The sequence below is a fragment of the Homo sapiens genome, chromosome 5, assembly GCF_000001405.40.
Source record: "Homo sapiens chromosome 5, GRCh38.p14 Primary Assembly".
Classification (NCBI taxonomy): Eukaryota; Metazoa; Chordata; class Mammalia; order Primates; family Hominidae; genus Homo; species Homo sapiens.
Window position 1 is genome coordinate 70,608,718 of NC_000005.10, and position 573,094 is coordinate 71,181,811.

Sequence of the window (573,094 nt, forward strand, 5' to 3'; positions counted from 1 at the left end):
TTTGCAGAAACATGGATGAAACTGGAAGCCGTCATCCTCAGCAAACTAACACAGGAACAGAAAACCAAATACCGCATGTTCTTATTCGTAAGTGGGATTCGAACATTGAGAACAAATGGACACAGAGAAGGAAACAACACACGCTGGGGCCTGTTGGAGGTTGGGGGGTGAGGGGAGGGAACTTAGACGATAGGTTGAAAAGTGTAGCAAACCACCATGGCATACGTATACCTATGTAACAAACCTGCACGTTCTGCACATATATCACTTTTGTTTGTTTTTTGAAGAAGAAGAAGAAATAAAGAAAAAAAAAGGTGAAGTTCATGTAAATTATTTTAAAATAAACCTCTTTGGCCCCAGAAGCTTATTGCTTGGTATGGACAAATACTCATCGGTGATACTGGCTATTGCTGGGAAGATGTCTTCATAGAAGCGTCGTATCTAAAATTTTTGTAGTTTTCAGGGAGTCCTTGCAATAATTCTTTTAGAGACATCCATGCATGAAGGGCCTTCTTTTATACTCTCCCAGCTCCATTTTGTTGTGGTTTGACTTCAGTGAGTCAACTTCTTTGCTTGTAACTTTAACATTTCCCCCCTTTGACCAAGAATTTTTTCTGAAAGCATTGCTGATTAATCAGCCTATAGTTAGGTTTTGATTGTTTCTTGGTGCTGGAGTGGACCTTTCCTAGTCAGTCTGATCCTGCATCAGAGGTGAATGGCCAGCAACTAAGAGCAGATGTCAAAACCCTATTAGTCACATTTAAGAAACAAAGAGGTTCAGAAGGAGTGGCTCTCAGGATAAATCTGCCTGGAGTTCATTGCTAAGTTCAATTTTGTCAGTTCCATAGGCATTGACTACCATTTGGAAGTTCTGGACCAGTGTTACTCTGTTAGATGCATCATTTCTGCAGAGGTTGGACAGGAAACAGATAAAAAGTTTAAAAAGAATGATGCGGTACAAAATTAATAGTAACATGAAATATTGTCTATGAACATGGACCCAAAGGCAGCCAACTAATGAATCAAAAGTCTATGTGAGACTGAGTGAGATCTGTTGTAGCCATAAAGCCTGTCTTGCTATTTTATGCAATTAGGTCTTGACTTCCCCAGAGAAATATATTCAGGTACAGCATGTAGTTATTAGCAATGGCACAGACATTCTTGTTCAACCAGTAGATAATTGAGAGTTATCTCATCCTGTCCTGTTGTGTTATCTACGGCTACTCAGCAAGATACTTTAATGAGCACTGCTGGGCGGCAATAGCCTTTGCGGTGAAGCCTGCAACGAAACCCAAGGTGGCAAATAAATTAGGGATGTTGCCATAGTTACCCACTGGGTGGACTAAAGGATCCCTTAGGTCATGTAAAGATGTGGGTTTGACACGACAGATCCAAAACTTCATTCAGTTACGGAGGCTACTGAATGTGAAATTCTAACCACAGCGTTATTCTGCCAAGTGAAAAATGTAGGCATAAGCAAGAAAAAAAAAAAATAAGAAGGATAAGAGTCCAGTTTTGTTACAATGTCTTGGGAAAAGCTTTCCACACTGTGATGTCATCAACTTCTTACTCTGGTTTGTAGTTTGAATGTTCCTGGGTATAGCATGGGGCATTTTAGTCAATTCTCTTTGTAGCCCACACAATAGCCATGAGATTTCTCTCTTGAAATTTACATGGAGTTTTCTGGCTCCAACTTGTAGGACTTTAGGAACAAGGCAGTTTATGTTCTTAGTTGGAGAATCATAGCCAGACGTTGGAGGAAATTAGAATAATTAAGTGCCCTGTCTAATTTAGAGATAGATGACAAAAACTTGAAAACAACAAAGAAAACTACAATCTACTAACAGGTGTACTGCAGTTTTTCTTCAGAAACATAATTTTTCTCTGTACAATCATCCCTATTTCTACTAAAGATAATCAGAGTAAGACTAATTTGTCTGCTGAATAAGTTTAGTCTCATTAAACTTGGCATGATTATTGACAACAGTATAGCAAGAAAAGGGATGAAACATGGGCTGTTTTTAAGTTTATTTTGATGGAACTTTTGATAAGAAATCTCAGATTAGACTTTTAAAAGCCTTTCAAGGGTCAGAAGTCAAAGGAGGGCGAACATCAGACTTTGGCTGCAGTATCTAAAAATCTGCATGAATTTCTCTCTTCTTGAGGTCTCCAATATATCTGGAGGTTCCTGGCCTGTCAAGAGGTAAAAATGTTTATTCACTCACTGTGAGCTTGGGAATCCTTGAAGCTAGGCATCCTGTGCATAGTCTCAAATATCACATTCAAGTCAAACCATTTATAATATAACCAATGTTTGTAATTCTATCCTGTTACAAAGAGAATAGATTTTTATTGAATTAATGCAAATAACTATGTTGCCATAAAATAAAAATATCAATAAGAGCTCTCTGAAGACTGCAGCCGCAGGTAGGAAGAAAAAATAAATATTTCCATTTTTATTTATAAAAGTATACTTTACCAAATTGCTGTATGCTATAGATAGCTTTTTAAAAGTTTTCTCAAATCTGGAAAACAAAAAATTTAAAAAAAACAGCAAAATGTTAAACAAAAAGTCACTCGAAAATATTGCCATCAGTTTGTTTAGTCCCATTCATTAAACTTATTCTACTTGATCTGGGTTAGATGTTTTAAGAAGCCATCGTTTCTTCATTAGAGTCCTGGAAATTCTTTCCCAGTCCAGTGGTATAATCTTAAACTCATAAGAAATCTAAATTCCAGCATACTTGTTAGAGTCCTTTTCATGAACCTCCTTGAAGAGGAAGTATTTTTCTTTATTCATTTTAATTTATTCTCTACAATACTTCATTAGGGAGTTCAATGATTTGCACTCAGAAGTTAAATAGCCAAGAGGCAAGCAAGTATAATAAACTTCAGAATTGGACTGAGGTTGTTGCACTGAAGGCCATGTAGTCTTTTGCTTCAGGGAAATAACAACAAAAATAACCAAAATGAACACATAGCTCCCTAGGCTTCTGAATCTCAGTAGAGAATAACATCAACATTTAATGAAATTGTAGATATTAACACATCATGGGAAAAAAGATACTGTGCAAAATATTATAATTAACACTTGGCACTTCTTATGTCTAGATTTTTATTATAAACAATAAAATATATGTAATATCTTAACTACAGACCTTTCATGTTGAAAGGGCATCTAACATAACTTGTTTTAACATTATGAAGGGAAAAAGTTTAGAAATTTCAAAGTGGAAACAATCCAACACTAACAAACTATAGTGATCAAAAGTATTAACTTTTAAAGAAAAACAAGGACAATTCATAAAAGTAGAACTACCATTTGATCCAGCAATCTTACTGGTTATCTACCCAGAGGAAAAGAAGTCATTACACAAAAAAGATACTTGCACATGCACGTTTATAACAGCACAATTAGCAATTGCAAAAATGTGGAACCAGCCTAAATGCCCGTGAATCAATGAGTGAATAAACTGTGGTATATATTTATGTGTGTGTGTGTGTGTGTGTGTGTGTGTGTGTGTGTATATGTATATATATATGCATATGTATATATATATATATGCATAAATACATATATGTAATGGAATACTATTCAGCCATAAAAAGGAATGAATTAATGGCATTCATAATAACCTGGATGGGATTGGAGACTATTATTCTAAGTGAAGTATCTCAGGAATGGAAAACCAAACATTGCATGTTCTCACTCTTAAGTGGGAGCTAAGCTATGCAGATGCAAAGGCATAAGAATGATACAGTGGACTTTGGGGACTCAAGGGAAAGAGTGGGAAAGGCATGAGGGGTAAAAGACTACAAATTGAGTTCAGTGTATACTGCTCGGGTGATGTGTGCACCAAAATCTCACAAATCACCACTAAAGAACTTACTCATGTAACCAAATACCTCATGTTCTCCAAAAACCTATGGAAATAAAAAATTTAAAAAATTACAGAAAGGGAATGTATTATGAGACAAGCCACGTTTATAGACCAAAGCATGCTCATAGCTAGGGATGAAACAAACCACAAACCAAGCCAGCAAAGTTGGGTTGATTCCTTGAAAAGAATGGTTACCTATTGTCCAGATTGAGTAGCCCAAAGACAGAGGAAACACTGAGCGTAAAACATTCCCTTTTTTTTAAACCTACCACTCACACCACATGCACTGATCACTCTCATCACTGCTTTGGTAAAGCATGTAGGATGCAGTTCAGTTTCAATTTGGAGCTGTTACCTCCCCAGGCAAAGCTGCCACACAGATGATCCAGGCTTGGTGTTTTTCCTGAGAGCCACCTGCCACACATTTTCATAAGGTGACCATGACTATGCACATCCAGGCTACTTCCTGACTAGGCCCTGTTCAGGAAGCATCCTGAGGTGTCCATTCCTCGTGGAGCCAAATAGTTCCCTTGGTTGACTCCTGAGTCCCCTTGGCAAGCCAAGCAGAATTCAAGCATTTCTACTGCTAGCCTTGTGTGGGAGCATGAGCGAATGTAAAGGGAGCAAGGCTCTTCAGTCCATAAACCACAGCCTACTTCGGGGTGGTGCTGGACCAGCCCTATTCTTGGGTACTGAATTTCTTTTTCTCATTTGTTGGGATTTTAAATTTTCTATTTATTTTCTTAAATGGCAGGTATCCTACTGCATCTTCAATAAAATAAAATATATACATATATATGTTGTACACTGGAGAAAACAAATAGGGGAACAGTTTGATAGTTTAGCCCCATTTTTTGCTTTTATTTAACCTTTAGAAGTAAAACACAATTATTAAAACAGAATGCTTGAGCAGTAATAAGCGTAGCCCTATGTATCAATATTATTGTACAAATTGGATGTGGGTGCTTAACCCAGAGCTGACCACCCTGATAATAATCCAGAAAAAAACCATTGTTACATCTGTTTGTAACAAGACATTTATTATTCTCAGCACCAGGACATCATAAAATGACTCCTTGATCTTCATTTACTTCACCAAGGGAAACGTGGCAGGCTACAGAAACTCAGCACAGCAGTTAGTGGGGCTGTGCCCTGGGTGCCCTGATGTCACCCACATTTCCCTTGCATGTCTCAGGTCCTAATAAGCAGTGCAGGACAATGTTGAGCCAACCTACTCACCCGTGCCCATTCCTTCCCAGAAACTTAAAGGTGATCCCTATAATAGCACATATGTCCTTTCCCAAATTGTGTCTTTGCTCCCCTAACCCCATTCTTGGCAGAAGAAAAAACAAAACATCTCTTGACTTGAATATTTGCTTATTTTAGAAACCGACACAATCACCATAAACTTAAAAAAAAAATAAATCAAAATGTTGTTTTCACTGGGTTGACACCTATCTGCTTCAAGAATTCTCTAAGCATGTTGTTGAAAACCAGTGTAACATCTTTAGGATCTTTCTCCCAACTGACCAGTCTTCCTGTGAATCATTTCAGCAGTTCCTTTGTGGCAATGTTTACAAAGCATCTTCTAAGTCCTCTAATTCTATGAGCTTTGCTATCAAAATAGTGAAGAATAGGAAAGGGGGAGGAAAAAACTAGCTGACAGCTATTTGGAAATCAGCAACAATGTGAAAGAGAAATGTATCTCATGAAAGTTTGAAAGACATGGAATAAATGAGCTCCTTGGAAATTTGCCCTGGCGGAGTGAAGATTCCCACTTTATCTTCTTAGGCAAGATAAAGATCCACCTTATGTAATTACACAGCTTTGTTTAAGCATCCTGTAAAAGACTGAAAAATCAACTGTCTTCCTAACTCTACAGGCAAACTAGAAAAAGGATCTCCCTGCTTACTGGTCCCTCAGGATGTTTTCCTGAAAAGAAAACCAGCTTAGAGATACTGGATTTTCTTCTATGACAAAGTGTCCTCTTAAAGTCCAACCGAAACTTGTTTGCACACTTACACTTCTGAAAGCCTAGGTCCGACTATAGGGCTGATACCGGGAGAGAAGTGAAGTAGCTGGGTGGTGAGGAAGTGGTCTCTCCTTTCACATCTCTGTGCAGTCATGATATCAAGACCCCTTGTGGACATCTCTATTCCATTCCTCAGTCAGTGACACCACAGAGCTCTGTTTGATACCGGGAGACTTAATGCAGTAAAAGTGACAGAAAGTGCAACTGATAGTAGGATGAAAATTATAATCTTCAAGGATTATTGAGCCATGAGATCTGCAATGCTATCGTAGGGTTTCTGATCCTGATGTGGGTCTCTGTCCGGGATCCTTGAAGAAATTATGGCACCCACATCCAACCCTAACATAGCTTCCACTTATGAAACAAGGAGGTTGTAATCAACTCTTGGTATGTAATAAACTGGAAGTTCAAAAATGTAATTTAAAACAATCTAAAAGAATGTAGTGTTGGTCTCCATTGCACAGACTGCTAGGGGAATATATCAACTTGATTTGGGGAGGCTGTAGAGGTATATAGAGGAGTATATGGGTTAAACCTTAATGGATCATCAGTTTCAGAGAAGAAGCAATTTTTTATTGTAGCTGATGGCAAATGCTTTTACAAAAGAATGAAAGCAGTCGGTCCCTGTGGATGACAGACTTAGAGTGGCCATGGTTAAAAATCTCATGGAGTTTATTATACTAATAATGTAATTGACAAAGAAATTTGTTTATTTCTGTGGCATACAAAACTTGAAGATAATAACCAAGATTATGACCGATAACATGTCAGATTTTGAAGAATTCAATATAATTTTGTAACACATATCAATAACATTCTGAAATACAACTTAAAGAAGGTTTAGCACCACTTAGTATTTGACAATACTCCCTATATAATTTAATATATCAAGTAAGTCTCATTAGTTTAATATATCTCTTTACAATGTGAGATACACATTCTTTGATCTTTCCAGGGGTCCAAATGAGAAATATCAAAATTAACTTGAGGGCAAAAAGAGTTAATTTAAAATATTATTTTGGGAAGTTTGTCAAAAACATCAAACAGTTTAAAACACTTTATCAGAGTACGATAACAGGTAACCAAAATGAAAATTAAAAGATTTCAAAAAATAAATGTAGAAATTTACATAATTGTCAACAAAAACATAGCTTTTTAATACTGAGAACATTTACTTTTCTCTTTTTTTAACTTTTATTTTAGGTTCAGGGGTACACATGTGGGTTACTTACGCATTTATATAGGTAAATTGTGTGTCACGGGGTTTGGTGTATAGATTATTTCATAACCCAGATAATAAGCATAGTACCCAGTAGGTAATTTTTAAATTTTCATCCTCCTTCCTCCCTCCACTCTAAAGTAGGCCCAGTGTCTGTTGTTCCATTTGTGTCCATATGTACTCAATGTTTAGCTCCCCTTATAAGTGAGAACATATGGTATTGGGTTTTCTAGGATAATGGCCTCCAGCTCCACTCATGTTGCTGGAAAAGAGATGATCTCATTCTTTTTATGGCTGCATAGTATTCCATGTTGTATATCTACCACATTTCTTCATCCAGTCTACCACTGATGGGCATTTAGGTTGATTCCATGTCTTTGCTATTGTGAAAAGTGCTGCAATGAACATACACGTGCATGTGTCTTTATGGTAGAATGATTTGTATTTCTTTTGGTATATACTCAACAGTAGGATTGATGAGTTGAATGGCACTTCTGCTTTGAGTTCTTTGAGAAATGGCCACACTGCTTTCCACAATGGCTGAACTACCTTACATTCCCACCATCACTGTATAATCATTCCCTTTTCTCCACAACCTCACTAGCATCTCTTATTTTTTGAGTTTTTAATAATAGCCATTCTCATTGGTGTGAGATGGTATCTCATTGTGGTTTTGATTTGCATTTCTCTAATGATTAGTGATGTTGAGCATTTTGTCATATGCTTTCTGGCCACATGTATGCCCTCCTTTGAAAGTGTCCGTTCATGTACTTTGTGTACGTTTAAATGGGATTGTTTGTTTTTCACTTGTTGATTTTTTTAAGTTCACCAGATGCACTGTGCTGGGGTTCTGTGATAGTCCCTAATTGCTGTGCACCCTCCCAAGCCTGAGAGCAGCAGGAGGGAGGGTTGCGAGACAGCAAAAAGGTGGACTGCCTCTCTCTTTGGAAGCTGCATGCCGGAGAAGTGTAGAGCTGCTCCCAGCTGGAGAACTCAGGAGGACTAGGGTGGCCTCACTAGCATCCCAGGCTAGTGGGCCTTATCCTACAAGGTTCAGTGGTGGTGAGGTCTGCAGTCTATCACTGCTCAGCCCCATGGACTTGGCCCCTTTTCTGGGGAGCGTGCAAGAAAACTTGGCCTTCCCAATTGCTGGAGCTGCAGCCCCTGGTTTTGGGGTACCCAGGGAACAAATGCTACTGGGACTCCACACCTACCTAAGAAGCAGCTCTACCCAGACTCCACATGGCTCTCTGTTTTGGTCTGGAGACCCCAGCTGGGGTATCTCCTGAGCCCAGGGATTCAAAGGTTCGTGGCAGAAATATGCATCCCACGGGACTCTCACTCACTCACCATTTTCTTGTAGGGGGATTCCCCTGGGTCTGTGCCACTCCTGGGTGAATGGTTGATCTGTCTCACTCTTCTCCGTGATCCGAAGGTCACACTATGTCACTGATGAATCCTTATGTGTCCACCTGGATGTTCCGGTTGAAGAGCTAGTGTCTCACCACTCTTTCTGCTATTTGTGAGAGTGGCACACACTAGCTGCTTCTAGTCAACCATCTTGGCCCCACCTCACTCACTTTTCTCAAGTAATCAAAGACCTAGTAAAAGAGAGCATAAAGCATAAGAAATTACCTTGATAAACAAAAAATCTTGGTTTATTAGGCCAGTTATCTAAAAGGTAGAGAAAACATTTCACTATTTTCTATTAAGAGCAGGTCAATACTCAAAGAAAAGCTTGTTGTTTCAGCACAGGGGACAAATTTCAAGTTTTCCATTCCTGTACTTTTGATAATAATGCTCAAGTTTTCAGAATATTTATAAATAATTTCCTTTTAACTTTAGCCAACTTGGTCACACATAAAATTCTTTTCACAAGATTAATCTTCCACAAACTTTCTATAAATTTGTCATCCAGTTATCTTATTCAGTTTTTGTCTATATTTTTTCTCTTTTTCTTTTTGGAACAGTAAGACATTCTACTTTTAGACAAAAAATACTCTCTTTTTCCCTTAACAAAAACACAACCTCTTACTTATAACTTTCTTTATGTGTTTTCCTTCCCTCGCGTACAGATTTGTTTCCCTTCATTATTTCTAGTTTAAATTACTCTAATATTAATTTTAATTAACTCTTAGTAACCTTAATTTCTAGTGAAAATTAGTAAGCATTTTGAAGTGCATCATGTTAGTATTTTGCAGATGAACACCATCTCATAAAATAATTTTTATGCCTTTAATTAACAGGCCCAAATATGTTTAGCTTTTCCATAACATGTGAAACCAAGATGCCAAATTATGTATATTTTAAACTTCTGTTAAGCAATTGATATTTCAGTATTTTCCTTAGAAATGACTCAAATATTAAATCAGTAAAGTGTTACTTAATTTAATATAACATGATTTTAAGATTTCAAGTCACACTAAATTATTTTTGAAATTCTGACAACTTTATTATCAACCTTTTGTCAATGTATATTCACCTAATTCACTTGTTCTTAACAATTGTGCTTCAGTTCCTCCTTAAACACAACGATGAGTGGATTTATAGCTTTAAGACATTCATTATACATCTCAGTAATAGCAAGCTTGTTTCACCAGTAACTTTAGGTTTAAAAACTGTATCTGTACATTGTAATTAATGCTGACAATTCTGAAAATATTTGTTTTTATTTTGCCAACAAATTTTAAAACTAGCTTTGTCTGCCAAAGATTATTTCATCACATAAGCCAAAAGGCAATTGAGTTTCTGTTTTTCTGAGAGAATTCTTAGTTTAAACACTTATGTTTTCTCTGTAAGCCAATTAAGTAGAGCCGTTTATGAATTTTGGTAGAAAAAATTGTACATACGCACACACACACACACACACGTAGAAAAATACAGACAGAGGAAGAACTTACAACTTGCATTAAGAATTGTTATTTGCCTGGCTTGCAAGTAGTTTTACTCCCTCTTTCAGACTATCTGTCTTTTAATGATCTGTTCAATTGGCCCATAAACAAGTGTTAGTTAGGCCACCCAAAATTTGTACTTCCAAAGAGATGATTTTTAGGTGAAGGAATGTAGAAAATTTAAATCTCAAAGGTACAGAACTTAAACACCACTATTTGTTGAGATGAAAAAAAGCATATATAGGAAGCCTTCAGAATGAAATGGTCAAGGGTGAGTTTACACAGATAGATAGATTTAGGTCTCTTCCTTTTGCTTTGTGAAAGCATCTAGTGTTTTAGGTGTCAGAGAGGGAGATATCCTTACAAAGCAGAGATTATCATTACAGGTTTACATTTCTTACAAAGAGTTTCAAAATAAACAGGTAAATGCCAAAAACATATATTTTGGAGACGGATTAATTCACTAGTTGGTCTATTCAACTTAACTTGTTTCCTAATGAGATTAAATTCATGCACAAATAACCAAACCAAAAATTAAACCAAAAGAATACTCACCAGAAAGGATGTCCTTTACAAGAGCAGATCCCCCAAAATGTAAGAGTTCACTGAAAAGGTGGGAGCTCAAACCAAGAGAGGACTTATCTCGCAGCATAAAGACAACTTGTACAAGTGAAGATCACAATAGGCTCAGGTGAGTATCATACACAATTTCAAGTATCGCCAGATACTTGAAAGCCTTCCAAAGGCTTTCTTTGTTACTGTTTGGATAACAGTGCTGTAACTGTAAGTAACAAAGAAGGCTTGGAGCCTTTGCATCTTGCTTCTGACATTAGATTATGTCAACTTAAACAACAGAGATACTGACTCTCTAAAATAAAGAGTGGAGTGTATTCAGGAAATAGCAGTAAATTGCAATTTGAAATACACATGCTATGGTGGACCTTAGGCACCAAAGAAGCTGAGGGACTGTATTAGTTTGTTCTAGCACAAAGAACTACCTGAGACTTGGTAATTTATAAAGAAAAGAGGTTTAATTGACTCATGATTTCATAGGCTGTACAGGAAACATGATTGGAGGAGGCCTCAGGAAACTTACAATGATGGCAGAAGGCAAAAAGGAAGGAGGCACGTCTTACATGGCCGAAGCAGGGGGAAGAGGGCAAAGGGGAAATACCACACACTTTTCAACAAGCAGGTCTCATGAGAACTCACTATCACAAGAACAGCAAGGAGGAAATCCACCCCCATGATCCAATCGCCTCTCACCAAGCCCCTCCTCCAACATTGGGGATTACAATTCGACATGAGATTTGGGTGGGGACACAAATCTAAACCATATCAGGAAGGCAAAAATCTTAAAAGAGAAATTTTATGTAAGTTTTGTAATAAACCTCATGGGCCAGAGAAGCTTGTTACAAGAGTTGGCAAATACTCATTGATAATATTGGCTGTTGCTGGAGAGATGTCTTCATAGAATTATCATATCTAACATTTTCGTGGTTTTTGAGAGAACCATTGCAGCAGTTCTTATTATAGACATATGTACATGAAGGCCCCTCTTTCATGGCCTCCCAGCTTCATTTTTTTATGGTTTGATGTAAGTGACTCCATTTTGGTGCTCACAACTTCCACATTTCTCCCTTTTGGTTGAAATATTTTTCTGAAAGCATTTCACACTTAAAAGATATAGATTGGCCGGGCATGCTGGTTCATACCCGTAATCCCAGCACGTTAGGAGGCGGAGGTGGGTGGATCACCTGAGGTTGGGAGTTCGAGACCAGCCTGACAAACATGGAGAAACCCCATTTCTACCAAAAATACAAAATTAGCTGGGCGTGGTGGCACGTGCCTGTAATCCCAGCTACTCAGGAGGCTGAGGCAGGAGAATCACTGGAATCCAAGAGGCAGAGGTTGCAGTGAGCTGAGATCACGCCATTGCACTCCAGCTTGGGCAACAAGAACGAAACTCCATCTCAAAAAACAAAAACAAAAACAAACCAACAAAAAATGAAATAATTGTAAAAACCAACCATAGTTCTCAGTAATGATAGTTTCATTTCCGTCAGCTATTAGTAGAGTTAATTAACTCCTATCAACCTCACATTTTCCATTTAAAAAATACAGGAGAAAAAGTTTGATGTGGGTTTAATGAGAAAACTTATATAAAATAGATCTAACTACTATATTTATCACAAAACAGATGCACAAACTATGTTTTTTTCCTCTCACTTGTTCTTATTTTATATATCATTTTAATTGAGGAAATCATTGAGCATAATGTAACAAATATTTTCATAAGTTATTATAAAGAGGGTTTGAAGGACTTGTTAGAAAGTGTCTGGCAGTGGAAAAAACATCTGAATAGAAAAAGAAAATAGCATGTGAATGCTGAAATAGCGTATTAAATAGCTGCAACTCTAATATAATTTACATTTGGATTTTAGTATAGACAGAATACTTAAATTTATTTCTGCAGTCTTTTCAGTTGTTAAACATTTTATTGAACTCTTCATGTGCCTTTCAGATGTATTGTGCTTCAAGTGTGCTTGTACCAGCTTTTTCTGTTTAGAAATGCTTGAGTGTCTCCATTGTCAAAACGATCAGAAGGCAGTAATTGTATTTCCAATGTGAGGACAAACAATACTAGATATCCTGCGATCCTACATTGTAAAAAATATTCCCATCAAATGCCCCAATGGATAGCCACGTAAGTGATCATCTGTAATTATTTAGTCAAGAAATGAATATTTTACATGTAAATACTTTGAATGGCTTAATACAAACTAAATTTTTCAGAATGCAACCACTACGGAAATTGAAGAGAAAAAGTCTTTTTATTGTAGAAACTTCCCAGAGTCTTTCAATATTTACAAAAATTATGTTGCCAATGGCAATACCTTAGTTATTTGAATCACCAGTAGAACACACTATAAAAACATGCATTGTCACATCTGTACCCTGTCACATCCAGGATAACGATAATATTGAGATATATAACTATTTAGCCCTTATTTTAAAACATCAGGTAACAAGCATCAATCAATTTCTATCAAATGTTTCAACTTGGGTATTACAGCATAAGCAGAAATATACTGTTACCAATATCCCAGCCAATTTCTTTTCCTAATGAAACAATAAAACTGAGAATATAGAGACCATTTAGTAAAGCTGATATATATATATGTTTGCATATGTGTGTGTGTGTGTGTGTGTGTGTATATACATATAAATGTAATTAATACAGTAGATGAGGTCAAAGAAGCAAGTGATACACAACTTTTAATTTGGATGGGATGTCCTTGAAGATTCCTGTATTAGTCCTTTCTCACATTCCTATATGAAAATACCTGAGACTGAGTAATTTATAAAAGAAAGAGGTTTAATTGACTCACAGTTCCCTATGACTGGGGAGGCCTCAGGAAACTTACAATCGTAGTGGAAGGTGAAAGGGAGGCAGGCACTTTCTTCACAAAATGGCAGGAAAAAGAAGGATGGGAGGAGGAACTTGCCGAACAGTTGTAAAACCATTAGATCTCGAGAGAACTCACTCACTGTCATGAGAACAGCTTGGGAGAAACCACCTCCATGATTCAATTACCTCCACCTGGTCTCTCCCTTGACATGTGGGGATTATGGGGTTTACAATTCACCATGAGATTTTGAGTGGGGACACAGCCAAACCATATCAACTCCTAAATCTTAATACACTTTATTACTAGCTGATATGATTTGGATCTGTGTCCCTTACCAAATCTCATGCCGAATTGTAATCCCCAGTGTTGGAGGTGGGGTCTTGTGGGAGGTGACTGGATCATGGGGGCAGATTTCCCCCTTTGATGCTGTATCATGATAGCATCCTCATGAGATATGGTTGGTGAAAGTGTGTGGCACCTTTTCTCTTCCTCTCAGTCCTGCTTCTGCCTCGCAAGATTCGTGCTTCCACTTTGCCTTCTGCCATGAGTAAAATCTCCCTTTAGCCTCCCCAGAAGCAGATGCTGCTATGCTTCCTGTTCAGCCTGCAGAACTGCGAGCCAATTAAACTTCTTTGCTTTATAAATTACCCCATCTCAAGTGTTTCTTTATAGCAGCAGTGTGAGAACAAGCTAATACACTAGCCTTCTTGAATACATCTTAGCAAGCTCTCGAGCAGCGTAACCACATAGATTAGAGAAGGCCAAAACTGACAGATTCCCATCTTGACCAAAGTTTAATCATTCTTCTCCAGTCCCTCTTCTCAGGCCCAGTTTAACAAAGACGCCTGCTAAGCCAGTTCACTGAGAATCACTTCGCCCTGGATATCTTATCACTTTGGCATGCCTTTAGCAATAATGCAGTTTAGCAAGAACCCCGCTCCCCGCCACCCCACCCCCCGCCACCCTTAATATCTAATTAGTTTCTATCCACTGACTCACTCCCTCAGCTCTTTGCTTATAAATTTCCAGCTCCATGCTGGGAGAAATTTTAGTTCAATCTCTCTCTACTATAGCTATATTATTCCCCCATTGCTATAGTCCTGAATAGTCTTCCTTGCTATTTTTAACAAGCAACCAGTGTACACGTTTCCTTTTGACAAAACATAGTGTCCATATGTAGAGGGAAGAGGAAAGCTAACAAAATATAAAGTCATCCAAACCACACACACCTTGGACAAGCTTATCATGTGTGGGAATAAAATGCTGGAGGTGGGTTTGGCTTCCCAAAAAAAAAAAGTGTGTAGTTTGAAATTTCATATCAAGAACAGTTAAATTCCCAGATTCTTTATCATTACTGAATACCTTAGTAATTATTCTTCATTTAACACAACAGGAAATAGGAGATTTATTTTCTGGAGAGACTTGTCCAATTAAAGTGGGGATATGGTTGCTCCGTTGAGCAGAAATTTGGCTTATATAGACCCAAAGCTCAGAAAAAGAGTTATAGATCTAAAATGACAATCATTGAGACAATAAAGTCCATGGAAACCACGATGGGAAGCATCTACGTGGAAATAAAAAGTTGGATTTTCAGTAGAGAAATTGGTAACAATGTAAATTTCCTCTTAATGTCAGGTGAGAACTAATTCTGAAGTCAGAGGAGGAAAGTAGCCTACAACAAAGAGTAAGATCATCTTGACAGGATCAGGGAGAAAGATAATAGTTGCAAATGGAGACAGGTATATTGATTTAGTGCCAGGTAGTTGAAAGACTATGAGTATAAAGACTTATATTTTCTCTGTGTTGCAGTAGCAAAGTCATCTGCAGAGAGAGAGAAGTGAGAAGGGAGAAGAGAGTGTCAGAAATTAGAGGATTGTAGAGATTGAAAAAGTTATGTCAGGCACAATTGAAAACCCGGTTTCCAATGGTGATCATTGTCTTAAAATATTATCAGTTTGTTTTCTTGCATGGCATTCTTCAGCAGCAGTCATGGACTGAGAAATATGCAGAAATCAGATAGTTGAGTTCATCTAGAGAAGAGGTTGCAATGTGCTTCTAAAAAGGACAAAACCAAAAGCAACCGAGGGAGAGAGAGAGAGAGGGAGAAAGAGAGAGAGAAAAATGAAGATGTGAAAGGGGATAGGTCAAAACTCATTAATTTTTTTTAAGCAAAGGGCCAGATAGTAAATATTTTTATTTTGTGAGCCATATTGTCTCTGTAGGAAGTACTCAGTTCTCCCATGTTCTGCAAAAGCAACCATGGACAATAAGAAAATGTGGCTGCGTTCCAATAAGAATTTATTTAAAAAATAGGTGATGGATTGTATTTAGCCCAAGGGAAGCAGTATGTCAATTCTGGTTTTATGTTACTGGCAATTACATTTTAAAATATTCAGTAATTGAATCTACAATATCGATTCCCAACTATTGCTGCATATTAGTATCATAATAGAATGCCAGGTCCCAGAGACACTGGGTCAGCCAATCTCAATTGGGGCCAAGGCACTCATATGTATCTTTGGAACCTCCTCAGGCAATTCTAACATAAAGCCAGTGTTGAGAAGAGCCATTGTTAGTTTGCTTGTGGGAGTAACTGACCGCAGGAGGATCATAATGCTATAGGCAAAGGCTGAGGCACCAGTGGATTGAAAGTCCTAGTGAGGCAGGAGAACAGCTGCAGTGGGAATTGTTGCCACACTGAACAGACAGGAGATTGATCAAAGAGTGGTGTGCTTATTTAGTCATTTAAGAGGAATATCATGTTTTGTCATTATACATTTCATGGGTTTGGTAAGCAGCCTCTAAAATTGCTCCATGTCACTTGTACCCCTGGTAGAGGTAACTCCTTGAGGAATCTTCTACTCTGTTGTCCTAGTTGAATTTATCTCACTTCACTATCAAATAGACTGTGGCAGAAGTGATGGATATCACTTCCAACATTAGATTGCACAAAGACTGTGGCTTCTGTCTTGGGAATCCTCTCTCTCTCTTTCATTGTAAGGGAAGCTGACTTCTATGTTGGGCGCTGCCTATTAAGAAGTCCACATAGCACGGAGCCAGTGTCACCAGTCACAGCCAGCAAGGAAGGACCTGGGGACTGCCCCCAGCCACATGATTAATCTTAGAAGTGAATCTTCCCTAAGTAAGGCTTTTAAATGATGGCAGCCTTATGAGAGTCCTTGAGCTAGAGGGCCTTACTAATTCTGATATAGTTCCTGACCCAGAGAAGTTGGCATAATGAATGTTTGTTGTTTTAATCCACTAAGTTTTGGAGGTAATATGTTAAGCATCAACAGATAACTAATAAAAGGAGTGATTCTGAGCAAGAAAGGCTTAAGTGGAGGGAAGCTAAGGTCGAATAGTTTATGAATATCATCCTGTAAGAATACAGGGCTTGGAGCTTTGAAGGTGGGAGCAGAAAAAAATTTATGTAAGCTTGTCATTAACAATATGACTAAAAAAGTTCATTATACTGAAGGATAAATGCTTACATGTGCCTCAGAGAATAGATGTTTTTATTCCCGGGAAGAAAGATAAACTTTTTCAAAAAACATAAAGATTAAGTAGGATGCAGTTTCCAGCTTTGGATTCTGACATTCAGGACATGGGGAGGGTGATGAGCTTCTCCTGGAGGACTGAATTTAGGACACAATCAAGTTCATGATGGAAGCCCTTATGAGGTAGAGAGGGAGTGCATCTCAGCTCTTTCGATTAATTAAATGATTGTTTGAATTGGAGAAGGTGTGGGTATTTTGTGTTGTTTGGGTGAGTACATTGGAATGGTTTTCTAGCATTCCTTTGAGATTTTCCACAGTATAAGTTAAGGTAAAAGAACATTTTTACTTGTTTCAGAAAGCATACTGAGGAAGCTTTAATGTTACTATTAAGTAGGTAGGGAAATGACCAATATTATAAACGCAGATTTCCAGCCTCTCCTTTTAATGCTTTCAGAATGATTCCACAAGAACCTTGAAAATGTTGAGTATTTATATTTATTTTATGCCCTTTTATTGTGATTTTTTTAATAAATAACATTTTTTTGGTAAATACTGGAAGTTAATATTCTATAGTTCAGAAAAGCAATTTTGAACACTCAACTAGTGAGCCCATATAAAACTACATAACAGCACAGAATATAGTAAAATAATAATATAATGAACTGGGAGACAAACTAGGCACTGTGTGCCAAGTTTTTCAAGGAAGATACAATTTCAATACCAATGAAATAAACTCCCACAAATTGATTTTTCTTTGTGTGCACTCATCAGTGTAAATACAATTAAGTAATAAAGCCTGTACTTGTTCAGGAAAGATGTTTTCTATTCATAGTCTGATATCTGGGTGCTTTGGTTTCTGATAATTTGTTATGTAAAAACCCTGCAAATTAAAAAAAAAAAAAATCAGCAGCTCCAAGTTCATGGGCCCTTATCACAGAGGATTTAAAACCTGTGCATTTTCTTTAAACTGAGAATATTATTACATTTTTTAATCCAGTGATGAGACCATAATAGTTTTCTGAAATAATTCAGAATAATTATATACCTAAAAGTTAATTTGCATGTGCTGTAATTTAAATAAAAGGACAGTTAATTTTTGCATTACAAAACATGAAAAATAAAATCAAACGTTGCATCTTTACTTTTATTACATAAATTCCTTTACATTGTAGTGCCCCCTAGCACCACGCAAGTTTATAAACTGCTTTCAATATTAATTATGTTATTATAATAATAACTAATTTAAGAATGTATTATTAAAGTCAGTAATTTAATAATAATAATTTCAACAATATATGTGTCACAAAAATACCTGAAATTACAATTAGTATGTCCGGTTTACTGATGGGAATACTGTGGCTCAAAAACATCATCTCAGGCAGGGTGTGGTGGCTAACTCATGTAATCCCAGCACTTTGGGGGTCCAAAGCAGGTGGATCGCCTGAGATCAGGAGTTTGAGACCAGCCTGGCCAACATGGTGAAACCTCATCTCTACTAAAGTACAAAACCGGTCCGGCATGGTGGTGCACACCTGTAATCCCAGCTACTCGGGGGGCTGAGGCAGGAGAATCACTTGAACCCATGAGGAGGAGGTTGCAGTGAGCCAAGATCACACCACTGCCCTCTAGTCTGGGTGACAGAGCGAGAGTCCTTCTCAAAAAAAAAAAAAAAAAATCATCTCACCCAAATCATGTAGCTACAAAGTTATGGTTTAGAATAATTCAACTATTTTACTGAAATCAAAACTTTTACTATTAACCAATCAGTTACACTCAGCTTTGTGTAACTGAATACCAAATAACATCATGTTCCAGTAATTTTCATTTGAGTGAGAAGGGAGCACACTGGTACCCTGGACACACCCAGATACACTAAATCAGAATCTCTAAAACTTGGTGACTGTAAAAATAATTTTATTCTGAGTCTGAAACATATGCTCCGTGTTTCTTAGCAAGTTTCTGCAGCACAGGAGTCAGGTGAGGGAAGGTAGCGCCCCACTCCTGGTTATGGAAGGCAGAGGGTGAGTTCTGCTGCACATATGAAGCTATGGAGAGAGCAAGACTGCATAGGAGCAGGGTACAGTCTCTGGATATAGAAGACAGATAAACCTGGGTTATAGTTGACCCAGTGGAAAATTATAGGCCAAGAATAAGTTTCCAGATACCTTAATAGGACTGGGCATTTGATAAATTTTGAAAGTTCTCTGATAACTCGTATGTGCAGTGTAGGCTAAGAACTCACGGAAACAATATAGACATTTTTTGCCTCTCAGGGATATGCAGACACCCCAGTTCAGATATGATGTCTTCATGATCATCAGAAATCCAGATGGCTATTATCTTGTTGCTTTGCACCTCCAAGTACTGCTGCTTCTCATGTTGCCCCATGGCTGCCCCAGATCTAGCCATCAGAGCTGCCTTTCCAAGAAGGAAGAAAGCACAGAGATAGGACATGCCCCCTGCATGTAAGTCAGCTTCTCAGAAGTTACACGCGTTACTTCCCCTTACACAACATAGGTCAGAAATTGGTCACATGTGTCATGCCCTATGTTAAGAAAAGATTGGGAATATAGCATTTATTCCTGGTGATCATGTGTCCGGCTAAGCATTAGAGGACATTTTTACTGATGGCGAAAGGGTCAATGGAGATTGCAGTGAACCAGCCATCTCTGTCCAATAGGCACTTTATTTGGTGACAATAATTATAGGAAAGGTAGCACTAGACAGTTTTAATTCATTGAAGTTATTTTGGGTTTTTCTTGTTACTTTGTTTGTTTGCTTATTTGTTTTATCCTTCAGAGAAATGCTAGAAATTTAGTAATTAAATTAAATATTTCATTGAACACAAAAGCATAACATTATGGAAAAGAGTAACTGTTGTTTAGTTTTATTTATATATGTTAGTGTTTATACTGACTAATCTCACCAATGGAGACAGACAATTTCTAAGATTTATTATAGGCATTGTGTTTGGATCTTTCTTTCAGAAAAGTAAAAATCAGCTTAACCCAAAAATTATTTTAATAATAATTGGCATATCCAGCTTCATCCATGTCCCTACAGCGGACATGAACTCATACATTTTTATGTCTGCATAGTATTCCCATGGTGTATATGTGCCACATTTTCTTAATCCAGTCTATCATGGATGGACATTTGGGTTGGTTCCAAGTCTTTGCTATTGTGAATAGTGCCGCAATAAACATATGTGTGCATGTGTCTTTATAGCAGCATGATTTATAATCCTTTGGGTATATATCCAGTAATGGGATGGCTGGGTCAAATGGTTTTTCCAGTTCTAGAAGCTGGAAACCATCATTCTGAGCAAACTATCGCAAGGACAGAAAACCAAACACCGCATATCCTCACTCATAGGTGCAAATTGAACAATGAGAACACCTGGACACAGGGTGGGGAACACGACACACCAGAGCCTGTCGTGGGGTGGGAGGAGGGGGCAGGGATAGCATTAGGAGATGTGCCTAATGTAAATGACGAGTTAATGGCTGCAGCACACCAACATGGCACATGTATACATATGTAACAAACCTGCACATTGTGCACATGTACCCTAGAACTTAAAGTATAATAAAAATAAATAAATAATAATTGGCATATCCAGAACCCTTTGCTGTCTTCTGCTACATTTGCACAAATTCACAGCTATTTGAATACCAGTCATTGTCAATCCTGGTCAGCTTTGAAAATACTGTTCCTTAGTTTTGCTCTCTGCCTAATTTACTTGGATTGAGGGGAAACCCAGGAATCAGTTGATTTGAGTACGTAGCCAATGTTGTAAAGAACTAATTGCTTTAACTTCTAATAGAAAAATATCACTATTTTTTTTTAAAAAGTTACATAATTCATGTGTAGGAACATAATCCTTTTAGCCTAGAAGTAAAAAATGATATAGTCTTGCCCTATAGCACTGATCATGGCCATATATAATTTACAATAACCAAAATAATGACAATATTTTGGTACAGCATGCTCTATTAATTTGAATGCTCACCAGTTAACACATAATTTAATGTGATATGTATTAGGTTATAGAAAACCATGAGGTAAAAATCATAGGCTGCATTGAACTTTCTACTTCCCCAACTTTGCCTCATTATAGGGAGGGATGCAGCCCTAGAGTTCAAGAATTCCATAAAGACCAACCTGAAATTCTGGTGCCTGGCATCTTGTCACACCTTCTTCCAATACACAAACATCAAGGAGTGTAGAAGTTGAACATGGTCTGTTGTCACTGCCTCAAAGAATCCACTTCTAGCTTGTTCACACTAGGGTGTGAACATTTAAAGAGGGTAGGGAAGAACCACCTGGGTGGATTTTCACTGGGGATCTTATAATAAACTCTCAAAATCCCAGATTGAGACAAGGGAAGGGATGCTCAGTCGTATGTAATTAGGAAAAAGAGAGGGATTTTGAACCCACCCCTACATCATCTAAGTCAAATAGAGCCAGTGTAACTGTTGGGACCGTTGCAGGTAGGGTGTGCTAGGTACCAAGCCGCAGTTAGGTAACCAATGACTTTTACAAGCTTATTTTCATCTCAGTACACCACATGCTTCATGTGCCACGTGCATGTATGTAAGTTACACATCTAAGATTATATTATTGGGTTACACTACCATGAATTATCTAAGGAAAACAGAATGATCATCATTGTGTGTGCAAAGACGACTTCTGAAATTAATACCAACAAGAGATTTCTTCTTTGCATATTTTCAAGCAGAAAGTGGACTAAATTATATCATTGGAGCATGACGTCTCAAAAAATATTTATTGCCAAATAATTCTTTACTGCTAAAAATTATTTATTGCATGAAATAGAAAAGATCTGAGACTGAAACTTCCATTTAAAAACATGATTTAAAAAAATAGAGTAATTACATAACAATTATGAAACTCAGATGCCAGAGTCAGAAATCAAGAAATTAACTATGTCAAGCAATTACAATATGATTACAAAGGCCCTTATATATTCATACAAGCTTTTTGCATTTTTTGAGCTAATTTTATGAAAAACATCAAAAGCCAGAAAACTAATGCTTAATGTATATTTTAAGGCCAAGAACAATATAGAAAAATTAATTTTCTCCTTAAAGTTTTTTAAGATATTTAAAGTAAACATTTTAAAAATTATTTAATCTGTGACCCAATTTGAATCACTTTGCTCTTCAGATTCCGATGTCTCCACAAAAATTCCGATGTCTCCTTGAAATTAGCTGATACATTATAAGAAATGAATGACTGTCCTGTCCTATTTGGGATACACATAAAAGTTACCCCAAAGGTTTAATTAGATAGTGAAGTACAAAAATACAGATTTGTAAAATATTACATATATAAACAATATAAATCTCTATTTTGACAAGTGACTTGATAAACTAGGTTAAATAATTGTTAATAGAGTTGGGTAAAGGCAGTGATGTTGGTAAACTAGTGATCCAAATGAAAAGAAAGTCGGCTGGGCACGGTGGCTCACGCCTGTAATCCCAGCACTTTGGGAGGCCAAGGCGGGTGGATCACAAGGTCAGGAGTTCGAGACCAGCCCGGCCAATATTGTGAAACCCCGTCTCTAATAAAAAATACACAAATTAGCCCAGCGTGGTGGCATGGTGCCTGTAGTCACAGCTACTCAGGAGGCTGAGGCAGGAGAATCGCTTGAACCAGGGAGGTGGAGGTTGCAGCGAGCTGAGACCACACCACTGCACTCCAGACTGGGCAACAGAGTGAGACGCCATCTCAAAAAAAAAAAAAAAAAAAAAAACCAGAAAAAAAGAAAGTCTTGATACATGGTGTATGCTGCATGTATGTAAGTTACACTTCAAAGAGTAAGTCCTCCCACCATAGCTGTTTTCAAGTTATTACCATTTCAAGATACTAACTCCTGTGAATAGGAGGGTGAAGTCTTTAAATTACAGGAAATTGCAATAAAAGCCTGAGGCAAAGATATTTCAAGGGTTTTGGTTAAACAAAAGACACATTGGCTGGCATGAACAAGAGGAATGCACTATCGAAACCATCTTAGTCAATGGCAGGAAGACAGTGTTATGAGTCTACTGGTTACAGAAAATCTTTGTTTTAAAAACTCAGGTTTATCGAATTAAAATTTATATATGCCAAAAGTCATCTTTTTAAGTATGCAGTGTGTTGAAAACATAGATGGTTATATAACAAATACCATCCTCAAGATATAGAACAGTACCATCACCTAGAAAAATTCCCTTTTGTGCCTTTTGAATCAGTATTTCTGCTGCCCTCAGTCTTTGGAAATCGCTGTTCTTTGTCCCTATGGTTTTATATTTTCTAGAATGTCATACACAAGGGAGCAAACAGCATCCTGAATAGGCCTTTAAATCTGGCTTTTTAAATAGCATAATAAATCTGAGACACATTCATGTTGTTATGTTATCAGATTTGTTTCTTTTTCTTCCTAACGTGATATTAAATAGATACAGTATATAACTTTTTGACTATTCACCAGTTTTTGAAATTATGAATCATATGGTTAAAGTCACCAACAGATATACATATGTATATTACATATATGTATATAGTATACATATAAATCAGTGGATTCTTCAATTTTTTTATTGTCAAAATGATTTTTCCATTATAATTCCTTTGCTTCTCTGTTGAAAGTTTTAGAATGAGCTTGTTTGTTAGTTGCAAATATCCTGTTAGGAATTTTAACTGGATTGAATTTTTGTATTGAATTTTTTGATTGGTTTGAACAGACTTAATTTATTGTCAATATTGGCTACCAAGCTCTTTACTTAATTACTTCTTCTTTGATTTCTTTTACCAGTGTTTTTTTTAGTTTTTGTTACCCTTTCTCCATGTTTTTTTAGATTAAGAATTTAATGTTTCTTGTGCTACTTTAAATGTAACTTTAAAAAATTCTAATTTCCAATTGTTCATTAATAGTGTTGTAAAGTAGCGGGTCCCCCAACAGGGAATTTAAGGGCATATGTTGACTGCTTGAGTCCTGAAGGCTAGATGGTGAGCAAAGTTCATGGTGCTCAGCCGAGGAGCAGATGTCGCTGAAAACCAAAACATCCGGGAGCATATCTAGGTACATACCAAGAAGAACAGTTTCATCACATGTAGTAAGCAAAGAGCCAGAAAAGTAGCTTTGGCCGGGCGCGGTGGCTCATGCCTGTAATCCCAGCACTTTGAGAGGCCAAGGCGGGCGGATCACGAGGTCAGGAAATCAAGACCATCCTGGCTAACGTGGTGAAACCCCGTCTCTACTAAAAATACAAAAGATTAGCCGGGCGTGGTGGAAGGCGCCTATAGTCCCAGCTACTCGGGAGGCTGAGGCAGGAGAATGGCGTGAACCTGGGAGGCGGAGCTTGCAGTGAGCCGAGATCCCGCCACTGCACTGCAGCCTGGGCGACAGAGCGAGACTCCGTCAAGAAAAGAAAAGAAAAGAAAAGAAAAGAAAAGAAAAGAAAAGAAAAGAAAAGAAAAGAAAAAAAGAGAAGAGAAGAGAAGAGAAGAGAAGAGAAGAGAAGAGAAGAGAAGAGAAAAGAAGCTTAAAAGCAGCTTAGAGGAAGATGGTGGGCAGCAGGCGGATCTCTGGAGTTATCCCGCTGCCCTTTACGTAAGTCCTAATAAACTCATCTTCTCGTGAAGCTGGACTTGTCTGAGTCCTTCTTTGTTATTTCAGCACTATCTCTTTGGCAGAAGGATGTTCTTCTACACAGGTCTGGGTTTTTCCTGCAACAATTATATATAAAAAATAATTCTGTATATTAACATTATAGTGTTATAGTGCATAGTGTGAAATTACAAAACTCACAATTTATTTCTAGTAGCTTCACTTTTAATAATTTTAATTATTTTGTACTCACAATTTATTTCTAGCAGCTTCACTGCTAATAATTTTAATTATTTTGTACATAATGGAATACTGTGCATAGACCATCCACGAATCAAATAGAGTTTTATTTCTTCGTATCCAATTTGTATGCCTTTTGTTTATTTTTCTTACTTTAGTACACTGGTTAAAATTTCCAGTATACAGTTAAATAGTTCTTGAGGACAGGTTTCCTGTACTTCTTTTCTTCGTGCCTGTGTATAACGTATATTTAACTATATAATACATACAACACAACTATGTTTGTCTTCATATAATTTTTTACCTTTTTTTTAGTTTGTTTACGTAGCCCCTATATCTCTAGAAATGTTTCTTGGATTTACGATTTGATTGCCTTCACTTCTTTTGGAAAATTCTCATTCATTTTGTTTTTAAGTATTTATCATCCTTGTTCTCTTTCATGAATCCGTTCAAGTTAGGCATCCAGAGCTGTCCTTCAGCTCTTGGATGCCATGTTCTGCTATTTATCACTCTTCTTGTTTCTTACTTGTATTTGTTATTCAATTTCTATGTTTTTTATCTTCAACTTTACTGTTCCATTCTTTATTCATATCAAGTCTTCTGATGAATTACTTCATTGGTGTTTGCATTTTGAGGTAGATACAACAGTATATCTATTGAGACATTAATTAGTGCAATTAAACCGAAGTTTAACACATTTTAAGTAAAAATTTATCCCACTATCGCATAAAACTTGTGAAAGTTAAAGTCATCAGCACTTAATATTGTCTGTCATGCGAGGCAATCGGCACTCAAGTGGCAAATGCACTCATTTAACTCTAAATTGGTACTTTAGTTAATCTCTCATATTGATTTTTTTAACCCTTAAACACTGGCAAAGAGAAGCATACACCTAAAGAGAGATTTTTTACATTATTGTTTATTTAGTTAGTTTTTAGAAACAAGGTCTCCTCTCTCTCCCAGGCTGGAGGGCTGTGGTGCAATCACAGCTCACTGCAGCCTCAAAATCCTGGGCCCAAGCATACCTCCCACCTCAGCCTCCCAAGTAGCTGGGATTACAAGTGCCTGCCTCAGTACCCGGCTACTTTTAAAACATTTTTTGATACACATAGAGTCTCAGTTTGCTGCTCAGGCTGGTCTCAAACTATTGGTCTCAAGCAATCCTCTTGCCTCAAGCTTCTAAAGTGCTGGGATTACAGGTTAACCAGGACACCTGGCCTAGAGGTTATTTTTTGTTGTTTTAATTTCTTTATTTAATAGTCTGTGTATTTAAATTTTGTTGACAATAATCTTAACAGCAACAATAGTATCTACTTGAAAGGTATGCATTCTATATATAATTCCTTAGATATAAATTTAAGTATAAATATTTGAAAACTCTTTAATTTTTTAATATTGTGTCCCATTTCTTAAAAAGGAGAGAAGCTATATTAACTTTTGAATTCAGTACACAGTTAACAGTTCTTTCATTTAATATGTGATAATATAAATTTAACAGTGAAACTTTCAAATACTCATATTAACTTACCCTGATAGATTTTATAGCTTTAATATAAAACTTCTCATAAATGTAAAATTTGACAAAGCACAATATTCTCCAGGAAGTTAGAAAAGTAATATAATTTTCTGTCTCTCAGAATGTGTTTTCTAACCTCTAAATATAAATTGATGGACTAATCTTTTAAAATTCAGAATCAAATATAATTGCTTTGGTTTGATCATTGAGAATTCTTTTTCCATTCCATCATTTTATAGTTTTTGCCTAAATAAAATACTTAAGGAAGTTATTGTTATGTTGTATTTGAAAGATGCCTGATGGAGAAACATTCATAGTTCTTTTCTATCCTTATGAAAGGTTATATGAAAACATATATATATGTGTATATATAAACATGTGGATAAAGTACAGAAAATCCTATCATTGCCTCTGACTCAAATGGTAATCTTTAATATAAAGATTTGAAACTTTCATGGAACAGTATATCAGAACTTTATTTCCAATTTGTTTATGTATACTTAACGTATATCCTAAGTATCAAGAAATCACATTCAATTAACATATACATTATAAAACAATTCCTATATGATAATTCTAATAAGTAAACATGATTTTAGTGGTAGTAATTATTCAATCAAATATTCATATTTTAAAGATTAAATCTTCATATTTTAAAGCACATTACATCAGTTTACAATTCGATATTGACTACTGGATAGAATTTATCAATGAAATTTTGAATATGGCATGGTTAATGCAGATCATGTGAATTAAATTGCAAGGCAGAGAGCTTTTAAATTAAAAAAATAAGCTGGTTTATAAATCCAGTGCTAGATAGTTAATAAAAGCAATACATATAAATCTCCCAGACACCTCCCAATCTTGCTATTTTGAAATATTTTCCTCTTTTTAATATTATTTAAATAAAAAAATTATCTGCCTTTAAGCAACAAAACATGAACTCTTGGTAGAAAATTCACTAATTGACATAGGTATCTAGACTTATAAACCTGTAAAAAATGTGAAATAGAAGGCATAAAGTATTTGAGTCAATACATTACTAACTAAATCTTTTGATTAAATCAGCTTATAAAAAAAGTAAACGTAAACACATAAGTCTTTGTATAAGCACCCCTACATTTTTAAAAGTATATTTGCCTTTTCATAAACTCAGTTGAGTAGTGGTAACATTCATCATCACAACTTTTTAGAGGCAATGAAATTGATGTCATTTGAGGTCTTCATCTCATATTTATCTTTTATTTTCTTATTTTGTCATGTTTAGCAAAGGATAGTAAAAGTAGAGGATCATTCAACCCAGAAATACAGGGAAACTGATCCTTGTAAATAGCACCCTTTATAGACTAATGGATATTTTAAGAGCAAGATGTGCTAGAAAGGAAAATAAGGCAATCTCTTAATGCTGTGCCTTTTCTTCCATTACATTTTTAGATTATATATTATCCCTTGTTTATTTCTGTAGCTGGGGAAAATATTTTTATTGAAATAGATTGTTTTTTGAAGTTTGCTATATTAGGTAAAAATAAATACCAAACTTCTCTGTCTTCAGTTTAATAGAAAAAAAAAATCCCTTGTTACTCTGTTTCTGCCTTACTGTTAGTAGAAAGATTTATGATTAAGTAATTTTAGTAGGACATTAAGAACAAAAACATGAACCAAAATACTTTTTAAAATAAATATACACATTTTTACTATATATAGACACATATATAAAAGTATATATACATATATGTATATATGTGACTTCAATAACAGGAAAATAGATTTTCCAGATTAACAATCTAAACATCTCATCCATAACAAAAGGTTAGGCTCTATACCAATGCTTGAATGAAAACTGTAATATCATCCATTTAAAAAAATGCCAACACATGCATAATTTTAGGCTGTAAAAATGAAAATATTTCAGAATTGATTAACAAATGGTGGAAGTTAAAGTTGTCTCTTCCCGACCTGCACTTTGTTTTCTGTCTCTTGCCTTTTCTCACATTTTATTTTTCCTTCCTATCTCAACAATATACCCCACCTGCAGTGTGCCCAATGTGGACACATACCTGCTTTTTTCAGGCACTGTTTTGGACAACATTTCCCTACTGAGCATTAAATCACTTTTTCTTAAATACGTACTAAAGATTTCCATGGCTGAAAAGCTAGTTCCACATACATTAATAATCCTTGAAGAATTAAATCAGATACAACCTCTACATCAGCACAATATTTCAAGGTGGTAAGGGAGTGCTACTGCTGGGTTCGTCTTCACTTAATAACTTTATTAATGATGTGGATGAGTGAACAAATATGAAAAGAAAATTTATAGGTATTACATACGTAGATTCTGCAGAAACAAATAGGCTGGAAGGTAATGACTGTAGAATGACCTAGAGAGGTTAAAAAAAGAAAATAGTAGTCCAATATTATTCCACTTTTAAGTAAATGAGACCATTAAGCTCTTTAAAATAACCAGTAAATAAAAACTCAAAGCAATGATAGCTACATCAAAAAGTGAGGGAAGAGGGGAAATTATATGTTGCAATGTTACAGAGTACATTAAAGCATTCAGTATATTTCCTGAAAATTTCATAAGCACAGTTCTTAATGTTTATTCATAAATAAACAAAACCAAACCAAAAGCCATAGTTCATTTGTTTCTAACTAAGAGTACAAATTATTTATGCGGAAAAGTACATATAAGCTCACATAAATAACACGAATAATGTTTTCATTGTGAAGATATTCATAACGTTCAAATGACAAGGTCTTAGGAACTCTGCACCTTCATTAATTTTAATCAATATTTAACAATCAAGATTGTTTTCAATAAATCATGATCTAATAATGAAAGGGGGAAACTATTTGTTTTAACTTTCATTTCAGTTTTACCCTTTACTCACAAGTTGAAATTCATTCTCACTCTTTGCAAACTATTTTGAAACACTTCCAGGTAAAATTCATATAAATATTTTATTTTTCCTAATTTTTGGAAAAATTTTAGACTATTACAATCTGAGTTAATAGCCTAGTTCCTTTGTTGATCCAGTGTAAATAAATATTTCTCTTTTCTTGCTGTATTAAAAAACCCACAGTCTCTATAGCCAAGTCTATATCTATATCGATATCTATCTGTATCTGTATCTATCTATGTGTATCTCTATCGATGTATGCATACACAAATAATATCTGTGGAAGAATTTTTTTTCATGTAGTGTAATATCCACAGCTCTTCTACTTTAACCATAACTCAAGTTAATAACATTTTATTGTCTTTTGTTAGTTTTACCTGGAAAAGAAAGCACATCATATACAATATTATAAAATAGAAATAAAACTAAATATAGTGTTTTAGAAGGTAACAAAGTTTTATGTTTAAGGATATTAAATAAAATCTATTTCTTCCAGTATATTTTTTCACAATCTGTCTTAAATGGAATCTTCAGATATCTTAACAAGTTGACTACTAGATTTTGTAGTGTATTCCAATCAGATATCTATCTGAGGCCACTCTTTTTTTTAATAATCTAGGCTTCTGTAGACAATGTGGAAACATTTTTAAAATGATGACGCCCTCCTTTTCCTTCGTAGCTAAATTAGTACACAAAATTCTAAATATTTCCTTAGTTTTAATAATAATAAAGCAATATAAGATTCACCCTCTGTATTCAATTCTTTGTTACCAATTCTGCTATAATTAGAATTTTTGAAATTCTTAGTTATAACCTTTATTTTTGATAATTGCATTTAAAATGCAATGATAAAGCAAATAATTAAAATGCTAGGAATAAAATTGTCCTTTATTAGTTTATCATAAAGTTCCATAAATTTCAGCTCTCCTTGATTTCTCACTATTCTAGTTCATCAATTTTGTAATTAATCATTAAACATTATTCTTTCTCTATATTAAAAATATTAGCAATTAACAAATCCCTATTTAATATTATATTCATTGTTTTAGTTTGATGCTTTTTTTTTTTAGTGATATGTACAGAAGACAAAAAAATGATGTGCAGCCTTTGTGTTCCATTTATTGTTGCGTAAAATAAAATTTCATCAATCTTGGATAAAAATTCTTAGGCCTATGATTATATTTGAAGGAAACACTAACTTCTGACATGATTATTTAGAACACACATTTTCTTAACTTGTCTTCCATTTTAATGGAGCTATAAATAGCTTTGGCAAATTTTTCTGCTTTGCTGTTAATTTAACTCAGTAGATTTATTGAAATTTTAAGACACCACGTTACGCAAGATTTAGGGTATGTGACTACTCTTTCCTCCTGTGTGGAGGTCGACATTGCCACAGTCTAATATCATAGTTCCCCTAAGTGGTCCCCTCCCAGAAGTGAGTTGCAAGTTCCTGCTGACTTTCAGAATTATTTCTCCATGTTTATGTCATTTTGATGCAAGAGAGGTCAATACACAGGTATGTCATCAAAATAATATTTAGACTATGTCATTCCCACAAAAAACAACTTATATGCCATGTTTTACTCACTACCAAAGTCTTGTTGAATACTACTTGTTTCATTCCTCTAGCCAGGAGACAACCTGGCAGGTATACTGCCTGAGCACCAAGAAGTTATCATATAATTTGCGTTTCACTGACCTCTCTTACCTTGTCAAATTACCCACAATAATTTTGGTAAAGTTGCATCTAACTTGGTATGGACTAAAAATACTTGCGTCGCCCCCAAAATTTGTATGTTAAAACCCTAATTCCACTGAGATGATATTTGGAAACAGGGCCTTTGGGAAATAATTAGGTCATGAGTCTCTCTCTCTCTTTCTCTCTCTCTCTCTCTCTCTGTCTGGTCTCTCTCTCTGTCTCTTTATGAGGACATGACAAGGAATGGAGGTTTTACCTGTAACCATTGACTGGCACCTTTATCTTGGACTCTCAGCCTCCAGAACTCCGAGAAGTAAATTTCTATTGTTTAAACCAGTCAGTGTATGTTGTTTTTGTTGTTGTTATAGCAGCTTGAATTAAGACACAATTTTCCTAAAACTTAAAAATGTCAGATTGGTGGATAAAATTGTATTTCATTGTGCTTTTTTCTTCAAGCCTTATACCTCTGACTCCAAACTCATAGTAACCAGTGTAAGACATGGTAGAATCTTTCCACTAGTGCTTGGGACACTATTTATAGTATCTACCCAATCTAATTTTAATGAAAAAGTTGAAGGTTGGTATAAAAAAATGTTTATCATCTAGGAGTTCCAGGCTCAATTCAACATACTTGTGATGGTCTCATGTAGTAGCAGTGACAGTCAACTACAAATGGTGCCTGAACAGGGACATTTCAGAGACTATCAGGGACATACAGAGACCTGAAAGGACCTGGAGGGACCTGAAGAGGCCTGCAGGGATAAACAGAGATAAGTGGAGGTAAGTACAGAAAAGTAAGTAGAGATAAGTAAGTAGAGAAAAGTAGAGATAGGTAGGGAAAGACGGGGACTTGCAGGAACTAACAGGTACCATAGGGACAGACAGAGACAGATAGGAATAGATAAAGACTAGCAATATAAGGTCAGTGCCCTGAAGAGGTACTGGTCTGTGTCCTAAAGAGGTACAAAAGTAGAGACTAGCAAAGACTAGGAGAGATTTGGAGGAACAGACAGGGACAGATAGGGACAGATAGGGTCCTATAGGACTAGAGCGAGGAAGGTCTGCTGGAACAGAAAAAAACTAAAACCAACTAGATGAACGAGAAAGCCCATTACAACTCTGTTGGCAGCGACATAAGGTTAGTGCTCTAAAAATGATGGATGAATTTTCAGAATTTATCTAATTTTCTCCTCCATCAAAGTTAAAAATTAGCTGTTTGATTTACTATACTCAGCTAAAATTCTCTGGCATTTTATCTTGATATTACTGACATCCTGGAAGGAGTATCTTGTTTGTTTGGCAAGTGGATTTTTTTAAAAAAATAAATTATTGCTTCATAATTTTTATTGTTTATATTTCAAGGTTATGAAAAATGCCCTTAAAAGATAAATGGTATATATATATATATATATATATATATATATATATATAAAATATATATATTTTAATCTGCATGTAGTATACCTGTTGTGACAAAAATAAACGAAAGCTTAATTTCTTGCCAAGTTGTAGACTATTACAGTATATTATTTTAAGCATTATGCTATACATACTTCTTTTGAAAATTTATGGAGTACATGAGATGTTTTGATACATGCATAATAATCACATCAGGGTAAATTGAATATGCATCACTTCACACAGTTATCCTTTGTGTTACAAACAATCTGATTATACTCTTCTAGTTATTTTTAAATGTACGATTAAATTATTTTTGACTATAGTCACCCTGTTGTGCTAGCAAATGCTAGGTCTTATTCATTCTTTCTAACTATGTTTTTGTACCTATTAGTGTGCCCCGCTTTCCTCCCAAACCCTCACTACCCTTCTCAGCCTGTTAACCTTTATACTGTTTATCTCCATGAGTTCAATTGTTTTAAGCCTTAGCTCCCACAAATAAGTGAGAGCATCCGAAGTTTGTCTTTCTGCGCCTGGCTTGTTTCACTTAACATAATGACCTCCAGTTCTATCCACATTGTAGCAGATGACAGGAACTCATTGTTTTTTATGGCTGAATGGTATTCCATTTTGTATATGTACTATATTTTCTTCATTCATTCATCTCTTGATGGATACTTAGGTTGATTCCAAATTTTGGCTATTGTGAGTAGTGCTGAAATAAACATGGAGTGCAGATATCTCTCTGATATACTATGTCCTTTCTTTTGGTTATACACCCAGGAGTGGGATTGCTGGATCATATGATAGCTCAATTTTTGCTTTTTGAGAAACCTCCAGACTGTTCTCCTTAAGGGTCATACTAATGTACATTCCCACTGACAGTGTGCAAGGGTTCCTTTTTCTGTATATCCTCGCCAACTTTTGTTATTGCCTGAATTTGGGATAAAAGCCATTTTAACTGGGGCCTCTTAACTTTTTCCCCACACATTTCTTAATTCCTTGATGAAAAATGCTAAAAGATAAGACACTTTCATACTTCCTAGATACAGTTATTCATTCACTCTTTTATTTTTTTAAGTTTCTTATTTAATAGATATGTATTAAATATTTACCTTGTCTCAGCCAATGTAATGTGTGACAGGCATACAAAGATGAATATAGCAGAAAGTTTATGCCTCTTAAGAAGCATAATGAAGTCATTTAAACAAATAATAGCTACAAATTTTGATGAGCACTGTCATAGAGGTAAGAATATTATGGTGGGGTGGGATGGAAGAAATTAAAATATGTCAATCTACTTTGCGTTGTAAGGAAAATCTTGGCAAAGAAGATACATGTTATGATTTGGCTCTGTGTCCCCACCCAAATCTCAACTCGAATTGTAATCCCCATGTGTCATGGGGAGGGACCTGGTGGGAGGTGATTAGCTCAAAAGGGTGGTTTTCTATGCTGTTCTTGTGATAGTGAGGGGGTTCTCAGGAGATCTGATGGTTTTATAAGTGGCAGTTTCCCCTGCATGCTCTCTCTCTTACCTGCCACAGTGTAAGACTTGCCTTGCTTTCCCTTCACCTTCCACCATGATTATAAGTTTAATTATAAGTTCACTTATAAGTTCAGCCATGTGGAATTGTGAGTCAAGTAAGCCTCTTTTGTTTATAAATTATCCATTCTCAGGTAGTATCTTTATAGCAGTGTGAAATGGACTAATAAGATAAACTTCAATAGAATACTTAAGAAGTTGTGGTAATCAACTAGTTTATGAATGGAAAGAATCATTTTATCAAAGGAAATTAAGAGCATAACAATGTGGCATTAAAACAGATTAGGGAGTTCTGAGGGTTGTAAGGATGATGGAACAGGTACATAATAGGACAATATGGGAGAATAATTAAAGAAGTCCTGAGGGTAGGTCACTGAGGCCTTATATGTTATAAAAGGGGGATTTTACTCTAGGAATTGGGAAAGTGTTTGAAGAAAGAGAATAGTGTGATTATATTTGCTTTTTAGTTTGAAAAGAAGTAGCCTGGAAATGAATGAGATTACAGCCAGAGAAGAGAAAGAATATATTTTGATGAAAGAATATATTTGGGTACTGATAGAATAGTCCGGGTTAAAGATGATTTGGACCCTGGCACATGGAGGATGCTGTGGGGTCATAAAGGAAGAAATGGTAATAAAAATAACTAAAGTTTTATTGGATGAAGTTTTCAAGCCAACAAAGCATAAAACACAGACACAAAAACGACGTCTGAAATGATTTCTTAGTTTCTTAGTCATGTATTAGGTGTCAACCAAGACAGGGAATACAGACAGAGCAGTAAAGAGTTCAGCCCCAGACTCAATCCTATATGTGATTTTTGGGCCCATCCATAAACAATGACAAAGACTTGACCAAGTGGGTCCCACAGGGAGAGCTGCCCTCCCCACACTAGTGCATAGTCCTCTAATGGCAGTTTCAGTAAGGGCTGCAGGGCCATGCTCACACACAGATCAGCATCACTTGACTGGTGCCTCCCCTGGAGGCCTCTCCACTGTGGGACCTTGGCAGACCTTCCCCAGGCATGTTTGCCCAAGACCTCCTTTTCATGGGGAGAGGAGGAGGAGTCTTGAAGACAATTGTCTTCCTTCTGATTCAATACTCAGTGCTTTTCCGCTCCCAGCCTTTTCCTGACCTTCCATAAAACTGCAGGCAGGAGCCTGTTGTTCAGGGTTCCTTTGATAGTGAGACAACTCCACATCTGTGCTGACCCATGTGATCCTTGATAGAGCTGTTTCATGAAGGAAAAAAAGGATGGGGACTGGACCGTCAGGGCTTTTTCCAGTTTAACCTCAAAGGTTTGTTAATGTCCTTTTGTCTTGATGTCTTAATTGCCTACTCCAACACCTGGCTCTCTCTCCAGAGTAGTTAAGCTCCTGATGGCTGGGGATAAATTTAATGACTACTGTTTTGTATAAGTTGAGGTTAATCTAATTAATTTACCTAGAGGGAAAATTCTGACCTCTATCTCTGAGACCTCATCTAAAACACAGAGGTCATGAAGATAAATCTGGCTTCTGCCTTCAAGGAGCTTACAGTCTGGTGAAGATGATAGCTGGATAGCTAGACATAACAATAAAACCACAGCTGTTCCCTTGTGATAATTTCTGTTATGAGTTATGTACATTGGAATATGAAAAATATATAAATGGTACATAACCAATTCTAGGAGGTCAGGGCAAGCTTCCTGGGAGAAATGCTGTCTATAGGTAGACACAGAGAGACAAGAATCAAAGCCTCTTCTGAAGAAGGGTTAAATAAATCTCAGGCAGATAGGCTATGCATGACCTGCTTCTTTTATCTGTCATTTTTGTTGTTCAGTTACTTGCTAAATTTTAAGAATTTTATATATATATATTATATTTATAATATATTATATATATAATATACATGTATATATATATATATCTTCTACATATCAGTGCTCTGTCAATTCAGCCTAATTCTGGCAAAAGCATTAAGGACTTCAATATTTACCAGGTTTGAAAGGGGAGCAGTCCTTTGAATTAGAATTATTTGAAAAATGTAGGGCTATTTTGAAACAACTACCCAATTGAAAATGCATGGACACTATAACTATTATACTTGCAGATGCATACAAAAATACTTTTATTGTCACATGGGCACAAAGATGTATATTGAAAGCTGTTCACTGAAACAGTATTTATAATAATGAAACCTGGAAGCAACATATCTCTTAATGGGGATATAGACAAGTAAAGTACAACATATACATGTTATAGAAAAAAATGCAGCCTTCTCAAAAATGGGTAAGCTGTATAGATATAGAAAAGAAAAAAGCATTGTATAAATAATATGTACACTTTAATAAAAGTTGTACTAAATTTTAAATGTAATATAAATATCATACCTTCTATATATATAAAATTATCAAAAAGACTGAATTATAATACATGAAGAGTAGGAAAAAATAGTTGCACTGAGTTTTATATTTTCTGAATGTTTAAATCTTTCCACACAATATGTAATAATTATACTTTTAAAATGAAATACACTAAGCAATAATAAGGAGCTGACCACTGATGTACTCAATAAGAACAAATTTCAAAAAACAAGATGCTGAGATAAAGAAGACAGAAACAAAATAATGCACATGTATGATGTCACTTATACAAAATTTAGAAAAGATATATCCTGTACATAATGACAGAACCTCCATCAGTGGTTGCCTGTGATCAGGGATTGAGATGGTGAGGGCATGTGAGAAGTTTTCATATATGATGGAAATGTGCAGGGGATATACAATTGTCAATATGCATCAAACTGTCTAATTTAATATATGTTTTATTGTATATGATAAATTGATTTTCTAAAAATCATATACACTAACTCAAACTTCTTATAGCTGAACACATTTTATATTAGGTGTTTATCTTATATTTACAGATGATGTCTAGTAAGCCTCAGAGATGTCCAGTGGGATCTGGGATTTGAACCCATGTCTATTTCAATTTGTCCTCTCATTCCCTTTTTACACTCAGCTTTTCTTTTAACATGCCCACATTTTCCCTACGACTACAAAATGAAAATAAACAGAACCTTTATTTTTAAGCTCTTATCCTACTTTGCTTTCTGTGCAAATGTTTTAAAATAATAGTTGACATTTATTCCTTCTACTTCCATACCTCATCCATCTCTTGCATTCTAATGTCCATCGCCCGCTTACTGAAATAGAGAAAAAAGTCACGATCATCCAGCACTGCCAGTGATTCTCAACTTTTTAAGTAATTGACTTTGTGTGTTTCTTCAGAACACTTTCTCCTCTTAAGATTTCTGGTTCCCTTTTATGTCTCCCACTGCCTTTCCATCATCTTTTTGTTTGACTCTTTAAACTCCTCCCTTTTTCCTTTTTTTCCCATGGTCTCTTCAAATATATCTAAACTAATGCGTTCTGCATACTTATTTTGAGTCTTTTTGTGAGGTCTAGTCCAACTGGCAAAATATGGTATCTCAATTTCCTACCATAAACTCATCATATCTCAAATTTAAATTTCTCATCTTTCTTCATGCAAAACACCTTGAACCTCAATTTAAACTTCATCATATTCTTCAATTTCTTCTCCCTTTGTTTTATTACACAGCTTATTTTGGCAAAATCCTAGGGTATTTTAATGTGTTTTTCATGTGCATCACCTCTCCATATATTTACAATTGTTCTGGCAAAAGTTTATATTGATAATTAGTCTTAGTGATTATAATTATGCCCTACTTTTGCTTTCTGTAATTCATCCTACACACTGTTGCTAAGTAATAATACCACTAAATCACAGCTCAGAATATATATTTTATTGCCTGCTGGTTTTCTATATCTATGAGAACATTTATTTCGAATGAAACAAAAACGATTAAACACGTAAAGCTGGAGCACTGAAAAGCACCAGGCATGCTAAGGGCCAGGGATAGACAGATGAAAGAGCATGCCCGCTATCTTTCTCTTAACATTCAAAGACCCGTTAATTTCCATTTCAACATGCACTTTTTGTCAATTTTGTTTTCCACAGATCACTTTCAAGCATCCTTTGAAATAAACCCACTAAGATCATTTTTCCCAGAGCTTGCCCGTTTTGTACCTCTGCTGAGATTTTTCTCATTTCCTGGAATTATGACAATATTAAGCATAACTGTAAAAATTCTAAGTATCATTTGTATAGCGTAATAGTAGATCCAGTCCAACACTGCCTAGAAACTTGCACACACCATTGCATTTCACCCTCGCAACAATTCCATGTGGTTGGTTCAGCTATGTCTACTTCACAGATGAAGATATGGAAACTCAGAGGTGTTACATAACTTGCTACCATCACACAAGTCACAAAATCAAGCCAGTCTGTCACCTAAGAAACCCTAACCCTTCTCACTTTAATACACTACCTTTATTATCCTACATTTAATTTATTTTTTATACAACTTTGCTCATGACAATCTTTGTTCCTTTAGTTGGAAGTTTTTATTCCTCAATTTCCCAAGGGGAAGATTTTACAGGTTAAACATTTTTGTCACTTGTCACTTAGCAACTTAACATTCTAGTCATTTATGCACAAGTTACTATCTCTACAAAACGTGAACAATTTGAAGATGAAAAATTATGTATTATATATCTTAAATCCATCCCACTGTAGTTCTTTACAGAGAGACAGTACTCAGTAAATATTTATAAGAATCATGACATGCAAATGTGCATATTCTCTCTTATTAGAATATAATTTAGAAAATGTACTTGACAAATGAAAAGTAGCATCAGATTATTCTTGTTCAAAATATTCCTCCTTGGTAAACACTAATACCTGGACTAATTTTTGAAGACTGTACTTCTCAGTGGGGGAGAAGAATTGGGAAAAATTCTTTAGTGTGAGAATATCTTAGGGGAAAAGCTATAGTTTTAAAAAATACTGCTTTGTTTTATTCCAGTTATTTCTCTTTTATCAAAATTTTAAATTTGTATTTATAGTTGATATAAAACGATATGTATCTTGAGAGATCGTGTGTCAAAATAATTGAAGGACATTTTTTGTCATTTGTGTGAAATAGAAGAAGTGTTTTAAGTGTAGAAAATGATACCTGTGTGTGATAGAAATAAGTTTATATCCTATGAGCAGGTAACAAAAAAGAAAAAAAAAACTAGCTGGACTTTTTCTCTTAGGATTATATTTTCTTTGGATGACAATGATAAAAGTTCTCTTTACTATGTAAATTTGCCAGTCTAAGAATAGAGTGTATTATCTTACTGAGTTTCATCTTGCACCCTCAGCATCTATTATTCCTATTAACTCCAAGTTCAACCTCCACCTTGCCCTTTTCTTCTTCTAATTGGCAATGGGCAAATCATTTCTGGTCAAGATCAGGAGCTCATCTGTCGCTCTAACCTTGAACATCAATCCAACTCAAGAGCGAATCCCATTAACATCAGACTAATAAATGCAAAGATCCAGTGAAGAACAATAATGAACTTTGGCTCACACATCAGTCTTTGGCACCTCAGAAACTAAGTGTAATGAACAGTAGGTCACAACCTATAGCTTTCATAAAATGTCCCAGTTGAGATAGCATATTACACATTTAAAACAGTAATGGTGCCAGGTCATTCTGTCAGACATTTGTCAAGTAAGGATGTGCTCCTACACATCTAGCTCTTCTAGTAAACCAATATTCAGACACATAATGGCTGCTTGTATCTTCAATTATCTCCATCCTATCACATTCAGAGCTGCTTCCAGAGAGTCCAATACTACAGCCTTAGGCTATGGGATGATGATAGCATACCCTACAAACACATGAGAGCAACCTCAAACCTTCTAAATTGTGCCAGTTCTGGGCTTCTTTTGCATAATCATTTATCTGAAAGGACAAGAAATAATTTGCAATTTCAGAGTGTGATGCAAAAGACACAGATATTGCTCAACTTCAAACTACTGAGGGGAAGAAAAATAAGATTTTGGTTAATGTTCTATGGTTCAAATATAGTAAAGTCATCCTGGATTCCTGTCCTGACCTATTCTTTCCTTACCATTTAATTACTTCTTTTCACCTACTTTTCTCTTTTTTTTTTTTTTTCGAGACGGAGTTCCACTCTTGTTGTCCAGGCTGGAGTGCAACGATGCGGTCTTGGCACACTGCAACCTCCGCCTCCCAGGTTCAAGGGATTCTCCTGCCTCAGCCTCCCGAGTAGCTGGGATTACAGGCATGAGCCAACATGCCCAGCTAATTTTTGTATTTTTGTAGAGACCAGGTTTCACCATGTTGGCCAGGCTGGTCTTGAACTCCTGACCTCTCGGCCCCCAAAAGTGCTGGGATTACAGGCTTGAGCCACCGTGCCCAGCCATTTTTCTCTTTCACTTATTTATTTTAGCATCCTTCTCTCTTCTTATAGCTCATCTTTTATATGTGCTTATTTGAAAATGCACAATATAGTTGTTTTTGATAGACTTAAAATGATTTCTGCGGCATGCTATGAATATGTAATACCCCCGCAATCCACCCCACACATATTTTGAGAATTTTTATCCTTCTTTGTAAAATTAGCCAGAAGTCCCTCTGTTAACACATGTTCGCTTCCTCATTCTTTGGTGAATTTTGTTTTTCCCATAAGACGTATTTTAACACGGGAATGAATAAATGTATAGGGAACATGAGACAACCTGTTTAACATCCTTTTTATACGCCATTGGGGATGATAAAGAGCAATGGTCATTTACTTAACATCTTGGTAATTAGCCGCTTGGAGGTTGCAAGGCCTGTAACCAGTCTTTTTGATGCATCCGCCATTTCTGCAAGTGGCTGGAGTGGAGGTACAAATGAAGCTGAATAGAGGAGAGACTCTGCAACTGTATACACTGATAGAGTAATTGCCTGCTTTGTGAATAGGATGCATTCTGGAAGTATATCAAATATATAGAGCAAATACTCAAATAGAATAGAACAAGAAATGGTTACAGTAAAACAAACTTTTCGTGATATTTACCACTTTTTATATTTTACTCAAAGTGTATATACGTTTTTTTTATATGCAAGATAAACTGATAATTTCAACACAATCTGCACTACTTTGAAAAATGTACACCAGGGCCTTTCATGACTTGTATACAGTTCTGGCCATTCTCTTTATCTCAAACCGAAGAAAGATATGATGCAGGCAGTAGTTTTTTCTTAGTGCCTCATAGTATCTAATAGCAGAAAGTGAGCCGCATAGCGGAGCACATTAGTTTTTATGTATCTACAGGACAGAAGGGCCACTTAGCTGATGGCTCCAGGTTTCCTTTGATATAATCTAATGTTCCTATGACCTCAAAGACTGAACACATTTCCCTAAGTGCTTCACTTAGCACCCAGGAGCAACTTGGAGTCTTCGCAGAATAAAATCCATTATTTTAATGTAGATTAATACATGTGTACTTATATCTATGCAGGTCTATAATAGTTTATTCCTATGTAAGCTTTATTAAAAGCATTGGTATGTTTTACATAAAAAGTTAATGTGAATATTAGAAAAAAAGGACAATATTAAAGCAGTTTGTAGAATTTGTTCCCCCCCCAAAATGAATGAAATACACAATAGATTTTAAAAAAAGAAACAATGAAAGTGAAATGAGGAAAAGGTCTAATTTTCCCCTTAAATTTCACAATGTGTCAGCCAGACAGAGCATAATTTTGGAATAAACAAAAAGCCAGGGAGTCAATACAGGGTTTCTCCTTCTATCAGATATCTTGCTTTGGCAGAGAGTAAGAAGAACATCTCAAAAACCTCATTGGTGTTCTTAAACTGAGGGTGGAGACAGGGCGTGCAGGCTACTTGAGGAAAGACTGGGATGTGTACATGGAACTCACTTGCTCAATATGAATCCATGGCAACCTCAGGTCTAGGCCAGAAGTCCTGTGGAGTATTTCCTTGCAGAGGTTGGTGGTAGAAATGCAGTCTAAGATGAGCCATTGACTCAGCTGGAACTAACTAAAACCAGCAGAGATGGCTAAGCCACTAAAGAAACAAAACTCAACAAAAAATATGGTTGTCCAAATGCCCATCAATTGATAGACTGGATAAAGAAAATGTGACACATATATACCATGGAATACTATGCAGCCATAAAAAAGAAAGAATTCATGTCTTTTGCAGGGACATGAATGAAGCTGGAAACCATCATTCTCAACAAACTAACACAGGAACAGAAAACCAAACAGCACATGTTCTCACTCATAAGTGGGAGCTGAACAATGAGAACAAATGGACACAGGGAGGGGAACATCACACACCAAGGCCTGTCGGGGGCTGGGGGGCAAGGGGAGGGAGAGCATTAGGACAAATACCTAATGCATGTGGGGCTTAAAACCTAGATGACAGGTTGATAGGTACAGCAAACCACCATGGTACATGTATACCTATGTGACACAATTGCACGTTTAGCACATGTATCCCAGAATTTAAAGTTAAAAAAAAAATGGTTGTATCAAACCCCAAATCTTGAAAATATAAAAACTTAAAAAAAAGTAACCCACTCCCCTTGAAGCAAGGACAGGCGCACCTTACACGGGAACAGACATCCTCTGAAATGCAATTATTTTGCCTTTTGTTTGTTTGTTTGCTTTGTTTTTTCTACTATTTCTTTTTAATTGAAAGAGTAATAATGCAGTAATAGAATTATAACTGGTGGCATCACAGGGCTGCATATTAGTAACCTTAGCTGAAGAGCTGTATAAATATCTCATGCACATGTTCTGAAAGAAGTGGAGCTTTATGGCCCAGAGTGATAAGGAGGAAAAAATAAAAAATGCCTCCATACATTCAAATTTTATTAAAAGTTGAATTAAAACATAAACATGTGACAGATTTTAAAATTTAATTATTTGCAAAAGCGTTTTTTGAAATTTACCTCCTAATGTTTTGCCTATAAATTCATGTTTTTATAAATGAACCTTTTTTATTGCTAGAAGGTGGCAGGTTCCACATCATTCTTATTCCTATATCATTATTTTTATAAGATCTAAGAACTGAGAAATCTTGTTCTCAGAAATAAGTGGATAGGATTGGAAGGGCTTTGTTATAACAATGACATTTGATTCTTTGAACTCCTTTGAAGAATGACAACAAAAATTGCAGGTGTCCATTGACAATTCAACTAGGTATTTCTTCAAATTTTTAAAAGTAATTAAAAATCTAAAACAAAACAAAACAAAACAAAAAACACAAATGATTAGCAAGATTTTGTTACCCAGTCATCAAGGTGACTTACTTTTGAGAAGTGGAGATGAATGTTTTGAATTGCCCCTTCGTTTTGCATCCTGGAAATTTCAACACCTGGGGACAAAGCACCAAGGTAAAGTTAAAAAAAGTGGAGATATATTTTTCTCTTTTAAAAAAAGAAACATTGTGGGAGAAGAATTCTTTTGAAAAAGAAGAAATGAAAGAGGGACAGCAAGAATGATGAAAGAAGTATTCGAATGTGACACCTGGAAACCTGTTCTTTAAAAGTCTTTGCCTGGCCGCAGTACGCCTCACAAAGTCTTTGTGTAATCTCCAGGGTTAGCAGGCCTCAGATCAAAATTAGAAGCCTAAATGGCAAACTAACCAAATTGGTTTTTTTTTTATAAAGTAAAATCTCTCAATTCACTTTTAAAATAAACTTAATCTGGTTTGAAGTGTCCCTATGACAACCATCTCAATACTGAATTTTAATTATATGATAGGTATGTAGCTAATTACATCAAATAATAGTTAACAGTTAAATCGATCTCTGGCTGTATTTTTATTTTTATTTTTTTGAGAGCTTCTCTCTCTGTCATCCAGGCTGGAGTGCAGTGACATGATCTCGGCTCACTGCAACCTCTGACTTCTGGGTTCAGGCAATTCTCATGCCCCAGCCACCCAAGTAGCTGGGACTACAGGCAGGCACTACCATGCCTGGCTAATTTTTTGTAATTTTTTTGTATTTTTAGTAGAGACAGGATTTTACCATGTTGTCTAGGTTGGTCTTGAACTCCTGGCCTCAAGTGATCCATCTGCCTCAGCCTCCCAAAATGCTGTGATTATAGGCGTGAGCCACTGCGCCTGGCCTCTGGCTGGTATTTTATAAACTTAATAATGAAGAACTGATTCTCTACCGAAAAAAAAATGTATATATACAAAAAAAGAAAATGGTGAGGTATGGTGGTGCATGCCTGTAGTTCCAGCTACTCAGAAGGCTGAGGTTGGAGGATTGCTTGAGCCCAGGAGTTCAAGGCTGCAATGAGCCGTGATCATGCCACTGTACATCAGCCTGGGCAACAGAGCAGGACCCTGTCTCATAAAGAAAAATAACAACAACTACCACAAAATGAAGAATTGGCGAATGTAGTAACTAGATCCAAGTTCATGGTTCTTACAGTTACCACTTCACAAGAAAAAGCCTGTAAGATTTAAAGCTGAGGATCACATGGCTAGTAACACTGAAAGAAGCACTATAGAACAAGGGAGACGAAGTCATTCTGAACATTCAGATTACTTATTTTTAACAAACAACTTAATATCTCTATCTTTTATATACTTTTCAGATTATAAGTGTAATTATGCTTTAGAGATAAAGACAACCATGCAAAATCGTCAAAAACACTTCCTTGTAAAATGAGCCCTTCCTTCAGCTGACAGGGTTGACAGGAGATCCCAGGTGGGGAAAACACACCAAAAAGATTCTTATACTTAGGCTTTGCTCCACTAGGGACATTCACAAACAATCTCCAGGACATATTGGTTTCCTTGGGACTAAGGTATTTGTACAATGTCCATTTATAGGGGGTTAAAGTGCCTGTGATAGTGGTTGAAAGTTTTGACCCACTTTTACAGATTAATCAGCATTGTGGTGGTTACAGAATTTCCAGATAAGGCATGCTTGCTCTTCTCTAGACAAACTCATCCACGATATCTTAGTAACACTGATTCTGAGATACCTTTAGTATTTTAGGTAGATCCACACAGTGTGATTGCTAATGTTATTTGTACGGATTTAGGAGCCACCGAGTGGCTATCATTGAACTGTCAAATAAATCTCAATACCTAGTTAAAATTCTTTTACAAGTAACTTTTCATAAAGAGGAATAAATGTTTACAGTAAGGGAGTATTTTGTTTACTTGGGCAGCTTTCTATGAAGAGGAGCATTTCTTGCAAAGCAATATGCCTGAGAATTAACTTTAGATTTCATTTCTATTTCACTGGAGTAGATATGTTTAAATTAACTTATAATTTCTTAAGGAGTCAGATAAAACATTAATTTTCTTTTTAATTTCTATACTTGCAGCTAAGAGTCGAAAATGAACCTAAGAGCCCTTCATTCCAAAATCATGCACAATTTCTAGTGCTTGTCTACTATCTACATAAATGTTCTCTCTCTCATATACTCTTCACTTTTTGCCTCAGGCTGGATTGTGAGTTCCAGTTACAAAAATTGATTCAGCAACCCAGGCAGATGGAGTCTTCAGAGATAAGAGAATATCCAAAACAAGGTTAATTTTCTCTATTCTAGGTGAAAACTGTCAACAGATAATGTAAGATCAGAGTTAATTAAAGTTATGCCATTTAAGTCAGTTTTGGACAAGATGAGAGTTTGAATCACTGTCAGCTAAATATGTGGTTGTCCTTCATCCTGGAGGGGAAAAAGAAGGCAGTTTAAGATTTGTGCATTTTTGCTAATGTTATGAGATGTGAATAGCAAAGTAATCTCATCAATAGTAATAGTGTGGGTTGAAATATACTGTGTTACCTTATAGAAATGTTTTCTATCATACACGGGACCAGTTGGATACTGTAAAACTGACAGGGAAAAGAAAGTAAGAGGATTCTACTAATTAAACAGTATCTACAAGATTTCACAACAAAGGGGACACTGTTTGGTAACATTGTCTGGAAGAGTATTTGTTTAAGTAGTAAGTAAAGGTTTGGCATAATTAAGTTCATTTAGTGTAAGGGTTGCTACAACGTTTCCTCAATAGTTATAAAAATAAGCTAAGACTGCTCAAATGAAAAGAAATACAGGTTATTCAGTCAGAGCTTGCTGTAGCCAGGGAGTTGGCCACCATCACTTGCAATATGGCAACGAATCAAAGGCAGGCAGGCAGTGAGAAAGCTTTATCATGGGAAAACCAGAAGGCTGCAGGAATGCCCTGGTTGGAAATTATTGTCATGGGGAATCTAAAGGTTGGATAACTAGAAGCAAAACATCCTATTTGATGGGTGAAGCTGCATAATTAGCATTCTCTGGTTGGTTCTAAATTGGAAGCTGGAGGGAAACACTTAGGGAAGCTGGAAGTTACCCACCAATTCCTAAGCATTTGGACCAATCGCTGCAGACTGGTTGCTGCAGAGGTCAGAGTTGATTTTCTGTGTGTGGAACCACCATTGTCTGTTAGTGTATTCAGTCTCTCATAGTATAAAGGCCGAAACTGCTTCAGGATCCAGATAAGAAGCTCTAGAAATTAAAATTTATTAGGGTCATGTAGTCCTTAGTCTGCCTCATGGACATAGTGATTGGTCTAAAGAAGCATTCTTCATTTCTGCTGCCCTAATCATATTATTCCAGCTTCCACAGACTGATTCAATAGGTCCCGAAGCTAAATTAAGAACCAGTACATTTGAACTGGAAACAAAGAAAGAGTAAGACTCCACTGGAAAATGGGAGACTGTGAAACTAGGAATTGACAGTGACTATCTCTACAGCTGTGACAGACGTCAACCTGAGAGATAAAGCTGAGACCCAGAAGGCAAAGAATGTTACATACACAGAAAGAACATGTAAAATTGGAGCATCTATGTTTCTGCAACACATGAAGTATAACAATACCCCACCTTTCTTGAGATATTGCCTATGAGCCAGTTAATTACCCTCGTTTGTGAAACTGTTTGTCTCCTGCAGCCATTGAATCCTGATTAATACTCATTAAATCTCTATGATGTCATAGTATATATCAGGCACTATGGCTCATATTATTGTTTTCCCCTGATATTTGGTTATTTTCTTTTCAAGGCGCATGGAGACAGACCTCTACCTGCAATGCCCCCCTTGCACTTGGACAGAACCATGTAACTATTTATAAGCTATGACACATGAGCAGACATGACATGACGGGATTGATGGAGCAATGACCTCATCTTTTCTCCTGCCAAATATTATGAAAGAGGACTCAAGTCACTCACCTAAGGGACACTGGCTGAAAGTCAGTAATGAAGCTGAAAGGTCGCTAAATGCTGGCAAGTGAGATGGATTATAGTGTCTAGACTTTTTCCTGAGGTCATTCTATATCCAGCAGATATCTTTCAGTATATAGTCTATTCAAAACAATGTGCTAGTGACTATTGAGTGTGGTTACATTTTTTTTTTTTTTTTTTTTGAGATGGAGTCTCACTCTGTCCCCTAGGCTGGAGTGCAGTGGCACAATCTTGGCTCACTGCAACCTCTGCCTCCTGGGTTCAAGCAATTCTCCTGAGTCAGCCTCCTGAGTAGCTGAGACTACAGGCACCCACCATCACGGCCGACTAATTTTTGTATTTTTAGTAGAGATGGGGTTTCACCATATTGGCCAGGCTGGTCTTAAACTCCTGACCTTGTAATCTGCCCACCTTGGCTTCCCAAAGTGCTGGGATTACAGGAGTGAGCCACCAAGCCCAGCCAGTTACATTCTTTAAACAAGGAGTGGACATACCCTGAAACAAGAGATTAGTCAAAGAGATTTTGCTATTCATGGGACCTAAAAGGTGGCTGTACTTCCCTTTACTGCTTTTCCATACACAGCAATGCACGCTGTATGGGTTCTTATAGGTCAGAGCGTGAAAGAGAACCAGGACCTATAAAAGAATACAAGTCTCTAAAATCAGAAAGTTTATTATTTAAAAAAATAGTTATGTGCCAGTCTGCTTATAATTTTATTTTTATGACTGAGAGTGCCTTTCATAAGCACATTCTGGCAAACTATAAAACAAATAAATTGAAATTGAATAAAACCTTTAGACATTAGAAGTGTAGCACCAGATTTAGTACATAACTGCAAAACTTAAACATGCAATTTTACATCTGCAAGCACATTAAATTGAAAGAAACTTTAACTTAATTTAGATACATTAATTGATACAAACTTTTCTGGTATATAGCACTTCTTGGCGCATTGAGTATTCTTAATCTTTAAGGCACATGAATATAATACCTTAGGAAAGATCTGTTCTCCACACATTTCCTCTATAAAGTGCCAAAAAAAAATAACGAAGAGCCAGTTTGTCTTCCGCATCAGTGTGATTTAGCATACATAAATAAGTATCTTTTCACACAAAATAAAAGGTTCAGAACCCAAAGTGTCTGATTTTTATAGTGCTTTTTCTTTCCTTTTAAAAAGATAGCAAGATGAGGGTAAGAGGTAATTTAAGAGAAGTAATCATCTTCTAACAGCCAGCTTGCAGAAACTAAAACAAATATCAATGATGTAAAAATGTTGTTTTGACACTTTGGTAAATGAAAGTGTGAGATGAGTAAGAATATATTATAGGTGCTTGTATATCAAAGGCCTGTGAAAATGGCTGATTATAAAGGAGAAAGTTAATGATCTCTAATTGTGTTGTAATGTAAATGCAGTATCACCGTAATGAAGAGAACAGATTTGCATGTTAACAAAAGAAATATTAGAGGAGTGAGTGTAGGATGTTTGGGATAATTAATTCCATCCTCCACTCCTACATACATATGCATATACAAACTCAATTCAATTTTAAAGAGAACCCGAAGAACCAAAAATAGACTGAACACACTTGATGTTGTATGGGAGCTTAAATTACTATTTTTGTTGTTCTCTGTGACTATCTCATTTAGTTTCTATTGTGTTTGCAATTTCTTCCAAGGTGATTTTTAATGGATTGAGTAATGCATAAAAATTTGCAGAAGTATGCAGAAAGTTTGTATGCAGGGCCATGTAGAGCTTTTATCCTACAGTAAATCCTAGTAGTTTGCTGGTGCTGTGTGATTTTTTTTGTTTGTTTAGGGTTTGTGTGTGTGTGTGTGTGTGTGTGTGTGTGTGTGTGTGTGTGTGTGTGAAGCTTATTTATTCCATTTCAAGAAAAAGAAAAATAGACAAATTAGAATACCAAAAATAATTTGCAGCCAGTATCAACCAATTTATATTCAAGCTGAAAAATTAAAATAGCTTTCAGAGAATGGTAGAAGCATATTATTTAAAAAACAAACTATGAAGAAATGGACAGAAGCATGTAGACATAGATAACAGAAATTTAAAGTAAAAAGTAGAAAATGAAATTATTCCCTTTTATACCTGAAAGCAAATGATTTCCATGATTCTAAGCCTCTGTAAAAAGCAGCAACAATTTCATCATTTTCCTATTCACTCTTCATATTATCTAAATCAGGATTCTGCAAAATTATTTTCCTTGAATTACTTTTAAAACATACCAGAAATGAATTCACTACTCTAATTATCACAGCAATTCAGGGAATTATTAAAAATCAAATCAAATCAAATGAAACTTCGTAAGTTGTTTACAAAAAAACTTCAGGTTCATTTGCTTTTAATGCAAGACATGGCAATGTATCTCGGCCTGTGGATGTCCTCTCCATGTTAATAGTAAGTGCAAGTTTATGAAAAGACTAGACACCGACACCACCTGGGGAAATCAAAGCTTACTTACCTAAAATGCACAGGAGCCAAGAAGCATGTTTAAGTTCATGGGAGGGTAATGAATGCTGTTCTCTAGAACATGTTTCAAGGAGCTGGACACGTTTCCTTACCAGGGGAGACTCACACTGCAGATCATAATTTCTGAGCAAGTGAGAAGTGAGAGTTCCATTGCACCTGTGGGAAGCTCTATCCTCCAAAGTGTAGCTTTACACACCCAGCTTGAGTCATTCTTCTTTCAGGTGTATCTGGACATACTCCAGGGACTAGCTTATCTGTGCCTGGTGCACTTCATTTATCACGATTAAACAATATACAATTTGACTGAAGGGCACAGTATAGGTCAGTGCATTTATGCATAACAGCAGGACTTATTAATCATCCTCAGCTCCTGCAGGCTAAGAAATCCTGCTTAAAATTTATTTGCATGCTTAGAACTAGAACAGAGCTTCGAAACTAGAATAAGGGTCACTTACTCTGATGTCTCTGGAAGCTCATGAGGTCAGCCCTGAACGCTAAGTTGCACTTCTTGAAACAGTTTTAATGCCCACGGCTATCTCCCAATTCATTCTGAGTTTGAGAAGGGAAAAAAATGAAATGATATTTAGTAGACTCCTATAACAGTTTGGGTAACACCAGCTGTTTTAACAAACAATCCTCAAAGTTAAAGTGGCTGAAAGTTTAAAATGTGTTTCTCATTAATAACATTCAAATAAAGGCATTTCTTGTCTGGGTGGCTTTTACCAGGGAGTAATTCAGGAAACTGGCCTCCAGTATTGTAGCTCCAACTTCCTAGAGGGCTTCAGAGTTCTCCTTTTTCAAATGACACATGTTGAAAGAACTGGAAGAAACATTTATATGTACCACCCTCTAAAAGTGGTACACATTAACCGGGACACAGTTGCATGGAAATATAGCCAAGCTATGTATCCAGAAAGAAGAAAAAACAAGTGTGGTAAAGAGCTATCAGTCTATGCCTCAGCTTTTCAAAATCCAGTCTTACGGCGCACAGATCTAGAGAGAATATGTAGACCTTATATTATGTAAAGGCATTCACAGAACTATTTTTGTTGTTGTTAACATACTTGAGCTTCCCTACGGCAATGTTCTTGTAGGTTTCCCAGACTAATAGCCTTCAAAATGGAGGTGAATATATACATATAAGAAAAAAATAAGTAACTTAAGTCTTCTAATAAGATATGTTTTATAAAAATATGAAGAAGATATAGTAACAGCTCCTTATAGCAGTGTAAGACCTTTCTTTCATCCATCTCCTCACCTATGGTTACTATCCTCACAATCCCATTTCCCTCTATGTACATTTTACTTTATAACATATGTTCTCATACACAAAAAATACAATAAAAAATTTTCCATTATCCAACAGAATTTATAAAGCCTACAAAATTTCTAAATATATCATTTTATATGTAATGAATATGCTTGTTATTTCCCATTAAAAAAAAATGCAGCGGCCGGGTGTGGTGGCTTATGCCTGTAATCTCAACACTTTGGGAGGCCGAAGTGGGTGGATTGCTTGAGCTCAGGAGTTTGGGACCCACCTGGCCAATGTGGCAAAAATCTGTCTCTACTAAAAACCCAAAAATTAGCCAGGAGTGGTGGTGGGCACCTGTAGTCCCAGCTACTCATGAGGCTGAGGTGGGAGGATTGCTTGAGCTCAGAAAGCGGAGTTTGCAGTGAGCCATGGTTTTATCACTGCAGTCCAGCTTGGCGACCACTTGTTCTTTTTTGCTTGTTTCTTTGTCTTTTGCTTTACTTTGCATCATAGAGATACGGGTGAAAATTTCTTTAACCCTTTAAGTGTTTCTACTTTGTCTCATATGCTATACCTCATTTGTTACTTGGAGTATACTCTTGGCCATGCTATTAGAAATGGATGATGTAAAAATGGCGCCCCCTGAAGTCAAGCAATGTGAAACATTTGTAAATTTCTACAACAAATGCCCTAAATTGTAGTCGCTTAATTAAAATAATTATTTTCTATTTACTGTAATAGTCAACAGGTAAGAAATGCAGTCTTGCATGGATGTCCCACTAAAAAATATATGCCATCTTTTAGTCCGTTGATACTTAGCATATTGCCCTCATCTTCATGGACAAAAATTGGCAATTTTTCTGTAAAATCTCTCTTTCATATTACTGATGACAAAATTCTGCACTTTATCTGAGGAAGAAAATGACAAGACTGACATGTGGGACTCACTTCTCACTGTATAATACCATCCTTGGCTCCTGCCCCAGGATAATTTTGATATTTTTAATTATCAAACCAAAACCAATAAGTTATATAAAATATAGGCAAAGTTACATTCACTGGGAGAATTTTAGCACTCTCAAAGTAACATATCAGTTCCTATTATCCAGTAAATTCCTACCACGTCCCATGCTCCCGGAAGTGTGTCCGGATTCATGTTTTTCTGATAGGTGAATGCAAAGTCACTAGCCATTGCCATTTGCCAGGGATTCAGAGAGACAGAAGTGTGGAAATTAACATTTAGATGTATGAGAAATATATGCAAGAAACTGAGACTGAGCAGGCAATTTGTAGATTGTATACAGTGTAGCCTAAACATGTTTGCTTCAGTGAATTTGTCATTTCTTGCATGGGGTAAGTCTAAAATTATTTATTGTTTAATTTTTTTCATTAGAAATAAACCCTCTTGGAAGTAATTAAAATGCATATTTCACAAAAAATTAGTGCGATGATGATGACAATCATGTAACTTGCAAAACTTGAGTGTTGTTTTATCACAAACCTTATGAAAACAGATGCATCCTTGCCTTAAAAAGGAGAAGGAAAAAGGAAATGCTCTGGGCACAGCATGAAGCCCAGAAAAAGAATATTTCCAACAGCCCCATGGACATATGGAGAGGATAGAACTTAACAGTGCTCATCATCTCTGGTCATCAGAGAAATGCAAATCAAAACTACAATGAGATAGCATCTCACACCAGTTAGAATGGCGATCATTAAAAAGTCAGGAAACAACAGGTGCTGGAGAGGATGTGGAGAAAGAGGAACACTTTTACACTGTTGGTGGGAGTGTAAACTAGTTCAACCATTGTGGAAGACAGTGTGACGATTCCTCAAGGATCTAGAACTAGAAATACCATTTGACCCAGCCATCCCATTACTGGGTATATACCCAAAGGATTATAAATCATGCTACTATAAAGACACATGCACATATATGTTTATTGAGGCACTATTCACAATAGCAAAGACTTGGAACCAACCCAAATGTCCATCAACGATAGCCTGGATTAAGAAAATCTGGCACATATATACCACGGAATACTATGCAGCCATAAAAAAGGATGAGCTCATGTCCTTTGTAGTGACTTGGATGAAGCTGGAAACCAGCATTCTCAGCAAAATATCACAAGGACAGAAAACCAAACACCGCATGTTCTCACTCACAGGTGGGAATTGAACAATGAGAACACTTGGACACAGGGCGGGGAACATCACACACAGGGGCCTGTCGTAGGGTGGAGGGATGGGGGAGGGATAGCATTAGAGGAAATACCTAATGTAAATGATGAGTTAATGGGTGCAGCAAACCAACACGGCACATATATACATATGTAACAAACCTGCACGTTATGCACATGTACTCTAGAACTTGAAGTGTAAAAACAATAATAATAAAAAACTTCCAGCCCAAACAAAAATAGTATTAGCTACATTCAGAAGACCCCACAGAAAGGGTATAGTTTCCCACAGACACCCTACTAGAAAGCAGCTTCGTGGACAACATTCACCTCACCGTTTCCCAAAGATCATCATCATCACATCCTCTGCCTTAGAACCTATAACAGCGTCATTCATGGGGATGCCTCTCGCCCCTTAAAAAGTACTGAGAAAATTATGAGACAGAGAAGAAAGGGGGAGGGGATACAATTAAACTTTGTTTACAGAAGCCTGGGCTCCTGACTTTGATTTTGCTACTAAAGTAGCCGTGGGGAAATATTTCTTGAAACAATAAAAATGATTGACTTAGGTTTCAAAGTTTTTAACTCACAATAAAGAATTTTTTCTCCTTTCTCTTGCACTGTTTTTCATAATGATGGTATAAAACATATTAAGGTGTTATCACAAACAATTACTTCATGAGATTATATTTGAGTTTGGGGATTTCAAAGTCATTTTATTAAAATTAGCTGTATTGTTACACATTTTGTCTGGAAAGTCTAAGTAATGTCATTAAAAGCCCAGTTTAATTGCTTTGAAAAAGCTTATGCTTGACATGATATTCAGTCTCTTAGATTTCACAATTCATTCTCCATGTATTACTACTATGACTGACTTGTTTGTCTCTTTTTGAGTTCCTTCTAGAATTCAAAAGCATTAAGATTTAAGTGTGGCTGACTGCCACGGTTACTACTTGAGACCGTCATTACTAGACTGAATGAAGAGACGAACATAGAAATGGTAACAAAAAACAAAAGAAACTGTTTTAAGGAAAGGCTAGCATGGGGAAGAAGAGAGCTCCCTGCTTCTAGTGGTCCTCATTCCATCTTTGCATTCAGATTCAACTGGTTCATGGTTCATACCGGGGGAACAAGGTCCATGGTTGGGATCCATGGGTCCCTCCAGTCTCCTGTTCAACGGTCGTACACACCTTGGGAGCACCCACTCGGTTTGTTCATCTTCTGCAAAGACGTAAGTATACCCTCGTCCCCACGTTAGTAAATCTACCAAACAGAATCAAAAGTGTTTTCTTTTTTATTTATTTTTTATTTTTTTTGCTGTAGCCGGGAGGCACGCCATTGCTGAAACATTTGTAACTCAGCTTCTGCCTCTTTGGTTAATTGCCGTGGGGTAAAACTTTCCACTGAGAACAAGAAGCAGGCTCTTTCTGATTAACACACGGCACAGAGAAAGCAAATCGAGGCTTATCCTTCTCGTAAAACAGTATAGCAAAAAGCAGTCCTTAAACCTTCAATTTGCACTGTACAGGTGGGTCCACTAGATGCTATGGGTGGTGATAGATAAATCTCTCTCCTAGTTGCACTTCCAAATCCCTGACCACCTCGCTTCTTCTTATGTGGAGAAGGGTACAATTTACAGGGAAGAAGCGAAAATTGAGCAACATATTCTCCCAGTTCAAAAACCCAAAGATCTTGTGACATTACCACTACCTGAATTTCTCCTTCACAATCAAAATCAACAACTCCTGGGCCTGTAAGTTAAGACAGCTTTTACCAAAATCAATCCCATGTATCTTGTTGGCAAAGATCCCCAAATACCAATGTGAATCTTAGTGAGTTTGTTTCTTTCATTTAATGTAATTGGTTCTCTGGGAGATCTAATCCTGCGTTTCCAGGTGTTCCTGGGGAGAGGGAATCCATGTGCCTCTGGAAACCCACCCCTGAAACGGAGTTGTGGCCTGGACAGGGAACGCCCTCATAGTTTGAGGTGCCCGGGTCCAGGCCCCCTTCTTGCTTCCCAACAGGGGGGTGCCGTTTTGATGAAATTTTGAGTGGTGTTGATTAGCCCAATGATTTCCTTTATTGCATCGAGGGCAAAGTCCGGCATTTTTTTTCTGTTAAGAGGGGGACTATGTTACAAGATCTCTTGTTCACAGAGGTCTGACGGCATTCTCTTTTGAAACGTCCAAGTTTTCTACACTTATGACACTTTCCCACTTTAGGGCTTGACCCTTGGCTTCTTTTAGATCTGTCAGCCACCAAATTTGCTATTGCCTGAGTCAATACTGCAGAGCAATGAAGCTCAGTTCCCACATCTTGACAAGCTCTGAGAAAGCCTCCCAAGTCCTCTGCACATCTCACAGGTGCCAGTGCACGTTTACAATCCATGAAAGCCAAAGCTAAAGTTAGCCTTTCTGTAGCCACCAAAGAAGACGATACAAGGCAATTTTCATTCTCCCTCTTCTGTTCACCATTTTCGATAGGCACTGTAGGTGGGGCAAAAAATTCTAAATAACAAAAAGATGGTACATACCAAAACTCCAAACAAACAAAAAAGAGAAAAGAAATAGCCAAATTCTTCCTCGTTTCCCTGTTTTAAAAACTTCCCATTCTTTGTACCTCTAGGGCACTGACCAGTACCTTTTTAGAGAACTAACCTTATGTCGCTGCCAACAGAGTTGTAATGGGCTTTCTCGTTCATCTAGTTGGTTTTAGTTTTTTTCTGTTCCAGCAGACCTTCCTCGCTCTAGTCCTATAGGACCCTATCTGTCCCTATCTGTCCCTGTCTGTTCCTCCAAATCTCTCCTAGTCTTTGCTAGTCTCTACTTTTGTACCTCTTTAGGACACAGACCAGTACCTCTTCAGGGCACTGACCTTATATTGCTAGTCTTTATCTATTCCTATCTGTCTCTGTCTGTCCCTATGGTACCTGTTAGTTCCTGCAAGTCCCCGTCTTTCCCTACCTATCTCTACTTTTCTCTACTTACTTATCTCTACTTACTTTTCTGTACTTACCTCCACTTATCTCTGTTTATCCCTGCAGGCCTCTTCAGGTCCCTCCAGGTCCTTTCAGGTCTCTGTATGTCCCTGATAGTCTCTGAAATGTCCCTGTTCAGGCACCATTTGTAGTTGACTGTCACTGCTACTACATGAGACCATCACAAGTATGTTGAATTGAGCCTGGAACTCCTAGATGATAAACATTTTTTTATACCAACCTTCAACTTTTTCATTAAAATTAGATTGGGTAGATACTATAAATAGTGTCCCAAGCACTAGTGGAAAGATTCTACCATGTCTTACACTGGTTACTATGAGTTTGGAGTCAGAGGTATAAGGCTTGAAGAAAAAAGCACAATGAAATACAATTTTATCCACCAATCTGACATTTTTAAGTTTTAGGAAAATTGTGTCTTAATTCAAGCTGCTATAACAACAACAAAAACAACATACACTGACTGGTTTAAACAATAGAAATTTACTTCTCGGAGTTCTGGAGGCTGAGAGTCCAAGATAAAGGTGCCAGTCAATGGTTACAGGTAAAACCTCCATTCCTTGTCATGTCCTCATAAAGAGACAGAGAGAGAGACCAGACAGAGAGAGAGAGAGAGAGAGAGAGAGAGAGAAAGAGAGAGAGAGACTCATGACCTAATTATTTCCCAAAGGCCCTGTTTCCAAATATCATCTCAGTGGAATTAGGGTTTTAACATACAAATTTTGGGGGCGACGCAAGTATTTTTAGTCCATACCAAGTTAGATGCAACTTTACCAAAATTATTGTGGGTAATTTGACAAGGTAAGAGAGGTCAGTGAAACGCAAATTATATGATAACTTCTTGGTGCTCAGGCAGTATACCTGCCAGGTTGTCTCCTGGCTAGAGGAATGAAACAAGTAGTATTCAACAAGACTTTGGTAGTGAGTAAAACATGGCATATAAGTTGTTTTTTGTGGGAATGACATAGTCTAAATATTATTTTGATGACATACCTGTGTATTGACCTCTCTTGCATCAAAATGACATAAACATGGAGAAATAATTCTGAAAGTCAGCAGGAACTTGCAACTCACTTCTGGGAGGGGACCACTTAGGGGAACTATGATATTAGACTGTGGCAATGTCGACCTCCACACAGGAGGAAAGAGTAGTCACATACCCTAAATCTTGCGTAACGTGGTGTCTTAAAATTTCAATAAATCTACTGAGTTAAATTAACAGCAAAGCAGAAAAATTTGCCAAAGCTATTTATAGCTCCATTAAAATGGAAGACAAGTTAAGAAAATGTGTGTTCTAAATAATCATGTCAGAAGTTAGTGTTTCCTTCAAATATAATCATAGGCCTAAGAATTTTTATCCAAGATTGATGAAATTTTATTTTACGCAACAATAAATGGAACACAAAGGCTGCACATCATTTTTTTGTCTTCTGTACATATCACTAAAAAAAAAAAGCATCAAACTAAAACAATGAATATAATATTAAATAGGGATTTGTTAATTGCTAATATTTTTAATATAGAGAAAGAATAATGTTTAATGATTAATTACAAAATTGATGAACTAGAATAGTGAGAAATCAAGGAGAGCTGAAATTTATGGAACTTTATGATAAACTAATAAAGGACAATTTTATTCCTAGCATTTTAATTATTTGCTTTATTATTGCATTTTAAATGCAATTATCAAAAATAAAGGTTATAACTAAGAATTTCAAAAATTCTAATTATAGCAGAATTGGTAACAAAGAATTGAATACAGAGGGTGAATCTTATATTGCTTTATTATTATTAAAACTAAGGAAATATTTAGAATTTTGTGTACTAATTTAGCTACGAAGGAAAAGGAGGGCGTCATCATTTTAAAAATGTTTCCACATTGTCTACAGAAGCCTAGATTATTAAAAAAAAGAGTGGCCTCAGATAGATATCTGATTGGAATACACTACAAAATCTAGTAGTCAACTTGTTAAGATATCTGAAGATTCCATTTAAGACAGATTGTGAAAAAATATACTGGAAGAAATAGATTTTATTTAATATCCTTAAACATAAAACTTTGTTACCTTCTAAAACACTATATTTAGTTTTATTTCTATTTTATAATATTGTATATGATGTGCTTTCTTTTCCAGGTAAAACTAACAAAAGACAATAAAATGTTATTAACTTGAGTTATGGTTAAAGTAGAAGAGCTGTGGATATTACACTACATGAAAAAAAATTCTTCCACAGATATTATTTGTGTATGCATACATCGATAGAGATACACATAGATAGATACAGATACAGATAGATATCGATATAGATATAGACTTGGCTATAGAGACTGTGGGTTTTTTAATACAGCAAGAAAAGAGAAATATTTATTTACACTGGATCAACAAAGGAACTAGGCTATTAACTCAGATTGTAATAGTCTAAAATTTTTCCAAAAATTAGGAAAAATAAAATATTTATATGAATTTTACCTGGAAGTGTTTCAAAATAGTTTGCAAAGAGTGAGAATGAATTTCAACTTGTGAGTAAAGGGTAAAACTGAAATGAAAGTTAAAACAAATAGTTTCCCCCTTTCATTATTAGATCATGATTTATTGAAAACAATCTTGATTGTTAAATATTGATTAAAATTAATGAAGGTGCAGAGTTCCTAAGACCTTGTCATTTGAACGTTATGAATATCTTCACAATGAAAACATTATTCGTGTTATTTATGTGAGCTTATATGTACTTTTCCGCATAAATAATTTGTACTCTTAGTTAGAAACAAATGAACTATGGCTTTTGGTTTGGTTTTGTTTATTTATGAATAAACATTAAGAACTGTGCTTATGAAATTTTCAGGAAATATACTGAATGCTTTAATGTACTCTGTAACATTGCAACATATAATTTCCCCTCTTCCCTCACTTTTTGATGTAGCTATCATTGCTTTGAGTTTTTATTTACTGGTTATTTTAAAGAGCTTAATGGTCTCATTTACTTAAAAGTGGAATAATATTGGACTACTATTTTCTTTTTTTAACCTCTCTAGGTCATTCTACAGTCATTACCTTCCAGCCTATTTGTTTCTGCAGAATCTACGTATGTAATACCTATAAATTTTCTTTTCATATTTGTTCACTCATCCACATCATTAATAAAGTTATTAAGTGAAGACGAACCCAGCAGTAGCACTCCCTTACCACCTTGAAATATTGTGCTGATGTAGAGGTTGTATCTGATTTAATTCTTCAAGGATTATTAATGTATGTGGAACTAGCTTTTCAGCCATGGAAATCTTTAGTACGTATTTAAGAAAAAGTGATTTAATGCTCAGTAGGGAAATGTTGTCCAAAACAGTGCCTGAAAAAAGCAGGTATGTGTCCACATTGGGCACACTGCAGGTGGGGTATATTGTTGAGATAGGAAGGAAAAATAAAATGTGAGAAAAGGCAAGAGACAGAAAACAAAGTGCAGGTCGGGAAGAGACAACTTTAACTTCCACCATTTGTTAATCAATTCTGAAATATTTTCATTTTTACAGCCTAAAATTATGCATGTGTTGGCATTTTTTTAAATGGATGATATTACAGTTTTCATTCAAGCATTGGTATAGAGCCTAACCTTTTGTTATGGATGAGATGTTTAGATTGTTAATCTGGAAAATCTATTTTCCTGTTATTGAAGTCACATATATACATATATGTATATATACTTTTATATATGTGTCTATATATAGTAAAAATGTGTATATTTATTTTAAAAAGTATTTTGGTTCATGTTTTTGTTCTTAATGTTGTCCTACTAAAATTACTTAATCATAAATCTTTCTACTAACAGTAAGGCAGAAACAGAGTAACAAGGGATTTTTTTTTTCTATTAAACTGAAGACAGAGAAGTTTGGTATTTATTTTTACCTAATATAGCAAACTTCAAAAAACAATCTATTTCAATAAAAATATTTTCCCCAGCTACAGAAATAAACAAGGGATAATATATAATCTAAAAATGTAATGGAAGAAAAGGCACAGCATTAAGAGATTGCCTTATTTTCCTTTCTAGCACATCTTGCTCTTAAAATATCCATGAGTCTATAAAGGGTGCTATTTACAAGGATCAGTTTCCCTGTATTTCTGGGTTGAATGATCCTCTACTTTTACTATCCTTTGCTAAACATGACAAAATAAGAAAATAAAAGATAAATATGAGATGAAGACCTCAAATGACATCAATTTCATTGCCTCTAAAAAGTTGTGATGATGAATGTTACCACTACTCAACTGAGTTTATGAAAAGGCAAATATACTTTTAAAAATGTAGGGGTGCTTATACAAAGACTTATGTGTTTACGTTTACTTTTTTTATAAAGCTGATTTAATCAAAAGATTTAGTTAAGGCCGGGCGCGGTGGCTCACGCCTGTAATCCCAGCACTTTGGGAGGCCGAGGCGGGCGGATCACGAGGTCAGGAGATCGAGACCATCCCGGCTAAAACAGTGAAACCCCGTCTCTACTAAAAATACAAAAAATTAGCCGGGCGTAGTGGCGGGCGCCTGTAGTCCCAGCTACTTGGGAGGCTGAGGCAGGAGAATGGCGTGAACCCGGGAGGCGGAGCTTGCAGTGAGCCGAGATCCCGCCACTGCAGTCCAGCCTGGGCGACAGAGCGAGACTCCGTCTCAAAAAAAAAAAAAAAAAAAAAGATTTAGTTAGTAATTTATTGACTCAAATACTTTATGCCTTCTATTTCACATTTTTTACAGGTTTATAAGTCTAGATACCTATGTCAATTAGTGAATTTTCTACCAAGAGTTCATGTTTTGTTGCTTAAAGGCAGATAATTTTTTTATTTAAATAATATTAAAAAGAGGAAAATATTTCAAAATACCAAGATTGGGAGGTGTCTGGGAGATTTATATGTATTGCTTTTATTAACTGTCTAGCACTGGATTTATAAACCAGCTTATTTTTTTAATTTAAAAGCTCTCTGCCTTGCAATTTAATTCACATGATCTGCATTAACCATGCCATATTCAAAATTTCATTGATAAATTCTATCCAGTAGTCAATATCGAATTGTAAACTGATGTAATGTGCTTTAAAATATGAAGATTTAATCTTTAAAATATGAATATTTGATTGAATAATTACTACCACTAAAATCATGTTTACTTATTAGAATTATCATATAGGAATTGTTTTATAATGTATATGTTAATTGAATGTGATTTCTTGATACTTAGGATATACGTTAAGTATACATAAACAAATTGGAAATAAAGTTCTGATATACTGTTCCATGAAAGTTTCAAATCTTTATATTAAAGATTACCATTTGAGTCAGAGGCAATGATAGGATTTTCTGTACTTTATCCACATGTTTATATATATACATATATATATGTTTTCATATAACCTTTCATAAGGATAGAAAAGAACTATGAATGTTTCTCCATCAGGCATCTTTCAAATACAACATAACAATAACTTCCTTAAGTATTTTATTTAGGCAAAAACTATAAAATGATGGAATGGAAAAAGAATTCTCAATGATCAAACCAAAGCAATTATATTTGATTCTGAATTTTAAAAGATTAGTCCATCAATTTATATTTAGAGGTTAGAAAACACATTCTGAGAGACAGAAAATTATATTACTTTTCTAACTTCCTGGAGAATATTGTGCTTTGTCAAATTTTACATTTATGAGAAGTTTTATATTAAAGCTATAAAATCTATCAGGGTAAGTTAATATGAGTATTTGAAAGTTTCACTGTTAAATTTATATTATCACATATTAAATGAAAGAACTGTTAACTGTGTACTGAATTCAAAAGTTAATATAGCTTCTCTCTTTTTTAAGAAATGGGACACAATATTAAAAAATTAAAGAGTTTTCAAATATTTATACTTAAATTTATATCTAAGGAATTATATATAGAATGCATACCTTTCAAGTAGATACTATTGTTGCTGTTAAGATTATTGTCAACAAAATTTAAATACACAGACTATTAAATAAAGAAATTAAAACAACAAAAAATAACCTCTCGGCCAGGTGTCCTGGTTAACCTGTAATCCCAGCACTTTAGAAGCTTGAGGCAAGAGGATTGCTTGAGACCAATAGTTTGAGACCAGCCTGAGCAGCAAACTGAGACTCTATGTGTATCAAAAAATGTTTTAAAAGTAGCCGGGTACTGAGGCAGGCACTTGTAATCCAAGCTACTTGGGAGGCTGAGGTGGGAGGTATGCTTGGGCCCAGGATTTTGAGGCTGCAGTGAGCTGTGATTGCACCACAGCCCTCCAGCCTGGGAGAGAGAGGAGACCTTGTTTCTAAAAACTAACTAAATAAACAATAATGTAAAAAATCTCTCTTTAGGTGTATGCTTCTCTTTGCCAGTGTTTAAGGGTTAAAAAATCAATATGAGAGATTAACTAAAGTACCAATTTAGAGTTAAATGAGTGCATTTGCCACTTGAGTGCCGATTGCCTCGCATGACAGACAATATTAAGTGCTGATGACTTTAACTTTCACAAGTTTTATGCGATAGTGGGATAAATTTTTACTTAAAATGTGTTAAACTTCGGTTTAATTGCACTAATTAATGTCTCAATAGATATACTGTTGTATCTACCTCAAAATGCAAACACCAATGAAGTAATTCATCAGAAGACTTGATATGAATAAAGAATGGAACAGTAAAGTTGAAGATAAAAAACATAGAAATTGAATAACAAATACAAGTAAGAAACAAGAAGAGTGATAAATAGCAGAACATGGCATCCAAGAGCTGAAGGACAGCTCTGGATGCCTAACTTGAACGGATTCATGAAAGAGAACAAGGATGATAAATACTTAAAAACAAAATGAATGAGAATTTTCCAAAAGAAGTGAAGGCAATCAAATCGTAAATCCAAGAAACATTTCTAGAGATATAGGGGCTACGTAAACAAACTAAAAAAAAGGTAAAAAATTATATGAAGACAAACATAGTTGTGTTGTATGTATTATATAGTTAAATATACGTTATACACAGGCACGAAGAAAAGAAGTACAGGAAACCTGTCCTCAAGAACTATTTAACTGTATACTGCAAATTTTAACCAGTGTACTAAAGTAAGAAAAATAAACAAAAGGCATACAAATTGGATACGAAGAAATAAAACTCTATTTGATTCGTGGATGGTCTATGCACAGTATTCCATTATGTACAAAATAATTAAAATTATTAGCAGTGAAGCTGCTAGAAATAAATTGTGAGTACAAAATAATTAAAATTATTAAAAGTGAAGCTACTAGAAATAAATTGTGAGTTTTGTAATTTCACACTATGCACTATAACACTATAATGTTAATATACAGAATTATTTTTTATATATAATTGTTGCAGGAAAAACCCAGACCTGTGTAGAAGAACATCCCTCTGCCAAAGAGATAGTGCTGAAATAACAAAGAAGGACTCAGACAAGTCCAGCTTCATGAGAAGACGAGTTTATTAGGACTTACGTAAAGGGCAGCGGGATAACTCCAGAGATCCGCCTGCTGCCCACCATCTTCCTCTAAGCTGCTTTTAAGCTACTTTTCTTTTCTTTTCTTTTCTTTTCTTTTCTTTTCTTTTCTTTTCTTTTCTTTTCTTTTCTTTTCTTTTCTTTTCTTTTCTTTTCTTTTCTTTTTTTTCTTTTCTTCTTTTCTTTTCTTTTCTTTGACGGAGTCTCGCTCTGTCGCCCAGGCTGCAGTGCAGTGGCGGGATCTCGGCTCACTGCAAGCTCCGCCTCCCAGGTTCACGCCATTCTCCTGCCTCAGCCTCCCGAGTAGCTGGGACTATAGGCGCCTTCCACCACGCCCGGCTAATCTTTTGTATTTTTAGTAGAGACGGGGTTTCACCACGTTAGCCAGGATGGTCTTGATTTCCTGACCTCGTGATCCGCCCGCCTTGGCCTCTCAAAGTGCTGGGATTACAGGCATGAGCCACCGCGCCCGGCCAAAGCTACTTTTCTGGCTCTTTGCTTACTACATGTGATGAAACTGTTCTTCTTGGTATGTACCTAGATATGCTCCCGGATGTTTTGGTTTTCAGGGACATCTGCTCCTCGGCTGAGCACCATGAACTTTGCTCACCATCTAGCCTTCAGGACTCAAGCAGTCAACATATGCCCTTAAATTCCCTGGTGGGGGACCCGCTACTTTACAACACTATTAATGAACAATTGGAAATTAGAATTTTTTAAAGTTACATTTAAAGTAGCACAAGAAACATTAAATTCTTAATCTAAAAAAACATGGAGAAAGGGTAACAAAAACTAAAAAAACACTGGTAAAAGAAATCAAAGAAGAAGTAAATAAGTAAAGAGCTTGGTAGCCAATATTGACAATAAATTAATTCTGTTCAAACCAAACAAAAAATTCAATACAAAAATTCAATCCAGTTAAAATTCCTAACAGGATATTTGCAACTAACAAACAAGCTCATTCTAAAACTTTCAACAGAGAAGCAAAGGAATTATAATGGAAAAATCATTTTGACAATAAAAAAATTGAAGAATCCACTGATTTATATGTATACTATATACATATATGTATATATACATATATATATATACATATATTATATATACATACATTATTATACATATATGTAATATACATATGTATATCTGTTGGTGACTTTAACCATATGATTCATAATTTCAAAAACTGGTGAATAGTCAAAAAGTTATATACTGTATCTATTTAATATCACATTAGGAAGAAAAAGAAACAAATCTGATAACATAACAACATGAATGTGTCTCAGATTTATTATGCTATTTTAAAAGCCAGATTTAAAGGCCTATTCAGGATGCTGTTTGCTCCCTTGTGTATGACATTCTAGAAAATATAAAACCATAGGGACAAAGAACAGCGATTTCCAAAGACTGAGGGCAGCAGAAATACTGATTCAAAAGGCACAAAAGGGAATTTTTCTAGGTGATGTTACTGTTCTATATCTTGAGGATGGTATTTGTTATATAACCATCTATGTTTTCAACACACTGCATACTTAAAAAGATGACTTTTGGCATATATAAATTTTAATTCGATAAACCTGAGTTTTTAAAACAAAGATTTTCTGTAACCAGTAGACTCATAACACTGTCTTCCTGCCATTGACTAAGATGGTTTCAATAGTGGATTCCTCTTGTTCATGCCAGCCAATGTGTCTTTTGTTTAACCAAAACCCTTGAAATATCTTTGCCTCAGGCTTTTATTGCAATTTCCTGTAATTTAAAGACTTCACCCTCCTATTCACAGGAGTTAGTATCTTGAAATGGTAATAACTTGAAAACAGCTATGGTGGGAGGACTTACTCTTTGAGTGTAACTTACATACATGCAGCATACACCATGTATCAAAACTTTCTTTTTTTCTGGTTTTTTTTTTTTTTTTTTTGAGATGGCGTCTCACTCTGTTGCCCAGTCTGGAGTGCAGTGGTGTGGTCTCAGCTCGCTGCAACCTCCACCTCCCTGGTTCAAGCGATTCTCCTGCCTCAGCCTCCTGAGTAGCTGTGACTACAGGCACCATGCCACCACGCTGGGCTAATTTGTGTATTTTTTATTAGAGACGGGGTTTCACAATATTGGCCGGGCTGGTCTCGAACTCCTGACCTTGTGATCCACCCGCCTTGGCCTCCCAAAGTGCTGGGATTACAGGCGTGAGCCACCGTGCCCAGCCGACTTTCTTTTCATTTGGATCACTAGTTTACCAACATCACTGCCTTTACTCAACTCTATTAACAATTATTTAACCTAGTTTATCAAGTCACTTGTCAAAATAGAGATTTATATTGTTTATATATGTAATATTTTACAAATCTGTATTTTTGTACTTCACTATCTAATTAAACCTTTGGGGTAACTTTTATGTGTATCCCAAATAGGACAGGACAGTCATTCATTTCTTATAATGTATCAGCTAATTTCAAGGAGACATCGGAATTTTTGTGGAGACATCGGAATCTGAAGAGCAAAGTGATTCAAATTGGGTCACAGATTAAATAATTTTTAAAATGTTTACTTTAAATATCTTAAAAAACTTTAAGGAGAAAATTAATTTTTCTATATTGTTCTTGGCCTTAAAATATACATTAAGCATTAGTTTTCTGGCTTTTGATGTTTTTCATAAAATTAGCTCAAAAAATGCAAAAAGCTTGTATGAATATATAAGGGCCTTTGTAATCATATTGTAATTGCTTGACATAGTTAATTTCTTGATTTCTGACTCTGGCATCTGAGTTTCATAATTGTTATGTAATTACTCTATTTTTTTAAATCATGTTTTTAAATGGAAGTTTCAGTCTCAGATCTTTTCTATTTCATGCAATAAATAATTTTTAGCAGTAAAGAATTATTTGGCAATAAATATTTTTTGAGACGTCATGCTCCAATGATATAATTTAGTCCACTTTCTGCTTGAAAATATGCAAAGAAGAAATCTCTTGTTGGTATTAATTTCAGAAGTCGTCTTTGCACACACAATGATGATCATTCTGTTTTCCTTAGATAATTCATGGTAGTGTAACCCAATAATATAATCTTAGATGTGTAACTTACATACATGCACGTGGCACATGAAGCATGTGGTGTACTGAGATGAAAATAAGCTTGTAAAAGTCATTGGTTACCTAACTGCGGCTTGGTACCTAGCACACCCTACCTGCAACGGTCCCAACAGTTACACTGGCTCTATTTGACTTAGATGATGCAGGGGTGGGTTCAAAATCCCTCTCTTTTTCCTAATTACATACGACTGAGCATCCCTTCCCTTGTCTCAATCTGGGATTTTGAGAGTTTATTATAAGATCCCCAGTGAAAATCCACCCAGGTGGTTCTTCCCTACCCTCTTTAAATGTTCACACCCTAGTGTGAACAAGCTAGAAGTGGATTCTTTGAGGCAGTGACAACAGACCATGTTCAACTTCTACACTCCTTGATGTTTGTGTATTGGAAGAAGGTGTGACAAGATGCCAGGCACCAGAATTTCAGGTTGGTCTTTATGGAATTCTTGAACTCTAGGGCTGCATCCCTCCCTATAATGAGGCAAAGTTGGGGAAGTAGAAAGTTCAATGCAGCCTATGATTTTTACCTCATGGTTTTCTATAACCTAATACATATCACATTGAATTATGTGTTAACTCGTGAGCATTCAAATTAATAGAGCATGCTGTACCAAAATATTGTCATTATTTTGGTTATTATAAATTATATATGGCCATGATCAGTGCTATAGGGCAAGACTATATCATTTTTTACTTCTAGGCTAAAAGGATTATGTTCCTACACATGAATTATGTAACTTTTTAAAAAAAATAGTGATATTTTTCTATTAGAAGTTAAAGCAATTAGTTCTTTACAACATTGGCTACGTACTCAAATCAACTGATTCCTGGGTTTCCCCTCAATCCAAGTAAATTAGGCAGAGAGCAAAACTAAGGAACAGTATTTTCAAAGAGGACCAGGATTGACAATGACTGGTATTCAAATAGCTGTGAATTTGTGCAAATGTAGCAGAAGACAGCAAAGGGTTCTGGATATGCCAATTATTATTTATTTTTATTATACTTTAAGTTCTAGGGTACATGTGCACAATGTGCAGGTTTGTTACATATGTATACATGTGCCATGTTGGTGTGCTGCAGCCATTAACTCGTCATTTACATTAGGCACATCTCCTAATGCTATCCCTGCCCCCTCCTCCCACCCCACGACAGGCTCTGGTGTGTCGTGTTCCCCACCCTGTGTCCAGGTGTTCTCATTGTTCAATTTGCACCTATGAGTGAGGATATGCGGTGTTTGGTTTTCTGTCCTTGCGATAGTTTGCTCAGAATGATGGTTTCCAGCTTCTAGAACTGGAAAAACCATTTGACCCAGCCATCCCATTACTGGATATATACCCAAAGGATTATAAATCATGCTGCTATAAAGACACATGCACACATATGTTTATTGCGGCACTATTCACAATAGCAAAGACTTGGAACCAACCCAAATGTCCATCCATGATAGACTGGATTAAGAAAATGTGGCACATATACACCATGGGAATACTATGCAGACATAAAAATGTATGAGTTCATGTCCGCTGTAGGGACATGGATGAAGCTGGATATGCCAATTATTATTAAAATAATTTTTGGGTTAAGCTGATTTTTACTTTTCTGAAAGAAAGATCCAAACACAATGCCTATAATAAATCTTAGAAATTGTCTGTCTCCATTGGTGAGATTAGTCAGTATAAACACTAACATATATAAATAAAACCAAACAACAGTTACTCTTTTCCATAATGTTATGCTTTTGTGTTCAATGAAATATTTAATTTAATTACTAAATTTCTAGCATTTCTCTGAAGGATAAAACAAATAAGCAAACAAACAAATTAACAAGAAAAACCCAAAATAACTTCAATGAATTAAAACTGTCTGGTGCTACCTTTCCTATAATTATCGTCACCAAATAAAGTGCCTATTGGACAGAGATGGCTGGTTCACTGCAATCTCCATTGACCCTTTCGCCATCAGTAAAAATGTCCTCTAATGCTTAGCCGGACACATGATCACCAGGAATAAATGCTATATTCCCAATCTTTTCTTAACATAGGGCATGACACATGTGACCAATTTCTGACCTATGTTGTGTAAGGGGAAGTAACGCGTGTAACTTCTGAGAAGCTGACTTACATGCAGGGGGCATGTCCTATCTCTGTGCTTTCTTCCTTCTTGGAAAGGCAGCTCTGATGGCTAGATCTGGGGCAGCCATGGGGCAACATGAGAAGCAGCAGTACTTGGAGGTGCAAAGCAACAAGATAATAGCCATCTGGATTTCTGATGATCATGAAGACATCATATCTGAACTGGGGTGTCTGCATATCCCTGAGAGGCAAAAAATGTCTATATTGTTTCCGTGAGTTCTTAGCCTACACTGCACATACGAGTTATCAGAGAACTTTCAAAATTTATCAAATGCCCAGTTCTATTAAGGTATCTGGAAACTTATTCTTGGCCTATAATTTTCCACTGGGTCAACTATAACCCAGGTTTATCTGTCTTCTATATCCAGAGACTGTACCCTGCTCCTATGCAGTCTTGCTCTCTCCATAGCTTCATATGTGCAGCAGAACTCACCCTCTGCCTTCCATAACCAGGAGTGGGGCGCTACCTTCCCTCACCTGACTCCTGTGCTGCAGAAACTTGCTAAGAAACACGGAGCATATGTTTCAGACTCAGAATAAAATTATTTTTACAGTCACCAAGTTTTAGAGGTTCTGATTTAGTGTATCTGGGTGTGTCCAGGGTACCAGTGTGCTCCCTTCTCACTCAAATGAAAATTACTGGAACATGATGTTATTTGGTATTCAGTTACACAAAGCTGAGTGTAACTGATTGGTTAATAGTAAAAGTTTTGATTTCAGTAAAATAGTTGAATTATTCTAAACCATAACTTTGTAGCTACATGATTTGGGTGAGATGATTTTTTTTTTTTTTTTTGAGAAGGACTCTCGCTCTGTCACCCAGACTAGAGGGCAGTGGTGTGATCTTGGCTCACTGCAACCTCCTCCTCATGGGTTCAAGTGATTCTCCTGCCTCAGCCCCCCGAGTAGCTGGGATTACAGGTGTGCACCACCATGCCGGACCGGTTTTGTACTTTAGTAGAGATGAGGTTTCACCATGTTGGCCAGGCTGGTCTCAAACTCCTGATCTCAGGCGATCCACCTGCTTTGGACCCCCAAAGTGCTGGGATTACATGAGTTAGCCACCACACCCTGCCTGAGATGATGTTTTTGAGCCACAGTATTCCCATCAGTAAACCGGACATACTAATTGTAATTTCAGGTATTTTTGTGACACATATATTATTGAAATTATTATTATTAAATTACTGACTTTAATAATACATTCTTAAATTAGTTATTATTATAATAACATAATTAATATTGAAAGCAGTTTATAAACTTGCGTGGTGCTAGGGGGCACTACAATGTAAAGGAATTTATGTAATAAAAGTAAAGATGCAACGTTTGATTTTATTTTTCATGTTTTGTAATGCAAAAATTAACTGTCCTTTTATTTAAATTACAGCACATGCAAATTAACTTTTAGGTATATAATTATTCTGAATTATTTCAGAAAACTATTATGGTCTCATCACTGGATTAAAAAATGTAATAATATTCTCAGTTTAAAGAAAATGCACAGGTTTTAAATCCTCTGTGATAAGGGCCCATGAACTTGGAGCTGCTGATTTTTTTTTTTTTAATTTGCAGGGTTTTTACATAACAAATTATCAGAAACCAAAGCACCCAGATATCAGACTATGAATAGAAAACATCTTTCCTGAACAAGTACAGGCTTTATTACTTAATTGTATTTACACTGATGAGTGCACACAAAGAAAAATCAATTTGTGGGAGTTTATTTCATTGGTATTGAAATTGTATCTTCCTTGAAAAACTTGGCACACAGTGCCTAGTTTGTCTCCCAGTTCATTATATTATTATTTTACTATATTCTGTGCTGTTATGTAGTTTTATATGGGCTCACTAGTTGAGTGTTCAAAATTGCTTTTCTGAACTATAGAATATTAACTTCCAGTATTTACCAAAAAAATGTTATTTATTAAAAAAATCACAATAAAAGGGCATAAAATAAATATAAATACTCAACATTTTCAAGGTTCTTGTGGAATCATTCTGAAAGCATTAAAAGGAGAGGCTGGAAATCTGCGTTTATAATATTGGTCATTTCCCTACCTACTTAATAGTAACATTAAAGCTTCCTCAGTATGCTTTCTGAAACAAGTAAAAATGTTCTTTTACCTTAACTTATACTGTGGAAAATCTCAAAGGAATGCTAGAAAACCATTCCAATGTACTCACCCAAACAACACAAAATACCCACACCTTCTCCAATTCAAGCAATCATTTAATTAATCGAAAGAGCTGAGATGCACTCCCTCTCTACCTCATAAGGGCTTCCATCATGAACTTGATTGTGTCCTAAATTCAGTCCTCCAGGAGAAGCTCATCACCCTCCCCATGTCCTGAATGTCAGAATCCAAAGCTGGAAACTGCATCCTACTTAATCTTTATGTTTTTTGAAAAAGTTTATCTTTCTTCCCGGGAATAAAAACATCTATTCTCTGAGGCACATGTAAGCATTTATCCTTCAGTATAATGAACTTTTTTAGTCATATTGTTAATGACAAGCTTACATAAATTTTTTTCTGCTCCCACCTTCAAAGCTCCAAGCCCTGTATTCTTACAGGATGATATTCATAAACTATTCGACCTTAGCTTCCCTCCACTTAAGCCTTTCTTGCTCAGAATCACTCCTTTTATTAGTTATCTGTTGATGCTTAACATATTACCTCCAAAACTTAGTGGATTAAAACAACAAACATTCATTATGCCAACTTCTCTGGGTCAAGAACTATATCAGAATTAGTAAGGCCCTCTAGCTCAAGGACTCTCATAAGGCTGCCATCATTTAAAAGCCTTACTTAGGGAAGATTCACTTCTAAGATTAATCATGTGGCTGGGGGCAGTCCCCAGGTCCTTCCTTGCTGGCTGTGACTGGTGACACTGGCTCCGTGCTATGTGGACTTCTTAATAGGCAGCGCCCAACATAGAAGTCAGCTTCCCTTACAATGAAAGAGAGAGAGAGGATTCCCAAGACAGAAGCCACAGTCTTTGTGCAATCTAATGTTGGAAGTGATATCCATCACTTCTGCCACAGTCTATTTGATAGTGAAGTGAGATAAATTCAACTAGGACAACAGAGTAGAAGATTCCTCAAGGAGTTACCTCTACCAGGGGTACAAGTGACATGGAGCAATTTTAGAGGCTGCTTACCAAACCCATGAAATGTATAATGACAAAACATGATATTCCTCTTAAATGACTAAATAAGCACACCACTCTTTGATCAATCTCCTGTCTGTTCAGTGTGGCAACAATTCCCACTGCAGCTGTTCTCCTGCCTCACTAGGACTTTCAATCCACTGGTGCCTCAGCCTTTGCCTATAGCATTATGATCCTCCTGCGGTCAGTTACTCCCACAAGCAAACTAACAATGGCTCTTCTCAACACTGGCTTTATGTTAGAATTGCCTGAGGAGGTTCCAAAGATACATATGAGTGCCTTGGCCCCAATTGAGATTGGCTGACCCAGTGTCTCTGGGACCTGGCATTCTATTATGATACTAATATGCAGCAATAGTTGGGAATCGATATTGTAGATTCAATTACTGAATATTTTAAAATGTAATTGCCAGTAACATAAAACCAGAATTGACATACTGCTTCCCTTGGGCTAAATACAATCCATCACCTATTTTTTAAATAAATTCTTATTGGAACGCAGCCACATTTTCTTATTGTCCATGGTTGCTTTTGCAGAACATGGGAGAACTGAGTACTTCCTACAGAGACAATATGGCTCACAAAATAAAAATATTTACTATCTGGCCCTTTGCTTAAAAAAAATTAATGAGTTTTGACCTATCCCCTTTCACATCTTCATTTTTCTCTCTCTCTTTCTCCCTCTCTCTCTCTCCCCCTCGGTTGCTTTTGGTTTTGTCCTTTTTAGAAGCACATTGCAACCTCTTCTCTAGATGAACTCAACTATCTGATTTCTGCATATTTCTCAGTCCATGACTGCTGCTGAAGAATGCCATGCAAGAAAACAAACTGATAATATTTTAAGACAATGATCACCATTGGAAACCGGGTTTTCAATTGTGCCTGACATAACTTTTTCAATCTCTACAATCCTCTAATTTCTGACACTCTCTTCTCCCTTCTCACTTCTCTCTCTCTGCAGATGACTTTGCTACTGCAACACAGAGAAAATATAAGTCTTTATACTCGTAGTCTTTCAACTACCTGGCACTAAATCAATATACCTGTCTCCATTTGCAACTATTATCTTTCTCCCTGATCCTGTCAAGATGATCTTACTCTTTGTTGTAGGCTACTTTCCTCCTCTGACTTCAGAATTAGTTCTCACCTGACATTAAGAGGAAATTTACATTGTTACCAATTTCTCTACTGAAAATCCAACTTTTTATTTCCACGTAGATGCTTCCCATCGTGGTTTCCATGGACTTTATTGTCTCAATGATTGTCATTTTAGATCTATAACTCTTTTTCTGAGCTTTGGGTCTATATAAGCCAAATTTCTGCTCAACGGAGCAACCATATCCCCACTTTAATTGGACAAGTCTCTCCAGAAAATAAATCTCCTATTTCCTGTTGTGTTAAATGAAGAATAATTACTAAGGTATTCAGTAATGATAAAGAATCTGGGAATTTAACTGTTCTTGATATGAAATTTCAAACTACACACTTTTTTTTTTTGGGAAGCCAAACCCACCTCCAGCATTTTATTCCCACACATGATAAGCTTGTCCAAGGTGTGTGTGGTTTGGATGACTTTATATTTTGTTAGCTTTCCTCTTCCCTCTACATATGGACACTATGTTTTGTCAAAAGGAAACGTGTACACTGGTTGCTTGTTAAAAATAGCAAGGAAGACTATTCAGGACTATAGCAATGGGGGAATAATATAGCTATAGTAGAGAGAGATTGAACTAAAATTTCTCCCAGCATGGAGCTGGAAATTTATAAGCAAAGAGCTGAGGGAGTGAGTCAGTGGATAGAAACTAATTAGATATTAAGGGTGGCGGGGGGTGGGGTGGCGGGGAGCGGGGTTCTTGCTAAACTGCATTATTGCTAAAGGCATGCCAAAGTGATAAGATATCCAGGGCGAAGTGATTCTCAGTGAACTGGCTTAGCAGGCGTCTTTGTTAAACTGGGCCTGAGAAGAGGGACTGGAGAAGAATGATTAAACTTTGGTCAAGATGGGAATCTGTCAGTTTTGGCCTTCTCTAATCTATGTCGTTACGCTGCTCGAGAGCTTGCTAAGATGTATTCAAGAAGGCTAGTGTATTAGCTTGTTCTCACACTGCTGCTATAAAGAAACACTTGAGATGGGGTAATTTATAAAGCAAAGAAGTTTAATTGGCTCGCAGTTCTGCAGGCTGAACAGGAAGCATAGCAGCATCTGCTTCTGGGGAGGCTAAAGGGAGATTTTACTCATGGCAGAAGGCAAAGTGGAAGCACGAATCTTGCGAGGCAGAAGCAGGACTGAGAGGAAGAGAAAAGGTGCCACACACTTTCACCAACCATATCTCATGAGGACGCTATCATGATACAGCATCAAAGGGGGAAATCTGCCCCCATGATCCAGTCACCTCCCACAAGACCCCACCTCCAACACTGGGGATTACAATTCGGCATGAGATTTGGTAAGGGACACAGATCCAAATCATATCAGCTAGTAATAAAGTGTATTAAGATTTAGGAGTTGATATGGTTTGGCTGTGTCCCCACTCAAAATCTCATGGTGAATTGTAAACCCCATAATCCCCACATGTCAAGGGAGAGACCAGGTGGAGGTAATTGAATCATGGAGGTGGTTTCTCCCAAGCTGTTCTCATGACAGTGAGTGAGTTCTCTCGAGATCTAATGGTTTTACAACTGTTCGGCAAGTTCCTCCTCCCATCCTTCTTTTTCCTGCCATTTTGTGAAGAAAGTGCCTGCCTCCCTTTCACCTTCCACTACGATTGTAAGTTTCCTGAGGCCTCCCCAGTCATAGGGAACTGTGAGTCAATTAAACCTCTTTCTTTTATAAATTACTCAGTCTCAGGTATTTTCATATAGGAATGTGAGAAAGGACTAATACAGGAATCTTCAAGGACATCCCATCCAAATTAAAAGTTGTGTATCACTTGCTTCTTTGACCTCATCTACTGTATTAATTACATTTATATGTATATACACACACACACACACACACACACATATGCAAACATATATATATATCAGCTTTACTAAATGGTCTCTATATTCTCAGTTTTATTGTTTCATTAGGAAAAGAAATTGGCTGGGATATTGGTAACAGTATATTTCTGCTTATGCTGTAATACCCAAGTTGAAACATTTGATAGAAATTGATTGATGCTTGTTACCTGATGTTTTAAAATAAGGGCTAAATAGTTATATATCTCAATATTATCGTTATCCTGGATGTGACAGGGTACAGATGTGACAATGCATGTTTTTATAGTGTGTTCTACTGGTGATTCAAATAACTAAGGTATTGCCATTGGCAACATAATTTTTGTAAATATTGAAAGACTCTGGGAAGTTTCTACAATAAAAAGACTTTTTCTCTTCAATTTCCGTAGTGGTTGCATTCTGAAAAATTTAGTTTGTATTAAGCCATTCAAAGTATTTACATGTAAAATATTCATTTCTTGACTAAATAATTACAGATGATCACTTACGTGGCTATCCATTGGGGCATTTGATGGGAATATTTTTTACAATGTAGGATCGCAGGATATCTAGTATTGTTTGTCCTCACATTGGAAATACAATTACTGCCTTCTGATCGTTTTGACAATGGAGACACTCAAGCATTTCTAAACAGAAAAAGCTGGTACAAGCACACTTGAAGCACAATACATCTGAAAGGCACATGAAGAGTTCAATAAAATGTTTAACAACTGAAAAGACTGCAGAAATAAATTTAAGTATTCTGTCTATACTAAAATCCAAATGTAAATTATATTAGAGTTGCAGCTATTTAATACGCTATTTCAGCATTCACATGCTATTTTCTTTTTCTATTCAGATGTTTTTTCCACTGCCAGACACTTTCTAACAAGTCCTTCAAACCCTCTTTATAATAACTTATGAAAATATTTGTTACATTATGCTCAATGATTTCCTCAATTAAAATGATATATAAAATAAGAACAAGTGAGAGGAAAAAAACATAGTTTGTGCATCTGTTTTGTGATAAATATAGTAGTTAGATCTATTTTATATAAGTTTTCTCATTAAACCCACATCAAACTTTTTCTCCTGTATTTTTTAAATGGAAAATGTGAGGTTGATAGGAGTTAATTAACTCTACTAATAGCTGACGGAAATGAAACTATCATTACTGAGAACTATGGTTGGTTTTTACAATTATTTCATTTTTTGTTGGTTTGTTTTTGTTTTTGTTTTTTGAGATGGAGTTTCGTTCTTGTTGCCCAAGCTGGAGTGCAATGGCGTGATCTCAGCTCACTGCAACCTCTGCCTCTTGGATTCAAGTGATTCTCCTGCCTCAGCCTCCTGAGTAGCTGGGATTACAGGCACGTGCCACCACGCCCAGCTAATTTTGTATTTTTGGTAGAAATGGGGTTTCTCCATGTTTGTCAGGCTGGTCTCGAACTCCCAACCTCAGGTGATCCACCCACCTCCGCCTCCTAACGTGCTGGGATTATGGGTATGAACCAGCATGCCCGGCCAATCTATATCTTTTAAGTGTGAAATGCTTTCAGAAAAATATTTCAACCAAAAGGGAGAAATGTGGAAGTTGTGAGCACCAAAATGGAGTCACTTACATCAAACCATAAAAAAATGAAGCTGGGAGGCCATGAAAGAGGGGCCTTCATGTACATATGTCTATAATAAGAACTGCTGCAATGGTTCTCTCAAAAACCACGAAAATGTTAGATATGATAATTCTATGAAGACATCTCTCCAGCAACAGCCAATATTATCAATGAGTATTTGCCAGCTCTTGTAACAAGCTTCTCTGGCCCATGAGGTTTATTACAAAACTTACATAAAATTTCTCTTTTAAGATTTTTGCCTTCCTGATATGGTTTAGATTTGTGTCCCCACCCAAATCTCATGTCGAATTGTAATCCCCAATGTTGGAGGAGGGGCTTGGTGAGAGGCGATTGGATCATGGGGGTGGATTTCCTCCTTGCTGTTCTTGTGATAGTGAGTTCTCATGAGACCTGCTTGTTGAAAAGTGTGTGGTATTTCCCCTTTGCCCTCTTCCCCCTGCTTCGGCCATGTAAGACGTGCCTCCTTCCTTTTTGCCTTCTGCCATCATTGTAAGTTTCCTGAGGCCTCCTCCAATCATGTTTCCTGTACAGCCTATGAAATCATGAGTCAATTAAACCTCTTTTCTTTATAAATTACCAAGTCTCAGGTAGTTCTTTGTGCTAGAACAAACTAATACAGTCCCTCAGCTTCTTTGGTGCCTAAGGTCCACCATAGCATGTGTATTTCAAATTGCAATTTACTGCTATTTCCTGAATACACTCCACTCTTTATTTTAGAGAGTCAGTATCTCTGTTGTTTAAGTTGACATAATCTAATGTCAGAAGCAAGATGCAAAGGCTCCAAGCCTTCTTTGTTACTTACAGTTACAGCACTGTTATCCAAACAGTAACAAAGAAAGCCTTTGGAAGGCTTTCAAGTATCTGGCGATACTTGAAATTGTGTATGATACTCACCTGAGCCTATTGTGATCTTCACTTGTACAAGTTGTCTTTATGCTGCGAGATAAGTCCTCTCTTGGTTTGAGCTCCCACCTTTTCAGTGAACTCTTACATTTTGGGGGATCTGCTCTTGTAAAGGACATCCTTTCTGGTGAGTATTCTTTTGGTTTAATTTTTGGTTTGGTTATTTGTGCATGAATTTAATCTCATTAGGAAACAAGTTAAGTTGAATAGACCAACTAGTGAATTAATCCGTCTCCAAAATATATGTTTTTGGCATTTACCTGTTTATTTTGAAACTCTTTGTAAGAAATGTAAACCTGTAATGATAATCTCTGCTTTGTAAGGATATCTCCCTCTCTGACACCTAAACACTAGATGCTTTCACAAAGCAAAAGGAAGAGACCTAAATCTATCTATCTGTGTAAACTCACCCTTGACCATTTCATTTTGAAGGCTTCCTATATATGCTTTTTTTCATCTCAACAAATAGTGGTGTTTAAGTTCTGTACCTTTGAGATTTAAATTTTCTACATTCCTTCACCTAAAAATCATCTCTTTGGAAGTACAAATTTTGGGTGGCCTAACTAACACTTGTTTATGGGCCAATTGAACAGATCATTAAAAGACAGATAGTCTGAAAGAGGGAGTAAAACTACTTGCAAGCCAGGCAAATAACAATTCTTAATGCAAGTTGTAAGTTCTTCCTCTGTCTGTATTTTTCTACGTGTGTGTGTGTGTGTGTGCGTATGTACAATTTTTTCTACCAAAATTCATAAACGGCTCTACTTAATTGGCTTACAGAGAAAACATAAGTGTTTAAACTAAGAATTCTCTCAGAAAAACAGAAACTCAATTGCCTTTTGGCTTATGTGATGAAATAATCTTTGGCAGACAAAGCTAGTTTTAAAATTTGTTGGCAAAATAAAAACAAATATTTTCAGAATTGTCAGCATTAATTACAATGTACAGATACAGTTTTTAAACCTAAAGTTACTGGTGAAACAAGCTTGCTATTACTGAGATGTATAATGAATGTCTTAAAGCTATAAATCCACTCATCGTTGTGTTTAAGGAGGAACTGAAGCACAATTGTTAAGAACAAGTGAATTAGGTGAATATACATTGACAAAAGGTTGATAATAAAGTTGTCAGAATTTCAAAAATAATTTAGTGTGACTTGAAATCTTAAAATCATGTTATATTAAATTAAGTAACACTTTACTGATTTAATATTTGAGTCATTTCTAAGGAAAATACTGAAATATCAATTGCTTAACAGAAGTTTAAAATATACGTAATTTGGCATCTTGGTTTCACATGTTATGGAAAAGCTAAACATATTTGGGCCTGTTAATTAAAGGCATAAAAATTATTTTATGAGATGGTGTTCATCTGCAAAATACTAACATGATGCACTTCAAAATGCTTACTAATTTTCACTAGAAATTAAGGTTACTAAGAGTTAATTAAAATTAATATTAGAGTAATTTAAACTAGAAATAATGAAGGGAAACAAATCTGTACGCGAGGGAAGGAAAACACATACAGAAAGTTATAAGTAAGAGGTTGTGTTTTTGTTAAGGGAAAAAGAGAGTATTTTTTGTCTAAAAGTAGAATGTCTTACTGTTCCAAAAAGAAAAAGAGAAAAAATATAGACAAAAACTGAATAAGATAACTGGATGACAAATTTATAGAAAGTTTGTGGAAGATTAATCTTGTGAAAAGAATTTTATGTGTGACCAAGTTGGCTAAAGTTAAAAGGAAATTATTTATAAATATTCTGAAAACTTGAGCATTATTATCAAAAGTACAGGAATGGAAAACTTGAAATTTGTCCCCTGTGCTGAAACAACAAGCTTTTCTTTGAGTATTGACCTGCTCTTAATAGAAAATAGTGAAATGTTTTCTCTACCTTTTAGATAACTGGCCTAATAAACCAAGATTTTTTGTTTATCAAGGTAATTTCTTATGCTTTATGCTCTCTTTTACTAGGTCTTTGATTACTTGAGAAAAGTGAGTGAGGTGGGGCCAAGATGGTTGACTAGAAGCAGCTAGTGTGTGCCACTCTCACAAATAGCAGAAAGAGTGGTGAGACACTAGCTCTTCAACCGGAACATCCAGGTGGACACATAAGGATTCATCAGTGACATAGTGTGACCTTCGGATCACGGAGAAGAGTGAGACAGATCAGCCATTCACCCAGGAGTGGCACAGACCCAGGGGAATCCCCCTACAAGAAAATGGTGAGTGAGTGAGAGTCCCGTGGGATGCATATTTCTGCCACGAACCTTTGAATCCCTGGGCTCAGGAGATACCCCAGCTGGGGTCTCCAGACCAAAACAGAGAGCCATGTGGAGTCTGGGTAGAGCTGCTTCTTAGGTAGGTGTGGAGTCCCAGTAGCATTTGTTCCCTGGGTACCCCAAAACCAGGGGCTGCAGCTCCAGCAATTGGGAAGGCCAAGTTTTCTTGCACGCTCCCCAGAAAAGGGGCCAAGTCCATGGGGCTGAGCAGTGATAGACTGCAGACCTCACCACCACTGAACCTTGTAGGATAAGGCCCACTAGCCTGGGATGCTAGTGAGGCCACCCTAGTCCTCCTGAGTTCTCCAGCTGGGAGCAGCTCTACACTTCTCCGGCATGCAGCTCCCAAAGAGAGAGGCAGTCCACCTTTTTGCTGTCTCGCAACCCTCCCTCCTGCTGCTCTCAGGCTTGGGAGGGTGCACAGCAATTAGGGACTATCACAGAACCCCAGCACAGTGCATCTGGTGAACTTAAAAAAATCAACAAGTGAAAAACAAACAATCCCATTTAAACGTACACAAAGTACATGAACGGACACTTTCAAAGGAGGGCATACATGTGGCCAGAAAGCATATGACAAAATGCTCAACATCACTAATCATTAGAGAAATGCAAATCAAAACCACAATGAGATACCATCTCACACCAATGAGAATGGCTATTATTAAAAACTCAAAAAATAAGAGATGCTAGTGAGGTTGTGGAGAAAAGGGAATGATTATACAGTGATGGTGGGAATGTAAGGTAGTTCAGCCATTGTGGAAAGCAGTGTGGCCATTTCTCAAAGAACTCAAAGCAGAAGTGCCATTCAACTCATCAATCCTACTATTGAGTATATACCAAAAGAAATACAAATCATTCTACCATAAAGACACATGCACGTGTATGTTCATTGCAGCACTTTTCACAATAGCAAAGACATGGAATCAACCTAAATGCCCATCAGTGGTAGACTGGATGAAGAAATGTGGTAGATATACAACATGGAATACTATGCAGCCATAAAAAGAATGAGATCATCTCTTTTCCAGCAACATGAGTGGAGCTGGAGGCCATTATCCTAGAAAACCCAATACCATATGTTCTCACTTATAAGGGGAGCTAAACATTGAGTACATATGGACACAAATGGAACAACAGACACTGGGCCTACTTTAGAGTGGAGGGAGGAAGGAGGATGAAAATTTAAAAATTACCTACTGGGTACTATGCTTATTATCTGGGTTATGAAATAATCTATACACCAAACCCCGTGACACACAATTTACCCATATAAATGCGTAAGTAACCCACATGTGTACCCCTGAACCTAAAATAAAAGTTAAAAAAAGAGAAAAGTAAATGTTCTCAGTATTAAAAAGCTATGTTTTTGTTGACAATTATGTAAATTTCTACATTTATTTTTTGAAATCTTTTAATTTTCATTTTGGTTACCTGTTATCGTACTCTGATAAAGTGTTTTAAACTGTTTGATGTTTTTGACAAACTTCCCAAAATAATATTTTAAATTAACTCTTTTTGCCCTCAAGTTAATTTTGATATTTCTCATTTGGACCCCTGGAAAGATCAAAGAATGTGTATCTCACATTGTAAAGAGATATATTAAACTAATGAGACTTACTTGATATATTAAATTATATAGGGAGTATTGTCAAATACTAAGTGGTGCTAAACCTTCTTTAAGTTGTATTTCAGAATGTTATTGATATGTGTTACAAAATTATATTGAATTCTTCAAAATCTGATATGTTATCGGTCATAATCTTGGTTATTATCTTCAAGTTTTGTATGCCACAGAAATAAACAAATTTCTTTGTCAATTACATTATTATTATAATAAACTCCATGAGATTTTTAACCATGGCCACTCTAAGTCTGTCATCCACAGGGACCGACTGCTTTCATTCTTTTCCAAAAGCATTTGCCATCAGCTACAATAAAAAATTGCTTCTTCTCTGAAACTGATGACCCATTAAGGTTTAACCCATATACTCCTCTATATACCTCTACAGCCTCCCCAAATCAAGTTGATATATTCCCCTAGCAGTCTGTGCAATGGAGACCAACACTACATTCTTTTAGATTGTTTTAAATTACATTTTTGAACTTCCAGTTTATTACATACCAAGAGTTGATTACAACCTCCTTGTTTCATAAGTGGAAGCTATGTTAGGGTTGGATGTGGGTGCCATAATTTCTTCAAGGATCCTGGACAGAGACCCACATCAGGATCAGAAACTCTACGATAGCATTGCAGATCTCATGGCTCAATAATCCTTGAAGATTATAATTTTCATCCTACTATCAGTTGCACTTTCTGTCACTTTTACTGCATTAAGTCTCCCGGTATCAAACAGAGCTCTGTGGTGTCACTGACTGAGGAATGGAATAGAGATGTCCACAAGGGGTCTTGATATCATGACTGCACAGAGATGTGAAAGGAGAGACCACTTCCTCACCACCCAGCTACTTCACTTCTCTCCCGGTATCAGCCCTATAGTCGGACCTAGGCTTTCAGAAGTGTAAGTGTGCAAACAAGTTTCGGTTGGACTTTAAGAGGACACTTTGTCATAGAAGAAAATCCAGTATCTCTAAGCTGGTTTTCTTTTCAGGAAAACATCCTGAGGGACCAGTAAGCAGGGAGATCCTTTTTCTAGTTTGCCTGTAGAGTTAGGAAGACAGTTGATTTTTCAGTCTTTTACAGGATGCTTAAACAAAGCTGTGTAATTACATAAGGTGGATCTTTATCTTGCCTAAGAAGATAAAGTGGGAATCTTCACTCCGCCAGGGCAAATTTCCAAGGAGCTCATTTATTCCATGTCTTTCAAACTTTCATGAGATACATTTCTCTTTCACATTGTTGCTGATTTCCAAACAGCTGTCAGCTAGTTTTTTCCTCCCCCTTTCCTATTCTTCACTATTTTGATAGCAAAGCTCATAGAATTAGAGGACTTAGAAGATGCTTTGTAAACATTGCCACAAAGGAACTGCTGAAATGATTCACAGGAAGACTGGTCAGTTGGGAGAAAGATCCTAAAGATGTTACACTGGTTTTCAACAACATGCTTAGAGAATTCTTGAAGCAGATAGGTGTCAACCCAGTGAAAACAACATTTTGATTTATTTTTTTTTTTAAGTTTATGGTGATTGTGTCGGTTTCTAAAATAAGCAAATATTCAAGTCAAGAGATGTTTTGTTTTTTCTTCTGCCAAGAATGGGGTTAGGGGAGCAAAGACACAATTTGGGAAAGGACATATGTGCTATTATAGGGATCACCTTTAAGTTTCTGGGAAGGAATGGGCACGGGTGAGTAGGTTGGCTCAACATTGTCCTGCACTGCTTATTAGGACCTGAGACGTGCAAGGGAAATGTGGGTGACATCAGGGCACCCAGGGCACAGCCCCACTAACTGCTGTGCTGAGTTTCTGTAGCCTGCCACGTTTCCCTTGGTGAAGTAAATGAAGATCAAGGAGTCATTTTATGATGTCCTGGTGCTGAGAATAATAAATGTCTTGTTACAAACAGATGTAACAATGGTTTTTTTCTGGATTATTATCAGGGTGGTCAGCTCTGGGTTAAGCACCCACATCCAATTTGTACAATAATATTGATACATAGGGCTACGCTTATTACTGCTCAAGCATTCTGTTTTAATAATTGTGTTTTACTTCTAAAGGTTAAATAAAAGCAAAAAATGGGGCTAAACTATCAAACTGTTCCCCTATTTGTTTTCTCCAGTGTACAACATATATATGTATATATTTTATTTTATTGAAGATGCAGTAGGATACCTGCCATTTAAGAAAATAAATAGAAAATTTAAAATCCCAACAAATGAGAAAAAGAAATTCAGTACCCAAGAATAGGGCTGGTCCAGCACCACCCCGAAGTAGGCTGTGGTTTATGGAGTGAAGAGCCTTGCTCCCTTTACATTCGCTCATGCTCCCACACAAGGCTAGCAGTAGAAATGCTTGAATTCTGCTTGGCTTGCCAAGGGGACTCAGGAGTCAACCAAGGGAACTATTTGGCTCCACGAGGAATGGACACCTCAGGATGCTTCCTGAACAGGGCCTAGTCAGGAAGTAGCCTGGATGTGCATAGTCATGGTCACCTTATGAAAATGTGTGGCAGGTGGCTCTCGGGAAAAACACCAAGCCTGGATCATCTGTGTGGCAGCTTTGCCTGGGGAGGTAACAGCTCCAAATTGAAACTGAACTGCATCCTACATGCTTTACCAAAGCAGTGATGAGAGTGATCAGTGCATGTGGTGTGAGTGGTAGGTTTAAAAAAAAGGGAATGTTTTTTGTTTTTTTTTTTTTTTTTTTTTTTTTTTTTTGAGACGGAGTCTCGCTCTGTCGCCCAGGCTGGAGTGCAGTGGCGGGATCTCGGCTCACTGCAAGCTCCGCCTCCCGGGTTCACGCCATTCTCCTGCCTCAGCCTCCCAAGTAGCTGGGACTACAGGCGCCCGCCACTACGCCCGGCTAATTAAAAAAAAGGGAATGTTTTACGCTCAGTGTTTCCTCTGTCTTTGGGCTACTCAATCTGGACAATAGGTAACCATTCTTTTCAAGGAATCAACCCAACTTTGCTGGCTTGGTTTGTGGTTTGTTTCATCCCTAGCTATGAGCATGCTTTGGTCTATAAACGTGGCTTGTCTCATAATACATTCCCTTTCTGTAATTTTTTAAATTTTTTATTTCCATAGGTTTTTGGAGAACATGAGGTATTTGGTTACATGAGTAAGTTCTTTAGTGGTGATTTGTGAGATTTTGGTGCACACATCACCCGAGCAGTATACACTGAACTCAATTTGTAGTCTTTTACCCCTCATGCCTTTCCCACTCTTTCCCTTGAGTCCCCAAAGTCCACTGTATCATTCTTATGCCTTTGCATCTTCATAGCTTAGCTCCCACTTAAGAGTGAGAACATGCAATGTTTGGTTTTCCATTCCTGAGATACTTCACTTAGAATAATAGTCTCCAATCCCATCCAGGTTATTATGAATGCCATTAATTCATTCCTTTTTATGGCTGAGTAGTATTCCATCACATATATGTATTTATGCATATATATATATATATATACATATGCATATATATATACATATACATACACACACACACACACACACACACACACACACACACACACATAAATATATACCACAGTTTATTCACTCATTGATTCACGGGCATTTAGGCTGGTTCCACATTTTTGCAATTGCTAATTGTGCTGTTATAAACGTGCATGTGCAAGTATCTTTTTTGTGTAATGACTTCTTTTCCTCTGGGTAGATAACCAGTAAGATTGCTGGATCAAATGGTAGTTCTACTTTTATGAATTGTCCTTGTTTTTCTTTAAAAGTTAATACTTTTGATCACTATAGTTTGTTAGTGTTGGATTGTTTCCACTTTGAAATTTCTAAACTTTTTCCCTTCATAATGTTAAAACAAGTTATGTTAGATGCCCTTTCAACATGAAAGGTCTGTAGTTAAGATATTACATATATTTTATTGTTTATAATAAAAATCTAGACATAAGAAGTGCCAAGTGTTAATTATAATATTTTGCACAGTATCTTTTTTCCCATGATGTGTTAATATCTACAATTTCATTAAATGTTGATGTTATTCTCTATTGAGATTCAGAAGCCTAGGGAGCTATGTGTTCATTTTGGTTATTTTTGTTGTTATTTCCCTGAAGCAAAAGACTACATGGCCTTCAGTGCAACAACCTCAGTCCAATTCTGAAGTTTATTATACTTGCTTGCCTCTTGGCTATTTAACTTCTGAGTGCAAATCATTGAACTCCCTAATGAAGTATTGTAGAGAATAAATTAAAATGAATAAAGAAAAATACTTCCTCTTCAAGGAGGTTCATGAAAAGGACTCTAACAAGTATGCTGGAATTTAGATTTCTTATGAGTTTAAGATTATACCACTGGACTGGGAAAGAATTTCCAGGACTCTAATGAAGAAACGATGGCTTCTTAAAACATCTAACCCAGATCAAGTAGAATAAGTTTAATGAATGGGACTAAACAAACTGATGGCAATATTTTCGAGTGACTTTTTGTTTAACATTTTGCTGTTTTTTTTAAATTTTTTGTTTTCCAGATTTGAGAAAACTTTTAAAAAGCTATCTATAGCATACAGCAATTTGGTAAAGTATACTTTTATAAATAAAAATGGAAATATTTATTTTTTCTTCCTACCTGCGGCTGCAGTCTTCAGAGAGCTCTTATTGATATTTTTATTTTATGGCAACATAGTTATTTGCATTAATTCAATAAAAATCTATTCTCTTTGTAACAGGATAGAATTACAAACATTGGTTATATTATAAATGGTTTGACTTGAATGTGATATTTGAGACTATGCACAGGATGCCTAGCTTCAAGGATTCCCAAGCTCACAGTGAGTGAATAAACATTTTTACCTCTTGACAGGCCAGGAACCTCCAGATATATTGGAGACCTCAAGAAGAGAGAAATTCATGCAGATTTTTAGATACTGCAGCCAAAGTCTGATGTTCGCCCTCCTTTGACTTCTGACCCTTGAAAGGCTTTTAAAAGTCTAATCTGAGATTTCTTATCAAAAGTTCCGTCAAAATAAACTTAAAAACAGCCCATGTTTCATCCCTTTTCTTGCTATACTGTTGTCAATAATCATGCCAAGTTTAATGAGACTAAACTTATTCAGCAGACAAATTAGTCTTACTCTGATTATCTTTAGTAGAAATAGGGATGATTGTACAGAGAAAAATTATGTTTCTGAAGAAAAACTGCAGTACACCTGTTAGTAGATTGTAGTTTTCTTTGTTGTTTTCAAGTTTTTGTCATCTATCTCTAAATTAGACAGGGCACTTAATTATTCTAATTTCCTCCAACGTCTGGCTACGATTCTCCAACTAAGAACATAAACTGCCTTGTTCCTAAAGTCCTATAAGTTGGAGCCAGAAAACTCCATGTAAATTTCAAGAGAGAAATCTCATGGCTATTGTGTGGGCTACAAAGAGAATTGACTAAAATGCCCCATGCTATACCCAGGAACATTCAAACTACAAACCAGAGTAAGAAGTTGATGACATCACAGTGTGGAAAGCTTTTCCCAAGACATTGTAACAAAACTGGACTCTTATCCTTCTTATTTTTTTTTTTTCTTGCTTATGCCTACATTTTTCACTTGGCAGAATAACGCTGTGGTTAGAATTTCACATTCAGTAGCTTCCGTAACTGAATGAAGTTTTGGATCTGTCGTGTCAAACCCACATCTTTACATGACCTAAGGGATCCTTTAGTCCACCCAGTGGGTAACTATGGCAACATCCCTAATTTATTTGCCACCTTGGGTTTCGTTGCAGGCTTCACTGCAAAGGCTATTGCCGCCCAGCAGTGCTCATTAAAGTATCTTGCTGAGTAGCCGTAGATAACACAACAGGACAGGATGAGATAACTCTCAATTATCTACTGGTTGAACAAGAATGTCTGTGCCATTGCTAATAACTACATGCTGTACCTGAATATATTTCTCTGGGGAAGTCAAGACCTAATTGCATAAAATAGCAAGACAGGCTTTATGGCTACAACAGATCTCACTCAGTCTCACATAGACTTTTGATTCATTAGTTGGCTGCCTTTGGGTCCATGTTCATAGACAATATTTCATGTTACTATTAATTTTGTACCGCATCATTCTTTTTAAACTTTTTATCTGTTTCCTGTCCAACCTCTGCAGAAATGATGCATCTAACAGAATAACACTGGTCCAGAACTTCCAAATGGTAGTCAATGCCTATGGAACTGACAAAATTGAACTTAGCAATGAACTCCAGGCAGATTTATCCTGAGAGCCACTCCTTCTGAACCTCTTTGTTTCTTAAATGTGACTAAAAGGGTTTTGACATCTGCTCTTAGTTGCTGGCCATTCACCTCTGATGCAGGATCAGACTAACTAGGAAAGGTCCACTCCAGCACCAAGAAACAATCAAAACCTAACTATAGGCTGATTAATCAGCAATGCTTTCAGAAAAAATTCTTGGTCAAAGGGGGGAAATGTTAAAGTTACAAGCAAAGAAGTTGACTCACTGAAGTCAAACCACAACAAAATGGAGCTGGGAGAGTATAAAAGAAGGCCCTTCATGCATGGATGTCTCTAAAAGAACTATTGCAAGGACTCCCTGAAAACTACAAAAATTTTAGATACGACGCTTCTATGAAGACATCTTCCCAGCAATAGCCAGTATCACCGATGAGTATTTGTCCATACCAAGCAATAAGCTTCTGGGGCCAAAGAGGTTTATTTTAAAATAATTTACATGAACTTCACCTTTTTTTTTCTTTATTTCTTCTTCTTCTTCAAAAAACAAACAAAAGTGATATATGTGCAGAACGTGCAGGTTTGTTACATAGGTATACGTATGCCATGGTGGTTTGCTACACTTTTCAACCTATCGTCTAAGTTCCCTCCCCTCACCCCCCAACCTCCAACAGGCCCCAGCGTGTGTTGTTTCCTTCTCTGTGTCCATTTGTTCTCAATGTTCGAATCCCACTTACGAATAAGAACATGCGGTATTTGGTTTTCTGTTCCTGTGTTAGTTTGCTGAGGATGATGGCTTCCAGTTTCATCCATGTTTCTGCAAAGGACATGCTCTCATTCCTTTTTTATAGCTGCATAGTATTCCATGGTGTATGTGTACCACATTTTCTTTATCCAGTCTAACAGTGATGGGCATTTGGGTTGGGTCCATGTCTTTGCTATTGTAAATAGTGCTGCAATAAATATATACACGTATGTTCCCTTACAGTAGAATGATTTATATTCCTTTGGGTATATACCTAGTAATGGGATTGCTGGGTCAAAAGGTATTTCTAGTTCTAGATCCTTGAGGAATGCCCATACTGTCTTCCACAATGGTTGAATTAATTCACTTTCCCACCAACAGTGTAAGAGCATTCCCATTTCTCCACATCCTCTCCAGTATTTATTGTTTCCTGACTTTTTAATAATCTCCATTCTAATTGGCGTGAAATGGCATCTCATTGTGGTTTTGATTTGCATTTCTCTGGTGATCAGTGATGTTGAGCTTCTTTTGTATGTTTTTTGGCCACGTAAATGTCTTTTTTTGAGACGTGTCTGTTCATATCCTTTGCCCACTTTTTGATAGCGTTGTTTGTCTTTTTCTTGTAAGCATGTTTAAGTCCCTTGTAAATTCTGGATATTCGATCATTGTCAGATGGGTAGATTGCAAAAATTTTTTCCCAGTCTGTAGGTTGCTTGTTCACTTTGATGATAGTTTTTTTTTTTTTTTTTTTTTTTTTTTTTGCTGTGCAGAAGCTCTTTAGTTTAATTAGATCCCATTGTCAATTTTGGCTTTTGTTGCAATTGCTTTTGGCATTTTTGTCATGAAGTCTTTGCCCACCCTGCCTATGTCCTGAATGTTGTTGCCTAGGTTTTCTTCTAGGGTTTTTACGGTTTGGGGTTTTACATTTAAGTCTTTAATCCATCTTGAGTTAATTTTTGTATAAGGTGTAAGGAAGGGGTCCAGTTTCAGTTTCCTGCATATGGCTAGCCAGATTTCCCACATTATTACTGAATATGAGATCCTTTCCCATTGCTTGTTTTTGTCAGGTTTGTTGAAGATCAGGTGGTTGTAGACGTGTGGTGTATTTCTGAGGTCTATGTTCACCTTCATTGGTCTATATGTCTGTTTTGGTACCAGTTCCATGCTGTTTTGGTTACTGAGGCCCTGCAGTAATGAAGTCAGGTAGTGTGATGCCTCCAGTTTTGTTCTTTATGCTTAGGATTGTCTTGGCTATATGGGGTCTTCTTTGATTCCATATGAAATTTCAAATAGGTTTTTCTAATTCTGTGAAGAATGCCAACGGTAGTTTGATGGGGAACTTCACCTTTTACCCTTAAAAAAGCTTCGGCTCCCCCAGCTTTTTCAAATGTGCCTATGGTTCAGTACGGTACACATATCCCAAATTGCAGTTCATTGCTCTTCCCAGATAAACTATTTTGAAAAGTCAGTCTCTCTGCTGTTTATTTTAATAATTTTTAATAGAAGTACATCTTTCTTAAAAGCATAGCAAAAATTTTAAGTACATTCACAATAATAATAATTAGGAAACAAATGATCATTGCTTTGATTTTAAGAATTATTAATTTCTTTAATTTTTCAAGTTGAAATATAGAACATGTTTTATTTAGTTACCAATTTATTTCTGTATTTTTCATGAAACAATTTACTTTGGTAAGAAATTTCAAGGAATCTGTGGCATAAATACATATTTGGTCAATGTTCCTTGACCCAAAGTATTAAGGCTGGGTTGTATTTAATTCAGTGACTAAGTAATTTAGTCAGGTTATTCAATAAATTAATGAGGTAATAATCTATAAATTGTTATAATCTGTCAATCTATAAATCATATGTAAAATTGTATTATAAAAAGCAAATGAGTCTTTCTAACAATAGCTAGTTCCGACAATAAAATAACTTCACTTTTAGTTAGCAAGCCCGTATTACATTTCTAAATATTGAAGTCTGTGCAGTAGTTAATGAACTTTTAGTCAATTATTGAGAAAAAAACTTTTAGTACAGTAGAAGATATAAAAAACATGATTGAGCTCAATTTCTCTTTTTTAAAAAATCACTGATTTCTTGGTCAAACTTTTGCTTCTTTTGGAACTTTTGAACTTTGTGGCCATGTGAAATGGCACTCTGAAACTTCTAGTAGACTCAAATTGAGGTAACTTTCTTGCTCACGACAATTTTATGTCCAGTTTCTAATATAAGCCATTATTTCTAACACATGCCATGGTTCCATGTTTGAACTAATGTTAATACCACCTGCCCCTACATGACTGAGTCTGAGCACATCCCTGGGCCACATCAAGCACCATGGCAGATTAATCATTCCTTATGGTTTTAACAGGCAAGCTGGGGAAAAAAAATAACTGTCTCCTCCAACTTTGGTTATGAGTGAGTTTCTTACCTTTTAATGGTGAAAAATAAACTTATCTGTCATAGGAGAAAATAACATTACACTCATATGGAAGCAGAGGTGAGAAGTGAAGCCTTAGTAGTGATGTCATCGTTGCCAATTACTGAAGCCAGGAAGTTAGGAATCATCAGTCTTTTTCTTTTGAATTAATGTGACAGTAGTCGAGAGAGAGAAAAAAGTAGGCATGCTGTATGTTATTTAGAGGATAAGATCTATAGATTTGAAATTGATTTGGCATAAACCCACAGGAAAGTGAAGAATCAAGCATGTATTCTAAGCTTCTGGCTTGAGCAAGTGAGCAATCAGCAACATCAGCCCTATGACTTACTAGATTTTTACTGAGGTATACTTTGTAATGTAATAGCTGCGAGAAACTGAATATCATTGAAATTTAGAAAAGGTTATGACAATGTCATTGGGTTAATAGATAGCCTTTTCTTACAAAGATTTGTAAAAAATGAGAGGCCCTAGACATTTGCTGTGTATATTATGCATAAAAATACCACCTCCAGTGAATTCGTTTGGAAAAGAAACTCAAAGCAAGGCCAGACAAAGGAAACAAAAAGAAAAGAAACGAAAGGGAAAGGACAGGGAAGAAAAGGCAAGAAAAAACAAGACAGACAAAAAATTGGAAAAATATGACAGAGAGAGCAAGAATTGTATATATCATAATTTTATAATATTTTAAATTTATAAAATTATTTTTTGACTTTTTTTAATTCAAGAAGACCCTGGATATAAGTCCATCAGTATATAAATAATTGCTAAGAACTGGGACTAAATTTTAAATAAACTACACTGTTGAAAAAGCCAATATTTTCAAGAAAATTGACCAAAAGGTATCCTTGTCTTCATTTCCACTGACATCTTATGACTGCCATATTTTTTCAGCTATGGCTCTTTTTCTACCAATGGCATGTCACAAAAATGTGTGAACCTCTGGTCACTCTAATTAGTCATACCAATATTGCATAATTTTACCTCAGAATGTTTTTTCCAACTACATTCTTTCTCCAGGGGCATTTATATTCAATGTTTTTTCCAGGGGCATTTACATTCTGAATACCGTGCCTCAAAGTCAAACTGGTTAGCATTACAATCTTGTCTGGTATTATATATGCATTTATTAATGTACAAATTGACCTCAGAAATAGAATATATTTGTCAGGAGTTTTAGGTCTTGTGTTCCCAACACCTAACAATAGATACTTGTTGAATAAATTATGAAAGGGAAAAATAATTTTTAAGAAATTTTGAAAACTTAAAAAGGAAACAAAGGTGTCACAATGGAAACAAAATTTCACTTTTTTTCCTCTGAGTTTAGAGTAAATCTCAGATTCAAACACATCTGAGGATGTACAATTATCAATTATGTAATTCCAAGGGAAAGTAATTTGTACTTACAGGTTAGATATGATAATCAATTCACTTAATTCTACTCGTTTCCTTTAAAAAAAAAAAAAAAAGAGGCTGTCAGAAATAATACATCACAGTAAAACCTCCTATCAAACAAGAAAAGATTGTATTTGGGAAAACATTTTCATAGACCTAAATTGAGTAATGTTTCCAACTTACATTTCACCAGTTAAGCTTCCCATTAGAAAATGTGTTTGTATGACACCAGTTCCACTTGCATTTTTTTCCCATAGGTTTCCCAGCAGACGTTTACAATCCTTTAGTGATGTTATAGCCAGAATTGTATTAGGTAATAATATAAAATCCCTAAATTTTATGTACAAACCTTCACTGATATTTTTAGTTATCATGAAAGAATCCTTGTATTTATTTCTATTCTAATTCTCCTCATGTCATTGGTATTTTATATGTATTCATTGTAAACATGTGTTGAATGTTCTAAATTTATACAAGCAAAACAATGTACATATTCTAGAGCTTAATATTTTCCCTCTCCCTGTTTTTTTTTCCGTGGCTTTCTCTTGCTTTCACTATTGCAAACTCTGACCCTGAGAGGCAAGAGTCGTGACCATTTAGTAAGATGTATCGTTGAGTATCATAAAATAGTTGGATAGTCTGCTATTTTTTTATAGTAGCAAAAATAGAATGTTCATATGCTTGCCCATGATTTTTATACATTTTTAAATTTGTCTACCACATGCCTAAATTTACCAAATTAAGTCCGTGTATATAAAACATTTGCACAAATGTTACTCAAGTTGTCTGAAATAAAAATACATGTATTTTGCAATTTAGAGCACATGACACTAAAGATGTATAGCTCCGTTAACTCACCTTCTGAACAAATTTCAGCAAGAAATTTCAGAATGAATATAAAAAAGTTAAGAAATATTCTAATATATAGTAGCTGAAAAGTTTACAGAAGTAAAGAAGAAAGACACAAATTAGTAGATTCTGAAGAATTATCTAAACGAACCCATAACTATTCTCTTTATTTTGGATATTCTATTGTTTCCTTATAATTTGTTTATAAGTTTCCTTATAAATAAACAAATTATAAGGAAACAGTGGAATATCCAAAACAGAATATGCAAGCCAATTAACAATCACCATTTTTACCAACAAAAATATTGAAAGTCAGAAAATTGTGGAATATCTTTGAAGTGCTAATAAATGATAACGGCAAATCTAGAATTTTATGTCAATTAGATTTAGAATTCAAGAGCAGATCAAAATAGAGACATCTTCAGACAATCCAAAAACTGAGAGTTTACTACCAAGAATAGTAACTTTTACAGTATGTACCATAGAATAAAGGATAATTAACTGGATGTAAATTCCAAAATATTAGAAGAAGAAAGGATGTGAAAAAACATATATAAGCAGTCACAATTTTATTTAACAAACACACCAACAATATGTGATTTGTGGGAATAAGAAAAACAACATGAATATAAAATAATGAACAATTTGTAGCAAATATTTTTAAATAATTGCAATTAAAGAGCCCTAAGACTTTGTATTGTTTGGGCTTGGTGTTAGTAAACTTTATATTTTATGTTAATAATGTTTATTAGAATATCAAAATTGCCTAGCAAAAGAAAACTGATAATGTGAATAATTTCCAAAATAAAAGAGATAAGTTACAAAAAATGTTAAAGTAAACAAATGCAAAACAAGGCAAAAAAAAAAAAATCAAAGTGAGAAAGACCAGCAAAGTGAATAAAAGGAAGAAAATATGACTTTAAATATAAAAAAATAAATAAATGAAAACCTAAAAAATAACATGCAAGTTGCCAAAAGAAAACGATTTACTTGACTGAATAAAGGTCGTTAAAGGATTTCTTCAGCTGGTGAGCACCAGGCAAACCTGAAGACTAGGTGGTTCCAGACTGAAGTAGGATCAGGCGTCTAACAGAAGTCTGTGGAGTATGCCTGGTTTAGGCTGGACAGATATTTTCTGCTTTAACTGAAGTTGAGTTTAGGTTTTTGGGTTCTTTTCTGTTTGTTTTTGTTTTATCTGTTTATGTTCCACTTTCAGAGTCTCATTATCCATCGGAACAATATTATATGAGAACAATCTTTGCAGCTGATGGGCTAACCACGTTCCCTGGGTGGGGCAGGGGAAGTAGACAAGAATAAGAATGAAGTGGATGTAAAGGAAGAAGGCAAGGGGCGGGGGATTATTACCCTCTAGTATGTTTGTTTTAATCGCTTTACACGGTTACTAGTTTTCAAATTTACTAAATATTTTATATGATTCAAATCATTAACTGAGAAATTTCTTTCAAATTCAGTGCTCTTTGCAGAGTACTGGCTAGATGTTGGAATCCAAAAATGAACTGTGAAAAAAGGCCCGTGTCCTCAGGAACTTATGTTCAGAAGAAATGGAAAAACAAAATTAAATAAGTGGATAAATACATGTGTGTTGTTTTACTAAGACCTTATTTATTAAATATTTTGCTAAGCCTATAATATTAAATCAGCTATTTATATATCTCTATATAACAATGGTTCTAGAGTCAGGAGGTTAACCTTGTGGATTCCTCAGTGACCTTGAGTAATCACTCAACCAAAATACATTTGTATTTAAATACGAACATAAGTTCGAACATTACGTTGTTACCCTAGCCACTTCACAAAATACGTTCGAACACTAGGTTGTTACCCTAGACACTTCACAAAATATTTGAAAAACACATGGATAGACAATTTGATGATTCTATAAATCTGGTAAATGAATTAGAAATATTATAAAAGGTTTTTCTGAGAGGATACCATCGAGCAAAAAGAAAATGACTAGCATTTGACACTATGTAACTTTAAATCTATATTTCAGGGACCTCTGTCACTTTCTTGGGGAATTGAATCACCTATTCCTACTTAGCAGCATGAAAATGAGTTGAATCTCCAGGTTATAGCATTTGAAGGCATGCCTGAGAGGAGCAGATTCAAAAATCAACAGGTGGTTGATGTTTTCTGTGGGGAGCATTCCTGCCTCAGTCCTGCTGCTGTGACCCATTCCTAAACAGCTTTGGGGTCTACAGTCCCCCTTGGTACCTGCTGGGGATTTGTTCCAGGACCACCACCAATCCTACCACCATCATCCCTTCATAGCAAAAGCCAGAGATGCTCAAGTTTCTTATATAAAATGGCCTAGTATTTGCATATAACTTACACACACCCTCTTGTATACTTTCTATCATTTCCAGATTACTTACATTAATAATACTGAATACAATATAAATGCTATGCACATAATTGTTATAAGGATTGTTTTTTATTTGCATTGTTTTATTGTTGTATTTCTTTTTAAAAATTATTTTTGGTATTTCTTTTAACAAATATGTTTGATTCATGGTTAGTTAAATCCACCCACAATGGGGGTATGGAGGGTCAGCTGTATTCAGGAATTTGCATTAACAGACTTAAGAGCCTAGTAGATTCTTTGCTTAAATGAACTCTGTGCAGACACAGCATTCAACATTTCTATTTTGATACTTTAAGCAGACTGCAGTGTTTGACAAGCTATTTCAGTAATATGCAATAATCTTTACAAAATAGACATAGATGTTCTGTGACCCCAAATTCTCTGAAACTCTAAACTCAATTATTGAATCTATAGTGGTGTTTCTGATCAGATTACAAGATGAAGGAAGCAATGGAACTTGGCCTAATGTAATGAAAAATATTGCTATCTCTCCACTGATTATTTTGGATGATGGGAGAGCTGTATAGCCATTTAACTAAAGAGGAATCCTTTCAGGAACTACTCTGAAGTACTTTAAGAGATGGAGTTGCTGAAGAAAAAAGATTGAAAACAATTGGCTTAGCTGTTCAGAGCATGGCAAGAATGTAACTATAATCTGTCATTGTGTGGGCAGACAGATGGCCTGAAAATTGAATAAATTGGAAATCACTGGAAGGCAGCTATTTTGTCCTTGAGTGCATTAGGTATCTTGGAAAAATGTTATTAAATGGTGAACAATTGCTATCGAAAAGTTTCTAGTTGTTTGGAACATAGAGTTACATAAAGTCAAGATTCTATTATTATTCTAATAATAGATAAAATCCGAATGTAAAGAAAATGTTTCCTATGAACTATGTAATTTAATTCTTATCAGAGCAATACTTTAAACAATTATTTGATTAGCCTGTGTTTGTGAATGTATATAAAGTAAGCAATAACCTTATTTTCTCCTCTTTGTAATTTAATTCATTAGAAATTGAGAATCTCAGACTTCTCTCCAGCCCTATTAAATCTGCATCTTCATTTCCAGGTCACTCATACACTGTTTAACTTTGAGAAGCACTGTTGTATATTGTCTTGAGAGTCCACACTATGAAATAAATTGGCCCTTATTTACTCCTCAATTGAAATTCTTCAGACTTTCTTAAAGTTTCTAAATAAGTCCCAGTTAGTGGAAATGAACTGAATTTAGTTTAATTTTTTTTATCATGCATTGCTGTCCAAAAGAAGAAAGCTTATTTCTGCCAACTTCTTCTTATCCTCAACTTCCAACCACTGTCACGTCTGTCTTCTTTCTTTTTAATATTTTCAGGTGAATTAGAGGTTTGTCAACCGTAAGAATGAAATATATGGTTTATGGCCTATTTTTATGTAACTGGTCATTCTGAGATCTGGAAAACACTACCTGTGTTTATCTGCAACTAAAATCTAGACACCTGAGCCTACACTGCATAGCGAAACAGGTCACTAGAAAAACACAAGCAATTTAGAAAGGCTTTTAATATTGAACAGTTGCATTTTGTTTCTATTCATGTCTATCGCTTTCTCTTTTTTATTCTAAATTGCTTTATTATATTCTATATTTAATATTCTATCATTAACATGTCAATGACAGTCAATAATAATTGAGGACTCAGGTTTTGTCAATACACTGATTTATAATTAGTACAATATGTTATGAGTTTCCTTCGCACATTAATATTATCAGCTCTTCATTTTTTGTTGTTCACAATATATCTTCAACTACCTTTTTATTTTTAGGCAATGTACATATTACAATTTAAGAATAACATCTTCTTTGTTAAATATTTATTTCCACCCCTTTTCAGAAAATTAGATGGTTTACATTTATTGTTAGAAATAATATAAAGCTTTTCTGGTTTTGTGCTTCTAAATAATATTATTAATATATTCTTTTGTAATTACAAAAGCTCCTTGTTTTTGTTTTGTAATTCCTTTCTCAATAAAATAGAGCTGCAAATATTTTGTTCCTTTAAATATTTCAAATAAATAATTTTCATTTATAATAAAAAATATAAAATATGCCAAAGAATTTATTATTTCAAAAAATATGTCATTCACCAATTTGCTTTTAGATTTGTGAATACAGTCTCATTTTATTTTAATACTTTAATCATAGATCTTAACTTTTTTATAATTAATTTTAATTTGTATTTAACATGGTAATAATATTTTTACTTAATTTTATATTGTTGGGTTAGTAGTCACTGTTAGTACACATAACTATTTTACTTTTTCAACATGTAATTTTCATTAATCTTATTCAGATAAAGTTCATTTTCACTATTTTTCTTCAATTGGAAATATTTCATATTTTAAAGACTTCCATTCCTAACAAATGTGGAATACAACATTTTTAGCTCAAAATATTTTTCAAAACAAAACAGAATTTTTCCAGTCTTCACATATAAAACTAAAGCAACAAGCTCAAGTCTATCCAGACATTTTATACTTCAGAAACGAAAATACTAATCTTACGTGTTTATGGCGGATGTTTTTCTTATAATTTTAGTTAAAAAATATTTGTAGAAGGTTTTTATAGTAATATAGTCAGAAAATTAGTCTGCATTTTTACCTACAAATTAAGCAGTATTTTAAAAATTAGCTCAGGAAATTTTATTTTATATTGTATTTTAGTCTGCATTTGAATGATATTTAAATTCTTAGATTTTCACTTTAGATGTGGGAACTCCGGTGCTTAATTCTATCCTCTTTAATTTTATATCTGTGATTTCTTCTGCTTTGTTTTCAGTTCTATTTTTTTCCTGCACTGCAAAAGAGTTTCTAAAGATTGTATTTAATATTACAAGCTTCATTTAGTGCTCTATCATTTGGCATTTACATTTTTACATAGTTTTAAAATTATATATATTTCTTTGTATTTTTTATCTAATTTTATACAATTTTAAAAATCATGCACCTCTAATATCTATTGACTAGGTTTAGCTTTCATTTCAGAGATAACATTAATAGTGAAAAATATTATCTTAAATGCAAAGATATTCATTATTTAAAAATTGATCAATGACATTCACTAAATTATCACAGGGACGAAAACATAAAATGATCATCTGTAGAGATGCAGAAAAATAATTTGACAAAATTCAGCACTGATTTATAAGAATTATCAGCAAAATAAGAACAGAAATGAAAATTGACCAACAACCAGAAATGACAGCAACAACAAAATACCAAGTCAGTAAAGATGGAGAGAAATAGGGAAGCAGTGAAGGTAGATGTCATTTCTGTTTTTAGTGGTGGAGTACAAGGTGTTCTTGTGCTTAAAGGTCATGTTCTTGTGATAAAACGCACTGCAGAGACAACACAGTTTAATTGGCTGAGGCAGGTGACTCCCTTTAAGCATCAGGGTGGAACAAACTACACGACAAAATGTAATTTTAAAGACCACTCTCATTCAAATGTAATAATATCAAAGCACCCTTAACTCATTAATGAGTGAAACAATGAGTGTCATGGTCTGAACTGTGTTCCCCTCCCCAAACCCGTATGTTCAAGCCCTAACCCCTAGTTATACACATAAGGTAAATGAAACCTCATTTGGACACAAAGTTTTTGCAGATGTAATCAAGCTAAAATTATGTCTGTAGGTGGGACTTAAAATAACATGGGTTGTCTTTATAAGAAGAGGGAACAGAAACAGATAGGATGTGGAGAGGACCATGTGAAGAGAGAAGCTGAGACTGAAAAGGATTTATGTATTAATATTGACAGAAGCCAAGGAACACCATCTGAAGTTCTGATGGCAACATCAGAAGCTAAGAGAAAGGCATGGAAAAGATTCTCACCTAGAGCATCCAGAGGAGAGGTTGGTCCTGCAGACACCTTGTTTTCTGACCTCTGACCTCCGCAACTGTGAGGGAAGAAATTTCTGTTGCTTAAAGACACACAGCTTGTGGTACTTCATTATAGCAGCCCAAGGTAACTAATATAGATGACAAAATTGGTTCCAAGGGTGTTTGAGGAACTGGACCTTTATAGGCATTATTTTCATAATACTGCATTAAGCTATGATAACTGGACTAGATTCAAAATTGGATAATGCCCTAAATGCAATAAAGCTATAATTTTGAGATAAAATTTTAATAGCTTTATGAGATATAATTAACATCTGGTATACTGCACATTTTTGAGGTGTGAAATTTTTAAACATTAACATACGTATATACTTGTAAAACCATCACACTAGAAAGAGATCTCAAGCCTCTTCTTTTGACTTTCAACACATTGTCAATCCAGTACTAATCTGGTTTTATTACCATATATTAGCTTTTATTTTCTACAATTATATATCAGTAGAATTATAGAGTATGAATTCTTTTTGTCTTTTTTCCTTAAGCATAATATTTTTGAGATTCAACAATTTCTTGCATGTTGAAGTAGCACCTTTTTTTATTGTTACGTATTATTTCATTTCATAGACATACCACTATAATTTATTTACTAAACTCTTGACCAGAGGTTCTCAAATGAGGGACATTTTACCTGCCGGGGACATTTCCAATGTTTGGGGACACTTTTGGTTATCAGAGGTTTGTGGAGGAGGGGATAGAGTGTCCACAGGCCAGGGTTCCACAAAGGATAGCTCCCCACAACAAAGAATTAAGCCACTTCAACAGCTAATAGTGCTGAACTTGAGAACGCCGCTCTTGGTGGACAGTTGCATGGTGTCTGTTTTTGACAATAATGAATAAAGGTACTTGTGCAAGCCTTTTTACAGACTTATGCTTTTCTCCCCCCTAGGATAAATGCCTAGGGGTAGAATTGGTACATGTAAGGTAGATTTAGTTATCCAAAGTAGCTGTACTGTGTTACACTCCCACCGTCGATGTATGCAAACTCTAGAGTCTGGTTTCTTGACATCTATGCCAAATATTGGTAACACAATTTTTAAAATAGTAGCTTTTCTAGTAGATGTGTATAATTATCTCATTTTATTTTTTATTACTAACGATATTAAGAAATTTTTCCTTTGCTTATTTGCTATTATATCATTTTTGTGTAGCATCTGTTAGTTTTTATAGCTCTCTTGTTTCTATGTTGTACATTATATTTATATATTCTTGCTCTTATTCATAATAAATAGTATATATAATTGTGTAATTAAAAATAAACATTAAAGTATAAATATATTTACACATTTCTGTAGTTTATCATTATATAATTATTGCTTTCTGAATAAAAAGAAATGTATCCACAGTTTGGATAAAAAGAAGTGCTTTCATGTAGTTTACTAAGACATTTTCTGTGCTTTATATTTGAAGCCTATGCTTTCACTTTTACACATTGTTCCATAATATATTTTGGACTCCTTTAATTTTGAACTCATTCACGCTTTTGTTGTGAGGAAGGACTTGAGGTTTGTTTTCTTCACATTTATCTCGTAGTTCTGCACACTTTGTTAAATAAAATTATCTTTCCCCTTTGAATAACTGCAGTATCTTTGATATTATATTATTCATATAAGCATGGATCTATTTGTGAACTCTATTCCATTCCATTACTCTAATTGTTTATCCATCTACTAATAACACATTCTCTCGATGACTATAGCTTTAAGTTATTGCATGGTGTTAGGAAGTGTGAGTATTCCAACTTTTTTTTCAGCTTTCTATCATTTGTTTTTGCTCTCTTGATGTACATTTTTAAATCAGTGTGTCAATTTATATAAAAATATCTTTTGTGATTATGGTGAGGATTTCTAGAATGATTAATTTGGAAAAACCAAAACCTTTTACACACTAAAATTCACTGAACTTTCAAGCCATGATTATTGTATTAGTTTGTTCCGGCATTGCTATAGAGAAATACAGAAGATTCGACAATTTATGAAGAAAAGAGGTTTAATTGCCCCACTGTTCTGCAGGCTATACAGGAAGGATGATGCTGGCATCTACTTAGCTTCTGGGAAGACTCAGGAAACGCACAATCATGGCAGAAAGCAAAGGGGGACAGGCACGTCACATGGCCAGAACAGCAAGAGAGTGAAAGGGGAAGCTGCTACACACTTTTAAATGACCAGATCTCATGAGAACTCACTCACTCACTATTATGAGAACAGTATCAAGAGGGATGATGCTGAACCACTCATGAGAAATCCACCCCATGATCCAATCACCTCCCATCAGGCCTCACCTCTAACATTGGAGATTACATCATACCAGATTTGGGCAGGGACACACATCAAAACCATCAATTATTGTATGCGACTCCATTTATTTAGAACTTTCCTACATCTCCCAACACTTTTGCTAGTTTCCTATTTAGAGAGATCTTGCATGTAATTTGTTAAAATCATATATACATATTTTATTTTTATTAGTATTTTACATGGATTTGATTTTTATCATTAATTGCTCATTGGAAATATATAGAAATAAGTTAATGGGTTGACTTATTTTTTCTATGATGTGGCTAAAATTACTAGTTTATTCCAGCAGCTGATTTTTACAGTCACTAGAAGTTTATGTGTAGGTAATGGAGTTGTTTAAAAATTTAGAAGTGTATTTTTCATTTCTTAACTGTGTATGTTTTACTTATTTATTTGATTTGTCTCACTGGTTAATTCCTCCCATACAGTAGAGAGAACAATAGTGAAAGAGGACACTTTGTCTTCTTCTGGATCTTAAATGAATAATTTATTAGTTCAAACTTCAGTGTGATATTTCCGTAGATGCCTTCTATTTGCTTAAGGATGCTTCTTTGTATTCTATTGGGGCGAGATATTTTTATTATAATTCTATCTTGAAAATGCCAAATGTTTTTTCTGCCTCAGAGGAAGTTTATATATTTTTTTCATTTTACTCAGTTAATGTGGTGAGTTTGAAAATTCAAATACTTGAAAAATCACGTTCCCATCAAACACTGCTTCTTACTGTGCCTTTCTAAGAGGACTACCTTCAACTTGGGCATTTAGAGGATACTTCCCTTCCTATAGCTCAGGGTTTTTTTGTATTTTTTTTATGTTTAAATTTTAGTGATATTTCTTTTATGTGTTTTTAAAATATTTTATGGGCTACTGCATTGACCCATTTGTTTCAACTTTACAGCTCTAGTTAAATATAAAAATTAATAAAATGTCAACACTCAAGTATTACATATATCCCTTGATCTGGTGATTTAGGACTATGAGAAAAATGCTCAATTTCCCTCGATAGAAGGAAGTATGAACTTTTTTATTTATTTATTACTGTAGTCTCACAGCCTAAAAATCAGTAGGTCTCCACTGGTCAGCAAGCAAATGATCATGATTATTTTTCTGAATTTTTGACAATTTCAGAATAGGCAAGAAAGCTAAGTTTTAAAAATAAAATGCCAACATCAAGAATTTAAAATCAAATTCGTCACAGTGAATCCCAACAGGAAATAGTTCTTCATTTTATGATTACTCAGAGATTTTGCTTGTTGTAGTGGTCTTCCTTCTGGCTCATAATTTTTTGCTACTCTGCAGCAGAAATAATAAGAAATATTTTCCCAGTCCACAGCGGTGAAGGAGAAGAAAACTATAAATCAAAAGTAGCATATTCTGTGGATCATTTATTGAAATAAACACAGTGAGTACAAGATGGGTAATCTATTTGCATAATCAAAGACACCCTTCATCTGTGTCTATTTTTCTCTTTTCTTTTCTTTTCTTTTCTTTTTTTTTTTTTTTGAGACAGAGTCTCACTCTGTTACCCAGGTTGGAGTGCAGTGGCATGATCTTGTCTCACTGCAGACTCCGCCTCTCGGGTTCCAGCAATCTTCCTGCCACAGCTTCCTGAGTAGCTGGCATTACAAGGTATGGGCCACCATGCCCGGCTAATTTTTGTATTTTTATTAGAGATGGGGTTTCGCTATGTTGGCCAGACTGGTCTTGAACTCCTGGCCTCAAGTGATCTGCCCGCCTCAGCCTACCAAAGTGCTGGGTTACAGGCATGAGCGACTTGCCTGGCTATGTCTATTTTTAACATAGTTATAGTGAACTATAATTATTTTTACACAAAAACTATTCTTACAAATGTTATATGTATTTTAAGAGCATACAAACTTACAGGTTTTTTTATTTAATAAAAACCAGTGGCAGATTGATAATGCAGAATATATTATTTGTAAAAAATCATTTGTTGTCATACAAACATATATTTTATTTGAAAATTATACTTTTGAATAGCTTTTTGGAAAGTTAAAGTATTCTCATTTATTGCATACGTTTGTCACCAAAATTATACGAAAGAGTGTTTGATTCAAAATGTGTGTGTGTGTGTGTGTGTGTTCCTATATAGGACCCAGATAACACATATATATTAAATAAATAAATACATGTATATATATATATCATGCACACACATTTAAATATAATGTAAATGTGTGTGTGTGTGTGTGTGTGTGTGTGTATGTGTATGTGTATGTGTATGCAGATGCCCCTCTGGAAACAAATTTAAAAAGAATCCCCTCTTTTGAGTGTATAAAGAAGTTCCTTTCTTAAGGAATGGATAACAGGGGTTGGTACTTTGGCTGAATTCCTCTTCCTCTTACTTTCATTAGACTTGGCACTGTTGCATAGAACACAATTTTCCAAAATGTAATGTCTGTGTTATGCCTACAAATGTACCATACATAACAATTTGTCATTTTCTGTAATTACATACTGACCTATTTAACATTTATCTAACCACTTATATATCTTAATCAAAATAAATCAACCCATGTAAATTGTTTATTTCTATTGTCTTTCTCAGTATAATGCACAAGATACCTTTCTATCTCTATATGTATTTGTCATTTTCATGTCTGTCCCTACATGAGTTGACTCTATTTTTCTGTTACATAGATATGTGATGTTAGTACAATATATGTTAACTAAAAATGGATGATGCAACCTTTTAAAATTATGACCATCGCAGTGAAAATTATGTCTCTAAAATATCAGGGGCTTAGGTATTTTCAGATTAAATTAGGAAAAATAGAGTATCTTTCCATTTATTTATGTGGGCAAATTTCCCATTTGTTCACATTAAATCTTTTAATGGCATATTGCCTAAATCTTTCTCAGAAAAGCTTAGCCAAATTGCCTAGGATGTTTCCTTTCTCCCATATTACCATCACTGTATACCATCATATTTCTAATAATTTTAATTTTGGAACATGAAAATGGTATTTCAATTTAAATGCGTATGTTTTTCTATTTGCAAAGAGATTAAACATCTCTTCAAGTTTTTAAACTATATGCAGCCCTTCTTTTCTGCTATACCTGTTCATTTCCTCAAGCTATTTTTCCATCAGACAGTTTCATGTTTTCTCATTGATTTGAAGCTTCTATTAAAGTATTGTATACACATGGGTAAATGCACATAAGTTTAAAGCTTAGTGAGTTTTAAAATACTATGATCATCCAGAATAAGAAAATGTAATAGTCACACACCTGATTTCCACCCATCCCTCCTAACATAACACTATTCTAACTTTTACCAGTAAGGAATCAAATAGTGTGTGTAGTGTTTTGAACCACATTTTTTTGCTTAATATTATATTTGTGAGACGAATTGACTATATGACCTGCAAATGAAACTATTTATATTTATTTCTCTAATATTTTATTAGGTGATCATATTACAACTTATTTGTTTACTGTACTCTTTATAAGTATTTTAGTCCACTTTTGGGCCACAGTTTGGGGTTATTTTGGTGTTATTCTGAAAAGTGTTTTCATGAGTACACATTTTTTTTAGCTATATATATGCATGCATTTCTGGAGAAACCATCTTTACAAGTAGAATTTTGGGGCCTAATACATATCTTTATCCAAATTATTTGAACTAAGTTATGCCAATAACATCAATTTGAGTGTTCTAATTAGTCAACATTCTCATCAATACTTTGCACTTTCTCTTCAACTTAGAATTCTAAAATATTCCTTTCAAATTCAGGATTCTGAATGACAAGTACTTACATCTCATTGTGGTTTGAATTATTTTTTCAGGTAACCAATATAAATAAAAACCTTTTAATAAGTTCATTGGTTATTTGAATATTTTATTTTTGAAGTGTCTAAAATATTTTCTTTCTAATCCAGTCCAGTTATTTTTCTGTGGTTTGCTTCTTGTTGTCTTATTGAGTTCATTGCCTTTTTAATATTCTTTTCCGGTTAACATTTCCCCCTCATTGATCTGAAATGTTTTCATTATATACCACCTTTCCATATCTGTCAATGTCTTGATTTTCTATATGATCTTCATCTATCTGTAGTTATAACTCATTTTAATCATAGAAGCTTTAAGAATTGCTTAATATTTTGTATTGACTCCAAATTCCATTGATTTTATAGGATATTTCTAGCTATTCTTGCTTCTTTATTCCTCCAAGTAAATTTGTCTATTTTTCTAAATCTGGAAAAAGAAATTCTAGAAAATGTCGTTTTGTTATGACACAGAAGATATAAGTTTATTTAAAGAACTGGCACATTTATGATTTTAAGGCTTTTTCAAGAGCATGGAATTTCTTTCCCCGTGCTCAAGTCCAAATTTGTGCCATTCAGAAGTGTTTTCTAGTTTTTTTTATATATAGGTTTTAAACATTTCTGGTTAAGTTTATGCCCTCACATTTTATTTTAGTTTGGTTAATGACGTTTTACATGTGTGAGTTCCCTCAATTATTTCTTTTAAATGTTCTGATTCAATAGGAACACTCTCCTTAGTATCCTTAACAGAAATGATTCTTGTTTATAGAATTGCTAAATAAGTAAAGAAATTTTAAGTTAAATCATGGCAAGGAGTTATAATTATACTAAGCTTTTTTGTTCCTAGAGGTTTTGGCTCACTCATATGGTAATCTATATGAAAATTTTTCTGTGATATCTAATATTAGAAAGATCCTCAGTGATAGAATAGTGTTTCTTCCTAGCTGATTCATACATCTTTCTCTGCCAACATTTTGTTTGTTGAAGTGTTCCCCAACATATGACTCATTGCTTACTAAATCCCTATTGAGCAGCCAAAGCCCTGGTGACTAATTATGTCATTAATTTGGGAAAGTCAGAGACAATAAGACTGTCAGTTGAAACTTTGTAGGAGGTAAAAAAGTCACTGCTGTCAGCTGCAAAGATCCTTAAAACGGTCTTCAGTAAAGTCAAATTTTGTGACAAGAATTATTGCATCAAAGTCGGGGAAATACCTCTTAGATCAAATAAGATACATTGAAAAGCCAAAAATTATTTTTATCTCACTTTGGGTTCTCATAAGGTCTACCCACTGTTACTTGGATATGAGACTTAACAAATGGAAAAGAAGACAGGGGTACTGTCACACTGTATTTTCCTATGGCCTAATGACCACAATGGTTGATGAACTGCAGTAAAGTTTCTATAATATTTTCCATCTATTCATTTGCTCAATCACCTTGTAATGGTTATGTTGGTTAATTCCAGTCTTTCATGGGTAAGCAACAAAATGAGACTTAATTTGAAATATCCAGTATTTTTCTATTCTTACAAATAATTTTCAGGATCAATGCACTGAGGATTAGGAATGGCAATGTGTATTACTACTCTGATACCAACTATATCCAATCTAATGTTGGAATTTGTTTGACAAAGTGTTGTGTATTTGAAAACAGGCAGCACTGAATAAAAAGAATATGGGCAAAAGAAAAATGGAAGTGTTTTGAATAGAAGTCTAAAATATTTATTGATCAATGCTGAACTGAGTAAGCAGGAGATGCCTGTACATAAATGACATTATCCTGATCTAGTAACAGGGAGAAGCAGAATATCTGAAAGCTGTTTATTAATTTGATAATAATAAGATTAGAAACATGCAAATCAAGATTAATAGTATTCACTTCTAATTGGGTTTAGGTAGACTTTGACTATTTTGCTTCTGATGTTCTTATATTTTTAATTTTCTATAATGATCATATAACATATAATATTTTCATAATATTAAACATTTTAGAATTAAACTCCATTAGAGTGTGTCTTTCCTAAAGTAATATAAACATCCAATCTTGTCCTTAACAATTCTGTTCTCAAACATTAGCCTATTCCCTCAAGCCAGTGTTGCTTTCGACCCATATTGTCCATCATTTCAATTTATCTCAAAGTTTTTTATTGCAACAATTAAATGCTTTGAATGATACCCAAGGCATAGTTCTATTTCAACAAAATTTCAAAGTTAATAGTTACATCAAATTTTGTTGGTGCTCATTGAATTTGGTTATTAAAACCATAAGTAGTATGTTTTATGCTGACTGAGGGAGATAAAAGTAGTAATGTTTAATATTCAAACTGTGATGACTGAAAAAAAAAATGAGGCCTGTAAAATCTTATTTAATGTCAAATTTTAATTAAACAGGCTTAGCAGACCAAAATTAAAATCTCAATTATTTTTAAATTATTAATGACAGACAACTAGATTGAGTGAACACTGGCATCTCTTTTCAAATAACTTAGTTTAGTGGATGAGTTAAACATAAACTAGTTATTATAATGCAGCGAAGTATGTGAAAAATTTAATTTGAACCCTACTTAGCTTAAAATCCTGACATTCTAGGATGCAAGTCCTGCAAACTTTCCATATGTAATCAACAATTTTCTAAACATGCATGCTGTATCTCTCCTGTGTGACTTTGCATACATCATTCCCACATTCTAGATCATCCCGACCCACCTTAAGTGACTGCTTTTGCATAATCTCCCTTAAAATTCTAACTCAAGCACTGCATCTTTTGAGTCCTTCCCTAACATCTTAACATCTTCCTTCTTTCATTCATCATTAACTATAGTTAGTTATTATAGCACCTGTTAGCACTGTAAAATTATGTGTGTTACACAAGTACAACATGCAGACTAAGGTCGTGTATTACCTAGCCTCATACCAGCGTCACCTAGAACAGCAAAAATGTATGCAGATTAATCACAATATATTTGGATGTACAAAACATATTGAGAGCAAAATATGATGGAAATTTAGGTGATGCTCTTTGAGCATTGCTTCCATTTTCCAATAATGTAACCAGGAATCACTGTTCATGTAATTAAAGAACAATAAGTCTATGTGAATCAAAATATACATATACATGCAAATGTTAAACCTCAGTAGGAAGAGGCCCATTCTCTTGCTTGCTGATATATATATATATATATATACACACACACACACACACACACACACACACACACACATATGTATGTTGTGTGTATATGTATATACACACAACAATCTATAGGCTTGCCTTTTAAAATAGTATAAGCAACAAATTTTAAGAGAAACAATAATGAGTGTGTAAAACATTAGATATGTGTATGTACCTTTGCTATTATTTGTGGAAATGGGGCTATAAAATAAGCTCCTTTATTTTCTTTTGTAAAACATTTCTTTAATATGAAGTAATGCAATACGTATTTATGTTCTAAGTGTTAATTTCCTTGGATATAAAATAATATCTTGTTCCTTTGATTCTCTTACATATAAGTGTATTTACTCAGATATTACTCCAAATACACCAGATATATTCAAAGTTGAAAAAATATATACTTTGGAATGTATTATCATCTTATGTCACATGAAGAAATCAAAATCTCTGGCATCCAAGTGCATTCCAGCCTGAAAAAAATTATGCAATTGTGAATTTAACAGAAAGCAAATTGCTCACATATGGAGTCAACGTGAAGCTATATCAATATTTATTAAAAGTTTATATATTACTTTTGATCCCCTGGAGAGAAATACAAAATTCAAATAATTATTCTATTTTTATATCCCAATTTGTAATTATGAAACTCTAGCATTTTAATTTTTCTCTTTCAAGTTTACCTGAAGCTTCACAAAATTCTGTGAGGAATCTATTATAACAGGTATTTTGCTTATTTCCACACAAACAGAAGGAAATGTGTATTTTCTATGCCCTGAAGAATTTACTCTTTTCTGTAAATGACATATGGTAGTTAATTCTTTTTGGTAATAAAATATTCCTGTTTTTAGGCCGAACAGCCTTTTCATTTAAATTCAGGGCAACATATCAAAGCTTTGCCGTAATAATACAGAGTAATCGACTAAAGTAATATAGAATTTAAATAACAAAGAGTTTAAACAATTTAATATGTCTTCTATTAATTTCAAACTGAAATTTTACAGAAATTATTTGGAATATGCTGCCAGAGTACACACACACACACACACACACACATCACACGCTCACATCACACACTCACACCCAGCTAAAGGAAATTACCACAGCTATAATGATTTCATTAAATATCTGAAATTAAAGTTTCTTTTGGATTTTCAGCTGAAGCTCATAGTAAATAAAAGTAATATGATCATTGTTGCATACTGTGAATCAACAGCACCCAGAAACCTTCGACTTTCTATATTTACACAGCTTAATTATCCGAACTGAAACCTGAGGCCATCTGTGTCAACATGATTTCACAATTCATTCCAGAAAATTATTTTTCAGGAAAGTAAGGCTGCAAACCAATAAATAACTTATTGTTTGCTTCAGGAAATTTCTGCAAATCAATTTATGTCAGTAAGCAACTCTCCTCTGGGCCAACAGATTGCTCACCTGGGCAGGTAGCAGCTTGTGTCAATTAACAGTTTACTTATGAAGACTTCTGTCATGGCCCTTAACTCACAGTGTCCCCCAATCCTAAACTCTATGTCCTGAACATTACCTATTCTTATCAGTCATTGGTCTTGAAAGGCCCCGGGCAACCATTTGAGCCCAGACTTCAATACTCTATCAATACCACCTTATCATCTACTTTTCTAACATGACCCCTCAAGGTGGTGACCCCACTTACAGTCGTCTTTTATTGAATTTAGCTTTCCCTAATCAACATGCTAGTCTATTGGATGCAGTGTCAGAGGCAAAAATCACAGAGGTTCTGAAAGCATCAGCCCATGGTTTTCTAAACATCATGGTTCAAGACCCTTAACACGAAACAGAAAGTTTCCCCGAGGCGCCGTAAACAACCCATTTGGGCGCTTCCCTGATAATTATAGTGAAATCTGGCATCTAATTTTTTTTGGTGGACTCTCAAATTTTATATTTATGTTTTGATTCCTAGAAATAAAAAATGTTTTTATAAGGAATTCTTTGATCGTTTATGTTTTATTCTTGATAGAAACCTACTACTTTATAACTTCGTTTATGTTTTACTCTTGATAGAAACCTACTACTTTATAACTTCGAACATTATTGATGTTCTTCCTGTATTTCTGAGAGGTGACAGCTTGCTGGCATCCCTCGCTGGCTCTCGGCGCCTCCTCGGCCTCAGCCCACTCTGGCCGCGCTTGAGGAGCCCTTCAGCCCGCAGCTGCACCGTGGGAGCCCCTCTCTGTGCTGGCTGAGGCCTGAGCGGGCTCCCTCTGCTGGCGGGGAGGTGTGGAGGGAGAGGCGCGGGCCGGAACCTGGGCTGCCTGCGGTGCTCGCAGGTCCAGCGCGACTTCCGGGTGGGCGCGGGCTCAGCGCGACTTCCGGGTGGGCGCGGGCTCGGCGCGCCCCGCACTGTTGAGCGGTCGGCTGGCGCCGCCGGCCCTGGGCAGTGAGAGGCTTAGCACCCGGGCCAGCAGCTGCGGAGGGTGCACTGGGTCCTCCAACAGTGATGGCCCGCCGGCGCCGCGCTCGAATTTTCGCTGGGCCTCAGCCACCTCCCCGCGGGGCAAGGGGGCAGGGCTCGGGACCTGCAGCCTGCCATGCTGGAGCCCTCACCCTCCTCCCCGCCCCCGTCCCCTGCCCCCCGCCCCCCGCCCCCCGCCCCCCAACCGCAGGCTCCCGCGCGCCACCCCGAGGGGACGGGCGCCACCTCCTGCTACGCGGCACCCGGTCCCGTCAACCGCCCAACGGCTGAGGAGTGCGGCAGCGCGCCAGAGACTGGCGGGCAGCTCCGCCCGCGGCCGGGATGCACTAGGCAAAGCCAGCTGGGCTCCTGAGTCCGGTGGGTACTTGGAGAACTTACTACGTCTAGCTGGAGGATTGTAAATGCACCAATCAGCATGCTGTGTCTAGCTCAAGGTATGTGAACGCACTAATCAGTGCTCTGTGTCTAGCTAATCTGGTGGGGACTTGGAGAACTTTTGTGTCTAGCTAAAGGATTGTAAACAGACCAAGCAGCTCTCTGTAAAATGAACCCATCAGCTCTCTATGAAATGGACCGATCATCAGGATGTGGGTGGGGTGAGATAAGGGAATAAAAGCAGCTGCCAGAGCCAGCAACAGCAACGTGCTAGGGTCCCTTTCCACAGTGTGGAGGCTTTGTTCTTTTGCTCTTTGCAGTCTTGCTGCTGCTCACTGTTTGGCTCTGCGCAGAGCTGTAACACTCACCGAGAAGGTCTGCAGCTTCACCCAAAGATATTCCAAAGATACAGAAAACTATATAGAGACATTTTGTATAGTTCTAATAGCATATAATCCACAGGTCCCTGATCTATAATATGGGTTTTTTATAAAATTGTTTTTTTGTATGCTATGAGGAATTTTACTTGTTAAAAAGAAGAGGTGGAAAGGCAGAATATGAAAACTATGAAAATGACATAAGAGACTATGAATTAGGTGAGAAACCAGAGAGGTTTAGAAACCTGTAGACATTGTGCATCCCCCAATGCCTTTCCCCTTAAAAAAAATTATATTCTAATCCAGTCCATCAAATAAAGTCTACGTTCATTAGAAACATATTCTCTTGGTTTTTATAATTTCAGTTTTTTTCAGACACAGATAGTGCATATGCAGATTTGTTACTTTTGTACAGTGCACCCTGGTAGTGAGCATAGTACCCAGTAGGTAGTTATTCAGCCCATGCTCCCCTCTTTCCCCCACCCCCGTAGCCTGCAGCATGTCTTGTTCCCATGTTAATGTTCCTGTGTGCTCAGTGTTTAGGTTCCACTTATAAGTGAGAATGTGTGGTATCTGGTTTTCTTTTCCAGCACTAATTTGCTTAGGATTATGTCCTTAGCTCCATCCATGTTGCTGCAAAGGACATAATTTCATTCTTTTTTATGGAGGCATAGTATTCCATAGTGTATATGTACCACATTTTCTTTATCCAATCCACCTTTGATGGGCACCTAGGTTCATTCCATGTCTGTGCTATTGTGAATAACATGCTGATGAACGTACGAGTGCATGTATATTTTTCTGGTAGAATAATTTATTTTCCTTTGAATATATACCCAGTAATGGGAATGCTGGGTCGAAGGGTATCTCTGTTTTAAGTTCTTAGAGAAATCTCCAAAATACTTTCCACAGTACCTGAACCAGTTTACATTTCCATCAACAGTAGTGTATAAGCATTCCCTTTACTCTGCAGCCTGGCCAACATCTAATTTTTTTACTTTTTAATTATAGCTGTTGTGACTGATGTGAGATGGCATCTTACTGTGGTTTTTGCTTGCATTTATTTATTTGATGATTAGTAAGGATGAGTGTTTTTTCATATACTTGAGTGTCTTCTTTTGAGAAAATATCTGTTCATGTCCTTTGCCTTTTCTTGATTTAAATTTTAAGTTCTGGGGTACATGTGCAGGAAGCGCAGTTTTGTTACATAGATAAACGTGTGTGGTGGTGGTTTGCTGCACCTATCAACCCATCACCTAGGTATTAAGCCCAGCATGCATTAGCTATTTTTCCTGATGCTCTCCCTCTCCTCAACCCCCTACAGAAAATTATAGTGTGTGTTGTGTGTTGTTCCCCATTGTGTGTTGTTCCCCTCCCTGTGTCCATGTGTTCCCATTGTTCAGCTCCCACTTATAAGTGAGAAGATGCGGAGTTTGATTTTCTGCTCCTGTATTAGCTTTGCCCTTTTTAACTGGGGTTGTTTTATGCTTGTCATTTTTTCTTCCTTATGGATTTGTTATATTAGATCTTTATCAGATGCATAGTTTGCAAATATTTTCTCCCATTCTGTAAGTTGTCTGTTTACTCTGTGGATAGTTTCTATTGCTGTGCAGAAGCTTTTTAGTTTGATTGACTTTCACTTGTCAGTTTCGTTTTTGTTGCAATTGTTTTTAGAAACTTAGCCAAAAATTATTTGCCAAGGCCAATGTCGAGAAAAATATTTCCTAGGTTTTGTTTTAGAGTTTTCATAATCTGAAGTCTTACATTTTAACCTTTAATCCATCTTGAATTAATTTGTGTGTATGGTGGAAGGTAAGCATCCAGTTTCACTCTTCTGCTTATGGCTAGCGAATTATCCCAGCACCATTTATTGAATAGGGTGCCTTTTCCCCATTGTTTGTTTTTGTTGGCCTTGTCCACGATCCAGATGGTGGTAAGTGTGCAGCTTTATTTTTGAGTGTTCTATTCTGTTCCATTGGCTTAAGTGTCTGCTTTTGTAACAGTATCATGGTTAGTGTACACTTATAGTATAGCTGGAAATTGGGTAGTATGACGCCTCTCTGGCTTTATTATTTTTGCTCAGAATTGCTTTGGCCATTCTGGCTTTTGGGGGTGTTCCATATAAATTTAGAATAGTTTTTTCTAATTCTGTGAAGAATGATGTTGGTAGTTTCATGGAGATAGCCTTGAATCTACAAGTTGCTTTGGGCAGTGTGGCCATTTTAACATATTGATTCTTTTAATCTGTAAACATGGAATGTTATTCCATTTATTTGTGTTATCAAAATCTCCTTCCTTCCTTCCTTCCTTCCTTCCTTCCTTCCTTCCTTCCTTCCTTCCCTCCCTCCCTCCCTCCCTCCCTCCCTTCCTCCCTTCCTTCCCTCCCTCCCTCCCTTCCTCCCTTCCTTCCATCCTTCCTTCCTTTTCTTATTTCCTTCCTTTTTTGAGACAGAGTCTCACCCTTTCACCCAGGCTGGAATGCAGTGGAGTTATTATAGCTCACTGCAGGCTTGAACTCCTGGCCTCAAGCCGTCAGGGTAGTTAGGACTACAGGCATGTGCCACCATGCCTCGCTATTTAAAAAAAAAAAAAAAATTTGTATAGATGAGGTTCCACTATGTTGCCTAGGTTGGTCTCAAAACTCCTGGGTCCAAGCGATATACCTGCCTCGGCCTCCCAAAGGCATGAACCACTGCATCCAGCTTCAGATTTCAGCTGTGTTTTGTAATTCTCCTTGTGGAGATCGTTCACATCTTAGGTTAGTTGTATTTGCAGGGATTTTATTTTCATCCTAGGTGTTGTAAATATGATTGTGTTCTTAATTTAACTCTCAACCTGGATGTTGTTGTTGTATAGAAATGCTACTAATTGTTGTACATTGATTTTGTATCCTGAAACCTTGCTAAAATCCTTTATCATTTCTAGTAGACTTTTGTTGAAGTCTTTAAGGTTTTTTAGGTATAGAAGGATATTGTTGGGTGAAGACAGATAGTTTGCCTTAATCTTTACTTCCTATTTGGGTGCTTTTCTCTTTTTCTGTTGCAAGATTGCTCTGACTAGGATTTCTGGTACTATGTTGAATAGGAGTGGTAAGAGTGGATGTCCTTGGCTTGTTTCATTTCTAAAGGAGAATGCTTTCAGCTTTTGCCCATTGAGTATTATATTGGCTGTGGGTTTGTTGTAGATAGCTCTTTTTTATTTTGAAGTATGCTTATTTGAAGCCTCAACTGTTGAGGGTTTTTTTTTGTTTTGTTTTTTCATGAAGGGACACTGGATTTAATTGAAAGCTTTTCCGGCATCCGTTGAGATGATCATATGGTTTTTGATTTAATTCTGTTTATCTGGTGAATCACATTTATTGATTTGCATATGTTGAACCAGCCATGCATCCCAGGAATAAAGCCTGTATTGTCATAGTAGATTAATTTTTTGATATGCTGCTGATGGATTCAGTTTGCTAGTACTTTGTTGAGAATTTTTGAGTCTATGTTCGTCAACAGTGGTCACCTGAATGTTCTTTTTTTTTGCGTCTCTGCCAGGTTTTGGTATTAAGCTGCTTCTGGCTTCACAGCGTGAGTTAGGAAGGAGTACGTTCTCTTCAACTTTTCTGGAATAGTTTCAGTAGAATTGTACTAGTTCTTCGTTATACTTCCGGTAGAATTTTGCTGTGAATCCATATAGTCCAGGGCTTTTTGGCTTGGTAGATTTTTTATTACTTATTCAATTTCAGAGCTTCATATTGGTCTCTTCAGTATTTCAGTATCTTCCTGATTCAATCTTGGAAGATTGCCTGTTTTCAGAAATTTATCCATTTCCTCTAGATTTTCTAATTTTTGTGTCTAGAGTTATTCCTAGTATTCTCTGAGGATTATTTTGTATGTCTGTGGGACCATTTTTAATGTCGTTTTTGTCATTCTGATTTATATATTTAGATCTTCTCTTTTTTTTCTTTGTTTATCTAGCTAAAGGTCTATCAATCTCTTTTTTTAAATCAACTCTTGGTTTCATTAATCTTTTGTATGGATTTTTGCATCTCAATTTCATTCAGATCTTCTCTATTTTAGTTGTTTCTTTTCATTCCTAGCGTTGATGTAGGGTTGTTCTTTTTTTTTTCTTCCCTAGTTCCTTTAGGTGTAGTGTTAGATTGTTAATTTGAAGTATTTCTAACTTTATGATAAAGGCATTTAAACGTTCCTCTTAACACTGATTTAGCTGCATCCCAGAGATTTTGGTAATTTGTGTTCCCATTTTCATTAATTTCACTTTCTTAAAATTTCTCCCTTAATTTTGATTTTCACACAGAAGTTATTCAGGAGAAAGTTGTTTAATTTTCATCTATTTGTGTAGTGTTGAGAGATGTTGGTATTTATTTATATTTTGATTACATTGAGATCTAAGAGTGTGCTTGATATGATTTCATTTTTTAAAATTTATCCAGACTTGCTTTATGACCAAGCATGTGGTCAATGTTAGAATATGTTCCCTGTGCAGATGAGAAGAATGTATATTCTGTGGTTATTGAGTGGAGTGTTCTGTAGATGTCTTATTAGGTCCAGATGGTCAAGGGTGAAGTTTAAGTACACAGTTTCTTCCTTAGTTATCTGCTTTGATGATCCAGTGCTGCCAGCGGGGGTGTTGAAGTCTCCTACAGTTATTGGGTGGTCGTCTGTCTTTTTGTAGTCCAAAAAGAACTTGTTTTATGAATCTGGGTGCTCCATGTTGGGTGCATTTATATTTAGGGTACTTAAGTATTCTTGTTTGATCATATACTTTCTCATGACGTAATGCTCTTCATTCTTCAATTGTTCTTTTTAATTTTGATTAAAGTCTGTTTTATCTGATATAAGAATAGTTACTCCTGCTTTTTTGTTATCATTTGCATGGCAGATTTTCTCCATCCCCTTATTTTGGGCCAGTGGCTGTCATTACATATGAGGTGAGTCTCTTGAAGACTGCAGATGGTGAGCCTTGCATTTTTATCCAGTTTGCCATTGTATGTCATTTAAGTGGGGGTGTTTAGCCTATTTACATTTATGGTTAATGTTGATACATGAGATTTTGATCCTATCATCACGTTTGTAGCTGGTTTTTAGGTAGACTTGATTGTGTAGATACTTTATAGTGCCTGTGAGCTATGTACTTAAGTGGGTTTTTGTGGTAGCAGGTGTCATTCTTTTTACTCAATGTATAGCACTCCCTTAAGGACCTTTCATAAGGCTGGTCAAGTTGAAATTGATTCCCTCAGTATTTGCTTATCTGAGGAGAAATTTGTTTCTTCTTCACTTAGGAAGTTTAGTTTAGTGAAATATAAAATTATTGCCTGGAATTTATTTTCATTAATGATGTTGGACATAGGCCCTTAATCTCTTCTGGCTTGTAAGGTTTTTGCTGAGATATTTACTACTAGCCTAGTGGAGTTCTTGCTTTATGAAAACATGACCTTTCTCTCTAGCTGCCTTTAAGATTTTTTTTTTCTTTTGTATTTACTTTGGTGAATGTGATGACTGTGTGCCTTAGGGATAGTCACCTTTTATAGTGCCTAGCTGGGTTTGCTGTATTTTTTGGATTTACATGTCACTCTCTCTAGCGAGGTTAGGAAAATTTTCATAGACTCTATTCTCAAATCTATTTTCCAAGTTGCCTTTTCTCTTTGTTTCTCTTCTAGGAATGACAATGAGTCGTAGATTTGGTCTCTTTATATAATTCCATATTTCTTAAAGCTTTGGTTCATTTTCTTTTTTTAATTCTTTTTTAAAATTTTCTTTTGACTCAGTTGATTCAACGAACCAGTCTTTGAGCTCTGAGATTCTTTCCTTAGCTTGGCCTACCTTCTGTTAATATTTCTTACTGTATTATAAAATTCTTATACTGAATTTTTTCTGCTCTAGAAATTCAGTGTGGCTGTTGTTTAAAATGGCAATTTCATCTTTCAGCACTTACTTAGATTGCTTTACTGGATTACTTGGCTAGGGTTTCAACTTTCTCCTTAATGTTCATGAGCTTCCCTGCCATCGAGGTTCTGTATTCTATGTCTGTTGCAATTATTTTAGACTGATTAAGAACCATTGCTTGGTAGCTAGTGGGCTAATTTTGAGGTAAGAGGACACTCTAGCTTTTTGAATTGCCAGAGTTCTTGCACTGATTTTTTCTCTTCTGGTAGGGTTAGTGTTCCTTTAACTGTAGTGTATGTTGAGTATAGGCAATTGGTTTTGTTTCTGGATGCTTTCAAAGGGTCAGGGCTTTCTCTGTCCAGGATTTTTATGTATGAGTAATTCTTGTGTTTGGTTTCACAGGTGTATATGTAGCAGGATAAATTTTGATGTTGTAGTTTGGGATGTGATCCAATGCATAGTGCTTAAGAGTGATGGCCAGTGGCTAGCCTAATACCCAGTGGCATGGCTGTTTTATACTTCCTTTTGTTTGCAGGTGTGCTCTATAGTGGGGGTGGGAGAGATGCCTCCATCACCAGATGTGCTCCTGGGCCCTGGGGGAGTCTCCTGCAATCACTGTGTTTCTTGTGTTAGGTGTTCTAGGCCACAGGTCTCTCTCAGGCAGAGGCCCTTTCCTAGGAGCCATTCTGGGGAACTAGCTGTAGTGTTTGGGTTCCCTGCACAGGCTTCCTCCCTCTTCAGCTCAGCTTCATTGCTGCCTCTGCATCCACTCAGCATTTTCTCTCTCAAGATCTGCCTAAATTACGGTGGTTTACTCCATAATTTGGTATCTCTCAGTGGGGGTGGTGCTTCCTGACCATGTCAAATTGACCATGTATTGTCACAGAATGAAAACCTCTTTGATAGACTTTGTAACATTTTTGAATATTACATTCAGGAGTAAAATCTTACGCAGTGTGATCCCAGCTATCTCTTCACTTTTGAGAATAACCTTAAGTAATTAAAGGATAATTAAATATGTAATTAAAAATTGAAAAATATAACAGCTACACTTCCAGATGTCAACTTCTTTCAGAAAATTTTAAAATCTCTTTAAAGAAAGGTAAATTGAGACCAAAATAGATTAATAGCTTTATAAAAATAAGTGCTCAAGGAGGGTGTTACATGTGAAAATTAAACTTGGAATTTGTCATTTTACCCGTAAAATTACTGAGAGTAATTTCCTTGAAATGGAAATAACTTTACAAATTTTTAATTAACAAAAATGCTGAAATATTACTCCGCTTACCTTTATGTAACCTCTTCCTTGAAAACAACAATTTACTCATCTGGTGTGTGACTCTGATAACCTTCAATCATTCTCTATATCTGACACCATGACTAGTAACTTAGATCTTTAACTAAGCAACCTTTCTTTCCACCTTTGTGATATTATATCTAGTAATTTAATAACAGACAATCTATGTTGCAAATTAAACTTCCAAATTGAATAGTAATTTTCAAATCCCAAGGACCCATTTCTTCTGCCTCAATCTTAATTAGGTCTTAGTTAATAGAAAAATTAACTGGCTGGGTGCGGTGGCTCATGCCTGTAATCCCAGCACTTTGGGAGGCCAAGGTGGGCGGATCACCTGAGGTCTGAAGTTCGAGACCATCCTGGCCAACATGGTGAAACCCCATGTGTACTAAGAACACAAAAAATTGACCGGGTATGGTGGTGGGTGGGTGCCTGTAATCCCAGCTACTCAGGAGGCTAAGGCAGGAGAATCACTTGAACTGGCGGGGTGGAGGATGCAGTGAACCGAGATCCCAGCACTGCGCTGCAGCCTGGGCAGCAACAGTGAAACTCCTCAGAAAAAAAAAAAAAAAAAAAGAAAAAGAAAAAGAAAAAAGAAAATTAACTAAATCAAGCCTAAATAAAACATATTCACAAAGTGGCAGACTTTTTTAATCCAAAAATTTAACTGTATTAATGTCTCATTTATAGAACATTATTTTACAATGAGGTTTTACACATCAATCAGTTGAGTCACTTCTTTTTTTTTTTTGAGATGGAGTCTCGCTCTGTTGCCCAGGCTGGAGTGCAGTGGTGTGACCTCAGCTCACTGCAACCTCCACCTCCTGGGTTCAAGCGATTCTCCTGCCTCAGCATCCTGAGTACAGGCACTACAGGCACGTGAGCAAGAGAAGCTGACAGATTCAAATGTTCACAAACATTTATGTTCTATTTTGATAGATACATAAACTATGTTTCTCATTCTTATATACTTTATATTAGGGCATGGGATTAAAGTCAAAATAGTGGAAAATTAGTAGAAATAACATATTTTATATCCAATTTAGTCTCCAAAATCCCAACATGCACTCTTCTGTATACGTTTTTCAGTATGCTTGACTGGAACGGCCAATTCTACAGTAGTCTTGGAAGCAACATACTGCAGATTAAATACCTTAGTAGCCTATGTTCTTGAATGCGGACATAAAGGAGCAATGCTTTTCCTATCTTAAAAAAACAGTTTATATGAATGAAACTTCTGTTCTGTTTAAGATATTATATGTTGTTGAGTGTAGTTGTCAAAGCAACTAGCACGATTCCAAGTAATATAGAAATCACCAGCTTGAGTTGGGTCTGCCATAACAGCACCTAAAACGTATCCACTAAATTAGTATTAAATGGACAAGTAAACCAAACTCAGAGGGTTGAAATGAAGACTTGTAATACCCAGTGAAAAAAAATTATTGAAACTACCATCTAAAATTAATTGGAAGCTTAATATTACCTCTAGGAAAGAGTGTGGGAAATGAGGAAAGGCAAAAGGTAATGTGTTCATGTTTGTTCTGTTCCATAATCCAAGAAATAGATAAACACAGGCAAAAAAAAAAAAAAAAAAAAAAAGAAAAAAGAAATATCCTGTCTTTAGAGTGGAAAGAAAGTGGATAGAGTTGAGTTGCTAAACCTTAGCATTATTGACATTTTATGCCTGATATTCCTGCATTCTGTGGGAGGTTATTCTTTGCATTGTAGGATATTAATAGTATCTTTAGGCTATACCACCACATACCAGTAGCATCACCACCTAATCATTATAATTCAAAATGTCTCCAGACACTGACAAGTGTTCTATGGAAACAAAGTCATTCCTTGTTGGAAACCACTTGTAAACAAAAAGTCTAGTAATGGTGGAATTATACAGTGACAGAAAAGCTCAGGTTTTTCTGATTAGGTTGAAAAAGCTGCTCAGAAATTAAATCCTACTGTGTTCATAAAAAACAAGGAACCCAGCCCTGAAGCAAAGAACTCATCAGGGAAGTTGTTTTCTCTTTCAAGTCTATGATTTCAAATGACCTTAAAGTGGTCATCTTTACAGTCAGAGAAGCATATGTGTGTTGGGGAGGAGAAAAAAGAAGGAAATGAGGCAGACTTTAGAATTATACCTAGGAAAGAACTGTATGTTTGGTTATAAACTAGATCCAATAAATAAATAAATGGTTTCCACGTAACTACTTGGCAAAGGTACAATAAGCCTATTGTGAGAAAAAAAAATTAAGGCTTAAAATATCCTCAAGCATCCCAAATTGCACTAATCAGTGCAATTGATGAGTCATGCTGAGAAAACACTCATTGTTCTAATTTAAGATGGAGGCATGGAGAATAAGAGAAAATGTAAATTACCTCAGAAAGTAAATCTATGAGCCACAGGGACAATGGACCTTAAAGTTATTTCCACAGGACATGTTTATGGTTTCATCAAATAAATATTTGTACTGCTCAGAAATATTTTTGTCAGTGCTCTGCAGACTTCTTTGTCTTCTGATAGGAGCTTCACCATGGTAACTTAGATTTTACAGATAATTTGTCTTTTGACTTTATAGGACACTAGTCCTCGTTAAGTCATATAGTGGCCTGAGGGAGAGAACTGCACGTCATGAAACATCCTGAACTCTAAGTTGTAGGCAGTAACTGGGCAAAACTTTAAGTTGTTTACAGAGGGAAGAGAAGTGAATTTTTCATATATAAAGAAGTGTGCAAATTGTATTTCATGAGTAGTCTTTTGTCTTCTGGAATGGTGATATATACAAAGTAATCTGGGAAGATACAATTTGGTAATAGTAGATCCTTCGTTAACTTGAATTATTTTTTGCAGGAAAGATGCGTCTTTAGCCAAAATTACTTATGGTAAACTGTTATGTAAGCAAGAAATCACCTTCTACTTGGTTTAAGCTATTCAGTGTACTCTCTAGATAGATATGACACAAAGCTAGCATTATGATACAGTAAACCAAGTGTTAATGTAACTTTATGTTGATTTTGACTACATTCTGAAAATAATAAAAGTCATCTGGTATTTTAGGCTTACGATATGAACTTGATACTATGATAGGTGTCTGAAATGTTTATCTCATTTGATTCTTAGAACAAACTTATATTGTGGGTACTAATACAGTACTGATTTTTTAAATAAGAAAAAGGATTGCAAAAAATGTAAAAAGTCTTATTAAAGAGTACAAAATTCTATCTCCAAATGTGTAATGAATTTTATATAGTCAGTTAATATTTGTTTAGCTCAATAAAGTAATGTTCGGTGTAATAGTTGATTTCTTTAATGTTCATTCAGAATCACATTATCAATTTGAAATTAATTCACCTATTCGAAGAAGTTGCTTCCTCCAATTAAGACAGTATAGTAAGCAAAATAATGGTTTACAAAACAAACAAACCAACAAAAAAAAAACCGCATGTCCTGATTTCTGGAAGCTGTGAATATGTTAACTATCTGGTAAAAGGGGCTTTGCAAGTATTATAATGTTAAGGATGGTAAGATGAAAAAGTGTCCTTTTGAGTTCAGTGTAATCAAATGGGTTTAAACTAGGGAAACATTCTTGGCTAGAAACATAAGGTGGTATGATTTCAAAAGAATGGTCAGAGAGACACAGCATTTCTGGTTTGAACAAATGAAAGACCATAAGCTAACAAATCAGGACAGCCTCTGGAGGCTGGAAAAGTCAAGGAAACTGATTTTCCCCTAAAACCTTCAGAAAGGAACACAACAGTTCTCACTCTTTGATTTTAGCCTCATAAGATGCATTGCAGACATCTGACAAACACAATTGTTTGACACTATATTTGTGCTATTTTAAACCACTAACTTTGTAGTAATTGGCTACAGCAGCAGTAAGAAAATAATGCAGAGTGTTTCTATAATGGAGATAAAAGTATAAACAAGAGGCAAGGATTTCCTTCCTTCACAGTGTTTATAATATACTAAGAAAACAAACATTAAATACACAGGGCCCCAATAGATTATTCCACTTTAATTTTAGCTGGCACTGTGGAAGGAAAATAGAAATTCTAGAATATAGTGAATAGGAATATAACTTATTCTTATGTGGGAAGAAATGCTTATTACTGAATACTATTTGGGCTGAAAATAAATGCACTGTAGTTACAGTAAGTACAGTAAAAAAGGTAGTTTGCTATAAGGGAACAGAGCCATTGAAATGTAATGAAAGTCATCAAAGTTTTAGGCACTAACTATAAGTTGCAAGGAGTTAAACAATTGTAAGCAGTCCGATTATTAAAAAAATATGTGCCTGATTCTCAAAATCACAAGTATTCTTTAAGATTGCTAACCGTAGTAGTCAGTTTTCACAATGATATAAAGAATGACTTGAGACTGAGTAATTTATGAAGAAAAGAGATTTAATTGATTCATAGTTCTTCAGGCTTTACAGGAAGCATGAATGGGAGGACTCAGGAAACTCAGAAAATCATGGTGGAAGGCAAAGGGGAAACAAGGTTCTTCTTGACATGGCACCAGGAGAGAGAGAGCACAAGGAGGGAAGTGCCACACACTTTTAAACCATCAGATCTCTTGGAACTCACTCACTATCATGAGAATAGCATGTGGAAATCTGCTCCCATGATCCAGTCACCTCCACCCAGGCCCCTCTCTTGACATGAGAGGATTACAATTTGAGATGAGATTTGGGTGGGGACAGAGGGCCAAGCTATATTATTTCTCCTCTGGCCCCTCCCAAGTATCATGTCCTTCTCACATTTCAAAACCAATCATGCCTTCCCAACAGACTGGAAGTCTTAACTTATTCCAGCATTAACTCAAAAGTCCATGTCCAAAGTTTCATCTGAGACAAGGCAAATCGCTTCTGCCTATAAGCCTGTAAAATCAAAAACAAGTTAGTTAATTTCAAGACAACAGTGGGGGTACAGGGATCAGGTAAACACTCCAATTCCGTAAGGGAGAAATTAGCCAAAACAAAGGGTCTGCAGGCCCCATGCAAGTCCAAAACCCGACAAGGCAGTCATTAAATCTTAAGGCTCTGAAACAATCTTCTTTGACCTCATCTCTCACGTCCAGAGCATACTGATGCAATATCTGGGCTCCCATGAGCTTTGACAGCTCTGCCTCTGTGGCTCTGCAAGGCACAGCCCCCACAGCTGCTTTCACAGGCTAGGATTGAGTGCCTGTGACTTTTCCAGGCACACTGTGCAAGCTGTCAGTGGATCTACCATTCTGGGGTCTGAAGCACTATGACCCTCTTCTCAAAGCTCCAGTAGGGAGTGCCCCAGTGGGGAATCTGTGTGGGGGCTCCAACCCCACATTTTCCCTCTGCACTGCCCTAGTAGAGGTTCTCCATAAGGGCTCCACTTCTGCAGCAGACTTTTGCCTAGACATCCAGGCATTTCCATACATCCTCTGAAATCTAGATGGAGGTTCCCAAACCTCACCTCTTCCCTTCTGCACAACCACAGGCCCAGCCTCATGTGGAAGCCACCAAAGCTTGAGGCTTGTATTCTCTGAAGCAATGGCCTGAGTAGTGCCTTGGACCCTTTTAGCCACAGTTGGAGCTGAGCAGCTGGAACACTGGGCACCATGTCCCGAGGCTGCCCAGAGCAGCAGGGCCCTGGGCCCATCCCACTAAACAATTTCTCCCTCCTAGGCCTCCAGGCTTATAATGGGAGGGGCTGCCTCAAAGGTCTCTGAAATGTACTGGAGACGTATTCCACATTGTCTTTGCCATTAACATTTGGCTCCTCTTTACTTATGCAAATTTTTGCTTGAATTTCTCCCAAGAGCGTGGGTTTTTCTTTTTTACTATATGGTTAGGCTGCAAATTTTCCAAACTTTTATGGTCTGCTTTCCTTTTAAATATACGTTTCAGTTTCAAGCCATCTCTTTCTTCATGGACATGAGCATAAACTTTTAGAAGCAGCCAGGCCACATGTTGGAAGGTCTGTTGCTTAGAAATTTGTTTCACCAGATACCCTAAATCATCTCTTTGAAGTTCAACATTACACAGATCTCTAGGGCCGGGTCAAAAGGCTGTCAGTCTCTTTGCTAAAGCATAGCAAGAGTAACTTTTTCTTCAGTTCTCAATGAGTTCCTCATCTCCATCTGAGACCCCCTCAGCCTGGACTTCGTTATCCAAATCATTATCAGCATTTTGTTCACAACCATTCAACAGGTCTCTAGGAAGATTTAAACTTTCCCATATCTCCCTGTCTTCTTCTGAGTCCTCCAAACTGTTTCCTACCTCTGCCTGTTACCCAGTTCCAAAGTTACTTCCATATTTTCAGGTATTTTTATAGCAATGCCCCACTGCTCTGGTACCAATTTTCTGTATCTATCTCTTCTCAAACTGCTATAAAGAACTACTGGGTAATTTATGAGGAAAAGAGGTTTAATTGACTCACAGTTCTGCAAGCTTAACAGGAAGCACGACTGGGAGGCCTCAGGAAACTAACAATCATGGCAGAAGGTAAAGGGGGAGCAGGTGCCTTCTTCACATGGTGTCAGTAGAGAGAAGAGCCGGGGGGAAGTTCCACACACTTTTAAACCATCAGATCTTGTGAGAACTCACTGACTGTCACGAGAACAGTATGGGAAATCCACCCCCATGATCAAATCACCTCCTACCAGACCCCTCCCCTGACACGTGGGGATTACGATTCAACATGAGATTTGTGTGGGGACACAGAGCCAAAGTATATCACTCACCTAATAAGTGCTTATCTTGATTAAATTGTATGGAAAACTACAACTTAAATTATGTGATCAGAAATTCTATCTAATGATAGACATTAATTCAAATGCCACCATGTTCTCCTGTCAGCTTCTCATATATTGTCATGGATATGATTTAATTGTCCTTCAGTGTCATGGAACACATCCTGAGATTCAGCTGATGAAGTTGCAAACTGGATAAATATAAATGATGATGTTTCAAAAAAGAAAATCCTCACTTAGTAAAAAAATGTTAGGTTTATTTTACACTTTCTTGACAGCTGAACTAATATAAAAAGCACTCACCTTGTTTCTTTCAGTTTTGTGTATGTTTTGATTGTGTCAGCTGAGTTCTTCTTCACGGGATTTTCTATGTGTCAGAGACACTTGTCCCCCATTCTGTTTTCCTGTGTAATCTCAAAATTGACAAGGGTCTTCACTGTATGTGAAAAGGATGTCTGTGTTGCTTGATTTTATGTGTGACTACTGTTTGCGATTGTCCTTTTCCCAATATGACATGTAATTTTACAGCACAGATAGTTTTTCAAAAGAATTACATTCCCAGGCTTAGCAGAGGGAGCGGCCTACTTATTGAAATGTGAAATCGAATCTCTGAAACAGAAACACCAAATTATTACACTAATCTGTAAAGTAGCTATAAAACGTTATTTTTCAGAGTGAAGTATCTGTCAAGATGGCTAGTTTTGGTGTATAAAAGAAACGGTATTTTATTCCTTTTATTTCTGTAAACAGATTAAGTCTGTGTGTGTGTGTGTGTGTGTGCGCGCGCGCGTGTGTGTGTGTGTGTACATGGGATATAATACAAATCTACCTCGACTTATAATGAGTTACATCCTGATAACCACAGGCCAAGATGTGTTATGATGGATCTGGATATACTCATAAGTTGAAAATATTTTAGGTAAAAAATGCATTTAGTACATTTAACAAAAATACTGGCAAACCGAGTCCAGCAGCACATCAAAAAGCTTATCCACCAAGATCAAGTTGGCTTCATCCATGGGATGCAAGACTGGTTCAACATACGCAAGTCAATAGATGTAATCCATCACATAAAGAGAACCAAAGACAAAAACCACAAGATTATCTCAATAGATGCGGAAAAGGTCTTTGACAAAATTCAATAGCCCTTCATGCTGAAAACTCTCAATGAACTAGGTATTGATGGAACATATCTCAAAATAATAAGAGCTATATATGACAAACCCGCAGCCAGTATCATACTGAATGGGCAAAAACTGGAAGCTTTCCCTTTGAAAACTAGCAGAAGACAGTGATGCCCTCTCTCACCACTCCTATTCAACATAGTGTTGGAAGTTCTGGCCAGGGCAGTCAGGCAAGAGAAAGAAATAAAGGGCATTCTATTAGGAAAAGAGGAAGTCAAATTGTCCCTGTTTGCAGGTGATATGATTGTATATTTAGAAAACCCCATCATCTCAGCCCAAAATCTCCTTAAGCTGATGAGCAACTTCAGCAAAGTCTCAGGTTACAAAATCAGTGTGCAAAAATCACATGCATTTGTATACACCAATAACAGACAATCAGAGAGCCAAATCATGAGTGAACTCCCATTCACAGTTGCTACAAAGAGAATAAAATACCTAGGAATCCAACTTACAAGGGATGTGAAGGACCTCTTTAAGGAAAACTACAAACCACTGCTCAACGAAATACAAGAGGACACAAACAAATGGAAGAACATTCCATGCTCATGGGTAGGAAGAATCAATATCGTGAAAATGGCCATACTGCCCAAGGTAATTTATAGATTCAATGCCATCCCCATCAAGCTACCAATGACTTTCTTCACAGAATTGGAAAAAACTAAAGTTCATATGGAATCAAAAAAAGAGCCCATATTGCCAAGACAATCCTAAGCAAAAAGAACAAAGCTGGAGGCATCACGCTACCTGACTTCAAACTATACTACAAGGCTACAGTAACAAAAACAGCATTTTACTGGTACCAAAACAGAGATATAGACCAATGGAATGGAACAGAGGCCTCAGAAATAACGCTAAACATTTACAACCATCTGATGTTTGACAAACCTGACAAAAACAAGAAATGGGAAAAGGATTCCCTATTTAATAAATGGTACTGGCTAGCCATATGTAGAAAGCTGAAACTGGATCCCTTCCTTCACCTTATAGAAAAATTAATTCAAGATGGATTAAAGACTTAAATGTTAGACCTAAAACCATAAAAACCCTAGAAGAAAACCTAGGCAATACCATTCAGGACATAGGCATGGGCAAGGACTTCATGTGTAAAACACCAAAAGCAATGGCAACAAAAGCCAAAATAGACAAATGGGGTCTAATTAAACTAAAGAGCTTCTGCACAGCAAAAGAAACTACCATCAGAGCGAACAGGCAACCTACAGAATGGGAGAAAATTTTTCCAATCTACCCATTTGACAAATAGCTAATATCCAGAATCTACAAAGAACTTAAACCAATTTACAAGAAAAAAACAAAGCCATCAAAAAGTGGACAAAGGATATGAACAGACACTTTTCAAAAGAAGACATTTATGCAGCCAACAGACACATGAAAAAATGCTCATCATTACTGGTCATCAGAGAAATGCAAATCAAAACCACAATGAGATAGCATCTCACACCAGTTAGAATGGCGATCATTAAAAAGTCGGGAAACAACAGGTGCTGGAGAGGATGTGGAGAAATAGGAATGCTTTTACACTGTTTGTGGGAGTGTAAACTAGTTCAACCATTGTGGAAGTCAGTGTGGCAATTCCTCAAGTATCTAGAACTAGAAATACCATGTGACCCAGTGATCCCATTACTGGGTATATACCCAAAGCATTATAAATCATGCTGCTATAAAGACACATGCACATGTATGTTTATTGCTGCACTCTTCACAATAGCAAAGACTTGGAACCAACCGAAATGTCCATCAATGATAGACTGGATTAAGAAAATGTGGCATACATACACCATGGAATACTATGCTGGCATAAAAAATGATGAGTTCATGTCCTTTGTAGTGACGTGGATGAAGCTGGAAACCATCATTCTGAGCAAACCTTCGCAAGGACGGAGAACCAAACACCGTGTGTTCTCACTCATAGGTGGGAATTGAACAACGAGAACACTTGGACACAGAGTGGGTAACATCACATGCTGGGGCCTATTGTGGGGTGGGGGGATGGGTAGGGATAGCATTAGGAGAAATACCTAATGTAGATAATGAGTTAATGGGTGCAGCAAACCAACATGGCACATGTATACATATGTAACAAACCTGCAAGTTGTGCACATGTGCCCTAGAACTTAAAGTATTAAAAAAAAATACACTTAAGAAATGTGCTCAGAACACTTACATTAGCCAGTCCAAAAAAAAAATCTAACCTAAAGCCTATTTTTAAATAAAGTGTTGAATATCACATGTAAATTATTAAATACTGAATGTGAAAAACGGAATGGGTATATGGGTAATAAAAGCATTGTTTCTACTGAATGTTTATCACTTTTGTACCATGATGAAGCTGTAAAGTTGTACCATTGTAAATCTGGGACCATCTGTGTTACATTCAAGAGAAAAGCTCAGTCGAACTAATAAATAAATCAAAATTTCTTCTGATTATTTAGGTGTTTTTTCCTGTTAGATAATTAAGACATCCAACTGTTGCTTGCTGCTTCACCACACAGACCATACACAGATACAAATACACACTCCATGAATGAGCATATGTGCTTGTTTAAAGAGACATACTAACCAAACAGTTGTATGCTGCCGTGATATTGATTATGTCATCAAGTTCCTTATTTAACAAAACACAGCTGTGTATGAAGTATTTCTCTAAAATGTACATTCAATAGCAACTGGTTTTGTTCAGTCTTATGTACCCATATTATTTAAATGAGCACCTGGAGTCTAGAATTAACTAAAAAATATCTATGTTGATGCATATTAAGTTGATTTTGAAGTCATAAATTTTGACAAGAATTGATACTATGGCACTGTCATAACTTTACAAAAGATGACCTGAACTAACATGATTTTATGCTTTTACCAGTGGAACTCCCTGAAATATATTCAGATAATTTGTTATTAAAGCAAAACTAAGTTTATTGAAACCCTGTGCCAAGAAAGTACACCATTTTGACATACTTTTGCAGTGTTTCAGCAGGGAAGAGTGAGAGGAAGATTTTTCATGTTTGTGGAGAATGGCTTAAGAGAGTTAAATGAGTCTTTCAAAGTGAGTAGCTGATTGAAATTGAGCTAAACTCAGAGCATAATAGTTTAGATAGTCTAAGAAATTGAAAAAAAAGTTGATGCCAAGCATACAAGAAATAACACCACCAAAAAATAGACCTAAATACAGACAAAATTAGATTAAAAACAAGAATATGTTCAATGTTAATAAAAGCAAAAGGAACATAGACATAGTTATGGAGGAGTTTTGTTTTGTTTTAATAAGATAAAAATATGGTTAGTTTTATAGCAATACACCTGGAAATCTGGATCAATTCTGTCCACTATAGTCATTACTAGTGACATGTAGATATTGAACACTTGAAATATGGTGGATTTGAATTGATTTATGCTATATGTAAAATACAAACTAGATTTAGTTTAAAAAATGTAAAACTGAATAATTTTAATATTGTTTTATGCTGAGATGACAATATTTTGGATATACTGGATTAAATACATATAAAATATTGTTAAAAATCAAGTAGTATAGTAAAATTGGTCTTTTTGTTTTACTTTTTTATTTTGTTTTGGTTTTTGAAGGGATAGAAATCATGGCTAAGATGGACCCTGGGGCATATCATTGACCATCATGAAACATGCACTGATTTGCCAAATGTATTATTTTCCTGTGGCTGTTATAAAAATCACAATACACTTAGTAGTTTAAAACAACATAAATTTATTGTCTAGCAGTATTCCAGGTTAGAAGTTCAACACAGGTCTTACTGATTTAAAATCAAAGCATTGGAAGACTGCATTCCTTCTATAGGCTCTGTGGAATAATCCATGACCTGGCCTTTCCCAGGCTTTAGAATCCAGCTGCATTCTTTGATGCATGTTCCCTGTCTTGGGCAGCTTGGAATACTGTAAGAAAATACCATAGACCGGGTGACTTAAACAACTGACATTTATTTCTCAGAGTTCTGAAAGTTGGGAAGTCCAAGATTAAGGTGCTGGTATATTTGGTTCATGGTGAGGGCCCACTCCCTCTCTGGTTAGTAGATGGCCTCCTTCTCTCTGTGTTCACATGGCCTTTCCTGGATACATGTTTACGGAGAGAGAAAGAGAAGGGTGGTTGGGTGGGAGGTGGTCTAGTATCTCCACCTTTTCTTATAAGAACACTAACATTATCATGAGAACACCACACTTAGGACATTATCTCAACCTAGGTTCCTCCCAAAAGCTCCATCTCCAGATACTATCACACTGCCAATTAATAGATCATTGAAAATAATCTATTAATATTTGAACAATGCCAATCATCTTCAATAGATTAATTTTAGGGAGACACAAATATTCAGTTCATAACAGTTCCTTTCCTTGACCTTCAAAGCTACAAATGAAGGAGCAAGTCTTCACATTCTCCTTTTATATCTCCCTCTTCTACGTGTAAAGAATCTTATGACTGCATTTGGCCATCTAAAAATCTATGATAGTCTCTCCATTTCAAAATCCTTAACTCTAATTGCATTTGCAAAGTCTGTCCTGCCAGGTAAGCTAACAAATTTATAAATTATCTGGATTAGGACCGCATCATCTCTGAAGAGCCATTATTCTGACTACCACATCAGTATGTTAGTTTATGTCAAGATTGCTGTAATAATCAATAGGTTCTGGTACCACAAATCCAGTAGCAGTCATTAAGGTTGATTGAGTTTATTGATTGCTTTCAGCTCCATTCTGCTATTAATCACTTTTGGGGATATAAAATGAAGACCTTATCACATAGAGGAAGAGGTAGATGTGATAGGAGCTTGAATATGTAATAAGAATTTTTTATGATATGTAAATGTGAGAAATGAATTAAGTATGTGCCATTTGTTCTCTTCTTTTTAAGACATTTCTTTCTAAAGGTTTAGTGACAGAAGTTGCATTCTATTAAAGATCCCTAAGTGCTGTTCTGCTGTAGGCATAAGCTTTCTTTCCTGGGTGCAGCATGTTAGGATTTAAGATTTCTATTTATCTAATACTCTGCTGTTTGTCAGATAAAATAACAATAAATAGTGAGTCCAATTATTGATAAACCCAGATGTTTCATATTTAGGAATCGATGTTAAAAAAAAAAAACACTAATTGGCATCCTAAGGAAAATGTGTGCAGCTTAGCACTGATTCAACTGCATGTTTAGCCAAATTGTGAACAAATTACGGCCAGCTTCCGGACTCTTCTAGAGAGTGACTAAGGACGGCATAGAGGAATTAGGAATAGTAGCTTTATAGGTAAAGTAATTAAATGTAACCTTAAGCATAAAAAGATAAAGTTAACTAGGAAAATGAAAACTCAAGATATACAGATTAAATATGACAAACAATGGATCTTTTTTTGTGGATCTTGGTTTGCAGATACCGATATCTCATATAGTGATTCACTTGATCCAAAGGCATTTGATGGAAGCTGTCTTCTCCCAAAGACTATTTGCTTTTGGAAGAATCCTAAGAGTCATTAGTTAGAAGTTTTTGGTAGGGATACTTTCCTGTAATATGAAGATGACCTAAACCTCTTTACTTGAGAGATAGGAATCAAAGGATCAGTCTTTTAAAGACTATGGGTTTGCTAGTTGTTAGCTGTGCCTGATAGTGACTTTTTTCCTATGATCTTTCCCTGCCGTGTCTCTTAGAAGACAAGGTATCCAGGTATGAAAACCAATTTTGCAGACATTGTTTAGGATACTAATGGGGAAAGTCTTCAGTAACTTTTGTTGAAAGAATGGATTTCCTGAGTCCTTACAGCATTTAGTTAAATAAGTGTAGATTTCTAGAATCAGAGCTAATATTCCTAGACACTTGGTTTAGCTGTTACTAACTCATGAACCACAGAAAGAAGAAATGCCTTAGACCATGCAAGTTTGACGATGTCTGTGAACTTTACCAACTTTAGTTTCAGAATTCCATCTTTCTACCTTCCCAAAAGGTTGAAAGTGATATGGACAGTGAAGTCTGATTAATTGACAGAACTTTTCCATGTTAATAAAAATTCCGGTAAAATGGTTTCCTTGTTACTAGAGATATAGTTTGGGATTCCCCAGGCTGAAAAAAAAAAAAAGGATTTTCTCCATGCCAACAAGAGACAAATAATGATCAGAACATATTTAAAATCTATTGCCAGCACTTGTTATGAAAAATTCATTTAGATTTTTACTGAGACATTTTACAGTTTTGTTAGGATTAATCTGACGAAGGTTGAGACAAGTTGTAAGGATATAGTTATATAAAGATATACTTACCAATTTTAGCAAAATTTTCCTCCAGCTATTGGTTAAATACATTGGTCAATTTGTCCTCATTGTGCCAGAAAAGCTCAGCAGTTCTGACTAAAGTTTATGTTAACCCATTGCCAGTAGAATGAAAGAGTTGAATCCTCTCTTAAATTATAATATATAGTTGACTCCTCAACAACACAGGTTTGAACTGTGCAGGTCTGCTCATATGTAGATTTTTTCCTATAAATATATTAGAAAATTTTTGGAGATTTATGAAAAATTGAAAAAGATAACAGGTGACCCATCTACACAAGAAATATTAAAAAACTAAGAAAACGATGTCATGAATGCATAAATCATATGTAGATACTAGTGATCATTTAATACAATGAGATATATATGCGTCTATTATAAAAAGTTAAAATTTATCAAGACGTAGGCAAACACAGAGCATACATGCAGCCAATTGAAGTTTAGAGAAAAGTAAAACAAAAATATACAAAAGTAAATCATAACTGCACAAAATTAACTGTAGTACATACTGTACTACTGGGATAATTTCCTAGCCTCCACCTGTTGTTCTTGCAGTGAACTCAAGTGTTGTGAGTATTCACTTAAAATGCCACATAATGCTAATCATCTTCTTGTGAGTAGCTTGTCTCTCCAGTAAATTAACACAGTAAAAAGTGTTCTCTCATGTTTCTCCTGTATTATTCATGATGTCTAGTGCAATACCATAAACCTTGAATAACACCTTCAGACCTATAAAAAGTGCTGCTAGTGATGCTGAAAGTTCTTCCAGGAAACAGAGAAGGGTCCTGACATTACAGGAAAACAATGAATTGCTTGATAGGTACCCTAGATTGAGGCCTGCAGCTGTGTGTGCTGCCATTTCAGAAGAAGGATCCATCTTGTAAACACGGGATTGTAAACTTATGAGAGAAATAAATATACTGTAGTACTGTAAACGTATTTTTTCTTCCCTATAATTTTCTTAATAACACTTTCTTTTCTGTAACTAGCTTCATTGTAAAACTACGGTGTAAAATACATACAGCGTATGAAATATGTGTTAAGGATTGTCCAGTCAACAGTAGGCTGTTAGTTTAGTTTTGGGGAGTCCAAAGTTATATGTGAATTTTTGACTGTGCTGGGGTGGTGGGGAGGGGTTAGGGAGGTTTGATGGCCCTAAACCTTGTGTTTTTCAGGAGTCAACTGTACAATTTAGAAGAATATGATTTAGAATTTCCCTGAGATTAAGAACATATTAAATGGTGGGAAGGATATTGATAGACCTCTAGATCTAGTGACACTATCAACTTTGACTGTGTCTGTTTGATGAAGGAATTAAAATCTAGTAACAAAAGCATTTTGTAGATAGTTATTGTACCAGTCTTTGTTCTTGAACATCAGTGTGTTTTTTTGAACTGAAAATCACACATTGAATGAAAGGCTTCATCTCAATATATTTTATTTACACATAAATTTGAGCTGTTTTTTGTTCACAAGTTTGGCCGATAAAAGAGCCCTCACAATAGCTTTAATTACCATTTAAAATTACAAATTAATGTGATTTTTTAATTTTTCTCTCTTTTGTAGGGTGAAGGAGCAATGCTTTTGGTTACTCAGTATTCTCTCAAGAAAATTTAAAGATAGTTTATACATAGAAGATATTTTAACAGGCTATATTCTGAACTTGTGGCCCGGATTTGGAAAAAGCAATATATCAAGTATGGTTCAAGGGGACAAGAAAGAGAGAAGCATTTGTTACCATTTTTCCAAGTCAAAAATATTTAATCAGATAATATTTTAAAAGCCAGCAATAATTAGTAATGATTGGTATAATGTTTTTGTCAAAATTATTAAATAGGAGATAAAATTAAAAGCTTTATTTTTTTGCATTCAAATAAAATTTTAAGTATTTTGATGAGCATATTAAATCAACAATGCATGTATTACATTGAACCTGACTTCTTAATAAGTTGCAACCAAATCTTTAATGATAAGTTTAGGTCAGAGAGATAATTTTGAGATTTGTCACCATAAAGATAGGGTATAATGTGATGTAAATAATTAAGATCAGGTGGAAAGACAAATAAGATTGAAGGAAGACCCAAGACCAAGGTTTGAGGCACTCTCAGAAGTTCTAAAAAAAAAATTTAGACTATGAGTAAAGAAGGATTGATCAGCAAGGTGAAATGGATCAAGGAAATGTGGGCACTCAGAGGTACAGAGGGGTTAATTGCTGCTCAGAAAATACTCAGACGAATGCTGAACAATAGATTAGATAGAACCGATGTCCTAGAAATCATGAAGATAAGTGACTTTATTAAAATACATATTATAAACAAAGAAGGAATTTACTGTTCGAAAAGTTGTCTTGAAGAATTGTTTTGGGAGAAAATAAAAAATAAACCTTATTTTCTAAAATACACTAAAACTAATTCCAAATGAGTCAAAGGATTGTGTACAGATATTTTAAATTAATAAAACAATGTTAGTGCAGATTCTCTTTAATTACTTCCCTGATTGTTTTACCTATAGTAACTCATTTAATTCTACTAGCAATCTTTTCATGTTGGATACAGCTATTCAAATTTTCTTTTGTTATTGCAATAGCCTCCTAACCATTCTTCCACAAAATTGAGGCACTAAAAGGTTGTGAAATTTCCTCTATGCCACAGAGCTTTTTAGTGATGATTTGGCATTTGGAAGCACATCTTTGAAATGTTCGTTTTTCTCTGATGGCCAGTGATGGTGAGCATTTCTTCATGTGTTTTTTGGCTGCATAAATATCTTCTTTTGAGAAGTGTCTGTTCATGTCCTTCGCCCACTTTTTGATGGGGTTGTTTGTTTTTTTCTTGTAAATTTGTTTGAGTTCATTGTAGATTCTGGATATTAGCCCTTTGTCAGATGAGTAGATTGTGAAAATTTTCTCCCATTCTGTAGGCTGCCTGTTCACTGTGATGGTAGTTTCTTTTGCTGTGCAGAAGCTCTTTAGTTTAATTAGATCCCATTTGTCAATTTTGGCTTTTGTTGCCATTGCTTTTGGTGTTTTAGACATGAAGTCCTTGCCCACGCCTGTGTCCTGAATGGTAATGCGTAGGTTTTCTTCTAGGGTTTTTATGGTTTTAGGTCTAACGTTTAAGTCTTTAATCCATCTTGAATTAATTTTTGTATAAGGTGTAAGGAAGGGATCCAGTTTCAGCTTTCTCCATATGGCTAGCCAGTTTTCCCAGCACCATTTATTAAATAGGGAATCCTTTCCCCATTGCTTATTTTTCTCAGGTTTGTCAAAGATGAGATAGTTGTAGATATGCGGCGTTATTTCTGAGGGCTCTGTTCTGTTCCATTGATCTATATCTCTGTTTTGGTACCAGTACCGTGCTGTTTTGGTTACTGTAGCCTTGTAGTATAGTTTGAAGTCAGGTAGCGTGATGCCTCCAGCTTTGTTCGTTTGGCTTAGGATTGACTTGGCAACGCGGGCTCTTTTTTGGTTCCATACGAACTTTAAAGTAGTTATTTCCAATTCTGTAAAGAAAGTCATTGGTAGCTTGATGGGGATGGCATTGAATCTATAAATTACCTTGGGCAGTATGGCCATTTTCACGATATTGATTCTTCCTACCCATGAGCATGGAATGTTCTTCTATTTCTTTGTATCCTCTTTTATTTCATTGAGCAGTGGTTTGTAGTTCTTCTTGAAGAGGTCCTTCCCATCCCTTGTAAGTTGGATTCCTAGGTATTTTATTCTCTTTGAAGCAATTGTGAATGGGAGTTCACTCATGATTTGGCTCTCTGACTGTCTGTTATTGGTGTATACAAATGCGTGTGATTTTTGTACATTGATTTTGTAACCTGAGACTTTGCTGAAGTTGCTCATCAGCTTAAGGAGATTTTGGGCTGAGACAATGGGGTTTTCTAGATATACAATCGTGTCATCTGCAAACAGGGACAATTTGACTTCCTCTTTTCCTAATTGAATACCCTTTCTTTCCTTCTCCTGCCTAATTGCCCTGGCCAGAACTTCCAACACTATGTTGAATAGGAGTGGTGAGAGAGGACAAATCAAAACCACAGTGAGATACCATCTCACACCAGTTAGAATGGCAATCATTAAAACGTCAGGAAACAACAGGTGCTGCAGAAGATGTGGAGAAATAGGAACACTTTTCCACTGTTGGTGGGACTGTAAACTAGTTCAACCATTGTGGAAGTCAGTGTGGCGATTCCTCAGGGATCTAGAACTAGAAATACCATTTGACCCAGCCATCCCATTACTGGGTATATACCCAAAGGACTATAAATCATGCTGCTATAAAGACACATGCACACGTATGTTTATTGCGGCACTATTCACAATAGCAAAGACTTGGAACCGACCCAAATGTCCAACAATGATAGACTGGATTAAGAAAATGTGGCACATATGCACCATGGAATACTGTGCAGCCATAAAAAATGATGAGTTCATGTCCTTTGTAGGGACATGGATGAAATTGGAAATCATCATTCTCAGTAAACTATCGCAAGGACAAAAACCCTAAGACCGCATGTTCTCACTCATAGGTGGGAATTGAACAATGAGAACACATGGACACAGGAAGGGGAACACCACACGCTGGGGACTGTTGTGGGGTGGGGGAAGGGGGGAGGGAAAGCATTAGGAGATATATCTAATGCTAAATGACGAGTTAATGGGTGCAGCACACCAGCATGGCACATGTATACATATGTAACTAACCTGCACATTGTGCACATGTACCCTAAAACTTGAAATATAATAATAATAAAATTTAAAAAAAATGTTCATTTTTAATTATAGCACTACACCATGCACTGAATCACGGAGGGTAAAAATGCACACTGTTAATAAGAAGGAGGGAGTCAATCTCATTAGTATTATAATATTTATACTGAATGAGACTCCATTCCCGAAATTCACAGAATTAAAATAATAAAAATAAAAATTTATTGCTAGCCAATTTGCAGCAAAAAAGATTCATTCTCATATTCTGCTATGAGAAAATAAATGAAATTGAATTTTAAAAGACATTTTTGGAAAGCCCTTTGAATTAACCAGAAAATTGTTAAATTCGTAGTTTTTTTGACTAACATTCTTCTTCCACGTTAACAGAATTTATATATAAGTGACACTCATTGCATATACTTTTAAGGGGTAAAATAATTACTAAATTTATGTACACTATTAATACTTCATTGTATAAAATTGCATATATACCCATATGCAAATGTGCACAGAATCAATAGGGTAACCATAGACATAAAATGATCAGTGCAGGATATTTTATTTATGCATTTTATATATAATATACTTTTCATTTAATATTTTTGCTAATTTTATTGAATTGAATATTTATGCCTTGGTTATAGAACAACTAAATTTATTTTCAAAGAAACTCCATTATTATTGTCTGCAAGAGTAAAACTTATAAACAATCTAAAAATTCAACCAAATACAACCATTTACAATTGTGCCCTAGTTGAATTTGTAATCGTAGGAGAAAACACAGGTGTTGAATTTTTTGAATTTCATTTAAAAAATAATTGACACAATCCCTAAGGTATCATATAAATTAATTGAATTGTTATTGTCTTGGGTTAACATTTATTTCTAGAGTTTTTTTTCCCCTAATATCTGATTTTTTCCATTAACATTACTTATTTGGATAATCAGAAAAAAATCAACATTGCCAAAAGATAGATAATACCACAAGCGAAATATCTATGATAATGATAGGAAAATGCTTTGAATTCAGGCTGAATGAGAATTAGTCTAGGAAAACAGCTTGGACCCTCTCATTCCTGTTAATGTCATCTCTGTGTTTAGCACTGCTGCTATTCCTCAGCTACTAAGAAATGCTCTATTGCTGGGCATGGCATATGGGAAGCCAAGAAAAATGACTGGCTGCTTGGTGACAGCTCTCTAGTCCTCATGCCAAGTTCTGCCAGTGATTTAAATATTAAGTAATGGAAAGAATTTTGAAATCCAGGATGATTAGAAAAGTCATTTTCTACAAAAGTGAAGCATTGTCTTTAGAGATTAAAATCTATGAAAATAACATTATTGAAATACTAGACTTCAGACTATTTTTCTGAATTACTGTAACTGTTGAAATAGGTCTTTCAGCCCATTAAGATAAACACCACACTTTTCTCTTCATGATCTCCAGCTGTAATTTTATAGTGAAAGGTGCTTGCATAAAAGAGTTCACACTATCTGAAAGATGTCACATGTAACATTGACTGGCAGCCATTTCAGAATGGCAGACAGCCAATAAATCATTCAGAACTATGTGTCACTCGTTGTGGCTTTAAAATTGTATTCCTTCTCCTTTGATAAAGAACATTTCAATGTCAAATAGTTTGTTCTATTTAAACTTATACATCAACCAGAATATTGAGATACACAATAAAATTAAATGATTTGGTAATACCTTTAGAATTTATCTAAAAACAGCCGTATGTATTTGCATGACAGATTTGGTTCACAAACCGATCAAGTTGTTAGTATCAAAGGCATGTTTTAGTGCTGATTTGTGTATAGATAAATTTAGGAAATTACATAAATAGAAATACTTCTTTATAAAATTCCTTGACCTTGTGATATCTTGGTATTAAGAATCTTAAAGGAATCATTTAAAAAAATTCAAAAGCAAACAATTTCGATTTTACAAGAGCTAAGAAAAAAACATTTTGCTATGGACACAGATCGCTCTTCAAGAAAAGATTTCTTTCCCCCTTGGCTGCTAGGAGCAATATTACAAAGCAGCCTTCAGCTCTCAGCTCCTTCAAAGTTTGCCTCAGCTGTAACCATTGTCTGGCTCAATGTTAGGGCATCCTGGAGCACTGGACATGCAAACACGAATGGAGATGAGGTTATAAAGCCTGGCCATTTTGACCCACCTGAGAGGATTCTGACAGGTCCTTCCAGTGCCTGAGAAACCCAGGGCTCACATGCTTTATATTCTGATCATTCTGTAGGGGTTGTTCCCATGGGTGATAGAAGCTGCCAAATATAAAGAGGCAACCATGCAAATTTTTAGGAATTATTTCCAAAACTCTCATAACAACATCATATATATTTATTGGTTGTTTAAGTAGATTTCTGAGGAGTAGATAGCAACGATAGAAGTGAAAGAAAGTAAATGCAGTTGTTAAAGGATTAGTCTTCCCATACTTAGAAAGTACACAAGTTGCATATACACTATGTTCCTTCCCTAGAGCAAGTATTTCAATGCAGTCATGTGTGTGTGTTTGTGTGCTTGTGTGTGTGTGGTGTGTGTGTGTGTGTGTGTATGCTAACTGAACTCATTATAGATTTTATTGGATCAGATATATGAAGAGACTTGGAAGACTTGGGTTTGTCTGGAACTGGGTGAAATAGAGAAGGACGATCATTGACATAGAAAGCTGATTACTTTGTCCTTTGAGTATAAATAGTCTTACAATAAAATGGCATCTCCACTGTCTAAAACACATTTTTACATTTGCTCTCCTTCTGAAATTATTTATGTGAAATTAACAAATGTACTTATTACCTTAGAAACAAACGATCCGTAATTTATATTATTTATTGTATATTTGTAGATCCACTTAAAATTGATTTGCAATATAAGGAAAAAATGCGTTTTATAAGTTGTTTGCTTTGTGTAGTGCATCTTGTTAACCGTAGGACTACTGTTGCATTGAAACAAAATAGAATTAATCTGTTCAGGTAAATAGAACTGGAAGTGAGATTTGTTGTCACTCCTTCTCCTTCAAGTACTGACCAGTCTTTTAATTCACACATAACTAACACTCTGTGCAATAATATTTTTTTGTTCTCTGTCTTTTCAAACAGAACTCAAGCTCCATGAGGAGATGTTTCATTGTCGGTGAGCACATTCTTGTCAATTAGTTCCTTCTTGTTTCTTACTATAGCCCCTGTGTCTAGAACCTTTCCAGGTATTCAGTAGCCATTTAAAAATTATTTGTTGAATGAATTGTTATTTTAAAGAACATCCACAAGTTTTGCCTGACTGGGCATGGGAATACATGCCCATCTTTGGACTGAATGTCCATTTTTCCCTTCTTTGATTTATCAAAATATTGGTTAAATGATCAGGACTACCGTCAGAAGGAATTTTATATCTAAAAATAGTTTACCTTCTATGGATGTAAAAAATAGTTGTAGTAGTTCTGGCTTTTATATTATTCGATGTTTCAAAGCGGTTTTTTTTTTCCATCACCATATTCTACGTTCTTGAAAAGTACTCGTTCATGTGACTGCTATCATTTATGCTTGTGCATCACGTAGATACAGGAGAGAAGATAAGGAAAATGCTTACCCTGTGTCTCCTTCCCTGTAACACAGTTTTTTTTACCATATTGATTCTCCACTTTCTACTCCCTAAGTAAAATTTTGCAACAGGCATTTGGGAAACTCTGGATACAAGAAAAAAATTTTAATATTGTACAAAGAGACAAGAGGTGACTTCTTTTTTATTTTTCATTTAGAGTTTATAGTTTAATTAAAGAAAATGCACATATATCTAAAGATAATCATGGATAATACACTCATGTAATTACTACTTTCAGTGGTTGTAACAACAGCCAAAGCACAAACAGAAATGAGAAAGAATTATCAGCATTATGCAAGTACATATCCTCTTTAAGAATTCCTGTTATAGTGAAAGCATTAAAATAATTGAACACGTACAGAGACCATATACTTTGTGATCTTTTTAAAAAAGTATTCAAAATATATTTCTGTGTGCAAAACATTTTCATAATGGTCTTGTTTAAATGAAAGTATTTAGAATAGCACATTGTAAAATTATGCTGCAGAGCACAAGTATTTTTCTCTTTAGAAGACACATAATAAAATAGAATCATCAGTGTTTTTTCATAAACATGAATCTTTAGAGTGTTACTTGATCCTGCATAATAAGGGTACTTTTTTGCTTAATGTAAGCATAGTATACTAATTCTTTTAAACTTCAGAAAGCATATTTACAGTCTAGGCAGATGGGACATGAAGGTCACACAGCATGAGCAGTGAAATATCTCATTTACCTAGAGTTCTAGAGAGAATTTTAGGAACTCTTATTTATTATCAGTGCATAAACAAGAGTAAACTCTACAAAACTGTTTGCAAAACTCTCCTCTTTCTACTCAGAAGGCTTTCCCTAGAATAATCATTATGGAGTCTGTCCATCCTTTACTCATTCACTGCATGGGGACAGGTGTTAGTTATGAGATTGGTGAATTTAGAAAGCTAACCAATTTCATACCTATTTTGGGATTCTCAATTCACAAACTTTTGTGCGTTTCTTAATTATTTCCTTTCTTTTTCTTGTAGAGAGCAGTCATGATGGCCTGCACTCCACACAATGCAACAGAGTGAAAGAGCAGGTTCTGCTTCTTTGGTGTAGTCCTGAAGCTTCCTAAGAAACTTCACATCAGGTGATGGATAGGAGCAACCCTGTAAAACCAGCCTTAGACTATTTTTCAAACAGTAAGTAATAAAGGTGACGTTTTGATCTTTATCTGCTTAATTACTTCTGCTATGATTCTATTGATTCTAACATTGAAGGAGCAGTAAATTTATATGTATTATCCAACTATAAAACAATAAATAAACGATATGTCAAATACATTATCACATCCTTATGTTCTTATGATAATATTGTCCTTTTTTTAACAGTTTTTATTCTTATTTGTTGATTGGTTTGTCTTTATGTTGTCCTTTCTACTATCAAACTGAACATGTTGAGGTCATAGGCTATCAAAACTGTACATTTCTGATGCTAACCATAGAGACTTAACAACAGTAAATAGGCCAAAATGGAATGTTGTTAGCCATAGTGTGTATTATTATTTCTTTTATACATGTGGTCACTGTTAGAGGAGTTTATGACTTTTTGCCTAGATTAATGACACACAAACCATCTACAAACGAATCATACCTTATTCCCTCACTGTAATTTTTAATGTTGCTATTTTTGCCTGTTAACATTCCATAGGTTTATCACATTGCTTAAAGATTTAATTTAATTTCTGTAATTGTATATGTCATGAGAGATTGCTTTTAACCTTCCAATGTTCGTGGTCTCATTTTCACTAACATAATCCCAACTTTAGCTGCGCACAATACCACATTTCCCAGCATTCCTTGCATCTGGATATAGCTGTATTCAAATAAGCCGTGTGAAACTTCTGGGATGGCTCCTTAAGTGCAGTTGACTCATTAGGGAGGTATGTCTTTTTTATTTTTCTACACTTTGTGCTGCTGTCCTGGAGTACAGACATGGTGGCTAGAAGCATGAAATCACCTTGAAGGTAGAAGTCATGCATTGAAGTTAGTAAAAGTGAAATGTAAGTGTATAGTTTCCTGATGAAAATGGGAAGCTTATGTACTAGCAACAGAATGCTTATTATGCAGGCTTCCTATATGTAAAAGAGGACAAATTCTCATTTTATTAAGTTTCTGAAAGTAGATTTCTAAATGCTGGTTCTATTTTTTATTGAAAGTAATGGCAAAAAACGCAATGCCTTTTGTACCAACCTAATAGTTAATAAACATATCCTCAAATGAAATGTCTTAGAATTGTGTTCATCAAGTTAATATTAATAATTTATTAGAATAGCACTCTAAAGGGTTGCAGCCTATGCATGAAAATACTTACAAACTACTACATGATAATCAATTCTTTTTGGCAAGACTGCTATTTACATGGACACAAGAGTTATTATAAGAATGTTGTATGTATACATGAATAGTGTCTGTTAAACACTGGATATAATAAAAACAATAGTTTTTCTGTTAATTATAACAATCTGAACATTTTTGTGATTATATTTCACAAATGACACACCATTTTATTTGCAGATTTTTCTTATCCCCAAAGTTTTTGTTAATTTATTACCAACACAGCACACAAGTCTAGTGGCAATGCATTACCTCTGCAGTTGATTTTGAAGTAAGAAGGCCTATTTATTGCATTCATTCCTGCTTAGATGACATCTTAAATTTGTTAATTGGATTATTATGCTCTATTCTATACATTTATTGATTTATAGATTTTGTGGACACAAATTTCAAAACATATTCGAAAATTTGGTGATAGCTTTTTAGAATCTATTCTTCAACATAGTTATTGAAAGTGAACAAGAAGGACCTCCTCTAGAGATTAGGTTGAGAACCACTTCTTTGATTTGTTAAATATGTGTACATGGATACCATGTGGCTTTATTATGAGGAGCCACTTAAGTGGCTGAGTTACAATTCACAAAACATTGTCACAGGGAAAATATCAGGACAAATTTTCAAGTCGCATGCCAAGAAAAGAAACTTTCTGAATGCTTATAAGAAATACCTTAATTAATGGGAGCCCTTCAAAGTACACAAAACATCATAACTAGGAGTTGCAACACAACCAGCAATTTGCTGATTGAAATGCATTCATTCATACTGACTTCACCTGCTGAATGGAATATTGTGCTGTACTGTCCTTAGCTATGGAGAGAGAATTAAGGAATATCCCCTTCTGGTGTTCAACAACAACGAAAGAGCAAGAAAGATATATTCCTAATTTTTAAAGAAGAATGTAGAGATACTTAAACAAGACAATGAAGGTGGTAGAAAGATTATTACCATCCCCAAAGTGTTTGCTCATTAAAACATTTTGTGATTTTCTCTGCCAATATCATACCTGTATGGATAATTGTTTTCCTATCCACACAGTTATGAGAGTGAGAAGATGGAATATAAAAGATGGAACAAGAGGGAATCTGTGTGGTGACCACAGTAATCACAGGCTGGTTGGGATCCTAAACTCGGCCACAGCACAAAAGCATGTTCAAGTTTAAAGTCATGAGAGAGGCCTGGCATAGTGGCTCACACCTATAATCCCTGCACTTTGGGAGGCCAAGGTGGGAGGATTGCTTGGGGCAAAGAGCTCAAGATCAGCCTGGGCAACATAGTGAGATCCCATCTAAAAAAATGTTCTTTAAGTTAGCCTTATGTGGTGGCATGTTCCTGTGGTATCAGCTACTCAGGTGGCTGAAGTGGGAGGGTCACTTGAGCCTGGAGGTTGAGCCATAATCATGCCACTGCACTCCAGCCTTGGTGACAGATTAAGACTCTGTCTCCAAAAGTAAAACACCAAACAACACAAAAAGTAAAGTCACAATAAAATGAGATGCTATTAAGGTTGTTTTAGGTTGATTTTCAACTAGACCAGCATTTAGCCTGTACAAAGGCATATACAAAATAAACCCTAAACCTAAATGGGATTCAGCAGCAGCAGTGTGGGTTAAAGAAGCCACCAGTTCCCTGGAGGCCAGAACCACAGGCCTGTGGCCTTTTTTATTGTTTTGACAGGGAGGTGGAAAGCAGGAGTATAACTACATTCAAGTGTCTGCTCTGTTGCTGTAGGAGAAAATCCGTGCTGTAGCACATCAAAGTTTTTCCAAATTTTATTTCTTAGGACATCTTTGGGGTTTATGTAAGTATTAAATAGAGCTCCCCTAGCCCAGGCTTACACAGGACATATGTCTAGTGTCATAGGTCTGTATGCTTAAATTATAGCAGAAAGTTTGCTAAAATTTAAGTGAAGTAATGTTGAAGGTTGAATCATTTGAAACAAACTACCTGCACCAAAATATTCTTTAGTGTACTGATTTCTATCCCACCCCTAATGAGGCTGAATTTTAATCTTAACTCTGCTTGTAATTAGGTATTTATATGTGTCTGTTATTCATTTTTTAACAAGATGTCTCTTCAGAGATAAAATGAGGGTAGCAAAAAATAATTTTAATAGCCATTTATATGGCTTTGATAACAATTGTCTGTTCTACTTATCTGACTGATTCTAAACTCTAAAGGTTATTTTACAGTTAGTAAATTACATAATTTTTATGCAACAATTTGCCTGCCAGGATTCCTATAATACTTGTCAGCTATCAGTAGGTATAAGCCTGTTAGCCTCTAATGTGAAGATAATATCTCTTTAAGTTATAACGCATTTACAATTGTTACAGTTTCTAAGGTCTTTTTGAAGTTAGAGATGCATCTGAGGATGATGGTTTTCAAGGAGATAGCTCTTTGACAAAAAATGACAATATGGGACTTAGTGTTATATTAATTTACACATTATGTTTTTGCTATAAAGAGATAAAAGGTGTGCTATACTACCTATCAATTACTGTATGCCACATTTTGTAGAATTGTTTTCCATATTATTGTAGAATGTGGCACTTAAATAGTATCATGAAAAAAGTTTATTCAAGAAATAAGACATTAATGAAATATAATTAATATATAAAGACTATATTTAAAAATAATTATGTATTTCTAATCCTAAACTTTTTAAGGTGACATTATTTTTTTCTGTGATATAATTTCAGTTGAGAAGAACTTTAAATTTTAATAAGATTTTAAGATGATTCAGTAATGTTAACATACTTTTCTTCTGTAAATTTTGTTAACAATTTAGCTGCATTAATTAAATATTTATGTAGCTAATTTTAATAGTGATATTTTAATACAATTCTTAATTTTACTCCTGGCTTTCAATCATTCATATATGTTTTTAAAAATTGCTTTTTCCATTGCTTTACTTCTTAATTACTTTTATCAAAGTCTTAATTGTGTGTGGTTGATTTTAAAAGTTAAATATTTCTATAAGATTTATAAAGACAAACTGGGTACAGTGACTCACACCTGTAATCCCAGCACTTTGGGAGGCCGAGGGGGTAGATCACTTGAGGTCAGGAGTTCGAGACCAGCCTGGCCAACATGGTGAAAGCAGTTTCTACTAAAAATACAAAGATATGCCTGGTGTGGTGGTTGGCCCCTGTAATTCCAGCCACTTGGGAGGCTGAGGCAGGAGAATTGCTTGAACCTTGGAAGCGGAGGTTGCAGTGAGCTGAAACCATGCCATTGCACTCCAGCCTGGGCAGCAAGAGCGAAACTCCATCACACACACACACACACACACACAAAATATATATATATATATATATATATATATAAAATATATATATGTATGTATGTATATATACATGTATATGTGTGTGTGTATATATATATATACACACACTATATATATATATATATATATATATACACACACACAATAGAAATGTCCTGGCTATATCTATATTAATAGGTTTTGCACATTTAAACCAAAGTCACACATATGGTTTGATTCTAATTAATTCTAATGCATCTTGCAGGTTTCAAACTGTATTCTATTATGTAATTATCTGCTGATCCACTCTGTATCCTGTTGTGTAAGTTGCGATGATTAACCTCTGCCTTTACGATGTAATCCAAATGTAGCATATAGACCTCAATGATAAGATTGATCATGGTGCATTTAATCATTAATTTATTATTAATCTCTTTTATCCTGGTACTTAGAGTGCAGATTTTTCTCAACAACTATTTACGCAATCATTAAATGAAATACAGCCTTGTGTCACTTAGCAATGAGGATATGTTCTGAGAAGTGTGTGGCTAGGTGATTATCTTACTGTGCAAACTTCATAGAGTGATCAATCTATAATGGTGATAGCAATTTTTCAACCCTATTATAATCTTAATGAGCCATTGTTTTACATGCTGTCTCTTATTGATGTAAACGTTGTTATGTGGCACATGATTATATAAAAGATATTAATCCATTCATTATTTATGCATTCATCCATTTGACCTATGGTAGTGTTCTATTGAAAATGAGTCATCGTGATACAGAAATCCACTGTTAGTTGTTTTTACTTTCTCTTGTTCGTGGGGAAGAGTGGGTATTGATTTTAAAAGTCTAAAGAATGGGGTATTGTGAATAGTGCCGCAATAAACATACGTGTGCATGTGTCTTTATAGCAGCATGATTTATAATCCTTTGGGTATATACCCAGTAATGGGATGGCTGGGTCAAATGGTATTTCTAGTTCTAGATCCCTGAGGAATCGCCACACTGACTTCGACAATGGTTGAACTAGTTTACCGTCCCACCAACAGTATAAAAGTGTTCCTATTTCTCCACATCCTCTCCAGCACCTGTTGTTTCCTGGCTTTTTAATGATTGCCATTCTAACTGGTGTGAGATGGTATCTCATCGTGGTTTTGATTTGCATTTCTCTGATGGCCAGTGATGGTGAGCATTTTTTCATGTGTTTTTTGGCTGCATAAATGTCTTCTTTTGCGAAGTGTCTGTTCATGTCCTTCGCCCACTTTTTGATGGGGTTGTTTGTTTTTTTCTTGTAAATTTGTTTGAGTTCATTGTAGATTCTGGATATTAGCCCTTTGTCAGATGAGTAGGTTGCGAAAATTTTCTCCCATTCTGTAGGTTGCCTGTTCACTGTGATGGTAGTTTCTTTTGCTGTGCAGAAGCTCTTTAGTTTAATTAGATCCCATTTGTCAATTTTGGCTTTTGTTGCCATTGCTTTTGGTGTTTTAGACATGAAGTCCTTGCCCACGCCTGTGTCCTGAATGGTAATGCGTAGGTTTTCTTCTAGGGTTTTTATGGTTTTAGGTCTAACGTTTAAGTCTTTAATCCATCTTGAATTAATTTTTGTATAAGGTGTAAGGAAGGGATCCAGTTTCAGCTTTCTCCATATGGCTAGCCAGTTTTCCCAGCACCATTTATTAAATAGGGAATCCTTTCCCCATTGCTTATTTTTCTCAGGTTTGTCAAAGATGAGATAGTTGTAGATATGCGGCGTTATTTCTGAGGGCTCTGTTCTGTTCCATTGATCTATATCTCTGTTTTGGTACCAGTACCGTGCTGTTTTGGTTACTGTAGCCTTGTAGTATAGTTTGAAGTCAGGTAGCGTGATGCCTCCAGCTTTGTTCTTTTGGCTTAGGATTGACTTGGCAATGCGGGCTCTTTTTTGGTTCCATACGAACTTTAAAGTAGTTATTTCCAATTCTGTGAAGAAAGTCATTGGTAGCTTGATGGGGATGGCATTGGATCTATAAATTACCTTGGGCAGCAAAGACTTGGAACCAATCCAAATGTCCAACAGTGATAGACTGGATTAAGAAAATGTGGCACATATACACCATGCAATACTATGCAGCCATAAAAAATGATGAGTTCATGTCCTTTATAGGGACATGGATGAAATTGGAAATCATCATTCTCAGTAAACTATCGCAAGGACAAAAAACCAAACACCGGATGTTCTCACTCATAGGTGGGAATTGAACAATGAGAACACATGGACACAGGAAGGGGAACATCACACTCTGGGGACTGTTATGGGGTGGGGGGAGGGGGGAGGGATAGCACTCGGAGATATACCTAATGCTAGATGACGAGTTAGTGGGTGCAGCACACCAGCATGGCACATGTATACATATGTAACTAACCTGCACATTGTGCACATGTACCCTAAAACTTAAAAGTATATAAAAAAAAAAGGGGGGGGTATACACACAATCAGGTGTCAAGCAGTGGCACCTCGTGCAAAATAATAAACTCATCTAAGATCCTAGCAGTTCATTCTGAAAATAAAGCTGGAAATATATCTTGGATATGTAAAATGTGAGTGTAAAAATTAATGAAACTAAGCAATGGGAATATGAGTAGTAAATTATTTGAGAAAATATTATAACATTTACTTTTTTAAATTTCAAAACTATATTTCCTTATTTAAAACTGAAAATTTTTGTGTACATATAGGAAACTAATTGTGTCATTTTTCTTTTTGTTACAATATAGAGTGATGTTTCAAAACACAAACATAATAGGTAGAGTCAATTACTTAGGGGAGTCTAAACCTGGAGGTAACATTAGAAATAGAAATAATAAAATGCAGTGTTTTTGGATTTGTCTGTTAAGATTATTTTAATCCAGATCATATTTAATGGTTTACATAGTTGTATATCAAATTTGGTTTCAGAAATAAATTATACAGTAAATTTAAAAATGCAAAAAATGTATATTGTTATACATTCTGTAACCTATGAATCCATATAACTTGGGCAAGAAAATTATATAATTAAAAATAAAACCTTTCTGTTCTCAATTATGTTTTAGGGACAGCTATATAGTTCACACTCACAAAGGAATCATAAAAACTCTATGTATAATCTTGGAAGTAAAAATATCTGTTGTATCATATTTATGAAGTATACAATTGATTAAAAATGATAATGTCTGTCTTCTATCCAACGGCAATAACAGAAGATAATGGCATATAAGTAGGCCTGTCTCCTTTTTTTTGGCATTGATTTATATATCTTTACTAGCTTTGTTGTTTTAACTCCAATAAAAGATTATTTAGTAAGCCAAAGCAAAAAAAAAAAAAAAATCCTGTGAGCAGCCACAAACTGAAAGACTACGATTTTTAGTCAATGTCCTAAGCGACACAGTAATTTTAGGTTAACCAATGTGTCAAAGAGAATGAGGAAAAATTATTACAAAAATGAATAAATAAACTGGTCTAGGTCAAACCGTACTCCTTCTAAAGAGAGTAGTCAACTGATATTAAAGCCTGTGACGTAGTATGTGCCATATTGAGTATGCAATATCTAAATATTTCTTTTTTTTCTTTCTCCAGCTACTGCAAACCCTAATTGTTTCCTTATCCGATCACTTTAAAGTCATTCAGCAAATCATAATTATGCCATTGTTAACATCAGAAACTGAAAACCTACTGTCAAAAGTGAGCTAAAATATCATATTTGGATTTATTTATAAATTTATTTTATAAAAAGATTGACTTTCAATTTGAGAATAACATAAAAAATCAATTCATTCCTCTGTGCATCAATATTGTATCATTGGTAGTTTAAACTTTTCATCTAATATTAGATTGCATGCAGGATTTTATATCTAATTACTCTGGCAGATGGCCTTTAGAAAGTTCAAAAATAAAATGCAGCAATTCATATTGGCAGATTTACTATTGAGACCAATGCTTTCTTAACTAAAAGGTTTTGTTTAAAATCGTTAGTTTAGGAAATCTGATAAAGATTTTTGAATATCAGAGCGTTTAAAAGAGATTCTTACTTTACATCTGGCATATTTCTTGTGTTACATATTATAATTTCATTGAACATGGCTGTCTGTAAAACTATGTATATGATCCGGAAGAGACTCAAATTAAATTAAGTTTTAACAGCCATCAATTCATTTTAAAATGACACAGGCATGAAAAATGATCTATCAAGATTTGTAAATCTTATTCTGTTAGCTATTGCTAGAGATAGTCTAAAGGTATTCTACTTGGAATTTGAGATCAAGACAAAGATTTTCTGTTGGTAATAATATTCAGATTATTTTTATTTTAATGTATAAATTTAAAATTCTTAGAATATTTTCAACAATATTTTCCATTTCTAAATTTATTTTATTTCTAAACAAATGTAATTACTTTATTTATTAACTTTTATTTTCAGTTCAGGGGTATATGTGCAGGTTTGTTATATAGGTAAACCTATAGGTAAATAGGTATACAGATTATTTTGTCACCCAGGCATTAAGCCTATGCGCGTTAGTGAAAAATGTTATTGCTTTAAATATCCAAATTATTCAGCTGCATTTGAACTCATTCTTTAGTCCAATGTAAGTAAGAGTAAAACAATGACATTTAAGGCCACCAGGCTATTCTCATTTTTGGAAAAATGCTGGATTACATTACCAGCATATTAAATGAGAATATCAAGGTGTAATATCTCCCTAGAAATTGTCTCACCTTCAATACTATTGACATTTTTGGACCTGATAATTTTGTTGTGGGCTCTAGCCTCATGTTATAGGAGGTTTACCAGTTTTCCTGCCCTAAACTTACCGGATGTGAATAGCATCTTTGGAATCTTCAGAACCTCTTTAGAGTTTGGGATTTAAGAGTCAGTAGGTAGATAGTGAGCTTAAGATGCCAAACACAACATATAAAGCTATAAAAATCCATATGATCTTGAAAGATTAAATGGAAGCCCAGCACAAAACAATTGCTGAGTATATTATTTACATTATCTGAAAGTATGCCAGACAGACACTTTATATGTTAATAAAGATATGAGAAAGAAAATTCCAAAGAGTTTCTAAAAAGTGAACAACCACAAAATTTCAATAGCTTGCAACAGACATTTTCTTCTCACTCATGTTACCTGATGGAAAATCAAATGGCTGCCTGGAGACAGCATGGAGGGAGAGACTGATTACTGAGGTGCACAAGAAAACTTTTCATAATGATGGTTGTGAATGTAGTGATATTTCCAAAAGTATATACATATATATATATATCTATCTCAAATTTGACCACATCACACATTTCAAGTATACTGAATTGACTGTGCATCTCTTATTATACCCCAGGAAAGTTGAAGATATGACAATGAAAAAAAAATTCTTCCACCGACTACCCATCAATTTTCTTCTCATTAGCCTCACAGATTTCACAGTTAATTAAAGGGAAGATGCAAATATGTTCAAACTGTACATATTCTGAGGCCCATACCTTGCCATTAGCTCAATAAAGAGAGACATTGTCCCTGGCATGAAAATGAAAAACTTGCACACTCCCTAGGTGGCTTCTGGACACTCTTAAGACATGAACACACTTTGGGGGCTCACCCTGTCAGGCTTTGCTCTCTGAGCTTAGATGAGAAAAACACAAAAATAAAACCAAAAGGTGACATTTAGGTGCCCATCAAGAAAGATGTGTTGGGAACTGGACAGGTCAGGGCTTTAAGTACTGTATCTTACTGTATGTTTAAGTACTGTATGTTACTGTGGAAACTTACCCATTTTCCCCTCAGAACAACTCTGTCTCAGGAGGTGAGTCTGAGAGCTACTGTTTCTTTGTAAAGGTTTTATCTGATCAGGCCCACGGTCACCACGTCAGCCCCACTGCCCCTAAATAGTTTGAATCTTGATGTTTTGATTTCAAGGACTTCTGATTCTAGCTACATAGCTTTGTCCATTTCCCACCTTACCACTGTTTACTTTGAATTTTGTTGCATGCCGAGACCAGTGACTGCCACAAATGTGACTGTTCCTAGAATCTGCTTTCTGCTCTGATCTTTAGTCAGTGCGCAGACTCTAACATAAACTCCTTTCTATCGTATTTTCTTGAGTCCAAGAGCCCATAGATTGTATAATGCACTATTTTATGTCCCGTTAAGCAAGTAATTCGCATTGTGGCTAATTAAACTAAGACATACCACTGAATTGTAAAATGCATTATATTTTCAGGAGATATTAAAATATGAAATGTATAGGTCTTGGAATAGATGAATTGTGACAGTATCTTTGGAAAGCTAATTCAGTTGCAGTATTGCTTAAGATGTCTTTAAGAGCTGACTTCCTTTAGTTGGAATACATATGTAAATTATTTGCAGAGGAGATTTACCTCTTTTATCTCATTCATTTGTTTATTCAGTCATTTATTGATATCAATATGGACTAAGGAAAATTACATTTTTGGGTATAATCCAAATATAATACCAATTAATGTATTGTGTTGCTAAAATTATTCTAGAAATTGAAAGACCTTTCACTTGGCCCCTGTGCTTGTTTGACATATCTCACAAATAGATTTTTGTTAGTATTTTCATAATTTCTGGCACTAGAGGATGTCCCAGGCTCATCTTGTGTATTTTCTTCCCCATTCTTAGAATCAGCCACTTTCAAAGACGCCCTGCTTTCTATATATGAAATCAATATTTAAGTGCTAGCTGTGCCTGTAGCTAAGGGAATATCAATTTTTTCATAGCTCTCTAAGATGAGAGAGCAAAGAAACAATGTGTATATTCTTACACATATGTAGACACATATCTTTAAATATTTCTATATGTAAACATCTATATTAGTCCATTATCCCATTGTTATAAAGAACTACCTGATCCTAGGTAATTTATAAAGAAAAGAGCTTTAATTGCCTCACAGTTGCACAGGCTGTACAGGAAGCAAGGATGGGGAAGCCTCAGAAAACGTACAGTCATAGCAGAAGGCAAAGAGGAAGCAGGCACATCTTACATGGCTGGAGAAGGAGGAAGAGAACTAAGGGGGAGATGCTACACACTTTTAAACAACCAGATTGTGTGAGAACTAAGTCATTATCACAAGAACAGCAAGGAGGAAATCTGCCCCCATAATCCAATCCCCTCCCACTAGACCCCTCCTTCAACACTGGCGATTACAATTGGACGAGAGGTTTGAGAGGGGACAAAATGTAAACCATATCACCATCTATGTCTATATTAAGCTAAACATGGGTTCTTACTGATGTCACTACCTCTAACCTAGTCCCGCAAGCATCAATGCCTTCCTGTATCTCTAAACCCCCACTCCAACAATAAAAATCCTGACTCTTATTTTGTGACATCTATTTAGTTAATTGTTCACTTCCAGTATATGTATATAGCTGTACCAGAATTGATAACCTGCCCTTAGTAGAAGAACATCTTTATCAACTAAATTAAATGCCTTCGTACAAGTTTCTTTTGCCTTTCATCTTAAGAGACTGCACTCATTTTCAATATCACTTTGACTAGCACCCTTTCCCTTAAGTCCCTCACTGAAGTTATTTTGTATGGTTCATAATAGAGCTAGATAAATTTGTAACAGTCTGCATTCCATCCTGAGATTCTACAACCTTTTAATTAATTTTTAATTAAAAATATAACTTTTATTTTGGTAAATATTAGCACTTCTGTGCCACACTACTATATATAAATATCAAAAAAAGGTCCAGAAAGCTATAGAAAATTTAAGTAAAGTGCTGAATGTTGAACCTAACAATAACTGGGCTAAAGTAAGTACAGAAGGCAATTTTTTATTTACGTAAATTTGTGGGATACAAATATAATCTTATTACCTCCATAAAGTACGTAGTGTTGAAGTAAGGGTTTTAGAATATACATCACCTGAAAAATGTACATTGTACTCATTACATAATTTCTCATCATCCCCTCCTCCCACCCTCCTGAAATTTCCAAGTCTCTGTTGTCTATCATTCCACATTCTATGTCCATGTGTATACATTATTTAGCTTCCAGTTATAAGTGAGAACATGCAGTATTTGTCTTTCTGTGTCTGATTTGTTTCACTTAAAATAATGACCAGTTACATCCATGTTGTTACAAAAGACATGATTTTATTCTTTTGTATAGCTGAATAGTATTCTATAGCGCATATATGCCAGATTTATTAATGTAATCATCCACTGAGGGACACATTGCTATTGTGAATAGTGCTGTGATAAACATATGGGTGCAGATACCTTTTTCATACAATTATCTGTTCTCCTTTGGGTAGATCTCCAGTAGTGGGATTGTTGGGTGAAATTGCGGTTTTATTAAGAATGTATATTCTGTAGTTGCTGGGTAGTATTTTCTGTAAATGTCAGTTAGGTCTATTTCATCTAAGGTTGAATTTAAGTCTTAGGTTTATTTGTTTTCTGTCTTGATGATAACATTTAATGCTGTGAGTGAGATGGTAAAGTCCCCCAGTATTATCGTATTGCTGTCTATTCCTTTTTTATGTCTAGTAATATTTATTTGATGAATCTTGGTGGTCTAGTGTTGGATGCATATGTGTTTAGAATTGTTATATCCTCTTGCTGAATTGATCCCTTTATCATTATGTAATGACTTCCTTTGTCATTGTTATACTGTTTTAGATTTAAGTTCTGTTTTACTTGATATAAGTATAGCTATTCCTGCTTGCTTTTAGTCTCCGTTACATGGAGTATCTTTTTTCACCCATTTACTTTAAATCTGTATGTGTCTTTACTTTTCAGTCTGTATGTGTCTATATGTTTCTTGTAAGCATAATATTTTTGGATCATTTTTTAGTTCGTTCCATCAATCTACCTTTCTTTTTTTTTTTTTTTTTACTTTTAGATGGAGTTTCACTCTGTCATCCAGAGTGGAGTGCAGTGGCGCAATCTTGGCTCACTGCAAACTCCGTCTTGCAGGTTCAAGCGATTCTCCTGCTTCAGCCTCCCAAGTAGATGGGATTACAGGTGCCGGCCACCACGCCTGGCTAATTTTTGTATTTTTAATGGAGATAGGGTTTCACTATGTTGGCCAGCCTGGCCTCGAACTCCTGACCTCGTGATCCACCCACCTCGGCCTCCCAAAGTGCTGGGATTACAGGTGTGAGCAACTGCACCTGGCCCAATATCTATCAATCTATATATTTTAAGTGGAATGTTTAATTCATTTACATTCAAGGTTAATGTTAATACATGAGGTTTTCTTTCTGCCATATTGCTGTTTGTTTTCTACTTGTTTTATAAGTTCCTTGGGGTTATTTTGTTGTTGTTTTTTGTTTTTCTTTCTGTGTGTCTCTTTGTCTTTGTGGTTTGGTGGAAATCTGTTGTGTTGCTATTTGATTGCTCGTCCTACTTTGTGTGACTGTTTTACAAGACCTATGAGTTTGCTACTTTCATGTGTTTTGATGATGATGATGAATGTTGACCTTTCATTTTTGTGTTTGGGACACCTTTGAGTATTTCTCATAGGACTCGTTTGGTGGTGACGAATTCCCTCAGTGTGTGCTTGTCTGGAAAATACTTTGAATCATTTCAAGAAAATTAGCAGTGAGTTATGTCAATCAAGCCATTGGTTTGTATTTGGTGGCACATTTACTCTGTATTATTTCACACTAGAACCATCTGAGTTAAGTTTTATTATTTGCTATATGTTGCAGATGAAGAAACTGAAGCTGAGAGAGGTTTAGTGAATGACTGAAAAGGTTGTCAGGCTGCAGGGAAAAAAACAAAACAAAACTGTACGACTAGCCTGCAATGCTTCCCAAAGTATGTAGCTTATTATTATTGGTCACTTTTTGAGTACAAAATGCTGTGCTATGTAACAAAATAATACAATGTACATATGTATAAAAGTTAACATATACATATCAATTAACATAAGCATAACTGTAATCACATATACTGATAAATAAAAATATAAAGTAATATATGGTAATGACCCAACCATTTGCCTAAGTTTCATGTATTACAGAAGTTTTGAGGAGGGACTTCAGCTGTATGCAAATCAGCAATTCGGGTTGTACAGTTGATTACCCATTAGTTCAGAATTTTAATAATTTAAAATATATTTATTAAGAACCTAACAATTGGAAGACCTTACAATAGGTGGGAAAATTCGACAGATGAATAATGCTTAGGAGATATCAGCATGTTTTGGAAGGATATTCCCATGAAGAGAAAAAGTATTGTGGGAAGTGTGGGAAGTGTTATGGTGCGAGAGTAATATAGGTTCCAGCATGTGTTTACATTATTTTGTTGGAGGTGTTGGGGAACCTTTCATGGAAGGTGTGTGGTAGACTGTTGGACAGGTTTCCTCAACTTTCGTTCCACTCTTTGAAGAGGTTAGAAAATTAAAACAAAACAAGCAATGCAGCTTCCCTTGAGCTAGCTTTATGCATGCAGCTTAGACCACTTACCGATTGTTTGCATATGAATCAGACTTAGAAAAATGGAAGAGATCAAAGCCTGTCTTGCTATTGTTGATTCTGGCAAGTGAAATCATGGGGACAATAGTTCAGAAGTAGTGGAAGTGGTAGGATTCAATATCCTTGTGCCTAATCCCCAGTTTCATGGGCATAAGAGGCTTAAAGTTTTAATAGCAGGAGCATCTTTTTGACCCAGGATTGCAGAAATGATTGCGTGCCTTTGAATTCAAGAACTCAAAACCTTCCTCCATGCCACAGCTACTTTAGTTATTTTAGCCCTTCCTATTGTATATGTATGAAATGCACTTTCTGCTTAAGATACCTATTGCGGTTTTTATTTCCTTATTAAAACCTTGGAAAAATATAGCACTTAAATTATGTTTTGTAGAAATTCACTAAGCAAATAAAGCTAAAGGGGGAGAGAGTTAACCTTCTCTGCCCCCTTTTTATCAGAAGTTAGTTGTAGAAGAAATACACAATTTTTGCGCAATGTTAGCACCATCTAAGTTCTGTAGGTCTGGAACACAGACTGGTTAAATGAGCATTTCAGGAGCGCTATAGTTGCAAAGTTAAGCAGTCACCACAATTTTATGTGTCATACAAAGATTTTTAACTTTATGTTTAAGCAACGAGCCTAGAAGCAAATGGTATTTCCATCAAGAATTGTCTCATATAAAGTAGAGCGTTTTGGAAAATGGAGTTATTAATAGATAAAAACATGTTTATACAGTTGGTTTCTAAGTATGACAAACCTATTTCTTGGTAAATTGCAAGTCCATTCCACCTGTGTTTGTAGGCTCATTTGCCTAAAAGTCTTGGGATTTTTTTCTGATGATCTATTAAATTTTCTTTCTGATTATCTTTTCTAATGCTGTAATAGCATTTCTAACACTGTAATGAAAGAGAACAAAAGTACACGCTTGCTCATCATTTACTAATTCTAAAAATATATATTGAATACATCTATGTAGCAGGTACTGTGGTAGGTGTGGAAGATAGTTGAGACAGGTAACAAGCCCAACATTACGGAGCTTAGCATCACCACCTAGAAGAGTTTTTAAAAAACATAGATAAGTGAATCATGATTATAAAGACAAAGAGATTCTTGCCATATAATTACATATAAGCAAATTTAGGATGTGATGAAAGATTTTGATATTGGTCTTCTGATTTGGCTGTAGGATGAAGTGTTTATAAGTCATCCCAAGGAAGAAACAATTCAGATGAGAACTATTCAATGGATTTGCAATAACAATCCAAAGATGGAAGAAGACACTTCTAGGTAGACAAAATTGCAAGTATAGAGAATGTAAATTAAGAGAGAGCTTAGCTTTCAGATGAATTAAAAGATTGTGGTGATCAGAATGTAGAGATTGACGAGAGACAAATGAAATAAAACTAGAAGGACAAGTAGAGATTTGTGGGTCAAGTTTTAAAATTTTATTATAAATGCACTGATACTGTTCTGAACATTTTCTTACACATGGAAATTTAATGATTATGGCTATTGAAAAATGTAACTCTTCATTTATATTTTTCCGAGAATGAAATCGGTGGAATTGCTGGGGGGTGAAAATGTCCAATGCGAAACAGGAGGCTAATTTAAGAAGGGATACTGCAAAATTGGTCATGATGGCTCAAACTGCTGTTCATAATAGAGAGAAGAAAATGGATAGAGTTACATATGGATGAGAGTAAATTGACAAGGCTAAATGCTAAAACGTGGGTAGTGACAGAAAGTAGGTGTCAAAATAGACTTCCAGGAAAAGAAAAAATGGGTCTACAGAAGAGCCAAATGCTGATGTGGGTTACATGATCCTGAGCAGATGCAGTTGTAATTGGTTAAGTAAAGTAAGTTCTTAAGATAGATTTGGCCTGGCGCTATACATTCTAGAGCCCTTGAATATAAGTGGGATATAAAACCATGGGAATGACTGTATTTGTCTAAGGAGAGAATTTGGCAGAAGAAAAGGAGACATAAGATGAAATGCAGAGGAAATTCAAATTTAATTGGCAGGTGTAGGAAGACAAGGAGATGACAAAAGGAACTGGAAATGAGTAATCAGAGACAGAAAAGTAAAAGTAAGAGTAGAATGTCATGGAAGGCAAATAATTGGAATGTTTCAAGATCAGGGAAATGGGCAATAAAGAGAAGAAAAAAATAGTGACCAGAGGGTATAGTAATGTGTAGAAATTCATCCTGTGTTAGGTTTGATTGCTTAGACGTTTTATATAAAAATCTTTCCCAGAGAGTAATAAAACAGAAGTGAGGTTAGAGAAAGAACATACGATTTAGCCAAAAGGTGGGAAAAGTTAGGAAATGAAGAATAAATATGTTTAAAGATAATGTTATGGCTACTCAATGTACAACCTCTTTTCTTTCATTATTTTTAATTGTCATATTTAAAAATAGTAATTACCACTTTTAAAAATTGTCTTATTATTTGTTACATAAGAAAATGCATTAATTCAAGCCACATAGTATCATTTATATTATGACTGTCGAAACATTACTAGAATTACTAGAACTATTAACCTAATGGCCTGAAAATTTCAACTCACTTCCCTAGCTGTCCTGATGATCATTAGTGAAAGGAAAGACTCCATTAGATAATGCTTACTTATAGAGAACTGGTTATATCTGTCTCATTTCCATACATATATCTGTATAAATTAATTTGATTAATAAAACAAACACAAGGCACAAACAACAAAACACAATTTATAAATGTCATTGAAAAATGCATGCCTGTACAATTTGGGTATTTGTAATTGTAAATTGATATACTTCATTTTTTATCCAGGAGTTACTTAGATTGAAACTTTACCTAATGTATGATAAAATAATACGTGATTAAATTTAAAAACATGATGAATTTATTTAAAATTGGCTTCAATAATGTCAGAAAGTAATAAAATAAAATGATTCCTTCAAAGACTGCACCTGTTTATTGCCTGAGATTATCTCTCTTGGCCACAAATCAATATTACTTTCTTTCATTCATCAGTGATAAAGCTTTTCAATAATTCTAATTTTAAAGGATGATTACAGCAAGTATATAGTCATTGATTGCTTAAAGGTTGCAGCTAAAATGAACACAATGGTCATTTTATTTTTAATAAATGAGCCCTTTTGAAAAGTCAAGCATTTTTCCTCTCACAAAACTTTGTGTAATAAGATTATAGATTTGATCATGTATGAGTTTGCACTGTGTGTGTGTATATATGTGTGTGTGATTTCAGCGATAAAGTTCACTGTTCCACAGCTGGCAATTTCTTCTGCTTAATTGAAAATTCCGTTTTAAAATATTTCTTTAAAGTTCTAAAATGGGTTTAAATGGGTTCATGAGCTGTAATACTATTAAAAATATATATATCTACATATTTGTTGATTCTTCTCAGTTTAAGAAGTGGAGCTTCATACTCCTCCCCTTGAAGGCAGGCTAAGCTGAGTGACTCCCATCTAAGAAATAAAACACCACAGGATTGGAATGTTACCTTCTGAGACAAGGTCACAAAGGCTAGGGTTTTAATTTTGAGTGAACTAATTTGCTCCTTACTGGTGTTTCTCTCTCTTTCTCTCCTTCAACTCTTTACGAGCCCAGCCACCATGCAAATAATTCCAAACTATCTTTTCTAGAAAGCTCACATGAAGAACCGAGGCATCCTATCTGATATCCAGCCAAATGATTAAACATTCTAGAAGCAGACTATGATGCACTGAATTTGTGAAATCCTAACCCCCAGTGTAATGATAGTAGGAGGTGGAGCTTTTGGTAGATGATAGTCTGTCTTCATGTTGGGGATTAGTGCCTTGATTATTATTTTTTATTTTTATTTTTATTTATTTATTTATTTATTTTTTGAGACAGAGTTTTGCTCTGTTACCCAGGCTGGAGTGCAGTGGTGCCATGTCAGCTCACTGCAGCGTCTGCCTCCTGGGTTCAAGTGTTTCTTCTGCCTCAGCCTCCTGAGTAGCTGAGTAGCTGAGACTACAGGTACGCACCACCACACCTGGCTAATTTTTGTATTTTTAGTAGAGACGGGGTTTCACCATACTGGCCAGGCTGGTCTGGAACTCCTGACCTCGTGATCTGCCTGCCTCAGCCTCCCAAAGTACTGGGATTACAGATGTGAGCCACCGTGCCCAGCCGGGGATTAGTGCCCTTGTAAAAGAGACCCCAAAAAGCGTCCTTGCCCCTTCTGCCATGTGAGCTAGAGGACAGTAATCTATGAACTAAAAAATGGGCTCTGACCAGACACCAAATCTGCAAGCACCTTGATTTTGCACCATCCAGCCTCCGGTACCATTAGAAACGTTTCTGTTGTTTATAAGCTACCCTGTCTATGGTATTCTGTAGCGACAGTGCAAACAAACTAAGACACGGACCTTCCAACACAAGTTAAAGGCTTCAGGGGATGCTGCCTGGGTCAACAACATGACAGCAACCTTTACTCATGAGAGACTTCGAGTCAGAACCACCTACCCAAATCCATCATTTCCCTGACTTCTATAAATTGTGTCATACATATTTGTTATTTTAAGCCATTAAGTTTTAGGGTAATTTTTAAATGGAAAAATACATGATCATAGGTAAACTATAATTAATAGAAAAATCTAATGCCAATAATATTTACCATTGATTGACCGTCAAAACTCCATTAATTATTTGCTTTCCATTTATATTTATTTTTGGATTTCTTTTTTAAGAGAATGGCACCTGTGACAGCATACTGTTAATATTACCCTTTTATCGTACTTTACCATGCCATCTCTGAAGAATATTACAGACCATTTTGGAGCATGGTGAATAAGAAATTTTCACCTTAGGAGTTCACTTGAATAGTCATTTTTATATTTGTGACTGCAAGTCACTTTTAGGGGCTGTACTTCCTTAGTACTGGTAGCATTATTATCCAATGGACTTTTTTAGCTTTCATTAGGTTTTCTTTTGTTTTTGTTCTTTAAAGAACGTTTTACTTGTCTTAGTATTTCATTTTTTAATCTATACTATGAGGCAGTAAGAGTCTTCTGTTTTTCCAAAGTGGAGACTGCTTTATATTTATTTCGTATTGTCTACAGCTGTAGTGTTCAATACATTAGCCACTAGCCACATGTGGTTATTTAAATAAGATGAAATAAAAATTGGCCGGGCGTGGTGGCTCACGCCGGTAATCCCAGCACTTTGGGAGGCCGAGGCGGGCAGATCATTAGGTCAGGAGATCGAGACCATCCTTACTAAGACGGTGAACCCCCATCTCTATTAAAAATACAAAAAATTAGCCGGGCGTGGTGGCGGGCGCCTGCAGTCCCAGCTACTCAGGAGGCTGAGGCAGGAGAATGGCGTGAACCTGGGAGGCAGAGTTTGCAGTGAGCCGAGATGGCGCCACTGCACTCCAGCCTGGGGGACAGAGCGAGACTCCATCTCAAAAAAAAAAAAGAAAATTAAAAATTAAGTTCTTTAGTTGCACTAGCCATATTTCAAATACTTGATGGATACATGTGGCTAGTGGCTAACATAAGGGATAGCACAGATATAAAACATTTCCTCGTCATATAAAGTTCTATTGGATAGTGCTGGTCTGTAGCTTATAGGATGGTATCTTAGTCTGCTTCAGCTGCTAAAACAGAATACCATAAATTAGGTAGCTTAAACAGTAGATATTTTGACCAGGCGTGGTGGCTTATGCCTGTATTCCTAACACTTTGGGAGGCCGAGGCAGGTGGATAACTTGAGCTCAGGAGTTTGAGACTAGCCTGGGCAGCATGGCAAAACCTTGTCTCTACGAAAATCAGCTGGGCATGGTGGTGCACGCCTGTAGTCTGAGCTACTTGGGAGGCTGAGGTGGGAGAATTGCTTGAACCTGGGAGGCGGAGGTTGCAGTGAGCCATGATCGCACCACTGTACTCCAGCCTGGATGACAGAATGAGACTGTGTCTCAAAAAAAACAAAAACAAACAAACAAAAAAACAGATATTTCTCACAGTTCTGGAGACTGGAAGTGCAAGATCAAAGTGTTGGCAAATTGTGTTTCTTAAAGAGGGCCTGCTTCCTAGATTGGAAATGGCCATCTTCTCTCGGTATCCTCACATGGTAGGGAGAAAAGCAGCTCTAGTGTCTCTTCTTATAAAGGAAGTAATGCCACCATAGGGGCTCTATTCTCATGACCTCATCTAAACCTAATTCTCTCCTAAAGGCCACGCCTCCCAGTATCCTCACCTTGGGGGTTAGGGCTTTATGATATGAATTTTTTTTTTTTTTTTTTTTTTTTGAGACAGAGTCTCGCTCTGTCTGTCACCCAGGCTGGAGTGCAGTGGCACAATCTCGGCTCTCTACAAGCTCCGCCTCCTGGGTTCACGCCGTTCTCCTGCGTCAGCCTCCTCAGTAGCTGGGACTAAGGCGCCCGCCACTGCGCCCGGCTAATTTTTTGTATTTTCAGTAGAGACGGGGTTTTACCATGTTAGCCAGGATGATCTCGATCTCCTGACCTCATGATCCACCCGCCTCGGCCTCCCAAAGTGCTGGGATTACAGGCATGAGCCACCGCGCCCGGCCTATCATATGAATTTTGAGGGAACACAAACATGCAGTCTGTAGCAGATGGTAATAGGCTGACATATTACACTTGTTGATGTAAATCTGATAGGTTTCTTTCTCTCCAAGGACAGCTTTTTAAATATTTAACAGTATCAATAATTTTTCAGGTTCTGTGAGAATTTTATAATTTATAATTTGCAGACTTAACGTATAATCTATTTTGTCCTAACAATTACAAATATATTTTTTATTTCAGATTGTATATATTCCTACCAGATGGAGATAATTACAGCTTTAAAAATTTTTATTTTTTCATTTTATTTCACACATTGACATTAAATTTTTATGGACACATAATAACTGTACATATATATGGGGTAGAATGTGATGTTTTAATACATGTACTCAATGTGTAATGATCAAATCAGGGTAATTTGCATAATGATTTTTCTGTAGGGAGAAAATTCAAAATCTACTCTTCTGGCTATTTTCAAATATATAATATGTTATTGTTAACTATACTCATCCTACTATGCAATAGGACACCAGAACTTATTCCTGGGTTCTACATCCGTTAAGGCAACCAAGGATTGGAAATATTGGAAAAAAAAATTGCGTCTGTACTGAACATGTACAGACTTTTTTCTTGTCCTTATTCCTTACACAATATAGTACAATAACTATTTGCATGACATTTACATCGGATATTATGAGTGATCTAGAGTTGATATGAAGTATATGGGAGGATGTGCAAAGGTGATGTGCAAATACTATGTCATTTTATATCAGGGACTTGAGTATCCTTTGTTACCCTCAGGAGATCCTGAAACCAGTCCCCCATGGATACTGAGGGCTGACTGTATAGTCCTATCCTCACGGAACTTTCATTCTAATGGGGGAAGACTGACTATAAACAAAATATATGTAATAGGTGGTGGTAAGTACCGTGGAGAAGTAACAAATGGGGCAAAGTGAGTTATACAGCTCCATTCTTAGAAACCTTGGAGTACTTTTCTTAGTTTATACTCGTGGTGGTTTCCTTTTGTCTCCTTTATTACATGGGACTCTGACATGTGCCCATAGCTAGGGTGACAGTAGGATCTACCCGATAGTAGGGTGGCAGTAGGATCTACCCAAAAAGCGTCCTGCTGATACAGGACCAAAGCATCCTGTTGTTCTCGAGCCTATAAAAAGAGCTAATGGTGTTGCTTCTCTTAACTGTGGCCTCCTACACTGTGTTTTGGATGATTGGTGATGTCTTGGATATTCTGTTTCTTTGGAACTTTGAATATACAACACTTTACTAGGGAATTAGCAATGGAAGCAGAGCAAAGATGTACAGAGGAAACAATGCGTAACTCTGATGGAATTGAAGTCATGAGGCAGCAGAGAGCTTAAATTACAGCTTTAAAAATTTTTATTTTTTAGAGGGAATTTACTTGGGAGTAACAGCAGTAATAGTTAACGGAGCCAGAATGCTTGAGTCATATAATTGCAAAGCAGAGTTGGGAGCAACAGATGCTAAAGAGTAGTTGCTGTAGTTCCTCTTTGGGTCGTAGGAGCAGTTGTCATATTACTATATAGCTACTGCATGAAGAAGAGTTCTTAGTGAGGCCTGGGTGAACAGCTCTTCTTAGTATTCTGTGTGACCCCATTTGACCTTTTAACAAATCCCTAAGTAAATAAATAGCCCCTCAGGAAAACTAAGTTTTTCTCTGCTGTTTTTTTGCTTGAGAGAGCTATAACTGTAATAGACTTATATTTCTGAACATTTTAGTGCTTGCCAATATTTGGTAATATTTATGTTTCCTATATTTGTAATGAACATTCTTCTTCCGGTACATTTTTTGTTAAATTATTGTTTGATGGATAAAAGTTCACCTTTTATTGTATAAAATTGACTGAGATTAATTTATACACATTGACAATGGGTAAATAGAATTTTTCAGATTATTAAAAGCTGAAGGATGCCCACGTAAGCAAAAAAAAAAAAGAAAAAACCAACAAAAATAAACCCAAACCCCTCAAACAGTTTCGAACACGAAACATTCTTCTGATGCCGGCATCCCTGCTTGCAGGTGTGAAGGGGGCAGGAATCAGCGAGGTGTCCTGGGCTGAGTCCCCGGAGTGGGAAGAGGTGGCAGGAAGGGGATCTGAGGAGGAGAACAGGGGTCCTGGTGGTCTGTGCTTCTTCCCAGACACGGGAGCTGTAGAGGAGACCTCTGCAGCAGATGCTAGGGGGGCCAGTAGGCCCAGGCAGTCTTGGGACTTGGGTCTGTCCTGCTGTGCATCCATAGTGGGTGCTTTAGAAACGGGAGGCCCACCCGAAGCCCCTGTTGCAAGTGAGGACAAAGTGTGGGAAGGCCGTGAGGGTCTGCAGTCCGAGATGGCCTTGTCCTCAACGTGCAGTGCACTGTTGATGCGGGGCCTAGAGGCCTGGGATCTGGGGTAGCCACCCCTGGGGGCGAGTGTCTGCCCTGGTGCTGTACCTGCCTTGTTTTCACAGCGGTGACCCGAAGAGACAGCCTGAGGTCCGTCCTCACTCACTGTGTTTGAGGAACTGTGGGCCAGCTGGCAGTGGGATGAGGCTGGCCCCCTCCTCCGCTTTAGTTCCTGGAGGCCTTCCGTAGAGCTGTGGGAGCTGGAGCTGGCATTTCGTTTGAGGCAGGATCTGGTCCGGGAGGTCTGGGATCTCTGGTTATATCTCACTTCTGACCTCTGGGCACGTGCTGCAGCTGTGGCTGAGGCCAAGAAATGTGAGGGGCCTCCATCCACTGCATTGAGTAGCGACCCCGACGTGGGGTTCAATGTGGAGGGGGGAAGGGCTGCTGCGGCAGCTGCAGGAGCCGAGGTGCCAGGCCTTGTTCTTCTCATGCCGGCATCCCTGCTTGCAGCTGTGAAGGTGGCAGGAATCAGCGAGGTGACCTGGGCTGAGTCCCGGGAGTGGGAAGAGGTGGCAGGAAGGGGATCTGAGGAGGAGAACAGGGGTCCTGGTGGTCTGTGCTTCTTCCCAGACACGGGAGCTGTAGAGGGGACCTCTGCAGCAGATGCTAGGGGGGCCACTAGGCCCAGGCAGTCTTGGGACTTGGGTCTGTCCTGCTGTGCGTCCATAGTGGGTGCTTTAGAAACGGGAGGCCCACCCGAAGCCCCTGTTGCAAGTGAGGACAAAGTGTGGGAAGGCCGTGAGGGTCTGCAGTCCGAGATGGCCTTGTCCTCAACGTACAGTGCACTGTTGATGTGGGGCCTAGAGGCCTGGGATCTGGGGGAGCCTCCCCTGGGGGCGAGTGTCTGCCCTGGTGCTGTACCTGCCTTGTTTTCACAGCGGTGACCCGAAGAGACAGCCTGAGGTCCGTCCTCACTCACTGTGTTTGAGGAACTGTGGGCCAGCTGGCAGTGGGATGAGGCTGGCCCCCTCCTCCGCTTTAGTTCCTGGAGGCCTTCCGTAGAGCTGTGGGAGCTGGAGCTGGAGCTGGCATTTCGTTTGAGGCAGGATCTGGTCCGGGAGGTCTGGGATCTCTGGTTATATCTCACTTCTGACCTCTGGGCACGTGCTGCAGCTGTGGCTGAGGCCAAGAAATGTGAGGGGCCTCCATCCACTGCATTGAGTAGTGACCCCGACGTGTTGTTCAATGTGGAGGGGGGAGGGGCTGCTGTGGCAGCTGCAGGAGCCGACCTTGTTCTTCTCATGCCGGCATCCCTGCTTGCAGCTGTGAAGGTGGCAGGAATCAGCGAGGTGACCTGTGCTGTGTCCCGGGAGTGGTAAGAGGTGGCAGGAAGGGGATCTGAGGAGGAGAACAGGGGTCCTGGTGGTCTGTGCTTCTTCCCAGACACGGGAGCTGTAGAGGGGACCTCTGCAGCAGATGCTAGGGGGGCCAGTAGGCCCAGGGAGTCTTGGGACTTGGGTCTGTCCTGCTGTGCATCCATAGTGGGTGCTTTAGAAACGGGAGGCCCACCCGAAGCCCCTGTTGCAAGTGAGGACAAAGTGTGGGAAGGCCGTGAGGGTCTGCAGTCCGAGATGGCCTTGTCCTCAACGTGCAGTGCAGTGTTGATGTGGGGCCTAGAGGCCTGGGATCTGGGGGAGCCACCCCTGGGGGCAAGTGTCTGCCCTGGTGCTGTACCTGCCTTGTTTTCACAGCGGTGACCCGAAGAGACAGCCTGAGGTCCGTCCTCACTCACTGTGTTTGAGGAACTGAGGGCCAGCTGGCAGTGGGATGAGGCTGGCCCCCTCCTCCGCTTTACTTCCTGGAGGCCTTCCGTAGAGCTGTGGGAGCTGGAGCTGGCATTTCGTTTGAGGCAGGATCTGGTCCGGGAGGTCTGGGATCTCTGGTTATATCTCACTTCTGACCTCTGGGCACGTGCTGCAGCTGTGGCTGAGGCCAAGAAATGTGAGGGGCCTCCATCCACTGCATTGAGTAGTGACCCCGACGTGGGGTTCAATGTGGAGGGGGGAGGGGCTGCTGCGGCAGCTGCAGGAGCCGACCTTGTTCTTCTCATGCCGGCATCCCTGCTTGCAGCTGTGAAGGGGGCAGGAATCATCGAGGTGACCTGGGCTGAGTCCCGGGAGTGGGAAGAGTTGGCAGGAAGGGGATCTGAGGAGGAGAACAGGGGTCCTGGTGGTCTGTGCTTCTTCCCAGACACGGGAGCTGTAGCGGGGACCTCTGCAGCAGATGCTAGGGGGGCCACTAGGCCCAGGCAGTCTTGGGACTTGGGTCTGTCCTGCTGTGCATCCATAGTGGGTGCTTTAGAAACGGGAGGCCCACCCGAAGCCCCTGTTGCAAGTGAGGACAAAGTGTGGGAAGGCCGTGAGGGTCTGCAGTCCGGGATGGCCTTGTCCTCAACGTGCAGTGCACTGTTGATGCGCTGGAATGCCGTCTCTTTTTCCAGGTGCAGGTCTTCAGCCGTGACCCGGTACCCCAGCTCTAAGGGAGGTGGCAGCATCAAAGGCTCCCCTCGCCTGCGTGGCAGCAGGGGAATCTTGCGTCTACGGGGCCTAGAGTCCTGGGATCTGGGGGAGCCACCCGTTGGGGCGATTGTCTGCCCTGGTGCTGTATCTGCCCCCTTTTCACACCGTGTGTGACCCGAAGAGACAGCCTGAGGCCTGTCCTCACTCACTGTCTTTGAGTAACTGAGGGTCAGCTGGCAGCGGGATGAGGCTGGCCCCCTCCTCTGCTTTAGCCCCGGCAAGCCTCCCGTGGAGCTGTAGGAGCTGGAGATGGCATTTCGTTTGGTGCTCGAGCTCGTCCAGGATGTCTGGGATGTGTGGTTATATCTGATTTCTGAGCTCTGGGCGTGGAGGTCTGTCTGCAGAGGCCCGGGCCTGGGCACAAAGGGAGAGGGGCCTCCATTGTCCCGCAGGGGCCAAAATGCAGACCGTGCATCCCCGGTGACCTCGGGGACCGTTCTCTGATCATCAGGATTTTCTTGGACTCTGGGGTCCTTGTCCTGCTCAGGCATCCCTGCCCCGCTCTCCTTGAGGGCCCTCAACACTATCTTCCCTGGACACAAGTCTGGGGACAGCCGGGTGTTGTGGACCCCAAAGGGGTGACTACCTGCTCCTGGGCCCCACAGAGTCCTTGTGCTCAGTGTAGTGGCTGAGCTGGGGGATGCCCTGGAACTCGGAGCACACAGCACTGGCTTACTGTGGTACCTGTGCAGTGAAATTGAAGACAGAATCACCAGGATGGAACACAGGTCTTGCAGGATCACGGAAAACCTTCTTAGAGTTGTCTTGACACCAGTGATGTCGAGTGTGCGGGTGTTTGTAGGATGGCCTGCCACTCAGTCCAGGGGCAGGAGCAACGGGGAGATCCCACAAGCAAAGTGAACTGGGGGATGGGCTGAAGGGGCTCCAGGCAACTGAGCCCTACTCGCAGGTCCTCGGCCTTGGCCCAAACAGGAATGAGGGGCACAGAGTGCCCGGGTAACCGCTCCTGGGAGCAGTGGGGAACTGTCGGATACTTGAACTCTCAAGAGCTGGGCTCTGAGCGTCCTCGTCCAGCTGCCAACTTGGCCAAAGGCTAAGCCAGCAGATTGTTCTGTTGCCGGGCAACGCGACTTCTAAACCTGAGGGAGTGGGCATGTGAGCACATAATGGCACCAGTGACAGAGCGACCATAATGGATGAATAAGCGCAGCCAGGTACCCGCGCAAGGCACCTGCTGGCAATGGCAGGAGGCGGACGTGGGGGGTCGTGCAGTAGGTACTGGAGGGAGAGACGTGGGCACAAAGGTCGCGGGAGGAACAGGTGCCCACAATGGCTGCATATTTGCCCGTGGATCACTGAAGATTCCTGCTCTCCTGCTGAGGTGGAGACTGCAGTGAGCTGAGATCGCACCATTGCACTCCAGCCTGGGCAACGAGTGCAAAACTCAGTCTCCAGATAAAAAAAAGAAAAAGAAAAAAAAGAGGCCGGGTGTGGTGGCTTATGCCTATGATCCTAGCACTTTGGGAGGTCGGGGTGGACGGATCACGAGATCAGGAGTTGGAGGCCAGCCTGGCCAACATAGTGAAAGCCCGTCTCTAGTAAAAATACAAAATTTAGTCAGACATGGTGGGCAGGAGAGAGCATGTGCAGGGGAACATCCATTTATAAAACCATCAGACCTCATGAGACTTATTCACTACCATGAGAACAGCATGGGGGAAACTGCCTCCATGATTCAGTTATCTCCACCTGGCCCCACCCTTGACACATGGGAATTGTTACAATTCAAGATGAGATTTGGGTGCGGACAGAGCCAAACCATATAATTCTTCCCCGGCCCCTCCCAAATCTCATGTCCTCATATTTCAAAAGCAATCGTGCCTTCCCCTAAGTCCCCCAAACTCTTATTTCAGCATTAACTCAAAATTCCGTAGTCCAAAGTCTCATCTGAGACAAGGCAAGTCCCTTCCACCTATGAGCCTGTAAAATCAAAAGCAAGTTAGTTATTTTCTAGATACACAGGGATACAGGCATTGGGTAAATACACTCGTTTCAAATGGGAGAAATTGGCCAAAGCGAAAGAGCTACAGGCCCCATGCAAGTCCAAAACCCAGCAGGCAAATCTTAAAGCTCCAAAATGACCTCCTTTGACTCCATGTGTCACATCTAGGTGATGCAAGAAGTGGGTTCCCAGGGTCTTGGGCAGCCCCGCCCCTGTGGCTTTGCAGGGTACAGCCCCCCTTCTGGCTGCATTGAGTGTCTGCAGCTTTTCCAGGCACACAGTGCAAGCTGTCAGTGGATCTACCATTCTGGGGTCTGGAGGATGGTGGCCCTTTTCTCACAGCTCTGCTTGGCAGTACCCCAGTGGGGACTCTGTGTGGGAGCTCCAACCCCATATTTCTCTTTGACACTGCCCTAGCAGAGGTTATCCATGAGGGCCCCCCCCTCCCCTCCCCCCCACAGCAAACTTTTGCCTGGATTTCCAGGCATTTTCATACATCTTCTGAAATGTAGGCGGAGGTTCATGAACGTTAATTCTTGACTTTGGTGCATCTGCAGGCTTAACACCACCTAGAACCTGAAAGGCTTGGAACTTGCACCCTCTGAAGCCATGGCCTGAGGTGTACCTTGGCCCCTTTTACCTATGGCAGGAGCAGCTGGGATGCAGGGCCCCAAGTTCCTAGGCTGCACACAGCAGGGGGTTCTGGACCCACAAAACCATTTTTCCTTCTAAGCCTCCTGGCCTGTGATGGGAGGGTCTGCTGTGAGGGTCTCTAACATGCCCTGGAGACATTTGCCCCATTGTCTTGGTGATTAACATTTGGCTCCTCATTACTTATGCAAATTTCTACAACCCAGTCTCCTGAGAAAATAGATTTTTCTTTTCTGTTGCATCATCAGGCTACAAATTTTCTGAACTTTTATGCTCTGCTTCTTCTCGAATGCTTTGCTGCTTAGAAATTTCTTCTGTCAGATACCTTAAATCATCTCTCTCAAGTTCAAAGTTCCACAGATCTGTAGGGAACTCTAGAAAGAAATTCTTATTTTCCCTCTTTCCCGCCTATCTTATGCCCGTTTCTAATACAGGTGCACAATGCCTGCAGTGTCTTTGCATAGTAAGAGTGACTTTACTCCATTTCCCAACAAATTCCTCATCTCCCTCTGAGACCACCTCCGCCTGGACCTTGTTGTCCATATCACTATTAACATTTTGGTCAAAGCCATTCAACAAGTCTCTAGGAAGTTCCAAACTTTCCCACATTTTCCTATCCTCTTCTGAGCCTTCCAAACTGTTCCAGCCTCTCCCTGTTACCCATTTCCAAAGTTGCTTCCACATTTTCGGGTATCTTTACAGCAGCACCCCACTCTACTGGTATCAACTTATTGTATTAGTCTGTTCTCACACCGCAAATAAAGACATACCTGAGACTGGGTAATTTATAAAGGAAAGAGGTTGAATTGACTCACAGTTCTGCATGGCTGGGGAGGCCTCACAATCATGGTGGAAGGCAAGGAGGTGCAAAAGCATGTCTCACATAGTGGCAGGCAGGAGAGAGCATGTGCAGGGGAGCTCCCATTTATAAAACCATCAGATCTCATGAGACTTAGTCACTACCGCGAGAACAGTATGGGGGGAACCATCCCCATGATTCAGTTATCTGCACCCGGCCCCACCCTTGACACGTGGGAATTATTACAATGCAAGGTGAGATTTGGGTGGGGACCCATCCAAACTATGTCAGTATGTTTTGACTTCTTGCTTGATTGCTAGGTTGCATAGAGGACAAACATGGAAATTAATGAAGTACCTTAATATCTGGCTTCAGATCTTAGACAGGATCAGAGGGCCAGCTCAAATTTGCAAGGAGGGGAGGTAGATCCCACCATTTTATGGGTGAATGGCAAAATCAAACAGAAATTATGTGGGATGGGAGATACTGATGCAGGCATCTTTGGAAACATTCTACTTAGCTAATTTTATGCTAGGCTTTAGGTCAAGAAGGAGAGAGAGAGCTGACATGCTGTGGTACACACTTATAGTCCCAGCGACTTGGAAAGCTGAGGCAGGAGGATTGCTTGATCCCAGGAGTTTGAGGTAGTGTGCGATGATCGTTCTTGTGAATAGCCACTAGCCACTGAACTCCAGCTTGGGCAACATTGAGACACCCTGTCTCTTAATTTAAAAAAAAAAAAAAAAAAAGGAAAGAAAGTGGTCTCAGTTTTTAATGTAAGTATTTTTAATGGGATAATGATATTTTAAGATTAATGTATATTGTATATCAGTTAACTGTAGGTCAATAATTATATAAAACTTAAGGTATGAAAAACATTTATTTTTGCTAACATATCTGTGAGTTGACTGTTCTTGGCTTGGTGAGGCTGCAAGCTGCAGATAGAGTCTAGGTATGTTTTCTGTGTGTTTGTTCCCCCTTGGATCAGTGGACTACCTGAGAATGTGTTTTTGTCACAGTGATAGAATCACAAGGAAACTCCAGTTCTGGAAGTACATTTTAAGCCATTGCTTCTCTCATGTCCACTAACATTCAGTCAGCCAAAGCACATACCTTGTCCATGGCTAACATTGATAGTATAGATAAATATACCTGATCTCTAGCAGGAGGAACTGCATTGTCTTGGGGAAAGGTTTTAGATATAGGGAGGGGTGATGAGTTGGGAACAATAATGTAGTCTGCCACAAACATATTAAAGTGTAACTGGATATGGTTGCTGCAGAATTTTGAACCTTTGTTTTAATTGTGATTTTTACTCTTTTCCCCCTATCTAGTGCCCTTTTGTAATACAGTAATTATCATGATTTTTGTCTGAACTGAAATCTTCTGAGATTAGATTGTCTACGAAAATACAGTCGATCCTCCTTGTTTTCAGCTTTTGTATTTGTGAACTCACCTACTATTTTTTGTAACCCCCAAATCAGTACTCACAGCACTTTCATAGTCATGTGTTTGCGCAGAGTGTCAAAGAATTTGAGTTTGAACAGGATGATATTCTGCCTTCTTTTTCAGCTCTCATACAATAGTCAGGTATCCTTTTTGTGGTCTGTTTAATGCCATGCTTTTCCTGTTTTTGTACTGTTTGTTGGTTGTTTTGCCATTTAAATTAACCCCCAAGCATAGTGCTGAAGTGCTGCTTAGCATTCACAAGTCCAAGAAGTCTGTGATGTGTCTTACAGAGAAAATACATGCATTAAATAAACTCCATTCAGGCGTGAGTGCTGTAGTGCCGTTGGCTGTGAGTTCAATGTTAATGAATGAACAATGTATATTATTTATTTATTCTTCATTTAATTAATTATTATTATTATTTTTTTTGAGATAGAGTCTCACTCTGTTGCTCAGGCTGGAGTGCAGTGGTGCAGTCTTGGCTCACTGCAACCTCTGCCTCCTGGGTTCAAGCGATTCCCCTGCCTTAGCCTCCCAAGTAGCTAAGACTACAGGCATGCGCCACCATGCCTGGCTAATTTTTTTTTTTTTTTTTTTTTTTTGTAGTTTTAGTAGAGACGGGGTTTCACCACGTTGGCCAGGCTGGTCTCGAACTCCAGACCTCAAATGATCTGCCCGCCTTGGCTTCCCAAAGTGCTGGGATTACAGGCGTTAGCCACTGTGCCTGGCCAACAATATATATTAAATAAGCACACATACAACAAAAGTAGGTGTTGGTAAGCTTACAAAAGTGTGACCAGTAGCTTGCTGAAACCTAACTTTTTATTTGTTCATGGAACTTTGTAGATCGTAACTACACTGAATAATGAGAATCTGCTGTAATCTTTTTAGGTGCTGTAGATGAGCCATTGGATTAAATTATTACAGTATGTTTCAGACTGCTGTATGTTGAACCCTAGTGAAATGCCTCTCAAACCTTCATAAGGATCACAATCTCATGTCCTTTTTTTTTTGTTATTAAATGCCCAGTATGTGTTAGCGATTTAAACAAAATTCAAATATTTTTTTTTTTTTTTGAGACAGAGTCTCGCTCTGTCACCTAAGCTGGAGAGTGCAGTGGTATGATCTCGGCTCACTACAACCTCTGCCTCCCGGGTTCAGGCGATTCTCCTGCCTCAGCATCCTGAGTAGCTGGGATTACAGGCACCCGCCACCACGCTGGGCTAATTTTTGTATTTTTAGTAGAGACGGGGTTTCGCCAGGTTGTCCAGGCTGGTCTGGAACTCCTGACCTCATGCGATCTGCCTGCCTTGGCCTCCTGAAGTGCTGGGATTATAGGCGTGAGCCACCATGCCCGGCGTTGACTTCTTAATAATAACCATACTGACTGGTGTGAGATGGTATGCCATTGTGGTTTTGATTTGCATTTCTCTAATGATCAGTGATATTGAGCTTTTTCTCATATGCTTGTTGGCCGCATGTGTGTCTTCTTTTGAAGTGTCTGTTTATGTCCTGTGCCCACTTTCTAATGAGATTTTTTTTTTCTTGTAAATTTGTTTAAGTTCCTTATCAGTGTTGGACATTAGATCTTTGTCACATGCATTGTTGCAAAAATTTTCTCCCATTCTGTAGGTTGTCTGTTCACTCTGTTGATAGTTTCTTTTGCTGTGCAGAAGCTTCAAGAAGAAAGGAATCCGATTGGTTCTGTGTCTGTCTCTTTTGGTATTCTCAGAATTATGTAGTCATTCATATAGAAAGATGATTAGGAAAATAGGACAAGAATAGCAGAAATCTACATAAAAATGTAGGAAATTAAAATTAGTTACCAGCATACAAAAAACTTCTGTATGTTATAATTACATACTATAACTCACCCCTCCTTGGCAAATATTCTCTCTCTTTTGACTTCAAAATCATGGCTTATATGTACTTTCTCTATTTCCCAGATGCAAATATAATTAATTGACTTTATTTATCTAGGAAATGTTACTCATATCTTAATTGTAGTCATTGGCTTGAGTGACGGGTTTTGGTAATTCAACTACTATTACTTGAAAGTAGTAGATTTCATAGGATACTGTTATAAAATCTTTTTAACCTCTTTTCTGATTTCAGGAGTAATTAGTAATTGTGGTTTACTGGAAAATTCAATGAATAGGGTGTTAAAGGAAGCAATTCATTAATAATATATCTAATCTATTGGGAGACTGAGGCGGGTGGATCACCTGAGTTCAGGAGTTCGAGACCAGCCTGGCCAACATGGCAAAACTCCGTCTCTACTGAAAATAGAAAAATTCGCCGGGCATGGTGGTGCATTCCTGTATTCCCAGGTACTCGGAAGGCTGAGGCAGGAGAATCACCTGAACTCCAGAGGTGGAGGTTGCAGCGAGTCAGGATCGCAGCACTACACTCCAGCCTGGGTGACAGTGAGACTCCATCTCAAAAAAAAAAAAAAAAAAAAAAAAAATTAAAAAATTAAATTAAAAGCGGGCTGGGCGCATTGGTTCAGGGCCGGGCACGGTGGCTCAAGCCTGTAATCCCAGCACTTTGGGAGGCCGAGGCAGGCGGATCACGAGGTCAGGAGATCAAGACCATCCTGGCTAATGTGGTGAAACCCCGTCTCTACTAACAATACAAAAATTAGCTGGATGTGGTGGCAGGTGCCTGTAATCCCAGCTATTCCAGAGGCTGAGGCAGGAGAATCACTTGAACCTGGGAGGCAGAGGTTTCAGTGAGTCCAGATCATGCCACTGCACTCCAGCCTGGGTGACAGAGCGAGATTCTATCTCAAAAAAAAAAAAAAAAAGCAACAGAAGCAAATGAGAGTGCCTGGGAGTGGTCATTGTGGGGCCTTCCCGTTTGTGTGACCCAGGTCATGTCCCTCCCTAAGCCCTGGTCTCTCTTGCCTCCTGCAGGGCTGGTGAATTACCAGATCTCCGTCAAGTGCAGTAACCAGTTCAAGTTGGAAGTGTGTCTTTTGAATGCAGAAAACAAAGTCGTGGACAACCAGGCTGGGACCCAGGGCCAGCTGAAGGTGCTGGGTGCCAACCTCTGGTGGCCGTACCTGATGCACGAACACCCCGCCTCCCTGTACTCGTGGGAGGTAATGGTGGTTTGGGACTTGCGTAAGGGAGGTCTTTTGCCCCCATCTGGTAGCCCTGGCTTCAGCAGGAGCCCAGGACAGGTGAACGGGCAGGTGTGGTCCTCTGAGCTTTCTGATGTTTCCCACCCTTGGTGGGAGGCCCAGATTTTTTATTTATTTATTTATTTATTTATTTGTTTGTTTGTTTGTTTTTGTGATGGTCTCACTCTGTCACCCAGGCTGGAATGCAATGGCCTGATCACAGCTCACTGCAGCTTTGAGCTGCAATCCTCCTACCTTGGCCTCCTGAGTAGCTGGGACTACAGGCACATGCCACCATGCCTGGCTAATTAAAAAAATTTTTTTTGTAGGCCGGGCATGGTGGCTCACACCTGTAATCCCAGCACTTCGGGAGGCTGACGCGGGCAGATCACTTTAGGCCAGGAGTTGGAGACCAGCCTGGCCAACATGGTGAAACCCCGTCTCTACTAAAATATGAAAATTTGCAGGGCATGATGGTGCACGTCTGTAATCCCAGCTACTCGGGAGGCTGAGGCAGGGGAATTGCTTGAACCCAGGAGGCAGGGGCCGCGGTGAATTGAGATCATGCCGCAGCACTCTATCCTGGGTGACAGAGTGAGACTGTCTCAAAAAAAAAAACTCCTTTTTATAGAGTTGGGGTCTTACTAGGTTGCCCAGGCTGGTCTTGAACTCCTGGACTCAGGTGATCCTCCTGCCTTAGCCTCCCAAGGTGTAGGGATTCCAGGCATGAGCCACCTCGTCTGGTCAAGGAGAAGGCCTGATTTTGAAGGGCAGGTCCCAGGGTCAGCCAGTGAAGGGCAGAGCCTCTGGTTGCTGCTTCTCTGCAGGCCCAGTGGCGACTTCTGGGGTGCATGCACGAGGGGTCTTCCTGCTGTAGGGCAGGCCAGATGGGGCTCAGGCTGTCGGGGCGCTCACACCTGGCGCTTTGGCTGTCGTAGGTGCGGCTGACTGCACAGAAGTCACTGGGGCCTTTGACTTCTACACACTCCCTGTGGGGCTCCGCACTGTGCCCGTCACCGAGAGCCAGTGGGTGAGAGCCAGTTTCATTTGCGGTAGAGGCAGCAGAGGTTGTAGAAATGCTCCTTGAGGCAGATGCCACACCCCAATTTCATGGAGTGATTTGGGCTGAGCCGAGTCTGCAGCAGGCAGAAGGCTCTGAGATGTTGTCCTAGCCTGGGCAAAGGACAATTCAGAGCTCGGGGGAATAGGGGTGTGCTCAGCACGACTGGGTGGACAGGCCGTTTGTTGTGAATCGTACAGGCTTCCAGGAGCGGGTGCCTGAGGCTTCCAGACAGGCTTTGGGAGGTGGCCAGAGGAGATGCCTGTTTCCGGGGCAGGAAATGGAGGGAGGGCCCAGGCTGGAGAGGTTCAGCCAGGCTGTCACAAGGCTTTGAAGCTTCCCATCTGAGAGCCTGGCTATTGGAGAGTGTGGGTTTGGAACTTGAGGCTAGGAGGTTCTATTCTGTCCTGTGCCAGCCACAGCCTTCGGATGGGCAGAGCAATGATGGGGGGAAGATGTAAAAGAAAAGAACTGAGGAAAGAAGAAGAAAACCAGCTTCAACAACGGTCTAGGCCGGATGCGGTGGGTCACGCCTGTAATCCCAGCAGTTTGGGAGGCTGAGGTGGGTGGATCACCCGAGGTCAGGAGTTCGAGACCAGCCTGGTCAACAGGTAGTGAATCCTGTCTCTACTAAAAATACAAAAATTAGCTGGGCATGGTGGTGGACGTCTGTAATGCCAGCTACCAGGTAGGCTGAGGCAGGAGAATCGCCTCAGGTGAACCAGGAGGCAGAGATTGCAATGAGCTGAGATAATGCCACTGCATTCCAGCCTGGGCTACAGAATGAGACTCTGTATCTCAACAAAACAAAACAAAACAAAAACACAACAGTCTGTTCTGTGGAGGCCTTGGGCAGATGCTGGGAGCTCTGAGCACGGACTGGTCCCTCTGTTGGGAGCCTCTTCCCTTCATCCCTCCTGGTTAACTTGACTCAGCATAAAGGCCATTTCTTCTAAGAGCCTGTCCCTGACTCTCCAATCGGGGATGTGTCTGTTGTCTCATAGAGTGCCCAATTCCTGCCACCACTTGTCATTTCCATTCGCAACATTTCTTTCATTGTTTGTTTTTCAGAGTCAGGGTCTCACTCTGTTGCCCAGGCTGGAGTGCAGTGGTGCAATCATAGCTCGTTGCCATCTCGACCTCCTGGGCTTAAGCGATCCTCCCCACTCAGCCTCCCAAATAGCTGGGACCACAGACGTGCGCTGCCTTGCCAGGCTAAATTTTAATATTTTTTTTTTCCCCACGAGTCAGAGTCTTGCTCTGTCTCCCAGGCTGGAGAGCAGTGTTGCGATCTTGGCTCACTGCATCCTCTACCTCCTGGGTACAAACAGTTCTCCTGCCTCACCCTCCCGAGTAGCTGGGATTACAGGCTCACGCCACCATGCCCAGCTAGTTTTCTTCTTTATTTTTTGTTGAGATGGGGTTTCACCATGTTGGCCAGGCTGGTCTCGAACTCTTGAGCTCGTGATCCACCTGCCTTGGCCTCCCAAAGTGCTCACAGGCTTGAGCCACCATGCCCGGCCCTAATTTTTAAATTTGTTGTAGAAACAAGGTCTTGCTATGTTGTCCAGGCTGGTCTCAAGCGCCTGGTCTCAAGTAAGCCTCCCAAAGTGCTGGGGTTCTAGGCGTGAGCCACCTCGCCTGGCACTTGCACCGTTTTTCTGTGCATGCATCTCCACTCCCACTGCCCAGGACCTGTGGACTTAGATTTGAGTCATTACTGAGCACCTAGCACCCAGCCTCATGCCTACCTCCCACCTCGCACTACCTGTTTGCTTGATGCATTAATAAATATTCCACCTGAATCCACAGCCCATTCACTCCTGTGTTCAAGAGCTATTTCAGGAAGTGAACCTCATTTCTGGCAGTGTTCAGTCCAGTGACCTCAGCTCTGTGTACCCGGCAGGGTGGCTACGCCTCTGGGGGAGTTGGATTCAGGGGTGGGGGAGAAAGAGTGTTGTTAGAGAGCTCGGTCTAGGACTAGAGGAACGTGCCCTTATGTAAAATACATCTCAAGTTAGGGAAGAAAGCAGCGGCTCTGTGCTTTGTTTTTTTTTTTTTTTTCCTTTTTTTTCTTTCTTTTTTTTTTTTTGTTTGTTTGTTTGTTTGTTTGTTTTGGGGCAGGGTCTTGCTCTGTGGCCCAGGCTGGAGTGCAGTAGCGTGATTTCGGCTCACTGCAACCTCCACCTCCCGGGTTCAAGCAATTCTTGTGCCTCAGCCTCCCGAGTAGCTGGAGTTACAGATGCGTGCCACTATGCCTGGCTAATTTTTGTATATTTAGTAGAAATGGGGTTTTGCCATGTTGGCCAGGCTGTTCTTGAACCCCTGACCTCAGTGATCTGCCTGCCTCAGCCTCCTGAAGTGCTGGGATTACAGGCGTGAGCCATCGTGCCTGGCCCCCAGTTGTGTTCTGGCAGGGGAAGATGGGACAGAGAGGATGGGAGGGTGTCTGAGCCTTTCCCGGACTGACGGAACCTGTGTCTTCTCTCTTTTGTGGACAGGATGGTGATTGCTCACACCAAAGCCTTGGACCCCTCCCAGCCTGTGACCTTTGTGACCAACTCCACCTACGCAGCAGACAAGGGGGTGAGCCTGGGGGTCCCCACCCCATTTCTCCCTGCCTTTGCCTGGGCTTGTCCTGAAGCCTGCTCATGGGAACAGCTGGAAAGAACCATGTGCTGCCAGTCTGAGCTTTTTATTTTGTTTTACTTAGAAAGATAGAGACAGGGTCTTGCCATGTTGCCCAGGCTGGTCTCGAACTCCTGGGCTCAAGTGATCCTCCTGCCTCGGCCTTCCAAAGGGCTGGGGTTACAGGCGTGTGCCACCGCACTCAGCCGCAGCCAGTCTGTTTTCAAAGATGGTCTTTGGGTTAATGACAATTCTCTCTCTGCTTACTCTCCAGGCAGTGTGGCTTTCTGAATCCAAGGAGGCTGGGCATAGGGAGATGGGATTTGTTTGCCCGGTTTGGACTCAGCATTTTTTGTACTCGATTTAATAGACTCATAAAATGTCAAAGGTTTAAGTGAGCTTAGAGTTCATCTGGCCCAAACCTGGCTGATCAGAATCTCCAGGGGAAGTTTTATTGAAATGCCAGATCTCTGCGTTCTGAGATCCTGATTTAGTAACTCCAGGGTTGGAACCTGAGTTTTTTGTTTTTTTGTGTGTGTGTGTGAAGGCAAGGTCTTACTCTGTTGCTCTGGCTGGAGTGCAGTGGTGTGATCACAGCTCACTGCAGCCTTGAATTCCTGGGCCTAAGCAACCCTCTTGCCTCAGCCTTCCAAGTAGCTGGGACTCCGGGTGTACACCACTGTGCCCGGCTAATTTTAAATGTTTTTGTAGAGATGGGATCTCACTATGTTGCCCAGGCCAGTCTCAAACTCTTGAGCTCAAGTGATCCTCCTGCCTTAGCCTCCTAAAGTGCTGGGATTACAGGCATGAGCCACCGTGCTTGGCTGATACTAGCATTCTTTTTTTTTTTTTTTTTTTTTTTTAAGATAGAGTCTTGCTCTGTTGCCCAGGCTGGAGTGCAGTGGCACAGTCTCAGCTCAGTGCAACCTCCGCCTCCCAGGTTCAAGCAATTCTCCTGCCTCAGCCTCCCAAGTAGCTGGGATAACAGGCACATGCCACCACGCCTGCGCTTGATCGTGGGAGGCAGAGGTTGCATTATTGTGCCACTCCATTCTAGCCTGGGCAACAGAGCGAGACTCTTGTCTTCCAAACAAAGCGGAAAAAGATTATCTGCGAGAATGACTGCATTGGCCCCTTGGGTGGGAGGGCTTCTCCAGGGCAAGGTGAGGGGATGCCCAGTGCTGGGAGTGCTGCCTGGAGAGGAGTCAGTTCCAGTGGCAGGGGCCCTGGGTTTTGGCTGAGGACTGCGTGTTGGCAGCTGCTCTGCCTCTCACAGCCCTTCCCAGCTGCACACGTCGTGAGCGTCAGTGTGCAATCACAGGCCTGCCTCCTTTGGGCCACTTTGTGACCATGTTTTTTGCTTGTGGGGCAGGGTAATTTCAGGATCTAAATTGGTGCAGTTGGATGTTCTCAGCCCCGAGAGGCAGCTCTTCCCGTTGTAGGCTTTTTGTTTTGTTTTGTAGAAATGGAGTCCTACGATGTTGCCCAGGCTGGTCTCAAACTCCTGGGCTCAAGTGATCCTCCCACCTTGGCCTCCCAATGTGCTGGGATTACAGGCATGAGCCACTGTGCCGTGCTGATTTTCTTGATACTATTTTTTGTAGAGCTGGGGTCTTGCTGTGTTGCCCAGGCTGGTCTCGAACTCCTGGCCACAAGCCACCCTCCTGCCTCAGCCTCCCAGAGTGCTGGGATTACATCCCCTTCTTACCTTCTCTGTCAGAGGAGCCCCCACAGCATGTGAGTACTGAGTCATGCGGTCTTGTGGTTGCTGAACGGGCTCTGCTGCTCTGGTCCTAGGCTCTGTATGTGGATGTGATCCGTGTGAACAGCTACTACTCTTGGTATCGCAACTACGGGCACCTGGAGTTGATTCAGCTGCAGCTGGCCGCCCAGTTTGAGAATTGGTGTAAGACATCACAATCCCATTATTCAGAGCGCGTATGGAGTGGAAACGCTTGTAAGGCTTCACCAGGTAAGCGGTGTTGAACTTTCTGCTTGTGTATTCTCTCTGGGCAGAGATGCCACTTGCCTCCCCCACCCTGCCCTGCGCCCACTGCAGTGCTCCCCTTGCTTCAGCTTTGGGCTCACCTCCCGCTACCCTGTCCACGTTCCCTTCTCACCAGCAGCCAGGCCTCTGCCCCACTCGCTTGGTCCTCAAAGGTGGACTCCTTACTGGCCTTGTTTCCAGACAGCCTCCTATCACCCGTGCCCAAGTGGTCTTTCTAAGAAATCCAAATTTTTATGTGTTTTTGAGACCGCCTCTCTCTCTGTCACCCAAGCTGGAGTGCGGTGGTGCGATCACTGCTCCCTGCAGCCTTAACCTCCTGGGCCCAAGCGATCTTCCCACCTCAGCCTCCTGAGTATCTGGGACCATAGGCACAGGCCACCATGCCTGGCTAATGTTTTTACTTTTGTAGAGATGGGGCGTTGTTGTGTTCCCCGGGCTGGTCTTGAATTCCTGGGATCAAGTGACCCTCCTGCCTCAGGCTCACAAAGCGCTGGGATTTACAGGTGTGAGCCACTGTGCCCGGCCACAAATCAAAATTTTTGAGTCCTGTCATTGGCTCCCCCAGGCCCATAGGACAAAGTCCTAACCCCTAGTCAGGACACTCAGTGTCCTCTGCTCTCTCCTGGGTTTTCATCCTCTTCTCTTCTCACTCCTGGCCACTGATCTGTTTCCACTGCCCTCATTTGCTCTCCTGCTCTTGCTTGAGCTATTCTTTCTGCCTGGAATGCCCAAGTTGGCACCATAATCACCAACTAAAAGATCCTTTTCTTTTTATTTTTTTAGAGATAGGGTCTTGCTATGTTGCCCAGGCTGGTCTCAAACTCCTGGACTCAATTGATCTTTTTGCCTTGGCCTCCCAAAGTTCTGGGATTAACAGGTGTGATCCACTGTGCTAGCCTTTTTTTATTTTTTATTTTTTTCCTGACAGGGTCTTGTTCTGTTGCCCAGGCTGGAGTGTGGTGGTGTCATCATAGCTCACTGCAGCCTCGAACTCCTGGGCTGAAGCAATTCTCCTGCCTCAGCCTCCTGAGTAGCTGGGACTACAGGCGTGCACCACCATGTGCAGCCTAGTTTTAAAATATTTTGTAGAGATGAGTCTCGCTATCAGGCTGGTCTTCACCTCCTGTCTTGGACTCCCAAAGTACTGGGAATACAGGCATGAGTCACGACACGTGGCTGAAAAGATTCCTATTTGGCATCTGAGTCTCCTCATAGCTGTCCCCTCTGTGGGGAGGTTTACCCTGCCTGCCCCAGGCGGAGGGAACCTTCCCCGTGCTCTGCCCTGTTGCAGCCGGAACCTGGCTCCCCCAACATTCTCGCCAGGCACCGTTGTTATTTCTTTGGCTCTCTCTTTGATCGGACTGTGGGCTCAGGAGACAGGAGTCCTATTTATTGTTGTTTCCCAGGTACTCTGCAATAGCTGACACAGTACATGCTAAATAATACCTATTGAGGGCATGGGTGAGATCTTAGAGCCATGTTTAATCACTCACTTTGTCTTTTTTTTTTTTTGAGATGGAGTCTCACTCTGTCACCCAGGCTGAAGTGCAATGGTGTGATCTCAGCTCACTGCAACCTCCACTTCCTAGGCTCAAGCGATTGTCCTGCCTCAACCTCCCAAGCAGCTGGGATTACAGGCACCTGCCACCATGCCCAGCTAATTTTTGTATTTTTGTAGAGGTGGGGTTTTGCCATGTTGGCCAGGCTGGTCTTGAGCTCCTGACGTCAAGTGATTTGCCTGCTTCCGCGTCCCAAAATCCTGGGATTACAGGCCTGAGCCACCATGCCTGGCCTGTCCTCATTTGTTTATCCATCTCATTTTTTGTCCTTCTCACCAAAGATATGTTGCTTTGTCTTGTGGGGTTTTTTTCATGTGGATTCCTGAACCCCATCCAGCCCCTTGTCCCCTCCCCAGCCAGCTCACACTCTTTTGCACAGCTCCTGGGACTCCCGTTGACACACAGGGAACAGCCACCCACAATGGACTGCACTGTTCTGTTTGCACCCTTAAATTTATCGTGCTTACAGAATGACACTTCTGCAAACTAGTCAAGTAGGGGGAAGTGATTTGTGGATATGCACCCTTGTTCATTCTCTTTGAAAAGGTAACCAGCTCTGAATTCTTTCTCCTTTTAGGAGGAGTTTCACTTGTCGCCCAGGCTGGAGTGTAGTGGTGCAATCTTGACTCACTGCTACCTCCGCCTCCCAGGTTCAAGCAATTCTCCTGCACCAGCCTCCCAAGTAGCTTGGATTACAGGCATGCACCACCATGCTCACCTAATTTTTTTTTTTTTTTTTTTTTTTTTTAGTAGAGATGAGGTTTCACCACGTTGGTCAGGCTGGTCTTGAACTTTTGACCTCAAGCGATCCACCTGCCTTGGCCTCCCAAAGTGCTGGAATTACAGGCATGAGCCACCATACCCAGCCCCAGTTCTGAATTCTTAAGAAACTCGAGAGGGTCTAGGTGAGCATTGATAGAACCTCTGCAGTGCTGGGTGTGCTGGCTCACACCTGGAATGCTAGCCCTTTGGGAGACCGAGGTCAGAGGATCTCTTGAGCCCAGGAGTTTGAGACCAGTCTGCACAACATGGACCCCATCTCTACAAAATATTTAAGATGAGTTGTGGCTGGGTGCAGTGGCTGACGCCTGTAATCCCAGCACTTTGGGAGGCTGAGGTGGGTGGATCACGAGGCCAAGAGTTCAAGTCCAGCCTGACCAAGATGGTGAAACCCCGTCTCTACTAAGAAAACACAGAAATTAGCTGGGTGTGGTGGCATGCACCTGTAATCCCAGCTACTCAGGAGGCTAAAGCAGGAGAATCGCTTGAACTGGGGAGGTGGAGGTTGCAGTGAGCCGAGATTGTGCCACTGCACTCCAGCCTGGGCGACAGAGCAAGAGTCCGTCTCAAAAAAAAAAAAAAAAAATAGTTGGGTATGGTCGTGCTTGCCTCTAGTCCCAGCTACTTGGGAGGCTGAGGTAGGAGGACTGTTTGAGCCCAGTAGGTCAAGGCTGCAGTCCGCCATAATTGCACCACTGTACTCCCACCTGGGTGACAGAGTGAGACCTTGTTTCAAAAAAGAACCTTTGCAATGATGGAAATGCCCCATGTCTGCACTGTCTGAAATGGTAGCCACTAGCTACATGTGGCTATTGAGGTCTTGATATATGACTAGGATAACTGAATTTATTTGGTTTAATTAAAAAAAATTTTTTTTTGAGACAGCCTTACTCTGTTGCCCAGGCTGGAGTGCAGTGGCGTAATCACAGCTCACTGCTCAACCTCCTGGGCTCAAGTGATCCTTCCTCCTCGGCCCCCCAAGTAGCTGGAGCCACAGTCATGCGCCACTACACCTAGCGAATATTTAGCCTTTTTATAGAGACTGGGTTTTACTGTGTTGCCTAGGCTGATCTTGAACTCCTGAGCTCAAGTGATCCTCCTGCCTCGACCTCCCAAAGTGCTGGGATTACAGACCTGAGCTACCATGCCCAGCCTGGTTTAGTTTAATTTCATTTTACATTCATTCATTCATTCATGAGATAGGGTCTTGTTCTGTCACCCAGGCTGGAGTGTAGTGGTGCAAACCACAGCTTTGACCTCCGGGACTGAAGCAGTCCTCCCACCTCAGCCTCCCAAGTAGCTGGGACCACAGGTGTGTGCCTCCATGCTTGGCTAACTTTTGTACTTTTTGTAGGCTAGTCTTGAACTCCTAGGCTCAAGCAGTCCTCCCACCTCGGTCTCCCAAAGTGCTTGGATGACAGACATGAGCCAGCGCGCCTGACCTAAAGACATATTTTTCCTTCTAGTGTAGTTCAGCCTTAAGACTGTATCAGCAGACAGAGACGGAAAAGTAAGAAAAATTGAGTATCAGGTTATATTTATAAATAAAGCAGTTGCTAATTGATGGTTTTTTTTTAAACCTCCTTTTTAATTCTGGGTTACATCATTCCCTGGCTGTCGTTTCTTTTTTTGTATTTTTTTATTATTATTATTATACTTTAAGTTTTAGCGTACATGTGCACATTGTGCAGGTTAGTTACATACGTATACATGTGCCATGCTGGTGTGCTGCACCCACTAACTCGTCATCTAGCATTAGGTATATCTCCCAATGCTATCCCTCCCCCCTCCCCCCACCCCACAACAGTCCCCAGAGTGTGATGTTCCCCTTCCTGTGTCTATGTGATCTCATCGTTCAATTCCCACCTATGAGTGAGAATATGCGGTGTTTGTTTTTTTGTTCTTGCGATAGTTTACTGAGAATGATGATTTCCAATTTCTCCCTGGCTGTCTTTACCCTAGCATCAGTGAGTCCTGCAGTCCCTACAGCCCCCAGTGAGGACAGATATTTTGGTCACCATCAAGTGGATCTTTATTTTTATCTAACATTTACAATTCTGCCAGTTCTTACTCTTAATTCTCTTTGCCTTGAATCCCAGGATCCACCTCTGATGTTCAGTGAAGAGGACCGGAAAAGTCTGCTAGAGCAGTACCATCTGGGTCTGGATCAAAAACGCAGAAAATACGTGGTTGGAGAGCTCATCTGGAATTTTGCCGATTTCATGACTAACCAGTGTAAGTGGCAGTTTAGCGCATGGGATAATGTACCCGTCCTCATTTTTTCAGGTTGCCTTGCCCATTCTGGACATTTTGGCTGTAAGAATATTGGAAACAAAGGGGGGAACCTGGTTTAATCCATGTAGGTTGTGTTGAGAATTTCCTAGGAAAAGTAAGTTGTGCTTAGGAAGTAGGAAAGCAGTCAGGCCCCCGCTTCCCACGTACGGTCAAAAAGCAAACATGAGAGTCTGCTATAGTGAGATGGAAATGGCTAGCTTGCCTTTTTCTTGTCTATTTCATAGCCAAGGATGAAGGAAAAACTGGACCTCATTATGGATTTACTTTTGGGATACACTCATTATTCCAGAGGAGGGTAAAAGGCTGAGAAGCTTAAGGTATTTCAGTCTGTTTTATGTTACTCATTTGCGAAAAGCAGGCTCATCGAATACAGGTGAGTTTCAACGCGTCTTGAATATGGCAGCATTTAAAAGTCTTCAGACCAGGCATGGTGGCTCATGCCTGTCATCCCAGCACTTTGGGAGGCCAAGGTGGGAGGATTGCTTGAGGCCAGGAGTTCGAGACCAGCCTGTTCAGCATAGCAGGACCCCCATCTCTACAAAAACTAAACAGATTAGCTAGGTGTGGTGGTGTGTGCCTGTAGTCCTAGCTGCTTGGGAGGCTGAGGCAGGCGGATAGCCTGAGCACAGGAGTTGGAGGCTGCAGTAAGCCATGATTACACCACTGCACTTGAGCCTGGGCAGCAGAGTGAGACCTGTCTTTAAAAAAAAAAAAGGAGCTGGGCACGGTGGCTCATGCCTGTAATCCCAGCACTTTGGGAGGCCGAGGCAGGCAGATCACGAGGTCAGGAGATCGAGACCATCCTGGCTAACAGTGAAACCCTGTCTCTACTGAAAATACAAAAAAAATCAGCCGGGCGTGGTGGCGGGTGCCTGTAGTCCCAGCTGCTCGGGAGGCTGAGGCAGGAGAATGGCATGAACCCAGGAGTTGGAGCTTGCAGTGAGCCGAGATTGTGCCACTGCACTCCAGCCTGGGCGACAGTGAGACTGCTTCTCAAAAAAAAAAAAAAAAAAAAAAAAAAAGAAAGGGTCTTCAAAGACAATAAGATCTGTGCTCTCACGTAGGGTGGATGAGGGGCTGCCAAGTTAGCAATGAATGTTTCCCATTTCTTCTTAGTTTATGGACTTTCCATAAACTCAGGATGGCAGTTTGGTTGGTTGGAGAAGGATATGGTGATGGCGGGAGTTACAATACATTACTTATAGGGGAAGATAGGCTTTTGAAAGGTTAAAGCTTAAAAGTGAGAATGGAAAAGGGATGAATGAATGAACATGATGAGGTGAGAGGGAAGAGGTAAAGGGAAAAGGAGAACAAGCAACTCTTCTCTGCGTGGCACCTGGGATGAATGGTTTCTGGGGACATCCCTGATGGCAGTTTTGTGGAGAGGTGCAAAGCTTTATGTGTTAAGAAATGAGCTGTAGGCTCAGTGCAGTGGCTCACGCCTGTAATCCCAGCACTTTGGGAGGCCGAGGTGGGTGAAAAGAAAAAATGGGCTGGGCGCCGTGGCTCACGCCTGTAATCCCAGCACTTTGGGAGGCCGAGGTGGGCGGATCATGAGGTAAGGAGTTCGAGAGCAGCCTGGCCAACATGGTGAAACCGTGTCTCTCCAAAAAAATAGAAAAAACATCCCTGTATGGTGGTGAGCACCTGTAGTCCCAGTTACTCAGGAGGCTGAGGCATGAGAATCGCTTAAACCTCGGAGGCGGAGGCTGCAATGAGCTGAGATGGTGCCACTGCACTCCAGCCTGGGTGACAGAGCTGGGTGGTGGCTCAAGATATGTTTTGTAAACCTGAAGATTTGAGATCATATAAGCCAAATCGAAACTTAATTGGCATTCATAACTTTTGGTTCTAGAGACTCCATGATCAACTAAGAGCCACCAAACATTTCCCATGTAGACTATTTTGACCATGCTGACTCTACTGACACTGTGGTTACTGAATTCACTTTATCTCTAGAAATTAATTCTTACTAATGGATGTCTGTCACTGTAAGATCCTTCTCTCCTCTGAAATAAGGAGAACATTTTAACTTCAGTAGTTTAAACTAGTGTCCTAAACTATAGCATTCAAAATGAGATAATATGCTAAAGTAATACACAAACCAAAAATCCCAGTGGCTAACACAAAAAGTTTTTCTTATTCATTTTACATATCCAGGGTAAGTCAGTAATAGACGCAGACACACCCAGAGACCAAGGATGAGTTGTGATCTGTCTGCACACATAGTTCACAATGCCTGAGTGAGTTGTGCTTTGGCCTTTAAACTTCCACTCATGTTTAATTAATAAAGATTTTGCTCAAATGCCATTTGATGATGAGTTTCATGACGATGATCAACTTTAAAAGAACTTGGAAGTACAATCCTCAAGCGTTTCTGGAAATAGCAGAACTACAATATTTGAGAAAAATATTTTTTAATGTATAAAAAATTGGCAGGGTAGGCTAGCAAGCAAGAGACCTAGAGAAAAGTTGATGTTACAGTCTCAAGTCGAAAGGCAATCTGCAGGCAGAATTATTTCCTTGAGGGATCTCAGTCTTTTAATATAATCAATTGACTGGATGAGCCCTACAATATTTTGGAAAATAATCTGCTTTTCTCAGAAATTACTGATTTTCATGTTAATCTCATCTAACAATACTTTCAGAGCAACATCTATACTGGTATTTGAATATATAACTCTTTTATCTTTTAAAATATCAAATAATACAGTTATATATACATACACACATATGTATATATGTCACCTAAATTGTAGATATCAGAAATCAGAATGCTGTGATATGAATATTTAGTATATTTTAATCATGATAAATTATACATCCTTCTACCTTATGATAATGGATTTTAAGATCTATGCTGTTAAACTCTATATTTATCCTTTAATTCATATCTTGCTTATTTTACATTTATCTGAGAATACATTGGGTCTACTAAATCTTTACTATCATTCACAAGTCTTACATCTTAAGATAACTTTTCAATAAAATAAAAATTCTTCATTGCACCTAGAAAGGAGCAGGGTTTTGAAAGCGATCAATGATTACTCTGATACCTAATATAATAATATAATATAGTAAAAATCAAAATACTTGAATGAAAAATGTAAAATTAATAATTTTGCTTTCATTGTTTTTATTCCAGTGTCTATTTTAGAATGTTTTTACTCTAATTGTGTTTTTATGCAAAACCAAATGAGCTTTAGATAATTCCATTGATACATTACATATGAAAGTTCTCGTTAAATAGGATATAGCATATTTTACTTAAAAATCCAAATTATAAAATAAAGAGGGATTTTAAGTTGAGTCTAAAATTTTTGTTTCAATTTTGTTTTTATTTAAAGACTTGCTATAATTCTGTGAGAGAGCTATAAAAGTCTGCTCAGAAACATTATAATGTAAAATGGACAGAGAAGGACAATGAGATATTTAATTTGCCACGGCAAAGCCATTGCTGTGAAGAATGGATAATATATGTCAATGGTAATATATGAAGAAATAACACAGGTGAATAGCAGAGGCAATAAATCTGTTTTTACCACAGGACTTGTCTTACACTTTTCTCTTAGTAATAAATAAAATAATTTTCGACCAGATGGAGCTGGCTTGAAATCCTCTTGTTTATGGCAGTACATATCGGTTATGATTCAAAAAATATAGCCCATTTCCAAAAACCTGCAACAAAGAGATACTTTCTCAGGTGAGTGTTCAGATCATTATTCATTACAAAGTGTCAGTTTTGTCTTTATTGATCCTCATTATTGTAAGAAAGTATGTGGTCCTGTCTCCATTCTATTAAAACAACATTGTAGAGATTAGCACTGAGTCTTTCCAGCCATGTGCATCTGTTCATTTCCGTCTCCAGCTTGAGTTTTTCTGTGTATTACAAAATAAGAAAACAAAAATGACACAATAATCTATTTTGTCTGGTTTTGCTCTTTATTAGTAGAAATAGACAAGTGAGGAGTTGGAGGAAGAAATTGCTTCTGATCTGTTTTAGATACAGGTGAAACTCTCCCTCCCTCCCCGCCCTACCCAGTCTTTCTCTGTCTCCCTCCCTGAGCCTATTCTTGCTTCTTCCCTTTACAAATAATTAACTGCTCAGGTCATGTTGAACCAAAAAATAGCGTCTGTAGCCCCTGTGTGCTTACTTTAAGTATATGTTACTGAAAAATGCGGAGTGAGCACTTAACAACTCATTCTCCTGGGAAGCACAGTGCTACTATACCCCAAATGCTTTTCTTTATCATTTTAATTTTTATCTTCTTTACTTACATTTCCAACATCAGTTAAGAGGGTCTTGTAGTTTTCTAACTGAAAGGAGACTGTAAAATCTCCTTGCTCAAAACTCAGATGCAGAATATTATTTTTACTACAATAAATACATCTACAACAATGGTATTATATCTGGTTTATTTCAAAGTCAAGTTCTAATACAGGTAAACAAATATACTAATAAAGAGATAATGCTTTTCTCATGAAATGTATAATCTAGTAGGAATAAAGATAAACAATTTTTTTAAAAATTCTATTTCATTAAGCAAAAATGCAACTCAGAAGAATAATGTATATTAGCAGTCATTTACTATTTTTCAATTAAATTCCGATATATATGTAAAGTAAATTATTACTAATATCAAACATAGTTTAAAGAATTAGTGACTATGTGCACTTGGATCTCCATATGTAATGTACTATCAGCATCTTCACAAACACAGTAAATTTTAATATGCAAGTAAAACTTATTTTACTAAACGATGATTACTCCTTCTATATTCATATTCCTAAACACATACAGTTTCTTAATGTAATTAAGTTTTTAACTAAAAAAAGGGAAATGCATTATTGAGGCGATAGGATTACTGGGTGGCTATAAACACATCTGCTGCACAGCTGACATTTATCTTCTACAATGAGCAGTGACAATTTTATTTTTTAATAATCAGTATGGACTAATCCTGATGATTTTTTTTAACATTTTCAAATAGGGCTGCATATGGCTTAAAATTAATATATACATGTGTACCTATATAATATTCTTATTTATTAATGGACTTCCTACATAGCTCATATTGACGTTAGATTTAAATGAAATTCCAGAAGGGTTTTCTATAGGTAAGTCATACATTGGATTTCCATATTACCTATGATTATTGAAGTATTTATTTCTGTTTTTAAGACTTCAGAGCAATTTTGCTGGTCATTTGTTTTCTGTGTTTTTATTTTGAAATTGTTCTTTGAGGCATTGTCCTATTACATTTTTAAGGTATGTTAATAAAATAATATTTTTAATGAAATTTTGCCTACTGCTTTCCAGGTGAACTCTTGTTTAAAGTATTAATTCACCAAAAATTACTTATATTCAGAAAATGAACTAAAAAAAATAATATGACGTGTTCAAGAAAGTCGAACAAAAGTTACGTGATGTTTGCAACATACACAACTCCATACCCTTCTCAAATAGTAAAGAGAATAGTAAATAGAATAGGTAGTAAGCAGAGTAGGAATTGTGGAATATGGAACTCTCAGTCACTCAACTGACTTTATTTTTTAGTAATACGGGATTTGAATTATTCAAGCTGAAGCCATTAAATATTCATAGTGCTTCGTATTATAAAGTTATTGATTAATGTCTTTGGTAAAGAACACTATTATTTCTGATTACATCAAGGTCATCCCGAGGAACAGGACCAAAGCATAAAGTTTTATATATGAAATATGAGAAGTTAATACATAATTCATATTTAACAGATAACATAAATGTTAACCCCTTGGAGAATCTGAAGCTAATACCCATGTTCTTCTGGCAATTCTTTATACTGGCAATTTGGAAAATGCCAGTGTTTTATCGCTACCTATTCTTGTATTATGACATGAATTAATACATATCTGCCTCACTATTCCTGTGGGCAAAAAAAGACTGTGAATTATGTGCCAGAGAGAGATTTTACAAAATTAAATGAGGCAAAGTACTTTTCCTCTGTATACTCATTAGAAATATGCTGAGTAGTTCCTTTCAGTTCCTTTCACTTTCCGATAAAATATAATCAGTTCAGCCATATAACAGATATCTTTTAAACTTTTAATGTCCTCTGTTAGAATGAATATGATATTTGGGACCAATTCACATTTTGGAATAATGTACATACTAAGCATAAGTGAAGAATTTAAACATTAACTTGATTTAGGACTGGACTCTTAAGAGGTTTTAAAAAGTTGAAAAACGGAATTCCAACAAATTTAAATGGCTTGTTTAGGGTTTCCACAGGCAATACGGGTGGGTGCAATGGAAAGAGAATTCCTTTAATCTAAACGTGGGCTTTATTCTGGCTCTGCCACATATTGACTGTTTCATACAAATGTAACTTAAACTGCAGGTGTCATGATTTTTCACACATATACAAATAAAACAATGTTGATTATATAGGATTTGTTGAGAAAATGCAATTATGCCAAGTACAAGTATTTGGCCTATTATCTCACTTTATAAATATTAGCAATTCTTTTTGTGGAGGGAATAAATCTAACATGCTGGCTTTTAGAATTTCTTCTTATTTTTCTTTCAACTTTATTGCCATGTAACATCTTTAAGTCAATAAATCTGACAATTAGACTGTGGGTAATTTTCTTCCAAATCCATATCTTGTTTTCTCTATCCATAGTAGCATTTTAAAACAACAGAAGGGAACTTTAATTACAGTAGGTTGGGAGCCATTTTCTCCCTTTGGTCATATTTTCATTGAAATTCCTACATTGTTTAATATTAGGACTTAGTTTGAATATCACATCAACAAGGTTGCTCAATAGAAATATTATGGAATCATTTTTCTGTCATGCCACAGAACTTATTAACTGTATGTTCAAAATGCAGCTCAATTCTGATCATTTTTGCTACTTTCACCACTAGCATCCTGGTGCTAACCACCATCATTTATTGCCCAGGTTATTGAAATGGCCAGCAAACAGGTGTTTCTGATTCTGCGTAAGGCACCCTTCAGTACATCCTCAAAAGAGCAATTTGTATAATCACTTTAAAACATGTATCAGGTTATTACCTTCTTCTGTGTAAAACTCTGATCTCTCGTTTCATTCATTGTAAAAGTCAGAATCTTGCACAATGCTTTATAGATGCTCCACCACATGAAGCCCCCAATTCTTCTATGGACTTCCCTCCTTCCACTATGTAATTTTCTCACTCAGCTTCACGTACAGTATTTTCTTGGTTATTACTAAACATGCAACAGATACGGTTTGTTCTATATCTTCCTCATGCTTTTGGTCAGATGCCATTATCCCAGTGAGGTTTTCCATAGCCACTTTATTCAAATTCCAAACAATCTGTCCCCTTAGACATTCTCCATTCTTAATTTTTTGCCATTGTACTTACTACAGTCTAACACACTATACATGTTACATTTTTGCTTATTGTTTATTGTATAGTCCCTAGAATATTAGTTCCCTGAGGACAGAGATTTCTGTAAGCTTTTCCAAAGATGTATCCCCAAAGCCTAGAATGCTACCTGGCAACAAATACTTGTTATAATGAATTAGAAGTGGGTAGATTCACACATCAGAGACAGCGTAGTGTATATAATGATTTTTTAAAGCATTAGAGTCATAGATATTAGGATTTGTATTATGTCTTCACCATTTACAATTATGCTACCCTCAACAAGTTGTTTAATCTTTCCATTCCTCAGTTTCCTCATGACTCATATATTGGAAATATTGTCTACCTTAGAGCTCTTCCAAGAGTAATATTGAGACAATGTTTCAACAATGTTTAGCACATTGCTGAATATTAATACATTATTTCTATTAATGTAAGAAATTTCATAGACTTGCTAGAAATAACGAGGATGGAATATAGATGAAGATCATAAAACATGATGGAAATAAATGTTGGAAAATGTGGGTGGTATCCTTAGCACACTCTCTAACGTAAGGAGTAAAATCTGTGTCATATGACTTTATCTTTCTTCTGGAAACTAACGGAATTTAGTAACACACTTTTCTTGACCTGAGGATTTGCCCTTACCACAAAATTGTTTTTGAAACTTGAGTGTTTACAATGGCTTTTTACCAGTTCTTTTATGTTCTACCAGTTCCTCTCCAATTTACTATGGACTGAAGTCACACTAATTTGTTAAGAGCAAACAAAACAAAACAAAACAAAACAGTTATTACCTCATTCTAGCCTCAAAGCATCTGCCTTTTCAATGCAATCAAAATTAAATGCAATGAAAATTAAATGCAATCAAAATTAAATGCACAATTCTAATTTTGATGACTTTAGTCCCTGCTTATCTGTTATATTAGGCTGTTCTTGTATTGCTATGAAGAAATATCTGAGACTGGATATTATAAAAATGTTTAATTGACTCACAGTCCTGCAGGCTGTACAGGAAGCACAGTGGCATCTTCTTCTGGAGAGGCCTCAGGGAGCTTTTACTCATGACAGAAGGCAAAGCAGGAGCAGGCACTTCACATGGTGAAAGCAGGAACAAGAGAGAGAGAGTGTGTTGGGGTAGGTGCACTACCATGGAGACAGCACCAAGTCACGAAGGATTCGACCTCATGATCCAAACACTTCCCACCAAGCTCCACCTTCAGCACTGGGGATCTGGTTTCAACATGAGATTTGGGCGGGACATCCAAACTATATCATCTGTCTCCCTCATCCAAGACCATGTGATCCGTAGCTCACTTTTGTCTAGCAACAGATTAAATACAGCATTTTCTGTGTGATATCTTTGTTGAGGTCTTTGCAGATGGCTGTTTCTTTGTCCTGAAACTTTCTTCATCTGCTCTTTCAAAATGAGTGACTCTTCATCCTCGAAGTCTATGCTTATATATTGCTTTTCAGAGGAATCTTTTCTGAACTGGGCATTCTGCCTTCAACCAACTATTTTCTATTATAGTTTCCTGTTTGTGAGTTAATAGTCCTTTTGAAAATTTGACTACTCATTTACCTTCTTGGGTTATTTGAAATTATCTCCTCTTCACTAGATTCTATAGAAGCATAGCCATGCCTGCCCTCTTTACTGTTTCTCTACTGACTTGTTGCAATGAATATTGTCAGTAAACATGGAAATAAATCAGTTATTCAGATATCCTACCTTGGTGCTTGCTTAGATAACTCCACACTGTGATGCCTAATGACCTACACAGGGCTTTCTAGCAAGGAGTGACTTTCTTTCTGCTACGTGTAATAATGATCCGTCAACTTAAACATATAGTTATATTTCCAGCAGACGGTTTCTTGAAACTAATGTCCAGGGTGTAGTTATTCAAAAAAGCAAACTCTTCTCTTGATTTCTGCCATACATTGGTACTCTTTCTCTCTCCCTTTTTTATTTTATTATTTTTTTTTGAGACAGAGTCTCACTCTTTCACCCAGGCTGTGGTGCCATCCCAGCACACCCTGCAACCCATTGCCTCCCAGATTCAAGCGATTCTCCTGCCTCAGCCTCCCTAGTAGCTGGAATTACAGGCATGTGCCACCATGCCTGACTGATTTTTTGTATTTTTAGTGGAGACGGGATTTCACCATGTTGTTCAGGCTGGTCTCAAACTCCTGACCCCTAGTGATCCATCTGCCTCAGCCTCCTAAAGTGCTGGGATTACAGGCGTGAGCCACCCCGCTCGGCCTACTCTTTTATTTCTGTTTTGTCTTTCCTTTCTCAAGAAAGAAAACAAACGAAAACCAAAACAGTTTGGAAGACTTTATAGTATTCATCCATACAAAAGAACAAGATCATGTCCTTTGCAGGAACATGGGTGGAGCTGGAGACCATTATCCTCAGCTCCACCCATCCTCAGCTCCCACTAACGCAGGAACAGAAAAACAAATGCAGCATGTTCTTATTTATAAATGTGAGCCAAGTGATAAGAACACATGGACTCATAGAGGAGAACACCACACACTCGGACCTACCTGAGAGTAGCGGGTGGGAAAACGGAGAGGTTGAGGAAAAGTAACTAATGGGTACTAAGCTTAATACCCGGGTGACAACATAACCTGTACAACAAATCCCCATGACACGAGTTTACCTGTATAACAAACCTGCACGTGTACTGCTGAACTTAAACTAAAAGTTAACAAAAGGCCAGGTGCAGTGTTTCACACACGTAATCCCAGCACTTTGGGAGGCTGACATGGGTGGATCACCTGAGGTCAGGAGTTCAAGACCAGCCCGACCAACTAAATACAAAAAGTTAGCTAGATGTGGTGGCAGGTAATCCCAGCTCCTCTGGAGGCCAAGGCAGGAGAATCGCTTGAATCCAGAAGGCAGAGGTTGCAGTGAGCCGAGATTGTGCCACTGCACTCCAGCCTGGGCAATAAGAGTGAAACTCTGTCTCAAAAAAAAAAAAAAAAAAAAAAAAAAAAAGTTAACAAAACGTTCTTCTCTAGTTCTAAAGCACCAACACAGAGGTGATCAAAATACTCTAAGAAGCACTGGGAAACATTGAGGGGATGGTTCAAACATCAGAGCTAAGGCCTAATTTCCCAACAGTCATTATTTCTGTGGTATTTTGCATATTAGAGACGTATAGGTTCCTCACCTAATCCTTGTTTTTTCATTTTATTTTTAATACATATGAAAGTCATAATAACAAAAAAAATTCATACATCAGCAGCTCAGCTAGAAATAAAAGTCTCAATCTACTGGAAGCCCCTGTGAACTTGTATCAAATTCCTTTCTCTCTTCATAGAGGAAATAATGACTCCCAAAATGTGGTAATGAACAAATATCTCTAATTGTTTAAAATTTAGTATATGTGCAAGTCTCCACAGACACAATCATGATCATATATTTTTAGAAGTTAAAAACGTGTCTATCATCAGGGCGTGGTGGTTCATGCCTGTAATCCCAGCACTTTGGGAGGCCTAAGTGGGTGGATCACCTGAGGTCAGGCGTTCAAGACCAGCCTGGCCGACATGGTGAAACCCTGTCTCTACTAAAAATACAAAAGTTAGCCAGGCGTGGTGGAGGGTGCCTGTAATCCGAGCTACTCAGGAGGCTGAGGCAGGAGAATTGCTTGAACCCGGGAGGCGGAGGTTGCGGTGAGCCAAGACCACGCCACTGCACTCCAGCCTGGACAACAGAGCAAAAACTCCGACTCAAAAAAAAAGTGTCTATCTACCTTCTGCTTTATTTTGTTTTATATGACATTGATGATGTCCATCTATGTTGGCCCATATAATTCTTATCAATTATTTTAAATGCTGTTTAGCATTGTACTATATAAAAATATCAAAACACAGCTCCCTTTTGTTCATTATATTGCCATTTAGTTTTTTTCTCATTTTTTGCTATTTCAACAAAAAGCTGCTATGAATGTGTATGTGTGTATATATATATTAAATGTGTATATATATGAATGTATATATATATACACATATATATGTCAGAGTTTCTCTAGGCTATAAACCCAGGAACAAAATTTAAAAATCATAGGGTGTATTGGATCTTACATCACTGCAGACCCTCTCAGCATTACCTCTTGTTCCAGTCAGAGCCTTGGTTACTATTTTTATGTAGACTTTGGTCAGTTTCATAAAGATGGAAGTGATAGTATGTGGCTTCAGACCAGAGCAAGAATTCACTTTCTGCTGTGGGATTTCTCAGACAATGTTGTGTGGATTGTTGTAGGCATTTTGCTTGTTACTCATAAATGCACTGTCTAGACACATCGAGAAGTTAGCATCCATGAGGCTATGCTTGAAAAATGGAACTCCTAGAGCTGATGGATACATATTTCCCCCGTTGTTTCACTTCAGTGAATGGTCATATAGTATTCCATCACCTAACTTAATAATGTGTTCTAGATTTTACTCTCTCTCCCTATAGCACCCATCCTGTTTCTTATTCTTACTCCACAATACACTCCCAACTTAAACACACAGTCTCTTCTTTAGGTGTTGGGGGTTGGGAGTTATTACAAGATGACATGGTGTATGCATTTATTTCTTTGTCTACGTTGATTGCACTGATTTACAGTCTCACCAGCAGTTCATAAAATCCTTCCTTGCAGCTAAGATATGGGCACAAGACTAAAATTTATATCTTTAGCTGATATCTCATTCCTGAACACTCATCTCATTTGCGACTGCCTTGAATATCAAATAGGCATCTCAACCTTAGTAAGTAAAAGAGAATTCTTTATCTGCATCCTGCCAATCCTGCTTCTTTCCCAGTAATTTTTCACTCAGTAATTTGAGCCATTATTAATCTATTTTCTAAAGCTTCAAAACATGGAGTCATTACCAGCTGTTTTATATACACCATTCCAAGCCATTAGAAAGTCAATTCCATTTCACCTGGAAGTTTATTGCAAATTTGACAATTGTCTCTTACATGAACTACTAAAATAGCTTCTCAGCAGCATCTGTGTGCTGCCATTATCCATCCTTCCTCCAGTCTCTTCCCCACCAGGCAATGGAAGTCATCTCTGGCAATATAATGCATTTCACATTAGTTTCATTTTTCCAGCTGAAAATCTCAAAAGTATTTCATTTACATGCCTAATAAAAGCTAAAGATATAATCTTGCTCAGAACTATAAGCTGGCTTCTCCACCTACCATTATCCTTTGCCTTGATTACTCTGCTCTATATCATCATCTTGCATACCCTAACACATGACTTTTATACTCATTGCTCCATCTGTTATAAACATACTGATAAATAATGTTTCCTCTTTAGCAGTGATTTCCTGATCTAATCAATATTTTGGTATCATATAAACTCATTGGATTATTAGTGATTATCACTAACCTGCTATCATACAATACACATTTAATTTCTTTTCTCCTTGTTTATTGTCTAAACTGCTAGGTAGAAGGGCACTTTATCTATTCTTATCACAAACGTAGGACAACGGCTAGCACAAGGTTAGGAACTTACACGCTATTCGATTAATTGTTGTTTAATAATTGATTAAAAACTCCAGAACTTTGGGTTCCATTCTTATGATGACAATAATATAATGCTAGGGATGCCAAGTGAATAGCAAGTTTAACCAAGTTATCCTGTATGGGGAGCCACAGTTACTTAAAATGTCTGACAATCCACAGTCCTGGTGATGATGTGGAATATCACTCTCTTAATCAATGCAAACAATTTATTTAATAGTCATAGTGCTAAAGATGGCATGCCCTCCAAATGAGCAATTGCACTCTTGGTTATGCATTTATATGAATATGTATATAGGAATAGTCATGATAAAACTACTAATTATTATAAAATTTTTGGAAAAAGCATAACTATTAAAAATGAAATTGGTAACTTAAGACTACTCAATACATCAGTAAAAATGAATGAACTAAGCAAAAACATGGATGAATTTCAAAAACGAAATTTATTTTCATTATTTATTAAGAAAGAAAATTTGCACTGTTTTCAAGTCTAATACCAAACAGAACTAAATGGTATTTCTGGATAAACAAATTAGAAAATAAAATTATGAAAAATGCAAGAAAAAAATTACCACAAAAGTTGGGATAGAAGTTACATTAAGAGATGGCATGGTCTTATACAAAGAAAACCCTAAAGACTCTGAAAGACTCCTAGACTTGGCAAAAGACTGCAATAAAGTTTCAGAATACAAAGTCAATGTCCAATAGTCAGTAGTATTTCTATATAGCAATAATATTCAAGCTGAGAACAAAATCAAGAACTCAATCTCATTTACAATAGACACACACACACACACACACACACACACACACACACACATATAACTGAGAAATACGTTTAACCAAGGAGGTAAAATATTTCTACAATAAGAACTACAAAAGATGGGTGGAAGAAACCTGAAATAAAACAAACTAATGGAAAAATATCCCATGTTCATGGATTAAAAAAAATTAAAAATGACCATGGTGTCCAAAGCAATCTAAAGATTCAGTGCAATTTCTATCAAACTACCAATGTCATTTTTCACAGAATTAGAAAACAACAATCCCAAAGTGTATATGAAATTCTGAATTGAAAAAATGACCCAGATAGCCAAAGCAATTCTAAGCAAAAAGAACAAAGCTGGAGTCAGCACTTCACCCCATTTCAAATTATACTACAAACCTATAGTAACAAGAACAGCATGGTACCAATACAAAAACAGATACATAGTTTAATAAAATTAAATAGAGAACCAAGAAATAAAGCCACATACCTACAACCAACTAATCTTCAACAAAGCGTGCACAAATAAACAATGTGGAAAGGATACCTTTTTCAATAAATTGTACTAGAAAAAATGGATATCCGTATACACAAGAGTAAAACTGGATTCCTATATCTCACCATATATAAAAATTAACTCAAGATTGATTAAATACTCAAATGTAAAAACCTATACAATTCCTAGAAGAAAACCTAGGAAAACTTTACTGAATATCAGCCTTGACAAAGAATTTATGACTAAGTCATCAGAAGCAAATGAAACAAAAATAATAATAGGCAAATGGGACCTAAGTAAACTAAAAATCTTCTGCACAGCAAAGGAAATAATCAACAGAGTAAACAGGCAACCTACAGAACAGGAGAAAATATTCACAAATTATGCATCTAACGAAGTACTAATATCCAGAATCTACATGGAACCCAATAAGTAATAAACACATTATGTCATTACAAAGTAGGCAAATGACATAAACAAACATTTATCAAAAGAAGACATGCAGGTTGCCAACAAACATTAAAAAATACTCAAGATCACTGATGATCATAGAAATGTAAATCAATATTGAAGTGTGTATTAGTCTGTTCTCATGCTGCTATGAAGAAATACCCGAGACTGGGTAATTTATAAGGAAAAGAACTTTAATGGACTAACAGTTCCGTACGGCTGGGGAACATTCAGGAAACTTACAATCATGGTGGAAGGGGAAGCAATCAAGTCCTTCTTCACATGGCAGCAGGAAGGAGAAGAATGAGAGCCGAGCAAATGTGGAATCCCCTTATAAAACCATCAGATCTTGTGAGACTCACTCACTATCACAAGAACAGCACGGAGGGTAACCGCCCTCATGATTCAATTACCTCCCACCAGGTGCCTCCCATGACACATGGGGATTATGAGAACTAAAATTCAAAATGAGATCTGGGTGGGGACACAGCCAAACCACATCAAAAAGTGATTCATTTGACATGGTCTTCCCTATCTTCTCTCATTTAGGGTAACATTATTTCCTTGAATCAAAAGGGTATCCCTGTAGACTTTGAGTTCATCTTGACATCTTTGAACCATGGATTATCAATTTGCAAATGTTATTTGTTGAATTATTGAGCTATATTCCTTGACATGCTTTTAAGAATGATATTTTCATTAAAATAAATGAGGGACTCATCCTAATATTTAGGAAGATTTCTCAACATCATCACATACAATTATGAATTATTATGGACACAACAGTGGTAGTTTGGATTTTTATTGTGGTTAAACTTTTAGAAAGTACAAAGTATTCATAAATCTACATTTTAATATTTTATAATTCAAATGAATTTTAAGTAACTATTTTGATATTCTATAAATAAAAATGTCACCTATACTATATAAGGATTCACTCACTTCTCTCTGCATTCTCATCAATACCTGATGTGTTGTGACTTTTAAAAACTAGCCATTCTGACTAGTATAAGGTGACATTTCGTTGTGGTTTTAATTTTTATTTCTCTGATGATGAGACTGAGCATTATTTCATATGTTTGCTGTCCACTTGTATGTCTTCTTTTGAGAAATGCCTGTTTATGTACTTTGTCCATTTTTTAATGGGGTTATCTATTTTGTTGTTGTTGTTGAGTTGTTTGAATTTCTTGTCGATTCTGGATATTAGTACTTAGTTGGATGCATAGTTTGCAAATATTTTCTCACATTCTTCAGGTTATCTGTTTTCTCAGTTATTTCTTTTGCTGTGCAGAAACTTTTTTGTTTAATTAAGTCCCATTTGTCTACTTTTGTTTTTGCTAAATTTGCTTTTGAGGTCTTAGTCACAAATTTTTTGCCAAGGCCAATGTCTAGAAGAGTTTTTCCAGGTATTCTATGAGTACTTTTATATCTTCAGGTATTATATTTAATTCTTCAATTCATCCTGAGTTAATTTTGTGGATGGCAACAGATAGGGGCCCAGTTTTATTCCTCTGCATGTGGCTTTCCAATTTTCCCTGCACTATTTATTGAAGGGGATATCCTTTTCCCAGTGTATGTTTTTTTCAATGTTGTCAAACATCCATTGACTGTAGGTAGGTCCCTTTATAAATATCCACTAATAAAGTGACAAAGTGCCTTTGTCACTTTATTCCTGGAATTTCTATTTTGCTCTATTGAGTATTGTGTCCATTTTTATATCACTATCATATTGTTTTTGTTACTATAGCCTTATAGTATAATTAGAAGGAATGTAAATTTGTCCCACCTCTATTAAAACAGTATGAAAATTTTTTCAAGTATTAAAGAGCCACAATTCACTCTATCAATCCTATACTGGGTGTATACCCAAAAGAAAAAATATCATTATACCAGAAAAGATATTTGCACTCATTTATTTATAGCAGCAATATTCATAATACCAAAGATATTGAATCAACATGTGTCCATCAACAAATAACTGGATAAAGAAAATGATGTGATATACATATATACATATATACACACACATACACGCACAATGAATACTACACAGCTATAAAAAATAACATCATTTCACTTGCAGCAATATGGAAGGATAATTTTACACTTTATGTCTTAGTCTGTTTTGTGCTGCTGTAACAAAATACCTGAGACTGGGTAATTTATAAAAAATAGAAAATTATTTTCTGATAGTTCTGTAGGCAAGGAAGTCAATGATCAAGATACCAGCATGTAATGAGGGCCTTCTGTTGCACTCTCAGATAGCATTAGTTTAAATGGCAAGAGAAAGGCAGAACTCTATTTGAGAGGGCTGTTGCAACCTTACAGCATGATACATCTTGTGAAATATGGTTTTGAACATTTTTATTAAAAATGTAGGCATCAAAATCTCTACCATTTGTGTCATGTTATAATAATAACTATAAAACTGCATTATTCAGAATATGTAACAATAAAAATTAATATTAAAAAGTTTTAAAATGTATTTGCTTTTGCATATATCGTTTCTATTGATCATAACAACCAGATGTGATAACCAGGGCCAGATATTTCTACTGTTATCATTAGAAATCAAAGAAAACTAACATATTGGATGGTTTTAAAAATTATAAAAATTGTAAGTGTACATATAAATATTAACTTGTAAGTCATCTTGCAAGTATTATAATCAGATTTCATTTTCAAATCGTGATGAATCTAACATGATACCTAAGTTTGTATATTGAACAATGTGTATACATGTGCACACACTTTTAATTTATATTTTTCTCATTCTGAGTGATAATGCAGCAAAATTTAAAGAGATTACACTATAATTATGTTTAAAATCTTACTTGTACTTTTGAAACAAATCACAGGTTGAGTCATGATAACAGGACAAAATATACTTAGCTGCTGAATATAAACAAAGTATACAGAAGCGTAAATCTTGCGAGCACAAAAGTGTTAAAAACAGCAAGATCTAGAGGCTCAAGTACAAGAGAGATATATTATACCAAGAGCAGTAATCTCAAAAATTTATATCCCAAATGTGTAGACTTGATCTTATTTTCAGTCAGTGTGTTCTGTATGGAAGATGAACATGCTCCTGACAACGGAGTATGATTTAGAAAACTATATCCTGCACAGAGGGATATAAAATGTGATTATATACTGCACTTCTGTGCAAAATTTTAAACAGAATTTAATCAATCACTTTGAAACCTAGATGTATTTGTGGAACAATGACATCACTTTGAAATTATGTGTAGTTTGTAAATGCACAAAATTAATAATGTATTTTGTGTAAATGGATTACTTTGGAAAGAAACTCATAAGAACTACATTATCAGACAAAACATTCTTTGAAAATGTGTGTGCTACAAGGCAATTTGCCATTTCATTTTAATAGAATGTTCCATGCTGAAAATGTCTAACTGCTCAGAAGTGGAATAGGAGTGTAAATTTATTATCTGAGAAAAGAAAATTAATTGACACAGGCCAAAAATGTAATGGAATTAGACCCATGTGCCTTAGTGAGAACTTAGGAACTCGATCTGGGCTCTATGGAGTGACAAAATTATGCAAAAAAAAAATGAAGTATGTCATTTTTGCACAAAGCTCAGGATTTCTCAAAGGAATATTACATAAAATAATGAAGTCTCCTTTATCTCCAAGACAGTCCAGTCTTAGAACGCAATGGAACATGCCATTTGAAATAAAAAACAAATTTTGTTTTTGTTTTGTTTTGTTATGTTTGGTGCTATTTTAAGTATTTAACATTCATAAAGAGAGAATTAGCAATTAATGAGATAAAGTTTAAAAAAAATCGAGATCAGGACAAGGTAAAAAAAAATCATTCAGTCTTGCAAATCTGTTATTTAATAGGTCATGTTTTAAGAACTGGGAATACAGATACTACGTGTATTTTAAATAGAAAATTTGAAATGTACAAGAAGTCATTTTTAAATATAGTCACTCTGCTATAAAGTCAATCTCTAAAACTCAATCTTTGTGTCTAACTGAAACTGTACCCTGTGAACAACATCTCCCCATTCCCTATCCCTTGCCTCCAGCATTAACTAGCATTCTACTCTCTACTTTTAAGGGTTTGCCTTTTTTCGATTGCTAAAAAGTCTATTTTCAGTGTTCTCACAACAAAAAGATAAATATGTGACATAAGAGATGTGTTAAGCAGCTTGATTTAATCATTCCACAATATAAATATATACGAAGACATAATACTGTACCCCTCAAAACAATTATTATTTGTTTATTTAAAACATTTAAAAACAAAAAATGAGACAAATATCAGGAAAGTAATTTTATACATAAGCTAGATAATTGCCTATAGCTGCGTATGCTGTGAAATAATTTCTGTTTGAAAAGACAGGAAAAATTATATGGCAAAACCATAGTGCAGTAATAAATTTGCCATGTTTAGTAAACAAAATATAGTTCAATGTGACTGAAGCATACCAAGAGGCAGAAGAATGTGGTGTACACTGTAGTGTAGAGGAGTGTCTTAGTTTGGGCTGCTATACAAAATACCATAGATTGAGTGGCTTACAAATAACAAAAAAAGTATTTCTTACTGTTCTAGGGGTTGGAAGTCCAAAGTCAGAGTGCCAGGATGTTCTGGTTTTGGGGAGGGCCCTTTTGCGGTTGCAGACTGTTGGGTTTTTGTATAAGCACATGGGGAAAGAAGTGAGAGCTCTCTTAGGTCCCTTTTATAAGAACACTAAGCCTATTCATGAGGCCTCTACTATGACAACCTAATTACCTCCTGAAGGTCCCACTACTAATACCATTACATTGACAGTTACGATTTCAATATACAGATTTTGAGGGTACACTTTAAAAATTCAGTCCGTAACATTCTGCCCCAGGTTCCCCAAAATTCATGTCTTCACATGCAAAATGCAGTCATTCCATTCCAACAAATCCACAAATCTTAACTCATTCCAGCCTCAAGTCCAGTCTAAAGTCCAAGGTCTTATTTAAATATTACCTAAATCAGATGCAGGTGAGCTTCACGGTACAGTTCATTCTCACAAAATTTCTCTTCATCTGTGAACCTGTGGAATCAAACAACATGAACTCTCAAAATACAATGGTGAGACAGGCATAGGATAAACATTCCCATTCCAAAAAGAACCACTATTCGAAAAAAATAAAATATATGAATGCTGGATCCCAAGTAAATCTAAAACCTAACAGGGCAAACTCCATCAAACCCTAAGGTTCAAGAAGCATCCTCTTTGGCTTGATGACTCACCTTCCAGACAGTCCCCGACAGCTCAGTGAGGCACTGCTCGCTGCTGACTCTATGCACTGGACCCACTTATGGCACAGTCTTTTGTCAGGGCTGAGGTCACTCACCCAGGGCTTCACTGGATGGCCCTCCCACACAGCTCCTCTGAGCATCATTTCTGTCCTTTGAAATCAAAATGGAGGCAACCTTGGCCCACCTTGCCATACCCTCTGGATTTTTGGTAAAAGCAGCAGCTGTAATTGTCTCCAAATCCCCTTTGCGCCCCTTCTTCCGTAATTTTGAAGGAGAGAATAGCACACATCCACAACTGAATAGCTCTCGGGTCCGGGCCTGTAGGGCTTAAGCATTCCGAATGTCTTCCTTTATTTCGTCCCATTATCTCTGTTTCCTTTAGTCCCAACTGGCAGTGTTTCTCCTGGTATAATCCCATTTCTAGTCATGGTTTGTGTTGAGATGTTTGATTAAGCCTGTGGTTCACACCCATATTAATCAAATCAGTAAGGGTCCGAAACACTCTTCATGTTCTCTTCAGAACACACTTTCTCACTTTTTTTGCAATATGGACAGGCTGAGAATTTCCCAGATCTTAAATTATGGTTACTTTTTCCTTAACAATTCCATCTTCAAACCTTTTTCTTTTTCTACATTTGACTCTACGGATTCAGAAGGAACCAAGCTGCTGCTTCTACATGTTGCTGAGAAATCTGCTGGGTTAAATGTCCAATTTCACTGCACACAAGTTCCACCTTCCGCAAAACACAAGAGCATGAATACAATTCAAAGAAGTTTGTTTCCACTTTTCAACATGGATTGCTTTTGCTCCATTTTCCAATAACATTTTCATTTCCATTTGAGACTCCAACAGAATGACCTTTACTGTCCATATTTTATCAATATTCTGTTCATGATTATTTAATTATTTTCTGAGAAGACAGCGTTTTCTTCTATATTTCTTTCCGAGCCCTCACGAGAATTGGCTTTTAAATTTCTTCCACAGTAATCTAGCATTTTGCATAAAACCTCATCAATCTCTGCCAATCACTGAGCCCAAAACCATTTTCACTTTGTTTTAGGTATTTATAATAACAGCACTCCCACTTCTCATGATCAATTTCCATCTTCAGCGGTTCAGGCTGCTTTAATAAAGTTCCATAACCTGAGTGGCTTTTAAATAACGGAATGCACATCTCACAGTTCTGGAGGCTGGAAGTCCAACAGCAGAGTGCCAGCATAATTGGGTTCTGGTGAGAGAGCTCTCTTGGGTTTCAGACTGCTGCCTTCTCAATGCAGCTTCACATGGTGGACAGAAAGAGCTCTCAAGAGTCATTTTTAAGGGCACCAATCTAATTTATGAAGCCTCCACCATAATAAGCTAATTACTTCCCAAAGTTCATTATAAATATGCAGCTTATAGGTCCTGCTACCATCATACTGAAGGTTAAGTTTTCATCACATGAATTTTGAGGGGACACAACATTCAGTTGCAACAAAAAATACTCAGTGGTTTTTAATTACAATATTGATTATGTAAATACAGAATAAATTTTAGCTCTAAACATTATCCATGATTTGATTAATTAAATTACTAGTTTAAAAAATTGAATCTGTAATTTATCTTGCCTCTATAATTATTATAAGAACTTGTAAACTTTTAACTTGTTTTCTTTAATTTGACCATTTCTGAAATTGTATCTCTAAGTATTGATATATACACTTCCTAGTGCATATAAAAGTTATGCATATTTAGAGTAATAAGTAGTGTGTTATCATGTTTTTATATCAGGGCAGGAAGGGAGAAGTTGAAGAACAAAGTGTCCTTTTCAAGAACTTCAGCCCACGTATCTTTCTACAGGACTATAACATGTCACCAGCCACAAGGGCAAGGAGACTGGGCATTGTAGTTATTTGGCAGGACACATTGCTCTTTCAAACAAAAATGGCATTCAGAAACAAGAAAGTAGGGAAGAGAGGTTTTGGTTGGACAACTTGCATTGTTGTCCCTTCTTTTCTTAGACTTCCAAATTCTTGGTTTCAGAATTCTTTATAAGGTTACCCCTCTGAGTAATTTTATCGGTCCATTAAATCTCCCAAGTCCAGGTCCCCAAGCTCTTCTCAACTAGTATGACAGCAACTTGTATAGAGATGTCAATGCAGTACAAATGCTTGTTTTAAAGTTGTTTTAATCCAGCTTCTATCATTCTAAATATTGTTTTAATCCAATATTCTAATTCAGAATATTGAGAATAAACTAATCTTACATGAAATATCTTTTTTCTCCTATTATTTGATATGTGTGTCTATAAAATAACATTTTCTAATTACAGAATGTGCAAGCAAAAAACAAAAAGGGCCTGTGTCCCTAGTCCCATTTTCTTGCTTGGAGGTAACATCCACAACATTTTTAGTTTTCTGTTGTTCTTCTCTAATGCTCCCAATAATATACCTTTGTTGTGGTTATTGTTGTTATTATTGCTCTTGCATCAAGCACTATCTCTTAGTGCTCATGCACGTCCTTACCGAGGTCCATTTCTTTACTCTCTGCCCCATTCCAAGTTGTGTCAGGTAGAGGATTATACTGATCAAGTCCTGTTTTTAGCTATCTTCATAACATTAACACTTTAAACCTCAATGTCTTCACTGTTCTACTGTCCTATGAGCTCTAGCAATCTCAAGTTTCATGTCACTTCTCAGACTATGGCAATGGTAATCTGCATTAATGGCAAAATCATTAATATTGATGAAAATTTTTATTTTCTGCCCTTCCCAAAATCATCTATTTCTTTGGAATTTACATTAGCAGGCAACAATGGCAGTGGCAATACTACCTTTTGGAAGGTAACTGTAGCTCCACCCTTATCTGTAAAAAGATATGTATTAAGACCCCCAGTTGATGCCTGAAACAGTGGATAGTAAACATGTACTATTTTTCCTACACATACATACTTATAATAGACTGTAATTTAAAAATTAGGCATAGTGAAATTTAACTAATAATTATAGTAGTTTATTAGTTAAACTACTACTAATTATTATAGTAGTAGTATTTGTTTAAACTAATATACTCATTATGGGAGTAGTATTAAACTAATAGGCTAATTATATTAGTTTAATAATTCTATTAGTTTATTAGTTAAACTAACACTACTAATGATAATAGAATTATATTAGTTATACTAATATATTATGTATAGGAGTAGTATACTTCTATAATTATATAGGAATATAATTATATTCCTTTTACTAATAATTATATGAACATAACTAATAATAGAATTATTATAACAATATACTGTAGTAAAAGTTATGTGAATGTGGTCTCTCTTTCTCTTGAAATACCTTATTATTATCTACTTTTCTTTTTGTGATAAAGAAAACAGGGAGTAGGATGGACAACCTGAGAATTTATCACGTTATGGTACACAATTTCAAAGTTATTATTTCTATAACTTTTATTTAATATTTTTCAAAACATGATTGACCCCTGATAGCTAAAACTGGGGAAAGTGAAACCGCTGGTAAGGGGGGACTGCTGTGTTGCTAAAAGTGTCTTCCTTTGCTAAATGTACCAAGAGTAGATTCTCAAGAGGAGTAACATAGATAGGAATTTACGTTGTAGATGGCCTCAGCTATTGCTAAATATCTACAAATTCACTTGGGAATAATATAAGCAGCCACATCAGCAACAATATCTTGAGTAATATTGTTAATGGAGCATCAGGAATTAGGGCTTTGCAATTATGAGATACATTTTTCCAAAGACATGATGCAAACATCCTTAGCAGTAGAAGAAAAAAGTTGAATTCCAACTCTTTGTCAAGAGGCATTTTTGGGAATTGTTATTATATCCAATTTTCGCCCAGGATTATGTGGCATGATAAATATGCCTTACAATAACTTAGTTAAGAATATTATAGGTAATACATATTTCATCACCTTAAGAAATGTGAATGGCTGTTTGGAGGTATATTAACATCATGTAGATGGAGGCTCAAGACTGCTGAGATAAAATTGAATACATTTAGAAAGACTGATGGCATATTTTCCTGAAGAGAATCTTTAGAAAACCAAAGAGTTAATGTCAGGTTTTCATATGTCTTAGTAGTCTGAATAAAACCTGTTAAATAATTTTTCCTGGAAGAAACATATTACTATTTAATTTTCAAAAAGTGATATTAATAGTTAATTATCCAGTTATCTGGACTTTTTCCAAAAGAGTTTATCTATAAAGAGCATCTACTCTATGAAATGTAGAAATAAACTCAAAGGATAGTAAATCAGTATTCAGTCTGTAAATATTACCTCACTGTGTCCATGACATTTGTGAACTTAGTAACCAAATTTAAGGATTTAATGTGTTTGCTTGTTGTTAACATATATGGAGAGAGAAAAATAAATGGATGAATTTTCAGAATTTATCTAATTTTCTCCTCCATCAAAGTTAAAAATTAGCTGTTTGATTTCCTATACTGAGCTAAAATTCTCTGGCATTTTATCTTGATATTACTGACATCCTGGAAGGAGTATCTTGTTTGTTTGGCAAGTGGATTTTTTTAAAAAAATAAATTATTGCTTCATAATTTTTATTGTTTATATTTCAAGGTTATGAAAAATGCCCTTAAAAAATAGATGGTATATATATATATATATATATATATATATATATATAAAATATATATTTTAATCTGCATGTAGTATACCTGTTGTGACAAAAATAAACGAAAGCTTAATTTCTTGCCAAGTTGTAGACTATTACAGTATATTATTTTAAGCGTTATGCTATACATACTTCTTTTGAAAATTTATGGAGTACATGAGATGTTTTGATACATGCATAATAATCACATCAGGGTAAATTGAATATCCATCACTTCACACAGTTATCCTTTGTGTTACAAACAATCTGATTATACTCTTCTAGTTATTTTTAAATGTACGATTAAATTATTTTTGACTATAGTCACCCTGTTGTGCTAGCAAATGCTAGGTCTTATTCATTCTTTCTAACTATGTTTTTGTACCTATTAGTCTGCCCCGCTTTCCTCCCAAACCCTCACTACCCTTCTCAGCCTGTTAACCTTTATACTGTTTATCTCCATGAGTTCAATTGTTTTAAGCCTTAGCTCCCACAAATAAGTGAGAGCATCCGAAGTTTGTCTTTCTGCGCCTGGCTTGTTTCACTTAACATAATGACCTCCAGTTCTATCCACATTGTAGCAGATGACAGGAACTCATTGTTTTTTATGGCTGAATGGTATTCCATTTTGTATATGTACTATATTTTCTTTATTCATTCATCTCTTGATGGATACTTAGGTTGATTCCAAATTTTGGCTATTGTGAGTAGTGCTGAAATAAACATGGAGTGCAGATATCTCTCTGATATACTATGTCCTTTCTTTTGGTTATACACCCAGGAGTGGGATTGCTGGATCATATGATAGCTCAATTTTTGCTTTTTGAGAAACCTCCAGACTGTTCTCCTTAAGGGTCATACTAATGTACATTCCCACTGACAGTGTGCAAGGGTTCCTTTTTCTGTATATCCTCGCCAACTTTTGTTATTGCCTGAATTTGGGATAAAAGCCATTTTAACTGGGGCCTCTTAACTTTTTCCCCACACATTTCTTAATTCCTTGATGAAAAATGCTAAAAGATAAGTCACTTTCATACTTCCTAGATACAGTTATTCATTCACTCTTTTATTTTTTTAAGTTTCTTATTTAATAGATATGTATTAAATATTTACCTTGTCTCAGCCAATGTAATGTGTGACAGGCATACAAAGATGAATATAGCAGAAAGTTTATGCCTCTTAAGAAGCATAATGAAGTCATTTAAACAAATAATAGCTACAAATTTTGATGAGCACTGTCATAGAGGTAAGAATATTATGGTGGGGTGGGATGGAAGAAATTAAAATATGTCAATCTACTTTGCGTTGTAAGGAAAATCTTGGCAAAGAAGATACATGTTATGATTTGGCTCTGTGTCCCCACCCAAATCTCAACTCGAATTGTAATCCCCATGTGTCATGGGGAGGGACCTGGTGGGAGGTGATTAGCTCAAAAGGGTGGTTTTCTATGCTGTTCTTGTGATAGTGAGGGGGTTCTCAGGAGATCTGATGGTTTTATAAGTGGCAGTTTCCCCTGCATGCTCTCTCTCTTACCTGCCACAGTGTAAGACTTGCCTTGCTTTCCCTTCACCTTCCACCATGATTATAAGTTTAATTATAAGTTCACTTATAAGTTCAGCCATGTGGAATTGTGAGTCAAGTAAGCCTCTTTTGTTTATAAATTATCCATTCTCAGGTAGTATCTTTATAGCAGTGTGAAATGGACTAATAAGATAAACTTCAATAGAATACTTAAGAAATTGTGGTAATCAACTAGTTTATGAATGGAAAGAATCATTTTATCAAAGGAAATTAAGAGCATAACAATGTGGCATTAAAACAGATTAGGGAGTTCTGAGGGTTGTAAGGATGATGGAACAGGTACATAATAGGACAATATGGGAGAATAATTAAAGAAGTCCTGAGGGTAGGTCACTGAGGCCTTATATGTTATAAAAGGGGGATTTTACTCTAGGAATTGGGAAAGTGTTTGAAGAAAGAGAATAGTGTGATTATATTTGCTTTTTAGTTTGAAAAGAAGTAGCCTGGAAATGAATGAGATTACAGCCAGAGAAGAGAAAGAATATATTTTGATGAAAGAATATATTTGGGTACTGATAGAATAGTCCGGGTTAAAGATGATTTGGACCCTGGCACATGGAGGATGCTGTGGGGTCATAAAGGAAGAAATGGTAATAAAAATAACTAAAGTTTTATTGGATGAAGTTTTCAAGCCAACAAAGCATAAAACACAGACACAAAAACGACGTCTAAAATGATTTCTTAGTTTCTTAGTCATGTATTAGGTGTCAACCAAGACAGGGAATACAGACAGAGCAGTAAAGAGTTCAGCCCCAGACTCAATCCTATATGTGATTTTTGGGCCCATCCATAAACAATGACAAAGACTTGACCAAGTGGGTCCCACAGGGAGAGCTGCCCTCCCCACACTAGTGCATAGTCCTCTAATGGCAGTTTCAGTAAGGGCTGCAGGGCCATGCTCACACACAGATCAGCATCACTTGACTGGTGCCTCCCCTGGAGGCCTCTCCACTGTGGGACCTTGGCAGACCTTCCCCAGGCATGTTTGCCCAAGACCTCCTTTTCATGGGGAGAGGAGGAGGAGTCTTGAAGACAATTGTCTTCCTTCTGATTCAATACTCAGTGCTTTTCCGCTCCCAGCCTTTTCCTGACCTTCCATAAAACTGCAGGCAGGAGCCTGTTGTTCAGGGTTCCTTTGATAGTGAGACAACTCCACATCTGTGCTGACCCATGTGATCCTTGATAGAGCTGTTTCATGAAGGAAAAAAAGGATGGGGACTGGACCGTCAGGGCTTTTTCCAGTTTAACCTCAAAGGTTTGTTAATGTCCTTTTGTCTTGATGTCTTAATTGCCTACTCCAACACCTGGCTCTCTCTCCAGAGTAGTTAAGCTCCTGATGGCTGGGGATAAATTTAATGACTACTGTTTTGTATAAGTTGAGGTTAATCTAATTAATTTACCTAGAGGGAAAATTCTGACCTCTATCTCTGAGACCTCATCTAAAACACAGAGGTCATGAAGATAAATCTGGCTTCTGCCTTCAAGGAGCTTACAGTCTGGTGAAGATGATAGCTGGATAGCTAGACATAACAATAAAACCACAGCTGTTCCCTTGTGATAATTTCTGTTATGAGTTATGTACATTGGAATATGAAAAATATATAAATGGTACATAACCAATTCTAGGAGGTCAGGGCAAGCTTCCTGGGAGAAATGCTGTCTATAGGTAGACACAGAGAGACAAGAATCAAAGCCTCTTCTGAAGAAGGGTTAAATAAATCTCAGGCAGATAGGCTATGCATGACCTGCTTCTTTTATCTGTCATTTTTGTTGTTCAGTTACTTGCTAAATTTTAAGAATTTTATATATATATATTATATTTATAATATATTATATATATAAAATATACATGTGTATATATATATATATATATATCTTCTACATATCAGTGCTCTGTCAATTCAGCCTAATTCTGGCAAAAGCATTAAGGACTTCAATATTTACCAGGTTTGAAAGGGGAGCAGTCCTTTGAATTAGAATTATTTGAAAAATGTAGGGCTATTTTGAAACAACTACCCAATTGAAAATGCATGGACACTATAACTATTATACTTGCAGATGCATACAAAAATACTTTTATTGTCACATGGGCACAAAGATGTATATTGAAAGCTGTTCACTGAAACAGTATTTATAATAATGAAACCTGGAAGCAACATATCTCTTAATGGGGATATAGACAAGTAAAGTACAACATATACATGTTATAGAAAAAAATGCAGCCTTCTCAAAAATGGGTAAGCTGTATAGATATAGAAAAGAAAAAAGCATTGTATAAATAATATGTACACTTTAATAAAAGTTGTACTAAATTTTAAATGTAATATAAATATCATACCTTCTATATATATAAAATTATCAAAAAGACTGAATTATAATACATGAAGAGTAGGAAAAAATAGTTGCACTGAGTTTTATATTTTCTGAATGTTTAAATCTTTCCACACAATATGTAATAATTATACTTTTAAAATGCCAGTAAGGTAATATATACAAATAGCTAATTAAAGCTTAATAAGAACTTTGGAAAAATATTTTTAATAAAGGTTTTACATACATCAGGGTTACAATTAAATTTAACATGCTTTTTATTTTGTCAATTTCTTTTATTTAAAAAATACTTAAACTAACTTCCTTTTTGGTTTTTCCTATTAAAAGAAAAAGCATTTTGCCCTCATAAAAGAAAATTAGTTTCAGATTACTAGTAATTATTTAGGTACTAATTAAAAAATAATGAATCTCAGTTACTAAATACACAAATAAGGGAGTTATATGAAACTGTGCAATAGTCATTCTATGGATAGTCATATTTAAAATAAAATGAAAAGAGACTAAAATATGCATTTGTGCTTTTAACTCTGAAAACCTGAATACCTATTCAACTGTTGATTCTGAGTATTTACAGAACTTTATTTCTTCTTTGGACATGCTTTCGCAGTTTTTACCTAATGTATACACATTTTTGCCTTGTTCTTAATAATTAAATATCTGAGAAAAAGATATTCAAAAAGTGGTTTTTTGTGCGTACTCATGATAAACAGTAACATAAAAAGTTACAGAGGTCGGGCCCAGTGGCTCACGCCTGTAATCCCAGCACTTTGGGAGGCCAAGGTGGGTGGATCACTTGAAGTCAGGAGTTTTAGACCAGCCTGGCCAACATGGTGAAACTCCATCTCTACTTAAAAAATAAATAAATAAATAAATAAACAGGCATAGTGGCTCACGTCTGTAATCCCAGCTACTGGGGAGGCTGAGGTGGGAAAATCACTTGAGCCCAGGAGGCGGAAGCTGCACTGAGCCAAGATCACGCCATTGCCCTCCAGCCTGGGTGACAAAGCGAGACTCCATCTCAAAAAAAAAGAAAAGTTATAGAAATAAATATGATGATATGATTTACTGAAAGCAAGTCTCAAATGCCTAAAAAAGGCCAAACTTCCTTTGGTCTTTGGATATCATTCTGGAGGGTGGGTGAGTCTACTTTTGTTTCAAATGTGTTATTTTCATTTATTTTTGAGCAAAAATATCATTTTATAATTTACACTTATTGAACATAAATGTGGAAATACTACTAAATTGTCTCCACATGGAAAATTTCTTGTGACATGTATTTCATCTAACTTGTGAAGTTCACAACTATTTCAAAAAACAGTTAAGCTTGTTCCAAAAACTCACTGCCATCCCACCAAACACACATATGGACTTGAGAATAATTAGGCTTTCAGAAACCACTTTAGTATCCAATTAATTGTAGTTTTCTTCAGAAAGTGGTGTAAATCTGATTATATATAGTTGCTTCATGTAGTATAAATCTGATTATACACAGTTGTTTCATATAGTATATATCTGATGATATACAATTGCTTCATGTAGTTCAACTTGTTACTAGATAATCCATGTGTAATTGTCACAGAAAATCTTACGTGTACATTTGGACAATGTCTCTATCTCTGTTTCTTTCTCTCTGTTTCTCTCTCTCTCTCTCACACACACACACACAGTCCTTTACAATTACTTTGGGAAAAAAATCACAAAAAGGAAAAAATCATTAATCTGAGATTATAACATAAAATCCACAATTTGTCTGTAAACTATCTTTAAATCTATGTTTATACTTGAAATCTACTAGGCTTATGAGAGTCAAAGACTTCCAAGCTTTGAATATTCTTTTCACTTCAAAAGGAACTGAAAATCTAAATGTAATTTGGTACACCTTTTAAAATATTCACTGCTGCCTGCCAGCTAGCTGCAGGTTATTTTAGCTACTAGAAGCAGCACTAATTTGCAATATCTTTCTAAGACTATCTATAGGTAAAAATTTGACATTGGCTGACTCTAACCAATGTCAAGCTTTAGGATAGCAACGTAATCCCTAAAAGAAAAATGAGAAATAACCTAACTATCTAAACATCAAAAACAAATTAACCTTGCTTGCCCATTTTTAGGACAACATAACGGTTTCTTGAGATTTTCCAACATTTATGAAAAGATAAAAATTAAGATGAGTCATTTAATAGCATGCGTGCTTGAACCAATAAAATGATTTCTTATTTTATGAGTTGTTTTTAAAAAATGAGCCCAGATGTTTCAAATTATAAATAATTTGTCAATTTATGCATAAAGCCAAATTTGAAAAATGTGACTGGTCATTCCCATTAAGAAACTCAACTGAAAATCTGTTTCACTGAATCAAGCTTAAATAAGTAATTGTGTACTTAGATGTAGCTGAATTCTAAGAACTATTTGGACCACAACTTATAGACTATTTATATATTTTGCAAACTGTTTGCTGTTCTCTGACTTCAAGTAAGAGAGAGATATTAAGTGACAAATCATACAACGGAAAGGGAGAGCTATTAAGTGATAAATCATACAGTGGAAAGAGAGTTATATAGGAAGACTCTCCATTTTAACTCAGAATAAAATATGTAACCATCTTTAAGTTTTAATGGGGAGACCTGTGTGGCTGACTTTTTTTTTTCCCAATCTAGCTTCCTCATTTGGAAGAATGTTTTGTTTCTGTATATGAAAACTGAAGGATTTCTATTCAAGGCCACTGTGGTAGACAGAATAATGGCTTACTAAAATGTCGACGTCCTAATTTCTGGAACCTGTGAAAATGTCACCTTCCATGACAAAAAGGACATTGTAGAAGCAATTATTTAAGGATCTAGAGATGAGAATATTAAGATGGGTTATTTGGGTGTTCCAAATGTGAACCCAAGTGGAGTTCTTGTAAGACTGAGAAGATGCCTTCGAGTTAGGAAGGAGATGGGAGATGTGTTATGAAAGCAGAGGTTGGAGTGACAGAATTTCAAGATGGAGAAAGGGGTTATAGCCAAGAATCCAAGCAGCCTCAAGAGAGTAGAAGCTCTTGATTTTCACCTATGTGACTCTATTTTAGTCTTTACTTGCAGAACTGTAAGATAGTAGATTTGTGGTGTTTTAATCCACTAAGTTGGTAGTAATGTGCTCCAGCCACTATGAGACAAATACAGTATACACACACACACACACACACACACACACACACACACACATATATGTGTGTGGGTGTGTATTAGGAAAAGTAGTAAATCTAAATCTAGACTTTCTCATTCTCACCTAGGTTCTTATATTTTTAATTATATAACTAGTTACATAACATTATTTATATAATACTAGTTATATAACTAGTGCTCTGTTATTTTCCTTCTATTTTAATTTTTCTGTTAAAAGAAAGTTTAAGAACATATGTATCCATATATGTATATACACATGCAGAAATATATATCTGTGTATGTGTGTGTGTTTATGAGTATATATATTCAAAGTTCTGAAACGTTTTTCAAAGCAATGCTGGCAATGGAATTCTCATTTCTATTTATCTTTTCTGTGGAGGTTTAAGTATGATTTATTTGGGAATTGCTACATTATCCTGACAAAAATATAACAGTAGTGGCAATATATAATCCCCCAAAAATGTTATATCTCCAGATAACTTTTAATGAGTTGGCATTGACTAGTATGAGAAATACAAGGCACAGAGAGTGATATGGTTTGGCTCTGTGCTGTCACCCAAATCTCATCTTGAATCGTAATTCCCATAATGCCCATGTGTTGAGGGGCCTGGTGGGAGGTGATTGGATCATGGGCACAGTTTCCCCTAGATGTTCTCATGATAGTGAATGAGTTCTCATGAGATCTGATGGTTTTACAAGTGTTTGACAGTGCCTCCTTCACATGCTCTCTCTCCCCTGCTGCCATGTAAGACGTGCCTGCTTCCCCTTCCACCATGATTGTAAGTTCCCTGAGGCCTCCCCAGCCGTGCAGAACTGTGAGTCAATTAAGCCTCTTTCCTTTGTAAATTACCCTGTCGCGGGTATTCTTTATAGCAATGTGAAAATGGATTAATACAGAGAGTCTACACATTTCTTTATATAAGATATACTTGTTTTCTGTTTATAGTTAGCAATTACAAAGTTTACAGTAAAATTTTTACTTACATTCATATAACATTTAAGTTATTCTCAAAATTTTATGCAACCATTTTAGATCTAAAGTGGACTTTGTTTTTTTCCATAGAATAAGTATTTTGTAGGACTTCTCTTCAATATTGGTGTGTAGAAAAAAAAATGTGAACTTCAAGTTTCAATCAATTAAACTTTTGCTTAAACTGAAAAACCATGCCAACACACAAAAAGGTCATCTGGGGTGTGCCATTACATTAGGATTACGTACTGGTACTACACACTCAGTTGTGTAGGACATAAGAATGGATTATACTTAAACCTCTAAAGGATGGCCTGAATTAAAGTGATAGAAAATGGGAGTTAATATTGCTAGTGTTACCATGTAAAATTTAATAATTATTTGCTTAATTATTGTCTTATTAATTTAATAGTTTCTAAACAGAAATTTCATTAACAAATTAACAGGAACAGCTACAAAATTTGCAGTGTTCAGTGCAAAATTAACATATAGGACATCTTACTCAAAAATTATTTAAAACTTGACACGAATGACACCAAAGAATTAGCCAAGTGATGGGCCCCTGCAAATGAGCAGATCACATAAATCTATCCCTGAACATCAATTAGTTATAAAAAAATAAGAATTTAAGGCTGGGACCCATAGCCATAATTTTACCCATACCTGCATTTATATCTGTATTTATATACCTGTAACAGTATTTAGATCTATTTATTCACAATCTCAGAATCAGATTGTAGAGACATTTAAAGATTAACTAATACAAACTTGTCCTCTTACAAAAGAGAAAACTGAGCCGCAGTGCTTTGATTGTATCAGTAGCTAATATTAGAAATAAAAGCAACACATTATCTTAAATATTTTATGTTTTTCTTATTACTACCAGTTTAGTGCTCCTATGTATTTTGTAGTACTTCTCTTCAATATTGGTGTGTAGAAAGAAAATGTGAACCCCGAGTTTAATCAATTAAACTTTGATTAAACTGAAAAACCATGGTCAATCCCAATACACAAAAGGGTCATCTGGGGTGTGCCATTGCATTAGGATTACATACTGGTACTATATGTTGCTGCTACATGCTCTTTCACTCAGTCGTGTAGGACAGAAGAATGGATTGTACTTAAACTTCTAAAGAATGACCTCAATTAAAGAGATAGAAAATGGGAGTTAATATTGTTAGTGTTGCCATGTAAAATTTAATAATTAATATAATGTCTCATATATTCCGTGGTGATTAATTGGTGTGGAATATTTAAGCCACGAGAATAAGTACTATAAAAGCAAGAATTTATAATAGGGTCTTTAATGATCAGTTCTGTTCTTACACAGCTTCTCCCCACTCCTACTCCTTGGAAGCAACCAAGTGGTATGAGTTGGCCCCTACTCACCCCCTCCCTGGTGTCAGTGGACCACATCAGGGAAGTGAGGTTATTTTTTCACTTGGAGGAAACAAAGATATGTAACTCAGTACCCTACTTTTGCCATGAGGTTGCCAGTGGGTGGAGGGAGAAGACAAACTTCCACCTAACCAGTCTGCAAGAAGGAAGTATAAGTTAGTACTCTACTTTTGGTAGGATGGTATTAGTAGGTCCCATCAGGAAGATAAACACGCACACCCACCCAGCTCTCAGGTTACACATCAATAGGGAACCATCTACGAAATAATAAGAGAGAAAAATTCTCGTAATATAAAAAAAAATTCAGGACACAATAAAAATCACTTATAAGACAAAAGAACTAGGAAATCATAACCTGAATGAGAGAAAGACAACAGACACCAACACAGACATAAAAAAGGGGTTGGGGCTGGGCGCAGTGGCTCACACCTGTAATCCCAGCACTGTGGGAGGCCAAGATGGGTGGATCACTTGAGGTCAGGAGTTCAAGACCAGCCTGTCCAACATGGTGAAACCCCGCCTCTACTAAAAATATAAAAAGTTAGCTGGGTGCATTGGCACATGCCTGTAATCCCAGCTACTTGGGAGGCTGAGGCAGGAGAATCACTTGAACCTGGGAGATGGAGGTTGCAGTGAGCCAAGATCATACCGCTGCACTCCAGCCTGGGTAACAGAGTGAGACTGTTTCAGACAAAAAAAAAAAAAAAAAAAAAAAAAAAAAAAGAGGTTGGAATTATCTAACAAGGATTTTGAAGAAACCATCATAAAAGTGTTTAAATAAGCAATTATATATTGTATTCTCTTGGAACAAATAAAAGTTAAAATTAAAAATAAATTCAATAATGACTTATAAGTTATAAAAAGTAAACATGAACTAAATAAAATTAAAATACAATAATGGAAATAATAGATGCAGAGGATGGTCACAAAAGAAGAGAGCACAGAGCAGAAGATGGAATCAGTGAATCTGAAAACATGCCAACAGAATTTACTGTCTGAACAAGAAGAAGAAAACCGATAAAAAAAAATTTAACAGCATTTCAGGAAACTTTAGAACAATAATAAAAGAGCTAACATTCATAATCACAGGAGATATAGAAGACGAGGAGATAGAATGTGGGACTAAAAAACTATTAAAAAATAATGACTTCAACCTTCCCAAATTAGATGGAAGACATAAACCTAAATATTCAAGAAACAGAGCAAACCCTAAATAGAATACACCCAAATACATTCAATTTCTGGAAATGAAAAAAAAAAATTAAAAATCTTGAAAGCAAACAGAGAAAAATGGCACATTTCTTACAGAAAAACAATAATGTAAACCACAGCAGATTTTCCATCTGAAACCATGAAGGTTGGAAGGAAACAGATAATATTTTTGAAGTACTGAAAGAACAGAACTGTGAACTGTAAATTCAATACCCAGCAATAATATTCTTCAGGCACTAAAGTGACATAGAAAACATTGTCTAATGAAAGAATGCTAAGGTAATGTGTTGCTAACAAACTTACCTTTAAAGAATAAGTTCTCTAAACAGAAAAGAAATGATAAAAGAAGAAGGTTTGCAGCTTTTACAAACATCCATCTAAATGGGTAAAATTAAGCATAAATATAATGTATAATCAAACTTCTCTTGAGTTTTTAAGCCATTTCTAATAGTTGAAGCAAAAATTAATGACCTATCTGGTTAGATGCTCAAGGAACATAGAGGAAGTATTTAAGATAATTATATCTAAAAAGTAGTGATAGTAAAGAGACTCATATGGAAACAAGTTTTCTACACTTCACTCAAAGAGGTAAAACATCATTAACAGTAGATCTTGACATTACACATATATTATTTTAACCAGTGCAATTAATAAAACCAAACAAAATCATGTACAATCATGCACTGCATAACGATGTTTTGCTCAGCAGTAGACTGCATATATCATGGTGGTCCCATAAGATTATAATGGAGATGAATATTACCTAGTGACATTGCAGCTGAGCTGTCTTAACATCATAGTCTAACATATTTCTCACCTGTTTGTGGCAATGATGGTGTAAACAAACCTACTTCATTGCCAGTTATATAAAAGTGTAGCACATAAAATTCTGTCTAGTACTGATATTGTTTGGCTGTGTCCCCACCCAAATCTCATCTTGAATTGTAATCCTCATGATCCTCCCGTGTCAAGGGCAAGACCCGGTGGGAAGTGATTGGATCCTGGAGGCAGTTTCCCTCATGCTGTTCTCATGATAGTGAGTAAGTTTTCATGAGATCCGATGGTTTTAAAAGTGTTTGAAAATTTCTCCTAGACACACTCATTCTCTCCTGTTGCCTTTTGAAGAAGCCAACTGCTTTTATTCCACCATGATTGTAAGTTTTCTGAGGCCTCTCCAGCCATGCAGAACTATGAGTCAATTAACCCTCTTTCCTTTATAAATTACCCTGTCTTGGGTAGTATCTTTATAGCAGTGTGAGAACAGACTAATAGAGTAAATTGGTACTGGGAGTGGGGCACTGCTATAAAGATACTGAAAATGAGGAAGTGACTTTAGAACTGGGTATCGGGCAGAGGTTGGAAGTGTTTGGAGGGCTCAGAAGAAGACAGGAAGTTATGAGAAAGTTTGAAACTTCCTAGGGACCTGTGGAATGGTTTTGACCAAAATGCTGATAGTGATATAGACAGTGAAGTCCAAGCTGAGGTGGTCTTGGATGGACAAGAACTCATTAGGAACTAGAGCCCAAAGATCACTGTTACTCTGCCTTAGCAAAGAGACTGGAAGCATTTTGCCCCTGTCCTAGAGATCTGTGGAACTTTTAATTTGAGAAACATTATCTCAAATTGGAACTTATGTTTAAAATGGAAGCAGGGCATAAAAGTTTGGAAAATTTGCAGCCGGACCATGCAGTAGAAAAGAAAAACCCATTTTTCAGGGGAGGAATTCAAGCTGGCTACAGAAATTTGCCTAAATAACAAGAAGCCAAATGTTATTACAGTAGCCAAAACAATGGCAAAATTTTTCTTGGGCGTATCAGAGACTTCCATGGCAGCCCTTCTCATCACAGACCCAGCAGCCTCTGAGGGAAAAATGGTTTCATGGGCTGGGCCTAGGGCCCCGTTACTCTGGGCAACCTCAGGACTTGGTGCCCTGTGTCCCAGCTGCTGCTACTCCAGCTCCAGCCGTGGCTAAAAGGAGCCAATGTACAGCTCATCTGTTGATTCAGAGGGTGCAAGCCCCAAGCCTTGGAGGATTCCATATGGTGTTGGGCCTGAGGGTACACAGAAGTCAAGAATTCAGGTGTGGAAACCTCTGCCTAGATTTCATAGGTTGTATGGAAATGCCAGGATGTCCAGGCCGAGATTGGTTGCAGGGGTGGAGCCATCATGGAGAACCTCTGCTAGGGTAGTGCAGAAGGAAAATGTGGGGTTGGAGCTCCCACACAGATTCCCCACTGGGGCACTGCCTAGTGAAGCTATGAGAAGAGGGCCACTGTTCTCCAGACCCCTGAATGGAAGATCCACCAACAGCTTGTACTGTGCACCTGGAAAAGCCACAGACACTCAATGCCAGCCTGTGAAGGAACTGCCCAAGGCCATGGGAGCCCACCTCTTGCATTAACATGCCCTGGATGTGAAACATGGAGACAAGGAGATTATTTTAAAGCTTTAAGTTTTAATGACTGCCCTGCTGGGTTTCAGACTTTCATGGGGCCTGCATCCCCTTTGTTTTGACTAATTTCTCCCATTTGGAATGGGAGCATTTATCCAATTCTTGTACCCTCATGGTATCTAGGAAGTAACTAACTTGCTTTTGATTTTACAGGCTTATAGGCCAAAACGTCTTGCCTTGTCTCAGATGAGACTTTGAACTGTGGGCTGTTGAGTTACTGCTGAAATGATTTAAGACTCTGGGGGACTGTTAGGAAGGCATGATGTTGGGTTGGAAATGTAAAAAATATGTGAGATCTGGGAGGGGCCAGGGGTGGAATGATATATTTTGGCTCTATATCCCCACCCAAATCTCATCTTGAATTGTAATCTTCATAATACCCATGTGTTGAGGGCAGGATCTGGTGGAAGGTGATTGGATCATGTGGGCGGTTTCTGCCATACTGTTCTTACGATAGTGAGTGAGTTCTCAGGAGATCTGATGGTTTTGTTAAGTGTTTCACAGCTCCTCCTACACACAATCCTTCTCTCTCCTGTTGTCTTGTGAAGAAGATGACTGCTTCCCATTTCACCATGATTGTAAGTTCCATGAGGCCTCCTCAGCCATGCAGAACTGTGACTCAATTAAACCTCTTTCCTTTATGAATTACCCAATCTCGGGTAGTGTCTTTATAGTAGTGTGAGAATGGACTAATACAAGTACATTTTACTTAGTAATAATAATAAACAAATATATTACATTTTTGTGTATTTACTACACCATATTTTTTATTGTTATTGTAGTGTACACCTTCTACTTATTAAAAGAAATAGGCCCGAGGTGGGCAGATCACGAGGTCAGGAGATGGAGACCATCCTGGCTAACATGGTGAAACCCCATCTCTACTAAAAATACAAAAAATTAGCCAGGCCTGGTTGGGGGCGCCTATATTCCCAGCTATTCGGGAGGCTGAGGCAGGAGAATGGCGTGAACCCAGGAGGCGGAGCTTGCAGTGAGCCGAGATCACGCCACTGCACTCCAGCCTGGGCGACAGAGCGAGACTCTGTCTCAAAAAAAAAAAAAAAAAAAAGTAATAGGCAACTGTAAAACAGCCTCACAGTGGTCCTTCACGAGGCATTTCAGAGGGCATTGTTATCATAGATGTCGACAGATCCATATGCATTATTGGCCTAGAGGAGCTTCCAGTGGGACAAGATCTGGAGGTAGAAAACAGTGATGTTGATCATACTGACCCTGTGTAGGCCTACGCTAGTATGTGCATTTGTGTCTTTGTTTTTAACAACAACAACAAAAAAATTAAAAATTAAAAGATGTAAAATTACAAAAAAATCTTAGAGAATAAGGATATAAGGAAATAAAGTATTTCTGTGTACAATATGTGTTTTAAGCTAAGTGTTGTTACAAAAGAGTCAAAAAGTTAAAAATAAGTTAAAAAGTTTATAAAGTAAAAAAGTTACTGTAGGATAAGTTTAATGTATTTTGAAAGAAATAAGTTTCTTTATAAATTTTATAAATTCAGTGTTTATAAAGTCTACAGTTTTGTACAATGATGCCCTAGGCATTTACGCTCACTCACCACTTACTCACTAACTCTCCCAGAGCAACTCCTAGCCCTGCAAACTTCATTTATAGTAAGTGCCCTAATCAGGTATACCATTTTTGATGTTTTGACTGGATTTTTTACTGTACCTTTTTTTATGTTTAGATACACAAATATTTACCGTTGTGTTGCAGATGCCTACAGTATTCAGCACAGTAACATGCTGTATAGGTTTGTAGCCTAGGATCAATAGGCTGTACCACATAACCTAGGGTGAGTAGTAGGTTATGCTATCTCTATTTACACATAGAATACACTATATGATGTTACACAGTGAAGAAATTGCCTAATGCATTTCTCAGAATGTAATTTTTGTCATTAAGTGATGCAACATTGTATTTAAAACACTATAAATAAATTAAGATGGAAACTTAACATGTTTATGTAACCCATTGGAAAGCAAGAAAAAGACACAGAGGAATAAGAAACAGAAACAAACAGAAACAAATAACAAAGTGGTAGACATCAACCACAACATACAAATTGTTAAACATAAAAGGCCTATAGAAACCAACTAAAAAACATAGATTGGCAGAGTAGTTAAAAAAACAAAAATCAAAAACGAAAAACCATGGCCAACAATATTGTCCAAATTGCATTTGTACCCCATAAATAAATAATTTTTAAAATTCTGTCTATATAAAACTAACTTCAAATACAGCATAGGTAAGATAAAAGTAAAAAGAGAGAACCAGTAAAATAATTTAAAAATGCAAGTGAGGTTATAGTAATATATCAGCTACATAAATTTTATTTTATTTATTATTATTATTATTATTATTATTATTATTATTTTAAGACAGAGTGTCGCTCTGTCACCCAGGCTGGAGTGCAGTGGAGCAATCTCAAACTCACTGCAAGCTCCACCTCCCAGGTTCATGCCATTCTCCTGCCTCAGCCTCCCGAGTAGCTGGTACTACAGGTGCCCACCACCACGCCCAGCTAATTTTTTTGTGTTTTTAGTAGAGACGGGGTTTCACCGTGTTAGCTAGGATGGTCTCGATCTCCTGACCTTGTGATCCTCCAGTCTCAGCCTCCCAAAGTGCTGGGATTACAGGCATGAGCCAGGGTGCCCGGCCCAGCTACATAAATTTTAAAAAGTAAAAAAAGTCAAATTGCGTTTTTAAATATTTTACATTCCATTGCCATTCAAAGAAATAACATTGTTTTCAATACGATTAAGCAAGTATCATTAGACCTAGAAATAGCCATTTAAAAGATTATTAATATTTATTTATTTATTTATTTATTTTTAGGCGGAGTCTCACTCTGTTCACCAAGCTGGAGTGCAGTGGTGCAGTCTCAGCTCACTGCAATTTCTGCCTCACCCTCCCAAGTAATTGGGATTACAGGCACGTGCCACCACATATGGCTAATTTTTGTATTTTTAGTAGAGACTAATTTTTGTACTTTTAGTAGAGACAGGGTTTCACCATATTGGCCAGGCTGGTCACAAACTCCTGACCTCAGGTGATTGGCCCGCATCAGCCTCCCAAAGTGCTGGGATTACAGGCGTAAGTCATCGTGCCCAGCTAAGATTACTAATATTTATAAGCTCTACCTTCTTTCTTGGAGAAATGACTTTATAATTTCACTTTCTAATTCAGTTACCTGTTGAAACTAAATTAAAATATATTCATATGCAAAATGCAAGTAAATAAAAACAGCAGCTTTCTCTATGCTAAAAGGAAGTTCCTTTGGAGCTCATTTCCTTGACAATGCAAGAAAGTACTTCACTGCACTATCTTCATTATGCAAATAAAGGTGCATTTTAGCTCTTTGAAGAAGAAGAGGAAGAACATGTCTCTCAAATGGCAGGAAAGAACAAATTTCCTTAAGGAAGAGTGAGGGAAAGTTCATCAACACCAACCCTAGGTACATCTTCATTCAGACTTGAAAAGCTTTTGAATAGCGTCTGTTTATTCCTGTTAGAACTGAACTGGCAGGAAAAGACAATGGAGAAGCCACAAAGAGGAGTAGCTAGGTAGCAGCATTCAGGTCCACAATGCCTGGATTTCATTATTATTATTCTACTGTATCTTCAGGCAGTTTATGTAAATCATGTTATTGAGTTCTCTCATCTGGAAGATGAGAGTACTAATAGTTCCAGCGTTCTTACATTAGTGCTGCTGCCATTAGTTATCATCATTTAAGTGTCTGTTCTTATTGTTCAAAGAGTGACTGGCAGTTGAGAGTCCCTGGGACCTGAAGTAGGGAGGTAGAGAATTTTGCATTGGAGTATACTGTTATCTTAACCTTGGAGGCCTGAGTGTTCTTAGGTAAAAGACTGCTTTGGAGGCTGCAAATGGAACTAGAATCCCACCAGATCACAGCCATCTGACTTGGTTGCGTTTTTATGGAAACCAGCGTGTTGAGGATGTGAGACTGATATAAAAGCACTAGGATATTCACAGGGTAAAAGTCAGGAGGATCATAACAGCACAGTACTAGAGAACCAGTACGTAGTGGTGTGATGAATGAAAGCCACTGACATAACTTTCGCATCTTGTCTTCCTGTATTCTTTCTTTCTGTGACAGTTGTTGAGATCATGACCTCTTCTGGAATGGTGTTCTCAGAAGTCCTTGGACAATCAGGGTGTACTAGGAGAAAACATGCTGTGAGATGGGATGAAAGTCTTCAGGATGGACACTATACTTTCTGTTATTGGAGGATTCGGTAGTTTGAATAAGCGTTTGAATGAATAAAATATTTGAGTTGAGGACTAAATTCTGATTTTTTTTTTTCATCTTGCCCAAATTCCTATTTAAAGAAACTGGGAGTCAGCCCTACGAATGATAACATCTCTTTACATGGGTTTTTTATTAACCCTATATAATGTGGCTTGCTTTCCAACCTGACTCTGGTACAGCATCACATAACAGACAGCAGACCCTGAAGGATATAAAAATATTTTGCCCTAAAATATATTTCTTTGATGTCTTTTGAAATGGCTGTTGCAAGGCCAGCAAACTGAGGTAGAGGAAATTTGCATCTATGGAGAATCTTCATTAATGCAGCCATGCTTCCCCTTTCTATGCCTTTCCAGGACCTAGGAGTGATTGAGAGTCTGATACCTTTAAAGGTCTGAAAAGAAACATTTACCATCTATTCTCTCTGAGGGCCACCTATGAGGCTTCATCTACTTAATAAGATCCTTGGTCTTTCCCCCACTCTTATCTGAACTCAGGCATTCCTTTCTATCGATTTCAAGACTTTAGACGATAGCATAACTCTCTCAACCAATTGTCAACTAAAGGATCCCTAAAAGCCCCTTATGACGTACAAGCTCCTACCCTGACCTACCTGCAATTACCTGCAGTTGGTTGTCTCCTTGGAATGTATAAAACCAAAGTGTAACCCGGTTGCCTTGGGCACGCTTTCAGAACCTCTTGAGATAGTGTAACCCAGGCCTTGGTCACTTATACTGGCTCTGAATAAACCTCTTTAAATATATTTTGACAGAATTTGGTTTTTGTGTATTTTTCTGTGTATTTCTACCTCTGAGAAGAGGAGTAATTTATACTCTTTAAAAATCATGGTCAGGTATGACTGGTGCTAGAATGAGGATGAAGGGAAGAGAAAGGGAAGAAATAATTCTCCACTCTTTGTTTCCAATTTTAGTTCTTTAAAGTAAAAGTACAAAACATTTTGTAGAGATGTAGTTTGTGGTGGCATGGTTGAAAAACTTCTGCAGTTTATGATTCCTCCACTACAGTGTGATAATGTTTTAAATAGCATTTAAAATGTAGATTCTGTCCAATCCTTACAATTAACTTTTTTATTGTTTGGAATCCATGAAGTTGGTATATGCATGAGCAGATACATATTTATTTAAGAAAAAAAATTAGGCCTTACAGAAAATTGGTTTCTCAGAGACATGATAAAAGTTACCAGATAATGTCTCTCAGACTATATCTATGAAAAAATACATAACCAAATAGACACCAATTGCAAATGAATTAATTACATTGAAATTCTAATAACTTTCATTTCCTAAACTGACATTGATGGAAAAGAATTCTAAGATATAAAATAAGCTCTACTTCATCCTGCTTTCAATAGCACATGATTTAATCAGAATATATAAGTAATACTGTTGAGCACATAAATATTATTTTCATTACTTGATGATAATTATGACTATTTTCATTGCTATAATTTTGGTCATGCCATATTGATTAGCAATAAAATATATACTTAGCTAGAGAGGCAGCTAATCCAAAACTTTTGGGATTTCTTTTTTTTTTTAGATTATTGGTGCTCCTCCTCCTGTCATTGAGGTTAAAATTAAATGTTACATATTCCTTCTCTGTGTATGTGTATCTTATTTCCTCATATTCTACCTCTTCAGAGTAGTGTGTGTGAGTGCATGCACACACACTTGCATGTGAGAGCTTCTAATATCTAAATTAATGTTGAATCATTATTCAGAAACAAAGAGAGCTAACTGTTATCCTGACTTTATTCTTTATGAAGAAAAATACAGTGATTCCAAGTTACCAAGTTAGTGCTGCTTTATTTATAAATGAAGTAACATTTTACAAGTTGTGCATAAGTTAAAATTCAGAAATAAAACTTCATCCTAAAACTCTGTGTGTTGCTTTAAATAATCAGAGCATCTGCCTACTTAATTTTTTTTGTGTGGGTGCACAATAGATGTTTAATGAGATCCTGTCATCTGTCTGCTTTTTTATTGTAAAACAGGAGGGGTTTTAATCCTGGAGGAACAACTGATGTACCTCTGAAAAAGAGAGGGATTAGTTATTAATTGAATTGAGGGTTGTCTTGTCTTAGTAGCTTTTATTCTCTAGGTACTATTTGATTATGATTGTGAAAATAGAATTTATCCCTCATTAAATGTAAAATCAACAGGAGAATAGCAAAAACTTATGAGATAGATGAACATTGTGTGAGTGGCATGGTTTAATTTGTTTGGAAGAAGCACTTGCCCCAGAAGATACACAATGAAATTCATGTTATTGAGTAGAGTAGTAATACAGTGTGTTCCCTTGTGAAGTTCATAACCAAGAATTATTTTAGTAGTGGATAGGTAGGCTGAATAATTGACTTCCTATCATTTTCAGGTTCTGTGTTTGATTTTTTTTACATATTAATTTCTTTGATCCACATTAAGCTCAGTTATGTATTTCCATTTTATAAATGAAAAAAAAAAAAATAGGCACTTGCAAATGTCAGATCACTTGCCTGTGGTCATTCGGGTAGAGATTTGTGAAGCTAAGTTGGTCTTAATCAAATGTCAAGCTTTTTTTTTTCTTATAAAATATAGATTTTAATATGAGTTTTAAAATAAAATTAATTAGAAAAAGGCAAATTACTCAATATATAAAATGTATTGCATTTGTAATAGGTAGGTATTTCATTTTCTAGTTATGGTGGGATATTATTCAGACTATAATTCCCAATGAAAAAACTTTAAAAAATGCTAGTGATTGCACATTTAAAACACCTTTTAAAAAGCATTGAGAGCTTATAAAATTTTAATAAGTGATCAAACCAAATTTGAAGAGAAAAGAAGAACCCAGAGAGGTAAGGATATAACCTTACCAGTTGCAATTTGCCGATCTCTACAAATATTAATATTTATTTTGACAGTTTCAGGGTGAATGAGAAAGAAACCAAAACCGAAGACTAGCATATGTTAAGTCTTCTTAAGGAGCCCTCCCTTAAAAGATTGAGATGACCAAATCTTATACCCTCAGCATAAGGTGAACCAGACAGACCTAAAGCAGTGGTAGCTTGGATCCACTACTTGGGTTTGTGTGACTGCGTGACTCAGGTAATCTCAAAAATTGAACATTTTTTTAAGGTGGTCCTACTCGTATGCCCAGGTGTTAGGGAGAAGCAAATCTGAATGCTTTATAAAAATACCCTGAAGCTAAATCTTACAATATTCTCAAGAACACAGTGAAACAAGGCAAAATAAGTTAAAATCAACAAAAACAACATGAAACATAATTAGACCCACAAAGACTTCAAACATTGGACAATATCAGAGAAAGATAATAAATATTTTACTCTTTAAAAATTTAGTTAAAAGCTTAAACTAATTGTAGAGAAAAAACTGTGTTAGTATTATATTGTGGATGAAATAAGCAAAACATTTAAAATACAAATGTGATTACTTAAATTAAATATAATAGATAATTTACCACCAGATTAGATACCATTGAAGGAATAATTAATATACTGAAATACAGGTCAGTAGAAGTTTTTTTCAATTCAGCATGGAGATGTAAAAAATGAAAATTAATGCAAAAAATAAGGGCACAAAAAGAAATGAGTAATTTTGATCAGAAATGTATTAAAATTAATAAACTGGAAATTTGACATTTAAAAAAAAGCATTGTCGTCCAAGTAGATGTGTCTATTAAATAGTTGTTCTCATATCCAGTAATGTAATTATTATTCCCCCTCATGCAGTTCAGATTCTGGGGTAATCTTTAGACATCAGTTTTATCTTTTATATTATTTATTCTGTTTACTACATTTTATTTTGCTAATGATATTTTTAATTTCTGACATTCTGGAGTATTGCTTGTAAAAGGTATTTTTAAAGATATTTTATGGTTATTTTTGTGATTCCTATTCCTGTATGGACACCAAGGCTATTGACATTTTCTTTAGTTTCTTCTGTTAATTCTATTTTCTTAGTGTTTATATCATTTCATAGATAGGATATTCTTTATTTTTTATTTTTATTTAAATATTTGGTGATTCTTGGTTTTCTCAGCCATCTATTGTCAAGTGTTCTTATTAAGCATTGTTATTAAATAAAGATTATTTCCTCTAATCACATGAGAATCTTTATTTCCCCCAAGTAATTGAAAATTGCAATGCCATGCTGCCATGTGGTACAGCATGGGTTTGGGCTTGCTTTCTTCTTTTTTTTTTAACTTTTATTTTAGGTTTGGGAGTACCTGTGAAAGTTTGTTATATAGGTAAACTCGTGTCATCAGGGTTTGTTGTACAGATCATTTTGTCACCTAGGTACCAAGTACTCAACAATTATTTTTCCTGCTCCTCTGTCTCCTGTCACCCTCCACTCTCAAGTAGACTCCAGTGTCTGCTGTTCCCTTCTTTGTGTCCATGTGTTCTCATAATTTAGTTCCCCACTTGTAAGTGAGAACATGCAGTATTTTCTAGTATTTGGTTTTTTGTTCCTGTGTTAATTTGCCCAGTATAATAGCCTCCAGCTCCATCCATGTTACTGCAAAGAACGTGATCTCATTCTTTTTTATAGCTCCATGGTGTCTATATACCACATTTTCTTTATCTAAACTCTTATTGATGAGCATTGAGGTTGATTCTATGTCTTTGCCATTGTGCATATTGCTGCAATGAACATTTGTGTGCATGTGTCTTTATGGTAGAATGATATATTTTCTTCTGGGTATATATGCAGTAATGCGATTGCTGGTTGGAATGGTAGTTCTGCTTTTATCTCTTTGAGGAATTGCCATGCTGCTTTCCACAATAGTTGAACTAACTTACACTCCCACTAACAGTGTGTGTTTCCTTTTCTCCACAACCTGCCAGCATCTGTTATTTTTTGACATTTTAATAGTAGCCATTTTAACTGGTATGAAATTATATTTCATTGTGGTTTTAATTTGCATTTCTCTAATGATCAGTGATATTGAGTTTTTTTTTTTTTTCACATGCTTGTTGGCTACATGTACATCTTCTTTTGAAAAGTGTCTGTTCATGTACTTTGCCCACATTTTAGTGGGGTTGTTTTTCTCTTGTAAATTTGTTTAAATTCCTTATAGGTGCTGGATTTTAGACATTTGTCAGACGCATAGTTTGCAAATAGTTTCTCCCATTCTGTAGGTTGTCTGTTTATTTTGTTAATAGTTTCTTTTGCTATGCAGAAGCTCTTAATAAGTTTAATGAGATCCTGATATGTTTAGGCTTTGTATCCCCACCCAAATCTCATCTTGAATTATAATCTCCATAATCACCACATGGAGAGACCAGGTGGAGGTAATTGAATCTGGGGGTGGTTTCACCCATGCTGTTCTTGTGATAGTGAATGAGTTCTCACGAGATCTAATGGTTTTATGAGGGGCTCTTCCCAGCTTTGCCTGGTACTTCTCCTTCCTGCCGCCTTGTGAAAAAGGTGCATTGCATCCCTTTCACCTTCTCCTATAATTGTAAGTTTCCTGAGGCCTTCCCAGCCATGCTGAACTTCAAGTCAATTAAACCTTTTTCTTTATAAATTACTCAGTCTCTGGTGGTTCTTTATAGCAGTGTGAAAATGGACTAATGAAGTTCCCATTTATGAATTTTTGCTTTTGTTGCAATTGCTTTTGACATCTTAGTCATGAAATCCTTGCCTGTTCTAAGTCCAGGATGGTATTGCCTAGGTTGTCTTCCAGGGTTTTTCTAATTTTGTGTTTTGCATTTAAGTGTTTAATCCATCTTGAGTTGATTTTTGTATATTGTGTATGGAAGGGGTCCAGTTTCAATCTTTTGCATATGGCTAGTTAGTTATCCCAGTACCATTTATTGAAAAGACAGTCTTTTCCCCATTGCTCGTTTTTGTCAGTTTTATTGATGATCAGATAATCATAGCTGTGTGGCTTTATTTCTGGGTTCTCTATTCTGTTCTATTGGTTTATGTCCCTGTTTTTGTGCCAGCACCATGCTGTTTTGGTTAACATAGCCCTGTAGTATAGTTTGAGGTCAGATAGCCTGATGCTTCCAGCTTTGTTCTTTTTCTTAAGATTGCCTTGGCTATTTGGCCTCTTTTTTGGTTCCACATGAATTTTAAAACAGTTGTTTCTAGTTTTGTGAAGAATGTCATTGGTAGTTTGATAGAAATAGCATTTAATCTGTAAATTGCTTTGTGCAGTATGGCCTTTTAATGATATTGCTTCTTCCTATCCATGAGCATGATATGTTTTCCATTTTGTTTGTATCCTCTCTGATTTCTTTGTGCAGTGTTTTGTAATTCTCATTGTAGAGATTTTTCACCTCCCTGGTTAGTTGTATTTTACCCTAGATATTTTATTCTTTTTGTGAAAATTGTGAATGGGATTGCCTTCCTGATTTGACTGCCAGCTTGGTTACTGTTGGTTTATAGAAATGCTAGTGATTTTTGTACATTGATTTTCTTTCTAAAACTTTGCTGAAGTTTTTTTTATTAGCAGAAGGAGCTTTGCGGCTGAGACTATGGGGTTTTCTAGATATAGAATCATGTCAGCTTCAAATAGGGATAATTTTACTTCCTCTCTTCCTATTTGGATGCCCTTTATTTCTTTCTCTTGCCTGATTACTCTGGCTGGGATTTCCTATGTTGAATAGGAGTCATGAGGGAGGGCATCAAATCTACACATATCAAATACTAACCTTGAATGTAAGTGGGCTAAATGCCCCACTTAAAAGGTAAAGGGGGGCAAGCTGAATAAAAAAGCAAGACTCAATGGTATGCTGTCTTTGAGACCTATCTCACATGTGATGACACCCATCGGCTCAAAATAAAGGAATGGAGGAAAATCTACCAAGCATGTAGAAAACAGAAAAAAGCAGGGGTTGCATCCTAATTTCAGACCAAACAGACGTCAAACAAACAAAGTTCAAAAAAGACAAAGAAGGGGCCGGGAGTGGTGGCTCACACCTGTAATCCCAGCACTTTGGGAGGCCAAGGTGGGCGGATTACAAGGTCAGGAGATCGAGACCATCCTGGCCAACATTGTGAAACCCCATCTCTACTAAAATCCAAAAAAAAAAAAAAAAAATAAGCTGGGCTTGGTGGTGTGTGCCTGTAGTCCCAGCTACTCGGGAGGCTGAGGCAGGAGAATCACTTGAACCCGGGAGGCGGAGATTGCAGTGAGCTGAGATTATGCCACTGCACTATAGCCTGGCGACAGAGTGAGGCTCCGTCTCAAAAAAAAAAAAAAAAAAAAAGACGAAGGGCATTACATAATGATGAAGGGTTTTACTCAACAAGAAGACCTTACTAACCTAAATATATATGCACCCAACACAGGAACACCCAGATTCATAAAGTAAGTTCTTAGAGTACAAAGAGGCTCCCACACAATAATAGTAGGAGACTTTAACACACCACTGATAGTCATAGACAGATCATCAAGGTAGAAAATTAACAATGATATTCAGGATCTGAACCCAACATTCCACCGAATGAGTCTGATAGACATCTACAGAACTCTCCATCCAAAAACAACAGAATATACATTCTTCTCATCTCCACATGACACATGCTCTAAAATTGACCACATAATGCCTTTCTTTTCAGTGGTCCATATGTAAGTCTTTTGAAAGTGGCAGCATCTCTACTGCTCATGCTTGTTGCAAGGAACTCTACTGAATACAAGGAACTTTACTAATCTCTAATGCTTGTGAGTAGATTCTGAACTCATCATTTAGAAAGCTAAACTGGGGGCTTTCTTCCCAGAGCAAAGACATAAAACAAACCTCAATTGAGCGTGGGACAGGGAGTCATGTGCTATAAACTTCTTGGACAGTTCTTATTCTATGGACCAATTACCATTCCCTTGTATCTCTAATTTTGGGATTATTTCTGGATTAAAACACAAAAAAAATCAGACTGTAAAAAGTCATCATTTCTACCAGTGTGAGAATATGTATTCCTCACCTTTACTGGGATTCACTGCCAGTATATATGCAAATGACTTATACACACACATACACACACGCACATACACACACACGTGTGTGTGTGTAGGTATGTCTGTAATAGGTATTTATATGTTTGCCTGTCTTTCTATTAGAATTGAGATACAGCAAAATGCACAGAAATTAAGCATTCAATTTAGTAAGTTTTCACAAATGTACATATTTAATCAATATCTCAATCAACGCAAAAACCATTGTTTCACCTCTGAAGATAATTTTTAATCTTTTGCAAATTATTGAGACTTATTTAATGACCGAGACTACACAGTCCTTCGTAAACATTCCATGTAAATTTGATAAAAATATTTCCATGAAATTTTTTGTGTAGTGTTCTAAAACTTGAAATTAGACTACATTAGTTGATAGTATTATTAGAATCTTCCAAATCCTTACTAATTTTTATATGTTCATCTATTGTTTATTTTGAGCCGATGATTAAAATCTTCAACTATGAGTGAAAGTCTATTTCTCTGTTTAGTTCTGTCTGTTTTTACTTCATGCATTTTGACACTCTGTTATCAGTTGTATAAACATTGAGAATTATAATGCATTGCTAATGAGCTTAACCTTTTATCATTCCATCTCTGATATTTCAGCTTATTTTGAATCCTACTTTCTCTGGTATTAGCCAGCTACATCAGTTTTACTTCCTTTCATTTTCAACCAATTTTATGACTCCATCTCAAAAAAAAAATGCATTCATTATACAGAGCATATAGTTTTGTCCTTTTTAAATCCAGTCTCAAAATTGCTAGCTCTTAATTTAAGTGTGTTATGGGTTGAATTGTCTGCCAAAAAAAACATACGTTGAAGTCCTTACCCCAGTAATTAAGGATGCAACCTTATTGAAAGATAGGATCTTTATAGATGTAATCAAGTCAAAATGGGATCATTAGAGTGGCCTGTAATCCAATGTGACTGGTGGCCTTATGAAAGGGGGAAATTTGGACACAAAAATGCCACCAGAAAGCACAACATATGAACATGAAGAAAGCCATCTAAAAGCCACGGAGAGATGTCTAGAACAGATTCTTCTTCACAGCCTTTAGAAGGAACCAGTACCTTGAATTCAGACTTCTAGCCTTCAGGACTTGAGATAATACATTTTTGTTGCTTGAGGCACCTAGTTTATGGTACTTTGTTATATAACCCTAGGAAACTAATATAAATGTTCAATCCATTTACATTTAATCAGTGATGTCAGTGTTGTTAAATCTACCATGTTACTATTTGCCTACTATTTTCTTATTTGGGTGTTGTTCTCTTCCCTTGGTTGTTGATATTTCTTTCTTCACCGGTTCAGTGTTACCTTCCTTAGAGTAAATGGATATTTTTCAATATTTCATTTTAATTATGCTATTGGCTTTATACCCTTCATACATGTGTTCTTGTTGATTCGATGTTCTTGGATCTCTGCATTGAAATTTTTCATCAAAATTTGAAAACACTGGCAATTATTTCTTCAAATATATTTTTTCTTTCCCATTTTCTGACTCATCCTTTTGAGACTTCATTTGTGTATAGGTTTGATGGCTTGATATCCCATGTCATTCAATCTCTTATTTTAATCATTTTCCTCTTTTGTTTGAGATTAGATAAATTCAAAAATGGTTTTCAAGGTTATTTGTCTGCTTTTCAGAGAGCTGAAATCTGAGAGTATACCCTGCCAGTGACTCTTTCATTGTATATTTTGCACTTGTTACTTCAACAATGTTCATTTCTCAAAATTACCTTTTTCGTTCTATCATTGTGACAATATCTCCATAGTCTAAGGACATATTCATAATATATATCTGTTGATTTCAATGCCTGGGTCATTATGATGTATGTTCTATTGACTGCTTTTTTCCCCTTGATTATTTATTAAATTTTCCTGCTCCTTTGCGTAACTTGTATTTTTGACTAATACACTGTAGAAAATCTAGACGTTGTCTTCTTGTAAAAGGCCCTAAGATAGTCCTTTGAAAGCTGTTAAGTGGCTTCCAGATCCTTTTGATCTGCCATGCCTGGTTTCATTATTTGTTAATGAAAATCTCTTTCATTTTTGTTCTTAAAGATAGGACATAGTCTTTACTGAAAGAAATAGTCCTTGTTCTTAATGCCTGGAATATTCCGTAAAATATCTTCCCTGTGGCTAGTCAGTAACCCAAACATCTCCTTGTCCTGTTACTACTGATATCTTATTCCCACAGTATCTGCTTTCAGCAGGTCTTGCAGATGTTAACCCTGCTCAGGTATAGAGCAGCTTTTGACGAAATTGGTGCCAAATACTTATTCTGGCTTCTGTAGGCCTACCCCATGCCTCTTTTTCCTTTCCTATACAAATTTCAGCCACTTCAGCAGCTCTTAAATAACAACCACTTAAGCAAGTGTAAGCTATTTACAAATATCGATAGATAGATAGATAGAGAGAGAGAGAGATGATATAGATAGAGATTTAATTGTAATTTTAGATTCAGGGGGTATATGTGCAGGTTTGTTACAAAGTTATATTGCTTGCTGCTACTGTTTGGGCTTCCACTGATCCTGTCACCCAGGTAGTGAACTGAATACCTAACAGGAAGTTCCTTGGCTCTTGTCCCTCTACCCCTACCTCTTTTTGGAACCTAATTAAACTAAGAGCTTCTGCATAGCAAAAGAAATTATCAACAAATAAGCAGACAACCTACAAAATGAGAGCTTTAAGCTTTAATTTCTTCCTCTAAACTCATTATTTTTAGAGTCTGCCTCCTTGTTTAATGGGAGAAAAAGTGCCCCTAGTCACATTCTCTGGTTAAATGTGGTACTTACCTCACAGCTTTCTTCTCTCTTGAGTATGAAAAACTTGTACTTCTTGTTTGATGCATAAAATCTGGTTCCTCATATATGTTGCCCAGTTTTATCATTGTTTATAGTGAAAAGGCAAGTCCCTCCAATAATTCTATTATGGCCAAAGACTAAAGTGCCTCTGATATGACTTATGTCCTTCAGAAATTGCTTACTCTTTAGTCTGTTGGTAGAATTCTTCTCAACTTTCCATAGTTATTTTAATAAGTACTATATTTTCCTATTTCAATGGCAATTTGGAATAAAGGAGAAATAAATGTATTTGTTTGGTCCATCTTTGTGTATTCAAACTGTTAAGTCATTACTTTTCACGTCCACTACACATATTACTGCACAGTAATTCCTTGTTTACACCTATAATCTCCCTCTCCTGTTTTCCTAGTTTCTATTCAAGTATTTGGGGTAACTGATATTTCTTAAAACAATATGTATTCTTGGAAAGAGATGTTTCTAGAATCCCCTTCTTAGGTGACTTATTAGGAAAAATTATAAGAATAAGAACGAGAATAGAGAACAAAAGTAATTGAAGACATCCACTTCAACTCTAAATCCCCCTAGGAGAAAAAAGGCTAGCACTTATTTAAATGCCCTTCTTAGGTGACTTATTAGGAAAAATTATAAGAATAAGAATGAGGATAAAGAAAAGTAATCGAAGATACCCACTTCAACTCTAAATCCCCACAGGAGAAAAATGGCTGGCACTTATTTAAACTCATCTAGGTTTTAGTTTTGCTGATGTTGTTTTTCCAATAATAATCTGTTTCAATTATTATAACAGCAATTTCAGTGAAATATGGTACTTACCAGCTAAGTTTTACACAGGGAAGCACTTTCCTAAACACTTCCCCATCCTTCTTCAAAGTTTGAATCCAAATCTTTTGTACTCCAGGGCTTATTTTGTTTTTCCTACAGCATTCTGCCTTTCTAGAATTAGCACTAGTTACCCTCAGGAAAAGCAAATACATGGACCCATAAAATAATCTTTGGAAGTCTTTCTTCTCCTGCTAGTTACCAAATTATAATCTTCTTATTGTAATAATAAAATAAAATAAAAAATAAAAAGAACTATTTTACTCTAATAAGTTTCCCATTAAGCTAAGCCTGCTTTTGTTGTATTAGAGATTAACATATGTAGACAGTGTTCTTTTTGACTGGAAATGGGGATTAGTTATGGTTCAAGTAATGCATAAACAAGATGTATTTTTAAAAATACGTCATATTTATGCATTATATTTAAGCAGCCATTTGTAAAAAGCTGAAACTTATTAGAAAGTGAATTCTTCATACTCATGTTTGTATTTTCAATGTTTAGGATTATTTGTTAGCTTAGGTATAGACTAGATTATTTTTCTAAACAAACAGGAATAAGAAATATAGGTAGTAAAATTTACATGACCTGGTAAAATTTAAAATATCCATTCTGACTAACAGGCAGTGATGAGAACAATAAATAAAATATATCTTGGTTTAAATTCTAAGTAAATATATTTGACAATATAAATATAAACATACTCATATGAGTGAATTGCTTCTAATTCTGGCTTTTAGCTAAATAAGCACTTAATGCTAGTAAGAAAAATACATTATTTCATAAAGATAACAAATTCTTTCAGAAATAGTAATTATATTTTTAAAGAGTTTGGGGAAAATAGAAGTGTATACTCTAATCTTATAGCAAAGTTTCTGCTAAGTTTTTGTGATGCCAGTGTTTTCATTATGAATCATTTCACTGTCAAACAAAATGTACGCTGTTGATTAAACACAGGCAAAAAGAGACGGAAAAAAAAAGGTATATTAAAAAAAAGACCTTTGGTTATTCTGGCTGCCACCAATTGCTTTCTTGTTTCAGCTGAATTTTGAAGTAGCTAATCATATTTTGGCATTTTCTTGTCATCAAAGCATTTCGTGAAATTATCCCATTACAATGTTTTTCTCAGAGGCAAAATTAACATGGTTGACAGTTTAATTGACATATTTCTTTTTCGTTGTGTGCCTTTGCCAATTAAACAAATTGCACCCTATTTTGATGTTCATTTTGTTAATTATTTGTAAAACTGTAGACTCTGATTTTTTTTTTTTTTAATTTTCAGGTGTCAGTTTCTTGGTCGGGAATGAAAATAGTGCCAACCTGTGATACCTTCACTCTAATTTTACTTTCTGAGGAAGTTTTCTGTAATAGTTATTTGGTGATAATTATTAATACTGGTGAGTTTTAAAATTTTTGCTTTCAGCAATTTTCCATTTTTTTCAACATACTTATATCGCAATGAGGCAACCAAATATGAATCCTGAGAATGAAGATGGAAAATGAATATTTTAATCCAATATCGAGTTGTTCTTTCAACATTTTTAGTTTTAGTTTTAATCGAAAATATAAAGTTACATAATTGTGTGAGGAATAATTTTTGCAGAGAAATTTTTAAAAATTCACAAAAGGAAAAAGAAACCTTTACCATGAGTCTATAACATTGAAAGACTGTGTTTAAGTTATTTTAATAAAGCCAAACCAACACTTTCAGCAGGAACTAAATGGCAGCATCTGATTTCACGCTGATACATATGTATTAGTGTGGTGCTCACTTTTACCCTTCATTTTACCTTGGGTCTTGCCATTTTCTTTCTTTTTATTTTTATGTTTTTTTGTGTTTTGTTTTCTTCTGGAGGAGGTAATTTTTAGGGAGAAAAAAAACACTTTTTCCTCATAGGTCGATTTAAAATGTTGGCCTTACCTTAATCTCCTCTCTCAAACTCAATCCACTATGTAATGGGTCAACATACTTTTCTGTGAAGGAGCAGATAGTAAATATTTTAGTCTTTGCAGGCCATATGGTCTCTGTTGCCAGCTCTTCCATTGTGGTGTGAAAGCAGCCATAGACAACACAGAAATGAATAAGTGTAACTGTTCCAATAAAAACAGATGATATGTTGAATTTAGCTCACAGAGTTTAGCTTGCTGCCCCTGCAGGAGGCCTTTGGAGTAAAAGCTTCCTGAGAGGAGGACTTTTTGTCTTTTTTGCTCAAGTTCTAGCTCCAGTACCTAAAATAGTGCCTGTCACGTAGGTATTGATGAATATTTGAACCTGTTGAACATACACCTAAAATAAAACATTTGGCAAGATACAGTACTACACAATTTGGAGAACACTTGGCTCCCATAGAAATCAAAGCCTTCCTGAGTAATTAATTATTTGGCCTGATGATGAATTACTGTGCCTGAGATGATAGAGCTAATTTATTTTTCAATTCACTCAGGGGACACACGTTATTTTCACTGTGAATTTGGTTAAAATGAAAAGATTTCCTGCTCTAAGTCCTGGATAGACCTTTATGTAATAGCATACTCTTCACTCTTTTTGAATCACATGCAGTTGTCACACTGGATGATTTCCAGACAGAGGCTCCAAGTCTTTCATCATGTTTGGGTTAAAGACCTCATTAACATACTAGTCCTGCCATTTGAGTCTGTTCTCTTCACGGAATATTTTCACCTGAATCAGTGGGTATAATTCATCAGTGTCTGGTTGCTTCAAGTTATTTTTCTTAATGCTGATGTTAATGCATGCCCATCTTTATGCCTCAACACATTGCACAATGAAAAACAAAAATTATTTTGGAAGACACAGCTGACATCTATATGAAATATTCAGTATCAGTGATTGAACTTCAGCAAGCTCCTGTGGCCAGCAGGGTTTTACGGAGGTGCAACTGCTCTCCCACGATCACTTATCATAAAGCCAGAGACAATTGGGCCAATGTAGCCTCTTGCCTGCTTTTGTGTACAAAATATAAATAGAATAGAGCAAATAAGGAAAAATAGTCCCGCAGCTGGAAGGCAACTTTAAAGAAAAATGATGTTCATAGCTGTCTTGCCAGTAGCTGGCAAAGCAGTTTTTATAAGACATATTTAATGTTTACAACCACTTGGAGGCTGGGGAAGGAGTAATACTTTGAAAATATGTTTAATGTTGTGAACCACTCTGTGGCCGAGAAGCAACTCCGGCTAAAATATATTTAATGCTTAGAGTCATTTGGTGGTTTCGAAAAAAAAGAAACTTCTTGTTAATTTTTAACATTTATTGCTGATCAGTGGCTGCTAAAGTAACTATCAGTACAGCATGATTTATATTTAGGGACACGCTGTGCTGCTACTAAAACAATTCATACTCTTCTCTCAAGGCTACACAAAAAGTGTCAATAGCATTACCTTTGCAATTGCACCACTAATAAAAACATAGGAATCAAACAGACGAATAAAATGCTCCCTGCCCACACAGCCATAACATCCTATGGCCCTGAAAATAGTTCCGCCAAGCTGCGTGCAGTGGACACTTCACGGCTGGCACAGGAGAGATCACAAGGCCTTGCTCAATTTCATCAAAAGTGTTAAAGCGACTCAGCAGATTGTGAAGCACAAGTGGAAGCTGATAATTGGTGTTTCTTACAAATCAACGGCTTGTCTCCACACATCAAGGTAAAGGCGTCCTCTACACCAAAGAAAATGTAAATTGGGATAGAAGGTCATTATGTTTTTAAATAAACTTGGTTAAATTTGTAGAAAGGGCAATGGTAAATACTGAGCTCACATGTCAGATGGAGAGAAAACTTGAGAAAAGGGAAGAAGATAATGAGCTGGAACCTTTACCATTTAGACTTTCTCTGGCTAGCTTTCTGAGAATGATCATCAAACTCTTATGAGGACCCTTTCCAATGTATTGACTGCACTTCCCCAGGGATTGTGGCAAATGGTAAATATATATTTTCTCCTTGCTACTTGCAATAACCCTGCTCATAAAGTGTTACTATTATTCACTTGCAGGTGAGAAAATCAATGTAAAAGAGGAGAAATAACCCACACAACCACATACAACTAGGAAATGATAGATGGATCTGAAAAAAAGGATATGCACTCTTAACAAGTTCAACACCCAAGTACTATTGCAAGTACCAGCTGTATTTCATGGAAAAAAAAAAAAGAATAACTCAAAAGGCAGAACGAAGAGCCTAGAGGTCAGAGATGAGAGGCATGAATAATTATTCACAGGCGTTGAATATAATCAAATGACTTGCAACATTTACCACTGGGATTTTAAAATGTGGTGGACCAATCATTCTTTTAGTCTGTGCATTTTCCCATTTTTTTCAACAGGAATGTCTAGAGACATTATTCCTGTTTTGCCACTGTATTTTTGGTGAATGTGTAGTAAGTAACTGGCCTCTTTAGTATCACAAAGCTGGATGAAGAAAATGTGGTACATATACACCATGAAATACTATGCCGCCACAAAAAGGAAATGAGATCATGTCCTCTGCAGGGACATGGATGAAGCTGGAAGCCATTATCCTTAGCAAAGTAACGCAGGAACAGAAAACCAAACACCACATGTTGTCTCTTAGAAGTGGGAGCTGAACGGTAAGAACACATGGACACAGGGTGGAGAACAATACACACTGGGGCTTGATGGGGGGTGGAGGGGAGGGATGGGGAGCATTAGAAAAAATAACTAATGCATGCTGGGCTTAATACCTATGTGATGGGTTGATAGGTGCAGCAAACCACCCTGGCACATGTTTATCAATGTAACAAACCTGCACATCCTGCACAGGTACTCCAAAACTAAAAGTAAAAAAATCTAAAAGAAAAAAAAAAAGAATTAAACCCAAAATCACTACCCCATCTGGACTTGATTTAGATGAAAAGCTTCTGGACTTTGAGCTGATGCTATAGTGGGTTGAAAATTTTGGGGTCCTCAGAAGGGGATGAGGATATATTGCATGAGAGAGCAACATGAATCATTGAGAGCCAGAGTATAGAGAGTGGTAGGTAGACTGTAGGAGAGCCCTCAATGATCCCGGCTTTCTTGTATTCGCGTTGCACTTACTTGTATAATATGGCAGATGGGATGTGATGTCACTTTCAAGATTAGGTTATAAATAGACTATGGCTTCAATCAGAGGGTTTTCTCTCTGTCTAGCTCTCTTTTGGGTAGTTCATTCTGAGGAAAGCCAGCTGCCACGTTATGATGTAGGCCTGTGAGGTCCACGTAGCAAAGAACATATGGAAGATTTCTACCACCCCCTAACTAAGCCTTTAGATCAGACTGCAACCCCAGCCAACAAGGTAGCTACAAACTCTTGAGAAGCCTTGAGACAGAGGTACTCAATAGAGCCATTCCTATGAGAAACGTAAGTATCTGCTGTTTTACACCGCTAAGGTTTTAGCTAATGTATTATGCCATAATAGATAAGTTATATACAACCTTTATCAAATAATAAAAGTAACCATCATCAGTAATGAGACAAATCAAAAACCATGGCCCACCCAATAGAACATAATGAGGAGAGTACAGAATTGCTTCTGGGATATTTCTGACAAAGATGTATATGCTTCATTCATACATGAGGAAACATCACACATACTCAAGATGGGAGAGCCATTCTAAAAAATAACTAGGCAGAAATCTTCAAAAATATTAAAGTCACGGAAACCAAGAAAAAATATGAACCTGTTTCAGATTAAAGGAAACTAAACAGACCTAACATTTTAATACAATGTTTGATTTTGAACTTGAACTTTTTGTTATATAAGACACTATTGAGACAAGTGCTAATGCTTGAATAGGGCTGAAGGATTAGATTATAATAATACATTAATGCAAATTTCCTGATTTTAAACATTGTAGTTTGATTGCACAAGGAGAATGTCTTTATGTGTGGAAAATAAATAGTCAACATTCTGTCTTCAAGCTTCTGAAAAAACTCTGCTTTTAGGGCATAGATAGAAGTGGATGATAATTCACCTGTTCCTCTGCTACTAATTGAGCTGCTCTCTGTTTCCATGGCTGGCTCATGGGATGAGAGAATATATCTAGTTTTTTATGTTTCAATTTGTCTCTCTATGGCATTTTTGTGAAAATAAGGAAGTGTGGAGACTTATATATGTTTCTAAATTATAATAGTTCATTAATGTAAAGTACAGACACAGTCTTCACTTTTCCTTCTTAGACCGTTTAAATATGGCCACGAAACAAGTAGTCTCTGGTTGGCTGGGCACTGTGGCTCATGTCCTTAACACCAACACTTTGGGAGGCCGAGGCAGGCAAATCACTTGAGATCAGGAGTTCGAGACCAGCCTGGCCAATGTGGCAAAACCCCATCTCTTCTAAAAATACAAAAATTAGTTGAGTGCGGTGGTGCACACCGGTAATCCCAGTTACTCGAGAAGCTGAGGCAGGAGAATCACTTGAACCTGGAAGGCAGAGGTTGCAGTGAGCCAAGACCGCACCACTACACTCCAGCCTGGGCAATAGAGCAAGACTCCATCTCAAAAAAAAAAAAAAGAAAAAGAAAAAAGAAAATAGTCTCTGGTTAAATAACCTCTGAAAGACTCCACCAAAAATTTCATCTTAGCATTTCTCCCCAAACTTCAGGTAAAATAAAATAGAGTTGAGAGAAAAATAGAAAGGCAAGGGAGTACCTGTTCACTATTTTTATTAAACCAGTGTTCTACTTTATTTTAGGTGTATCTTTTCTTATTTAAATGTCAGCTAAACTTTCTTTTTAAGATATTGAATGAAAGATGCCCGTCCTTCAGGTTTCGTTTAAGCAAGAATCCCCATTCTCAAATAATATAATATAAACTTTCCAAATTCTTAAGTAGATCATCTGAGATTGAAAGCTAAGTTTAACTTTCTCAAAGATATTTTAGCCGCCATGACACCTAGACAAAGTGGTATATTAAATTCTGATTAATTTGGTCCTAAAGCACCTAAGAATCATTCTTACTTTCTTATCCACAGCGGTTATTAAGTTTTCACATTAAAAAAAATCCAACAGTGAATAATACTGCATTGGGGTTACTGTAATTGTTAAGTAAAATAAGAAATACAAATCTTTAGTTAGATCACATGGCACCTGACTACTGCTTAGAAAATGGTAAGACTTACTACATAAATCATGAGTCACTATTGACATCTACTATATCATATCATAGGTTAGGTATCTAATTATAAATAGTCAAATCAGCTGACTCAAGGTGGCATAGCTCAAGCAGAGGAAGATAATACAAGTTGAGTATGGATTTAACACTCTAAACCTGTCAGCACTGTAGGAAAAGTAACTTAAAACTGCACACCCCACTTATGCATAATCATCAGATATAAAGAGGGTACATTCCTGTAATTTATTGTTGCTCTAGTGATCTTAAAGAATTAAGTCCACATTCATAAAGTCCAAACTTGTCTCCAAGGATTTGCTTTGACTTTGGGAGTATCTGGATCATTAAGTAATTTCCGGAGGTCAGAGTAAAAGCTTTTTATCTCTAAATATTACTTCCCTGGAATATTAGATGTAGCAGAAGTCAGTAACGGAGTGACCTTTCTCTTAAACAATTCATAGATTCACTGAAATTTTCTTCAACTTTAGGAAAATTAAATATATTCCACAGTGCTGTAAGTCTTAAATATTGATTTTCCTCTGAAATCTTGACTCATCCTACCCACCAACATTCTCCCTTTGTACACTATGTTCTTTGTAATGTTCATGTTACACAAGTGAAAATTAGTAACATTAGTAAATTTTCATTGCAGGTTTATTTGTTCATATTTCTGGATATATAATCCATTACTGTTAAACTTCATATCAATGTTCCGATATTTCTTCATCTTATGTTTTATGTTACAAAACAGGTTATTTCACTATATGTATGTTTAATTGATTAATTCTTCCCTTTTTTTGGAAATGAAACAGCACTCTCAATTATTGGGACAGAAAAGTTATTTCATAGGGAATACTTCAAACACTGATATCTACAACAGGCAGTAAGATTCGTCACAACAATTGGTATACTGTCAATATACCATACAAAGTTCCATCTGGTCTTGATTAAAAATTATTTTAGTTTTCTCAGGAAAATGATACAGAGGGAGAATTGCCTAGATTATATGAGAGAAAAAAAAGTAGAGAGAAACATAATGTTTTCTTAGATTATTACAGCAGTGAACTATTTCCACCTGGTAAGAAGGGTGCACTTGAGAATGGGGTTCAAGTACTCTAGGAACATAGATGTAAGTTCTGGATGCACAGTAGTTGTTGCTTAGCTGTAAGCTGGAAATTTCAAGGCAGAAACAGCAGATACCACAACTATAACTGGGTCTCCTTGTTTTTTGTTTTATGTGTATACGTGAGATTATGGGGAAAGACAAAAGTAATGCATAGAGATTTATTTTTTAACATTCAATTCATAAGCAGTGTTTATACCTCTTTGTACTTACTTGAAAAGTGTATATTATGTAAATTTAGTATAAAAACACTTGGACTAATTCATACCATGTGGTAAAATTTCACATTCAAAAGAAATACCCTTCTGTTATTAAAAATAAAAAAAAAAAGGAGCCAGGAGGGTGGCTCATGACTGTAATCCCAGTGCTCTGGGAAGCCAAGGTGGAGGGATCATTTGAGGCCAGGACTACTTGAGAACAGCCTGGGCAACATAGCTAGATCCCTTCTCTACAAAAAGTAAAAAAAAAAAAAAAAAAAAAAAAAATAGCTAGGCAGGGTGGCACATGACTGGCTATTAAGGAGGCTCAGGTGGAGGGATCTCTTCAGCCCAGGAATTTAAGGCTTCAGTGAGCTAAGATTGGGCCATTGCACTCCAGCCAGGGCAACAGACCAAGACCCAGTCTCAAAATAAATAAATAAAAATGAAAGAAAGCAGTGCACTGAAAATCAATTTAAGTATTTACTGGAGTTGTCTTGAAGGCCCAATGGGAAATGTCAGTAAGGGCACATGAGAAAACACTTTAAGAACCTATTCTTCCAAAGATCTTTCCAGTATCTTATGACAACACAGTAAATTATACCCACTCCAAATGCAAAAGCTGAAACTACTCTGCTTTCTCACTTAACTACACTTTTGACTTTCGAAATACATTTCTCTCTTCGGATATGAGCTGCAAACTCCTTATATAAAGGCTCCAACTCTGCAGCCCTAATTATTCTAGTTGGCCCAAGAAAAATCCTAATTGTTTTATCTAAGGAGACGGAATTTTCCAATACTGTAGAGGCATGTGTGTGTGTTTGCTTTAAGGAAGCTGTTTTGGTAATAAAAAGTCACTGAGGGTCATAAATTCATGTTAACACATCCAGTGTACATGAAGTAGGCACCGAGTTAAACTATTTGTCTACTATATAGCATGTCATCTTAAAAGCCTTATTTTTTCCTCAAAATATTAACTTTATTTTTCTCCCTGTAAAATCAAGACACAGTTAAAATGTAGCCTTCCTCATTTTCTGGGAATACTTTCTAACAAGATATGCTTCTTTCCAATTGGACTTCTAAATTTCTAGCAATTCTAACAGTGCATAAAAGAGGCAACCCCAAAAGTGTAGCAGGTACTGAATAACAGATTTGCAGCCTTGGGTATCCACATTAAAATTTGAAATCTAAGTGAATTACTTCAAGCTGATTTCTTAGGTCAAGGAGAGATTATGGTCCTTAAATGCCTGATAAGGTCACATACACAATTTCAAGTGCATTATAGTAAATCCATGTGACAGCTCCTACAGCTACTAACCTGCTTCTGCCCTCACGGTAGCGTGCACAATCTTCATCGCATGTCCTGGGTGGTGGTAGGAGCAGTAGAAACCCCCTGGGTCATGTCAGATTTAGAAAATATAAGCAATGGCTCATACACGAATTTTAAGTTGTAACCTACATGTGATAAGTTGCTTTATCTTCCAAATGTAATAAAAACCAGAAGTTACTTTGAAATAAATTGAAGGATTAGCAGTGGTGACTGAGGAATAAAAATTATAATTTAAAATTGTCCTTAAGGCTGGAATTCTTAACTTATTGACCTTATATCCTACATATTATAGGACTTTGTAAATTTAGGCTGATATGGAAATGTATATTTATATCAAATTTAAATTTTTAGAATGATGGTGCTACTATATTCTAATTGTTAATTTGATAATTGTAATTGTAATTTGTTAATTTGTTCTAATAATATTTTCATGACATTATTCATTTGCTGCTTGGCTTGATGGCATAACAAGTATGGGTTATTTACCCTGAAAAGGAAACAGTATCACCCTTCCAGAATCTCTATTTACAGCTACAGAAGATGCAACACACCTGTTTCTGGACCACTTCCAGATCAGATGTGATGCATGCTTTAGATCATTTACTTTGATCTAGGAATTACTGTCTGGCATTTCGTGGTGTAGGGTAGGTGTCTCCAGCACTGTATAGGTGTCTGGAATTGAGATAAGAATCAATTTCAATACAAAATACATTTTTTGCTTAAAGCACGCAAGGATTCTATGAATTCAGGTAAATTCACAGGGTGGAAAACAGGAACTAATGTTATATATTCCTGTAGTTATCTTCATAATGAAGCAGAAAGAAAAACAAAAAAGTTACAAAAATAAATGAAAAGAACTGTATTTTCTAGAATTGAAAAATAATTCTTTTAGATGATAGATAAGATGTTTACATCAACCTGCAAAAAGTCAATGTTGAAGAGGTCTCATTGTATCTCACAGAATTTTGATTTGCCTACTCACCCACAGGAGACATTTCTGGGACAGTAGCAACATAAGGTCCATCCCAAAACTTTGGCTCATTATCATTAATATCCTGCACTTTGATGATGAATTCTGATTCAGGCTCCAGGGGCTTTCTGGTTTCTATGTCCACAGCCTGAGCACGAAGAGTGTAGAAAGGTTTTTCTTCTCTATCTAGGCTCCTTATTGCATGAATGTCCCCTGTGGTTTCATCAATGGTAAAAACGGTGCCAGCGCCATCTCCTGAGAGGGTGTATTTCGCAGTGCCCTCTCCCTTGTCTAAGTCGGAATGGAGCTTTAGGGAAGAGAGGGAGAGAGAGAGGAAGAGAAAGAGAAGGACAAAGAAAGAACACCATTAAAAGGATGTTGCCAAATTAAAAAGTCATAATTTGCAATACAATTCCTTTAATCAAAAATGTTAAATAAAAATCTTATGGTTCTGTTTTCTTGTTTTTTATTTCTCCAACTTCTTTTTATAAAAATTTCAACACAAAAAGTTGAAAACTGCAATGAACACATATACATATACATCCAAACATTCCTCCATTCGTCTATTAATCTGCTTGCCTTATCAGATAGGTCTCATATCCATTCTTCTGTTCATCCTTCTCTTAACCCATTTTTTTTTTTGAGGTGTTACAAAGATCAGAACAAAAGTACAACCTCAGATATAGCAGCAGGCAAAAAAAAAAAACAATAAATTTTGAAAATTTGTATTTAGTTCTTCTGTATCCCTTTGGGATAACATTTTCATAAAATGAAATGCACAAAACTTCAGTGTACTTATTGTTTCATTTTAAATAAACATTGCAATAAAAATAAATTAGCTCATAAACACCACAAAATAAACTTTCCAAGTGTTCTGAAGATGAAATCAATGACCTGAATCCAGTGGGAGATAGTGCAAAGGAACTCAGAAAACACTAAGCATTTTCATTTGTAAAGAAGGGAAAAATCTGGCAAATCAAGAGGTTTTCAGTGATATAGGGCAGAGCGTCTCATTTTAACAGGCTGAGTTTGAATGAGTTTACCACTATGATTGGTAGAATCACTGATTATCCTTTCAGATTCACAAATAGCTTGTTCCAATTCATTCTATATAGAGAATATTTATGTTGAGTAATATAGGAAAGCATTGAAATTCTGCTAATTTTTTTTTTAAATTAAACACATGTATGGTACATTACATTATAGCATGGAATAAGATACACATGAATAAGCGATAAGGAAGAGAACTAAAGAGTAGAGAGAATTATCAGTGTAATGCCATAAAGCAGCGTTGTTCAAACCGGAGACCAAGAATAAATGAAAAATGGACACAGTCTTAAAAGTATATAAATTATGTGTAAATAAATATATACATAAAATATTACATAAAATAAAATAGTACATCATATACAATTTTCTAGTAGTATATATTTGTATAAATATATTCTTATGCATAATATAATTATATATACATAACAGTCATAAATAATATTTATATTAATTTTTATGCAGATGCTGATTTAAATGTTTTAAACTATTCTTGCTCATTTGGGTATAGCCATTTGATTTCAGCATCCAAATTTTTACATGTAACAGCTTTTTCCAGACAACAGATCACCCAAAAGAAAATTAAACTTTTGCAGCATTTCTAACCATTTGGGCTACGCCTTAAAAATCTGCATATGAGCACTGCTCTTTGCAAATCATTGCTTAAGAATGAGTTCTGTTTTCCTAACATTTCAACACACACAAAAACTCTGAAAATATTTTAAATTATATAAATATCCTGTTGCAAATAAGCTTCCTGTGTATTAGTATGAGTAATTATAGCCCAAATAAATACAAGTTCAACTGTGGCTACATCTTTGCTCTTAAGCTCAAGAGCGTGCTTTAAGTTCAATAAAATAATATCATTGTTCATATTAATGTTATTAAGGTAAACTTATTCATTTTGTGACCCTGCATTTCCTTCAATATTTGTTCTAAAACTGTTTTGTATGAGAGTATAAGCATAACCATAAAAACCTGGTTGGGTAATATAATAAAAATAATGTGGCAACAATAAGAGGGAACAAGATTTTGACGTTCCTTTAAAAGTTTCTGTATATTTTACTTAAGTATAAAGAAAATTGTTATGAATGATAGGAGGAAGGATTTTTGTCCACCTATTAAAAAAAAACTGCTGTGAAGCATAGGAAGTTTCAAGCATAAAATCAAGCAGTAGATAAATGTTCTTTGAACTTATGAATTTCAAATTATAAATTTCAACCATGCTATTAAAGATATTCAACACAGTGGATATTCCTTTTGCTTTCAAATTTATCTAAATATATGAGACAGGCAAAAGCTCAATGCAAAAGGCATGACTTTATAAAATGGATCCATTTTGCCAATAGCTCAAAGAATTATGGTAATATTGTGGGAACTGAGTGAAAATTCAGAGTAGGTTTTGAAATGTGATACAAGTAGAATTTTAAAAAGAAAAAAGAAAAAAATTTCTGTATTTAGCTAAAATCATAACTGTTTCCTTTGCAAACTGACATAAAAATGAAGAAGCAAAATGTGTCTTTAGTTATATCCAAGTTCCAAATTCAAGTTAATTACTGCTGCTCCTCACTCTTCTACCTTTTCCTTCAAATTTAAAGATGGGCTTTGCAGAGATTAAAGCTTCAGAAAAAAATATGGGAAAATATGTTAAAATGTTGACCTGAAAATGAAGTGGATGACTATAAAACTCTTGAGAGAATTAGACTTTTTGTAGCAGTTTATTACATGATAATACCTTAAAGGAGATCACATTCAGTGACCTGCGTTGACAGGTAATATTTAAAATTAAGTATTAATGCTGATTAATTCAGGCAGATGGGTGGTAGCCTAAAGTATAGACATTTTTCCAATATTAATTTTGATATTAAATAAATGACATCGGCTCTTGTTGGATATTGTAAAATTTCCTTTACTTCAACTGTAAAATAATTTCAACAGTGAAAGGTATAAAGTAAGATGAAAATTTCCATCATGATCTTACCTAGAGATAACTTCTCTTTTTTTGAGTCGGAGTATCGCTCTCGTTGCCTAGGCTGGAGTGCAGTGGCGTGATCTCGGCTCACTGCAACCTCCACCTCTCGGGTTCAAGCAATTCTCCTGCCTCAGCCTCCAGAGCAGCTGGAACTACAAGGCGCATGCCACCATGCCAGGCTAATTTTTGTAGTTTTGATAGAGACAGAGTTTCACCATGTTGGTCAGGCTGGTCTCAAACCCCTTACCTCAAATAATCCGCCCGCCTCAGCCTCCCAAAGGGCTGGGATTATCGGCATGAGCCACTGCGCCCTGCCTTCTTTGTTAATTTTATATGTTTCGGTTATGTAAATATATAACTGAAAGGGTAAATATATATAAATACATATTTACTGCACATTTATATTGATATATATTTCTCTGCTTGTATCTATCTATATACACACTTTATAAATAAATGAGTCAAGATTTTTAAAACAAAATACCAAATTTTTCAGTATCATTTGAAATTTTTCAAAATTACTTTTTTAAAATTTCTGCATATTCATTCAGTGAAGTTGAATGATCCAGTGGGCACTCTGTATTCCTTCATAAACTGTGTGGTGAATGTGCGTGTGTGTATGTATGTATATGCACGTGTTTATGTGTTTTCTGGGGTTAATTTCCTTAAAATAAAAAGGCAACTGTCAAGACTAAAGCTATAATAATTTTTATGAATCTTAGAAAATGTTGAATTTTTAGTGATTCCAGAAATTGATCTCTATCGATGAAACTGCTTTCTCAAATACGTCAGCAATGGGATTCAGGCTTTGCTTACAATGTGAAGGAAGTTCTTAGTCTCATTTGCACAAAGAAGGAAGGAGGGCTAAAGATAAAAAGAACTCATAGTCTTTTCCATAGTTTTGGGTCATGTTCACTGTAAAAAAAAATCACAAGATGCCATTTTTACACAGCCTTTTTAATCTACACATACGGCAAGCTAATAATTCCAAAAAAATAATTTCTTTCCTTTGTAGCCATTTAAAACTAACAGCTAGAAATATTTCTTCTTCCAATTATTAAAAATAAGCTGTTTCTGAGTCGGTGCTGACTACATTTACTGATTGAAGCAGCCAACTCCAAATATACCATCTTTTAGTATTGACACTTAAAATAAAACTTCTCCCCAGAAAAAGAGTTCTATAAATGATGGCTGTAGAAATAGGCACTGTCCAGGCAGTTGTTTTGTGGAAGTAGTGTTGTTATTTTCTGGTGTTTTCCAAGTCATCTCAGATGGTGCGTGAAAATGAGATGCCAAAGAAGGCTTAAAAAAGATACCCTGCACCAGCTTCAGAATGTAAGCAAATCTTTCATTCCAGCGCTTAAAAGTTTTGAGAAAGCTAATCTAAAGTTAAATGTTTACTAGCATCTCTCCGATTATATTTTAGAAACTACTGCACAAAAATAAAACAAATTTCTTATTTTCTCTGGGTTGAAAAGTGCACATAAAATGGAAAATGCTTTTTATACCACTATTTCCAGCAGGGATTTTATTTTCATTTGTCATTTGCCAGCCTGGGGTATGTTGGGAGAAGGAACAATTGATTTTTGAAAAGGTGCATTTGTGTGAAAACCAAAAATTGTGTTCAACAAATACTACTACTAACCCATATGTGGATATATGTGTTTTATACATGAGTAAAAAAAAAAAAAAAAACATACATATATGTATGGCATATATATATATATATATATATATATATATGCTATAGAAATGCCATCAAGTTACCAGTTTACTTCTAAATGTAACTGCTTAATATAAAATATGCATCTTTTTGTAGTACCTAATTCTTGCAATTCAGTGTATTTCCTGGCGAGAGGCAGAGATGAACAACCCTGGACAGTTACCACATATGGCTCTTATGAGGTAATGAGGATGGTTGTGATGAGAAGGGTAAAAAATAAAAAAGTTATTACAAAACATTTTTCAAGGAATTTTCCAAAAAATGATTTTAATATTCTCTTTGCTTATGGAATGATATTTAAAACCATGATTTCTGTGTCCTTTAAAATGACTTCTGATTTGTGAATTGTTCTCTGTGCTCCAAACTTCTTTTATTTGTCCCTGTGTTTATGCTCATAACCATTCATTTCCCTCTTTTCCCACTGACTTAGCCTCTGGGGTTGTAAAGAAGTTACTCGTTTATTTTTGTGTATGTGTGGGGTTTTGTCTTTTGTTTTCTGAGAATAAAGTATATGAGATCATGGAAAAAATCAGAAAACGAGGAAAATCATAAATTCATTACCAAAATAATTTCTGATTTGGTATTATAGCTCTGCAAATTACTTCACTAATTGTGTTCATAGGTACTATGGTACACTGTACACTGTTTTGTAACTTGCTTTTTAGATGGATTATATCATATTTTTCTGTATCAATAAATATGAATTCATTACATCAGTTTAAACTGATCAAAAACATTTTAATCAAAGTAATACAATTAAATTGCTAAATATCATAGGGAATCGAAGAGTTTATAATCCCAAACCATACTCTTTCTTTTCCTAGCCAGCTGGGGACATTTTTAATTGTTTCTATTTTCATTCTTTCTGTTTCAGTTCTTATAAAAATACATATATAAAATTGGCTAAATGATTAAATGTTATAGTAGTTCTTTAATTATAAATTTGAATAATATTTGTTGACTTCCAAACTGCATACCCCTTGCCTTGTCCAAGTAAAACTGTACCATCGTTTATTCTCTGTGTTGTCAATAAAACACTAAGTGATATCTGAGTTTCTAAATTTCAGTTCACTCATAGAATGTATCCTTTTTTTTCTTCTTGCCTCCAACATTTTATTATGAAATTTTCAAATTCATGATAAAAGTATATAGTATTCATCTGTATACTTACCTCCTAGTCTATATATTTTTTACATACTGTTTATAATTGTTTTATTATTTTCTACCCATTTGTCTATCTGTTAACCCAGCTTAATTTTTGATGCATTTAAAAGTAGGTTGTAGATACAAATAACCATCACCCTAACACCCTTCAATACAATGTTTACAGTTGTTTTTTTGACATTGGAATGTATCTGTGGTTTCTCTATTTCATAGGATCATAGCATTAACACCTTTACACTTCCCCTTACATCTCCTTCCATTTCTTCTCCCCGTCCGCCACCAGCTTCCATCATCTGTATTATACAGAATCTGTCCTAAAAAATTCTGAAGTAGGCCTTAGGTTTTTTTTGTTTTTTAAAGGGTCTTGTTCTGTGGCCCAAGCTACAGTGCAGTGGCACAATCTCAGCTCACTGCAGCCTCTGCCTCCTGGGCTCAAGTAATCCTCCTGAATAGCAGGGATTACAGGCACAGACTACCATGCTTAGCTAATTTTTCTATTTTTTTATTTGTAGAGATGGGGTTTCATCATATTACCCAGGCTGGTCTCAAACTTCTGGGCTCAAGCAATCTACCTGCCTATGCCTCTGAATGTGCTGGGATTACAGGTGTGAGACACCCTGTGTGGCCAGGCCTCTTTTTAAAAATAAGCCTGATAGTTAATTTTATATGTCAATTTGACTGAGCCATAAGTTGCCCAGAGATTTTGTCAAGCATTATCCTGGGTGTGCCTCTGTGGGTGTTTCTGAATGAGATTAGTATTTAAATCAGTAGACTGAATAAAATAGATTGCCTTCCCTAATGTGGATGGGCCTCATTCAATAGCTGTGGGAATGAATAGATCAAAAGGGCAAACCCCTCCGTGAGTGACAGAGATCTCTTCCTGCCTGACTGCCTTCAAGCTGAGACACTGGAATTTTTTTTCTGCCTTTTGACTTCAATTAAAACATTGGCTTTTCCTGGGTCTTGAGCCTGCCCGTCTTTAGACTAGAACTAGAAGCTATCCTGGGTCTACAGTTTGCCAACTGCATACCTTTGGACTAGTCAGCCTTTATAATTGTGTGAGCCAATTCCTTATAACAAATCTTTATATATCGATATATAGAGATATATATTGATATATATATATATATACCTATATAGAGAGATATATCTATATATCTATATAGATATCTATACCTATATAGAGAGATATGTCTATATCCATATATAGATATATAGAGATCCATATATATCCTCTATATATGGATACATCTATATATAGAGAGATCTCTCTAAATATCTCTATATCTATAACTATATCTACATCTACATCTATAGCTATATCAACATCCAATTTGTTCTTTTTCTCTGAGAACACCTACTGATAAATAAGTTTCTAAGTTTTGTCTATCAGTTGATGCTAAAACATTAAAAAAAGAGAACAACTAATACTCTTTTTACACTAATTAGAACAATGTAAGCCTTTTTGTTTTATTACCAAATAATTTGTATTTCCTATGTAATTGCTGCAGTTTTATTTTGCATATAGATTTTTTTTCCGTAACATCTTTGTCTGTTAGTGGTTTTATTTATGTATTTTTTTAATATCCTTAGATTCATCCCACTTCTGAGGTCAGACATCACATCTTTTCACTACATGCCTCTCTTTGGGAGGTTTCTTTCTTGCTAATCCAAACAAGAACATCTGCACAATTGTCAACCTGGAATTTACTTTATTAATCTCCTGGTTTGGAAACACTTTTTCTTGGATGTTATATTTACTTTGGTTTACTATTTTGTTGGCTTGCACTAATTTTATATGATTTCTTAATAATGAGTGTATGTTAGACATTTTACTTGAGTCTTTTCATATCACAGTATGCCTTTATTTTACCCTCATATATAATTAATTTTCATCTGGGCATATATTTCCAGATTAGAAATCATTTCTTTTCATACATTTTAAGGAATTTATACATTTGCATCTGAAATTGTATTCATTATCTTCTAGAAACCAAGAGTGGACTTGGTATCCGTCTGATTATATTTTCTTTGTTGGTAAAGAGCCTCTTTTTTCCCTTTTTATTTTCATCTTCTCTTTCTCTAGTGTTTATAATCTTATTTTTATGAATGTAGTCTAATTATTTAGAACACTGTCTCCGAGTATGTGTTTATTTGGGTTTGTGTTTTGAACATTGCCTCCAGGTGCGAGTTTATGTGTGTTTATGTTTCCTATTTGAGGTTGGACACTTAGAAAATTTTCTCAATTCGAAAACTATTTTCCTTCAGCACTCAGAAATTTTTATCAATGATTATTTCCACGATTATTTCCTGTCCTTGGTTTTTCGTGTTCTTAACCTAGAATTCAATTGTTTAATGTTAGACCTTACACATCTTCAATGTATCATATATATTTCACTCATATTATTTATTGTCATATCTTTTGGACTATTGTGTGAAAGCAATAAATGTATATTACTTTATTTATTGGTAATGCTCTTCATTTTCAAATTTAATACACACAAATTGTGCATACCCACACACATATACCACAGATATATTCATTTTCAGGATTTCTTTAAGTGTTATTTTAAAAATAATCATATTCTTATTTTGTGAACTGTGGGATTTCTTGAAACTTTTTGAAAACTCTCATTAGTCTGTGTTTGTGTGGTTTCTTTAAATTATCTCTTCCTTCAGAATTACTTTTGTGTTTTGAATTTGAGTCTTTGCCATTCATAAGGCGGGCTTTCCTTGAATACCAGATAACTCTGAGTTTCCTGTTCATATTTAAGAATAAATAACCTAATTTGAAGTTTTGAGTTTTTGAGTTGTATTTATTGATCAGAGTTTTGGCCTAGAATGAATAAAAGAATCAATCATTTCTTCTACTTTCAGATATTCGGTTGGGGGTGTTCTAAGCACAATGGTGTCCCAACACTGTCCTAATTCTTTACAGGTTACCTACAGAATAACGTCTTTTAAAAATTATTTCTTTATTGTTTACATTCTGGTCATTAATGCCTATATTTTATGCATTCTCAAGCATATAGGAGAAATTCTGTATATAGAATATTAGTTCATCTCTGTGTTTTTCCTGGCAAATTTTATGCCTTTTCTTTGGAATCACTGCCAAATCTGGGTCTCTTTCAGAGCTGTGCCTTCATTGCTGGAGCCCTCTCAGTGTAAACACTCGCATATAGCTCCTTTGGGCTTGTTTAAACAGTCACCAATCCTTCACCTATGTGCAATGTTACAGAAATTGGCCATCTTCTCTGATGACCTCTACGCCACTCCCTCCCATCAGAATTACGGGTTGTTATTTTTGTTCCTCTGCTATAAATTACTGATGCTCTCTGAAGAGGAGTTAAAGGTGTTTGGGAGGTACACCATTTCCCTGTACCAAAATCATATTAAGTAAAACTTGAAATCAACAGAAAAAATAGAAGTAATTATATGATGAAAATCTATATTCTCACAATCTAGATTAAACCATTCTCAACATTTTGTTGTATTTGCTTTACTTTCATATATGGATGATTTGAAAATAATTTACAAACATCATACCAACTCACTACACAATATTTCAGCACCAGTTTTCTGAAAATAAGACCTTTTCCTGCATAACCACATTGTCACAGTTTCAGTTAAGAAAATTAATTAAAATGCCTGTTATCACTTAATAATGGGTCATATTCAATACCCCCACTTCTCTCTCCAAATATCTTTGTAGCATTTTCTTTCTTTGTTTTCTGAACACGAAGCCCCATAAGTTTCAAGCATTGCATTTGGATTAGTGTCTTTACTTTCCTTAATATAGACGGATCACATATTTAAATATTAACAATTTATTTGTCATTATCTTTTGTCATGGAACTAGGTCCCCATTTTGAATTTTTCTGCTGGAATGAGAAACTTCCAGACATGTGGTCTAAATCTTTATTGCTCTATCTGTTTTACTATCGCTCTTCTTCAGTCTCAAAACATATATGGACAAAAGCAATCACATAAAGGTCTGTCCTACTTAATACGGACATCTTTATAAAAGCAGTTACAGAATCTTCTGATAGATCTATACACACATTCAGATGTAAGGGATATGTTTCTTGTACAGGATACTCTCAGTACATTTTGTTATAATAATCACGTATAAGTGGTAAGACCCATTACCATTCTTGAAATCTATGATTATAAGTGATGTAGAATGGTTTAGTAGTTAGTGATTGAGATTTAAAGTAATATTGTCACTGATTTGTTTACTTACACACAGGATTTACTCACTTAAACCAGCCAATATGAGTATAAGAAAATTTTGCGTGAGTTTCTTTGTCTGAAATAATTTTATTATGTACAACACAAACTACTTTTGCTAGATTCTTCCTGGTAAACTTATAAAACACTTAGTGTTTCCTTTTTTGAAGTTGCCTAGTTTCATGCTAATACTTATTCTGAGCTCAAGAACATCATAGTGGCCATTATATTAACTACAAAGCCATTAGATTATACTTAAGGTATTTATAGATGAAAGAAGATCAGACCCAAAGATGATCTATAACTCTGCCTGAGTAATGTTATGCAAATTGTTCTCTTTTCAAAGTCACCGAATGCCCAAGAATATTTAACATTCTATGCTAGTCTACTCTCCTGAGGTGACTCATTTGTTCTCCCTAGTTTAATTGTTGCTATATGAGCAAGAGGGATACCACTTTACAAGGTTAGGAATTCCCTCTAACAGCCCAATGTGCTTTGAGAACTCCCCTGCCTGAGTAACAGACCCAGAGCTATTTATCATCTGGAAATATTTCACCTTATATTGAAGAGAGCAGAAATCCATCTCAAAAAGGCCCCCAAGCATCCCCAGTGTATGCCAAAGAAGCTCACAGAAGAAAAAAGAATATTTGCAATGCTCAAGAGCAAAAAAGCTTATGTGCTAGGATATATTATACATCCTGTTATAGAAAAAAAAATATGCTATTCCCCCAATGCTGTCTTTTATCTTTCTTACTTTGCTCGAATATTGCCTTCATGGCTACATATAAAAGCCATCCTATTTTCTCAGATTGTCATATTTTACAACTTTAGCTCACTCCAATTATAATCTCTCATTTCAAAGTGTCACAATATGTGAATAAGAACTTCTATAAAAGTTGGAGAGGTCACTGGCTTGGACCCAGGATTTGGGAAGAAAAATATGAGAGAAGGTTAAAATAACTTCTTTCTTACTTTTCCAACATTGTAAAACATATTTCACAAGCTCGGTTTTAGGGAAAAAATTTCCAGACAATAAACCATTCATATCAAATTTTCAGTAATGGAATCTCTATTTTGAATAACAGTAAATTTGATGTATCATTTCAAACAATGTAGTTATTTTTCAGAATACTACATAAATGTATGTGATTTAGTCTAGATTTAAAAATAAATGCCAATAATAATCAGTTATTAATAACAATACATTACTATAGTTAGATATCATTTCTTAATTTATTGTTAGCATTTCTTCATTATTTCCATTATTAGCTCTTATCGAATATTATATACTATGTTAAATGCCTTATAGGTTTTATTTAATTTTGACTAACCACTGATATGCTATCATGAAAAATCTAGTAATAAAATCTTTTTAACTGAATTCAAATAGTCCCAAGTGCAAAATAAAATTTTAAAAACTATATGTCCTACACTAATTTATTTGCATATGCACTTAATAATCCCAATAAAGCAGCTTAACCCAAATCTGAACTCGAATGTAAAACTCCATCTAACCTAATTTCTTTCTGTTAGTCTTTATTATCATAGTCACTTCTATTTATGTTTTATTTTCTCCTTTATTTTTTAATTTTTTTTATTTTAAATACCCTTTTATTTAATGGTATAAAATGTCTGGCTACATAAAATCAAATCAATTACGATAAGATAAATATAAGTACGATTTCAAAAAAAGCTAAATCTAGCTAAAAATTCTACATTTTTAACACATGCGAAGTATACATGATTTATTAGTAAAATGTAATACATTGGGAGTAAAACTTTAAAAAATATTTGATATATTCACATTTCTTAATTGCAGTATAGACAAAATGACCTACGAATCAAGCATTTTGTTCCACGGTCTCTACTGTTAGCTGTATGTCTCAGAAACAGCTTCTTTCTCAAGAGAGAACAAGAGGGATAATGCTGGATCTAAAGGCATCATCTGAAGAAGACAAAGATATCAACAATCGCAACTATTTGGCTTTCTGTCCATCACTGAGACTTTTCATAATCTTCCCTTCATAAATAGGATCTCTTGATCAGAACAGAAAAGTTGAGTCTTAAATTTCCTGTATTTATTTCTGACTGATACTGAGGGAAGTGCAAATTTGGTTGCTATGATTAAACTCCTTGATTGTTCTTAATGGGACTCTTTTAATAAGTCAAACATTTTTGCCATCTAAGTATATTGATGAGCGCCACTTTATCTCAAATGTTTACACATACTAGGGAAAAGCATCTGCAGTTTCTGAACTCTTTGTGAATCAGTATCACTTTTTCATGTTACTTCAGAGATCAATATTCAGTGCATTGGTTTTATTTACCATCTTTTCTCCCAGTTGATCTTGTAATCATCAGAAAGGGAAAAAAAATCTCCTTCACAAAGCCCTTTGCGACAAACTTATGTAAATAATAATCTAAGGACAGCTAGAAAAAAAATACACCATACAGGGGAATAGATCCAAAATTGATATCTGCCTCACCTGTATCACCTATTGTATTAGTAACTGGAAAGGTAAATAAATAACAGAGACTAGAAGGTTTCCAAACGTAGTAGTGAAAACTACTCCCCTCCTCCCCCCATATAACACTACAACAGGTTACTTTGGTTACAGGATATGACAATAGCTCTGCAATATCAGAAAAATGCCTGCCTGGCGCTGCGGCTTATGTCTGTAATCTGAGCACTTTGGGAGGCTGAGGTGGGCGGATCACTGGAGGTCAGGAGTTGGAGACCAACCCGGCCAACATAGTGAAAACCCGTCTCTACTAAAAATACAAAAATTAGGTGTGGTGGCGGACGCCTGTAGTCCCAGCTACTTGGGAGGCTGAGGCAGGAGAATGGCGTGAACCTGGGAGGTGGAGCTTGCATTGAGCCGAGATCACTGCACTGTACTCCAGCCTGGGCGACAGAGCGAGACTCCATCTCAAAAAAAAAAAAAAAAAAAAAAATGCCTACAGTAGATTAGAAATAAGGAAAAGTTGCTTGATTTCCTAATTTTCAGGGTATAAGAAGAAATCTAGGCTATCCATGGGCATTCCCAGAAACATCAAGGTTTGCTAAAAACAGAAAATCGGAAGTAGAACAAAAAAAGCGGTGGGAAAAGCATTTAAGACATTGAGGCAAGCCGTGAGGAGTTTGTCAGTCTAAAGGTTGAGTAGAGGACCCTTAAGAAGAGGGAGACAAACATTAAATTTTCAACTTTCTGTAGTTTGATATAATACTTTCCAAGTTCTAGGGTTTCATTAAAACTTCACAAGCTTTTGGATTTTTTAACAAATATTAGGGCTGTGCTTCATGCTTGGGTTAATATGGGGTGAATAGAAGGAACAGCTGGGGAAGAAGAGATAAGAGACAGGTTCTCTAGTAGAAATTAGGAGAAACGTAAGAATCCTATACATCTGCGTATATTTGAGGAGTCTTTAGAGTTCACTGAAGTTCATGGATCGGACGTTATAGCCATTTTAATGTATTTTCATTGTGACAGGATTGACTTTAGAAGGCTTAAGAATTTTGACGAAGAAAAAAGGGGAAAAAGAAGGCATAATAGAGAGAAAGGAAGGAAAGAAGAAAAGACAAAAGTGTAGCCACAAAGTTGTCAACAATAAGAATTGTATAAGAATACATATTCTTCAAGAAATGAAAATAATTAGAACACACATTATGCCTAAATACGTTTTAAGAAATCAAATAAACATGTAGTTTCTAATGGAAGTTCTTCCATGTATTAGTAAATTCTTCCCACAAAGCAGTTTATCTATTTATTGTGAAAGCGATTGAGTTTTGCAGTACCAAGGGATCTTTTGCTTTTAAACCAGTTAATTAGTTTTTATTAGATGCAATGCAATGTTTTGACCAGACTTTTCTCTGTGCTTTTGGGTGGGTTTCCCTATTAGCAGGTAAAACATTTATCTCTTGACTAAAAGTAGATGACATCTTTCCCCAACCATGAGTCCTCAGGTTGTTACAGAGGCTGCCTTCCTGTCTCACTCTGTACCCCCCATTGCCTCTCCGAGTTTAAAAAGGAAATGATTAATTAGTCAAAAGAATATGTCAAAAATGTAACATATTATGTTTAACATAAGTAACTAATGATTAGTCAAAAAGAATATGCTAAAACTTTAACACATTATGTTTAACATAAGTAACTATATTAAAATTTAGAATATATTTATGATTTCCAAATCAATGGTTTGTTTTTGCAAAACCTGCACCAGAATGAAATGACCCTACAAAGTGGAGATAATATAAAATCCTTTTTTTCCACTGAAATTTGTTTTAGATAATACTAATTCTATCAGTGGCTTTCTTTTACCCTTAAATGGATGTTAAATTAGTTGAGAGATGTGTTCAATTCACAATATTTGAGAATGGAGCAATATGATACACTTATATCAAATCCCTTTGTGTAATCTTATTCTTTCTCTGGCTGTTGTACACTTTTCCACCACCTCATATTTAATTTGTATCCTTCTTTCTGTCATTTGCTGTGGATTTTTATCAGAGTTGGTCTAACTTTAGAGGTCGAAGTTTTCTTTTCACAGGGATATGAAATTAGACACAATCATACCATATTTAGTGATTTCTGTGTTTTCACCAGATCAAACACAGATCACATGGTCCATGCTCAGCAATGGTTTAATGAACTAATGAATTTATAAAGGAACGAATGCATGCACATATAGCAAGCCCATCTTTAAATTTTGTTGTTGTTGTCGTTTGAATTTTTGTTTGGCATATAGGGTGTATACAACATAAAAAGAGTTAAAATCCATGATCCTGAACATCAGATATTTGTGGGTTAGAATCCGAAACTGATCACTTATTACATTTGTGTTATTGTGTAAATTACTGAATTTCTTCATACCTCAGAGTCTTCATATGTAAAATGTAGACTATAATATTTATATCATAAATTTGGAGAATACTGTAGAGAATTTGGCTTCACAGTTTGTTTTCCTTCATTTCTCTCCCTTCATATCCAAATAAGCCCAGTATAGCAATATTCCTTTCTATTTATATTAACTTATATAAATGTGCATGAGAAAACTGATTGGATTCAATAAGATGGTAGAAAAAGCTATCAAGCTTCTATATTTTGCCAGGCAACTTTCTAATGGCTTTATGTGTCTAAACCCACTTTAATACTCAGAAAAACACTATGATTACAATCCTTCTATTAGCATTCTCATGTTGTAGATACAGAAATTGAGGGACAGGCAGGCTAACTTGGCTCAAGACACACAAGTAAAAATATTCAGAGCAGAGATTAAACCAGGTTGTCTAACCCCACGTGTCTTTGGGACTAGCATTTAAACTGAATCATCTCACTTTTAATTTGATAATACAATGCCATTAACAGGAAAAAAAACTTTTGAAATATCTTGAGAGAAAAAAACCAAAAAAGCTGAATCTATGTTCAGAGAATTGAATTAGCAATAGATATAAACTACCCAAGTTTTCGTTTTGTGACATCAATTTGAGCAAAGCCAGATTTGTATTACCCTGAATGCATTAATAACAATAGTATCATTGAAAAATACTTTCGACTGCCCATTAGTAATTGTACTAGGTACTAGAAAACACAATTTAGTAATCGCTCCCAGGGAGTCAGTTTTTTGAATAAAATATTTTTCTATGGTTGTGCACATTGTGCCATAATTTGCTTTGAAAGACATAAAATCCATCATATTAAAAAGGTAATAGAGTAACTCCATTTAATAACAGAAATGTCATTAAAATATCTACATTCTTTCTCACAATGAACTAATAACTACACAGATTTGTGCATGTGTATGAAGACGTTTATATGTGTTTTATGTGAGAGAAAAAAATGAAAAAATGGTATTTTCTTGTGCTCAGACAAGCACAATTTTTGCAAAATAAATACAAGGCCAAATATATATATTTATTTATATATATATATACTTGTTATATATGTATATATAGGTTATATATATATTTGTTATATATATAACAAATATATATATAATTTGTTAAATATATAACATTTATATATATGTATATATATCTCAATGCTCTTAACAATGCTCATAAGAACACAATCTGAAATTACAGTGTCTGCTTATTTTCAAGGGTGGTTTGAAGGTGACCTATTTTTTGTAGCATCCATCACTGTGGGGATTGCTTAGTGTGTTAAAGCATGAAGCCGCCTTACCGAAGTCTTCTATTTCCTTTCCTCATTCTATAGTAACTACTTCAAATGGATTTGAATGTGTAATATCACAAATGCAGAAAAAATAAATACAAGAACTTAGCTTGTTTTCTTTGCATTATGAGTCAAGTTTTTTTGTCAAATTTACTGCTAAGAATTAATATTTCATGGTCTTATATCTTGTAATAGTATCATAAATATTATCTTACTTGCATAATAATTTATACATAATATTTATTTTCTGCCCCATAGTGTGAAAATGAGTAATCTTAATCCCAAAGATAAATATTAACTATCCTGTGTAAGAAATGCAGTAAGTTACATCTTGTTTCTAAATACAGGTTAGTGAGAGATCATTTTTTTAAAGCTCTCATTATAAACATATTAAGAAAGGAATCATTCTCAGAGTTTACTTATTTCCCAATAGGTTAATAGGATTCCCAAGAAACTGCCAAAGAGATAATAGTTCCATTTTGACTTTAACTTAAAAGAAAAAAATAAAATAAGAAGGCAAAAATGCAAAAACGAAAAAAATAGATGTCACAGATGCTATAACTTGAACTTTGACTGTTTTAGCAAGTATATACTATTGAATGCCTGACTGAAATAAATTGATTTCAGGCTGTTGCATTTTTAAAGGTCAGAAAGTTTTTTTTTTTTTTTTTTTTAAATGAGTTTCAGGATTATGAAAGCAGGTGCTTAAGTAGAGATTGATTGAAGCCTTAAATGTTGAATATTTCTTTTAAAGTTTGGTTGCTTTTCAGAAGCTACTAATTTATTATTATTATTATTAAGGTTCTCCTAATGATTCTTGGAGTCCATGGAATTATGTGTGTGCATACATGTTCGTAGAACATTTTCTTAAAACTGACACATGAATGTTATTGACCATAGAGGTGCATTATTTCCGAGATTAAAAAAAAAAAATTAGTTTTCTTACTGATCATCCACTGGTTTTTACAATTTTTCCTTCTCCATTTATCGTTGGTTTCTTATTAAGGTAAGTTACAGACAGAACTTATAGATGGAATTTCCAAGACTAACCAGGGTCCAAACATACTTCAGTGTATTATTTTACATCATAAAACTTGATGTATTAGTCCATTTTCACTCTGCTGTAAAGAATTACCTGAGACTGGGTAATTTATAAAGAAAAGAAGTTTAATTGATTCACAATTCTGCACAGCTGGGGAGGCCTCAGAAAACTTACAACCTTGGCAGAAGGCGAGGCACATCTTACATGGCGGCAGGAGAGAGAGAGAGAGATAGCCAGGGGTGAAGTGCCACAATTTAATACCATCAGATCTTATGAGAACTCACTCACTATCAGAACGATGAGGGGGACATCTGCCCTCATGATCTAATCACCTCCCACTAGGCCCCTCCTCCAACATGTGGATATTACAATTCGAGATGAGATTGGCGGGGGGTGGAGGGTGGACATAGAGCCAAACCATATCACTTTAGCTTATCAATACTGAACTAAATCAAAATCAAACATGAATTTTCAATTATGACTGAAATGTAACCTACAGAGTAGTAGGAAGTATTCTACAACAGACTCCTAGATTTCTCTCCCCTGAGTGTCCATATCCTGCATAATCTCCAGGACTGTCAGGACAATGGATTTTATTACTATGCTTATGCTATGTCATATGACACAGTTAATCTTCAAATAAGATTATTTGGGTGGGCCTAACCCTATCACATGAGACCTGTAAAGCAGAAAGTTTTTTCCAAGTGTAAGAAAAGGAAGTCCAAAACACATGCTCCAGCCAGCTTGGAAGAAAGCAAATACATGTGTTAAAGCTGTGGATGCAGAGAAGCCACCTGCAGGAGTTGAACTACCTACACCCCAGCTCACAGCTGGCAGTAACAAAGGAAACCTCAACCTTAAGAGAGCAAGGAAGTGTCTTCTATCAACAATATGAATTATCTTCAAAGCTGCTTCTTCCCTAAGAGCCTCAAGAGATGAACACAGCCCTGCTGACACCTTGGTTTCAATCTTGTGAGACCCTGAGCAAAGAACTCATTCACACTGGGCTGAATTTTTGCCTGCAGAACTGTGAGTTAATAAATAAGGGTTATTTTCAGCTGCTAAGTTTATGGAAATTTGAAATGCAGCAATAGAATACTAGTACAGATAAATACTGAAATCTAATATTTGCATTACTTCACTTAAAAAGAAATCATGCCTTAAGAGTAAAGAGAATTTTTATTTCTCGGTTATGTGCTATAGTTCTCTGATACATTTTAATTTGTTTGCTTATTTATTTTTCCCTGCCAGTATCCTCTCTCCACTATTTCTGGTTGACACTTCTGCCCCTTCGTTTTATCAGTGTTTTGATACCTATCCTCTCTGTGAATACAGTGATATTGGTAATTACTGTATTTTGTCCCTTACCCACAGGCTGAGCAAGAGTCTTAGGTCTGGCCAATAATCATGGGCAGCTTTTTAGAAAAAAGAGTAGTTGCTTCATTACTCAGATGGTCCCCACCTCATCTTGTGCACTGGACAATGTAATAGAGTTCCCTCTAAAAATGGAGAAAATAGAGACTACACACAAAGGGAGACAGAGGTAAGAAAATTAAGAAAAGGAGAAAGAAAGGAGTTCTGACCACATGATGTCAATTCCAACAAGTATTCTTGACTTTTCCACATATAATGTACTCATCAATCTCTTACTCTGAATTTGTTTTTGTTACTCTAAAGAACAACAACAACAAAAAAGAAAAACAATATTCGGCCTAAGTGACCCCCAAAACACAATTTCCTACTTTCTTTTCCATGCAACTGGCATTTATTGAATACTCATTGTATTCAAGTTTCACAGATTTGGAACAAGTTCATCATTACGTCCCCAAAGGTAACCTGGGAAGAGAAACCTTGTTCCACATCAAAGTCAGTACAGCAGGTTTTGCTACTGCTTCATCATTTATACAGTTGGAAACAACTCTGTTTCTTCTACTAGGTCAAAGTGAAATTGAGAGGCGAAGCCGGCTGGGCTTCTGGTCTGGTGAGACTTGGAGAACTTCTCTGTCCAGCTAAACGATTGTAAACATACCAATTAGCACTCTGTGTCTAGCTGAAGATTTGTAAACACACCAATCAGTACTCTGTAAAAGCGGACCAATCAGCACTCTGTAAAATGGACCAATCAGCAGGATGTGGGCAGGGCCAAATAAGGGAATAAAAGCTGGCCACCTGAGCCAGCAACGGCAACCGAGTGGGGTCCCCTTCTACACTGTGGAAGCTTTGTTCTTTTGCTCTTGCTGCTGCTCACTCTTTGGGTCTGCACTACCTTTATGAGCTGTAACACTCACGGTGAGGGTCTGCCACTTCACACCTGAAGTCAGTGAGACCAGGAACCCACCAGAAGGAAGACACTCCAGACACATCTGAACATGGGAAGGAACAAACTCTGGACACACCATGTTTAAGAACTGGAACACTCACCGCCATCACGGCTTAGTGCTTGAAGTCAGCGAGACCAAGAACCTACCGGAAGGAACCAATTCCACACACAAAATGTCAGCCAATCCAAACTTATGAAGGAGGGAATTCTGGGCTGTTGATCTAGTGTGTAGTGAGCTCAATATAGAGGACAGAGCTTTCATCATGTAAATTGATATGCAAAGGCAAATGAAACGTGGTGTGTACTTCCTACTGATGCGTCAGGGTATAGGCCTCTTTTTCTGCCATTCAAATAATGGAAGTTAATTAAATTTTAAACAAATGTATAGATTCATTAGTTTTACTGTGCTCCATGCCAGTATTCTCCAACTCAGCCATCCTAAGCATTTTTTAAAACAGGGGATTTTTGAAAATGAAAGCTTAGCAGCCACCTCATTATGCTAAATGTCTGTGGAAAAATGCGGGGCCAGGGTTCAGTTTCTCCCCACTCCCCTTTCCCAATTCATAATCATAGGCACACACAGGAGGTATCACTGTAATTCACAGAACACATTTAAATCTTCTGCTTGAAACTTTGTGGTACCATTATTTGGCTACTCCAAGCTAACCTCTCTCCTATCCTTTTCTGAGGGAAACACTTTGTGCTCAACATAATTTTTGTTTCATTCCAAGTTTTGATGCTGATTGCATAAAAAACAGCCCACAAGTACTGCTGTATTTTTAGTTTAAAACAGGCTTTATTTACTGCCTTATAAAATGTTGAGTACTTTTGCTTCCGTGATCATGCTATGCTTACAGATATAAAAATTGCCGCCCATTTTATGTCTTGAATCCTTCCCTGAGTAGTCGGCATAACATTTGTTGGTTCTGAGTACACGTTGGTGCTAATGAAGCTTGAAATTTATTGACCTTCTCGTAAGAAGGAGAATAATAAGATATTTGAGCAGTCGGCTCAGGTACTTATAAGTTCACACACACGTGTTTTTTTTTTTTTTTTTTTTCTTCCAATGCCTGCTTGAAGTGTAGACCATGTCTTTCTCGTACTAGAACTATTTCTACTACGATTCTTGAGCTGGCCATTCTAGAGCTTTGCACATTCCTTGTCTGAAGGGATCGGCCCTGGCCATGCCAGCTGCCTCCCAGCCATAGGTAGCTCCTAAACCAAATTATACTTGTGATCAGGTATTGCAAAAATAATGTTAGTGTAATATAAATTGGTAAGAAGAAAGTATAGATTTTAAAAGAAAACCAAATGGTCTTCATGCATGGCTTCTGTCGGCATAAAATCAGGCCGCTGGAACTAGGAAGTTCCTTAGAGAACATTGTTTCAATTACTTCAGTTCACAAATGAGGAAATTGAGAATCAGGAAGGCTAAGTGATTTCCCCAATATCATAGAGCTAGTTAATTACAGAAATCAGAATAGAAACTGGGTTATCCAATCCTCTGCCCAGGGTTCTTTCCATTACACCAAATAAAATTACCTGCTGCTATTTGGGCTAGATGGCTCATTATAGGAGCCTTTTAATGTTTCACAAATCAAAATATTATGTTCCTATAAAATTTAAAACAGTTAAAAATAAAACAAGTTTTGTTTTCTGATGGTTTCAGATAAAATACATTACATTAAATGGATTTCATATGTAAATGTGTTACCGCATTTATATGAGGAAAAAGTTCTACCAGAAAGCATTAGGAACTGAGAATTGATGGCTGCCAGGATTAGAAAGGATGACATCAAGTTCAAGCTCCAGTAGCAACACAGAAAAATATAACATGGAGTAAAATTAGTAGATAGAAGCGTCATTATCTGACTTGGGTATGTTTGAAGAGAAAAATGTAAATCAAAAGAAATGGGATTATTTGTTTATTAATAATGACATTAATATTTTCTATTTGAATAATTGCTATAGACCTGTGAATTATTTTATAGATATTATCTTCTTTGACATTATTAATAATCGTTTTCTTCTTAGCAATCAAGATGAGGGGGCTAAACCTTGGGATATTAAAGTATTTGTCCAGCATATTGCAGCAAACAGGTTCAGAGTCTGGGAACAAAACTCAGGTGTCCTGACTTTGTCTCAATAATACATATTCTCTGGTTTTATTTTAAATTTTACTGTAATCTATTTTGGAAGCTTTTCAACAATGAAAAAGAATACTGTTCCTCCAATATTTATCCCTGTTTAAAGGGCCCAAAGTTGTGGTCATGAAGAAGCAGTAAATGATGAATATTTTCTGCATTTCACATCTTTTATCACATGTTATATATTGTGGGGCATAAAATTTTATGAAATTATAGTTACATGCCTGAAATGGATTTTAAATCTCTTCATTTTCTGTGTCAAAAGTGACAGCTGTAAACCTGAAAAATTAAAGCTGCGGTGTAATTCATCTTATCCATAAATAGTTTACTATACATTATACAGTTTGAAGTAAACAATAGACCAGACTTAAAAATGATATTTTTCCATGGAAAACTATGTGATAAATACTAGAGATGCCATGAATATAACTGAAATTATATCACTTAAATATAGACAGAAGATTCTCTACTTTCTTCTTTTACCTTCTTTCTCTCATACTCAAAAGATATGAAAATGTCAAATAATATGCATATTTTAAAGTTGTTTGCACTGCAAATAGATAAACGAAATCGATCTGCAAATTTCCAAGCTAAGAGATGATTATATCTAAAGTAATTCACCTGATTATTTAGGATTGCCTGCAAAATCTACAATGATTTTATTCCTCACAATATTGTTTTCCAATTTGGGGTAGGAGCTAAAAGTTATTGTATGACATCAAGTGATTTGAGGGATGAGAATGTGTTTCCTTAGCGGGAAAACTTGCTGAAAAGAAGAGAGATTTTTTAAAAAGTTCTTGCTTTGACCTGTCTGGATCAGATGGTTTAAGGCTACAACACGAGGCCAATATCTGTATGTGAAGGAGACAGAAACATCAATGTTTGGAGTATATATTGACCTTCATTCTTACTTTCTCCTTATTCTCTTATGTAACTGTTAATTTTTCCCTTCCTTGGCTCTATGTATTTAATTATAATAAGCTTTACCTACAAGCAAAACAAACCAAACATGAACAATGAAAACTACTTTTGGTCATGTAGCAGAAACAGCAGTCAATAAAGGAGAGAATGAAACTAGAATCTTTTTTAAACTAAATCTGAGAAGAGTGTAAGCTTTCAAAATTTTAAATATATATATACATTTGCACTTCAGTGATAGTGCAATTCCAGTCCTTCCACCACAGATCATGTGTGGTTTTATCTATTAGCATAATGTTAGTTTTCTCTTGCATCTTATGTTGAGTTTACGTAGTACAGAGGACACAAATAGTTCCCTGCTTAAAATGAGAACTAATCCTTTTGTGTTATTAATAATTACAATATCAAAGTTTACATTAAAATTTTTAAAAATGTCTGTACAAAATATCAGAAAAATCAGCCTACTTCTTTATAATTGGCTGGGTAAAGTTGCATTGATGTTAGATCTTTATAAAATATTTTAAGGGTCAGCATTTTAAGCAGAATAGCAGTAAATAGTTCCTTACATAAAAGCAAACTTAAACATATGACAGTGTCTTCTCGTGTGTCATTTGAATGAGGGAACCACAGTTGGTCTCCTGAGAAACTGTTCTACCCTTCATTTCATGATACACAGTACCCTAGGCTCTGTCTTTCTTCGTTCTTTTCCTTCTCAAGGGAAGGTTTCTTCCTTCAAAATGAGGCATAGATAAAGAAGGATCTTATATTTACTATAACTTATGCATGTTTAATTGTTTTAAAACATCATACAGAGAAAATTAAATACCACAAACGAAAGTATTTAATCTTAAAGTTTGCCTTAACGGTCTCCATTTCCATTCACAGTGCTTAGAGGTGAAGTGCTTCCACCATTTACAATTTGCAGCAGGACATACTGGCAGGAAATCTTTATTAAAGCAATAGTAGCCCTTTCCTTTTTTCTTTATTTATTTTACAAACCAACCCTTAGTTACTATGCTTTAGCTGAGACTTACCAATTTTTCTTCAAGTATCAATTAAGGTAGACATATTATTCATCATGAGAGAATTACCATTCAGTATTCTCTGGGTGCTTTTTCTCACATACTTGTATCTTGGTCTTAAAAATGAAGCACCAACATTTAAAAGGCAAACATGAGACCATCTCTTCTGAGACTGCCATTGTATCTAATATTGTCTGATTCAAAATGTGGGTCTAAAAGCAAATGAAAATTGACTTTCTTTTCCAGCTCGGCACACAAACCCATTGAACTGTCCCTTCAGGTTTGATGCGCTATCAGTTAACACTGCACTATCTTCACAAGAAATATGATTTGACCTGAGAAGAACTGCAGCAGCCTGAAACATATATTCCCAGATCATGTCTCTCAGAGTACTGTAGCCATTAAATGTCTTCCATAATGTTCGTGATAAATCTGAGTATTAGTGAACAATATCTGTTAAAGGCATCTCTTTGGAACTTCAAGTCTAGTGTACAGGTGCGCATCTGCAATGGGATTTTCCAGTCATAAATGTCGATAGGTCAATCTATCAAGGTTTTCCTCAAACAAGTATATATACTCAGCACTAGTGAAGTTTTATTTTTTAGAATTTATTTTGTATCTCCAGGTGGATATAATGTAGAATATCACTTAAAGGCATAGACTTTAAAATCAACTGCCTGGGTTTGGTGCTATGACCTTGGGCAAAATAATTAACTTTGTATGTGTAAAAGGGAAATAACTGTGGCAGTTGGGAGAATTAAATAAAATAATAAAAAGTTAAGAGTTTAGTACAATGCAAATACTTTGCACTACTAGGCATTACCTAGTATTTCCTTCCACCCATTTGTGTCTAGTTTCTTTTTCCCATGGTTGTTTGAGCCGATCTGCTCATTTGCTGTTATTAATGAAGTTCAGTCACAGTGTAGAAATGTGACTCCTGCTATTTGCTTTTTCTTTTCTTTTTTCTTTTTAAAATTATTTTGTAGAGATGGAATACTGCTATGTTGCCCAGGCTTGTTTTGAACTCCTGGCCTTAAGCTAGTCTCTCGCCTTGGCCTCCCAAAGCTCTGGGATTACAGGTGTGAGCCACCACACTCAGCCCCATGTGCTGTTTCTTATGCTTAATGTTTTTTGGTTATTTTTTTTTTATCTTTGACAGCCTGAGCCAATATCTATGTGTACTAGGAAAATGCCACACAGAACACTGAGCCTGGCATCACATCAGCCGTTGGCCTGAGTGCAAATGATATCTGCAAGACCAAACAGATAAAGCTATATGTATAAGTCTCAGAAAGAGTAGGAGGACTCAACTTTGGTGATCACTTTATCTAGTTAATCTCAACAAATAAGCAAGGGGTGGGACTCAACCTCTTCATTCTTACTGTAGCAATCTGGAATCAGTCCATCACCATGACTGTTTCCAGGTGTAAAATGACATAATTACTCATTAATCTCCACTTAGAAAGTATATATTGCTACTGGCTGGAAATACTGCAGCAACCAGGAGGACCTTCACATTTCTACCATGTAGAAGAATTAAAGATTATTACATTCTGTCTTCAAGTGATGATCGGATAGTGCACAAATATTTTACCTGCCATACATATAAATTCAGCCAATGTGCAATTTAGTTTACAATATTCTTCAGCTGCAAAAGGGTACTTATACTTCCTTTAATATCTATTCAGCTCGAAAAAAAGCCTATCATATCTATTAAAATCAATAGACTTTTTACTTTGCATTTGTTGTTTACTTACATTATTAGAAAAAAGAAGTAATCAGTACTGTAGAAAATTTCATTGATGCAGTTTTCCTTTTCCTGAATATTTTATAAATTAGAAAATAAAGGCCAAGACATATTAAATAACTTGCCCAATCCTAGGTAGCTGGAACATAGGGAGTAAAAACACAGACGTGACTTCACCCTCTAAATTTGTCACCATTAATTGTTGTAGCTTTCAGCAAATGATTACTTCAGAACATTAAATCATAAGACAATGAGATACACTATCTTTTATTTCACTGAAGCTAGTGAACATCTATTTTAAGCAATGTCTTTAACAGTTTCTTAGCCTTTTGGGATCTGATTGCAAAGTTGTTAATGAGCATGACAGCCACCGCTAGAGGCCTACCTGATATCCCGTTCCCCTTCTCCTTATTAATAGAATCCTTCCATAGTCACAGCATGTATCATCAATGGCTGTGTTTTGCCCAATTAAAATGCTCACTCCTCCCAGAATGCCTCAGAGCTAGAGTACACATGTGACTTCATTTCACCTTATGCAGTAAACATGGGAAAAATCTTTTGGGGCTTTTTAGGAAAAGTTTTTTTAATTATTTTATTCTATTTTTTAACTTTTAGGTTCAGGAGTACGTGTGCAGGTTTGTTATATAGGTAAATTGAGTGTCATGGGGGTTTGGTGTACAGATTATTTCATCACCCAGGTTATAGGCATGGTACCCAATGGCTAGGTTTTCATTCTGCACCCTCCTCCTTCCCTCTGCCCTCGAGTAGGCCCTGTCTGTTGTTCCTTTCTTTGTATCCACCTGTATTCATACTGCATGTACTTTTTGCTGCTTTTTTTTTTAATCTCTCCCATTTTTTCCTTTGTCTTTTCCATGGCTTGCCAAAATAATGATTAGAGATGCAGAAACTGGTTTACGATCATAAAAAAGAAAGCCACATGTTTGATTGAGAAATTAAAAGGTCCTTTTTTGATGTTATCATGGAGTTGCTGTATAAGACCCAGGATGCCAATCTTTGGGTTGCTGTATAAGACCCACGAGAAAAATAAATCCTTCTTTGTTTAAGAGATTATAATTGGATTTCCATTCTGTGCTGCTGAATCCAAATCTGACCTAGGAGATTACTAGGTCAGTATTTTTCTTCATGCAGCAGTGTTTATACTTGTAAAAGTTATTTATGACTTTATAGGAAGAATCATATCAATGTAAAACATATGTAAAAGAGAGACTCCAAAACTCATTTAGTTTGCTCTATACTAGTCAGTAAATAGAAAATGAAAAATATTCCAAACATTTTTATTGATAGTCAATTAATTTTGTATTTTTAAATGACAAATGAATACTTTATGCAAAGAAAACTTATTATGAACTCTCTAATAAATAATGAAACAATTATTTTGTAAAGCATTTTAAAAAGACAAGAACATTTAAAGGGAAATGATCTGTATTGAGAATACAGAGCTACCCTTTTGTTACAAATCAGGTAACTGTTCTATATACTATTTTGCATAAAACTGCTATAAAGTTTGTATTTTAATAATGCAGTTTTCCATTTTGTAAATATATTTTCTTACAAAATATGAGATGCATTTAAAAATGATATTTATTCATTGGATTTATTCTCCATATCCCTTAAAATTCAATTAAATCATTTACAAATTGTCTGGTTTTAACTTATCTGATTGAACATCTGTAAATAATGTGTTTGAGCAAAATTCACTTTTTTATAAAATTGCAAGTATGGGTATCTTTTAGGGACATGTGGGTGACTCTTTCAATATAGAAGATCACACAAAATTTGGCCATAACACGTCACATATCTCCATAGCCTAGAGACACATCATGAAATAAAGTATTTCATTAGCCTGCTGGGACAAGATTCAGTGTGCACAGCAATATGGAAAAAAAAAATCAATATAATGAACATTTTCATAAGCTCAGATTTCCTGATTAAAGTATGATTCTCTGAAGACTGCTTCAAAATGGATATAAATATAAGTACTTTCTCACTGAGCACTCTAAGAGAAAGTTTGGAACACATTCTATTTTGAACATTATAAATTGTGCTTTCAAAAATGATATATAGCTAAAGAAAATTATTTAAACAAAAATGGGCTTTTGATTTAGTGGATATATGCCTAAAAACTGTATATTTTTCATTTTAATAATACCTGTATGGGAAATATATATGGGTGTTAAGGGATCTTATTGCCAGTCAGAGAATGGAATTTGCTTTTATAAATTTATGAATAATTCTTACCTTATATAATATATATAAAATTTTCAGTATGATGCATGTATATTAAAATGTATAAAAAGAACTATAATCGTCACATTTTCTCCAAGCATTTACGTGAACAACATGTGAGCTGGGAAGAGAATCAGAGGTTTATTTAACTGGAATTAGTTAATGAAGTCATCTGTCACTGTTAATTTCTTGCCTTGCTATTCCGTTATCAAAGCAACTGAAATGATCTTAAAAGCCAACCATTACAATCATTAATACTCAAAGTAAATATTACATTTATAGATGCAGTAATCTCAAACCTAGCACTTTCATTCAATCATAGATTCTGTCATATGAAGAAAGCCAAAGAGACAATTTCAGAGTAAACATTGTTAATGGAAATTACGTTTTGAAAGGGCCTCAATTACATTGGCAGTGGGCCGTCCTCTGAGCACCATAAGAAAATGTAATTTCATTGAATAATTCTAGTGTTGCATTGACTGGAATCAAAAAGTGAGTAATTCATTTGTACTTATAAAAGGAAAAATACTTCACTACCACACAGAAAGTGGAGAAGAAGCACACTGGACTGTGAGCTTCTAAAGGGAATATTTCCCCGAGACCCATCTTCATAGTCAATAAATAAATGTTTATTTGTTTCGTTTCATGAAAGAATAAATGATCAGTAGGCCCCTGCTTCCAAAAAAAAAAAAGGATTTACATTTAGGTTAAATTCCAGAAGTGTAATACTAAGAAGTGTCTTTTTTAATTTAAAGCTTCATGCTATGTTAAAACATTTTTGGCTCAAAATTATCTTCTTTTTTTGTCCCATTTCTGTCTGAGCACTTTGAAATAGTAATTTAGTTTTACAAATGGAAATGATTTGACTAAGAACAGGAGGGTCTGATGCAGAAAAAGCCTCAAATCCTGGATCCAGATTCAATGTATTTATCTTTATATCAGTGAATGAGAATACAAATGTACGCATTAAACCTCAGTCCATTTCTCTTCCATTCTTCTAAAACAGCCACCCATTAATTTCTTACCTCTGTTCATTATTAAGCAGAACACATATGGTTTGCATTTTCATAAGACACTTGTAAACTATTCCTTCCTCATGCTGTTATTTTGTGGTAATTGTCAAAGCTACTTATGAAGCCACTCTCAGTGCATAGAAATCCTACACTGAACCCCACTGGAGAAATGAGGGGACTAGTGTATATTGTTAGCAATAGGAAGGCTCCTATTTCACTCAGTAAAACCTAAATCCTTGGAGTGGCCTTCAAGTTCCTACACTTTCTGGCCCCTACACTCATTCCCACTGTTTCCTTAACCTCATTTCCTATTACTCTCTTCTCGCTGTTCATGCACGCTGCCCTGCCACCTCAGGGAGTTTGCACTGCTGTTCCCATACCTAGAGTGCTATTCCCTAGATATCCGCATGGCTAATTCTCACTTCTTTCAGTCCACATTGTTGCTGAAATATCAACCAAATTGAGTATTGTTGTCAATCCCACTTTATTTTGTATTATAAGTACGGGGGTACATGTGCAGGTTTGTTACATGGATGTATTGGGTAATGGTGAGGTTTGTGCTTCTAATGTACCCATCACCCATAAAGTAAACATTGTACCCAATAGGTTATTTTTCAACCCTCATCTCTCTCCTATCCTCCCCACTTTTAGAGTCCCCAATGCCTATTATTTTCCTCTTTATGTCCATGTGTACTCATTGTTTAGCTTCCGCTTATAAGTGAGAATATGCAGTACTTGATTTTTCGAGTTATTTCACCCAAGATAATGGCCTCCAGCTCTATATGTGTTGCTGCAAAACACACGATTTTATTCTTTTTATGGCTGGTATATGTACCATATTTTCTTTTTTCTTTCTTTCTTTACTGTATTTATTTATTTATTCATTTATTGAGACAGAGTCTTGCTCTGTTACTCAGGCTGGAGTGCAATGGCGCAGCCTAGGCTCACTGCAGCCTTTGCCTCCTGGGTTCCAGCGATTCTCCTGCCTCAGCCTCCTGGGTAGCTGGGATTACAGGCACCTGCCACCACACTTGGCTAATTTTTTTGTATATTTAGTAGAGTCAAGGTTTCGCCATGTTGGCCAGGCTGGTCTCGAACTCCTGACCTCAGGTGATCTGCCCGCCTCGGCCTCCCAAAGTGCTGGGATTACAGGCATGAGCCACCGTGCTCGGCCCTAGTATGTACCATATTTTCTTTATCCAGTCATCCATTGATGGGCACTGAGGTAGATTTCATGACTTTCCTATTATGAATAGTGCTGCAATAAACATAGCAGGCAGGTGTCTTTTTATAAAAATGATTCCTTTTCCTTGGTGTAGATATACAGCAGTGGGTCAATCCCATTTTAAAATGCAACCTGCTTTGACCTCAAACACTCTTGATCTTTCTAATTGTTGTGATCTACTTAAAAAAAAAAACCCACTGGCCATTTTCTAATGTATTGTATTAAAACATTTTTACCTGATATTTATTGTTTCTTTATCATTCTACTGGACCTTAATTTCTATGAGAGCAGAGGATATTGTCTGTTTTACACTGCAAATATACCCAAACCACTCAGAACAGTGTTGTGTTTACTGCCACTATCAGACACTTTTTGAATTAATGAATAAATTTATAATCAGTCCTTCAATTATTTTTTCCTAAATTGCCTGAAATTGTATACCTAGTCAGCTTACTCTCCTACTCTCTGCAATGGGTTTTCAAATGTATTCAAACTTCTGGTTACCTTAGAACTTCTAGTGCCATCCCTTTACCTTTGCAGCTTATAGGTCACCTTTGTTCTCAGGTTGGCTCAATCCTATGGAAAAGCTTTCTATCCTCTTTCTACCAACTACTAAAGCTGTTTATCATTTTCTTTTGGAAACATCTTTCTTTGGCTTCTGAGGCATCCCACAGACCAGATTTTCTATCTCCTCATCTGGCCCTCTTTATCAGTTTCCTTTGCATGGTTATACTTCCTTGCCCCACTTATTGGGTAACTCTATGTCTGTGTTTCAGGCCACCTCTCTACTTTTAATTTTTTTTTAAATATAGATGGGGGTCTCATTATATTGACCAAGGTGGTCCCAAACCCCTGGCCTCAAGCAGTTCTCCCATCTTGGCCTCCAAAAGTGCTAGGATTACAGGCATGAGACACTGTGCCCAGCCAAGCCCACCTCTCTGCTTATTTGAAATGCTTTCTCGGGTAATTTCATTCATTTTTACAGCCTCAATCCTTATTAATACACCTAAATATCCCTCTCATCTAAACTTCTGCTTTTAAGTTCCAGTCTATTGTTTCAGTCTCTACCCAGATGTCTCAAAACTTTATGTCTATAAATGTGTAAATAACAAGAACTTGATCTATTTAGAAATTATATAATAGTAAACATTACTCATAATTTAACTGTGAAAACACCACAGTTTTGAATCTTATGTCTGAAGGCTTTAGTGAGTTCACCTATAGATATAACATTTGCAAACTAATAGGTGAGAGATTGGGCTTTGAGTCAGATATTGGTTTGAGTCCATGCTCTGTTCTTTTTAACTTCATTAGTTTTCTTATCTTCTCTATTTCTCAGGGTCCTCATCGGTATAATCTGATCACTGACAGTAACTAGCACATTAGGTCGCTCTAAGCATGAAAATAGGTAATGCATGTGAAGTGTTCACACTGTAACAACCTTGCATTAATCCCTCAGAACAGTTTTTTATTATTATTAAAATTAGTATTGTTTTATTTTCCTGTTTATCTCAAATTATAAACTTTATAAATAATATGAGTCATTTTCTTTAATATTGGCCTATGAATCATAAACAAATAATTCATAGGCCAATATTAAAGAGAATGAACTCATGTTATTTAAAATTATTTATTTACACTTTTGACAATAAAAACAGAATTACCAACCAGTTGCATTCAAGTCACTAAATTAATTGTTTTAGAAAATCTCTATTCTTGGATTGCATAGGAAAAATCTAGTGTAACAGTAGATAGCACTATATAGGGAAACCAATAAAGGTAATAAAAGACAGATCCTGGACTTATCTTCTCGTGTATTAACATTAAATGAGGATGATAACAAGCTCAAGAGATCTGTTATACAACGTGGCGACCATAGTTAATAGCAATGTATTGTATAGAGTGCTTGAAAATCACTGAGAGTAGATTTCAAGTGTTCTCACTTTAATATCTGGTAAGTATGTGAGGTAAGCCATATATTAATTAGCTTGATTTAGCCATTGCACAATGTGTACATAGTCCAAAACATACTGTTGTACACCATAAATATATACAACTTTTTTGTTAGTTAAAAAAATAGTAAAATGATGATGACAAACACAGACCAGGAAGTAATAGTGTGGCTTCCACTAAGCCTATTTTATAAAAATAAAACATTCTGTTGTTTGTATCAGTTGGCCTGCAAAATCCAGAAAAATTATTCCCGTTTAAATCATAACACTTTCTGGTTTCATTTAATTCCACTGTTATTGTTAGGTTGAGAAATGTAAATAAATGTATAGAGATGCAAACTGAAAATAACAGGGACTAAACCTTCTCCCCATGGTTTCCCAGGAAGAAGATGGTGAAGTTAGAAATTCTTCCTAGTTTCCTTTCATTTATACAAAATCACACAGTAGCTAGGCTATATAATGTTTTGGCTGATGATTTCAATGCCTGTTACACATATCATTTTGTTATTTTGCGGCTTTTCTGGTTTTTTTCATTATCCTTCATCTGTCTATTTTCAGTTGCAAAGGAAATGTTTGTGTTGTATATGTGTTGTGTACATGCATGTTTTGAGATTGAGAGAAAAAGAGACAGACAGACACACAGGGACAGAAAGAGAGAAAACAGGAGCTCATACTGATTTTGTATTCATTAGAAGGCAAGCCCCATGAAGGTGGTAGACGTCCTGCTTTCCTCGCTGCTGTTATTTTTGTATTATCTTGATGCTTTTGGCACTCACCATATATTTGTTGGCTGTGTCGTGAAATGACATTCCCTGCTTTCGGAATTATGAGGAGGAGATGAGTTACTTATAAAAGCACTTAGAATTCTGCTCACATGAACTATACAATTTTTTTTTTTTTTTTTTTTAGATGGAGTCTCGCTCTGTCACCCAGGCTGAAGTGCAGTGGCATGATCTTGGCTCACTGTAACCTCCACCTCCTGGGTTCAAGCAAATCTCCTGCCTCAGCCTCCAGAGTAGCTGGGATTACAGGCGTCCACCACCACGCCTGGCTAATTTTTGTATTTCAGTAGAGATGGAGTTTCACCTTGTTGGCCAGGCTGGTCTCCAACTCCTGACCTCAAGTGATCCGCCCACCTCTGCCTCCCAAAGTGCTGGGATTACAGGCGTGAGCCACTGCACCCAACCTACAAGCTCCTTAAATTGTATTTTTATTATGAAGACCCTCAAGTTTCACAGCCACTTGAGGTTTGATCATATCCTTTGTTTTATCTATAAATTTGCTCAAAGAGACTTCCCTCTCCATCTGTTTGTGATAGTTTTGTTGGGAACTCATTTCCATAGAACTTTATCTGAGGGAATATTTGAGGACTGGGCTTAGGGTACATTCCTCAGCATAGGATTTGGGTTTGCATGTCCCAGATATCTGGGATTGCTCCTGACCTGAGACCATTTTAAAACCACATTTGGGACTTTAAGGTCTTCTGGGACCCTTCCCCGGTGTGAAGGAGAGCCCATGGAGAAGAATTCTGCCAGGAGTCTTCTCTTTCCCTTCTCTACACAGAACAGTCTCTGAGACAGTCATGGTTATCTTCCATCCTCTTCTATGGGGTAGAACTTGCTTAATTTTTTGAATGTTTTAGTCTCATTTAGGGGTGCTAATCTAAGCTCTACCTGGACTATGTGGCCATAGTCCTTGTTTACTGTCTCACACTTGGGTGTGGCCTATTAAATCTCAAACTCTGCATCGATGGGACCCCAGTGGTGTACTTCTAATGCCATCAAGAGAACATGATGCAAGAAGCTGAGGTGACTAATATTCCCTGTTCTTACACTCTGGATCTACCACCACTAAGGCCATGTTCTTTCAGGCTTCCCAGCTAATGAATAAGCGAAACAGAATTAATAATGCCAGCTCATCCTTGTAGGATGTGCACTCCTCTGACTTTGGCTACAGGACTCACCATCTCTCTGGCCAACATTACTGTTTTCAGAGCTGCCCTATTATATGAGGGCCTTCCTGCACGCCCTACTTCCATTCACAAATTTCAGCCTTGCATCAAAATCCAAAGGCTCTGCCTGTTTTCTCTGGCACCTTCCCATTGATCCTTCACAGAAATTTCCCCCCCAAATTTCTCCAACATATAATTATAACTTGGTGATTAGAACTGACGAGTAAGTAGCAAACACTAATCTAGGACAAGCATACTTTTCAAAAGGAATGTTACTTGTTGATTGTATCTTTTAAGAATTTACTTTACATTAACATCAACTCAACTGTGCAGTAAAAATAAATAAATCATTAATTTTAACATTTTTATTTTTAACGTTATGTGTTCTAGAAGAAAGTTTGTAGTTGGCCCGGCGCGGTGATTCATGCCTGTAATCCCTGCACTTCGGGAGGCCGAGGCAGGTGGATCACTTGAGGCCAAGAGTTCCAGACCAGCCTGGCCAGCATGGCAAAACCTCATCTTTACTAAAAATGCAAAAATTAGCTGAGCGTGGTGGCGGTTGCCTGTAATTCCAGCCATTTGGGAGGCTGAGGCAGGAGAATTGCTTGAACCTGGGAGGCAGAGGTTGCAGTGAGCCAAGAAACTGTCTCAAAAAAAAAGAAAAAAAAAAAGAAAAAAGAGAAAGAAGGAAAGAAAGAAAGAAAGAAAAGTTCTAGTTTCTCACTTTACGAGAAATGGGTCAGCACTGTCTTTTCCATATCAACATAAAACAATTGTGTGGGCTCTTTGACTAAAAATATAAAATGTACCTGAGAAATGTATATACTAAGTTATTTTTAATCTTGATGAACTATTGCTTTACCAACATATTGGAAGCTGTGTTAGTAGTGGCCTAATTTTCCAGAATTTTGATGATGCATATATGTGAGTATATCTTTTTTTTTTTTTTTTTTTTTTTTTTTTTTTTTTTTGAGACGGAGTCTCGCTCTGTCGCCCAGGCTGGAGTGCAGTGGCGGGATCTCGGCTCACTGCAAGCTCCGCCTCCCGGGTTCCCGCCATTCTCCTGCCTCAGCCTCCCAAGTAGCTGGGACCACAGGCGCCCGCCACTACGCCCGGCTAATTTTTTGTATTTTTTAGTAGAGACGGGGTTTCACCGTTTTAGCCGGGATGGTCTCGATCTCCTGACCTCGTGATCCGCCCGCCTCGGCCTCCCAAAGTGCTGGGATTACAGGCGTGAGCCACCGCGCCCGGCCTATATGTGAGTATATCTTAAGCTAATGAAACTAATTAATGGATTGTAAAATTTTCTCTTTTGCTTCTCCCTTTTCCATGCCAGTTTTCACATAAATAGGACAATATCTTCTTACTTTTCCTGTCATCATGAGAATGCTGGACTAAGAATTTATGGGCATTAACCTCCCCATCTATTTAACCACCTATATTACATGTGTCCCTGATGTAACCTGAGCAAACTTAGCAAGTCTTTTATTCTGGGTGAATGCCCCGCTTCACCCAAATCATGAATGCTCTTTGCTTCATGGAACTCTATTGCTTTTGTTCCCAGAACCAATTATATCTTAGCTAATCTCTTGCCCCTTTAATTATCCTTGATAGTTTTCCAAATAAAATATGCAATCTGTGAACACTTTATTAGTCCCACTCTCTGGTTTATCCATTCATGGGTAAGGATACAGAATTGTCTGAATCCAGCTTATTATAAATTCATTATTCTCAATTGTGCCCAATGACAAAATTTTCCTTGCCCTGGGTCAACAATATTCTCAGTCATCTCTACTATTTAACTGTAAATCTCAAACTATGTGCTGTTTAGAATTATATGTGCCTATCCCATTCTGCCGGACGTACGTGTTCTTTTCTCCATGAGATTTACATCCTGTAATGCTCTGATTCAGAATTTTGGGGCCCAATCCCTATTCATTTGTGTCTTAACAGTCTTTGAAGGGATGTTTGACTTCAAGGATTCCTTGAAGTTTCCCTCTGAGCAAAGGTGAGATGCCTTTTGATTCATGCTTGCGTCATTACTAGCCCAGGTTTAGCTGACTTTTTTAGTGTAGGATTTGCAATTAACACACAATAAAGGCTCTCTGAACTTTAGTCTCTTTTCGAGGGAAATAACCATAAACATACTGCCACTCAGTACAGATGGAGAGGTTAGTGAAAATAAGCAGCATTTATGAAGGCATGCCAGAAGGACTATGGGCCAGCCATTTTCTCTGGATACTGGAAATTCTTCCTGTAATGAAGCCAGACCTGCATAGAGTATTAATACTCAACCACACAAAATTCAGATCTTACAGAAGTGCTTTTACAAAATATTCTTACAAAGACTCAGAGGGGGAAATTACAAGAAAATATTCTGTGAAACATCAGATTATTTACTTAAAGTTATTGTTGATGGCCATTATTTTCAGTACTCTTAGAAAAAGAATAATGAGAGATTTTTTTATTATGCAGCTAAAAGGAATAGTTTTGCCTTTTATTGAACAAAACAATTGTGTGTATGTTCATTTAACTTCTGGAAGATCTGAATCATGTAATTGTATCTGTTTTTTTCTATTTGTGGATAGACAGAACACTTAGAGCCACATGTGGAATACATTGCTAGAAACTAATTCTTCTTGGCATGGACTTTGTATACTAACTTAGTCCCTGGTTTCAAAGAATTTTTATTTTTCTTTCATTTTGATGTCCTCATCTAATTAATTTTATTGTATTTCATTCTGTTGGGTTATATGCAATTATAAGGCACAAAGTCTTACTGAAAAAAGAACATGAAATAAGCAAATATGCAAAAAAGATTAATATTCTATGAACAGTTCATATCTCATGCTTATACATAACTATCAAAGCACACACAATACTTGACATTTTATACATGTTCAGCAAACATTTATTTACCAAATGAAGAAAACTAGGGATTGGAAAACAAAGCTGTTTCTTCAATATTTTTTATTTATTAAAAAATACTACTAGAGTTTGTAATCCTGGCTGACTTTTATCTCAAAAGAGTCAACTCTGTATTATTGAAGTGCAGATTAATGGTTTAAATATTAATTGCATCCAAAATTTACATATTCTTATATAATTAAAATATACACTATATTTTTGAAAAGTTTAATTATTAACGATCAGTTTAACAACTAGAGATATAAGAATATATATGCTATTGGAATTTGTGATTAGCAAATTCCACTTGGAGTCTGCAACGTACAATGACATGCAAATTCCATTTTCCATTGTTTGTATTGTATTTTTAAACATCAAAAGAAAAAATGTTTTTAACTTTAACTCTAATATAATGTTGTCAAATAAGTGAAAGAGTTGTTAGACTTTAAAAAAACACATTACAATAGTGAGAAGCAGAATAAGTTATTTGTGATATGAAAGAGAAAAATGATGAGTTAATATAATTTTAATTCCAGTTAAGAAAATGAAAAAGTGCATCATTGTCTTTTCTACTTGCAAATGATATTTCTTCTATTTTTAAGAGAGTAAAATTTGTCTTTCAGTTGACAGTGAGTTACAGGTGAAAAGCTTTTACTCTGATGTTTTACAGAACTGCTAAAATGTCCATGTGTTATTCTATAGAGAATTGTAATAGAGTTTAGTAGTATAAAAGTGTGAAAGATGTTTTTTACCTTAATATATGATATTTACTTGGTTGAGTTATATAACATTCAAAAATAGAGAATTTGGAGCCTGAAAACCTTGATTTCAGTTTAGCCTCCACTACTTACTGGATTTGTGACCTTAAGCAAGTTATTTCATTTTTCTCAAACTGGGTTTCCTCTTAGATGAAAATAACAATATCTACCTTCCTTTCATGTGATTTATTGAGACCAAATTGGAGTAATAGATAGTATAACTAGAACTTGGTTTTAAGTTATTTAAACATTATTTACTAGGTAAAACTTGTGCCTGTATAAAAATGAGAAACTTTATCTCTGAATGCAGATGCCATGTTTTCATTATTTGATAGAGATAAATAAACATGGAAATTGTATTACAATTTATACCAAACTGCAAGGGGCCAGGTGAGTCAACCAAATTATACGGACATGTCAAAACATGCTGTTTTACTTTGTTTTCATACTGCTATAAAGAACTGCCAGAGACTGTGTAATTCATAAACGAAAGAGGTTTAACTGAATTACAATTAAGCATGGCTGGGGAGGCCTCAGGAAACTTAGGAAATCATAGCAGAAGTTGAAAGGGAAGCAAGGAAACTTCTTCACAAGGTGGCAGGAAGAAGTGCCGAGCAAAGCGGGGAAGAACTCCTTATAAAACCATCAGATAACCTGAGAACTCACTCACTATCACAAGAACAGCAAGGGGCAAACCACCCCCATGATTCAATTACCTCCACCAGGTCTCTCCCTTGCTAGGTGGGGATTACGGAGATAATAATTCAAGATGAGATTTGGGTGGGGACACAAAGCCTAACTATATCACATTGAGTGAATGCATGCATATTCTTAAATGCAAAAATTGTAAATACATATATAAATAGATAAATAGATGTTTAGTGGAATGTAGATTTCTCTAAATATCTATGCAATTTTCATGAATATGAGGTGCAGGAACAATAACATTAAGAGTATCTAATATTATCTCAGCTCATACTGGCTGTGGTGTAGAATTCATAAGAGGAAGGCAGATTAAGTTCCCATTTCTTAGCTATTCTTAATATAAAGCAGTTTTAAAAACCCTGGTTATAGGATCCTATGAGACAAGCCTTAAAGGTATCTGATTGATTTAGATATAAATGACATATGGTTTTTTTTCTTATTATCAAGATGTTTTTGTAAATCTCATCTTTTTAAAGTGTCTCTTAATACACTTCTCTTTTTAACATTGGCTTCTAGAAAAAAATAATGAAGTAAGAAAAGAAAAGGGATTCTACATCTTGAGTGAGAAATTGCCTTATAAAAATGAACAAATAGAGGCTGGATGCAGTGGCTCACACCTGTAGTCCCAGCACTTTGGGAGGCTGAGGCAGGCAGATCACTTTAGGTCAGGAGTTCAAACCCAGCCTGGCCCACATGGTGAAAACCCATCTCTACTAAAAATGCAAAAATTAGCCAAGTGTGGTGGCACGCACCTGTAATTTCAGCTACTTGGGAGGCTGAAGAAGAAGAATTGCTTGAACCCAGGAGGCGGATGCTGCAGTGCACTGAGATCACGCCACTGCACTCCATCCAGCCTGGGTGACAGAGCAAGACTCCTCCGTCTCAAAAAGCAACAACAATAACAACAAAAACAAATAGAATAAGTGAAGAGATTTGATCTTATAATTGGTTGGAATATCCCATAACACTGCACTGTTTATGTTTGCACAATAATGAAAGTTCATTGAGTACATGTTCACTGACATATATGGATCCTCAGAAATATATATCTTAAACATATATATAAGTATATATAAATGTATACTCATACGCATAACTCAGATGTATGCAAAGACTTCATATATCTAGAATGTATATTGTGTATATTCTATATAATATGTAATGGAGGTTGATAGACATAACCTTTTCTTGATGGTGTAGGTTAGAAATAACTGGTTCATTTAGGGTAGGGCAGATTTCACTTGCACTGATATGGACAAATCAGTGTTAATGACAGAATGCAATAGAGTCATCCTGCTATGTAAACAGAAGCATAGATAACAAATAATACAAAATATGATAAAAGTTTACCTCATTCATAACATCATTTATCTGACCCTTTCCCGCAATTTATCTGGCCTATCTGCCACCATTTAATTAAAAAAATTACAGTGATTATATCATGACTGCTTTCAAATCTCACTGTACAACTCTAAAAACATACACTTATTTGATAGCCTTGAATTTCAGCAGAAAAGATAATACTTATAAGAGGTATAGACTTTAAAATATATCATATTTGTGCAGAATATTTTAAGTTATAAATATGTATGCATAAGGCCTAGTTGATGTAACATTAGTATAGATGCTACAAATGCAAGTTCATTAAAGAATATTAAGATATTCTTCCCTGTAAATCTAAGGAAGCAAAACAATGGGAAATTTCTCAAAGATCTAAAGCAGGAGATGAAATAGGGACAAACTGAGTGTTTGCTCAACCGTAATTGTGAAGCAATCAGTTTAATTTTCTCACAGTTGATTTTGTTTAATTAGGAGATGACATTAGCTAACTTTGCAGTTCTACATCGTTGCAAAAAGGACAGAGGAGGTTTTGACATATTGTGCCTTTACTATTAAAGAAATATCATTCAGTGAGTTTTTTGTACACATTTCTATTTGTGTGGTTTTTTTCACTGAAAATAATGCTTTTAAATTTCAGAATACAACAGCTTAACTTATCACATAATAGAGATATACATATTGTATATCCCTTTTAAAATTAGTGCTAATGTAGCATGAGGGAAATGTAATTCAACAAGCTCGGAGCCCCGGCCGAGCTTCGGAGCCCCGGCCCAGCCCCGGCCGCGCACGCGCAGTGACGCGCCGGCCATGCCGGCGGCTGTTGTCGGGCCTCCAGCGGGCGGGGCCGTTGGCGGAGCAGAGGGGAGGCGCAGCCGGGCGGAGGGCCCACGAGGGCTCAGCCTTCCCGGTCAGCGGTGGTGACGGTATCCCAGAGTGCCAGAGAACCGTTGCTTTTCCGAGTTGCTCTTCTTCCAGGCTCCGTTGGTGGTCGGCATGGCCCGTGAGTGGGGGTGGGAAGCGGCGGCGAGCGTCCGGCGTGGGAGCCTAGCGCTGAGGCGCGGCGGGCGGGGGAGGCGGAGTCCGGCTGGAGAATCCCCCTGGGTCGCGCAGTGCGGGGATCCCCGCTTCAGTCGGCAGAGAGAGAGCTCGCGGGTGGTTCCGGTCCGGCTTTTCAGGCCGGACGGGTGCCTGCCCCTCAGGTGCGAGTTTGTGCGGTAAAGAACACACCCCGGAGATGTGGACACGGCCGCCCCAGGAGGGTCCTTGTTTGGAGGTACTTTATAGCTGATACCTCAAGTCTTAAGGCCTAATGAGGACCGGGAACTCCAGTGAGTCGCCTCCCTAGTTCTTTTGTTTGGCGCTCGCAGGTAGTAGCCGAATAAACAGGAGGCTTTAGAGCCGGTCCTAAATTTGATGTTCGTTTGTACCAGTCCTAGGTGTTAGGTCAGTCTGTTCTGCAAAATGAAAACAATGAAGCCTACCTTGCAGGGTTGTGGCTAGAATAAGGATGTAAAGGCCCACACTGCCTTTCGCAGACTTACCTTCAATCTGTTCAGTCTCCATCCACCCCTCTCCGCCTCTGCATGGGGATAAAGGTAACTCTCAAATGATGGGCTGAACTTGTGATCTCTGTATCTAGCTTTCTCTTCCACCCACTCCCCTCAAAAGCCAGAACTTATTTTGGGATACCGGCCCAAGATTCGAATATCTGTTTTAAAATATCTGGTATTTATAGCTAGTGACCACCTAGATTGGTATGATAATACTCTTAAGTCTTTAAGTGTTTAAGCCACTTCCTTATTGTCAGATCTAGGAGCACCATCAATCTGTTACTCTGCTAGTTTATCTATGAAAACACAAACTAAAGATGCATTTAAATAAGGCCTGTTTATTGGAATTATTAATAATTTTGGAGATGGGAAAAGAGCATGACTGTTTGACTTTGTAGGTGGAAATCAACGAGAACTTGCCCGCCAGAAAAACATGAAGAAAACCCAGGAAATTAGCAAGGGAAAGAGGAAAGAGGATAGCTTGACTGCCTCTCAGAGAAAGCAGAGGTACGTGGTACTAATTTAATTCTAAAGTCACTGACGTTGTGATTGAAGCAACATTTTGGGCTGGGTGTGTTGCCTCATGCCTGTAATCCCGGCAGTTTGGGAGAGTCGGGAGAACTGCTTGAAGCCAAGAGTTTGAGACCAACTTGGACAACATAGCCAGCCCCTGTATCTACAAAATATTTTTTTAAATTGGCCAGGCATGGTAGCACATGGCTGTGGTCTCGGCTACTCTGGAGGCTGAGGCGGGAGAATCGCTTGAGCCCAGGAGGTTAAGGCCGCAGTAAGCTGCGATTGCACCACTGCACTCCAGCCTGGATGGCAGAGTTAGACCCTGTCTCAAAAAAAAAAAAAAAAAAAAAAAAAGAAGGCCTCATTTTGGGGAACAGAAAGCATTTTGTTAAGCCCTTGGTAGAACAGGGCCTAATGATTTGTGCCAGGCGGACTAAAACCACGTGGGGTAGACATCCCAACATATAGATAAAAACGTAAAGCTCTGAAGCTATTATTTGTTTCACAGAGACTCATGCAGCTCCTCCACAACCATAAGAACTTTTTATAGGCTGGGCGCGGTGGCTCACGCCTGTAATCTCAGCACTTTGGAAGGCCAAGGTGGGTGGATCACCTGGGGTCAGGAGATCGAGATCAGCCTGACCAACATAGTGAAACCCTATCTCTACTAAAAATACAAAATTAGCTGGGTGCAGTGGCACATGCCTGTAATCCCAGTTACTTGGGAGGCTGAGGCAGGAGAATCGCTTGAAACCGGGAGGGGGAGGTTGCAGCGAGTGAAGATTGTGCCATTGCAATCCAGCCTGGGTACTGAGCGGGAAACTCTGTATCAAAAAAACAAAACAAAACAAAAAAAAACAACTTTATTCAGCAAAATAACATCTTCTATATGCAAAACACTGTGAGGTGCTAGAGTTACAACATTTTCAAAGTAGACAGCCTACCCAAACTACTCTGAATGACAAGGGACTCAATTATTAATATATAATGATAATAGTTCTCAAGAAGATACAAAAAAGTATATGCATAATAGCTAGCTGTGCTGATTTCTGAAGATCCATTGCATTGGAGAGAATTCATGTACATAGCCTTAATATATGACTATATGTGCCAATGTAAAACTGCTACAGAAATACTTTAGACTGCAGCTTAAGTAAAAAAAAGTACACTCATGTTTCTAAAAGAGCTAATCAAAGCTTAATTTTATTCTCAAATGATTTTGTCCATATGGAACTTGGAGGTTAAGCGAATAACTGACTGCATGTGCTTCAGTGTGGCTTGTTAGGGGTTCTCAATCCTGGCTGCACATTAGAATCACCTGGGAAACCTTGACAGCTACTCAAGCCTTGCGTTATGCTCAGTTTTGATTTTTTGTTTTTTTAAAAAATTGAATTACAATAGTTGTACATATTTTGGGGGTACATGTGATCTTTTAATACCTGTATGTGGGCTGGGTAGTCCCAGCCACTTGGGAGGCTAAGGCAGGAGAATCACTTGAACCTGGGAGGCGGAGGTTGCAGTGAGCCGAGATCCTGCCATTGCATTCCAGCCTGGGTGACAGAGTGAGACCCTGTCTCAAAAAAACAACAACAAAAAGAAACTGGCTTGGCGTGGTGGCTCATACCTGTTAGCCCAGCACTTTGGGAGGCCGAAGCGGGTGGATTACCTGAGGTTGGGAGCTCAAGACCATTCTGACCAACATGGAGAAACCCCATCTCTACTAAAAATACAAAATTAGCCAAGTGTGTGGCCGGGCGCGGTGGTTCACGCCTGTAACCCCAGCACTTTGGGAGGCCCAGGCGGGCGGATCACGAGGTCAGGAGATCGAGACCATCCTGGTTAACACGGTGAAACCCCGTCTCTACTAATAATACAAAACTTAGCCGGGCGAGGTGGCAGGCGCCTGTAGTCCCAGCTATTTGGGAGGCTGAGGCAGGAGAATGGCGTGAACCCGGGAGGCGGAGCTTGCAGCGAGCCGAGATCGTGCCACTGCCCTCCAGCCTGGGTGACAGAGCGAGACTCCGTCTCAAAAAAAAAAAAAGCCAACTGTGGTGGCGAACACCTGTAATCCTAGCTACTCGGCAGGCTGAGACAGGAGAATCACTTGAACCTGGGAGGCGGAGGTTGCGGTGAGCTGAGATCTCGCCATTGCACTCCAGCCTGGACAACAAGAGTGAAACTCCGGCCGGGCGCGATGGCTCATGCCTGTAATCCCAGCACTTTGGGAGGCCAAGGCAGGAAGATCACGAGGTCAGGAGATCGAGACCACGGTGAATCCCTGTCCGTACTAAAAATACAAAAAATTAGTCGGGCGCAGTGGCGGGCGCCTGTAGTCCCAGCTACTCGGGAGGCTGAGGCAGGAGACTGGCGTGAACCCGGGAGGCGGAGCTTGCAGTGAGCTGAGATCGCGCCACCGCACTCCAGCCTGGGCGACAGAGCGAGGCTCCGTCAAAAAAAAAAAACCTTTATGTGTACAATGTGTAATGATCAAATCGGGGTAATTGGGATATCTCTATGCTCAAACATTTAACTTTCATCCAGTTCTGATTTAATTGGTCAGAGGTCGAGCATTAAAAAGCACCCTAGGTAAATTTTACTGTACTTAGGTTATGCCTTTTTTTTTTTTTAAAGGCAGAGTCTTACTCTGTTGCCCATGCTGGAGTGCAGTGGCGTGATCTCGGCTCACTGCAACCTCCACCTCCTGGGCTTAAGCGATTCTCCTGCGTCAGCAATCCAAGTAGCTGGAATTGCAGGCGCCCGCCACCATGCCCAGCTAATTTTTGTATTTTTAGTAGAGACTGGGTTTCACCGTGTTGGCCAGGCTGGTCTCAAACTACTGACCTCAAGTGATCCACCCGCCTCGGCCTCCCAAAGTGCTGGGATTACAGGCGTGAGCCACCACGCTGGCCCAGTTATACCTTTTTTTTTTTTTTTTGAATTTTTTTTTTATTATTACGCTTTAAGTTCTAGGGTATATATGCACAACGTGCAGGTTTGTTACATAGATATACATGTGCCATGTTGGTTTGCTGCACCCATCAACTCATCATTTACATTAGGTATTTCTCCTGATGCTATCCCTCCCCCAGCCTCCCAGCACACCCAGTTATACCTTAAACTGAACTTAAAACAGCTCCCAGGTGATTCTAATGTGCAGCCACTATTAAGAGTCATTGATAAATGAGATTAAAGACCTTAATTTACGGCAAAGGTCCTGACACCTTTTTTTTTTTTTTTCCCAGATATGGCGTCTTACTCTGTGACCCAGACTGGAGTGCAGTGCCACAGTCTCGGTTCACTGCAAGCTCTGCCTCCCAGGCTCAAGTGACCCTCCCACCTCAGCCTTCTGAGTAGCTGGGACTACAAGGGCACACCACCAAGCCCAGATAGTTTTTATATTTTTTGTAGAAACGGGGTTTCATCATGTTGTCCAGGCAGGTCTTGAACTTCTGGGGTCAAGTGATTTGCCCACCTCAGTCCCCCAAAGTGCTGGAATTACAGGTGTGAGCCACTATGCCCGGCCCTAACATTTATTATTAAAGTGATAAGCTTTGTCTTCAATTTCTGTTGACTCACATTAGAGTAAAAATGAACATGGTATGAATCAGTGACCCTGCAATAGTATTTTTATTGGAGAACCTAGTCTAGCTTGGTTCAGAAATTGTCATTGTTTACCAGATATGCACTCCTTATAAAATTCTATGCTAGACATTCTATATACATTATTCTTTATTCATCATAACTCTGAAAAATGGTATTAGCACTAATCTGTAGAATAGGAAACTGAGGCTCTGAACTTCAGTAACATTACTAAAGTTACACAGCAAGCACAACAGAGCTTGGTTTCAAATAGAGAAGTAACTGTCATGGTTCTTTTTCCACTGTACTTCATTTCTTTATAGCTATGTTTTTGTTTTTGTTTTAGTGAAAGCAAGTTTATTAGGAAAGTAAAGAAATAAATATTGGCTACTTTATAGGCAGAACAGCCTGTAGCTGTGTTATTTTGCCTTTCTTCTTTATTTTTATTTTATTTTATTTTATGTTTTTGAGACGGAGTTTCGCTCTTGTTGCCCAGGCGGAGTACAATGGCGCAATCTCAGCTCACCGCAACCTCCACCTCTCGGGTGCAAGTGATTCTCCTGCCTCAGCCTCCCAAGTAGCTGGGATTACAGGCATGCACCACCATGCCTGGCTAATTTTGTATTTTTAGTAGAGATAGGGTTTCTCCATGTTGCTCAGTCTGGTCTCAAACTCTCGACCTCAGGTGGTCCGCCTATCTCAGCCTCCCAAAGTGCTGGGGTTACAGATGTGAGCCACTGGCCTATTTTGCCTTTCTTCTATTCCCTTGTTTTTGCTATTGGCTTTACAGAAATATCTTACCATCATGGCTGTGGAAATCAGTTTAGCATTTCCTCAAAAAGTTAAAACAGGCCAGGCTCAGTGGCTTACACTTGTAAATCCAGCACTTTGGGAGGCCGAGGCGAGCGGATCAACTTGAGGCCAGGAGTTCGAGACAAGCCTGGCCAACATGGTGAAACCCTGTCTCTACTAAAAATACAAAAATTAGGTGGGCTTGGTTGCACATGCCTGTAATCCCAGCTACTTGGGAAACTGAGGCAGGAGACTCGCTTGAACCAGGGAGGTGGAGGTTGCAGTGAGCAAAGATTGTGCCACTGCACTGCAGCCTGGGCAACAGAGCAAGACTCTGTCTCAAAAAAATAAATAAAAAATTAAAAAGTTTGAAACATGAGGTTAATAAGTCAGAGTTGTGGGACTTTAACCAGAGCTGGTAGAGTGCTTGACACACAGTAGATGTTGAATGCATGGCCGTTTAGTCTGTTTTTAAAATATGGGTCCATGGACTCATGAATCACCTAACCCAGGTAGTCTGGTCATAGTTCACAGTTTATATGGCATGTGTCAGTTTGACTGGAGATGAGAAGGGTTAAGGGCTGGGCGCAGTGGCTCACACCTGTAATCCCAGCACTTTGGGAGACTGAGGCAGGCGGATCACAAGGTCAGGAGTTCGAGACCAGCCTGGCCAATATGGTGAAACCTCGTCTCTACTTAAAATGCAAAAATTAGTCGGGTGTGGTGGCGCATGCCTGTAGTCCCAGCTACTCAGGAGGCTGAGGCAGAAGAACTGCAAGCAGGAAGTGGAGGTTGCAGTGAGCCAAGATCGTTCCACCGCACTCCAGCCTGGGGGACAAAGCGAGACTCCGTCTCAAAAAAAAAAAAAAGTACCCTGAACATCCAGCTTTTCTTTATTGTAATCCAGTTTTAGTGACTAGCTTTTGGGCTTTTTTGCTTGTAAGAAACTGAAATCCTTCATAATATCTATGTTCTAGTCGTAGATACCAGTTAGGATACCTAGGAGAGTTCTTAAATGCCTCTTCTTTCAAGGAAAAAAATTAGAATGAATTAACTAGTTAACAACCAAGAGTAATAGCTATTATTTCTACATGTAGCTGCCTAATGTCACACACTTTTATATATTCATAGTGATTCCTTGTAACAACCTTGATACATATTGCCCGGATTTTGAAAGGGCTTTGAGGTTATTTGCCCAAGGTCATGATAACAGAGATGGTATTCAGAATAAGATCTGACTTCAAAGCCTTTCCAGTCTGTCTTTCCATTTTATCTCCAGCCATGAAAATGGAAAGACAAAAAAGTTTATATCCTCTTTTAAATTGTCTTCTAATACACTGAATGGGTTATGTGTAGAAACCAAGTGAGAATATATAATTGGTTTTTCTGTAACAACTTATAGACTTTTCCCTCATTGTAGGGACTCTGAGATCATGCAAGAAAAGCAGAAGGCAGCTAATGAGAAGAAGTCTATGCAGACAAGAGAAAAGTGATGACTGGCTATTTGGAAAACCTGGGTGCTACTGCCAACTGGGTGTATCATAAGCTCTAAGATCAAGATTTTGTAGAGTGGACAGTCATTACATATGTTATAACTTATCCTTTAAAAACTATTTTAAACTTTATCCTTTCAGCTTTACTTAGTGCGATGTTTTAGAAGCAGTCTTCAAAGAATAAAACACTAACCATGCATGTGACATATTGGTGAACATTATTTTTATTATTGAACATTCATATATAATTTATTAGGTAATATGATCAGATAATAGGATCTCTTATATAATAAAGAATCTTTGTCATCAGCTTTGTTAACATAGTTTTTTTTTCCTCACAGTTTCTAAGGATAAGGATAAAATAGATCTTTGAAGTAAACTTAAATATATAATAGAAGTTAGGGTCCATTTGTATAATTTTGCTTTGAAATCAAGTTAAAGGGCCAGGTGCGGTGGCTTATGCCCACAATCCCAGCACTTTGGGAGGCCGAGGCGGGCGGATCACTTGAGGTCAGGAGTTTGAGACCAGCCTGACCAACATGATGAAACCTCATCTTTACTAAAAATACAAAAAAAAAAAAAAAAAAAAAATAGCCAGGTGTGTGGTGGCACATGCCTGTAATCTCAGCTACTCGGGAGGCTGAGGCAGGAAAATCGCTTGAACCCAAGGCAGAGGTTGCAGTCAGCAGATATTGCACCACTGCACTCCAGCCTGGGCAACAAAGCAAGACTCTGCCTCAAAAAAAAAAAAAAATCAACTTACAAAGCTTGCTTGAACAATTTACAACAGATACTTCAAACCACTGGAATAGAAACTAAGTGGATGTAAACTGAGGTCTCAGTTCTACTTATAGCTTTAACATTTTTTGGAATGAGTACCATATTTTCTGTTCTCAGCCTCTTCTAAAACTTGAGTCTTGATGGTAGTTATAAATTTGGAAATATGTAACCTAGAGAAATTAAGGTTTGAGACCTTGCTGCACTCTGAAGTAAACACAAAACTATGTCAGAGAGAATAAAAATGCCATTGTAGTAGTAAATAGAATAACTTAAAGTATTCTACAAATACTTGATTTTTCACATAATGCAATTTAACAAATTTTTCTGATCACCCAATATGTCAACCACTATCTGAATGGACAGATCTTGAAGTTAGCCTAACACAATATCTTGTGATTTGTCTCTTACCAGTGGTACCACCCATAAATAGGCTAGAATTTTTTGTGTCTAATACTGAATTCGACAACCAGGAAGTTTTTTGGGTTTTTGTGGGGTGTTTTTTTTTTTTTTGAGACAGAGTCTTGCTCTCTCGCCCAGGCTAGAGCGCAGCAGTGCCATCTCGGTTCACTGCAACCTCCGCCACCTGAGTTCAAGCGATTCTCCTGCCTCAGCCTCCTGAGGAGCTGGGACTACAGGCGCCCGCCACCACGCCCGGCTAATTTTTGTGTTTTTAGAAGAGATGGGGTTTCACCATTTTGGCCAGGCTGGTCTCAAACTACTAACCTCAGGTGATCCACCCTTCTTGGCCTCCCATAGAGCTGGGATTACAGGCGTGAGCCATCCCACCCGGCTGAAGTTTTTTAGCCTGAGTTTCTATCTTCATATTAGCCTAGATTTTTCATTAAATTAAAACATTGTTCTGGATCTTTGGTTAACTTTAGTCTTCAGAATATTCTATGATGGTAGTCACAAAGGCAAAAATTAAGTAGCTTAAGTTACATTCTAATAAAAGAAATAATAAAGAAATCTGATTGTACCACAAAGATTCTTTGTGGGCCTGGTTTCTGTAATTCTGTCTCCAGAATTTCTACACAGACTAATAAGCCATAAGTACAAAAAAACTTTTCATGCTTTAAGCTCTTTTCTTTGCCTTTTTTTTTAAATGAATAATTTCTTTAGTTTATCCTGTGGAATGGAAGAACTTTAGACCTTTTAATTCTTATAAATCGAGGGAAAGCTACGTTTCCAAAATAAAATGGATATTAGAATAAGGAAGATCTCTAGTTTGTAATCAATCATTAGTACTTTTTTTTTTTTTTTTTTGAGGCAGGATCTCGCCTTGTCACCCCGGCTGAGTGCAGTGGCACGAACGTGGCTCACTGCAGCCTCAACCTCCTGGGCTCAAGTGATCCTCCTGCCTCAGTCTCGTCTCCCAAGCAGTTGGGACTACAGGCGCATGCCACCACGTCAGGCTGATTTTTATATTTTTGGTAGAGATAGGGGTTTTGCCATGTTGCCCAGGCTGGTCTCCAACTCCTGAGCTCAAGTGAGCCACCTTCCACCTCTGCCCAAAGTGCTGGGATTACAGGCGTGAGCCACCATGCCTGGCCATTCTTGATTAATTTTTATGGCATTTAATTAAATAAATTTATTGTTAAGAGGTTTGATTTTTAACTGCAATATGACCAGATGTTTCCTCAAAGCAGGCGGAAAAATTATCGGAGAGGAAGAAAATTAAGTCTAATTGTTGGAGTATATTGACACCTATCATGTGGTATATTGTAATATATATATATATGCAATACATTGACACCAATCATGACACCACCATGTGGTATAGTTAAGGTAACTAAAAGTAGCTGAACTTATAAAGAGGGAAACAGGTCAATTATAGGATACTAAGGGAAAATACAGGTGAATAGCTTTTTTTTTTTTTTTTTTTTTTTTTTTTTGAGACTGTGTCTTGCTTGCTCTGTTGCTGAGGCTGGAGTACAGTGGCACAATCTCGGCTGACTGCAACCTCTGCATCCCGGGTTCAAGCAATTCTCCTGCCTCAGCCTCCCAAGTAGCTGGGATTACAGGCGTGCACTACCACACCCAGCTAGTTTTTTTGTATTTTTAGTAGAGACAGGGTTTCACCATGTTAGCCAACCTGGTCTCAAACTCCTGATCTCAAATGATCTGCCTGCTTCGGCCTCCCAAAGTGCTGGGATTACAGATATGAGCCACCATGCCCATCCCTGGAGAATAATTTTAATTATTATTATTATTATTTTTTTTTTTTTTTTTTGAGACGGAGTTTCGCTCTTGTTGCCCAGACTGGAGTGCAGTGGCGTGATACTGGCTCACCGCAACCTCTGCCTCCCGGGTTCTCCCACCTCAGCCTCCCGAGTAGCTAGGATTACAGGCATGAGCCACCACGCCCGACTAATTTTGTGTTTTTAGTAGAGACGGGGTTTCTCCATGTTGGTCAGGCTGGTCTCGAACTTCTGACCTCAGGTGATCCGCCCACCTCGGCCTCCCAAAGTGCTGGGATTACAGGCATGAGCCACCACGCCCAGCCTTAGGAGAATGATTGTAAAAAGTAAATTCATGTAATGATTTTATTTAGTTTGGATATTGTTAGGGCTTGTTGCTAAAGAAAGATAAAATTATTAGGTGAGATAGTACCAGATTTAGAATATAATTTGGAAAATACCAAACTCCATGGAACCCTCCCTTTAAACATCAAAAATCGTATTTTGCATCATTCTTAGGAGGTAGTGCGTTATCATTAGCAATTTTCATTAAGTCCTGCTGAAAATGAGAAGCAGCAGCCATTACTGCCCAAGATACACTGTGGTCAGTTTTATCAGTTACTTTTTTTTTTTTTTTAAACAGAGTCTCGCTTTGTCATCCAGGCTGGAGTGCAATGGTGCGATCTCCGCTCACTGCAACCTCCACTTCCGTGCCTGGCTAATTTTTTGTAGTTTTAGTAGGGATGGGGTTTCACCATCTTGGCTAGGCTGGTCTCGAACTCCTGATCTCAAGTTATCCACTCGCTGGCCATCAGTCATTTATTTTTGAATGCCTCTTCTATTAGTAGCATGTGTAAGAAATTGTGATCCATTTATCAAACTAGCCAGTTTTTGAAAATAGGGCTAAAAGGAAACGTTGATTTCTGACATTTTCCAAAAACTTAAAAAATTTTTATATAGGCTGGGCACAATAGCTCACGCCTGTAATCCCAGCATTTTGGGAGGCCGAGGCAGGTGGGTCATTTGAGCTCAGGAGTTTGAGACCAGCCTGGGCAACACAGAAAAACCTCATCTCTACCAAAAAAAAAAAAATTAGGTGGGTGTGGTGGTGCACGCCTGTAGTCCCAGCTACTTGGGAGGCTAAAGTGGGAGGATCACCTGAACCCAGAAGGTCAAGGCTGCAGTGAGCCGAGATTGCACCACTGCCCTCCACCCTGGGTGATAAGAGTGGGACCCTGTCTCAAAACATACACACACACACACACACACACACACACACACACACACACACACACTCTCTCTCTCTCTCTCTCTCTCTCAAAAACACTTGGTCTGTTATTTTTACGAAATTGTCAGTCATAGTTATCTGTTAGACCAAAGCTGAGTAAGAACATTTATTACATTGCCTCCTACAACTTCATCAGCTAATGTATTTGCTATATAGCAATTACATATTGGAATATATTATCTTTAGAGATGGCCAAGTCATAAAACTGTCACTGAGAAAAGGAGAATGACAATGTGTATGCTCAAATGTACTTCCCTATAAATTTCCAAAAGACATGAAACTTACTACAGGTTTGTTTTTTTCACACCTTCACTTCTTAAAAACAAAAAAACTTTTACATAGCAGTAACTAATGCACATTAAAAGTTTATAAATAGCCTGCTATTGGATCATTTGCTTGGAAAAGTTGAGATTTTCAAATTTGATTATAACATAACTTTTGTAGAAATACACGGCCAGGTGCAGTAGCTCACATTTGTAATCTCAGCACTTTGGGAGGCTGAGGTGGGAGGATCGCTTGAGGCCAGGAGTTTGAGACCAGCCTGGGCAACATGACAAAACCCCATCTCCTCAAAAAGCACAAAAATTAGCCAGATGTGGTGGTGCACACCTGTAGTCCCAGCTACTTGGGGGACTGAGGTGGAAGGATGGTTTGAGTCTGGGAAGTTGAGGATGCAGTGAGCCAAGGTCATGCCACTGCACTCCAGCCAGGGTGACAAAGTGACACCCTGTCTCAATATAATAATTTTAAAAAGGTGCCTGTAATCCTAGCACTTTGGGAGGCCAAGGCGGGCGGATCACGAGGTCGGGAGTTCAAGACCAGCCTGGCCAATATGGTGAAACCCGTCTCTACTAAAAATACAAAAATTAGCCAGGTATGGTGGTGTGTGCCTGTAATACCAGCTACTTGGGAGGCTGAGGCAGGAGAATCGCTTGAACCCAGGAGGTGGAGATTTCAGTGAGCCGAGATTGCACCACTGCACTCCAGTCTGGGTGACAGAGCAAGACTTCATCTCAAAGAAATAAATAAATAAAAAACAAGGCCGGGCATGGTGGCTCATGCCTGTAATCCAGCACTTTGGGAGGCTGAGGCTGAGGTGGGCAGATCACCTGAGGTCAGGAGTTCAAGACCAGCCTGGCCAACATGGTGAAACCCCGTCTCTACTAAAAATACAAAAATTAGCCAAGCGTGGTGGTGGGCGCCTGTAATCCCAACTACTTGGGAGGCTGAGGCAAGAGAATTTCTTGACTCTGGGAGGCAAAGGTTGCAGTGAGCCGAGACTGCACCACTGCACTCTAGCCTGAGCAACAGAACAAGACTCTGTCTCAAAAAAAAAAAAAAAAAAAAAACATACAAACCGAATTTCCATTCCACATACTACTCTTGCTGTTTTACCACTTGGACAAGACTGCTTGCTGGTACATAAGTTCTGGAACACTTCCTTGCAGCAGTCTGGCTGAGCCTTGGTATTTAAAAGAAATTTACCTACCAGCCTGGCTATAATTGACATAATCCTATTAAATACTTGCCTTTTATGAACATATATCACATGACATAAGTTTTTGTCAAATACTTTTTTTTTGGTCAAAGACTGTAGCCTTATACCACTCAAGGGGGCTGTTAGGGTAGCTTATGAATGGATATTTCATACAGAGTTACGTATTTAACCCATTTCCTGTTTAGAAAATAAAAGTGGCCAGGCGCCGTGGCTCACGCCTGTAATCCTAGCACTTTGGGAGGCCGAGGTGGGTGGATCACGAGGTCAGGAGATCGAGACCGTCCTGGCTAACATGGTGAAACCCCGTCTCTACTAAAAATACAAAACATTAGCCGGGCATGGTGGCAGGCGCCTGTAGTCCCAGCTACTCGGGAGGCTGAGGCAGGAGAAAGGCATAGACCCGAGAGGCGGAGCTTGCAGTGAGCCGAGATCATGCCACTGCACTCCATGCACTCCAGCCTGGGCGACAGAGTGAGACTCCGTCTCAAAAAAAAAAAAAGAAAAAAAGAAAAAAAAAGTGCAGCTGGCTGCCAGCGCTCATTTAATTTTACATAAACACACTCTGAGGTTGACGCAAATTAATTTTCAATGTGAAAATACACAAACTGTTCTTAGAGTTATTTCTAAACAGAACTTGTCTCTAATCCTAATATAATGGAAATGTATATAATGTTACATTAGGATTAGAGGCAAGAGTATTCTTGGGGCAAACGGGAAATGGGTTAGTATATACTTGAAGTAATATAACCACATCTAACCTGATTTCATGATATATTGGAATTTTTGGTTGCAAGCAACAGGATCAGATTAATGAACTTACTGATAAAAATCTTATTTGAAAGAATGAGAGACTCCAGAGTCATGGAAAAGTTGAGGACTCAAGGCTTTGGAAAGGTCAAGAATTGTAACAGTTTCAGGTATCTTAAGAGTAGGTGTTATGAGGTGTTTGTTTTTGTTTTTTTTTCTTACAGTGCTGATATCAGGTTGAACTTCTGACATGTATATTTAGTTTTTATGTCACTTGGAGTGCCTCCAACTGAAGTTACATGGGTTAGGTACCCATCCCTCAGCAAGAGGAGGGCAAGTTGATGGTAAAACCAACTCTAGTAAGGAGTAGGTGGTCCCCTGTATTAGTCCGTTCTCATGCTGATAATAAAGACATACTCGAGACTGGATAATTTATAAAGGAAAGAGGTTTAATTGACTCACAGTTGTGTATGGCTGGGGAGGCCTCAGGAAGCTTACAATCATGGCAGAAGGGGAAGCAAATACATCCTTCTTCACATGATGGCAGGAAGGAGAAGTGCAAAGCAAAAGGGGAAAAGCCCCTTATGAAACCATCAGATCTCCTGAGAACTCACTCACTATCATGAGAACAGCATGAAGGTAACCACCCCCATGATTCAATTACCTCCCACCAGGTCCCTCCCATGACACATGGGAATTATAGGAGCTACAATTCAGGATGAGATTTGGGTTGGGGACACAGCCAAACTATATCATCCCCCAAAAAATTTAGGGTTCTTTGCCAAAAGGAAGGGAGAATGGATGCTGAGCAGACTAAAATAATATATTTTAATCCCTCTTATTGAAAAGCTAAGACTAAATTTTTAAAATTGTATGTTTTTGTTTTTTTGAGACGGAGTGTCGCTCTGTCGCCCGGCTGGAGTGCAGTGGCGCGATCTCAGCTCACTGCAACATCCACCTCCCGAATTCAAACAATTCTCCCACCTCAGCCTCCTGAGTAGCTGGGACTACAGGAGCATACCACCATGCCCAGCTAATTTTTGTATTTTTAGTAGAGATGAGGTTTCACCATATTGGTCAGGCTGGTCTCGAACTGACCTCAGGCAATCTACCCACCTTGGCCTCCCAAAGTGCTGGGATTACAGACATGAGCCACCACGCCCAGCTAATTCTGTATTTTAAGTAGAGACGGGGTTTCACCATGTTGGTCAGGCTGGTCTCGAACTCCTGACCTCAGGTGATCCGCCAGCCTTGGCCTCCCAAAGTGCTGGGATTACAGGCGTGAGCCACCGAGCCTGGCTGTATTTTTAAATACAAAAATTTGCCAGGTATTGTGATGGGTGCCTGTAATCTCAGCTACTCGGGAGGCAGAGGCCGGAGAGTCACTTGAACCCAGGAGGTTGCAGTGAGCTGAGATCACACCACTGCACTGCAGCCTGGGTGACAGAATGAGACTCCATCTAAAAAAAGAAAAAAATGTATTTTTTAAAATACATGATATGGCAAATCATAAAGGTGGTAAGCATCTGAAGTGTGAGAAATAATCATGCAGCTTATGCAGTTTTTGTCTCTACCAATCTTTCAAACCCTCAAACTGCAATGCTTGCTCATTATAGAAAATCTGGGAAAATACAGTAAGTTCTAAATTTCCATAAATTCTAAATAGCATCTCTTTGAAAACTAACTCCTTGGGCATTTATCCCAGTGAAATGATAATAAACAGCCAGCATTTGAAATGTATATTTCAATGACTCGTATATGAATACTATGTTCAGATCACAATAAAGGACATTTCCAGCACCCTCTTAGATAATGCCTCCCATCTGATTATCACCATAGATTAGTTTTGCCTGTTTTTGAATTTTTTGTAAATGGGATCACACGGTATGTGCTGTAGTGAGCCTAGCTTGATTTGCTCAACGTTACGTCTAAAAGAATTCTCTATTTTGCTGCTATGCAGCAGTTCAGCCTTTTTCACTGTTGTGTAGCATTCTGTTATATGAATATACCATAATTTAGTTACTCTACATTTCATGGACCTTTGAATTGCTCCCACTTTGGGGCTGTTATGAATAATGCTACCGTAACATTTTTGTATATCTTATGATGGTCTTAAACACGCTATCTACTGAGTATATGCCAGGAATGGAATTGCTGGGTCATAGGGTGTGTGTCTATACACACACATACACACATTTTTTAGTAGGTACCATCAAACAATTGCATTTTTGTTGTTTTTGTTTTAGTTTGTTTTTAATGACCATACCATTTTACCACCAGCAATAAAGGAAGGTTCCATTGCTCCATACCAGCATTAGGTATTATCAGTCCTTTTATCTTTAACCATATTGGTGGGAGGTAGTGGTATCTCATTGTAGTCTTAATTTACTTCCATATACTTAATTTAAATACACTCAATTTATATACACACACGTATACTCTCTCAGCCTTCAGTAAGCCAGTCTCATTCCCCTGAACTAACCAATGTTAATAATGGTATGCTTCTCTCAGTGCTCATGCAAACATGCATACACACACATACACATAAATAAGGGGTGTGGGAATGTATTTGATTCTGAGAGCTGCTGTAACAAATTACCACAAACTTAGTGGCTTAAAACAACAGAAATATTTCTGTTCACAGTTCTGGAGGCCAGAAATCTGAGAGCAAGATGTCAGCTGGGCCACACCTCCCTCTGAAGGCTCCAAGGGAGAATCCTTGCTTTCCTCTTCCAGCTGCTGGTGGCTCCAGGTATTACTTGGCTTATGGCAGCATAACTCCTATCTCTGCCTTTGTCTTTGTGGTCTTCTTTTCTGTCTTCTTCCCTTCTTTTTATGAGGACTTTTGCTGTTGGATTTAGGTTCCATTCTAACCTAGGATGATCTCATTTGGAAATCCTTAATTTCATCTACAAAAACTGTTTTCCCAAATAGGTCACATTCACGCATATCAGATGGACAGATGTATCATTTTGGGGTCCACCATTCAACCCACTACAAGGAGTTTTTTAAACAAAAATAGGAAACTTAGATGTAACTTAGCACTTTTTTTTTTTTTTTTTGAGATGGAGTCTCACTCTGTCACCAGACTGGAGTGCAGTGGTGCCATCTCAGCTCCATGCAACCTCTGCCTCCTGGGTTCAAGCAGTTCTCTTGCCTCAGCCTCCTGGGTAGCTGGGATTACAGGCACGCGCTGCCACACCCAGGTAATTTATTTATTTTTTTTTTGAGACAGAGTCTCGCACTGTTGCCCAGGCTGGACTGCAGTGGCGTGATCTCTGCTCACTGCAACCTCCGCCTCCCGGGTTCAAGCGATTCTCCAGCCTCAGCTTCCTGAGTAGATGGGATTACAGGCGCCTGCCACCACGCCCAGCTAATTTTTTGTATTCTTAGTAGAGATGGGGTTTCACCATGTTGGCCAGGCTGGTCTCCATCTCCTGACCTCGTGATTCACCCGCCTCGGCCTCCCAAAGTGCTGGGATTACAGGCGTGAGTCACAGCCCCCGGCCATAATTTAGCACTTTAAAAAATAATAGCCATGTTGGGCCAGGCGTGGTGGCTCATGCCTGTAATCTGAGCACTTTGGGAGACCAAGGCGGGTAGATCCCTTGTGCCCAGGAGTTCAAGACCAGCCTGGGCAACATGGCGAAACCCCATTTCTACTAAAAATACAAAAATTAGCTGGGGCGAGGGGATAGGCCGAGTTCCGGGTGTAAGGGGGCCATTAGGGAGAGCAGAGCGAGGCAGCTGATCTTCCGGATTGGGGGCCTTGCCCGGAAGCTGGACCTCACGGAGATGAAACGGAAGATGCACGAGGATATGATCTCCATACAGAACTTTCTCATCTACGTGGCCCTGCTGCGAGTCACTCCATTTATCTTAAAGAAATTGGACAGCATATGAAGATTGGACATCACATGTGAATGCATGATATGAAGAGCCTGGTTACAGTTTCTACTGTTCTCTGCAAGTAAATAGGCCCAGAAAGGTATAAGAGACTCTTTGAATGGACATAAAAATTCTGCTTGTTAAGAACAAGTTGAGCTCTGGTAACTGATCTTAATAGCTAAAATATAAAAATATTTGGGAAGTCTGAAATGAGGTCTCCTGGCCCTGGTGTGCCCTTAATGCCTGTGACAGTTGGCCTCTGTGAATATTGGTATAATTGTAAATAATGTCAAACTCCATTTTCTAGCAAGTATTAATAATTAAGGGAAGTATGTCTGAAATGGCACTGTCTTGTCAGTCATTTCTGTTTACCCTTCTGTCTGGAGTGTATTTGTGAAGAGTCCCTTATAACTTATGTTTTATGGACATCAGCACATAACCACAATGACATTGAAGCACAGGATCATTAGTCTATATTTTATTTTATTATTTTATTTATTTATTTATTTATTTTTGAGATGGAGTCTTGCTCTGTCGCCCAGGCTGGAGTGCAGTGGCACAATCTCGGCTCACTGCAAGCTCTGCTTCCCAGGTTCACGCCATTCTCCTGCCTCAGCCTCCCGAGTAGCTGGGACTACAGGTGCCCACCACCACACCCGGCTAATTTTTTGTACTTTTAGTAGAGATGGGGTTTCACTGTTTTAGCCAGGATGGTCTCGATCTCCTGACCTCATGATCCACCCGCCTTGGCCTCCCAAAGTGCTGGGATTATAGGTGTAAGTCACCATGCCCAGCCCATTAGTCTATATTTTTAAGTAAACATACCAATTAAGAAAGAAGCCAAAAACCAAAATTAGCCAGGTGTGGTGGCACGTGCCTGTAGTCCCAGCTACTTGGGAGGCTGAGGTGTGAGGATCACTTGAACTCAGGAGGCAGAGGTTGCAGTGACCCAAGATGGTGCCACTGCACTCCAGCCTGGGTGACAGAGTGAGACCCTGTTTCCACAAAAAGAAAAAAAAAATAGCCGTGCCTGTACTTCAGTACTTACAAATTTAACTTTAGTATAGATGTACAGTAATTTATTCAATCATTTCCTTACTCATAGACAATTAGGATGTTGCAACTTTTGCCACTACAAACAATTCTGCGATGTGGATTATCGTACTTATTCCCATTTATTGGTGCTTTCATTTCTATAAGAATGGATTTTTAAAGATAGAATTCCTTGGGAATAGTTATGTCAAAGCCAAATATAATATAGAGACAAATCTCTAAAAACATTTTATTTGGTAAGCAAGAGCTGCAATTCATGGCATACACACAGACCAGGCTGATCATTGGTATGATCAGGAGAATAAAGGGAAGGTTGCGGCCAGGTGTGATAGCTCATGCCTGTAATCCCAGCACTTTGGGAGGCCGAGGCGGGCAGATCACCTGAGGTCAGGAGTTTGAGACCAGCCTGACCAACATGGAGAAACTCCGTCTCTACTAAAAATACAAAATTAGTTGGGCATAGTGGCGCATGCCTGAATCCCAGCTACTCAGGAGGCTGACACAGGAGAAATGCTTGAACCCGGGAGGTGAAGGTTGCAGTGAGCCGAGATCGCGCCATTGCACTCCAGCCTGGGCAACAAGAGCAAAATTCCATCTCAAAAAAAAAAAAAGAGAAGGTTCCGGGTTTTATGAGAAAGAACAGTATTACATACTGTTTTGGAAGAAAGCTCATTCACACTAGAGCTTGTGGGAGCTAGCAAGCTCTGATTGGTGAGCGATGGTGGTAGGTAAAACCAGTCTTAGAGTCATGGCAGTTCATTTTAGCAGCTATTAGGTAAAACTGGTCTTAGGGATACAGAAGGCTGGTTCAGCAGTTGGACTTGTGGAAAATTTAATTCTTGAAGCAGATGCTGTGTGCCCCGAATGCTTCTTCCCCCTGGCCCTTCAACTCTGATTTAGTTGAGTATTTCAAGAATGACCCAATTTATGTAATCAACTTTCACAGGTATACATGTCTTAAACTTTAAACAGATGTTTTGGGTTTTGTTGTTGTTGTTTTTGAGACGGAGTCTCACTCTGTTGTCCAAGCTGGAGTGTAGTGGTGTGATCTCGGCTCACTGCAACCTCCGCCTCCAGGGTCAAGTGATTCTCCAGCCTCAGCCTCCTGAATAGCTGGGATTACAGGCGCCCGCCACCACGCCCAGCTAATTTTTGTATTTTTAGTAGAGATGGGGTGGGGTTTCACCATGTTGGCCAGGCTGGTCTTGAACTCCTGACATCAAGTGTTCTGCTCACCTCAGCCTCTGAAAGTGCTGGGATTACAGGCGTGAGCCACTGCGCCCGGCAGTCTTTCCTTCTTTTTTTTTTTTTTTTTTTTTTTTTTAATGACATGGGGTCTTACTTTATTACTCAGGCTGGTCTCAAACTTCTGGCCTCAAGGGATCTTCCCACCTTGGCCTCCCAAATTGCTGGGATTACAGGCATAAGTCATCATGCCTGGCTACAAACAGATATTTTCAATAAGAGGATAAAAGTTCATTTCCCCATACTTTGCTAACATCAAATGTTATTAATTCCTAATAGTTTTGCCAAACTGAGAGGAAAATGGTATGTTAGTTTTTCTGGGTTTTCTTTCTTTTTAATTTTTTTTCTTTTTTATTCATCGCAACACTATTCACGATTTTTTTATTTTTTATTTTATTTATTTATTTTTTTTTTTTTGAGACAAGGTCTCCCTATGTTGCCCAGGCTGGTCTTGTACCCCTGGGCTCAAAGGATCCTCCTGCCTCAGCCTCCCAAAGTGCTAGGATTACAGGCATGAGTCACCACGCCTGGTTCACAATTTCTTTTTGTTTTTACCAAAGGCAGGTATATTCCTGAAATTTTTTGTTTTTTTGTTTTTTTTTTGAGATGAAGTCTCACCCTGTCACTCAGACTGGAGTGCACTGGCACGATCTCAGCTCACTGCAACCTCCGCTTCCTAGGTTCAAGCGATTCTCCTGCCTCAGTCTTCAAAGTAGCTAGGATTATAGGCGCCGCAACCATGCTCAGCTAATTTTTGTATTTTTAGTAGAGACAGGATTTCACCATGTTGGCCAGGGTGATCTCAAATCCTGACCTCAAGTGATCCGCCTGCCTCAGCCTCCCAAAGTGCTGGGATTACTGGCATGAGCCACCGTGCCAGGCCCTGAAATGTTATCTTAGTTATTAATTTGCAATTCCTTGGCTCTAGAGGTTGGGCATCTTCTCAGATCTCTAGTGGACATTTGGATTTTCTTTTTGGTGAACTGTCCAGTTTTTCTCTCTGCTTTACAATCTTTATTATATGCAATCTTCACATGTAGGTACTACCATTTTTTTAGTTTGTTTTTGAAACAGCATATTGCTCTGTTGCCCAGGCTGGAGCACGGTGGCAAAAACATGGCTTACTGCAGCCTTTGACCTCCTTGGCTCAAGTACTCCTCCTGTCTCAGCCTCCTGAGTAGCTGGTACCACAAGCCCATACCACCATGCCCAGCTAATTTATTTTTGTAGAGATGGGGCCTGACCATGTTACTTGGGCTCAAATGATCCTCTCCCACTCAGCCTCCCAAAGTGCTAGGATTACAGGCATGAGCCACCATACTTGGCCCTTTTTTTTTTTTTTTTTTTTTTTTTTTTGAGACAGAGTCTTGCTCTGTCTCACAGGCTGGTGTGCAGTGGCACGATCTCAGCTCATTGCAACCTCCACCTCCCAGTTTCAAGTGATTTTTGTGCCTCAGCCTCCCTAGTAGCTGAGATTACAGGCATGCACCACCATGCCTGGCTGACTTTCATATCTTTAGTGTTGCCATGTTGGCTAGGCTGGTCTCAAACTCCTGACCTCATGTGATCCACCTGCCTCGGACTCCCACAGTGCTGGGATTACAGGTGTTAGCCACCACCCCGACATTATTTGAAACTTTTATTTTATCATGAGAGAGTTCCAGGAGTCAACTGAAGACAGATTTTTGGTATGAAAATTACATATGCAAAAAGACTGATTCCAGTACATGAAATTAAATTCAACATTTACATTAAATGCCTTCAAATATGGTAAAATGGTTTCTTTTGGCAGTTTACCTCATTATGTTTTGAATGATTTGTCTATCATATGAAATAACTTTTATAAATATAGTAACTCAGGCCTGGGCACAGCGGCTCAAGTGGGAGGACTGCTTAAGCAACCGAGTTTGAGACCAGCGTGGACAACATGGGGAGACCCCTTCTCTCCCAAAAAATAGCTGAGCATGGCAGCGCACTGTTAAAGGAAACAGAGTTTCTTTGGTGGGTGATTAAAATGTTCTGGAGTTAGATAGTGGTGATGGTTGCACAACCTTGTGAATATATTAAGGTTTCCGCTCAATCTACCATTCAATTGTACTCTCTAAAATGATTAATTCTATAGTATATCAATTATATCTCTAAATAATAAAAACAAAAAGAAATGGCTGGGTGCGGTGGCTCATGCCTGTAATCGCAGCACTTTGGGAGGCTGAGGCGGGCGGATCACAAGGTCAGGAGTTTGAGACCAACCTGACCAACATGGCAAAACCCCGTCTCTACTAAAAATACAAAAATTAGCTGGGCGTGGTGGCACACGCCTGTAATCCCAGGTACTCGGGAAGCTGAGACAGGAGAATCACTTGAACCCGGGAGGCAGAGGTTGCAGTGAGCCACTGCACTCCAGTCTGGGTGGCAGAGCGAGACTCCGTCTCAAAAAGAAAAAAATTAAAAAACAAAAAGAAACCTGGTTCTATATTTTGTTTAAATTTATTTTTTTAACCATCATGTAATATGTCCACGTAATTTGTTTAAATTTTGACATCAAATGCAATTGTGAGAATTTTTATGATTCAGAAAAATCTAAGCAAGCTTTATAAAAACATACTTTTTTTTTTACTTTTTTTTTTTTTTCTGAGACACAGCCTCACTCTGTCGCCCAGGCTGGAGTGCAGGTTTTCATGTTTATCTGTGAGATGTACCTTTGGCACATTACTTTCCTGACATGAGATTTAAAATTTTTTTTTTTATCTTGTGACAATTTAACTTTTTTGACACATAAAAATTGTACATATTTATTTGTTTGAGATGGAGTCGCACTCTGTCACTCAGGCTGGAGTGCAGTGGCGTGATCTTGGCTCACTGCAACCTCCGCCTCCCGAGTTCAAGAGATTCTCCTGCCTCAGCCTCCCAAGCAGCTGTCATTACAGGCCTGCACCACCACACCCGGCTGATTTTTGTATTTTTAGGAGAAACAGGGTTTCACCATGTTGGCCAGGCTGGTCTTGAACTCCTGACCTCAAGTGATCCACCCACCTTGGCCTCCCAAAGTGCTGGGATTATAGGCATGAGCCACCGTACCAGACCCCTAAAAATTGTATATATTTAAGGTGTACCATTTGATGTTTAGATATACATTGTGAAATGATTACATTCCACATATTACCTCTACGGAGTTACCATTTTTGTACACTTGGTCAACATCATCCCATTCTCCCCTTCCTCCACAGATATTTCTTGTATACTATATAGAAGCCAAGGGTATTTTGGGGGAAGAGCTCAAAGTTCCTTTCGTGGAGTTAAAAATATATATATACTATGTACATATAAGCCATTTAGCAACCCTAGATGCTTAATAAAGAATACTGGAGGCCCGGTGTGGTGGCTCACACCTGTAATCCCAGCACTTTGGGAGGCCGAGGCGGTCGGATTACGAGGTCAGGAGTTCAAGACCAGCCTGGCCAACATGGTGAAACCCCATCTTTACTAAAAATACAAAAATTAGCCGGGTGTGGTGGTGGGCGCCTGTAATCCCAGCTACTCGGGGGGCTGAGGCAGGAGAATTGCTTGAACCTGGGAGGCAGAGGTTGCAGTGAGCTGAGATCACGCCACTGCATTCCAGCCTGGGTGACAGAGCAATACTCTGTCGCAAAAAAAAAAAAGAATACTGGAGGCTGGGCGAGGTGGCTCACACCTGTAATCCCAGCATTTTGGGATGCCAGAGGCGGGCGGAATATCTTGAGCTCAGGAGTTCGAGACCAGCCTACACAATATGCTCCAAACGCCGCCTCTACAAAACATACAGAAACTAGCCGGGTGTGGTGGCGTGCCCCTGTGGTCCTAGCTACTTGGGAGGTTGAGGCGGGAGGATCGCTTGAGCTCGGGAGGTCGAGGCTGCAATGAGCCGAGATGGTGCCACTGCACTCTGACGACAGAGCGAGACTCCGTCTCAAAACAAACAACAAATAAGGTTGGGGGATCAAATATCTTCTAGTGTTTAAGGATCTGCCGCCTTCCTTCCTGCCCCCATGTTTGTCTTTCCTTGTTTGTCTTTATATAGATCAAGCAGGTTTTAAATTCCTAGTAGGAGCTTACATTTACTTTTCCAAGGGGGAGGGGGAATAAATATCTACACACACACACACACACACACACACACACACACACACACTGGAGTTCGAGACGAGGCCTAAGCAACATGCCGAAACCCCGTCTCTACTAAATACAAAAAATAGCTGAGCGTGGTGGCGCACGCCTATAGTCCTAGCTACTGGGGAGGCTGAGGTGGGAGGATCGCTTGAGCCCAAGAAGTCGAGGCTGCAGTGAGCCGAGATCGCGCCGCTGCACTCCAGCCTGAGCGACAGGGCGAGGCTCTGTCTCAAAACAAACAAACAAAAAAAAAAGGAAAGGAAATATAACACAGTGAAATGAAAGGATTGAGAGAAATGAAAAATATACACGCCACAAATGTGGGAGGGCGATAACCACTCGTAGAAAGCGTGAGAAGTTACTACAAGCGGTCCTCCCGGCCACCGTACTGTTCCGCTCCCAGAAGCCCCGGGCGGCGGAAGTCGTCACTCTTAAGAAGGGACGGGGCCCCACGCTGCGCACCCGCGGGTTTGCTATGGCGATGAGCAGCGGCGGCAGTGGTGGCGGCGTCCCGGAGCAGGAGGATTCCGTGCTGTTCCGGCGCGGCACAGGCCAGGTGAGGTCGCAGCCAGTGCAGTCTCCCTATTAGCGCTCTCAGCACCCTTCTTCCGGCCCAACTCTCCTTCCGCAGCCTCGGGACAGCATCAAGTCGATCCGCTCACTGGAGTTGTGGTCCGCGTTTTTCTACGTCTTTTCCCACTCCGTTCCCTGCGAACCACATCCGCAAGCTCCTTCCTCGAGCAGTTTGGGCTCCTTGATAGCGTTGAGTGGAGGCCCTGCCGCGACTTGGCAGTAGCTTATTTTGTTCACTCCTCTCTGGCTGGTGTGGGGGAGGTGGGGGCATTAGGCCAGGGTGAAGCAGGGGAACCACTTAGGAGTCTGTTAAGATGATCTGAACTTCAGAACAAGATGTTATTAACAGAGTGAAAGTATTTGGATTCTGGGTATATTTTGAAATCGGAGGCAACAGGTTTTTCAGATAGATTCGATAACGGAGGTTATCCTGAATAGTTGAAAAGATAAAGTTGCCTTTTGCTGAGGTGGGAAAGAGAAGATTGCCAGTAGAGCAGGTTTCTCAGGAGTTCAGTCTTGGGCATAGCATGGTAGGGGTGAATTTGGCTGGAGTGAGTTGGAGAGTAGGAGAAGAGAAATCCAAGGCAACATTTGACCAGCCTGGGCAACATAGTGTGACTCCGAGTCTGCAAAAATTAGACGGGTGTTGTGGTGCGCGTCTGTGGTCTCAGCTACCTGGAAGGTTCAGGCCTTGGAAGGCTCAGGGAGGTGGAGGCTGCAGTGATCTGTGATTGCGCCTCTGCACTCCAGCCTGGGCGACAGAGCCAGACCCTGTCTTAAAACAAAATAAACGGCCGGGCGCGGTGGCTCAAGCCTGTAATCCCAGCACTTTGGGAGGCCGAGGCGGCCGGATCACAAGGTCAGGAGATCGAGACCATCCTGGCTAACACGGTGAAACCCCGTCTCTACTACAAATACAAAAAATTAGCCGGGCGTGGTGACGGGCGCCTGTAGTCCCAGCTACTCGGGAGGCTGAGGCAGGAGAATGTCATGAAGCCGGGAGGCGGAGCTTGCAGTGAGCCGAGATCGCGCCACTGCACTCCAGCCTGGGCGATAGAGCAAGACTCCGTCTCAAATAAATAAATAAATAAATAAATAAATAATAAAAACATCGGTAGGCATATTTCAAGGAATTCTATTTAAAAAAAATTTTTTTAGAGACAAGTTCGCTCTCTGTGGCCCAGGCTGGAGTACAGTGGCATGATCCTAGCCCATGGCAGCGTTGATCTCTTGGCCTCAAGCGACCCTCCTTTGGAGTCGCTGGGCCTAAAGGAGTGAGCCACCACGAAATTTTATTATAAATGGAGGGTAGAGAAATTGGGCAATAAATGGAGGGGGAAGTGAGTTAAGAGGAATTTTAATTATGTGTGTGTGGTTTTAAAAGAGGGGGGTCTTGCTCTGTTGCCCAGGCTGCTGGGGTGCCAGTGGCGCAATCATGAATCACTACAGCCTTGGACTCCTGGCCTCAAGCTATCCTCCCACCTCTGCCTCCCAAAGTACTGGGATTACTAGTGTGAGCCACTGCACTAAGATAGGAGCAACATGTTTCAGCATGTTTGTGGGTTGATAGGAAAGATGAGAATGGGAAAGTTGATGTCGGAAAGAAGACAATGGCTAGAGCAATGTCCTAGAGTAGGTAAGAAGGGATGGATTTGGCCTTTGTTGGAAACATTAGCGGTTCTTTTGGTGACAGCTATATAGTTAACACATCTATGATACGTGAATGGGCAGATAGGATGGCAGGAGATTTTGAAAGTTCTCTTGATTCTTACTGTTCTCTTAGTGAAAGAAGCAAGGTTATCAGCTAGAAGCTGGGATGGGAGAGGAAAGAGAAGATGGGAAGTAGATAGTTCTTTAGAAGAGTGGGCAAGGGTTGGACTAGGGAAGTTTAGTGGAAATATTGCTAGGCAACATAAAGAGCCTACTTGAGATTCGTGGTCATGAGTTGAAGGAGACCAGACAGCAAGATTGTGTATGAGGGCACCCACAGAGTAAATGGAGAGTTGAAATTAATGCAGTTGTGATTTTACCACGTGGATATGAAGAAGTGAGGGGGAGAAGTACAAAGGAGTTCTCTTAATGATTGACCATGGAATTTAAGCTGGCTAAGAAAGGAAGTGAGAGGCCGGGCGCGGTGGCTCACGCCTGTAATCCCAGCACTTTGGGAGACTGAGGTGGGTGGATTACCTGAGGTCAGGAGTTTGAGACCAACCTGGCCGATATGGCGAAACCCCATCTCTAATAAAAATACAGAAAAATTAGCCGGGAATGGTGGCAGGTGCCTGTAATCCCAGCTACTCAAGAGGCTGTGGCAGGAGTATCCCTTGGACCCAGGAGGTGGAGGTTGCAGTGAGCCGAGATCACGCCACTGTACTCCAGCCTGGACGATATAGTGAGACTTCACCTCAAAAAAAAAAAAAAAAGAAAGGAAGTGAGGATTTTAAGACCCTGAGAGACAGTTTAAAAAGTGGGAGGATCGGCCGGGCGCTGTGGCTGACACCTGTAATCCCAGCACTTTGGGAGGCCGAGTTGGGCAGATCACAAGGTCAGGAGTTCGAGACCAGCCTGGCCAATATGGTGAAACCTTGTCTCTACTAAAAATACAAAAATTAGCCGGGCATGGTGTCACGTGTCTATAATCCCAGCTACTCGGGAGGCTGAGGCAGAAAAATTGCTTGAACCTGGGAGGCAGAGGTTGCAGACAGCTGAGATCACTCCATTGCACTCCAGCCTGGGCAACAAGAGCAAAACTTTGTCTTTAAAAAAAAAAAAAAAAAAAGAATACAAAAATTAGCCGGGCGTGGTGGCGCGTGCCTATAATCCCAGCTACTTGGGAGGCTGAGGCAGGAGAATCAGTTGAACACGGGAGGCGAGGTTTGCAGTGAGCCGAGATTGCGCCACTGCACTCCAGCCTGGGCGACAGAGCAGGACTCCTCTTGGAAAAAAAAAATTAGCTGGGCATGGTGGCAGGTGCCTGTAGTCTCAGCTACTAGGGAGGCTGAGGCAGGAAAATCACTTGAACCCGGGATGTGGAGTTTGCAGTGACCCGAGATCGTGCCACTGTACTCCATCCTGGGCGACAAAATGAGACTCTGCCTCAAAAAAAAAAAAAAAAAAAAAAAAAGTGGGAGGATCAATGTACTGCCAGTCCTAATGAAGTGGAATGATTGTCCCCATCAAATCACTAGTAGGAGTAAGTTGCAGAGCCTAGAAGGTGATGGTTAAGAGAGTGGGATTCTTGAAACTGCATTTATGGAGAGGTTGTGGTTATTGGTTATAATAAATAAATACAGTTGAAGTGAGTGAGTAGCTGAGATTTGGGGATGTATCAGTTCATTCTTACACTGCTACAAAGACATACCTGAGACCAGGTATTTATAAAGATAAGAGGTTTAATCAGCTCACAGTTCTGCTGCCTGTACAGGCTTCTCTTGTGGAGGCCTAAGGAAACTTACAGTCATGGTGGAAGGTGAAGGGGAAACAAGCACAGTCTTCACATGGCCAGCAGGAGAGAGAGAGAAGGGGGAAGTGCTACATACTTTAAAACAACCAGATCTTGTGAGAACGCTTATCAGGAAACAGCACTTGGGGATGGTGCTAAATCATTAGAAATCACCCCCATGATCCAGTCGCCTCCTACCATGCCCACCTCCAACACTGGGGATCACAATTCAGCATGAGATTTGGGTAGGAACACAGAGCTGCACCACATCAGAGGATGTACAAGATTGTGGTGGAGAGGAGTTTAGAGACCTGCAAATATAGGGTAATTGAAGGGATCATCTACATGGATATTTAAATCACCAAAAATTATGACAGGAGTAGTGTTGGAGAGAGAACTGCGATGTAAACATTAAGGAATGAGGAAGAGTGACTCGGTAGGCTGTAGGTGACTGCAATAGGAAACGATAATAGACTGTGAGTCTGGTGACAAGATTTTCCTTCTTTCTTTTTTTCCCCCCCCCCGAGACAGGGCCTCTTTTTGTTGCCCAGGTGGGAGTGCAGTGGCGCGATCACGGCTCACTACAACCTCCTCCCAAGCTCAAGGGATTCTCCCACTTCAGCCTCTCAAGTAGCTGGAACTACAGGTGCTGACCACCATGCCTGGCTACTTTTTGTCAGGATTTTCAAGGCTGGGAATTTTGAGAGGGGAATGGAGGAGAATAATCTGAAAGTGCAAGTAAGGAGCAGGGAAGATTTCTTTTTTCTTTTTTTTTTTTTTTTTTGAGTCGGAGTCTGGCTCAGTCGCCCAGGCTGGAGTGCAGTGGCGAGATCTCCGCTCACTGCAAGCTCCGCCTCCCGTGTTCACGCCATTCTCCTCCTTCAGCCTCCCGAGTAGCTGGGACTACAGGCGCCCGCCACCACGCCCAGCTAATTGTTTTTTTGTATTTTTAGTAGAGACGGGGTTTCACCGTGTTAGCCAGGATGGTCTCAATCTCCTGACTTTGTGATCCGCCCACCCCGGCCTCCCAAAGCGCTTGGGATTACAGGCGTGAGCCACCGCGCCAGCCAGAGCAGGGAAGATTTCTTCCCCACATCTCCAGTAGGTACAGTGATATGAAGTGTGTGGAGGAGAAAAGAGGAAACATCTATCATTTGAGATGGCTGCGAAAGGAAAAGGCATCCTCAGGGAGCTAGATTTTACTTAGAGCAAGAAATGAAGGGATGATTCAGAGGTTAAAAGAGTGGATTTTATGAATTACTCAAGGGAGCACAGTGGAAGTTTCAGGAAGTGGTAGGAGAAGGTAGAAGATGGCAGGGTGTTGGGAATAATTTGAGAAATCTGAGCTACTGGAAATGACTGAGAATCAGATATAAAGGCAGTCCTGGTGGTCCGTTCTGGCTGCCGTTGCTGTGTAACGAATCTGCCAAAACTTAGTGGCTTGAAACAACAAAGAACATTTTATTATCTCTCATTGTTTCTGTGGGTTAGGAATTTGTGAGAGCCGTGCTGGGCAGTTTTCGTGCGGCTGTCTCGTGGTTGCACCTACATAGTTGCTAGAGCTACAGTAGCTGGGGACTGAGCAGCTAGGGATTGGCAGGCTATCTCTTTTTTTCATGTAGTCTCATGAAGATTTCTTTATGTGGTTTCAATGTGTGGGCTGGTTTGGATTTCCTTATAGCATGGTGGCCTCAGTTGGATTGCTGTTTTGTGATCCTTTTCATCCCTCCTTGTCCTGTCCCCAGACAACCACTGATCTACTTTCTGTCACCATAGATTAGCCTGCATTTTTAAGAATTTTTATAAACGTGGAATGATAGAGTACCTTTTTTGTCACGTTTCTTTTATTTATCATAGCTATTTTGATTTTCATCCATTTTATTGCTGAGTAGTATCCCATTGCATGTATATACTATACTGTATTCATTCGCTTGCTTGTGAACATTTGGGCTTTTTCCAGTTTGGGACTGTTAACAAGTAGAGCCACTATGAATATTAGTGTATAAGACTTCATATAGCCAAGGCTGGCAGATCGCTTGAGCCCAGGAGTTTGAGACCAGCCTGGGAAACATGGTGAAACCTCTATTTTTATTTTAAAATCAAAAATTAAAAATTTTCTATAAAAAATTTTAAAGAAGACTTTGTATAGACATACGCTTTCATTTTTCTTGAGTGAATACTTAGGTCTCAGGGTAGATGTATTTTAAGTCTTTAAGGAGCTGTCAAACTCTTCCTCAAAGTGGTGGTTGTACCATGTTACTTTTTAATATAACAGAGATTAATTGAGCAAAGAAAAATTCAAAAGTTGGACAGCCCCCACAACTAAATAGGTTCAGAACAGCTCCCCCATTTTGCATTTTGACCAGCAATGTATGAAAGTTCCATTTGCTCAGTGTCCCTGCAAACACCTGGTATGGTCAGTCTTTTTAATTTTAGGCATTATAATAGATATAGTGGCTTCTTGTGATTTTAATTAGCATTTCCTAATGACCAGTGCTGCTGTTGATCATTTCATGAGTGTATTTGCCATCCGTATATCTTTTTTGGTGAAGTGTCTATTCAAATCATTTGGGTTTTTTTTTTTTTTGTTTTTTTTTTTTGGAGACAGTGTCTCACTCTGTCACCCAGGCTGTTGTGCAGTGGTGCAATCACACAGCCTACTGCAGCCTCCACCTCCTGCGCTCAGTCTTCTTGTCTCAGCCTTCTGAGTAGCTGAAATTACGAGCACACGCCACAATGCCTGGCTAATTTTTTAAAATTTTGTAGAAACAAGGTCTCATTATGTTGCCTGGGCTTGTCGTGAACTCCTGGGCTCAAGCAATCTTCCTGCCTCAGCCTCCCAAAGATTGGGATTGCAAGTATGAGCCACTGCACCCGGCCAACTTACCCATCTTTTAATTGAATTTTTTTGTTGTTGAGGTTTGAGAGTTCTTCATGTTTGCTGGGTACAATATCTTTATCAGATAGGTAACTTGCATGTATTTTCTCCCGGTTTACACTTTGGTTTTTCATTTTGTTAACAACGTCTTTTTAAGAACAGAAAATCTTAATTTTGCTGAAATCTAATTTTTCAGTTTTTTCTTTGATGGTTTTGAGAGAGGAGGTAAAAAAAGACTAGGTAAGCCGATAGTTAGACAGAGTCCTCGGTAGAACTTCCCTTCTAACAAAAAGCAGCCCAAGAAATCACTTCTCTTCTAACAAGGAGCAGCCTGGAAGATCGGGCTGTAAACATGTATAAGGAAGCAGCTCTGGCACAGAGGGGGAGCTTCCTGGGTAATCAGCAAGCTTCACATACGTAAGGTGGGTATGTGAAGTAAACACAGTATGTGAAGTAAACACAGTGGACCTTAGTACATACTCAGATAAGGAAGCTGGAAGCTTGCATGTTGTGAGTTGTTGGGGTTGCCTGCAGCTGCACGGAGAGAAAGGGGTACCTGGGGCCAGGCATGTCCACCATGGTGGCTCCACCTCCCCTTATTTAGCACATGCACAATAGGAAAGAGATAAGCAATGTGGAGTAGCTCAGGCCAAGGACCTGCCTGCATAATAAAAGGTTGGGGTGGGGGATGCCAGAGATTCACGCTCTGTGCAGATGGCAACACCTGGTCCTAACTGGTTTTTTGCTCCCTATGTGTAGATAAGCTACCCCCTTCCCATTAGCTCATTTATAAAAATGCTTGCATTTCACTGTGGAATGGGAACTCTTTTCAGGACCTCTCTCTGCAGGAGAGAGCTAGTCTCTTTCTTTTGCCTATTAAACTTCTGCTCTAGCCTCACACCCTTGGTGTGTCAGCGTCCTTGATTTCCTCAGCGTGAGACCAAGAACCTCGGGTGCCACCCCAGGCAACAAGGCCATTTCAGTTTGTTCTTTTGTTATAGGCAATCCATGATCACAGATTTTTCTCTCTTTTTTTTTTTTACACAGTTTAGAGTTTTAGTTTTACACTTAGGTCTGTAATCCATTTTGTATTAATTCTTATATGTGGCTCAGTGTAGGTGGAAATTTGGTTTGTTTTTGCATAAGGATTTCCAATAGTTTTACCACCATTTCTTGAAACTACTATGCTTTCTCTATTAAACCACATTTGTAACTTTAGTTAAAATCAGTCACATATATCACAGGGCTATTTCTGACTCTCAATTCTGTTACATTGTCTATTAGTGTATATTGATGTCAGTACTACACTTTTAATTACTATTGCTTCAGGGTATGTCTTGTAAACCAAAAATAAAATTATAGGCCCCCCCCGCCCCTGCACAACCAACTGAATGGACCCATCCTCTCAGCCAAGGGCATTCCAAAATTAACCTGAAAAACTAGTTCAAGCCATGATGGGAAGGGGGAGTTGGACATGTCTCATCACACCCTACTACCTTTTGGAATTACTGATAGAACAGACTCTTAAAGTCTGAAAAGAAACATTTACAACCTACCCTCTCTGAAGCCTGCTACCTGGGAGCTTCATCTGCATGATAAAACCTTGGTCTCCACAACCCCTTATGGTAACCCAAACATTCCTTTCTGTTGATAATAACTCTTTCAACTAGTTGCCAATTAGAAAATCTTTAAATCTTCCTATGACCTAGAAACCTCCCTACCCCCACTTTGAGTTGTCCTGCCTTTCCTGACAGAACTCATGTACATCTTACATATATTGATTGATGCCTCATGTCTCCCTAAAATGTATAAAACAAAGCTGTACCCCACCACCTTGGGGACATGTCATCAGGACCTCCTGTGGCTGTGTCATAGGAGCGTCTTTAACTTTGGCAAAATAAACTTTCTAAATTGATTGAAACCTGTCTTAGCTACTTCTGGTTTACAGTCTTAAAGTTAGATAATGTAAATTGTCCAGCTTTGGTTTATTTTTGTCCTTAGTAGTTCCATATAAATTTTAGAATCAGCTTTTCAATTTAATACACTACTTTCCTCTTAGATCCACAATTAAATATATTTGATGCTAACAATTCTGTTTTATGTTTTTCGTTTTTTTTTTTTGAGACAAGAGTTTCGCTCTTGTTGCCCAGGCTGGAGTGCAGTGGCGCGATCTTGGCTCACCACAACCTCCACCTCCCAGGTTCAAGCAATTCTTCTGCCTCAGCCTCCCGAGTAGCTGGGATTACAGGCATGCGCCACCACGCCCGGCTAATTTTGTATTTTTAGTAGAGACGGGGTTTCACCATGTTGATCAGGCTGGTCTTGAACTCCTGACCTCAGGTGATCCACCCACCTCGGCCTCCCAAAGTGTTGGGATTACAGGCGTGAACCACCATGCCTGGCCAGTTCTGTTATTTTTAAAACCCAAGTTTCCCTGGTCATATCTTGGTTGGATGAAGCGTATTTTCAATAGATTACCCTGGAAAGGCTAGTGAGTACGGTATTCTTCTACATTTTAGACTTTTCTTAGTCTTGCTACTTCAAGGACAGCTAGGCTGCATATAAAATTCTTGGCTCATACTTTTTCCCCATAAATTTCTATGAGAAAGTCTAATGATAACTGATTTTCTTTATTTTGTAACTTAGTCTTTTTGCTTAGAGGCTCTCTGAGGATGGGAGGGGGTTCTTCCTCCCATCCCTAGGAATTTTTCTTTTTTTTAAATTCCTAATCACTAGACCACCAGGAAGATTGTTTGTTTTGTTTTGTTTTTATTCTTCAGGGACCCCATTTATACATACGTTAAATAAATACTGTTTGCCAATGTATCAACCATTTTGCTTCTTATTTATTTTTGTTCCTTTGGTTCTTTTTCATGGCTTTGCTTTGGTGCTCCTTAGATTTTCAGTCAGATGTATTTGTCCTTGGGTACCTTGTAATCAGTATTACCTTTTCTTCTGTCGCTTTGTTTTCTGTTCGTTTTGAAATTACTTGTTTCCTGGTCTGGCAATAACAGTTGAGATATGAGGAGTTTGAGCTGCCATCTGTCTATGTATCTTGCTTTAAGACTGCACTCTTCTATTGATATCACTGGCCTTGATTTTGTGATTTCTTTATTTCTTCAGGACCACCCTTCATTTTCTACTGTTTGCTTCCTTTTTTTTTGAGATGGAGTCTCACTCTGTCACTCAGGCTGGAGTGCAGTGATCTTGGCTCATTGCAACCTCTGCCTCCCGGGTTCCAGCAATTCTCCTGCCTCAGCCTCCCAAGTATCTGGGACTACAGGTGTGCACCACCATGCCCGGCTAAGTTTTGTATTTTTAATAGAGACGGGGTTTTGCCACATTGGCAGGCTGGTCTCAAACTCCTGATGTCAAGTGATCCACCCACCCCACCCACCTCTGCATCCCAAAGTGCTGGGATTACAGGAATGAGCTGCCGTGCCCAGCCTCCCCCCTACCCCCCTTTTTTTCTTTCGAGACAGAGATTATAGGTGTGAGCCACTGGACCCAGCCTGTTTTTATTCCTTTTACCAAATCTCCAAGGAATATCTTCCCTTCCAAGTGCGAATGTAACCTTAAGTCAGTTAACCTCTTTGTGATTACTTTTCTTATCTGCAAAGTGACTTAATGATCTTAAGTACTTTTTTTTTTTGAGACAGGGTCTCACTGTCACCCTGGCTGGAGTGCAGTGGCACGATCTCTGATCTCCACTCACTGCAATCTCCTCTTCCCTGGTTCAAGCGGCCCTCCCACCTTAGCCTTCTGGGTAGCTGGGACTACAGATGTGAACCACCACGCCCAGCTAATTTTTGTACTTTTTGTAGAGATGGGGTTTTGCCATGTTGCCCAGGCTGGGATTATTAAGTACTTTTTATCATACAGCAAGATTGACATTTTATATTGGAATACATTTGTCTCTATATAACGGAGATTAACAGGAAAATGACAAGCCTGGGTGCGGTGGCTCATGCCTGTAATCCCAGCACTTTGGGAGGCTGAGGTGGGAGGATCACTTGAGGTCAGGAGTTCGAGACCAGTTTTGCCAAGATGATGAAAGCCCATGTCTACTAAAAATACAAAAATTAGCCCAGCTTGATGGTGGGCGCCTATAATCCCAGCTATTTGAGAGACTGAGGCAGGAGAATCACTTGAACCTGGGCGGCAGAGGTTGCAGTGAGCCGAGATCATGCCACTGCACTCCAGCCTGGGTGGCATAGCGAGACTCTTGTCTCAAGAGAAAACAAAACAAAACAAAAAAAAAACAGGAAAATGACAAAAAGTAATATTACAACTCAGTGAATTTTATAACAAACTTTTTTGGAATTCATTGACTAATACTATACCAAATCCAAAATACTCTCTAGTATACCAAATCCAACTCTACCCTATAGTATAAATTGGATTCTATTTGGACTTGTCTCACTAATCCCTCATACAGTGTGTTTTATTTTTTATTGAAGTAAAAAAATTTGTCATTTTAACCATTTTTAAGTATATAGTTCAGTAATATTAAGTATGTTCATGTTGTTGCGCAATAGATCTTCGGAAGTTTTTCGTCTTGCAACCTGAAACTCTACCCATTAGCAAATTCCCATTTCTCCTTACACTTAGCCCTTGGTAATCATCATTCTTTTTTTTTTTTTTTTGAGATGGAGTTTTACTCTTGTTGCCCAGGCTGGAGTGCAATGGTGCAATCTCGACTCACCACAACCTCCGCCTCCCAGGTTCAAGCAATTCTACCTCAGCCTCCCGAGTAGCTGGGATTACAGTCATGCACCACCACGCCCGGCTAATTTTGTATTTTTAGTAGAGAAGGGGTTTCTCCATGTTGAGGCTGGTCTCGAACTCCTGACCTCAGGTGATCTGCCCACCTCGGCCTCCCAAAGTGCTGGGATTACAGGCGTGAGCCACTGCGCCTGGCCCATTCTTTCTAATTCTATAAATTTGACTACTTAGTTACCTTACATAAATAAATTCTTATAGTTAGTGTTATTTTTGCTTCCATGCCTTTTTTGTTGTTGTTCATGCTCTTACTTGGAATGCGTTCTATTTTGTCTACCTATGCACATCCTGTTGGGTTTTTTTTTTTTTTGGGGGTTTTTTTTGTTTTTTTTTGTTTTTTTTTCCCAGACAAGGTCTCAATTTGTTACCCAGGCTGGAGTGCAGCGGCGCCATCTCCACTCACTGCATCCTCAACTTCCTGGGCCCAGGTGATCCTCTCGCCTCAGCCCCTGCAGGTAGCTGGGACTATAGGCATGTGCCACCATGCCCAGCTAAATTTGGTTTTTTTGTTTGTTTGTTTTTGAGACAGAGTCTCACTCTGTCACCCAGGCTGGAGTGCAGTGGCACAATCTCAGCTCACTGCAATCTCTGCCGCCCGGGTTCAAGTGATTCTCCTGCCTCAGCCTCCCAAGCAGCTGGGATTACAGGTGACTGCCACCACGCCAGCTAAGTTTTGTAGTTTTAGTAGAGATGGGGTTTCACCTTGTTGGCCATGCTGGTCTCGAACTCCTGACCTCGTGATCTGCCTGCTTCTGCCTCCCAAAGTGCTGGAATTACAGGCATGAGCCACCACGCCCGGCCAGAATTTTTGTATTTTTAGTAGACACAAGGTTCTTACCCTGTTGCCTAGGCTGGTCTGGAAGTCCTGGACTCAAGCAATTCACCTGCCTTGGCCTCCCAAAATGCTGGGATTACAAGCCACCATGCCCGGCCTAAATCCTGTTGTTTTGTTTTGTTTTATTTTGTTTTGTTTTGTTTTGTTTGTTTTTTGAGACAGAGTCTCGCTATGTCTCTCAGGCTGTAGTGCAGTGGCGCGATCTTGGCTCACTGCCACCTCTGCCTCCCAGGTTCAAGTGATTCTCCTGCCTCAGCCTCCCAAGTAGCTGGGATTACAGGCATGTGCTACTATGTCCGGCTAATTTTTGTATTTTTAGTAGAGACAGGGTTTCACCATGTTGGCCAGGCTGGTCTCGAACTCCTGACCTCGTGATCCACCCACCTCGGCCACCCAAAGTGCTGGGATTACAGGCGTGAGTGGTTTTTATTTCTTAGGCCGGTTTCCTCCATATGATCTTGCAGTAGACATTAATTTCTTTCCTTTTTAATTAAAATACTGTTTGTATTTCACATTTTGATGTTTGTTAAGATTTGTTTTATATTGTTTTTTGTTTTGTCTTGTGTGATAGTCTTAAATCCCTAGTTAGATAATAACTGGAGAGTACCATGTTTCTATATATCTCTCAGTGACTTGCACAGTGCTAGCAGATAGTGCTAAAAAATTATTTATTATTATTATTATTTTGTTATTGTTGTTGTTGTTGTTAGACAGGGTCTTCCTCTGTCACCCAGGCTAGAGGGCAATGGGATGATCATAGCTTACTGCAGCCTCCAACAACTGGGCTCATGTAATTCTCCTGCCTCAGCTTCCCAAGTAGCTGGGATTACAGGCATGAGCCACCATGTCTGGACAAAAATATTTCCAGGTGCAGTGGCTCATGCCTGTAATTCCCACACTTGGGAGGCCGAGCGAGGCTGGAGGATCACTTGAGCCTAGGAGTTCAAGACCAGCTTGGCTAAGATGGCGAGACCCCGTCCCTACAAAAAATTTTAAAAACTAGCCAGGCATGGTGGCATGCACCTATATTCCCAACTACTCAGTGGGCTGAGGTGGGAGGGTCATTTGAACACAGGAATTTGAGGGGAGAAAAAAAGAAGAGAGAAAGAGAAGTGAAGGAAGGAAGAAAGGAAGGAGGGAGGGAGAGAAGAAAGAAACGAAAGAAAGGAAAAGAAAAGGAAGGAAAGAAAATTGGTACCAGGAAAGCAGGAAAGGGAAATGGAAGTAAAAAAATAATAATAATAATAAAATGAAAATTGGTTAGTCACTATTAACAATTTGTATCCTTATAATCTGGAAACATTATAATTTCAAAAGAAAAAATATTCTTTGGATCATAGGTTCTGAGGTCAGAACAGCATTCCCGTAGTCTAGATGAAGTCAAGTTTTATCTGATCTTAATTGAAATAAATATAGCTGGCCTTGAACAAATCTACTCATGGTATGTGGATAGGAATTAAATTGTAGGGGCATTCACTTGATGGCATTCATTCTTAGAACATTTACCTATGTCTAGCTTTTGGAGTAAAGTCACATAACCTCTAACCAGGTAAGTTTCCTGTGGCTTTATTTAGGATTTTAAATACTCATTTTCAGTGTAATTTTGTTATGTGTGGATTAAGATGACTCTTGGTACTAACATACATTTTCTGATTAAACCTATCTGAACATGAGTTGTTTTTATTTCTTACCCTTTCCAGAGCGATGATTCTGACATTTGGGATGATACAGCACTGATAAAAGCATATGATAAAGCTGTGGCTTCATTTAAGGTATGAAATGCTTGCTTAGTCGTTTTCTTATTTTCTCGTTATTCATTTGGAAAGGAATTGATAACATACGATAAAGTGTTAAAGTACATGTTATTCAGTTTTCATTTTGAAGATTAGATGGTAGTATGAGTTAGTTAAATCAGGTGATATCCTCCTTTAGAAGTTGATAGCCTATATATGTCATCCTTTGTGGAGGCAATTTAAATAAAATTTAAAACATTTATTCCTGGCTGGGTATGGTGGCTCACTCCTGTAATCCCAGCACTTTGAGAGGCTGAGGCGGGTGGATCACCTGAGGTCAGGAGTTTGAGACCAGCCTGGCCAACATGGTGAAACCCCGTCTTTACTAAAAATACAAAAATTAGCCAAGCATGGTGGCACGTGCCTGTAATCCCAGCTGCTTGGGACACTGAGGCAGGAGAATTGCTTGAACCTGGGGGGCAGAGGTTGCAATGATTGCACCACTGCACTCCAGCCTGGGCGATAGAGTGAGACTCCATCTCAGAAAACGAACAAACAATGTATTCCTTTTAGTATTTTTACATTGTATCAAACTATGGAAGTCCTCTAATTGAGATTAATAAGAAAAAGACAATCTGAATTATAATTTTAAACATTTAACAAGCATGTAGTAAAATAATGATGAAGATAAATAGCATTAGTACAGCAATTAATATTTGTAGCATGCTGACAGTGCTCTGTGTGCGTTTCATATATTAAATTACTCTAATCATCCCAAATCCTGTAAGTTGGGTATCAATTCAAGTGTTCCTATTGGGTAGGAATATACAGTTCTTTTAGGAAATGTAGTATGGTTCTGTGTCTCAAACAGGACACTTACACAGTTGGCCAACATCATCACCTTCTCCATTCTCTGAGATGTTTAGTCTTACTGAGCACTAAATATGGGTCATCAATAGTCCAGACTACCTTGAGCAAACAATAGTCCAGACTACCTTGAGCAAACAGAGCATATACTCATACAGTGTATAAAGAGCACCAAGCATACAGATTTCATGTCTTTCTCATAGTTACTCTTGTAACATGAGCTAAAGATCAGACCTCTATGTCACCTTTGTAACTGATTTCTAGATTTTTTTTTTTTTTTGAGATGGGGTCTTGCCCTGTCACCCAGGCTGGAGTGTAGTGGCGTGATCATGCCTCATTGGAGCCTTCAACTCATGAGCTCAAACAATCCTCCTACCTCAGCTTCCTGAGTAGTTGGGACCACAGGTGTGTGCCACCACACCCAGCTCATTTTTGTATTCTTTGTAGAGATGCAGTCTCACCCTGTTGCCCACGCTGGCCTGGAACTCCTGAGCTCAAAAGATCCCTCCGCCTTGACCTTCCAAAGTGCTGGGATTACAAGCATGAACCACTGCACCCGGCCTAGATTTTTAAATGTGCTTTCCAGTATACACTGAAACTAGAAGTCGACTAAAGAATTACCAAGAGAATTCTATAAAATAGAGATTGAAATGGGGCTCGATGTGGGATGGGTTGGTGATATTGCAGGGAGAAGTAATCTGAGTAAAGGAGGAAAAGAACTGATTTGGGAAAACGATAGTTTTAGTAGTGAGTTTGAGTATGAATTAAGTTGAGATTGAATTTGAATTAAGTTGAGGTTGAATATGAATTAAGTTGAGGTTGAGTTTGAGGTATGAATTAAGATGTGAAATTGATCATTGGAAATGTTAGATTGAGAAAAGTCACAGCTGGATTAATAGCTTCAGAAGTGTGTTTGCAGACAGTTGCAACTAAAGTAATAAGAATAGATGGCCTTGGCCGGGCGCGGTGGCTCACGCCTGTAATCCCAGTACTTTGGGAGGCTGAGGCGAGCAAATCACGAGGTCAGGAGTTCAAGACCAGCCTGGCCCACATGGTGAAACCCCGTCTTTATTAAAAATACAAAAATTAGCTGTGCACAGTGGTGCACGCCTGTAATCCCAGCTACTCGGGAGGCTGAGACAGGAGAATCGCTTGAACCTGGGAGGTGGAGGTTGCAGTGAGCTGAGATCAGTGTGACTGCACTCCAGCCCGGTGACAGAGTGAGACTCTGTGTAAAAAAATAAAATAAATAAAATAATGGCCGTAAGCAAGTAAAGAAGGATGGCCAGCTCTTATTGGGAATGCCTAAATCTAAGGCTTGATCAGAAGTAATGAAACCGTTGGGGCCCTACATTGCTATGACATCCAAAGGGCCATGAATATCAGGAAGAAAGATAATTAACAGGGTCTAATGTTACAGAGAGGTTGAGAGCAAGGAGATTTGATTAAAAGGGTCTTTAGAGCTGATGTCAGGTGTATGATGCCTTTAAGAGCAGTTTTTATAGTGCAGGGGGTGGTCAAAAGAGAAAATAGGTGCTTTCTGAGGTGACGGAGCCTTGAGACTAGCTTATAGTAGTAACTGGGTTATGTCGTGACTTTTATTCTGTGCACCACCCTGTAACATGTACATTTTTATTCCTATTTTCGTAGCATGCTCTAAAGAATGGTGACATTTGTGAAACTTCGGGTAAACCAAAAACCACACCTAAAAGAAAACCTGCTAAGAAGAATAAAAGCCAAAAGAAGAATACTGCAGCTTCCTTACAACAGGTTATTTTAAAATGTTGAGATTTAACTTCAAAGGATGTCTCATTAGTCCTTATTTAATAGTGTAAAATGTCTTTAACTTAAGTGATTAGTACAGTGTTTCTATTGACATATACTTATACAACTTCAAAAACAACTATTAAATTTTCTGTTATTTAGGAACATGCATATTAGTCATGAAAGTATAAAGAATTAGATGGGAATGATAAATGCTAAAATCAGGACATGTGTTCCATTTGTGAATGGAAGGCAGGGAGAAGGTGCCGTTTGGAAGGAGTACCCAAGAGCCGTAAGCTGAATTGGCAGTGTTTTACATCTTAAGCTGAGAGATAGATTTTTTTTTCCCCTTTTTCTTTAAAAACTCTAAAACTGTTAATTCCAAGGAACCCAGAAGTCTAGGTAGATTATTTCTGCTAGTTAAAAGCAGTAGTCCTGAAAGCTGAATATTTTGGTGTCTTTTGAGCCAACTTTAGTTTCATCATTACCAAGGGGGAAGAGAGCTAACAGTTGATGAGCACTTGCTCTAGGCCAGTCCAGAGTGCTGGGCACCATACGCATTTTATCTCCCTCCCGCTATTCACAACAAATATGGGAGGTAGTTTATATTATAGCCATCTAATAAGATGGGGAAACTAAGACTCAAAGAGATTCAGAAACTTGTCCATGATTATAAATGTAAGAGAGTTGGAATTCAGATTTATGTATTTAGACCCCAAGCCTTTCTCATTACATCATTTTGCCTTCCAAATCTCTACCCTCTATCCTTCACCTCCCCACTGATCAAAACGAGATGATAGTTTGCCCTCTTCAAAAGAAATGTGTGCATGTATATATCTTTGATTTCTTTTGTAGTGGAAAGTTGGGGACAAATGTTCTGCCATTTGGTCAGAAGACGGTTGCATTTACCCAGCTACCATTGCTTCAATTGATTTTAAGAGAGAAACCTGTGTTGTGGTTTACACTGGATATGGAAATAGAGAGGAGCAAAATCTGTCCGATCTACTTTCCCCAATCTGTGAAGTAGCTAATAATATAGAACAAAATGCTCAAGAGGTAAGGATACAAAAAAAAAAAAATTCAATTTCTGGAAGCAGAGACTAGATGAGAAACTGTTAAACAGTATACACAGTTGTCAGTTTGATCCACCGAGGCATTAATTTTTTCTTAATCACACCCTTATAACAAAAACCTGCATATTTTTTCTTTTTAAAGAATGAAAATGAAAGCCAAGTTTCAACAGATGAAAGTGAGAACTCCAGGTCTCCTGGAAATAAATCAGATAACATCAAGCCCAAATCTGCTCCATGGAACTCTTTTCTCCCTCCACCACCCCCCATGCCAGGGCCAAGACTGGGACCAGGAAAGGTAAACCTTCTATGAAAGTTTTCCAGAAAATAGTTAATGTCGGGACATTTAACCTCTCTGTTAACTAATTTGTAGCTCTCCCATGAAACTTTTGTAGCTTAAATACACAAGAATTTTTTGAAAAGGAAATAAGATAATGATGCAAAATAGTTAATTTTTTAAAAAAATGTTAGACACTGCAGTGGATGCAACAAAATACTTTATATGAAAGATTTATCCAGTTAACTTTTGTGGAGTATTAGGTATTAGACTAATAATTAGCACACTTACTTAAGTTAGAAAGTATAATAATGCGCCGGACGCGGTAGCTCACGCCTGTAATCCCAGCACTTTGGGAGGCCAAGGTGGGCGGATCACAAGGTCAGGAGATCGAGACCATCCTGGCTAACACGGTGAAACCCCATCTCTACTGAAAATACAAAAAAATTTGCCGGGCGTGATGGCGGGCACCTGTAGTCCCAGCTACTCGGGAGGCTGAGGCAGGAGGATGGTGTGAACCCCGGAGGCAGAGCTTGCAGTGAGTCAAGATCGTGCCACTGCACTCCAACCTGGGCGACAGAATGAGACTCCATCTCAAACAAAAAAACAAAACAAAACAAAAAAAAGTGTAATAATAATTTATCATTAGCTGGATGATATGCTGTTGTTTCCCATGTCACCTGTATAAGATATGTAAAATAAGAACACATTATTTACATCTAATATAGATAAAATCCTGAGGCGCTCTCAGATTGTTTTGTAGAGTTCAAATGTAAATATTGTTTTCATTTATGGTCCTTTTGGTTATAAGTAACAGAAATCAACTCTAAAAAGATTTTTATTATAGGTTAGATTATGTCATGGAACCTTAAGGCTTGTCCCTTTCTAGTTCTTTTGTGTAAAGCGGTGATTTCTTCCATGGAGGGAATGGTATTTAGGCAATTTTTTTTTTTTTTCGAGATGGAGTCTTGCTCTGTCGCTCAGGCTGGAGTGCAGTGGCACCATTTCAGCTCACTGCAACTTCCACCTCCTGGGTTCAAGTGATTCTCCTGCTTCAGCCTCCCAAGTAGCTGAGATTACAGGCACCCGCCACCACACCCGGCTTATTTTGTATTTTTAGTAGAGATGGGGTTTCACCATGTTGGCCAGGCTGGTCTTGAACTCCTGACCTCAAGTGATCTCCCCACCTTGGCCTTCCAAAGTGCTAGGATTACAGGCGCCTAGCCTAGGCAGTCATTTTCAAAAAACAAGCATGACTCACCAAAAGTTTTAAGATTTTCTGTGATAATGTTCTTATTGAGGCTTACATTATATTACAGTTTCTTGAATCTAAAATGATGTACCCTCTTAGGATATATACATCATGCTTCATTGGTCTCAGGGGGCTGATTTTTATAAGGAGAGATTTGCTAGTTTTCACAATATGTCCTCTAAGTTGGCATGTATAGCTAAACAGGCTTTCATAAAAATATACAATTTAGTTAATGAAATTTGGGATATAGTCTTTTATGATTGAAATAATTTTGCTAAATAGACTGTCTCTGATTTATTAGGTAATCACCACTCTTATTTTGTTTTACTTCCTTAATGTCTACATAGAAAGGAAATGAGAAAAATCCAGAGGTTGTCATTTGACTTATGAGTCTGTTTGACTTCAGGATTTGGTACATGAAATTTCACTTAATCTTTTTGATATGTATAAAACAAATATTCTGGGTAATTATTTTTATCCTTTTGGTTTTGAGTCCTTTTTATTCCTATCATATTGAAATTGGTAAGTTAATTTTCCTTTGAAATATTCCTTATAGCCAGGTCTAAAATTCAATGGCCCACCACCGCCACCGCCACCACCACCACCCCACTTACTATCATGCTGGCTGCCTCCATTTCCTTCTGGACCACCAGTAAGTAAAAAAGAGTATAGGTTAGATTTTGCTTTCACATACAATTTGATAATTAGCAGAATAGAGGATTGTAAAATGTCATTGTAGAACATCCCTTGGGCCAGATTCTAATGGGTAGAAATTTGAACTAAACCTCTGGGTTTTGTTTGTTTTTAATGCCTTTCTGTTACCCAGATGCAGTGCTCTTGTAGTCCCAAGTCTAAGCTCTAGGTTGCCTTCTTTCCTGGCAGAAGTTGGTGTCTATGCCATAAGGAGGTAGTTCCTGTTAGAAGGGATTTAATTATACCTTATATAAGGAATTAGTGTTTGCCCTTCTAGGTATAGTTGGATGTTAGCTTCTGATGTAAACTGGATTTCTTTTTCTTTCTCTCTCTTTTTTTTTTTTTGTTTTGGAGGCAGAGTTTTGCCCTTGTACCCCAGGCTGGAGTGCAGTGGTGTGATCTCAGCTCACAGCAACCTCCGCCTCCTGGGTTCAAGCAATTCTGCCTCGGCCTCCCAAGTAGCTGGGATTACAGGCGACTGCCACCACACCCGGCTAATTTTTGTTTTATTAGTAGAGATGGGGTTTCACCATGTTGGCCAGACTGATCTTGAACTCCTGACCTCAGGTGATCCACCCGCCTTGGCCTCCCAAAGCGCTGGGATTACAGGCGTGAGCTGCCGCACCCAGCTGTAAACTGGATTTCTAATGGTAGATTTTTAGGTATTAACAATAGATAAAAAGATACTTTTTGGCATACTGTGTATTGGGATGGGGTTAGAACAGGTGTTCTACCCAAGACATTTACTTAAAATCGCCCTCGAAATGCTATGTGAGCTGTGTGTGTGTGTGTGTGTGTGTGTGTGTATTAAGGAAAAGCATGAAAGTATTTATGCTTGATTTTTTTTTTTTACTCATAGCTTCATAGTGGAACAGATACATAGTCTAAATCAAAATGTTTAAACTTTTTATGTCACTTGCTGTCTTTTCGTCCTCGTTAAATTTAATTTTGTTGGTCTTTTGTTGTTATTGGTTGGTTTTCTCCAAATGCTAGCTATGTTAAGAAATTTAAGGCCAGGTACAGTGGCTCATGCCTGTAATCCCGGCATTTTAGAAGGCTGAGGCAGGAGGATCACTTGAGCTCAGGAGTTTGAGACCAGTCTGGGCAACATAGCAAGACCTCGTCTTTGTTTAGGGGAAAAAAAAGAAATTTAAGTAGGAGATTATATAAGCAAAAATACAATTAATTTCCAGCATTCACTATATAATATAAATCTCCAGACTTTACTTTTTTGTTTACTGGATATAAACAATATCTTTTTCTGTCTCCAGATAATTCCCCCACCACCTCCCATATGTCCAGATTCTCTTGATGATGCTGATGCTTTGGGAAGTATGTTAATTTCATGGTACATGAGTGGCTATCATACTGGCTATTATATGGTAAGTAATCACTCAGCATCTTTTCCTGACAATTTTTTTGTAGTTATGTGACTTTGTTTTGTAAATTTATAAAATACTACTTGCTTCTCTCTTTATATTACTAAAAAATAAAAATAAAAAAATACAACTGTCTGAGGCTTAAATTACTCTTGCATTGTCCCTAAGTATAATTTTAGTTAATTTTAAAAAGCTTTCATGCTATTGTTAGATTATTTTGATTATACACTTTTGAATTGAAATTATACTTTTTCTAAATAATGTTTTAATCTCTGATTTGAAATTGATTGTAGGGAATGGAAAAGATGGGATAATTTTTCATAAATGAAAAATGAAATTCTTTTTTTTTTTTTTTTTTTTTTGAGACGGAGTCTTGCTCTGTTGCCCAGGCTGGAGTGCAATGGCGTGATCTTGGCTCACAGCAAGCTCTGCCTTCTGGATTCACGCCATTCTCCTGCCTCAGCCTCAGAGGTAGCTGGGACTACAGGTGCCTGCCACCACGCCTGTCTAATTTTTTGTATTTTTTTGTAAAGACAGGGTTTCACTGTGTTAGCCAGGATGGTCTCAATCTCCTGACCCCGTGATCCACCCGCCTCGGCCTTCCAAGAGAAATGAAATTTTTTTAATGCACAAAGATCTGGGGTAATGTGTACCACATTGAACCTTGGGGAGTATGGCTTCAAACTTGTCACTTTATACGTTAGTCTCCTACGGACATGTTCTATTGTATTTTAGTCAGAACATTTAAAATTATTTTATTTTATTTTATTTTTTTTTTTTTTTTGAGACGGAGTCTCGCTCTGTCACCCAGGCTGGAGTACAGTGGCGCAGTCTCGGCTCACTGCAAGCTCCGCCTCCCGGGTTCACGCCATTCTCCTGCCTCAGCCTCTCCGAGTAGCTGGGACTACAGGCGCCCGCCACCACGCCCGGCTAATTTTTTTTTATTTTTAGTAGAGACGGGGTTTCACCGTGGTCTCAATCTCCTGACCTCGTGATCCACCCGCCTCGGCCTCCCAAAGTGCTGGGATTACAAGCGTGAGCCACCGCGCCCGGCCTAAAATTATTTTTAAAAGTAAGCTCTTGTGCCCTGCTAAAATTATGATGTGATATTGTAGGCACTTGTATTTTTAGTAAATTAATATAGAAGAAACAACTGACTTAAAGGTGTATGTTTTTAAATGTATCATCTGTGTGTGCCCCCATTAATATTCTTATTTAAAAGTTAAGGCCAGACATGGTGGCTTACAACTGTAATCCCAACAGTTTGTGAGGCCGAGGCAGGCAGATCACTTGAGGTCAGGAGTTTGAGACCAGCCTGGCCAACATGATGAAACCTTGTCTCTACTAAAAATACCAAAAAAAATTTAGCCAGGCATGGTGGCACATGCCTGTAATCCGAGCTACTTGGGAGGCTGTGGCAGGAAAATTGCTTTAATCTGGGAGGCAGAGGTTGCAGTGAGTTGAGATTGTGCCACTGCACTCCACCCTTGGTGACAGAGTGAGATTCCATCTCAAAAAAAGAAAAAGGCCTGGCACGGTGGCTCACACCTATAATCCCAGTACTTTGGGAGGTAGAGGCAGGTGGATCACTTGAGGTTAGGAGTTCAGGACCAGCCTGGCCAACATGGTGACTACTCCATTTCTACTAAATACACAAAACTTAGCCCAGTGGCGGGCAGTTGTAATCCCAGCTACTTGAGAGGTTGAGGCAGGAGAATCACTTGAACCTGGGAGGCAGAGGTTGCAGTGAGCCGAGATCACACCGCTGCACTCTAGCCTGGCCAACAGAGTGAGAATTTGCGGAGGGAAAAAAAAGTCACGCTTCAGTTGTTGTAGTATAACCTTGGTATATTGTATGTATCATGAATTCCTCATTTTAATGACCAAAAAGTAATAAATCAACAGCTTGTAATTTGTTTTGAGATCAGTTATCTGACTGTAACACTGTAGGCTTTTGTGTTTTTTAAATTATGAAATATTTGAAAAAAATACATAATGTATATATAAAGTATTGGTATAATTTATGTTCTAAATAACTTTCTTGAGAAATAATTCACATGGTGTGCAGTTTACCTTTGAAAGTATACAAGTTGGCTGGGCACAATGGCTCACGCCTGTAATCCCAGCACTTTGGGAGGCCAAGGCAGGTGGATCACGAGGTCAGGAGATCGAGACCATCCTGGCTAACATGGTGAAACCCCGTCTCTACTAAAAGTACAAAAACAAATTAGCCGGGCATGTTGGCGGGCACCTTTTGTCCCAGCTGCTCGGGAGGCTGAGGCAGGAGAGTGGCGTGAACCCAGGAGGTGGAGCTTGCAGTGAGCCGAGATTGTGCCAGTGCACTCCAGCCTGGGCGACAGAGCGAGACTCTGTCTCAAAAAATAAAATAAAAAAGAAAGTATACAAGTCAGTGGTTTTGGTTTTCAGTTATGCAACCATCACTACAATTTAAGAACATTTTCATCACCCCAAAAAGAAACCCTGTTACCTTCATTTTCCCCAGCCCTAGGCAGTCAGTACACTTTCTGTCTCTATGAATTTGTCTATTTTAGATATTATATATAAACGGAATTATACGATATGTGGTCTTTTGTGTCTGGCTTCTTTCACTTAGCATGCTATTTTCAAGATTCATCCATGCTGTAGAATGCACCAGTACTGCATTCCTTCTTATTGCTGAATATTCTGTTGTTTGGTTATATCACATTTTATCCATTCATCAGTTCATGGACATTTAGGTTGTTTTTATTTTTGGGCTATAATGAATAATGTTGCTATGAACATTCGTTTGTGTTCTTTTTGTTTTTTTGGTTTTTTGGGTTTTTTTTGTTTTGTTTTTGTTTTTGAGACAGTCTTGCTCTGTCTCCTAAGCTGGAGTGCAGTGGCATGATCTTGGCTTACTGCAAGCTCTGCCTCCCGGGTTCACACCATTCTCCTGCCTCAGCCCGACAAGTAGCTGGGACTACAGGCGTGTGCCACCATGCACGGCTAATTTTTTGTATTTTTAGTAGAGATGGGGTTTCACCGTGTTAGCCAGGATGGTCTCGATCTCCTGACCTCGTGATCTGCCTGCCTAGGCCTCCCAAAGTGCTGGGATTACAGGCGTGAGCCACTGCACCTGGCCTTAAGTGTTTTTAATACGTCATTGCCTTAAGCTAACAATTCTTAACCTTTGTTCTACTGAAGCCACGTGGTTGAGATAGGCTCTGAGTCTAGCTTTTAACCTCTATCTTTTTGTCTTAGAAATCTAAGCAGAATGCAAATGACTAAGAATAATGTTGTTGAAATAACATAAAATAGGTTATAACTTTGATACTCATTAGTAACAAATCTTTCAATACATCTTACGGTCTGTTAGGTGTAGATTAGTAATGAAGTGGGAAGCCACTGCAAGCTAGTATACATGTAGGGAAAGATAGAAAGCATTGAAGCCAGAAGAGAGACAGAGGACATTTGGGCTAGATCTGACAAGAAAAACAAATGTTTTAGTATTAATTTTTGACTTTAAATTTTTTTTTTATTTAGTGAATACTGGTGTTTAATGGTCTCATTTTAATAAGTATGACACAGGTAGTTTAAGGTCATATATTTTATTTGATGAAAATAAGGTATAGGCCGGGCACGGTGGCTCACACCTGTAATCCCAGCACTTTGGGAGGCCGAGGCAGGCGGATCACCTGAGGTCGGGAGTTAGAGACTAGCCTCAACATGGAGAAACCCCGTCTCTACTAAAAAAAATACAAAATTAGGCGGGCGTGGTGGTGCATGCCTGTAATCCCAGCTACTCAGGAGGCTGAGGCAGGAGAATTGCTTGAACCTGGGAGGTGGAGGTTGCGGTGAGCCGAGATCACCTCATTGCACTCCAGCCTGGGCAATAAGAGCAAAACTCCATCTCAAAAAAAAAAAAATAAGGTATAAGCGGGCTCAGGAACATCATTGGACATACTGAAAGAAGAAAAATCAGCTGGGCGCAGTGGCTCACGCCGGTAATCCCAACACTTTGGGAGGCCAAGGCGGGTGAATCACCTGAAGTCGGGAGTTCCAGATCAGCCTGACCAACATGGAGAAACCCTGTCTCTACTAAAAATACAAAACTAGCCGGGCATGGTGGCGCATGCCTGTAATCCCAGCTACTTGGGAGGCTGAGGCAGGAGAGTTGCTTGAACTGAGAAGGCGGAGGTTGCGGTGAGCCAAGATTGCACCATTGCACTCCAGCCTGGGCAACAAGAGCGAAACTCCGTCTCAAAAAAAAAAGGAAGAAAAATATTTTTTTAAATTAATTAGTTTATTTATTTTTTAAGATGGAGTTTTGCCCTGTCGCCCAGGCTGGGGTGCAATGGTGCAATCTCGGCTCACTGCAACCTCCGCCTCCTGGGTTCAAGTGATTCTCCTGCCTCAGCTTCCCGAGTAGCTGTGATTACAGCCATATGCCACCACGCCCAGCCAGTTTTGTGTTTTGTTTTGTTTTTTGTTTTTTTTTTTTGAGAGGGTGTCTTGCTCTGTCCCCCAAGCTGGAGTGCAGCGGCGCGATCTTGGCTCACTGCAAGCTCTGCCTCCCAGGTTCACACCATTCTCTTGCCTCAGCCTCCCGAGTAGCTGGGACTACAGGTGCCCGCCACCACACCCGGCTAATTTTTTTGTGTTTTTAGTAGAGATGGGGTTTCACTGTGTTAGCCAGGATGGTCTCGATCTCCTGACCTTTTGATCCACCCGCCTCAGCCTCCCCAAGTGCTGGGATTATAGGCGTGAGCCACTGTGCCCGGCCTAGTCTTGTATTTTTAGTAGAGTCGGGGTTTCTCCATGTTGGTCAGGCTGTTCTCCAAATCCGACCTCAGGTGATCCGCCCGCCTTGGCCTCCAAAAGTGCAAGGCATTACAGGCATGAGCCACTGTGACCGGCAATGTTTTTAAATTTTTTAAATTTAAATTTTATTTTTTAGAGACCAGGTCTCACTCTATTGCTCAGGCTGGAGTGCAAGGGCACATTCACAGCTCACTGCAGCCTTGACCTCCAGGGCTCAAGCAGTCCTCTCACCTCAGTTTCCCGAGTAGCTGGGACTACAGTGATAATGCCACTGCACCTGGCTAATTTTTATTTTTATTTATTTATTTTTTTTTGAGACAGAGTCTTGCTCTGTCACCCAGGCTGGAGTGCAGTGGTGTAAATCTCAGCTCACTGCAGCCTCCGCCTCCTGGGTTCAAGTGATTCTCCTGCCTCAGCCTCCCAAGTAGCTGGGATTAGAGGTCCCCACCACCATGCCTGGCTAATTTTTTGTACTTTCAGTAGAAATGGGGTTTTGCCATGTTGGCCAGGCTGTTCTCGAACTCCTGAGCTCAGGTGATCCAACTGTCTCGGCCTCCCAAAGTGCTGGGATTACAGGCGTGAGCCACTGTGCCTAGCCTGAGCCACCACGCCGGCCTAATTTTTAAATTTTTTGTAGAGACAGGGTCTCATTATGTTGCCCAGGGTGGTGTCAAGCTCCAGGTCTCAAGTGATCCCCCTACCTCCGCCTCCCAAAGTTGTGGGATTGTAGGCATGAGCCACTGCAAGAAAACCTTAACTGCAGCCTAATAATTGTTTTCTTTGGGATAACTTTTAAAGTACATTAAAAGACTATCAACTTAATTTCTGATCATATTTTGTTGAATAAAATAAGTAAAATGTCTTGTGAAACAAAATGCTTTTTAACATCCATATAAAGCTATCTATATATAGCTATCTATGTCTATATAGCTATTTTTTTTAACTTCCTTTATTTTCCTTACAGGGTTTCAGACAAAATCAAAAAGAAGGAAGGTGCTCACATTCCTTAAATTAAGGAGTAAGTCTGCCAGCATTATGAAAGTGAATCTTACTTTTGTAAAACTTTATGGTTTGTGGAAAACAAATGTTTTTGAACATTTAAAAAGTTCAGATGTTAAAAAGTTGAAAGGTTAATGTAAAACAATCAATATTAAAGAATTTTGATGCCAAAACTATTAGATAAAAGGTTAATCTACATCCCTACTAGAATTCTCATACTTAACTGGTTGGTTATGTGGAAGAAACATACTTTCACAATAAAGAGCTTTAGGATATGATGCCATTTTATATCACTAGTAGGCAGACCAGCAGACTTTTTTTTATTGTGATATGGGATAACCTAGGCATACTGCACTGTACACTCTGACATATGAAGTGCTCTAGTCAAGTTTAACTGGTGTCCACAGAGGACATGGTTTAACTGGAATTCGTCAAGCCTCTGGTTCTAATTTCTCATTTGCAGGAAATGCTGGCATAGAGCAGCACTAAATGACACCACTAAAGAAACGATCAGACAGATCTGGAATGTGAAGCGTTATAGAAGATAACTGGCCTCATTTCTTCAAAATATCAAGTGTTGGGAAAGAAAAAAGGAAGTGGAATGGGTAACTCTTCTTGATTAAAAGTTATGTAATAACCAAATGCAATGTGAAATATTTTACTGGACTCTATTTTGAAAAACCATCTGTAAAAGACTGGGGTGGGGGTGGGAGGCCAGCACGGTGGTGAGGCAGTTGAGAAAATTTGAATGTGGATTAGATTTTGAATGATATTGGATAATTATTGGTAATTTTATGAGCTGTGAGAAGGGTGTTGTAGTTTATAAAAGACTGTCTTAATTTGCATACTTAAGCATTTAGGAATGAAGTGTTAGAGTGTCTTAAAATGTTTCAAATGGTTTAACAAAATGTATGTGAGGCGTATGTGGCAAAATGTTACAGAATCTAACTGGTGGACATGGCTGTTCATTGTACTGTTTTTTTCTATCTTCTATATGTTTAAAAGTATATAATAAAAATATTTAATTTTTTTTTAAATTAGCTGTATCTGTGATTGTATTTCTTTTTTGCATATTATTTTGCCCTTTGGCCCATATTTTGATATGGATGCCACCATAGCATTTTGTGTATGTGCATGTGTATTCCCACTTAATGTCACATTTTTCATGTCTTTACATATTCTTATTTTTGTTTGTTTTTGAGACAGAGTCTCGCTCTGCTGCCCACGCTGGAGTGCAGTGGTGCAATCTCAGCTCACTGCAACCTGTGCTATCCGGGTTCAAGCGGTTCTCGTGCCTCAGCCACGTGAGTAGTTGGGATTACAGGCATGTGGCACCATGCCCCACTAAGTTTTGTATTTTTAGTAGAGATGGAGTTTCACCATGTTGGCCAGGCTGGTCTCAAACTCCTGCCCTCAAGTGATTCGACCACCCTGGCCTCCCAAAGTGCTGGGATTACAGCCGTGAGCCACCGCACACGGCCTCTCTATTTATTTCTATACATAGCTTTTCACATTATATTATGTTTATATATTGTTTATATCTGTATTTCCTCTTTCATTAGAGAAAAGGTAGTACATCTTATTCTTCATGGTGTCTACAATATCTGGCAGTTTTTGGAAGTCAAGCGTGAGCTTAGAGCATAGACTGGTGGGATTGTCAAAGAAGAGGGCAACTGGAAGAGAACTGTCAGTTATTTTTGGATCAGTCTTTAATTCATCATGACGGGTTAGGCATTAGTTGTATTTCTTGCTAATTTTGAAGAAGACTTATTAACAAATCCTACATTAGGTAAATGGTTTTGAAAGTTGAGTTAATCATAATGGTGTTTGACCTAGGACTATTTTTAGGCCCTATTTATCTTAATATCGAATAATGAAGCAGCTTCCCCCTTAGATATAGACAGAAAACATCAAAGCCACCACACTACCTGGCTGGATTTATCCTAGTAATAAAATCAAAACTGAGCTAGTTCTCTGGCTTTCATTGTAATAATTGTCCTTGTGGTTGTAAGGAATCTAGATGAAAATTACATGGTCTGTTCTACAGCCACAGCTGTACCTACATTCAGAAGACAGACAAAAGTTGCTGTGTTTGAAGAGATCCTTCATTAAGGGATCAGACAGAGATTACTTTGAGACATATTCTAAGTTTAACTTTTCTGCAGGGTTGCCATTAACAGAAATAAACTACAGAGTTAATTTCTTTTTGTTTTTGATACAGTCTAACTCTCACCCAAGCTGGAGTGCAGTGGCGCAATTTCAGCTCACTGCAACCTCTGCCTCCCAGGTTCAAGCAATTCTCCTGCCTCAGCCTCCCGAGCAGCTGGGACTACAGGCATGTGCCACTATGCCTGGCTAATTTTTGTATTTTTAGTAGTAGAGACGTGGTTTCGCCACGTTGGCCAGGCTGGTCTGGAACTCCTGACCCCAGGTAATCCACCTGCCTCGGCCTCCCAAAGTGCTGGGATTACAAGCTTGAGCCACTACGCCTGACCCAGAGTTAACTTTTTAAAAAAGTTTTTATGAACTTAAGTCTTGTGATGTTTGAAATAATGGATTCAATTTAGACATCAAATTCCAGAAGTTACTAAGAGCAGCTGGGCGCGGCAGCTCACACCTGTAATCCCAGCACTTTGGGAGGCCGAGGCGGGTGGATCACCTGAGATCAGGAGTTCCAGACCAGCCTGGCCAACATAGTAAAACCCTGTCTCTACTAAAAATACAAAAATTAGCCCGGCATGGTGGCACGCGCCTGTAGTCCCAGCTACTTGGGAGGCTGAGGCAGGAGAATTGCTTGAACCCGGGAGGTGGAGGTTGTGGTGAGCCGAGATTGTGCCACTGTACTCAAGCCTGGGCTAAAAAGCGAGACTCCGTCTCAAAAAAAAAAAAAAAAAAAAAAAAAAAAAAAAAAAAAAAAAAAAAAAAAACAAAACACGTTACTAAGAGCAACTCTGGGCCAGGCACGGTGGCTTACACCTGTAATCCCAGCATTTTGGGAGGACGAGACAGGCGGATCACTTGAGCCCAGGAGTTCAAGACCAGCATAAGCAACAACGCAAAACCCCTGACTCTACAAAAAATGAAAGAATTAGCAAGGCATGGTGGTGCATGCCTGTAGTCCCAGCTACTGGAGAGGCTGAGGCAAAAGGATCACTTGAGTACAGGAGGTTGAGGCTGTATAATGAGCCATGTTCACACCATTGCACTTCAGCCTGGGCAACAGACTGAGACCCTGTCTCAAAAAAAAAAACCAAACCAAAGCAACAAACAAAAAACAAGAGCAACTCTGCTTCTGTACACTTTTTTTTTTTTTTGGTAGTGACATGATCTATGTTGCCCAAGCTGGTCTCGAGTTCCTGGGTTCAAGCCATTCTCCCACCTCGGGCTCCCAAAGTGCTAGGATTACAGGCATGAATCACCATGCCCAGCCCTTCTGTACACTTTTCACAGTGTACCCTTTTGTGTTTTTTAAAATGTTTGTGTATACATTTATTGTGAATTTTTAAAAAACATGTAATTAAGGCCAGGCATGGTGGCTCATACCTGTAATCCTAGCACTTTGAGAGGCTGAGGTGGGTGGATCACCTGAGGTCGGTAGTTCGAGACCAGCCTGGCCCAACATGGTGAAACCCCATCTCTACTAAAAATACAAAAAAAAAATTAGCTCGGCATGGTGGTGGGCGCCTGTAATCCCAGCTACTGGAGAGGCTGAAGCATGAGAATCACTTGAACCCAGGAGGCGGAGGTTGCAGTGAGCCAAGATCATGCCACTACACTCCAGCCTGGGTGACTCAGTGACTGTCTCAAAAAGAAAAAAAGTAATTAAGTTCTGTCATGATATATCATCATTACCCTTTTTGAACTTTTAAAATTTTTTATCTTTAGAGGTAATTCATATAATGTTCTTCAATAGATAAGTGCTTTTCTGTCAATATATCTTGGAGAACACACCATATCAGTATTTAAAACTCTCATTCTTCCTATTTCTCCACATCCTCTCCAGCACCCGTTGTTTCCTGACTTTTTAATGATTGCCATTCTAACTGGTGTGAGATGGTATCTTATTGTGGTTTTGATTTGCATTTCTCTGATGGCCAGTGATGGTGAGCATTTTTTCATGTGTTTTTTAGCTGCATAAATGTCTTCTTTTGAGAAGTGTCTGTTCATGTCCTTCGCCCACTTTTTGATGGGGTTGTCTGTTTTTTTCTTGTAAATTTGTTTGAGTTCGTTGTAGATTCTGGATATTAGCCCTTTGTCAGATGAGTAGATTGCAAAAATTTTCTCCCATTTTGTAGGTTGCCTGTTCACTCTGATGGTAGTTTCTTTTGCTGTGCAGAAGCTCTTTAGTTTAATTAGATCCCAGTTTTGGCTTTTGTTGCCGTTGCTTTTGGTGTTTTAGACATGAAGTCCTTGCCCATGCCTATGTCCTGAATGGTAATGCCTAGGTTTTCTTCTAGGGTTTTTATGGTTTTAGGTCTAACATTTAAGTCTTTAATCCATCTTGAATTAATTTTTGTATAAGGTGTAAGGAAGGGATCCAGTTTCAGCTTTCTACATATGGCTAGCCAGTTTCCCAGCACCATTTATTAAATAGGGAATCCTTTCCCCATTGCTTGTTTTTCTCAGGTTTGTCAAAGATCAGATAGTTGTAGATATGCGGCGTTATTTCTGAGAGCTCTGTTCTGTTCCATTGGTCTATATCTCTGTTTTGGTACCAGTACCATGCTGTTTTGGTCACTGTAGCCTTGTAGTATAGTTTGAAGTCAGGTAGCGTGATGCCTCCAGCTTTGTTCTTTTGGCTTAGGATTGACTTGGCGATGCGGGCTTTTTTTTGGTTCCATATGAACTTTAAAGTAGTTTTTTCCAATTCTGTGAAGAAAGTCATTGGTAGCTTGATGGGGATGGCATTGAATCTGTAAATTACCTTGGGCAGTATGGCCATTTTCACGATATTGATTCTTCCTACCCATGAGCATGGAATGTTCTTCCATTTGTTTGTATCCTCTTTTATTTCATTGAGCAGTGGTTTGTAGTTCTCCTTGAAGAGGTCCTTCACATCCCTTGTAAGTTGGATTCCTAGGTATTTTATTCTCTTTGAAGCAATTGTGAATGGGAGTTCACTCATGATTTGGCTCTCTGTTTGTCTGTTATTGCTGTATAAGAATGCTTGTGATTTTTGTACATTGATTTTGTATCCTGAGACTTTGCTGAAGTTGCTTATCAGCTTAAGGAGATTTTGGGCTGAGACAATGGGGTTTTCTAGATATACAATCATGTAATCTGCAAACAGGGACAATTTGGCTTCCTCTTTTCCTAATTGAATACCCGTTATTTCTTTCTCCTGCCTAATTGCCCTGGCCAGAACTTCCAACACTATGTTGAATAGGAGTGGTGAGAGAGGGCATCCCTGTCTTGTGCGTGTTTTCAAAGGGAATGCTTCCAGTTTTTGCCCATTCAGTATGATATTGGCTGTGGGTTTGTCATAGATAGCTCTTATTATTTTGAGATACGTCCCATCAATACCTCATTTATTGAGAGTTTTTAGCATGAAGGATTGTTGAATTTTGTCAAAGGCCTTTTCTGCATCTATTGAGATAATCATGTGGTTTTTGTCTTTGGTTCTGTTTATATGCTGGATTACATTTATTGATTTGCGTATGTTGAACCAGCCTTGCATCCCAGGGATGAAGCCCACTTGATCATGCTGGATAAGCTTTTTGATGTGCTGCTGGATTCGGTTTGCCAGTATTTTATTGATGATTTTTGCATCAATGTTCATCAAGGATATTAGTCTAAAATTCTCTTTTTTGGTTGTGTCTCTGCCTGGCTTTGGTATCAGGATGATGCTGGCCTCATAAAATGAGTTAGGGAGGATTCCCTCTTTTTCTATTGATTGGAATAATTTCAGAAGGAATGGTACCAGTTCCTCCTTGTACCTCTGGTAGAATTCGGCTGTGAATCCATCTGGTCCTGGACTCTTTTTGGTTGGTAAGCTATTGATTATTGCCACAATTTCAGAGCCTGTTATTGGTCCATTTAGAGATTCAACTTCTTCCTGGTTTAGTCTTGGGAGGGTGTATGTGTCGAGGAATTTATCCATTTCTTCTAGATTTTCTAGTTTATTTGCGTAGAAGTGTTTATAGTATTCTCTGATGGTAGTTTGTATTTCTGTGGGATCGGTGGTGATATCCCCTTTATCATTTTTTATTGCGTCTATTTGATTCTTCTCTCTTTTCTTCTTTATTAGTCTTGCTAGCGGTCTATCAATTTTGTTGATCCTTTCCAAAAACCAGCTCCTGGATTAATTTTTTGAAGGGTTTTTTGTGTCTCTATTTCCTTCAGCTCTGCTCTGATTTTAGTTATTTCTTGCCTTCTGCTAGCTTTTGAATGTGTTTGCTCTTGCTTTTCTAGTTCTTTTAATTGTGATGTTAGGGTGTCAATTTTGGATCTTTCCTGCTTTCTCTTGTGGGCATTTAGTGCTATAAATTTCCCTCTACACACTGCTTTGAATGTGTCCCAGAAATTCTGGTATGTTGTGTCTTTGTTCTCGTTGGTTTCAAAGAACATCTTTATTTCTGCCTTCATTTCGTTATGTACCCAGTAGTCATTCAGGAGCAGGTTGTTCAGTTTCCATGTAGTTGAGTGGTTTTGAGTGAGTTTCTTATTCCTGAGTTCTAGTTTGATTGCACTGTGGTCTGAGAGACAGTTTGTTATAATTTCTGTTCTTTTACGTTTGCTGAGGAGAGCTTTACTTCCAACTATGTGGTCAATTTTGGAATAGGTGTGGTGTGGTGCTGAAAAAAATGTATATTCTGTTGATGTGGGGTGGAGAGTTCTGTAAACTGGTTCAACCATTGTGGAAGTCAGTGTGGTGATTCCTCAGGGATCTAGAACTAGAAATACCATTTGACCCAGCCATCCCATTACTGGGTATATACCCAAAGGACTATAAATCATGCTGCTATGAAGACACATGCACACGTATGTTTATTGCGGCACTATTCACAATAGCAAAGACTTGGAACGAACCCAAATGTCCAACAATGATAGACTGGATTAAGAAAATATGGCACATATACACCATGGAATACTGTGCAACCATAAGAAATGATGAGTTCATGTCCTTTGTAGGGACATGGATGAAATTGGAAATCATCATTCTCAGTAAACTATCGCAAGGACAAAAAACCAAACACCGCATGTTCTCACTCATAGGTGGGAATTGAACAATGAGAACACATGGACACAGGAAGGGGAACATCACACTCTGGGGACTGTTGTGGGGTGGGGGGAATGGGGAGGGATAGCATTAGGAGATATATCTAATGCTAAATGACGAGTTAATGGGTGCAGCACACCAGCATGGCACATGTATACATATGTAACTAACCTGCACATTGTGCACATGTACCCTAAAACTTAAAGTATAATAATAAAATAAAATAAGAAAAATGCAAAAATTAAAAATTTAAAAAAAAGCTCTCATTCTTTTAAGCACTTACAGGATATTCTTACAGATGTGTACCACGCTTAATGAATTGAGCTCTTGTGGATGAGAGTTTAATTTGTTTCTAATCATTTGTTATTTAATAGTACAGTCAGCATCTTTAGGATTAAGTATCTAGAATTAGAACTACTGTGTTGAAGAGGCTATTGCATTTAAATTGTTTTTTTTTTTTTTTTGATACGGAGTCTTGCTCTGTTGCCCAGGCTGGAGTGCAATGGCGTGATCTCAGCTCACCGCAACCTCCGCCTCCCAGGTTCAAGCAGTGCTCCTGCCTCAGCCTCCTGAGTAGCTAGGATTACAGGCACACGCCACCATGCCCGGCTAATTTTTGTATTTTTTTAGTAGAGACGGGGTTTCACCATGTTGGCCAGGCTGATCTTGAACTCCTGACCTTGTGATCTGCTCGCCTTGGCCTCCCAAAGTGCTGGGATTACAGGCATGAGCCACCGTGCCCGACCTACATTTAAATTGTAAATAAAAGTTTGCTAAATTGTTTTCAGTAGAGGTTATATTAATCTATATTTATACCAACATGGAGAGTTTGTTTCCTGCAAAATAGCCAATAATTTATCAAACCTTTGAATCTTTGTCAATTGAATAGTTAAAAATGATTATCTCATATTTGTACATTTTTATTTTATTGTGAAGTTCAGCACCTTTTCATGTGTTTAAGAACTTTTAATTTTCTGTTGTTTATATCGTCTTCCCATTACCATTTTAACTATTTGTTTTTATTTTCAGAGTTTTTGCTTATAAAATTTTATTTACAGTCAATTCTCTTTATTTGTAGAATCTGTATTTGTAAAGGCACCTACTTGCTAAAATTTATTTGTAACCTAACATCAATACTCATGGCAGTTTCATGGTTTTTCATGGACATACACAGAGGTGAAAAATTTGAGAACCTTATCCAGATATTCCCAGCTGGGGTTGAACAGTGCTCAGTTTTTTGTGTAGCTTTCTTATTATAAACAAGTGTCCTTTTCGAAAGCAGTTTATATAGTTCTACATTTTTCACATTTTTGTGCCTTCTGTTTGTGATTTTACTGTTTAAAGTGATTCCCAAGCATTGTGCTGAAGTGCTATATAGTGGTATTCCAAGGTGCATGCGGGCTGTGAGGTGCCTTAGAGAATACATGTGTTAGATAACCTTTGTTTAGTCATGAGTTATAGTGCTGTTGAGTGGGAGTTAGATGATGATGAGTCATCACTATTTATTATTATATTTTTTGAGATGGAGTCTCACTCTGTCACCCAGGCTGGAGTGCAATGGCATAATCTCGGCTCACTGCAACCTCCTCCTCCCGGGTTCAAACGATTCTCCTGCCTCAGTCTTCTCAGTAGCTGGGATTATAGGCACCCGCCACTGCACCCAGCATAATTTTTGTATTTTTAGTAGAGGTGGGGTTTTACCATGTTGGGTAGGCCAGTCTTGAACTCCTGACCTCAAGTGATCCACCCACCTTGGCATCCCAGAGTGCTGGGATTACAGATATGAGCCACCATGCCAGGTCTATATTTATTAAATAATGTGTCTTTAAACAGAAACAGATATAAAACAAGCTTACGTATTTATAAGTTGGTGAAAATGTGACCAAAGGCTTACAAGAACCTAACCCTGTATTTCTGTTAGGAGCAATGGCTCAGTATTCACTAATTTGCGTGTTTGTGGCAACTTCATAGAACATAACTACCTCAAGTAATGAGAATTGACTGCATTCTTTTTCAAGTCATTTTATAAACAATTTACAGAAGAATAAAGGGATGGTGAAAATTAACTTTGTTAGCAATTTTAATGAGAATCCAAATATAGGAGACCCACATTTTTTCCCATATTTTCCCAGTTTTGAATGTTTATGTATACCTAAAAGGCATTACATCCTTTGAAAGCAGCTGTCATTATGCATGAATCTGGAACATACCTACCTTTAAATACGGATTTTGGATTTCAAATGCATCTCTACTATGTTCTACCTTATTATTTGTATTCTTCATGAACTCACTTTGTCAAAATGCAATACTTTTTGTTTTTTAATTTATTTTTATTTTTTGTAGAAATAGGGTCTCACTGTGTTGCCCAGGCTGGCCTTGAACACCTGGCCTCAAGTGATCTTCCTGCCTTCCAAAGTGCTGGGGACGGTAGGCATGAGCCACCACACCTGTCCAAACTGCAATACTTCTGAAAACTTTAGGGCTCATAGTTTTGTTGAAGTGATAGATGATGGCTATATTCTTTGTTACATAACAGCAAAACATTTTTGTTTTTACATTTATAAATACCAATTAGAATGACTTTCAGTGGATTGGTTTTCATTTTTCACATCATCTTTACCTTCCTGTTACTTTGTGTACATATCTGTCTTTCATACTTGTCCACTTACAAACTTTTTCAAGTAAATTCTGGTGTTACAAGCATAAAAGATGAAAGAACGTTGTCACATGGTCACTTGTCCTTTTAGCAATTATGCGATGATTCAACTGTTCTAGGTACAACTAGAGGGAGAGTATCCCAGGCAAGGGAGATAACAAATAGAAAGGCCCTAAGACACAAGTGTATTTAACATGTTTGGGGAACAACAAGGAGTTAATCGTGGCTGGAGTGGAAGTAAGGAGGAGAGATTAAGGAGATGGAGCTAAGAGAGGTAGTCAAGGGCCAGGCCATATGTCAGCGATAGTAAGGTCTTCAGCATTTACTTTTTTAAGCTGGGAGTCCATGGAAAGGTTTTGAACCCAAGGTATAGCATGATCTGACTTACAGAAAGAGACTTCTGATTGCTGTGTTGAAAATACACCATAGGTTTGAAGGGAGGAAACAGGCTGACTAGTTAGAGCCAGTGTGGGTAGTGGTGGTTGGATCTGAGTATATTTTCCAAGTGGAGCCACCAGGATTTTTCAGTAGATTGATTACATGTGGTGTATGAAAGAGGAGTGTCAAGTGTAACTCCGAGATTTTTGGCTTATGCAACTGGAAAAATAAAGTTAGAATTTAATGAGATGGAGGTCTGCATAAGGAGTACTTTTGTGGCAGGAAAGAAATTGGGTTTTGAACATGTGAAAATTGAGATGCCCATTAGTAGAAGTTGGATGTGAATAAAGAGTCCAGGCCAGGTGCAATGCCTCATGCCTGTAATCTCAGCACTTTGGGAGGCCAAGGCAGGAGAATCATGTGAGCCCAGGAGTTCAAGACCAGACTGGGCAACAAAGTGAGACCCCGTCTATATTATAAAATAAAAAAATAGTTCAGAGGAGAGGTCTGGGCTAGAGATGGAAATGTAGAAGTTAGTAAATTTAAAGCTGTTGAACTAGAGGAGATAGCTGAGGAAGTGCATTCAAATAGAGAAGATGTCAGAGGAGAACTTTGGGGTTCTCTCAGTGGTTAGAGATAGGATATGAGGAAAAACAGTGCAGGAGACTAAGGAGGAGCTCTCATTGAGTTAGGAAAATCAAGAGGGATGCCCTGGAAGCCAAATGAAGGCAGTGTTTTGAGGAAGAGGGGTGATGGGCCATGTGAAAGCCAATAGGTCACATGCTGCTAATGGGTCAACTAAAGTGAGGACTGAGAAGTATTCACCAATTTAGCAATGTGGAGCTCATTGGTGACCCTCATAAGAGCTGTGTTGGTGGAATGGAGGAGGTAAAATCCTGGAGGGAGAGAACATAAGAATGAGAGAACAGTTGACAGTGCATGTAAACAACTCTTTCACGGAACTTTGTATTTCTGAATTTTTGTTTATTTGGCTATTAATAAAATCATATCTGATATAGCTTTATTTTAGTAAGGTTTGTTTTTGTGGGACTTCAGTTGTGTATACACATATAATATGTGTGTGTATGTATGTGCGTATGGTGTTTTGATGTAAAATTTATTATTGTGGGTCATGGTTAAAAAAAAAGCTTGAGAATGAGGAGTTAGATCAAGAAATAGAAGGAAAGTTGACATAAGAAGTTGTGGATGTAGGAGATTCTACCATGTAGACACAGTGGAAGGATTTAGGGAGTTGGAGCAGGTTGGGATATGTGATCAGAAAGCGGGAGTTTAGCTCTCTCACTTGCCCCTGCTTTTACCATGTGATGTGTCTGCTACCCCTTCACCTTCCACCATGACTGTAAGCTTCCTGAGGTCTCCCTAGAAGCCAAGCAGATGCCAGCACCATGCTTCCTGTAAAGCCTGCAGAACCATGAGCCAATTAAACCTCTTTGTAAATTACCCAGTTTGAGGTATTTCTTTATAGCAGTGCAAGAATGCCCCAATACAGAAAATTGGTACCGAGAAGTTGGGCATTGCTATAAAGATACCTGAAAATGTGGAAACAGCTTTGGAACTGGGTAATGAGTAGTGGTTGGAAGAGTTTACAGGGCTCAGAAGAAGACAGGAAAATGAGGGTAAGTTTCAAACTTTTTTTTTTTTTTTTTTTTTTTTGAGACGGAGTCTTGCTCTGTCGCCCAGGCTGGAGTGCAGTGGCGTGATCTTGGCTCACTGCAACCTCTGCCTCCCGGGTTCAAGTGATTTTCTGCCTCAGCTTCCCAAGCAGCTGGGGTTACAGGCATGCACCACCATGCCTGGCTAATATTTTTGTATTTTTAGTAAGGATGGGGTTTCACCATGTTGGCCAGGCTGGTCTCGAACTCCTGACCTCAAGTGATTCACCCACCTCGACCTCCCAAAGTGCTAGGTTTACAGGCGTGAGCCACCGCTCCCGGCAAGTTTGGAACTTCTTAGAGACTAGATAAGTGGTTGTGACCAAAATGCTGATGGTGATAGGGACAGTGAAGTCCAGGTTGACAAGGTCTCAAAAGGAAACGAATTTATTGGGAACTGGAGCAAAAGTCACACGTTATGCCTTAGCAAATAACTTGGCTGCATTCTGCTTGTGTCCTAGGGATCTGTGGAAGTTTGAACTTAAAAACTATGACCTAGCGTATGTGGCAGAAGAAATTTCTAAGCAGCAAAGCATTCAAGATGTGGCCTTCTGCTACTAACAGCCTGTGCTCAGATGTGGGGGCAAATGAATGACTTAAATTTGGAACTTACATTTAAACAGGAAGCAGAGCCTAAAAGTTGGGAAATTTTGCAGCCTAGCCAGGTGGTAAAAAAAAAAACCATTTTCTCCAAGGAATTCAAGCAGGCTGTGGAGCAACCACTTGCTGATATTTGCATAACTGAAAGGGATCCAAGTGGTAATATCCAAGACAATGGGGAAAAGGCCTCAAAGGCATTTCAGAGACCTATGGGGCAGCCCCTCCTGTCATAGGCCCTGAAGCCAAGGAAGACTGAATATTTTCCTGGGCTGAGCCCAGGGCCCTGTTGCCCTGTGCAGCCTCAGAACACTGCTCCCTGCATCCAGATGGCTCCAACTCCAGCAGGGGCTCAAAGGGGCCTAGGTACAGCTTGGGCTGTTACTTTGGAGGGCATAAGCCATAGCCTTCACAGCTTCCATTAGGTGGTAAGCCTGCAGGCACACAGAATGCAAAAATGGTGAATTCTTGGTAGCCTCTGCCTGGATTTCAGAGGATGTATGGAAAAGCCTGGGTGTCCAAGCAGAACCCTGCTGCAGGAGCAGAGCCCTCACAGAGAGCCTCTACTAGGGCAGCATGGAGGGGAAATGTGGGGTTAAAGGCCCCACGCAGAGTCCCTACTGGGGCACTGCCTAGTGGAGCTGTGAGAAGAGGGCTACTGTTCTCCAGAATGGTAGAGCCACTGGCAGCTTGTACCCTGCACTTGGAAAAGCCACAGACACTCAACCCAGCCTGTGACAGCAGGCTGAACTCTGCAAAGCTATAGGAGCAGAGCTGCCCAAGGCCTTGGGAGCCCAACCCTCATATCAGCGTGCCACATGGAAACCAAGGAGATCATTGTGGAGTTTCATGATTTAATGACTGCCATGCTGGGTTTTGAACTTGCATGGGGCCTATAGCCCCCTTTTTTGGCAGGTTTTTCCCTAATGGGAATATTTCCCCAATCCCTGAACCCTGATTGTATGTTGGAAGTAAATAATTTGTTTTTTATTTTATAGGCTCATAGGTGGCAGGGATTTGCCTTGTCTCAGATGAGACTTTGGATTCCTGAGTTAATGCTGGAATGAGTTAAGACTTTGCGGCACTGTTGGGAAGGCATGGTTGTATTTTGCATTGTGAAAAGGACATAAGATTTGGGAGGGGCCAGAGGTGGAATGATGTGGTTTGGATATTTATCTCTACTTATGTTGAATTTTATCCCGAGTGTTGGAGATGGGGCATGGTGGGAGGTGTTTGGATCATGGGGGCAGATCCCTCATGGCTTGGTGTTACCTTTGTGTTGTTACTGAGTTCTCGTGAGATCTGGTCATTTCAAAGTGTATGAAACCTGCCCCCTGCCCCCCCACTGTCTCTCACTTGTTTCTGCTTTCATCATGTGACATGTGTGCTCACCTTCTGCCATGATTTTAGTTTCCTGAGGCCTCCCTAAAAGCCGAGCAGATGCCAGCACCATGCTTCCTGTAAAGCCTGCAGAACCGTGAGTCAACTAAACCTCTTTTCTTTATGAAAGAAAAGGAAGGAAGGGAGAGAGGGAAGGAGAAAAAGAGAGAGGGAGAGATGGATGGAGGAAGGGAGGGAGGGCTTACAACCATGAGGACAGTTTTTAGGTCAATGAGGGATGACTTGGGAGTCCTATGAAGACTGATGTAAACTAGAATAAAGGGCATGATGAGCTTATGATTCAAAAGTATTTTGTCATAGAAATAGTTTGTTTTCTGTAAAAGAACACAGTAAATATTTTAGCTTTGTAGGCCACTGAGTCTCTGTTGCTTTAAAAAATGTGAAAACCATTCTTAGCTTGAGGGCTGGACAGTCCAGGGCCATACTTTACTGACCGCTGCTTGAACTAAACGCTGTTAGAAGCAGCTCTGGAAAAATAATTTGCATGGAATCTTATGATTTTTTTTTTTTTTTTTTTTTTTGAGGCAGAATTTTGCTCTTGTTGCCCAGGCTAGAGTGCAATAGCGCGTTCTTGGCTCACTGCAACCTCCGCCTCCTGGGTTCAAGCAATTCTCCTGCCTCAGCCTCCCGAGTAGCTGGGATTACAGGAAGGCACCACCATGCGTGGCTAATTTTGTATTTTTAGTAGAGACAAGGTTTCTCCATGTTGGTCAGGCTGGTCTCGAACTCCCAACCTCAGGTGATCCACCCGCCTCGGCCTCCCAAAGTGCTGGGATTACCAGCGTGAGCCACTGCACCTGGTCAAGTATTATGGTTTTTTAATAGTATGCACACATGGGACAAAACTCAACTGGTATAAAAGGGTATGCAGGAGAAAAAAAGCAAACTTCCCTCTCTCCCTTTTCTGTCCACCAGCCATCCTGTTCTCCTCCCTAAACTCAATTATGGTTGCCTGTTTTTTATATAAGTTTTCCATGAATTTATAAATACATCACGTGCATATATCCTGTCAGTCAATATTAAGAAATTACTAGGTTATTTTGTGTTTATGTGTGCACTATTAGATTTAATGAGTTATGCTAGTTGTTGCCTCTTATATCCACATTCAGTCTTCATTGTCTGTTCTGTAATAATAGATCTGGGCCCTGTAAATACCTCTCCCATGACAGTAAGCACAGAGTGAAACTTTGTCAATCGAGGGTGCTGCTGACACACTGAAGGGGCAAGGGCTGCTTTTCCTGGTTCCATTGTGCTCCTCTAGGCAGACACCTGCAACACCTGTGCCATCTGCAATACCAGCTCCTGTAGCACATACACTCTGCCTCTGCAGCACCTCGTTCTGGCTGCACACTTCTTGGGCGGTGCCTAACTTCAGCAGCACCCAATGGTCAGCAGCGCACAGTACCCCCACATGAATGGCTTCCCTTGACATGCACAAGGTCCCTTCTCTGCAAAGTGCCCCAAGCCCAGCACCTTCTCCAGCTGCAACTCCACAGCCTCAGCAAACCTCTGTCTTTCACAGCTGTGTCCTCTCACACGAAGTCTGGATCTCAGCCCGGATCTCAGCCCTGAGCTTTCTTCTTTGAGTTGTTCTGTCTCAGCCTGGGGTGAAAAGCCCATATCGGCTGTTCCCTGCATCTGCCCAGGCTTCTCTTTATTCCTTACTACCCAATCCCCATTCCAATCCTCTGTTAATAACTCTTACGGACAGTCCCCAACTCATGATGACTTGACTTAGGATTTTTCTACTTTGCAATGGTGCAAAAGTGATCCGCATTCAGTAGAAACTGTTCCTCAAGTACTCATACGACCTCTATTTTTCACTTTCTGTACAGTATTCAATAAATTGCGTGAGATTTTCAATACTTTATTATAAAATAGGCTTTGTGTTTATGATTTTGCCCAACTGTAAGCTAATATAAGTGTTCTCAGCGTGTTTAAGGTAGGTCAGGTTAAGCGATGATGTTTGGTAGTTTAGGTATATTAAATGCATTTCTGACATACAATATTTTCTACTTACAATGGGTTTTTCAGGATATAACCCTGTTGTAAGTTGAGGAGCATCTTATTTTATTTATTTATTTATTTATTTGAAATGGAGTCTTGCTCTGTCACCCAGGCTGGAATGCAGTGGCACGATCTTGGCTCACTGCAACCTCTGCCTCCTGGGTTCAAGCAATTCTCCTGCCTCAGCCTCCCAAGTAGCTGAGACTACAGGTGCACACCACCATGCCTGGCTTTTTTTTTTTTTTTAATTTTTTTTTGTATTTTTAGTAGAGACAGGATTTCACCATGTTGGCCAGGCTGGTCTCGAACTCCTGACCTCAAGTGATCTGCCCACCTCGGCCTCCCAAAGTGCTGGAATTACAGGCGTGAGCCACTGCGTCAGGCCGAGCATCTGTATATTAAACTTTCCCCATTCAAATTTCTGTGTGGTTTCTGTCTCCTGACTGGATTCTGATATAATGCTTAACAACCTTTCTAATTACAAAGGTATTACATATAAAATCAGACAAGCAAGAAGACAATCCATCCCACCTTCTAGTACTCTTGCCCTCCAGAGGTAGCTCCAGTTAATATTTTAGTGCTAAACTAGATTTATTTTTGTTTTAAATAGAAAAATAATGCAGGCACGAAAGTAAAACAAAAAACAGTACAGAATGGGAGAGACTGAAAAGTAAGAATGGCTTCCAGGCCCACTTCCTAGAGGTACGCACTATTAACATTTTTAGATATAAACTTCCAGAAATTTTTTTCCAGTTTTATTTAGGTATAATTGACAAAATTATTTATATTTCAGTTGTACAACATGGATGTTCAACATGTTTTGGTGTACATATACTTTCTGATATTATAAATGGTTACCACAAGCAAGCTCAGTAACATATTCAGAAATTCTTAATGTAGCTAGCAATATAAGTGGTTTTGTTTTTTGTTTTGAGACAGACAGGGTCTTGCTCTGTTGCCCAGGCTGGAATGCAGTGGCGCCATCTTGGCTCACTGCAACCTCTGCCTCCCGGGTTCAAGCAAGTCTTGCGTCTCAGCCGCCCTAGTGGCTGGGACTACAGGCATGTGCCACCACACCTGGCTAATTTTTGTATTTTTAGTAGAGATGGGGTTTCACCATGCTGGCCAGGCTGGTCTCGAATTCCTCACCTCAAATGATTCGCCCGCCTCAGCCTCCCAAAGTGCTGGGATTACAGGTGTGAGCCACCGCACCCAGTCATAAGTGGTTTTCTAAACAAATGAGACCACACCATACATACTGTCCCTATATTTCATACTTGGGCAAGGGGAGGGGAGTTGACTTTTTTCTTAGTGAGAATAAAAATGAGGATAAAAGTATGGTTGTTTACCAACTTATAGTAGTATCATGAATTTCGAATGGTCTTCTGGCCGTTCAGAAAACTACTTAACTGGTAGGAACGAAATTCTGGACACTGACATTGATATAGACACTCATATCAAATATAATACTATGAAATACTATGATATGGAAATAATATGCAATCACTAGAGATAAAATATTTTCTACCCAAGTAGAGTGGATTCATAAGAAAATTCTAAATTATAGCATATGTTGAACTCTGAGAAGCCTCTGGAATGAAGTCATTTTTCCCTAACCCCTGTTTCCTCTTTATATTGGCAGTGGATAAATGGAAAGTAAGTTAACTCTACTGTACCAAAGCTAGTTCAATATAGAAAACAGGTTCTACAAGGATTAAGGAACATCTCTTGGCCCACAGAAGATTCATGTGGATCCTGTGTTAAACCCGTTTCATCCATGTATGAAAGTGATTCAACCGTTAAGTTAGCCATTTATTATATAAATTGAATACTTCTTCCATATTGTGGCTTTTAGATAGATTGGCAGACCTGTCCCCAACCCCTTCCCTGTTGACCATGGACAATGGAGGGTTTGCTGTATAAACTTGATTGAAGGGTTTGCCTTTAGCTGGGGTGGATTACTCAGGGACCTCAAAGGTATTGGTGATGATTTATTTCTTGAGCTTGGTGGTGAGTATGCAGGACTGTGTTTTGTTTTGTTTTGTTTTTTAGCAAGCCTTACACATTTTCTTTTGTATGCAATATTTAATAAAATAATTTTGGATAATTTGGTTTTTAGCATTAATCAACAACTTTTTTTACATCCTCAATATGCCCCAAGACAAATTATTGATTCAGCAGTTTTTAGCTGAATCTTTTATTTCTGAATGATTGGAGAGAACGGCAGTATCCATTTCTGGAGAATAGTTAAGTACTTAGATTGAGGATGTCTTTCTTTCATGACATTAAGCAATGCAATATCATCTGCATCCAAGAGCCAACTTAACATGTTCAGTCTAATGAGCCTTGGTAGTCGTAACACACATTGACTCAAAGACTTGACTGTTGTGGCCTGAGCTTTGATACACTCTGTGAAATGCCTGGAGATGTCCAACTCCTGCAAGTTTGGCATGTTGTCCAGTGCTTGAAAGAAATTTCTGTATCCTTCCTCTGTAATCTTGTGATTGATTGAAAGCTTTAGGTTCTCAAGTTTCTGGAAACCTCCACTGATTGCTACTTTGGCTACAAGAACAAAACATTCATGAAAATAGAATCATAAGGACTTCCATTTCAATAATGGTAGACAAGGTTATTTGAACCAGCCTCCTCTCCCACCACTACTGCTAGTAGGAAGTACTCAATATAATTTTGTTTTTTGAAATGGGGTCTTGCTATGTTAACACAGGCTGGTCTCTTTTTCTTTCTTTCTTTTTTTTTTTTTTTTTTTTTTTTTGAGATGGAGTCTCGCTCTGTTACCCAGGCTGCAGTGCAGTGGCATGATCTCAGCTCACTGCAACCTCCGCCTCCCAGGTTCATGCCATTCTCCTGCCTCAGCCTCCCGAGTAGCTGGGACTACAGGCGCCCGCCACCATGCCCAGCTAATTTTTTGTATTTTTAGTAGAGACGGGGTTTCACTGTGTTAGCCAGGATGGTCTCGATCTCCTGACCTTGTGATCCACCCGCCTTGGCCTCCCAAAGTGCTGGGATTACAGGCGTGAGCCACCGCGCCTGGCCATCACAGGCTGGTCTCAAACTCCTGGACTCAAGTGATCCTCCTGCCTCAGCTTCCCAAGTAGGTGGGATTACAAGCACGTGTCACTGTGCCCAGCTTAATATAATATTTTGAAAATATCTCCTTAAAAACCCCAAAGAGCTGATGGGTTAATAAAGAACCACCTGGCAAAAATCTAAGGGAGAAGCAGAAACCAAAGAAGTACAGCCAAGCCTAAAGCACTGACGCCATTGTGCTGAGAGTTTCACCATCCTGGACAAATATGAGCTTCTCTTTTGGTCTCACAGGAGGTCACATGCCAAGGCACATCATGCCTACAAACCAGACTAAATTGGCAAGTCACAGTGGCTCACGCTTGTAATCCCAGCATTTTGGGAGGCCGAGGTGGGTAGATCACTTGAAGTCAGGAGTTCGAGACCAGGCTGGCCAACATGGTGAAACCCCATCTCTACTAAAAATACAAGAATCAGCCGGATATGGTGGTACATGCCTGTAATCCCAGCTACTCGGGAGGCTGAGGCAGGAGAATCAGCTTGAACCTGGGAGGTAGAGGTTGCAGTGAGCCAAAATCCCACCACTGCACTCCAGCCTGGGTGACAGAGCAAGACTCCGTCTAAAAAACAAAAAGAGAAAACAAAAAAAAAAAATCCAGACTAAATTACAAGGGACTTCAAAGAGTGTAGCAATTATGTCTTCCCCTTTTATAGAGAAGGGGGTGTGACATTCCTAAAGCCATGTCATCCGACTGTCCACTGCTATGCCCTATTTCTGTTGCCCAGAAGGGACCCTCCTGTTTTTGAGACTAAGGGCTCTGAAGGAAATGGAAGCCGGGCACACCCTGTGTTCTCAATGAACACAGGCTGACTAGACTTTGGAATGGGTACCAAGCAGAGTTCTTGTTGTTTGGTTTAGGGGTTTTTAAAAAAAAAAAATTTTTTTTTTTTGAGACAGGGTGTCACTTGGTTGCCTAGGCTGGAGTGCAATGGTTCAGTTATAACTCACTGCAGCCTAGAATTTCTGGGCTCAAGCAATCCTCCCGCCTCAGCCTCCTGAGTCCTAGCTACTCAGGACTAGCCACCGTGCTTGGCTAATTTTTCAATTTTTTATGGAGACAAGGTCTTGCTATGTTGCCCAATCTTGTCTCAAACTCCTGGCCTCAAGCAGTCCTTCTATCTTGGCCTCCCAACGTGTTGGGATTACAGGCATGAGCCACCATGCCCAGCCTTGTTTTTAATTGCTAAACCTCTTTTTTTTTCTAACTTGGGCAAAGGTTAAGTTTGGTTTCAATCTAGAATCCATGGCTGTAGCTTGACTGAGGTTAAACAACAGAGGTACTGAGAAAATGTCTTCAGCTATGTCCTGAATAGGTATCTTCAGTAACATTCAAGAGATATTTCTCATTCCCCCACATGAAAGACACTTCTGGAGGGACTTGAAGAAAGACTCAGGTCTTTCACATCCATTCCCTTCTTTCCCCTGTTTCAGCATAACTCCCACTTCATATTGTGTGATTAGCCGGTTCTGTGATGTGTCTGAATGCTGTCTCCTACAGGTAAAGTTTAAGCATTACTGACTATAGGCAAACAATGGCCTCTCAGCTGTCCATCAGAAGAAGCTACAGAAAAGTAAGTTTTCTTTATTCAGTCAACAAATATTTACTGAGTTCCCACTATAGGCCAGGCATACTCTGCTGGGCGCCGGGAAGAGAAAACACCTGCTCTCAGGAGGGAGAGCGACAGGGGTTACTGGCTCAAATCTGTGTGTGAGATTGAAGTTCTAAGGAAGGCTTTGACCTAATGTAGTGAGAAGAATAAAACACAAATAATTTATAGTAAATGAGGATGAGAGAGACCACAAAATTTAATGTTATTAAATTCTTCCTCATAAGGAGGAAGAAACAAGGCCTTTAAGAAAAAGGTTGTAAGTTGTCATTGTTTTTTGTTTTTTGTTTTTTTTTTTTGAGACGGAGTCTCGTTCTGTTGCCCAGGCTGGAGTGCAGTGGCATGATCTTGGCTCACTTCAAGCTCCACCTCCCGGGTTCACACCATTCTCCTGCCTCAGCCTCCCGAGTAGCTGGGACTACAGGTGCCCGCCATCACGCCTGGCTAATTTTTTGTATTTTTAGTAGAGACGGGGTTTCACCATGTTAGCCAGGATGGTCTCGATCTCCTGACCTCGTGATCCATCCGCCTCGGCCTCCCAAAGTGCTGGGATTACAAGCTTGAGCCACCGCTCCCAGCTGTTTTAAATAACGTAAAATAACAGTGCTGAGCAGTAAGAAAATGAGATCCAGCCCTTGTAACACACCCGACAAAGCCTCTCCAATTGGGCTTTTACTTTCCTCTCCAGTCTTCTTCTCACAACTCACTCCTGCCTCTTGCTCCAGACATTCCTTTTTTTCCCCCAAGTTCTTCAAATATATCTGGTTCTCTTTAACTCCAGGCTATGACACAAGTGATTACCTCTGTTTGAAATGATGTCTCAATTCCTCCTCTACCAACTATGCCTGGGCCATTCTCCCTTCAGGTCTCGACAGAAATCTCAGTTCCTCAGGCCAGGCACTGTGGCTCACTTGAGGTCAGGAGTTCGAGACTAGCCTGGCCAACATGGTGAAACCCTGTGTTTACTAAAAATACAAAATTAGCCAGGTGTGGTGGCGTTCACCTGTAATCCTAGCTACTTGGGAGGCTGAGGCAGGAGAATCGCTTGAACCCAGGAGGCAGAGTTTGCAGTGACCCGAGATCGTGCCATTGTACTCCAGCCTGGGCAACACGAGCGAAACTCTGTCTCAAAAAAAAAAAAAAGAAGAAAATAAGAAAATAAAATTCAGTGAGCAGTACACATGATTTTTGTACTTTTCTGTGTGTATATTCATCTTCAGTTTTAAAAAGGAGTACTTAGGAGAGTATGTGGCCAGGTGTCTAAAACACCAGGTGGCAAGAACGCAGATTTGAGGGCTTGTATATCCACAAATGGGAGACCTTTTTGTACTTCCAAATCTGACCAGAATGCGCCTAAATCCACAGAAGGACACTAGAAGGAACAGTATGATAGTGAAAATGAGGAAGCGGGTTGAAAATTTCTAGAGGGGCAAATGTTTACATAGACATGTTGCAGCAGAAAGCTTGGCTATACCACTGGCTTCCATGCAAGCTGAAACACTAGCTCACCAATTTCCACCACGCTGTCATCATTCAAAGTCTTGAAAAATGAGAGGACTCGGAGACAATGAAGCTGCTGACACTGCTGGATGATCAGTTTGGCCACTCGATAAATTCCATCCCCAGTAGGAAGGATCAATTCTTCCAGGTTACTAAGAGAACCTAAAATGTAGGCTGTCAGAAAAGACCAAAAAGCTATTCTCTTTGTACTTTTTGTTCCTATGCAACAGTAATCTGAAAATCATGTATGGTCTAAACATCATGCACAGTCCAGGAAGCAAGAGAAGGGCCAGCACATGCTTCCGTCTTCCTCGCTCCTCCAGACAATTCCTCCACCACACCCTACCAACCAATCTCTCCTGCACTAAAGTCCAGGCTGCCAATTAAATCTCCATTCCTCGTTTAGAATGAAGCTTTTCCTGACCTGCAGGTTCCTTTCCCAGCTCTGCAATGCCTTCAGCCACCTCCTTTCCCATTCCACCTCCCGCTGTCATGCTCAGTGATTCTGCACCGGCCTCCTGGCCCTAAAGCCTCACAGTCCACCACTCTTAGAACCTTCCTTTTCACTTCGACTCCTTCCTAGCATGGCACACGATAGATCATTTGATCATTAGAAAGGTAACTTCTGAGGCCTCACACATGGAAATATATTGAATAATTTCTAGCATAAATCAATGTCCCAGGCTTATCATTTTCTTTCCCTGTCTCAGTTCTTGAATCAGCCAATTTTGCAAGGACCCTGGTTCCTTTACGGAAGGACAGGATTTAGAAATCAGTATCTAGGCACTTGGTGTGTTCATTATTACTGCAGTGCCTTCTAGTCTCTCCATTGAGCTGAGAAATATGTATGTGTGTATCTATAGACATGTGGAGATCAATGTATATATATGGAGATCTCTATGTATGTTCATAGGTTAGAAAAAACCATGAGGCCAGACCAATATTTCCAATTCTAATCCAACACCTCAAAGCTCTTTCTAGCCTCACCTTTCAATATTTGTAAGTTCCTTTTCCAACTGTGAGGAAACGTGGCTCTCATTATACTCACTGTTTTGTTCGTTTGTTTGTTTTTGAGACAGAGTCTTGCTCTGCCACCCAGGCTGGAGTACAGTGACCTGATCTTGGCTCACTGCAATCTCTGCCTCCGAGGTTCGAGAGATTCTCCTGCCTCAGCCTCCCAAGTAGCTGGGACTACAGGCATGTGCCACCACGCCCAGCAAATTTTTGTATTTTTTAGTAGAGATGGGGTTTCACCATGTTGGCCAGGCTGGTCTTGAACTCCTGACCTCAGGTGATCCACCCACCTCGGCCTCCCAAAGTGCTGGGATTACAGGTGTGAGCCACTGCATCTGGCTATACTCACTGTATTATTTGCTTAATCAACCTATGATGTATGCCAGCCATCCCCTTGGCCCTGATCCTACCTCTGCCACCTCAGCCCCCACCCACCTAGCTGCCTCCAAGGAAGGGAAGAGGAGGATCCTGGCAATCTTTATGTACGCTTATGTTTGAGAAGCACTTTGAATAGCACAGCTCTACAGTCCCTATCTCCACTGCCTCCCTTTATTTTTTTTTTTTCCTGTTAGAATGTTTTCCATGAGCATACATTACTTTCATAATCGTTTTTTAAAAATCAAAAAGTATTTAAATTCTATAGCTATCATTTTATGAAATACACGTTTTCACGTATTGAGTTTTCCTAACCTTAAAAGATAGATTTTTACCTATATTCTAGTAACCTTTGAAACTATGAGGTCTTATATTTGGAACAGATACCTGACAATTATATTGCATAGTGCTATAATGACCAAATATGTACTCTAAGAAGTCATTCTGCTTTGAATGAGATCAAGTCTGCAGGTAAAACTGTAGTGAAGGCATTTGGTGGGTAGAAGTTGAGCATGACTATCACTTCGTTCTGGTAAGCAAGGGTAGCTAATGCATATCTTGCTTCCTTGTGGCTAATTCAGAATAGGAGAAAAAGGATTCTGGGCAGAAAGAGAATAAGAATACGTAAAAAGCACTATTTTGTAAACATACCAAATTTTTCTGATGTTTCCTCATCAGGAAATTGCTGGCCTTCAAGATTTAATATCTTCAGAGAAATAAAATTTGGCAAACTGGCAACTATGAAAGGGAAAATAAAAATTTAGTTATGTCAGCTACATCTCTCACAGCAAAGTGTAACATCTTTAAAATGAAGAAATTAGAAATTAATGTAATAATTCAGATTGAATTCATATGACTAAGTAGATAAAACAAATTTTTGCTCAGAAAATAATTCTGATAACTAGAAATGTTGTTAAAATTCTAGAAATTTCAAATCCAACTGAGCGTAAAGGTAAAAAAGAAAATTCTGGAAACACCTATACTTTATTATTTGAGAAACAATTTTTCTTTTCTTTCTTTCTTTTTTTAAAGAGACAAGGTCTGTGTCACCCAGGCTGGAGTGCAGTGATACCATCACAGCTCGCTGCAGCTTCAACCTTCTGGGCTCAAGTAATCTTCCTGCCTTAGCTTCCCTAGTAGCTGGGACTATAGGTACCACTGTGCCCGACTGATTTTTTTAAAGCTTTTTAGAGGTGGAGGGCTTGTTATGTTGCCCAGACTGGTCTCAAACCCCTGACCTCAAGCAAGCCTCCTGCCTCAGCTTCCCAAAGTGCTGGGATTACAGGCATGAGCCACCACACCCAGCCTCAAAATATGGCCCTTTTTAAAGAGTGCTTAATATGACTCTGTGTCCATAGAAACATTTTAAACCACCATTGTAATATTATAACTCTTACCAAATGGGACGGCTTGAAAAAATGAATCCGAAAACTTAATTTCTGTGAGTTTCTTACAGGAAACAAGCATAGTCATGAGAGACCCAAAATCCGAAAAGAAGTTACACTTCAGATGGAAAACATGAAGGTTTGGAGAATTTTGAATTAATTTTACTGTAAAAGATCAAGGATTTTCAGAAATTAGAAAATACTGCAAATTTCTATCAAAATTAGCCAAGTAGTTTATTATTTTGTTTCAATAATACTTAATTAAAACCAGGTACCACGATCTCATGATCTAAGAATCAGGTCACTGGGCTTGGGTTCAGGTTCTGCAACTAGCAAGTAATGTGAATTTTGACACATTATTGACCCTCTCTGGGTAACAGTTTTCTCTTCTATAAAATACAAGCATTGACTCAGTAGCATCACCTTCAGCTTTAACACCTAATAACTCTAAGTTTGTACATGACATTTACACAATAAGAATACAAAGAGGCCAGGTGCTGTGGCTCATGCCTGTAATCCCAGCACTTTGGGAGGCCGAGGCAGGTGGATCATCTGAGCTCAGGAGCTCGAGACCAGCCTGGCCAACATGGTGAAACCCTGTCTCTACTAAAAATACAAACATTTGCCAGGCGTGGGTGGCAGGCAGCTGTAATCCCAGCTACTCGGGAGGCCGAGGCAGGAGAATCGCTTGAACCCAGGAGGCAGAGGTTGCAGTGAGTGGATATTGCGCCACCAAACTCCAGCCTGGGCAACAGAGCAAGACTGCATCTCCAAAAAAAAAAAAAAAAAAAAAAAAAAGAATACTATACAAAGAAACAGCTGGGCATAGTGGCTCACGCCTGTAATCCTAGTACTTTGGGAGGCTGAGGTGGGCGGATCACCTGAGGTCAGGAGTTTGAGACTGGCCTGGCCAACATGGTGAAACCCCGTCTCTACTAAAAATATTAAAAAATTAGCCGGGCATGGTGATGGGTGCCTGTAATCCCAGCTACTTGGGAGGCTGAGGCAGGAGAATTGCTTGAACCCAGGAGACGGAGGTTGCAGTGAGCTGACAACGGTGCCACTGCACTCCAGCCTGGGTGACAGATTGAGACTCTGTCTCAAAAAAAAAAAAGAAACATAAAAGGAATGACAACTCTGAAGCAAAACCTAAATTTGTTGCAAAATTTGCTGACAAATATAACTACCACCTCCAGCTTCGGTGTATATATGTATGCACACACACACACACACACACATATATATATATATATATATTTTTTTTTTTTTTTTTTTTGAGACAGGGTCTTGCTCTATCACCTAGGCTGGAGTGCAGTGGCATGATCATAGCTTATTGCAAGCTTGAACTTCTGGACTCAAGTGATCCTACCAGCCTCCTGAGTAGCTGGGGACTATAGGTGCACACCATCATACTTGGCTAATTTTTTATTTTTTTAGTAGAGACGATGTCTTGCTATATTGCCCAGCCTGGTGCTGAACTCCTGCTCTCAGGCGATCCTCCCGCCTCGGCCACCCAAAGTGCTAAGATTACAGGTGTGAGTCACTGTGCCTGGCCAACAATGAAGCTTTTGCATGCAAGTCTTTATGTCAATTCCATAGAGTTGTATATTTCTTCAATCTTTAGTGTTCAGTGTTTACTAAGTTAAGGAATGATGGTGCCTAAGTCATTTAGCTAAATGATGTATTTAAGAAAGATGGCTGCACCATTTTCCATGAACTATTAGGATAGGCTGGTGAGAAACAGGGAAATACTTCCAATGACTACAGATTAGCAGATTTCCTTCCTGCTGAGCTGCCAGATCTGTAAGTTGCAATGTAAGACCAGCCTAACCAAAAACAAAATAAAATAACCCTACAAATTATTTTGGAGTGGCAACATTATATTAGGGATTTCTTTCTTTTTTTTTTTTTTTTTCTGAGATGGAGTTTTGCTCTCGTTCCCCATGGAGTTTTGCTCTTGTTCCCCATGGAGTTTTACTCTTGTTCCCCAGGCTGGAGTACAATGGCGCGATCTCGGCTCACATTGCAATCTCTGCCTCCCAGGTTCAGGTAATTCTCCTGCTTCAGCCTCTCAAGTAGCTGGGATTACAGGCATATGCCACCATGCCAGCAAATTTTTGCATTTTTAGTAGAGGCAGGGTTTCACCATGTTGGTCAGGCTGGTCTCGAACTCCTGACCTCAGGTGATCTGCCCTTCTCGGCCTCCCAAAGTGCTGGGATTACAGGTGTGAGTCACCAGGCCCGGCCTATATTAGGGATTAAGAACTCAGATTTTGGAGTCAAAATTCCTGTATTTGAGTCACAGATATACATTTCCTTAGCTGGATATTACGAATTACTTTATCTCTTTATGTCTCAGTTTTCCCAGCTACAAAATAGCATTAATAATAGTACTTTACTTTGGCCAGGCACGGTGGCTCATGCCTGTAATCCCAGCACTTTGGGAGGCCGAGGCGGGAAGATCATGAGGTCAGGAGATCGAGACCATCCTGGCTAACACGGTGAAACGCCGTCTCTACTAAAAATACAAAAAATTAGCTGGGCGTGGTGGCAGGCACCTGTAGTCCCAGCTACTTGGGAGGCTGAGGCAGGAGAATGGTGAACCTGAGAGGAGGAGCTTGCAGTGAGCCGAGATCGTGCCACTGCACTCCAGCCTGGGCGACAGCGGGAGACTGTCTCAAAAAAAAAAAAAATAATAATAATAATAATAATAATAATAGTACTTCATAGAGTGGGTATGAAGACTGAGTTCATATTTGTGAAGTGCTTAGGATACTTCCTAGTGTGTAGTAAAGGCTCAATAATTACAAACAGCACTCTGCTTTCTTAATGAGAAAGAGTGCTATTCCTCACAATTTACCATGGATACAGGCTACACCCTTAGAACCACAGGCACTTTAACTCTTAAATAAATTATTGGCCAAGTAGCTTTTCCAACTTACGTAAAAACAAGTATATTAAAGTGCCATCCTTACCTAGTTTGGAAGGATCATACTCAGCTGAAATTTGGATCAATAATTTCTCCATATGGTGGAAGTTTGGAAATTCTTCAGGAATGACTGAAAAAACATTTATATTGCCCTCCAGATCCACAGACAGTTCTTTCAGGCACAGGAACTTATCCAGATTAGGAAAGATTTGGTCTGGAAAGCAGCACAGTTTCCCATTATTAATCTAAAGAGTTCTGAATGGACATTTTAAAACTGTCATTTTGATTCATCCAGCTATTTTCACATGCAAACCTTCCACATACCATAAAACATTCTTTTTTTTTTTTAAAGAATACATATATGAAGATATTGCTTTTTGCAGCTTATGCACTGTATGGGAAGCCCTGTGCTACTCTTCAGACTCACAAAAAGAAATACAGCATCTCGGCTAGGCGCAGTGGCTCATGCCTGTAATCCCAGCACTTTGGGAGGCTGAGGCGGGCGGATCACGAGGTCAGGAGTTTGAGACCAGTCTGGCCAACATAGTGAAACCCCGTCTCTACTAAAAATACAAAAAAAAAATTAGCTGGGTATGGTGGTGTGCATCTGTAATCCCAGCTACTCAGGAGGCTGAGGCAGGAGAATCACATAAACCTGGGAGACGGAGGTTGCAGTGAGCCAAGATCGCGCCATTGCACTCCAGCCCAGGCTACAGTGTGAGACTCCGTCTCAAAAAAAAAAAAAAAAAAAAAAAAGAAGAGAAAAGAAATATAGCATCTCTTCAACAAACGGTTGGGGACAACTGGATTTGCACATGCGAAAGAATGAAGTTGGATTCCTATCCCTCACCATGTAAAAAAAATCAACTCAAAATGGATCAACGACCTAAATATAAAAGCTGAAATCACACAACTCTTAGAAAAAACATAGGAGTTAATCTTCATGACCTTGGATTTGGCAATGGATTCTTAGATAGGACACCAAAAGGACCAGCAATAAAAGAAAAAAACAGATAAATTGGACTTCGTCAAAATTTAAAACTTTCGTGCACAAAGGACATTATAAATAAAGTAAAATGACAACCTATGGAATGGGAAAAATATTTTCAAACTGTGTATCTGATAACAGGTTGAAATCCAGAATATACAAATAACTCTTACAATGCAACAAAAACAACAACAATTTTTAAATGAGCAAACATATTTTTTCAAAAAGTGAAAAGATACTTAACATCATTTTCATGATTTGCATTAGAGAAATGCAAATCAAAACCACAATGAGATACCACTTCACAACTACTAGAATGGCTTTATGATAATCACAAAACAAAATGGGCTGGGTGAGGTGGCTCATACCTGTAATCCCAGCACTTTGGAAGGCCAAGGTGGGTGGATCATTTGAGCCCAGGAGTTCAAGACCAGACTAGGGGCCAGGCACGGTGGCTCATGCCTGTAATCCCAGCACTTTGGGAGGCCGAGGTGGGTGGATCACCTGAGGTCAGGAGTTCAAGACCAGCCTGGCCAACATGGTGAAACCCCATCTCTACTAAAAATACAAAAATTAGCTGGGTGTGGTGGCGGGAGCTTGTAATCCCAGCTACTTGGGAGGCTGAGGCAAGAGAATGGCGTGAACCCAGGAGGCAGAGCTTGCAGTGAGCCGAGATTGCGCCACTGCACTCCAGCCTGGGGGACAGAGCGAGGCTCCATCTCAAAAAAAAAAAAGAAAGAAAAAGAAAAAAGACCAGACTAGGCAACATAGCAAGAATCTGTCTCTACAAAAAATAAAAAATTATCCAGGCACGGTGGTGCATGCTGGTAGTCTCAGCTACTCAGGAGGCTGAGGCAGGAGGATCACCTGAGCTCAAGAGGTTGAGGCTGCAGTGAGCCATGATTGCACCACAGCACTCCAGCTTGGGCAATAGAGCAAGACACTGTCTGAAAAACAACAATGAAAACAAAAACAGGTCGGGCACTGTGGCTCATGCCTGTAATCCTAGCACTTCGGGAGGCCAAGGTGGCTGGACTGCCTGAGCTCAGGAGTTCGAGACCGGCTTGGGCAACATGGCGAAACCCCATCTCTACTAAAAATACAAAAGTTAGCCAGGTATGGTGGTGCACACCTGTAGTCCCAGCTACTCAGGAGGCTGAGACAGGAGAATTGCTTGAACCCGAGAGGTGGAGGTTGCAGTGAGCCAAGATCTCGCCACTGCACTCCAGCCTGGGTGACAGAATTAGACTCTGTCTCCACAAAAACAAAAATTAACAAGTGCTGAAGAGGATGTGGAGTAATTGGAACCTTTGTACATGGATAGTGGGAATGTAAGATGGTGCAGCTACTGTGCAAGTTCCTCAAAAAGTTAAACATAGAACTACCATATGAATCAGCAATTCTGCTTCTAGGTATATACCCAAAATGATTAAAAGCAAGAACTTAAACCGATACTTATAATGCCAGTGTTCATTGCAGCATTATTTATGATAGCCAGAAGGTAGAAACAACCCAAGTGTCTCTCAGCAGCAGAATGGATAAACAAAATGTACTATATACATACCATGGAATATTAGCTATAAAAAGGATGAAGTTCCTTTTCAAAGTTGATACATAATAATTGTACATATTTATGGAGTACATGTGAAGGAATGAAATTCCAATATAGGCTACAACATGATGTACCTTGAACAGTATGCAAAGTGAAATAAGCCAGACAAGTGATAATGCTTATAAACAATATCTAGAAGAGGCAAATTCATAGAGACAGAAAATAGAAGAGAAGTTATCAGGGGCTGGTGGGAGGGAAGATTTTTTTTTTTTTTTTTTTTTTTTGAGACGGAGTCTCACTCGGTAGCCCAAGCTGGAGTGCAGTGGCATGATCTGGGCTCACTGCAACCTCTGCCTCCCAGGCTTAAGTGATTCTCATGCCTCAGCCTCCCGAATAGCTGGGACTACAGGCGCATGCCACCACGCCCAGCTAATTTTTTGTATTTTAGTAGAGATGTGGTTTCACCATGTTGCCCAGGGTGGTCTCAAACTCCTGAGCTCTGGCGATCCACCCTCTTCGGCCTCCCAAAGTGCTGGGATTACAGGCGTGAGCCCCCGCGCCCGGCCCAATTTATTGTTTAATTGGGATGATGAAAAGGTTCTGGAGATGGATAGTGGTGATGGTTGTACAACATAGTGAATGCTTAATGCCACTGAGTTGTACACTTAAAATGATTAAAATGTAAGCTTTGTTACATGTATTTTACCATAATAAAACAGTACTTGAAAAAAGATGAAAAATTTTCTAAATTTGGTAAATGTCAACCCACACATTCCAAAAAAGTTCAGTGCACCTCAAGCAAGATACATACAAAGCAAAGCACACCTAGGCATATAACAGTCAAACTGCTTAAGACCAAAGCAATACTAGCAACAATTAGAAAATGAAAAAATATTTTTAATGACATTTACAATACTTTCAAAAGATATGAGTATCTAGGAATAAATTTAATGAAAGATGGGTTAAGTCTACACTGAAAACTATCAAATAGTGCTTAGAGGAGTTAAGACACAAATAGATGAAGATATTATTTCCCATTAATTTATTTATTTCCCAGGGACTACAGGCCTTTCTTCCTTTAGGCAGCTAGGGTGAAGGTAATTTCTAAGCATCATCTTACATATAGCTAATTCTTTTACTAATAACAGATAATTCATGTCTTTATTAAGAACCTTCAATAATTTAATATAAATATTTTATTCATTTTGTCTGAGTTATTTGAAAACCATTCTATTATTCAAGGACTTTTCACTAATTCATGCTACTGTCAAAAAAAATTAGTGAAGGTTTATTTTATATCTGTTCTATCAATGAGCATGCATGCTTTCATGGCCTCAGAAGTTTTCAACCACTTAAAGTAAGAAAAAGAAATTATACATCAGAATAGTCATCCAAAATATATACAGGTATACCTTGTGACTGGATTGTCCCTGAGACTTCAAGAGATTCCAGGGAAGGCAGGGTGAGAAGCAGTTCCTGTTCGGCTGCGCTGAGTTCCAACTTGCTTATGGAGCACTTGGTGACAGAGGCCTTAGACAGCTCAAGAGCTGGGCGGATGCTTTCTATAAAGCCTCTGCTGTGGTTTAAATGGAGTTCGATGCGCTGTGAAGCTGAGAAAACTGTCATTAGAATCTCAAGCATATCCTGGCCTACAACATCAATATCATTCACATCGACTTCTAGACAGGGAATCTTGTACTGCTTTGGAGAAAGTTTCCAATAGCCAGTACTAAGGTCTGGTGATGCCCTGCGCTGCATATCCATATAGCTCTTTACATTATCCTCTTTTTCAGCTAAATTTCGCTCCCATTCATTCATAGGTTCAAAGGCAGAAGCATAGTCCTGATCTATAGTTGGCACCTGTGATTTGTCAAAACATGTTTCCAGAACTGAAAAATGTGCTCTGGGTGATGTCTTATTTCCTCGTATTGGGAAGTGGATGCTCCTCAACAATGACAAGCTTTCTGGGTGGTCGAAAAAGTACTGTAAGTTAAGCGCACCCAAAGTCAGTGTTCTCCCTTGAAGGAATTGCAAAACAAATGGAGAACACGCAGCAACAGTGTTGCTTTGATAAGCAGTTTTCAGGGCAAGAACCAGTAAATGTTCTGAAACCATTGAAAAGTAAGCTTGTGGACAAATTTGCCACAATCCCCTAAGTAACTGCATCTGCAGTGAAATTTCTGGCTGGTGCTTTAAGTAGTCATCATTTTCAGATATATTCTCCAATGACTCTTTGTTATCCACTAAATGGAGCAAATGAGACACAATTTTGGGCCCTGCTTTTGTTGAAGGGAGGCTGGAGACATAGTTCAAAAAATTGTTGTAGGCGCTTACAGTCATCATGGGTGAGTTGATTTGTTTCAAATGATACAGTCCCAAATCTTGATGTTCCTGCCTATCTGAATCCAGGAGTTCAATCAGCCTCATCCCCGCAAGAAATTCTTGGAAGGCAGGACTTAAAAACCGGTAGAATGGTCTTAGTCTCTGGGCTGTAAATTTGCTCATCAAGCACATGGTTAGATCTTCATCTTCATCAACCCCTGCTTCTGCGAGATCATCATCATTAAACTCAAAGCAACATGAAAAAAACCCTTTCAAGGCCAGCTCACCACAGGAGGACACAGTTGCTTTGAGAATTTCAGCTGTCGCTTTGTTCCTTAAGGAAAGGCGTTCCATATAGGACTTGAAAACAGCCACATCATCAAAGGATGGGTCAAAAGGATACTGAAACCAATGAGCACAGATCGCCGCCACAAAGAGAGGAGTTTTCTGTATCTTCTGCAAACTTTGGTTCTTTCCAAAGTAAACCATAAACTTTCGCAGACGAGTCATATTATGTGAAAAGAGCTTCCGTAATATACAGACAGTATTATAAAAGGGAAATGCTTTGATCTCTAGAATGGTCTCTAGGTATCGGCGGATGTCCCTGGCCCTGTTTGTACGGACAGCAATCAATAGGCAGGTCCGGGATAAGTGGTTTTTTTGAATCAGTTTTCCTATGACTTGAGGGATTGAACATATTTCTTTGTAGTCATCTAAAAGGAATAAGACCTGATTCTTTAACTGCTGGATAATGTTCCTCACGCACATTTCAGTAACAGATCCTTCTTTCTCTAGGAGCTGGTCACAGATGATACTGGCCAGCCCCTCGTCTGGTCTGGTGGAACTAAGGGAGAGGTAGAAAACCAGCTGGAACCTGTTTAACAGGGGACAGCATCCAGATGCCCACAGAAAAGCTATTTTCTTCAGGAGGACCGTCTTTCCACTTCCAGCTTCACCCTCCACACACATGACAGAGTTCAAGTTGCCAAAGACCTCAGGCAGCACCAGAGGTTCTTGCACAGGTTTGCTGATGTGTTTTGAAGCAATAGACAGATCACAGCCCAGCAAGTGGTCCGTGGCCAGATCGGAAGAGATATCAAGCAAAGACATGTGGCGGAAACTGGCGCTGGTATAAGCTGCTCTCAGCTGCTCATTCAGATTCTTTGCCTCTTGAAACCACTGGGCTTCACCCTGTGCCATTTCTGTGGAGAGAAAGAAAGGGGGGCACAACAGGGATTCATAGTCACATCTCCCTCAGTCTGAACGCCATGCCTTTTCATTCCATGATTCTGCCTGTCTACTACGAATGTGTTAGGATTTTCCACAGCCATCCATGATTCCCACATTGCAATCATCTCATAGGTTTTGGCACAAAATCGGAATGTGGAAAGCATGTGTCCAAAGTGCCACACTTGAAGCAGGGACCTAGACATAATGTGTGCTTATCATAAGCACCATGCATCTCAGGAAAGAGGCCAGGCAAAGTGACTCATGCCTGTAATCCCAGCACTGTGGGAGACCGAGGCAGGCGAATTGCTTGAGCCTAGGAGTTCAAGACCAGCCTGGCCAACATGGCAAAACCCTGTCTCTACAAAAAATACAAAAATTAGCCAGGTGTGGTGGCACATGCTTGTGGTCCCAGCTACTGGGGAGGCTGAGATGGGAGGATCACTTGAGCCTGGGAGGTCGACGCTGCAGTGAGCCATGATCTTGCCATTGCATTCCAGCCTGGGTGACAAAGTAAGACCCTGTCTCAAATAAAATAAAATAAAATAAAATGAATAAAAATAAAAATCTCAGGAAAGAAGTTTACTGATTGGTGCTTCTAAGGACTGGTTTGCTTGTACCTGAGACACGTTGCCTACTATCAGTTTGGTCCTGCCTGCACTCTGGAGAAGCCACAAGAATCTTGACTTTTGCTCATACACGACACTGTTGCAATGCTGCTCCTCTTTGGAAGCTCTTTGGACAATTATAAATACTCTTTTTTTTGCAACTGCCCTGTATACAAATATATTTACAAATACATATAATCCCACGTGCTACTTCAAAGTTCTTACCTGGCACTATAGGACCAACTGCTATTGAATCTTCAAGATTGCTTTCACTTGTGGTTTCCTTTGAAAAATAAAATCTTTTCTTAAATCAAAATTTGTATAGGAGAGTGGTGCATCATGTTGTAATCATTGGAGACTAAACATCTTCTAAACACAGCCCACCCTCAAATATTTATGCTGATTGAAGGGAGGGGTGCTCCAAATATAAAGCAATTAATAATCTGCAAACATCTGCAGGAATGTGTGTTCCTCAGTGGTTCATATATGATACAATCCATGGGTGATACTATCCAGGTAACGAGAATCATAGTGTCTTGAGCAAGAAGGTTCCTCCAAAAGTCATTAGGTGCAGCCTCTGTCCTTGGTTAACTACATTTTTAATATTACACATCCAGTACTTAGAAAGGTTATGTTTCTTCCTTAAAAAATAAGCTATTTCTATATCCCCAAACTTTTTTCTTTAGTGCCATTTTTCAATTCATATAGAAAATGAATCACGTGAATAGCAAGTTGGTTTTTGTGTGTGTTGGGGGTGGGGGGATGACAAACATAACATACCTAACACACAGCCTCAAAATAAGGTGGTATATGTGTGCATTAAATTAGTAGTGGCTTATATCCCAGAGAACTAGGTAGGATTTCTCAGCTTAAAGTGGTCAGCCTATTACCTGGGTTTATGATTTTGTTGGGCACTTGCTTTTGTTAAAGTAACATCTTCTCAACCCCTAAAAAGGCCAAGTAGCAAATCCAGCCTTATTGCCCTCCACATGAAGATCCAGAGAGGATCCATTTAGCCTGGATGCTAATCAACAAAGTCTAAGAGAGTCTGGGCCTTGAAGTAGAAGAGATTGACTATACATTTCATGAAGCTAGGTATTGTGCCCGACTGGTTTATTGTGATTTCCCCAATCTGTACCTAGAACATAACAGATGTTTAGTAGATGTTTGTAGAATTTATTAACTTATTTATGATGAGACATTCCTGTTCAAAACAGTTTTCAATTATATGATCATGTGCTGGTAAAACAGACAAGATGACGGTGTTCATTACCAGTAATTCACAAAGTTCACCACGGCTCTGAAGGTCTGGAGTCACTTCCGCAGAGGACTTCATATTTTGGAGAAATGGACAACTAAGTGTAAAAGTTAAAAGTTATAAAAATAGTTGTATGCATTTAAGTATTTGTGTTAGGTATTTTTGTTGTTGTTGTTGCTGTTGTTGTTTGTTTTGTTTTTTCAGAGACAGGGTCTCACTATGTTGCCCAGGCTGTTCTGGTTTCAAACTTCTGGCCTTGAGCAATTCTCCTCCCTAGGCATCCCAAAGTGCTGGGATGATAGGTGTGAGCCGCCAGGCCTGGCCTTGTATTAGGTTTTTAAAAACACTATTAGAGTTTTAGTGACAAGAATTAAGTATAAAACTATCATTTCCAGTGATTCTCTCTGTCAGTGTCATCAGGTAAGGCACTTAGGTTGTGGCTCTCTGCAAGAGAAATGTAAATGGTTTATAAAGTAACGGTAAAGGATATCAAGGGAATTTGGTGGAATGAGTGCGTATATGACACTCCTCCATGCAACCAACAAAAATGAACTTAAAGAATCAAAAATAGGAAAAAAAAAACCCTCTATTTATGAATTCTGGAACAAAAAACAACATAGTGGAAAAACTGGTGAAATCCAAATAAACTCTGGATTTTAGTAAATAGTAATGTACAGTATATGAATTGGTACACTGATGATTTTGACAAATATGCTAGTGTAAGATGTTAGCATTAGGGTAAATTGGGTATGGCAATATATAGGAACTCTTTGTATTACTTTGCACTTTCTGCAAATCTAAATAATTTCAAATAAAAATTTATTAAAAAAAGAAAAAAACTCTGTGAGTGCGGTGGTTCACACCCAAAATCCCAGCACTTTGGGAGGCCGAGGCGGGCAGATCACTTGAGGCCAGAAGTTTGAGACCAGCCTGGCCAACATGGCAAAACCCTGTCTCTATTAAAAAGAAAATTCCAAAATTAACCAGGCAGTGGTGGCGCACACCTGTAGTCCTAGCTACTTAGGAGGCTGGGGCACAAGAATCGCTTGAACCTGGGAGGCGGAGGTTGCAGTGAGCTGAGATTGTGCCACTGCACTCTAGTCTGGGCAATGGAGTGAGACTCTGTCTCAAAACAAAACAAAAAACAAACAAGGCCAGGCATGGTGGCTCACGCCTGTAATCCCAGCAGTTCGGGAGGCTGAGGCGGGTGGATCACTTGAGGTCAGGAGTTTGAGACCAACCTGACCAACATGGTGAAACCTCACCTCTACTAAAAATACAAAAATTAGCCGGGCGTTGTGGCGGACGCCTGTAATCCCAGCGACTTGGGAGGCTGAGGCAGGAGAATTGCTTGAACCCAAGAGGCAGAAGTTGAAGTAAGCCGAGATCGCACCATTGCACTCTAGCCTGGGCAACAGGAGTGAAACTCTGTCTCAAAAACAAACAAACAAACAAACAAAAAACTAACCAACCACAAACCACTCCATTGCCAGGTGCAATGGCTCATGCCTGTAATCCCAGCACTTTGGGAAGCCAAAGTAGGAGTTTCACTTGAGGCCAGAAGTTCAAGACCAGACCAACCTGTGCAACATAGAGAGACCTCCTCTAAAAATTAGCTAGCAGGGTGGCATGCATGTATAGTCCCAGCTACTTGGGGGTGCTGAGGCAAGAAGATCACTTGAGGCCAGGAGGTTGGGGCTACAGTGAGCCGTGATTGCATCACTGCACTCCAGCCTGGGTGACAGAGTAAGACCCTGTCTTAAACAAACAAAAAATTAAAAAAGAAACCCTCCGTCAGTATCAAAAGAAAAGAATGGCCACAAACATACTCTCTAAAAACTACTTGCCAATCTCGTGAAACTAGGACGCAAATACCCTCTAAACTCAGGTTTGATGTATGCTTGAAGAACAAGAGAGAAAGTTCAAAAAGAGCTCTAGTTGCAATTATTAAAATGGACAGATGAGAACTATACATGTGAGTAAGTCAGTGGCCTATTCCATGCTGTAGAATCACTGGAGAGCAGGAGTAAAGCAAAGGGACACTTTTTTTTTTTTTTTTTTTTTTTTTTGAGACAAGGTCTCACTCTTTTGTCCAGGCTTGAGGGTAGTGACACGACCAAGGATCAATGTAGCCTCCAACTCCCAGGCTCAAGTGATCCTCCCACCTCAGCCTCCCAAGTAACTGGGACTACAGGCACGTGCCACCATGCCAGGCTAATTTTTTTTTTTTCTGGGCTCAAGGTATCCTCCCACCTCAGTTTCCCAAAGTGCTGGGATTACAGGCGTGAGCCACTGCATGTGGCCCAGATACTTCATTTGTATTGCCTTCAGGTGACTTGGCGATGAGTCCAGAAATAGAAGCATAGCTTCAGGAAAACAACAAGTAGAACTTTTAACGTTTCTGTCCAAAGTCAGCCATGTAGAGGTAAATAAAAACAAACCCATAGGGAAGGGGTGAAGTGGCTTACAAAAGAAAAAAAATATTTTAATAGGCCCATCAAGGAAAAGAACTATGAAGGAAGGTAAAATATAAACTTATTCATACAAACAAATGCCAAATAAAGTCAGTTGCCAGCATAACTGCACTACAAAAAATGTGAAAGGGACCAGGCACAGTGGTTCACCCCTGTAATCCCAGCACTTTGGGAGGCTGAGGCAGGCAGATCATGAGGTCAGGAGTTCAAGACCAGCCTGGCCAACATGGTGAAACTCTATCTCTACTAAAAATACAAAAATTAGCCTGGCATGGTGGTGGGCACCTGTAATCCTAGCTACTCAGGAGGTTGAGGCAGGAGAATCACTTGAACCCGGGAGGCAGAGGTTGCAGTCAGCCGAGATCGTGGCGCTGAACTCCAGCCTAGGAGACAGAGCAAGACTCCATCTCAAAAAAAAAAAAAAAAAAAAAAAAAGTGAAAGGAAGCACATCATTTAAAAGGAAAATGATAGCAGATGGAAATTTGGTTCTACTCAAAGGAATGAAAAGTACCAGGAATGATAAGATAACTAAGAGGGCAAATATGAAAGACTTTTGCCGTTGTAAAAATGTACTTAAATTGTTTAAAGCAAAGATATAACATTATATTGTAAGATTTATTAAAGTACATGGAAATAAAATGTATGACAATAGCACAAAGGATGAGAGGGGAGAAATGGAAATATACTATTGTATGGTTCATACATTTTATGTCAAGTGTTATATATTTTTTTGACCCAGAGTCTCACTGTGTCACCCAGGCTGGAGTGCAGTGGCACGATCTCAGCTTTCTGCAGCGTCTGCTTCCTGGGTTCAAGCAATTCTCGTGCCTCAGCCTCCCAAGCAGCTGGGATTACAGGTGTGCGCCACCACACCCAGCTAATTTTTTTGTATTTTTAGTAGAGACGGGGTTTCACCATGTTGCCCAGGTTGCTCTGGAACTCTTGACCTCAAGTGATCTGCCTGCCTCAGCCTCCCAAATTACCGGGATTACAGGCATGAGCCACTGCACCCAGCTGTTATAATATTTTTGAAGATTACTATGATATGTTAAATAGGCATATGGTAAACTCTAGAGCAAGTAGTAAAAAGGTAAAATAAGGATTAATAGCTAATAAGCTGACAGAAATAAAATGGAGTACAAAAAAAAATACTCAAGGAGGGGTAGAAAAAAGAAAAAAAAAAAAACCCTAAACCCTAGGAAGTCAGGAAAAGAAAAAGAAACAAAGAAGTGATGAAATAAATAGAAAGCAAATGGTAAAATAGGTTTAAATCCAACCATATTCATAATTGCATTAAATTTAAACGTTCTAAACATTCCAATTAGAAAGCAGTTATTGTCAGACTCTTAAAAAGCAAGACCTGGCCAGGCGTGGTGGCTTACGCCTGTAATCCCAGCACTTTGGGAGGCCAAGGCAGGTGGATCATGAGGTCAGGAGATCGAGACCATCCTGGCTAACACGGTGAAACCCCGTCTCTACTAAAAATACAAAAAATTAGCCAGGTGTGGTGGCGGGGTGCCTGTAGTCCCAGCTACTCGCGAGGCTGAGGCAGGAGAATGGTGTGAACCCAGGAGGCGGAGCTTGCAGTGAGCCAAGATCGTGCCACTGCACTCCAGCCTGGGCGACAGAGCAAGACTCCGTCTCAAAAAAAAAAAAAAAGAGAAAACCTGGCTGGATGTGGTGGCTCACACCTCCATCTCAAAAAAAAAGCAAGACCTGCTGGGTTCAGTGGTCCACACCTGTAATCCCAGCACTCTGGGAAGACAAGGCAGGAGAATTGCTTGTGGCTAGGTGTTCGAGATCAGACTGGGCAACATAGTGAGACCTTGTCTCTATAAAAAACTAACAAACTTAGCCAGGCTTGGTGGCATGTGCCTGTAGTCCCAGCTACTCAGGAGTCTGAGGTGGGAGGATTGCTTGAGCCTGGGAAGTCCAGGCTGCAGTGAGTCAAGACTGCACCACTGCACTCCAGCGTAGGCAACAGAGCGAGTCTGTCTCATAAACAAATAAAAAATAAAATAAAAGACCCCACTGTGTTGTTGCCTATAACAATTCACTTTAAGGCTGGGTGCAGTGGCTCATGCCTGTAATCTCAACACTTAGGGTGGCAGAGGTGGGAGGACAGCTTGAGCCCAGGAGTTTGAGATCTGCCTGGGCAACATAGTGAGACCCCGTTACCCACAAAAAGGAAAAGGAAAAAACAAGAATTGACTTTAAATATAGTCACAGATAGATTAAAAAGAAAATAATCTAAAAGATGTAACATGAAAAAACTAATAAAGGCCTAAAAAATACTATCAAGGATAAAGAGGGATATTTCTGTTTTTTAGAGACAAAGTTTTACTCTGTCACCCAGGCCACAGTACAGTGGCACAATCATAGCTCATTGCAACCTATACTCCTGAGCTCAAGCGATTCTCCTGCCTCTGCCTCCCAGGTAGCTGGGACTACAGATGCATGCTACCACACCCTGTTTGTTTTAAAAATTTTTTGTAGAAATGGAGTCTAGCTATGTTGCAAAGGCTAGTCTCAAACTCCTCGCCTTGTGCACTCCTCCCACCTCAGCCTCCCAAAGTGCTGGGATTATAGGTGTGAACCACCATGCCTGCTTGGGATATTTAATATATTCTCTGGAATATGAAAGACCAAAGGGCAAAAAAATAGCTAAGACACACTCTTGAAGAGAAAGAACAAGACTATTCTGCAGGAAAATATGAAAATAAGCTCAACTGCCAGGCGCGGTGGCTCACACCTGTAATCCCAGCACTTTGGGAGGCTGAGGTGGGTGGATCACCTGAGGTTGGGAGTCCGAGACCAGCCTGACCAACATGGAGAAACCCCATCTCTACTAAAAATACAAAATTAGCTGGGCGTGGTGGCACATGCCTGTAATCCCAGCTACTCGGGAGGCTGAGGCAGGAGAATCACTTGAACCTGGGAGGCGGAGGTTGTGGTGAGCCGAGATCGTGCCATTGCACTCCAGCCTGGGCAACAAGAGTGAAACTCCGTCTCAAAAAAAAAAAAAGAAAGAAAAAAAGAAGAAGAAAATAAGCTTAACATTATTAGTAATTACACTGACAAAAATTAAAATTTGGGCAATACCAAGTTAGTGAGGAAGCAAATCAATAGAAACGCATCTAGGCCAATGGGAATGTAAATCAGTGCAACCACTTGGGAAAAAGCTTTGCATTATCTAGTGGAGTTGAACACCCGCAAAGTTCTATGACTCTGCAATTCTTTACTTTGTTATGTATCCTAGAGAAACACACATGAGCACTGGAAAATATGTACAAGAATGTTCATAGGGCATTATTTGAATTTGCAACACTCTGAAAACGACCCACGAGGTTAATCAACAGTAAAATAAGTTATTATATATTCATAAAATAATACACTATTTACCAATGAAAACAAGTGAACTACAACTGTGTAGTACATATAAATATGGATGAATCTCAAAAACATCGTGGAGTAAAACCAGCCAATTACAAGAAGAATCATGCAGTATGCTTCTTATTTGAACTTCAAGAATAGACAAAGCTAAATATGTTTAAGGATGTATATGTAGTTGGTAAAACCACAAAGAGAAGCAAGGGAATAATTAACCCAAACTGAGCATCACATTTACCTCTGGATTGGAGGGACAGGGATATAATCAGAATTAGGGGGTGGTTGGCATGCAGAGTTGTTTTTTGTTTTTTGATTTTTTTTTTTTGAGACAGAGTCACGCTCTGTCGCCCAGGAGTGCAATGGCGCCATCTTGGCTCACTGCAACTTCCGCCTCCCAGGTTCAAGCCATTCTCCTGCCTCAGCCTCCCTAATAGCTGGGACTACAGGCGTGTGTCACCAGGCCCGGTTAAATTTTTCTGTTTTTTAACAGAGATGGGGTTTCACCATGTTGCCCAGGCTGGTCTCGAACTCTTGAGCTCAGACAATCTGCCCACATCGGCCTCCCAAAGTGCTGAGATTACAGGCGTGAGTCACTGCACCCGGCCGCAGGGGTCTTTTAAGGCATTGATAATGTCCAATTTCTTGACTTTACTAGGAGGTTCATAGGTTGCTTTTTATTCATTCTTTAAAGCATACATAAAAATTTTAGGTAATCATTTGGAGACATACTGGTTTGCAGTTTTTTTAAGAGGCAAAGGAAGAGTAAAAATCCAAAAAGGAGTTGGCTGGGAGCAGTGGCTCATGCCTGTAATCCAAGTACTTTGGGAGGCTGAAGCAGAAGGATCATTTGGAGCCAGGAGTTTGAGACCAGCCTGGGCAACAAAGCAAGACCCCATCTCTACAAAAAAAAACTTTAAAAAATTAGTCGGGCATGGTGACACATGCTTGTAGTCCTAGCTACTTGGGAGGCTGAGGTGGGAGGATCACTTGAGCCCAGGAATTTGAGGCTACAGTCAGCTAGGATTGTACCACTGCACTTGCTCCAGCCTGGGTGACAGAGCCGAGACCCAGTCTCTTAACAAAAAAACACTAAAGGCCAGGTGTGGCGGCTCACACCTGTATTCCCAGCACTTTGGGAGGCTGAGGCAGGAGGATCACTTGAGGTCAGGAGTTCAAGACCAGCCTGGCCAACATGGTGAAACCCCGTCTCTACTAAAAGTACAAAAAATTAGCCAGGCATGGTGGGGAGGTACCTGTAATCCCAGCTACTTGGGAGGCTGAGGCAGGAGAATCGCTTGAACCCGGGAGGCGGAGGTTGCAGTGAGCCGAGATCACGCCACTGCACTCCAGCCTGGGTGACAGAGTGAGACTCCATCTCAAAAACAACAACAACAAAACACTAAAACTAATAATAATAATAATAGTATAAAAGGGAGTTGATCGATTCCAGAGTAAGTTCTAAATAAGACTAGACTGCATCCTAGCTTATCCTTCCAAGAATTAAGTAGAATGTCCCCATTGTTCTCAATAATTTATTATACACTAAGCCCAAATAAGAAAGAAAAATGAGGTAACTACTGCTATCAAAATACCTTCAAGGCAATAAAATTAGATAGAAGTATTCATTTTGTTTTATTTTTGTTTTTACCACTATACAAATGAGCAGGAAGCATTCATTTTAAAATCTGTATGTGTTCATATTCATTTCTAAAAAAAAAACTCTTACTAATTACATAGTGAAAACACAAATTTCTTCTTGCAATTAAACATTTCTAAAGAGTTTGATGGGTAAAAAAAAATTAAGTTTAAAGATTCATAGAAAAGAAATATTTCTTCATAAAATTTTAGAACAGATATTTTTCTGAAAGCTTCCAGCACAGGAAAAAAAAAAATTTTGTTTGCAGTAAAAGGATTGACAAGCAGAAAGGCATGGAACTTCTCGACAGCACATTAGGAACCAGTAGAAATGTAGCAGTGCCTCTACAATTTAGAATTAAAATGACTTCCAACCTATAATTCTACACCTAGCTAAACTATCAAATAAGTGTGAGAATACAGGAAAAACATATATCTAGATAGATCTATATGTCTGTATATGCATTATATGCAACTAAAAGTGTGTATTTCTTATGCAGTCTTTCCCAGGGAACTCCGATGAAGTGTTCCAACAAAATGAGCGAGTGAACCAAGAAGAGGATGACATTAGATCCAGGAGATACAACAGAGGAGATAATCTCCAGGATGCCTGTGAAGAAAGATCCCTGGATCCCAGGATGATTATAGGACAAGTTGTTCATAATCCAGCAGGCCAGAAGACTTCCAGGGAAACTCATTTCAAGATGAAAATGGACCAGCCGCAGTGGCTCACGCCTGTAATACCAGCACTTTGGGAGGCTGAGGCAGGCGGATCACTTGAGGTCAGGAGTTTGAAACTAGCCTGGCCAACGTGGCAAAACTCCATCTCTATTAAAAATACAAAAATTAGCCAGGCATAGTGGTGCATGCCTGTAGTCCCAGCTACTTGGGATGCTGAGGCAGGAAGAATTGCTTGAACCTGGGAGGCAGAGTCTGCAGTGAGCCGAGATCATGCCACTGCACTCCAGCCTGGGTGACAGAGCCAGACTCCGTCTCAAAAAAAAAAGAAAAAGAAAAAAAAAATGATGACTCTTTCAAGAAATGAAAATGATGAGATATCTGGTAGGTCTGAATGACTTAAGAGGAGATTTAAACATTTGGGATAAGTTGAAGATGAGCTGGTGTTCGTCTTCATTTATTTCATTTAAATAAATAAAATTATTAATACATGAATTTTATCTCAAGAAACAAAAATAAGCAATGTACATAAAAATTAAGCAGATGGCTGGCCGGGCGCGGTGGCTCACGCCTGTAATCAGAGCACTTTGGGAGGCTGAGGCGGGTGGATCACGAGGTCAGGAGATGGAGACCATCCTGGCTAACACGGTGAAACCCCGTCTCTACTAAAAAAATAAATAAAAAATAAATTAGCCGGGCGTGATGGCAGGTGCCTGTAGTCCCAGCTACTCGGGAGGCTGAGGCAGGAGAATGGCATGAACCCAGGAGGCGGAGGTTGCAGTGAGTGAGATCACGCCATTACACTCCAGCCTGGGCGACAAAGTGAGACTCCATCTCAAAAAAAAAAAAAAAAAAAAATTAAGCAGATGGCTATAATTTTTTTAAAAATAGAAAAGTGTTGATGAGAAATGGGAAACCTCATACATTGTTGGTCAAACTGTATGCTTCCATTTAGAGGAAATAGTCAGAACAAATAAATCCATAGACACCAATTAGGTTGGTGTATCCCAGGGGCTGGGCATGGAGTGGGGTGGAGAGAGAAGGAGGGCCTGCTTAGTGGATACAGAGTTTTCTTTGGGGGCGATGAAAGTGTTTTGGAACTAGATAGAGGGGGTGGTTGCACAACATTGTTGTTGGTGGGAATTTAAAATGGTGCAAGCACTGTGGAAAAAACAGTTTAGCATTTCCTCAAAAAGTTAAAACAGGCCAGGCGCTGTGGCTCACGCTTGTAATTCCAGCACTTTGGGAGGCCAAGCCAGGTGGATCACTTGAGGTCAGGAGTTTGAGACCAGCCTAGCCAACATGGTGAAACCCTAAAAATACAAAAAATTAGGCGGGCATGGTGGCAGACACCTGTAATCCCAGCTACTCAGGAGACTGAGGCAGGAAAATTGCTTGAACCTGGGAGGCGGAGGTTGCAGTGAGCTGAGATCGCACCGCTGCACTCCAGCCTGAGTGACAGAGTGAGACTCTGTGTGAGAAAAAAAAAAAAAAGTAAAAACATAGAATTACTATACAGCTAGCAATATCGTTGTTAGGTATATGCCCCAGAGACTTGAATACAGTTACATGCTCCATCAGATACCTGTACCCAAATGTTCCTATCGGTATTACTCATGGTAGCCAAAAGGTAGAAACAACCCAAATATCTACAAATAGATGAATGGATAAATAAAATGCAGTGTATCCATATGGAATATTACTTGGTCTCAAAAGGAAGGAAGTACTTATGCAAGCTACAACATGGATAAACTTCAAAACAATATGCCAAGTGAAAGAATCCAAATGCAAAAGGTCAAACGGTATGCTTCCATTTAGAGGAAATAGTCAGAACAAATAAATCCATAGACACCAATTAGGTTGGTGTATCCCAGGGGCTGGGCATGGAGTGGGGTGGAGAGAGGAGGGGGGCCTGCTTGATGGATACAGAGTTTTCTTTGGGGGCGATGAAAGTGTTTTGGAACTAGATAGAGGGGGTGGTTGCACAACATTGTGAATGTACTATAATAAATGCCACAGAATTGTGTACTCTAAAATGGTTTAATTGCTGTGCATGGTGGCTCACGCCTATAATCCCAGCACTTTGGGAAGCCAGGATGGGAAGACTGCTTGAGCCTAGAAGTCTGAGAGCAGCCTGGGCAACATAGAGAGACCCTGTCTCTTAAAAAAAAAAAAAAAAAAATTAGCTGGGTGTGAAGACATGTGCCTGTAGTCCCAGCTACTTGGGAGGCTGAGCGAGGAAGATTGCTTGAGCCAGAGAGGTCAAGGCTGCAGTGAGCCATGATTGCACCACTGCACTCCAACCTGGGCAAGAGAGAGAACCTGTCACAAAAAATAATAAATAAATAAATAAAATGGTTACTACCTGAATTTTACCTCAGGAAAAAAAAATAAGCTAACATACCAACAGGACAGTTATTACTTCCTAAAAAAATAAAAGGATATACAGGAAGGGAAAAATAAATAAAAATTTACCACAAGCTTCAGCTCCACATAGCATTTGTATAGTCATGATAATGTAAACATGTAATGTGAATATATGAATCTAGCCAAAACTATGCCATAACTATAAAGAGGGGAAGGCTAGTACAGGAAGGGGGTCATGGAGCAAAGGGATGAAAGACATGAAGACTCATCCTTCATAGCCTGAATCCGAGGAGTGGATAAAGACTCAATCTAAAGATAAAATAAGGCAGGAAATGAGGAAAAAGAAAAAAACTGTTGAAGTGCATCCAAAGTTGCAGATGGTTAACATTCATTCCACTCACTTGGGAAAACATCTGGTGTGATCGTCTAATGGGTCATCACCTTCCTGCCATTTCTCTAAACACCCTCCACAGGAAAAGCACTGGACGATGTCCTTTATACCTAAAAGTAAGGAAACTTGATCAGTGCCACTGGCATGGGCATCTGTCCATTAACATGCAGATAATAACCACCAGACCTGTAATAGTGAAAGCCTATTCAGTCTCCAGTTGGGTTTTGTGACAGTCAGAAGTTGGTTACCAGTGAGGCAATTTTCTATATAAGACTCTGTCCACCAATGGGGTAACTGGCAAGTAGTCATTGAATGCTCCTACACACCATGCACTTTGATGCACACCATCCCTCTGCCCCATTCTCCTTTGATCAACAAACAGATTGGCAACCAGAATCTGGAATTGAAGCTCCATGAGGGGGCTGGGCGCAGTGGCTCATGCCTGTAATCCCAGCACTTTGGGAGGCCAAGGCCAGCGGATCTCCTGAGGTCAGGAGTCTGAGACCAGCCTGGCCAACACGGTGAAACCCTGTCTCTACTAAAAATACAAAAATTAGCTGGGCATGGTGGCACATGCCTGTAATGCCAGCTACTCAGGAGGCTGAGGCACAAGAATCGCTTGAACCCAGGAGACGGAGGTTGCAGTGAACCAAGATAACGCCATTGCACTCCAGCCTGGGCAACAAGAGTGAAACTCTGTCTCAAAAAATAAAAATAAAAATAAGCTCTATGAGGGTAGAGGTTTTTGCTCACTAATGAATGACATGAACCTAGAAAAGTGCTTGACACTCATGTGGCACTCAATTAGTATTCGTTTAATGAATGAATCAGAAAGAATATATTTAGAGCTCACGGAAAAAAAATACCAGCAAATCTAGCAGCCCTTATGTAAGTGAATGCATGAAGAATTAATTGCCTCTTACCACATTATTGCCATGTTTATTACACCAGAAATAGGATTAAGTCTCTTTGTGAAATTATATTTCTTTGGAAAGAAATTGGTATTTAGCTCTGCAAAAGGATCAAACTAGAAACAGAGCATTTCTCATCTTCCTTCCACTCTGGGAAAGCTGGGGCAGAGGAAAGCCTCCCAGAAATATGAGATCCTAGAGCTTGCAAGATCTGAAAACAGTCAGAGATGATTAGGATTTGTGTGGAGTGGTGGAGGATTGGAAAGGAAGAGGGGGAGCACACTGGTCAGAGGGGTCTTGCGGAAGGCTGACAAGAGGAAGACACAGTAGAGTAGGGAGAAATGGCAAACACTCTTTCCAAAGGCTTAAGATTGTGAGGCAGTCAGATTTTTTTTTTCCAATGGCACATGTCTGTTAGGTAGAGTGACAACTATATTCTGCTTCTCTGTGTTGCTCTATGGTATTTGTGACAACTACTTGATCTCTCAGTTAAAGATCTGCATTAACCTCCACTGTAACTTATGCATGTGTTCGGTTTGAGCAAGACCAGCAAGGTACCTAGGAACCTTTCCCTGATCATCTTGTATTTCAGGCAGAGATTTAGCTGACAGGAACCAGCCCATCATTTATAGATTGCAGAGGTGCTTCCTAATGACCAGCAGCTAAAGAGAAAATGCCACAATCTGGTGGAAGGCTCTACATGTTTAGGAATCATGAAAATTAATTTCCTGATTTTCTCCTGCAGGCAGAATGTGGCAAAGATTGCTATCCATGTTCCTATTATCTCAAATCCTTCCATACTAATAGAAATCCCAATATTTAGCTGGGCACATTGTCACCCAGGAAAAAGATTAGGTTTCCCAGCTCCTCTTACAGCTAGGTATGGTCATCTGACTAATAATAATAATAATAATAATAATAATTATTATTATTATTATTATTTTTGAGACAGAGTTTCACTCTTGTTGCCCAGGCTGGAGTGCAATAGCATGATCTTGACTCCCCGCAACCTCCACGTCCCAGGTTCAAGCGATTCTCCTGCCTCAGCCTCCCAAGTAGCTGGGATTACAGGCACCCGCCACCATGCCTGGCTAATTCTTTGTATTTTTAGTAGAGACAGAGTTTCACCATATTGGCCAGGCTGGTCTCAAACTCCTGACCTCAGGTGATCCACCCACCTCGGCCTCCCAAAGTGCTGGGATTACAGGCGTGAGCCACCATGCCCGGCCCATCCAACTAAGTTCTGATTAAAGAAATATAAGCAGAAGTGTCCTGTGACAGTTTCTAGGAGCACTTTGTCAGGGGACAAGAGGTGAGGAGAGTAATGTGTAGAAAGAAAAGACATGATAATTATCACAAATAGAATATTTGTATTCATTGTTAGTCCAGACCTTAAGGTTTCAAATTTGAAGGTTTACCACCTAAGGGAGGAATAGAAAACTGGGAGAGGATTTATGATGCAGGAAAGAAAAGAGATGTATGCCAGGTGCAGTGGCTCACACCTGTAATCCCAGCATTTTGGGAGGCCAAGGCAGGAGGATTACTTGAGCCCAGGAGGTTGAGGCTGCAGTGAGCCATGATCTCGCCACTGCCCTCCAGCCTGGATGACCATGTCTCAAAAAAAATAGAAAGAAAAGAAAACGAATCTATAAGAAATGCTGAAGAGAGGCCTGGCGCGATGGCTCACACCTGTAATCCCAGCATTTGGGAGGCCAAGGCGGGCAGATCACGAGATCAGGAGATCAAGAGCATTCTGACTAGCATGGTGAAACCCTGTCTCTACTAAAAATACAAAAAAGTAGCTGGGCGTGGTGGCAGGCGCCTGTGGTTCCAGCTACTCCAGAGGCTGAGGAAGGAGAATCTCTTGAACCCGGGAGGTGGAGGTTGCAGTGAGCCAAGATCTGCATTCCAGCCTGGGCAACTCTGTCTCCAAGGGGGAAAAAAAAAGAAAAGAAAAAGAAACGCTGAAGCTAGTGGACATTGCTGAGTGTAGCTAAACGTAAGCCCAGGAGCATAAAGTCTATGTGGGAATTAAAGGTCAAGCAAGCAAGTGGGCACAACCTACTGACTCACCTGTGTAGAAAAGACCTGCTTTGGCCAGTGCTGCAACTCCCACAGCTGATTCCCGGGGCCAGTCCTTAAAAGAGTCCAGCCGTAGTTCTTCGTAAGCAAAGATGCTGTCATTGCAATAAGCTTGAATAAAAAGCACAAGGTGAGACCAGCAGGCTTTAGTCTTTTTTTTTTCTATATCTTTATTGCTGCTGCACAAATTAAAGAGACCAGTAGGCTTTGATATTGCAAGTATCAGCGTTCAAGTTGTCCCTTCACAGTTACAGATGGAATGATGTCTAGAGTTTGCTTCAAAATAAACGGGGCGGGGCGGGGGGGACGACAAAAAGAGATAGGGACAAAAAATCAAAAGAAGAAATAAACAAGCAAAGCCTTTGGAAAATGTTTGAGTTTTTACCTGATGCCATAGGTAATTCTCTCTGGACCCAGGAATTCACAAAATGTTCTCCCTGAGGGAAATTAAAATTCAAGTTGTTGATTATCTGACTTTTTTTTTTTTTTTTTTTTTTTTTTGAGGCAGAGTCTCACTCTGTTGCCCAGGCTGAAGTGCAGTGGCAGGTTCTCGTCTCACTGCAACCTCCGCCTCCTGGGTTCAAGTGATTCTCCTGCCTCAGCCTCCCGAGCAGTACAGGCATGTGCCACCACACCCGGCTAATTTTTTTTTTTTTTTTGTATTTTTAGTAGAGACAGACACGATGTTGGAGGTCTTTTTTTTTTTTTTTTTTTTTTTTTGAGACAGAGTCTCGCTCTGTCGTCCAGGCTGGAGCACAGTGGCACGACCTTGGCTCACTACAAGCTCCGCCTCCCAGGTTCACGCCATTCTCCTGCCTCAGCCTCCCGAGTAGCTGGGACCACAGGCGCCTGCCACCATGCCGGGCTAATTTTTTTTTTTTTTGTATTTTTAGTAGAGATGGGGTTTCACCATGTTAGCCAGGATGGTCTCTATCTCCTGACCTCATCATCCGTCCGTCTCGGCCTCCCAAAGTGCTGGGATTACAGACGTGAGCCACTGCACCCGGCCCATGTTGGAGGTCTTGAGGCTGGTCTCGAACACCTGATCTCAAGTGATCTGCCCAGCTCGGCCTCCCAAAGGGCTGGGATTACAGGCATGAGCTACTGCGCCCAGCCTGATTGTTTGACTTATGAAGTATATACCTATCTATGAACAAGAACTGAAGGAACTTTACCCCAGAATGAAGAGTTTCACTGGATGGAACGGCAGAGTCGGAGGAGAATTATTCCTTTAATTTTTATTTCTGTTGATGTTGCAATTGTTTTTATGCAGTGCAAGCAAACATACACACACACACACACACACACACACACACACACACACACACGCATGCAAGCTGTGAATGTTTATGCATACTCAGGAGGAAGCCTTCTCAGGGTCACTGTTTCCGGAAACTGACCTTGAAAACAGACCTGCATTTAAATATCACAGATGTACTTTGACGAATGAGGAAGTAAGAGACATAGAATGGTAACTAAATTCATCAGGGTATTATATATTGAGCAACTGATTCTTCTGGGAAAGCTGCACCCAGTTTCTTTTTGAGGAAACACCTCTCTTCCCCCACTGTCAGGCCATGTTCTCTATAGAGTTCTGGTCTCCTGAGTCATGTTAATCAATAAATTCTCATTTTTGTTTAAGCCAGTTTGGATTCGATTTCCCATCACTCTCCACTAGGAAATTTTTACTGATTCAGGATAGTTAGCCAGCTAGGAAGAGCCAGCTCTGCAGCCCACTGTGGGTGACAGCGCCTAGGTCAGGAGATCTTAGCAAGCCTGCAGATAGGGGCAGCAGAGGGAAGCTGGGGCAAGTGGCTTCATTCATAAAGGGGAAGACTATCAGGAAGGCAAGCAGAGCCCGTCAGAAGCCAGCCCTGGAAAAAGAAAAAGGCTCTAGGTCAGCAAGTGAATGTGATATTTTTCACTTTGAAGATGGGAGCCAGGGGAATGAAAGGAGAAAGGAAGAAAGAAATCAAACCCATGACATAAAAAGAATGCCTATGCCCTTCTGAGTCAGACACTTACAGGTAATCCAAAAACTTGAGAAAAAAATTGCTGTTATACATTACCGTTATGTCAACAAATCCCTTGTAGCTTTGAATATACTGGGTAATTTCCTCTGAGGATTTCTTACTCCGAAGAAATTCACATCTGTAATTAATAAATATAATTAAAATTTACCCCAGTACTGTGATAGAGCTGTCCTATATCACAATGAACATTTATAAAGACGTATTGAATTGTTGAATTTTATTATACTTCAATAAAATTGCCAAAAAATTTACCACAAAACTTAGGAGAATTACCATTATTCTCATATAATTATTTGTTATTTCTATTAGTGACAACATGTGTAGTTATTTAAAATTAAATCTTCAGGTTAACTTTTTTCTTGAAATAAAACATGCAATACAATCAAAGAGACTGATTTACAGTAAATATAGGATGGAGCTTTTGTTTTTTGGAATTAAGCAGTGGTGACTAAATCTAGTCGCTAGGGTTATATGAAAGCTACTGGCAGTAAAGAGAACTATATTTAAAATAATAGGCCAGACGCAGTGGCTCACATCCAGGAGTTCAAGACTAGCCTGGGCAACATGGCAAAACCCCATCTCCACAAAAAATACAAAAATTAGCCGGGCATGGTGCCACACCTCTGTAGTCCCAGCTACTCAGGAGGCTGAAGGGGGAGGATCACCTGAGCCCGGGGAGGTAGAGGCTGCACTGAGCCATGATCAGGCTGCTACACTCCAGCCTGGGCAACAGACTGAGACCCAGTCTCAAAAGTAAATACAAAAAATCTTTTTAAGATAACAATATATTTATCTACTGAACAAAAAATTACCATGCATTAAAAAGTAATGGCTATTAGGCCAGGCGTGATGGCTCACGCCTGGAATCCCAGCACTTTGGGAGGCCGAGACAGGTGGATCACGAGGTCAGGAGTTCGAGACCAGCCTGGCCAAGATGGTGAAACCCTGTCTCTACTAAAAGTACAAAAATTAGCTGGGTGTGGTGGCGGGCGCCTGTAATCCCAGCTACTTGGGAGGCTGAGGCAGGAGAATCGCTTGAACCTGGGAGGTGGAGGTTGCAGTGAGCTGAAATCATGCCACTGCACTCTAGCCTGGGCAACAGAGCAAGACTCAATCTCAAAAAAAACCAAAAACAAAAAAAGTAACGGATGTTAATGGATAATTTTTGATTTTTTTAAAAAAGAGCACACTGAATACCATTTAAAAACATATTCCTTTCCCATAAAAGAGAAGCAGTTTTAAAATTAACTTTTAAAATTTCCTCCAATTCAGCTGGGCATGGGGGATCATGCCTGTAATCCCAGCACTTTTGGAGGCTGAGGCGGGTGGATCACTTGAGGCCTGGAGTTTGAGACCAGCCTGGTCAACATGGTGAAACCCCATCTCTACTGAAAATACAAAAATTAGCCAGGCATGGTGGCGGGCGCCTGTAATCCCAGCTGCTTGGGAGGCTGAGGCGGGAGGATCACTTGAACCTGGGAAGCAGAGTTTGCAGTGAGTCATGATTGTACCACTACACTCCAGCCTGGGCAACAGAGAGAGACTCTGTCTCAAAAAAAATAAAAATAAAAATAAAAATCCCTCCAATTCAAATTTAAGTTTTCTTTCTATGGTGCTGTAGCAAAGAATGGGCTGGGAACCCAAAGGCTGGAGCATTAGTACCCGCTCTTCCACCAGTGGGGATGTGACCAACCTTGCCATGTTCTCTTATAATCACAGGAGAACATGGATGCCATCAGATGATCTGCATATTTCCCCAGGGCCATGATTCTATGTGATAGGCAGCCAGGGTCCCCAGTTTTCAGGTGTATAAATGTTTCCAAGGATTGCCGTAAGTCTGCACATAACCTACATGGCACACAATGCACGGGGTGGTTCCCTGTCCTCATGATTTATATGGATTGAGGAGGAACTCAGTACCTTAAAAAGTTACCATAAAATCATCTTACATTTATGGAGTGCCACATTTTAAAAAGTGTAAGGGTATACTCATTTTGTTGACAGTTGATAAAAAGAAGCAACAAATTGAAGTCCAGAAAGCTAAAGACAGAGTAACCCAACAAGAAACTTGGGGATTCTTGCTCTAATTCCAGCTCTTAGATTTTATTGACTGACCATGTGCTTATGACGACAAACAAATGAAAGGCAAAACAGTGGGTCATCTGTCATCCTCACATTATACATGGTAATTTTTACAAAGCATTTGATCCATATACTTTGTTTCTCATCCTTACAACCACCAGACAAGCTGTACATTATTATCTGCTGTGGAAGTCGCAGATACCAAGATGAAATCACTTTTATCAGACCCACACAAAATAGGGCTGGGAAGGCACGAAGGAGTGGGGTTCAGGCTTTCATGTCCAAGACAGGAACGGTTCCAAAGACTTTCTAAGAATCCCATAAGAAATCCCTTCACGCCTGTCACGCATCTCCTGCTTTGCATTGCTTGCATGTACGCACATATTTCTATGGCAAGGTTTATCACTGCACATTCTTTTGGACTGCAGCAATTCAGATAAGATAACATGAGATGAGATGCTGTCAAAAGAACACCTGCCCAGGAACAGCATCTCCACCAATGAACACACAAGAACTCTGGCTTTGAGCCTTCAGAACCAAGGAATTCTCTTCTGCCCTCTCTCCTCTCCCCTCTCCCCCGTCCCCTGTCTTCTCTCTCCTCTCCCCTCTCCCCTCTCTCCTCTCTCTCTAAAGAAACTGGAGCCTCATCACATTGCCCAGGCTGGTCTCAAACTCCTGGCCTCCAAAGACCCTCCCGCCTCAGCCTCCCACATAGCTGTGATTACACGTATGAGCTACCATGCCCAGCTATGAACTCTGTTTCTAAGCAGCTTATGTGAACTTCTCCCTTTTGCCAAGAAAAATTCCCTTTACTCTTCCCTCACTGCACGTGCCTGTGGTTTACAGTAGTGCATTCCAAATCATAACCCTCTTTTCTTATTCCTGAATAAATTTGACATATTTGGGGATATCTGTCTCTAATTTTTTTGTTGTTGTTGACACTGCATTTTACATATGAGATTCAGACAAGGTCAGTCACCTGCCTAGGGTCTGGTAGTCAGGTAGCAGCAGATTCAAGCCTGGCTCTATCTCCTAAGCCTCTGCACTACCCCCTGCCCTTGTTTGCTGGCCTGAACTCCTTCCTCTCTAGGAGTGGTTGCTGGACTGCTGTCTCCCCTCCCTGTGCTTATTACCTTACCCTCTGACTATGTTAGAGAAGGCATATGAAGGCCCCTCCAGACAGGATGTGCGGCTCTAGTAGGTGCTAGTCACATGATAATGTGATCATGTGTGAGTGGTGCCACTGGTACTTGTCCAGTGTATAACCCAGCGACACTAAACACAGTGACCCTGAGGCTAAGTGAAGCCTGAGCTGAGGCTAGAGCTGAGACAGGTGCCCACGAGCAGCGGCTTGTGCTCCAGCCGGGGCTGCTGTTCCCTGTTACATATGCATATATGGTGCACTGTCAGCATGGACAAGGACTGCCTGGGTGGCTGTTTTGATTCGTCAGGGAGCCAGAGTGACTGTCAAATGATTTCACAATTCTAGCTTCATTCGTCCCTATAACTATCTCATCTACTTGTCTAACTTTCTCTCTCTCCTCTTCCTGCCTTTCTCCTCTCCTCCCTTGTTTACTTCCTCCCTCCTAATCTCCTCACTTTCTTTTCAACTATGAAAGTAATATATACTTGTTTCCAAAAATTTAAACAAGACAGCAATGAACAAAATAAATGTGAAAATCCATCACTACTTCACCCCCTGACAAATCCAGATCCAGAAGTATCTACAGTTTGGTTTACATATTTTCATAAGGTTTTCTATATATTTTCAAGCAACTCCATATATAGTTTGAGTGGTTTTAAACATTTTCAAAGTCTCACACTGCACTTATTGTGCATATTGCTTTCCCACACAACGTATCAAAACATATCAAAGATATCCATTCACTTTTTTTTTCTTTTGAGATGGAGTCTCACTCTGTTGCCCAGGCTGCTGTGCAGTGGAGTGATCTTGGCTCACTGCAACCTCCGCCTCCCAGGTTCAAGCAATTTCTTGCCTCAGCCTCCCGAGTAGCTGGAACCATAGGCACGCACCACCACGCTCGGCTCATTTTTGTATTTTTAGTAGAGATGGGGTTTCACCATGTTGGCCAGGGAAGAGGGGAGATAGGAGAGGAGAGAGGAGAGAGGGAAGAGGGGAGAGGAGAGTTCATCACTTGAATGAACTCCTGGCCTCAAGTGATTTGCCCGCCTTGGCCTCCCAAAGTGCTGGGATCACAGGTGTGAGCCACTGTGCCCAGCCTTTTTTTTTTTTTTTTTTTTTTTTGAGATGGAGTCTCGCTGTGTTGACCAGGCTGGAGTGCAGTGGTGCGATCTCAGCTCACTGCAACCTCTGCCTCCCGGGCTCAAGCAATTCTCCTGCCTCAGCCTCCCAAGTAGCTGGGGTTACAGGTGCCTGCCACCACGCCTGGCCAATTTTTGTATTTTTAATAGAGACAGGGTTTTACCATGTTAGCCAGGCTGGTCTTGAACTACTGACATCAAATGATCCGCCTACCTTAGCCTCCCAAAGTGCTGGGATTACAGGCATGAGCCACCATGCCGGGCCTCCATTCACTTTTGTGGGCATGGCTGTCCATGTGCAAGATGACTTATAAATGTAAATAACTGTGTCCAGTTTTGTAGTTAATTTAGTATCCAACCAACAACTTTGCATGTAGTAGGTGTGTGACAAATATTTGTTAAAGAAAATAGAATCTGAGGCTGGGCACGGTGGCTCATGCCTATAATCCCAGCACTTTGGGAGGCCGAGGCAGGTGGACTGCCTGAAGTCAGGAGTTCGAGACCAGCCTCGCAAATATGGAGAAACCCCGTCTCTACTAAAAATACAAAAACTAGTCAGGTGTGGCAGTGCGCACCTATAATCCCAGACCTGGGTGGGGTGAGGCAGGAGAATCGCTTGAACCCAGGAGGCAGAGGTTGCAGTGAGCCAAGATTGCACCGCTGCACTCAAGCCTGGGCAACAGAGTGAGACTGTCACAAAAAAAAAAAAAAAAAAGAAAGAAAGAAAGAAAATAGAATCTGAGCCTGACCAAACTGCTAGATCCAAGTGTCAGGTTCCTGGAAATGCAGAAGGTAGAGGAACATGTTAGACTATGCCAGAGGAACACATTCTGCCAAATCTAGAGTAGAGGGAATTTTACAGGACAGATTACATGGCTTCTTTAACAAATAAGTGACAAGAAAAAAGAGATGGATAAAGAGGAAATCTACGAATTAAAAATCTTAAGGGGCTGAGCACAGTGGCTCATGCCTGTAATCCCAGCACTTTGGGAGGCTGAGGTGGGAGGATCACTTGAGCCCAGGAGTTTGTAGAACCAGGAGTTCCAGACCAGCCTGGGCAACAAAGTGAAACCTTGTCGCTATAAAAGATATGAAAATTAGCTGGGCATGGTGGTAGGCACCTGTGGTCCCAGCTACTCAGGACGCTGAGGTGGGAGGATTGCTTGAGTCTGAGAGGTGGAGGTTGCAGTGAGCTGAGATTGCACCACTAAACTCCAGTCTGGGCTCCAGTCTGGGCAACAGAGCAAAACTCACTCTCAAAAAAAAAAAAAAAAGAAAAGAAAGAAAGAAAACAACAAATCTTGGTCAGGCACAGGTGGCTCATGCTTGTAATCCTAGCACTTTGGGAATCCAAGGTGGGTGGATCACTTGAGGCCAGGAATTTCAGACCAGCCTGGGCAACATGATGAAACCGCATCTCTACTAAAATTACAAAAATTAGCCAGGTGTGGTGGTGCATGCCTGTAATCTCAGTTACTCGGAGGCTGAGGCACAAGAATCACTTGTACCTGAGAGGTGGAGGTTGCAGTGAGCCAAGATCGTACCACTGGGCAACAGGGCGAGACTCTGTCTCAAATAAAATAAAATAAAAATATAGTTATTGTTATTATTTCCAGGAAAAAAGGTGGGTAGGAGATGGATGAAATATGATTTGGCTATGTGTTGACAAGTATTTATTACACTATTCTATCTTTGTATGAAATTTTACACAGTGAAAGTTTAAAAACTTGTTAAAGGAATGAATCTGTACTTGGTAGAAACAAAGAAAGTCATGTAGAAAATACTAGTAAATATAGCATTAAAAATAATTAAAATGTACTTCCTTTTCTAAGCCAGGAACTAAAGACCACTGCAGTAATAAAAACTCTTTCTGAGGTTTAAAAATACAGTGTTTTCATTTGGTATATATTTAGCAGTACATGAAACCATTTGTAATAATGTTTAAATATTTTTTACCTTCCAGCATACACCATTTTACACCACCCCTATGGAAATTATTATTACTTATTTAATTAGTTTTAGAGACAGGGTCTCACTCTGTCACCCAGGCTGGAGCACAGTGGCTTGATCACGGCTCAATGCAGCCTTGACTACCTGGGCTCTAGCAATCTTCCTGCCTCAGCCTCGCAAGTAGCTAGGACTGCAGGTACACGCCACCATGCCTGGCTAACTTTTTTTTTTTGAGACGGAGTCTCACTCTGTCGCCCAGGCCGGAGTGCAGTGGCGCTATCTCGGCTCACTGCAAGCTCTGCCTCCCGGGTTCACACCATTCTTCTGCCTCAGCCTCCCAAGTAGCTGGGACTACAGGCACCCGCCACCGTTCCCGGCTAATTTTTTGTATTTTTAGTAGAGACATGGTTTCACCGTGTTAGCCAGGATGGTCTTGATTTCCTGACCTCGGATCCACCGGCCTCAGCCTCCCAAAGTGCTGGGATTACAGGTGTGAGCCACCGCGCCTGGCCAATTTTTTTTATTTTTGTAGAAACAGGGTCTCTACATGCCAGGCTGGTCTCAAACTCCTGATTTCAAGCAATCCTCCTGCCTTGGCCTCCCAAAGTGCTGGGGTTACAGGTGTGGGCCACCACTTCCAGCCTTATTTATTAATTAAGGCAGATCATGAAACTTCTACTGGGCAAAACCTATCTTAGAATTTGGGATAATGAAATACTTAAAAACTGTTTAAAATTCTATAATTCAAACTTTTCACAATGTAATTAGGCCTTTCCTGCTTGAATAAATCCTGGAGTGGTCCAATTTTGAATAGGGAAAGATCAAAACTGAAGGTGCTACTCCAGAAAGGTGGCTCTTTTGTCTTTCATTTTGTCTTTTAAAGAACTGAAAAATTTAGCCAGGCACAGTGGCTCACGCCTGTAATCCTAGCACTTCGGGAGGCCTAGGTGGGTGGACTGCCTGAGCTCAGGAGCTCAAGACCAGCCTGGGCAACATGGCAAAACCCCATCTCTGCTAAAAATACAAACATTAGCCCATCTTGGTGGTGCACACCTATAATCCCAGCTACTCAGAAGGCTGAGGCAGGAGAATCACCTGAACCAGGGAGGGAGAATTTGCACCGAGCTGAAGTCATGCCACTATACTCCAGCCTGGGTGGCAGAGCAAGACTGTCTCAAAAAAAAAAGAAAGAAACATTTAAGCAAAAATTATCTACTTACTTGGGGAACCATTTGGCATGTTCCTTCCAAGGATCATCTCCTTCTTCCCAATTTCCTAAACATCCACCACAGGAAAAACACTGTACCGTGTCCTGTTTACCTATATATGAAGGAAAATATTTAGATTGCCTGGCAGTGGCACCAGGGGGTATGTACACAGAGTTGATTGTTTTGTTCAGGAGCAAGACAAGCTCCAGCGTGGCTGTGCACTCCCGATCTCATTGGCCTGAGTCTCCATCCTCAATCCCACCACCCAAAATGGGCCCCTCCACCACAGCCGTGCTCTAGGTACAGAACCCTAAGCTGTGTAACTCAATATCCTGCCCCAGCTGCCCCCCAGAGCTGGTATGTTGCTCTTTGAGTTCTCAGGGTCAAAGTGATAGGGAAGCCGACTAACACCAGGACCAGCTGAAGTAACGTGCAATTAGAAAACCTACGTTTTAGCCTTGCCATGACATTTCGGTAGAAACATAGGCATGTTTCTTAAAGTCTCTGAGCCTCCATGAACTCAGCTGTGAAATGGGAGAGAAAGGGGTAAATTCATTGGATAAGAATTAGTACTCACTCTATGCCTAGCATAAAGTAGGTACAGTACTCAGTAAATGATCGTTGTTATTGTTAGAACTCTGATTTATATATCATAACCCCTATGGCGGGGCTAGGACAAACAAACAAAACCCTCCAATACTGCAGCAATGAGAAGAATCAAAGAAAGATCATGTAAGAGCAGTAGAAGGAGGGTGGGTGAGGAGACTGGGATCAGGATGACCGCATGAGTTATTTAATCTTTTCAGGACCTTAAGAATACAGCCAGTATTTTCTAAGGTCCAAGTTTAAGGAGACGTAACTTTCTTATTTTATATATATTTGACAAATTAACACAGGCTGTACTAAATAGAAAATGAAGCAAAAATAAAAATATTGATGTTGAATTTTAATAAACTAGACCTTATACCTAATATAACACATTTAACCAGTGAAGAAAGTTTAGCAAAATATTGCAAAAGCAATTGAAAAATAAAACCTAAACTTAAAACGCCAGAGAAACACTTCAGAGAATAATTTCAAGGTACCTGTAAAGACAAAGCCAGCCTCTGAGAGCACACAAGGGGATATCCCTTGGACATAAAATGGCCAGTTCCTGAAGGACGCAAGTCTAGCCTCCTCTTCTTGGTACCTCATTTTACCTCCTCTCAGCCTGCTCTTCAGATTCTTCACCCTTATGTCGTACTTGGCAATGTTACCAACATCCTTGTTCAAAAGGAACCCACAATCTGGATGAAACCTCTTGTGGTCTTCTATGGGGAGTCTCGTGAGGCCGGCACCAAAGAGGATTAGGCTACAGCAGAAGCACTGAATCCCAGATTTTACCCCAGTGAAGTAAAACCCAGCGGCCGCCATCTCCTGTGGTATCCATGAGCTGTACGGCTCATAAGTCACAAAAGTCTTTAACCTTTTTGCTTCACTGCGCATTTGAGAGTTGTAGCCTTTCTGCATTTTTGCTCGCTCCTTCTGCTCCTCTTCTTCTAGTTCCTTTGCCAACTGAACTGCATCTAGGCCCAGAAGAGCAGACAGCTCTGGCAGCAAATTGTGATCAAACTGGGAGATCCTCTCGTCAGAGGCTTTCTGCTGGGTGGCCATTTTCTGAAAAGGAAAATAAAGCAGGTTGATCCCTTATAGTAAGATTTTTCTTAGAAGAGCATTTCCCACTGTTTCCGAAGAAACCAGGAATTAAAGGAATGCCTGGAATTTCAACACAAAAGATAAATTGTTGGAAAATTATGAAACATCAGTATTCATCTACTTAATCAACAAATATTTACTAAGCACCTACTATATATCAGGTACAGTGCTAGACATTGGGGATCTAGCAACCAACAAGACAGACACCCATCTGCCTCCATTCATGAAGCTTTCCAGATATCAGTTATGGACACAATGTGGTAACATGAGCATATACTGAACATTTATATTAAAGAAAAACATAGACAAAATTGTATAGCCTGGCAGCAACAATTTGATCGAATTACTCAGTTTTAAAAAATCATTATTTTGTGTTCATGTTTTAAGTCTCGGTGCTCTGGCCGGGCGCGGTGGCTCACGCCTGTAATCCCAGCACTTTGGGAGGCCGAGGCAGGTGGATCACGAGGTCAGGAGATGGAGAACATCCTGGCTAACAAGGTGAAACCCCATCTCTACTAAAACTACAAAAAAAATTAGCCGGGCGTGGTGGCGGGCGCCTGTAGTCCCAGCTACTCGGGAGGCTGAGGCAGGAGAATGGCGTGAACCCAGGAGGTGGAGCTTGCAGCGAGCCGAGATCGCGCCACGGTACTCCAGCCTGGGTGACAGAGCAAGACTCCGTCTTAAAAAAAAAAAAAAAAAAAAGAAGCTCAGTAACAGGCCAATGACTGTTTTTCAAAGGACATATACCTGCCAGAAGCCTCGGGTAACTTTCTAGTGTCAAATCCCCATGACCATCCCTGAGGGGCAGTCACGGGCTTTGGTAAGAAGCTCCATCAGCGTGAGTCGGTTGCTGACATTGCTAACATCATTTGAACACTGAGGTGCTATGGCCCCAAAGTAATCTCTTCGAAGTTCCCAAAAAGTCTCCCATTTGTTCATTTTTCAAAGCCCCATGTAAATTAGCTCCCCATTCCCTCTTAACTTCGAGAATAAGGGTTGATAAAATTCCCAAACATGGTATGTGATTTCTCCAGGAACCAAGAAATTGAACTAATTTTCGTGCCTTTTTCCTCTGTCTTGTAGCTAGCAACTTAATTTTGGTTGTTTGGGAATGTTTCTAGTGGCTCTAGCCCAAGTAATTCCTCCTTTTTTTTTTTTTTTAGACAGTCTCACTCTGTCACCCAGGCTGGAGTGCAGTGGCGTGGCCTCGGCTCACTGCAACCTCCGCCTCCTGGGTTCAAGCAATTCTCCTGCCTCAGCCTCCTGAGTAGCTGGGATTACAGGCACGTGCCACCAATTGCGGCTAATTTCTGTATTTTTAGTAGACACAAGGTTTTGCCATGTTGGCCAGCTTGGTCTCCAACTCCTGACCTCAAGTGATCCGCCTGCCTTGGCTTCCCACTCTTGTCCTTGTCGCCCAGGCTGAAGTGCAGTGGCGCAATCTCAGCTCCCACACCGGGATTACAGACGTGAGCCACCACACCCAGCCTAGCCCAAGTAATTTCTAAGAATTTTACCATTTATTCTAAGCCTTGCATTTTAGCCAGTTAATCATCCCTCCCTGGTGGTTATATGATTAACAAGCACTTCCAATTCAGTCTTAGCTGGATATTTGGATTGAGAGATTAACATTATTATCATCAATATAATAAGACATAGTATTAGCTGGGCGCAGTGGCTCATGCCTGTAATCCCAGCACTTTGGGAGGCTGAGGCGGGCAGATCACCTGAGGTCAGGAGTTCAAGACCAGCCTGGCCCACATGGTGAAACCCCATCTCTACAAAAATAAAAAAAATTAGCCGGGCATGATGGTGGGTGCCTGTAATCCCAGCTACTCAGGAGGCTGAGGCGGGAGAATCAGTTGAACCTGGGAGGCAGAGGTTGCAGTGAGCCAAGATCTCGCCATTGCACTCCAGCCTGGGTGACAGAGTGAGACTCCATCTCAAACAAACAAAAAAAAGATATAGTATTTTCCAGTGCAATCAAATCTAAGTTGTTCCTCATTAGGTTGTAGCAATAAGCAAGATAATTTAAATGTCCTGTGGGAGCAGCTTAAATGTGCATTGGTGGCCTTTCCACACAAATGCAAATTGATTATGATTTTCTCCTGAAATAGGAATCAAAAAGAAAGTAAGTGGCCAAGTGTGGAGGCTCACACCTGTAATCCCAGCATTTTGGGAGGCCAAGGTGGGAGGATTGTTTGTGGCTAGGAGTTTGAGGCCAGTTTAGGCAACTTAGTGAGATCCTTGTCTCTACAAAAAATTTTAAAAATTAGCCAGATGTGTTGGCACATGCCTGTAGTCCCAGCTACTCGGGGAGCAGAGGCAGAAGGATCACTTGAGCCCAAGAATTCAAGGTTACAGTGAGCCACAATTATGCCACTCACTGTACATTTCATGAAATCTCTTTCCTCAACAGCATCCCCATTCAGATGTCACATCCATTCCGATAATATATCAGGGAGAGATGATAACAATTATGCAATTATATTGCATAATTGAATTATATTGAAATATAATCCATCGGGAGCAGTGGCTCATGCCTGTAATCTCAGCACTTTAGGAGGCCGAGGTGGGTGGATCACCTGAGGTCAGGAGTTTGAGACCAGCCTGGCCAACATGGCAAAACCCCATCTCTACTAAAAATACAAAAAAAAAAAAAAAAAGAAATTAGTCAGGTGTGGTGGCACGTGCTTGTAGTCCCAGCTAGTTGGGGCTGGCTGTGGTGGCTTACACCTATAATCCCAGCACTTTGGGGGGCTGAGGCCAGGAGTTCAAGACTAGCCTTGCCAACATGGTGAAACCCCATCTCTACTAATAATACAAAAAAAATAGCTGGGCATGGTGGCGCATGCCTATAATCTCAGCTACTCGGGAGGCTGAGGCAGGAGAATTGCTTGAACCCACGAGGCAGAGGTTGCAGTGAGCCGAGATCGCACCACTGCACTCCAGCCTAGGCGACAAGAGTGAAACTCCATCTCAAAAAAAGAGAAAGAAATATAATTCACACATCATAAAATTCACCCATTTAAAATGAACAACTGAGGGTGCGGTGACTCATACCTATAACCCCAATGCTCTTGAGGCCAAGGCGGGAGGATTGCTTGAGACCAGGAGTTGAGATCAGCCTGGGCAACATAGCTAGACCCTGTCTCTAAAAAAACTTTTTTTTTAAGAAAACGAAAACTTAGCGGGGCATGGTGGCATGTGCCTGTAGTCCTAACTACGTGGGAGGCTGAGGTGGAAGGATCTCTTGAGCCCAGGAATATGAAGCTGCGGGGAGCTATGATTGCAGTACTATACTCCAGCCTGGACAACAGAGTGAGGCTCTGTCTCTAAAAAAAGTAAATAAAATGTACAGTTCAATAAATATCAGCATATTCATAAACATGCACAACCACCACCACAATCAATTTTAGAACATTTTCATCCCCCCAGAAAGAAACGCTGTGCCCATTAGCAGTTGCTTTCCATGTCCCCCATTACCCTCCTAGCCCTAGGCAACTACTATGTTACTTTCTGTCTCTATAGATTTGCCTACTGGGGACATTTCATTTAAATTGAATCATACAGTACGTGGTCCTTTGTGTCTGGTTGCTTTCACTTTGCAAAATGTTCATGTTGGTAGAGGTGCTTAAAAAATAAAATAAAAAGAACAACAAAAAAAGGAAGCGAAATTCATCCATGTTGTATTGTTTTAGTACTTCATATTCCTTTTCATTGTCAAATAATATTTCATTATGTGGATATACCACACTTTATTATCACATATACCATATTTTATTCCTCAACCCAGTTGATGGATGTGTGGATTGTTTACGCTTTTTGGCTATTATAAATAATACCGCTGTGCACATTAGTGTGCAAGTTTTTATATGGACATTTTTCACTTTTTTTTTTTCTTGAGACAGGGTCTTGCTCTGTCACCTAGGCTGGAGTGCAGTGGCTTGATCACCATCCATTGCAGCCTCAACCTCAAGGGCTGAAGCGATCCTCCCACCTCAGCTTCCCAAGCAGCTCGTACGACAGGAGCACACCACCATTTTTTATAGAGACAAGCGTGTTGGGGGTGTTGGTGGGGGGGGTCTCACTATGTTGCCAAGTTGGTCTCAAACCCCTGGGCTCAAGTGATCCTCCCACCTCAGCCTCCTAAAGTGCTGGGATTACAGGCCTGAGCCACCACACCTGGCCCATTTTTCACTCTTAAACTTACAGTTGTATTGTCATACTAAACTAAGTTAATTGCTGTTTAATTTTTTATTAGCAGGTATAACAATACATTATGCACCATGGTCCAACAATGACAATAAAGTTTTTCACCACTCCGGGCATTTTATCCACACCAATGTAAATGTCCTTGGGTCCCATAGCACCAAGAGACTCTGCCACCCTTTTCTTTACATCACACTGCTTTAAAGTGACTGTAGATTCTGCTTTTGCATCATCCTAAAGGTTTATTTGTTTAATTCATCAAGACTAGGATACATTAGAAATCTTGACTGGGCACAGTGGCTCACACCTGTAATCCCAGCACTTTGGGAGGCTAAGGTGGGAGGATTGCTTGAGCCCAGGAATTTGAAACCAGCCTGGGCAACAAAGTGAGATGGAGTCTTGCTCTGTTCACCCAGGCTGGAGTGCAGTGGCAAAATTTTGACTCACCGCAACCTCTGCTTCCCAGGTTCAAGCAATTCTCCTGCCTCAGCCTCCTGAGTAGCTGGGATTACAGGCATGTGCCACCATGCCCGGCTAATTTTTTTATTTTTAGTAGAGACAGGGTTTCACCATGTTGGCCAGGCTGGTTTCGAACTCCTGACCTCAGGTGATCCACCCGCCTCGGCCTCCCAATGTGCTAGGATTACAGGTGTGAGCCACCATGCCCAGCCCTTTCCTTTTTTTTTTTTTTTTTTTTATAGGAGACAAGGGCTCACTCTGTTGCCAAGGCTGTAGTACAAGTGCAGTGGCATGATTCTAGCTCACTGCAGCCTCAGATTCCTGGGCTTAAGCAATCCTCTTGCCTCAGCCTCTCAAAGTGCTGGGATTACAGGTGTAAGCCAGGACACCCGGCCTCCTTTCTTTTGAATGATATTAATCTGTTCATCATTCAGCACAATTTGGAGCAAAGGAACTAGTAAGTCTTCAACAGGCTTTCACTTCATCCTGCTCCCCCAGTAGTAGGGTCATACAAAAAGTCTACGAAGGTAGAGGCCCTCTTATCACAGCAACAATCATCACTTAAGTCAAAGACATAAAATTAAGGGATACCTTAGTTTCATCACAGAACCAGTCCAAATGTGTTTGTTTGCATTCTCAACATTTCAGTAACCTCTAGGGAGTATTTCTTCTAACAATTATGGGTGGAATTGGGCAGTTCCCCTTTACAAGATATGTTTTATGTACTGCCACCTTTGTGCAGCTCAACCGATTTGGAATTTGCCCAGCTAAACACATTCCGGCAAAAGCTGCAGCTAATTGAAGATCTTCAACGAATTCAGCTAATTAAGACCAAACACACCCTTTCATTTGAAGGTACATTTGACAGTACCTAATACAAGGAAAAGAGCTCCTTTGTCATTCATGTATATCCAACCCAGCAGTGGTTCTGCAGGAAGCTCTGTCAGTCCACAGGCAACTTCACTCTTGTGTAGTTCCCTGTTTCAGTTGTCTCTTGATGCCCTCCCACTGTAGTTTCGTTGGTGATTATCTACCCGATGAGGGTCACATTCCCATCAGAAGAAATATCTGCCCAACTCCTCTTTGGCATCATGTTCCTTCCCTTTACAGAAGGAAATTGGTGGACTTGGCAACACAGGCTCTTTTTTAGTTACTTTCATTTTTGCCAAAGCAGCCTAACCAGCCAGGGAACTGTATTCTTGGCTGACTTCCTCTGTGTCTGGATTTCTTTTTAAATCTATTTAGCGATTTCCTCTTGCTCTGCATCAACCACCTTCAAGTTCCATTGTCATCCCTTTCTTCCCATTGAGAGTTGTAGCACTTCAGCAAATTCAAACAGGGATTCCCCAGCAACTAGCCTGGCACCAGTGGCTCTAAATCTTTCCCCACTTTTCATCTTTCTCCCAAACAAAGCCTTAGCTATCATTTAAATTATAAAGTAAAAAACTGGGGGGCCAGGCGCAGTGGCTCACACCTGTAATCCCAGAACTTCGGGAGGCTGGGACGGGCGGATCACTTGAGTTCAGGAGTTCAAGACCAGCCTGGCCAACATGGCGAAACCCCATCTCTACTAAAAATACAAACAAATTAGCCGGGCGTGGTGGTGCATGCCTGTAATCCCAGCTACTCGGGTGGCTGAGGCACAAGAACTGTTTGAACCCAGGAGGCAGAGGTTTCAGGCTTCAGTGCCACTGCACTACAGCCTGGGCAACAGTGTGAGACCCTGTCTCGAAAAAAAAAAAGAAAAAAAAAAACCTGGGGCCAGGCGCAGTTGCTCACACCTGTAATCCCACCACTTTGGGAGGCCAAGGCAGGCAAATCACTTGAGCCCAGGAGTTCGAGACCAGCCTGGGCAACATGGTAAGACTCCAGCTCTACAAAATAATTTTTTTAAAAGTTAGGCAGCCGTGATGGTGTGCGCCTATAGACCCAGCTACTCGGGAGGCTGAGGTGGGAGGATCTCTTGAGCCCAGGAGGTTGAGGCTATAGTGAGCTGTGATCAAGATACTGCACTCAACTTGGGTGACAGAGTGAGAGAGACCCTGTCTCAAAAACAAAAAAAAAGTAATGATCCTATTCACAGTACCCTCTTCATCAATTACACAGGTTTGGATCATTGAAAAGACTTAGAAGACTCCGCATAGTATCCTCACATAAGGCTTTAATAAAGGTAAAGGATAGATACAAAAAAAAAAAAAACCCAACAAACCAAAAGGCAAGTGAAACACCACACCCAGTTCCTAGGGTCCTTTTGCAGCCACAGAGGATGTGGAAGATGTGCTTCATCTTTAAGCAATGAACCAGCTAGATGATACATGCAAGACACCTTGGTCTCAAGAGAACTGTAACCTCATCTGAGGCTCTTTTATACTCCTCTGATCAGGTAGCCAACACTAGCTTGCATACCAGGGCTCAAAACCAGAAACAAGCTGGTATAGTCAAGCTGGGGCAGTGGCATGCACCTGTAATCCCAGCTACTTGGGAGGCTGAAGTGGGAGGATCACTTGAGCCCAGAAGTTCAAAGCCAATGAGATTTCATCTCCAAAAAGAAAGAAAGAAGCAAGAAACAGGCTGCTCCCTGGTCTGTCTCCCACCCCAGCACAGGACTCTATTAATCACTGGCTAGTACATTTCATTTAGGTTTGGCCAAGGAACAGCACCAAGGCTTCAGGCCTCCCCAGAGATAAATGAGTACAGAGTTGCAGCAGACCAGCAGACATTGATCCTGTCTGACACAACGAAGTTTGGTGGTCAATCATGCCAGTCTAGAGGCTGTTTCTGGGGGAGGAGAAGTAATTTCCAAGGCCCTTTCCAGGTCTAATATTCTTTGACTACAGTGCTAAGAGTGCCATTGAGGCAACTGTGCCATGGAGCTAGGATTTAAACCCAAGTCTGTGTGACTCCAGTGTCTGTCCTCTTTCCTCCATACCATCCTGCCTCCAAAGAGAGAAACAATAGCAAGACAAAGAAGGGACCATAGGTTTAGGTGTGGAAGAAAAGCACCTTTGCCAGGGATAGTAATTTACTTACCTGAGGTTTATCCACAGTTCTAGTCTAATAGAGGAGAATGCTGGCCAGTGGAAGGAAAGTATGTGGCTGAAGAACAAATGCTCTGTCCGTCCTTTAGTAGGAAGCAGTGAGAAAATATTTAAGGAACTAAAATGCAAAAAAAAAATCGCGCAGTCAGAGACTTTACCAGTAAATGCTCTAAGGTCTTGAGTCAACAGGATTTAATCAGGACCCAAAAGGAGTAATGAAACCTACAGAGTCTCACACCAGAAGTATTTTATTCTAGTTTTTTTGTTTCTGTTGTTTTTGAGACAGTGTCTCACTCTGTCGCCCAGGCTGGAGTACAGTGGCACGATCCTAGCTCACTGCAGCCTCAAGCTTCCAGGCTGAAGCGATCCTCCCATCTCGACCTCCCAAAGTGCTAGGATTATAGGCATGAACCACCACATCCGGCCTTTATTCTAGTTTGTTAAGATTGGTTAATAGTTAAGGTGCTAGTGTCTTATTTCTGTTATAGTAACAGTTTCTATCTTTCTGGTAGCTTTTAGGATCTTTTCTCCTAAGTGTAGACCTCTCTACATTCATTGGGCTGGGTATTCAATGGGCATTTTCAATCTGAGCTCTTGGGTCTCCCATCAAGCCTGGGAAATTACCTTCTATTATTTATTTGATAACTTCCTACTGTCTGTTACTCTCTTTTTACTCTTTTGGTATTCCCACTATTCAGGTGAGTAATTAATTGATCACTTATTTTTTTTTCATATATTCTTTTCCTACTTTCTAAGGGTCTCGCTCTGTCATCCAGGCTGGAGTGCAATGGCACAATCACAGCTCACTGCAGCCACCACCTCCTGGACTCAAGTGATCCTCCCACCTAGCCTCCCAAGTTTTGGGACTACAGACGTGTGCTACCATGCACAGCTGATTTTATATTTTATTTTGTGTAGAGATGGGGGTCTCACCTTGTTGCCCAGGCTGGTCTCAAACTCCCGGGCTCAAGTGATCTGCCGGCCTCAGCCTCCCAAAATGCTGGGATGACAGGTGTGAGCCACCGCACCCAGCTGTCCTCTCCTTTATATTCCGGTTCTCCAATCTAGTTTAAAATTTCAGCAATTATAATTTCCCACAGCTCTTTCTTTTCTCTGTGCCTTATTTTCATAGTGTCAATTTTTTTAACCAGTGCCATCTTCCTGAATCTGCTGTACGATACTAATGTTTAAGTTCCTGTTTCCTGAATTATGTTTCCTCAAAGGTTTTTACCACTTACCTTGGTGTTTACTTTTCATATTATCAACTTTCCTCAAATGTGTAGTGATCCTGGGTTTTCAACTCATGTTTAAAAATTAAGTCATTTAAAAACACATTGGTCAAACTAATCATTAAAAAATCAGGAGCCACAGGAGTGGGACTTGAACCTGAGCCTTTCCCTCTATGGAGAACAAGAATTACCCTAATGTCAGAATGTCAGAGAAAGATTTCAGAAAATGATTTCAAGTTACTTGGGGTTTTTTTTGTTTTGTTTTGTTTTTGGAGATGGGGTCTCACTTTGTCACCCAGACTGGAGTGCAGTGGCACAATCTCGGTTCACTGCAGCCTCTACCTCCCAGGCTCAAGTGATCCTCTCATCTCAGCCCCACAATAGCTGGGACTACAGGCATGCACCACCACACCTGGCTAATTTTTGTATTTCTAGTAGAGACAGGGTTTCGCCATGTTGCCCAAGCTGGTCTTGAACTCTTGACCTCAAGCCATTTGCCCACCTCAGTCCCCCAAAATGCTGGGATTACAGTCATGAGCCACTGGGCCTGGCCCGTTACTTGTAAAGACAAAGCTAGCAGCCGAAAACTTACTTGGAACGTTCCTTGGACATAAAATCACCATTTCTTAAAAGGATTCTTAGTTTTGGGGTGCCAGTGCCCACACTGGTTCTCTAGGTCAGCTAAGAGAAAGCAATGTGTTCAATTTTGGGGGAAGCAGGGAAGACTCCTGTAATTTTTTGCCCCAGGGTAAACACTTGTGTGTCAAATATTCTGATCATGAGGTAGAGAGAGCTGACTGTCCCGTGCACGGGCTTCCAATTAGTCCCTCAATTTTCAGCCCTTCATGTCACTCCAGCCCTCCTTCCTATCTGGCATCCTGTGTCCGCAGTTACTCCAAGCTTCTCCATAGGGCAGATAGTCTCTCATAGGAGACTCCATATTCAGGAAGCGGTTTCCTTGAGCTGCTTCCTTCCTGACTACTAGTCCATATAGTTTCTACTTTCCAAGAATGTGTTAAAATATTCTATGTGCTACTGGTCCCATTTCTGTTCTATTTTATTTTTTTTTACCTTTAAACTCTGTTGGACTTGACATTCTTGTTTTCTTAATTTTCCTGGGTTTATACTTTTAAGAATCAGTAATATTGTGTATTTATTACCAAAAACATGAACTAAAATTTACATAGAGCCTATCAAGGAAAAACCATTTCTCTACTCACATTTCTGACATCAAATATATGGGTTTTCCACCAACCAATTCTCCAATTCTCCACAGACAGCAGCTGAGTGTCTTACAATTTTACTCAATTCTGATGCTAATTAACCAGAGTTAGTGCAGACCCCACGGGTTAGGGGCTCAGCCCCCAAGACTGCCCCCTACTTCAGATGCCAGCCACAACTATTAGGACCTCAGGGTACCCACACTTCTGTCTGAGTTCACTACAAATCATGGGTATCTGCAACCCCCTCAGGTTCGATAATTTCTTTCTTGGGGGTTGGGGGAGTTTAGGAGCAGAGGTTTAATAGGCAAAAGAAAGAAAAACGAGAACAGATCTCTCCCTTGTGAGGGGCTTCCGAAAGGAAAATCCGGCCTGCGGTGGACTGCACCAGATTTTATAGGTAGGCCTGAGGAGGCGGCGTCTGATTTGCGCAGAGCCCACAGGTTGGTTTGAACAGGTGTGACGTTTACATAGCACGCGGGGAAGGTTGGGCGCCCCACCCTAATCTTACTATGACAAAGGGCAGAGTGACCTTGACATGCCATGTGCTTTCCAGAGCAAGGGCAGAGAGTGACGCTCACTGTGGTGGGAGAGGAGACCCTCTGTTCCTAGAAAATCACAACAGCATGCCCCTGTGCTATATCCCTGGTTACTACAGCAGTCTTTGTTCTTGCCTAACAAGATTACTTCCCTGAACTGTAAAACTCCCTCAGTACTGCATACAGAGAGAGGTTAGGAGACATGGTGGTCGTGGATAGGAAATGAGGGAATTATGATAGGAAAGTTGGAGGTCCTGTTGCCGACACCCCTTAGGGTGGCCGGAGGCTGGGGTCAGTCCAGAAGCCTTCGGATGGCACCAGGAGGTAGCCCCAGCCAGAAATCCTCAGTTGCTCCAGGACCTCTTCCAGCCCCACACGACAGCTTGGTCCTCCGTGAAAGGAAACTGGTTCAAACATGGCCAATATGCCCAGCAGCCCGTGGGTATTGGGGGGTTCTCCATGTTCTCCCCAGCAAGCCTGTCCCCCAAAACTTGTAAGGCTGGCAGCCACGCTCATAATTTTTAAATGGCTAATTGGTGAAGGCAGAGTTTTCTCATTCACAGAAGCAGAAGGGGGCCCAGTATTTGGTTTGGTTTGATTCTAAAATGGAGGCCAAGAGCCTCGAAATCAAAGGACAGAGTTGAGGTCCGCCCCTTTACTCACCTTTGCAATGAATGCACCTTGGAATCCCAGACGAAGTCCCCAATATGAAGTGGCATTGTTGTCTGGGGTCAATACCCGGGGTTCGTCGTCTCGCACCAACAAGGTTAAGGACACGATACACACGAAGAGTGGGTTTAGGAGCGGAGGTTTAACACGCAAAAGAAAAAGGAGAACAGCTCTCTCCCTTGTGAGAGAGAGCGGCTTCCGAAAGGAAAATCCCAGGTTCGATCGTTTCTTATAATGGCTCACAGAACTCAGAAACTTTACTTATGTTTACTGCTTTATTATAAAGGATACAGATGAACAGGCAGTCGAAGAGGTACACAGGGCAACGTCCAGAAGGGTCCCAGGTGAGCACAGGACCTTTTGTCTTCATGCAGTTTGAGGTGCATCGCCTTCTTGGTATGTGGTTGGGGTTAACCAAACCGAAAGCTCTCCAAACCTGTGGTTTATTTTTTAATGGAGGTGCCATCACTTAGGCATGATTGGTTAAATCACTGGCAACTGGTGGTTAATCAATCTCCAGCCCTTTTACCCTCTCTGGAGGTCGAGGCGTGGGGCTGCAAATCCCAGACCTCTAATCATGCCTTAGTCTTTCAGGGGATAGCCCCCATCCTGAAGTTGTCTAAAGGATCCCAGCCACCAGTTAGCTCACTGTCATACACTCTTATCACTTGGAGATTCCAAAGGTCTTAGAAGCTCTTGTGTCAGGAACCAAGACCAAGTATTCTAATAAAAGATGTTTCTATCACCCCTGTCACTCAGGAAATTACAAGGGTTTCTGGAGATCTGTGCCAGGAACTGGATGAAGATCAAATATATATATTTATTATATCACAATATTGCAGCCTACTACTTGCCAGGCACAATTCTAAGCACTTTACATGTGTCCACTTAATTCCTTTAACAGTCCAAAATCAGCTATTGCTATATCATCTCCATATTACAGATAAGGAAACTCAAGCACATAGGGGTTAAGGTTAACCAGTGATCTGGCTAGTCTGTACTTTTACCTGATGTTGTGCTGCCATACAGACTAGATATATTTTTTTTTTTTTTAGACTGAGTCTTGCTCTGTTGCCAGGCTGGAGTGCAATGGCGTGATCTCAGCTCACTGCAAACCCAGCCTCCTGGGTTCAAGTGATTCTCCTTCCTCAGCCTCCCCAGCAGCTGGGACTACAGGCACATGCCACCTCGCCCAGCTAATTTTTGTATTTTCAGTAGAGACAGGGTTTCACCATGTTGACCAGGATGGTCTCGATCTCTTGACCTCGTGATCCGCCCACTTCGGCCTCACCAAATGCTGGGATTACAGGCGTGAACCACAGCACCCAGCCAAGACTAGATTTTTAAGAAAAGGCAATCCAGATATCCTAGAAGGTTCATTTCCTCTTTTTGGTGGTTTAGCAAATTTCTTAGTAAGGCTTCTAGCTGTTATAGCAGCATTAGTATGTGAACCACAGTTAAGCTCTAGTCCAACAAGGCCATTTCTTCAGCAGAGAAGCAATTGTTAAATAATCGACCAAGTATTCATTGGCTCCCTCTTTTTGTATCAACATACACAATTGTTACAGTGCCAGTGTTTATTGGAACCACTTTCCATGGTGCATCCAGCTGTGCCTAGACCAGCAGGTCTTTTTCCAGAAGTCCAGATGGCAGGGGAACCTCTTCACGTTGTTGACCCTTCTCCCTGTAATTTTTTCCCCAATAAACCTTTTCATTATGTTGCTGTATTTATACCCAAATACACATTACATTTATTTTAGTACCTTGTACATTTTGTTGCCCTTATAAATTGGAGGGGTTTTAAAAACTATTTTTTATTCTCAATATTCATTGATGATGTATAGGACTCCTTCTGGACTGTTTAATATATGACTGTAAATCCCCCTGAATTTTCTTAGATGTTTGTAGTATCTGATTATGACAGTTTTGTCTTTTATTTATTGCCTTGTTGCATTGATTAGGTCCTCTAATATAATGTTGCTTAATAATGAAGATAGATATCCTATCTTATTCTTGACTTTTGGTATAAATTCTTCTAAAGTTTGAGCATTAAACATGATGTTTGATGTAGATTCTTAGTGGATACTCTTTAGCAGTTAAAGTAACTTCTCTTTTACTTCCAGTGACACTACTACCTAATTTGAAGAGAGGATTTGGAATTTTGAGTTTCAAAATAATACTGTTTTCAAACACTTTTTTAGCTAAAAAGTACACACACATAGGGCAGTGTTTTAAAGTTTAGCTACTTCAGGGCATATGTGTATACTCACTGAAGTTTTAATTTAATGGCTTATTGGTCATTCATGTATCTTCTTTGGTAAGGTAATTAAATATTTTTCTTTTTTTTTAAAAGACAGAGTCTCGCTCTGCCGCCCAGGCTGGAGTGCAGTGGCACAATCTCAGCTCACTGCAACCTCCGCCTCCTGGGTTCAAGCGATTCCCCTGCCTCAGCCTCCCGAGTAGCTGGGATTACAGGCGCCCACCACCACGCCCAGCTAATTTTTGTATTTTTAGTAGAGACAGGGTTTCACCATGTTAGCCAGGCTGGTCTCGAACCCCTGACCTCGTGATCCACCCACCTCGGCCTCCCAAAGTGCTGAGATTACAGGTGTGAGCCACTGCACCTGGCCGTAATTAAATTCTTGACCCATTTAAAAATTGCGTGTTTTCCTTTTTATTACTAAATTATAAGGATTCTTTATATATTTTGCATACTAGTCCTTTGTTAGATATTTACATTGCACATATATTCTCTCAGTCTGTTAACCATCTTTTCATTTTCTTAATGGTGTCTTTCAAAAAGAAGTTTTTAATTTTGATGAAGTCCAATTTTAATTTTTGTTATGATTGATAGTTTTTGTGTCCTAAGAAATCACTATCTACTCTAAAGTTGTGAAGATATTCTAAAAGTTAACATTTGTATTGTACAATATCAACTGTTAGTTGAGGATATGGAGCAACTGGAAGCTCATACATTAGTTGTGGGAATGTAAAATGGTATTAATACAATGTCTTTGGAAAAACAGTTCACTGGTGTCATGGAAAGCTAAGTATACTCTTGCCATACAATCTAGCAATTCCATTCCTACATATTTACCCAAGAAAAATGAAAACACATGAACACACAAAGATTTATACAATAATGTTCATAGCAACTTTATTCATAATAATAACCAAAAAATCAGAAACAACCCAATGTCCATTGGGGATAAACACATGGATAAACAACGTATCCATAAATGAAGTACAGGTGGTAAAAAGAAGCAAAGTATTGATATATGCAACAAATGAATAAGCTCAAAAACATTATGCTAAGCAAAAGAAGCCATACATATCATTTAATTTTTAAAAATTGTATATAACAGACAAATCTCATCTACAGTGACAGAAAACAGATCAATGTCACCGGCCGCTGGAACTCCTAGGGAGTACTCACTGCAAAGGAGCCCTTCTGGAGTGATGAAGATGTTCTCTCTCGATTGTGGTGGTCATGGCATGGGTACAGAACACTTGTCAAAAGGCATGGAATTACTCAAGATGGGAGCATTTTTACTGTATGTTAATTATAACTCAATAAAATTGATTTTTTAAAATTCTAAGTACATATATAAATACATTAATGTTTACAGAGCATTAAGAGAAGTGAAAAAGGTCGGGCGCAGTGGCTCACGCCTGTAATCCCAGCACTTTGGGAGGCCGAGGCGGGCGGATCACGAGGTCAGGAGATCGAGACCATCCTGGCTAACACGGTGAAACCCCGTCTCTACTAAAAATACAAAAAAACAATTAGCTGGGCGTGGTGGCGGGCACCTGTAGTCCCAGCTACTCGGGAGGCTGAGGCAGGAGAATGGTGTGAACCCGGGAGGCAGAAATTGCAGTGTGAGCCGAGATCGCGCCACTGCACTCCAGCCTGGGTGACAGAGCGAGACTCTGTCTCAAAAAAAAAAAAAAAACAAAACAAAAGAGAGAAGTGAAAAAATAATTCCATGTTTGAGATTTGTTTTGTTTGTTTGTTTGTTTGTTTTCAGACGGAGTCTTGCTCTGTCACCCAGGCTGGAGTGCAGTGGCGTGATCTCGGCTCACTGAAATTTCTGCCTCCCGGGTTCACGCCATTCTCCTGCCTCAGCCTCCCGAGTAGCTGGGACTACAGGCGCCCGCCACCACGCCCGGCTAATTTTTTGTATTTTTAGTAGAGACGGGGTTTCACCGTGTTAGCCAGGATGGTCTCGATCTCCTGACCTCGTGATCCGCCCGCCTCGGCCTCCCAAAGTGCTGGGATTACAGGCGTGAGCCACCGCGCCCGGCCGAGATTTGTTTGTTTATAAAGTTACCTGAATTTGTTTTTTAAGTTTAGTAGAATTCTTTTATCAGGACCTGTTTTTAAGTTACCTATGTACCTCTCTAAATGGGATTACAGGCAGTAGCTCTCACACTTCAACATTTATGGTAACCACCTGGAGGATTTGTTAAAGCGGACTGCTAGACCCATCCTCAGAGTTTCTGATTCAACAGGCCTGTGATGGGGCTCAAGAATTTGCTTTTTTTTTTTTTTTTGAGATGGAGTCTCATTCTGTTGCCCAGGCTGCAGTGCAGTGGTGCGATCTTGGCTCACAGCAACCTCCGCCTCCTGGATTCAAGTGATTCTCCTGCCTCATCCTCCTGAGTAGCTGGGATTACAGATGCCCTTCACCACGGCCGGCTAATTTTTGTATTTTTAGTAGAGACAGGGTTTCACCATGTTGGTCAAGCTGGTCTCGAACTCCTGACCTCGTGATCTACCCACCTCAGCCTCCCAAAGTGCTGGGATTACAGGCATGAGGCACCGCGCCTGGCCAAGAATTTGCATTTCTAATGACTTCTTGGGTGATGCTAATGCTACTTACTGGTCCAAACACTACATTTAGAGTCACTGACTGTAGAGATCCTTAAAAGATCCCTATTCCTCCAAAGAGTCAATTCTTAATGCTTAAAACTTGAACTAGGCTGGGCACAGTGGCTAACGTCTGTAATCCCAGCACTTTGGGAGGCCTAGGAGAGAGGATCATTTGAGGCCAGGAGTTGACACGAGCCTGGACAGCACAGCAAGAGTCCATCTCTTAAAAAAAAAATTCAGCCAGGCATGGTGGTGCACACCTGTAGTCCTAGCTACTTGAGAAGCTGAATTGGGAGGATCACTTGTGCCCAGGAATTCAAGGCTGCAGTGAGTTGATTGTGCCATTGCACTCCAGCCTGAGAGACAGAGTGATACTGCCTCAAAAAAACAAAAATTTAAATTTAAAACAGAAACACAAAAAACCTAAATTATCCCCTAAGGCTGGCCACGGTGGCTCACACCTGTAATCCCAGCACTTTGGAAGGCCAAGGTGGGTGGATCACTTGAGGTCAGGAGTTCCGAGACCAGCCTGGTCAACATGGTGTGAAACCACGTCACTACTAAAAATACAAAAATCAGCCAGGCATGGTGGCACATGACTGTAGTCCCAGCTACTCGGGAGGCTGAGGCAGGAGAATCACTTGAACCCGGGAGGCAGATGTTGCAGTGATCCAAGATCATGCCACTGCACTCTAGCCTGGTTGACAGAGCAAGACTCTGTCACAAAAACAAAAACAAAAAGTAAATAAATTATCCCCTAAGAGGAGTATATCCCAGGAAAGTGTAACACCTGAAACTTAAAAGATTATCTGCCCTGATGATAAACGATAGAAAAGAGACAGGCCAGGCCAAAGTTTGTCAACTGGTGGACTGAAGATAAGTTTTATTTAGCCTCTGTGTTTTTCTAAATTAGAGGCTAACATCTCAAACTTGGGAGAATTCACTTTAAAAATCCAGTTTTTACGGCTGGGCATGGTGGCTCACGCTTGTGATTCCAATACTTTGGAAGACTGAGGTGTGCAGATTACTTAAGCTCAGGAGTTCAAGACCAGCCTAGGCAACATAGGAAGACACTGTCTCTACAAAAAAAAACTTTTTAAAAATTAGCCAGGCACAATGGCACACACCTGTGGTCCCAGCTACTAGGGAGTCTGAAGTGGGACCATCACTTGAGTCTGGAAGGTCGAGACTGCAGTGAGCCATGATTGCACCAATGCACTCCAGCCTGGGGAACAGAGCAAGGCTTTGTCTCAAAAAAAAAAAAAAAAAAAAAAAAAAAAAAAAAAAAAAATCCAGATTTAGTTTCTCTTTAAGTATCATTCCCAGAAGAAAAAAATAGGCTGGGGCCAAATAATGGTTACCTCACTTTATTTTTACATTTTTTTGAATTAAGTAACAAAATTTAAAAAATACAAAAGGATGTACAGTGAAAAGTACATCTCCCTTCTATCCCTGATCCCCAGACTCTCAGAGGCTGCCTCCTTTAGATGGGGCGGGTGCTTTCCAGATGTCCCCACTCTGCATCAACTGGCCCTCTTTCACTTATCTGCATTGTCTGCCTGACCCCTTTAGACATCTGAGCTGCCTCCCAACCCATTTTACCACGCCTCTCCTGCATCCCCTTAACACTTGGCATGTCTGTCGTTAGCACTTTCACACAAGCTTCTTTACAAGGCTGTGTCTTTTTAGATGGGGAGATTCACAGATGCATGAGGTTAGGTTTACATCTTCTTTTGACTATCTACATCCCTGATAACTAGGATGGTGTCAGACTTATGGCAGATGTACAAGTTTGTTGAGTGAATTAATAAATTAATGAATGGGCAAATTGTGTATTGTTTCCAGGGTCCTGAGGTGTGACGCAAATAGCAATTCAGTCAGGTGAAATCAATAATTTAGATCCCATCAGGATCCCAGCCGAGTCCCCAGTCCATCTTGTAACACTTCTCCCCAGAACATACTTAAATTACCTGGAAATAATGAATCCTCTGCCCTTACAGAACTGGATCCAAAGCAGGCACTAGGGCACTCTAAGACTACTTCTCAGAAGTGTGACAACCTCCTGTACCCTTTTTCTCCTTACTACAGGGCCCAAGGACTGAAACTTCTTACCTTTTCTCCTAAACTCTGCCACCCACTAATGGCCTCAGGACTGGGATTCCACTAACCCACTCCCCAAGGGCTGATTGCACCCTTTCTTTGTCACCACTCATGAAATCATTTCATGCTATGAATTGGCCAACCGTTCTAGAGATATAGCTGAACACAAACATGACCAGAAACATGAGGAAGTTATAAAGTATTGAGAAATCCTTCTAGAAGTAGATGCAATGCCACACCACTGAGCACGAGATCTGGCTTCCTGAGCAGTTACCAAAGGACGAGATGACACAGCCCTGTGGGCAAACTAGGATCAACGGGAAATGGAAGAACTTAGGAAACTAAGTTACTTCTCCTTCCTCCCTTCAATGGACTGCTCAGAGGGGCAGTTTCTCCTTATAAACCTTCTGGAGAAGCCCCACACTCTAAGTGAACACACTTGCTGGAAGGCTCCTGTATCTCGTCACAGCTTGTCATGAAGCCTGGTCACTGCAGTAACACAATGCATCACGTTTTTCCTTGCTTTGCTTTCCCTTTTCTTCCACACTCTCACCCCCCTAGATCTGTCCCTCCCTAATAAAGTAACAATACTTTCATCTTTGCCTCAGGTTCTACTTCCTAGGGTACCTAAGTTAAGAAATTCTTGTTGTTGGCCAGGCGTGGTGGCTCACGCCTGTAATCCCAGCACTTTGGGAGGCCAAGGCAGATGGATCATGAGGTCAGGAGATCAAGACCATCCTGGCTAACACAGTGAAACCCCGTCTCCAGTAAAAACACAAAAAATTAGCCAGGCGTGGTGGCAGGCACCTGCAGTCCCAGCTACTCGGGAGGCTGAGGCAGGAGAATGGCATGAACCCGGGAGGTGGAGCTTGCAGTGAGCTGAGATCGCGCCACTGCACTCCAGCCTGGGCGACAGAGGGAGACTCTGTCTCAAAAAAAAAAAAAAATTCTTCTTGTTGTAATTTATTGTTGTTGCAATTTTTGTTTGTTGTAATTTCTAGGGTAACCACTGAAAGAATAAAAACAAAGTATACAATTTTCAAACTAGTGACGAAAAACACAGAATGGTAGAAAGTAAGTAATCAAAAAGAAGGCAAGAAGGAAAAGATCGTATCAAATATGTAGTTAAAAAAATTTAAAAAAACGAAAGATGGAATTGTTGGAACCAATAACACAAAGATAATAGACTTAAACCCAAATATATCAGTGGTAATCTTTTAATAAATATTTATATTTATTATATATATTTATATATATTTTAATATATAATATATTAAAATATATTATATATAAATATATATAAATATATAAATATAAATATAAATAATATATTTATAAATATAATATTTATAATAAATAAAATATATCAGTGGTAATCTTTTAATAAGTAAATATATTTATTAAATATAAAAGGTACACAGTAAATATAAATGAACTAAATGCTTTAGTTAAAAGACAATAAAAATTATGAAATAAAAATGTATACACTTGAAAGTATTTAAAATAAATCTAATTTTCATAATGAATTTTAAGCATTAAGGAGTTTTGTAACTGAATAGTGGAACTCAGAAAGACATCCTATTCAGAAGGATCTCTCATGTTAATAGTTTCCTTCACTATTGTAGTATACTGTAGAGTTTCAAGAAAAAAATTAAAGGCCAAAACTGTCTTACATTACCATTGCTGTTTCTGCAATCTTCAACAAACCAAAATTTTCTCTGTAATTGTGAAAAAAGAACTCCTCCTTAAGCATAACTAAAATTTTGCCTTAACCTTATCAAATACCCAAAACTGTAGAAAGAGATAAAGCTGTTAATAGAGACATGGGTATCCCTTTTTATCAGGTCAGGAGGGTAAGTCTCTAATAGAGAGTTCTAGTAACTTCTCAAAAGGTAACTAATGAAGGCCTTCCTTCTAAACCAGATAGGGGGAGATAGAATGCTCTGAGTATTAAAGGCATCTCTTGCAAGCCACTGATAACTTTGTTGACAGAGCACACAGAAGAAAATAGCAGTTACCAGGTTACCTATAGGTGAAATTTGTTTCCACGTAAAGAACCACTGGGTCCAGGCTCATGGAGTATGACTCCTGAGAGAAACTCCTGTTACTCTGATCAGTGTGTGTGTGTGTGTGTGTGTGTGTGTGTGTGTGTGTATTAAAAATGAATATTCCTGGGCTCCCAATAAACTCTCCAGGGTGGGATTACGTTGTCTTTACTGATAATGTTCTTAACTAAAAATTCTTAGTTATAAAATCACAAATTTCGGCCGGGCACGGTGGCGGAGGTGGGTGGATGACCTGAGGTCAGGAGTTGGAGATCAGCCTGATCAACAAGGTGAAACCCCGTCTCTACCAAAAATGCAAAAATTAGCCAGGCGTGGTGGCAGGCGCCTGTAGTCCCAGCTACTCAGGAGGCTGAGACAGGAGAATGGCTTGAGCCTGGGAGGCGGAGGTTGCAGTGAGCCAACAGCAGGCCACTGCACTCCAGCCTGGGCGATGGAGCAAGACTCCATCTCAAAAAAAAAAAAAAAAAAAATCACAAATTTCATAGTGAAACTCAAGTTAGAGTACCTGAAGTTTATATACATAAAATAGACATACCTTTGCTATGAAAGCCTGATTTACTCTTTTTTTTTTTTTCTTGAGACAGAGTCTAGCTCTGTCGCCCAGGCTGGAGGGCAGTGGAGCGATCTCGGCTCACTGCAAGCTCCGCCTCCTGGGTTCACACCATTCTCCTGCCCCAGCCTTCCGAATAGCTGGGACTACAGGCGCCCGCCACCAGGCCCAGCTAATTTTTTGTATGTTTAGTAGAGACGGGGTTTCACCGTGTTAGCCAGGATGGTCTCGATCTCCTGACCTCGTGATCTGCCCGCCTCGGCCTCCCAAAGTGCTAGGATTACAGGCGTGAGCCACCGCGCCCGGCTGAAAGCCTGATTTACTCTTAACTGGATATAACCAGAAAGAGTTCTGCGCACAATGATATATCTGCATTGAATCTAAAACACAGACTTCATCATACATTCTCACCTAAATTTCTCTGATGACCCAGAGTAAGGCAAAAGGTTTAGCATATGAGAGTGAAAGGATTTGAATCTCACTTTCTGTCAAACTTTAGAGCTCTGTTAACCATGATTAGTATCAACTATGATTTTAGGCAACTTTGCTTATAGTAAAAATAACTCGTTAATTGTTACGTATCTGGATTGGGATGCACTATAAATAAATGGAGTCTTCAAGCTTTAGGCTTTCCTGAGTGTAGTGACTCTTGAAATTGACACATCCCTTGTGGATACCTGGAAGCTGTGTTTATGGAATTGTTAAGAGATATTGGTTCCTTGATGCCTGTGGAGGATCTTATCTCCTTGCACCCAAATTGTACTAGTGGACTGCTACAAGGACTTCCACTGCTAATGAGGACTGCTTGATGCTGTGCTGGCAGGCTGTTGTTTCTGTTTAATATCCTTCTGAGTAAGCGGGTACCAAGTATGGCCATGGCAGTCTTGTGAGTTTGAATGTTTAATGTAAAGTGACTTCTGTTGGTCATAGCCACAAATAATTTCAGATGTACTAACTTGATAAACATATTCCAGATGTTTGGTTAAACCTAAAAAGACCTCTCTGGTGGATGTAGCAGTACATCATTTCATATGTATTAATTTCATAACTTTTTTTTTTTTTGAGATGGAGTCTCACTCTAGGGTGGAGTGCAGTGGCACAATCTTGGCTCACTGCAACCTCCGCCTCCTGGGTTCAAGCGATTCTCCTGCCTCAGCCTCCCAAGTAGCTGGGACTCCAGGCGTGAACCACCATGCCCGGCTAATTATTTTTTGTATTTTTAGTAGTGACGGGGTTTCACCATGTTGGCCAGGCTGGTCTCGAACTCCTGACCTCAGGTGATCTGCCCACCTCAGCCTCCCAAAGTGTTGGGATTACAGGTGTGAGCCACAGCGCCCAGCCTAATTTCATAAGTATTGATAAATTTTCATCTTACACTGAATTTACATTCAGACTTAACTTTCTTCTTACACTAAATTAATGAATTAACATAAATCATAAAGATTCTATATTTAATTATAAAAACATAAAATTATCACATCAATTTAATTCTTATAAGTTTATACATACTGCATAATGACTTTGAAAACAGTATAACTCAAAATAATAGAAAACAAAATTAATTGAATGAAGTACTACTGAATTTCAGGTATTTCTGTGACAACACAAATTTAAAATTTAATAAAATATTACCTTTTCTTAGCAAAAAGTTTCTTAAGTCAGATTATCCTTTCATGTTTTAAATGAAGCTTCTTCTAAAGAAGTCCTTTTATTCACAGTTGCAAATTTCTTTTTAACACATACAATGTATACTACATGCTGGAATCAAACACCTGAAGGAGCTGGAATCTTATGAATACAGCCAGGGCAACAGTGTAGAGAATCATGAACAAAAACATCACAGTCCACACAGAAAACATTTTGGCACACAGCACAAACATAAACCTGTAGTGAAAAGAAGAAAAGTGATAAACTAGTTTCCAAAAGTTAATTACAGCACAGCTAGATGACATTCAAGGTGTGCTTTGCTCTTTTATATCTCTACCAATTTTTTCCCACTACCTACTTTATTACTTCCAATGTACTCTATATTCTCAAATCTAAGGCAATTAATTTTTTCCCCAAAACTATCCCTTAGAAATGAGGGAATGGTTTTGTTTTTGAGTCTTTAAAGTCTATTCTATTACAGTTCGCTCTCAATCATTTCATTCTTAGGTTTAGGAAAGACATATGAGCTTCAAACCAGCGCTACTTTTGAATGCTTAGCAAGACCACCTGATTGATTCAATTAAAAAGAGAAGCATAAAAATTTAACATCGATTTAATTATTCTTAGGGAATGACCTCACAATTGCAAACATATTTCCCTTTCAAGTAAACCTTTAAAAAAATATGTCAAATGACACAGATAAGACAAGCAGAAAGGAAAAAACTACATTTGTTCTTTCAGCATTACATATACGAGTACTTGCGCCTTGGGATAAAATTTCCAGGGCAGCTTCACACACAGATTCAAAAATCACTAAATCTCAGAAGTATTTGGCTTTGAATAATAAAAAAAAAAAGAATGAATAAATAAATTTCAAACAACACAGACAATGACCTATTCTTAAAAACTCAAATGAGGCCGGGTGTAGTGACTCACACCTGTAATCCCAGCACTTTGGGAGGCCAAGGCGGGTGGATTGCTTGAGCCCAGGAGTTCAAGACCAGCTGGTCAACATGGTGAAACCCAGTCTCTACTAAAAATACAAAAATTGGCTGGGCATGGTGGTGCACGCCTATAATCCCAGCTGCTTGGGAGGCTAGGCATGAGAATCACTTGAACTTGGGAGGCAGAGGTTGCAGTGAGCCAAGATTGCATCACTGCACTACAACCTGGGTGACAGAGCAAGAGTCTGTCTCAGAAAATAAAACCAAAAAACTGTCAAATGATTCAAAAAGTGGTTCCAGTTAAGAGTAAACTACTGATGTCAAAGAGGTATATAAAACTTAATAAAATTACTTTATAAATTGTGACAGTGGAAGAGCAATACTTCTAATTATTATTTTATATAATATATATAGTTTTAAATATGAACATGTAACTAAATTAAAAATTAAAGCTAGACAGTGATCCATATTATTTACATCTATACAAATTTATTTATTAAAGTTGGCCCTCTTCAAAATTTAAAAAAGTATTTTCTCATTGGCATAATGGAAGAATCACCTATTATCTGTGGCCACCTTAAACAATTTCAATGTGTTATCACACAGCTTAAAGTATAATATGAAGAAAATATTTTAAATACTTTCAGACTAAATGCAGTTTAGCTTGAAAGCTAAAGACAAATTACATGTTTTACAAGGGTGTACCAAAGTAGACAAAACAATCAAAGAATTTAAAAAAAGAGGAAAAAAATTAAAAAATTTTTAATAAAAAGTTTTAAAAAGATGAATTACAAAATACTTTATAGCAAAAATTAGAATGCAGAATAACAAAACTACTATTTAAACTATTTTGTTCCTATTTTACCTTCACCTATTGTCATTATCTTTACAAGAAATAAACTGATATGAGCCTGGTCTTTAACAACCTGTTGAAAACTTATAGTACCATTGATTTCAATATTTCTTGTACATTACTTAATATTTAGAAAGCCAAAGAACTTACATGTTGGTCTTTCAATTCCCCCTGACATCCATAACAAAATCTGAAAAAAAAGTTTAACAATGTTTTTTCTTAGAATTTACTCATTAAAATAGTTCAACAAAATCTCACTAACTAGAATCCTTTAATTAATATGTACTTGTCTTTACACATGACTTTCAGGAAAAAGAGTTAAGAATACCAATAGGCCAGGCACAGTGGCTCACGCCTATAATCCCAGCACTTTGGGAGGCCGAGGCGGGTGGATCACCTCAGGTCAGGAGTTCGTGACCAGCCTGGCCAACATGGCGAAACCCCATCTCTACTAAAAATACAAAAATTAGCTGGGCATGATGGCAGGCGCCTATAATCCCAGCTACTCAGGAGGCTGACGCAGGAGAATCGCTTGAACCCAGGACACGGAGGTTGCAGTGAGCCGAGATGGTGTCATTGCACTCCACACTGAGCAACGGGAGCAAAACTCTGACTCACAAAAAAAAAAAAAAAAAAAAAAAAGAATAGCAATAATTAAAAAAAAAATTCCACAGTATATACAAGGTCATCTGACAGCCCAAAATTTAGTTTTTATTTTCATTAAGGTTAACTGTGAGCATGCTTTATTTTTCTTTGTTTTCGAGTCAGGGTCTTGCTTTGTCTCAAAGGCTGGAGTGCTGAGGTGCTATCACGGCTCACTGCAGCCTCAACCTCCTGGGCTCAAGTGATCCTCCTGCCTCAGCCTCCTGAGTAGCTGGGACTACAGGCATGTATCTCCATGCCTGGCTAATTTTTTATTGAGGCAGGGTCTCGCTATATTGCCCAGGCTGGTCTCGAATGCCTGGGCTCAAGCAATCCTCCTATCTTGGCTTCCCAACGTGTTAGGATTACAGGCATGAGCCACCATGCCCAGCCAGAAGCACTTTCTAACGTTTGTTTGATAGTCACTTACTCTAATAAGTGCTACTTTGTGATTCTTCACAGTTTTTGGCTATGAATCTCCAACTATGAAAGAAGAGAATTTAATTATCTTTCAATCATCTTGAACCCAGTAATGCATAAATATTTAACTAGTGTCATTCTCAATTCTTTCTACATAGTGAAGTCTTCCTTTTGGATAGAACAATAATCAATGTTTAGTTTACTATGCCTATAAAAATATTCTCAGCTAAGCCATAAGTTTTCCCCTATTTAAAACATTTTTTTTTTCCTGGAAATACTGTGTTGCTATTCCCAAGGTTAGTTTCCTATATAATTGACACTAATTCAGGCCCAATCTTCTCCGGAATAGTCTAACTGTCCTCTCGATATGTTCAAATACATCAGGAGTTCTGCAGTTTTCATCCCCTTGGTGATCTCTCTCCTGGAGCATCCTGACTGTCTCCAAACTGGACGGTTCCCCATATGTGACACACAGGTATCATTCTGGAATTTCTCCTTACCATCATCCTAGGCCGTTCTTCAGCCTGTTTTGAATTAGATACATATTACTAGATCCCATGTCATTCTCCTTCTCAGTTCCTTTGAATCACCTACCTCTTCCAGACCTTCCCCAGAAAAATCTCTTTTTGAGACCTTACAAGTCTGAAAATGTCTTTATTCTACCTACACTTAACTGATAGTTTGGCTGGGTATCTAAGTTGGTAACAATTTTCACCACAAACTTTGAAGGTGACTGCTCCCTCTCTGCATCCGGTGTTGCTAATGAGAAGCCAAACAATTTTAATTCCAGATCCTTTGTGTGTGACCTAGTTTTTCCTCTCTGGAAATGTTTAGGGTTAATGGTTTATTGTGTATTCTGAAATTTCACAATTATGGGGTCTGCCTTCCTTCAATACGTTAGGCACTTGGCAGTCCCTTTCTTTTATCTTCGTTGCAGAGATGAGGTCTTGCTGTGTGACCCAGGCTGGCCTGGAACTCCTGGCCTCCAGTGATCCCCCAGTCTCAGCCTCCCAAAGTGCAAGGATTAGAGCTATGAGCCACCCTTCCCAGCCAACAGGCCCTTTCAATCTAGAAAGTTCTGTCCTTCAATATAAAATTTCTTTGAACTATGTCTTTGATGATTTTCTATCCTACTTTTTTTCTTTTTTTCTCGTATCATTCTCATATTGGACCTTCTGGATAATTCCACCAGTGAATATTCTTATCTTTACTCTCCTATTTGAACCTCTTTATTTTACTCCTTTTATTGTACTTTCTGGAATATTTCTTCAACTCTATCTTCTATAGTACTGGGTTTTTCATTTTTACTACATTTAACCTCAACCATAAGCAAATAAATACCAAGCTAAAACAATGAGACTTTTTTCTTTTTCTTTTGCCTGTGAGTTTTGGCCAATATAAAAAAGTTTCATAATACCTAATGTTGGCTAAATGTGGGAAAACAATAAATGAAACTTCTTTGAAGAACAACTTTACAATATCTATCAAAATTCACAAAACATGTAAAACTCTTGACTCAGTAATTTTACCTCTAGGAATTTACCATGCATTTATACTTGTACAAATGTTCAAAAATATAGATATAAGCATTATTTGTTAATAGCAAAAAAAGAAAATCTTAAATATCCAACAGGAAGCAATTGATTATATAAACCATAATTATACCTGAAATATGCAACAATTTCAAAAACAACATTGATCTAGATATGGTGATATTGAATGACTTCTAAATGATTTAAGTGTGAAAAGCAAGATGGATACATAATTGTTTTTGGCTAGCCAGTAAGTGTTTAATGTGATTCCTAAATCCTGGATGTTCTTTTTTTTTTTGATGGAGTTTCGCTCTTGTCGCCCAGCTGGAGTGCAATGGTGTGATCTTGGCTCACTGCAACCTCCACCTCCCAGGTTCAAGGGATTCTCCTGCCTCAGCCTCCTGAGTAGCTGGGGATTACAGGCACCTCCCACCACACCCGGCTAATTTTTATATTGTTAGTAGAGACGGTGTTTCACCATGTTGACCAGGCTGGTCTCGAACTGCTGACCTCAGGTGACCCACCTGCCTCGGTCTCCCAAAGTGCTGGGATTACAGGCGTCAGCCACCGTGCCAGCCGATCCTAGATGTTCTTAAAAGTAGTAAATCTTTATTTTCTGAAAACTATTCTCTAAAGGATTGACTACCTCTATTTCAGACCTTATTTGTTGTATTTCACACAAATAGCATTCGTAAAAATACTTAAAGATTTTAGATAAATTATGTTATGCCAGATTTTTTTTTTTTTGAGACGAAGTTTCGCTCTTGTTACCCAGGCTGGAGTGCAGTGGTGCGATCTTGGCTCACCGCAACCTCTGCCTCTCGAGTTCAAGCGATTCTCCTGCCTCAGCCTCCCGAGTAGCTGGGATTACAGGTATGCACCACCACACTAGGCTAATTTTGTATTTTTAGTAGAGATGGGGTTTCTCCATGTCATTCAGGCTGGTGTTGAACTCCTGACCTCAGGTGATCTGCCTGCCTTGGCCTCCAAAAGTGCTGGGATTACAGGTATGAGCCACCATGTCCAGCTTTTTTTTTCTTTTTTAAGAGACAGTGTCTCACTATGTTGCCCCAGCTAGTCTTCAACTCCTGGCCTCAAGTGATCCTCCCACCTCAGCCTCCCAAAGTGCTGAATGAGCCTCTTATTTTCAGTAGTGTGCTAGGACTGGATTGTACTGGATCAAAAGGATATATTGTTAAATATGTATTCAAGAAAGCTGGTTGTTAATTGTAGCTAAAAATTGGCCATGGTGGGAGTATTCAAACCATGGAAATCAGCAAATACTACCAATCAGGGCTTTTTTTCTTTTCCTTCTGGAAAACTGATTTAGTAGTACAATCATCACCCCTATTTATACATAGGTGGGTTTAGTGAAATTATTTGGTTTCTGGAGATTCAGATCTATTTAGCAACGAGTCATTTCAATCATAACTATGGCATTCTTTATCTCATCTTCCATATTAGAAGTACTCTTGTCCAAGTTAATCAGATTATTTTTTAAGGTAGTAACAATCTATTCAAACATTAGCTTACCACTTATAACAGATATAAATTAGTCCAAACTGAAATACCTTTCTCCATTATATTCTTCTAGGGGAATTTCTTGAAAAGCATCCAAAGGAAACAAATGATGGTAAGACCGTGCCAAGTGGGGAGCAGACACCAAAGTAAGACCTAACACATTAAGCAGAGAGACATGTTGAGTAGTCCAAACCTCATGAAGACAACGGCTGAAAAGCCAAAAGATGTAACTTCAGCAGAATATGTTCAGTTTCTTTTAGGATGGCAGTTATTAATTTTACCTGTGGCTATAACAGAAGATTGTAGGATGGAGTCTTAGTTCTGTCACTAAGTGTGTAACCAACCTGTCTCGGTCTATTTGCTTACTTATATTATAAATGAAATAAAATTCGACAATTCTATTAGTTTAATTCTTCATTCTTATATATATTTACTTTATAAAGGTAAGAGATGGAAAAATGTCTACTACATCTACTGCACTGCCTTTAAAGAATATACTTTTTTCAGAAAGAGGATCAGGAAACTAGAATGCTACATTTATACGTGGAAGTGGAGTACTGGGCACTCAATTTAAAAAGTAATCTATTTTTCTTTGCACAGATTAAATCCAGAAACATAGGAATAACTTAACATTTACATTAATTTTAGCAGCAATACAGATTAAGAAGTCATTCAAGATTTACTGAATAATGAATAGTTGTTTTCTTACCACAGATTTTACACTCAACAGGTAGCTCACAGTACTTTGCCCGACACTGTGGGCAGAAATAGCCTCCTAATGTAAGCCCTGGCTCAGTATTGCCATCCAAATGCCTGTAGGGGGAAAAAGGGTAATATATAATGATCTGAAAAGTTAGAGCGGGAAAGCATGCTATCTTGACCTTAAAATCTTGACACTATTTAAAAATCTATTTAAAAGTCTGTATTTTTGGCCGGGCGCAGAGGCTCACACCTGTAATCCCAGCACTTTGGGAGGCCAAGGCGGGTGGATCACCTGAGGTCAGGAGTTCAAGACCAGCCTGGCCAACACGGTGAAGCCCCATCTCTACTAAAAAATACAAAAATTAGCCAGGCGCCTGTAATCCCAGCTACTTGGGAGGCTGAAGTAGAATTGCTTGAACCCAGGAGGCAGAGGTTGCAGTGAGCTGAGATTGCACCACTGCACTCCAGCCCGGGTGCCAAGAGTGAAACTCCATCTCAAAAAAAAAACAAAAGAAGTCTATATTTAAAAAAAAAATTTATAACTTTTTGTAGAGATGGGGGTCTCTCACTATATTGCTGGTCTTGAATTCCTAGCCTCAAGTGATCCACCTGCCTTAGCTTCCCAAAGTGCTGGGATTATAGGTGTGAGCCACCATGCCTGGTCTAAAAGTCTATTTTAAAATCTGTGAGTATGTCTTATAACTCAATTATGCTACATTCATTTTTTTCCCCCTCTTCATTTTTTTTTTTTTTTTTTTGAGACGGATTCTCACTCTGTTGCCCAAGCTGGAGTGCAGTGGCACAATCTCAACTCACTACAATCTCCGCCTCCCAGGTTCAAGCAATTCTCGTGCCTTGGCTTCCTGAGTAGCTGGGATTACAGGCACGTGCTACCACACCCAGCTAATTTTTGTATTTTTAGTAGAGATGGGGTTTCATCATGTTGGCCAGGCTGGTCTCAAACTCCTGGTCTCAAGTGATCTGCCTGCCTCGGCCTCCCAAAGTGCTGGGATTACAGATGTGAGCCACTACACCCAGCCCTTCTCTTCATTTTTAAAGTCTCTATTACTATCTTTGAATTCACTAATTTTTTCTTCTGCAGTGTCTAATCTGCTGTTAATCCCAGCCAATATATTTTTCATCTAAAACACTGTATTCTTCATCACTAGAAGTTTGATTTGGGTCTTTTTTATACCTTCCATATCTCTTCTTACCATTCTCATGTTCTCTAACATCCTGAACATACAGAGTACATTTATAATTGTTGTCCTAACATCTTTGTCTACTAATTCTTTTTTTTCTTTTTTGATAAGAGTCTCGCTCTGTCACCCAGGCTGTAGTGAAATGGCACGATCTCAGCTCGCTGCAACCTTTACCTCCTGGGTTCAAGTCATTCTTGTACCTCAGCCTCCCAAGTAGCTGGGATTACAGGCGTGTGCCACCAGGCCTGGCTAATTTTTGTGTTTTTAGTAGAGATGGGTTTCGCCATGTTGGCTGTGCTGATCTCGAACTCCTGGGCTCAAGTGATCTGCCCACCTAAGCCTCCCAAAGTGCTAGCATTACAGGCAGGAGCTACCGCACCCAACCCTTTGTCTATTAATTCTACCAACTGGGTTATTTCTGGGTATGTTTCCATTCTGTGATTTTTCTCCATTTTATGGGTCATATTTTCCTTTGCATCCCTGGTAATTTCTGCCAGGGACTATGAATTTTGCTTTGCCAGACATTGTGAATTTTGCTTTGTTTTGGGGGCTGGATTTTTTCTTTTTCTTTTTTTTTGTATTCCCTCAAATATTTAAGGGTTTGTTCTGAAATATACTTCATTAACTTGGAAATAGTTTAATCTCTTCAAAATTTGCTTTTAAACTTTGGTAGGCTGGTCTAGAACAGCTGTTAGTCTAGATTTTTCTTTTCTTTTCTTTTTGCCTCTGGTTCCAGTTCTTGTGATAGAATTAATTTGATCCCATTACTGTGGACTCTATTCAATGCCTGTCATGTTAAGAGGTATTTCCATACAGACTGGTGAGAACATGAATGTTCTCTGTGTGAGCTCTGGAAACTGTTCTGTCTGCTGCTTTCCAGTGATTTTTTCCCTGACTTCCAGTAGTCTCCTCACACAAAAGGGCTGATCAACGCTCAGCTGCTGACTCATGAGCAAGTCTATGCAGCTCCCCAGAGAGTTCTCTCTGTGCAGATCTTTCCTCTCCAGTACTCTGACCTGCAAAATTATCGCCATCTCAGCCTCCTTGAAAGATGAACTTTGTTTCTTCAACTCAACAACATCTCCAGCCTCTGTGTGCAGCCTGGAAATTCCATCCAGGCAGTAAGGTGGAGTGCTCTTAGGGCCCATCTCATTTGTTTCCTTTCTTTCAGGGATCATTATCAGCAAGGCTTGCTGTCCAACGTCTGAAAACCACTGTTTTATATATTTTGTCTGCTTTTTTTGACAGGAGGGTAAATCTAGTCCCTGTTACAGCTTTTTGGCTGGAGGCAGAAATCTTGTTTGTGATTTTTAAGAATTACTCTCTTAAATTTAATTTTGTTTTATAATTATGTAAAATACAAAGCTCTGAAGTTAAAACAAGGTACAGTAATATTCTATATAACATTTTGGTCAGTGATGAACCACATATATGACAGTGGTCCCATAAAATAATACATTTTAGTTGTACCTTTTCTGTGTTTAGTTAAACAAACACTAGGTGTTACATTACAACTGCCTACATTATTCAGTACACAATATGCTGTACAGGTGTGCAGCCTAGGAGCAATAGGCTATACTATATAACTGCGATGTTAGTAGGCTACACTATCTAGGTTTGTGTAAGTGCACTCTGTGATGTTTGCACAATGATGGTATCACCTAATGACACATTTCTCGGAATGTATCCCTATCATTAAGTGATGCATTCAGAAAAGTCTAGGGTCTAACCCTTTGCTTTTCCCTACACACTCACTGAGGTAAACATTAAAAAAAAAAATTTCCCCCTCCACCCCTTTTAAGTTTTTATTATTTCCATACTATTGTTTTTATTATTAACATAAACAAGTATATACATCCACTTACATCTCTACTTTCTTCTTAGGTGATTAGCAGCATACTACAAAATTCTCTCAAACTACTGTTTTACTTAGTAATTTATCCTGAAGATCACTCCATACAAGTATATAGAGATAGTCTTCATTGCCTATCTTTTGAATTTATAACTTAAAAGAAGGAATTAAAAATGTAAAAACATTATCACTGATATTTTCAAGGTCTTTACTTACGCCATGCTGAAAGAGGGTTTTGCATCCTGGTCAGATAAAGAAGCAATGGTGTGCTGAGGAAATCCTTCATAGAAGAAAATGTATTACTTTCTTTTTCCAAGCAAACAGCAGAATTCTAGGACTAAGAACCTAAAAATGTTCTTCTCAAAAAGCCAATGAAGTTGTACAAAATATCACTTTACTGCCTTTCAGATAAGCTTATTATAGCATGATGAAACTGACTAATTCCAAGCTACAAGAAAAAGTAGAGGAAATGGGGGAAAGACCTGTCTATATATGACCTCAGATTCTGAAGTTCATATATATATTTTTCTTTTTTTTTTTTCTTGAGATGGAGTCTTGTTCTGTCACCCAGGCTGGGGTGCAGTGGCATGATCTTGGCTCACTGCATCCTCCACTGCCTGGGTTCAAGCGATTCTCCCACCTCACCTTCCCATGTAGCTGGGATTACAGGCATCCGCCACCATGCCCAGCTATATATTTTCTAACTTAATGATTAACACTACTTTTTAAAGAGGTTGTAATTTTTACATCATTTCTGATAAAACTGAAGATATCATAGTACACCATTTTATCTACGTTTATGCTTTTATGTTTAAAATTTTGAAATGCTCAAATCTTTCATGTAATTTGTTTTCCATATACAATTTTAAATTCTGAAAACATGTTCAGGAAAAGCAGAAACCATTTTTAAAAAGATATATTACATAAAAAATGTAAATGTATCTACATATCAAAACAAATAAATAAAAGTAAAGGCAAATAACCAACAAGAAAAATATTTGCATCGGGTGACTGAGAAGGGTTAACATTCCTAAAGGACTCTAATAAATAAATTATAAATTTAAATAACTTTAAAATGAAATAAGAAAATATATCAGTAAATCAAAAAGATTAGCCAAACATAAGATCTAAAATGTATTGAATGTTTACATCAAGCATTATTCTAAACGCATCATCTGTATTAACTCAATCCTTGAAACACACAATAAGGTTGATAGTTACTGACATCATTAAACACATGAGAAGACCGTGGAAAAGAGAGGTCGACTGGTAATATAAAAGGCCAAAAGTAGAAAAGCATTTTATTTCATTAACATTTAAAAATATACATATTAAATAAGGAGATTATTTTTCTATTAAAAGTTATACTTTTTTCAATATAAATGTAATAAATTTTCATTGTAACATTTTTGTAAAATAGAAGAAAATAACATTTTAAAAAAGTGATCCAAGGCCGGGCACAGTGGCTCAAGCCTGTAATCCCAGCACTCTGGGAGGCCGAGGCAGGCGGATCATGAGGTCAGAAGTTCAAGACAAGCCTGGCCAACATGGTGAAACCCCGTCTCTACTAAAAATACAAAAATTAGCTGGGCATGGTGGTGCCCGCCTGTAATCCCAGCTACTCGGGAGGCTGAGGCAGGAGAATTGCTTGAACCTGGGAAGCGGAGGTTGCAGTGTGAGCTGAGATCGCACCACTGCACTTCCAGCCTAGGAAATAGAATGAGACTCCATCTCAAAAAAAAAAAGAAAAAAAAAAGTGATCCAAAACCAATAATTTCCCCTCCTTTGAGCAATTTGGTGTACTTCCCTGCAAGCTTTGTCTTTGCACAGTTTGCATTACACAGCTTTGATCATCCAGTACAGAGAATTTTGTAGCTTATTTTATTTTTATTTTATTTTATTTTTTTGAGACAGAGTCTTGCTCTGTCACCCAGACTGGAGTGCAGTGGCGCAATCTCAGCTCATGGCAACCTCCGCTTCCTGAGTTCAGGCAATTCTCCTGTCTCAACCTCCTGAGTAGCTGGGATTACAGATGTCTGCCACCATGCCCAGCCATTTTTTGGTAATTTTTAGTAGAGACAGGGTTTCGCCATGTTGGCTAGGGTGGTCTCAAACTCCTGACCTCAGGTGATCCGCTAGCCTCGGCCTCCCAAAGTGCTAGGATTACAGGCATGAGCCACCACGCCCGGCCTTTGTAGCTTATTTTAAAAAATTTTTAATATAAGTGTTTTTCTTTTGTTTTCTTTTTTGAGACAGAGTCTCGCTCTGTCGCCCAGGCTAGAGTGCAGTGGTGTGATCTCGGCTCATTTCCAGCTCTGCCTCCCGGGTTCATGCCATTCTCCTGCCTCAGCCTCCCGAGGAGCTGGGATTACAGGCGCCCGCCACCACGCCTGGCTAATTTTTTGTATTTTTAGTAGAGATGGGGTTTCACCGTGTTAGCCAGGATGGTCTCGATCTCCTGACCTCAAGATCCGCCCACCTCGGCCTCCCAAAGTGCTGGGATTACAGGCGTGAGCCACCGAGCCCGGCTTAATATAAGTATTTTTCTATAAACACAGTTTATACCTTTCTAGCCTTAAAAATAAAGAAAGCCAACAGTATTTTCTGGGTGACAGGACTACTGGTAGTTTTAATTTTTTTTTTCCACTTCTCTGTACTTTCCAAAATTGCTTCAACAAGCATATTTTTTCTTTAAAAATTCTTAAATATTAAAATAACTTGTGCAAATGAAAATGGAGAGCCTAGATATGTATTTTTTAAAAACATAAAAACACTTACCCATACGAATAAGTGAGCATTCAGAACTTGAGCTAGCAGGAGGAGGACTAACATGATGTGTGAGCAACTCTTTGTAATGGCTTTCATCTAAAATAACATGGTACGTGCCTAACAAGATGAAAAGGGAAAAAAAAACACCTTCATAGACATAACGAACTGTACGTTCTATGTAATTCTGTAAAAGTTGTATCATCTGAAAATGTACATTTTTAAAATAATGATTTTAGCTAAATTATCACTTTTAAAACCTTATTTAAGTAATATATCTAAATCAACTTCTCTAGGAATAACTATAATTACAATTGATTATTATTACTATTATTATTATTTTAACATATAAATAGAGACAGGTCTCACTATGTTAACCAGACTGATCTCAAACTTCTGGCCTCAAGTGATTCTCCTGCCTTGGCCTACCAAAATGTTGAGATTACAGGCATGAGCTATCATGCCTGGCCTGTAATTACAATTTAATTAAAGACAAGTTATAAAATCTTTATAAAGAATTACATACAGTAAAATTTCCAGCTTTCCAAGAGTTATAATACCTCCTCTAAATACTGACATAAGTACTGAAAACTCTTTGCATTTGGAGATGATTTCTTATGGAATCAATGATATATTTAAGATGACTGCCCATATTTTAGACTACTTTAAGTTTAGTAGCTCAGAACAGATTAAAACATCCTAATTTAATTAATAAATTATTTCCTACACAGTAATTATAAGCAAATATTAAATAAATTATATATATACCACCAGTTTCACGAGCAAGTACAGTGCAAACGCGAACTTCTGCAGACAATCCAATAACAGATACTCTAATTTTAGCTGCCTTTAGGGTCTTCATAAAATCCAAGTAGATAGATAGTTTTAGGAAAGAAGAAAAACATTTAAGATTTAATGTATTTGAAAAATAAAGAATGCTCTGAAAACTAGTAATAAATTCAATACATCTACCACAAAGATGAATCACACATACAAAAATACATATATATATAAATCAATTTGCTACAGAATTCTCTTTACAGTTATAACTTTGGTTTTGATTTTTTGGTCTACCTTGATTAGATCATAAATATTAGATGGATCGCAAGTTGTAAGGCTGCTAAAGATGATTAGTACTTCTCGACTTGTATGTCCAGGCATGTGTCTTAAAAGAAAGATAAAATACACTCCAATTAGGTACAACAAATTATACTACCAAAAAATTTACCCAGAAAGAACAGTAAACATAGGATTACACATTTAGACTATAGAATATCTCATTTGTTTCAACAATGCAAAGAAAGGTTGTGAGTATATTTTAAACACTTTAATGCAAATTTTTCTAAAATGAGCTATGCACTTCAAAAAATTGTTAATTGATTCATTTAATATTTACCAAGTACTCTCAAGTTCTGGGGGTAGAGTGATAAACAAGACTGACAATGTTCCCGACATCATTAAGCTTACATTCTAGTAGGTTTGTTTCATACAAAGTCTAGAGTATACAATAAAAAATACAACAATATATGGATAAACTTTAAACTAAAATGTGGCAATATCATATGGATCAGCTTTAAAGTGCAGAGATGTGGCTTCAAAACAGTAACACACACTTCTTTCTCAAAGACTATAGTAGTCCCCTCTTATCTGCAGAGGATACATTCCAAGACCCCCAGTGGATACCTGAAATCAAGGATAGTACTGAACCCTATATATACAGTCGTTCTTCGGTATCCTTGGGGGATTGATTTCAGGCCCTCCTATGGATACCAAAATCTGCAGATGTTCAAGTCCCAGATACAAAAGGGCGTAGTATTTGCATATAACCTATGTACATCCTCCCATATATTTTAAGTCATCTCTAGATTATTGATAATACCTAATACAATGTATACTATGTAAGTAATTGTTATCCTCTATTATTTAGGGGATAATGGCAAGAAAAAATGTCTATTTGTTCAGTACAGGTACAATTTTTTTCCAAAAATTTTTGATGCGTGGTTGATCGAATTCACAGAAGCAGAACCCAGGATTCAGAGGGCTGATTATACCATGTTTTTCCCTATACAGGCATACCTTGGAGATACTGCAGGGTTGGATTCCAGACCGCAGCAATAAAGCAAATATCACAATAAATATTTGCAATAAAGCAAGTCACATGAACTTTCAGGTTTCCTAGTGTATATAAAAGTTCTGTTTACGGCCAGGGATGGTGACTCACGCCTGTATTCCCAGCACTTTGGGAGGCTGAAGCGGGCACATCACGAGGTCAGGAGATCGAGACCATCCTGGCTAACACGGTGAAACCCCGTCTCTACTAAAAATACAAAAAAATGAGCTGGACGTGGTGGCAGGAGAATGGTGTGAACCCAGGAGGCGGAGCTTACAGTGAGCCAAGATTGCGCCACTGCACTCCAGCCTGGGCGACAGAGCGAGACTCCATCTCAAAAAAAAAAAAAAGAAAGAAAAAGAAAAGTTCTGTTTACACTATACTGTAGTCTAGTAAGTGTGCAACAGCATTATATCTAAAAAAAAAAGTACACACCTTTATGAAAAATACTTTATTGCTAAAAATCGACTGAACTGTCAGTGAATAATATCTTTTTGTTGAAGGAGAGTCTTGCCTTGATATTGATGGCTGCTGACTGATCAGAGTGGTGCTTTCTGAAGGGTGAGGTGGCTATGGCAATTTCTTAAAATAAGACAAAGTAGTTTGTTACATGGGTCAACTCTTCCTTTCATGAAAGGAATGCAAATGCTGTTTGGTAGCATTTTATTCATAGTAGTACCTCTTTCAAAATGGGAGTCATTCCTTTGAAACCCCACTGATGCTTTACCAACTAAGTTTATGGGCTATTCTTTTTTTGTTTTGAGACTGATTCTTGCTCTGACACCCAGGCTGGAGTGCAGTGGTGCGATCTCGGCTCACTGCAACCTCTGCCTCCTGGGTTCAAGCAATTCTCCTGCCTTAGCCTCCCCAGTAGCTGGGATTACAGGCATGCACCACCATGCCCAGATAATTTTTGTATTTTTAGTGAGGACGGGGTTTCACCATGTTGGCCAGACTAGTCTTGAACTCCTGACCTCAAGTGATCCACCCGCCTCGGCCTCCCAATGTGCTGGGATTACAGGCATGAGCCACCATGCCCAGCCAGTGTAGATATTTTGACCTCTTTCTATGAATGGCATTTAGAATGGTGAATTCTTTCCAGAAGGTTTTCAATGTACTTTGCTCAGATCCATCTATGGCAGTCACAGCCTTATGATATGTATTTCTTAAATAATCAAGACGTGAAAGTTCAAAGTATTCCTTTATCCAAGGGTTGCAGAATGAGTGCTATGTTAGTAGATATGAAAATAACATTAATCTTCTTGTACATCTCAATTAGAGCTCTTGGGTGACTGGGTGCATTGTCAATGAGCAATAATATTTTGAAATAAATCTTTTTTCTGAGATATATCTCAACAATGGGCTTAAAATATTCAGTAAGCCCATGCTGTAAACAGATGTGCTGTTATCTGGGCTTTGTTATTCCATTTGCAGAGCACAGACTGAATAGATTTAGAATAATTCTTAAGGACTCTAGGATTTTCAGAATGGTAACAAACATTGGTGCCAACATCAAGTCACCAGCTGTATTAGCCCCTAACAAGAGAAGAAGCCTATCCCATGAAGCTCTGAAACCAGGCATTCACTTCTTCTAGCTATGAAAATCCTAGATGGCATCTTCTTCCAACAGAAGGCTGTTTCATTTACATTGAAAATATGAGGCCAGGTGCAGTGGCTCATGCTTGTAATCCCAGCACTTTGGGAGGCAGAGGCGGAGGACTGCTTGAGCCCAGGAGTTCAAGACCAGCTGGGCAATGTGGCGAAACCCTACCTCTACAACAACAACAACAACAAAAATTAGCTGGGTGTGGTGGCACATGCCTGTAGTCCCTGCTACTTGTGGGGCTGGGAGAATAGCTTGAGCCTGGGAGTTTGAGGCTGCAGTGATCCATGATTGCACCACTGCACTCTAACCTGGGTGACAGAGCGAGACTCTCTCTCAAAAACAAAAAAGAAAAAGAAAATTTGATATTTAGTGTAGTCACCTTCATCAATTATTTTAGCTAGATCTTCTGGATAACTTGCTGCAGCTTCTACATCAGCACTTGCTGCTTCCTCTTGCACTTTTTTTTTCTTTATTTTGAGACGGAGTCTCACAGTGTTGTCTGGGCTAAAGTGCAATGGCGCGATCTCGGCTCACTGCAACCTCTGCCTCCTGGGTTCATGCGATTCTCCTGCCTCAGCCTCCCGAGTAGCTGGGATTATAGGCGCACACCACCACACCTGGCTAATTTTTTGTATTTTTAGTAGAGACAGGGTTTCACTATGTTGGCCAGACTGGTCTTGAACTCCTGACCTCATGATCTGCCCACCTTGGCCTCCCAAAGTGCTGGGATGACAGGCGTGAGCCACCGCGCCCAGCCCCTCTTACACTTTTATGTTTTGGAGATGGCTTCTTTCATTAACCTCATGAGCTCAGCTCTGTTAGCTTCAAACTTTTCTTCTGCAGCTTCCTCACTGCTCTCAGCCTTCATAGAATTGAAGAGAATTAGAGCCTTGCTTTGGATTAGGATTTGACTTAATGGACTGTTGTGGCTACTTTAATCTTCTATCTAGACCATTAAAACTTTGTCTGTATCAGCAATAAAGCTGTTTCACTTTCTTATCATTCATGTGTCCACTGAAGCAGCACTTTGAATTTCCATTATTTTTTTCTTATTTTGAGACAGGATCTTGCTCTATCATACAAGCTGGAGTACAGTAGCACAATCGTAGCTCACTGCAGCCTCAAACTACTGGGCTCAATCCTCCTGCCTCAGCCTCCTGAGAAGTTAGGGACTACATACAGGTGCTCGCCACTGTGCCTGGCTAATTTTTTTTTTTTTTTTTTTTTTTTTTTTTTTTTGTAGAGGTGGAGGTCTTGCTATGTTACCAGGACTGGTCTCAAACTCATGGCCTCAGGTGATCCTCCCATCTTAGCCTCCCAAAGTGTTGCAGTTACAGGTAAGAGCCACCACGCACAGCCCAGCACTTTCAATTTCCTTCAAGAACTTTACCTTTGCATTCACAATGTGACTAAGTGTTTAGCACAAGAGACCTAGCCTTCAGCCAGTCTTGCATTTTGACATGCCTTCCTCACTAAGCTCAATCATTTCTAGCTTTTGATTTAAAGTGAGACATGCGACTCCTCCTTACTCTTGAACACTCAGAGGCCACTGGAGGGTTATTATTGGTGTAATTTGAATATTTTTGTGTCTTAGGAGATGGGGGGGCCGAACAGAGGGAGAGAGACTGGAAAACAGCCAGTTGGTGGAGCACTCAGAACACACGTAACACTTATCAATTAAGTCTGTTGTCTTATATGGGCGCAGTTTGTGGTGCCCTAAAATAATTACAATAGTAACATCAAAGATCACTGATCACAGATCACCATAACAGATATAACAATAATTTACAAAGCTTGAAATATTGCAAGAACTACCAAAGTGTGATATAGAGGCAAGAAGTGAGCACATGCTGTTAAAAAAAAATGGCACCAACAGACTTGCTCAACAGAGTTGCCATAAACTGTCAGTTTGTAAAAAAAAAAGTTATCTGAAAAGTGCAATAAAAGTGCAACAAAATGAGGTGTGCCTTACATACACACCTATGATCAATAATGTATAAATTAGGCACAATAAGAGATTAACAACAATAACTAATAATGGAACATTTATAACAACATGCCGGCATCACTACTCCTGCACTTTGAGGTCATTATTAAGTAAAATAACACAAACACTGCAATAGTTTTGACAGTCAATAACAACAGTTAATCTGATGACTTAGGCCATTACATGGGTGGGCAGCATATACTGTGAGGATCTACAGGACCAAGGGATGATTCACGTCCTGGGCAGGACAGAGAGGGAAGGTGTAGGATCTCATCACGCTACCCAGAATGGCACACAACTTAAATCTTATGAATTATTTATTACTGAAGTTTTCAATTTAATATTTTCAGACCAAGAGTAACTAAAACTGGAAAGTGAAACTGCAGATAAGGGGGGATTACTATAATTTAACCTCACAGTAATTCAGAGTCATAATAATCATGAACATTAATATTGCATACCATTTAATTAAAATGATAGCTTGTAGATTTTTAAGTTGTGGTGACCAGTTTTCACCTACACTAAATAGACCTTTTTATGCTTTCTGCAGCAATTTTATCAGTTAGTTATAGCTTTCCTGCTTATATTTTCATTGTTATCTTCTCAGCTCTCACTGGTAGACCCTGCTACTGTACTTACCTCTATTACATGTGTTGCCTCCTTCTCATCCACTTCAAAACTAGAAAAATATCTATTATATAAAGGTATAAGTCTGAGCCAGGGCGGACTATCCAGAGATAAAATATATAAGCTTTAGGGAGGCTGAGGTGGGCGGATCGCTTGAGGCCAGGAGTTCAAGACCAGCCTGGCTAACATGGTGAAACCCCATCTGTACTAAAAATACAAAAATTGGCTGGGCATGGTGGCACACACCTGTAATCCCAGCACTAGGGAGGCTGAGGCACAAGAATCACTTGAACCCAGAGGTGGAGGTTGTAGTGAGCTGAGATCACGCCACTGCATGCCAGCCTGGGTGACAGAGCAAGACTCTGTCTCGAAAAAAAATATATATATACGTGTGTGTGTGTGTGTGTGTGTGTGTGTGTGTGTGTGTGTATATATATAATAGATATATAAGCTTTAACTTATATATGTAAGTTTAACATATATATAAGCTTTATATATATATGTATAATAAATTATATATATAATATGTATATAAAGCTTATATATATATATAAGCTTTAACTATACCAAGTATTTCCTTTGGGGTCTTAGCTCTATTCCATATAGCTGAACTTGCCATATCTATTAATTTACAGATATATGACATTGGTGCAAAAGGAACTGTGGTTTTGGCCATTACTTTCAAAATAAATTAATAAATGTTAATAAAGGTACAACCAACTTACAATTATTATACTATATTAAATCTCATTTTAATAAAATATTTTTTCATCAACATATTTTTGTACTATTGATACTGCCGACAGTTTTAAATTATATTTTTATAAAACCTTTAACAATATCTTACTAAAATGTAAAATAAAGATTACTAACCAACACCACACTAAACATCATAAATAACACTACATAATTCTTGTACTTAACAATTTTGTTATAGCTGGGTTTATGGGCCCCATATTAACACATCACTTCAGCTTAACTCATTTAAAAAACTTCTAATTCAATTATACATAATGTATAATACTAACTTTAGAGTCTGCATAGCTATGCTTAGGGAATTATAAAGAGATGGCTCTCCATGGCAGGTCATATCCACAGCTTTCTTCAAAGACGTTATATGTTTTCTTGGGTTTCCTAAAATAGAAATAAGATCTTTAAATAAAATCCTATATATTAAAAAAGTTTATGTTTCTCTCAAAATTTACATATCTATGATGTTAAAGAACAGAATCCTTTCAATGTATATTTCTGTTGGAATTTTATCTGCAATATTTTGTAAACACTCTCACTTCATACTGAAAAACAGAATACAAATAATCTCCTTATAGACTAGCATACATATTTTAAAATAATGCTAACCTAGAGTGCATTTTTTTACTCTTAATATTTCCATATTTCATCATTTTTAAGACCAATACATTTTCACATTTAACATCTCTGAAATCAGCATGTGTTTAATAATCACTGGTAGCCAGCAGCACTTGTAACATAGTCTTTGCCTGTTCATATGTGAACCTACAAATAGGTCTTCATATGTTGTTGCTTCAATTGCATTATGTACATTGTCCTCTTCATGGTGAGTTTAACTGCCATTTAAAATGTTTTTAAGGCCAGGCGCGGTGGCTCACGCCTGTAATCCCAGCACTCTGGGAGACCACGGCAGGCAGATAACCTGAGGTCAGGAGTTTAAGACACACCTGGTCAACATGGTGTAAATCCCATCTGTAGTAAAAATGCAAAAATTAGCTGGGTATGGTGGCATACACCTGTAATCCCAGCCACTAGGGAGGCTGAGGCACAAGAATCACTTAAACCCAGAAGGTGGAGGTTGCAGTGAGCTGAGATTGCACCACTGCACTCCAGCCTGGGCAACAACAGCGAAACTCCATCTCAAAAAACAAACAATAAAATGTTTTTAGAAATGTTGTTAATACAAAAGGCTATATTTTTATGTAGAAAGGTGTGGAACACAGCAGTGAGGCATAAATTTATTATAATGAATCAAATATTGATGGAAGAATGCATGCAATTCCGTATTTTTCTTGAGGGAAGAAATCAAGAACTTTACAAGACCTAAGAAACGAATATTCCCACAAACAGACGAAGCTGTGTTATCTTACCAAATAGCATCTGAAAAGATTGTCTATCTTATGCTAAGCAATTCAAATGAAGGGGGGAGAAGCTGCCAAATCCTTTTTTTTCTTTTTAATATAATATTTTTTTATATTATTTATATTTAGATTATATATATATCTGTTGCCAGGCTGGAGTGCAATGGGGCAATTTTGGCTCAATGCAACTTCCACCTCCCAGGCTCAAACCATCCTCCCACCTCAACCTCCCAAGTAGCTGGGACTACAAGTGCCCAGCACCACACTTGGCTAAATTTTTTTGTATATTTTTGGTAGAGACAGGGTTTCACCATGTTGTCCAGGCTAGTCCTGAACTCCTGGATTCAAGCAATCCTCCCGCCTCAGCCTCTCAAAGTGCTGGGAGTACAGGTGTAAGTCACCACGCCTGGCCCCCAAATTTGAGATGTCTGTACATGTCAAATTACCAAGAAGCTAGTATAGCCAACTCATATATCATTTGATACTGTGTCAAAGTTTAACTACTAGGACTTTTCCTTCTTAATGGCTTATAAAAGTATCTTGTAATTGATGGAATCTGAGTTTCAATGAAATATAGTATTCCGTAAACATTTTCCATTTCAGCACTGTCTTCGTATCAATCAATAACCTAAGTATCATTAAATTGATTTTGTCATAAAATATAATCCATCAAAGCATACTATTAAACATTTAATTTTTAATCTGTCACTATTATACATAATGTTACAAAGAGTATCTTTGTAGAGTGATCATTCTCCTTCCATAACATTCCCTAAATATAATTTCAGGAACAATTTTTATGCTTTTCTAAAAAATATTGAACTAATTTGTAAGACTATCAGCACTATAAATAACAGTTTCTCTGTGGTTCCACAAGCAACATATTGCTTTGGAAACTTAATTTTGCTCATTTAAAATATATTAAAAAATAAAATGTTATGTAATTGGGTGGAGTTTTTTTGGATTACTAGTTTCCCTGATTTAATTTCTGGGTTTCTTCTGTGTGAATCATGTCTTCTTTGTCTATTCATCAACTTGGAGCTCCCTTGAGTTTTTACTCATCTGAGTAAGTTTTAAAATATTAACCATTTGTAATATTTAATATTTACTGCAAGTATTTTAGATTCATAAATTTTAGAGATGAAAAGTACCTCGCTAAGCAGTCCAAATCCCTCACTTCATAAGTGAGAAAATTAATCTAAACAAGTGAAATGACTTGCCCAAAGACATATGCCTGCTTAACTGCAGGACCAGCAGCACCCAAACCTAGATCTCCTGGCTCTCTATCCACTTCTCTTCCTACCCTACAAAATTATTTTTAATCTCCCACTGTGTTATGGGTATAGGAAAAAAGCATACTACAATAGTGTCAGTGTGGTTTACAGCAGTGGTCTGATTGGAGGGAAAAAAAGGTGGCTTCAAGAGGCCTGTCAGAATCTCCAGAATATTTTTCATCTTTATACATGACTTCACTAACATCCATAGAAAACTGCTGGGGCCGGGCATGGTGGCTGATGCCTGTAATCCCAACACTTTGGGAGGCTGAGGTGGGTAGATCACCTGAGGTCAGGAGTTCGAGATCAGCCTGGCCAGCATGGTGAAATCCTGTCTCTACTAAAAATAAAATTAGCCAGGTGTGGCAGCGCACACCTGTAATCCCAGCTACTCGGGAGGGGGAGGCAGGAGAATCACTTGAACCCGGGAGGCGGAGGTTGCAGTGAGCCAAGACAGCACCGCCTGGGCGACAGAGTGAGAGACTCCTTCTCAAAAAAAAAAAAAAAAAAGAAGTAATAGAAAACTGCTGGTAACTCGGGGTGGGTAAAGTGAGAGGAAAATATTGACCTTATATTCCTACCTTGGAGGAACCATCCTTCTTCCACTATATAATAATCCTGCTTAGTTCATGTGGTGCTGACCCTACTTCTATCCTGCTCTGGGCATCAGCAGGCAATCGAAGCGTACAAACAAAATACTTCATTTCCTGGCCACTTTGTTCATGGATGGGCAGATCGTAACTCAGGCCAATCAGAGTTCTCCCTAGACGTGTGCTGAAGCTATAGGCTACGGGTACAATGTAGACTGGGACAATTAAGAGACATCTTTTCAACTTCCAGAAAATCTATCAGAGAATGAAGCCAGACAAAGCCAGGACCCCAACATATGCAGCAACTATATATGGAATTGGCCCACCTTTGAACATAGCCCAAAATTTTCCTTCTGCACTTAAGCTAGTGTGACATTCTTTTGGTTACTCACAACTGAGTTTCTTGAATCACTCCAGGCCAATGTACATTTCACTCCTCACTGCATTTAATGAAAAACTACTAATGAAGAAAGTATGTCATTTCCCTTATGTGTGCCGGCAAGGATAAAAGGTTGAAAACCAGATTTAAGGGAGAGTGTATTTCACAGAAAATAAAATAGAATCAGTGATGCAAATTTGTAACAGCATATATACCAAAGCAAATAAAAAATGCCATTACTACGTTTTGAAACTAAAATTCAGTTAGGTATGTCATGGAAGCAGAAAAATTGATTCATTAGCAATAGCTACAGTTTAATTTTTATACTTTTTCCCTTTTAAATTAGATGCTTAACTTTATAAGAATTTAATTTTAAGATTAACTGGATTTTATAAATGATTACAATAACTGTATTTTAATATTTTCAGGATAAGGCCGGATGCGGTGGCTCAAGCCTGTAATCCCAGCACTTTGAGAGGCTGAGGCGGGCTGATCACAAGGTCAAGAGATTGAGACCATACTGGCCAACATGGTGAAACCCCGTATCTACTAAAATACAAAAAATTAGCAGGGCGTGGTGGCGGGCATCTGTAGTTCCAGCTACTCAGGAGGCTGAGGCAGGGAATCGCTTGAACCCGTGAGGCGGACTTTGCAGTGATCCGAAATTGTGCCACTGCACTCTAGCCTGGCGACAGAGCAAGACTCCATCTCCAAAAAAAAAAAAAAAAAAAAGGAAAGAAAAAAAATTTCAGGATAAGCACATATAGATTTTAAATAAAAACATTTATATTCAATGTAGTATTATTTACCACTACGCAGAACTCAATTTAGAATAGTTAACCTTGTATCCTAAGAATATAATGGTGGGGGAGATGTTATTAAATTGTTTCACCTAGAGAAGACAGAGGAACCACCCTTCACGTTACTTATTAAGCAGCCATATAAACAGGGCTACGAGGTTGGGTAAATAAAGCAAAGTCCTTGAGTCATGTAAAGGTAATTTTATGCATACCTGAAAGTTCAGTCAATTTTTCAGCTCTTTTACTCTTAGTTACAATTATTCCAATCTTGAAATAAAAACAAAAATTATTATTAATATAACAAGTTATTTCCTCCCATTAAGAATATATATAACTATTCCTGTAGATGATATTGGAGCAGAAAAAAAAATAATTTATATAGCTAAAATAAACTAGTAATTACAAAAGAAAGAAGCAACAGGTGAGAAACTTTTTCTCATGCTGTTTTTGGCAAATAAATTTAGCTATGAGTTCACATTACGTTTAACTTTTAGAGTTATTACGCTTTTCATTTTTAAGTATACCAGAAACTGGTTAAACAATTTGGGTAATTCACAAAATACATGTCCAATTTTTAAAAATAAATTACATTTGGAAGCAAAATAGGAATCTAATTCTGAATTCTATCACTTAGATACGTACCTGACTAATAGGATTTTGATCAAAATATTCCTCTACAAAGTATTCCAACAACTGTTTAAACAAAAAAAGACATACTAGATAAAGGCAAAATAACAATCATAAAGAACACGTCCAACTGATGTTTGTGAAACCTGTTAATCAAGCATCACTTCTCATGACTTTTAAACTTACAGATTTTCAAAAACTGTTAAGTAATAAAAATATTAAACAGTAAAAACGTTAATTTGAAATGGTGGGTGATGAGATAGGTTTGAGCTAGGTTTTAAAAGATGGAACCATTTGGATGTGTCAGAAGAAATTTCAATGAGGAAAAGATCCAATGAAGAGAGATGGGAGAACGAGCAGAATTGAGAATAGGTTTTGATAAATTAGGAATACGAACATATTTGTAATCTGAGGAGACAGAGTTAAGTAAGGCAAAGGAGAATGAAGATTCAAGAAAGAAAAGGGATAACTGATAAACCAAGATCCTGATGTGGGGTGGGAGGATAGAAATTAAAAACACAAATAATTAGCTATGTTGGTTTAAAATTTCCCTAAATAACCTGGCAGTACTTCTACTTAGCTATCATTAGCATTAACTAAAAATACAAGGCAAAAAATAAAAAATATTGCATTCTTTAAAAATATCCTTTAGAATCCAGTGTTCTTCCCCACTTTTTTAGTAAAAGTTTAAGTGATTTTGGTACAAATTTAAATGATTTAGTATAAACTTAAATTTTACCTTTAAAGTACACGTCAGTCTATTAGGCTTTAAATCTTGGTCTTCCATTGTTCTTGATCCATCTACTACCACATAAAGGTGGCGCATCTATCGGAAAAAAGAAAGGGCCAATTTCAAGTACTTGTTTTGTTTTGTAGAAACTGGGTCTCGTTCTGTTGCCCAGGTTGGTCTCAAACTCCTGGGCTCAAGCAATCCTCCTGCCTTGGCCTCCCAAAGTGCTGGGATTATAGGCATGAGCCACTGTGCCCAGCCTCAAGTGCCATTTTGACTAGTAAAAATGGCATTTAATAATTACATATTCTATGCACGTATTTTTAACATATTCTTTTAAAAACTTTGTTGTTTTGCTATTGTTTTTTCTAGCAAGACAGAATGTTTCTCTAACCTAAACTAGTTCTGTACTAGTAAAAGAAAAAATAATGACATACCATTCCAAGTCGAACTTGTCCATGGTGCTCAAATACTCTGTTAAAATTATACAAACATTTTAATGTAATTCCATATACTATCCCCCCCCACAAAAAAAATACAACTTTCCAATTGACCTCCTTTGTTTTTCTTTTTTTCTAATTCTGAGTAAGAATGTCATAACGTGCATTTTTAGTGGAGTAAATAATTAACTTATGGAATACAATACACACAATTATAGGTATTGTAGACAGTCTCTAAAGACCATTTCCTGCTGGGGCAAGGGTAGGTGGCTAGTTCTTTCCCCATAGTCAGAAGGCAATAGGTCAGTTACCCTGAAACACAGCTAAAATGAAGTACTGAGGAGTATTTATAGATAGAAAGGCTTAAAATGAATATATTTTACCTTTTTAAGATACATAGGAAGGTTACATACCTTTTTCTCTTTGCCTTGAATAGAATGTCTTCTATTGTAGCTTTAAGTGATCCAGATTCATCTTCTTTAAGAATCTCCCTATAAGTCATAATTATTTGTTTGAAAAGACAAGCTAAAATGATTACTAGCCCAAATGAAATGAAAATATATGTCCACACAAAGATTTGCATGTAAGTGTTCATGGCTGCATTTTCCTAACAGTCAAAAACTGTAAAGAACCTAAATATCCACAGACTAGTGAATGGATAAACAATAATGTGGCATAACCATAGATGGGAATACTATTCAGCAATAAAAAAGGAATGAAGTATTAATACACACTGCATCATGGATGAGTCTTAAAAATAAGTGAAAGCCAGCCACAACAGACCAACTATTATAGTCATGCATCGCTTACTGACAGGGATACATTCTGAGAAATGCATTGTTAGGCAATTTCATTATTGTGTGAATATCACAGGGTATACTTACACAAACCTAGATGGTATAGCCTATCCCACGCCTAGGTTACAAACCTGTACAGCACGTTACTATACTGAATATCTTAAGACAACTGTAACACAATGGTCAGTATTTGTATATCTAAACATACATAGAAAAGGTAGAGTAAAAATACAGTATTATAATATTATGGGACCATTGTCATATATGCAGTCTGTCTTTGACCAAAACATCATTATGTGGCACATGATTGTATATGATCACATTTTTGTGAAATGTCCAGAAAAGGTTAAAATTTGGAGACAAAAAGTAGACTAATGATTGCCCACAGGTGGAATTAAATTAAGATTTAAATTAATTGTAAATGAATGTGAAGGATCTTACTGGAGTGGTTACAATATTCTAAAACTGGTTTATGATAATGGCTGCACAGCTCAGTAAATTATTAATAAAACATCACTGAATTGTACATTGGAAATGGGTGAATTTTAACATATGTAAAATATACTTTAATAAAGTTGTAAAGAAAAAAAAAGACATTGTCTAAAAGAAAAGACAGGGCAATAAAGCTCTCCTTACCATGTTCTTTCATAGCCTCCTTCCCATCGCTTAGTTCTTTCAGGTTCTTCATCCATTTTTTTCAAAACTGTATTTTATTATTCAATAATCTGTAAAAACCATTAGAATGTAAGTTATCTAAAGATGTTTGTTACAAAATTCATCCAATTAAATTTGAAAATTAGACACATATATGAAGTAAAAAAAAATGGAATGCCAGGTCATCTTATTCTTTGTATTTTACTCAATAATTGTCTTAAAAATCTTCATAGAACTCCATTTCTCATTTCCAAGAAATAATATGAACTTATACACAAACTTGGTACCAATAAAAATAAGCGTCTTTTTACGATTTGTAAAAGAACAAAAATGCTTTATAGATGTGTCACATGACAAACTGTAGACTTGTGAGGAGTCAGTATGGGCGTAGTTGAACTATTATAGCTGAGTGACATGTGATTCATTGTACTATCTCTCTGTGTATGTCTCAGTTTTCTCATAATCAAAAGTTTTTAAATCACATTTATTATTTATAAATGGGTAAATGCTATAGCTCATAATTCAAAAAAAAAGGACACAAAATTAAACATAGTTCTTTGAGACATCTCCAAACTGCTTTCCATAGTGGCTGAACTAATTTACATTCCTACCAACAGTGGATAAGCATTCCCTTTTCTTCACAACCTTGCCAACATCTGTTATTTTTTGACTTTTTAATAATATCCATTCTAACTGGTGGTGAGATGGGTTTGTGGTTTTGATTTACATTGTGGTTTTGGTTTGCATTTCTCTAATGATCAGTGATGTTGAACATTTTTTCATATATTTATTGGACACATGTATGTCGATCCAACAATCCCAATACTGGGTATAAACCCAAAGGAAAATAAAACCATTCTACCAAAAGTACAAGAGCACTCATATTAATCACAGCACTATCCAAAATAGCAAAGACATCAAATCAACTTAGATGCTCATAAATGGTGGACTGGATAAAGAAAATGTGGTACGTAATATATCATGGAATACTAGCAGCCAAAAAAACAACGAAAAAAAAACACAATGAAATCCTGTCTTTTGCAGCAACATGGATACAGCTGGAGGCCATTATCCTCATTGAATTAACACGAACAGAGGCCCAACGCAATGGCTCACGCCTGTAATCCTAGCACTTGGGAGGCCAAGGCAAGTGGATCACCTGAGGTCAGGAGTTTGAAACCAGCCTGGCCAACATGGTGAAACCCTGTCTCTACTAAAAATAGAAAAAAATTAGCCAGATGTGGTGGCGAGCACCTGTAATCCCATCTACTCAGGAGGCTGAGGCAGGAGAATTGCTTGAACCCGGAAGGCAGAGAGGTTGCAGTGAGCCGAGATCGTGCCACTGCACTCTGGCCTAAAAAAAAACAGCAACAGAAAACCAAAGACGGCATGTTCTCATTTACGAGTGGAAACTAAACACTGAGTACACGTGGACATAACGATGAGAACAACAGACATTGGAGACTATTAGACAGGGAAGGATGGGAGAGAGTGAGGGTTGAAAAACTGCCTATCAGGTACTATGTTTACTACCAGGGTGACGGGATCATTTGTATACCAAACCTCAACAACAAGCAATTTATCCATGTAACCAACATGCACACGTACTCCGTGAAAATAAAAGTTGAAAACAAAACAAAACAAACAAACACAGGCCAGGGCCAGGTGCAGCGGCTCCATCCCTGTAATCCCTGCACTTTTGAGAGGACAAGGTGCGGATCACCTGAGGTCAGGAGTTCGAGACCAGTCAGGCCAACATGGCAACACCCGTCTCTACTAAAAATACATAAATTAGTTGGGCATGGTGGCAGGTGCCTGTAATCCCAGCTACTAGGGAGGCTGAGGCAGGAGAATTCCTTGAACCTGGAGGGCAGAAGCTGCAATGAGCCAAGGTCACGCCACTTCACTCCAGCCTGGGTGACAGAGCAAGACTCCGTCTCAAAAAAAAAAAAAAAAAAAAACCAGGCCAGGTATGATGGCTGACATCTGTAATTCTAGCACTTTGGGAGACTAAGGCAGGTGATCACTTGAGGTCAGGAGTTTGAAAATTAGCTAGGAGGTTGGTGGGAGCGGGCCCCTGTAATCCCAGCTACTGGGGAGGCTGAGACAAGAGGACTGCTTGAACCCAGGAGGCACGGAGGCTGCAGTGAGCCGAGATCAGGTCACTGCACTCCAGCCTGGGCAACAGAATGAGACCCTGCCTCAAAAAAGAAAGAAAAGAAAGGAAAGAAAGAGAGAGAGAGAAACGGGCACGGTGGCTCATCCTGTAATCCCAGCACTTTGGGAGGCCGAGGCCAGCAGATCATTTCAGGTCAGGAGTTCAAGACCAGGCTGGCCAACATAGTGAAATGCCGTCTCCACTAGAAATACAAAAATCAGCAGGGCCTAGTGGTGCACACCTGTAATCCCAGCTACTCGGGAGGCTGAGGCAGGAGAATCACTTGAACCTGGCAGGTAGACACTGGAGCGAGCCAAGGTTGTGCCACTGCACTCCAGCCTGGGTGAGAGAGCGAGACTCTGTCATTCATTCATTCATGCACAAATAAATGTCCTCATCACACCTCCATCCTCCCCAATGCAATCTCCCTCCCAACTCCACCACCTCGTGGCTCACTGCAACCTCCACCTCCCGGGTTCAAGTGATTCTCCTGTCTCAGCCTCCCAAGGAGCTGGGATTGCAGGCGCGTGCCACCATGCCCAGCTAATTTTTGTATTTTTAGTACAGTCAGGGTTTTGCCATGTTTTATATTTTTGTAGAGCCAGGGTTTCACCTGACTTGCCAGGCTGATCTCAAACTCCTGACCTCAAGTGATCTGCCTGTAAACAGAATATTTTTGTTTCTTTTTTTGTTTTAAGACGGAGTTTCACTCACCACCCAGGCTGGAGTGCAATGGCGCGATCTCGGCTCACTGCAACCTCCGCCTCCGAGTTCAAGTGATCCTCCTGCCTCAGCCTCCCGAGTAGCTGGGATTACAAGAGCCCGCCACCACACCTGGCTAACTTTTGTGTTTTTAGTAGAAATGGGGTTTTGCCATGGTGGCCAGGCTGGTCTCGAACTCCTGACCTCAGGTGACCCACTCACCTCGGCCTCCCAAAGTGCTGGGATTACAGGCGTGAGTCACCACACCCAGCCTCAACTGAACATTTTGCTCCTCCCTGTTTTCTGTTACGTATTGTGAACTTTAAAAATGAAAAACTCGCATAACGTTCTCAACGTTTTTAAACTCAAATTCTTGGCAGGGCACACAGTGGCTCAAACCTGTAATCCCAGCACTTTGAGAGGCCAAGGCAAAAGGATTGCTTGAGTTCAGGCGCTCAGATCAGCCTGGGCAATAACCTTGTCTCTACAAAACATCAAAAAATTAGCTGGGCGAGGTGGCGAGTACTTGAGTCCCAGCTACTTGGGAAGCAAAAGTGGGAGGATGACTTGAGCCCAGGAGAGTCGAGGCTACTATGTTCACTACTGCACTACAGACTGGGTGACAGAGTGAGACCCTATCTCAAAATAAATAAAATAATTACAAATATATAATAAATATTATAAATATAAAAGTAAATAGCAACTGAGAGACTTTTGGCTGACCATATCAAAGGAATTCTTTTTTTTCTTTTTTTTTTGAGACAAGAGTCTTGCTCTGTCGCCCAAGCTTGGAGTGCAGTGACGCAATCTCGGCTCACTGCAACCTCCGCCTCCAGGGTTCAAGCGATTCTACTGTCTCTTCTGTCTCCCGAATAGCTGAGATTAAGGCACACGCCACCACAGCTAACCTTTTTATTTTTAGTAGAGACGGGGTTTCACCAGCCTGTTGGCCAGGCCTGGTCTCGAATTCCTGACCACAACTGGTCCGCCCACCTCGGTCCTCCAAAGTGTTGGGATTACAGGCATGAGTCACCACGCCCGGCTAAAAGGACTTCTTAATTAGAGCTGCCTGCAACGGGAAATCCGACTGGACAGGAGGTATTAAGGTCCCTAAAACTGCAGACGTTCAATGGGAAGTCTGATTGTAAACATGCATGCTGTTTAAAGGATTCATGCATCCTGAAGATGGACTTTGTAAAGATCTCCAATGGCCTGTCACTTCCCGTCAGTCCATTTTCTTCTTAAAAATATCAGCGAGGCCAGGTGGGTGGCTCACACCTGTAATCCCAGCACTGTGGGAGGCCGAGGCGGGAGGATCACGGGGTCAAGAAATCAAGACCATCCTAGCCAACATGGTGAAACCCCGTCTCTACTGAAAATACAAAAATTAGCTGGGCGTGGTGGCACGCGCCTGTAGTTCCAGCTACTCGGGAGGCTGAGGAAGGAGAATCGCTTGAACCCGGGAGGTGGAGGTTGCAGTGAGCCGAGATCGCGCCGCTGCGCTCCAGCCTGGCGACAGGGCGAGACTCCGTCTCGAAGAAAAAAAAAAATTTTTAAGTGATCTGTTTCCTGGAATCCAACCCCAAACAATCCACGTTCCTCAGCATAAGCCTACTGGTGTGATTCCCGTTACATGAGCTCGGAATGCTATCTGCCAACAAATGAGAGCACCAAACATCCCAATTTAAGAAGCTTTTCTTCACACCTTACCAAGCTATGTGAAACTGGCAAGGGTGATTACTGTCCTTGTTTTTCAGGTATGGGATTCAGGCTCAGAGGTTGGTCACTTTCTCAAGCGGGTCACAAACTCGAACCCTGAACCATCATTTCTAAAAGTCGCGCTTTTACTTAGGGAGAGACGGCCTGCAGCTTCCCTCCCTACTCTGCGGCTCCCCAGACGAAAGTTACCTTCCTCTGCCTTCACAAGCTCCTTCACATCCTCCTTCCCTATGAGCCCAGGCAGGGCAATTCAACCTCCGTTCCCCGCCACGAAAACGCTCCCAGCCGCCTAGCTAGCCAGACGGCCTGCCCCACCTCTGCGCCTCACAGACTTCCACACGCGGACTCACCGGCGCCGCTAGAAGGACTCTCAGCCGGAAACTCCGCCCGACACTCCTCTCCGCCGCTTTAGGGGCGCCCCGGAAGTCATTCCGCCGCGCCCTGCGGCCACGCCGAAACGTTCCGGATGCTGCAGAGTGCAGCTGCCGGAGCGGGGCGCTCAGGTGCAGGGCATGGCCTCCGCTGAGTTGGGGCGCGGAAAGGGACGGTGTTCCAGCTGGAATTCACAGAGAACCGGAAAGAGTGATCGCCATTCGCTCTCGGAAGGTCGAAGGCTCTGCAGCCATCGACCTGGGTTCTGAGGAGCTCGATCTGGTTTTTCTACTTCTAAAAGGTTGGGATGAAGGACCCTGGCCACAGAAGTAAAGCCAGAATTATCCTTGCTTCTTGCTGTGTATTTCAGGACTCCTCCATTGCTCTTGCTGTTCATTCAACAAACATTGAGCATCTACTTTGAGCCTGATGCATGTCTAAGCACTGAAGAAATAACAATGAAAAACTGTCAAAAATCCTTGCTCTCGTGGAGTTTTCCTTCTCCAAGGGGAGTCAGTATGAAGAAAAACATATACTATATGAAATGGTGATAATGCTGTGGAGAAAAACTAAGCACTGAAGGGGAAAAGTTTGCAGTTTAAAATAGGGTGGCCAGGCCGGGTGCGATGGTTCACACCTGTAATCCCAGGCATGGTGATTTGGGAGGCCGAGCGGGGGTGGATCATCGGAGGGCAGGAGTTCGAGACCAGCCTGGCCAACATAGTGAATTCCGTCTCTACTAAAAATACAAAAACATTAGCCGGGCGTGCTGGCAGGCGCCTGTAATCCCAGCTACTCGGGAGGCTGAGGCAGGAGAATCGCTTGAATCCAGGAGGCACAGGTTGCAGTGAGCCAACCTTGCACTCCAGCCTGGGTGACAGAGACTTCATCTCAAAAAATAAAATAGGGTGGCCAGAGGAGTCCTCGCTGGGAAGACAGTTAAGCCATGACCTGAATGAGGAAGGGTGTTAACCCTACTGATACCTAGGGGAAAAGCTCTTCAGACAAAGAGAGCTGCAAGTGCAAAGGCCCTGAGGTAGAAGTGCATTGGGGTCTTTGACGACTGCAGGAGTGAGCAGGGGATGAGTGGTGGCAGCTGCAATCAGAAGGGTAAGGTGGGGAGGAGAGGCTGTGAGCACTGTTAAGAACTTTGGGGGAATTGTGATGGCTTGGACCAGCAGCTGGTGAGAAGTGACTGAATTCTAAATCTTACCAATACACTGGATGTGTGTTATGAGAAAAGAATCAAGGATACCTCCATAGTCTTTAGCTGAGCAACTGAAAGGTTGGGGTTGCAATTATTAAAATGTTGGCGGGGTGGGTAAGATCAATTCAGTTTTGGACAAGTTGTCTGACTGCCAATTAACACAAGTGGAATTACTGGCATTTCCCATACTTGAGAAATGGAGAGGCAGTGCACCCCCAGATGAGAAAAGGGTTAGGAATAACACAAAGGAACTGCAGAAGCTAGGGCCTCTTTCCTTCCCCATCAGCATACTCATCCCCTCCATTGCCTTTATTTTATTGTTAAAAATTTTTCCCATCTCTGTTGTCTCCCTCAAAAATATAAACAGAAGGTATCTTGCATAGCAGTGGAAAGAACAGCCCTGGATTTAAAATCAGGCTCTGACACACTGGCTGGGTGACCTCAAGCAAGTCACAACCCAAGTCTATGAACTAATGTGTAAAATGGGGTTGTCTCCACCAACCCTGCAGGGCTTAGTGGGAACTCCATAATCAGTCTCATTTCCTCCCAGAAGACAGGATTTTAAAAGGGAGAGGAGGGGAAATTAGTATCGCAGTGCCAGGAAGCTTCCATGCTTGCCTCCCTCCCACCTTTGACCTCATTAGAGGACTCACACACAAATTCCACACTTTTCCTTTTGTGCCCTTCCTTCCTATCCACACTTTTGCTTCCTTCCATCTTAATTGACCATCCTATTTGCAAGACGGGATGCATTCCTCTAGGACAAACAGCCTAGAGGAATCCCAAGCCCCAAGTTTCTTGCATATGTTTGTTATCCATCAGCCTGGGAAGGCTTTAAGGAAAACCAGGAAAAAGATAGAGGACTCCCCAATAAATATAAAGCATATTTGCGAAGAGAGGAGACTGAAACAGTTTTCCCAACTGTAATATTTGCTCTGTATAGATTTTAGACATGGATGTTAAGATTCAACTAGGAATGGTACTACAGCAAAACAAAATATGCATAAATCCATAATCTCTTGGCATGATTATGACTGACATATTCTAATCATTTACAAAGTGGTAGAATAAATTATCTAACCTACTCAGATGTTTTTTCAACTTGTAAAACTAAAAGACAACTATAAAGAATGGATAATCTGTTCTTTGCCCATGAGTGGCCAGACACAATCAACAGGGTTAGGACATTCACAATCAGCTCAGCCAGTGGAATCAGATATAAAAAGCATGCAACTTGAAAGACTGGGAGAAGTGAACCTGTCTATTCCAATAGACAGGCTCCCTTACAGGGAAACTAAATCATTCCAGAAAGCCTCATCTAAAACCTCTGTAATTGACAACAGTATCTAACAATCGTGATCTTGATAAGTAAACTATTTGCTGTAACCTAAAGAAGCATTTGTTTATCATGTACAAATATTTAGAATGCCAATCCTGCATTCTCTGCCTAGAATTCAAAAGAATTTACATTCTAAGGCTGCACCCAGCACAGATCAATCATATGGGATTGGATGACACATGCACTTTTAAAAAACACAATTTGCTTTTAGAAAACTTGTTAAAGTTTCACCTTCTGGCTTTGGAAGATGGGGGTAGCTAGGCATATTTACTTTTAGACAAGGACTGAGTCACACATTAACTACCTTCTTAACTATGAGATTATTACAAATATATTTTTACAAATACAAAAAACTGAAGTACAGAGAGGCTAAGTTAATTTCTCCAAGGTCCCACAGCAAGTAACTGCAGAAGGGCAAAGCAAAAATAGGACAACACATGTAGGCAATACCAAGCAGTTCTTGTGGCAGCAACTGGAAACCTTTTGGAGACACCATTCTGCATTTCGTTGTAGTCATACACAAAACCCTAGTTATGTATCCATGCTTCTTTCTCATAATGCCAAAGTGGCACTATTCTAATTTACTAACAAGGTTTTCTAAAAACTACCCAAATTATTGTGGTGTTTTTGCTCACTTCTTCCCATTAGAATAAATGTAGACAATAAGAAACGCATGAGGGATGACATAGTCCTCCATCAAATCTGTCCTTTCACACAAGAGATGGCATGGTGTAGTGTAGCAGAATCATGAGCTGCCAGGAAATTATGAATTCTGATTCCTCCAGCTGAGTCTTTGAAAAAGTCCAGATGAGAAACACTTCCATCCTGATGCTGAAGCAAGGAGAATGTCCTTGTGTGAGGAATTCTCACAACACCAACTGAAGCTAAGGTCCCCGGAGCCATGATAAAAGCACTTTTCTGCCCTGATTCTTCTTTACACACATGTACCCATTCAGGTCTTTACAGATATTTCACAGGAAGCATTTATGTTACAAGTACTTAAAATGCACTCGAAATTAATATAGGATACTTTATTTACATCAGAGTGATCTCACATTATCCAATCCATTAACAAAGTCAACACAGGATGGAAGTATAGAATCTAACAGTTGAAGAGACTAAGATCCTAATCCCTTGTTTTGCCACTTGCTAGTGTGACAACAGCCAGTTAATCTATCATATCATTAGTTCCTTGTCTATAAAAGAAGAATAAGAAATGGTCACATGTCAAAAGATCGTTGTGAGGATTAAATATCATATATGTACTTATGTGTATGTAACTTATTTACTATAAATACTAGTTGACTTCACTTTATTTCAAAAAATATAAAGCACATATGACAAAACATTAACACATGTTATTTCTGGGCGGATGGTACTTATATTTTATACTTTTCTGTATTTAAATTTTTCAAAATAAAATAATGATCCTATATACTTTTAATACAAAATCACATATGTAGGGCATCACTTTATACGCAGGGAATCTTTACAAAATGAACTATGTGCTATCACAACAAACTCCTTAGAACAATAGTTTATAACAAAGCAGAATTCCAGACAAGAACTACAGGTCAGAAATGGAAGGGATGTCGGAAATCTAATCTAAACCTCTGACTTTCTAGACTAGGAAGCTGCTTGAGTGGCTTTTCAAATTTACATCCAGCTAGTTAATGCCAACGCCAACAGAAACACCCTGATCCTAGTTTCCTAAAACGGTATTTAGTATAAATACACATGAAAATTTTTCTTATTTTTGAAATTTCAAAGTCCAATTTTATAACACAATTTTACAATGCAAATTCTTGCTGTTTCACTTTCTGGATTCAGCTGAATAGTTTTGTGAAAATACTGACAAACTTGCCTTCACGAACTGACTTCCAAGAACAAATTGTTAAAACTTTAACAGAAAAATCAGTTAAAGGTGCTCATCAAGAGAGTCCTTTTCATTTGGTATAAATCCAAAACTATGAAAATACCTTTTGTATTATGTGCATGCAGAAAATTAAGAATTTATTCAATTTGCAGAAATAAATCAGTGATATAATGGAAACATTTAAAATTTTATCTCTGGAAAATAATCCAAAATCATCTATCAAAAATTATAGGCCGGGCGCAGTGGCTCACGCCTCTAATCCCAGCACTTTGGGAGGCCGAGGTGGATGGATCACCTGAGGTCAGGAGTTCGAGACCAGCCTGACCAACGTGGAGAAACCCCATCTCTACTAAAAATACAAAAAAAAATTAGCCAGGTGTGGTGGCGCATGCCTGTAATCCCAGCTACTCGGGAGGCCGAGGCAGGAGAATTGTTTGAACCTGGGAGGCGGAGGTTGTGGTGAGCTGAGATCGCGACATTGCACTCCAGCCTGTTCAACAAGAGCAAAACTCCATCTCAAAAAAAAAAAAAAAAAAAAAAAATACACACACACACACACACACTTAGGCCAGGCATGGTGGCTCACGCCTGTAATCCCAGCACTTTGGGAGGCCGAGGCAGGCAGACCACAAGGTCAGGAGTTCAAGACCAACCTGGCCAATATGGTAAAACCCCGTCTCTATTAAAAATACAAAAATTAGCCAGGCATGGTGATGGGTACCTGTAGTCTCAACTACTCGAGAGGCTGAGGCAGGAGAATTGCTTGAACCCGGGAGGTGGAGGTTGCAGTGAGCCAAGATAGCGCCACTGCATTCCAGCCTGGGTGAGAGTGAGACTCTGTCTCAAAAAAAAAAAAAAATTATATACCTAAATATCTGAAATGCATACTAAAGTTCAGTTTATAGATTATTCTAAAAAAAAGTTTTTAGAAAAGTCTAAGCTGGGATGATCACAATCAACTTGGTCAGCACAGTGCTATCAAGTAATTTTACTAATAAGAATCTGAATTTTTAAAAAAGTGATACAATTTAAGGGCACCATTTGAAATTATTTGGTATTTCGTGGTATAGCATTCTATTCCCAGACATATCAGCATTCTTACAGCCAAAGGAATGGGAAACGACTAACCAGCACAGCATCCAAAGGAGTATAAACAACAACAGATACAACTCCTGAGTGTGGTTTTCCATTGCTGTGTGTTAACAGCACTAATAACATCAAACAGGTTATTATGGAAAGAAAACACCAGGTTTAATACCTTATAAAATATGTATAGAAATTGAACATTCCTGTAAGATACAGTTCAAGTCACAATTGAATTATAAATGTAATCAGATATTCTGATATAATGAAAAGTTCTAGTTGGTTTTTAAAAAAAGGCATGCAAAAAGATAAAAAGTATTTAAAAACACACAAAATTCTAACCACCGGGTTTAAACTTTGATCTTAAAAAAGTAAATATATATTTACAATCTTTAAATTTCACACATTTGTTACTTTTACATGATCTTTATTATTTAAGAAAAACCTCTTTTAACCATTTATATAACAGAAAAAAAATAGGGAGGCTGGTAGATCATCACATATATAGTAGCTAAAATATGAAAGGCCAGGGAATTTATTATTAATGAAGTCATAAAACAGACTTAACCAAAAGTGTGTGCTAGGAAACAAGCAGTTTCACTTCAGAGACTTCATTGCAGGAACCCAGTTTCCTTATGTGGAAAAAAGTGATTATAAATAACAGTTATCTGAAAGGTGGTTGAGAGGATTAAATGAGATCACCTATGCAAACAAATACATGTAGGTATGAAGACATCGTCTGGGGTGTGAAAGTTTAGTTCACACCAGAACCTTCCTTTAAGGCTTAAAAACCTCAAACAGTATTTCATTCTTAATACAAGAACCAATGTTTAAAGCATAAAATCCTTAATTGGAGTGTTCAGCCCAGTTGATTATCAAAAGCGATTTATAAAATGCTTCAATACTGATGATATTAAAGCAACCAAAACTGTGATGCTCACAGAGGTTTGGCTTCCGGGGTTATGGTCCAAAGTCATTTGCCTTCTGAGAAGATTGCAGAGATGTCAGATACTTAATTTCTCAAACAACTTGGCATCAGCCTTCTATGTTTTCTGTCTATCATAGTCTCCAACCATCTTCTTGATGTGTGACAATTTGCTGTTTAACTGCTTGCAATGATTCTTCTTACTTTTGTAATCTGCAGACTAAAAAGGGAGAAAATGAATCACATAAATTCAACAAAATGAAAACAGGTCTGCTGGGAAGGCAGAATTGAACACAGAAATGGAATATTTAGTCAAGAGAATTGCTGGGAGTGTTAATTGAAGTAAAATACGCAAGGTGCCTGGCAGTATCACTAACCACACAGGCAGCTGATTCTATTTGCTCAGTTCTGTCTTCTAACCTGGGTTTTTCCAAAGGATACCCTCATTTCTAAAAATCTGTAAAATGACCAAGAAAACTTACCAGCCTTTTTGCTAACACATCATCTAAAACTGTAAGTAAAACAAGAGACTGGTGATCTCATTTGACTGGGGAAAGGGAAGCTGAATAGGGGATAAGAGAGATGGGAAATTTTACTGTATACCCTTTAAACTCTTATTTCAAATCATGATGCCTGTAATTTATAATTTTTTTTTCTTATTTTAGAAAGGGTCTCATCCTATTGCCCAGGCTGGAGTGAAGTGGTACAATTATAGCTCCCTGCAGCTTTGAACTCCTGGGTTCAAGGGATCCTTTTGCCTCAGTCTCCCTAGTAGCTAGGACTACAGGCATGTAACCACAGCACCTGGATAAGTAATTTACAAAAATTTTAATATAATTTTTTTTTAATGTTTTAAGTCAATAATGACTGTCATGCCAAGTGTTAGCAAGGATATAGGGCAACAGGAGTCTGTAGTGGTTGGTGGGAATGTAAACTGGTACAAGTACTTTGGAAGGCCATTTGACAGTATCTACTAAGGCTGGATAGACAAATGCCCATCACTTCTACGCTCAAACATTTACAAATATGTATGAAGCTGCAATATTTTTAAATGCCAAAAATTGGGAACAACCCAAACGTTCATTGACAATAGAATGGATGAATAAAGTTGCATTTTATATACAACACTACAAAGCAATAAAAATTAATCAACCGGCCAGGCGTGGTGGCTCACGCCTGTAATCCCAGCACTTTCGGAGGCCGAGGCAGGTGGATCACTTGAGGCCAGGAATTTGAGACCTGCCTGGCCAACATGGTAAAACCCCATCTCTACTAAAAATAGGAAAATTAGCCAGGTGTGGTGGTGCTTGCCTGTAATCCCAGTGGCTCGGGAGGCTGAGGCAGGAGAATTGCTTGAACCCAGGAGGCAGAGGTTGCAGTGAGCCGAGATTGTGCCACTGCACTCCAGCCTGGGCGACAGAGCGAGACACTGTCTCAGGAAAAAAAAAAAAATTAATGAACCATGGCCGGGCATGGTGGCTCATGCATGTAATCCCAGCACTTTGTGAGGCCAAGGCAGGGGGATCACCTGAGGTTGGGAGTTCAAGACCAGCCTGGCCAATGTGGTGAAACCATGTCTTTACTAAAAATACAAAAATTAGCCAGGCATGGTGGTGCGTGCTTGCAATCCCAGCTAGGCTGAGGCAGGAGAATTGCTTGAACCTGGGAGGCGGAAGTTGCAGTGAGCTGAGACTGCGCCACTGCACTCCATCCTGGGCAACAGAGCAAGACTCCGTCTAAAAAAAATAATAGTAATGAACTACAAATGGACCCTTACAAACACTATACTGAGCAAAAGAAATCACACACAAAATACATACTGTGTGGTTCCATTTATGTAATGTGCAAGATAGACAAAACTCTATGATGTTAGAAGTGAGCATGATGGACCCCTCTGGAGAGAGTGTAAACACTGGAAAGTAGTACAAGTGAGGGTGGGGGTGCTGGGGGTGGGGAGGTACTGGGAAATATATTTCTTGATCTGCATACGCAGGTATGTGGTCACATTGTGAAAATTCACCATGTTATACACTTTGATTTATACACTTTTCTGTATGTATACTTCAACTTTTAAAAAATATATAAAATAAAAAATGAAAAACATGTAATAGAAAAGCTCTTCCTCCAGATGAGTAGGTATGGGAATTAAAATAAAAAGAAGAAGAAAGAAAGTTCTTCCTAAAAGAACAATCTCGGATACTTACTCCCTTCACTTGCTTCAGTCTATTGTATTCATCAGCAGCAGCCTATTAACGACAGACACAAAGGAATATGTTTACTGGGGCATTTTCTCTTTTAAAAGTAACATTCCTGATGTTATACTTTGGAGCTAAAAATGACAGCTTATGACAAAAATATAAGCAATTAAAAGAATGAAGTCGTAAAGCTCTTAAAACTCATGATCAGCAGGAAGGTCTGAAGGAATTCAGTGAAGAGACATTTATGATACTGTATCTTTCACATTTCACTCACATAGGCAGGTAACTATCTGTTCTGCTACTTCTCATCTCTCCTCATGCCAGTCCCCATGCTACACTGACACCAGGAAGATCTTTTATAACACAGAGCGCTCGCTGATCAGGTAATATCCCACTACACAACTGGTCTGAGCTTCCCATTAACTTCTCCCCTCATCCAGTTTCCTACCTTTCCAGTCTCAGTACCCATCATCAGCAACTCCTTTAAAAACTGAGACATGTTAAATGCTTCAGGATTTCAATCATGTTTTCCTTATGGCTGTAATCATGCACCTCCCCGCACCCTTCTGTCTGGAAAGCTCTTAACGATTCCCTCACTGTGAAGCCTCCAAAGACTTTATTTCTTCTATGAGCAGTTAGTTATAGTGCTTTCTACACATGATGCAAATACAGCATTAATCATACTGTCTAAATTGTTTAGATGTCAGGTTTTTTTTCTTAAAATATAAGCTCTTTTAGGGTGGGGACAAGATTTTATGTCTCTAGCTCCAGCATTTCCACATCATCAAAGAAAAATAAGTGATCAATAAATGTTCACTAAATTAAGAAAGATCTATAACACCCTATAGAAACCATAAAAGAAATACATAAATCTAACTATATAAAGATGTGAATACGTCAAAACTAAAAAGTAGATCACCTCAACTGAAAAATGGCAGAATATTTAATGAGATGTGCATCAAATGAGTCCTGTATTGTATCAAGAGGGAGACACAGTTGGTGCAGTCTCTCTGGAGGGCAATTTTGCAACTTTGCAAAGGTACGTACCCTCTGACTCTCAGCAATTTCACATTCTGGAATTAGTTTTAGTTAGATAAGCAGGCTGGGCGCTGTGGCTCACACACGTAATTCCAGCACTTTGGGAGGCCGAGGCAGGCAGATCACCTGAGGTCAGGAGTTCGAGGCTAGCCTGACCAACATGGCAAAACCCCGTCTCTACTAAAAATACAAAAATTAGTCAGGTGTGGTGCCACATGCCTGTAATCCCAGCTACTCGGGAGGCTGAGGCGGGAGAATCACTTGAACCTAGGAGGCGAAGGTTGCAGTGAGCCAAGATAGCGCCACTGCACTCCAGCCTGGGCGACAGAGCAAGACTCCGTCTCAAAAAAAAAAAAAAAAAAAAAAATTAGATAAGTAGACAAGAGTGCAAAAACAGAGAGGTTCACCAGTATATACTGGTACTACTGGAGTAGGGGGAGACATACTTAAATGTCTATCCATAGAAAATGACTCTTAAATTATGATACAACCATAAATTTGAAAGTTGTTTACCTAATTTTACACATAAAAAACTTAAAAGTAAGTAGGTCTTTATTATTGATATAAAAAAAAAAACTTGCTGTTAAGAAAAGACAGAAATAAGCAGTGCAAGGAAGTTTTTTTGTTTGTTTTTTTTTTTAAAGATAAAACCCCACAATAAGAGTATGTCAAAGGGACACGGGAAGCAACTGAAAGTTCCCAACGGTCAAAGCGAGAACAATTAGAGCTACAAAATAAAGCAGCCTTGGATTATAATTCACAGTATAAAACAGGTATCTGTAAAGTCCATACTTACGTAAGTGATTGACTGATCAATAAAGGAACAAATTAACAAGAAGAGATTAATCTCCCTCTAAAAGGTGGTGTAACTACATTAATTTCAGTATGTATACAAAATACAGTATGAAAAGGATGGATTGAAAAAAAAATCCAGTAACTTTACATGGACAAATTCTATCTCAGCCAGGTGATCAAGGGAGGGAAAAAAAAAACCCATAAACTGTTGATTTAAAAGACAGGAAGAAAATAAGTGAAACATGGAAGATGATGTTTCCTTAAAGAAAGGTGTATGTGCCTTGGTGACTCCTGCTTGGAGAGATTGTTTTAACTAATATTTTGGTGATAAGGATTTCTTGATGGTAGGATTTAAGATGATTTCTTTTTCTGTATACAGTTCTGTGTTAAGTTCTTTTTTTTTTTTTTTTTTTTTTTGAGATGGAGTCTCACTCTGTCACTCAGGCTGGAGTGCAGTGGCGCGATCTTGGCTCACTGCAAGCTCCGCCTCCTGGATTCACACCATTCTCCTGCCTCAGCCTCCCAAGTAGCTGGGACTACAAGTACCCGCCACCATACCTGGCTAATTTTTTGTATTTTTTTTTTTTTTTTAGTAGAGACGGGGTTTCACTGTGTTAGCCAGGATGGTCTCGATCTCCTGACCTCATGATCCACCCACCTCGGCCTCCCAAAGTGCTGGGATTACAGGCATTAGCCACCGTGCCCGGCCGCTTAAGTTCTTTTCTACAGAAAGAATGAATGGCTTTATAAATAGGAAAGATAATAAGGCTATTTTATTATTATTATTATTAATTTTTGAGATGGAGTCTCACTCTGTCGCCCAGGCTGGAGTGCAATGGCGCAATCTTGGCTCACTGCAACCTCCCCCATCCCGGGTTCAAGCAATTCTCCTGTCTCAGCCTCCCCGAGTAGCTGGGATTACAGGTGTCTGCCACCATGCCCTGCTATTTTTTGTATTTTTAGTAGAGATGGGGTTTCACCATGTTAGGCACGCTATTCTCTAACTCCTGACCTCAGGTGATCCACTTGCCTTGGCCTCTCAAAGTGTGGGGATTATAGCCATGAGCCACCATGCCCAGCCTGGCTATTTTATTTTAAATAGGAAAGGATAGATGTACATAGAATAGTGCTTTGTAGGGGCTGGGCGCGGTGGCTCACGCCTGTAATCCCAGCACTTTGGGAGGCTAAGACGGGCAGATCACGAGGTCAGGAGATCGAGACCATCCTGGCTAACATGGTGAAACCCCGTCTCTACTAAAAAAAAAAAAAATACAAAAAATTAGCCGGGCGTGGTGGCGGACACCTGTAATCCCAGCTACTTGGGAGGCTGAGTCAGGAGAATGGCGTGAACCCGGGAGGCAGAGCTTGCAGTTAGCTGAGATCACGCCACTGCACTCCAGCCTGGGCAACAGAACGAGACTCCACCTCAAAAAAAAAAAAAAAAACAGAATAGTGCTTTGTAATTATTAACTATTATACATTAGTACAATCTTCTATTAGGAAAGAATTTCATCCAAAACCCAATCTCAACTATTCTTCAATGAAACTGCAGTTTGATAACTACTAGCACATTTTTATCAACATTAATATAAAGGATGCTGTACCTCCACAGATTAGATTCAAATTCTGTTTAATATATAAATATCAGGTTGAATTTACCATGTACTCTTCACTTTCTTCTCTATAGTCATCCAATTCTTTATCCAAACGGGAGAGTTCTTTATTGATCTCATCAAGTTCTGATTGTAAGCTCTTGTATTCCTGTAGGCCAGTGTCAAAATTCCTCTTGTACAGTTGTCTTTGTTGATCTGAAGTGATAGGTGGATATTCCCTAAAAGGTGAGAGAGAAAATGACTACATATGTATCCTTAGCAGACATAAAATTCAATGCTCCTTCCTCAAAGATAATAAAGCTGGTTGGGTATGGAGAATGACATTTTCTTGTTTCGTTTTTGTTTCTTACGGGGAAAGAGAGAGAGAATACAAATAAGTTCTATTAAGAGTGACTATATATTACTGCTCATTTTTTAAAAAATAAAAACTATGCCTACGTAATTTGCAGAAATAATTTTGAAAATCATTTACAAAATTGAAGGTACAAGTCATAGGAACTCACTTATTTCCCATACACAATATCAATAATGGACTACTTATGTTTATAAAGTTTTTCTTTTCTTTTTTTTTTTTTTTGAGACAAAGCCTGCTCTGTCACCCAGGATGGAGTGCAGTGGCACAATCTCGGCTCACTGCAACCTCCACCTCCCGGGTTCAAGCGATTTTCGTGCCTCAGTCTCCACAGTAGCTGGGATTACAGGTGCCTGCCACCACGCCCGGCTAATTTTTGTATTTTAGTAGAGACAGGGTTTCACCATGTTGGCCAGGCTAGTCTCAAACTCCTGACCTCAGGTGATCCACCTGCCTCAGCCTCCCAAAGTGCTGGGATTACAGGAGTGAGCCACCATGCCTGGCCTGTTTAAAGTCTTAAAACTGGAATTCTGGAACACAAAGTCCGCTTTGATCACCACAGTGGCAGCACAGCTGACTGGAAGTGGCTGTTTCCTGCTACCACCCATAGTTTTCAGACTGGTTTATTTATTTTTTGCTCTTGTTTTTCCGAAGTGGAAATAGCTTATCTACTTCTTTCACAATAAAAATAGACATTAAAAATGTACATGTATAAAAACATGTGCTCACTGTTAAAATAATCTGGCAATTCATTAAAGTATAAAGAAGAAAAACTGAAATTTTGTATCACACCTATTTCTCAATATACCAGCCACTCCTTACATAGGAAGACGATGCCATTAACCCATAATCCATAGAGAAAATACTCTGAATCCTTTCACAGGACTGGAGTTTCACAATGATGTGGAATTTCAAATTTTAGATCTAACAATCTAACATCTTCATTTTACAGAGGGGAGAAATTTAAATGATTTGATCAAAAGGGAAACAAGAATTTCAGATTTTGAAAATTTTCAGGCTGGGCATGGTAGCTCACCCCTGTAATCCCAGCACTTTGGGAGGCCGAGGTGGGTGGATCACCTGAGGTCAGGAGTTTGAGACCAGCCCAGCCAACATGGTGAAACCCTGTCTCTATTAAAACTACAAAAATTAGCCGGGTGTGGTGGCGCATGCCTGTAATCCCAGCTCTTCGGGAGGCTGAGGCAGGAGGATTGCTTGAACCTGGGAGGCGGAGGTTGCAGTGAGCCAAGATCGTGCCACTGCACTCCAGCCTGGGCAACAGCGTGAGACTCTATCTCAAAAAAATATATAAAGTTTTCAGTTAAATCTTCCGTGATACAAGTTAGGTGAATATTTTACAGATAGATGGCTAAGCCAGGCCAAAAACTCTTGAGGGGAGAGGGGAAGATAAAGTATCAGAATCATCAGTGAATAGGGGATCTCAAGCTACCCATGCCCCGCCTATCATTCCTCACTCTCTGAGAAGCGATGTTTTGATTACCATTCACATTGCAAATGTTTCTGATGTGCGTCTTAGTCCTCAGAATACTTGGGCATAGGAAGGCTACACATCATACACAAATACATTTGGTGATGGTGGATGGATTGTAACAAAACCACCAAAACACAAAGAAACTTAACCACAACTGTGGCTGAACACTAAATTGTTACCTCAATTGTTTACGGAACTCTTTGGATTAAACTTTAAAAGAAACTCTCGTCTTATCATTTTAAGCTTAATTTAAAAAATAATTGCCGGCCAGGCGCGGTGGCTCACTCCTGTAATCCCAGCACTTTGGGAGGCCGAGGCAGGGAGATCATCTGAGGTCAGGATTTTCAAGATCAGCCTGGCCAACATGGTGAAACCCGTCTCTACTAAAAATACAATAATTAGCCGGGCATGGTGGTGGGCGCCTGTAATCCCAGCTACTTGGTAGGCTGAGGCAGGAATTGCTTGAACCCGGAAGGCAGAGGTTGCACCGAGCCGAGATCGTGCCATTGCACTCCAGCCTGGGCGACAGAGCAAGACTCCGTCTCAAAAAAAAAAAGTAATGCCAAAGGAAAACCATAGCACTGGTTTGGGAATTTTATAATTAGTAAAACAAAGTTCTTCTATACCTGGATTTTATTTATTTGAAAGGCCTTTGGTTGTTTTTTGAGATAGGGTCTAGCTCTATCACCCAGCCTGGGGTGCAATGATGCAATTATAGCTCACTGCAGCCTTGAACTCCTGGGCTTAAGCAATCCTCCTGCCTCAGCCTCAGCCTCCCGAGTAGCTGGAACTACAGGCCCACACCACTATGCCTGGCTGGTCTTGAACTCTTAGCCTTAGCCTCCCAAAGTGCTAGGACATCTTTCTTCCGTGACTATTGGTATAAGAAAGAGCACTGGTGAAGTTCACCAGCCACACTGTGGAAAGTTCAAAGTGGTTACTGCCAAAGTTCAAAGACATGGTTACTGCCAAACATTCTCTCCACTTCAAACTTTGTCACAAAAGGGTGCTAAGGAAAAAACCAGCCAACACCACACAAAAAACTGTCTCCAGTCCTGGTTGGCAAAGAATGAAATTACACCAGTGACCTCAATTTGGGAGGCAATAACTCCAACACCTGGTTGGTCTCCTTTAATTATCAGAAGGAGCACGTGGGCCAGGAAAGGAGAGCTGAGTCGGTACCTGATCCAGTCCTCCTCCAGCTCATCACAGGACTCGCCACCAGTTGTGTAGTCTGTCTCATAGTGATCTTGCTCTGTTCTCTTTGACCTTCCTGCTCTTCCCTTTGCAGGTGCTCTTTTTGAAGGTGTCTCAAAGTTACCACCGCTGCTGTAACGAGGCTGCCTGAAGTCATCCACAGGCGAAGTTAATGGAAGCTCCTGAACCACTTCAGGAACCCTAATAAAAACAGGCATCATTGTTCAGTACACTACAGCCCTTTGCCAGTGCACTGTAATCACAGAGCACAGCCATAATAAACACCAGCAGACATCTGCACGCAGGTGCACTCACGCGAGGACTTCAGATGTTCAACACTGAGCAGATGCCTCGTTTTCTGCATTCAATTTGACAGCAGTTCAGAGTCCTCTAATACACACAAGTAGTAGGTTCCAATTTAAAGGGGAGTAGCCATTTTTATACCTTCTAAGTACAATGGATCTCAGATTTCATTTTAAAAAGTTCAGGCTGATCTATAAGAGGTGTTTACTTGACCTGTGCCAGGGACTTACTCTACAAAGGCTGTCAGGAAAACAGTGATCATTCTTTTCTACAGGCTCTTCTAGTTCCCTGGAATGCTGCATGGGGAAGAATGCACACATGCTCTTTGTAATATTGATCTTATACTACCATATATCAATTATCATATTAAGATAAAATCTTGCAAAATAAACTAAATATCTAAACTAAAAAAGTAAAAAGCTTTACATTGCAATAAATTAAAGAGTTCCTTTAGGATTCTTTTTAAAATTGCTGTTAATCCTGAAGCCACGTAGAATGAATAGAAGGGTTACCATTACACACTTACTATTTTCTTCTAATACAATTATTTAAAGTTGCATCACAATTGCATGTTTCGGACACAAACATGAAAATAACCCTAACTGAGGAATAAAATACCAAAGTTGAAAGTGGGAACTACTTCTGAGTAAAAGAAATACGAAGTTTCATTTTCTTGTAGAAAAGGGCAAGAACAGAAATGAAAACACCAAAGAATGGGCCTAAGACTTTCCAAGCATCAGCCTTGCCATTCCAATCAACTATTTAAAATGTCTGAAGCGTTTCTTTTTGCTGCCAATTTACATAAACTATCATACTGAGCTCTTCCAGGTTTAGTCCCTTTTCTAGGTGATCCACATGTGCTTTGCTGTAACTGTTGTCAGAGTCTTAGATTTCTAAGCACACAATTTCTTGCAGACTCTAAACTTTGGGGTATGTGTGTGTAGATGCAGGTGGGGGTAGTATTTATTTCTTCTTTCAAGATTTATGGCCGGAGGCGGTGGCTCACACCTGTAATCTCAGCACTTTGGGAGGCCGAGGTGGGCGAATCACTTGAGGCCAGGAGTTCAAGATCGGCCTGGCCAACATGGTGAAACCCCATCTCTACAAAAAATACAAAAATTAGTGCACTGTGGCAGGCATCTGTAATCCCAGCTACTCGGGAGGCTGAGGCAGAAGAATTGCTTGAACCCAGGAGGCAGAGAATGCAGTGAGCTGAGATCGCACCACTGCACTCCACCCTGGGTAACAGAATGAGATTCTGTCTAAAAAAAAAAAAAATTATTCAGGTAATATGGCTTTGTGTGCTATGCTAATGTTACTTCTAATGGAGAGAAAATGTGACTTTCTCCATGAGTCAATGATTAACAAGTTCCTAGACACTCTGCCAAAACTGCCAGGTACTATGCCTCTTCTTTGAGGTAGAAAAACAAAACCTTTAGAATGCAGTGGATTCATTTTAGGGGTGGGGCCAAAGAGGGAGGGAACTAAAGGGCAAAAGAAATTAGAAAAAAACATAAAAACAAAAAGTAAAACATCAAAGTAGGCCTCCTGCCAGAATTTTTATGATATTAGATATTGATATATCTTTAACTTCGAAGTTTTCCTCCCCTCCTCCTACACCCCTTTAAAATATTAACATACTTGATCTAGCATGAAAGCTAAAAGCAAAATGTTTCACAAGAAAAGTATTGACTACAGGTGTGAGCAACACCACACTGGGCTAATTTTTAATTTTTTTGTAGAGACAGGGTCTCACTCTGTTGCCCAGGCTGAGCCTTCCACATTTCCCAAGCTGCGTTGATCTTTCCAGCCCAGCATGAAGTTTTCTTTCCCAAAGCTTACATAGCAAAAAGATTCTGATTGGCCCTTTTTGGGTCACTGTCATCCTTGAAGCCAGGAGAATGTTCTCTGATTAGCAAGACTTAGATATGCCTCCCAATAATGGTAGCAGCTCTAAAATACAGTGTGTACAACAAACGTCATTCTAATAGTCATGGCATTGTTGATCATGGGTTGTTTCTCTGCCTTCACTGATGCTGTGTGTAATCAGAAAAGAAGGATTCTTATGCATGTGTTTTCAATTCAGTAATTGTCCTGAACACCTGACATGCATAGAGTACTGAGCCAGGTGACCCTGGGAAGACCAGGTCCATGTTCTCACGGAGGCTGCAAAACAGGGGTGGAGGAAAGTGCACAACAATTCTGCTGAGAGTCAGGGCAAGGTAGGAGCAATAAAGGCAGCGTGAAGGAGTGTGAGAGAGAATAAAACAAATGACTGAAGAATAAAAAGAACAAGCCGGCCAGGTGCGGTAGCTCACACTTGTATAATCCCAGCACTTTGGGAGGCTGAGGCAGGGGGATCACTTGAGGTTAGGAGTTTGAGACCGATCTGGCCAACATGTTGAAACCCCTGTCTCTACTAAAAATACAAAAATTAGCTGAGCATGGTGGTGCAAGCCTGTGATCCCAGCTACTCAGGAGGCTGAGGTGGGAGGATCGCTTGAACCTGGGAGGTAGAGGTTGCAATGAGCCAAGATTGCACCAACACATTCCAGCCTGGATGACAGAGCAAGACTCCATTTCAAAAAAACCAAAAACAACAAAAAAAACCCAGGCATGGTTGCATGCACCTGTAGTACTAGCTACTCAGGAGGCTGAGGCAGAAGGATCACTTGAGTGCAGGAATTTGAGGATTCAGTGAGCTATGATCACACCACTGGACTCCAGCCTGTGTGAAACAGTGAGACCCTATCTCTAAAAAGTAAAAATAAATAAATAAATAAATGTAGATGGCTATCCTGTCACAACAGAAGCTGAACTGAGAAGAAAGCCAACATACCGACAGATGAAAGAGAGCACATAACAGCCCTGCTATCTTCTGAATCCTTCGATTATGCCATGACTGAAGCTACAGACGTCCTTGGGCCTCACGTGACTCAGATAATTCCTCCTTTCACTTAAGCTATTTTTTTTCATGATTTTTTTTTTTTTAATTGAGACAGGGTCTCCCTATGTTGCCCAGGCAGGTCTCAAACTCCTGGCCTCAAGCAATCTTCCCACCTCATTGGCCTCCCAAAGTGCTGGGATTATCAGCCTGAACCACCATGCCCCATCTTAAACTAGTTTAAACTGGGCTTCTATAACTCCTCTAACTTGCATAAAAGTCCTAACATCATCCTACCAGCCTATTACTACCAAACAATGGTCTCATTTAGCAATGCAAGGAGTCAGCCTTCTTTGAAAGCTTTGCATTGCAGCAACATTCAACTTCCTTGATTTATGAAGGGTAATTCAACCTGGGTGTGGACAGGATAGTGGAGAGTGTACCTAATAGGGCTCTCCCAAGTTCGTTTAGTAGGTTTGGAGAGGCAACCATCTTCAGCTAAATTCTGGTGTCCCCTGATGCAGGATTAATTCTCAGAGCTGACTGCCTTAAAATTCTAAGGTATGGGACATTATAAGCAAAAGGAACCAGATATGAGAGTAAACTGCATTATTCCATTTTATTTAAAGTCCAATAATAACACGTTCACTAACAGATGGTGACAGACATCAAAATAGCTGTTACCTTGGGGTGGGTGTGGGTGGGTATTGATGGAGAAAGGGCACATGGGGACCTTATGTAGGGCTCAAAATGTATCTTGGTGGTGGGAGTTAAGTGGTCATAGATGGGAAAACTCATCAAGCTGTATACTCAAGATTAGTGCTCTTTTTATGGAATGTACATTACGCGTTGGGAGAAAAAAACATCTTAATACTGATTTACCTCATCCTTGGCACGGATGGGTGGATGGACACAATGTTCTCCATCTAATTCCTTCTCTATCCACTAGCATGGTGAGGAAGAGAGGTGCTCATGGGTTACTAAGCACTTGCAAGAATGCCTTAGGAAAGACAGGCTATGACTTATGTGTTCTTATTCCCATTCAAGTGGGTGTCCTCTGAATCCTCTATAGCACTCAGTACTCTACTATGAACAACACTTTACAATTTCTATTGCCCCCCAGAGGCTGTAAAATCCTTCCATCATTACCATGCTCTGGGGGAGATATTGTGCATTAGTATCTCTTAGTACCACTCCCATTCACCCATTCATCTGGGTTCTAAAATGAAGCATCGTGTTTGCACTTTCCAGACCTTCAAAAAAAATTCTGGGGCATAAGTTTGGAGTAGAAACTAGTACAATCCTTAAGAAATAAAACTTTTACTACATCTATCAAAATGAAAAAATGCACATTTATTTTAGCTCAGCAATTCTGCCTCCAGATACATTCACATATGTATAAAGTGATAAATGTATAAGGTTATTCCTTATACATTTGTGGTCTGTAATAACAAAACATTGGGGGAAAGTGTGCATCATATAGGATTAATACATTAAGTATACCAGCCAGGTGCGGTGGCTCATGCCTGTAATCCCAACACTTTGGGAGGCTAAAGCAGGCAGATCAGTTGAGGTCAGGAGTTCAAGACCAGCCTGGCCAACATGACAAAACCCCATCTCTACTAAAAATTAGCCAGGCGTGGTGGTGGGTGCCTGTAATCCCAGCTACTCAGGAGGCTAAGGCAGGCTACTCGGGAGGCACTTGAACCTGGGAGGCAGAGGTTGCAGTGAGCCGAGATCGCGCCACTGTACTCCAGCCTGGGCAACGGAGCGAGACTCTGCCTCAAAAAATAATAATAATAAAATAAATAAAGTATACCTATTTGGTAGAATATTATACAGCTATAAAACACAATAGTGCTTCTTCTTGATTATAATTAAAAAAATAAAACAGAATCAGGCAACTCATTGCATAGTGATATGGACAATATCCAAGATAAAATATATTGCTAATGATACATTTGGTATGCTAATATTTTCTTTTTCTTTTTTTTGAAACAGGGTCTCACTCTGTCACCCAGACTGAAGTGGAGTGGCACGGTCTTGGCTCACTGCAGGCTTGACCTCCTGGGCTCAATCAATCCTCCCACCTCAGCCTCCCAAGTAGCTAGGACTAGAGGCATGTGCCACCATACCTGGCAAATCTTTATATTTTTTGTAGAGAGGGGGTTTAGCAATAATGCCCAGGGTGTTCTCGAACTCCTAGGCTCAAGCAATCCACCCACCTCAGCCTCCCGAAGTGCTGGAATTACAGGCATGAGCCACTGTGCCCAGCTCTGGTATGCTAGTATTTTAAGGGGGGGTGGGGGAATCAATGTACTTTGGCCAGTATCTTTATGTTTTAAAATCTGTGGAGAAATAGAAAGTGATGACATTAGTTGCCTCTGGGGAGAGGAACTAGCTAGCTGGTACCTTTTGTCCCTTTTAAATTTTCCACTACATAAAGTATTCAAGAATAAGAAAGATTAATACTTAAGGAATAAGACTTTCAAATTAATTTCAAATGAATTTGTGAAACTATCCTGGTTTTTGTGAAAAGGGACAACACCAGGGAATGCTGTGTAACCACGCAGGCCTTACAATTTAGAGGAACAGCTGGTGCCAAGATGCAGTATAGATATACATTTTGTATGTATGAAAGTTCTGCAAATTGGTCCTTTTATAGTTGATGAGCATGATGATTGGGTGTTCACACGCATGTGTGAAATGTCCCACCCTCAAATCTTGTTACAATATTGGCACATTACCCATCTGACATGAAAAAGGAGAAAAAAAAAGTTCTGCAAATCATAGCTTAAAAATTTTAGAGGCTGAGGCAGGAGGATCACTTAAGGCCAGGAGTTCAAGACTATCCTGGGCAACAAAGCAAGACCCCTTCTCTACAAAAATAAAAATAAAAAATTAGCCAGCCATAGTGGCACATACCTGTGGTCCTGGCTAAAGTGAGCTATGAAGCAAGAGGACTGCTTGAGCCCAGGAGTTCAAGGTCACAGTGAGCTATGATCACACCACTGCACTATAGGTCTGGGCGACAGAGTGAAACAGCATCTCAAACAAATGATGAAAAAAAAAAACTTAGAAGGATTGCATCTCTCTTGCGTACCCTTGTCCCTAACACTCTCAAGTGCTTTAGTTTTTGTCAAAATCCAAAGAGAAGAACAGAGAAAATGTGCTTTCTCCAAATCATTCACAATTGAAATCAACAGCAAGATCAAGTCTGAATACCAAAACAACTATGCACTCAGAGTAAATCTCATATATCATGGCCCACTAATCAGGAGTCGGGCATTGGGGATAAAACTTCAAAGCAGGCCAGGCGCGGTGGCTCACGCCTGTAATGCCCGCACTTTGGGAGGCCAAGACAGGTAGATCACCTGAGGTCAGGAGTTCGAGACCAACCTGGCCAACATCATGAAACCCCGTCTCTACTAAAAATACAAAAATTAGCCAGGCATGGTGGCGCGCACCTGTAATCCCAGCTACTAGGAGGAGGCTGAGGCAGGAGAATCACTTGAACCCAGGAGACGGAGGTTGCAGTGAACTGAGATCACACTACTGCACTCCAGCCTGGGTAACGGAGTGAGACTCCGTCTCAAAAACAAAACAAACAAAAAAACACTTCGAAGTAACAAAAAAGTTATTTCCAGTAGATACACCTTTAACATAGACATTCAAACTAGCTGAAAGGAAATTTTTTGGGCTTTTTCAGTCTCCAAAGGAACTTAGAGTTCTAGAATTACAGTCACAAAGTCATAAAGACATTTCAGTCAATAAGGGACTAATAAAAGTATACAGCAAATGCAATTATGTACAGTATATAATACTTGACAATAAACGACTATGCTACTGGTTTATGTATTTACACTATATTTTTTATTAGATTCCTTCAACTTATTAAAAAAAAAAAGAGTTGAAACAGGAAAAAAAGTTAAAAGAGCCTCAGGCAGGTGCTTCAGGAGGTATTCCAGAAGAAGGCACTGTCACCATGGAAGATGACAGCTCTGGGTGTGTTATTGGCCCTGATGACCTTCCAGTGCAACGAGATGTGGAAATGGAAGACAGTGATATTGATGTAGGCCTAGGCAAATGTGTATGTTTGTATCTTAGTTTTGGGTTTGTGTGTGTGTGTGTGTGTGTTTATTTTTATTTTTTTTGAGATAGGGTCTCTGTTGCCCAGGCTGGAGGGCAGTGGTGCAATCGCAGCTCACTGCAGCCTCCCAAAGTGGTGGGATTACAGGCATAAGCCACTGCACCCAGTCTGTATCTTAGTTTTTAACAATAAAGTGTAGAAACTAAAATAAAATTTACATGGTAAAAATAGAAAACAGCACTTTGGGAGGCCAAAGTGGGAGGATCACTTGAGGTCAGGAGTCTAAGAACAGCCTGGTGGCAGGGCATGGTGGCTCATGCCTGTAATCCCAGTACTTTGTGAAGCCGAGGCAGGCAGATCGCTTGAGCCCAGGAGTTTGAGACCAGCCTGGACAACATAGCAAGACCCTGTCTCTACAAAAAAAAATAGAAAAAAATAGCTGGGCATGGTGGAGCACATGTGTAGTCCCAGCTACTGAGGTGACTAAGTAGTCTCAGCTACTTAGGTGACTAAAGTGGGAAGATCGCTTGAGCCTGGGAGGTCAAGGCTACAGTGAGCTGTGACCACACCACTGCACCCCAGGCTGGGTGACAGATTGAGACCATGTCTCTACCAAAAAAAAAAAAAAAAAAAAAAAAGCTTATAGAATAAGGAAAATACTTCTCTATATCTATACAATGTAGGTATGGGATTTTTGGCTTTTCTTTTATTTTTGGCTGGATTTGAGCTCCCGGGCTCAAGTATGATCCCTCCCACCTCAGCCTCCCAATTAGCTGGGACTGCTGGTGTGCACCACTGTGCCAGGGTTTGTGATTGTGTTTTTTGTTGTTGTTCTTTTGTTTGTTTGTTTTTGAGACGGAGTCTCACTTTGTCGCCCAGGCTAGAGTGCAGTGGCGCGATCTCGGCTCACTGGGAGCTCCACCTCCCGGGTTCACGCCATTCTCCTGCCTCAGCCTCCCGAGTAGCTGGGACTACAGGCACCCGCCACCATGCCCGGCTAGTTTTTCGTACTTTTAGTAGACACGGGGTTTCACCCTGTTAGCCAGGATGGTCTCAATTTCCTGACCTCGTGATCCACCTGCCTCAGCCTCCCAAAGTGCTGGGATTACAGGGGTGAGCCACCGCGTCCGGCCTTTTGTTTTTTTTTTTTGAGACAGAGTTTCACTTTGTCACGCAGGCTGGAGTGCACTGGTGTGATCTCAGCTCACTGTAACCGCCGCCTCCCAGGTTCAAGTGATTCTCCTGCCTCAGCTTTCCGAGTAGCTGAGATTACAGGTGTGAGCCACCATGCCTGGCTAATTTTTGTATTTTTAGTAGAGACAGGGTTTTGCCATTTTGGCCAGGCTGGTCTCGAACTCCTGACCTCAGGTGATCCGTCCACCTGGGCCTCCCAAAGTGTGGGGATTACAGGCGTGAGCCACTGCACCCAGCCATGTGATTGTGTTTTAAGTGTTATTACAAAAGAGTCAAAAAAATTAAAGTTATAGAAAGCTAAGATTTATTATAGAAGAAAGAAAAATGTTTAGTAAATTTAGTGTAGCCTAAGTATAGTGTTTATAAAGTGTACAGTAATGTCCTAGGCCTTCACATTCACTCACCACTTACTCCCTGACTCACCCAGAGCAACTTCCAGTCCTACAAGCTTCATTCATGGTAAGTGCCTTACAAGATGTACCATTTATTTATTTATTTAGATGGAGCTTCGCTCTTGTTGCCCAGGCTGGAGTGCAATGGCACAATCTCCACTTACAACAACCTCCGCCTCCCGGGTTAAACTGACTCTCCTGCCTCAGCCTTCCCACGTAGCTGGGATTACAGGCATGCGCCACCACGCCTGGCTATTTTTAGTAGAGATGGGGTTTCTCCATGTTGGTCAGGCTGGTCTTGAACTCCTGACCTCAGGTGATCCACCTGCCTCGGCCTCCCAAAGTGCTGGGATTATAGGCGTGAGCCACCGCCCCGGCCAAGATGTACCATTTTTTATCTTTTATATTTACTGTACCTTTTTTGTGTTTAGATATACAAATACCACTGTATTACCGCTGCCTAGAGTATTTGGTATATTAACATGCTGTCTGCATTTGTAGCGTAAAAGCAAGAAGCTATACCACATAGCCTAGGCTCGTAGCAGGCTATCCATCTAGGTTTGTGTTAAGTACACTGTGATGTTCACTCAAGGATGAAATTGCCTAAAGACACACTTCTCAGTATTCCCATCGTTAAACAATGCATGACTATATATGTAAAAATAACGACTTCATCATCCTTAGGCAAAAATTACATCCCCGTCCATACCAATTATCTCCAATAGTCTTCTCTCACTAGTCATTAGGTGGAATTAGAATTGAGCTTTAGGGTAAGTGTTTCCACCACAGAGATACCATTTCAATTATCATATGACACCTACCCTAGGCCAGACGTTCACTGAGGTTTCACATCTCCCAGCAATACTGAGGACCTAGCACAGCAAATGAAATACCACAATTCCTGGATTCAAATGAAGTCTTCTAGTTTAACAGAAATGTATGTGGGCAGGGTTGATTAATGTGAAATGTCCTCCCTTCTGTTTATGAGATCCAACAATTATAGGCAAAAGGAGAGGCTGAGCACAGCACTGACCTCTGCTCAGTAACTTCCTCTCACCCTCACCTAAACTTCAAAACCAGAAATAGCAGAACCACATTCCTAGAGTGAAAGAACCCAACCCAACCTTTCAATCAAACAAGTAAGTGAAAAGAAGCATTTTCAACTTAGAAGGGAAATAGAACCCCACCCTCCTCATCCTGGTCTTCCAAGTAGCCGTAGGCCTCTGTACCAACAAAGCAAAGATTGTTGTAATACCAAGATCCAGATCCAGCTTTTGTGTGCACTGCTGGATATTTTTTTTAAGCAGAAAGGCACAAAAACAACAAAAACCAATTATATGCAAATACTCATTTTTACACTCAGTCTATCAAACTAAGAGAGATGCTACTTACGGCGTGGATTTATAGGAAGACTCTGGATAAAACCGCTTGTCATTCACTTTGCCATTGGAAGAGTATGCCATGGGACTGTCAACTCTTTCCACATAGTCAGATGGGGGTGAAGGCACGTCCTGTGTGCCTGCAGACACATTTTTAACCTTAAAAAACCCCAAGAGATAGTTATTATTTATCTTGTAATGAAAAGGGGGAAGACACTGAAGAAAATTATCTTATATACATTATCTAATATTTATGTGGCCCATTAAATACTATTAACACTAATAATAAAAAGGCAATCATTACAGGTTAATAGTTAAATCCACATTGTAATAGACATATAAACAGTGCTACTGCTAGTTTAAACAAGTATATTACCAAGAAGAAAAATCTGATCACCTAGTTCTCATCCTAATGTGATTAGGTTTCATAATTATCTATGGCAATTTTCCACCTCCATATTAGGAAGACTGGTCTCATTATCTCACGCCCACATTAGAAAGACCACTCTCATTTAACCTAAGCCAGGTCTCGGTTAGGAGAATTTTCATTTCTAACAAGCTCTCAGGTAATGCTATGTTGCTGTCTGTGCACCACACTTGGAAAAGCACTAATCTAGAACAAAGCACACTGGTAGTTCTTAATCCATTCACCTCTCAACGTGGAATGTTAAAACCACAGAAGAAATTAAGAAGTTCAAGCTGACTTCTACTCTTTTAATAAGAGATTTGTTTATTCTCCCTTAATGTACGTTCTCTATGGCTCTATTACTAATAACCTACACAATATATCACACAACATCAGTGCCTTCCCTTTTCACTTTCCTTATTTCATTCTGATGTGTAAGTGAATTCATCCTACAAAAGTAACATGCATTAGAAATTATGCCTTAATAGGCCAGGCGCGGTGGCTCACGCCTGTAATCCCAGCACTTGGGGAGGCTGAGGCGGGTGGATCATGAGGTCTGTAAACAATTTACAGAAGACTAAAGGGATGGTGAAAATTAACTTTGTTAGCAATTTTAATGAGAATCCAAATATAGGAGACCCACATTTTTTCCCATATTTTCCCAGTTTTGAATGTTTATGTATACCTAAAAGGCATTACATCCTTTGAAAGCAGCTGTCATTATGCATGAATCTGGAACATACCTACCTTTAAATACGGATTTTGGATTTCAAATGCATCTCTACTATGTTCTACCTTATTATTTGTATTCTTCATGAACTCACTTTGTCAAAATGCAATACTTTTTGTTTTTTAATTTATTTTTATTTTTTGTAGAAATAGGGTCTCACTGTGTTGCCCAGGCTGGCCTTGAACACCTGGCCTCAAGTGATCTTCCTGCCTTCCAAAGTGCTGGGGACGGTAGGCATGAGCCACCACACCTGTCCAAACTGCAATACTTCTGAAAACTTTAGGGCTCATAGTTTTGTTGAAGTGATAGATGATGGCTATATTCTTTGTTACATAACAGCAAAACATTTTTGTTTTTACATTTATAAATACCAATTAGAATGACTTTCAGTGGATTGGTTTTCATTTTTCACATCATCTTTACCTTCCTGTTACTTTGTGTACATATCTGTCTTTCATACTTGTCCACTTACAAACTTTTTCAAGTAAATTCTGGTGTTACAAGCATAAAAGATGAAAGAACGTTGTCACATGGTCACTTGTCCTTTTAGCAATTATGCGATGATTCAACTGTTCTAGGTACAACTAGAGGGAGAGTATCCCAGGCAAGGGAGATAACAAATAGAAAGGCCCTAAGACACAAGTGTATTTAACATGTTTGGGGAACAACAAGGAGTTAATCGTGGCTGGAGTGGAAGTAAGGAGGAGAGATTAAGGAGATGGAGCTAAGAGAGGTAGTCAAGGGCCAGGCCATATGTCAGCGATAGTAAGGTCTTCAGCATTTACTTTTTTAAGCTGGGAGTCCATGGAAAGGTTTTGAACCCAAGGTATAGCATGATCTGACTTATAGAAAGAGACTTCTGATTGCTGTGTTGAAAATACACCATAGGTTTGAAGGGAGGAAACAGGCTGACTAGTTAGAGCCAGTGTGGGTAGTGGTGGTTGGATCTGAGTATATTTTCCAAGTGGAGCCACCAGGATTTTTCAGTAGATTGACTACATGTGGTGTATGAAAGAGGAGTGTCAAGTGTAACTCCAAGATTTTTGGCTTATGCAACTGGAAAAATAAAGTTAGAATTTAATGAGATGGAGGTCTGCATAAGGAGTACTTTTGTGGCAGGAAAGAAATTGGGTTTTGAACATGTGAAAATTGAGATGCCCATTAGTAGAAGTTGGATGTGAATAAAGAGTCCCGGCCAGGTGCAATGCCTCATGCCTGTAATCTCAGCACTTTGGGAGGCCAAGGCAGGAGAATCTTGTGAGCCCAGGAGTTCAAGACCAGACTGGGCAACAAAGTGAGACCCCGTCTATATTATAAAATAAAAAAATAGTTCAGAGGAGAGGTCTGGGCTAGAGATGGAAATGTAGAAGTTAGTAAATTTAAAGCTGTTGAACTAGAGGAGATAGCTGAGGAAGTGCATTCAAATAGAGAAGATGTCAGAGGAGAACTTTGGGGTTCTCTCAGTGGTTAGAGATAGGATATGAGGAAAAACAGTGCAGGAGACTAAGGAGGAGCTCTCATTGAGTTAGGAAAATCAAGAGGGATGCCCTGGAAGCCAAATGAAGGCAGTGTTTTGAGGAAGAGGGGTGATGGGCCATGTGAAAGCCAATAGGTCAAATGCTGCTAATGGGTCAACTAAAGTGAGGACTGAGAAGTATTCACCAATTTAGCAATGTGGAGCTCATTGGTGACCCTCATAAGAGCTGTTTTGGTGGAATGGAGGAGGTAAAATCCTGGAGGGGGAGAACATAAGAATGAGAGAACAGTTGACAGTGCATGTAAACAACTCTTTCACGGAACTTTGTATTTCTGAATTTTTGTTTATTTGGCTATTAATAAAATCATATCTGATATAGCTTTATTTTAGTAAGGTTTGTTTTTGTGGGACTTCAGTTGTGTATACACATATGTGTGTGTATGTATGTGCGTATGGTGTTTTGATGTAAAATTTATTATTGTGGGTCATGGTTAAAAAAAAAGCTTGAGAATGAGGAGTTAGATCAAGAAATAGAAGGAATGTTGACATAAGAAGTTGTGGATGTAGGAGATTCTACCATGTAGACACAGTGGAAGGATTTAGGGAGTTGGAGCAGGTTGGGATATGTGATCAGAAAGCGGGAGTTTAGCTCTCTCACTTGCCCCTGCTTTTACCATGTGATGTGTCTGCTACCCCTTCACCTTCCACCATGACTGTAAGCTTCCTGAGGTCTCCCTAGAAGCCAAGCAGATGCCAGCACCATGCTTCCTGTAAAGCCTGCAGAACCATGAGCCAATTAAACCTCTTTGTAAATTACCCAGTTTGAGGTATTTCTTTATAGCAGTGCAAGAATGCCCCAATACAGGAAATTGGTACCGAGAAGTTGGGCATTGCTATAAAGATACCTGAAAATGTGGAAACAGCTTTGGAACTGGGTAATGAGTAGTGGCTGGAAGAGTTTACAGGGCTCAGAAGAAGACAGGAAAATAAGGGTAAGTTTCGAACTTTTTTTTTTTTTTTTTTTTTTTTTTTTTGAGACGGAGTCTTGCTCTGTCGCCCAGGCTGGAGTGCAGTGGCGTGATCTTGGCTCACTGCAACCTCTGCCTCCCGGGTTCAAGTGATTTTTCTGCCTCAGCTTCCCAAGCAGCTGGGGTTACAGGCATGCACCACCATGCCTGGCTAATATTTTTGTATTTTATTAGGGATGGGGTTTCACCATGTTGGCCAGGCTGGTCTCGAACTCCTGACCTCAAGTGATTCACCCACCTCGACCTCCCAAAGTGCTAGGTTTACAGGCGTGAGCCACCGCTCCCGGCAAGTCTGGAACTTCTTAGAGACTAGATAAGTGGTTGTGACCAAAATGCTGATGGTGATAGGGACAGTGAAGTCCAGGTTGACAAGGTCTCAAAAGGAAACGAATTTATTGGGAACTGGAGCAAAAGTCACACGTTATGCCTTAGCAAATAACTTGGCTGCATTCTGCTTGTGTCCTAGGGATCTGTGGAAGTTTGAACTTAAAAACTATGACCTAGCGTATGTGGCAGAAGAAATTTCTAAGCAGCAAAGCATTCAAGATGTGGCCTTCTGCTACTAACAGCCTGTGCTCAGATGTGGGGGCAAATGAATGACTTAAATTTGGAACTTACATTTAAACAGGAAGCAGAGCCTAAAAGTTGGGAAATTTTGCAGCCTAGCCAGGTGGTAAAAAAAAAAACCATTTTCTCCAAGGAATTCAAGCAGGCTGTGGAGCAACCACTTGCTGATATTTGCATAACTGAAAGGGATCCAAGTGGTAATATCCAAGACAATGGGGAAAAGGCCTCAAAGGCATTTCAGAGACCTATGGGGCAGCCCCTCCTGTCATAGGCCCTGAAGCCAAGGAGGACTGAATATTTTCCTGGGCTGAGCCCAGGGCCCTGTTGCCCTGTGCAGCCTCAGAACACTGCTCCCTGCATCCAGATGGCTCCAACTCCAGCAGGGGCTCAAAGGGGCCTAGGTACAGCTTGGGCTGTTACTTTGGAGGGCATAAGCCATAGCCTTCACAGCTTCCATTAGGTGGTAAGCCTGCAGGCACACAGAATGCAAAAATGGTGAATTCTTGGTAGCCTCTGCCTGGATTTCAGAGGATGTATGGAAAAGCCTGGGTGTCCAAGCAGAACCCTGCTGCAGGGGCAGAGCCCTCACAGAGAGCCTCTACTAGGGCAGCGTGGAGGGGAAATGTGGGGTTAAAGGCCCCACGCAGAGTCCCTACTGGGGCACTGCCTAGTGGAGCTGTGAGAAGAGGGCTACTGTTCTCCAGAATGGTAGAGCCACTGGCAGCTTGTACCCTGCACTTGGAAAAGCCACAGGCACTCAACCCAGCCTGTGACAGCAGGCTGAACTCTGCAAAGCTATAGGAGCAGAGCTGCCCAAGGCCTTGGGAGCCCAACCCTCATATCAGCGTGCCACATGGAAACCAAGGAGATCATTGTGGAGTTTCATGATTTAATGACTGCCATGCTGGGTTTTGAACTTGCATGGGGCCTATAGCCCCCTTTTTTGGCAGGTTTTTCCCTAATGGGAATATTTCCCCAACCCCTGAACCCTGATTGTATGTTGGAAGTAAATAATTTGTTTTTTATTTTATAGGCTCATAGGTGGCAGGGATTTGCCTTGTCTCAGATGAGACTTTGGACTTCTGAGTTAATGCTGGAATGAGTTAAGACTTTGCGGCACTGTTGGGAAGGCATGGTTGTATTTTGCATTGTGAAAAGGACATAAGATTTGGGAGGGGCCAGAGGTGGAATGATGTGGTTTGGATATTTATCTCTACTTATGTTGAATTTTATCCCGAGTGTTGGAGATGGGGCATGGTGGGAGGTGTTTGGATCATGGGGGCAGATCCCTCATGGCTTGGTGTTACCTTTGTGTTGTTACTGAGTTCTCGTGAGATCTGGTCATTTAAAAGTGTATGAAACCTGCCCCCTGCCCCCCCACTGTCTCTCACTTGTTTCTGCTTTCATCATGTGACATGTGTGCTCACCTTCTGCCATGATTTTAGTTTCCTGAGGCCTCCCTAAAAGCCGAGCAGATGCCAGCACCATGCTTCCTGTAAAGCCTGCAGAACCGTGAGTCAACTAAACCTCTTTTCTTTATGAAAGAAAAGGAAGGAAGGGAGAGAGGGAAGGAGAAAAAGAGAGAGGGAGAGATGGATGGAGGAAGGGAGGGAGGGCTTACAACCATGAGGACAGTTTTTAGGTCAATGAGGGATGACTTGGGAGTCCTATGAAGACTGATGTAAACTAGAATAAAGGGCATGATGAGCTTATGATTCAAAAGTATTTTGTCATAGAAATAGTTTGTTTTCTGTAAAAGAACACAGTAAATATTTTAGCTTTGTAGGCCACTGAGTCTCTGTTGCTTTAAAAAATGTGAAAACCATTCTTAGCTTGAGGGCTGGACAGTCCAGGGCCATACTTTACTGACCGCTGCTTGAACTAAACGCTGTTAGAAGCAGCTCTGGAAAAATAATTTGCATGGAATCTTATGATTTTTTTTTTTTTTTTTTGAGGCAGAATTTTGCTCTTGTTGCCCAGGCTAGAGTGCAATAGCGCGTTCTTGGCTCACTGCAACCTCCGCCTCCTGGGTTCAAGCAATTCTCCTGCCTCAGCCTCCCGAGTAGCTGGGATTACAGGAAGGCACCACCATGCGTGGCTAATTTTGTATTTTTAGTAGAGACAAGGTTTCTCCATGTTGGTCAGGCTGGTCTCGAACTCCCAACCTCAGGTGATCCACCCGCCTCGGCCTCCCAAAGTGCTGGGATTACCAGCGTGAGCCACTGCACCTGGTCAAGTATTATGGTTTTTTAATAGTATGCACACATGGGACAAAACTCAACTGGTATAAAAGGGTATGCAGGAGAAAAAAAGCAAACTTCCCTCTCTCCCTTTTCTGTCCACCAGCCATCCTGTTCTCCTCCCTAAACTCAATTATGGTTGCCTGTTTTTTATATAAGTTTTCCATGAATTTATAAATACATCACGTGCATATATCCTGTCAGTCAATATTAAGAAATTACTAGGTTATTTTGTGTTTATGTGTGCACTATTAGATTTAATGAGTTATGCTAGTTGTTGCCTCTTATATCCACATTCAGTCTTCATTGTCTGTTCTGTAATAATAGATCTGGGCCCTGTAAATACCTCTCCCATGACAGTAAGCACAGAGTGAAACTTTGTCAATCGAGGGTGCTGCTGACACACTGAAGGGGCAAGGGCTGCTTTTCCTGGTTCCATTGTGCTCCTCTAGGCAGACACCTGCAACACCTGTGCCATCTGCAATACCAGCTCCTGTAGCACATACACTCTGCCTCTGCAGCACCTCGTTCTGGCTGCACACTTCTTGGGCGGTGCCTAACTTCAGCAGCACCCAATGGTCAGCAGCGCACAGTACCCCCACATGAATGGCTTCCCTTGACATGCACAAGGTCCCTTCTCTGCAAAGTGCCCCAAGCCCAGCACCTTCTCCAGCTGCAACTCCACAGCCTCAGCAAACCTCTGTCTTTCACAGCTGTGTCCTCTCACACGAAGTCTGGATCTCAGCCCGGATCTCAGCCCTGAGCTTTCTTCTTTGAGTTGTTCTGTCTCAGCCTGGGGTGAAAAGCCCATATCGGCTGTTCCCTGCATCTGCCCAGGCTTCTCTTTATTCCTTACTACCCAATCCCCATTCCAATCCTCTGTTAATAACTCTTACGGACAGTCCCCAACTCATGATGACTTGACTTAGGATTTTTCTACTTTGCAATGGTGCAAAAGTGATCTGCATTCAGTAGAAACTGTTCCTCAAGTACTCATACGACCTCTATTTTTCACTTTCTGTACAGTATTCAATAAATTGCGTGAGATTTTCAATACTTTATTATAAAATAGGCTTTGTGTTTATGATTTTGCCCAACTGTAAGCTAATATAAGTGTTCTCAGCGTGTTTAAGGTAGGTCAGGTTAAGCGATGATGTTTGGTAGTTTAGGTATATTAAATGCATTTCTGACATACAATATTTTCTACTTACAATGGGTTTTTCAGGATATAACCCTGTTGTAAGTTGAGGAGCATCTTATTTTATTTATTTATTTATTTATTTGAAATGGAGTCTTGCTCTGTCACCCAGGCTGGAATGCAGTGGCACGATCTTGGCTCACTGCAACCTCTGCCTCCTGGGTTCAAGCAATTCTCCTGCCTCAGCCTCCCAAGTAGCTGAGACTACAGGTGCACACCACCATGCCTGGCTTTTTTTTTTTTTTTAATTTTTTTTTGTATTTTTAGTAGAGACAGGATTTCACCATGTTGGCCAGGCTGGTCTCGAACTCCTGACCTCAAGTGATCTGCCCACCTCGGCCTCCCAAAGTGCTGGAATTACAGGCGTGAGCCACTGCGTCAGGCCGAGCATCTGTATATTAAACTTTCCCCATTCAAATTTCTGTGTGGTTTCTGTCTCCTGACTGGATTCTGATATAATGCTTAACAACCTTTCTAATTACAAAGGTATTACATATAAAATCAGACAAGCAAGAAGACAATCCATCCCACCTTCTAGTACTCTTGCCCTCCAGAGGTAGCTCCAGTTAATATTTTAGTGCTAAACTAGATTTATTTTTGTTTTAAATAGAAAAATAATGCAGGCACGAAAGTAAAACAAAAAACAGTACAGAATGGGAGAGACTGAAAAGTAAGAATGGCTTCCAGGCCCACTTCCTAGAGGTACGCACTATTAACATTTTTAGATATAAACTTCCAGAAATTTTTTTCCAGTTTTATTTAGGTATAATTGACAAAATTATTTATATTTCAGTTGTACAACATGGATGTTCAACATGTTTTGGTGTACATATACTTTCTGATATTATAAATGGTTACCACAAGCAAGCTCAGTAACATATTCAGAAATTCTTAATGTAGCTAGCAATATAAGTGGTTTTGTTTTTTGTTTTGAGACAGACAGGGTCTTGCTCTGTTGCCCAGGCTGGAATGCAGTGGCGCCATCTTGGCTCACTGCAACCTCTGCCTCCCGGGTTCAAGCAAGTCTTGCGTCTCAGCCGCCCTAGTGGCTGGGACTACAGGCATGTGCCACCACACCTGGCTAATTTTTGTATTTTTAGTAGAGATGGGGTTTCACCATGCTGGCCAGGCTGGTCTCGAATTCCTCACCTCAAATGATTCGCCCGCCTCAGCCTCCCAAAGTGCTGGGATTACAGGTGTGAGCCACCGCACCCAGTCATAAGTGGTTTTCTAAACAAATGAGACCACACCATACATACTGTCCCTATATTTCATACTTGGGCAAGGGGAGGGGAGTTGACTTTTTTCTTAGTGAGAATAAAAATGAGGATAAAAGTATGGTTGTTTACCAACTTATAGTAGTATCATGAATTTCGAATGGTCTTCTGGCCGTTCAGAAAACTACTTAACTGGTAGGAACGAAATTCTGGACACTGACATTGATATAGACACTCATATCAAATATAATACTATGAAATACTATGATATGGAAATAATATGCAATCACTAGAGATAAAATATTTTCTACCCAAGTAGAGTGGATTCATAAGAAAATTCTAAATTATAGCATATGTTGAACTCTGAGAAGCCTCTGGAATGAAGTCATTTTTCCCTAACCCCTGTTTCCTCTTTATATTGGCAGTGGATAAATGGAAAGTAAGTTAACTCTACTGTACCAAAGCTAGTTCAATATAGAAAACAGGTTCTACAAGGATTAAGGAATATTCTACAAGGATTAAGGAACATCTCTTGGCCCACAGAAGATTCATGTGGTTCCTGTGTTAAACCCGTTTCATCCATGTATGAAAGTGATTCAACCGTTAAGTTAGCCATTTATTATATAAATTGAATACTTCTTCCATATTGTGGCTTTTAGATAGATTGGCAGACCTGTCCCCAACCCCTTCCCTGTTGACCATGGACAATGGAGGGTTAGCTGTATAAACTTGATTGAAGGGTTTGCCTTTAGCTGGGGTGGATTACTCAGGGACCTCAAAGGTATTGGTGATGATTTATTTCTTGAGCTTGGTGGTGAGTATGCAGGACTGTGTTTTGTTTTGTTTTGTTTTTTAGCAAGCCTTACACATTTTCTTTTGTATGCAATATTTAATAAAATAATTTTGGATAATTTGGTTTTTAGCATTAATCAACAACTTTTTTTACATCCTCAATATGCCCCAAGACAAATTATTGATTCAGCAGTTTTTAGCTGAATCTTTTATTTCTGAATGATTGGAGAGAACGGCAGTATCCATTTCTGGAGAATAGTTAAGTACTTAGATTGAGGATGTCTTTCTCATCACAGGCTGGTCTCAAACTCCTGGACTCAAGTGATCCTCCTGCCTCAGCTTCCCAAGTAGGTGGGATTACAAGCACGTGTCACTGTGCCCAGCTTAATATAATATTTTGAAAATATCTCCTTAAAAACCCCAAAGAGCTGATGGGTTAATAAAGAACCACCTGGCAAAAATCTAAGGGAGAAGCAGAAACCAAAGAAGTACAGCCAAGCCTAAAGCACTGACGCCATTGTGCTGAGAGTTTCACCATCCTGGACAAATATGAGCTTCTCTTTTGGTCTCACAGGAGGTCACATGCCAAGGCACATCATGCCTACAAACCAGACTAAATTGGCAAGTCACAGTGGCTCACGCTTGTAATCCCAGCATTTTGGGAGGCCGAGGTGGGTAGATCACTTGAAGTCAGGAGTTCGAGACCAGGCTGGCCAACATGGTGTTCAGTGTTTACTAAGTTAAGGAATGATGGTGCCTAAGTCATTTAGCTAAATGATGTATTTAAGAAAGATGGCTGCACCGTTTTCCATGAACTATTAGGATAGGCTGGTGAGAAACAGGGAAATACTTCCAATGACTACGGATTAGCAGATTTCCTTCCTGCTGAGCTGCCAGATCTGTAAGTTGCAATGTAAGACCAGCCTAACCAAAAACAAAATAAAATAACCCTACAAATTATTTTGGAGTGGCAACATTATATTAGGGATTTCTTTCTTTTTTTTTTTTTTTTCTGAGATGGAGTTTTGCTCTTGTTCCCCATGGAGTTTTACTCTTGTTCCCCAGGCTGGAGTACAATGGCGCGATCTCGGCTCACATTGCAATCTCTGCCTCCCAGGTTCAGGTAATTCTCCTGCTTCAGCCTCTCAAGTAGCTGGGATTACAGGCATATGCCACCATGCCAGCAAATTTTTGCATTTTTAGTAGAGGCAGGGTTTCACCATGTTGGTCAGGCTGGTCTCGAACTCCTGACCTCAGGTGATCTGCCCTTCTCGGCCTCCCAAAGTGCTGGGATTACAGGTGTGAGCCACCAGGCCCGGCCTATATTAGGGATTAAGAACTCAGATTTTGGAGTCAAAATTCCTGTATTTGAGTCACAGATATACATTTCCTTAGCTGGATATTACGAATTACTTTATCTCTTTATGTCTCAGTTTTCCCAGCTACAAAATAGCATTAATAATAGTACTTTACTTTCGCCAGGCACAGTGGCTCATGCCTGTAATCCCAGCACTTTGGGAGGCCGAGGCGGGAAGATCATGAGGTCAGGAGATCGAGACCATCCTGGCTAACACGGTGAAACGCCGTCTCTACTAAAAATACAAAAAATTAGCTGGGCGTGGTGGCAGGCACCTGTAGTCCCAGCTACTTGGGAGGCTGAGGCAGGAGAATGGTGAACCTGGGAGGAGGAGCTTGCAGTGAGCCGAGATCGTGCCACTGCACTCCAGCCTGGGCGACAGCGCGAGACTGTCTCAAAAAAAAAAAAAAAAAAAAAAAATAATAATAATAATAATAGTACTTTACTTCATAGAGTGGGTATGAAGACTGAGTTCATATTTGTGAAGTGCTTAGGATACTTCCTAGTGTGTAGTAAAGGCTCAATAATTACAAACAGCACTCTGCTTTCTTAATGAGAAAGAGTGCTATTCCTCACAATTTACCATGGATACAGGCTACACCCTTAGAACCACAGGCACTTTAACTCTTAAATAAATTATTGGCCAAGTAGCTTTTCCAACTTACGTAAAAACAAGTATATTAAAGTGCCATCCTTACCTAGTTTGGAAGGATCATACTCAGCTGAAATTTGGATCAATAATTTCTCCATATGGTGGAAGTTTGGAAATTCTTCAGGAATGACTGAAAAAACATTTATATTGCCCTCCAGATCCACAGACAGTTCTTTCAGGCACAGGAACTTATCCAGATTAGGAAAGATTTGGTCTGGAAAGCAGCACAGTTTCCCATTATTAATCTAAAGAGTTCTGAATGGACATTTTAAAACTGTCATTTTGATTCATCCAGCTATTTTCACATGCAAACCTTCCACATACCATAAAACATTCTTTTTTTTTTTTAAAGAATACATATATGAAGATATTGCTTTTTGCAGCTTATGCACTGTATGGGAAGCCCTGTGCTACTCTTCAGACTCACAAAAAGAAATACAGCATCTCGGCTAGGCGCAGTGGCTCATGCCTGTAATCCCAGCACTTTGGGAGGCTGAGGCGGGCGGATCACGAGGTCAGGAGTTTGAGACCAGTCTGGCCAACATAGTGAAACCCCGTCTCTACTAAAAATACAAAAAAAAAAATTAGCTGGGTATGGTGGTGTGCATCTGTAATCCCAGCTACTCAGGAGGCTGAGGCAGGAGAATCACATAAACCTGGGAGACGGAGGTTGCAGTGAGCCAAGATCGCGCCATTGCACTCCAGCCCAGGCTACAGTGTGAGACTCCGTCTCAAAAAAAAAAAAAAAAAAAAAAAAGAAGAGAAAAGAAATATAGCATCTCTTCAACAAACGGTTGGGGACAACTGGATTTGCACATGCGAAAGAATGAAGTTGGATTCCTATCCCTCACCATGTAAAAAAAATCAACTCAAAATGGATCAACGACCTAAATATAAAAGCTGAAATCACACAACTCTTAGAAAAAACATAGGAGTTAATCTTCATGACCTTGGATTTGGCAATGGATTCTTAGATAGGACACCAAAAGGACCAGCAATAAAAGAAAAAAACAGATAAATTGGACTTCGTCAAAATTTAAAACTTTCGTGCACAAAGGACATTATAAATAAAGTAAAATGACAACCTATGGAATGGGAAAAATATTTTCAAACTGTGTATCTGATAACAGGTTGAAATCCAGAATATACAAATAACTCTTACAATGCAACAAAAACAACAACAATTTTTAAATGAGCAAACAGATATTTTTTCAAAAAGTGAAAAGATACTTAACATCATTTTCATGATTTGCATTAGAGAAATGCAAATCAAAACCACAATGAGATACCACTTCACAACTACTAGAACGGCTTTATGATAATCACAAAACAAAATGGGCTGGGTGAGGTGGCTCATACCTGTAATCCCAGCACTTTGGAAGGCCAAGGTGGGTGGATCATTTGAGCCCAGGAGTTCAAGACCAGACTAGGGGCCAGGCACGGTGGCTCATGCCTGTAATCCCAGCACTTTGGGAGGCCGAGGTGGGTGGATCACCTGAGGTCAGGAGTTCAAGACCAGCCTGGCCAACATGGTGAAACCCCATCTCTACTAAAAATACAAAAATTAGCTGGGTGTGGTGGCGGGAGCTTGTAATCCCAGCTACTTGGGAGGCTGAGGCAAGAGAATGGCGTGAACCCAGGAGGCAGAGCTTGCAGTGAGCCGAGATTGCGCCACTGCACTCCAGCCTGGGGGACAGAGCGAGGCTCCATCTCAAAAAAAAAAAAAGAAAGAAAAAGAAAAAAGACCAGACTAGGCAACATAGCAAGAATCTGTCTCTACAAAAAATAAAAAATTATCCAGGCACGGTGGTGCATGCTGGTAGTCTCAGCTACTCAGGAGGCTGAGGCAGGAGGATCACCTGAGCTCAAGAGGTTGAGGCTGCAGTGAGCCATGATTGCACCACAGCACTCCAGCTTGGGCAATAGAGCGAGACACTGTCTGAAAAACAACAATGAAAACAAAAACAGGTCGGGCACTGTGGCTCATGCCTGTAATCCTAGCACTTCGGGAGGCCAAGGTGGCTGGACTGCCTGAGCTCAGGAGTTCGAGACCGGCTTGGGCAACATGGCGAAACCCCATCTCTACTAAAAATACAAAAGTTAGCCAGGTATGGTGGTGCACACCTGTAGTCCCAGCTACTCAGGAGGCTGAGACAGGAGAATTGCTTGAACCCGAGAGGTGGAGGTTGCAGTGAGCCAAGATCTCGCCACTGCACTCCAGCCTGGGTGACAGAATTAGACTCTGTCTCCACAAAAACAAAAATTAACAAGTGCTGAAGAGGATGTGGAGTAATTGGAACCTTTGTACATGGATAGTGGGAATGTAAGATGGTGCAGCTACTGTGCAAGTTCCTCAAAAAGTTAAACATAGAACTACCATATGAATCAGCAATTCTGCTTCTAGGTATATACCCAAAATGATTAAAAGCAAGAACTTAAACCGATACTTATAATGCCAGTGTTCATTGCAGCATTATTTATGATAGCCAGAAGGTAGAAACAACCCAAGTGTCTCTCAGCAGCAGAATGGATAAACAAAATGTACTATATACATACCATGGAATATTAGCTATAAAAAGGATGAAGTTCCTTTTCAAAGTTGATACATAATAATTGTACATATTTATGGAGTACATGTGAAGGAATGAAATTCCAATATAGGCTACAACATGATGTACCTTGAACAGTATGCAAAGTGAAATAAGCCAGACAAGTGATAATGCTTATAAACAATATCTAGAAGAGGCAAATTCATAGAGACAGAAAATAGAAGAGAAGTTATCAGGGGCTGGTGGGAGGGAAGATTTTTTTTTTTTTTTTTTTTTTTTTTTTTTGAGAGGGAGTCTCACTCGGTAGCCCAAGCTGGAGTGCAGTGGCATGATCTGGGCTCACTGCAACCTCTGCCTCCCAGGCTTAAGTGATTCTCATGCCTCAGCCTCCCGAATAGCTGGGACTACAGGCGCATGCCACCACGCCCAGCTAATTTTTTGTATTTTAGTAGAGATGTGGTTTCACCATGTTGCCCAGGGTGGTCTCAAACTCCTGAGCTCTGGCGATCCACCCTCTTCGGCCTCCCAAAGTGCTGGGATTACAGGCGTGAGCCCCCGCGCCCGGCCCAATTTATTGTTTAATTGGGATGATGAAAAGGTTCTGGAGATGGATAGCGGTGATGGTTGTACAACATAGTGAATGCTTAATGCCACTGAGTTGTACACTTAAAATGATTAAAATGTAAGCTTTGTTACATGTATTTTACCATAATAAAACAGTACTTGAAAAAAGATGAAAAATTTTCTAAATTTGGTAAATGTCAACCCACACATTCCAAAAAAGTTCAGTGCACCTCAAGCAAGATACATACAAAGCAAAGCACACCTAGGCATATAACAGTCAAACTGCTTAAGACCAAAGCAATACTAGCAACAATTAGAAAATGAAAAAATATTTTTAATGACATTTACAATACTTTCAAAAGATATGAGTATCTAGGAATAAATTTAATGAAAGATGGGTTAAGTCTACACTGAAAACTATCAAATAGTGCTTAGAGGAGTTAAGACACAAATAGATGAAGATATTATTTCCCATTAATTTATTTATTTCCCAGGGACTACAGGCCTTTCTTCCTTTAGGCAGCTAGGGTGAAGGTAATTTCTAAGCATCATCTTACATATAGCTAATTCTTTTACTAATAACAGATAATTCATGTCTTTATTAAGAACCTTCAATAATTTAATATAAATATTTTATTCATTTTGTCTGAGTTATTTGAAAACCATTCTATTATTCAAGGACTTTTCACTAATTCATGCTACTGTCAAAAAAAAATTAGTGAAGGTTTATTTTATATCTGTTCTATCAATGAGCATGCATGCTTTCATGGCCTCAGAAGTTTTCAACCACTTAAAGTAAGAAAAAGAAATTATACATCAGAATAGTCATCCAAAATATATACAGGTATACCTTGTGACTGGATTGTCCCTGAGACTTCAAGAGATTCCAGGGAAGGCAGGGTGAGAAGCAGTTCCTGTTCGGCTGCGCTGAGTTCCAACTTGCTTATGGAGCACTTGGTGACAGAGGCCTTAGACAGCTCAAGAGCTGGGCGGATGCTTTCTATAAAGCCTCTGCTGTGGTTTAAATGGAGTTCGATGCGCTGTGAAGCTGAGAAAACTGTCATTAGAATCTCAAGCATATCCTGGCCTACAACATCAATATCATTCACATCGACTTCTAGACAGGGAATCTTGTACTGCTTTGGAGAAAGTTTCCAATAGCCAGTACTAAGGTCTGGTGATGCCCTGCGCTGCATATCCATATAGCTCTTTACATTATCCTCTTTTTCAGCTAAATTTCGCTCCCATTCATTCATAGGTTCAAAGGCAGAAGCATAGTCCTGATCTATAGTTGGCACCTGTGATTTGTCAAAACATGTTTCCAGAACTGAAAAATGTGCTCTGGGTGATGTCTTATTTCCTCGTATTGAGAAGTGGATGCTCCTCAACAATGACAAGCTTTCTGGGTGGTCGAAAAAGTACTGTAAGTTAAGCGCACCCAAAGTCAGTGTTCTCCCTTGAAGGAATTGCAAAACAAATGGAGAACACGCAGCAACAGTGTTGCTTTGATAAGCAGTTTTCAGGGCAAGAACCAGTAAATGTTCTGAAACCATTGAAAAGTAAGCTTGTGGACAAATTTGCCACAATCCCCTAAGTAACTGCATCTGCAGTGAAATTTCTGGCTGGTGCTTTAAGTAGTCATCATTTTCAGATATATTCTCCAATGACTCTTTGTTATCCACTAAATGGAGCAAATGAGACACAATTTTGGGCCCTGCTTTTGTTGAAGGGAGGCTGGAGACATAGTTCAAAAAATTGTTGTAGGCGCTTACAGTCATCATGGGTGAGTTGATTTGTTTCAAATGATACAGTCCCAAATCTTGATGTTCCTGCCTATCTGAATCCAGGAGTTCAATCAGCCTCATCCCCGCAAGAAATTCTTGGAAGGCAGGACTTAAAAACCGGTAGAATGGTCTTAGTCTCTGGGCTGTAAATTTGCTCATCAAGCACATGGTTAGATCTTCATCTTCATCAACCCCTGCTTCTGCGAGATCATCATCATTAAACTCAAAGCAACATGAAAAAAACCCTTTCAAGGCCAGCTCACCACAGGAGGACACAGTTGCTTTGAGAATTTCAGCTGTCGCTTTGTTCCTTAAGGAAAGGCGTTCCATATAGGACTTGAAAACAGCCACATCATCAAAGGATGGGTCAAAAGGATACTGAAACCAATGAGCACAGATCGCCGCCACAAAGAGAGGAGTTTTCTGTATCTTCTGCAAACTTTGGTTCTTTCCAAAGTAAACCATAAACTTTCGCAGACGAGTCATATTATGTGAAAAGAGCTTCCGTAATATACAGACAGTATTATAAAAGGGAAATGCTTTGATCTCTAGAATGGTCTCTAGGTATCGGCGGATGTCCCTGGCCCTGTTTGTACGGACAGCAATCAATAGGCAGGTCCGGGATAAGTGGTTTTTTTGAATCAGTTTTCCTATGACTTGAGGGATTGAACATATTTCTTTGTAGTCATCTAAAAGGAATAAGACCTGATTCTTTAACTGCTGGATAATGTTCCTCACGCACATTTCAGTAACAGATCCTTCTTTCTCTAGGAGCTGGTCACAGATGATACTGGCCAGCCCCTCGTCTGGTCTGGTGGAACTAAGGGAGAGGTAGAAAACCAGCTGGAACCTGTTTAACAGGGGACAGCATCCAGATGCCCACAGAAAAGCTATTTTCTTCAGGAGGACCGTCTTTCCACTTCCAGCTTCACCCTCCACACACATGACAGAGTTCAAGTTGCCAAAGACCTCAGGCAGCACCAGAGGTTCTTGCACAGGTTTGCTGATGTGTTTTGAAGCAATAGACAGATCACAGCCCAGCAAGTGGTCCGTGGCCAGATCGGAAGAGATATCAAGCAAAGACATGTGGCGGAAACTGGCGCTGGTATAAGCTGCTCTCAGCTGCTCATTCAGATTCTTTGCCTCTTGAAACCACTGGGCTTCACCCTGTGCCATTTCTGTGGAGAGAAAGAAAGGGGGGCACAACAGGGATTCATAGTCACATCTCCCTCAGTCTGAACGCCATGCCTTTTCATTCCATGATTCTGCCTGTCTACTACGAATGTGTTAGGATTTTCCACAGCCATCCATGATTCCCACATTGCGATCATCTCATAGGTTTTGGCACAAAATCGGAATGTGGGAAGCATGTGTCCAAAGTGCCACACTTGAAGCAGGGACCTAGACATAATGTGTGCTTATCATAAGCACCATGCATCTCAGGAAAGAGGCCAGGCAAAGTGACTCATGCCTGTAATCCCAGCACTGTGGGAGACCGAGGCAGGCGAATTGCTTGAGCCTAGGAGTTCAAGACCAGCCTGGCCAACATGGCAAAACCCTGTCTCTACAAAAAATACAAAAATTAGCCAGGTGTGGTGGCACATGCTTGTGGTCCCAGCTACTGGGGAGGCTGAGATGGGAGGATCACTTGAGCCTGGGAGGTCGACGCTGCAGTGAGCCATGATCTTGCCATTGCATTCCAGCCTGGGTGACAAAGTAAGACCCTGTCTCAAATAAAATAAAATAAAATAAAATGAATAAAAATAAAAATCTCAGGAAAGAAGTTTACTGATTGGTGCTTCTAAGGACTGGTTTGCTTGTACCTGAGACACGTTGCCTACTATCAGTTTGGTCCTGCCTGCACTCTGGAGAAGCCACAAGAATCTTGACTTTTGCTCATACACGACACTGTTGCAATGCTGCTCCTCTTTGGAAGCTCTTTGGACAATTATAAATACTCTTTTTTTTGCAACTGCCCTGTATACAAATATATTTACAAATACATATAATCCCACGTGCTACTTCAAAGTTCTTACCTGGCACTATAGGACCAACTGCTATTGAATCTTCAAGATTGCTTTCACTTGTGGTTTCCTTTGAAAAATAAAATCTTTTCTTAAATCAAAATTTGTATAGGAGAGTGGTGCATCATGTTGTAATCATTGGAGACTAAACATCTTCTAAACACAGCCCACCCTCAAATATTTATGCTGATTGAAGGGAGGGGTGCTCCAAATATAAAGCAATTAATAATCTGCAAACATCTGCAGGAATGTGTGTTCCTCAGTGGTTCATATATGATACAATCCATGGGTGATACTATCCAGGTAACGAGAATCATAGTGTCTTGAGCAAGAAGGTTCCTCCAAAAGTCATTAGGTGCAGCCTCTGTCCTTGGTTAACTACATTTTTAATATTACACATCCAGTACTTAGAAAGGTTATGTTTCTTCCTTAAAAAATAAGCTATTTCTATATCCCCAAACTTTTTTCTTTAGTGCCATTTTTCAATTCATATAGAAAATGAATCACGTGAATAGCAAGTTGGTTTTTGTGTGTGTTGGGGGTGGGGGGATGACAAACATAACATACCTAACACACAGCCTCAAAATAAGGTGGTATATGTGTGCATTAAATTAGTAGTGGCTTATATCCCAGAGAACTAGGTAGGATTTCTCAGCTTAAAGTGGTCAGCCTATTACCTGGGTTTATGATTTTGTTGGGCACTTGCTTTTGTTAAAGTAACATCTTCTCAACCCCTAAAAAGGCCAAGTAGCAAATCCAGCCTTATTGCCCTCCACATGAAGATCCAGAGAGGATCCATTTAGCCTGGATGCTAATCAACAAAGTCTAAGAGAGTCTGGGCCTTGAAGTAGAAGAGATTGACTATACATTTCATGAAGCTAGGTATTGTGCCCGACTGGTTTATTGTGATTTCCCCAATCTGTACCTAGAACATAACAGATGTTTAGTAGATGTTTGTAGAATTTATTAACTTATTTATGATGAGACATTCCTGTTCAAAACAGTTTTCAATTATATGATCATGTGCTGGTAAAACAGACAAGATGACGGTGTTCATTACCAGTAATTCACAAAGTTCACCACGGCTCTGAAGGTCTGGAGTCACTTCCGCAGAGGACTTCATATTTTGGAGAAATGGACAACTAAGTGTAAAAGTTAAAAGTTATAAAAATAGTTGTATGCATTTAAGTATTTGTGTTAGGTATTTTTGTTGTTGTTGTTGCTGTTGTTGTTTGTTTTGTTTTTTCAGAGACAGGGTCTCACTATGTTGCCCAGGCTGTTCTGGTTTCAAACTTCTGGCCTTGAGCAATTCTCCTCCCTAGGCATCCCAAAGTGCTGGGATGATAGGTGTGAGCCGCCAGGCCTGGCCTTGTATTAGGTTTTTAAAAACACTATTAGAGTTTTAGTGACAAGAATTAAGTATAAAACTATCATTTCCAGTGATTCTCTCTGTCAGTGTCATCAGGTAAGGCACTTAGGTTGTGGCTCTCTGCAAGAGAAATGTAAATGGTTTATAAAGTAACGGTAAAGGATATCAAGGGAATTTGGTGGAATGAGTGCGTATATGACACTCCTCCATGCAACCAACAAAAATGAACTTAAAGAATCAAAAATAGGAAAAAAAAAACCCTCTATTTATGAATTCTGGAACAAAAAACAACATAGTGGAAAAACTGGTGAAATCCAAATAAACTCTGGATTTTAGTAAATAGTAATGTACAGTATATGAATTGGTACACTGATGATTTTGACAAATATGCTAGTGTAAGATGTTAGCATTAGGGTAAATTGGGTATGGCAATATATAGGAACTCTTTGTATTACTTTGCACTTTCTGCAAATCTAAATAATTTCAAATAAAAATTTATTAAAAAAAGAAAAAAACTCTGTGAGTGCGGTGGTTCACACCCAAAATCCCAGCACTTTGGGAGGCCGAGGCGGGCAGATCACTTGAGGCCAGAAGTTTGAGACCAGCCTGGCCAACATGGCAAAACCCTGTCTCTATTAAAAAGAAAATTCCAAAATTAACCAGGCAGTGGTGGCGCACACCTGTAGTCCTAGCTACTTAGGAGGCTGGGGCACAAGAATCGCTTGAACCTGGGAGGCGGAGGTTGCAGTGAGCTGAGATTGTGCCACTGCACTCTAGTCTGGGCAATGGAGTGAGACTCTGTCTCAAAACAAAACAAAAAACAAACAAGGCCAGGCATGGTGGCTCACGCCTGTAATCCCAGCAGTTCGGGAGGCTGAGGCGGGTGGATCACTTGAGGTCAGGAGTTTGAGACCAACCTGACCAACATGGTGAAACCTCACCTCTACTAAAAATACAAAAATTAGCCGGGCGTTGTGGCGGACGCCTGTAATCCCAGCGACTTGGGAGGCTGAGGCAGGAGAATTGCTTGAACCCAAGAGGCAGAAGTTGAAGTAAGCCGAGATCGCACCATTGCACTCTAGCCTGGGCAACAGGAGTGAAACTCTGTCTCAAAAACAAACAAACAAACAAACAAAAAACTAACCAACCACAAACCACTCCATTGCCAGGTGCAATGGCTCATGCCTGTAATCCCAGCACTTTGGGAAGCCAAAGTAGGAGTTTCACTTGAGGTCAGAAGTTCAAGACCAGACCAACCTGTGCAACATAGAGAGACCTCCTCTAAAAATTAGCTAGCAGGGTGGCATGCATGTATAGTCCCAGCTACTTGGGGGTGCTGAGGCAAGAAGATCACTTGAGGCCAGGAGGTTGGGGCTACAGTGAGCCGTGATTGCATCACTGCACTCCAGCCTGGGTGACAGAGTAAGACCCTGTCTTAAACAAACAAAAAATTAAAAAAGAAACCCTCCGTCAGTATCAAAAGAAAAGAATGGCCACAAACATACTCTCTAAAAACTACTTGCCAATCTCGTGAAACTAGGACGCAAATACCCTCTAAACTCAGGTTTGATGTATGCTTGAAGAACAAGAGAGAAAGTTCAAAAAGAGCTCTAGTTGCAATTATTAAAATGGACAGATGAGAACTATACATGTGAGTAAGTCAGTGGCCTATTCCATGCTGTAGAATCACTGGAGAGCAGGAGTAAAGCAAAGGGACACTTTTTTTTTTTTTTTTTTTTTTGAGACAAGGTCTCACTCTTTTGTCCAGGCTTGAGGGTAGTGACACGACCAAGGATCAATGTAGCCTCCAACTCCCAGGCTCAAGTGATCCTCCCACCTCAGCCTCCCAAGTAACTGGGACTACAGGCACGTGCCACCATGCCAGGCTAATTTTTTTTTTTTCTGGGCTCAAGGTATCCTCCCACCTCAGTTTCCCAAAGTGCTGGGATTACAGGCGTGAGCCACTGCATGTGGCCCAGATACTTCATTTGTATTGCCTTCAGGTGACTTGGCGATGAGTCCAGAAATAGAAGCATAGCTTCAGGAAAACAACAAGTAGAACTTTTAACGTTTCTGTCCAAAGTCAGCCATGTAGAGGTAAATAAAAACAAACCCATAGGGAAGGGGTGAAGTGGCTTACAAAAGAAAAAAAATATTTTAATAGGCCCATCAAGGAAAAGAACTATGAAGGAAGGTAAAATATAAACTTATTCATACAAACAAATGCCAAATAAAGTCAGTTGCCAGCATAACTGCACTACAAAAAATGTGAAAGGGACCAGGCACAGTGGTTCACCCCTGTAATCCCAGCACTTTGGGAGGCTGAGGCAGGCAGATCATGAGGTCAGGAGTTCAAGACCAGCCTGGCCAACATGGTGAAACTCTATCTCTACTAAAAATACAAAAATTAGCCTGGCATGGTGGTGGGCACCTGTAATCCTAGCTACTCAGGAGGTTGAGGCAGGAGAATCACTTGAACCCGGGAGGCAGAGGTTGCAGTCAGCCGAGATCGTGGCGCTGAACTCCAGCCTAGGAGACAGAGCAAGACTCCATCTCAAAAAAAAAAAAAAAAAAAAAAAAAGTGAAAGGAAGCACATCATTTAAAAGGAAAATGATAGCAGATGGAAATTTGGTTCTACTCAAAGGAATGAAAAGTACCAGGAATGATAAGATAACTAAGAGGGCAAATATGAAAGACTTTTGCCGTTGTAAAAATGTACTTAAATTGTTTAAAGCAAAGATATAACATTATATTGTAAGATTTATTAAAGTACATGGAAATAAAATGTATGACAATAGCACAAAGGATGAGAGGGGAGAAATGGAAATATACTATTGTATGGTTCATACATTTTATGTCAAGTGTTATATATTTTTTTGACCCAGAGTCTCACTGTGTCACCCAGGCTGGAGTGCAGTGGCACGATCTCAGCTTTCTGCAGCGTCTGCTTCCTGGGTTCAAGCAATTCTCGTGCCTCAGCCTCCCAAGCAGCTGGGATTACAGGTGTGCGCCACCACACCCAGCTAATTTTTTTGTATTTTTAGTAGAGACGGGGTTTCACCATGTTGCCCAGGTTGCTCTGGAACTCTTGACCTCAAGTGATCTGCCTGCCTCAGCCTCCCAAATTACCGGGATTACAGGCATGAGCCACTGCACCCAGCTGTTATAATATTTTTGAAGATTACTATGATATGTTAAATAGGCATATGGTAAACTCTAGAGCAAGTAGTAAAAAGGTAAAATAAGGATTAATAGCTAATAAGCTGACAGAAATAAAATGGAGTACAAAAAAAAATACTCAAGGAGGGGGTAGAAAAAAGAAAAAAAAAAAAACCCTAAACCCTAGGAAGTCAGGAAAAGAAAAAGAAACAAAGAAGTGATGAAATAAATAGAAAGCAAATGGTAAAATAGGTTTAAATCCAACCATATTCATAATTGCATTAAATTTAAACGTTCTAAACATTCCAATTAGAAAGCAGTTATTGTCAGACTCTTAAAAAGCAAGACCTGGCCAGGCGTGGTGGCTTACGCCTGTAATCCCAGCACTTTGGGAGGCCAAGGCAGGTGGATCATGAGGTCAGGAGATCGAGACCATCCTGGCTAACACGGTGAAACCCCGTCTCTACTAAAAATACAAAAAATTAGCCAGGTGTGGTGGCGGGGTGCCTGTAGTCCCAGCTACTCGCGAGGCTGAGGCAGGAGAATGGTGTGAACCCAGGAGGCGGAGCTTGCAGTGAGCCAAGATCGTGCCACTGCACTCCAGCCTGGGCGACAGAGCAAGACTCCGTCTCAAAAAAAAAAAAAAAGAGAAAACCTGGCTGGATGTGGTGGCTCACACCTCCATCTCAAAAAAAAAGCAAGACCTGCTGGGTTCAGTGGTCCACACCTGTAATCCCAGCACTCTGGGAAGACAAGGCAGGAGAATTGCTTGTGGCTAGGTGTTCGAGATCAGACTGGGCAACATAGTGAGACCTTGTCTCTATAAAAAACTAACAAACTTAGCCAGGCTTGGTGGCATGTGCCTGTAGTCCCAGCTACTCAGGAGTCTGAGGTGGGAGGATTGCTTGAGCCTGGGAAGTCCAGGCTGCAGTGAGTCAAGACTGCACCACTGCACTCCAGCGTAGGCAACAGAGCGAGTCTGTCTCATAAACAAATAAAAAATAAAATAAAAGACCCCACTGTGTTGTTGCCTATAACAATTCACTTTAAGGCTGGGTGCAGTGGCTCATGCCTGTAATCTCAACACTTAGGGTGGCAGAGGTGGGAGGACAGCTTGAGCCCAGGAGTTTGAGATCTGCCTGGGCAACATAGTGAGACCCCGTTACCCACAAAAAGGAAAAGGAAAAAACAAGAATTGACTTTAAATATAGTCACAGATAGATTAAAAAGAAAATAATCTAAAAGATGTAACATGAAAAAACTAATAAAGGCCTAAAAAATACTATCAAGGATAAAGAGGGATATTTCTGTTTTTTAGAGACAAAGTTTTACTCTGTCACCCAGGCCACAGTACAGTGGCACAATCATAGCTCATTGCAACCTATACTCCTGAGCTCAAGCGATTCTCCTGCCTCTGCCTCCCAGGTAGCTGGGACTACAGATGCATGCTACCACACCCTGTTTGTTTTAAAAATTTTTTGTAGAAATGGAGTCTAGCTATGTTGCAAAGGCTAGTCTCAAACTCCTCGCCTTGTGCACTCCTCCCACCTCAGCCTCCCAAAGTGCTGGGATTATAGGTGTGAACCACCATGCCTGCTTGGGATATTTAATATATTCTCTGGAATATGAAAGACCAAAGGGCAAAAAAATAGCTAAGACACACTCTTGAAGAGAAAGAACAAGACTATTCTGCAGGAAAATATGAAAATAAGCTCAACTGCCAGGCGCGGTGGCTCACACCTGTAATCCCAGCACTTTGGGAGGCTGAGGTGGGTGGATCACCTGAGGTTGGGAGTCCGAGACCAGCCTGACCAACATGGAGAAACCCCATCTCTACTAAAAATACAAAATTAGCTGGGCGTGGTGGCACATGCCTGTAATCCCAGCTACTCGGGAGGCTGAGGCAGGAGAATCACTTGAACCTGGGAGGCGGAGGTTGTGGTGAGCCGAGATCGTGCCATTGCACTCCAGCCTGGGCAACAAGAGTGAAACTCCCGTCTCAAAAAAAAAAAAAGAAAGAAAAAAAGAAGAAGAAAATAAGCTTAACATTATTAGTAATTACACTGACAAAAATTAAAATTTGGGCAATACCAAGTTAGTGAGGAAGCAAATCAATAGAAACGCATCTAGGCCAATGGGAATGTAAATCAGTGCAACCACTTGGGAAAAAGCTTTGCATTATCTAGTGGAGTTGAACACCCGCAAAGTTCTATGACTCTGCAATTCTTTACTTTGTTATGTATCCTAGAGAAACACACATGAGCACTGGAAAATATGTACAAGAATGTTCATAGGGCATTATTTGAATTTGCAACACTCTGAAAACGACCCACGAGGTTAATCAACAGTAAAATAAGTTATTATATATTCATAAAATAATACACTATTTACCAATGAAAACAAGTGAACTACAACTGTGTAGTACATATAAATATGGATGAATCTCAAAAACATCGTGGAGTAAAACCAGCCAATTACAAGAAGAATCATGCAGTATGCTTCTTATTTGAACTTCAAGAATAGACAAAGCTAAATATGTTTAAGGATGTATATGTAGTTGGTAAAACCACAAAGAGAAGCAGGGGAATAATTAACCCAAACTGAGCATCACATTTACCTCTGGATTGGAGGGACAGGGATATAATCAGAATTAGGGGGTGGTTGGCATGCAGAGTTGTTTTTTGTTTTTTGATTTTTTTTTTTTGAGACAGAGTCACGCTCTGTCGCCCAGGAGTGCAATGGCGCCATCTTGGCTCACTGCAACTTCCGCCTCCCAGGTTCAAGCCATTCTCCTGCCTCAGCCTCCCTAATAGCTGGGACTACAGGCGTGTGTCACCAGGCCCGGTTAAATTTTTCTGTTTTTTAACAGAGATGGGGTTTCACCATGTTGCCCAGGCTGGTCTCGAACTCTTGAGCTCAGACAATCTGCCCACATCGGCCTCCCAAAGTGCTGAGATTACAGGCGTGAGTCACTGCACCCGGCCGCAGGGGTCTTTTAAGGCATTGATAATGTCCAATTTCTTGACTTTACTAGGAGGTTCATAGGTTGCTTTTTATTCATTCTTTAAAGCATACATAAAAATTTTAGGTAATCATTTGGAGACATACTGGTTTGCAGTTTTTTTAAGAGGCAAAGGAAGAGTAAAAATCCAAAAAGGAGTTGGCTGGGAGCAGTGGCTCATGCCTGTAATCCAAGTACTTTGGGAGGCTGAAGCAGAAGGATCATTTGGAGCCAGGAGTTTGAGACCAGCCTGGGCAACAAAGCAAGACCCCATCTCTACAAAAAAAAACTTTAAAAAATTAGTCGGGCATGGTGACACATGCTTGTAGTCCTAGCTACTTGGGAGGCTGAGGTGGGAGGATCACTTGAGCCCAGGAATTTGAGGCTACAGTCAGCTAGGATTGTACCACTGCACTTGCTCCAGCCTGGGTGACAGAGCCGAGACCCAGTCTCTTAACAAAAAAACACTAAAGGCCAGGTGTGGCGGCTCACACCTGTATTCCCAGCACTTTGGGAGGCTGAGGCAGGAGGATCACTTGAGGTCAGGAGTTCAAGACCAGCCTGGCCAACATGGTGAAACCCCGTCTCTACTAAAAGTACAAAAAATTAGCCAGGCATGGTGGGGAGGTACCTGTAATCCCAGCTACTTGGGAGGCTGAGGCAGGAGAATCGCTTGAACCCGGGAGGCGGAGGTTGCAGTGAGCCGAGATCACGCCACTGCACTCCAGCCTGGGTGACAGAGTGAGACTCCATCTCAAAAACAACAACAACAAAACACTAAAACTAATAATAATAATAATAGTATAAAAGGGAGTTGATCGATTCCAGAGTAAGTTCTAAATAAGACTAGACTGCATCCTAGCTTATCCTTCCAAGAATTAAGTAGAATGTCCCCATTGTTCTCAATAATTTATTATACACTAAGCCCAAATAAGAAAGAAAAATGAGGTAACTACTGCTATCAAAATACCTTCAAGGCAATAAAATTAGATAGAAGTATTCATTTTGTTTTATTTTTGTTTTTACCACTATACAAATGAGCAGGAAGCATTCATTTTAAAATCTGTATGTGTTCATATTCATTTCTAAAAAAAAAACTCTTACTAATTACATAGTGAAAACACAAATTTCTTCTTGCAATTAAACATTTCTAAAGAGTTTGATGGGTAAAAAAAAATTAAGTTTAAAGATTCATAGAAAAGAAATATTTCTTCATAAAATTTTAGAACAGATATTTTTCTGAAAGCTTCCAGCACAGGAAAAAAAAAAATTTTGTTTGCAGTAAAAGGATTGACAAGCAGAAAGGCATGGAACTTCTCGACAGCACATTAGGAACCAGTAGAAATGTAGCAGTGCCTCTACAATTTAGAATTAAAATGACTTCCAACCTATAATTCTACACCTAGCTAAACTATCAAATAAGTGTGAGAATACAGGAAAAACATATATCTAGATAGATCTATATGTCTGTATATGCATTATATGCAACTAAAAGTGTGTATTTCTTATGCAGTCTTTCCCAGGGAACTCCGATGAAGTGTTCCAACAAAATGAGCGAGTGAACCAAGAAGAGGATGACATTAGATCCAGGAGATACAACAGAGGAGATAATCTCCAGGATGCCTGTGAAGAAAGATCCCTGGATCCCAGGATGATTATAGGACAAGTTGTTCATAATCCAGCAGGCCAGAAGACTTCCAGGGAAACTCATTTCAAGATGAAAATGGACCAGCCGCAGTGGCTCACGCCTGTAATACCAGCACTTTGGGAGGCTGAGGCAGGCGGATCACTTGAGGTCAGGAGTTTGAAACTAGCCTGGCCAACGTGGCAAAACTCCATCTCTATTAAAAATACAAAAATTAGCCAGGCATAGTGGTGCATGCCTGTAGTCCCAGCTACTTGGGATGCTGAGGCAGGAAGAATTGCTTGAACCTGGGAGGCAGAGTCTGCAGTGAGCCGAGATCATGCCACTGCACTCCAGCCTGGGTGACAGAGCCAGACTCCGTCTCAAAAAAAAAAGAAAAAGAAAAAAAAAATGATGACTCTTTCAAGAAATGAAAATGATGAGATATCTGGTAGGTCTGAATGACTTAAGAGGAGATTTAAACATTTGGGATAAGTTGAAGATGAGCTGGTGTTCGTCTTCATTTATTTCATTTAAATAAATAAAATTATTAATACATGAATTTTATCTCAAGAAACAAAAATAAGCAATGTACATAAAAATTAAGCAGATGGCTGGCCGGGCGCGGTGGCTCACGCCTGTAATCAGAGCACTTTGGGAGGCTGAGGCGGGTGGATCACAAGGTCAGGAGATGGAGACCATCCTGGCTAACACGGTGAAACCCCGTCTCTACTAAAAAAATAAATAAAAAATAAATTAGCCGGGCGTGATGGCAGGTGCCTGTAGTCCCAGCTACTCGGGAGGCTGAGGCAGGAGAATGGCATGAACCCAGGAGGCGGAGGTTGCAGTGAGTGAGATCACGCCATTGCACTCCAGCCTGGGCGACAAAGTGAGACTCCATCTCAAAAAAAAAAAAAAAAAAAAAAAAAAAAATTAAGCAGATGGCTATAATTTTTTTAAAAATAGAAAAGTGTTGATGAGAAATGGGAAACCTCATACATTGTTGGTCAAACTGTATGCTTCCATTTAGAGGAAATAGTCAGAACAAATAAATCCATAGACACCAATTAGGTTGGTGTATCCCAGGGGCTGGGCATGGAGTGGGGTGGAGAGAGAAGGAGGGCCTGCTTAGTGGATACAGAGTTTTCTTTGGGGGCGATGAAAGTGTTTTGGAACTAGATAGAGGGGGTGGTTGCACAACATTGTTGTTGGTGGGAATTTAAAATGGTGCAAGCACTGTGGAAAAAACAGTTTAGCATTTCCTCAAAAAGTTAAAACAGGCCAGGCGCTGTGGCTCACGCTTGTAATTCCAGCACTTTGGGAGGCCAAGCCAGGTGGATCACTTGAGGTCAGGAGTTTGAGACCAGCCTAGCCAACATGGTGAAACCCTAAAAATACAAAAAATTAGCCGGGCATGGTGGCAGACACCTGTAATCCCAGCTACTCAGGAGACTGAGGCAGGAAAATTGCTTGAACCTGGGAGGCGGAGGTTGCAGTGAGCTGAGATCGCACCGCTGCACTCCAGCCTGAGCGACAGAGTGAGACTCTGTGTGAGAAAAAAAAAAAAAAAGTAAAAACATAGAATTACTATACAGCTAGCAATATCGTTGTTAGGTATATGCCCCAGAGACTTGAATACAGTTACATGCTCCATCAGATACCTGTACCCAAATGTTCCTATCGGTATTACTCATGGTAGCCAAAAGGTAGAAACAACCCAAATATCTACAAATAGATGAATGGATAAATAAAATGCAGTGTATCCATATGGAATATTACTTGGTCTCAAAAGGAAGGAAGTACTTATGCAAGCTACAACATGGATAAACTTCAAAACAATATGCCAAGTGAAAGAATCCAAATGCAAAAGGTCAAACGGTATGCTTCCATTTAGAGGAAATAGTCAGAACAAATAAATCCATAGACACCAATTAGGTTGGTGTATCCCAGGGGCTGGGCATGGAGTGGGGTGGAGAGAGGAGGGGGGCCTGCTTGATGGATACAGAGTTTTCTTTGGGGGCGATGAAAGTGTTTTGGAACTAGATAGAGGGGGTGGTTGCACAACATTGTGAATGTACTATAATAAATGCCACAGAATTGTGTACTCTAAAATGGTTTAATTGCTGTGCATGGTGGCTCACGCCTATAATCCCAGCACTTTGGGAAGCCAGGATGGGAAGACTGCTTGAGCCTAGAAGTCTGAGAGCAGCCTGGGCAACATAGAGAGACCCTGTCTCTTAAAAAAAAAAAAAAAAAAATTAGCTGGGTGTGAAGACATGTGCCTGTAGTCCCAGCTACTTGGGAGGCTGAGCGAGGAAGATTGCTTGAGCCAGAGAGGTCAAGGCTGCAGTGAGCCATGATTGCACCACTGCACTCCAACCTGGGCAAGAGAGAGAACCTGTCACAAAAAATAATAAATAAATAAATAAAATGGTTACTACCTGAATTTTACCTCAGGAAAAAAAAATAAGCTAACATACCAACAGGACAGTTATTACTTCCTAAAAAAATAAAAGGATATACAGGAAGGGAAAAATAAATAAAAATTTACCACAAGCTTCAGCTCCACATAGCATTTGTATAGTCATGATAATGTAAACATGTAATGTGAATATATGAATCTAGCCAAAACTATGCCATAACTATAAAGAGGGGAAGGCTAGTACAGGAAGGGGGTCATGGAGCAAAGGGATGAAAGACATGAAGACTCATCCTTCATAGCCTGAATCCGAGGAGTGGATAAAGACTCAATCTAAAGATAAAATAAGGCAGGAAATGAGGAAAAAGAAAAAAACTGTTGAAGTGCATCCAAAGTTGCAGATGGTTAACATTCATTCCACTCACTTGGGAAAACATCTGGTGTGATCGTCTAATGGGTCATCACCTTCCTGCCATTTCTCTAAACACCCTCCACAGGAAAAGCACTGGACGATGTCCTTTATACCTAAAAGTAAGGAAACTTGATCAGTGCCACTGGCATGGGCATCTGTCCATTAACATGCAGATAATAACCACCAGACCTGTAATAGTGAAAGCCTATTCAGTCTCCAGTTGGGTTTTGTGACAGTCAGAAGTTGGTTACCAGTGAGGCAATTTTCTATATAAGACTCTGTCCACCAATGGGGTAACTGGCAAGTAGTCATTGAATGCTCCTACACACCATGCACTTTGATGCACACCATCCCTCTGCCCCATTCTCCTTTGATCAACAAACAGATTGGCAACCAGAATCTGGAATTGAAGCTCCATGAGGGGGCTGGGCGCAGTGGCTCATGCCTGTAATCCCAGCACTTTGGGAGGCCAAGGCCAGCGGATCTCCTGAGGTCAGGAGTCTGAGACCAGCCTGGCCAACACGGTGAAACCCTGTCTCTACTAAAAATACAAAAATTAGCTGGGCATGGTGGCACATGCCTGTAATGCCAGCTACTCAGGAGGCTGAGGCACAAGAATCGCTTGAACCCAGGAGACGGAGGTTGCAGTGAACCAAGATAACGCCATTGCACTCCAGCCTGGGCAACAAGAGTGAAACTCTGTCTCAAAAAATAAAAATAAAAATAAGCTCTATGAGGGTAGAGGTTTTTGCTCACTAATGAATGACATGAACCTAGAAAAGTGCTTGACACTCATGTGGCACTCAATTAGTATTCGTTTAATGAATGAATCAGAAAGAATATATTTAGAGCTCACGGAAAAAAAAATACCAGCAAATCTAGCAGCCCTTATGTAAGTGAATGCATGAAGAATTAATTGCCTCTTACCACATTATTGCCATGTTTATTACACCAGAAATAGGATTAAGTCTCTTTGTGAAATTATATTTCTTTGGAAAGAAATTGGTATTTAGCTCTGCAAAAGGATCAAACTAGAAACAGAGCATTTCTCATCTTCCTTCCACTCTGGGAAAGCTGGGGCAGAGGAAAGCCTCCCAGAAATATGAGATCCTAGAGCTTGCAAGATCTGAAAACAGTCAGAGATGATTAGGATTTGTGTGGAGTGGTGGAGGATTGGAAAGGAAGAGGGGGAGCACACTGGTCAGAGGGGTCTTGCGGAAGGCTGACAAGAGGAAGACACAGTAGAGTAGGGAGAAATGGCAAACACTCTTTCCAAAGGCTTAAGATTGTGAGGCAGTCAGATTTTTTTTTTCCAATGGCACATGTCTGTTAGGTAGAGTGACAACTATATTCTGCTTCTCTGTGTTGCTCTATGGTATTTGTGACAACTACTTGATCTCTCAGTTAAAGATCTGCATTAACCTCCACTGTAACTTATGCATGTGTTCGGTTTGAGCAAGACCAGCAAGGTACCTAGGAACCTTTCCCTGATCATCTTGTATTTCAGGCAGAGATTTAGCTGACAGGAACCAGCCCATCATTTATAGATTGCAGAGGTGCTTCCTAATGACCAGCAGCTAAAGAGAAAATGCCACAATCTGGTGGAAGGCTCTACGTGTTTAGGAATCATGAAAATTAATTTCCTGATTTTCTCCTGCAGGCAGAATGTGGCAAAGATTGCTATCCATGTTCCTATTATCTCAAATCCTTCCATACTAATAGAAATCCCAATATTTAGCTGGGCACATTGTCACCCAGGAAAAAGATTAGGTTTCCCAGCTCCTCTTACAGCTAGGTATGGTCATCTGACTAATAATAATAATAATAATAATAATAATTATTATTATTATTATTATTATTTTTGAGACAGAGTTTCACTCTTGTTGCCCAGGCTGGAGTGCAATAGCATGATCTTGACTCCCCGCAACCTCCACGTCCCAGGTTCAAGCGATTCTCCTGCCTCAGCCTCCCAAGTAGCTGGGATTACAGGCACCCGCCACCATGCCTGGCTAATTCTTTGTATTTTTAGTAGAGACAGAGTTTCACCATATTGGCCAGGCTGGTCTCAAACTCCTGACCTCAGGTGATCCACCCACCTCGGCCTCCCAAAGTGCTGGGATTACAGGCGTGAGCCACCATGCCCGGCCCATCCAACTAAGTTCTGATTAAAGAAATATAAGCAGAAGTGTCCTGTGACAGTTTCTAGGAGCACTTTGTCAGGGGACAAGAGGTGAGGAGAGTAATGTGTAGAAAGAAAAGACATGATAATTATCACAAATAGAATATTTGTATTCATTGTTAGTCCAGACCTTAAGGTTTCAAATTTGAAGGTTTACCACCTAAGGGAGGAATAGAAAACTGGGAGAGGATTTATGATGCAGGAAAGAAAAGAGATGTATGCCAGGTGCAGTGGCTCACACCTGTAATCCCAGCATTTTGGGAGGCCAAGGCAGGAGGATTACTTGAGCCCAGGAGGTTGAGGCTGCAGTGAGCCATGATCTCGCCACTGCCCTCCAGCCTGGATGACCATGTCTCAAAAAAAATAGAAAGAAAAGAAAACGAATCTATAAGAAATGCTGAAGAGAGGCCTGGCGCGATGGCTCACACCTGTAATCCCAGCATTTGGGAGGCCAAGGCGGGCAGATCACGAGATCAGGAGATCAAGAGCATTCTGACTAGCATGGTGAAACCCTGTCTCTACTAAAAATACAAAAAAGTAGCTGGGCGTGGTGGCAGGCGCCTGTGGTTCCAGCTACTCCAGAGGCTGAGGAAGGAGAATCTCTTGAACCCGGGAGGTGGAGGTTGCAGTGAGCCAAGATCTGCATTCCAGCCTGGGCAACTCTGTCTCCAAGGGGGAAAAAAAAAGAAAAGAAAAAGAAACGCTGAAGCTAGTGGACATTGCTGAGTGTAGCTAAACGTAAGCCCAGGAGCATAAAGTCTATGTGGGAATTAAAGGTCAAGCAAGCAAGTGGGCACAACCTACTGACTCACCTGTGTAGAAAAGACCTGCTTTGGCCAGTGCTGCAACTCCCACAGCTGATTCCCGGGGCCAGTCCTTAAAAGAGTCCAGCCGTAGTTCTTCGTAAGCAAAGATGCTGTCATTGCAATAAGCTTGAATAAAAAGCACAAGGTGAGACCAGCAGGCTTTAGTCTTTTTTTTTTCTATATCTTTATTGCTGCTGCACAAATTAAAGAGACCAGTAGGCTTTGATATTGCAAGTATCAGCGTTCAAGTTGTCCCTTCACAGTTACAGATGGAATGATGTCTAGAGTTTGCTTCAAAATAAACGGGGCGGGGCGGGGGGGAAGACAAAAAGAGATAGGGACAAAAAATCAAAAGAAGAAATAAACAAGCAAAGCCTTTGGAAAATGTTTGAGTTTTTACCTGATGCCATAGGTAATTCTCTCTGGACCCAGGAATTCACAAAATGTTCTCCCTGAGGGAAATTAAAATTCAAGTTGTTGATTATCTGACTTTTTTTTTTTTTTTTTTTTTTTTTGAGGCAGAGTCTCACTCTGTTGCCCAGGCTGAAGTGCAGTGGCAGGTTCTCGTCTCACTGCAACCTCCGCCTCCTGGGTTCAAGTGATTCTCCTGCCTCAGCCTCCCGAGCAGTACAGGCATGTGCCACCACACCCGGCTAATTTTTTTTTTTTTTTTGTATTTTTAGTAGAGACAGACACGATGTTGGAGGTCTTTTTTTTTTTTTTTTTTTTTTTTTGAGACAGAGTCTCGCTCTGTCGTCCAGGCTGGAGCACAGTGGCACGACCTTGGCTCACTACAAGCTCCGCCTCCCAGGTTCACGCGCCATTCTCCTGCCTCAGCCTCCCGAGTAGCTGGGACCACAGGCGCCTGCCACCATGCCGGGCTAATTTTTTTTTTTTTTGTATTTTTAGTAGAGATGGGGTTTCACCATGTTAGCCAGGATGGTCTCTATCTCCTGACCTCATCATCCGTCCGTCTCGGCCTCCCAAAGTGCTGGGATTACAGACGTGAGCCACTGCACCCGGCCCATGTTGGAGGTCTTGAGGCTGGTCTCGAACACCTGATCTCAAGTGATCTGCCCAGCTCGGCCTCCCAAAGGGCTGGGATTACAGGCATGAGCTACTGCGCCCAGCCTGATTGTTTGACTTATGAAGTATATACCTATCTATGAACAAGAACTGAAGGAACTTTACCCCAGAATGAAGAGTTTCACTGGATGGAACGGCAGAGTCGGAGGAGAATTATTCCTTTAATTTTTATTTCTGTTGATGTTGCAATTGTTTTTATGCAGTGCAAGCAAACATACACACACACACACACACACACACACACACACACACACACGCATGCAAGCTGTGAATGTTTATGCATACTCAGGAGGAAGCCTTCTCAGGGTCACTGTTTCCGGAAACTGACCTTGAAAACAGACCTGCATTTAAATATCACAGATGTACTTTGACGAATGAGGAAGTAAGAGACATAGAATGGTAACTAAATTCATCAGGGTATTATATATTGAGCAACTGATTCTTCTGGGAAAGCTGCACCCAGTTTCTTTTTGAGGAAACACCTCTCTTCCCCCACTGTCAGGCCATGTTCTCTATAGAGTTCTGGTCTCCTGAGTCATGTTAATCAATAAATTCTCATTTTTGTTTAAGCCAGTTTGGATTCGATTTCCCATCACTCTCCACTAGGAAATTTTTACTGATTCAGGATAGTTAGCCAGCTAGGAAGAGCCAGCTCTGCAGCCCACTGTGGGTGACAGCGCCTAGGTCAGGAGATCTTAGCAAGCCTGCAGATAGGGGCAGCAGAGGGAAGCTGGGGCAAGTGGCTTCATTCATAAAGGGGAAGACTATCAGGAAGGCAAGCAGAGCCCGTCAGAAGCCAGCCCTGGAAAAAGAAAAAGGCTCTAGGTCAGCAAGTGAATGTGATATTTTTCACTTTGAAGATGGGAGCCAGGGGAATGAAAGGAGAAAGGAAGAAAGAAATCAAACCCATGACATAAAAAGAATGCCTATGCCCTTCTGAGTCAGACACTTACAGGTAATCCAAAAACTTGAGAAAAAAATTGCTGTTATACATTACCGTTATGTCAACAAATCCCTTGTAGCTTTGAATATACTGGGTAATTTCCTCTGAGGATTTCTTACTCCGAAGAAATTCACATCTGTAATTAATAAATATAATTAAAATTTACCCCAGTACTGTGATAGAGCTGTCCTATATCACAATGAACATTTATAAAGACGTATTGAATTGTTGAATTTTATTATACTTCAATAAAATTGCCAAAAAATTTACCACAAAACTTAGGAGAATTACCATTATTCTCATATAATTATTTGTTATTTCTATTAGTGACAACATGTGTAGTTATTTAAAATTAAATCTTCAGGTTAACTTTTTTCTTGAAATAAAACATGCAATACAATCAAAGAGACTGATTTACAGTAAATATAGGATGGAGCTTTTGTTTTTTGGAATTAAGCAGTGGTGACTAAATCTAGTCGCTAGGGTTATATGAAAGCTACTGGCAGTAAAGAGAACTATATTTAAAATAATAGGCCAGACGCAGTGGCTCACATCCAGGAGTTCAAGACTAGCCTGGGCAACATGGCAAAACCCCATCTCCACAAAAAATACAAAAATTAGCCGGGCATGGTGCCACACCTCTGTAGTCCCAGCTACTCAGGAGGCTGAAGGGGGAGGATCACCTGAGCCCGGGGAGGTAGAGGCTGCACTGAGCCATGATCAGGCTGCTACACTCCAGCCTGGGCAACAGACTGAGACCCAGTCTCAAAAGTAAATACAAAAAATCTTTTTAAGATAACAATATATTTATCTACTGAACAAAAAATTACCATGCATTAAAAAGTAATGGCTATTAGGCCAGGCGTGATGGCTCACGCCTGGAATCCCAGCACTTTGGGAGGCCGAGACAGGTGGATCACGAGGTCAGGAGTTCGAGACCAGCCTGGCCAAGATGGTGAAACCCTGTCTCTACTAAAAGTACAAAAATTAGCTGGGTGTGGTGGCAGGCGCCTGTAATCCCAGCTACTTGGGAGGCTGAGGCAGGAGAATCGCTTGAACCTGGGAGGTGGAGGTTGCAGTGAGCTGAAATCATGCCACTGCACTCTAGCCTGGGCAACAGAGCAAGACTCAATCTCAAAAAAAACCAAAAACAAAAAAAGTAACGGATGTTAATGGATAATTTTTGATTTTTTTAAAAAAGAGCACACTGAATACCATTTAAAAACATATTCCTTTCCCATAAAAGAGAAGCAGTTTTAAAATTAACTTTTAAAATTTCCTCCAATTCAGCTGGGCATGGGGGATCATGCCTGTAATCCCAGCACTTTTGGAGGTTGAGGCGGGTGGATCACTTGAGGCCTGGAGTTTGAGACCAGCCTGGTCAACATGGTGAAACCCTGTCTCCATCAAAACTACAAAAATTAGCCTGGCATGGTGGCATGCGCCTTGTAGTTCCAGCTGCTCTGGAGGCTGAGGCAGGAGAATTGCTTGAACCCGAGAGGTGGAGGTTGCAGTGAGCCGAGATCACGCCACTGCACTCCAGCCTAGGCAACGAGAGCGATACTTCGACTCAAAAAAAGAGAAGTTATCTCTAGGTAAGATCATGATGGAAATTTTCATCTTACTTTATACCTTTCACTGTTGAAATTATTTTACAGTTGAAGTAAAGGAAATTTTACAATATCCAACAAGAGCCGATGTCATTTATTTAATATCAAAATTAATATTGGAAAAATGTCTATACTTTAGGCTACCACCCATCTGCCTGAATTAATCAGCATTAATACTTAATTTTAAATATTACCTGTCAACGCAGGTCACTGAATATGATCTCCTTTAAGGTATTATCATGTAATAAACTGCTACAAAAAGTCTAATTCTCTCAAGAGTTTTATAGTCATCCACTTCATTTTCAGGTCAACATTTTAACATATTTTCCCATATTTTTTTCTGAAGCTTTAATCTCTGCAAAGCCCATCTTTAAATTTGAAGGAAAAGGTAGAAGAGTGAGGAGCAGCAGTAATTAACTTGAATTTGGAACTTGGATATAACTAAAGACACATTTTGCTTCTTCATTTTTATGTCAGTTTGCAAAGGAAACAGTTATGATTTTAGCTAAATACAGAAATTTTTTTCTTTTTTCTTTTTAAAATTCTACTTGTATCACATTTCAAAACCTACTCTGAATTTTCACTCAGTTCCCACAATATTACCATAATTCTTTGAGCTGTTGGCAAAATGGATCCATTTTATAAAGTCATGCCTTTTGCATTGAGCTTTTGCCTGTCTCATATATTTAGATAAATTTGAAAGCAAAAGGAATATCCACTGTGTTGAATATCTTTAATAGCATGGTTGAAATTTATAATTTGAAATTCGTAAGTTCAAAGAACATTTATCTACTGCTTGATTTTATGCTTGAAACTTCCTATGCTTCACAGCAGTTTTTTTTTAATAGGTGGACAAAAATCCTTCCTCCTATCATTCATAACAATTTTCTTTATACTTAAGTAAAATATACAGAAACTTTTAAAGGAACGCCAAAATCTTGTTCCCTCTTATTGTTGCCACATTATTTTTATTATATTACCCAACCAGGTTTTTATGGTTATGCTTATACTCTCATACAAAACAGTTTTAGAACAAATATTGAAGGAAATGCAGGGTCACAAAATGAATAAGTTTACCTTAATAACATTAATATGAACAATGATATTATTTTATTGAACTTAAAGCACGCTCTTGAGCTTAAGAGCAAAGATGTAGCCACAGTTGAACTTGTATTTATTTGGGCTATATTTGTGCTTTTAATTACTCATACTAATACACAGGAAGCTTATTTGCAACAGGATATTTATATAATTTAAAATATTTTCAGAGTTTTTGTGTGTGTTGAAATGTTAGGAAAACAGAACTCATTCTTAAGCAATGATTTGCAAAGAGCAGTGCTCATATGCAGATTTTTAAGGCGTAGCCCAAATGGTTAGAAATGCTGCAAAAGTTTAATTTTCTTTTGGGTGATCTGTTGTCTGGAAAAAGCTGTTACATGTAAAAATTTGGATGCTGAAATCAAATGGCTATACCCAAATGAGCAAGAATAGTTTAAAACATTTAAATCAGCATCTGCATAAAAATTAATATAAATATTATTTATGACTGTTATGTATATATAATTATATTATGTATAAGAATATATTTATACAAATATATACTACTAGAAAATTGTATATGATTCACTATTTTATTTTATGTAATATTTTATGTATATATTTATTTACACATAATTTATATACTTTTAAGACTGTGTCCATTTTTCATTTATTCTTGGTCTCCGGTTTGAACAACGCTGCTTTATGGCATTACACTGATAATTCTCTCTACTCTTTAGTTCTCTTCCTTATCGCTTATTCATGTGTATCTTATTCCATGCTATAATGTAATGTACCATACATGTGTTGAATTTTAAAAAAAAATTAGCAGAATTTCAATGCTTTCCTATATTACTCAACATAAATATTCTCTATATAGAATGAATTGGAACAAGCTATTTGTGAATCTGAAAGGATAATCAGTGATTCTACCAATCATAGTGGTAAACTCATTCAAACTCAGCCTGTTAAAATGAGACGCTCTGCCCTATATCACTGAAAACCTCTTGATTTGCCAGATTTTTCCCTTCTTTACAAATGAAAATGCTTAGTGTTTTCTGAGTTCCTTTGCACTATCTCCCACTGGATTCAGGTCATTGATTTCATCTTCAGAACACTTGGAAAGTTTATTTTGTGGTGTCTATGAGCTAATTTATTTTTATTGCAATGTTTATTTAAAATGAAACAATAAGTACACTGAAGTTTTGTGCATTTCATTTTATGAAAATGTTATCCCAAAGGGATACAGAAGAACTAAATACAAATTTTCAAAATTTATTGTTTTTTTTTGCCTGCTGCTATATCTGAGGTTGTACTTTTGTTCTGATCTTTGTAACACCTCAAAAAAAAAATGGGTTAAGAGAAGGATGAACAGAAGAATGGATATGAGACCTATCTGATAAGGCAAGCAGATTAATAGACGAATGGAGGAATGTTTGGATGTATAGGTATATATGTGTTCATTGCACACATATGGAGGAATGTTTGGATGTATATGTATATGTGTTCATTGCACAGTTTTCAACTTTTTGTGTTGAAATTTTTATAAAAAGAAGTTGGAGAAATAAAAAACAAGAAAACAGAACCATAAGATTTTTATTTAACATTTTTGATTAAAGGAATTGTATTGCAAATTATGACTTTTTAATTTGGCAACATCCTTTTAATGGTGTTCTTTCTTTGTCCTTCTCTTTCTCTTCCTCTCTCTCTCCCTCTCTTCCCTAAAGCTCCATTCCGACTTAGACAAGGGAGAGGGCACTGCGAAATACACCCTCTCAGGAGATGGCGCTGGCACCGTTTTTACCATTGATGAAACCACAGGGGACATTCACGCAATAAGGAGCCTAGATAGAGAAGAAAAACCTTTCTACACTCTTCGTGCTCAGGCTGTGGACATAGAAACCAGAAAGCCCCTGGAGCCTGAATCAGAATTCATCATCAAAGTGCAGGATATTAATGATAATGAGCCAAAGTTTTGGGATGGACCTTATGTTGCTACTGTCCCAGAAATGTCTCCTGTGGGTGAGTAGGCAAATCAAAATTCTGTGAGATACAATGAGACCTCTTCAACATTGACTTTTTGCAGGTTGATGTAAACATCTTATCTATCATCTAAAAGAATTATTTTTCAATTCTAGAAAATACAGTTCTTTTCATTTATTTTTGTAACTTTTTTGTTTTTCTTTCTGCTTCATTATGAAGATAACTACAGGAATATATAACATTAGTTCCTGTTTTCCACCCTGTGAATTTACCTGAATTCATAGAATCCTTGCGTGCTTTAAGCAAAAAATGTATTTTGTATTGAAATTGATTCTTATCTCAATTCCAGACACCTATACAGTGCTGGAGACACCTACCCTACACCACGAAATGCCAGACAGTAATTCCTAGATCAAAGTAAATGATCTAAAGCATGCATCACATCTGATCTGGAAGTGGTCCAGAAACAGGTGTGTTGCATCTTTTGTAGCTGTAAATAGAGATTCTGGAAGGGTGATACTGTTTCCTTTTCAGGGTAAATAACCCATACTTGTTATGCCATCAAGCCAAGCAGCAAATGAATAATGTCATGAAAACATTATTAGAACAAATTAACAAATTACAATTACAATTATCAAATTAACAATTAGAATATAGTAGCACCATCATTCTAAAAATTTAAATTTGATATAAATATACATTTCCATATCAGCCTAAATTTACAAAGTCCTATAATATGTAGGATATAAGGTCAATAAGTTAAGAATTCCAGCCTTAAGGACAATTTTAAATTATAATTTTTATTCCTCAGTCACCACTGCTAATCCTTCAATTTATTTCAAAGTAACTTCTGGTTTTTATTACATTTGGAAGATAAAGCAACTTATCACATGTAGGTTACAACTTAAAATTCGTGTATGAGCCATTGCTTATATTTTCTAAATCTGACATGACCCAGGGGGTTTCTACTGCTCCTACCACCACCCAGGACATGCGATGAAGATTGTGCACGCTACCGTGAGGGCAGAAGCAGGTTAGTAGCTGTAGGAGCTGTCACATGGATTTACTATAATGCACTTGAAATTGTGTATGTGACCTTATCAGGCATTTAAGGACCATAATCTCTCCTTGACCTAAGAAATCAGCTTGAAGTAATTCACTTAGATTTCAAATTTTAATGTGGATACCCAAGGCTGCAAATCTGTTATTCAGTACCTGCTACACTTTTGGGGTTGCCTCTTTTATGCACTGTTAGAATTGCTAGAAATTTAGAAGTCCAATTGGAAAGAAGCATATCTTGTTAGAAAGTATTCCCAGAAAATGAGGAAGGCTACATTTTAACTGTGTCTTGATTTTACAGGGAGAAAAATAAAGTTAATATTTTGAGGAAAAAATAAGGCTTTTAAGATGACATGCTATATAGTAGACAAATAGTTTAACTCGGTGCCTACTTCATGTACACTGGATGTGTTAACATGAATTTATGACCTTCAGTGACTTTTTATTACCAAAACAGCTTCCTTAAAGCAAACACACACACATGCCTCTACAGTATTGGAAAATTCCGTCTCCTTAGATAAAACAATTAGGATTTTTCTTGGGCCAACTAGAATAATTAGGGCTGCAGAGTTGGAGCCTTTATATAAGGAGTTTGCAGCTCATATCCGAAGAGAGAAATGTATTTGGAAAGTCAAAAGTGTAGGTAAGTGAGAAAGCAGAGTAGTTTCAGCTTTTGCAGTTGGAGTGGGTATAATTTACTGTGTTGTCATAAGATACTGGAAAGATCTTTGGAAGAATAGGTTCTTAAAGTGTTTTCTCATGTGCCCTTACTGACATTTCCCATTGGGCCTTCAAGACAACTCCAGTAAATACTTAAATTGATTTTCAGTGCACTGCTTTCTTTCATTTTTATTTATTTATTTTGAGACTGGGTCTTGGTCTGTTGCCCTGGCTGGAGTGCAATGGCCCAATCTTAGCTCACTGAAGCCTTAAATTCCTGGGCTGAAGAGATCCCTCCACCTGAGCCTCCTTAATAGCCAGTCATGTGCCACCCTGCCTAGCTATTTGTTTTTGTTTTTTTTTTTTTTTTTTACTTTTTGTAGAGAAGGGATCTAGCTATGTTGCCCAGGCTGTTCTCAAGTAGTCCTGGCCTCAAATGATCCCTCCACCTTGGCTTCCCAGAGCACTGGGATTACAGTCATGAGCCACCCTCCTGGCTCCTTTTTTTTTTATTTTTAATAACAGAAGGGTATTTCTTTTGAATGTGAAATTTTACCACATGGTATGAATTAGTCCAAGTGTTTTTATACTAAATTTACATAATATACACTTTTCAAGTAAGTACAAAGAGGTATAAACACTGCTTATGAATTGAATGTTAAAAAATAAATCTCTATGCATTACTTTTGTCTTTCCCCATAATCTCACGTATACACATAAAACAAAAAACAAGAAGACCCAGTTATAGTTGTGGTATCTGCTGTTTCTGCCTTGAAATTTCCAGCTTACAGCTAAGCAACAACTACTGTGCATCCAGAACTTACATCTATGTTCCTAGAGTACTTGTACCCCATTCTCAAGTGCACCCTTCTTACCAGGTGGAAATAGTTCACTGCTGTAATAATCTAAGAAAACATTATGTTTCTCTCTACTTTTTTTTCTCTCATATAATCTAGGCAATTCTCCCTCTGTATCATTTTCCTGAGAAAACTAAAATAATTTTTAATCAAGACCAGATGGAACTTTGTATGGTATATTGACAGTATACCAATTGTTGTGACGAATCTTACTGCCTGTTGTAGATATCAGTGTTTGAAGTATTCCCTATGAAATAACTTTTCTGTCCCAATAATTGAGAGGGCTGTTTCATTTCCAAAAAAGGGAAGAATTAATCAATTAAAAATACATATAGTGAAATAACCTGTTTTGTAACATAAAACATAAGATGAAGAAATATCGGAACATTGATATGAAGTTTAACAGTAATGGATTATATATCCAGAAATATGAACAAATAAACCTGCAATGAAAATTTACTAATGTTACTAATTTTCACTTGTGTAACGTGAACATTACAAAGAACATAGTGTACAAAGGGAGAATGTTGGTGGGTAGGATGAGTCAAGATTTCAGAGGAAAATCAATATTTAAGACTTACAGCACTGTGGAATATATTTAATTTTCCTAAAGTTGAAGAAAATTTCAGTGAATCTATGAATTGTTTAAGACAAAGGTCACTCCGTTACTGACTTCTGCTACATCTAATTTTCCAGGGAAGTAATATTTAGAGATAAAAAGCTTTTACTCTGACCTCCGGAAATTACTTAATGATCCAGATACTCCCAAAGTCAAAGCAAATCCTTGGAGACAAGTTTGGACTTTATGAATGTGGACTTAATTCTTTAAGATCACTAGAGCAACAATAAATTACAGGAATGTACCCTCTTTATATCTGATGATTATGCATAAGTGGGGTGTGCAGTTTTAAGTTACTTTTCCTACAGTGCTGACAGGTTTAGAGTGTTAAATCCATACTCAACTTGTATTATCTTCCTCTGCTTGAGCTATGCCACCTTGAGTCAGCTGATTTGACTATTTATAATTAGATACCTAACCTATGATATGATATAGTAGATGTCAATAGTGACTCATCATTTATGTAGTAAGTCTTACCATTTTCTAAGCAGTAGTCAGGTGCCATGTGATCTAACTAAAGATTTGTATTTCTTATTTTACTTAACAATTACAGTAACCCCAATGCAGTATTATTCACTGTTGGATTTTTTTTAATGTGAAAACTTAATAACCCCTGTGGATAAGAAAGTAAGAATGATTCTTAGGTGCTTTAGGACCAAATTAATCAGAATTTAATATACCACTTTGTCTAGGTGTCATGGCGGCTAAAATATCTTTGAGAAAGTTAAACTTAGCTTTCAATCTCAGATGATCTACTTAAGAATTTGGAAAGTTTATATTATATTATTTGAGAATGGGGATTCTTGCTTAAACGAAACCTGAAGGATGGGCATCTTTCATTCAATATCTTAAAAAGAAAGTTTAGCTGACATTTAAATAAGAAAAGATACACCTAAAATAAAGTAGAACACTGGTTTAATAAAAATAGTGAACAGGTACTCCCTTGCCTTTCTATTTTTCTCTCAACTCTATTTTATTTTACATGAAGTTTGGGGAGAAATGCTAAGATGAAATTTTTGGTGGAGTCTTTCAGAGGTTATTTAACCAGAGACTATTTTCTTTTTTCTTTTTTTTTTTTTTTTTGAGATGGAGTCTTGCTCTATTGCCCAGGCTGGAGTGTAGTGGTGCGGTCTTGGCTCACTGCAACCTCTGCCTTCCAGGTTCAAGTGATTCTCCTGCCTCAGCTTCTCGAGTAACTGGGATTACCGGTGTGCACCACCGCACTCAGCTAATTTTTGTATTTTTAGAAGAGATGGGGTTTTGCCACATTGGCCAGGCTGGTCTCGAACTCCTGACCTCAAGTGATTTGCCTGCCTCGGCCTCCCAAAGTGTTGGTGTTAAGGACATGAGCCACAGTGCCCAGCCAACCAGAGACTACTTGTTTCGTGGCCATATTTAAACGGTCTAAGAAGGAAAAGTGAAGACTGTGTCTGTACTTTACATTAATGAACTATTACAATTTAGAAACATATATAAGTCTCCACACTTCCTTATTTTCACAAAAATGCCATAGAGAGACAAATTGAAACATAAAAAACTAGATATATTCTCTCATCCCATGAGCCAGCCATGGAAACAGAGAGCAGCTCAATTAGTAGCAGAGGAACAGGTGAATTATCATCCACTTCTATCTATGCCCTAAAAGCAGAGTTTTTTCAGAAGCTTGAAGACAGAATGTTGACTATTTATTTTCCACACATAAAGACATTCTCCTTGTGCAATCAAACTACAATGTTTAAAATCAGGAAATTTGCATTAATGTATTATTATAATCTAATCCTTCAGCCCTATTCAAGCATTAGCACTTGTCTCAATAGTGTCTTATATAACAAAAAGTTCAAGTTCAAAATCAAACATTGTATTAAAATGTTAGGTCTGTTTAGTTTCCTTTAATCTGGAACAGGTTCATATTTTTTCTTGGTTTCCGTGACTTTAATATTTTTGAAGATTTCTGCCTAGTTATTTTTTAGAATGGCTCTCCCATCTTGAGTATGTGTGATGTTTCCTCATGTATGAATGAAGCATATACATCTTTGTCAGAAATATCCCAGAAGCAATTCTGTACTCTCCTCATTATGTTCTATTGGGTGGGCCATGGTTTTTGATTTGTCTCATTACTGATGATGGTTACTTTTATTATTTGATAAAGGTTGTATATAACTTATCTATTATGGCATAATACATTAGCTAAAACCTTAGCGGTGTAAAACAGCAGATACTTACGTTTCTCATAGGAATGGCTCTATTGAGTACCTCTGTCTCAAGGCTTCTCAAGAGTTTGTAGCTACCTTGTTGGCTGGGGTTGCGGTCTGACCTAAAGGCTTAGTTAGGGGGTGGTAGAAATCTTCCATATGTTCTTTGCTACGTGGACCTCACAGGCCTACATCATAACGTGGCAGCTGGCTTTCCTCAGAATGAACTACCCAAAAGAGAGCTAGACAGAGAGAAAACCCTCTGATTGAAGCCATAGTCTATTTATAACCTAATCTTGAAAGTGACATCACATCCCATCTGCCATATTATACAAGTAAGTGCAACGCGAATACAAGAAAGCTGGGATCATTGAGGGCTCTCCTACAGTCTACCTACCACTCTCTATATTCTGGCTCTCAATGATTCATGTTGCTCTCTCATGCAATATATCCTCATCCCCTTCTGAGGACCCCAAAATTTTCAACCCACTATAGCATCAGCTCAAAGTCCAGAAGCTTTTCATCTAAATCAAGTCCAGATGGGGAAGTGATTTGGGGTTTAATTCTTTTTTTTTTTTCTTTTAGATTTTTTTACTTTTAGTTTTGGAGTACCTGTGCAGGATGTGCAGGTTTGTTACATTGATAAACATGTGCCAGGGTGGTTTGCTGCACCTATCAACCCATCACATAGGTATTAAGCCCAGCATGCATTAGTTATTTTTTCTAATGCTCCCCATCCCTCCCCTCCACCCCCCATCAAGCCCCAGTGTGTATTGTTCTCCACCCTGTGTCCATGTGTTCTTACTGTTCAGCTCCCACTTCTAAGAGACAACATGTGGTGTTTGGTTTTCTGTTCCTGCGTTACTTTGCTAAGGATAATGGCTTCCAGATTCATCCATGTCCTTGCAGAGGACATGATCTCATTTCCTTTTTGTGGCGGCATAGTATTTCATGGTGTATATGTACCACATTTTCTTCATCCAGCTTTGTGATACTAAAGAGGCCAGTTACTTACTACACATTCACCAAAAATACAGTGGCAAAACAGGAATAATGTCTCTAGACATTCCTGTTGAAAAAAATGGGAAAATGCACAGACTAAAAGAATGATTGGTCCACCACATTTTAAAATCCCAGTGGTAAATGTTGCAAGTCATTTGATTATATTCAACGCCTGTGAATAATTATTCATGCCTCTCATCTCTGACCTCTAGGCTCTTCGTTCTGCCTTTTGAGTTATTCTTTTTTTTTTTTCCATGAAATACAGCTTGTACTTGCAATAGTACTTGGGTGTTGAACTTGTTAAGAGTGCTTATCCTTTTTTTCAGATCCATCTATCATTTCCTAGTTGTATGTGGTTGTGTGGGTTATTTCTCCTCTTTTACATTGATTTTCTCACCTGCAAGTGAATAATAGTAACACTTTATGAGCAGGGTTATTGCAAGTAGCAAGGAGAAAATATATATTTACCATTTGCCACAATCCCTGGGGAAGTGCAGTCAATACATTGGAAAGGGTCCTCATAAGAGTTTGATGATCATTCTCAGAAAGCTAGCCAGAGAAAGTCTAAATGGTAAAGGTTCCAGCTCATTATCTTCTTCCCTTTTCTCAAGTTTTCTCTCCATCTGACATGTGAGCTCAGTATTTACCATTGCCCTTTCTACAAATTTAACCAAGTTTATTTAAAAACATAATGACCTTCTATCCCAATTTACATTTTCTTTGGTGTAGAGGACGCCTTTACCTTGATGTGTGGAGACAAGCCGTTGATTTGTAAGAAACACCAATTATCAGCTTCCACTTGTGCTTCACAATCTGCTGAGTCGCTTTAACACTTTTGATGAAATTGAGCAAGGCCTTGTGATCTCTCCTGTGCCAGCCGTGAAGTGTCCACTGCACGCAGCTTGGCAGAACTATTTTCAGGGCCATAGGATGTTATGGCTGTGTGGGCAGGGAGCATTTTATTCGTCTGTTTGATTCCTATGTTTTTATTAGTGGTGCAATTGCAAAGGTAATGCTATTGACACTTTTTGTGTAGCCTTGAGAGAAGAGTATGAATTGTTTTAGTAGCAGCACAGCGTGTCCCTAAATATAAATCATGCTGTACTGATAGTTACTTTAGCAGCCACTGATCAGCAATAAATGTTAAAAATTAACAAGAAGTTTCTTTTTTTCGAAACCACCAAATGACTCTAAGCATTAAATATATTTTAGCCGGAGTTGCTTCTCGGCCACAGAGTGGTTCACAACATTAAACATATTTTCAAAGTATTACTCCTTCCCCAGCCTCCAAGTGGTTGTAAACATTAAATATGTCTTATAAAAACTGCTTTGCCAGCTACTGGCAAGACAGCTATGAACATCATTTTTCTTTAAAGTTGCCTTCCAGCTGCGGGACTATTTTTCCTTATTTGCTCTATTCTATTTATATTTTGTACACAAAAGCAGGCAAGAGGCTACATTGGCCCAATTGTCTCTGGCTTTATGATAAGTGATCGTGGGAGAGCAGTTGCACCTCCGTAAAACCCTGCTGGCCACAGGAGCTTGCTGAAGTTCAATCACTGATACTGAATATTTCATATAGATGTCAGCTGTGTCTTCCAAAATAATTTTTGTTTTTCATTGTGCAATGTGTTGAGGCATAAAGATGGGCATGCATTAACATCAGCATTAAGAAAAATAACTTGAAGCAACCAGACACTGATGAATTATACCCACTGATTCAGGTGAAAATATTCCGTGAAGAGAACAGACTCAAATGGCAGGACTAGTATGTTAATGAGGTCTTTAACCCAAACATGATGAAAGACTTGGAGCCTCTGTCTGGAAATCATCCAGTGTGACAACTGCATGTGATTCAAAAAGAGTGAAGAGTATGCTATTACATAAAGGTCTATCCAGGACTTAGAGCAGGAAATCTTTTCATTTTAACCAAATTCACAGTGAAAATAACGTGTGTCCCCTGAGTGAATTGAAAAATAAATTAGCTCTATCATCTCAGGCACAGTAATTCATCATCAGGCCAAATAATTAATTACTCAGGAAGGCTTTGATTTCTATGGGAGCCAAGTGTTCTCCAAATTGTGTAGTACTGTATCTTGCCAAATGTTTTATTTTAGGTGTATGTTCAACAGGTTCAAATATTCATCAATACCTACGTGACAGGCACTATTTTAGGTACTGGAGCTAGAACTTGAGCAAAAAAGACAAAAAGTCCTCCTCTCAGGAAGCTTTTACTCCAAAGGCCTCCTGCAGGGGCAGCAAGCTAAACTCTGTGAGCTAAATTCAACATATCATCTGTTTTTATTGGAACAGTTACACTTATTCATTTCTGTGTTGTCTATGGCTGCTTTCACACCACAATGGAAGAGCTGGCAACAGAGACCATATGGCCTGCAAAGACTAAAATATTTACTATCTGCTCCTTCACAGAAAAGTATGTTGACCCATTACATAGTGGATTGAGTTTGAGAGAGGAGATTAAGGTAAGGCCAACATTTTAAATCGACCTATGAGGAAAAAGTGTTTTTTTTCTCCCTAAAAATTACCTCCTCCAGAAGAAAACAAAACACAAAAAAACATAAAAATAAAAAGAAAGAAAATGGCAAGACCCAAGGTAAAATGAAGGGTAAAAGTGAGCACCACACTAATACATATGTATCAGCGTGAAATCAGATGCTGCCATTTAGTTCCTGCTGAAAGTGTTGGTTTGGCTTTATTAAAATAACTTAAACACAGTCTTTCAATGTTATAGACTCATGGTAAAGGTTTCTTTTTCCTTTTGTGAATTTTTAAAAATTTCTCTGCAAAAATTATTCCTCACACAATTATGTAACTTTATATTTTCGATTAAAACTAAAACTAAAAATGTTGAAAGAACAACTCGATATTGGATTAAAATATTCATTTTCCATCTTCATTCTCAGGATTCATATTTGGTTGCCTCATTGCGATATAAGTATGTTGAAAAAAATGGAAAATTGCTGAAAGCAAAAATTTTAAAACTCACCAGTATTAATAATTATCACCAAATAACTATTACAGAAAACTTCCTCAGAAAGTAAAATTAGAGTGAAGGTATCACAGGTTGGCACTATTTTCATTCCCGACCAAGAAACTGACACCTGAAAATTAAAAAAAAAAAAAATCAGAGTCTACAGTTTTACAAATAATTAACAAAATGAACATCAAAATAGGGTGCAATTTGTTTAATTGGCAAAGGCACACAACGAAAAAGAAATATGTCAATTAAACTGTCAACCATGTTAATTTTGCCTCTGAGAAAAACATTGTAATGGGATAATTTCACGAAATGCTTTGATGACAAGAAAATGCCAAAATATGATTAGCTACTTCAAAATTCAGCTGAAACAAGAAAGCAATTGGTGGCAGCCAGAATAACCAAAGGTCTTTTTTTTAATATACCTTTTTTTTTCCGTCTCTTTTTGCCTGTGTTTAATCAACAGCGTACATTTTGTTTGACAGTGAAATGATTCATAATGAAAACACTGGCATCACAAAAACTTAGCAGAAACTTTGCTATAAGATTAGAGTATACACTTCTATTTTCCCCAAACTCTTTAAAAATATAATTACTATTTCTGAAAGAATTTGTTATCTTTATGAAATAATGTATTTTTCTTACTAGCATTAAGTGCTTATTTAGCTAAAAGCCAGAATTAGAAGCAATTCACTCATATGAGTATGTTTATATTTATATTGTCAAATATATTTACTTAGAATTTAAACCAAGATATATTTTATTTATTGTTCTCATCACTGCCTGTTAGTCAGAATGGATATTTTAAATTTTACCAGGTCATGTAAATTTTACTACCTATATTTCTTATTCCTGTTTGTTTAGAAAAATAATCTAGTCTATACCTAAGCTAACAAATAATCCTAAACATTGAAAATACAAACATGAGTATGAAGAATTCACTTTCTAATAAGTTTCAGCTTTTTACAAATGGCTGCTTAAATATAATGCATAAATATGACGTATTTTTAAAAATACATCTTGTTTATGCATTACTTGAACCATAACTAATCCCCATTTCCAGTCAAAAAGAACACTGTCTACATATGTTAATCTCTAATACAACAAAAGCAGGCTTAGCTTAATGGGAAACTTATTAGAGTAAAATAGTTCTTTTTATTTTTTATTTTATTTTATTATTACAATAAGAAGATTATAATTTGGTAACTAGCAGGAGAAGAAAGACTTCCAAAGATTATTTTATGGGTCCATGTATTTGCTTTTCCTGAGGGTAACTAGTGCTAATTCTAGAAAGGCAGAATGCTGTAGGAAAAACAAAATAAGCCCTGGAGTACAAAAGATTTGGATTCAAACTTTGAAGAAGGATGGGGAAGTGTTTAGGAAAGTGCTTCCCTGTGTAAAACTTAGCTGGTAAGTACCATATTTCACTGAAATTGCTGTTATAATAATTGAAACGGATTATTATTGGAAAAACAACATCAGCAAAACTAAAACCTAGATGAGTTTAAATAAGTGCCAGCCATTTTTCTCCTGTGGGGATTTAGAGTTGAAGTGGGTATCTTCGATTACTTTTCTTTATCCTCATTCTTATTCTTATAATTTTTCCTAATAAGTCACCTAAGAAGGGCATTTAAATAAGTGCTAGCCTTTTTTCTCCTAGGGGGATTTAGAGTTGAAGTGGATGTCTTCAATTACTTTTCTTCTCTATTCTCGTTCTTATTCTTATAATTTTTCCTAATAAGTCACCTAAGAAGGGGATTCTAGAAACATCTCTTTCCAAGAATACATATTGTTTTAAGAAATATCAGTTACCCCAAATACTTGAATAGAAACTAGGAAAACAGGAGAGGGAGATTATAGGTGTAAACAAGGAATTACTGTGCAGTAATATGTGTAGTGGACGTGAAAAGTAATGACTTAACAGTTTGAATACACAAAGATGGACCAAACAAATACATTTATTTCTCCTTTATTCCAAATTGCCATTGAAATAGGAAAATATAGTACTTATTAAAATAACTATGGAAAGTTGAGAAGAATTCTACCAACAGACTAAAGAGTAAGCAATTTCTGAAGGACATAAGTCATATCAGAGGCACTTTAGTCTTTGGCCATAATAGAATTATTGGAGGGACTTGCCTTTTCACTATAAACAATGATAAAACTGGGCAACATATATGAGGAACCAGATTTTATGCATCAAACAAGAAGTACAAGTTTTTCATACTCAAGAGAGAAGAAAGCTGTGAGGTAAGTACCACATTTAACCAGAGAATGTGACTAGGGGCACTTTTTCTCCCATTAAACAAGGAGGCAGACTCTAAAAATAATGAGTTTAGAGGAAGAAATTAAAGCTTAAAGCTCTCATTTTGTAGGTTGTCTGCTTATTTGTTGATAATTTCTTTTGCTATGCAGAAGCTCTTAGTTTAATTAGGTTCCAAAAAGAGGTAGGGGTAGAGGGACAAGAGCCAAGGAACTTCCTGTTAGGTATTCAGTTCACTACCTGGGTGACAGGATCAGTGGAAGCCCAAACAGTAGCAGCAAGCAATATAACTTTGTAACAAACCTGCACATATACCCCCTGAATCTAAAATTACAATTAAATCTCTATCTATATCATCTCTCTCTCTATCTATCTATCTATCGATATTTGTAAATAGCTTACACTTGCTTAAGTGGTTATTTAAGAGCTGCTGAAGTGGCTGAAATTTGTATAGGAAAGGAAAAAGAGGCATGGGGTAGGCCTACAGAAGCCAGAATAAGTATTTGGCACCAATTTCGTCAAAAGCTGCTCTATACCTGAGCAGGGTTAACATCTGCAAGACCTGCTGAAAGCAGATACTGTGGGAATAAGATATCAGTAGTAACAGGACAAGGAGATGTTTGGGTTACTGACTAGCCACAGGGAAGATATTTTACGGAATATTCCAGGCATTAAGAACAAGGACTATTTCTTTCAGTAAAGACTATGTCCTATCTTTAAGAACAAAAATGAAAGAGATTTTCATTAACAAATAATGAAACCAGGCATGGCAGATCAAAAGGATCTGGAAGCCACTTAACAGCTTTCAAAGGACTATCTTAGGGCCTTTTACAAGAAGACAACGTCTAGATTTTCTACAGTGTATTAGTCAAAAATACAAGTTACGCAAAGAAGCAGGAAAATTTAATAAATAATCAAGGGGAAAAAAGCAGTCAATAGAACATACATCATAATGACCCAGGCATTGAAATCAACAGATATATATTATGAATATGTCCTTAGACTATGGAGATATTGTCACAATGATAGAACGAAAAAGGTAATTTTGAGAAATGAACATTGTTGAAGTAACAAGTGCAAAATATACAATGAAAGAGTCACTGGCAGGGTATACTCTCAGATTTCAGCTATCTGAAAAGCAGACAAATAACCTTGAAAACCATTTTTGAATTTATCTAATCTCAAACAAAAGAGGAAAATGATTAAAATAAGAGATTGAATGACATGGGATATCAAGCCATCAAACCTATACACAAATGAAGTCTCAAAAGGATGAGTCAGAAAATGGGAAAGAAAAAATATATTTGAAGAAATAATTGCCAGTGTTTTCAAATTTTGATGAAAAATTTCAATGCAGAGATCCAAGAACATCGAATCAACAAGAACACATGTATGAAGGGTATAAAGCCAATAGCATAATTAAAATGAAATATTGAAAAATATCCATTTACTCTAAGGAAGGTAACACTGAACCGGTGAAGAAAGAAATATCAACAACCAAGGGAAGAGAACAACACCCAAATAAGAAAATAGTAGGCAAATAGTAACATGGTAGATTTAACAACACTGACATCACTGATTAAATGTAAATGGATTGAACATTTATATTAGTTTCCTAGGGTTATATAACAAAGTACCATAAACTAGGTGCCTCAAGCAACAAAAATGTATTATCTCAAGTCCTGAAGGCTAGAAGTCTGAATTCAAGGTACTGGTTCCTTCTAAAGGCTGTGAAGAAGAATCTGTTCTAGACATCTCTCCGTGGCTTTTAGATGGCTTTCTTCATGTTCATATGTTGTGCTTTCTGGTGGCATTTTTGTGTCCAAATTTCCCCCTTTCATAAGGCCACCAGTCACATTGGATTACAGGCCACTCTAATGATCCCATTTTGACTTGATTACATCTATAAAGATCCTATCTTTCAATAAGGTTGCATCCTTAATTACTGGGGTAAGGACTTCAACGTATGTTTTTTTTGGCAGACAATTCAACCCATAACACACTTAAATTAAGAGCTAGCAATTTTGAGACTGGATTTAAAAAGGACAAAACTATATGCTCTGTATAATGAATGCATTTTTTTTTTGAGATGGAGTCATAAAATTGGTTGAAAATGAAAGGAAGTAAAACTGATGTAGCTGGCTAATACCAGAGAAAGTAGGATTCAAAATAAGCTGAAATATCAGAGATGGAATGATAAAAGGTTAAGCTCATTAGCAATGCATTATAATTCTCAATGTTTATACAACTGATAACAGAGTGTCAAAATGCATGAAGTAAAAACAGACAGAACTAAACAGAGAAATAGACTTTCACTCATAGTTGAAGATTTTAATCATCGGCTCAAAATAAACAATAGATGAACAAATAAAAATTAGTAAGGATTTGGAAGATTCTAATAATACTATCAACTAATGTAGTCTAATTTCAAGTTTTAGAACACTACACAAAAAATTTCATGAAAATATTTTTATCAAATTTACATGGAATGTTTACGAAGGACTGTGTAGTCTCGGTCATTAAATAAGTCTCAATAATTTGCAAAAGATTAAAAATTATCTTCAGAGGTGAAACAATGGTTTTTGTGTTGATTGAGATATTGATTAAATATGTACATTTGTGAAAACTTACTAAATTGAATGCTTAATTTCTGTGCATTTTGCTGTATCTCAATTCTAATAGAAAGACAGGCAAACATATAAATACCTATTACAGACATACCTACACACACACACGTGTGTGTGTATGTGCGTGTGTGTATGTGTGTGTATAAGTCATTTGCATATATACTGGCAGTGAATCCCAGTAAAGGTGAGGAATACATATTCTCACACTGGTAGAAATGATGACTTTTTACAGTCTGATTTTTTTTGTGTTTTAATCCAGAAATAATCCCAAAATTAGAGATACAAGGGAATGGTAATTGGTCCATAGAATAAGAACTGTCCAAGAAATTTATAGCACATGACTCCCTGTCCCACGCTCAATTGAGGTTTGTTTTATGTCTTTGCTCTGGGAAGAAAGCCCCCAGTTTAGCTTTCTAAATGATGAGTTCAGAATCTACTCACAAGCATTAGAGATTAGTAAAGTTCCTTGTATTCAGTAGAGTTCCTTGCAACAAGCATGAGCAGTAGAGATGCTGCCACTTTCAAAAGACTTACATATGGACCACTGAAAAGAAAGGCATTATGTGGTCAATTTTAGAGCATGCGCCATGTGGAGATGAGAAGAATGTATATTCTGTTGTTTTTGGATGGAGAGTTCTGTAGATGTCTATCAGACTCATTCGGTGGAATGTTGGGTTCAGATCCTGAATATCATTGTTAATTTTCTACCTTGATGATCTGTCTATGACTATCAGTGGTGTGTTAAAGTCTCCTACTATTATTGTGTGGGAGCCTCTTTGTACTCTAAGAACTTACTTTATGAATCTGGGTGTTCCTGTGTTGGGTGCATATATATTTAGGTTAGTAAGGTCTTCTTGTTGAGTAAAACCCTTCATCATTATGTAATGCCCTTCGTCTTTTTTTTTTTTTTTTTTTTTGAGACGGAGCCTCACTCTGTCGCCAGGCTATAGTGCAGTGGCATAATCTCAGCTCACTGCAATCTCCGCCTCCCGGGTTCAAGTGATTCTCCTGCCTCAGCCTCCCGAGTAGCTGGGACTACAGGCACACACCACCAAGCCCAGCTTATTTTTTTTTTTTTTTTTGGATTTTAGTAGAGATGGGGTTTCACAATGTTGGCCAGGATGGTCTCGATCTCCTGACCTTGTAATCCGCCCACCTTGGCCTCCCAAAGTGCTGGGATTACAGGTGTGAGCCACCACTCCCGGCCCCTTCTTTGTCTTTTTTGAACTTTGTTTGTTTGACGTCTGTTTGGTCTGAAATTAGGATGCAACCCCTGCTTTTTTCTGTTTTCTACATGCTTGGTAGATTTTCCTCCATTCCTTTATTTTGAGCCGATGGGTGTCATCACATGTGAGATAGGTCTCAAAGACAGCATACCATTGAGTCTTGCTTTTTTATTCAGCTTGCCCCCCTTTACCTTTTAAGTGGGGCATTTAGCCCACTTACATTCAAGGTTAGTATTTGATATGTGTAGATTTGATGCCCTCCCTCATGACTCCTATTCAACATAGGAAATCCCAGCCAGAGTAATCAGGCAAGAGAAAGAAATAAAGGGCATCCAAATAGGAAGAGAGGAAGTAAAATTATCCCTATTTGAAGCTGACATGATTCTATATCTAGAAAACCCCATAGTCTCAGCCGCAAAGCTCCTTCTGCTAATAAAAAAAACTTCAGCAAAGTTTTAGAAAGAAAATCAATGTACAAAAATCACTAGCATTTCTATAAACCAACAGTAACCAAGCTGGCAGTCAAATCAGGAAGGCAATCCCATTCACAATTTTCACAAAAAGAATAAAATATCTAGGGTAAAATACAACTAACCAGGGAGGTGAAAAATCTCTACAATGAGAATTACAAAACACTGCACAAAGAAATCAGAGAGGATACAAACAAAATGGAAAACATATCATGCTCATGGATAGGAAGAAGCAATATCATTAAAAGGCCATACTGCACAAAGCAATTTACAGATTAAATGCTATTTCTATCAAACTACCAATGACATTCTTCACAAAACTAGAAACAACTGTTTTAAAGTTCATGTGGAACCAAAAAAGAGGCCAAATAGCCAAGGCAATCTTAAGAAAAAGAACAAAGCTGGAAGCATCAGGCTATCTGACCTCAAACTATACTACAGGGCTATGTTAACCAAAACAGCATGGTGCTGGCACAAAAACAGGGACATAAACCAATAGAACAGAATAGAGAACCCAGAAATAAAGCCACACAGCTATGATTATCTGATCATCAATAAAACTGACAAAAACGAGCAATGGGGAAAAGACTGTCTTTTCAATAAATGGTACTGGGATAACTAACTAGCCATATGCAAAAGATTGAAACTGGACCCCTTCCATACACAATATACAAAAATCAACTCAAGATGGATTAAACACTTAAATGCAAAACACAAAATTAGAAAAACCCTGGAAGACAACCTAGGCAATACCATCCTGGACTTAGAACAGGCAAGGATTTCATGACTAAGATGTCAAAAGCAATTGCAACAAAAGCAAAAATTCATAAATGGGAACTTCATTAGTCCATTTTCACACTGCTATAAAGAACCACCAGAGACTGAGTAATTTATAAAGAAAAAGGTTTAATTGACTTGAAGTTCAGCATGGCTGGGAAGGCCTCAGGAAACTTACAATTATAGGAGAAGGTGAAAGGGATGCAATGCACCTTTTTCACAAGGCGGCAGGAAGGAGAAGTACCAGGCAAAGCTGGGAAGAGCCCCTCATAAAACCATTAGATCTCGTGAGAACTCATTCACTATCACAAGAACAGCATGGGTGAAACCACCCCCAGATTCAATTACCTCCACCTGGTCTCTCCATGTGGTGATTATGGAGATTATAATTCAAGATGAGATTTGGGTGGGGATACAAAGCCTAAACATATCAGGATCTCATTAAACTTATTAAGAGCTTCTGCATAGCAAAAGAAACTATTAACAAAATAAACAGACAACCTACAGAGTGGGAGAAACTATTTGCAAACTATGCGTCTGACAAATGTCTAAAATCCAGCACCTATAAGGAATTTAAACAAATTTACAAGAGAAAAACAACCCCACTAAAATGTGGGCAAAGTACATGAACAGACACTTTTCAAAAGAAGACGTACATGTAGCCAACAAGCATGTGAAAAAAAAAAAAAACTCAATATCACTGATCATTAGAGAAATGCAAATTAAAACCACAATGAAATATAATTTCATACCAGTTAAAATGGCTACTATTAAAATGTCAAAAAATAACAGATGCTGGCAGGTTGTGGAGAAAAGGAAACACACACTGTTAGTGGGAGTGTAAGTTAGTTCAACTATTGTGGAAAGCAGCATGGCAATTCCTCAAAGAGATAAAAGCAGAACTACCATTCCAACCAGCAATCGCATTACTGCATATATACCCAGAAGAAAATATATCATTCTACCATAAAGACACATGCACACAAATGTTCATTGCAGCAATATGCACAATGGCAAAGACATAGAATCAACCTCAATGCTCATCAATAAGAGTTTAGATAAAGAAAATGTGGTATATAGACACCATGGAGCTATAAAAAAGAATGAGATCACGTTCTTTGCAGTAACATGGATGGAGCTGGAGGCTATTATACTGGCCAAATTAACACAGGAACAAAAAACCAAATACTAGAAAATACTGCATGTTCTCACTTACAAGTGGGGAACTAAATTATGAGAACACATGGACACAAAGAAGGGAACAGCAGACACTGGAGTCTACTTGAGAGTGGAGGGTGACAGGAGACAGAGGAGCAGGAAAAATAATTGTTGAGTACTTGGTACCTAGGTGACAAAATGATCTGTACAACAAACCCTGATGACACGAGTTTACCTATATAACAAACTTTCACAGGTACTCCCAAACCTAAAATAAAAGTTAAAAAAAAAAGAAGAAAGCAAGCCCAAACCCATGCTGTACCACATGGCAGCATGGCATTGCAATTTTCAATTACTTGGGGGAAATAAAGATTCTCATGTGATTAGAGGAAATAATCTTTATTTAATAACAATGCTTAATAAGAACACTTGACAATAGATGGCTGAGAAAACCAAGAATCACCAAATATTTAAATAAAAATAAAAAATAAAGAATATCCTATCTATGAAATGATATAAACACTAAGAAAATAGAATTAACAGAAGAAACTAAAGAAAATGTCAATAGCCTTGGTGTCCATACAGGAATAGGAATCACAAAAATAACCATAAAATATTTTTAAAAATACCTTTTACAAGCAATACTCCAGAATGTCAGAAATTAAAAATATCATTAGCAAAATAAAATGTAGTAAACAGAATAAATAATATAAAAGATAAAACTGATGTCTAAAGATTACCCCAGAATCTGAACTGCATGAGGGGGAATAATAATTACATTACTGGATATGAGAACAACTATTTAATAGACACATCTACTTGGATGACAATGCTTTTTTTTAAATGTCAAATTTCCAGTTTATTAATTTTAATACATTTCTGATCAAAATTACTCATTTCTTTTTGTGCCCTTATTTTTTGCATTAATTTTCATTTTTTACATCTCCATGCTGAATTGAAAAAAACTTCTACTGACCTGTATTTCAGTATATTAATTATTCCTTCAATGGTATCTAATCTGGTGGTAAATTATCTATTATATTTAATTTAAGTAATCACATTTGTATTTTAAATGTTTTGCTTATTTCATCCACAATATAATACTAACACAGTTTTTTCTCTACAATTAGTTTAAGCTTTTAACTAAATTTTTAAAGAGTAAAATATTTATTATCTTTCTCTGATATTGTCCAATGTTTGAAGTCTTTGTGGGTCTAATTATGTTTCATGTTGTTTTTGTTGATTTTAACTTATTTTGCCTTGTTTCACTGTGTTCTTGAGAATATTGTAAGATTTAGCTTCAGGGTATTTTTATAAAGCATTCAGATTTGCTTCTCCCTAACACTTGGGCATACGAGTAGGACCACCTTAAAAAAATGTTCAATTTTTGAGATTACCTGAGTCACGCAGTCACACAAACCCAAGTAGTGGATCCAAGCTACCACTGCTTTAGGTCTGTCTGGTTCACCTTATGCTGAGGGTATAAGATTTGGTCATCTCAATCTTTTAAGGGAGGGCTCCTTAAGAAGACTTAACATATGCTAGTCTTCGGTTTTGGTTTCTTTCTCATTCACCCTGAAACTGTCAAAATAAATATTAATATTTGTAGAGATCGGCAAATTGCAACTGGTAAGGTTATATCCTTACCTCTCTGGGTTCTTCTTTTCTCTTCAAATTTGGTTCGATCACTTATTAAAATTTTATAAGCTCTCAATGCTTTTTAAAAGGTGTTTTAAATGTGCAATCACTAGCATTTTTTAAAGTTTTTTCATTGGGAATTATAGTCTGAATAATATCCCACCATAACTAGAAAATGAAATACCTACCTATTACAAATGCAATACATTTTATATATTGAGTAATTTGCCTTTTTCTAATTAATTTTATTTTAAAACTCATATTAAAATCTATATTTTATAAGAAAAAAAAAAGCTTCACATTTGATTAAGACCAACTTAGCTTCACAAATCTCTACCCGAATGACCACAGGCAAGTGATCTGACATTTGCAAGTGCCTATTTTTTTTTTTCATTTATAAAATGGAAATACATAACTGAGCTTAATGTGGATCAAAGAAATTAATATGTAAAAAAAATCAAACACAGAACCTGAAAATGATAGGAAGTCAATTATTCAGCCTACCTATCCACTACTAAAATAATTCTTGGTTATGAACTTCACAAGGGAACACACTGTATTACTACTCTACTCAATAACATGAATTTCATTGTGTATCTTCTGGGGCAAGTGCTTCTTCCAAACAAATTAAACCATGCCACTCACACAATGTTCATCTATCTCATAAGTTTTTGCTATTCTCCTGTTGATTTTACATTTAATGAGGGATAAATTCTATTTTCACAATCATAATCAAATAGTACCTAGAGAATAAAAGCTACTAAGACAAGACAACCCTCAATTCAATTAATAACTAATCCCTCTCTTTTTCAGAGGTACATCAGTTGTTCCTCCAGGATTAAAACCCCTCCTGTTTTACAATAAAAAAGCAGACAGATGACAGGATCTCATTAAACATCTATTGTGCACCCACACAAAAAAAATTAAGTAGGCAGATGCTCTGATTATTTAAAGCAACACACAGAGTTTTAGGATGAAGTTTTATTTCTGAATTTTAACTTATGCACAACTTGTAAAATGTTACTTCATTTATAAATAAAGCAGCACTAACTTGGTAACTTGGAATCACTGTATTTTTCTTCATAAAGAATAAAGTCAGGATAACAGTTAGCTCTCTTTGTTTCTGAATAATGATTCAACATTAATTTAGATATTAGAAGCTCTCACATGCAAGTGTGTGTGCATGCACTCACACACACTACTCTGAAGAGGTAGAATATGAGGAAATAAGATACACATACACAGAGAAGGAATATGTAACATTTAATTTTAACCTCAATGACAGGAGGAGGAGCACCAATAATCTAAAAAAAAAAAGAAATCCCAAAAGTTTTGGATTAGCTGCCTCTCTAGCTAAGTATATATTTTATTGCTAATCAATATGGCATGACCAAAATTATAGCAATGAAAATAGTCATAATTATCATCAAGTAATGAAAATAATATTTATGTGCTCAACAGTATTACTTATATATTCTGATTAAATCATGTGCTATTGAAAGCAGGATGAAGTAGAGCTTATTTTATATCTTAGAATTCTTTTCCATCAATGTCAGTTTAGGAAATGAAAGTTATTAGAATTTCAATGTAATTAATTCATTTGCAATTGGTGTCTATTTGGTTATGTATTTTTTCATAGATATAGTCTGAGAGACATTATCTGGTAACTTTTATCATGTCTCTGAGAAACCAATTTTCTGTAAGGCCTAATTTTTTTTCTTAAATAAATATGTATCTGCTCATGCATATACCAACTTCATGGATTCCAAACAATAAAAAAGTTAATTGTAAGGATTGGACAGAATCTACATTTTAAATGCTATTTAAAACATTATCACACTGTAGTGGAGGAATCATAAACTGCAGAAGTTTTTCAACCATGCCACCACAAACTACATCTCTACAAAATGTTTTGTACTTTTACTTTAAAGAACTAAAATTGGAAACAAAGAGTGGAGAATTATTTCTTCCCTTTCTCTTCCCTTCATCCTCATTCTAGCACCAGTCATACCTGACCATGATTTTTAAAGAGTATAAATTACTCCTCTTCTCAGAGGTAGAAATACACAGAAAAATACACAAAAACCAAATTCTGTCAAAATATATTTAAAGAGGTTTATTCAGAGCCAGTATAAGTGACCAAGGCCTGGGTTACACTATCTCAAGAGGTTCTGAAAGCGTGCCCAAGGCAACCGGGTTACACTTTGGTTTTATACATTCCAAGGAGACAACCAACTGCAGGTAATTGCAGGTAGGTCAGGGTAGGAGCTTGTACGTCATAAGGGGCTTTTAGGGATCCTTTAGTTGACAATTGGTTGAGAGAGTTATGCTATCGTCTAAAGTCTTGAAATCGATAGAAAGGAATGCCTGAGTTCAGATAAGAGTGGGGGAAAGACCAAGGATCTTATTAAGTAGATGAAGCCTCATAGGTGGCCCTCAGAGAGAATAGATGGTAAATGTTTCTTTTCAGACCTTTAAAGGTATCAGACTCTCAATCACTCCTAGGTCCTGGAAAGGCATAGAAAGGGGAAGCATGGCTGCATTAATGAAGATTCTCCATAGATGCAAATTTCCTCTACCTCAGTTTGCTGGCCTTGCAACAGCCATTTCAAAAGACATCAAAGAAATATATTTTAGGGCAAAATATTTTTATATCCTTCAGGGTCTGCTGTCTGTTATGTGATGCTGTACCAGAGTCAGGTTGGAAAGCAAGCCACATTATATAGGGTTAATAAAAAACCCATGTAAAGAGATGTTATCATTCGTAGGGCTGACTCCCAGTTTCTTTAAATAGGAATTTGGGCAAGATGAAAAAAAAAAAATCAGAATTTAGTCCTCAACTCAAATATTTTATTCATTCAAACGCTTATTCAAACTACCGAATCCTCCAATAACAGAAAGTATAGTGTCCATCCTGAAGACTTTCATCCCATCTCACAGCATGTTTTCTCCTAGTACACCCTGATTGTCCAAGGACTTCTGAGAACACCATTCCAGAAGAGGTCATGATCTCAACAACTGTCACAGAAAGAAAGAATACAGGAAGACAAGATGCGAAAGTTATGTCAGTGGCTTTCATTCATCACACCACTACGTACTGGTTCTCTAGTACTGTGCTGTTATGATCCTCCTGACTTTTACCCTGTGAATATCCTAGTGCTTTTATATCAGTCTCACATCCTCAACACGCTGGTTTCCATAAAAATGCAACCAAGTCAGATGGCTGTGATCTGGTGGGATTCTAGTTCCATTTGCAGCCTCCAAAGCAGTCTTTTACCTAAGAACACTCAGGCCTCCAAGGTTAAGATAACAGTATACTCCAATGCAAAATTCTCTACCTCCCTACTTCAGGTCCCAGGGACTCTCAACTGCCAGTCACTCTTTGAACAATAAGAACAGACACTTAAATGATGATAACTAATGGCAGCAGCACTAATGTAAGAACGCTGGAACTATTAGTACTCTCATCTTCCAGATGAGAGAACTCAATAACATGATTTACATAAACTGCCTGAAGATACAGTAGAATAATAATAATGAAATCCAGGCATTGTGGACCTGAATGCTGCTACCTAGCTACTCCTCTTTGTGGCTTCTCCATTGTCTTTTCCTGCCAGTTCAGTTCTAACAGGAATAAACAGACGCTATTCAAAAGCTTTTCAAGTCTGAATGAAGATGTACCTAGGGTTGGTGTTGATGAACTTTCCCTCACTCTTCCTTAAGGAAATTTGTTCTTTCCTGCCATTTGAGAGACATGTTCTTCCTCTTCTTCTTCAAAGAGCTAAAATGCACCTTTATTTGCATAATGAAGATAGTGCAGTGAAGTACTTTCTTGCATTGTCAAGGAAATGAGCTCCAAAGGAACTTCCTTTTAGCATAGAGAAAGCTGCTGTTTTTATTTACTTGCATTTTGCATATGAATATATTTTAATTTAGTTTCAACAGGTAACTGAATTAGAAAGTGAAATTATAAAGTCATTTCTCCAAGAAAGAAGGTAGAGCTTATAAATATTAGTAATCTTAGCTGGGCACGATGACTTATGCCTGTAATCCCAGCACTTTGGGAGGCTGATGCGGGCCAATCACCTGAGGTCAGGAGTTTGTGACCAGCCTGGCCAATATGGTGAAACCCTGTCTCTACTAAAAGTACAAAAATTAGTCTCTACTAAAAATACAAAAATTAGCCATATGTGGTGGCACATGCCTGTAATCCCAATTACTTGGGAGGGTGAGGCAGAAATTGCAGTGAGCTGAGACTGCACCACTGCACTCCAGCTTGGTGAACAGAGTGAGACTCCGCCTAAAAATAAATAAATAAATAAATAAATAAATATTAATAATCTTTTTAAGAAATGATTGTGGCTATTTCTAGGTCTAATGATACTTGCTTAATCGTATTGAAAACAATGTTATTTCTTTGAATGGCAATGGAATGTAAAATATTTAAAAACGCAATTTGACTTTTTTTACTTTTTAAAATTTATGTAGCTGGGCCGGGCACCCTGGCTCATGCCTGTAATCCCAGCACTTTGGGAGGCTGAGACTGGAGGATCACAAGGTCAGGAGATCGAGACCATCCTAGCTAACACGGTGAAACCCCGTCTCTACTAAAAACACAAAAAAATTAGCTGGGCGTGGTGGTGGGCACCTGTAGTACCAGCTACTCGGGAGGCTGAGGCAGGAGAATGGCATGAACCTGGGAGGTGGAGCTTGCAGTGAGTTTGAGATTGCTCCACTGCACTCCAGCCTGGGTGACAGAGCGAGACTCTGTCTCAAAATAATAATAATAATAATAATAATAATAATAATAATAAATAAATAAAATAAAATTTATGTAGCTGATATATTACTATAACCTCACTTGCATTTTTAAATTATTTTACTGGTTCTCTCTTTTTACTTTTATCTTACCTATGCTGTATTTTAAGTTAGTTTTATATAGACAGAATTTTAAAAATTATTTATTTATGGGGTACAAATGCAATTTGGACAATATTGTTGGCCATGTTTTTTCGTTTTTGATTTTTGTTTTTTTAACTACTCTGCCAATCTATGTTTTTTAGTTGGTTTCTATAGGCCTTTTATGTTTAACAATTTGTATGTTGTGGTTGAAGTCTACCACTTTGTTATTTGTTTCTGTTTCTTATTCCTCTGTGTCTTTTTCTTGCTTTCCAATGGGTTACATAAACATGTTAAGTTTCCATCTTAATTTATTTATAGTGTTTTAAATACAATGTTGCATCACTTAATGACAAAAATTACATTCTGAGAAATGCATTAGGCAATTTCTTCACTGTGTAACATCATATAGTGTATTCTATGTGTAAATAGAGATAGCATAACCTACTACTCACCCTAGGTTATGTGGTACAGCCTATTGATCCTAGGCTACAAACCTAAACAGCATGTTACTGTGCTGAATACTGTAGGCATTTGCAACACAACGGTAAATATTTGTGTATCTAAACATAAAAAAAAGGTACAGTAAAAAATCCAGTCAAAACATCAAAAATGGTATACCTGATTAGGGCACTTACTATAAATGAAGTTTGCAGGGCTAGGAGTTGCTCTGGGAGAGTTAGTAAGTGGTGAGTGAGCGTAAATGCCTAGGGCATCATTGTACAAAACTGTAGACTTTATAAACACTGAATTTATAAAATTTATAAAGAAACTTATTTCTTTCAAAATACATTAAACTTATCCTACAGTAACTTTTTTACTTTATAAACTTTTTAACTTATTTTTAACTTTTTGACTCTTTTGTAACAACACTTAGCTTAAAACGCATATTGTACACAGAAATACTTTATTTCCTTATATCCTTATTCTCTAAGATTTTTTTGTAATTTTACATCTTTTAATTTTTAATTTTTTTGTTGTTGTTGTTAAAAACAAAGACACAAATGCACATACTAGCGTAGGCCTACACAGGGTCAGTATGATCAACATCACTGTTTTCTACCTCCAGATCTTGTCCCACTGGAAGCTCCTCTAGGCCAATAATGCATATGGATCTGTCGACATCTATGATAACAATGCCCTCTGAAATGCCTCGTGAAGGACCACTGTGAGGCTGTTTTACAGTTGCCTATTACTTTTTTTTTTGTTTGTTTTTGAGACAGAGTCTCGCTCTGTCGCCCAGGCTGGAGTGCAGTGGCGTGATCTCGGCTCACTGCAAGCTCCGCCTCCTGGGTTCACGCCATTCTCCTGCCTCAGCCTCCCGAATAGCTGGGAATATAGGCGCCCCCCACCAGGCCTGGCTAATTTTTTGTATTTTTAGTAGAGATGGGGTTTCACCATGTTAGCCAGGATGGTCTCCATCTCCTGACCTCGTGATCTGCCCGCCTCGGGCCTATTTCTTTTAATAAGTAGAAGGTGTACACTACAATAACAATAAAAAATATGGTGTAGTAAATACACAAAAATGTAATATATTTGTTTATTATTATTACTAAGTAAAATGTACTTGTATTAGTCCATTCTCACACTACTATAAAGACACTACCCGAGATTGGGTAATTCATAAAGGAAAGAGGTTTAATTGAGTCACAGTTCTGCATGGCTGAGGAGGCCTCATGGAACTTACAATCATGGTGAAATGGGAAGCAGTCATCTTCTTCACAAGACAACAGGAGAGAGAAGGATTGTGTGTAGGAGGAGCTGTGAAACACTTAACAAAACCATCAGATCTCCTGAGAACTCACTCACTATCGTAAGAACAGTATGGCGGAAACCGCCCACATGATCCAATCACCTTCCACCAGATCCTGCCCTCAACACATGGGTATTATGAAGATTACAATTCAAGATGAGATTTGGGTGGGGATATAGAGCCAAACCATATCATTCCACCCCTGGCCCCTCCCAGATCTCACATATTTTTTACATTTCCAACCCAACATCATGCCTTCCTAACAGTCCCCCAGAGTCTTAAATCATTTCAGCAGTAACTCAACAGCCCACAGTTCAAAGTCTCATCTGAGACAAGGCAAGACGTTTTGGCCTATAAGCCTGTAAAATCAAAAGCAAGTTAGTTACTTCCTAGATACCATGAGGGTACAAGAATTGGATAAATGCTCCCATTCCAAATGGGAGAAATTAGTCAAAACAAAGGGGATGCAGGCCCCATGAAAGTCTGAAACCCAGCAGGGCAGTCATTAAAACTTAAAGCTTTAAAATAATCTCCTTGTCTCCATGTTTCACATCCAGGGCATGTTAATGCAAGAGGTGGGCTCCCATGGCCTTGGGCAGTTCCTTCACAGGCTGGCATTGAGTGTCTGTGGCTTTTCCAGGTGCACAGTACAAGCTGTTGGTGGATCTTCCATTCAGGGGTCTGGAGAACAGTGGCCCTCTTCTCATAGCTTCACTAGGCAGTGCCCCAGTGGGGACTCTGTGTGGGAGCTTCAACCCCACATTTCCCTTCTGCACTACCCTAGCAGAGGTTCTCCATGATGGCTCCACCCCTGCAACCAATCTCGGCCTGGACATCCAGGCATTTCCATACAACCTATGAAATCTAGGCAGAGGTTTCCACACCTGAATTCTTGACTTCTGTGTACCCTCAGGCCCAACACCATATGGAATCCTCCAAGGCTTGGGGCTTGCACCCTCTGAATCAACAGATGAGCTGTACATTGGCTCCTTTTAGCCACGGCTGGAGCTGGAGTAGCAGCAGCTGGGACACAGGGCACCAAGTCCTGAGGTTGCCCAGAGCAACGGGGCCCTAGGCCCAGCCCATGAAACCATTTTTCCCTCAGAGGCTGCTGGGTCTGTGATGAGAAGGGCTGCCATGGAAGTCTCTGATACGCCCAAGAAAAATTTTACCATTGTTTTGGCTACTGTAATAACATTTGGCTTCTTGTTATTTAGGCAAATTTCTGTAGCCAGCTTGAATTCCTCCCCTGAAAAATGGGTTTTTCTTTTCTACTGCATGGTCAGGCTGCAAATTTTCCAAACTTTTATGCCCTGCTTCCATTTTAAACATAAGTTCCAATTTGAGATAATGTTTCTCAAATTAAAAGTTCCACAGATCTCTAGGACAGGGGCAAAATGCTTCCAGTCTCTTTGCTAAGGCAGAGTAACAGTGATCTTTGGGCTCTAGTTCCTAATGAGTTCTTGTCCATCCAAGACCACCTCAGCTTGGACTTCACTGTCTATATCACTATCAGCATTTTGGTCAAAACCATTCCACAGGTCCCTAGGAAGTTTCAAACTTTCTCACAACTTCCTGTCTTCTTCTGAGCCCTCCAAACACTTCCAACCTCTGCCCGATACCCAGTTCTAAAGTCACTTCCTCATTTTCAGTATCTTTATAGCAGTGCCCCACTCCCAGTACCAATTTACTCTATTAGTCTGTTCTCACACTGCTATAAAGATACTACCCAAGACAGGGTAATTTATAAAGGAAAGAGGGTTAATTGACTCATAGTTCTGCATGGCTGGAGAGGCCTCAGAAAACTTACAATCATGGTGGAATAAAAGCAGTTGGCTTCTTCAAAAGGCAACAGGAGAGAATGAGTGTGTCTAGGAGAAATTTTCAAACACTTTTAAAACCATCGGATCTCATGAAAACTTACTCACTATCATGAGAACAGCATGAGGGAAACTGCCTCCAGGATCCAATCACTTCCCACCGGGTCTTGCCCTTGACACGGGAGGATCATGAGGATTACAATTCAAGATGAGATTTGGGTGGGGACACAGCCAAACAATATCAGTACTAGACATAATTTTATGTGCTACACTTTTATATAACTGGCAATGAAGTAGGTTTGTTTACACCATCATTGCCACAAACAGGTGAGAAATATGTTAGACTATGATGTTAAGACAGCTCAGCTGCAATGTCACTAGGTAATATTCATCTCCATTATAATCTTATGGGACCACCATGATATATGCAGTCTATTGCTGAGCAAAACATCGTTATGCAGTGCATGATTGTACATGATTTTGTTTGGTTTTATTAATTGCACTGGTTAAAATAATATATGTGTAATGTCAAGATCTACTGTTACGGATGTTTTACCTCTTTGAGTGAAGTGTAGAAAACTTGTTTCCATATGAGTCTCTTTACTATCACTACTTTTTAGATATAATTATCTTAAATACTTCCTCTATGTTCCTTGAGCATCTAACCAGATAGGTCATTAATTTTTGCTTCAACTATTAGAAATGGCTTAAAAACTTAAGAGAAGTTTGATTATACATTATATTTATGCTTAATTTTACCCACTTAGATGGATGTTTGTAAAAGCTGCAAACCTTCTTTTATCATTTCTTTTCTGTTTAGAGAACTTATTCTTTAAAGGTAAGTTTGTTAGCAACACATTACCTTAGCATTCTTTCATTAGACAATGTTTTCTATGTCACTTTAATGCCTGAAGAATATTATTGCTGGGTATTGAATTTACAGTTCACAGTTCTGTTCTTTCAGTACTTCAAAAATATTATCTGTTTCCTTCCAACCTTCATGGTTTCAGATGGAAAATCTGCTGTGGTTTACATTATTGTTTTTCTGTAAGAAATGTGCCATTTTTCTCTGTTTGCTTTCAAGATTTTTAATTTTTTTTTTTCATTTCCAGAAATTGAATGTATTTGGGTGTATTCTATTTAGGGTTTGCTCTGTTTCTTGAATATTTAGGTTTATGTCTTCCATCTAATTTGGGAAGGTTGAAGTCATTATTTTTTAATAGTTTTTTAGTCCCACATTCTATCTCCTCGTCTTCTATATCTCCTGTGATTATGAATGTTAGCTCTTTTATTATTGTTCTAAAGTTTCCTGAAATGCTGTTAAATTTTTTTTTATCGGTTTTCTTCTTCTTGTTCAGACAGTAAATTCTGTTGGCATGTTTTCAGATTCACTGATTCCATCTTCTGCTCTGTGCTCTCTTCTTTTGTGACCATCCTCTGCATCTATTATTTCCATTATTGTATTTTAATTTTATTTAGTTCATGTTTACTTTTTATAACTTATAAGTCATTATTGAATTTATTTTTAATTTTAACTTTTATTTGTTCCAAGAGAATACAATATATAATTGCTTATTTAAACACTTTTATGATGGTTTCTTCAAAATCCTTGTTAGATAATTCCAACCTCTTTTTTTTTTTTTTTTTTTTTTTTTTTTTGTCTGAAACAGTCTCACTCTGTTACCCAGGCTGGAGTGCAGCGGTATGATCTTGGCTCACTGCAACCTCCATCTCCCAGGTTCAAGTGATTCTCCTGCCTCAGCCTCCCAAGTAGCTGGGATTACAGGCATGTGCCAATGCACCCAGCTAACTTTTTATATTTTTAGTAGAGGCGGGGTTTCACCATGTTGGACAGGCTGGTCTTGAACTCCTGACCTCAAGTGATCCACCCATCTTGGCCTCCCACAGTGCTGGGATTACAGGTGTGAGCCACTGCGCCCAGCCCCAACCCCTTTTTTATGTCTGTGTTGGTGTCTGTTGTCTTTCTCTCATTCAGGTTATGATTTCCTAGTTCTTTTGTCTTATAAGTGATTTTTATTGTGTCCTGAATTTTTTTTTATATTATGAGAATTTTTCTCTCTTATTATTTCATAGATGGTTCCCTATTGATGTGTAACCTGAGAGCTGGGTGGGTGTGCGTGTTTATCTTCCTGATGGGACCTACTAATACCATCCTACCAAAAGTAGAGTACTAACTTATACTTCCTTCTTGCAGACTGGTTAGGTGGAAGTTTGTCTTCTCCCTCCACCCACTGGCAACCTCATGGCAAAAGTAGGGTACTGAGTTACATATCTTTGTTTCCTCCAAGTGAAAAAATAACCTCACTTCCCTGATGTGGTCCACTGACACCAGGGAGGGGGTGAGTAGGGGCCAACTCATACCACTTGGTTGCTTCCAAGGAGTAGGAGTGGGGAGAAGCTGTGTAAGAACAGAACTGATCATTAAAGACCCTATTATAAATTCTTGCTTTTATAGTACTTATTCTCGTGGCTTAAATATTCCACACCAATTAATCACCACGGAATATATGAGACATTATATTAATTATTAAATTTTACATGGCAACACTAACAATATTAACTCCCATTTTCTATCTCTTTAATTGAGGTCATTCTTTAGAAGTTTAAGTATAATCCATTCTTCTGTCCTACACGACTGAGTGAAAGAGCATGTAGCAGCAACATATAGTACCAGTATGTAATCCTAATGCAATGGCACACCCCAGATGACCCTTTTGTGTATTGGGATTGACCATGGTTTTTCAGTTTAATCAAAGTTTAATTGATTAAACTCGGGGTTCACATTTTCTTTCTACACACCAATATTGAAGAGAAGTACTACAAAATACATAGGAGCACTAAACTGGTAGTAATAAGAAAAACATAAAATATTTAAGATAATGTGTTGCTTTTATTTCTAATATTAGCTACTGATACAATCAAAGCACTGCGGCTCAGTTTTCTCTTTTGTAAGAGGACAAGTTTGTATTAGTTAATCTTTAAATGTCTCTACAATCTGATTCTGAGATTGTGAATAAATAGATCTAAATACTGTTATAGGTATATAAATACAGATATAAATGCAGGTATGGGTAAAATTATGGCTATGGGTCCCAGCCTTAAATTCTTATTTTTTTATAACTAATTGATGTTCAGGGATAGATTTATGTGATCTGCTCATTTGCAGGGGCCCATCACTTGGCTAATTCTTTGGTGTCATTCGTGTCAAGTTTTAAATAATTTTTGAGGAAGATGTCCTATATTTTAATTTTGCACTGAACACTGCAAATTTTGTAGCTGTTCCTGTTAATTTGTTAATGAAATTTCTCTTTAGAAACTATTAAATTAATAAGACAATAATTAAGCAAATAATTATTAAATTTTACATGGTAACACTAGCAATATTAACTCCCATTTTCTATCACTTTAATTCAGGCCATCCTTTAGAGGTTTAAGTATAATCCATTCTTATGTCCTACACAACTGAGTGTGTAGTACCAGTACGTAATCCTAATGTAATGGCACACCCCAGATGACCTTTTTGTGTGTTGGCATGGTTTTTCAGTTTAAGCAAAAGTTTAATTGATTGAAACTTGAAGTTCACATTTTTTTTTCTACACACCAATATTGAAGAGAAGTCCTACAAAATACTTATTCTATGGAAAAAAACAAAGTCCACTTTAGATCTAAAATGGTTGCATAAAATTTTGAGAATAACTTAAATGTTATATGAATGTAAGTAAAAATTTTACTGTAAACTTTGTAAATGCTAACTATAAACAGAAAACAAGTATATCTTATATAAAGAAATGTGTAGACTCTCTGTATTAATCCATTTTCACATTGCTATAAAGAATACCCGAGACAGGGTAATTTACAAAGGAAAGAGGCTTAATTGACTCACAGTTCTGCACGGCTGGGGAGGCCTCAGGGAACTTACAATCATGGTGGAAGGGGAAGCAGGCACGTCTTACATGGCAGCAGGGGAGAGAGAGCATGTGAAGGAGGCACTGTCAAACACTTGTAAAACCATCAGATCTCATGAGAACTCATTCACTATCATGAGAACATCTAGGGGAAACTGTGCCCATGATCCAATCACCTCCCAACAGGCCCCTCAACACATGGGCATTATGGGAATTACGATTCAAGATGAGATTTGGGTGACAGCACAGAGCCAAACCATATCACTCTCTGTGCCTTGTATTTCTCATACTAGTCAATGCCAACTCATTAAAAGTTATCTGGAGATATAACATTTTTGGGGGATTATATATTGCCACTACTGTTATATTTTTGTCAGGATAATGTAGCAATTCCCAAATAAATCATACTTAAACCTCCACAGAAAAGATAAATAGAAATGAGAATTCCATTGCCAGCATTGCTTTGAAAAACGTTTCAGAACTTTGAATATATATACTCATAAACACACACACATACACAGATATATATTTCTGCATGTGTATATACATATATGGATACATATGTTCTTAAACTTTCTTTTAACAGAAAAATTAAAATAGAAGGAAAATAATAGAGCACTAGTTATATAACTAGTATTATATAAATAATGTTATGTAACTAGTTATATAATTAAAAATATAAGAACCTAGGTGAGAATGAGAAAGTCTAGATTTAGATTTACTACTTTTCCTAATACACACCCACACACATATATGTATGTGTGTGTGTGTGTGTGTGTGTGTGTGTGTATACTGTATTTGTCTCATAGTGGCTGGAGCACATTACTACCAACTTAGTGGATTAAAACACCACAAATCTACTATCTTACAGTTCTGCAAGTAAAGACTAAAATAGAGTCACATAGGTGAAAATCAAGAGCTTCTACTCTCTTGAGGCTGCTTGGATTCTTGGCTATAACCCCTTTCTCCATCTTGAAATTCTGTCACTCCAACCTCTGCTTTCATAACACATCTCCCATCTCCTTCCTAACTCGAAGGCATCTTCTCAGTCTTACAAGAACTCCACTTGGGTTCACATTTGGAACACCCAAATAACCCATCTTAATATTCTCATCTCTAGATCCTTAAATAATTGCTTCTACAATGTCCTTTTTGTCATGGAAGGTGACATTTTCACAGGTTCCAGAAATTAGGACGTCGACATTTTAGTAAGCCATTATTCTGTCTACCACAGTGGCCTTGAATAGAAATCCTTCAGTTTTCATATACAGAAACAAAACGTTCTTCCAAATGAGGAAGCTAGATTGGGAAAAAAAAAAGTCAGCCACACAGGTCTCCCCATTAAAACTTAAAGATGGTTACATATTTTATTCTGAGTTAAAATGGAGAGTCTTCCTATATAACTCTCTTTCCACTGTATGATTTATCACTTAATAGCTCTCCCTTTCCGTTGTATGATTTGTCACTTAATATCTCTCTCTTACTTGAAGTCAGAGAACAGCAAACAGTTTGCAAAATATATAAATAGTCTATAAGTTGTGGTCCAAATAGTTCTTAGAATCCAGCTACATCTAAGTACACAATTACTTATTTAAGCTTGATTCAGTGAAACAGATTTTCAGTTGAGTTTCTTAATTGGAATGACCAGTCACATTTTTCAAATTTGGCTTTATGCATAAATTGACAAATTATTTATAATTTGAAACATCTGGGCTCATTTTTTAAAAACAACTCATAAAATAAGAAATCATTTTATTGGTTCAAGCACGCATGCTATTAAATGACTCATCTTAATTTTTATCTTTTCATAAATGTTGAAAAATCTCAAGAAACCGTTATGTTGTCCTAAAAATGGGCAAGCAAGGTTAATTTGTTTTTGATGTTTAGATAGTTAGGTTATTTCTCATTTTTCTTTTAGGGATTACGTTGCTATCCTAAAGCTTGACATTGGTTAGAGTCAGCCAATGTCAAATTTTTACCTATAGATAGTCTTAGAAAGGTATTGCAAATTAGTGCTGCTTCTAGTAGCTAAAATAACCTGCAGCTAGCTGGCAGGCAGCAGTGAATATTTTAAAAGGTGTACCAAATTACATTTAGATTTTCAGTTCCTTTTGAAGTGAAAAGAATATTCAAAGCTTGGAAGTCTTTGACTCTCATAAGCCTAGTAGATTTCAAGTATAAACATAGATTTAAAGATAGTTTACAGACAAATTGTGGATTTTATGTTATAATCTCAGATTAATGATTTTTTCCTTTTTGTGATTTTTTTCCCAAAGTAATTGTAAAGGACTGTGTGTGTGTGAGAGAGAGAGAGAGAGAGAAACAGAGAGAAAGAAACAGAGATAGAGACATTGTCCAAATGTACACGTAAGATTTTCTGTGACAATTACACATGGATTATCTAGTAACAAGTTGAACTACATGAAGCAATTGTATATCATCAGATATATACTATATGAAACAACTGTGTATAATCAGATTTATACTACATGAAGCAACTATATATAATCAGATTTACACCACTTTCTGAAGAAAACTACAATTAATTGGATACTAAAATGGTTTCTGAAAGCCTAATTATTCTCAAGTCCATATGTGTGTTTGGTGGGATGGCAGTGAGTTTTTGGAACAAGCTTAACTGTTTTTTGAAATAGTTGTGAACTTCACAAGTTAGATGAAATACATGTCACAAGAAATTTTCCATGTGGAGACAATTTAGTAGTATTTCCACATTTATGTTCAATAAGTGTAAATTATAAAATGATATTTTTGCTCAAAAATAAATGAAAATAACACATTTGAAACAAAAGTAGACTCACCCACCCTCCAGAATGATATCCAAAGACCAAAGGAAGTTTGGCCTTTTTTAGGTATTTGAGACTTGCTTTCAGTAAATCATATCATCATATTTATTTCTATAACTTTTCTTTTTTTTTGAGATGGAGTCTCGCTTTGTCACCCAGGCTGGAGGGCAATGGCGTGATCTTGGCTCAGTGCAGCTTCCGCCTCCTGGGCTCAAGTGATTTTCCCACCTCAGCCTCCCCAGTAGCTGGGATTACAGACGTGAGCCACTATGCCTGTTTATTTATTTATTTATTTATTTATTTATTTATTTATTTTTTAAGTAGAGATGGAGTTTCACCATGTTGGCCAGGCTGGTCTAAAACTCCTGACTTCAAGTGATCCACCCACCTTGGCCTCCCAAAGTGCTGGGATTACAGGCGTGAGCCACTGGGCCCGACCTCTGTAACTTTTTATATTACTGTTTATCATGAGTACGCACAAAAAACCACTTTTTGAATATCTTTTTCTCAGATTTTTAATTATTAAGAACAAGGCAAAAATGTGTATACATTAGGTAAAAACTGCCAAAGCATGTCCAAAGAAGAAATAAAGTTCTGTAAATACTCAGAATCAACAGTTGAATAGGTATTCAGGTTTTCAGAGTTAAAAGCACAAATGCATATTTTAGTCTCTTTTCATTTTATTTTAAATATGACTATCCATAGAATGACTATTGCACAGTTTCATATAACTCCCTTATTTGTGTATTTAGTAACTGAGATTCATTATTTTTTAATTAGTACCTAAATAATTACTAGTAATCTGAAACTGATTTTCTTTTATGAGGGCAAAATGCTTTTTCTTTTAATAGGAAAAAGCAAAAAGGAAGTTAGTTTAAGTATTTTTTAAATAAAAGAAATTGACAAAATAAAAAGCATGTTAAATTTAATTGTAACCCTGATGTATGTAAAACCTTTATTAAAAATATTTTTCCAAAGTTCTTATTAAGCTTTAATTAGCTATTTGTATATATTACCTTACTGGCATTTTAAAAGTATAATTATTACATATTGTGTGGAAAGATTTAAACATTCAGAAAATATAAAACTCAGTGCAACTATTTTTTCCTACTCTTCATGTATTATAATTCAGTCTTTTTGATAATTTTATATATATAGAAGGTATGATATTTATATTACATTTAAAATTTAGTACAACTTTTATTAAAGTGTACATATTATTTATACAATGCTTTTTTCTTTTCTATATCTATACAGCTTACCCATTTTTGAGAAGGCTGCATTTTTTTCTATAACATGTATATGTTGTACTTTACTTGTCTATATCCCCATTAAGAGATATGTTGCTTCCAGGTTTCATTATTATAAATACTGTTTCAGTGAACAGCTTTCAATATACATCTTTGTGCCCATGTGACAATAAAAGTATTTTTGTATGCATCTGCAAGTATAATAGTTATAGTGTCCATGCATTTTCAATTGGGTAGTTGTTTCAAAATAGCCCTACATTTTTCAAATAATTCTAATTCAAAGGACTGCTCCCCTTTCAAACCTGGTAAATATTGAAGTCCTTAATGCTTTTGCCAGAATTAGGCTGAATTGACAGAGCACTGATATGTAGAAGATATATATATATATATATATATATATATATATATATATATACATGTATATTATATATATATTATAAATATAATATATATATATAAAATTCTTAAAATTTAGCAAGTAACTGAACAACAAAAATGACAGATAAAAGAAGCAGGTCATGCATAGCCTATCTGCCTGAGATTTATTTAACCCTTCTTCAGAAGAGGCTTTGATTCTTGTCTCTCTGTGTCTACCTATAGACAGCATTTCTCCCAGGAAGCTTGCCCTGACCTCCTAGAATTGGTTATGTACCATTTATATATTTTTCATATTCCACTGTACATAACTCATAACAGAAATTATCACAAGGGAACAGCTGTGGTTTTATTGTTATGTCTAGCTATCCAGCTATCATCTTCACCAGACTGTAAGCTCCTTGAAGGCAGAAGCCAGATTTATCTTCATGACCTCTGTGTTTTAGATGAGGTCTCAGAGATAGAGGTCAGAATTTTCCCTCTAGGTAAATTAATTAGATTAACCTCAACTTATACAAAACAGTAGTCATTAAATTTATCCCCAGCCATCAGGAGCTTAACTACTCTGGAGAGAGAGCCAGGTGTTGGAGTAGGCAATTAAGACATCAAGACAAAAGGACATTAACAAACCTTTGAGGTTAAACTGGAAAAAGCCCTGACGGTCCAGTCCCCATCCTTTTTTTCCTTCATGAAACAGCTCTATCAAGGATCACATGGGTCAGCACAGATGTGGAGTTGTCTCACTATCAAAGGAACCCTGAACAACAGGCTCCTGCCTGCAGTTTTATGGAAGGTCAGGAAAAGGCTGGGAGCGGAAAAGCACTGAGTATTGAATCAGAAGGAAGACAATTGTCTTCAAGACTCCTCCTCCTCTCCCCATGAAAAGGAGGTCTTGGGCAAACATGCCTGGGGAAGGTCTGCCAAGGTCCCACAGTGGAGAGGCCTCCAGGGGAGGCACCAGTCAAGTGATGCTGATCTGTGTGTGAGCATGGCCCTGCAGCCCTTACTGAAACTGCCATTAGAGGACTATGCACTAGTGTGGGGAGGGCAGCTCTCCCTGTGGGACCCACTTGGTCAAGTCTTTGTCATTGTTTATGGATGGGCCCAAAAATCACATATAGGATTGAGTCTGGGGCTGAACTCTTTACTGCTCTGTCTGTATTCCCTGTCTTGGTTGACACCTAATACATGACTAAGAAACTAAGAAATCATTTTAGACGTCGTTTTTGTGTCTGTGTTTTATGCTTTGTTGGCTTGAAAACTTCATCCAATAAAACTTTAGTTATTTTTATTACCATTTCTTCCTTTATGACCCCACAGCATCCTCCATGTGCCAGGGTCCAAATCATCTTTAACCCGGACTATTGTATCAGTACCCAAATATATTCTTTCATCAAAATATATTCTTTCTCTTCTCTGGCTGTAATCTCATTCATTTCCAGGCTACTTCTTTTCAAACTAAAAAGCAAATATAATCACACTATTCTCTTTCTTCAAACACTTTCCCAATTCCTAGAGTAAAATCCCCCTTTTATAACATATAAGGCCTCAGTGACCTACCCTCAGGACTTCTTTAATTATTCTCCCATATTGTCCTATTATGTACCTGTTCCATCATCCTTACAACCCTCAGAACTCCCTAATCTGTTTTAATGCCACATTGTTATGCTCTTAATTTCCTTTGATAAAATGATTCTTTCCATTCATAAACTAGTTGATTACCACAATTTCTTAAGTATTCTATTGAAGTTTATCTTATTAGTCCATTTCACACTGCTATAAAGATACTACCTGAGAATGGATAATTTATAAACAAAAGAGGCTTACTTGACTCACAATTCCACATGGCTGAACTTATAAGTGAACTTATAATTAAACTTATAATCATGGTGGAAGGTGAAGGGAAAGCAAGGCAAGTCTTACACTGTGGCAGGTAAGAGAGAGAGCATGCAGGGGAAACTGCCACTTATAAAACCATCAGATCTCCTGAGAACCCCCTCACTATCACAAGAACAGCATAGAAAACCACCCTTTTGAGCTAATCACCTCCCACCAGGTCCCTCCCCATGACACATGGGGATTACAATTCGAGTTGAGATTTGGGTGGGGACACAGAGCCAAATCATAACATGTATCTTCTTTGCCAAGATTTTCCTTACAACGCAAAGTAGATTGACATATTTTAATTTCTTCCATCCCACCCCACCATAATATTCTTACCTCTATGACAGTGCTCATCAAAATTTGTAGCTATTATTTGTTTAAATGACTTCATTATGCTTCTTAAGAGGCATAAACTTTCTGCTATATTCATCTTTGTATGCCTGTCACACATTACATTGGCTGAGACAAGGTAAATATTTAATACATATCTATTAAATAAGAAACTTAAAAAAATAAAAGAGTGAATGAATAACTGTATCTAGGAAGTATGAAAGTGACTTATCTTTTAGCATTTTTCATCAAGGAATTAAGAAATGTGTGGGGAAAAAGTTAAGAGGCCCCAGTTAAAATGGCTTTTATCCCAAATTCAGGCAATAACAAAAGTTGACGAGGATATACAGAAAAAGGAACCCTTGCACACTGTCAGTGGGAATGTACATTAGTATGACCCTTAAGGAGAACAGTCTGGAGGTTTCTCAAAAAGCAAAAATTGAGCTATCATATGATCCAGCAATCCCACTCCTGGGTGTATAACCAAAAGAAAGGACATAGTATATCAGAGAGATATCTGCACTCCATGTTTATTTCAGCACTACTCACAATAGCCAAAATTTGGAATCAACCTAAGTATCCATCAAGAGATGAATGAATAAAGAAAATATAGTACATATACAAAATGGAATACCATTCAGCCATAAAAAACAATGAGTTCCTGTCATTTGCTACAATGTGGATAGAACTGGAGGTCATTATGTTAAGTGAAACAAGCCAGGCGCAGAAAGACAAACTTCGGATGCTCTCACTTATTTGTGGGAGCTAAGGCTTAAAACAATTGAACTCATGGAGATAAACAGTATAAAGGTTAACAGGCTGAGAAGGGTAGTGAGGGTTTGGGAGGAAAGCGGGGCAGACTAATAGGTACAAAAACATAGTTAGAAAGAATGAATAAGACCTAGCATTTGCTAGCACAACAGGGTGACTATAGTCAAAAATAATTTAATCGTACATTTAAAAATAACTAGAAGAGTATAATCAGATTGTTTGTAACACAAAGGATAACTGTGTGAAGTGATGGATATTCAATTTACCCTGATGTGATTATGCATGTATCAAAACATCTCATGTACTCCATAAATTTTCAAAAGAAGTATGTATAGCATAACGCTTAAAATAATATACTGTAATAGTCTACAACTTGGCAAGAAATTAAGCTTTCGTTTATTTTTGTCACAACAGGTATACTACATGCAGATTAAAATATATATTTTATATATATATATATATATACATATATACCATCTATTTTTTAAGGGCATTTTTCATAACCTTGAAATATAAACAATAAAAATTATGAAGCAATAATTTATTTTTTTAAAAAAATCCACTTGCCAAACAAACAAGATACTCCTTCCAGGATGTCAGTAATATCAAGATAAAATGCCAGAGAATTTTAGCTCAGTATAGGAAATCAAACAGCTAATTTTTAACTTTGATGGAGGAGAAAATTAGATAAATTCTGAAAATTCATCCATTTATTTTTCTCTCTCCATATATGTTAACAACAAGCAAACACATTAAATCCTTAAATTTGGTTACTAAGTTCACAAATGTCATGGACACAGTGAGGTAATATTTACAGACTGAATACTGATTTACTATCCTTTGAGTTTATTTCTACATTTCATAGAGTAGATGCTCTTTATAGATAAACTCTTTTGGAAAAAGTCCAGATAACTGGATAATTAACTATTAATATCACTTTTTGAAAATTAAATAGTAATATGTTTCTTCCAGGAAAAATTATTTAACAGGTTTTATTCAGACTACTAAGACATATGAAAACCTGACATTAACTCTTTGGTTTTCTAAAGATTCTCTTCAGGAAAATATGCCATCAGTCTTTCTAAATGTATTCAATTTTATCTCAGCAGTCTTGAGCCTCCATCTACATGATGTTAATATACCTCCAAACAGCCATTCACATTTCTTAAGGTGATGAAATATGTATTACCTATAATATTCTTAACTAAGTTATTGTAAGGCATATTTATCATGCCACATAATCCTGGGCGAAAATTGGATATAATAACAATTCCCAAAAATGCCTCTTGACAAAGAGTTGGAATTCAACTTTTTTCTTCTACTGCTAAGGATGTTTGCATCATGTCTTTGGAAAAATGTATCTCATAATTGCAAAGCCCTAATTCCTGATGCTCCATTAACAATATTACTCAAGATATTGTTGCTGATGTGGCTGCTTATATTATTCCCAAGTGAATTTGTAGATATTTAGCAATAGCTGAGGCCATCTACAACGTAAATTCCTATCTATGTTACTCCTCTTGAGAATCTACTCTTGGTACATTTAGCAAAGGAAGACACTTTTAGCAACACAGCAGTCCCCCCTTACCAGCGGTTTCACTTTCCCCAGTTTTAGCTATCAGGGGTCAATCATGTTTTGAAAAATATTAAATAAAAGTTATAGAAATAATAACTTTGAAATTGTGTACCATAACGTGATAAATTCTCAGGTTGTCCATCCTACTCCCTGTTTTCTTTATCACAAAAAGAAAAGTAGATAATAATAAGGTATTTCAAGAGAAAGAGAGACCACATTCACATAACTTTTACTACAGTATATTGTTATAATAATTCTATTATTAGTTATGTTCATATAATTATTAGTAAAAGGAATATAATTATATTCCTATATAATTATAGAAGTATACTACTCCTATACATAATATATTAGTATAACTAATATAATTCTATTATCATTAGTAGTGTTAGTTTAACTAATAAACTAATAGAATTATTAAACTAATATAATTAGCCTATTAGTTTAATACTACTCCCATAATGAGTATATTAGTTTAAACAAATACTACTACTATAATAATTAGTAGTAGTTTAACTAATAAACTACTATAATTATTAGTTAAATTTCACTATGCCTAATTTTTAAATTACAGTCTATTATAAGTATGTATGTGTAGGAAAAATAGTACATGTTTACTATCCACTGTTTCAGGCATCAACTGGGGGTCTTAATACATATCTTTTTACAGATAAGGGTGGAGCTACAGTTACCTTCCAAAAGGTAGTATTGCCACTGCCATTGTTGCCTGCTAATGTAAATTCCAAAGAAGTAGATGATTTTGGGAAGGGCAGAAAATAAAAATTTTCATCAATATTAATGATTTTGCCATTAATGCAGATTACCATTGCCATAGTCTGAGAAGTGACATGAAACTTGAGATTGCTAGAGCTCATAGGACAGTAGAACAGTGAAGACATTGAGGTTTAAAGTGTTAATGTTATGAAGATAGCTAAAAACAGGACTTGATCAGTATAATCCTCTACCTAACACAACTTGGAATGGGGCAGAGAGTAAAGAAATGGACCTCGGTAAGGATGTGCATGAGCACTAAGAGATAGTGCTTGATGCAAGAGCAATAATAACAACAATAACCACAACAAAGGTATATTATTGGGAGCATTAGAGAAGAACAACAGAAAACTAAAAATGTTGTGGATGTTACCTCCAAGCAAGAAAATGGGACTAGGGACACAGGCCCTTTTTGTTTTTTGCTTGCACATTCTGTAATTAGAAAATGTTATTTTATAGACACACATATCAAATAATAGGAGAAAAAAGATATTTCATGTAAGATTAGTTTATTCTCAATATTCTGAATTAGAATATTGGATTAAAACAATATTTAGAATGATAGAAGCTGGATTAAAACAACTTTAAAACAAGCATTTGTACTGCATTGACATCTCTATACAAGTTGCTGTCATACTAGTTGAGAAGAGCTTGGGGACCTGGACTTGGGAGATTTAATGGACCGATAAAATTACTCAGAGGGGTAACCTTATAAAGAATTCTGAAACCAAGAATTTGGAAGTCTAAGAAAAGAAGGGACAACAATGCAAGTTGTCCAACCAAAACCTCTCTTCCCTACTTTCTTGTTTCTGAATGCCATTTTTGTTTGAAAGAGCAATGTGTCCTGCCAAATAACTACAATGCCCAGTCTCCTTGCCCTTGTGGCTGGTGACATGTTATAGTCCTGTAGAAAGATACGTGGGCTGAAGTTGTTGAAAAGGACACTTTGTTCTTCAACTTCTCCCTTCCTGCCCTGATATAAAAACATGATAACACACTACTTATTACTCTAAATATGCATAACTTTTATATGCACTAGGAAGTGTATATATCAATACTTAGAGATACAATTTCAGAAATGGTCAAATTAAAGAAAACAAGTTAAAAGTTTACAAGTTCTTATAATAATTATAGAGGCAAGATAAATTACAGATTCAATTTTTTAAACTAGTAATTTAATTAATCACATCATGGATAATGTTTAGAGCTAAAATTTATTCTGTATTTACATAATTAATATTGTAATTAAAAACCACTGAGTATTTTTTGTTGCAACTGAATGTTGTGTCCCCTCAAAATTCATGTGATGAAAACTTAACCTTCAGTATGATGGTAGCAGGACCTATAAGCTGCATATTTATAATGAACTTTGGGAAGTAATTAGCTTATTATGGTGGAGGCTTCATAAATTAGATTGGTGCCCTTAAAAATGACTCTTGAGAGCTCTTTCTGTCCACCATGTGAAGCTGCATTGAGAAGGCAGCAGTCTGAAACCCAAGAGAGCTCTCTCACCAGAACCCAATTATGCTGGCACTCTGCTGTTGGACTTCCAGCCTCCAGAACTGTGAGATGTGCATTCCGTTATTTAAAAGCCACTCAGGTTATGGAACTTTATTAAAGCAGCCTGAACGGCTGAAGATGGAAATTGATCATGAGAAGTGGGAGTGCTGTTATTATAAATACCTAAAACAAAGTGAAAATGGTTTTGGGCTCAGTGATTGGCAGAGATTGATGAGGTTTTATGCAAAATGCTAGATTACTGTGGAAGAAATTTAAAAGCCAATTCTCGTGAGGGCTCGGAAAGAAATATAGAAGAAAACGCTGTCTTCTCAGAAAATAATTAAATAATCATGAACAGAATATTGATAAAATATGGACAGTAAAGGTCATTCTGTTGGAGTCTCAAATGGAAATGAAAATGTTATTGGAAAATGGAGCAAAAGCAATCCATGTTGAAAAGTGGAAACAAACTTCTTTGAATTGTATTCATGCTCTTGTGTTTTGCGGAAGGTGGAACTTGTGTGCAGTGAAATTGGACATTTAACCCAGCAGATTTCTCAGCAACATGTAGAAGCAGCAGCTTGGTTCCTTCTGAATCCGTAGAGTCAAATGTAGAAAAAGAAAAAGGTTTGAAGATGGAATTGTTAAGGAAAAAGTAACCATAATTTAAGATCTGGGAAATTCTCAGCCTGTCCATATTGCAAAAAAAGTGAGAAAGTGTGTTCTGAAGAGAACATGAAGAGTGTTTCGGACCCTTACTGATTTGATTAATATGGGTGTGAACCACAGGCTTAATCAAACATCTCAACACAAACCATGAATAGAAATGGGATTATACCAGGAGAAACACTGCCAGTTGGGACTAAAGGAAACAGAGATAATGGGACGAAATAAAGGAAGACATTCGGAATGCTTAAGCCCTACAGGCCCGGACCCGAGAGCTATTCAGTTGTGGATGTGTGCTATTCTCTCCTTCAAAATTACGGAAGAAGGGGCGCAAAGGGGATTTGGAGACAATTACAGCTGCTGCTTTTACCAAAAATCCAGAGGGTATGGCAAGGTGGGCCAAGGTTGCCTCCATTTTGATTTCAAAGGACAGAAATGATGCTCAGAGGAGCTGTGTGGGAGGGCCATCCAGTGAAGCCCTGGGTGAGTGACCTCAGCCCTGACAAAAGACTGTGCCATAAGTGGGTCCAGTGCATAGAGTCAGCAGCGAGCAGTGCCTCACTGAGCTGTCGGGGACTGTCTGGAAGGTGAGTCATCAAGCCAAAGAGGATGCTTCTTGAACCTTAGGGTTTGATGGAGTTTGCCCTGTTAGGTTTTAGATTTACTTGGGATCCAGCATTCATATATTTTATTTTTTTCGAATAGTGGTTCTTTTTGGAATGGGAATGTTTATCCTATGCCTGTCTCACCATTGTATTTTGAGAGTTCATGTTGTTTGATTCCACAGGTTCACAGATGAAGAGAAATTTTGTGAGAATGAACTGTACCGTGAAGCTCACCTGCATCTGATTTAGGTAATATTTAAATAAGACCTTGGACTTTAGACTGGACTTGAGGCTGGAATGAGTTAAGATTTGTGGATTTGTTGGAATGGAATGACTGCATTTTGCATGTGAAGACATGAATTTTGGGGAACCTGGGGCAGAATGTTACGGACTGAATTTTTAAAGTGTACCCTCAAAATCTGTATATTGAAATCGTAACTGTCAATGTAATGGTATTAGTAGTGGGACCTTCAGGAGGTAATTAGGTTGTCATAGTAGAGGCCTCATGAATAGGCTTAGTGTTCTTATAAAAGGGACCTAAGAGAGCTCTCACTTCTTTCCCCATGTGCTTATACAAAAACCCAACAGTCTGCAACCGCAAAAGGGCCCTCCCCAAAACCAGAACATCCTGGCACTCTGACTTTGGACTTCCAACCCCTAGAACAGTAAGAAATACTTTTTTTGTTATTTGTAAGCCACTCAATCTATGGTATTTTGTATAGCAGCCCAAACTAAGACACTCCTCTACACTACAGTGTACACCACATTCTTCTGCCTCTTGGTATGCTTCAGTCACATTGAACTATATTTTGTTTACTAAACATGGCAAATTTATTACTGCACTATGGTTTTGCCATATAATTTTTCCTGTCTTTTCAAACAGAAATTATTTCACAGCATACGCAGCTATAGGCAATTATCTAGCTTATGTATAAAATTACTTTCCTGATATTTGTCTCATTTTTTGTTTTTAAATGTTTTAAATAAACAAATAATAATTGTTTTGAGGGGTACAGTATTATGTCTTCGTATATATTTATATTGTGGAATGATTAAATCAAGCTGCTTAACACATCTCTTATGTCACATATTTATCTTTTTGTTGTGAGAACACTGAAAATAGACTTTTTAGCAATCGAAAAAAGGCAAACCCTTAAAAGTAGAGAGTAGAATGCTAGTTAATGCTGGAGGCAAGGGATAGGGAATGGGGAGATGTTGTTCACAGGGTACAGTTTCAGTTAGACACAAAGATTGAGTTTTAGAGATTGACTTTATAGCAGAGTGACTATATTTAAAAATGACTTCTTGTACATTTCAAATTTTCTATTTAAAATACACATAGTATCTGTATTCCCAGTTCTTAAAACATGACCTATTAAATAACAGATTTGCAAGACTGAATGATTTTTTTTTACCTTGTCCTGATCTCTAGATTTTTTTTAAACTTTATCTCATTAATTGCTAATTCTCTCTTTATGAATGTTAAATACTTAAAATAGCACCAAACATAACTAAACAAAACAAAAACAAAATTTGTTTTTTATTTCAAATGGCATGTTCCATTGCGTTCTAAGACTGGACTGTCTTGGAGATAAAGGAGACTTCATTATTTTATGTAATATTCCTTTGAGAAATCCTGAGCTTTGTGCAAAAATGACATACTTCATTTTTTTTTTGCATAATTTTGTCACTCCATAGAGCCCAGATCGAGTTCCTAAGTTCTCACTAAGGCACATGGGTCTAATTCCATTACATTTTTGGCCTGTGTCAATTAATTTTCTTTTCTCAGATAATAAATTTACACTCCTATTCCACTTCTGAGCAGTTAGACATTTTCAGCATGGAACATTCTATTAAAATGAAATGGCAAATTGCCTTGTAGCACACACATTTTCAAAGAATGTTTTGTCTGATAATGTAGTTCTTATGAGTTTCTTTCCAAAGTAATCCATTTACACAAAATACATTACTAATTTTGTGCATTTACAAACTACACATAATTTCAAAGTGATGTCATTGTTCCACAAATACATCTAGGTTTCAAAGTGATTGATTAAATTCTGTTTAAAATTTTGCACAGAAGTGCAGTATATAATCACATTTTATATCCCTCTGTGCAGGATATAGTTTTCTAAATCATACTCCGTTGTCAGGAGCATGTTCATCTTCCATACAGAACACACTGACTGAAAATAAGATCAAGTCTGCACATTTGGGATATAAATTTTTGAGATTACTGCTCTTGGTATAATATATCTCTCTTGTACTTGAGCCTCTAGATCTTGCTGTTTTTAACACTTTTGTGCTTGCAAGATTTACGCTTCTGTATACTTTGTTTATATTCAGCAGCTAAGTATATTTTGTCCTGTTATCATGACTCAACCTGTGATTTGTTTCAAAAGTACAAGTAAGGTTTTAAACATAATTATAGTGTAATCTCTTTAAATTTTGCTGCATTATCACTCAGAATGAGAAAAATCTAAATTAAAAGTGTGTGCACATGTATACACATTGTTCAATATACAAACTTAGGTATCATGTTAGATTCATCACGATTTGAAAATGAAATCTGATTATAATACTTGCAAGATGACTTACAAGTTAATATTTATATGTACACTTACAATTTTTATAATTTTTAAAACCATCCAATATGTTAGTTTTCTTTGATTTCTAATGATAACAGTAGAAATATCTGGCCCTGGTTATCACATCTGGTTGTTATGATCAATAGAAACGATATATGCAAAAGCAAATACATTTTAAAACTTTTTAATATTAATTTTTATTGTTACATATTCTGAATAATGCAGTTTTATAGTTATTATTATAACATGACACAAATGGTAGAGATTTTGATGCCTACATTTTTAATAAAAATGTTCAAAACCATATTTCACAAGATGTATCATGCTGTAAGGTTGCAACAGCCCTCTCAAATAGAGTTCTGCCTTTCTCTTGCCATTTAAACTAATGCTATCTGAGAGTGCAACAGAAGGCCCTCATTACATGCTGGTATCTTGATCATTGACTTCCTTGCCTACAGAACTATCAGAAAATAATTTTCTATTTTTTATAAATTACCCAGTCTCAGGTATTTTGTTACAGCAGCACAAAACAGACTAAGACATAAAGTGTAAAATTATCCTTCCATATTGCTGCAAGTGAAATGATTTTATTTTTTATAGCTGTGTAGTATTCATTGTGCGTGTATGTGTGTGTATATATGTATATCACATCATTTTCTTTATCCAGTTATTTGTTGATGGACACATGTTGATTCAATATCTTTGGTATTATGAATATTGCTGCTATAAATAAATGAGTGCAAATATCTTTTTTGGTATAATGATATTTTTTCTTTTGGGTATACACCCAGTATAGGATTGATAGAGTGAATTGTGGCTCTTTAATACTTGAAAAAATTTTCATACTGTTTTAATAGAGGTGGGACAAATTTACATTCCTTCTAATTATACTATAAGGCTATAGTAACAAAAACAATATGATACTGATATAAAAATGGACACAATACTCAATAGAGCAAAACAGAAATTCCAGGAATAAAGTGACAAAGGCACTTTGTCACTTTATTAGTGGATATTTATAAAGGGACCTACCTACAGTCAATGGATGTTTGACAACATTGAAAAAAACATACACTGGGAAAAGGATATCCCCTTCAATAAATAGTGCAGGGAAAATTGGAAAGCCACATGCAGAGGAATAAAACTGGGCCCCTATCTGTTGCCATCCACAAAATTAACTCAGGATGAATTAAAGAATTAAATATAATACCTGAAGATATAAAAGTACTCATAGAATACCTGGAAAAACTCTTCTAGACATTGGCCTTGGCAAAAAATTTGTGACTAAGACCTCAAAAGCAAATTTAGCAAAAACAAAAGTAGACAAATGGGACTTAATTAAACAAGAAAGTTTCTGCACAGCAAAAGAAATAACTGAGAAAACAGATAACCTGAAGAATGTGAGAAAATATTTGCAAACTATGCATCCAACTAAGTACTAATATCCAGAATCGACAAGAAATTCAAACAACTCAACAACAACATAGATAACCCCATTA

General features: G+C 38.5%; 5 protein-coding genes, 3 long non-coding RNA genes, 1 other non-coding gene and 6 pseudogenes across 50 annotated transcripts, besides 26 other annotated features; 7 read left to right on the plus strand and 8 right to left on the minus strand.

Moving 5' to 3' along the window:
- Window positions 1–8,092: 8,092 nt before the first annotated feature.
- On the minus strand, window positions 8,093–110,809 carry LOC107986355 (uncharacterized). 5 transcript variants are annotated; one of them, XR_001742420.3, is made up of 6 exons: window positions 110,479–110,809; window positions 99,109–99,173; window positions 92,020–92,061; window positions 49,973–50,066; window positions 43,090–43,154; window positions 8,093–8,733 (listed from the first exon to the last, which is right to left on the minus strand). It is a non-coding gene; the product is annotated as an uncharacterized LOC107986355 (long non-coding RNA). The 5 variants fall into 5 exon arrangements; XR_001742423.2 differs by lacking the exon at window positions 8,093–8,733 and adding an exon at window positions 36,967–37,033; XR_001742424.2 differs by lacking the exon at window positions 8,093–8,733 and adding an exon at window positions 39,631–39,703.
- Window positions 110,370–111,186: an enhancer, noted in NCBI's record as "OCT4-NANOG-H3K27ac hESC enhancer chr5:70014914-70015730 (GRCh37/hg19 assembly coordinates)". NCBI's record gives its function as "activates a minimal SCP1, AML or CMV promoter by ChIP-STARR-seq in primed H9 embryonic stem cells {active_cell/tissue: H9 hESC(primed)}" and the evidence as "EXISTENCE:reporter gene assay evidence [ECO:0000049][PMID:30033119]".
- On the plus strand, window positions 111,072–264,072 carry GUSBP16 (GUSB pseudogene 16; annotated as a pseudogene). The gene is made up of 11 exons (NR_146391.1): window positions 111,072–111,316; window positions 140,860–140,893; window positions 142,360–142,515; window positions 176,721–176,908; window positions 180,491–180,575; window positions 182,415–182,589; window positions 187,064–187,199; window positions 187,484–187,576; window positions 242,093–242,207; window positions 244,819–245,412; window positions 263,511–264,072. The product of NR_146391.1 is annotated as a GUSB pseudogene 16 (transcript).
- LOC101929599 (putative POM121-like protein 1-like pseudogene) lies at window positions 165,375–170,369 on the minus strand (annotated as a pseudogene). Its single transcript, NR_157804.1, has one exon. The product of NR_157804.1 is annotated as a putative POM121-like protein 1-like pseudogene, transcript variant 1 (transcript).
- Window positions 168,865–169,447: an enhancer, noted in NCBI's record as "H3K27ac-H3K4me1 hESC enhancer chr5:70073409-70073991 (GRCh37/hg19 assembly coordinates)". NCBI's record gives its function as "activates a minimal SCP1, AML or CMV promoter by ChIP-STARR-seq in naive H9 embryonic stem cells {active_cell/tissue: H9 hESC(naive)}" and the evidence as "EXISTENCE:reporter gene assay evidence [ECO:0000049][PMID:30033119]".
- Window positions 169,448–170,030: an enhancer, noted in NCBI's record as "H3K27ac-H3K4me1 hESC enhancer chr5:70073992-70074574 (GRCh37/hg19 assembly coordinates)". NCBI's record gives its function as "activates a minimal SCP1, AML or CMV promoter by ChIP-STARR-seq in naive H9 embryonic stem cells {active_cell/tissue: H9 hESC(naive)}" and the evidence as "EXISTENCE:reporter gene assay evidence [ECO:0000049][PMID:30033119]".
- Window positions 180,052–180,552: an enhancer, noted in NCBI's record as "H3K27ac hESC enhancer chr5:70084596-70085096 (GRCh37/hg19 assembly coordinates)". NCBI's record gives its function as "activates a minimal SCP1, AML or CMV promoter by ChIP-STARR-seq in naive H9 embryonic stem cells {active_cell/tissue: H9 hESC(naive)}" and the evidence as "EXISTENCE:reporter gene assay evidence [ECO:0000049][PMID:30033119]".
- Window positions 180,553–181,053: an enhancer, noted in NCBI's record as "H3K27ac hESC enhancer chr5:70085097-70085597 (GRCh37/hg19 assembly coordinates)". NCBI's record gives its function as "activates a minimal SCP1, AML or CMV promoter by ChIP-STARR-seq in naive H9 embryonic stem cells {active_cell/tissue: H9 hESC(naive)}" and the evidence as "EXISTENCE:reporter gene assay evidence [ECO:0000049][PMID:30033119]".
- CDH12P1 (cadherin 12 pseudogene 1) lies at window positions 251,565–251,866 on the minus strand (annotated as a pseudogene).
- Window positions 264,073–291,951: 27,879 nt separating the features above from the next.
- SERF1A (small EDRK-rich factor 1A) lies at window positions 291,952–309,813 on the plus strand. Of its 2 annotated transcripts, none has more exons than NM_021967.4 (3): window positions 291,952–292,159; window positions 293,108–293,216; window positions 308,224–309,813. In NM_021967.4, the coding sequence occupies exons 1-3, from the start codon at window positions 292,153–292,155 to the stop codon at window positions 308,438–308,440; spliced, it is 333 nt and encodes a 110-aa protein (NP_068802.1). In that variant the 5' UTR covers window positions 291,952–292,152; the 3' UTR covers window positions 308,441–309,813. The 2 variants fall into 2 exon arrangements, with proteins under 2 accessions (NP_068802.1, NP_075257.1); NM_022968.2 differs by lacking the exon at window positions 308,224–309,813 and adding an exon at window positions 299,017–299,398.
- LOC107986373 (mitochondrial import receptor subunit TOM5 homolog) lies at window positions 309,118–309,482 on the plus strand. The gene is made up of 2 exons (XM_047418007.1): window positions 309,118–309,147; window positions 309,261–309,482. Exons 1-2 carry the CDS (start codon window positions 309,118–309,120, stop codon window positions 309,480–309,482), a joined length of 252 nt encoding a protein of 83 aa, XP_047273963.1.
- Window positions 315,976–316,908: an enhancer, noted in NCBI's record as "H3K27ac-H3K4me1 hESC enhancer chr5:70220520-70221452 (GRCh37/hg19 assembly coordinates)". NCBI's record gives its function as "activates a minimal SCP1, AML or CMV promoter by ChIP-STARR-seq in naive H9 embryonic stem cells {active_cell/tissue: H9 hESC(naive)}" and the evidence as "EXISTENCE:reporter gene assay evidence [ECO:0000049][PMID:30033119]".
- On the plus strand, window positions 316,224–357,658 carry SMN1 (survival of motor neuron 1, telomeric). 9 transcript variants are annotated; one of them, NM_000344.4, is made up of 9 exons: window positions 316,370–316,467; window positions 330,122–330,193; window positions 332,672–332,791; window positions 333,641–333,841; window positions 334,001–334,153; window positions 335,941–336,036; window positions 337,349–337,459; window positions 343,224–343,277; window positions 343,722–344,298. In NM_000344.4, the coding sequence occupies exons 1-8, from the start codon at window positions 316,387–316,389 to the stop codon at window positions 343,272–343,274; spliced, it is 885 nt and encodes a 294-aa protein (NP_000335.1). In that variant the 5' UTR covers window positions 316,370–316,386; the 3' UTR covers window positions 343,275–343,277; window positions 343,722–344,298. The 9 variants fall into 9 exon arrangements, with proteins under 9 accessions (XP_047273571.1, XP_011541899.1, NP_001284644.1 ...); XM_047417615.1 differs by lacking the exons at window positions 343,224–343,277; window positions 343,722–344,298 and adding an exon at window positions 357,192–357,658 and having other exon boundaries at window positions 316,224–316,467; XM_011543597.2 differs by lacking the exon at window positions 333,641–333,841 and having other exon boundaries at window positions 316,224–316,467.
- SMN1-AS1 (SMN1 antisense RNA 1) lies at window positions 322,527–324,123 on the minus strand. The gene has a single exon (NR_185500.1). It is a non-coding gene; the product is annotated as an SMN1 antisense RNA 1 (long non-coding RNA).
- Window positions 323,059–324,050: an enhancer, noted in NCBI's record as "OCT4-NANOG-H3K27ac-H3K4me1 hESC enhancer chr5:70227603-70228594 (GRCh37/hg19 assembly coordinates)". NCBI's record gives its function as "activates a minimal SCP1, AML or CMV promoter by ChIP-STARR-seq in primed H9 embryonic stem cells {active_cell/tissue: H9 hESC(primed)}" and the evidence as "EXISTENCE:reporter gene assay evidence [ECO:0000049][PMID:30033119]".
- Window positions 324,120–324,848: an enhancer, noted in NCBI's record as "OCT4-NANOG-H3K27ac hESC enhancer chr5:70228664-70229392 (GRCh37/hg19 assembly coordinates)". NCBI's record gives its function as "activates a minimal SCP1, AML or CMV promoter by ChIP-STARR-seq in primed H9 embryonic stem cells {active_cell/tissue: H9 hESC(primed)}" and the evidence as "EXISTENCE:reporter gene assay evidence [ECO:0000049][PMID:30033119]".
- Window positions 355,553–356,244: an enhancer, noted in NCBI's record as "OCT4-NANOG-H3K27ac-H3K4me1 hESC enhancer chr5:70260097-70260788 (GRCh37/hg19 assembly coordinates)". NCBI's record gives its function as "activates a minimal SCP1, AML or CMV promoter by ChIP-STARR-seq in primed H9 embryonic stem cells {active_cell/tissue: H9 hESC(primed)}" and the evidence as "EXISTENCE:reporter gene assay evidence [ECO:0000049][PMID:30033119]".
- Window positions 359,449–416,622, minus strand: NAIP (NLR family apoptosis inhibitory protein). Of its 3 annotated transcripts, none has more exons than NM_004536.3 (17): window positions 415,898–416,622; window positions 415,601–415,689; window positions 411,942–412,067; window positions 403,631–404,201; window positions 402,558–402,657; window positions 395,059–395,140; window positions 393,375–393,426; window positions 392,981–393,100; window positions 390,007–390,106; window positions 379,076–379,157; window positions 378,028–378,085; window positions 375,058–377,169; window positions 371,152–371,319; window positions 368,189–368,341; window positions 367,443–367,529; window positions 365,412–365,576; window positions 359,449–361,751 (listed from the first exon to the last, which is right to left on the minus strand). In NM_004536.3, exons 4-17 carry the CDS (start codon window positions 404,196–404,198, stop codon window positions 361,387–361,389), a joined length of 4,212 nt encoding a protein of 1,403 aa, NP_004527.2. In that variant the 5' UTR covers window positions 404,199–404,201; window positions 411,942–412,067; window positions 415,601–415,689; window positions 415,898–416,622; the 3' UTR covers window positions 359,449–361,386. The 3 variants fall into 3 exon arrangements, with proteins under 3 accessions (NP_004527.2, NP_001333799.1, NP_075043.1); NM_001346870.2 differs by lacking the exons at window positions 415,601–415,689; window positions 415,898–416,622 and adding exons at window positions 412,883–413,013; window positions 414,399–414,828; NM_022892.2 differs by lacking the exons at window positions 402,558–402,657; window positions 403,631–404,201.
- LOC112267942 (uncharacterized) lies at window positions 368,227–387,733 on the plus strand. The gene is made up of 2 exons (XR_002956243.1): window positions 368,227–368,315; window positions 387,061–387,733. It is a non-coding gene; the product is annotated as an uncharacterized LOC112267942 (long non-coding RNA).
- Window positions 411,871–412,389: a promoter, noted in NCBI's record as "non-LTR promoter". NCBI's record gives the evidence for it as "EXISTENCE:reporter gene assay evidence [ECO:0000049][PMID:19488400]".
- Window positions 411,871–418,215: a biological region, named in NCBI's record as "NAIP promoter region". NCBI's record gives its function as "regulatory_interactions: NAIP".
- Window positions 414,376–416,981: a promoter, noted in NCBI's record as "ERV-P promoter". NCBI's record gives the evidence for it as "EXISTENCE:reporter gene assay evidence [ECO:0000049][PMID:19488400]".
- Window positions 414,386–414,662: a mobile genetic element.
- Window positions 414,678–414,912: a mobile genetic element.
- Window positions 414,913–415,643: a mobile genetic element.
- Window positions 415,646–415,808: a mobile genetic element.
- Window positions 415,818–416,439: a mobile genetic element.
- Window positions 416,064–416,102: a protein binding site, noted in NCBI's record as "PAX2 site". NCBI's record gives the evidence for it as "EXISTENCE:protein binding evidence [ECO:0000024][PMID:16735463]".
- Window positions 416,172–416,385: a transcriptional cis regulatory region, noted in NCBI's record as "+8/+226". NCBI's record gives its function as "negative regulation of promoter activity" and the evidence as "EXISTENCE:reporter gene assay evidence [ECO:0000049][PMID:11955612]".
- Window positions 416,386–416,452: a protein binding site, noted in NCBI's record as "BRN2 site; probe 67". NCBI's record gives the evidence for it as "EXISTENCE:protein binding evidence [ECO:0000024][PMID:11955612]".
- Window positions 416,386–416,750: a promoter, noted in NCBI's record as "-338/+7 promoter; SmaI/BglII fragment". NCBI's record gives the evidence for it as "EXISTENCE:reporter gene assay evidence [ECO:0000049][PMID:11955612]".
- Window positions 416,660–416,937: a mobile genetic element.
- Window positions 416,751–418,215: a transcriptional cis regulatory region, noted in NCBI's record as "-1791/-339". NCBI's record gives its function as "negative regulation of promoter activity" and the evidence as "EXISTENCE:reporter gene assay evidence [ECO:0000049][PMID:11955612]".
- GTF2H2 (general transcription factor IIH subunit 2) lies at window positions 426,630–458,959 on the minus strand. Of its 24 annotated transcripts, none has more exons than NM_001395399.1 (18): window positions 458,938–458,959; window positions 456,408–456,505; window positions 453,991–454,079; window positions 452,971–453,048; window positions 452,555–452,591; window positions 452,127–452,213; window positions 451,403–451,453; window positions 450,973–451,027; window positions 446,635–446,740; window positions 440,351–440,441; window positions 440,045–440,132; window positions 439,289–439,396; window positions 436,727–436,790; window positions 433,464–433,567; window positions 432,805–432,907; window positions 429,712–429,764; window positions 428,790–428,829; window positions 426,630–427,079 (listed from the first exon to the last, which is right to left on the minus strand). In NM_001395399.1, the coding sequence occupies exons 3-16, from the start codon at window positions 454,044–454,046 to the stop codon at window positions 429,713–429,715; spliced, it is 1,080 nt and encodes a 359-aa protein (NP_001382328.1). In that variant the 5' UTR covers window positions 454,047–454,079; window positions 456,408–456,505; window positions 458,938–458,959; the 3' UTR covers window positions 426,630–427,079; window positions 428,790–428,829; window position 429,712. The 24 variants fall into 24 exon arrangements, with proteins under 24 accessions (NP_001382328.1, NP_001351500.1, NP_001351502.1 ...); NM_001364571.2 differs by having other exon boundaries at window positions 458,903–458,959; NM_001364573.3 differs by having other exon boundaries at window positions 452,555–452,589; window positions 458,777–458,959.
- Window positions 457,787–458,386: an enhancer, noted in NCBI's record as "H3K27ac hESC enhancer chr5:70362331-70362930 (GRCh37/hg19 assembly coordinates)". NCBI's record gives its function as "activates a minimal SCP1, AML or CMV promoter by ChIP-STARR-seq in primed H9 embryonic stem cells {active_cell/tissue: H9 hESC(primed)}" and the evidence as "EXISTENCE:reporter gene assay evidence [ECO:0000049][PMID:30033119]".
- A 6,526-nt stretch (window positions 458,960–465,485) lies between the features above and the next one.
- On the minus strand, window positions 465,486–484,353 carry OCLNP1 (OCLN pseudogene 1; annotated as a pseudogene). Its single transcript, NR_026578.1, has 5 exons — window positions 484,330–484,353; window positions 474,060–474,275; window positions 471,080–471,251; window positions 467,594–467,635; window positions 465,486–465,609 (listed from the first exon to the last, which is right to left on the minus strand). The product of NR_026578.1 is annotated as an OCLN pseudogene 1 (transcript).
- Window positions 476,293–476,794: an enhancer, noted in NCBI's record as "H3K4me1 hESC enhancer chr5:70380837-70381338 (GRCh37/hg19 assembly coordinates)". NCBI's record gives its function as "activates a minimal SCP1, AML or CMV promoter by ChIP-STARR-seq in naive H9 embryonic stem cells {active_cell/tissue: H9 hESC(naive)}" and the evidence as "EXISTENCE:reporter gene assay evidence [ECO:0000049][PMID:30033119]".
- Window positions 479,915–480,018, plus strand: SNORD13B-2 (small nucleolar RNA, C/D box 13B-2). Its single transcript, NR_145756.1, has one exon. It is a non-coding gene; the product is annotated as a small nucleolar RNA, C/D box 13B-2 (small nucleolar RNA).
- Window positions 488,531–489,402: an enhancer, noted in NCBI's record as "OCT4-NANOG-H3K27ac-H3K4me1 hESC enhancer chr5:70393075-70393946 (GRCh37/hg19 assembly coordinates)". NCBI's record gives its function as "activates a minimal SCP1, AML or CMV promoter by ChIP-STARR-seq in primed H9 embryonic stem cells {active_cell/tissue: H9 hESC(primed)}" and the evidence as "EXISTENCE:reporter gene assay evidence [ECO:0000049][PMID:30033119]".
- NAIPP4 (NAIP pseudogene 4) lies at window positions 492,339–520,039 on the minus strand (annotated as a pseudogene).
- CDH12P4 (cadherin 12 pseudogene 4) lies at window positions 524,272–524,573 on the plus strand (annotated as a pseudogene).

Coding starts and splice junctions, on each gene's coding strand:
- SERF1A (NM_021967.4), top strand. Junction 293,217..308,223: donor GCCTCTCAGAGAAAGCAGAG/GTACGTGGTACT, acceptor TTCTGTTCACAG/TTCTGGAGGCCAGAAATCTG.
- LOC107986373 (XM_047418007.1), top strand. CDS start 309,118: ATGTTGGGCCAGGCGTGGTGGCTCATGCCT. Junction 309,148..309,260: donor AGGCGTGGTGGCTCATGCCT/GTAATCTGAGCA, acceptor TACAAAAATTAG/CTGGGGCGAGGGGATAGGCC.
- GTF2H2 (NM_001395387.1), bottom strand. CDS start 454,046: ATGGATGAAGAACCTGAAAGAACTAAGCGATGGGAAGGAGGCTATGAA. Junction 451,028..451,402: donor ATCAAAATCCTATTAGTCAG/GTACGTATCTAA, acceptor TTTTATTTCAAG/ATTGGAATAATTGTAACTAA. Junction 446,741..450,972: donor AAAATTGACTGAACTTTCAG/GTATGCATAAAA, acceptor TTTCTATTTTAG/GAAACCCAAGAAAACATATA.
- NAIP (NM_004536.3), bottom strand. CDS start 404,198: ATGGCCACCCAGCAGAAAGCCTCTGACGAGAGGATCTCCCAGTTTGAT. Junction 393,427..395,058: donor AGGGATTTGTTGACATAACG/GTAATGTATAAC, acceptor AATTTCCCTCAG/GGAGAACATTTTGTGAATTC. Junction 365,577..367,442: donor GGAAACATCAGAAAAATTTG/GTATGTTTACAA, acceptor CTTTTCTGACAG/CCTACATTTTAGGTTCTCTT.
- SMN1 (XM_047417615.1), top strand. CDS start 316,387: ATGGCGATGAGCAGCGGCGGCAGTGGTGGCGGCGTCCCGGAGCAGGAG. Junction 330,194..332,671: donor AAGCTGTGGCTTCATTTAAG/GTATGAAATGCT, acceptor CTATTTTCGTAG/CATGCTCTAAAGAATGGTGA. Junction 332,792..333,640: donor CTGCAGCTTCCTTACAACAG/GTTATTTTAAAA, acceptor TTTCTTTTGTAG/TGGAAAGTTGGGGACAAATG.